The 574,110-nt window shown below is 37.7% G+C and overlaps 5 protein-coding genes across 8 annotated transcripts; 4 read left to right on the top strand and 1 right to left on the bottom strand.

Moving 5' to 3' along the window:
• Positions 1–21,649: 21,649 nt before the first annotated feature.
• Positions 21,650–40,729, bottom strand: C3H9orf85 (chromosome 3 C9orf85 homolog). 3 transcript variants are annotated; one of them, XM_032212884.1, is made up of 4 exons: positions 40,525–40,729; positions 25,793–25,899; positions 23,669–23,782; positions 21,650–21,809 (listed from the first exon to the last, which is right to left on the bottom strand). In XM_032212884.1, exons 1-4 carry the CDS (start codon positions 40,624–40,626, stop codon positions 21,668–21,670), a joined length of 465 nt encoding a protein of 154 aa, XP_032068775.1. In that variant the 5' UTR covers positions 40,627–40,729; the 3' UTR covers positions 21,650–21,667. The 3 variants fall into 3 exon arrangements, with proteins under 3 accessions (XP_032068775.1, XP_032068777.1, XP_032068776.1); XM_032212886.1 differs by lacking the exon at positions 23,669–23,782 and having other exon boundaries at positions 21,722–21,809; XM_032212885.1 differs by lacking the exons at positions 21,650–21,809; positions 23,669–23,782 and adding an exon at positions 24,579–25,422.
• Positions 40,730–40,851: 122 nt separating this feature from the next.
• On the top strand, positions 40,852–56,667 carry ABHD17B (abhydrolase domain containing 17B, depalmitoylase). The gene is made up of 4 exons (XM_032212883.1): positions 40,852–41,260; positions 48,431–48,905; positions 51,526–51,705; positions 53,135–56,667. Exons 2-4 carry the CDS (start codon positions 48,439–48,441, stop codon positions 53,352–53,354), a joined length of 867 nt encoding a protein of 288 aa, XP_032068774.1. The 5' UTR covers positions 40,852–41,260; positions 48,431–48,438; the 3' UTR covers positions 53,355–56,667.
• A 4,558-nt stretch (positions 56,668–61,225) lies between these two features.
• CEMIP2 (cell migration inducing hyaluronidase 2) lies at positions 61,226–116,403 on the top strand. Of its 2 annotated transcripts, XM_032214101.1 has the most exons (25): positions 61,226–61,877; positions 63,148–63,216; positions 70,621–70,960; positions 75,790–75,930; positions 79,830–80,391; positions 86,445–86,614; positions 88,108–88,296; positions 93,804–93,973; positions 97,659–97,868; positions 98,871–99,076; positions 99,755–99,824; positions 101,519–101,647; positions 103,466–103,554; positions 104,739–104,870; positions 105,234–105,269; positions 105,642–105,797; positions 108,117–108,294; positions 108,718–108,933; positions 110,119–110,327; positions 110,828–111,010; positions 111,580–111,799; positions 112,784–112,864; positions 114,806–114,954; positions 115,601–115,704; positions 116,008–116,403. In XM_032214101.1, the coding sequence occupies exons 3-25, from the start codon at positions 70,633–70,635 to the stop codon at positions 116,202–116,204; spliced, it is 4,125 nt and encodes a 1,374-aa protein (XP_032069992.1). In that variant the 5' UTR covers positions 61,226–61,877; positions 63,148–63,216; positions 70,621–70,632; the 3' UTR covers positions 116,205–116,403. The 2 variants fall into 2 exon arrangements, with proteins under 2 accessions (XP_032069992.1, XP_032069991.1); XM_032214100.1 differs by lacking the exons at positions 61,226–61,877; positions 63,148–63,216 and adding an exon at positions 65,111–65,386.
• Positions 116,404–202,066: 85,663 nt separating this feature from the next.
• On the top strand, positions 202,067–437,797 carry LOC116505957 (transient receptor potential cation channel subfamily M member 3-like). Its single transcript, XM_032213466.1, is given in 10 exon segments — positions 202,067–202,243; positions 405,479–405,558; positions 406,904–407,108; positions 412,091–412,109; positions 412,112–412,222; positions 412,225–412,302; positions 414,402–414,496; positions 414,498–414,527; positions 425,525–425,696; positions 437,619–437,797. Coding segments are annotated over 10 exon segments (1,146 nt in total).
• Positions 437,798–440,011: 2,214 nt separating this feature from the next.
• On the top strand, positions 440,012–519,166 carry TRPM3 (transient receptor potential cation channel subfamily M member 3). Its single transcript, XM_032213837.1, has 20 exons — positions 440,012–440,046; positions 445,651–445,774; positions 458,744–458,816; positions 469,593–469,693; positions 470,873–470,953; positions 472,303–472,353; positions 479,466–479,606; positions 482,521–482,810; positions 484,905–485,133; positions 485,498–485,651; positions 491,730–491,860; positions 492,284–492,412; positions 493,856–494,107; positions 497,856–498,030; positions 498,386–498,391; positions 499,374–499,378; positions 511,875–511,978; positions 513,996–514,192; positions 517,243–517,345; positions 518,695–519,166. The coding sequence occupies exons 1-20, from the start codon at positions 440,012–440,014 to the stop codon at positions 519,164–519,166; spliced, it is 2,853 nt and encodes a 950-aa protein (XP_032069728.1).
• The last annotated feature ends 54,944 nt before the right edge of the window (positions 519,167–574,110 follow it).

Here is a 574,110-nt window from a genome sequence, read left to right as displayed (position 1 = left end):
AAAAAATAATAGTTGTAATTTGTTGCAGGCATCATGTGACCAGACCCAATTTTTCAGCATTTATTGTGAATGTTAAGGAAATGCCGTGGCCGTTATGTAAATGTCACAGTTGCTAAATAAATCCATTTTATCCAATGGGAATTTTTTGCTGGGAACTGAAAGTAAATTCCGGAAATCAGCTTTAAAAACCTCATTGAAAATAGCAATCATATTTACTGTATGACACTGCAAACAGTGAGAATCCTTATGGTGAACCAGTTGTCAAGTACCCAAAATATGATCGTATAACTGTGGAGGTGAGAGGTGTAGTCATAATAATTTCAAAATTAAGGAGGTTTTGGGAAAGTCCATTTGTAAGTTCAATCAGACACTAAGCAATCAGTTGTAAGTTGAAGAGTACTACGAGCTGTATGGAGTACTGATCGATATACAGTATATATGTGCATAATCTCATGCACACACATCCAAGAAAAGTGAAATAAGAAAAAAAGTAAAAATATTTGAACAAATTTCAAGAGCCCTCTTTCTTGTCCTTTACTGAAAAATATTACTTTAGCTGATAAAAACAATTATCAAATTGTGTTTACAAATATTATGCATGTTTACGTCAACTTTGCTGATTACATAGGAAAATGCTGGACACCCTAACCTGTCTATATGATAATCTGTGATTATTTCAGGACATTACGCTGATTTCTATCAATCTTATGCATCATCTTTCCTTCTACTTCACTCAGTCTTGTCATAGTCATTTTTAGTCCCTCATTCTTTTTCCAAAATATATTAATTTTTGACTGCTGATAAACATCCTGAGAGATTATTTGGGACCCGATGTGTCTATTGCTTCTTCCTGCATTTTTATTGAAGTCTGTGGTAGTCTTAATAACTATTTACAGTGCATCATTTGGAAAAAGCCTTACATATTTCTCTCATTGGTAACATCCGAGTTTTACAACTTTACCTTACAATATTATTTAAAGTTCCATGTTCCTCCAGTTCTTTAACTTTTGTATTGCCAGTACTACTAATATAGTTGTATGAATTTAGTAGTTTGGCATAGAATTATTCAATATCTTCACTATCTACTATAATACCTTAACTGCATTCACTTGTACATTATTGAGGTACATGGGATATCCAGTAACTCTAATAAATATAATCTGTTATTTACTGGGTTATAGTCAAACATATGGTTAACCACAACCTTCTTTATATCATTGCTACTCCATTTCTTCCTATCGTTTCATGCATTGAAAGCAATATCACATAATCATCTGATTTATTTATTTCAGTCCCCTAGCTTTATTATTGCTAAAGCATCCAACGTAGTAGGCTTTAGGTTCATTTTCATGGTTTCAGTTTATCTTTATTCATGCTTTTTATATTCCATGTTTCAATAGTATGCCTTCTTGTAAGAAAATAACTCTTGGCTTAATGCTAGCACCATCAAACTTCCATGAGTAAGCATACTTCCCTGAAACATTGATCTGGTGTTGTCATCATTTCCACATTTACCCATAACAGTTGACACATTTACCTAGGAACCAGAAGTGTGATTCTAACTTGGCAATTTTATTATTTAATATTCAAATTCATTTATATATTAGTCATGTCTATATAATTTTCCCAGCAACAATGCAAAGTGGTTTGCTGTTTCCCTCTTCTATGTTCAGTTTCAACTTTTTGGGTTTGTGTGCGTGTGATTTTGAGGATGTGTGTAATTTCCCTTGTGACTTCAGAGCCAAACTCAAATTGTAAATTATCACAGCTTCAGCCCTTCTCTCTTGACTTTATGACAGGTGCCATATCAATCAATCCTTTATTAGGGTCATAGACCAGTCCCTATCAAGGAATTCGTGTTCCTACCAGCATTGCTGTTCATTTATGTGAAGAAAAATGCAAACATAACCTTGTTAAAAATATGCAGAAGCCATTAGGGGAGGATACATAAATACACACAAACACACAAACACACACACACACACACACACACACCATCTTAATTCTGGAAAAGGAAAGTACATGAGAATGAACCCTGAAACAACACTGCCTCGATTGTGTTTGTTGCAAGAAAGGACGGAGAGAAACTTTGTCAGGCTTTCAAAATTATCCCAGTTAGTCACCATTTGATATTTTACATGTCGAGTTGTTCTATTTTAATGTTGTCTGTTATTTCCTTTGTTATTGTTTGTTTTTGTGGTAAACTAGCCAACAGTTCACCAGCCCCGTACAATGTATATTAATTGAATAACTGAATTTCTGCAATTATGCCCTACAACAGGGCTGTCAAACTCCCGGCCCATGGCCCAGATGCATGACGTGCTGGCCATGCCCACACCTGGTTTAGTCAAGGGGGAAAAAGTCCGAATACGTCACATGACACCACCAGGATGAAATGAGTTGGACACCCCTGCTGTATAACAATAATGTAGTATTTCTGATGTCTTGTGGCCATTTTTTGTCTTCTATTGTCCATTTATAGTATTGCCTACCTCAAAGGGCTGACAAAGACTCATCAGGGGTGGATGATTTTAGAAACGGTGAACAGCTTGTATATATAAGAAACTAATAAGAGTTTGTCTTGAAGTTGCCTTTTCTTGATTTTAGGTTTGTTGGTCTTGGAAACATTATTTCCTGTTTTTTGACCACAAAATGTTCTGGTTTTCTCTTTCCTCTTTTGTTATGCTATAAATTAAATCTTGCTTTAATAAATGTTTTCTTTTGTGACTTTGCCTTAATGGAACAGGACAGGAGTCATGGCTGTGCTGATCATGTAACACCTACATCCTAACCTTGAATTCTGGACCAGATCCATACTGGTCTAGGGAAGCTAGAAGAAAGACATAAAGTAGACCTAGATATTTTAGGGCCCTCGGACCACATCTGGCCCTTTGGCTGTTCCTGCTCAACCCATGTAAGTTAAATAAGAAATTACAGATCAAATGTAAATTAGTGTACACCAGGGGTCTGCAACCTTAAACACTTAAAGAGCCATTTGGACTTGTTTCCCACAGAAAACACCAGGAGCCACAAAACTTGGGTGGGCGTGGTCAACTTGGCATCACTGACTCCCTCCCAGTCACATGAACCCCCCCCCCCAGTCATGCCTACCCAGGTTTTGTGGCTCCCGGTATTTTCTTTCCTGTGGGAAACAGCCCCTCTCTCTCCTTCCCTCCCTCCCTCCCTCCCTCTTTCTGTCTCTGTCTCTGTCTCTCTCTCTCATGTGTGTGTGTTCCCTCTTGAACCATTTCCAAAAACAGGTGAGGGTTGGGTGTTGTTGTTTTTTGCATATGATATAAATCAAGAGTCATTTCAGGTTCCCAGATAAATGAAGCTCTTTCATCTCCCTGCTGTGGATCACTGTCGACTGAACCCACCACTGGCTGGCTCCACCCCTCACCCTCCCCTCCCAGTCACTTCTCACCTGGCCTGAGAAGGTAAGGGCAATGGTGGGGGATGAAGCACCCCTGTACTTGCCTCATCTTGCAGGCACTTCTTCCAGTCCTTGTTGGTGCTGCACGCACCTTAGTCGCTTGGGGAGATGCACGACTTGCTCTCTGCCCCAAGACACTAGCCCGGCTCAGCTGTGGCCAACACCACTGCTGTTGCTGCCTCCATGGCCTGCCCACTGCTCTCACAGCACTTTGCCCAGTACAGTTAAATTTAGCACCCTTCTCAATGGGGGAGATGGCATCTCCTCCTCCTCCTCCCGGAGCCCATTACGATGCAGAGCATCGGCCACAGCAGGGCTGGACCAGTGTCTCGCGGCAGACCGCAAGTCGTGCACCTCCCTGAGTGACCAAAGTGTGCACAGCACCAACAAGGGCTGGAAGAAACACCTGCAAGATAATAGGGAGTACAAGGATGTTTTGCTCCTGCTCTGGAATATGGAGCACATCTCTATCCCCCACCGTCGCCCTTACCTTTTCAGACCAGGTGAAGAGTGACTGGGAGGGTGAGGAACAGGCTCAGCAAGTGGTGGGATTAGCCAACAGGGAGCCACAGCAGCAAGACGAAAAAGCTGTATGTGGCTCTGGAGCCACAGGTTGCTGACACCTGATCTAGGGTGTTAGCTATTCCCGCCAGCTTAGTCTCATCCCCAAATTTGGTAAGTTCCCCTTCTATTCCCTCATCTAAATCATTTATGAAGATATTTAAGAGTGCTGGGCCTAAGACAGAACTTTGTGGAACCCCCTACTTACTTCCCTCCATGTTCACAAGGAACAATCCAAAGTCAAAGCAGGAACCACAACTACCAGGAAACATGCAGCTAGGAAATGAACACATTGTTGAAGAAGGAGGAGCCAACGTCACTATGAGACGGACATGCAATCTCAATGCTCTAAGATCGCTGCCAAAACTTTTATCGCTGGATGGTCCAATCGGACCTAAACCGTTCTGCAGAGAAGAATACGTCATGCTAATCTCAGGGACACCACAAAGTCCCTGATCGACCCAGGAGAAGTTCTTCTAGCTGGCGATAAAAGCACAGCCCCATGGCTGATGAAGTTGGGACGGCTCATAACGGAAGGAAACAGAAAGAGAAAGTGTTTACAGCTAGTGAGGAATTTTTACCGTTTTAAAAGAGACTGTCTACAAAAAACTTAAAATTAATTTAAATGAGAACAGAAGAAATAAGCGGCAGAATTAAGTTTTGAATGGTTTTGGTCAGTGTGCTATCTTGCTCTTAAATGCTATTTTTATGGATGGAATTTATGCAAGGCTTTTAAAATGAATGGATTAAGTTTTCTTCTATCTTTTTTTATTATTATTTTTGCAACCTATGGACTAAAATTCTCCTTCCTCATTACTATGTGTGTTTTCCTCTTTTTCTTCTCTATTTTACTTCTGTCAGGCCTGTAGTTATGTTCCTTTTAGGATCTTTGGCCTGCCACACTTTCTATTATTTCACTATGCTGTTTCATTAGTGTAGTAGTTGGGAGGGGGGAATAGAAAGGAGTAGAATTGTGGAATGTGTTGTTGTCATTCTTTTCTAGAAGCCCAAGGTCATCTTTTGTCTCCGCACCTCTGCACCTGACAGGAACCAGCTGGGTGGAGATGCCAGCATGGCCGAAGAAGATTGGACCATGTGATGGATTTATGGGTATGGGTATAAGATCATGAACTTTCAACTGGGTGGAATCCCAGGAAGTTTTCAGAATTGGGATTTCCACAGTTTGTTGCCAACATGTCTGTCTTATTAAATTGGAACTTTAAGGATAGCTGTGACTTGGACTCTGATTTAATTCTGCATGATATTTGGAATGCTGACAACTCAATAATTTGATTTTTATTTTTTTAACTTGGAATATAAAAGAAAAGAAAAGAAGGAAACAAAGAGAATTCTAAAAATGGGGGGAAAGTTAGTGCTGCTGCTCGGAGGCTGGAGGCTTGTGTATTGGGAACAAAGCACTTTGACTTTCCTCACTGAACAGTCTGGCTTGGCAATTCAATGTCTCACAGTTTGTTTATAGAGAGTGATAAGAACCAAAGGATGAATTGTTTACACAAGTGTCCTTTTGAACTATATATCTAACCAGAGAAAGTGAAAAGAAGATTTTACTGTGAATATATGTTTAACCTTGTAAAAATCCTTCAAGCCAGAGCAGCAGTATTTGTCAGCTGGAAATTATGGCACAACCTAAAAAGCAGAAAGATGCTTTAAGTTTGCAAAAGATAATGTTTGAAATTCAGAAATTATCAAACATATTTGAGAAGATGGAGAAGAAGTTGGAAAATCTAGAGCATCTAACAGTAAAATATGATGAAGAAGTTGGAGATGTTTATCAAGTGGAAAAAGTGGAGCTTAGAATCCTAAAAACCGAAGAGAAAAATGACCACAAAGAAATCAAATCTGCTGATATCTATGGTGATTGGTTTGTATCTGGAAATGGAAAGAGTGGAATATGGAAAGAGGAATTAAATGGGGGTGAACTCTACCCCAGATGGCAAGATACAGAAGAAGAAGAAAAAAGAATTTATGGATTTAAAGAGAGAAATTTTATTAGCAACATTATTGATAACACCACCGACAATTAAAGATAAGCTGATCAAGGAAACAGAAGAAGGGCATCAAAATTACATGAGAGACTGAATAAGCAATGCGTTGCAAAGAGGAGTCCAGGCAAATTTGATTAAGGAGATGATTAGAGGACGGATACTACAAATGACAGAAGACATGAGATTGTTTTGCTACTGGAAAGATACAGCCTGATAGATGAAAGTGTATAATCTAAAACTAGTTAAATTTAGTGAAATTTAGTGACAATATATATGGTTAAATAAACAACTGATAATGATAATAATGTATACATATGTATTGGTATAACAAGTAGTAATTGGATATGAATATTGAATGGTACCTATGAAAGGAAGATTATAAATTATTTGGTTATATATAAAAGTTAATAAAAAGAACTAAGTTGAATTTAGCTAGGTTTTGATTATCAGGGGGGAAATGCTATGATAATGGGTAGAGTTAAATGAAGGAGGGATAATGATAACAATGTATGTGTATGTATATGTATATGTGTGTGTATACATACATACATGCACACACACACACATACATACATACATACATACAACATAAGGAAATTGGATGTAAATTGTAAACAGTGATTTGGAAAGGAGGATTAGAAGTTTTTGTTACTAAATATTATTGATGTTTAGTCAGAATAGGCCATAAGGATATAGTGTTATTGGAGGATATTAGAAATAACAAATGAAATGCCAGTATGTGGTCAGGTTTTAAATCTTGGTACATTTTATGATGAAGGACGTTTAAACAATTATAGTCAAATAAAAATGTCGGTATGATGATGGTAATATGTATAAAAATATATGATTTAAAATATTTGAATTAATACCAATTTTGTGACAACAGTGGAAAGTTTTTTTCTAACCAACTGATACACAGTATGTAAAGAAGGAGGATTCTTTGTGTTTGTTTGTTTTGAAAATTTTAAATAAAAAAAACCTTTTATTAAAAAAATAAAAGAAATGAACACATTGTTGAAATAGCCAGCTTCTGGTGCAACCCATCAAGAGGAACAAGGCTTCCTGCTCTTGAATATCCAGGCTGATCTTCACTGCTCCTGCCTTTTCTCTGCCCTACGTGTTCTTGGATCAGATGCAGAAGGCAGTTCCTCTTCCTCATCACTGACTGCCTTCAGCTGTATGCTTTTTCATCTAAAGCCTCAGGGTTGTCCTGCTGCAGCTGTGCTTACAAAATCACTCTCAGCTGGCTGCTTGGAGCCAGTGGTCGAATTCCCTCCTGGGTGCCTGGGACTGATTCATCCTGCTCAGAACTGACATCTGAAAAGTGTGTGGGGGGGGGGGGAGTCCTCACAGAAATCACTTTTTTTAATGCTGTTGTAACTTTGAACCATCACTAAACAAAGGGTTGTAAGTCAAGGACTACCTTTACTCTGGACAAGAAGCTGTCCAGAAAAAGTTGTACCATGGGATTCTTTTCATTGGGTAGATTGGCTCTAAACTGTTTCCCTTTAGTTTCTGTTTGTGAGTGGCAAAACCGAATATGTCTATAATCAGTTAAGGATCTCTTTCATCTTAGAATGGCAAAATAAAACATATTGTGAAAAACAACAAGAAGTATGTTTCTTATATCTCACTTATGCCATTCATTTGTATGAAATAGGGCAGTTGTATATAGAAGCATTGTCAGATATTACATATACATATTTGCTTTTGGGGGGGAGAGGGAAGTATTCATGTTAGTGAGGACAAATATAGTGCTTCACTATTTAGGAATTATACCAGTTTTCACAAAATAACACATAACACATTCAAAGGAATTCTGACTGTCTTGAGACTGTCATTAATCTTGAGATTAATGAATTCTTACAGTTAGACAGCCTTAAGCAAATGTTTTCTTGCCTCTTAGTGACATCTAGTGTCCCAAATGAAATTCTGCACAAAATATACACGTTGATTAAGAAAAAGGAAGGTGGAGTGGAGTGGGAGGAGAAAACACAAATTTCATAAGACAAGGGGATGGGAAACCATATAATGTGAAATGTTGAATCAAGACAATAGGTAGACTTAAACCTGCAAACAAATAAACAAAAAACGGTTTTCCGTAGAAACTATTTTTTTTATTTTATTTTTAAATTTATATTCCACCCCTCTCGTTTTGAAGTGACTCTAGAAACTATATAAAGAAATGCATATTTATTAAATGCATCAGTTAATCTTTTCACATGCAAGAAATACATGTCCAGTTTTCCCAATCCTTAATTATTCATCAGCTATGCATAAGGAAAAAAGTAATTATTTTATATCTGCTTGTACCAAATGTTTTTATTTTAATCAGTAACGAATTACTCATTTTCCACTTGAAAGAAACAGTTCAGGGAACAAATGAGATGAGAGCCACAGAGATTGCAAGCCAGTACCATTGAACAATCACAATTAATTAGGGATTTATCAGAGGTTGATTAAACAGCTCCCTGCAACTCCAACTAGCATGATCCAAAGTGCGGGCTCCTGGGCATTCTAGTTCAGAAATATTTGGAGGACGATGTCTGGTTCATCCAATGTAGGTTAATCAAGCTAGCCCTAGATTGGATTAGTTTATGGCAAAAAGTGACTGGGTGGACCCTGATTTTGCATGAAGCCATGGTTTATTTGACTATTACGTAAACGTAACAGTCAATGTAATTTATCTATTTTATTTTACATTTATCAATGTAAAAGATAAATAGACTTTCTTGATATGAGATAAAGATGGATGCAGCAAGCTGCATTTCTTCAATGGATGGTTTCCTTCTGAGTGCATATCACAGGGACACAAGGGAAAAATTAGTATATTCATCCATCTGCAATTTATTTAAAGAGCAGAATAAAGGAAGAAAGTTGATGGAGAGAGGGTGATTGAATGAGACTCCATCTAGCTAATTGTCAAAAACTGCTTCTGTTCCAATTATTTGGCTTCTCGTAATACTGAAACACTATCACACAAGTTTTTCTCTGGTGTAGAAACACACTTGCCTGATACAAAAAGATCATTTTAAACTCACATGGTATAGATAAAGATCTACAATATTTATCTAGTTTCTCGGGAAAACGGATTGTTATTTTGAACATATTTTTATTTCAATTTCATAACATACAATCACATGTATACTATACATAGCCAATATCATATAGTATTAAATAGTAATTACATCAGTTCCTCTTGTCCTCAATGCCCCAAAAAGATTAACACCCATTATTAGCTCTTCTACTCTCCCTACACCTCTTTCTTCTACCTCTCTCTTATTTCCTATCTTCCCTCCCTCTTCCTTTCCTACTCTATTTCCCCTTCCTTTCTCCTTCTTCTCTCTCTACATTCCACTCCTCCTTATCCTCAACCTCCTCATCTTCCCCCCTTACCCTCTCTCCTATCCCTCCCTTCCCACTTTTTTTCTCCCTTCTGCTTCCCACTCTTCCTTTCGTTGGTGTATTTCCGCTTCCATACTACTCTATTTCCTCTTCCTTTCTCTTTCTACTCTCTCCCCTTACCACTCCTCCTTATACACCTCATCTTCCCCCTTCCCCCTCTCTCCTATCCCTCTCTTCCTATCTTCTGCTCTCCTCTACTTCCAACTCTTCTATATCCTGACTTCCCTCCATCATTTTCTACTCTACTTCCCCTTCCTTTCTCCTTCTCTTCTCTCCCTTTACCACACCTCCTTATACACCTCATCTTCCCCCTTCCCCCTCCCTCCTATCCCTCTTTTCCTATCTTTCTTCTCTCCTCTACTTCCCACTCTTCCTCTGATTCACTTAATGTGTTTCGGCATCTGAGCAAAATCCCTTTTGTGTTGATGGTATTTATAATTCCATTTCAATATACTTAAAAAAGAAAAAAATAACAGTATACATGTACAATCATCCAACATCCCTCCTCCAGCTTAGTAAACTCCACTCCCTCCCACCCTCCCCACAAGCCCCTAACCTTCCCCCACCCTGACTTCCCAGAACCGATACAAGGTATAAATCTTTAACAAAAACAGTTTAAGATATACTTAAGAGAAAACGTAGAAAGTTAATAACATATTTGAATTCATATTAGCTCCTCCTTGCTAGGCTAACCATAAATAATTTGTATCGTTTCTGGGAAAACGGATTGTTGTTCACATTTTTCTTCTAAATATTGCCCTAATTGTATCTACACAATTAATGCTCTTCTCTCCCTATCACTCCCATTTTTTTTCATAATTAATACTGAATTGGATGGGGGGAAATACAGTAATATAGTGGGACCTCGGGTCACGAACGCTTCTGACCATGACCAAATTGGGTGCCGACCAAAAAAATCCACTAAATGTTTCACTCTGTTCATGAACACATTCTCAGGTGGCGATCAAACACAGCTGCAATGATTTTCCCTGCTTCCAGGTCTTTTTTTGTGTGCACGAGCATGTGCAGTCAATCTTCCTTCTGGTCACGACCAAATCGGGTGCCAACTGAAGTCCTGTCGTGACTGGAGCTCCCACTGTAGATATTGTTGTAACTTTACAATCTCTCTCTCTCTCTCTCTCTCTCTCTCTCTCTCTCTCTCTCTCTGTGTGTTTGTGTGTTTATGTACTGCTTTATACCAAACTCAATCTCTTTCAGACTATGTGCAATAACCTACTTTCAGCATTTGCTGTGTTATTCTTAACTTTGTCAGAGTAAGCACATACCAAAAGTAGCTGCTAGGGCTTATTATAACACTGTATAACCCATATAAATGCCATGCGAGAGATTGGATTGGCCACTGAATGGAAACTCTTTAAAAACAGGAGTTCAGTACTAAATGTCTACTAGAACTGGCACAGGATTGAATCAAGAAAACGTGCTTAAATCTTCTGATTCAATTACAAATGCTTCAGCAATAAATATTATTTTTTCCTCATATACTAATCAATAGTATATCACTCATAATACAATCACAATCTTTTTCAGAGTGCAAAAGCCAACATGATATAAGAAATGAGACAATGTAAAAATGGAAAGTTGGCATGACACATACCATAACATTATAAAAGAAACAGATTCAGTGGAAATTCACAATATATTCCCCCTTCTCTAAACAGAACTGAGGAAGAATGTAATTATTTAGCAGCACTGTCCAAGTGCGTAAATATACATATTTATACAAATATAAAACACATGTGCAGAAGCAAGAATAGCGCTAAGATTTATATATTTGTTCATGTATTTTCTAAAAAGGTAACTATTGGATAAAATAATATTTTTTCCTCAGACATCAGGAAAAGTGATCAAGTGACCAATAATTGAGGTTCGATGTCTGTTTTAAATAAGGTAAGGGCAGTAAAAAATGTCTCAAAGGTGCTTTCCCCCCCCTCCACAAAAAAAGGTAACTGGACTGTTTTTTCTTTGAGGAAGAATAATCCTTCCATCCCCACCACCACCCTATTAGAACATATCCTTCTTTCTCCATCATCCAATCTCATGTGCCAGTACCTATCCGTCATCAGAACTGGGAAGCAAAATGTTTTCTTCTTACTCAAAGAAAAAATGGTCCAGTTTTTGAAGTAAAAAGCATCTTTGAGATAACTATGGCCTGGATGACAGAGACATTCAGCGTCAATAAATATTTCTTCAGTTCACCAAATTGTTCAAAATATCAGCAAACAATTAAAAACAAGAAATGATGATATCAATCAAAGCCCTTTTAAAGAAGTTTGTACAATATTAATAATTTCCTAAAGCTTAAGAACTGCCAACCTAGCAGTTCAAAAGCATGTAAAAATGAAAGTAAAAAAATAGGGACCACCTTGGTGGGAAGGTAACAGCATTCAGTGTACCTTTGGCATTTAGTCATGCTGGCCACATGACCATGGAGACGTCTTTGGATAGGGCTACCTCTTGGGCTTTGAAACAGAGATAAGCACCGCCCTTAGAGTCGGGAATAATTAGCACATATGTATGAGGGGAATCCTTACCTTTAAAGCTTAAGAAGAACTGATAAGATGTTGTTGTTGTTGTTGTTGTTAGTTGCAAAGTCAAATCTGACCATTTGTGAACCCATGGACAATGATCCTCCAAGTCTTCTTGTCCTCTATCATCCTCTGGAGTCCATTTTAGCTCATGCCTATTGCTTCAGTGACTCCATCCAGCCACATCATTCTCTGTCATCCCCTTCTTCTTTTGCCCTCAATCTTTCCCAGCATTAGGTTCTTCTCCAGTGAGTCCTTCCTTCTCATTAGGTAGCCAAAGTATTTGAGTTTCATTTTCCGGATCTGGCCTTCTAAAGAGCAGTCAGGGTTGACCTCCTCTAGCACTGTCCAGTTTGATCGCCTTGCAGTCCAAGGGACTCTCAGGCGTCTTCTCCAGCACTATAGTTCAAAGGCCTCAATTCTTTGGCGCTCAACCTTTCTTATGGTCCAACTTTCACAGCCATACATTGCAACTGGGAAAACCATAGCCTTGACTATGCACACTTTTGTTGGTAGAGTGAGGTCTCTGCTTTTTAGTATGAGGTCTAGATTTTTAGATATTGGGAGCAGGAATTTCTATAAACTTGCCCTGTCAAAGAGAAACAGTTTGCAATCTCTGTCCCCTTAATTTCACAACAATGAGGAACTATAATAAATTATCATGGGAGCTAAATAGCAGACACATTAGAACTGGGTGAGGCACATGGTCATGGGGGATACCTACAGCTAAACCATGTAGGGCTTTAGGGGTGTCCCAGTTGAAGCTGGGCAAAGACATTCCTAGCCATAGCCTCTACACCTATCCATCCAGCAAGAGCTGTGAGTTCAGAAAGATCAATTCATAAATTTGTTTCTTCAGAAAGTGCTATTCTATCAAGAGACACTACCAAAGCCATGAGGAATAAACAAACAATAATTCTGCCTTGTCATGTTTCAGCCTCAGCCTTTTCTATCTTATCCCAGCCTCTAAATGCTGGGGCAAGATATTGACAGAACCACCTGAGCAGCCCAAACTAAGTCAGGCTCTGGTCACTTCCAGAATAGATTACTGTAATCCACGCTACATGGGGCTGCCCTTGAAGAGCATCTCTAGAAGCTTGTAAGCGAATGCAGAATATGATTGCATGGACAGTTATGTGTGCCTTTAGGATGGTCAGCATTTTACCTCTGTTCCACAAAGCCGCATTGGTTGCCAATTTGCTACTGGGTGGGATTCAAGGTGCTGATTTTAATCTTTAAACCCCTACATGACATGAGAGCAGGTTATTTGAGGGACCTTCTATTCCTAGTTACATCTACCCATCCCATCAGATCTAGCAGAAGAGGTACGGTCTGGGTCTTGTCTATTAAGGAATCCCATCTAGTGGGACCTGGCAGATGTGCCTTGTCTACTTCGCCCCATCCTCTGGAACATCAATCCACCCCAACATGAGGTTAACCTAATCTCTGTTAGCCTTCTGGAAGGCCTTGAAAAATAGTTCTTCCATCAACCTGAGACTCCCATGGCAAGCTGCAGAGGGGTTAAGTGAGTCTGAATGAGGGTTGTCCTCCTGCTGTCTTGGGTTTTTTAAAAAAATGTTTTTATTCTTTTTTTATATTGTGATATGATTTTATTATTTTGCTTGTAAGCAGCCCCAAGTAACTTTTTGTCAGATGGGCAGCTATATAAGTTTGCCAAATAAATAAATAAAAAATGCCTAACATTGGTCTATTGTTAATATGCCAAATCAGCTTTTCCAATGTTCAAGTAGATTTTAAAGATTATGGGAGAGACCAAGTCTTGTGATACTTCACAGACAGGTGGCTCTTTGGACAACCACTTATTTCCCACAATTTGCCAATTGAGCAAAAGGGTGCAACACAATGCCTCCAACATGGATAGGGATAACATGGACTATGTTCAATTGTATTAGAACTAGTTCTTCTCCACCCTCCCCAAACCTGCATCCTAACCAGAAAAACTCCAAATAATCCATTTCCTCTAGATGCTCTGTACCTAAACTGAGATTAATTTCAATAGGCTTTCCCCGAAAGGAAGATTAGAGACTGGATGATAATTATCTGTCGGTTGTATGCAATAGTCTCAGGATTAAAGAGGTGTTTTTCTGGGACCAAAATCAGGTTTAGAGGCTTGAGGCTTGATTAAAAGACCTAAATGTAGGCATGCTTGCCGCCTTCTAGTTGTAAACACATGCACAGGCAGATTCTATTAAATATAGGAGGAGGAGGTTTATGAGCATTCCTAGAGTTGTTTTTGTATAGTGTGGTCTGCGGACGCAGTGTGTATCAATGAATAACCCAGAAGTGAAATCCACAGAAATAAGTGAAACAGAAGAGACAATAAGGCGGCGGCGGCGGGGGGGGGGGGGGGACCCTTCCATTTGAAATTGTCTGTGTAATACTGGTAGTTTGTTAAGCTCAGGCTGTTTGTATATAATAGAGCAGGGTTGTGTAACCTTGGCAACTTTAAGAGTTGTGAATTTCAACTTCCAGAATTCTCCAGCCTTTATTTCTCTTATCCTGTTCGTTAAACTGCAAAAAGAGAATTTCATCATCTCTTGTTGTGTAGATATAAATAACAATTCTCTGTCATCCTATATTTTCTAATCAAGCCACTTTTTATTCCAAATATAACTTTCTGTTGCTGCCCACTTATAACTGATACTCTTTATCAAAGACTATGAATATTTATTTTTAAATGGGACAATCTGATACTGAATTAATATTTTAACTCTGCTGCTTACAATTCAGAGAAAATCCTTTAAGAAAGGCTCCTTTATTCAAATCTCTATCATCTGCCTCTTAAACTGTAATTGTTATCTTAAAAGTGTGTGTGTGTGTGTGTGTGTGAGTGAGTGAGTGTGTGTGAAGAGAGAGAGAGGGAGAGAGAGAGGGAGAGAGAGAGAGAGAGATAGAGATAGATAGATAGAGAGAGAGAGAGAGGTTTTTGCATCTCATTGTTTATGAAATAATTATGTTCCACATATTGTGATTGGCTTTCCCATTGGAGATGTGGAATATGAGGTTAGGTTCCCTAAGATCAATATAAAAAAGTGGTCATGTTCAGTTGTTTCTATGTTGAGTTGTCTAACCATTTGTTGCTTAAATGTATCACAGAACATTTTTATGAAACTGGAAGAGCTGGAAACCATTCAGTTAAGGATGAGCAACCTCTGCAAACAGCCAGAACATGGTCTCCATCTTTATACATGATTATAGATAATCCTCACTTATTGTCTGCTATGTTTAATGACCAAAGTTACAACAGTTGAAAAAAGGAATAGCTTTGCAACCAATTCTCCCATTTATAACCACTGCAGGGTTTCTGTAGTTACATGATCAACATTCAGGCACTTCGCAACTGATGGATATTTACAATCATTACTGCATCCCATAGTCATGTGATCACCATTCGGGCACTTCACAACCAGCTTCTGACAAACAGTCAATGGAGAAATTGGCAATAAAATTGCAAGTTGTAGTCATGTGATGTTTTGCTTAACAACTAAAGTGATTCACTTAACGACAGAGGCAGAAATGTTGTAAGTCTGGGATGGTCAAATGGTTTTCTTGCTTAATGACAAAGTTGGCAGTCCCAATTGTGATTGGCAAGCAAGGACTAGCTGTTTGAAGGAAGGTTAACGGTATCATTGTAAACATAAAAATAGGTTTGTGATGATGCAGTTGGAATGAGCTGGACAATTTCTGCATTTCCCTCTTAATGTCTGTAAAAAAGGCTGCTTGAACATTGTGAACTGGCCTTATGCTGTATGTCATGTGAGGCTTCCCCAGTCAACAATGGTTAGAAACAAGAAACAACTTTTAATGGAAAGTTTGTGCCGGACATAGGTAAGGGATAACAAAAATGTCACATTGCAGGAAGAAGAAAAATCGTTATTCTTCCCCTCCCAATTCCTGTTTTGTCCTGCTTGGTGTGCCATCTGCTTGCTCTGCTTTGCCATCTGAACTATTAAGTTTAGTCACTCGTATTGTAGCAAAAGCTGCCCTTTATTTCTCAGAGATTGCTTGCTCTGTGACATATTTTTCTGACCTTGTCAGGATTTCCTTTCACCTTTAGTGTATTAGACCATGTCTTTAGCCATTTTTCCCAGCAGTATGACTGCTTGCTAGGAGGAAGTTTGTCAAATGTATCTGAGCCTCTAGAGTAAACATCACTGCACAGAACAGTAAAAACTTTAGTTTCTCAACTTCTTGTTAACATTTCTAGTTAGATGTGCTTGTCCTCTGTTAATACCTGACATAAAGATGGTGAAGAGATAAGTTTCCTCCCTTGTTTTCAATGTCTAAAGGGGCCCAAGGGAAAAAAAATAGTTGACCTTTTCTTTTAAGGGCATTTTTCCAATGTCCCATTCTTATTTAGCCAGATTTCCAAACAATAAACTACTAGCATTGTCTTATTTAAAAAAATAATTCTGAAAAAAGTATTTCAACTTGATTGAAATACTATTACTCTTGTTCAACATTGCTTTGCATAGTGAAATATTTTTAGCTGTGACTCAATATTTTTAGCTGTGACTCTGGAATTTTTGCCTAGTTGAACATTGGAATTAACAAATATTGTAATTTCATGGATCTCAAATGGGGCTTTGTAAGAGGCTGGTGCAAAACTCTCCTTAGACCTTTAAGACTGAAACTATTGTCATTAACACTGCTTTTTAGTTATAATGCTGGAGTAGGTGGGTGCTGTTTGAGTCTTGCCACTTCTGAAGGCTAACTGAAAATGATCCAGAAAAAGAATCAGACTTCAGGCCAAGATTTGGCCCAGAAAATGCCTCAGTCAGTGTAATAGATATCCTAAACCACGAGAAGAGGAGTGATTCTCCTGGTGGCATCTGGTACCAGCCGCTAAATTATATCCTGGGTAGGCTGGCAGGCTCCAACTGAGAGCACTTTGTAATGCTCCAAGGATTGTTGATTTCACAACTCATTTTCTTTTTAGGGAAGGAATGTCTGCATCTGTTAGTTTCATAGCATTTATCTCATTCCCATGATAACATCCAGTTCTATTTTTTCTTACATAAAAAAGAACTGGAGCACTGGAAATGCTTTACTCATGCCTGCCATTAGTAAGGAGCTAGGTAGTTTAATCAGCCAAACCTTAGTGAATCCAGGAAAGACAAAGGCTCTGTTGATGAGAGATCCATATTTCTGACTAGTATAGGTTAGGTTTGTTCTCCTTATGATAAAGATGGTTAAAATCTAATTTTGCCTCTGGAGATTCAAATCTATATATATTAAGTAGCTTATCCTGGAGTGTCAGATGTAACAATATCACAAAAATCCCATAGCTTACTCCCCTGTTAAGCTAATGAGGTACATAAGACTGCAACAACATGGTTCAAACATTCAAGTTACGAATTTTAATATAGCCATGATCAAATTAAACACGATTAAGAAACAAAACCTGGTATTATTTTGTATTTTCCTATTACTAATATTTCTATGCTGCTTTATCTTGCAGACTCTGAGTGGCATTCAATCATCACAAAAGCAAGCAATACCTACTACCCACCAGCAAGCCAGATCTTGGCAAAACTCTCAAAGATCTTGTCATAACCCTGCAAAAAAACCAGCAAAAGATAACCAATGTTTGTGAGTTATTTCTGATCCTTGGCTCATTTCCAGGTACAAATCAAGTGGTGTTGCTACTTATCTGTAAAGGCAGGGATAAGAAGCTAAAAGCCAGATATAATCTGTCCCTTCAGTAAGGTTTCTATTTAAAAGTCTCCTAGGAAGCAGAGAGATAACTGGGGTGGGCAGCATGGAAAGCAAAACACTAAACGTGTATCTGCATAGATATTAAAGTGCTATGCCTCTAAAATACTGGTGTAAGAATGAGAAACACAGGGACTTACGTTCCTTCAAATAATCACCTCTGCATTCATATCTAATAGATCTTCAGGAAGCCTTGAGAACTTTGCAAGACAAAAGGCTGTAGGAAAAGTGCCCCTTGAGTGCTCGCACCACTTGATATGGATCCCTTGTTCCTTCTATCCCCAAGACTGATAGCCAATATTTCCTCCCTGGTTTTTCTTCTGTTCCTCCTTATATCCAGGAAAAGCTTCAACTATGATGTGTTGGAATGTGTCCATATGTCTCTTGGTATGCTGATTTCCTATTACTTCATGAGACTATAGCAAGTGCATTAAATGTGATAGCAAGTTGCCTCCTACAGACATAAATTCCCCTGATCTCCTTTGTCTGGGAGAACAAGAATTGCAAAGGGGAAAGATCTTTCAGCCACAGGACAATCTCCCTCAATTACTGGTGTGACTCCAGTTCCAATCATTCAAGGACATTTGAGATTATGGCACAACTTCCATCTGCCTAGCTTCTGGCTCCAAGTTATATCCAATCACTACCAAAATCGATCCCTTTGGCTCTGTAGTGCTGGCTATGGAGTATAGAAGCAGCTGGATGCTGCTGCTTTATGGTTGTATTTTTTTTAAGAATTCCAAGCTACACTGGAAATTATTTCAAGAGTAGAATATAAATACTTAATAGACATAGTACAGCAGTAAAATGCAATTGATTTTGTTGCTGCATTTTTAATAGTACGGTTGTAAATGTCTCAGAATGACTCGGCAAGGAAAAAAAAAGACTTTAGCTCCTACATGAATACAGCAACTGTTGTCTATTCATTAACATGCCCTCACCTTTTTCATTCATGAGGTCCCAATAATTTAAAAAAGTTTCTGATATATGGATAACCCTATTGAACAGCTCTGCATAAGAAATGATGCCTTACTAATTAGGACTTAAGATATTTTTTTTTTAAACTTAAGAAATGTTCACTCTTTCTCACTTTGGAAGGAGACAATCTAATAGAAATAAAAATGCATGAGTCAAATGTTGACCCATTCCATGAAGAGAAGTGTGTTGCTCTGATGGAAAAAGGTGATCATTCATCAATTCTTCTTTCTTCCCACAACTCTCAGGGGAAGAAAATGTTCCTTCAGACATTTGTAGAATTTATTAATTTTTATTTATTCAATTTCTATAGCCACCCAACTCAACCAAGTGACTCTTCAACTGAAAAACAGCGATCACAAAATAATCCTAGACCTGGAAGGTACTTTGGAGATGGTCTAGTCCAATCCTCTGCATTTGGATTGCGGAAATCCAAATACCATCCTGGAAGATGACTGCCCAATCTTTTCTTGAAAACCCCCAGTGATGGGACTTCCATAAGGGTGTAGGCTCTTTCAATCTTAGATAATTCACTGTTAGAAAATCTTTCCATAGTTCAGATTTGGATCATCCTCTATAAAGCTTTCATCCATTATTTCTTGTCTTAACCTTGAATATTGTAAAAAATAAATATGCACCCTCTTCCCTATCATGACCCGACAAATGCGCGCACAAAAGCGTGCTGACAAAACCGCGGAGAGAAAACAGTGATGTCATAAACGCGCCCACAACAATGCGCCGACAAAACCGCGCCCACAAAAGCGCGATTTCAGTTAAGGTAAGGGTTAGGTTTAGAACTCGCGGTTATTACTTGTTTGTTGAAGGCGCGCTTTTGTCAGCGCACTGTTGTCGGCGTGCTTCTGCACTCATTCGTCGGCGCGATTTAGAACTCGGGGTTTTCTCGCCAGGGTTTCGTCGGTGCGCTTTTGTCGAGTGCGCATTTGTCGGTGAACCCTTTCCTATGACTGAATCTCTTCGTGGGAAGACTACTATCATGCCTTTCCCCCTATCGTGGTACTAACATATAAATGTTTGATATCCCAGCATAAAATTCATTTCCAACTTTTGTCAAATTAGGTTTTCAGAGTGGAGATTGGCAGCAATTATTGCGTACCTATAATAATGTTTTGCTTCAGGAAATCACCCTGATCATCAATAAGGCCATGTTCATTTATTAAACTAGAACAAATACATAAATAAGCAATATGAAAATATAAGCTTCCAGTTGTCTGCTGTGGTGATGGGCAACCAAGACACAAAACTCTCATCATACATATTATATTTACATGTTAAGCAGGTAACATCGCTATTTTTAAACTTAGCACAACAAATACAATCCAAACTGCTCTTATAATACTATAATTTCTTTAATTTTCTCCAAAGCAAGGATAGGAATGATACAAAACATATTTCTTGTAAAGCAACTGGTTTCCTTTTCCTATCTGACAATTCATTTCCCAAATGAAAGTAATTACAATTTAGAAAAGATCTGTTACTTGTCTTGATGTTTTTTTTAATCTTTACCAGTATGGCCACTATATCTTAGCCAAAGCAATTATCATGTAAGACTTATATACTGCCCCATAGAACTTTACAACACACTCTGGGCGGTTTACAATATCAGCATATTGTCCCCAACAATGTGTCATTTTATCTACCTGGAAGGCTAAAAGGATGAAAGGCTGAGTCAAGCTTGATTCCCATCAGGATTGAAATCCAGGCTGTAGGCAGAGTTTGCCTATGGTACTGCATTCTAACCACTGCACCACCAGGGCTCCTGGTACTTAGGCACTGTGCAAAGGTTTTTCAGTAAAAGGGCTAGATTCTTTCATGTTCTGGGTATAGGATTCACAGAATGGATCTTACTGGCCTCTGCTTATTATGTGTTTTATTATGCATGTGTGTGTGCGTGTGTGTGTGTTACAAAATGCTCTCACAATGCTTACTTTACACTCTCAGTGGTGTTAAAGTAAGACTGAGGGAGAAACAATTTAATGGTGGAAGAGGCAAAAAGAAAAGCAGCAAAAAAAATAAGAAGAAGGTCAAGCTCCTCCAATGTTCGATTATGATTTCTTATAACAAGAGGAGAAACAATAGCATGAGTGGCCACTGAAGATGGTGAAGCCCTTTTTCCCTTAGCCAAGGAGATATACCAGCTCTGCTTTCCCTCTAATATTTGGGCTCTGGCCCAAATCGTTAGTGATTTTGTGATGCTATTACCTCTTTAAAGACAATAATTTGGCAGAGGAAGTATTACACATGCGGAAATAAAGGTAAGAGATGAAACAACAATTGTTGAAGAAAAAAAATGGTGTGGAGCAGGGGTGGGTTTCTCGCCCCGTTCCAACCGGATCGGTTGGAATGAGGCCGGCGGCGTCCTCGCGCACGCACGCGGCGCGCGCGTGCATGCGGCGCATGCATGCGTACTAGCGTCTGCGCGATGCTCCAGCTGCTCCTGGAGGATCGCGCAGGCGTTCTGCGCATGCGTGGAAAGCGCAAAATTCGAAAAAACCGGGTAAGGAGCGGGCGCGGGTGTGCGGGCGCGCGCGGGCGCAGCGGCTTCGCCGTTCCCGGAAGTTACTTATTTCCGGGTTCAGCGACCAACCGGATCGCAGGGACCGGTGCGAACCGGTCGAAACCCACCCCTGGTGTGGAGTTACTTGCCTTATAAACAAAAGGAATAAGGTAAGTGAAAGAAAGCACAGGAGTCAGGAAAAGAATGAGGAACAATGAATACCTTAAAGTCAGATATAGGATACCATACCTGTTGCTTTTTAACTTATTAAATAAAAAAGTTATCCTAACAACATAACTTTTAAACAAATTTAGTTCTTGAAGAAAATGGAATCATAAGATTTGTGAAAACTGTTTCCAGATGCTATGAACTCCACACACAGCAAAAATGTCCAACAAATCATTTAGGAAGAAATGAAATGATGCCCAAAAGCTTTGTTTTGAAGAAATCATTTAGATCCCTGTAGTTTTCAGTTTAAGTTTTTAATGTGCTATATGAGTAAATCCAGATCTTCATCTTCCAAGCCACTAAAATTTGTTTCATCATCTTTCTCAAATACATCTTTTCTGTTATTCTGTCTTTCATGGTTTTGGGAAGGCCTTTGCTCAGTAGGCTGCAGATTTGTTTGAATTCTACGAAAAAAGAAAGACAATAATATTTGTCAGACTTTATTACTGGTAGGAAAGGAAAAGGAACTTTTATGTATTCCCCCACGTGGCACAAATCTAATGTAAGAATGGGCAGACTGTAACCTGGAGCTTGGTGGGGCAGACAGAGCAAAGTAATGTCTCAGGTTGGCTAAGGAGACATGCCAGTACAAGCATAACATTTTTCTACCTAGAGTGTTCATGTACAAGGCAGCACTTCACCAGTGACACAAGAGATACGATCTGCTTCTATAATGACACTGCCAAAATCTAAAACTGTTTAGTGTTCCACATTGCAAAACCGTCCATAATTTTAGCTGTCAGCTATTGGTAGAAATACACCATATATTTTTGTGAATATGTGTATATCTCACCAAAGGAGAGAAAATATAATTATTAAATACTATTTTAAATGTTTAAACTTCTAAATGATAAATTGCTGATTATTTAACAGTTTAGAGAAACAATACTTAACAATATTTATTTCAAACTAGAAATGCGAATGATTTGAAAAATTACAGAGAGCTACAACAGATCTGGACAAGGAGCACCATGAAACGAAAAATGTCACAGGCCTGGGGGATAAAAAAACCCCTCTTTGTACTCAGGTACTGACTTTTCGATTTGCTCTTCTCTTGAACACACAGTCCAGTTCTTTAAACTTATTCTTAAATTAAGTCATCTAGAGCTGGATAGGGTATTCCACATTTGAACTAATGTTGATTGGAATGGAATTGTTACTTTTAGTAACCCATCAAACTTCCTTTAATTTTCTTCTTTTAGTAGCTGTTGTTTCACAATGTGTTTATGGTCGATTAAGATACCCTGATCCTTTTCTACCATACTATTCTCAAGTAAGATCTCCTAATCTGATACTTATATCTATTTTTTTCCTAACCTGAACATAAAATTTTAATTTACATACCTCTCTTTTTATTAATTTCAGTACAATATCCTAGCCTCTTAGAATTCTTTTGAATATTAATTCTGCCTTCTTTGGTGTCAACTACCATTCTTAGCTTTGAGTTTTATGGAATCTTTTTATATTCATAGCTAGATCATATATGTTGAACATCACAAACTGGAAGTAAAAGTCTCAGGGCATTCTATGTTAAGCCTACTACCGTATGTCCACATACAGCCATTGATTATTATATTTGCTTAAAACAGTAACATCCAAACAATATTTTGCCATCTTGTTTATACTGTAAAGCCATCATGTTTTCAGCTGTAATCATGTGTTCAGATGCAAGACTGGTCCACATATTTTTTAATATAGGTATGTATGTACAGAATGCATGTATAAAATGTATTTTACCAAAATCATAGATTACAAACTTCAAACCAAAACGACATCATACACTCAACTTTCACTGCATTTGCACTGGCCTCTACTTCCACTCCAAGCAGAAGAGAAAGACCCATGTGTAGGAGTACACACCCAGTTTACAAGAGGTTTCTCTCCTCAGCTTGAACAAAAAAGGTATGAAACCCAGATCAAATGACTCTGGCAGCACATAACACAGTACAGAAAGTCCTTGCTTAACTGTAAATTTCCATTACTAAGTGATGTGGTGATGTCATGTGATCAGATTGCTTAGCAACAGTAATCCCAGCAGTCCCTGTTTCCATAGTTAAGTGAGAATCATGAGTGAGGACCTTGCATGATGACTTGCTGCCAGGTCCCACGGATGAAATGTCCTGGCTTCTCTAACCCAATATCCCCGCCTGTGGTGACAAGATCTTAAGCAGGCCATCTCTTAATGACCTCATAGGACAGGGAGAATTATTACGTATCATAATATAATTGTTAAATAATTTTATGGAGTTACAGGAAATCTTACGGAATCACAATGTCTTCCCTCTTTCCACACTTAGCACACAGCTCTAGTTCGCAGGCACATGACTTGCAGATAATATGGTAAGAATCCTTTACAGTCTTTTGCAGACATTTTATGCTATTAAGAGAAAAAGAATTAAAGCTGAATTAAAATATTTCATATGGCTCTTTTGACACAAAGCAACCTGTGAAATCATAAATAGAATTTTTCCAAGTATCATATACTTTAAAAAAAGATATTATTTGTAAAAATGTTTAGAAATTTTGAAACGCAAGTAATGGAAAGATACATTTTCTGGGAAGAAAATGAAGTTTGTAATACCTAATTCCTTAGCAATTCTCAGTTTCATAATGTTCTTGAACAAACTGTTAATTGTTCTTAAAATATGTTGTTTGAGTAGATACTGACTAAAATTTTAAAGTGGCAACAAAACAATGTATCTTTGAGATGGTATGGCAATTTATTTCTATTTATACAGTTGGCAAAAACTGGTAGCTCCTGATCATACTTTACCATATACATGATGTTTAAAGTAGCCAGCACAAACCATACATTCAATCTATGCATAAAAATATCTATCTGCAATTAATCTTCATTAGTTCTAAGTATTTTAAAAACACCAACGACAACAATTTTAAAATACAGAGATGTACAAAATCAATGGCTAGGCCTTCAAAGAACTTATATCTATGCACATGTACAAACATTATTCAATCTTTTTATTAAATAAATTTCATCATACATTGTAAAGTAATCTCTTACAGAGTAAATTGAATTCAAGAACAAAGAATTTTGAAATTACTTCCAAATGTGGATTAGATTATAGATGTGAACTTCACAATACCAGGACATATGTATTTTAGATTCTAGTCTAGTGCATCTGTCATTAAACTTTTTGTCCATTTCTCTGGCCCTATTTACCATTTGATAGAAAATACTTAATTTCTGAAGTATCTATTAAACTAAAACTGTAAACTGACAGATTTAAATATTTAGTAGCAGTTGCCAACCAGTCTCTCTACGGTTTTTTTTTAGCAACAACTATATCAGGCATATTCATAAACTGCCAGAGCTGATCATAGAGCTTTTATTTTTCTGGCCAGCAGATAATCCTATTCATAAGTGATTTTGTGTCTTGACTGAAAAGAATTCAAGGGAAGCGAGGAGTAAGAAGAATTTGAGGCCAATCTGTTTAAAGGCCTTGCCAAGCATGTTGCAGGAGGAACATATGTAGCAAATACAAGTAGTCCCTGTCTTGCAAGATTTCTTTTTTAGCTTGGCCAAGAACCATTAATGCAACTCTAAGTAATTTTCACACTACTTTGTTGGTAGTATTTAAAAAAATATCCCTAATGAAGTGCAGCCGCTTCTTAAAGTTATATTCTTCTTTGTTCTATGTACAGGATTGAATTAAGACACAATGCTTGTTTTGAACACTTCCCTTCCACTGGAAAATAAGAGACTTGAATGATACTGATAAGACATTTTAAACAGAGTTAAGCTCAAAGGTTATTTACAATTCCTTTGCATGAATCACCTAGTGATGCACTTGGCAGAAATGCATGTTACAAAACCTAGATATGTTTTTTAATTAAAAACAAACACCTCTAAAAATCTTAGAACAAACAAGGGGCACAGAAAAACTACCCTTAAAGCTGCAAAAAATTGCTTCCTTTGTTATCATGGAAAGGACTGATCACCTCCCACTGTTTTTGTGGTTAAAATCATAGTCTCCTGAGGTTGCTTCTCAACTGCCCCTAAAAAATGGAAGAATCACTGTTACTTATTGATAAACTGTAGGCTTGAGGAAGTTAAAGAGGCATTTTCATACTTAAACTATTTACCTACTTTAGGTTAAGGAAATCTTGTATGGCTCTGGCTTAATTACAATTTTTAGTAAGGAGGGTTTTATGGTAATCTTTCCCTGGTGCACCTTGTTCAAAAGTACATAACAATGCATATTTCTAGTATAGTTGACTCTTAAAGTATTTTTGCTCCCTTAAAAAGGGGTGGGTGGGCTCTACACAGTCTGATCTACCTTCTCTTAGGCCACAACTGATTAAAAGTTTCTATACCTCCTGGACTGGCCATATGGCTTTTAATATATTACAATAACAATTTACTCACCATTTCTTAGCCTGTGTTAATGGTTTATACTTGTTGAATTTTACCCGCCATTCCAGGACCTCCTTACAGTGTTGACAGAGCCCTTCATGGTGTTTTGCATTGATTTTCTATGAGAAAAAGTTGAAAAATCAAATTTAATGATAGACACTCATCCTTCAAATCAGTAACAATTCAATTTTAGTTTGGTTGTTTTTTTTAAAATACTTAGTAAGTTTTCTACTGCTAGACATAAACAACAAAACATGTATTTCCTACCCCATAATTTTTGTTACAGCATATCAGCAGCCTATCATTCCTGTGGAGCCTTCTTGTTATGCATTAACTCATGCAAAGGACAGGCACGAGGAATCATGTTTAAATTCAGAGTTTGATTTTCTGGATAGTTTTGAGAAAGCTACCTAGTAAGATTTTAGAGCAAGAATTAATTTATTATTTGACTTTATCATCTTTAGGCCAACATGATAAGAAACAAATTCAGTTTCATGAGACCGTTAATAAAATAAAGTTATTCTGAAACTGAGGTTCCCCCCCCCCTTTTATATGGTTTTATCCAAAAGCAAGCCTAGATGTAATAATCTATATATATAAAAGCGAAATACCATTCACGAATCATTACGAAATCTCCAGAACTGTAAAGCCTACAAACTTGAAATTTGGCACGTATGTTCCTCTTGGCTTCTAAGTGCTCACTAAGAAAAGATTTTTTGAAATGACCATCAGAAGAACGCTTTTCCAATTGCCATTTGGGTGTGGGCATGGGCATGGCCAGCATGTGACTCATCCGGCCTGCGGGCTGGGAGTTTAGACATTCTACTCCTCCTCCCCACCTGAAAAACGCTCTGATGCTAAGGAGTTAGACTGAGGGATAGAAGGGGATAAGATAGGAGAGGCATCTGTGGGGCAAGCCTGAGGGAGAGAAGGGGGATAGAAGAGGATCAATGGAGCCAGCCTGAGGGAGAGAAGGGGGTAGGAGAGGAGAGGCTTCTGTGGAGCAAGCCTGAGGGAGAGAAGAGATAGGAAAGGATCAATGAGGCAAGCCTGAGGGAGAGGAGGAGATAGGAGGATCAATGGGGCCAGCCTTAGGAGAGAAGGAGGATTAAAGAAGAGAGGCTTCTGTGAGGCAAGCCTGAGGGAGAGAAGGGGAGAGGAGAGGCCAATCTTAACTACTCATTAATTTTCAAGCCGTAAGTGTCGATTTATCAAGCCCAATCACATAGTTTCATAGCGGAGCACAGCTAGTTACTAAATATATCTGAAGTTAATCTGTAGATTATAGTCAAAGGACTTGGTACTTCTGAATCAGAATTTTTTAAGTCAGATTTCTGAGTTTAAACATACATGCTTATGCCATTTTATAGTCCATTTCTGAAAATACCCTCAGATTGAATTTAAAGGAGGTCATATGGAATGGGAGTTTACTTTTCAAAAAGCTTGAACATTCACATTTGCCTTAAAAACACAATATTAGGTCTATTTTTTTTGTATGGTATATAGAACTGTAATGACCATTAGCTTATTCGGTGCTTTACCTTTTTATAATAAAGCCCAATTCCACTGCAAAAAAAGAGATTTGTACAATTCAGAACTTGGTAGCTATTCTAATTTTAAAATTAAGAGGTTTATACAAAAGTGTAAGCTTTCTTTGCTCAAAATAATCTTCAGTCAAGATTAACAGGTAATTTTTAATTTATAGATGCTGAATTTGTTAGTAACTAACAATGTTATTTATTCAAATAGCAATATGTTTACTACGACACTATTTCAAGAAATCATAAATCATCAAGCTGCCTTTGATGACCTAAACTATTTCAAGTGGAACAAGCCACGCAGAACAACACTCTTCCTATTGTCCTAAAATGAGTTTTTTATAGTACTATCTAATTAAACTTGTGAATCTATATCAAAAATTCTTTTCTTTAGGATTTTTCTTTAATTTCCTCCCTTTCACCATAGTTGTTCAAAAGTTTTTTTTATCTTTAAATTTTCCACTTCTGGCTCCTGAAGACAATGTTGGTATTTCTGGTGATCACGAACTTGCAATAAAAAAGTAATCTTTGAACTTAACCTGCTGATTTAGATATGACGTTAGAGTTCGACTAATAGCATGTTGTCTCCAAAGAAAGCCAGAGCTTTGCCCACCTTGGAGTCCAAGTGTCATCTCTACGATCAATACTACTTCTGAATTATTAAAACTTATAGCAATTAAGAATCTTCTGAGGATTGAAGCTCATCGTATTTTAGATACAGAAATACACATTTTCTTCAATGGAAAATTAAAGTGTGGGGTTGTTTGTGTTTAAAAATTCCTCTTATGATTTTTGTGAGCAATCAAGCATACACAAATCTAATGCTGTATGCAAATGATAAAATCATATTATCCAAGAGAGTACCCCTTTTTCAGACACTAAGAGTCATTAGTACTAATAAATCCAAACCACCTAATCATTGTGTGCGTGACTGTGCATCACACAATAACAAACTACCTAATCTGGTGCCCTTCAGATTCTTGGAACTGTAATTCCCAGCACGCCTAGTCAGTATGGCTGAGGAAGCCACCTCAGAGCACTCCCCCTTTTTTCTTGGCTCTAAATAAGTTACTCTTATTTTTTTCCACGAAGATACCAGATCATCATTTGGATTTATACCAGGGAAGGGCAATGAGTAGTTGTTGAGCCATCAAGAGCATTCAGCTTAATTTAATGCAGTCCTTGGGCTAATTTCAAAAGCTTTCTGTAAGACATCAGCCAACTCTCTTCCATTTAAACATGAAGAAAGCAATGAAAAGAAAGACAGGAGTATAGAAAAATATATTACCTTGTCCCTACCTTCCACATAGTTCCCACAGATTACCTGAAGAGAAATGTGTGTCTTAATGAATATCCCTTCCTACTTTAATTTAAGAAAAAAGTGAAGGCAGTGGCAGAAGTGACAAAAAAAATCCTTACATTAACTATTAAATTATATAAATTGCTGAATACATTGGTAATCCTATTGGTAATTTGTTGGCAGACATTTACTCAAGCCTAAAGTAGGATTTATTCTACTCCACTCCTTGTTTTGAGAGCGAAAGAGAAAAGGCATAGGAGCAATACTTTTCACATCTTGTTGATACAAAAAGCACAGAACAAATGCAAAGGATATTAACTTGGATTCAAGGTATATGCTTACTTTATTACATTTGTTACATTTATATATCTGCCATCTCACATACATAGCTCTGGGAAGCAGACACAATCATTATCATCTTAAGAAAAAAGGGGGAAATTAAACAGCAGAACTGAAGAGGGCATCCTGTTGTTCAGCCTCTCAAGTGTCCGCTCTCCTTAGAGACTGCCCATCCTGCCTTATCGATCTGTCCTTCTTGCAGACAGGTAAGCACTTGTGAACTGAAACAAAAAACCCTACCTCTTTTTTCATAATCTTTAAACTTTTCTCTGCTCTGGGCCCAATAGCTTATTGCTGGGTAACAAACAGCTTTATGTGGCAGAAATAATTGTTTAACAATGTAGTTAGGAATATAACTTCTGTTCCGATGCTTACAGAAAAGAAAACTAAAGTTGAAGTTTATTTAGGAAACAGCGTGATCACAGAAAAACCCAAAGAGCCAGTCTGGTGTAGTGGTGAAGAAACCAGGAGACAGTGAATTCTAGTGCCATCTTAGGCACGAAACCAGTAGGGTCCCTCTGACTGAGCCCTAGAAAGAAAGCAATGGCAAGCCACTCATGAAATTATTCTAAGAAAACTACAGGACCAGTTTGTCCAGGCAGGAGGGAGGAAGGAAGGAAACGAAATCTTAAGTTCCTAAATTCCATCTACATCTAAGGGCCTATGGTGGACTGTCCTCTATTATGAAGAGACAGCGAGAGCAATGAGTTCCTGAACTGCGTAAGTCTGAATTAGAAGAGACTGAACTGAGTGAAGAAGGAAATTATGAAACTCCTCAGAATGAATAGGTATGTTCCATAAGGATATGCAACATGAGTCTTTTAGGCAAGCAAAGCAGATAAAAATGCTTTAACAGTCCCACTGTTAGCTATCTCTATATCTATTGATAATAACACTCAATAGCTTTATACGTGCAAAAAGTCAGTGAATAAACGGGTGAACTGCTAAAAAACCAAAAGTGACATTTGAACATTTGTGGTCTGAATTCCAAATCAACACATTTGTTTCATCTGTGTATCTGTTATTATGAACCAAAAGCTATGGCTGTGCAAAGCGTTCGAAACACATGCTTTGCAAAGTGTAGAAGAATAGCAAAAAAAATCTATTTGATATCATAAAAGCAGCCATGTCCTGTGGAAGGCTTTGAAATTTCTCCTCATTTGTCTATGTATGTATGCATACGTTTCTGCTAGCACTGCCAGGTAAGATGTGCTTATACATAGAAATGTAAACACAGTCAGATGTACTTCAAGCCTTGTATTATTGCAGTAAACTCTCTTCCAGGTGGCTCTGGAAGACTAATTCAAAAATGCAATTGGTACAAAATGCATCAGTCCACCTGCTGATATCGTAGCTACAGGATGATTCAACTATTTTGAGGGTGCTGCCCTGACTTCCTATAAGTTTCTAAGTTCAATTCAAGATGCTGATTTCAATTTATTGAGCTTTATAGAGTAAAGTCCAAAGCTATCTATTGTAGAGATAATTTTTATTATTCTGTGTAGTTGTTACATCCTCATAGGGTACAGACTGACGCTGTGTGTATAGCCAGAATAGTTTTAATTGCAAGACCATGTTTTCTATATATATGCACCAGCTATTACCTTGTGACACATGACAACTTTCCACGATTGTGACCTTTGTTTCACAAACAGGATATGTTCATAAATGGCAACATTCTCAAGAATATTGGTAATGGCTGTTCTTATAACTCTAAGTAGGTTGTAGGGTTAAACTGCATAATATCAGCTTGATTTGCATTCATAAGTTAAGTATCCTGCATTATAAAATGCATAAACCACTTTAGTCACCTTTTGAAAAGTGGTTAAAATGTGCCTTTTTTTTACAAGCCTCTAGAGCAGTATTTCTCAATGTTGGCAACTTTAAGTCCTGGGGACTTCAATTCCCAGAATCTGGCTGGGGAATTCTGGGAGTTGAAGTCCCCAGGACTTAAAGTTGCCAAGGTTGAGAAACACTGCTCTAGAGACTAACAATTAAATTTTGTTTCCAATCTGATTGGTAGTGGGGTATTTTAATTATTACTAGAGAATAACAAGACTCAAGTTTATGGTTTTTAATATTTGATCTGTGTATAATCAAGAGTAAGTGGATTAAAATCTCTATAGCACTTCCAAGGAGGAAGCTATGTAGCATGGAATTCCCCAACATTTTCAGCTTTGCAGTGTGGCGGAGTGGGGCGAGGGAGAAGAGGGGGTTGTTCTGCATGAGCAGCAGGCAAGTGCATGCAGCTCCATTTGTGCGAGCAGCAGACCCGCACATCTGCCATTCACACAAATGGAGTGCACATGTACATACTGCCCGCTTGCTCCTGCAAGTGAGGATACATGTACACGTGCACTCGCTGTCCATTTCTGCAGCCTGGTTGTAATTTCACGGCCCCCTAGTGGATGAATTTCAAACATGACCCGAGGGTTGCCAGACTCAAGGACATCTGTTACAAAACATAGTGTATTTGCCTTATTATTGCATGATTTTGGTCATCTTTCGTAAAAATAATTCCCATTTATCAGAGTGGCATCATGTGAATTTATCAGTCAGTTAAGAATTTCAACTAAGTCCAAACCCAACATCTTATTCAAGACAATTGTGGTAAGAGAAACAGATGACAAAATTAAGAAATGCATAGAATTTTTCTCACATGTATTATAGTATAATTAAGGTAATGAATATGCGTACAGCACTTTTATCCAAAATGTGAACCGCAGACGTAAATGGCAGGGGGCCACTTAAGTGCTTCAAGCCTTTGTCTCTTAGAGTTGACAATACTGAAATAAATTAAACCCTGACAGCTTCCCATATTATTTCAAATGCATCCTAAGTATTCAGAGTTTAATCCTTTTTTTGGGGGGGGGGGGGGCAAGCCAGTAAACTTTGATGGGTGCCCTAGACAATTAAGGATGATTTATAAATCAAAAACAGCACAATTATTCAAAACATTGTGATATGTCATAAGACAGCAACGTGACGCCGCGAGTTTGACACCCGTGATCTACATCATCCTGAACAAAGGTAGCTATACAAATTTATTAAATTATTGAATCAAATCTGTGAACGATTTCACTGATTTCCCCACTAAATGTTTCAGGATGAAGACACCTACCCCTAATTTACTTAAACAAGGAAAACATGTGTGGGTGACTCTATCACCCTTCTTTCTCTAAAAAGTGTTTTGTATTAATTTATGTATTAAAAATAATAGAATATACTATTTTATGTATTTCTGGGAGTACATTAGCATCATTGACAATTTTAATACTTTTGGGAGACCATCAGCATGCTTCAAAAGACATGAAAGAAATCTATGATATTTGGAGTTGGAAAAATCTATAGAATCATCAGGTTTACTGGTTAATTTCAGAAGACTCAGTTAAGGGTTTTTACCCACTTATTAAAGGACAGAATGAGGCATCCAATAAATTAAAACTATAAATGTTTTAAATATTTAGGAAACAATGTTGCTAATAATATTAACAAATTATTTAAAAATAATATTCCTATTTCAGAAAAAAATAAATAAATGAAAAGATGGCACAAAAATATTTAAATATACTGGGTCAAATTGTAGCAAACTGTATTAAAATGATGACACCAGCCCCCTCCCCACCTGAAAAGAACTCTGTTCCAACTGCCAGTTGCCTCATATTCCGTTACCTCAGTTCCACTTCTTCACTCAGGAGAGGCCTGGGCTCCTTATAGTTTTGTAGCGAAGCACGGATATCCAGCTAGTGGACTATAAGATCACAACTGAAAAAGGAAATGTTTCTTGCTAAATAGTCAAGCCTGTAATATCTGAATATATGGAATGCAAAAAGGCATGCCCAATGTATGCAGTTCTAAACGGATTGCATACTTTTTCCAACAGCTATTTAAATGTCAATCATGCAACTTGTCAAACCAGAATCTATAGAAAGGCCAAAGTGCATTATTTAATTGCAACAAAACAAGAAATATGGCAATTATAAAACAAAACCATGACTCATACTGTAGATTTTCATGGCTGCTATTTATAAGCTTTCCAGGCAATGCCATGTGAGACAATAAAAGCTGATGTTGCATTAGCTATGACTCGTTTCCTGTTTGACATTTACTTCCTAATCCAGGTTTGTTTTACCTGTATCTGGAAGCTAGCTTTGCCACTAGTAGTTGACTTACACAACCATTCATTTAGTGACTGTTTGAAGTTACAGCAGTACTGAAAAAAAATGACTTATGAAAACTTTTCACGCTTATGACCATTGCAGTATCCCCATAGTCATATGATCAAAATTCAGGTGCTTGGCAACTAGCACTTATTTATGACAATTGCACTGTCCCAGAGTCCCAGAATCATGGGATCACCATTTGCAACCTTCCCAGCTGGCTTCTCACAAGCAAAGTCAATGGAGGAAGCCAGATTCACTTAATAACCATGACTCACTTAACTGCAATGATTTGATTAACAGTCATAGCAAAGGTTGTAAAATTAGGTGTGACTCACTTAACAACTATCTTAGCAATGGAAATTTTGGACTCAATTATGATCAGGTACTCAATTGGTTTTACACATAAACACTTGATTTTCACACTCAAATGAATCAATACTACATGTATTAATTTCATTCTCCCATTACTGTGTCTATTTTCCTTTTTAAAATGGCCAGATTTTAATGTTCACAGGGATGAAGAATGATAACTATTTCCACTCTAATGGCAGAAGCTACAGGATAAATTTACTGATTTCTCAAATTTTAAAAGTTAAGAAATTTGATGAAAATATACATATATTAATGTCATACTATCAATACAAGCAAAGATAAATAGTGATACATAATGCTCCAATAATATACCATGCACAATAGTACAAGACATTGTAAAGATCAGAGTAAGATAATACAGATTTTTCCATCTGAGGTAAAAAAAAGTCCTGGTGATTTTGTTTTTTGTTTTTTAAATAAACTGGACCAGCCATTATTACTCTTTTTGACCTTGAAACATTTCATATAGTTTACAAATAAAAAGAATAAGAAGATGGATAAGAGAGTTGCTGTAAAAGCTGTATATCCTCCAATTTTAGAGTTATCTGTGGGATTGGACCCTTAATGCTCTTTGAGCTTGGCAACATCAGCACTCATACTGATGTTCCCTAGTTTGTAATGAAATGTCTGCAAGGAAACAACCAAGCTCAGAGAGCACTAAAGACCCCACAGTTAAATCCTGAACTACCAGTTTTCTCTTTAAAGTTTTCTATCACACTCAATACAAAATAAGATCAACTCCCCCCATCTCCCCGCCCTCCCAAAAATTCGAAGCAAGGAGCAAGAGGTATCTTCATGTGGTATCTTCATACCTGACAAAACTTCAGTAAGATTGAGAAAGCAAGAAATATGCAGGATTCAATAAAGTATCTTGAATACCAGCTTTTGAACCTTCATTTACAGAGGATTCATTTAAGATGAATCTGCTTGAAGGATCAAAAAAACTTTTTCTCAAATCTCTAATCACTTAGGCCAGAGGTGTCAAACTCGATTTCATTGAGGGCTGCATCAGGGTTGTGTTTGATTTTTTGGGGGGGAGGGGGGCATGGCCAGCTCGATGTCACTCATGCAGTCTCCATTTTCTGCCACAAGGGCCTCCTGCAGCCTTCTGCCATCATAAACGGAGCCTGGGGAGACTGTGCGCGGTCCTCCCAAGTTTCATTTTCGCTGGCAGAAGAACGGCAGGCTGGTCCTTTGCTGTTTCCAGGGCGGCTCCTCGAGTCAAATTTAAGCACCTGGTGGGTCTGATCTGGCCCACGGGCCTTGAGTTTGACACCCCGGACTTAGGCGGCGCTACTGGTTGCAAGATATGCAGTCAATGGATCTGTTTAAGAGTGCTGATATCTGCTCTCTTCCTTTGCTTTTCTAGCCTCTCCTCAATCACTCACCTATATTCACCCTGACAAAAGGATTAAGGTTGTTCCATTAATTACGACATCTTTATGTTGCCCTTTGAAAAATAACACTTTGTCAATATGTGTGCTTATCCCTGTCTGGGCGTATATGTACATAAGGGAAGAGTACAAATAAAACAGGATATGAAGAAAGATCTCAGGCAGACACATATGCAAAGGAGATGCCATGATTTGACTGATACTCCAAAAGGAAAAAAATCTATATCAGAAATGATGATTCTCTATGAAGCCACAAGCCAAATTCTTATTTTTTTCCAAAAGTCAAAAATAGTGTAAGAAGTTAACATCTGCATCAGACTATTTTCAAAACATCTGACTATCACATGAGCTTCCAACAGTGGTCATACTCTAGTTCCTTAGTAGGACAGAAAGGATAATATTCAAGTCATGCATCTATTTATAAACGTAATTTCTCCAATGGAATTTGAAGAAGCAAGCATTTCTTTCTCCAAGTAATTTCCCATTCATTCCCAAAATATATTCTGGACTGTTACCATGTCTCAAAAGCAGACCTATGGGGATGTAGAATTAAGGGAAATGAGGACCCACTAGGAAACCAAATCAACTAATATGATACTAGGTTTCACCCAAAGTCCAGTTATGATACATGAGACAGGAATTTAAGGCAGTATGCTAGATTATGTATACTATAGTTTAAGTCATTATTTGTATTATTACCAGTTTGGTCTGATCTAGTTTAGTCTGGAAACACTAAGCAGAGATGAAAATTATTTCTACACAATGCATCCATAGTATCAAATTAACATCTTATTCTCCTGCTCTGTTCCCTGTACAGTAGACCTTAAAAGTAAAAGTGATATGAATTTGGACTGAGTTGAAATGGTTTAACCACTAAAATATGCAACATGTGTAGAAACAGACTAATTAAGGATTTAGATAATCACACATCAGTTTGTTTTTCTAACACTATCATTTAGTACACACCAGTTTTGAACAACAGATGGTCAGGACTTTTTAAAATATAGCCATAATTCTTGCTAAGCCATACACTTCTTGAACTATTAGTTACAACTATTTGTCACAGGAAAATAACCCACTGCAAATACATGAGGAAAAAATATGTGAATTGTATTATTAGAAAGATGCAAGAACAGAAAATTTAAAAGTAAGCATTAGAAGCAGGGCATAGTTGTGCCATATCACTGACTCATAGGAGGAAACTGAAATTTAAATAGGCCAACTGTGGAAGATAAAGTATATTTCACAATGATTCTCCTCTTTATCTTTTAAAATATTTGTTCCGTATCAGTGACTGTATTTTCTTTGAGATTTATAGATGGGTTTCACTTCTTTAATTATACAAAGTAAAAACAACAACACAAGCATTTCCTTTAAATGTTTCCAGTGCACAAATCATTTTTTTTAAGGACTGAAAATCCAATGCAATAAAGGTGAATAAGGAATTATTTATACATTAGCGTACAGCTATTTTTGAATTGTGCTTAGCTATATATTTGTTCTGTAATTAAAATACTTACTTTATTTGCCATAGGTTATGACACTCCACCTTTGTTACTTGTTAAACACAAAGCTAAAACTGGCTCTTCCAGTATTAATACTGTTTAGGAGTATGACCAAACTGGGCTATTGTTTCTAGTGCACAAACATTTGTTTCTCTAAAGTGCAGCGATCATGCCATCTGTATGCAGTAGTGGACAATGAATAATAAACAGAAAAATCCCACATTATTATTGGCTACTACATTCTTGCTCAAATAAAGCATTTTTGGAAAAAGGGACAGAATATCTTTTAATGGACTTTAACACACATTCAAGATCAGCAAATTACATAAAAGTGGGCATCAATAACGTAACACCTATATTCCTCTATCATTTTCAGAATGTGATACAGCTTTATAAATTATGCAAAATGAAGATACAATAACACAATTTTTGCTATTACAGTATAAATAGCTGACTTTAGAATAATCTAGGGAAGATGAATGATGAAGATGTCAGATGTAGGGCAGATAAACACATATAGTACTTCTGACATTACATAATTGAAACTGCCTACCATAAAATACAGCAGCTTTAAAAATGATTGGACTGACTCACCAAAGTTTACAGAAACAATATTTACTGCTTTCAAAATCAAAAGCATGTGGTGTATTCTAGTTATTATGGATCAGCAGCATGAATTCATAACTTGTTTTCAGACTTCCTATAGGCATCTAGTCTATAGGAAATGGAAAACAGAATTTGGTAATAGGCTGGTATTTGCCCTGATGGAAAAAGCAGTTAATTTGTAACAAGAAAGCCAAATTTCATCTAATAGCTACAGTTATATTGCACAATATTGTAAGGGAATGTGTAACAGATTCCCGATATAGCAGTTGTATACATCCTAGTTATGCACGCACTCATTCATCTACCTCAGTTAACCATTTTCATTCTAAATACAGAACAGACCAATCCAATTAGGCTTTAAAAAGTCCTCTGCTAAGGACAGCAGGATGGGAAAGCAAGCAAACAAACTTTATTTCTAGTTGGAACAAAAGCAATGGTACATGTTCATATACTGATATAGAACGCACATGCATATATATATGTGCTTTATGGCACCTATATTCTAATTCTCCTGAATCCAGTTTGTTTCCTTTAACAGCGATGTATATATTGTCAGGATGCTTGTTAACAAATACAAAGGCTGGGTTCACAGCCATACTTCTTTGTAACATGTTGAAGGTGACTTCACTATCTAATCTAATCTCACAATACATTTTCAGCCTCTTATCCTACAACAGATAATGGTATTCTAAAACAGAGCCTAACTCCTGGCAGAACTGCCTTGCAACAGAAGCAATTTGCCTTTTTTTCTAGGATACTCTTTCTATGTCCTACTCTAACCAAGAGCCCACTATTTCTTATCATCTCTTATACAAGAACCAGTTCTGATTTCTCTGCCCAAATAAGGTCATCCAAATGCTGCTACCTGCTATTTTCTGGTCATTTTTTATTCTTTCATTTCTACTGAAAACCAGTAAGACTTAAAAAAAAAGATTGACACTCCAGCCTCCTTATTTCTGATTAAAATTCAGTGTGTCTAAGAATTGCATTAATTCACATGACTGTCAATGATAGGGAAGTTATATTTCTCAGGCCTAATACATAAACTAAAAATATTTATCTTTTCCTATTAAACTAAAAACTGCCTAGAATTAGATGTTAGAAAGAAATATACAGTAAGTACAATATTTTTCGGAGTATAAGACGCTCCGGACTATAAGATACACCTACCTTTTGGGGGGAGCAAAACAAGAAAAAAAAATCTATCTCTGCCTACCAGCATCCATCGGTATTTGTCTGGCTCGAGTCCTTGCAACAAACAGCAAACCGTCTGGTAAACCTTAGCATGTTATCGCTGCCTGATTCAGCACAAGCAGCTGATTGGCGGTTGAATCGGCCTCCCGAAATACCGCCAATCAGCTGTTCCAGGTTGCTGGGATCGCCTCCGCACATCGCTGCTGATTGCTGCCTCCGCACATCGTGCTTTTGGCATCACCTTTAAAGCCCTACATGGCCTAGGACCTGGATATCTCCGGGACCGCCTCCTGCAATATACCTCCCAGCGCCCAATAAGATCGCACAGGGCGGGCCTTCTCCGGGTACCGTTGGCTACGCAGTGCCGTCTGGCGGTTCCAAAGGGCCGGGGCAGCCTTCTCTGTTGCTGCCCCGGCCCTTTGGAATGATCTATCCCCTGAGATCCGGACCCTCCCCACTCTCTTGGCCTTCCGTAAGTCTGTTAAGGCCTGGCTGTTCCGGCAGGCCTAGGGCTGTTGATAGTGATTGAACTTCAGCCCTCATTAAAACTGAGTGCGTGTTGTGTTTTGTTTTTAAGTCTTGTCTTGTATTTTTAAATCTTTTTAAAATATTTTTAAACTGATTTTATGTAAGCCGCCCGGAGTCCTTTGGGATTGGCGGGATACAAATCTATTAAAATTACAAATTGCATCCACGTGTTGTGATTTTGGCCTCCACATGCCCCATTTTTGGCATCCATGCGTTGCATTTTCAGCCGGTTCCAGGTGGCGGTGATTGGCAGCGATGTGCTGTGACAATCCCTGCAGCCTCGAACATATCTAAAATGGCGCGTGTGGAGGCCGAAAAGGTAACACGTGGAGACCGAAAATGCCCAAAGGGTGGGAGGTGGGTGGGGCTTCAACAACATTCAGTGTATAAGATGCACCACAATTTTCACCCACTTTTAGGGGGGGGGGAGTTAGTGTCTTATACTCCAAAAAGCATGGCAGTCATTAGTTTTGAGAAATTTAATTTGAAAATATCTATCATTTGCAAATGAACTTAGCTATTGCAAAGTTTAATGGTTTACATTTGTACAGATTCTATAGTCATATTTGTGTTCCCCCCCACACAAATGTTATTCATTACTTAGAAAAGTAACATTTTATGCCTGAAATTTTAGGCCTGTAAAATTAGCAAATAAGCCTCCTGATCAGAGTCAGGGGCTTTCTTGAAAGCATTCTTCTACCATCCCCAAAACATCTCTAGGATTTGAGGAGAACTTTTTTTACATGATATTCTTCCTAATATAAACTTTCTTACTGTTCCAGGCTTCTACAGGTCATTCAATTTTAATTTGATATTTATTGTATTTGTACCATTCTCCCATTATGAGTTTATATTGGATCAGATCCAGATTATATCCACTGAACCTATGTCCTTTCAAATGTACCAGGGGTTAAATTATTAGTGCACTTTTGAGTTTAATACTGCTTAAATCTGACTAATCCAGATTGAATCTGACATTATTTTCACCCCTTTATCATTATAGGAAGTTGCTCTGATTTGTTAAACAAAAACATAGACTTTACAATTGTGATTTTGCAAAGGTGGTTATTTTGTTGATGTGTAGTTATTTAGTATGCTTTGATTCCTTTCTAAAGGGTGGCCAATTAGTGGCTTAAGTAAGTGCATAATTCGATTTTTAAGTGAAACAACTTCCTCCCATTTTCTGCATACTATACATTAGAAAGGGTGACCATTCTACCAACCACACCTAACTTCTATCTTTAAGCTTAATGCAGCATCTTTCTTTAACTCTAGCATATTTCTGTAAGTGGTGGTTAAAGTAAGGAGTATTTAAAGTATATTCAAAAAACGCTGCCTTACCCATTTAGCCTGACCATCTTAATGAAGGTATGTGCGTGCTCTAAAACAGAAAATGACCAGGTGCTATCAAAGATTTCTAGCAGCTGCTCAGGGCACACACATTCTCACTCTTAAATAACTACACGAAAACCTCCTAATTATTTTCAAAAAGTGCTGAATCTCCAAGTTCTTTTGCAGGCCGCGCTCCTAGAGAGGGGAAACCCCCTTACTGTTTCAACTAGTTTGGCAGGGGTGGGCAACTATGATAACTTTATGCCCTGTGGACAACCCGGCGCAGGAATTCTGGGAGTTGAAGTCCACAGGTCATAAAGTTGCCACAAGCTGCCCACCCCTGAGTTTGGGGTTTGCGCATCTAAATTTTTTAAAAAACTAGTCGGGACCAAGAAGATTTGATCGACTCATGAAGAGATCTGCCGCTCTGAGATCGAAAAGAAGGGGGGGACTTCTGAAACCCGGCCTCAAACCTTGCGTTGGGCGCTGGAGTCGTACTTGTCATTCCTGAAGCCTTGAGCGTTCTGGTGCCGTTGAGCTCGCGTCCGGGATACGTTCCCTCTCTGTGAACTCATCTTCCATGCTTCTCCCCTCAGCCGGAAGCAAATCTGCTCCTCACATCCGGCGAAGAGGTTTGTTGAAGCTCCTCAAGTTACCTCCAGCGGCAGAGCGGCTGCTATTGGCTTCAATGAAGAAGATCCCGCCTTCCTGCCAGGAAATCTGACAAGAGAACGCAGCCGAGAGACGTAATTTTATTGGCCGGCTCCCGAGGGCTACCGGTCAGAGAGGCTTTTAAGTCCCGCCCCTCGCCTCGCTTGGCAGGGGTCTATACCTCAGCTTCTCCCTCTCGCCTGTTTTCTGTTTAGTTCCCAGTCAGGCGGTTTGGATTTTTTCTCTCCCACGGAACACGCACCGGAGCTTCTGCCGTGCTCTAGTTTCGGTGGTTGTTTTTCCCCCCGAGGTTGGGCGCCGCTGAGCAGAGGAAGGGAGGACCTCGAGCCGGCGCTTTAGGCCGTCGCCCGGCGTTGGAGCGTCGGCGGTTGCTCGGCTTAACTGAATCCTTCGGCTTTCGAACGGCGCCGTTTCAAGAGCCTGGGTCGGAACGGGCCGAGCGCTGTGTGCGAGCCGAGAGCGAGCGCCGAAGCGCGCCAGCCTCTCTGCTAGGCAGTTGGACGCGGCCGTGTGGTCTCTGCGGACGCGAGTCCGGAGGTGAGCGCCCTCTTTGTCGCCTCCTCGGTTTAAGGAATGGGGAGGGGACCCCGGCCGAAGGTAGTGGCCGCGGTGTCTCTCCAAGCAGTAGTAGCCGAAGTAAGAGGAGGGGGAGGGTTGGTTCTCTGAGGTATAATTAAGGCCGCCTGCGGTCATTCAGCCTTTTGGGAGGATCCGGACGAGGATGCCGGCAGAGCTCTTGGAACCGGAGCCGCTCTGCTGGCCCCCCGAAATGTGTCCCGCGTGGGGTGGGTAGCGCCCTCCGTATGCGCGCGCAATTGTCCTCCATATCTCTCCCCCCCACACACCCAGTATGCTTCACCCCCTCCCCCCTTCTCTCCTCTGCAATACGCCGGCTTTCTCGTGCGGCGCCAGGACTGGGGTCCCTGAATTCGCCTTCGGCTCCCCGCGAAGTTTCGGGGTACCGTGGAAAGAGCTTCGTCTCGTCTCCCGGCGTGAGCAGCGCTACGGCCTATATAACGGGGAGAGGAGGAGAGGGGAGGTTTGCTCGTCTGGCCGTGTTGAGCAGGCCGAGAAATCGAGGCGAGCTCTGGGGTTGTTGAATGGTGTGTGTGCTCTGGAGAGGTGGGGGCGGAGGGAGAAACTCTCTGGGTCTTGGTGGAGAGAATGTCCTGCGCTGTGCTCGTCCTTCTTTTGTATGCGAGGCAGCTTCGGGAGAGAGGATGAAAGGCATACTGTTCTAGGGGATAGAAAAGCGCCAAGTAGTGCTGGCTGTGTTTCTGAACAAAGCTTTTCTTCCCACGAGCCTCGCCCCACTCATGCGACCCTGTTTGGATTTTCGTAAGATCTGAAGACATCTTTCTGAATGAGAATTTCTTTGGAGCATTGTGTTCTTTTAAAGACTTTTGTTGGAGGCTTATATTCTTGGCTAAAACTAATATAAACAAGTGGGTTTCTGAATCTTATTTGACATCCTAAAGATTCCCTAACCCGTAGCCTTTTGAAGGTGTAAAGAGACCAGTTTGGAATGACTAACATACCTTTCAAGATGAGGTTTCTGTTATGAATGGGTAGATTGTGTTTCTCTTTTTAATTTGCATGTTTAAGAGTTTCAACTAAACCCATTTAAAGAGTTATTGTACTGTTTAATTTTTTTTGGGGGGAGGGGTCTCTTCGTTAAATATTTCAAGCAAATCAAGCCTCATCCTTTTAAATATATTGCATAGCATGTTTAAAACTATCCTTGCTCAAATAAAAAAATGTGTACATTACCAACTCCAAACTTGAAACAAATTCATATTTTACCTCTAGTTTATTTTAAATGTATGCCATGACCCTAACATTCCATATTGGTGACGTGTTCATTGCATTCTAAGGAAGAATGGCTAAGAGGAAATATTGCAAAATATTCAGGTTAGCTATGCTAGCTTTATTATTTATTAAAGGACTTTCAAATTACTTTTTTGTAGAAAGATATTTGTGAGAGAAAAAAATGAAAAATACAATATCAAGGTAATATTTCTTTTCCACAAATAAGGTTTCACAGACAAAATTTGGCCCTGACTAAACCTAGTTTCATGACAGTTCCCTGAAGCTTAACTAAGAAAAGCATGTACTATTCAAAGTATTTTCTATAACAGACCTGGACATTTTACAGTCTTGGGCCAGACTTTTGGCTGTCCCTATCTAGCCCATAGGAGGTTAATTGGAAATTAAAAATCAAATGTAATTAAGTGTATGCCATGCTCACAACACAACTGCATAGCTTTTATTTTGAAGGCAACTGCTCCCCCCCCCCCCCCAAATTCATGTATGCGTGTACATGTGTGCCTTTACAGCCCTATTTGGTTCATCCCTCCACAACAGTCCCAGTTTCTTATGTGGCTCCTTGGGAAAATTAATTACCTACCCCTGACTACACAGTGCTATCTGGGTTTGGCTAGCTATGCAATTGCTTTTCTCTAAATTCCCTTTCCCGTCCAATAGGTTCTGACCAAGTAAGTAGGGATCCAGTTGTGTGCCTTCTCTGTTGTTGCTCCTCCTAAATATTTGACACAAAGCTGACTCTATATTAAAAGGCACAAAAAAAGTGACTTTGAGCAGGCCATAAGATGAAATGTTTGTGATCATGCTTTTATGGTGATTTAAACTTTTTAAATGTATTTCCCAATGGTGTCATTTAATTTTTTAAATATCTTTTGTATTCTGGTTGTTTTTATTGAGTTTTTAATGTAAGCTACTTTGAGTCTTTCCAGTTTGGCAGAATAAATGTGTAATAAATGTTCAGTGTGCAGAAGCTTTCATTAAATGTGACATACTCATTATATAGTTTAATTAAAAGTATGTTTCACAAGCTAAATAGAATAGTATATTTCTGAATTTGAATGATACTACCAGGAGAAAAGTGCCAGTTACATTCTTACTGGCATTAGTTCTTCCTTGATTTTCAAAATTAACAAATGGAAAAAGGTACCCTATTTCTTCCTATATTGGGAAAATAGGGGGAAAATACCCATTTATAAAATGCTATGTCTAGTTAGATGTTGTAGAATAAGCTAATGAGTTGATTGCTACCAGACAGACTTATTTTCGAGTGGGAATATGAAAAAGTGTTAAATATGGGCAAACTGGCAAATAAGCCACAAAAGTACAACTTGGCATCCTTCATTATTGCAATGGACATTGCAGTGAAGAATAGTGGAGCTGCTGCAGTTGAAGATAAAGATATATACTGCTGCTCTTTCGGAATATTGTTAAAATGGAATTGTGTGCTTATACTGTGTCCTCATTCTTTGCAAATAAAATAAAAGTCTTTCATGTGTTTTGTTGCAAGACTGGTAAAATACTGGTGTTAAAATTGGGCATACGTTTAGTTCTCATTCAAGGTTACAACAGCACTGAAAAAGTGACTTATGACTGGTTTTCACACTTAGGCCCATTGCCACATTTTCCTGGCCAAAATTTGGGTGGTTGGCAACTGGCATGTATTTATGACCAGAACAGCTAGACACAAGGACAGTTTTTCCTGAATGCCACCACTCTGCTTAACAACTAATTCCCACAACACTGTCAAATAATTTACTAAGACTATATTACTATTATTCTTCTCTTCCTTCTTAGTATCTATCTCTTCCCACTTATGACTATAACCATGTTGCTTGTATCTTTATTAAGTATTGTTTTATTTGTTTACTAATATGATATTAGTAACCTTGACTATCACTAAGTGTTGTATCTTTTTATTCTTGATGAATGTATTTTATTCTCATATACACTGAGAGCATATGCACCAAAGACAAATCCCTTGTGTGTCCAATCACACTTGGTCAATAAAATTTTTTATCTATCTATGACAGTTGCACTGTCCTGGAGTAATGTGGTCACCATTTATAATCTTTCCGGATGGCTTCCAACAAGCCAGATGTGTTAATGGCCATAATGATCACTTAACAACTGCAGTGATTCACATAACTGTGGCAAAAAGGTCATAAAATGGAGCAAACTCACTTAAATGCTTTGCTTGGCAATGGAAAGTTTGGACTTAATTGTGATCATAGGTTGATGACTACCTGTACTTTTTGTTTTGCACCACTTTTATATTGATAGCCTTTGTGATGACTTGATTGTTTCACTCATAGGCTGAAGCCATATCACATGACTAAAGGAAAAGGTTGGGGTTGTCTGGGTGTAATATGTCACAGTAAGGTCAGGGCCTTTGTATACTCATTTCTCATTCTCTCTGATTCATGACATAGGTCTGTTTAGAAGCGGAGGAATAAAATTTAAGCAAATGTTTTGTAATTTCAAAGCAACAACTAGTGTTTCACTATTGTGGCTGGAATATCAGAGAACATTATCTGCTGGTTTGAAGGCTAAAAAATCTAGAATGAGTTCTCATCTTTTTTTTTTGAATGCACCTAAAATCATGAAAGATCCATCTGCTATCATCTTATGCACATTGGAATTAACTCTGTTGAACTAAAAGGAATGTGATTTTTGATAATTCATTGGGTTGCAAGATTGATCTATAATCTTTCCATTTACTATTTGCTCAGGTTCTATCAAACATTCAAATGGAAGTCACTCTTATAAATGGATGGGGCTGTGCGAAAAGATGTATTTAATGAAATAGTCTTTTTTCATTTAATCTATAATGCAGAAATGTCCCTGAATTCTATATTGAAATATTAGCTTCTATTTTAAAGCATGCACATTGCTGAGCAAACTGCATAGTGAAAATGTGCCACAGTATAGCTTGCTTTAATATATCTTCTTAGTCACACTTCTAAAGGAAGTAGTATTAGCATCATGGGTGCTGCTATCAGATTGCTTGTTATGCAAAGGTGTTACACCAGCTCATATTTAATACAGCATATTGCACATTTGTTAAATTTGTAAGTAGCTGAATAAAGGAAAACAGATTTAATATCTTAAGTTATTTAGCAATCTAGTAGAGCAAGAATTGCTAGAATACAACTTACCAAGCAGCAATTCCATTGGCTGTATTGTTCAAAATAGTTATGGAACCTAACATGCATTTAGAAAATACCATTTGTCAGTAAAACATAACTTGAATTATGTTAGTTAAAATTCATTTGTCTAAAACTAAATGAATCCCTTTTCAAAAATGAAAGTTCCTGTTTCTATCTAAATTTCTTCTTTGTCTGTAAATTTGTTTTGGAATATTGTGATATATTTTGTGTGACATTTGCTACTGTGTAGTACCATTGCTAGTTCTGTAATAAAATGTCCTTTGACTTCTGAGAAATAGATTTATTGTGCATCCAATTTACTTTTTCAAAGAAACTAGACACAAGAACTGCAGACACTTCGATTATGTTCAGATTTGTTTAATTCCGAGGTTCTTGTTTTTCAAGAAGGTGGAATAAACGCACAGCATTTGTTTTTAAAGTGCTTAATCAAAAGCTTTATTATTAGGGAAGATCATAGCATTCTTGGTACAATGTGTTCTGGTTAGAATAGTGTGTTCGATGTAGTGATGTATTTTAAGATACCAATCCTATTAATAAATAAGGTTTTAAAACTTTACTACAAGAACAATAAAAATACGACAGAAGTTACAATCCCATAGTTGAAACAGAATCAAACTAAAGCCAATTAAATGCCAAACAAAATCAAGAAGAATTCACTCTGCTCCCCAAAGTTATGTGTGAAGCCAGACATTTTGAAAACAATAAGTAGTCAGTATTCAGATATAAAACAGGCAAAAGTGTTTGAATTCGGCATAGCAACCCTGATGGTTCATGTCTGTGACTGCTCCTTTTGCTGGTGTCTCATGATTGCTGCATGGATTCAAGAAAATTAGATATTAAAAAGTATGGTTCAAGCATGGTAACTATGATTAATACTGTGATTTAAAGTTCTCTCTCTGTGAAAATATTGTCCTTTAGATAGCCTGGTCCCACATCTGGATCTGCAGAAAATTATGCAGGCTATCTCATTTTGAATCAATTGGACCTTCCAGGTACTTTTTAAGGGCATCCCCATGTAGCATGCACTGTAATAGTCAATATTTTTACAGAGAGGGGGAGGCAGGGAATGCTGCGGGGCCGTTCTCCCTAAGGAGGTACATCTGATGGAATCCAGAAGAAGGGCCTTCCCTATGGTGGCTCCCTCCTTTGGGACGTCATCCCTGGGGAGATTAGATTGGCCTCCATTTTGAAATTTTCGCAGGGTCCTGAAGCCCTGGTTTCACCCATGAGCCTGGGAAACCCAGAGTGGGATAGACCCCATCAAGTGACTTATCGGATTGATTGTTGTTGCCAGGGTGTGTGTGGGGTGTATTGTTTTTACTGTATTTATATTGGGTTTTTATTTTTGTAAGACACTCAGTCACTGAGAATGAGTGGGTGGCCATATACATTCCAATAAATAAATAAATAAACAGTCCTCTATTAATGACCATAATTGGGATAAGAAACTTGGTCACTAAATAGCAGGGTTGTAAAGTTGAAAATCATGTGACTACAACAACCGATGACCACAGTTTCCAGTTGTGGTTCTTAAGAAACTTGTGCAGCCTTGAAGCACAACGTGACTGTGAGATGTGACTTCCTGCCAACTTCCCCACCCATTGTTTTTGCTTGTCAGAAGCCAGCAGTGAAAGTTGCAAATAGACCATGGAGTGCTGTGACTGTTGTAATTGTGCATTGGTAGCCAAATACCCAAATTGCAAGCATGTCACCCACCACAGGGACACTGCAATGGCTGCAACTTTGAGAACTAGCCATAAGTCTCTGTGCTCAGTGTTTTTGTAACTCAGACCACTAGCTGAATAAATGGTCATTAACAAATGAATACAGGTATATATCCTTTTTATCTGTCACATTTTGTAAATGGGTATATTAATTTGTAGTGGCATTAGAAGAATTGTTTTGCTAGTAGCAGTTATATGCTTAGTAGACTCCTTTAGTCAAGTGTTATTTTGAAATAAGTCATTTCCTCCTGTTTGAACTTATTAAAGAATTAACAACATAAAGACTTTAAAGGAGTTAAATTAAAAATAAAGTCATTAAGTCTCATTGAGGCAAATGAAAACCATTTATTCTGCTAAGTCAAAAGGCCTCTTCAAATCAGTGTTTCAGCTTGTGGACTATTCTGTGCATAAGGTGCCTTTAACCAGAGTTACTCTATTATTTGCTATCTGACCATTGTTTTATTTTGTAAATATTTTTGTAAGCTTTGCAATATATTGGCAGTTTATGAAAAAAATAAACAAAATTTCAGTTGATTATGAATGTCACATCTGATGCATTAAACATTGCTTTATCATACCATACCATAAATTGGTTGCAATTTACAAGTGGTTTCTAAATAGTGTTGTGGTGTTGATGTATAACTGACCTATTATTTTAAGTTGAAAGCTGAATAACATTCCTAATCGTATTGTTTAATGTTTCACTTCAGAAACAAAAGCTAATGAGTTTATCATTAGTAAAGTTTTTTTTTCTTAGAACACTAATTCCTTAATCAAAAGTTTGATTTGAACGCCCAATGATGGTTGTTTTAGCAATAATTACTTATATAATATTGGTATTATATGTCGAAGTTCAATGTTTTACTGAAAATGTGTATTGAATTTGATCCACTCCTTTTTAACTTTTCAAAAATTTCTGGTATATTAGTATTTGAAATTATTATTATTATTATTTCCTACTAGAAGGTAACAACCTTTCCCTCTTATTTCAGATTGGAGAATGAACAATCTTTCATTTAGTGAACTCTGCTGCCTATTCTGTTGCCCACCATGTCCAGGAAAAATAGCTTCCAAACTGGCATTTTTGCCGCCAGACCCCACCTATACACTCATGTGTGATGAAAGTGGGAGTCGTTGGACTCTACATCTTTCTGATCGAGCAGACTGGCAATACTCTTCTAGAGAAAAAGATGCTATTGAATGTTTCATGACTAGAACCAGTAAAGGTAACAGGATTGCCTGTATGTTTGTGCGTTGTTCCCCTAACGCCAAGTATACTTTACTTTTCTCACATGGGAATGCTGTTGACTTAGGTCAGATGAGCAGCTTTTACATAGGACTTGGTTCACGGATTAATTGCAACATATTTTCATATGATTATTCTGGATATGGAGCAAGTTCTGGAAAACCAACAGAGAAGAATTTGTATGCTGACATCGATGCTGCTTGGGTAGCTCTTAGAACAAGGTAAATAGAGTTATATTATTTTACAAAATTAGTAGAATTTTTGTTTATTCTCATAGTGAATTTGACTGTGTGCATAATAGGCCTAGTAGAAGCCCTCCTGAAAAAGTTTATCTGCACATTGGGAAAAGTCTGCAGAATGGACCAATTGTGGTATGGAGACTGAGGGGAAAGGTAGAGTTAGTGGCTGTGTGCTACAGTGACTATAACTCTGCTCTCATTTTTTCCCTGCCAATGTTATTCAGATTCTTTCAATCCTCAGGGAAGCTTTATTAGAGACTTGTAAGAAATAAGATGTAAGGAAATTGGACTCTACTTGTCCTGGTTTGCCCAGTCCTTTGAGAGATTTTACATTAAAAATCTGTTCATATTGTCTTTTTTTCAATTTTTTCATTAAGTAAAGTAAGGGGCATGTTACTAATCCATGATAAATAATGCTTTTGTTTACATTGTGACAGTGGAGTCCAGATTAATAAAGTATAAAGTGTAGGTTAGTAAAATATTAATACTGATTTATTTTCCATTGACAAGGAGAATCAAGTGAGAGGTGCTACATTGAATCAGTACTTCAGATTAATTCATATCTTCAGAAAATAAAGTATTGGAATCAAGCTGACTTAGTGTGATAAGGATTTTACATTGAATGCTTTCTTATATTAAAACATCATTGCTTTAAGTCCCCATCATTCTAAGCCATCATGTAGTTTATTTAGGTTTAGCACTGTATTACAAAAATCAAAATCCATTTTGATTTGTAAACCTTGTTATATGTGAACTATATCACTAGAGCAACAGTTAATTTAAAATAATGGCTTAGTATTAACCTACCTATTGTGGCTCTTCTGTGGCTTGAACATTAAGAATGAAAGTTTTGTGCAGCCATCTTATATGCATATTTATGGAGGTTTTTTGACATATTTTCTTAAATATGGCTATCTCACAGATAGCTAAGACTAAAGATACATTCCAAATTTTTATTAATTCCTTTACTTTCCTACACCCTTCCCAACAGCACCTGTACCATCCTTTCCTCACTGACAATAGTAGAAGAAGCAGTTGTTGCTGTTTTAACTCAGTGTGTGTATTACTTACCTGAATATTTCTGGTTAAACCACACATGCAGTTTCAACAATATCTTAGTGGATGGTTGCACTGTATTTTCATTCTTGTTGTGGGTGGAGAGGAAGATATTTGTGAATAAGCTGTTGTCATGCTTCTATTTATCAAGAGCAGTTATTGTTTGCTCCAGTTAGTAGTGGGTTACCTTGTATTGTTGTTACTAGGCATGATGGTTTTTTTTAATAAACTAATTTCTTAAACTTTAAAAAATATGTAATCTAATTGAGGCTGATATTTCCAACACATTCCTGTCTTCATCATTCCTAAGTTTTTCAAAAATATTTTTGTATTGTAAGGCAGTCGCTCTTTATGCTTTAATGTTTTAATTACTTGGAAATGCATATAGAAGGAGGGATTTGTTTACTTGTCCTTAAAAACTTGCATATGTTAACTAAATAACCCCTTTGATTTTATTGACTGTGTATAGGATTCTATGTAAGTCTTGAGTCTTAAGTAATTATTGGGACCTCTGGTTTGAAACAAGATAAACCAGATCCTTGCCTAAATAGTTATAAATTAGTAGGTCAGTGTTTGTTGTGATTTTATGGTGAAGTAGGTATAAATAATAATTTAAATAGCTTTAAAGTTTGACCTTGTATGCTTATTTGTTTTTAAAGCAGTAGATGTTAGTAACATCAAATCCATTTTAAATGGCCTTCTAGTCAGGAGACATTGAAGTTGAGAATTGCATGATCTCTAGGACCTTTTATACTTTTGAGTAATTCCTTAATCAGAATACTTCCTGATATTTCTTATTTAGAAATTGTGCAGTTACTAGAATACTTTTTGCACATGTTTAGAAGTGGGATGCTCTAAAATCAGTGTGCCTGAATTGAACTGAAATTTCCAGATGTGTAAACTTCACATCACAGAATTAGTCAGGCAGATGACAACTGATGAGAATTCTGGTAATTGTTCCACACATCTAGAAGTTGCCAACTTTGGAAAACACTGCTCTAAATATTGAAGTACTGCTTGCCTCATTGCTTGTTTGGCTTCCTGACTGGCATTCTAGTTGACATAAAAGGGAAGTTGTCATTCAGCAAAAAGGAGCATCATACATTCCTCTCACCAGAAAGAATGATGTGTGATTCTGTCTCTGTATGTAAAACCAGTTTAGAAGAAGGTAATTGGATTAATAAACTCTTATGTGCTGTGTGTTTCAGAAGGCAATATAGACGTTGGACATGCATCTGAGATGACAAATATCTGTCAAACGTTGAATGCCATTTTTATAAACTCATCTTTAGACATTATTTAAAATATACTAACATATTTTTTTAGTCTTAAAAGTATAATATTGGTATATTTCACTTAAAAGTATTTGCCTGAAAATAATTTTTTGTACTTATGAAACTTTTTTTACCTTTCATGAAAGGGATAAAATAATTATTTTTTTTACATTCTGTAGGATACATAATTGTACTATTTTATGTGCACGTATATTTACCTTATTGATAGCATATTTCATCACTTTGAAATGACATAAAAACTACTTTTTCAGATATGGAATTCGCCCTGAAAATGTGATTATATATGGCCAGAGCATAGGAACTGTGCCATCTGTGGATCTTGCTGCTCGTTATGAAAGTGCTGCTGTAATTCTTCATTCTCCTCTGACCTCAGGAATGCGAGTAGCTTTTCCTGATATAAAGAAGACATACTGCTTTGATGCATTCCCAAAGTAAGTTACTATGTTTTTGTTAAAAATGCAGTTAGAAATTAGTTATCATATACTCTTTTGCTTGAATGTCAAAAGAAAAATAATTAAATGTGAAACTTCTTTTAGGTAACTGGACTTTTTTTCTTTGATGTTGTAATATATCAGACAGTTAAAATATATTAAACAAAATCTGTGGGTTGCAATAACACCTGTCCATCTGCATACAGGTATCCCTTTACAGTCATTTGTTTAGTGATCATTGGAAATTACAATTATATAAGTGATTATGACTGGTCCTCACACTTACAACTATCGCAGCATCCCCCATGTGACATCGTTCTGAGTAATGAACTCAAGGACAGTCGAGACTCTGACAGTTTGCTCAAGTTCAAGAAGCCCTTTATTGAGTACATCGTATTGGCATTTAGAAAGAAGAAGCTAGCTCTAAAGGGTTTCCGTGCTCAGGGATAGTTAAAAGAATAGAAATTCCCCATCCCTCTGTGTCTTTTAGATCACACGGGCCAAACAATTTAGCCACCAGTTCCTGTTCAGTTCCCACAGGTGTCCGTTGACATAACCTTGGTTCACACGCCGGCTGGTAGGTGTTTTGACTAGCAGCTCAGGCACCACATTCCTAAGCCCCCCACCCCCAAGGGCAACCAAGAAATGAAGCCAGAAGTAAGCCTGAGAAAGAATGGCTTTAGCTGAAGTCGTTTTTGCAAGTTGACACCATGGTCATGGGATCAGGTGAAAACTGATAGGTATTTACGATGGTTGCAGCATCCTAGAGTCATGGGATCACCATTTGGGACCTTTGCAGCTGGCTTCTGACAATCAGGCAGTGGGGGAAGTTGTATTTACTTAATGGCCACGATTCACTTAACAATTAGAGTCATTTGCTTAACAATCATGACAAAAAAGGTTGTCAAATTGGGTGTGACTCAATTAACAATTGCCTTGCTTAGCAATGAAAATTCTGATTCCAGTTATGGTTGTATGTTGAGGATCACCTATATTCAAGTTTTTACCTTTTGCAGAAAGAAGTGGGTTTCATGAAAAAGAGGCCAGCAATTTTTTCCAGTGCTTTCTACCATCCTCAAGTCTTCAATAATTTATTTCTGCAAAATGTCTTCTTAGTCTTTGAAACATGGAGGTGGTGTTGGGAGCCTAAGGGGAAGTTAGGGAAAACCCTCACTTTATATTGTTTTTCAGTTAACAGTATAATTCTGCTATATATATATGGCAGAATGCTAATCCTGTATATTTTCCCCAAAAAGTTTAATTTCTACATGAATTTGTGTGATCTGGTTTTGAAAATCTCTATCAAATAAACTCTCTAACGGCACACTGTCAATAAAGCATAGTAAATATTCGTTTTAACCATATATGCATATAAGACATCTGTGGAATTTTCTGCTATGTGTGTTATTTTTCTTCTGTGTTTCTATAGTATTGACAAGATATCTAAAATAACTTCTCCAGTGTTAATAATCCATGGGACTGAAGATGAAGTGATTGACTTTTCACATGGCCTAGCATTATTTGAGCGTTGCCAAAGACCTGTGGAACCATTGTGGCTTGAAGGGGCAGGACATAATGATGTGGAACTTTACGTACAGTATCTTGAAAGATTAAAACAGTTTGTATCACAGGAACTGGTGAATTTGTAAACCACTTTGTTTAGTTACTTGTTGAATTTCATTGCTGAACTCCAGATCTTAATAGTCACAACATAAAACCTGATGGTTTTGTTTTCAAATCAGGTCAGTTGCCTTGATAAATGTACAGGTAAAATGATTTGTAAACTTAATTAATGAAGGTTTTAATGCCAGTATTAACTGGAATTGTAGATGATGGAACAAAACCTGTGTAGTTTATATATTTTGTGCAAGTTTTCTTATATACTTAAGGCAATTTGCAAATCTTTTTAAGATGTACAAAAATCTTAGAAGGAAGTAAAATTTTAATTATGTAAACTCTGATGCTGTAAATGTGTTGCCAAATGCTTTAGCATATCCCAAACAGGTTTATATACAATATTTTTAAAACATCTCAAAATATACTGTGACATGTTCTGTTGCACAGGTATAATTGAAGCAGTTATAAAATACAAATAGCCATTGCATTTGAAGGAATAAAGAATGGAAGACAACCACTTGAATTTTTAGGCCTTATTATAGGGAGCAAATCAAAATAAGTATTTTATTACCTTGTCTTCTTCTCAGTGTTTTCTTCTTCTTTTCCTAACTGATTAAGGGCCAAAAATGCTGTTTTCAAAGCACTGCTCTATTAACAAGGCCAATAGAAACGCAACAAAATACGGAAGCAATATCTCCGTGATATAGGCAAGTAAACTAAGGAACTTTATATACAGCTATTTTAAAATAATCATGTAAAAATCTTCCAAAAATCTGATATTGATTTGATTTTTTTATATAGACAAACATACAAACTTACAGATTTAGTTGACATTTTGATTTGAATGTTTTACAATATAGAATTGTTTCAGTTATTATGAACATTTACTAATGTACTCCTATATAGTAAAACAAACATTGACAACTCATAAAATAAGCTGCCTTTCCCTAGAATACATTTTTGCTTGAATAAAATTAAAATATAGCCTGACTTGTAAGCAAAATTATATTCAAATACACACTGTGCTTCTAATTTTAAAGCCTTATGTAGTTAACCTGTTCTGTTTATTCTTGTGATTGTCTGAGAATATTGTATGATGTATTGTAAATGCTTAGATTCTGACGTGTTTAACTCTTAAGAAAAAATCTACAATTCTGAAGTGTTTGTACAAAACAGAAACTGTTCCTGATTAGTTCTTTCTCTGTGAATACAGTAAGAGAGCACAATTTATGATGTGACTAAAACATCTTGCTAAACTCTCGTGATTCCTAAAATCTAGGAATTTCTTGTTGCCAGAGGTTTTACTACTTATAGCATCCACTTTTTTAGGGGATAAAGGACATTTGACAAGTGTATGCTCTCAATTTGAGCAAGCCATTGTGGCTTCTAATTAAATTGCTTTTTGATTTCATAAATGAAGGACTTAATATATTAAAATATAAGGCAAACTGTGAGTTGTCACAATATCTAGCAAATTGTCAGTTACAGTGTTAGATCTAGGAAATGTAATAATTCAATCCATATCATTTATAAATAATATTTAAATTACTTTTAATATGTTTAATATGCCTAAGCCAACCTTCATGAACTATTTGTATCCCATGGCAATTTGATCACGCAGAGATTGAATCCAAGAAAATTAGCAACCAGTTCTTTGCTTGAGATGCTGTTTTACCAGTATAGTTTAAAGGATATCTTTTATTAATATATTTAAAAATGCATACCTTCTCCAGTTAGAGTGATGTACTAGCGATTGGATTGTTTTAGTTATTAGTCCCATACACTTAATGACCAGTGGGTGCATTCCAAAATCAATAAAATCCAAAATGCTTGGAGCTTGAACATTGTTCCTAAAAATAGTTTTGATTTTAATGAAATACTGAGGAAATTGATTACATTTTGGTAGTTTTAAATTGTTGACTTTCATATTAAATATACTACATCATTTCTCTGAAATCCTTAATAATTCAAATAAAAAGTTGCTCCAGTAAAGTTCAGTTTAATATCAATATTGTTTCATATATCCTTTCTTAGAACAGTGGAATAAATAGCGACAAAAATGACTACCAGCCAAAAATGTGGATTGAGATTGATGAATTACTGTTGTGTGCTGGTGGAAGAAACTTGCCATTTTACAACAGGGTATTTGCAACTGTATGTATCAGTAGCAAGCTCATTTATATTATGATTAGATTGCCCTACATTTCAGATTGTACTTACAAAGAATGTAGAATTTGCCACTCTGTATGATTTGGTTGTTAGGCAATGAGTTTTCCCCTAGTGGCTACAACTACAGCTGCTTTGTCTTTCAATCATCTGCATACATATAGAAGTATATGGGTAAAGTTGTCCATTTATTTACTAGCAGTAAAGAGATAAGTACTGCCTCGGGATATAGCAACTTAATGTAAAAGATGTAAACACTACACTTCCCTCCATTCCATCCATATTAAATAAGCATGATATGTTTTACCTTACCAAAACAAATCAGTGATGACTTTTAAGTAATCTGAATTATGTATTTTTGATGCATACTGGTCTTATAGGGTGGGAGAAACATGATTCCATCTAATAGGACAGAAGCATACTGTTAAGAAATAACATTATTTCAATTTTACTTACTAATAAAATTATACTCCTAAAACATTTTGTACAGTAATTTTTAGAAGAGGAGGAAAAGGGTGGCAAATTGCCTACCCCACCCCACCCCAAGAGATTTGAAGAATTGGGCAGGCATTTAAGGCAATACTGACAGTTCCAGATCAAATTTGTTTTTGGTTCTTCATTTTTACTGACTTAGTCATGGTAATTTCAGCAGAACCCAGAGATAAAACCATTAGTGAAAAAAGTCTTGCCATCTTCATTATGGAATTGGTGGTTTTAAAAAATACTTTACACTAATAAATATATTCACTTTTGTGCTGTGTCAAGCTGGGTAACTGTAATGATCACTGATATGCTGCCCAATTGGATGCTATAGTTTGCAAGTAAATGGATGTAATTGTCTGGTTTAATACTGCACACTACCTCAAACTGACCCTATTACTCTTGGGTAGTTGAGCCTCCACATTAGGAAATGTGGATACAAGGTAATGACAGAAATATACATAATTCCAGAAAATAAAATAAACAATTTAAAGAAGTCTTGTAAGTGGAAATTATTTAGATTAAGTTAAATCTTGAATGTTAATCTTTACTACATTTGCTTGTGTTTGTCCTTTTGTTTAACATTGGATTAATTCAGTGTCAGTCCTGGTCCTAAACTTTACTCTGGAATTATTTCTGTTTTAAAAATCCTGCTAATCATTGTACATTCAGACAGCTCAAATAAAACCTAGCTTTTGATTAGTGTTTCAATTTTTTTATTAATAGTATTGAAATCCTGTTTTCAGCAGTATTGTTTTATAATTCTCACCATCATGTAATTTTGATCATCTTTCAGAAGATAGCTGAAACATAGTATGTCCTAAATTTATGAGATATTGCTTATGGAACTTTTGTTGGTTTTTTTTGCGGGGCGGGAGGGATGCAATTGAAATTGTTGAAATAAAATAATTAAATTTCTCAAATGTATGCTTAAGTTGGCTGGTTGACTATTAGCAGTATAAAAAAACTTTTCATCAGTGAGAGCAGTCTTTCTTTGTGAAATGTAAAATTGAATATAATTCTTGGAACTACTATAGGTAAAGGTTGCTCTTGCACATATGTGCTAGTCATTCCCGACTCTAGGAGTTCATCTCCATTTCAAAGCCGATGAACCAGCGCTGTCCAAAGACATCTCCGTGGTCATGTGGCCAGCATGACTAAACGCCAAAGGCACCCGGAACTCTGTTACCTTCCCACCAATGATGGTTCCTATTTTTTCTACTTGCATTTTTACATGCTTTTGAACTGCTAGGTTGGCAGAAGCTGGGACAAGTAACGGAAGCTCATGCCCCTAGAGCTGAAAACGACTAGGACGCATGTGTGGGGAAAACTTTACCTTGACCTTCAAAGAGCATATCCACTTTGTGTTTGTACAACAGAAACAAAATAGCTTAATTTTTTGCTCAGCAGTACGTTTTCACAAAAGCTAATTTGATGAAACAAGCTGAAATGAGACAGTAGACCACAACACAGCTTTGCTTCAAGGAGAAGTGTCAATTCAAAACTAACAAAATGAAATTATTTGCAAAGCTTGGACATCTGTGGTCAGGTGTAACTAACATACATTAAAATAAGGCTGCATTTCTGAAATAATGAAGACTAAAATTCCTGTATAACATTTCCCTCTTTTAGAGAAAGATAATTTTTCTCGTTCATGGCTTTGCTATCTGAATAAGACAGTAAGGGCTCTGATTTTTATATTTTGGTAGGCTTTATTAGAATATTTTTGTGGTAGTTATTAGAATGAATGTATGCCCTCTACTGACATAAACTTGTATTGCTTAGCTGGTTGATACTTGCCAGTATTTAATCTGTTGCTTTACAAGATAAATTTAAAAAACTCAAAAATCTCAAACTCTGATGTTAATTATGTTTATATAATTAGAATAATTCATTCTAGAATATTCTAAACTACATTATATTTCAGTAGTAGAAATCTCATATTGTCATGGTTTTTAAGAGAAAAGTTTAATTTTTTCAAGGAGCTTTATTTCACAAAACAGCATTTTCAGTTGCCTTAACTCTACTAGGCTCTACTAAAACATTATATCATCTCTTAATTATTAAATTATAACGTAATTTAGAAATGTATTGCTCTTAAGTTCTAGAAAGAGTACTATTCTAAAATTACCATTTCCATAACCAGTAAAGAATAAAAGAATGGAATGTGGGTGTTTGGTTAGTCCCACTAATTATTCAAGATAATGTAGAATTTTTAAACTTACCCCCAGATTCTGCAAATGGCAAAAAGTGCTCATATATCAACTGTTCACAAAAACAAATGTCAGCACTTTCCTCTAAGTATTACTTGTTTCTAAATTATTTTTTCAGTATTTGGACTAGGGTTGTTGAGGTACTTTTGGCTAATAACAATAGCCAATGGAATACCATATTTTCATGTGTATTTTTTTTAAAAAAATAGTATCCTACCTTTCAAGGAGTTATATATTTTTTCTTGGCTTCATTAGTGGGATCTGGCCTTTATATGGTTTTCTAGATCAGCAGTCACCAACTAATGGACCATGGACCACTGGTGGTCCTTGAGAAAATTGTGATGGTCGCAGAAAACCTATTTGTATTTTTTATATTGCACTAAATCAAATTACCTCAAACTACGGCTACTGGGCTGGATACATGCAGTGAATGTTTATGTTGCTGCAGAGAGTCTCCCTCTTCTGGGTCTTTTTGTGTGGGTCGGAGGAGGGAAGAAATTCCGACTTGGGATCTGCTTCAGCCTCCCGGGGCCATTGGTGACAAAGAGCCAGACAGCCTTTTTCCAGTGGGACTGCATCATGGCCTGGAACTGGCTGACCATTTCAGCCTGCTGAGCCTTGCCCTCCCATAGGTTTTCCCTCTACTTGGGAAGCCTATTTTCGTAGTTTTCAGTGAGGTGCTTCTGCTGAGCCTCCTCTGTCAGATTCAATTTGAACTTAGCCAGCTGTTTTGCCAGTTCTTTCTCATGGTGGCTGCTTAGCTCCAACAACGGCTTCCTGTTGGGGCCCTGAGGAGCCCGGGCGGGCATGCAAGGAGTGGCTGGGAGGGGTGGGGTGAGTAGAACCTGGTGAAGTGCCCTTTGATGTGAGTGACATTGAATTGGGCATGCCCACCAATCACATAACCACTTGGCCACGGCCACCCAACCAATCATTAGCCAGACTATATTAGTGGTCCGCGGAATTGAAAATTATGAATTTAGTGGTCCATGAGGTCCAAAAGGTTGGTGACCCATTTTAGATAACAGCTAGCAAGTTCACATATATAAATGTTTTGTGTTGTAATGTAACTCTGTTTCTTCACAGTTTTTGAATGACAAGCATTCTGAATGGGAATGTTAAATAGCACCCTGTATAATAAATACATTGAAGTGGATGATTCTTATTCCAGTCTATGTTGATTGCAGAAGCAGCTATTTCAGAATGAGTATGATGAAATGCCAGACTGGTAACAGATCACTATACTTCCTGTTTTTGTGCTACATTTGCTAATAGGAATGATGCATGAGTTTCCAGTAGTCCATTCAGTTAAGTGACAGTTGTGTCCAACAGAATAAAGGGCACATAATGGTACAATGACTATATAGAAAACAACACTATTACTAAGTCTCATATGAGTGTCACAGGTAAACCGCAACAGGAAATTTTAATTGAAAATGTGTGTTCCTTCAATGCTAAACTATACTAGCAGCCACAAACTATCATTTTTCATTTTTATACTTAGGGCAAGAAACATTACAGAAGAATTAATTAAATACTCCTGTTTTGGGACTAGCCCATGTAATTTGTTTAGTCACAAAGAGTTATGTGTTTTAATTGAAATACTTCACTGAATTTTCCACATAACTATTTTAAGGAAGCCCATATTATATGTACCACAAAAACACAAAATTCTAGTTCCAAACTACATCCTTTGTTGAATGATTAAATGTCATATCTGTAGATACAGATTATTTTGCAATTGGCTTCTGCTTTTCTTTAAAAAATACCATTAACAGCTTTTGTGCTTTCTAAACTTTGTATTTAAAATCCATTTTCTATAATATAGGTAGCTTATATATATTAATTGTATGCAAAGGGTCTTTAAGGACTCTGAATAATAATACACCAGATATTTTAGCTTTAGCTTTACAAAGATTTTTGCAATGGTTGACAGTGGGTATGCATAAAAGTATTTCAGATAATGTATTTTATCTGCCACATTTCCCCTACTTCTGAATAGGATATATTGTGTCTGAGAATCCCTCAATCATAAAAATGTACACAAGATAAAACATATTAAATGTGGTGTTCCTTTGCAGTGAAGCACAGCCCAAACCAAAGTCTTGCAAAATTAACATTTATTGTATAGAAAAAGGAAAAACAAGGAAAAATAGACCTAGGCCCAGCCACTTAGCAAATACACTTACTCATCATAGTATACTGAACTCCATTGAAGGGACATGGCACTATACGATAGGAGGCAATGCAAGGCCAGAAGTAAGGGGGGCATATGTTGGCATTTATGTACAATTGTTCAGGCTCACTTGAGCTTCTTTTTTTTTCATGAAAAGCACTCATTCAAAAAGCAATTTGTGCCTTTTTGTTCCTTTAGTGATTGTTCGCATATGATATGCTGCCTTTCCAATGATTATTCTGCTGTTTCAATTGGAAATTTAAAAATAGTTTCAAATGTTTTTCTAGAATCTATATCCATAGATTCGTGGAATTATAAATACAGTACATAGATTATGTATTTATTTTCAGCTGAAAAGTCAAGAGTGTCTCCATGTCATTAACATCTTTGAGATTCCAGCTACTTAAATGCATTTTATTGCGGTGTCTTACAATATATAGGCAAGCAGCGCAGAAGAATATGACTTATAGCTCTTTATCCAAAGAATACTTCAAGGGGAAAAAAACATGTTTACCATGTTCTATAAACTCCAATACAGAAGTTACTGGATATTATGTCAGTGTGGCACCATGTCTTATAAAGAACTATGATGAAGATAAAAATGTAAATTATTTGATACCAGAGTTTATGGAATAGAATAATTCAGGATATGGGTTTTTCTCATCATACTACTTTAACATTCATTTAGATAAAGCTGCTCCTACAATGGTAAATTTTCTGATACTGAAAGCAACAGCTTTAGATTATTTTAAAGCGTACTGTTGCTTTATTCCATGGGTGTCAAACTTGTGGCGTTACGTTGCTGTCACATGACGTATCATTTTTTTTCATGGAGCTGAGGTGGGCATGGCCTGTGTGTGATACATCCAGTCCACGAGCCACCAGTTTGACACCCCTGCTTTATATCATAGAAGAGAAAGTCCATTATTTCTTTTCTTCCCCCCTTGGGGTGACTACTTGACCACACTAACAGCAATTGCACTGTATAAGATATTTATACAGAAAACTGGATTTTGCATATGGGTCTACCCGTGTGTAAGGGGGCCCTTGGTGTTCTTTGAGCTTGGTTTTCTTGCAGATATTTCATTATCCAAATTAGGTTAACATCACCAGTGCTGAATGTGAATAAGCTCTATGTAACTCAGTGGGACTCTGAATAGAAGTGCATTAAATTATGCTGTTAAGTCACTTAATCTTGAAAAGTAAAATTAGCAAAGGTAGAGAGGCTCGTGATTCTAATGGTTAAAAAATCACAATATTTGGCTCACACCAGGGTGTCATATGAGACAATTCCTGTTTTTCTAAGTCAGAAAAATGAGAGCTTGGCATGACATCCTGAACACAGAATCTGAGAGATAATGCTCTTCCTGTACCAGTGTCAAGCCTGGATATTTATTCTCTGAAAGCAAGGAGGATCATTTACTCCATTGTTGACTACCCTTATAGAGACAAACAAGTAAAAGGCTGCCTCAGCTCCTTGCATTCCCTTTATTTCATATATACATGCTGTCATCAAGGAGGTAAGCATTAAAATACTTTATTCTACAATGTACTTTAAATTTAAGTCTATTTAAATCATTCAGTCTGATTTTCACAATTACTAGAATATATATGATTCTGAGAATTCAGACTAGTTTTTATAAAGTCATTTTGTCTCAGAGGCTGCCAGCTCTTTGTATTCTTGTGACTTTTCCTGAGTATTCTTTTTTCTTCATGCACGTAACCGTATGTGCCTTTAAAAATATTTTCAGAGGAACAATACTGCTTATAGAACATAATTGTACTTAATTACCTGCTGAGTCTAGATTTCCCTCTTAACATATCCCAAGATGCTTTTTCGGGAGGCAATGGGACTTTCTTGTTTTTTCTTTGAAGACATTTTGCTTTTCATCCAAGAAGCTTCTTCAGCTCTCTGTTGCCTCCTGAAAAAGCACATTTGGGACAACCATGACCTGAATGACTGAGAATCTATAGGCACTCTCTAGTTTTTGATAGCTCTAATTTAACAAACCAACCATATATGATTTAAGGGTATATGATAGATTGAATGTGGAAATATATTGAAATATGTTTTAAAAGCTCACAGTTGTCTGAAATGAAGCATTCCTGTCCACTATATAATAGGTTAATGCATTTTCTATTTCACTGTTAAAGAACAACTCTTTGTTTTGTTGTATCTATAAGTGTATTATTATAAAATTTATTATGACCTCAATTCAAACTGAAACTGTCATTTTTTATAGGCTGTTAAGGAAAAATGCCTCTTTTGTACTGCTGCTTAAAGGAGAATAATATATCTGTTTAAATCTAACACAAAATTAGGTTAAATGATTCACATTATTTAGAATTATGAATATCATTTCAAAGGAAAATAGATTTTTGGAAAATATATGCTGATTATTGATGTTTTTCTGCTCGGCATCAATGTGGATCATCAAGAGCAAACAAAATGTTGAGCAAATGACAAAGGATAAATTGGTTTTTTAATCATCCTCGATGATTAACCCTAACCCTAACCCTAACCCAATGCTCATTCCCTGTAATTAACAAGAGAACCCATATTATTTCTTCATTTCAGTTATTGGGATAGTGGAACTTCACCCACTCATGGTCTTTAGGCATTGTTCAGGTAAATTGACTTATGACTGTTTTCAGTAAAAAACAACTCTGATCAAGTCAAGGCTACAACTTCATGTTTCCAAGAAGTCATTTGATTTCTGTCCTCCCTGAAAGTAGGCATGCACAAGTAGTGCTTTGTTACACCAAAGGCTGTGTTTTACATTTTTTCAGGGTCTCTATCGGGATTTTACCTTAGAATGCTTATCAAGGAGTCCTAGGACAGCAACTGATGCTGTTTGGGTAAGTCATTCTACACTGTAAACTAGAAAAGGAAAAGCCAATTCTATCCCTAACACTGGTAAACAATGGTCTGAGGCAGCAGGGGACCGAAGGGTGTCTTGGGCTCATGAACTGAGCTAACATGGGGCCTTCCATTCACATGATGCTATTCTATGACCAGTCCTCAAGAGACTGAAGTATGTAATACTGGAAAAGTGCATAGAGCTGTTACGCAATACGCAATATGTGCATTAAACTAAATAATTCATAAAGGAATAACTCAGAAAATAAACGAAAAATATATTTTATATGGTGGTTGCCACCTTAAAAATATTAGCACTAGACTAGAAGGAACAACATTAGTCTAACACAGGTCTATTCAGTTGAAAAAATATTTTTACTTTTGCAGTTGAAGTCCTTGATTTAAAACTACTTTAAAAACCTGATTATGAACTTGTTAACAACTTGCATTAATTCCTGTGGAGCCATTGCAGGGCTGGGATAGTTAGGAGAGAAAGTGATTTCATGGGTGTCCCTAAACATAAAGTCCTGGATTCTGGCTGTAATGTTGCCAAGATCTGACAATCTGTTCTTTGTTACAGTTTCTCTGTAGAAACTCAGGAAAACCACTTCAGTTTGGTGGCAGTTCCACCATTTGACAACTCGAGGTGATTGAGGGGGTCATGCGCTTCCAGGGACAACAACCGCAAAAAGGCAGGAAAAACGACCAGTAGCGCATGACAAGGTTATCTTTCCGTTTTCCTGAGCCCAGTTGTGGGAGGAAAGGCCCGTGTCTGTGGCCTACTGAACCCTTGTCCTAACCGAAAATTTCATCACAACTAGCAGTCTCCCCCCATCTGTCAGGATGAAGGGACAATAGCAGTCCTGCTAACGGGCTCCTTGTCCTTGTGCAAACTCCAATTGCTTCATGTACAAATCAAGGGAGCAAGTGGCGTTCGAGGAATAAACCCTTCTTTCGGGTAGTGAGGAAATATTTTGCAAAACGGGCTCGCTTTCTCCATGGGGGAAAGAAACAAAAATAATTAGTGGAAGACCGGTACGTCTTTTGTTAACTGGAGTAGATTCAAGATTAGCCAGCACACCCTTTGAGAGATCTGGAAGGCGACAGCCACAATCGTGAGCGCATTGGCTTGCAAATAAGCCAAATTTTAAATTCAACGAAACTGTTTGCTTCTGATTCAATCCGGCAACGGAGTCAGTTTAATTTCAATTTACTCTCAGTTGCTGCATTCCCGCCGGGCCGCTTCCAACCTAAGGAGCCCCGTAACTCGGGGATTGACGACAAAACAGACGGCGGTATTGTAGGCGGACTTCATGCGTCCATTGTGCCTGGCTGTTGCCCAGAAAGGCGTCAGGTGTTGTTTGGCTAAAAGTAAGATTGTCTTCCGATCTTTAATAACGCCATCGCCTCAGCAGCAAGCCGCTGCAAAAGACACCGCGTTGTTCAAAAGCCCGGCAAATCTAGTTTGGCCAGAGGCGAAGCAGCAGCAGAAGAAGAAACAACAATGCGCGTGGGTGGTGGGGCGAAAGCCGGCCGTGCCTTTTGCTTTGGTTTAAGGATTTCCGAATTGGCCGTGCGTCCTTCGCGCTCGTTGCAATGCCATTGAAATACGCCGAGCGCTTCCGAGTTGGAAACTCGTGCGGTCGGAGTGGGGTGGGTGGGTATGTTAAAAGTCGTTCCCGAAGCCCGCCGCGATTCCCCTCGCGCAAATAACCTCCACGCGATGCTCACGGCGGTTCCTTTCCAGGGCCCTGCCGGAGAGGGGCCGCGAAGCCTCCCCGGGCGCCGTTCTCCTCTGTTCCTTCCCCTCCCGCCCCCCAACAGCCGGGGCGGGACCTCTCGGAAGGCTCCACCCCGCCAAACTGAGGGGAAGAAAGGAAGGCTGGTAGAGTCTCGCCGGGGAGACGCGGGCAAATGCTGTTGGGGGAGGTGGGGAGAGGGCGAAGGAGGCGCTTGCAGCCGACTGGGCGGAGCGGCTGCTGCGTCGGGCAGGGCTGTTTCCCCGCCAGAGGGGCGCGAAGGGATTCGGTGCCATTGGGAGAAGAAGCGGCTACGGTGCACGACACACAGTGAGAGAGAGGGCACCATGCCTCAGCCACCTCCGCCCTGAGCTCCTTCCCACCGTCTCTTCCTCCTCCCCCTCTTCCTCCCGCCGTCCTCGAGGCCCCGGTAAGTGCCGTCTTCCTCCTTCCCGCCTGCGGGGCGCAGCAGGCAGGCGCTTTCCCTCCGGGATCTTTTGGAAAGGAGCCGCGCGCCCCGCATTCCTGGCCAGCGCTTCAGGACTCCCTTTCCCCACCCACTCACCCACCCACCCACTGGACTTCCCGCTCTGCCTCCTTCCCCCTCCGGCTCTTTCTGTCTTCCCCGGGATCTTTTCTCTGATGCCTCTTTTTTTGTTGTTGTTCTTCGCTCGCTGCCTGCCTCTCGCCCTTCTCCCTCCTCGGCTGCAGAGGCGCCTGCTTGGTATCCCGCGAGCTTTCTTTCAAATGCAGAGCAGCTGCCACTGCCTCCTTGCAAACCCCGAAGGAAGCCAAAAAAAAAAAAAAAATTTGCTCCAGCCCCAAAGAATGGGGCCACCTTTTCTCCCTTTTCACTGAAGACCAAAATATGCCTGTACAGGTAGTCCTCGACTTAAAACAGTTCATTTAATGACCGTTCACAGTTGCAAGGGCACTGGACAAAAAGTGATTGATGACCGTTTCTCACAGTTACGACCTTTCCCAGCATCACCATGATTGTGTGATCAAAATTCAGATGCTTGACAACTGGTTCCTATTTATGACCAGCGCAGTGCCCCAAGATCATGTGATCCACTTTTGGGACCAACTGACAAGCAGAGTCAATGGGGAAGCCAGGTTCACTTAACAACCGGGTTACCTAACGTATCAACTGCAGTGATTCACTTAACAACTGAGGCAAGAAAGGTCATAAAATAAGGCAAAATTAACTTAAAAGCGGCTTGCTTAACCAAAATCTTGGGCCCAATTATCATAAGTTGAGGACTGTGTACTTCTCTCCCAAGACTGTTTTGTTAAGCTAACCCCTCAACAGTCCTCCCAACTCTCTTTGAATGCCCTACTGCAGCCTTTTCACCCCATTTTCTAGTTGGTGGTTGGTGACTGGCTTCTTAAAAGCAGCTGCTTCTACTGCTTAGCTGAAGGGAAAATATTTTAGAAATCACTTTTAAAAAAAGAAAAAAAGTGAACACAGTTCTCCATCTCCTTTTCTTTTCTTTAGAAATGCTCCACCCCAGTTAGGAACTTTTTGTGGTCTACAGCTTCCACATTCCTTACCAGTGGCTTACCTCAGGCAGCTGTGGCCACTGGTTGGTTAATGGTGTGCCATCAAGCCCATATCAGCTCTTGGCAACACTTAGATTTTCTCCATGATGATGTGTGTCTCTAACCTGACCTTTCAGATCTTCCAGTGGTGCAGCTATCATCACTGAAACTGATCACTTTTTTCCCCTGCTGCCTATCCCAGTATAGGGAAATGCTAGACATGCCTTTTAAACTTAAAGTTTAAAACTTAACCTGAAACTTAAACTTTTGTTGGTTTTTCGTCCAAAGGTCAGTTTTTTTGTACTCCTGGAAGATCAGTTAAGCGCTCCCACCTAATGGGGCTAATTGAATAATGCTGGTTTATAAAACCTTGAAATTCTATGTATATATTTGGTCACTGAACTCAAGAAGGATATTGCAAATTTGAGAGAGTGCTGAAATTGGCAACCAAAATTATTAGAAAATTAAAATACGTAGACTAAAATTGGCAGCTTTTACCGGAGAGGGGAAACAGATACAGTATGGAAAGCGTGGAAAGAATTCTTTGTCTTCTCTCAATGTTAAATCTTAGTGTCATCTACTATGGGATTCAAGATAAATCATAGAAAGTTCTTCTTTTAAATCTGTCACAATTAATTTCACCAGCTTAGATGGTTTTAAAAGGGGTCTACCCAAGTTCATGGAGGATTAATTTTTGGCCTTGATGCTTGTAACTTGTGTTTTTCACACGTAACTCTATCTTGTCTATATCAAGATTGTATAGACCAGGGGTTCCCAATCTTGGCAACTTTAAGACATATGGAGTTCAACTCCCAGAATTCTCCAGCCAGGTATGCTGATTGGGAACATCTGTTATAGACTATTGCCAATGGTAATTCCACTTGCCATTGATTATTGACTGTACAGAGTGGGGTTGATGGAACTTGTAATCCAACATCAGAAGAATTCCAGGCTGATCCTGGATTGGACTCAAGGATCCCTAAGAAAGAAACTCAACATTGACACACACACAAACACAACAAAGGGAACTCAACACTCAACTGGCATTCCAGTTAAAAGCTACAGAGGAGAAAAAATACTATTTGTTGGCACAATATACATACACAAACACACACATACACATGTTCTCTGTATTGTAAGTCCGTCAGTCCATCTATTAAACATGATATCCTGTTCAAGACTGACAAATGGGATGTGGTCCATAGATTGGTCCCCTCAATGACTTATCACAGGGCCAAAATTGCCAGCACTCCTTTAGCTCGGCCACCTACTTTACAGGAAAGAATTGCTATGGAGTACTTGGAAATCACTGACCTGGCAGCATTTAGAAACAAGCTTGAAACAAGCTCTTGCTCAATGTTAGCTGTCCTACACTCTTGGTTTTAGGAAAAGTGGAAGATAACCAAAACAAATGCATTTCATGTGATAGTTCTAATGAGTCAAAAAGCTACGTCTTTTAAAATACATCTTGAATTCTTTAATGGAAAGTATTACATTCCTTACCTGTGCCAAGATGGTGTGTGGGTACTTCTGGCATGTGCATTCTTGCTGAAAGAAAATGGAAAATCTTTGTTTAGTGAGTTCCTAGCCAAAACTTAAGTAAGAATACTCAGTATAATGAAATTAGACAAAAGGAAAACTTATTCTTACAGCCTTGGAGATGTTCGCCTCGTGGGAGTTCAAGCGTTAGATATTAGCCCTATCTAGTTTTAATAGTTAGCATGCTCAGTCAATTATAAAAAATAATACTGGCAGTTACCATGTAGAAATGAGTTTTACAGTGATAGTGTACTATGCTGGCATTAACTCTGACAATATAAAGCTAATTAGTACAAACTCTGGGTGAAGGCATAATTAAGACCATTGCCAGAGGCTAGTTTAAAAAGTATCTTTATTTGCACTCAACATATGGCATAGTAGGTTACAAAGTTTAATTGATTAATTAAAACTTAAAAGGGCTCTTTAATTCTTGAAACAATGCATTTTTAATACAAGCGCTTTAAACATTTACAGCCAGCTGATATTGTCTGAACAAGGATTCTCTTTGGAAAGGAAGAAATTTCTGTTCCTCTTAAAGAATATAGTATTGATTATGGGTAATCCTCAACTTATGAGCACAATTGGAGCCAGAATTTCTGTTGCTAAGCAAGGCAGTTGTTAAGTGAATCACACTCAATTTACAACCTTTTTGCCAAGGTTGTTAAGTGAATCACCGCAGTTCTTATACTAATCATGTAATTAAGAGAATCTGGCTTTCCCTTCCTGTTGCCTACCATATACTGATGCAAGTTAGTAAAATGGAAAGGCCAACACATCTAGAAAGCACAAGCTTGGGCAAGGTTGGTCTAGTACAGGGGTCAGCAACCCTCGGTTCTGGAGCCACATGTGACTCTCATTCCTCTGCTACAGCTCCCTATCGCTCAAAATATGTGTCACAAGAGCCAAAGTGTGATACCTGCCGGCACCAATTTATTGAGCTATTCAGCTCCTGGTAGGCCAACCATCGATAAATCCAAGAAAGTTTCAGAAGAAAACAGAACATTTAATTCAACTACATATGCTAGTTCTGTGGCCACTCAGGAAATAGTCAGGCACGGGAAAGGTTTTGTGGCTCCCGGTGTTTTCTTTTCTGTGGGAAGGTTCCACCACAAAACCGCGGTAGACAAAAGTGCGCTCGACGAAAGCGCGTACGTGACATCATCACAGCGCGACAAAAACATCGTGCTGTGAGCGGTAAATTTAAAATTAAAGCGAAAACCTTACCCTAACCCCCTCCAACCTAACCCTAAACCTAACCCCTAAACCTAACCCTTAACCTAACCCTAAACCTAACTCTTAACCTAACCCTAAACCTAACGCTAACCCTTAACCTAACGCTAAACCTAACCCTAACGCTTAACGTAACCCTAAACCTAACCCTTAACCTAACCCTAACCCTTACCTTTATGTGAATCGGCTTGCTTTAATTTAATTTTAATTTTAATTTAATTTATTTTTAATTTTTTTCATCGCGCTGCTGATAACATCAGGTACGCGCTTTCGTCGAGCGCGCTTTTGTCTACCGCGGTTTTGACGGGTCACGCTGTGGGAAACAGGTCCAAATGGCTCTGAGTGTTTTAAGTTACCGACCCCTGGTCTAGTAGATTTGCAAATGAACCTGAACATTTAAAATCAGATAAAATCAAGGGAGCTATTTACTTCTTTCATTGTGCACCAGAATGTGTTAATTATTTAAGACATTCAAGTTTATCTGCTTTACTTTTAAAACCATCATTAAGGCTGATGATATCAAGAGTGAAAGAATAGTAATACTTTAAGTTACATTGTCATATATGATTAGCATAGCTCAAGACTGTTGATACCAGTAAGATAATTAGAATCTAATTTTTTAATAGCTTGGACATGTGGGAAAGATTTTTTTGCCTTCAAGAAAAATATTCAGTAAATTGGTTGATATAGCAAATCATTTACATATTCTGATATTTATTCATGAGGTGGGTCAAGATACCTTCTTAGATTAGCAGTGCAAGTGAAAGAAAATTTACATATAAAAATTGTGATTTCATTTACTAGACTTCTGACCTTCACTGACTAAAATGACTGCCATACTTATATACACATACACACAATCATAATCCATATTTATTATAATCTTTTCTCATATCCCAAAGCCAATTTTTATAAACATATTTAATTATTCCAATTTTGAGCATAATTGAATATTTGTTGAATTATTTTTGTATGCCTACATCTAAATCTTTTGTATGCCTAACTCTACAATGACCTAAAAGCATATCCCAATAGTGTGTCATATTGTATTACTGAATACAGTGATTGAAGTCCTTTAAATGTTGGTGAAATTTCCAAGCATGTTTCCTCAAACTTATGTGTTTATTTGCTTGACAAATCCCTGTATAAAAATAAATTGTGGTCAAGCTCGACTTAAATTGGGAAATTGGTTTCAGGTTGGGGTTTTTTTTTTTTTTTTGGTATATTATGCAAAAGATGGGCCTCCTTTCATTGTAAGTAATTTTTCTTTTAAAAAATCATTCATTTATCCATTCTTCTGTCTTTGTATTATGTTTGGGGCTGCTGGAATAATCCTTTTTATTATTATTCTAGTGATTGTATAACATGCACACCGTTGGTCCCAGGGGAAGTTCTCCTTCCTTCCTTCAGGCACAGAATGGAAGCAGCTATAAGTCTGGTTATGTCCCAGGAAGAGTCGTCCCACTTCGTCCTCCACCACCTCCAAATAATCAAGCTTCAGCCAAATTTTCCTGTGCAAGACAGGAAGCTCGTGCCACAGTAGCCTCTTCAGGAGATCCACAACGCTGTCACGCAGAAGCAAGCAGAAAGAATAGGCACAAAAATACGTTTATTTGCTTTGCCATGTCCAGCTTTTCATTTTTTATTGCACTTGGAATTATTTTGGGCATAGCATCAAAGTATGCTCCTGATGGTAAGTTTCAGTAAGTCGTGCTCTTTATTGTATATTGCTACTGATTGGTCAGGGGCGGGGGGGGGGGGGGCTCTATGTTGCTGTTATGTAAAAAAACTATGCAGATTTTAAGTGCAATGATTTTTATCTATGGTAATTAAAGCACAAACAATTATCCTAAATTTGGAAAATAGCATTTTTTTAATGATGACAATCTACTTTAATAGATCTCATTTCTCTGATATGAAAAATCACAGAAGATACTGTAGTTGGTATAAGAGTTGGTTAGTATGCATATAGCTCTGAAGTTGGTTTTTGGTCTGTTTTCTGAAAATACATTAGATGCAGTCTCATCAACAGATAAAGCCTCTCCGAAATACAAAACTGCATTTTATACTGTACAGTACATCAATTTGCCACAAAAGCACAAGAAATACAAGCTTCATCTTTTTTTCAAAGCCGCTTAATTAAAGAGTGGAACTCAAGACAGCCTCAGAAGTGCCACCAAAAGTGGTGGCCGAATTATGTCATTATATAATTGGGAAGATAACTTATATTTAATACAATCAATGTTAATTAGATTATAAAGTAAGTTAAATTTAATTTCCATGCTTCTGTAACCTGGACTTGACATGTTTTCTACTTGACTTTTTTCATAAAGACCAAATGCCATTGGATATCTCCAGTGTAGGAGTGACTCTGATACTCAGGTTTTTCTTAAATGTTAATACACACACACATATCCATATCCATATCCATAGGTGTTCTGACCACCCGGCCTGTGAATATAGTAGAACACAGGGTTGGCTGTTTGCCACTGCTCAATTACTGAGATAACGAATCCTTTGGCTGAGGGCCCAGGCAACTCACGTTCAATACAGTAGCTCTGCTGCAACCCAGATAATCCAAACAAAGCAACCCGAGAGTTCAAACGAACAGACACGGCTAGAATATATGGATAGATTTTATTCACTACTAATTTGTATGGTTGCTTCCTGCAAATGTCCCCTCCCAACGCCTCACCTATAATCTCTCTTGGGAGGGGCCAAACAACAACCACCTGTGCTTAAATCATCTGTGAGGCTGCCTACAGAGTTGCTGCTTCCCTTGCATCAGGGACAAACTGCCTTTGATCCTCCCCACTGCTCCATGCCTCAGGCGCCTCCTGGTGGCCAACCAGCCTCTCTGGTCCCTGCTCTGAGTCTGAACCTGCCCAGAGTCTTCCACATCTTCCATGGCAGACTCATATGGTTCCTCACTATCCGAGTCCATCAGCAGCTTAACCAGATCCTGTTGGGCCACAAAACATAGGTATATAAATATGTTTTCACATACAGGTGAAACTCAAAAAATTAGAATATCGTGCAAAAGTTCATTTATTTCAGTAATGCAACTTAAAAGGTGAAACTAATATATGAGATAGACTCATTACATGCAACGCAAGATAGTTCAAGCTGTGATTTATCATAATTGTGATGATTATGGCTTACAGCCCATGAAAGCCCCAAATCCACCATTTCAGAAATTAGAATATTGTGAAAAGGTGCAATATTCTAGCCTCCAAGTGTCCCACTCTAATCAGCGAATTAAGCCATAACACCTGCAAAGAGTTCCTGAGCCTTTAAATGGTCTTTCAGTCTGGTTCAGTAGGAATCACAATCATGGGAAAGACTGCTAACCTGACAGTTGTACAGAAAACCATCATTGACACCCTCCATAAGGAGGGAAAGCCTCAAAAGGTAATTGCAAAAGAAGTTGGATGTTCCCAAAGTGCTGTATCAAAGCACATTAATAGAAAGTTATGTGGAAGAAAAAGGTGAGCAAGCAGCAGGGATGACCACAGCCTCAAGAGGATTGTCAGAAAAAGCCATTCAAAAGTGTTGGGGACTTTCACAAGGAGTGGACTGAGGCTGGAGTCAGTGCATCAAGAGCCACCACACACAGACAGATCCTGGACATCGGCTTCAAATGTCATATTCCTCTTGTCAAGCCGCTCCTGAACAACAAACAACGTCTTACCTGGTTTAAAGAAAAACAGACCTGGTCTGTTGCTCAGTGCTCCAAAGTCCTCTTTTCTGATGAGAGCAACTTTTGCATCTCATTTGGAAACCAAGGACCCAAATATGGAGAAAGAACGGAGAGGCACACACTGCAAGATGCTTGAAGTACAGTGTGAAGTTTCCATAGTCTGTGTTGATTTGGGGAGCCATGTCATCTGCTGGTGTTGGTCCACTGTGCTTCATTAAGTCCAGGGTCAATGCAGCCGTCTACCAGATTTTGGAGCACTTCATGCTTCCTTCCACAAACAAGCTTTATGGGGATGCTGATTTCATTTTCCAGCAGGACTTGGCACCTGCCCATACTGCCAAAAGCACCAAAACCTGGTTCAATGACCATGGGATTTCTGTGCTTGATTGGCCAGCAAACTCGCCTGATCTGAACCCCATAGAGAATCTATGGGGCATTGCCAAGAGAAAGATGAGAGACATAAGACCGAACAATGCAGAAGAGCTGAAGGGCGCTATTGAAGCATCCTGGTCTTCCATAACACCTCAGCAGTGCCACAGGCTGATAGCTTCCATGCCACGCCGCATTGAGGCAGTAATTGCTGAAAAAGGGGCCCAAACCAAGTACTGAGTACATATGCATGCTTATACTTTTCAGAGGTCCGATATTGCTCTATGTACAAACCTTGTTTTATTGATTGCATGTAATATTCTAATTTTATGAGATTGTGGATTTGGGGTTTTCATGAGCTGCAAGCCATAATCATCACAATTATGACAAATCACGGCTTGAACTACCTTGCTTTGCATGTAATGAGTATCTCATATATTAGTTTCATCTTTTAAGTTGCATTACTGAAATAAATGAACTTTTGCACAATATTCTAATTTTTCGAGTTTCACCTGTATACACATATATACATTTGAAAAGTAAAGGCTGTTAATTTCAAACTAATCTTATCTTTCAGGCAGTGTAGGAGCTCTTTGGAAGTGTGGGAGTGCAATGTGCGGTTGTCTATGATTCATTAAAGCAGCCATATCTCTTTGCAGGAGTGCATGGCTGCTATAGGGAGGCCTCCACATTCTGGGTAAACCACAGTGTTTAGTTTGAGGGTTAGTTTAATCTGTAAACTCTGTATTTACTTAGTTGTTTGAAGATTGGTGACCTAACATACCATGTGATTTGCATTTTAAGAGCTTAGTATTACGTGAGAACCAAGCCACTATGGCCTTACTCAGTCAACTTTTTGTTTTTTAAAAACATGATTTTAAAATGTTCATGCTGAGTTTCAACATGCCTGTACAAATGAAATGCCCCTGCATTTTCAGATGCACTCTAAAAGCTCAAATGTATTCTGATCAGCACGACTAAAGCATATCAATATCTTGCAACCTATCCCAAAATGTAACAAGACATATCGACATAACTTTTAACTAAGTTTTCTATGCTGATGGGTTGCCTTGGTTTGGTTGGCTGCTTGAAAAGCCCATTCTGGCTTCTTTTTTTTTTTAGTGTCTTTCAAAAAGTAAAAGGAATAACTGGCTAGTTTGATAAATGCTTAGAATCTATATGATGTCTCTTCAGCCCTCTTTTTAGAAACTTTGGAGTGTACTTAAAAATGAAAAAACAAAACCCTATTTTGATTTGTAAACTTAAAGGGTGCAATGATGTCTGTATTATGCACTTGCGCATAGTGGATGCAATCCTTGTTACAGTTTGCTGCTAAGATTCATTTGAAGCTTTCCTTTTCACATTTTAGCTGCAAAGGAAAGAGTTACAGTACATTGCCGAGTAAGGATGTACCCATGATTAGTAGAGATTCCTTTGTTTGCCTGCTACTAAGCAATGCAAATACTGGAAAGTCTACCAGGAAAGGATGTTTTTTGGGGTTTTCCAGGTGGAGATTCTTTCCTGGCCATAGCAGCACAGCAGCTAACAATTGCTTCTATATTGTTCCATTCTGCCAGGCAAAAATTGCAACACTTGCGGGATCTATGACTAGCCAATTGATGAGAACAATTTGGGGGGGGGGGGACACAGGACATGATAGCTGTCTTTCAATATTTGAGTTGCTGTCATAAAGAAGTGGGAGTGACTTCTTACCTAGGGCACCAGCAAGCAGGAGAAGAAGTAATGGGTGGAAGCTTGTCAAAGAGAAATAGAACCTGAGGGACATTTTCTGACAATGAGAGCAACCAATCTTCAAGTGACTTTAGTAGTGGTTAAATTTGTTTGTCTGGAAACATTTACTAACTGCTGAAGTTGTCAAAAAATGAAATTATTTTTAAAAGCAAATGAGTTATTTTATTTGTTGGTGAAAAAGTATGAGAGGGCCTCTTAATATTTTCCTCCCTAAAATAGAGGGGTCCTAAATTATTAGAATTTGTTCTGGAAAGAAAGTTTGGGGTACATATCTACTTTAGTAAGACTTTCTACTATCAGCACCTTCCCTACTTGTTGACTTTGATCCTTGTCATCCTTAGTCAGGCCTTCACCTACTTTTAATGACAGTAGTCACATCCATCAGGGGCTATGGCAACTGTTGATGACTGAGAATTTAGTCCATCATGTCTGGAGAAGACAGATTTAGAATATAGTTTGATTTCCGTACATAACTTCTGACAAAGGGCACCTTACTTACCAGATAAGGTTTTGTGGAATATTCAAAAATTAATGGATTATAACATTAAAATATCCATTAGATCAATGTGAATTTGTTTTCAATTGTTGGTATTTTATTTTGATTTAAAAATTAACAGAGTAAGTGGTATATTATCACTGCTGTATTAATTTCTTGACTACTGTAGTACTTTAATTGTAATTATTATCCCATTGTATTACAGAGAATTGCCCAGATCAAAATCCCCGCCTTAAAAACTGGAATCCAGGACATGATAAAGAAAAGAGAATTGTAATCCAAAAAGGAGATCTCTTCCGTCTGAATGTGGATGCCACGATGCATTCCATAGTTATACAGGATGGAGGTAGGCAAAGCAATTCATAATGCTAAACCAAATAGCATGAGAGCAAGGTCTTATTTATTTATTTATGCATTAGCTGTAGTTACTTGCTGAATAGACTAGGCATCTTGGGTGGGGGGGGAAATCTGCATTGTGCATTAAAAGTTGACAGAAGCATAGTTCCCAGCCATCTTTCTTTACTCTGTTAGTGACTCCCAACCTTTTAGGCACCAGGGTCGGGTTCCGTGGAGAGAGTTTTTCCGTGGATTGAAGGGGGCATGGTTTCACATGCTGCTAGCATCCGATGGGGCTTCACTTGTTTGCGTGCCCAAGTTCTAGCGTGCCAGATACCGGTCCACAGAACAGGGGTTGGGGACCCCTGCTCTATGCAATCACTTTAAATACAGTTTTCCCCACCTTCATTCATTTTTTTCAAGAAAACTGGCCTTTTGTGATCAGATGGCTAAAGCCATGCTCTTAATTTCTTTTACCAAAAATATATTCTCTTTACCCTAGTTTTATGTCTGAATTTGGCAATCATGTATATAGTTAAGTTAGACTTTGATCTTTGACACCATCCTTGTTTTATGCTAATAGCTGTATGCTGCAGTACTACTATTAACTGAAAGGATATGAATAGGGAGCAGCAAGAAAAATGAATAAATAATCTTCTGCCACAGTTTTATTACAATAAATAATATTCATTGGCACAAAGGTTCCATTTTTCCCATTGTTACCCACAAAGAAACTTGCCTGGCCAGAGAAACTGATAGAGTCTTATGACAGTCCTAGCTATTGTGTCGTATTTTAAAATCTGATATGATTAAAGAGAAAGGGGAAATGTTCATTGAATGAAAGTAGTATGAATTGGCTCATTGCTAAGATGTTTTTCTCTACTTTGGGTAGTTACAACAATTATCATGTTCAGTGTTATTTCATTTGACATCTTTTGAAAAACTGTATCCGTTCAGGCTATTAGTAGAGTTCCAAGAAACTACAGCTGTCATGCTGCCAATTACAAAAACCCACCCACATATATCAGGATTGCTGTGCATCTTGGCAGTTATCCATATTTACTGCAAGTGATATCCCAAGAAGGAAAAACAGTTGAATAACCACCCAAGTTTAGAACAGATACTTCAGATCATTTTATCGGAAGGAAGTTTCCTCCCAATTCATTTCCTGTCCTTTGGAGAAGGAACACACAGCTAGTGTGATAATATATAATGTTGGTTCACCAAGCTGTCGCCTAGATGGTTTGAGGCAAGAATGTCCCATGTTCCAAGCCAGGAGAAACAACTTAGAAAGGTTGCTCAAGAATATTTCTAGAAAGAAGCAAAGGGAGAAAATGCACACGAAATTACAATAGTAAACTCTATAAAGAATCATGTAGAAAATAATGACAAATAAGATAGATTCCCCCCTCCCCCAAATTATTTGCCTGAAAACACAATTTTTTCTTCTTTTTTATACATATAAAACTAGTAGGCACCCATTTTGTAACTTGTTTTGTTTCTTGATATCTTTTCAGCAAGTAAGTTAAAAACAGTACTGCGCTGTGTTAATAAGTTTTCTCTTTCTCACTCTCACTATAACTATAGTAAATAGGACATTAAGTAGCTATTAAAATTGTGTACCCAATTCTTTTTTTATTTAAAACCACCTTGGTGTGTATATATAGTTATTTCGCCTTGCTGTCTTCTACTGTTGTGTCCCTTTTCAGTTTTTATTAATACATGGAATATTTTACTGTATTTCTTGCAGCTCTGTCAGATATACCAAACAAATGAAATACTGCTTAGACATCAGTGTTTTAGGAGACTTACATAATAAGCTAACTTTACAAGAAAGGGACCAGATTTAGCAAGATATCCTTACATTTTAATGCATATTTACATTTTTCAATTCTGTTTAGTCCTTGTCCATCCTTTGTATGACCAAACCCCAAGAATGTACTACTTTCATACTGTGGATTCAATCCACATTCATTCGTTGCCTATTTATTATAACCTATTGCTTCTTGTTCTAACACCCACATTTCTCATTGCTTTCAACTTACTTACCCTGATATATTTAGTCCTCACTTCAGGAGAACAAGGTGGCATAAAATTTCTTTTATATATTCACATATCTTTGCAAACGTTCACACACAACACAGTATTTTTGAATCTGCATTTCAGTCATCATTTGCAGACCTTAACATTTCTTTATCCATTTCCCCATCTTCAAGTGAAATTTTTACAAAGGTATAAAAATTTGTATCCTTATTCTAGATTTTTGCATTTAGCTAGAACTTTCAATTCATCATTCTAACAAACATTTTCATACTTCCCATTGATGAAACTCAGTAGTCTTCTATGCCATTCTATAACATTATTTTCATTTGCTTCTAAGGTGGGGGGGTCTCAAAGCCCATTTGGAAGCAGGCCATGGAAGTGGCAGGTGAACGCATATGTCAGGGGTGCATACGTAGCTCCATTTATGTGAGCAGCGGGCATGCATGCGCAAATGCCATTTGCACAAGTGGAGTGTGCACGTTGACCCATTGCTCATGCAGAACCATTCCTTCTCCCTCCTTACCAGTCCATAAAACCTGAAAGGTTTGGGGAAAGGATGGGGACCACTGTTCTAAGTAGTTTCCCAATCCTTTTTTAAAATATCCATTTCCCATCTATTCTGTAGTGTATATTCTAATGCATTTTCATACAGAACTTGCACTTTGTCTCTGTATTAATTCCCCTTTCACTTGTACTTCTTCCATTCTATTTTTTCTCCAGGGTCCACTCTTGACCTCATTAAATGCAGTTATGTCTCACATTCAAAACCTCTCATTGCTTTCAGTGTCCTTCATAATTCTTTTAACTCTTTCATCATAAACAATAAAACCATAAATGATCATCATAAACAATCAAAACATAAACAATCAAACCAATTTATTATTCATTCATTTTCCATATATATGCATGAAGCAAATAATATTTCAATCACATATATTTCTAAGCAGGTACTTGCCACTATTAGTCTCATTCATTCTTGGGTCTCCAAATATCCAGATCACTTTTTTTCCTATACTTTTTATTTCCTGATATCCAATCACGTCACCTAATGGAATAATTTTTCCCCTTTCACATTTATTCAGAATGTTACACAATTTTCCCCAAAGCTTGTTTTTCCTATTACTATTATTCACTGGAATCTAATAAACAGTGGTCATCTATCTTTCAACTCCCTTTTTTTGTATGGATCCACAACAACCTAGATAATACCATATTTTCTAGCATATGTTTTAGCCTTTGTTTCTTTACATGTATTAATCAACCCTGCTCAGCAAGATGAGATTATTTTTCTTCAGTTAGATTCTGTCCTTTCCATTTCTCTTACCTTCACCATCCGGAACATGTTTATTTTTCCCTTCATTAATTAATTCATTATTTTTACTCTATATTCTTCATGCTTTCCAAGTTGTAGTTTGCCATACATTGACTGCCAACAGAAGATTCCTGAAGAACAACCATGAAGAAGGACATTATTACCCATCTTGCTTGTTCGATAAAGTAGTCTTAGGTTTTTCAGCTTTACCATATCAATGCCTTATTAGCATTTATATCTAATAGTAAGGAAAAGTATCCATTTGTTGTGGGGTATTTTAGAAAGTATGCTGCAAACATGTCAAAAGCCCAGTATAACTCCAAATATACGCATGGTATTTTATGCAAACTGGGAGCTCTAATCTAAAGGTTATCTGTATGGTGTTAATAGGAGTATACCCAATGATTTGCAGTTCTCAATTAAAGATAGATAGACAGACAGACAGACAGACACACATACACACACACACACACACACAGATGGATGGATGCTAGATAAATAGATTGCTGCTATGTATTTAAGAATTGCTTACCTAACAATATTATTTCCTATAGGATTACTTGTCTTTGGGGATGATGAAAGTGGATCTAAAAATATTACCTTGAAAACACGTTTTATCCTAATAAAGGATGGTGGAATGCTTCATATTGGAGCAGAAAAATGTCGCTATAAGTCCAAAGCAACTATAATCTTATACGGCAAATTAAATGAAGGTGATTATGTGCCAACATTTGGTGAAAAATTTGTGGGCGTGGGCCCTGGTGGAACACTGGAATTGCACGGCTCTCAGAAATTATCATGGACATCCCTGTCAAAGACGTTGTATCCTTCAGGGCTGGCCCCTGGATCCTACACATATGAAAAGGAGTTTTTCCGAGCTCTGAACGTTAGAGTGATTGACCAAGACACCTCAGAAATTTTGGAAAAGGGGAAGTTTGATACTCACGAATCTCACAATGACAGCAAAAAACTTCAGGATTTTCTAAAGGCTCAGCATTTCGGTCGCATTGTTGCTATTGCTGTAGCAGACTCGGCTGCTAAAAACCTACTAGAAGAAACAAAAAGAACCATTCAGGATCTTCTGGGAAGTAAGCTCGTCAAAGGATTGAGTTATAGGTAAAAAAAAAAGTGTTTTGGCAAAAAGCCTCTGTGCTCTTGGTTAAAAATTTATTTTAAAGGTGATCCTTATATTATTTGAGATCTGACCTCAGCTTATTTTAATGCATAAATATAAAGGCTAAACACATTTCTTTTTGGGTATGATTTGCAGAGCCGCATCAGGAAGTTCCATAACACTGATCAATGCTTCACAATTGTGATAATCCTTACAAAAGACATCAATCTACTCCTAACTCCAAGTGATAAATTTATTTTTTGATGCGTATGGCTATCTTGGCAACTTGCCATCTTGGCAATTAATGTTTGGTTGTAGTGAACAAAATCAACAAAAATCAAAATTAATCATGTCCCGTCATGTATTAAAATTTATACCCTTTTAAAACAAATTCGGCCAACTTACTTTCCTCCTTAGTGTCTAGAGGGGGAATAAATCATATATTTCCTACCCCCACCCCAGGACACTTGATTATGGCATTAAAAATAAGTAAAGCAATTTCATGTTCCAAATCTAATTTCCCAGTAAATTTATTTTCTCTTCAAATTCACACCACTGTCCCCACTCCCATTGTTTGTTTGCCACGGCCCGATTTCTGGCATTCCACCGACCAGTACCTGTCCACAGACCAGGGGTTGGAAACCTCTGTTCTAAAAGAGGGCAAAGGAAGGGATTATGAGAAGATAAAAGATTGGGAAACAAGTACCATATCATGGTGAAATAACATGTTATATCATGACTATATTTATCTTCTATAGTCCTTAAATTAAAAATCATGAGAAAAACTTGGTTTGACTGTCATGAGTCATAGGTACTGCTTCTGTCTGTCACAATAGAGAAACTACAACAGAAGGAATTTCCTCCCTCCCCACATTCCCATGGGTGAATGGGACAACTTGCCATGGCCAACTAGCCACAGGACAACCCACTACGGGACAGTTTAACATTTCTATTTAATTATTTACAATAAATAAAAATTGTTATATTTTTTGCCATTTACATTTTATTCTGCCCCTCCTTTTTTACATCCTTTCTTTAATGATTCTATTTCATCATTTCTTTGATATTAGTGTAACTCTTTGTCACACAGTGAGTTGTCCTGTGGCGAGATGGCCGTGGCGAATTATCCTCCAGTGAGTAGGCCAGGCAAGTTGGCTGTGGCAAGTTGGCAGCAGTGAGTTGGCCGTGGTGAATAGGCTAGGGCGAGACCCTCCCCATGGTGCCAATTCTGTTCTGGAAGGTTAATGGAATATCATAGCATGTGTAGTTAATGATTCAGCATTGAACTATATGGAAGAATGTCCGATTTAAATATTTTGTACATATTATAATAAACTCTGCTCCTTAATATTCATTAATGCATCAATATTTACAAGCAACAACCCATTCCTCCTCCCTCCTAAATGACAGCCGAGGAGAAGAGAGCAGCTTTAAACTATTTGTAGTAATAAAAAAGGGAGAGCCAGCCAGCCTTTGGCAAAATGCCTAAAACCATAAATTTTCTTTCAAAAGCTGTGGTGTTCTTTAATAAACACTTGGGTAAATTTTCTTAGTATCTAGGAAACCTGGTATTTCGGGAATAGATATTTCTGCTTTATTTTAGTATGGCTCCATCTTTGGATGCGTTTCTTGTAAGCTGTTTGATCCTTGCAGAGGAAATGTTAAGAGTTTTAGCATGTAGAGAGGTAAGGATGTAGTTAGATATAGAGCTCTGTAAAAGCTTGATGTCCAATTACATCAGTTTGAATTGCATGCCTAAATTTTCAAGGCTGCCATTTATCTGCCTAACTAAGGACATGTATCTTTTGCGTAAGACTATAGTCTTAGATTAATAACTGCTTTTTTCCTTCTAATTGAGAATAAAGTTGCTTATTAGTCCAAAAATCTTAAGCATTGGCATAAACTGAGCAAATGCTGATTATTTAAAGTCATCTCTCTTTCCTCTTCTCCTTTGCAAATTATGTAAAATTTTGTTTTGATCAAGTATTATGATAGTTGCAAAGCACACACATTTCTTTTTACAATTTGATTGGTCCTAATATTGTCTTATAGTGGATTTCTTCCAAAGTTTCAGTATGCTGTACAGATAGTCCTTGTCTTACGATCACAATTGAGCCTAAAATTTCTGTTGTTAACCAAGACAATTGTTCTGTGAATTTTGTCCTATTTTACAACCTTTCTTGCCACAGTTAAATGAATCACTGCAGCTGTTAAATTGGTAACATGGTTGTTAAGTGAATTTGGTTTCCCCATCGACTTTCCTTGTCAGAAGGTCACAAACGGTGATCACATAACCCTGGAACAGTCATAAATATGAATCAATTGCCAAGTGTCTGAGTTTTGATCATGTGACCTTGGGGATGCTGCAATAGTCATAAATATGAAAAATGGTCATAAGTCACTTTTTTTGAGTGCCATTGAATTTTGAACGGTAGCTCAATGAACCATTGTAAATCTAGGATTACCTTTAATAAGCTATTGCTTTCAGTAAAATAGAATGGTGGTTAAAATAATCTTTCCCAAATCAGATATATTGACTATAACTCCAAAATTTTTCAACAATGATTATACTAATTAGAGGATTATGAGAATTGAAATGTACGTTTCTAGAGGGCTCCAACACTGAGGAAAACTGAGTTAAAATGAGATGTTAATACATTAAGCAATATTTCAGTAGAAATGATTGAATTGTAATTATAATGATTATACAAGTGACTGGGTAACATTCAAGCAGTTATTATTTCTGATTGATTTGAGGGGGATTATTATGTTTGCTACATTCCTCACTGGAGGAATTACTTCATAGCAACATTATTAGTCTTGACTGCTATGGGATTTGCTGAGCTGTGGAGATGAGGCATCTGTTAAGTAAAATGAGTTTAGTGATTACTTAAGCATCCTTTCCTACTAACTGTTTAAACATAAATTAATAATAATGCCTAACTCTGTAGAGAAACATGTTACGGTTTTGTGCTATGTACAGAAAAATGCTTACATTTCATTGTTAAAAATAGTTGTGAATTGATCATGAGCCTTTTGTATCAGTGGTGGGTTGTAGGTTGTACACTCTGGTATGGGCGTATCAGAGCCTGCTCGGAGCACTGGATACCGTACCAGTACGGTGCTCCAGAAGGCCCCCCCGAGCTCCTTACCGGTCTTTTAAGTCTTTGGCACTTATGCACATGGCATGTACAGTGCCTGCGCTCCGCTCCGCTGAGCAGCTGGGGTGTTGAGGAGGCACTAAGAGACATGCGTGCACGCTGCATGCATCCATGTGATGCTGCCGGGCCCATTCCAGAACCCACCACTGGTTTGTATCTTAATCAGTCAAGCTGTGGACTGCCAACACAAAGAGTGAGGGAGAGAGAGGGAATAAAGCAGAGAAAAGATAGAAGAAGGGGGGGAAATGCAAATTCAAAAGTGTTTTCAGGCAATTAGTATCACCTTAAGAATCTATATCAGGTCATAGCTGAAGCAGGCAAGCAAACAGCCTCTCTTTAGAAGAAATAAATCATGAATCGGGCCCCCAAAAAACATGGTTGTACAAACTGGCAAGTCTGTTATTTTGGTAATATGGAAAGAAATATTCTGCACATTGCCACAGAAACACTAATTTCTGTGTTTTACCAATGCTTTGAAATACTTGATTTGCAGATAGCCCTAAAACAAAGAGAAACAATCTGGGCAGTGTGTTTTAACATAATTTATTTTATTTGGTTTATAGGCTGCTCAATTTGAAAATGACTCATGAAAATTCCCTGAACTAATTAGAATTTGATCATAAAAATAATCATGTTCAGTGTATTAAATTTATTAGACTACCAGTAGCATATTTCTGACCGTGAGAGCAGTTTCATTAATCCTCCTCTAGAAATTGAAACTATAAAGATGTGTTTATTCTATTTTCAAAATTAGACATGTCCTCAAAATTAGATTCAGAAAATTTCAGTTTTCCAAAGCAGATTTGGAAGAGTGGGAGAAGGAAATTTCATTGTGCAATTAAATTGGACTGAATTCCATCCACAGATGGAATTATTTTTCCTTTGAGTGAACTGGATATTTTTTAATCCTTTGACTCAACTGAATATCCTTTACTTTTTTAGTTCCATGTTGTCAAAACAGATTAAGTCACATTGTTCCTCTTTACATCAATTTGCTGACTATCATCATCTTGTCTTTGACCTGGAATTGGGGGTCTTGGAAAATGATGTTTCATTCTTGCTTTAAAGAAGCCTGTAATAGGTACACATTGATAAGCTACAAAGCTAGCATCTCTCCGGGAATTTTTTTAAGTTTAAGAGAAAAAGGCAGTCATTTAAAAGTATGGGAAATTTTAACATCACAATAAAACAGAGTTGTTGTATATTACGATCTTGGCCTTTTCTAAACAACCACAAACTGTCGCGAAGAGTATAGAAACTGAGGTACCAAACTCTAGATCTGATATCAACAAAAACTCTTTTTTTCCTTCTTTTTTAAAAAACAGTTTGATGGAAACAGAAATACATCTTACTGTTGCATTAGAAAGTTGCATCTTCAGCAAAGTAGTAATTGTAATGGACTTAAACATCAACTACATTTCTAAAAGTTATTATCTTCTTAAATTTATTCACCTTAAAATAATATTTTATAATTCATCCTATTTTTAATTAAATCTCTGAAACATTATTTCAATGTTTCCATCCCAAATCTGTACATCTCTTGTATTTCCAAAAGCTGAGTTGCAGCAGAAGGATTCTTTTTTTTGTGGTCTAAGAATAATGAATGAGTGTTTTTTTTTAAAAAAAAGTTAATTGGATAGCGTGCTTAAAAGACTCTTTAAAAAATGTGGCCAGTTCCTTCCCCAACTGTTCTAGATGTTGTAAATGAAATTATTGCTAGAAATGTTAATACCTATTAGCACACAATGAAAGGGTGGGGAGAGAAAGGGGAGGGGAGAAAAAGGGAAACCAGAAAATTGGTTCTGATTTTATAAAATCAAAAGTGTCTTAGTGTAGACCCAGTGTATAAACCAGGAGTGGCTATAAAGACAGAAACTTTCTGTCAAGAATGTATAAATTTTCAGAAGATAGGGAGGAGTAGTTGATCTTGGCTTACTTTCTAGCTTGAACAAGTAATTTATAGGGTATCTACTATGAGGCCTTCATGGCCAATTGAACTAAGATGTTCAACTGTAGCACTGAGACACTGATTCATTTCCTTTCTCTTCGCCTCCCACCCATCCCTGCAAATTAATAAGATTTTTGTGGGTATTTATAACTTCGTCCTTATATAATCTCCCTTTTTGAGGAAGTATCTTCAGTTCAAAGTTGTCTTCCTTTTGGGTAAACAAGCATGCACAATGCTTTAGCTCCATATGTTAAAAAAAAAATCCTTGACACATACTGTCTCCATCAATCCTTACAGTATTACATAAAGCTAAATCTATAAAACCACTGGTGCTTTTTAAAGAACACAATGTGTCCTTTGCACTTTTCATAATTTTGTTTTATTATCAGAGAAGGTTCATATTTACAGTAATGGGCTTTTTAGGTTAGAGTAAGTGAGAAGTGCTAATTTACAAATTGTGAAATAATTTGAAATCTAATATTTCTCTGCAAGTGTTTTTTTAATTGAAGCTTTTATCTCTTGGTTTGCATGTGAGCTTAGGAGTGTAAAGAATTAAGTTCAAGAGACTTCTGCAGTCCTTTCTTCGAAAGGAATTCTTGAATACATCAAAACAAGGTTCTTCAGCCACGTGACAACCGGATACTTGTCATAATGAGAATGTTATAATCTCCATTAGTCCCAGGCAATATGTCAAGTGTCTGCGACTGTTTCGTAGTCATGTGGCAACAATTACAACTGAAGGAGGTTAGGCTGGAGAAAGCTACTTTTCTGACAAATGAAATTGAACAACTAGGAAATATTCCTTAATGCATCAAAGTGAAAAAGTATTTTATTTGTTTTTTTTTAATATACTGATAGTTTTCCATGCATTATTATTATTATTGGGATATTTTTTTAAAGAGACCCTATTAGGGTAAGTTTTTAAAGCTGTTCTCTCTTCTTACAGGCAAGCCTGGGCTTTAGTGAGTGTAATTGGTGAAGGAAATTCATCTTGTAATGAATCTGTGAGAGACTATGAAAATCACAGTACAGGAGGAAAAGCTGTTGCAGAAAAAGAATTTTTCACAGTGGACGGCCAGAAATTTATTGTGAGGGCTTTCAGTGAATGGATTGCTGGTAGGAATATGCTATTTTTATTTTATTTTAGGAAAGAAAATTTAGTTTGATTATTTTGTGCAGCTAGGTTTGCTATATTTAGAATGCATCTTTATTGCTATGTACCTTATGTTGATCATAAGAAGCTGTAGTCTGTTTGGAGGCCAGAAGTAAAAGAAAAAAGAAAAATCTAAAGTTTAAAAATAATCAAAATGTCTGTTTTGTGTCCTTGTTTTAATAAGCACAAGAAATATGGAGCTTTGGGATAGATATGCAAGATAGGTCTGCTGGCAAGAAAACCCAGTATTGCTTTCTTCTTCAGTTTTTTTACAAAATGTCAACCTTTCTAATATTTGTGAAAGGACTGTTATTTGTAGCAATCATAAATTTTTTAAATCGAAAATGTTTACAAAAAAGCCACCAAAATTAATTAAAATGTTTTTCCCATAAGGGCATACATATATCCCCTTCATACTTTTAAATAGGGAAAAATAAATCATGGTTTTGATAGCTATTTAATCAATTAGCTTAAAGCATGATGATTTATCAAATATCCTACATTAGAAATATTCCATATTAAAAATGTGCTTTGTTGAAAACTATCAAGTATGAAAGAAAAAATAGATTCCTATATTCCTGTCTGGCAGATAGGCAAAATTGGGAGGCTCATAGCTTATACCAGAGGTGTCATACTCAAGGCTTAAATCTGGCCTGCGGGGCTGGCCTGGAAATAGCAGAGGGCTGACCCGCGGCGCCTGTGGCAGCCAAAATGAGGTGCAGGGGAGCCTCATACGAACACTTTCTGCCCTGGACAGCCTCCTGCAACACTTTGCCTGGCAAAGTTTTGGCCAGTAAAGTGCTGCAGTAGGCATCTGTCCCGTCTCCCCCTCCCCCACACCGACTGGCCTGCGGAGGAGAACTACAATGCTGATCTGGCCCTCAAAGAAATCCAGTTTGACAGCCAAGTATGTAATCCCCTAATTTGGGGTAAAGTCAGGGCAACTAGGTGGAAGTGAGTGTTTACTGGCCGGATACCCTTCCTGACACCATGTGCAGTTCACAACAGATATTTTTTCTTTGTGCCCTAGGAAAGAAACATCTGCTGTTATCAAGAATTGAAATTTCAACCTTCTGTGTGGGAGGCGAATGTCTTCACCACTGGGTTACAGACAGTACTGGCAGATAGTATTGTAAAATAAAAATAATATGAACTTCAGAGTATTCTGCAGTTGCACCCTTGTTTTTCATCCAAGAAATCATTCTCTATGTGAGACAACCCTAACTTCTTACAAGTGGTGGTTCCTCATTCATAATCCACAAGAATAAACTTAAAAATACTACTGTAATTATTTTTGGTAGATGTTGGTGAAAAAACATCGGGAGCTTAGCTCTGTACTATTGCTGATTTGATTTGCATGTGCATTAAACTATTGTGATGTACTACAATTTGAGCATTTGCAAAGGTGGCAACTTTAAAAGAAAATTGAACCAAGAAATTATTTTTTTGTTCCAAGGTGTTCCAAAGTGGGGTTTTCAGGTTAAAGCTGTGCATGGAGTGATAATGGATTTGTCAGAAGACGTTAGCAGCTGGAAGCCTGGAGATCAGATTGTTGTGGCAAGCACTGATTATTCTATGTATCAAACAGAGGAATTCACACTCCTTCCTTGTCCAGAATGCAATAAATACCAAGTCAAAGTAAAAGGTAAGAATTGAGAAGTAAAAATGAGCGTATCTAGTAAGCTTTGTTGTTTTTCCCACAAGGAGTGGTTTTGCTGTTTCACACTCATGGTGACGTTTTGCTTTGAGAATATTTTTCTAGCTGCTTAATATCCACCACTATCTAAAATCCTCAATAGACTCTAATGTGGCATGCATTGCATTGATTCTGTAGGCACAGTGCTTATGAAAGAAAAGACTGCTTTAAATTTATTTACTCTAAGATGCAAATCAGAGATTAGATGCAAAGTGAATTTGATTTGATCTGAGTTGATTAAACATTTGCATCCATGCTTTTATAATCCAAATGATGATTCTGTTCAACTAAAATTGAAACAATACCAATTCAAAAATGTCTATTATAACTAGTTATCTTTAAATAAACTTACCCTTTTCTATTGTTCCTCCCTCTCATGTATTTTCCTTATTTGTGGTGGTTGTCTTAAGCACCAAAGCCTTTAGCATACCATTGTTTCTTTCTGTAGTGCTTGTTTTATGTCTGCTACAGAGATAAATGACTTCTCATGTTGGACAATAATGTTATTACAAAAATCCAGTCTCATACCAAGCAGTAAACTTTAGTTCAGGTATTTACACTAAGAAATCAGGGTCTTATCCCCCCCTCCACCCTCTCTGCCATTCTCTTATCTTGGATTTCTAACACTTACCACCTATAACTACATCTAAGGCTGGCTAACTAGAATTCGATTCAAATTCTTACTCAGAAAGATGGGTGTGTTTCACATGTTACGTTTCTTCATACCTTCAGAGATGTTAAGAAATATAATGTTCTGATAGACAAAAATCATGCAAAGCAAAACAAACAATTTCTATGAAATTTATGAAATGTCAGAGAGGTTGGAAAATTGTGATCTATTCACTCCCAATGCACATTTTGCATTGTCGCAGCATTATGAGGTCCCATGATTGCCCTTTGTGACTTCCCTCTAGCTTCCCCATTGACTTTGCTTGTTGGAAATGAGCAGTGAAGGTCACAAATGGCAACCACCTGATTGCTGGATGCGGCAACCATGGCAATTGTGAACCAGTTGCCAAGCACCCAAATAGTGACCATGTGACCCTGGGGATAGCACAATGGCCACACCTAAGAAAACCCATTGTAAATCTCTCTTCTTCAGCATCATCGTAACTTTGAATTAAACAAGGGGCCTTCCAACAAGAACTACCTGTGTTTAAAAAGTTAGGAACTGACACATTGCTTCAGGAGTGATTTTGCAGTTGTCTGAATGTGTATTATTAAGGTTGTGGAGCCTGGATGTAAGAAGGTGGTGTCACCCCAACCAGATTATTACTGTGGTGAAGAAGAGATTACTGTTATCTTAATTTAAATGGTGTTGAAGATAACACAGGAATAACCCTAATATTCCAAGAATCGATGACATTGAAATTTCTGTTTCCCTATTGCCTTTAATTTCATATGAATCCTAAGTATTCTCAGGATAATTTTATCTTGCTGTAGTGAGCTGTCCCTTCTGCTTGAAATATGGATCTCATCATCTTACTAGTGAAATTTTATTCTCTGCTTCTCTTAGTCCTCAGACTTCAGCATCTGCAGAAAGCTTGTGCCAACTCTCTCACATGAATGAGGAAAGGCAAGCAAACTATTCCCATATGGAAGCAGTTCCTCGGCTTTCTATTCATTTAATATCCAGTTTCCTTCAGTGTTCCAAAAATCTGTCAAGAGCTTCATCCCTTCCTACTTTGCAGGCATGTACAGTCCGGCTGGATTTTTCTGCAAGAAATCAAGTTGACTTTACCTGTTAAACTTTCAGCAGAGCCACTAAACATTATTTTTTTCTTTTTGTAACTGTTCTTATTTTGCATGTTGGTATTCACTAATTCCGAATTAGATCTTTACATCATCTGGTTTGAAGGATTTGTGTCTGGACAAAAATTATATTCTACATTGAATTGTTACAAAGAAAACCCCCATAATGCAGCGACCATAATGAAAAAGCCATAATAAAGCCATTACTGGTACATTTGTCCATTTGTGGGCACGCCTGTACGCATGACGTGTATGCATGCATGCATGCATTCTATTCTAATACTTAGGGCAATATTTAAGTTTTTACATAAATTTCAACTACATAGAATTTGGAAGAAAGTAAATTTTTATTGCCTCATCAGATTCTCATTTTCAGCTTTATTGTTCATCTTTTAATTGGTTTTTTAATGCAGACATATTGAAACTATTTTTTTCTGAGAATGCTATACAATTTTGATAGTCCTTGACTTACAGCAATTTGTTTAACAACTGTGTAAAGTTATACCAGCACTGAAAAATGTGACTTGCACCAGTCCTCACACTTACCACTGTTGCAGTGGTCCACACAGTCATGTGATCAAAATTCAGGGACTTTTCAGTGTGTATGCACAATGGTTGCAGCGTCCTTGGGTCACATGATTGCCTTCGTGGCCTTCCCAGTGGACTTCCAATAAGCAAGTCAGTGGGAGAAGCTGGATTCACTTAACAACCATGATGATTCACTTAATAACTACGCCAAAAAAAGTTCATAAAACTGGGTGCAATTTCTTAATGACTACATTGCTTAGGGACAGAAAGTTTGGTCCCAGTTATGATTGTAAATTAAGGATGACATGAATGATCAATTGGTCTACAGTTAAGCATGTGAAACAGAGCTAACTGGCATTATTATTATTTTTCAACTCATAGAATGCACCTCCACTGATTTTAGTCCCTTTCACTATTCAGGCCCTCATTCTATGCCTAGACAGTCCAGTAGATTTACATAACATGTAAGAGGGATAGAAATGCTATGATGGAAAACAAAGTGAGGAGACTTTTGGCCAGTCTAGTATACTTGGATCTAACCCACTAGGAGCATCAGTAAAATAGTGAAGTATTGAATGGTTTTTATTCCAAGTTTTAGATGAAGAATTGTGTGAGCCTAATATGTCTCATCAACTCAGAGCAATAATCTATGCATATGTACTTTGCATTACTGCCTTGCATGTATATTTCACATCATTCTCAAGTTGAAAAAAAAATCCATTCCATAACCCTGCTTTGCAGAATTTCTCAGTCAAAGGCAGGGTTGGTACCAGTACAATATCCTTATCTACAGTCATTAGCCTTGTGCCCCTTCATGTATATCTATATGTGCCCCCAGTCTTATGTTGGCTGCTAAGCTTTTGGCAGATTATCTGGCTTCTGGTGTTATATTTCTACAGGCAGTTGCACATCTAAGGAAATTGCTCAATCAGCAAGTCTGAGAAGTATTGAAAGCTAAGAATCTGAGTGGTTAATCAAAAAGTTCTTGGTTATAATCTTGCTTTAGCCTTAAAGTGGCTTTAGAGGTGTCATTTTCCTTATTCTCAGTCATTCTGTCTGCTACCCAGGACAAAATACTGACTTTGCAAGATTATTTATAATGCTTACAATTGCAAAATGCTTAAAGCATTTCAGTGTGCTAGATTATTAACTGCTACTATTAATTACAAATTATTTCTGATAATAATCTATTGCTATAATATATTTAAAAGAGAAAATTCTGAGTAAAACCAAAATAATACTTCTAAGCTAATAGCAAATCTCCTATTGCACTTACCAAAAATTGTATTTTTTTCTATTATATTTGTTTATATATTGTTGTTTATACAGTACTGGGCAAAGATCTTAGACCACCATTACATTTTTGTTGTAGCAATAGTATAATGACCATATATAATTATGTATCACTCTCCTTATTAGATTACAACTAGAAAATACAGGAAATTTGTATGCAGTTTTCAAAAACAGGAAAAAGCAGGAAAAAATTGCTTCCATATGCTAAAGTGCCAAGTATTTAATGTTACTCCCCTTGCACTTGAGCAATAGCAAACACACTGGGTCCTGTAAACCATTGGCCCTGAACCTTTTTGGCACAAGGGACCAGTTTCACGGAGGGCAATTTTTCCTGAGCGGGTGGGGGGGGCACCACTTAGATCCCTTGCACACGCAGTTTACAGGTGGATTCACACTCTTATAAGAATGATGATCTGAAGCCTGATGATCTGAGGTGTAACTGATGTGAGTAATGATAGCACTGGGGAACGGCTGCAAGTACAGATTAAACTTTGCTTGGTCACCTACCACTTACCTCCAGTTGTGTGCAACCCGGTTCTGTGGCCCAGGCATTGGGGACCCTTGCTGTAAACCTAAATGGAAAGGAACGATACAGGAACGTTGCTGTATCCTATGGTTGCTGTATCCTATGGTTTCTTGCCAAAATGACTGTCATGGAGAAAGATCTATTACACCAGGTTTGTGCTTGAGCATTACATACAGCACAGACACATGTATGAGTGCAATTCATTGGAAGCTTGCCAATAAGACCAACTTTCAGTCATATCATTCCAGTTAAAGTGCCAAAGATCATAGAATTTGACAGACAAAAAAATCATTTTGTATCGGCAAGACCACTCAGAAAGGGAAATCAACAAACAAGGTGTGGCATTCAAGACCAAAAAATAATTATGGATGGTCATTAAAACTTTGCTGAAACAATAAAATGGCTGGTGGCCTAAGATCTTTGCACAGTACTGGGGAATTACTTAAAACAATTCTATTATTTTAAAAAATCAATCAGATTCTGTGACAGAATTTCTACTTCCATAGTTTTCTTTCCTTTCTAGCAATTATCATCTATACATAGGATTAGAACTTTTGCATTGCTTTCATTGCCATTAGAGAAACATTTACTAATTCTTGGAAGAACCTTTCAGCTGTATATTCACAAATAGTATGGATAGCAAAGAGGTTCTAATTTTGCATAGCCTTGCCATAGCATGCCACAGTGTTTGCATTCCTGTTGCTCATTGGTGTCATCAAATGGTGAATGGGACTTTGGAAGTTCTTGATGCTTCAAAATAAGGAATCAGTAAAGCTTTTGTTTCATTGTTATTGAAAAATAATCATTTTTCCTAACTGGGAAAAACTTGGAATTTAGGGCATGCCATTAAGAAATGGTGTGATGTTTAGTCAAGAACAATTTTCTTACAAAAATAATCATGTTGAACACAACTATGTAAGCTACAAGATGGAGACCAGAAAAGAAAAGCAGATATACGTGTGAATGTTAACATATATAAATAAGCATATATCAAGTGACCTATAAACATAGATTATGGAAATTATTCTAAGCCTGGTTTAAAAAAATGTCAAAGAACAAGAGTTCATGGAGGCAAAATCCACTTTTTGTTCTATGCTAAATGAAAAAAAAAAGGTTTTAAAAACCTTTTCCTATTCTACTTTTGATGCATTGTATTTTCAGGCAATGCTAAAAACCAAATCCTTGTAAACCAAATCTGATCTATTCAGAGGCAAGTCGCTGGTGGTTTTCTTTCTTTTTTTTTAAATGAAGCTAAAATAAGCATGATAACTGTACCACTTGGCTACTTGTATTTATTGTAATGAAGAGTGTGTCATTTTCATCCTTCTCTTCGTTTGTTTTCTCTGTTTTGAACCAGAAATGCCTCAATTCCTGCATATGGGAGAAATTGTTGATGGAGTGGATATGAGAGCAGAGGTTGGAGTTCTTACCAGAAACATTGTAATCAGAGGAGAGATGGAAGATTCCTGCTATACTGGCAAAGATTGCAGATTCTTCAATTATGATACTTTTGGTGGCCATATCAAGGTATGGAAGGAAAAGTTTAATATCAAGGCTCCAGTGGCTTTTACTCTTGCAAATAGGACACAGTGGAGGAAATTCCATCCTGTTTCATATTATTTAATGACTGCTGCCTGTTAGGTATTAGGCTGAGCAGTTGTGTGAAATATTGAACATGTGCAGCTCCGGGATTTCTAGGACCACTAATGCTGTTTTTTATGGCATGACGAAGTGAAGCTGCCTTTGTTCAGAACCCAAATTTAGCCCCCTAATTCTATTCTGCAACTACTCAAATTACAGTGATTCTTGATTTATTTACGTTAAAATGATGCAGCTTATGATATTGATTATTAAAAATAGGAGCTTTCCACCTCTTCTTCTATATTTCGTTTCATGGTTGAGTTACTTTAAATACTATGTTTGTGTTTAGATTAAATTAATACCAAATTGTAAATTAATTAATTGTTATTAGGCAATACTTAAAGCAAGGTGTATAGCCGCATCATTTAAAAGGAAAAGCTCTATACAATTCTTACAGCAGGTACAAGTTCTCTTGAAAGTCTTTACAAGTACAAGTAAGCCTTGCTTACTGACTGCCTGATGCAGTGACCATTCAAAGCTATAACAGTGATAAAAAAAATAATTTTGCAGCCAGTCTTCGCATTTATGATCGTTGCAGTATGCCATTGTCACATCTTCACCATTTGTGTGTGATGCAAACTGACTTGAAACAAGCAGAGTTAATAATACAAAAAGCAGAAGTAAAATTCTAAGTCTTAGTCATGGGTTGCTTCATCTAATGACCATAGGTGAAATAAGGTCATAAGCTCAGTTGTGCTCATGTGATTTTCTATTTAGTGACCACAACACTTAGCAACCATTGCTGGTCTCAATTGTCGATCAGCAAGAACTATCTGTATATGAGAATCTATCAGCTTAGGACTCTTTGCTATAAAATTTCCTTAAAAGTTCATATTATCAAAGCATAAATATTTGGTTATAAAAATTCATATATGGTACTAAAGCTTCCTACAATTGCATTGTATCAGTCAAAGGCTTTATAGAGTATGTTGGAAAAACCATAATTAAGTTGATATTTGATTTCCTTTCCTGCACACTCAAACACATACCGTATATACTCGAGTATAAGCCGAGTTTTTCAGCCCACTTTTTGGGCTGAAAAAAGCCGCCTCGGCTTATACTCGAGTCTACAACTGGATCCGGTAGTGCTGTTGCCTGTTGGAGGAGGAGGAGGCGAACCAGCCTGCCATCGCCAGCCACCGCCAGCCCCGCCGCTCTTCCCGCTCCCTTCCAAGCCCCACAGTCCAGCGGACGGAGCAGAAACAGCCCCGGGGCTTCGCTGCCGCTCCCCGCATTTTCTGCACGGGGATCCCTTGGAGAGGGGATTCTAGCCTGCCATCGCTGGCCACTGCCAGCCCCGCCGCTCTTCCCGCTCCCTTCCAAGCCCCACAGTCCAGCGGACGGAGCAGAAACAGCCCCGGGGCTTCGCTGCCGCTCCCCGCATTTTTTGCACGGGGATCCCTTGGAGAGGGGATTCTAGCCTGCCATCGCTGGCCACCGCCAGCCCCGCCGAGAAGAAACCTCTGATCCCTGCTGCCTCTTCACCCACACGCGCAGCCTGAGATCAACCCCGGGACTCGAACCCGAGAGCTGCCTCTCCGGTCCAAACCCAACTCCCACCCCGCCTGGCCGCCTTGGTAGCCCGTGGAGACGGAGCGCGTTCGGTTAGCCGCTACCTGGGGGCGCTGTCCCCATGACGTCACCGCGGAGTCCTCGCCTCCTTCCCTGGCGAGGCTTTCTCCCCGCCAGCCAATCAGAGGCCAGTCCCCGGGCAAACGGGGACAAGTTGCTGGCCGGTCGAAGCAGAAGCGGGAGATTGGAGGGGGGGGAGAGAGAGCGAGAGCGAGCGCTGGGCGGGTGGCAGCGCGTTACACAGCGGACTAGACGCGCCGCGGGCTGCCAACCCCCCCCCACACACACGTACACACACTGCCTCTCTGGCAATTGGCTGCCAAGGAAGAGAGCGGGGAGCTTTCACAGATAGGAACGTGATGGGGTTTGTTTTCTTCCCCCACTCCTGAGCCCTTTTTTTTTTTTTTTGCTTGCCTTCTGGGGTCTCCGCCGTGGAGCAGCCGAGGTCAGATGGGGAGGCGGGGGGGGAGAGAGAGAGAGAGAGAGAGAGAGAGAGAGAGAGAGAGAGAGAGAGAGAGAGAGAGAGAGAGATGGGCGGGTGGCAGCTGTCTGTGAAACATCTTCCCCTCCCCACCTCCTGGGCAGCCAATTGCCAGAGAGGCACGGTGGGGGTGGTGGGGGTGGAAGGAAATAAAAAGAGAAGTTGCCCTTTCATTTTGCAATCTCTCTCTACGACCTTGTTTCATTCTCTTCCCTTTTGTTTCGTCCTCATTTCTCAATCTCAGCAACTTTAACACTTTTGGACTTCAACTCCCCAAATTGCCCAACCAGCTAGAATAGATAGATAGATGGTGGATAGGTGATTGATAGATAGAGAGGGATGGATGGATGGATGGATGGATGGATGGATAAATAGATAAATAGATAGATAGATGATAGATAGATAGATAGATGATATATACACATACACGCATACACACATACATACACAGAGAGAGACAGAGACAGAGACAGACATGGATGGATATACTATAAAGAATAATCCAAACTCCTTGGATGTTCTGGGCACCTTTTTCCCACCTGGGCCTATTCACAGATGCCACTTCGGAATCTTTCTCAGGTTCCCTGACTCCTGTTTGGGCACACTCCCTAATCTGGTTCAGTGGTCTCTTCGTGGGATCCCAGGGATCCCCTATACAAGTATTTTAATATTGCAGACTTGCAGTATTATAAGTCATACTGATATTATAGAACACTTTAATTAAGCGGGTCCCTTGAATAAACATAACTTTGAGTTTCAAATAACACTGATTTTTTATTTTTGAAATTTACCGGTATCTGCTGCATTTCCCACCCTAGGCTTATACTCGAGTCAATAACTTTTCCAGCTTTTTGGGGTAAAATTGGGTGCCTCGGCTTATATTCGGGTCGGCTTATACTCGAGTATATACGGTACACACATACACATACACACACACATACACATACACACACACTTCATTTGAATGAAAAAATTGTAAATATTACAGAACTTACGTTGATAATTAATTCTAGTGACTTTATTGCCCGCCTTATAAAATAGCACAGTGTGGGTAATTAAATTCATACTGCTAGGTTCTTCATTTATTATTAAATAAACATTGAAAAAAATCAGAAAGAATCTCAATCATTAATATTTAATAATGTAGGAGAGAAAATTACCATAAAAAAGAAAACCCTGAAACTCTTAGATTAGGAATTTTCTCTTATAAATGTTTTCCTTTTTAGTAATAAGTTACTCTTTGTAATATTTAATTAGCTATGCTAATACAGTTAATCCTAGATTACTTGCATTAACCCAAATGTTAAAAGAATTTAAAATGGAAATTTAAAATTTGACATTTTGTCCTAAACTCCTTCTCAAATTGTAGTATGTTGGGATACATTTTGCATTACGCTGCATATATTTTAGTTCATTGATGATGCATTGTTTGTTTAATATTTTTCTAAGAGGTCCAAAGTATTTTCACTGAAGAAAATGTGGACAGTAAATTGGATTATTTTTTTCATATTCTTCCAGATTTTAAAGAATTTCACATCTGTTCATCTCTCCTATGTGGAGCTGAAGCAGATGGGTCAACAAGTACCTGGCCGTTATCCTGTTCACTTTCACCTTTGTGGTGATGTGGATGAGAAAGGAGGATACACTTATAGGACTTACGTAGAGGGGCTCTCAATTCATCATTGTTTCTCCAGATGTGTGACAATTCATGCCACAAATGGTTTGCTGGTAAGAGCAATGAATAAATGAAAAGTTTGGTCACTAGATGTGCAAATGACCAAAATAAAACCGGTCTTTCAGTATTCCTGATTTTGCTGCCAGCCTTGATTACAGACGTACAGAAAGAAATGCTTTTCTTTTGTAACCTCAATCCATTATGTTTATGACATGGCTTTGCTAACCATGATTTCCCCCAAACCACAGATTATTTAGAAATGTAATTGGAATAACCTATGTAGCATTATGTTTACATTTCAAAAACAAAGCAAGAGAAAATTTATGTATGAGAGGGCTGCCCCGTTCATAATATTCTATCTGACTTTTTCTAGATCAGATTCAAACCTTTAAGCCTTCTGATTCTTCAGATTGCATTGATCCTGCAGATCTTGAATCGCTAGAATCATCACTGTCTATAGACAGATAGTTTCATTTTCTCCATCTCATAAAAGAGAGACTATGGGACAACTCTTTTGTCGAGAAGTATTAAATATGATTGTCTAACACCTAGGGACATTTCATGTGTTAACCTGGCTGTGTCATAGCTGTTGGTGACTAATTAACTTGTGAAATAAAATAAAAAATGTCAGAAATTAACCTAGTAGAAACAGGTTCAACGGTATCCTGAAGATTTGTTTGCCAAGGATTTATTTGGGGACTTCGGGGAAAAAACATAATTGAACTGTAGTCCCCAAGGAGAGTCGTGTTTCCATAGTTATATTAAGAATTACTATGTTTCCCCGAAAATAAGTCAGGGACTTATTTTTTTTTGACCCCTGAAATAAGTACTTGACCTTATTTTCGAGGAGGTCTTATTATTTTGAGGTGCAGGAGGTGGCGAGCGTGGTCACTTCATGGCTGCTTCTGTGTTACAATATTTTTGGGGAGAGCTTATTTCAGTGCATGCGCTCAAAAGCCCAATTGGGCTTATTATCTGAGGAGGTCTTATTTTCAGGGAAACAGGGTACTTATGTATAGAGATATTTGATGAAACATTTTTTTTTATTTCTGCAGATAAAAGACACTGTTGGATACAATACACTAGGCCATTGTTTTTTCATGGAGGATGGCATTGAGCAAAGGAATATATTGTTTCATAATCTAGGACTCGTCACCAAACCAGGCACCCTTCTTCCAACAGACAGAAATAGCACAATGTGCACAGCAATCAGGGATCACGTCTATGGAAACTATGAACCAGTACCAGCCACGGATTGTATGTGAGTAAATTAGATATTTGAATACTCTGATTACAGTCTTGATGGTCTCTACATAAGACATTCTCTTTTTTCTGACATAATTGTAAATAATGTGAATGGTACAATAAGTAAATCTAGATTCAAATCACATGTAATGCATGAGGAGATTTTAGGCTAGTCTGAGAGAGAGAATCTGAGTCAGAATCAAGTAACTAAATATATGTTACAGCTTGCAGTGTGTACCTGAAAAAGAACCTAAATAGGGAGCTTCTTCCAGAATCAGAAGATCTCATTTCATTATCCATTGTTTTAGTGGAAGGTAGATCACCACTGATCTATTTCTGTACTGTTCCAGAAGATTCACTAACCATGTAAGGGTTGGGAAATCTTTCCCAATGTTCTGAACAACACTTTAATGTACTACTAATGCAATGAGGATTGTTCAAGATGGCTCACATCACAGATACGTGATATTTTCCAGAAAAAAATCCATTTCAAGGTATTATTTTATTCTCAGCATTTACAAGCAAGTATTTTTGTAAGGGCAATGTAAAGATCTCACAATCTTTGCCAGAAAATCAAATTGCTGGAGATCTCTGTTTCTGAATACCAATGACTGTTGTTTACCTAACTGTATTTTCCTGTTATTAGACTTGAGTCTTATGTCACTCTTAATTGTGTTTTACCAATTGTTTGCAGGGCTGTATCAACATTTTGGATTGCTCATCCCAACAATAATCTTATCAACAATGTAGCTGCTGGCTCACAGGTGAGAGATCTGACATATTGCAATAACTAACCTTTTTTTCTCTGGGGCACAAATATATTTATAAGGTCATTTGCTTTCTTTGAATTTCATTTTGGTTAACTAGTTCTGTAGCATTCTAGATGTTAAGCAGTATTTCTTAGATGTATAAAAAAGGGTTAAAATCCGGATTTGCATCACATATTTTTATCATATATCATACAAATCATATATTTGTAGAACATTATTTTTTATCAGCATTTCCTGATATACAGAAATATATATCTCTGTGTCTTTCATATTAGTTGAATTGTTCAGCTAACACACTGAAATGTTCTATTTCTAAAGAGAACAATTGGTATAGTTAAAAGTGAAGGTTTCAAATTATACATAATATATGTGGATTAAATGGTCACTAAGCGAACTGTTATAAGTCAAGGACTATCTGTAATATATTGTAGGACAGAGATCGGTGAACTAAATGCTCTTTTTAGGACCTCCCAAAATCTTCTAAGATTGTACCAAATTTTCCATTCATTTGTCAAAATAAAACGTAAAACAAAGGCTTCCAGAGACTTTTGATTTTAAAAATGGAGAGAAGAAAAATATAGTCCTAGGCTGTGTCAATATTAGGCTGTATTAGTAGCCAACTCTGTGTAGCTAATTTATTGAAATATTTCAACTTTTTCTCCTCAGCATGTAAGCAACGCAGCGGTGTTAACCCACCTCCCCTTTCTGGATTATGAAATACCTCTAAAGGAACATATTTTTTTTTGCCTTATGCCAGAGAAGGAAAGCAACTTTGGAACTCAATTTCCTCAGGAAGAGAAAATCAAAAGAGTCTATTGCTAATAGTCTTGTAACAGCTAGCCAACTTTGTCTAATTTTGAAAAGCTAAGCAGAGTCAGATCCAGTTAGTACTTGGATGAAATACTACCAAGAAATTTCAACTCTAGGCTAGCCTGGGAAGTCAAATAAACATCCCAGAAGGAGTCAGTGGCAAGCCACTTCCACAATGTAGCCAAGAAAACTGTGTACACATGTCCACAAAATCACCATGAGCTCAGCTCCATTCAAACAAGGCTTTATCTTAAGAGCCAGAAAATTACCCAATAGATAGAAACCTACGGTTTTCTTTGGCCACTGTAGAATATCAATTGGGGTTTTTTATTTTTAAAAAATATACAGTAATTTTCAACTTTTTAAGGGAAGAACTGTGCTTAGTTAACTCTAGTCCAGTATTTAGATTATCGTGGCAGCTAACCACTACATTTAATGACAATAACCCTTGTGGAGCCAAACTGCGTTTTGGTTTTAAAACCCAGAATGGTCCTTCATCATGTTTTGGTTTTCTTACCCAATGTTAAATGCAAATCCCAAACTGTTGAGTATTCATTCTAATGATGGAGGTAGAAAGGGACCCAGATTGTTGGGGGCGATATGCTGACTCTGTAAACCACTTAGAGAAGGCTGAAAGCCCTATGAAGCGGTATATAAGTCTAACTGCTATTGTTATTGCTATTGCTAATTGAATCAGGGGTGGCCAACTACGACAACTTTACAACTTGCAGACTGCAACTCCCAGAATTCCTGAAACAATATGGATGTAGGGAATGGCAATATTGTGTACATTATCTTGAACTCCTGGAGATAAAAATCTAACAACAACAACAACAAAAAAGAATGGCACATTCCTGAAATTCATTTTTTATTTCTAGGATGCTGGAATATGGTATATATTCCATAAAGTTCCTACAGGAGATTCTCATGGATTGCTCCTTGAAACAAAAGCTGAACTTACCCCCCTAGGAATCTTTTATAACAACAAAGTCCACTCCAACTTTAAGGTAATTGAACCTATTAATGATTTATATGTTAAGTGAATGGATTGTGATCTAAGTTAAACAAAACTGGTTGTGCTCATGCAACACAAATCATATAGTTTAACCAAAGGCATTCTTTAATATGAGAAGTCCTGCTGTTTCACTATAACTTACTTGTAATGAGTATGCTTAGAATTATAATTATGATCCTTAAAAAGTTCTGTGTTTCATTACACTGATTCATTTGTTCATTTTTAAATATTCATTATGTTATTTATAAAATCAACCATATAACACAGAAATGTGAGTATGCATGTTACTAAAATCTTTACAAAGATTTAGTATTTTTATATGCACATCTGATATGGTATTGTGTGCTTACAGGGAGCATTTTGTAGATTTTTTTCCCTTACTGATCCTTCAGGAGAGGTTCCTAAAGAGCTTGAATAAAGTATTAATCTATATTTCATTATTAAAACTGTAGATCACATATATTAACACTAACATATATTAATATATGTAACATATATTACATATATTAATATTAACTGCAACTTCATAGTCTCACTTATTAGCAGTCATACTTCTTTTAAGATTAGTTCATCTGATCATTTGACTGAAAATATTGAGCAGGCACAAAAAACAGAATCATTTGGTTAGTATTTATTGAAACTTGGTTACGAATTTTTTTGGTGGCCGGAAGTACTTATCTGATATATGCTTTGACAATGGAATGTCTTTATCTATAAAATATCTATATAAATGGTCCTGTATAAAATACAGAAAACTGTTTTAAAGCATGTGCAGATGACACAGTTTTATTCATTTTGTTAACATCAACCCAAAGTCAGACATTGGTGAGTTTAAGCAGTGATTAATTTTAAGATAGTATCAGTCATATCTTTGTTCTTTTTATGCCTTTGCCACTTTTTTCTCAGTAATTTGAGAGAGGATTTTTTTTAAAAAATAAAGAAAACAATAAATTGCTCATATCCTTTATAATCCACAACTCATTATGTATACACATTTGTAAGTATGGTTTCCTTCCTTCCTTCCTGAACTATTTGCCACTGGTTTCAATGAACATAATAAAAGTTATGTACCCCTACTTAAAAGTAATCCCCACTGAATGCAGTGAATCTGGTCCCTGAATAAATAATGCAGTGTGTATTCAGTATCAGGATATGAGAGAACAATCCGTAGTTTCCCTAACATTTTCAAATGATCAAAAAAACAGGATGGCCTCCTTGTCCCTACTCCTTCTCTCATGGGAATATTTGTCTGTTTCGCTTACATTCTTTCAGTGAAGCTATTTATAAGCTTTTTTTCTTTGAAAAAAAGTTATATTAATTAGTAGATAATAAACTTGCATGTGATTTTCTTCTCAAGCTCCCCCCAAAAAACGATGTACAATAATTTGAAACTACTTTGTGGGCATTTTCTTTTTGTTTGTATTAAAAATAATAGATTAGTTGCTGTAAAGTTGTATCACTAAGATGCTGGTCAATTCAGATATGTTGAGTCTACATACCTAAGTAAATATGCAAATTATCTGGTTTGGGAGGGAACGGAATGATCTAACTTTCAGATATTATACAAGTCACGTGTTCGGCTCAAAAAGAGGATCCATAATCTGCCTCTTAACTCCTTCACAAAGGGTCTTTATGAAATATTTAATGATCATTGTCACAAGAGTGTTTTAATATATTTTAATATGAAGGAATCTCAAGTACTTGGAAAACCTAATTATCTTTTGTTAGAGGATATCACTTAAGATTTGCAACAATATCTACAGATTTTCAGTTGTGGAAAAGATTAATTTGTTTTTTTTTCTTTATTGAGGCTGGCTTATTCATTGATAAAGGAGTAAAAACCACCAATGCAAGTGCTGCAGATAAAAGAGAATACCTGTCTTTGGACAATAATGCAAGGTAAAATGAAATTTGGGGATAGGGTGCAGAATGGTTAAAGGTTGCATCTAGAAAATCTTGCCCAAAACCTTAATATCATAATGCAAAGCACTTAGCAGTCTTTCAAACAGAATTGTAAAATGTAAGAACTGGAATGGACCATAAGGATTCTGCATCTGGACAGTGTAGAATTCCACTACGTGGAATCTAATTTAGCTAAATATTGACTATTGATCTGCTGATACCCATTATTAGTTAAATAATACAATATTCCAATTTTCATTTTATTCTTGCCTCCTTGATCTCTTTGAATGCTTTCTCCTCATCTCTGAGTGCTGACTGTTATTATGAATAGATCTATTACTCCATTCCAATCAGATTTTTGTCCCATTTTCTCTGTTGAATTGCTAAGCTACTTGATGTCCTGGTGATCTCAATGTTAAAAATTTATCCTCTTCATTGCAACATACCACATTATGCTATAGCACACTATATTAGGGATTGTATTAGAGGTATTTGAATCTGACCACCGAGCTTTGCCTACAAAATTGGTGATTGCTCATAACTTCAGTGCTTTCCTGCCTTCTTACGAAGAAATTGGAGAAATAAAGAATATAAGGAGTGTAAAGTATGTCAATATTACAGTGCACTCTTTTTCTCCATTTCAGTGAGAGATTACTATGAGAAATTAAGCACTCTTTAAGGGAGAGGGTGGAAGTAGGTTGAAATTGGAAGATAACCATGTTAGACTTACCCTATTTCCCTGAAAATAAGACCTCCCTGGATAATAAGCCCAGTTGGGCTTTTGAGCACATGCGCTAAAATAAGCCCTCCCCAAAATATTGCAACAGCAGCAGCCATGAGGTGACTATTCTCACTACCTTCTGCACCTCAAAAATAATAAGACCTCCCTGAAAATAAGGCCAAGTACTTATTTCGGGGGTCAAAAGAAAATAAGACCCTGTCTTATTTTCGGGGAAACACGGTGGCTAGCGTGATAATTTGCAGTTTAACAACTGTGGTGCAACACAGCTCTTCTGTTTCTGGGTCAAACCTAAGCCAATTTTTAAGTCTCTATTTCGTTTCTTCGGACATGTTTAATACTGGAGCTGATCTACTATGTCAGCCAGTAGTTTTAATATTTTGGACATGTAGGCAGATTTGCTTATAGCCAATACAATTCTGTCTTGTCTTTCATTTATAAGGTTTCGGCCTCATCAAGATGCAAATCCTGAGAAGCCTCGAGTTGCTGCTCTTATAGAAAGACTAATAGCCTATAAAAACAATGACCATGGGGCTTGGGTCAGAGGTGGAGACATCATCATTCAGAACTCCGGGTGAGTCCTCCAGAGCAAATGTGAGCATGTTGCTAAAGTAAATAATTTAGAACAGGGCTGGCAGAGCTGACAACACCCATTAAATCTACTCGTGTTATTTTCTTGGAAGGTAGCAGAAACATACTGGATTAGTATGCTTAAAAATACACAAACATATTTTTTTCGGCTGTTATCTTTTTAAGTTTGCTTTGAACCAGCCGCTTGTATTTATGGGAAATGGGTTCAGCTGCCAAGCTCTGATTCAGCATCTTCTCCTTGCCTGGCTCAAGTTCTGAGCCGCAATTTGAAAAATGTATTTATTTTAATGCTAATCAAAAGAAGCTGCTTTCTAAAACAAGGTTTTTTTCTCTCTCTCTATCCTAGATTTGCTGACAATGGAATAGGCTTAACATTTGCAAGGTTAGTATTGTTTGGCTTTATTTTCAGTGGTTGCCATTTATTGGAGACCACTGGACAGTGTACACACATGTAAAATCATTTATTATGTTTTATTTCTCCTCTTAAATAGGTCAGGGTAGCACACCCTCTTTCTATTTTTATTTCCTAGCCGTATTGCCAGATAGTGACTTTCAAAAAAATTAAATTTCACGAGATTTACTAGTCTAGTTCTCTAATCAGGCCATCATATGGATGAGATGAAGCACAAAGACAAAACCATGCAAGAACACACAATAATAGTCATTTCTTCTGTTAAATGTGGCACCAGCCTTGCTAGAATTAAATCTTTTACATCTGCTAAAAGTCACCTGTCTTTGATTTTGGTTTTGATAGTGATGGAAGCTTTCCGAGTGATGAAGGGTCCAGCCAGGAAGTCTCAAACTCTCTGTTTGTTGGTGAAAGCAAGAATTATGGCTATTTAGGAGGCCAGAACAAATATTGGGGGACTGGAGGGGTAAACAATAGAACACGCACATTGCCTAGAAACCGGTAAGTATTTCATAGCCTGGATATGTGCTTCAACTTGTTGTCTGTTTGGTTTTGTGGTGGTAGCAAGGTTAGCTTTTCATAGTCGCCATGACTTTATTACTTAGTTAGAAGCCTAATATCCTGTTTTCCTGAAAATAAGATCCAACCAGAAAATAAACCCTAGCATGGTTTTTCAGGATGCTCGTAATATAAGCACTACCCTGAAAATAAGCCCCAGTTAAGATCATCAGCCAGATGGATGCAATTTGTACCGTATTTTTCCCCAAAGTAAGACCTAACCAGAAAATAAGCCCTAATACATGTTTTGGAGCAAAAAATAATATAAGACCTGGTCTTATTTTCAGGGAAATATGTTACAAATTAACTCTGAATTTATACTGCAGAATCTTTAGAAACATACTACAACTGTTTTGCAAAAGTGAGATTCAAGGCAATTTTATCCATCAGAATGTTGTGGAAAACACTGAGCCCAGTACATCTGACCACTTGTATGTTTTTTTCCCCATTCTTTAGAACAATGCAAAGTGGATGTCGAGTTTCTTTAGGAGATAATGCATCTTTTTTTTTTTTTTTTGAAAAGGGAAGTATCACTTTCTTTAAAAGTGGTGATAATCAGATAGTTCCTGAAGAAAAGTAGCTTGCCCCTGGAAGATGTAAGCTGATGGATGGATACCAGCATAGATTTCTTGACAAGGAGTTAACATGGATAGTTGCCAGCCACTTTCAGTCATTCTTCTGTTACTCCTAAATACAGCAAAACATAGCCAAGAATAGCAGATATAACCATATTATCCTCACTTCTTATCATCTACACTTGTCAAAAAATGATTGCCATGGTTTTAACATGGTTTTAAACACATTTTGTATATCATTCCTATTATTTTAAAATGATACTTTTAAACTTCCCAGAGTATTTACTTAATTAAATTTTTAAAAAAGCTTAGCAATAAATAAATACATATACACATCTTTTAACAGTCTATATATGTACTGCAGAAATCCAGCCCAGTTAGGATTCATGTAGAATTATGATCAGCTAAACTGTTTCTATAGTAATAAAAGTATTTTCCTTGATTATGTGCCATGAAGCATTTTCTATTCCTAGTGACCATATGGATAGATTTTTTTCCCATTACGATAATTTTCTAACCTGTTCTTTTAGGATTTCCACTGCTGCACCCATAACTGAGTCCATCCACCTTGTGCTGATCTTCATCTTCTGTTTCTTTCCACCTTTGCCAGTATTAGAATGCTTTCCAGAGAGCTGGGCCTTCACATAATATGTCCGAAGTAGGAATAATACGAGCTTTTTGAATTGTGCCTCAAATGAGAACTCACAGTTGATTTGTTCATTGATAATATCAGTTTTCTTGGCTTTCACAGCATTCTTGGGAGTCTTGTCCAAACCAAAGGTATCCTTAGTCTTCCTATCCTGCTACTTCAGCTTTTGCTTCTCTAGAGCAGGGCTCTCCAACCTTGGCACCTTTAAGCCTGGAGGACTTCAACTCCCAGAATTCCCCAGCCAGCAAAGCTGGGAGTTGAAGTCCTCCAGGCTTAAAGTTGCCAAGGTTGGAGAGCCCTGCTCTAGAGTGTAACACGGAATTCCATGACTCATACTGCTCGGGGTACAGATGGGTAGGAACATCAGCACATCTGAAGATCTTCTCCAAGGTTTCCATGGATGTTCTGCTGAGTGCTAGTCTGTGGCATATTATTTCTTGACTGCTTTTTCCTTCATGGTTGATCCTAAAAGGTAGAAACTAATATCATTGTAGTTTCTTCATTTGTCTTGAATCTGCTGATTTATCAATATTGCAAGGACTGTACCTATCTATTCTCCAATGTATTGGAAATATGACTCAAAATTAAACAAACATCCATCTGTTCCTTGGTGTATATTACCCATATAATTATTATTCTTAAGGAGCTTCAAGGGACCCCACAGCCTCCACTTGCCCTTAGGGTAATCCGTGGGAGAACAACAAAGATCAAATTCAATAACTGCAACTTTTACACTGAGAGCAGGACTTTGTCTAAAATATAAATACACACACTTATGTCATCCTGTCTGAAATTATTCCTTGGGACTAAAGGAGGTGGAAGGTCCAATAAAATATGGCCCAGAATAAAAACTACATTTGAAAAAAACAGGATGCAATTATTTTCATAAATTTTGTCATAATGCAAACCTTATTTCACTGAGTCTCATTATATTTAATAGCTTTTATTCCCCAATAACACTCCTAACTCTTATTTATTCTGTAAATATTTATATCAGCAAGAAAAGTAATTTTTCTAAACATTTTTCTACTTTTATAGGACTTATCCAATCCGTGGATTTCAAATTTATGATGGACCTATTCGCCTCACCAAATGTACATTCAATAATTTTGTGCCAACTACTGATAGATTCACTAGTGCAATTGGGTTCCTACTGAAAAATACCTGGCAAATTACACCTCAGAACAATATTTCCCTGGTGGCATTCGATGAAAATGTAAGGGTGTTTTTTTTTTATTCAAGTTGCTTTTTCCACATGAAAAAGGAAAGGAGTTTGAAGACAATAATGGTACTTAGTAGCATTAGACTAATGTCTCTGTGAGGAAAATGGATAGTTTATAACTTAAATAATAGCAATAGCACTTAGACTTATATACCGCTTCACAGTGCTTTACAGCCCTTTCTAAGCGGTTTACAGAGTCAGCATATTGCCCCCAACAATCTGGGTGCTCATGTTACCGACCTCGGAAAGATGGAAGGCTGAGTCAACCTTAAGCCTGATGAGATTCGAACAGCCAGTAGTCAGCAGAAGTAGCCTGCAGCATTGCATTCTAACCACTGTGTCACCACAGCTCTTAAATAATTATAATATTATGATAATATAATATAATAAATATTAATGTACTTTTTGTTTTGTAAGGTTTCTTTAAAAGTCTTTTTTGGTAAACCTGGCCCATGGTTTGAAGAAGCTGATCTGGACGGTGACAAGAATTCAATATTCCATGATGTTGACGGATCGGTGACAGGTTACAAGGACACTTACGTTGGTAGAATGGATAACTATCTGATTCGACATCCAGACTGTTCTAACTTTATCAAGTGGAATGGTGTCGTCTGCAGTGGGACTTTTGCTCAGGTTAAGAGAGAGATGTCAATGTTCTCTTGTATGCATGAAACATGAATAGTCCAATTTCTAGAGGAAAAGATTGAATTATTGATTTGTATTTACATTTAAATTCAGCAGTTTGAATATTTTTTAGCTGAGCATGTATGTTCTATTTTTCTATCTTCTCATCTACACCCATACAATGGCTGGGTTTGGATTATAATCTAAACCACAAATTATCCTCTTTTACCCTGTGGAACAGCTAGTTATGGTTCAATGCAAACCCAGAAGATTAAGTTAATTCAGGAAATGAGACATAGGTGAACATGAATAAAAATACAGCTACACAATGATTGTAGAGCCACTGACTAAGATAGATGGATATATAGAACATAAATAAATAAAAATTAAATAAAGAAATGCATCAGTCACTTGCCACCATCTCTATTTCTAATTATTTTTAAAATAATCCAAATTAATGTAAAAGACCAGGATGAAGAAAGCAAATATAGGGTCAGATATATGAAGAAAGAATAATTCCATTATATTGTTTTATCCATATGTTCACAATTTTTCCAATCCTTAGGACACGAGAGAAGGAAGTATAACAAGTTGATGTGTCTGGCCTTGTTCTGTAATAAAATTGCTTTGTTTGAATAATGCACTTTTTAATGTGTCATATTGTGTATAAAGATTAGAGTAGAGCTATGACTTCACAAGGAAGAGATTATGATAAAACTAATCCTGTCCAAATTTGGCTTAGAGGGTTAGAAAACTTAAATATCTGACTCATAGGCTCTCCAGCTTTTCTGACTCTGGTTTTCTTTCTGACTTTAGGGCTATCTAAGCTTAATTGTTCCTCCAGTCATGCAAGATTACTAGTCAAATCAGAAACAATTCAATCCATATGGTTTTTTTTATATCAAAGTATTATTAGGATTCACTAACAAAAAAGAGAGGGTAACTGCTCACAATGAGAATTTCCTAACCCCCAAAACCCATATCCACTGCATAGATTTTATTGTATCATTCTGCTTATTGTTTTCCTTAGATTATATAATTCTTTGCAAAATATAGCTTTCTTCATTCAGAGTTCTTACATAATTGAGACTTACTCGTCTTACATCCAGGTCATTCACACTGCATGTGTTTTTGATATATCAGGTCTTCGTCGTTTCATAGGACTTAGCATTTCCCTTTGTTTTCTTGTTGTAGGTATATATCCAGACTCGGAACCCACAGAATCTAATGACTATGGTACGAGATGAGTATCCTTCCAACCCTATGATACTTCGAGGTATTAATAATCAGAAAGCTGACTTCCAGCAATACCAGCCAGTTGTAATGCTTCAAAAGGGCTACACGATACATTGGAATGGACAATCCCCACAAATAACTTTCTTGTACCTCATTAACTTCAACAAGTACGTTTGCATGTAATGTTCTTTTGTGATAGATTGCTATACTATTGAAACATGTAATAAATAGTATTTATGGAACTTTTAAGTCCTGTGGAACCTGACAGTCCACAGGAGATTGTAGGTAAAACTCTTTCTTGTGGTCAATCACCAGTCCATAAAACATACTTGTGTATTTGCTCGTAATATTTGATACACAGAGCAATTCAATTTACATATTACGCAACTAATTGCAACTGTACTTAAGGAAATAGAATCAGTGGAATCTGAAAGTTAAGGCTTTAAATAAAACTGATAAAAGTTCCCACAGTATTTAATTAGATGGCATGTGCCAGCATAAAACAAACAGCATAACGAAACTTTGTTTATTGGTTTCAAAAGCTTTTTCACCAGATAGGCAAAGTTTGGAATTTTCAACTCTCATAATCTTTGCTGAATAAGAAGGTTAAATGCAACAAATCATAAAATCATAAATGACAATGTTTTACATCAATTCTTTTTTTCAGAAATGATTGGATTCGAATTGGCCTCTGTTACCCACCGGATGCCTCTTTTCAAGTCACCTTTGATGTATTCCAGAGACAGGCATCTGCTTTTTATAATATGGAGGATTATGTTGCCGTGTCTTCAATGGCTGAGCTGCAGAAGAGACGAACAGAGAAAATTTTCTATTTTGATGATAGCACTGGGTAGACATTTTCCATAAAAATTAAAAGTAGAGTTTTGTATAGTGTCTAAAGACTGTTTGGTCTGGCTGTCTTAAGAGTTGATAGAGGTAGCATGGATACAATCCTTGTGATTTGTGGTTATGAACAGATTTATGACTGAAGGGTCATTTTTCTAAATGTTAGCACAAGTTAGGATGTTAAGAATGCCCAGAAAGTATTTTGCATCCAGTCATCAATTTCATTATCTATCTTAAATCATTCTATCCAGGACTGTATCATACCTTCTCCATCAGCTTGAATGTGTCTTTACTCACACAAACATTGTTTCTCTCATCTACACATACATGGCATGTTAGAAAGAAGGAGCTCTTCTTTCTAGCAAAATGGCTGATATATATGGCAGAATGAATGTGGTTCAAAATCTGAATGGGGAGTTGATTATATTTGAACAACAACAAAAAATGAAATTAATAGCATTGATGGGAGATGCATAAAATAAGATGCACAAGTAAACAGTTGTGCCGTTGTAGCATCTTTTGGAATGGCATGTGCTCTGCTTGATATTTTCCTACTTCTGAATTCCTCGGCAGGCTGTTGTTTCTGTACCTGCAAGCCAAATATCACAGAGAAGGGCACAGTTACTGTTCATCTCAGGGATGTGAAAGAGTCAAAATACAGGCCACCTTCCAGTCAAAGTCTTACAGTAACTGTTCAGCAAACGCTTATCCAAAGTACTTCCAGAAACCAACTGCTGTGAAAAGAATGCCCACAAAAAAAACTAACGTCTGTCAGAAATGCGGCTCAGACCAGGTGAGAAATTATGTAAATATTGAATGGTTTATCCCATGGCAATCTATCAGGTTGGCAGGTGAGTTGCAGACAGAATTAAATATATTTCTCAAGGAAAATATGTGTGGGAACCTGTCAAGCACAGTTCGCAGAATTGTTGCTTGTGTTTAGTAGAACTGGCAAAAAATATTATTTTATCAATATGAAATTTATTTGCTGTCCATCTCATGTCAAATGACTCTGGGTGGTTTATAGCATAAAGTATTAAAAACATTAAAAACAACAAAGCAGATAAAAACTATTCCCCCCAAAAAGTCTAAAGTTCTTCCAGTAGAACCTGGATGTTCTTTAGAATAGCAGTGTTTACTATTTAGAAGATCTTTCATTTGGGAAAAACATCATTAAAATATTGATAATAGCCCAACCCACACTAAGAATGCTTCAAAGTACTAGCTGATCCTAGCTTCCTTCAGAGTTTGTATGGGTCAAAAAAAAAAGCTTAACATTAAATCCTTACAAGATGGATGTGTTATTTGTCACATTTCCACTATTTGGAAGTGGAAATGCCTTCCTGAGGTATTCCTAAATCCATATATGGATCCCATGGCCAGGGGAGGGATTCTGAGTAATCGTGAAAAAATATCTTCTTAGAAAATTTATAGTCCATTGATTTATATTATTTTTATAGCAAGCCACCAGTTTAATGGACTAATGGTAAGAGTGGGTATCCAGAATGTAATTTTATCCATACATAAAATGACAAATGGGGTTTTATACATGCAGTATATATAAAATTGAACAGGATTTTACCAATGTGGACATCTACAGGATCCAGTAGACTCCAGGACCACTATTTTAATTCAAATATGTTTTTAACAACTTTCCTTTGATTCAATAAAAATATATTCTTTCTCCTTTTATCTTATATGGATGCTTGTACATGATCTATCAAATAATACTAAAAAAATACTAGTTTTAAATATATATGGTATCCTTAACATTCAGGTGGTATTTACCAGTGATCTTCATCAAATGTACATCTTTGTGAAAATCCAAACTTCAGAACCACAAGAATATTCAATCTCTGTAAGTATTCTTGTACTTTTCCTGGGCGTTATGCTCCTTTCAGTGTGAGAGACTTATCTTTCAAATTCGTAGATATTTGACAATAGATAGTTAGGGCCAGTTGTGGGATTCATTTTTTTTACTACCGGTTATGTGGGCGTGGCAGGGGAAGGATACTGTAAAATCCCCATTACCTCCCAATCAGCTGGGACTCAGGAGACAGAGAATAGATGAGGGCGGGGCCAGTCAGAGGAGGTATTTACCGGTTCTCTGAACGACTCAAATTTCCACTACCGGTTCTCCAGAACTGCTCAGAACCTGCTGAGTACCACCTCTGGTTAGGACAGAGATGAAGAACCTCACCTCTTTTTTGGCAGCATGAATTATCTTTGCCTGCCTTTTAAGAGAAGCTGTGGCCGCAGGCTACTTCCCCTTGTGAAAGGGCAGGCTGCCTATGAATCTGGCCAGCCCAGAGAATCATCTCCTGGCTCCTTCATGAACAGAACAAAGAAGATCTTGCTTAGTGAAATAAGGAAAGGGTTTGCTCTAAGCTAGCTGTCCCCACCCCCACCCCCGCCGGCCTGATATGCAAATAAAACAACAGATGAGAAGCAGACCAAACAGTCTTTCTGAAGCATGGATTGAAGGAGGTTCCCAGGCTTACTTCAGTTTCATGCACAGGAGATAAAATGGATGCAAGCAAGTCTCTTGTCCTATAAGGAGAAGAGCTGGATTTAACACACACACACACACACACACACACACACACACACACACACACACACACACACACACACGGTAGCAAACTGGATCTGTTTTGTTTCAAACTGCTTAATCAGCTTCACATATTTTTGCAAACAGGAGGAAAAAAAATAAGTGAGGGGATTGTCATTTTCGGCATTCCTGTTTCTGAATATATATAAATTTTCAGAATGCCTTTGATAAATTTCTATGGGAGAATGTCTACATTAACGCACAATAGTGATGTTTTAATACTCTTCATCCTTAGAAGAGAAGCAGTTGTTTTAAATGATTTTGTGTGTGTGTGTGGAGGTAGCATTAATTTATCTTCTTCCATTTTTCTACTTCTGAACACAGAACTTCAAAGTAAATCTTTCTGTTAACTAGCATTTATGTCCTAGAGCTTAATGCAAGCATTATCCCGATACTGTGATCAAAATTCAGGATTGAGGGGAAAGAAGTAGACTGAGGGTTTACTAGCGAGAGCTTTATTTAAATCTCAAGGCAATTGAAAGGAGGGCATAAACTGCAGACTGCAGTGATAGATTTACCATTAAAAATTCTAAGTAAAATCATCGATGGAAACAAGTCTCTTTTCCAGGGTTCAACATGTGTCCTCTGGACACACATGTGGTTGCCATAAAACACCGTTTTTAAAAGGAGGCCATTAGACCCTTCTTGCGGGGTCATCAGTAGTAATTGTCCACAGTGAGAAATTCAGCACAAATAGTCCTCAATATGACTCAAATATGACCACATTTGGAACTTCCATTCCTAAACAAAGCGGTTGTTAAGTCAGTCACATTGAATTTTACAATGATCTTTTGTGCAGTTGCTAAGTGAATCTCATACGAAAACTTGGCTTGCTCATTGGCTGCTTGTCGACTGTGAAAGTCGCATGTGATGATTACATGACCCTGGGATGCTGCAACTCTTGTAAAATATATGGTAGTTGCCAAGTACCCAAATTTTGATCTGTAGGGACACTGCAATGGTCATAAGTGTGTGGACTGGTTGTCGGTCACTTTTTTCCAGCACCATGGTAATTTCATACAGTTGCTAAATGAATAGCTGTAAATTGAAGGCTACCTCTATTGCAATTTATAAGACAAAGTACATCGAAAGACAAGAGCATACTGTTAGCGGCAGAAGATTACTGTATTTACAAATGACTCTCAGAGGCATGGAAAAATTAATGATTTAAGAGGTTTTTCCTTTCAGGTCAATGGTGTCAAGTTTCCACTGAAAGAGGTGGGCCTTCTTGCCATAGTCATTGATGCCTGTGTGGGTAAAGTAACAAAAGAAACTTTTTTTCCCAAAGAGAAGATCAAGCTCGTAGAGAATTATATAAAAACTGGAATTCCCCAAAGGTAGGTCAATATGTATATATAACCATCAGCTAACTAGTCGCCTAAGTGGACAGAGAAATGAAAATGTAGTATTTGTTTTTAACCCCCCCTCCCCCCAAATGCTGTCAGAATAGTTATGGTGCTTTTGTAAAAGAACAAAGACCTTCCTTTATTGCTGTGAACTGGTCGTTTCTTTAAAATTCAGAGTGCTGGAAGAACTATCATGCTCTTTTATGAAAACTGCTTAGTCGTGTCTAACTTGTGCTAGAAATAATTCTGCAGTTTGATCAGTTTTGGAAATTGAGCCTATGCACACACATTGTTCTGTAGATTTAGTTGTATACAATAGATGGGAAATCTCAAGACAGCATGAAACATTTCCAAAACCATTTTTGTTTCCCCTTGGCTTCTTAAGACCTCATCACTTATTTTAATTATCTTTCTTTCTACTCACAAAAAAATCCAATTTTTTTTGAAGAAGAGAAAGAAAATAGAAATTCTAGTATTTTTTAGAGAGTGTCCCATATTGTGTGTTAGCACCATGTGTTAAAGAGGTTATTGCTTTCAAAATCACCCATTCATGACACATATTTATTACAGTAGCTGCAGTAAATCATTGTTTGTCTTTCTGCTCTCTAAGTTTGTCTGATCAGCATTTTTCTCTTAGGTCTTTAGTTGTGTTAACCAGCAGAGGGGACATAACAGACCTTAACATTTCTCAAGCCTTAATGACCCTGGGGACAGCAAAACCACCAAATCTTCACAATGCAGGTTTGTTTATTTCTGTACATTTTTTTCACAACATTTGAAATCAAAATTTAAGGAACGTGCAGATTAGAATTCATGTATATTTTATGAGATTTGGGGCATTTTTCAAATATGCAGTGTTACCAGAAAAAGACTCATTTTTTTCTGATATAATTTGTCTGTTGAGAATAATTGTGTCAAATATAGAGTTTACTTTATTGATTATCCCTCGGGGCATATCACAGTGCAGATTTCCAGATAAATATAAGTCAAATATAATTTAGACTTTCTTTTTTTCTCCCTCTCTCTCTCTCTTGTCTGTTTCAGAACACATTCGTTTTCTGGGATTTAGAGGAAACTTTAAGCCATCTTGGGTAAAGCTCTTTAAAGATTCTGCCGAACAGGACTCAGGTGTGATTGAAAAGTACATCCCTTTGCAACTGGAGGAATACGGTTGTGCCAGAGTGAATACAAGCAAACGGAAAGATCTTGAACTCTTAAAGCAGGCCCTAAGAATGCCATAGAAATTAAAGTGCCTAGGAGTACTGAAGACAATGTGAAAAAAAATTATTTATTTGTTGGGATTTTAAAATATATTATTATCCCATTTGCTGTTTTGATCTGGACATATGCCTAAACCAAATGCTTGAATGGCAGCCTGTGCACCTTTTGATTGTACAAAATATTAAAGAATTAAAAAAAAATTTTTGTTAAAAATATCAATCCTTTGGTAGGTATGCGTCTGTTGTTAGTGTATTTTCTTTAAAAATCCTTTCTTTTGAGAGATGGCATTGTAGTTTCAAGAAAAAGAAGTATTGGAGAATTAGGATTGTTTACTTTGGACTGTTTGAAAATCTTAGCCCAAAGACTGGCATATTAATGTGTTATTCGAAAACCAGTTTCATTGCCAATTTTGGAGGTTATTTTCCTTTAAAAAAAAAAAACTTGTCCTTATGGCTATGGACATGAATAGTGAACAATTCAGACAAAAATTGATATATTCTGGCAATAATTCTCTGGATGAAGGAAGTTATATTTTTAAAGTTTCTCCAGTTATGGATGCTGTTGCTAGGGCATTATGTGATCTCATTGAGGTATCATTGGATACAGAGAAAACAGGTTAGGAAACTTAACAAAAATTCAGTGGTGAGAAAAGTAAGGCTTTGGTAAGACCACACTTGGAATATTTCATCCAGTTTGCATCAACACGATAAAAAAAAATGTTAAAATTCTAGAAAGAGTACAGAGAAGAGCAACAAAGAGGTCTGGAGGCTAAAACATACGATAAACAGTTGCAGGAACTGGGTACCATATTTTTCAGAATATAAGACGCACCTTCCCCCCCCAAGGATGAAAATTTGGGTGCATCTACCAAATGTAGCCCGCCTACCGCCACCAGAGGCCAAAAACATGAGGCATGGAGGGAGCGATGGTCTGTGGCAATCCCTGCAGCCTGGAACAGCTAATTTGGGGTATTCCGGCAGTCTGATCCACCCACCAATCAGCTGTGCTGAATCAGGCTGCAATAAGTGCTGAAGCTGACCTGGCTGGTCAGAGTTAGCAGCAGCAATCACATTCAGAAAGCACAGTAATTGATTCAGCAGGATTCATCATAATAATATACAATACATTACCAAAAGCAGGTTTTCCAAGGTAGCAGTAAATACAAGCAGAACAAGCAGTTTCACTTTCAGTTCTCAGCTAAGCCAGGCTCCTTCCTGTCTCCTTGTTGCTCACACAGCAAATACTGTTTCAGAGTCCAAATAGCCCTCGAGTGCCTTATAGTCCGAAAAATACGGTATGTCTTGTCTAATGAGGAGGACTATGGGTGATATGATAGCAGTCTTCCAATATTTGAGGGCTGCCGCAGAGAAGAGGGGTTTGATCTATTCTTAAAAGCATCTGAGGGCAGGGCAAGAAGTAACAGATGAAAACTTAACTAGAACGAAGGAGAAATTTCCTGACAGTGAAAATAATCAGTGAAAAGCTTGTCTCCAGAAGTTCTGAGTGCTCCATTGCTGGAGGTTTTTACAAATAGCTTGAACACCCACTTGTCCGGAATGGTTTAGAGTTGGACTAGAAAACCTCCAAAGTCCCTTTTGGATCGGCCTCCCAGAATACCACCTTTTGGAATACCATCCTTTTGGATGCCAAGAACTACCTGCTTGGCATTTAATTCCAGACTATGTGTAATTGTTTCTTTCTAAGGTGCCTTGGTTTGTTTGTAGGCTTTCCGCATCATCTGCTAAATTCATGTCTAATTCTGATTTGTGTGCTACAGTACTCAAATCAGCCTCTTGTTTATTTGGAGGCATTAGGGCTACTATGTTCTGACTTCTAGAACAACTGCTAGGATAGAAATAGAATAACAGAAGAGTCAAAAGGGATGTTGGAGGTCTGATCGGCAGTTGGATCGGCCTCCTGGAATACTGCCAATCAGCTATACTAGGCAGTGGGGATTGCCTCCGGCGATTGCTGACAATTGCTGCCACTTAATGGCGATGGTGATCAGTGGCGGCAATAGCAGCTGCAGCGATCTCCACCAAGTAGAAGAGCTGATCGGCGATATTCTGGGAGGCCAATCCAACCACCAATCAGCTGCTCTGCAGCGAAGGCTCCAGTGTTGCGTGGCGGCGGCGGCAACAACTCAACTTAGTTTACTGGTAGTGGGCCCAATGGAGCAGAGCTCTGATGAGCCACGTGCTGAAGTTGACCAGGCTGTTTTCTGTTGGACGCTAGCCAGATGGATGCTGGGAGGCAGAGGCAGAATTTTTTTTTCTTGTTTTCCTCCTCTGAAGCTAATGTGCCTCTTATGGTCCAGAGCGCTTTATAGCATGAAAAATATGGTATATAACAATTCAAGTTGATGAGTCTGCTGATTATGGCAATATGTGACAAATAAATTGCTCACTGGTCGAAATAATGAAAATAAAGGGTTGAATGGAGTTTTTACTCTGCCAGCGGGAGCCAATGCCAAACCACATTTAACTCAGAAAATGCCCTCTAGCAAGAGAGCCAGAAACAGTTCTCAGCTTTGAAGAAGACTCACTGTTCCCAATGCTGTATCAGAAATCTGCCACAGGTGCTGCTCATGAAAAGCTTATATAGATTCAATCGAAGATGATTCAGATATGAGCAATTTGCCCAAAGCCGGTCTTACATAAGCATCAAATGCATAACACTGCCATTCTCTTTAGAATGACTGGCCTTCACTTTTGATGAGGAATTGTACAATAAAAAGGAGAGGGACGGTGTGTTATTTTGTCTACATTAGTGATAATAGGGCCATATTCCCTATCTTCAGTTTACTACTTGGATGAGTTGCAAATTCTCAAACAGGATGAAGGGCCAGAACAGACAGAACAATTACTCTCTGGAATCAAACTACCAGTTCATAGTATTGTACTTACCGGTGTGGTTGTTGAAGCTACACTAGATGTTTTTGTTTAATAAATTTAGAGATTCTCCTAACTCACATGGCAACTCTGGGAAGTGTGCAATTCAAAACATAAAAACCATATAAAATTATAATATTTCAGTAAAATGAGGCATTTAAAACAAGGATGGATTAATTAAAGCTAAAAAGGCAGGAGGGAGGCCTTCAAGGAACGAACCAACCTAAAGATTAAAATCATTCTGATCTTGGAAACATGTCAGCCAAAATTAATTTGTTTGGTTTGAAAAAGACCAACTACATTTATCAGTGACTGGAAAACCCTTATGGGCTTTTTACTGAAAATAAAAATTGAAAAATGAACTTGTGATTTATGGGTTTGAGGATTAGAAAGGGTTGCTTATGGAAAGAAGGAAATTATGATGTGACCTTAGAGAAAGGGAGAGTAAAATGTAAATGCATTTATAACCACTGTCAAAAGGATTGGAAGGTACATCTTTATAACCTTTTTCATTTTTCCCTTTCTTACATATTCACTATTCTTAATCTCTGCCTTTCTTTTTAATATTTGCATTTTTTTTATCTTGTTAAAAAAATCTTCAATAAAACTATTTTTTAAAAAAATAGGTCACCATAACTTGGATTAGAAATGCTGCGATCAATGAAACTTAGTAAACTTATTCTATGACCTTCTTTCTAATAGAATTCACCTCTTGTACTGGTAAAAATTCAAGTCTAGTTCCCAAATATTAACATGTCACGATCCTTGTTCTCCTTCCGCCGATTGTGGTAATCAAACTCCAAGTATATTTCTGGATTCCCCTTAGGCCACAGGTATCCAATGTTGTTGGACTTGTGGACTTCAACTCCCAGAATTCTCCAGCCAGGATGGGAGTTGAAGTCCATTTGCGGAGTCCATAAGTCTTAAAAGTTGCCAGAGTTGGATACCTGTGCCTTAAGTATTATTATAAAATACAGATTGGAATCGGTTACAACCCAAAGTTTAGTAAATATGCCCATACAAGAAAGATGTGGCAAGGACAACCATTACTAGTAAATTGGTATTCTAGGCTGGCACTATCCAAGTACAAGACTTTTTTTTTTTTTACCATAACCATCAAAGGTGCTATTCATCAGGTTCTGAACAGTTCTGGAGAACTGGTAGCGGAACTTTTGAGTAGTTCAGAGAACTGGTAAATACCACCTCTCACTGGCCCCACCCCATCTATTCTCTGCCTCCCGAGTCCCAGCCAATCAGGAAGAAATGGGGATTTTGCAGTAACCTTCCTCTGCCATGCCCACCAAGCCATGCCCACAGAACCAGTTGTAAAATTTTTTGAATCTCACCACTGATAACCATATGTGGTTAAATAAACTATAAATAACAATAAATGGCTAACTTCAGAACCTCTATTAATACAAGGCAAAATAAATCATAATATGGCTTAGCAAAATGTATGAATGCATTCATTGAGATTTGAGAATATGGTTTATAATTTAGAATGATGAGTGATCAATAAAGTTGCATGCTTTGCCTTGTCCATTCATCCTGTAAGCCATGTTTATTTAACTGTAGTTGACCAAATAAGTCTTTACTGACTCTATGCTAAGCCATAAAAGTCATAATTTGCATAAACATGATAAAAAAATGGTTGGATTCACAAGTCCTGCAAAATGCAGACTAAATCAACCACAGTGGGGCTTTGCCTTTTTCTGCAATGTTGGAAACATTATTCAAACTTGTGATCAGCTAGTTCAGTTACAGTTCCTGCAAGTCTGAATCTAAAACTTGCAATTTAAAGATCATCCGGAGAACAATTGTGGCTCTTTTCCAAGCCTGTATATAGACAGACAGACTGCAGTGGTGGGATTCAAATTTTTTACTACCACTTCTGTGGGTGTGGTGTGGTGTGGCATGGTGGGTGTGGCTTGGTGGGTGTGGCAGAGGAAGGATACTGTAAAATCTCTATTCCCTCCCTATTCCAGGGGAAGGTTACTGCAAAATCCCATTTCCTCCTGATCAGCTGGGACTCGGGAGGCAGACAATAGATGAGGGCGGGGCCAGCCAGAGATGGTATTTACCAGTTCTCCGAACTACTCAAAATTTCTGCTACCGGTTCTCCAGAACTGGTCAGAACCTACTGAGTACCATACCACAGACACAGGGAAGATAGCATTTTTATGTAATAAGAATGGATATAAATCCAAAGGTCAACAGTGCGAGAATGCAGAAAAGCTACAAAAAGCTGAAAACCTTCTGTCAGAATGCAGACAACAGAACCCAATAATCTAGTTGTCCTGGTAAGATAACAAGGTGCTATTTTTTTCCCTACAGAGTTGTAAGGAAACACTGTCACAGAAGAAGCAAGTAATCAGCTTCTGCAAAGAAGAAAAACCCTTTCCAGCTGATTTTGGGTAACTGAAAGTCATCCAGCCAATGTGGAAAAGATAATTTCTTCCAAGAGGAAATGGTCTGACAGCAGAAACATCAGCCCATTATTAGTTTCCTTCCTCTGTTTTATGTCTTCATTTATATAACCTTATCTTACCCTGGAAGGGACGTGGTGGCTCAGTGGCTAAAACATTGAGCTTGTCGATCAGAAAGATCGGCAGTTCGAATCACTAGCACCACGTAACGGAGTGAGCTCCGGTTTCTTCAGTTCACCAAATTGTTCAAAATATCAGCAAACAATTAAAAACAAAAAATGGTGATATCAATCAAAGCCCTTTTAAAGAAGTTTGTACAATATTAATAATTTCCTAAAGCTTAAGAACTGCCAACCTAGCAGTTCAAAAACATGTAAAAATGTAAGTAGAAAAAATAGGAACCACCATTGATGGGAAGGTAACAGTGCTCCTTGCGCCTTCAACATTTAGTCATGCTGACCACATGACCACGGAGATGTCTTCGGACAGTGCTAGCTCTTTGGCGTTGAAATGGAGATGAGCCCTGCCCCCTAGAGTCGGGAACGACTAACACATATGTGCAAGGGAAATCTTTACCTTTGCCTTAATCCTACCCTGCTTGCTATAAGTTTAATGTCACAGCATCGGAAGATCCATATGCAACAGCACTTACTAGAGTCAGCTGCTAAAAGCAAATCTTAAAAAGTTCCCCTCTTAAAGGACAATCTGTACTGATATCAAAGAGGGTGTTCATTTTATTCTGGTCAGATTGGGAGGAAGAGAAGCATTCCAGAAGCTGGAAAGCATCACAAGTTTTTTTTTCTATTGCAAGACCAACATCTGCTCTTCGTATGTTTTGGACTATAACTTCCACAACCCCTTAGCACTAGCTACACTGGTCGAGGCTCATGGGAATTAAAGTTTCTAACACCCTAGAGGGCATCCATTAGTCTGTAACTGATATAGTGGGTAAACAGTAATCAAGAAGATTTCTGATGATGATTGCCATGACCAGCCACAGGAACAAGGTGTTCTTGCTAATTCGCACCCACCTTTCCTCTGCCATCCTCAAATGTTTCGTCAGAGTTTGTTGCAGAAAAATCAAATCCAGAAAGAACACACAGATAAGTGATTCAGCTGGATTCATTAACTTCTTTATATACATAAGAAGAGATGAATAAATGTACAATACCAACAGGTAGTTTTTCCAATAAACACAAGTCAGAGTCGTTACAGGCAAACACAAGCAGTTAGCTTCGCTCCAGCAGACAAGCCCAGACAGACTGCTAGTTTACTTCTCAGAGCAGCAGACTGCTTAAGTTTCTGTTTCAATTGTCTGCACAGACTCATATCTGTTTAAGCTCCCATTGGCTGACTTAGTTGCTATGCCTATTCATTGGCTGACCTTGTTCCCATGTCTCTCCCAGTCATGAATATTTTAACATGTTTATAATTGTTTCATATGTGCAAGATAGGTTTCCTTGGTCAGTGACTTCTGCTGACTGCATACAATTGCCAATTTCAGCTAATATGGTAACAGAATGGAAGATATTTTGCGTTTCTTCACTCAGCTGAATTGGGGAGCTCTTCCAGCTGGGGATTCCTGATACGTACAGTACTGCCTGGTGCTTGCTACAAAGATGGCTTTATTGAGGTTGATCTGGGCATTTGTCCGATGGAGGCTGATGCCTAAACAGAGTTCCTAGAAGACAAAAGAGTTTCCACAAAGGACCACCCATCATTCTGTCTGATTAACCTGAAGCGTTTTTCAGAAAAGGTCACTTTAATCATTAGAGTTAATGCATGCCTGTAATTTGAAACTGTAATGAAGCAGGGCCTTGAAATAACCTCTAGCTCAACCAAATTAACACTTCCTTGCAGAAGTTCGGGGTAAAGAAATACAAAAGAGCTGTTGCTATGGCTACCAGGGAAAAGTCTGGGTAGAAGACGGTTTACAACAGGCATCACAAATAACTTTAAGGAGGAGATTTTCCATTTCTGTAGTTTCTTACTCTGGAGAATTAATTTCCAGATAAAATTGTTGTTACAAAATCTTTAACAGATGGGAGCTGCCAAAAGGTACTTGTGCATTTTGGGAGACTGATTAAGCATTAGGATCATCCATCCCTGGATAATTGCTAGTAATTTTCTTCTTGTACATTTTGGGGTTGATTTTAGGTAACAGCACTAGCTCCAGAGAGTTGGCTGCCTGAAGCAGGTGAGCAAACATTACTTCTTTTTCCATTCATCTCAGTCAAGCTGAAGAGTATCCAAAACCAGCCAAGTTATTGTGGCACACAGGGGAAATTTTTCCATTTCTCTCCATCCTGGTGATGAAAGAAATGTCCTTCTGGGTTCGGCTCCAAGTGGGGAAAAAGACACTGGAGACATGGAGGCTGCTTGGAAAGATGGTTTATTGGTGGACAGGATCACATGGCTTGAGTCCTGAACAGAAAAGGTGATCACATGCTTCAATGTTGGTGGAGAAGAAGAGAAGGAAGGACTGAGATGCTGAGTCCCTGGTTTTATGCCCTCTCTGGCCTTTGATCTTGAGCTTGTATCTGATTGGTTGTCAAACTCCCATGGGGCCATGCAGGGGCAACTCTCTAGGCTGCGTTTTGTATCTCAGATGGTTGAGTTCTCAGATGCCATGTGGTGAGTTGGGTAAAGGGCCAATATTATCATGCCTTAATCCTATCCCCTGGACCTGAAGGGGAGAACTATTTATTATGTAAAGGGACTGGCTTGGCCTTCTTAATGGCCCATTGACAAAGTGGGTGGGGGCAGGAAGCTACAGGCAGCTGTCTTTTAAAACATGTTTCTTTCTTTTCACATCCAGAGAAATATTCTGCCTTTTCAATATTTCCTAGCATATTTCATTTTTCTGGGAGAGGGCTGGGTGATAACTTTACACACTGGCAAAGGAAACACAGTCTGTATCAATTCTCTGCCCTTTGGTGATATTCCAAATCTGCCTTAGGTAGGATTGTTATGCAACTCAGAGAACAACAGAATTATTTTTGTGTGTGATACCACTGAAGTGGTAGAAGTGGGGTAATTTTCTGATTTCTTCTAGCTAAAGCACTAGATCGGGGTGTTCAGCCTTTGCAACTTTAAGATCTATGGCCTTCAACACCTAACACCCTGTCTGGGGAATTCTGGGAGTAGAAGTCCACAAGTTTTAAATTGTACAATTGGATACCCCTGAACTAGCTTATCCTTTTAGATTTATTATGTATCTTATTCAGGAGGGGTAGGAGGGAGATTCCCAAACCTGTTAGAGCCACGCTGTTTTTCTCGATCTTTAATACATCTTGTTCAATTCCTATTTTCTGGATTGCACTGGCAGTTGGCAAGTCTTTTTCCAACCATTATGCTGCTCAGTGCCAGATACTGATGCTAAAGGAGTTATTCGTTCCTTTAAGCAAGTGGAATATATTTTTTTGGTTTTTTTATTCTCTTTGGAATCTCCATATGGTTTCAAATTGGCAGTAGGTATAATAAAACAATCTGGGAAGATTAAACAGGAAAATCCCCAGCCTTGTGTCCTATTGACGTCACTTGCCTAAGGAGGGCTAAGCAGCTGGCTTGAGTTCTTCCTGCATCTTTCTGTGCCAAAAAAAAAAAAAATTATATGTGCAAAATTCATTTGTGGTATGGAGTCTCTGCATAGGGTTTCTTGTGTCCTTATCAGCAAACCACGGAATTATCTTTTTTCTTGTCTTTCAATTCCCGTCAGGCAACTGTAGAAGGATATTCAAAAGAAAGAATCCAATATTTAAGAGCAGGATGATGCTGATATTTTTTGCGCTGTCTTCTGCTAGGATGATGGAAATGAATGATCTGCTCTAGCAGTTCTGAAAAAGCTTCTCTTCTAAGTGAAACTTAGGGGGGGGAAAACCAAGAAAATCCAGTTGTCTTTCGGAAAAACACCTTTGAGAATAGACTAGAATACTTAATTTGGCCAAGTGTGGTTAGACACACAAGAAATTTGTCTCCAGTACAAACCTTTATCTAGCTGACCATTTCCATTTAATAATACTGTTGGAAGAAATGTCCTTCTGGGTTCAGCTCCAAGTGGGGAGAAAGACACTGGAAACATGGTAACTGTTTGGAAAGATGGTTTTAATGGTGAACAGGACCACATGCCTTGAAGATGTTGGGTGAAGAAAAAAAAAGAGAGGGGATGCTGACAGTGCCTGAGTTTTAAACCCTCTCTGGGCTTTTGAATTTCAGCTTGTATTCTGATTGATTGTCAGATTCCCATGGGGCCATGCAGGGGCAGAGGTAGATCTTTGTTATGTAGAATAGACTGGCTGAAGCCTTAATGACCCATTGACAAAGGTGGTGGTGAGAGGTGAGTTTCTGCCTCACTTTTAGGGGAAATATTCTCCCCTTTTAATATTTCCTAAAATATTTTATTTTTCTAGAAGAGGGGTGGGTGCTAAGTTCCTACAATACATAGTTCAAAAGAATATGGGAATTTAAAAATATTAAACCTGGTCTCCAGGTAAAATTAGTTAATATAGTTACTGCTTCTCAGACCATAATTAGTTGAGGCTCTAGCAAAAACATATTTCAATGAAGCATTATTCTCATTGCATCTTCAATAAGACAATGATTCACTCACTATTACGCAAGGCCAGGCCTCCTAATACGTTATTGTAAACACAGCGAAGATTCCAACAATGGCTACATCTAACTGAAAATAATTGTTCCTGGCTGGATATATATGTTTGGACTCTATTATACTATCCCAGAATTGATATTAGCAATGTTGTGAATGTTTTTGTTTTATTTTTTAATTTAAATAATCAGATTATATTTAGTGATTCTAATTTCTTTTGTTAGGGTTACTGTTGTGGCCCAACAGGATCCGTTTCAGTTGCTGATGGACTCCAATAGCGAGGAACCCTAGGACCCTAGGCAGGGTTCAGACTCAGAGCAGAGAGGCTGGTTGGCCACCAGGAGGCGCCTGAGGCATGGAGCAGTAGGGAAGATCAAAGGGAGTTTGTCCCTGACGCCAGACAAGTAGGGTGGAGAAACATAGGGTGGAGAAATGGAGGCTGCAGTTACGGAGACTGACTCATAAGAGATAATCAAGCCCAGGTGTTGTGGCTCGGCCCCTCCCAAGAGAGTATATAAGAAGAGACTTTGGGAGATGTCCTTTTGCAGGACACAACCGTTTGTAACAATCTGGAGAAACTCTTGTCTGCATTGTCTATTGGAGTCTGGGTTGCTGCCAATTTCTTGCCTGTGAGTCATGTTTGGGCTTTCAGCCAACAGGATTGTAATTGCTGTAAATAAAGAGTGGCAAACTACTAAGCCTGTGTCGGCATTAATCACCGGACAGAGGCGGGTCAGAACAGGTTATCTACTTATGGTGTGTTGGTTTACTTCAAAGAATGTCAGCATATTTTGAAGCTGCATGTTGAAATAATGGATTATTTTATTATTCATCAAAACCAAAACTGGAATGACTACACATCTCAAATCGCTCCTCTGAATGCAATCAAAATCATTCTGGAGAACATCACTAAAGGAACGTCCAGTCCACCTACTTGGCTGATTTGGGCTATGGAACCAGAAGTGTAGCTTTTTCTCTACTTTGTCAACACTTGGTCTTGGGACTTCCCATTATCTGTAGCAGGGGTGGGTTCCGGCAGTTACTACTGCTGGTTTGCTCGTGGTGGGTGTGCTGTGCAGGCATGCTGAGCATTCATGCATAATATAGTAAAAATTGTTCTGCACATGTGCAGAAGCAAAAAAACAAGATGGCAGAGCCTACAGGGCCGCCTGGAGAACCAATTCAGGAACATGGCAGGCCGGGATCTCTGTCAGTTCCAGCAACCCAGATCACCAAACTACTACTGGTTCAGCCAAACCGGTCCGAACCGGTAGGAACCCATCACTGATCTGTAGACCAATAACCCTTGGGAGAGCAAGGGGATGAGACTTTGAATCCATATTCCACCTAGCCCACAGAAGCTATTGGGAAATTGAATCTGCTTCTTGGGGCGCTTTCACTTCTTCCAGTGGTGGGTTGCAAATTTTTTTAGAACCTCTTCTGTAGGTGTGGCCTGCTTTGTGGGAATGGCTTGCTGGCCATGTGACCGGGTGGGCATGGCCAACTTGTAAAATGTGGTGAAACTCACTTAACAACGCTCTTGCTTAGCAACCAAAATGTTGGTTCAGAAACTCTGGCATTTGAAACACGCAAATCTTAAAGCTCTCAAATTACAAGATCCTTGTACCCCTAACCCTTTAGAAAAAGAACCCCAGGGGTGTTCAAACTTGACAACTTTAAGACTTGTGGACTTCAACTCCCAGAATTCCTCCTCTCGCTCTTCATCTTGATGATGTGCGGACGGGCGGGGGGAGGGAGCTGGAACTGGTTCTAAACGGCACTGTAGATTTGTGGAACCTCTTCTATAGAAGAGGTTAGAACTGGCAGGAACCCACCCCTGAGTTCTTCACTCCTTTTACGAAACAGTTTTCTTCCAAGATAGCAAGCAGCCTGCCTACATGAAGAAACAAAAGGACACGAAACCTTTAGGTCAAAGCTGGACCAGGCAAAAGCAATATTAAGCAATGAAGATAGAGAAGGAAAATTTAATATTAAAGAATTAACAGGAGGTTTGCCACAAGGTGGCAGAAATGGCTAATTTGGAATTGAAATAACTATGATAACTCTCACTGGAATAATACTAAGAAGGTCTTAATCAGCAAAACAGAACACGCATACCAAATAATATTCCTTCACTAAGGATTTTTGGCCTCTTTTCAGGCCTTAAGAACAAAAATAAGAAGAGCACTTTGTGGTCAAGAAGTTCAGAATACTTTTGCAGGAAACCTGCTAATTTAATAATTTAATTTAATAATAGTTGCTGTTGCAAAGTGAGGTGTCCAATTAACAGAGCTTACTCTCTGTTAAGAATTCTACAGGATTAAAAACTGTCCTTCTGAAGTTCTTTAATTATTGTGCTCTCTAATAAAATCTAATTATACAGCTGATGCAGGGAGAGGGGGAAAACATCACATCAGTCAGAAGGTACCTGTGTTAGATGCATTTGGTGAAAAGAGCTGCCACTCATGAAAGCTTCTGCCTTTTATAAATTTTGTTAATGAAAAAAGGTGATAACAGACGCCTGTGTTTTTTTTTTCTGGCTGCTTTAGACTAACACTGCTTTAGACTAACACTACATTGTTGCCATGTAAAACATTGGAACCTTCTTTCAATATTGTCTAGGCATAAGTGTAGGAAGTTATCACCCAGCCCTCTCCCAGAAAAATGAAATATCCTAGGAAATATTGAAAAGGCAGAATATTTCTCTGGATGTGAAAAGAAAGAAGCATGTTTTAAAAGACAGCTGCCTGTAGCTTCCTGCCCATCCCCACTTTGTCAATGGGTCATTAAGAAGGCCAAGCTAGTCCCTTTACATAATAAAGACTTCTCCACTTGAGCTTCAGGGGGGTGGGATTAAAGTATGATAATATTGGCACTTTACCCAACTCACCACATGGCATCTGAGAACTCAACTCAAACCTGGATTCAAAACGCAGCCTAGAGAGTTGCCTCTGCATGGCCCCATGGGAGTCTGACAACCAATCAGTGTACAAGGTCAAGATCAAAGGCCAGAGAGGGCATAAAACCAGGGACTCAGCATCTCAGTCCTTCCTTCTCTTTTCTCCACCAACATTGAAGCATGTGATCACCTTTTCTATTCAGGGCTCAAGCCATGTGGTCCTGTCCACCATTAAAACCATCTTTCCAAGCAGCCTCCATGTCTCCAGTGTCTTTTTCCCCACTTGGAGCCGAACCCAGAAGGACATTTCTTTCATCATAAGAAAAAGGGAAAACAAACAGAAAGACACGGTTTTTCATCCAGCTCCCTCAATTTTTGCTTAAGAGCAGAGTCATTGGGCGGCATCTAAATTTAATGAATAACGAAGAACAATACAGATTAGCCTGTACTGTTACTCAATTTGCAAAGCTGCACAATATGGCAGCAATGTCAAGATCCCATCGTTTCTTTCAGTTCTTTATTTATTGACTTTTTTTTTTAAGCAATTAAAGTGTGGTTGATTTTATTCCAGCCATAGGGGGAGGAAAGCTACGGAATTCAGTTTGTGAGCATGGAATTGTCTACCAGGTGCGTCCTCAGCTGTGCTTTGGCAAATGTCTTGATTGCAGTACCAGGACTGTTATGTCTACATTTACGTTAACATGACACCACTATGTAAAGAGCACAAAGGATTGCTGAGTTTTGAGAAATGTTTTCCTTCTTCTTTGTCTGCCTCTTTGACAGGAAGGGAAATGGGAGGTGATGAAAGTTTGGCCTCTATAAGATGGCCTGGGAATAATGCCAAACATCGTATTTCCCCCACAATGTGACTCACAGATCATGTTAAGCCAACCTAGATTCATGACTCATACAAAGTCATTCTTTGATTTGCTTGTTTTGCGGTTTACTGCAATCTGTGTTCAATTGTCATTTATTCAGTAATTGTGGTGAAACACATCATGCCTTGGTATAATGTGCGGAACTGAATGGAATGATCAGATATGTATTAAAATGCACATTCCCAACTCCTCAAATGAATCCGTCAGAATGACAGCCAAAGGGTTAATTGTGCAATCGGTGTCAGTGAAACCAACCGAAGCTTTAAATGCAACAGAAATGGGAGACGATATCGCTGGATACGCAAGAGGAAGCAGTGATGTGATGCCAGTGGGAAGCAGGGGAGCAATGTGGCTTTCAGAACAAATGTATCAGCTGTTACAACATCCAAATAATTCAGGGATTTGCTATGCTCTCAAGTGAATCAAGTAAAAATTCAACTTTTGTATTCATTCACAGGAAGGCAGAAAAAAGAGACGAGTAATGAAATGGGATCAGCATATTTCTTTCCTTTTGACTTTCTAGCTTCAACACTCGGAGTTTGGTGGGAATAATTATTGGAATTTAAAAAAATATTTCATTTGGCTGAAAGTGCTCACATGAAATTATCCAGAAGTAATAATACCCCATGAGTTTGGTGGAGCTTATTTTGAGATAATTTTGCCATCATGGTTCCCCTTATCTGCTTTTTATGTCATGTATTGATGTTCTTTGAGAGGGATTATGTAGGGTATCCCGTTCCATATGGTGCTAATCCTTGGCGGTGTGAAACACCCCAAGATCCCATATCCCTATTTAATCACATTTCAGGTAATTAAAATACAAAAAGTGATATCATTTCTCTAATGCTTTGGTCTGATCATGTACTGTGATATACTTAGTGTAGCCTCACTTTCTTTAAAAAAAAAAGTTCTTAACATGCTATTAAAAGCAGCTATTAAAAACAGAAAAGACAAATTGTAAAACCTCTTATTAATATTAAAATGCAGATTTCTGGGGCTGAAGAAGATGAATGACCAAACTGTCTAAAAAAATTAAAATAGAATATAATAATCTGGACAGGCCACAAGATGGCATTTTTCTGCTACAAATTGTTTTTTTCCTTGTCCGAATCTCTGGGAAGATGCTGGAGAAGCATCAAGTTGCTAGAGATTATAAAATCTAAGTTTCCAAATGCAAGCTCAGCTTACACACTGTTCCTAATTAGTACAGGGAAATAAGAACATTGACCAGTGAGGCTTGGCCATTCAGTACAATATAGAAAGCAAAAATATCATAATATCTCATGCAAATTCCTACTCGAGGCTTTACCTGCAGGTACTGAAAGAACTATCTTCTGCAGCAAAAGTTCATCTGCTTTATTTACCTGGACTTTCTTCAGATTGGAAACTTGAAGCTTAGCTTGGAGGCTGCGAGAAATGATGGCTAATAATGTCCTCCCTCCAGAATGTTTTTCTTTGTTGGAAGAGACCCAAACTTCTTATGTTGTTTGCAGAGAGAAAAGCTGGTAACCTGACACTGTTCACGGCCAAGATCTACATATTCTGGCTGAATCTGCAATCTACAATCTAGTAAGCAAGCCACAATCACAACACAAACATTGTCAGATATGATTATTATGATAGGGAGGAAGGGCAGACACATTTCTGATGGCCTTTATTATTCAAAATCAAATGGATATTTGAGAATCAATCAAAACTCATCTCCTCTGGTCCCCCCAATGTCCTTTATTTGTCGCTATTTGCAACAAGGGAACTGCAAGTTCCCTGCTTACAGTTTACAAATAAGCCGGGTTGCTAAATACAAGGCATCTGTACTGTTTATTTTTGTTAGTATGTCTTGTGGTTAGATGGCTGCTTGCTGACTGGGCAGCTGTGCAAATAAAATCAAATAAACATTCAGCAATTTTCTGTGTGAACCTTTGAGTTTGTATGGACTCCTGGCAATTGTCTGGATTAGTCCCTGCAATTTTGGGGGCAAGATTTGCAGAAGTGATTTACCATTATCTTCTTCCAAGGGCTGAGAGGGAGGGTCTGGCTCAAGGTCACCGCTTGGCTTTGTACCTAAAGCAAATTTGGAGCTTATGGTTTCTTGGTTTCTAACCTGGCGCCTTACTTAACATGACACCAAACTGGTTCTCCCAGCAAATGTATCTTTGACAATATTTTTTTTTAAATGGGACTTAGAGCAAGACCCACGGCCCATAAACAATTAGTAAGATAAACCTTAAATCAGGAGTGTCAAACTTGATTTTATTGAGGGCTGCATCAGGGTTGTGTTTGGTTTTGGGGAACTGGGGTGGGCGTAGCCACCTTGATGTCACTCATGTCAGAGGTGCCAGTAGCGGCCTGAATGCTCTGCCCGTGAAAATGGGCTCCCAATCTCCATTTTCAGCTGGGATGGCCTCCTGCAACCCTCTGCCAGTGAAAACGAAGCTCGGGGGGGGGGGGGGGCTGGCAGAGGGTTGCAGGAGGCTGTCCCAGCTGAAAACAGAGATTGGAAGCCCGTTTTCACTGGCAGGCACTGTAGGCTGTTTTTTTTTTAGTTTTAGTTTTTATTGCAAATTTATATGCCGCCCTTTTCCCTGAGGGGACTCAGGGCGGCTTACAACAGTAAAGGGAAGGGAGTGCAAGACAAGACTTAAAAAAAGAATCGTGATTAAAAGGAAATTGGTCATAAAAACACAACATTCACTCAACATTCGGGCGGGGTGAGAATAATCCTATCCCCAGGCCTGACGGGATAGCCAGTTCTTGAGGGCTGTGCGGAAGGCCTGGACTGTGGTGAGGGTGCGAATCTCCACGGGGAGGTTGTTCCATAATGTCGGAGCTGCAACTGAGAAGGCTCTCCTCCGCGTAGTCGCCAGTCGGCACTGACTGGCGGATGGAATTCGGAGGAGGCCTACTCTGTGCGATCTGATGGGACGCAGGGAGGTAATTGGCAGGAGGCGGTCTCTCAAATAGTCAGATCCACTACCATGGAGCGCTTTATAGGTGGTAAGTAAGACCTTGAAGTGCACCCGACGATCAACAGGTAGCCAGCGCAGCTCACGGAGGATTGGTGTTATATGGGCGAACCGTGGTGCGCCCATGATCACTCGCGCGGCCGCGTTCTGGACTAGCTGAAGTCGCCGGATGCTCTTCAAGGGCAGCCCCATGTAGAGCACATTGCAGTATTCCAGCCTAGAGATCACAAGGGCTCGAGTGACTGTTGTGAGAGCCTCCCGGTTCAGGTAGGGCCGCAACTGGCGCACCAGGCGAACCTGGGCAAATGCCCCCCTGGTCACAGCCGACAAATGGTGGTCAAAACTCAGCTGTGGGTCCAGGAGGACTCCCAAGTTGCGGACCCTATCTGAGGGGGGCAAAATTTGCCCCCCCAGCCTGATTGATGGAACGTTAACCAAATTTTTGGGAGGAAAACACAACAGCCACTCGGTCTTTTCCGGGTTGAGTACCAGTTTGTTAGCTCTCATCCAGTCTTTAACAGCCTCAAGGCCCCGGTTCATCACGTCCACCGCTTCATTGAGTTGGCACGGGGCGGACAGATACAACTGCGTATCGTCCGCATATTGATGGTACTTAATCCCGTGCCTCCGAATGATCTCGCCCAGCGGTTTCATGTATATGTTAAATAGCAGGGGGGACAGAACCGAACCCTGCGGCACCCCATATGTTAGGGGCCTCGGGGACGATCTCTCCCTCCCCACCAACACCGACTGCGACCTGTCCGAGAGGTAGGAGGAGAACCACTGTAAAACAGTGCCGCCCACCCCCACCTCCCGCAGTCGTCGCAGAAGGATACCATGGTCGATGGTATCGAAAGCCGCTGAGAGGTCAAGGAGAACCAGGATGGACGCATAGCCTCCATCTCTGGCTCTCCAGAGATCATCGGTCAATGCGACCAAAGCGGTTTCAGTGCTGTAACCGGGTCTGAAGCCAGACTGGAAGGGGTCAAGGTAGTTAGCTTCCTCCAAGGTACGCTGAAGCTGTAAGGCCACCACCTTCTCAACAACCTTCCCCAGAAAGGGGAGGTTGGAGACTGGACGATAGTTGTTAAGAACTGCTGGATCCAAGGACGGTTTCTTCAGGAGGGGCCTCACCACCGCCGCCTTAAGTGCGGTGGGGAGGTGTCCCTCCCGAAGAGAGGCGGTGACAACCGCCTGGATCCAGCCTCGTGTCACCTCTCTGCTGTTGGCAGTCAGCCAAGAGGGACACGGGTCCAGTATGCAGGTGGAGGAACTCACAGCTCGCATAGCCTTGTCCACATCCCCAGAGGCAACATCCTGAAACTCAACCCAGAGATGGTCTACCAAGTTATTCCCCTGTGTCCCGGCTGGATCTGCGGGGGTGGAGTCCAGTTCCGATCGAAACCGAGCAATTTTGTCCGCCAAGAACTGACTATATTCCTCAGCCTTTCCCTGTATGGGGTTCCCCGTCTCCCTCCTATTTAGGAGGGAGCGGGTTATCCTAAACAGGGCGGCTGGGCGAGACTCGGCGGACGCTACCAAGGAGGCAATGTGTGATCTTTTGGCAGTTCTCAATGCCCAAATATACTCCTTGGTGCAGGCTGTCAACAGTGCTCGGTTCGATACGGACCTATCGGATCTCCACCGGTGCTCTAGGCGTCTCCTCCGGCGCTTTATCTCGCGGAGCTCCTCGGTGAACCAAGGGGGTCTCCGCGAGCCGCTGACCCGGAGGGGCCGTAGTGGCGCAATTCGGTCTAGAGACTCTGATGCCGCCGAGTGCCAGGCCGCAGCAATAGTCTCCGCCGAACTGTGGGCGAGAGCATCTGGAATGACCCCAAGCTCCGTCTGGAACCTAACAGGGTCCATCAGTCGCCTGGGGCGGAACCACCTGGTCGGTTCCTCCTCCCTACGGTGGGGGTTTGGCCTCCGGAAGTCTAGCCTCAGTAGGTAGTGGTCTGACCACGACAGGGGAATGATCTCTTTTCCCCTCAGACCAAGATCATAACTCCACTGCTCCGAGAGGAATACGAGGTCGAGTGTATGTCCTGCCAAGTGGGTAGGGCCTCGAATTACCTGGGTCAGGCCCATGGCTGTCATGGAGGCCATGAACTCCTGCGCTCCATCAGAGTGTTCACCGAGCGAAGGCAAATTGAAGTCCCCCAGAACCATTAGTCTAGGGAACTCAATTGCTAGCTCGGCTATTGACTCGAGGAGCGCAGGGAGGGCCGCTGCAACACAGTTGGGAGGCAGGTACGTTAGCAGCAAACCCGCTTGACCCTTGAGGTCCAACTTCACTAGCAGGGACTCACACCCGACAAGCTCCGGAGCAGGGATCCTACGAGGAGCTAAAGACTCCCGGACTACAATAGCCACACCGCCACCCCTTCCCTGGGCTCTCGGCTGATGAAGCACCTGAAACCCGTCTGGGCACAGCTCTACGAGGGGGACTCCTCCCTCCGTGCCCAGCCATGTTTCAGTAATACATGCCAGGTCTGCCCCCTCGTCTACAATCAAGTCCCGGACGAGGGGAGCCTTATGGATAACAGACCTGGCATTTAGCGACAGCAGCCTGAGACCAGGGTCCTGATTGCTCACGCCATCTGACCTTGGAGTGGGACTCATAGGGCCGGAAGGAGGGACCTCTGCAATATAGCGAACCCTCCTTCCCCTATAATGGCCAGCCCTAAAGTCCCCGCCATATCTGCCTCTCCCTGTTATGACCGCAATGCTCCGACTCTCTCCCGTGGGCATAATTCCCCCAACCACCCCAATGGCCCCCGCTTGCCCCGCCAGGTCCTCCGAATCAGGCATACTCAGACACTCACACAGGCAGTCCCCACAATATAATTAAAACACAAAAAGAATACAGCAATAATAGTACTAAAAAGTGGGTCTTTCATACTAACTCATTCAGTCCCACGCACTCAACATACCCATTTAAAATTGCGCAACACAGAATTTAAAATTATAAGTTCCAGAAGAGCCAGCCTCCCTTCCTCCAGTTCCAGAGAAATCCAAGGCCAAAGTCCAAGAACCGTACTCTATAAATAGTTGCAGATGGGGGGGGGGGCAAAGCACAGGCCCCAGGTATCAGCCAACACCAGCTTTGCAAACTCACACCCTCCAAATCCAGATAGAGCGTGGTATAATAAACAATAACGGTCCATGGGGGATAAAACGGTAGTATGCAGGGGGGTATCTTATCTTCCCCTTCTCCTGAAGTCCTGGAACGGCCAAAGTCTATATGTCCAAAGTTTACAAGTGACTGGAACCAGTTAGAAGGGGGAAAGGGGGGGTGCCAACTTAATGTCCAGTTTTTAAAACGCCAAGTTCCTGTCCCTGAAACTGCCATCCTCTGTCACTTCCTTCCCCAAACCAAATGCACCATAAGTATGTATACCATAAAATATCAGGATGTTAAACAGATGGTCATTGCTCAGTGGTAGCAGGTGGTGGGGAAGAGCAGTTGTTCCGGGCCAATGCTGATGGTCGCAGGCCAGGCAGTAAAACTCGCATTAAGTGAGAACAGATAGGCAGGCAAACGTGGCTCCACAGTAGCAGGGGCAGACAGGAAAAGAAAGAAGTTGTCCAAACCACGGGAGGGATAAAAGGAGAGGCTCCAGGGTGAGAGGGTAGGCACTAAAATACAGGATAGAGGAGGGGCAGGCGTTCAGGCAAGCTATGATGGTAGTGGCTAATTGCCACTTAATTCGTTCGCCCAAGCCACAATAATTTCCTCCTCTTTGCCATGATGGTTATGGTAATAGTGAAGATGATAATAGCCAGTTTCAAATCCCCCAAACTCACCGTTCCTTTTCTGGTTATAGATAAAAATCCAAAGTTCCTCTCCACTAAAATCCAAAGTTCCTCTCCACTAAAATCCAGAGTTCTTCTCCAGCCCCAACACTGTTTAGATCTAAAGAGAACAGTGGGGGGGCAATCGTGAAAGCAAAAAGCTCAGACAGCCATTTTCCATCCAATTCCTGCTGCCACCATTCCGCTGCTCTAAGGCACCTTCCAGGACCAGGGCTCACCAGGGCTCACCCAATAGGGCAGGCGACCTTCAGGGGCACCCAGGGCACCCAGGTAGCCAAGATGTTAAAAATGTTAAAGATGTTAAAGACGCCAACCGTCCGCGTCTCGCCGCCGCCGCCGCCCTCGCTCGGTGGATCAGCTGCTGGGTTGCTCAGCTGTTAAGCGCGGTGGAGCCTTCGGGAGCGATGTTTTTAAAGATTTTTCGTCCGGTCCTGGGGGTTCTGATGTCTTAATCTCACCCAGGCTCTTTCCGGAGGTTTTGCGGTCCGTTTGGAAGGCTAACCAGCGCTTTTTCGCTAGATTCACAGAGAGCGAAAAAGCCCGGCCGCCATTCCAAACCCGCACATGCGCACCAAAATTCCTTCGCTGTTTCCAGGGCAGCCTCACGGGTCAGATATACGCACCCTGTGGACCAGATTTGGCCCCCAGGCCTTGAGTTTGACATCCCTGCCTTAAATTAATTCCAACACTTGGACACAATCTCCTCTCTACCCAGTAAATTTTTCACCTTGGCCTGAGTAAAGGAACAATCACTTTCATGTTGTACTGGACCAAATAGAGTTGTGTGGATTAATCCTTAGGATATGCTAGATAAATTCTGAGATCTGACCTAATTCAGTGCCTGGATTTGCACAATGTGTTTAGCCCTAATTAGCCAAATGCATTCAGTTGTATTTAATTGCTGGTGTTTGCATGGGCAAATGTTCATCAACCTTTGTTTACATTAACAATCCTTATTTATTGAATTTCTATTGAATCTTACCTCTCTTAATGAAATGATTCTGGGCAGCTTCTAGCAACAAAACATTAAAATCCTAACAAATATGCTTAAAAGAATAAAAATAGAAATCCCATTCAAGATATAATGGGATTTCAGCCAGCTCGCACCAGTTCGGGAGAACCGGTTGTTAACTTTCTGAGCAATTTGGTGAACTGTTGGAAGAAATCATTAGGGCAGAGAACCGGTTGTTAAATTATTTGAATCCCACCACTGGTGGTATTACTAGTGATTCTCTCCAAAAGTTTCATATGCATATATTCCATCTCAGTTGTTTTCAGCATCATGTTTTTACAACCATATGTTACTACTGAAAAGACCATTGCTTTAACAACTCTGATCATTGTCATTTAAATATCAGTACCATTCATGAACTTATCTACATTTTGCCATTGTTGTAATTACTCTGATCTTCTTTTCTTAGTCTTCAATATTCCTCTATAGAAGATCATTATGGAGATGCAGTATGTTTCTTGTATTTGCTTGATTGATGTTAGAAATCAATTCAGCTGTTGTACTTTTTGATGCTTAAAGCTTTCATTCCACAGCTTTCTTTGGTTGTTATGCTAGCATGCAGTGAAAGTCCCATGTATATTTTTCTCATGTTGAGAATATATATATAGTTTTTCCATTTTGGTTTGACAGCCGTTCTCCGTTATCTCCACAAATTCTCATTCTTAAATATTGTAGACTGAATCTGTTCCTTACACTGATTTTACATTCTGATTGTATGCCCTTGGTGTTTTCTGAGTTTGGTTGTTTGCTTGCAGATTTTTTATTATCTGACTAAGTGCTAGAAGGGAGTGAGGATTGCTCTATGTTTATATAATAGCTTGCCCTATCAGTGCTAATGGGGATATTATTTTCTCCTTGTTAGTTCCTTGAGTAAGCTGTTGTTTACTGCTTGATTGTTTATCTGGTATTAATTCTGGTTCTAATTTCTGTTTATCCAGGTGTTGATTCCTGGCAATGAGGTGTTTTGGTATTTTTGTTTTATTTTGGCCTTTTATTGTCTCTCTGCTCTGCAATGGTATGAAAATGTGGTTTATGTGCCTGTTGTTGGCTGATTTTTCTGAAGAACAAGCTTCCAGATACCGTATTTTTTGCTCCATAAGATGCACCTGACCATAAGACACACTCCCGCTTTTGGCCTCCACGCCCCCGTTTTCACCCTCAGCGTGCCCCATTTTCAGTCTCTGTGTGCCCCATTTTCAGCCTCTGCACATCCCGTTTTCAGCCTCCATGCACCCCATTTTCGGCTTCTGTGTGCCCCATTTTCAGCCTCTACATGCCCTGATTTTGGCCTCCGAACATCACATTTTCAGCCTCTGTAAGTCCCATTTCAGCCTTTGTCCAATTTTCTTCTTGAGCTGCTATGTCTTTTTGTGATGTTTTGCAGAGCTTTAGTTGATTTCTGTGTCACAGTGATGGCAGTGATATTCTTTTCACAGTGGTTGCATTGGTTAAGCTGTAGTAAATTGAGTAATCAGGTACTTTTTGATAAAGTTTGTTGGAAGATGTTGTATACAGTAGGCCAGAGGTGTCAAACTCAAGGCCCACGGGTTGAATCTGGCCCACAGGTTGCTTAGATCTGGCCTGCGGGGCCACCCTGGAAATAGTGAAGGACTGGTCAGCGGTGCCTCTGCCATGCATGGCCCTCCCAGGCTTGGATTTTGCTGGCAAAGGGCTGTAGGAGAATTCCTCCCAGCCCCGTCCGGGCCACTACAGCTGTCCCGTGACACAAATGATGCCAAGCTGGCCATGCCCACCCTGGCCATACCCACCATTGCCACACCCACCATCTGACACCCTCCCCAGGTCAAATACAACCCTGATGCGGCCCTCAGTGAAATTGAGTTTGATATCACTGCAGGAGGCAGTCTGTTTCCTTTTTCTGGTCTTTTGGGCTGCTGTAGTACATTTGTACTTGTCTCAATAATGTTCTTACACAGATCCTCTTATGGGAGGTTCAGTCATTATTTTGATAATGGAGCACTTGGATAGCGTGGATTGTTTTAGACTTGAGCTACTAATTTGCTTTGAGTTCCTCTGCTGATGAAGATAGCCAGGAAGAGTGGTGTGTTCTTGTTTTTCCCTTCCCTTGTGAATTTTATTATTTTGAAGTTGTTCCATGTGTCTTCTCTAGTTATTATTTTTTATTATGACAAATATGTTCCATCTATCTGTGAAAGCTTCTTCACTAAATTATTGTGTTTCCTATTTGCACTCAGATGTATTCTGATATCATAATGTGACTTGTTACGGACAAGTCTGTAACAAGTCACATGTGACTTATTTTAGTCACATTTTAACTACTACCTGTATATCCCACGCCCACCCTGTCTTTAACTCCTGTGGCAATTTAAAAGATATTTCTACAATGTGTTTGCTCACATGCTGATAATAAAAGTATATGCTTGTATTACACATATGTTTGCTAGATATCCATCAATTCTATTACATAAACCTGTTGTTTATTGCATTCAAGAAAAGCACACACTTAATATTATTTTTGGGGGGTGAATATACCATAATTTGTTGGCATCATGCAACAGACCATACTATAATCCATAGCTAAAAAAATACAGTGACTAGTTTTATAACATATAATCTAAAGTTAAAGCCAAACCATATAATTGGATTATTCTTGTCATTGCTGGTTATACAAACATTAAGAATGGCAATGATGGATTGATGGATTAATTAATGATTGACTGATTAAGGTACCGTTCCAGTATGGTGCTCTGGAGAGCTCACCTGCCCTCCTGCCCTCCTTACCTGTATTTGAGCTGATCTGGGTTTACTTGCACATGCACGGAGCATACAGCGCCTGCGTGACGCTCCGCCGAGCAGCTGGAGCGTCGCGGAGCATCACAGGTGGTAAGTACGTATTTGTGCGTGCATGTGGGGGATGCCCAGCCATGTTGCACTGTACTGGTTTCAACAGGATCTGGAGCCCACCACTGCTTCCAATGGTGCACCCATCATCAATGTAACTGAGTCCATCCAGTTTGCTGCTGGTTGTCCTCTTTTTCCTTCCATCTTTCTCAGTATTAAAACTTTCACTAGAGAGCTAGGTCTTCACATAATTAGGTAATCGAAGTAGGTACCATATTTTTCGGAGTATAAGACGCACCTTCCCCTCCAAAAAAGAGGGTAAAAATCTGGGTGCATCCTATACACTGAATACAGCATTTTTGGCCTACCAAAACCCTGCCCACTTTGCAAAAATGGATATGCAGAGGATTTGGGAAGCTTGCAAAATGCTCCTGGAGGCTGGGGAGGGCAATAATGAGCAAAAAAAGGGCTGTTTTTGCTCATTTTTACCCCCCCCCAAACCCCAGGAACACTCTAGAAGCCTCCTAAAGCCTCTGCATGCCCCCCTTTTTTTGCAAACAAATGAGGCATGCAGACGGTTGGGAGGCCTGCAGAGTGCAAAAACTTTTTTTAAAAAAATTACCTCTTCAAAATCATGGTGCGTCTTATACTCTGGTACATCTTATAGTCCAAAAATATGGTAATTTGGACCTCTAATGAAAATTTTGGCTTGATTTGTTCAATAACCCATAACTTTCATAAAGCCCTTTTAAATTTCTTTTGCTTTCCTGAATAGCCATTAGATCCTGCTTGGCATTGTAAAGGGTTTGTTTCCTTTGAAAAAAGAGTGAAATGAAATTCAAAGTCACTGTTGCTGTTTATTTCACTTTATTTTGACCTCATTGAATAATACAAGCTAGTAACATTGGACTGTTGATTTTTATTTGGGTTTAGTTTTTGATAAGCCAGAATTCATTATTCTTCCATACCTTCTATAAGGGAGCTATTATGGCAGAAAGGTAAGACTTTTAAGATTATGTAACTGTAAGCACTTGATAGTGAAGATGCCAAAGTTCAGGAATGTAATCACTAAAATATACTTTAACAGCTTCTGGGCAAAAAAATAAGGAGGGGGGATCATTCTGTACTCCCTTAGCTGTAGTCTCAAGGGTTTATCTCACTAATGACCTTACCATAAGTGAATATTCACTGCAGATTAAATGCTACCTAACGCAATGAGAAAAGGTTGCCACAGCAACTATATTCCAGATTCCAGTTACACATCTAAGGGCCTGAGACACGGATACACCTGAATAGATCCAAAATAAAATTAGGTGGTCTCTGTCTGAATTAATCATAGCAATATTTCTCAGCTGCCCACAAGAGCAAAACATGATTGCTGGAAGTAAATTTAGAATTTTTAAAACCAAAACACATGATTAGCTGGGTTAAGATTTTAATTTAGCCAAGTTGCAAAAATGACAACCACAAACACTGCAATCATCATCATTTGTTCGACAAATCTAAATAGCAATAGCACTTAGACTTACATACTGCTCTAAGCAGTTTTCAGAGTCAGCATATTGCCTGCCACAATCTGGATCCTCATTTTACCAATCTTTGAAGAAAGGAAGACTGAGTCAACCTTGAGCTGATCAGGATCGAACTTCTGGCAGTCAGCAGAGTTAGCCTGTAATATTGCATTCTAACCACTGCACCACCATGGCTCAGTAGTTGTGGTTCATACAATATAATATTTTATTTGGTTATGAAATGGATCTGACTGCCAGAAACTAAGTGGATTCTTGGCAGCCTACAGAAGGTACATAATAAAAGCAGAATATAACATTAGAATAAATTAATTAAAATAGTAATTATTTTATAATAGTTTTATTATGGAAAATTGCACCACTGTCTACAATTTAGACCCCAAAGCCTTTCAGAAGGTCTGAAAAGTGGATACCTTCCACACTTCAAGGAGCAAGCTGTTCCAGAAGACAGCTGCAATGGAACTTGCTCACCATCCAGCTCCCTAATGCTGTGTCTCCTGGTAAGGAGTGATTTTAGCAGGCACTCTAATATTTGAGTAAGCGTAAATTCCTATATTGTAGGGGAAATAGTTCCCTACAATGCCAAGTTCTGAGCTATATAAAGTTGTAAGGCTTAACAGGTTGTGACCAAAACATTAAAATACCCTTGGAAACCTCCTAGTAAACAGGGCAGGTAATAATGCAGAGGTGTAATATGGCAATGCCACAACTAACCACTGAATACACATGCTGTTGTATTCTGGGCCAGCTGAAGTTTCAAGGTGATATTTGAAGACAGTCCCATGTTTAAATAAACCGTGGCTAAATCAACGTTTTAACTCATGATTTTCTGCTATTAATAATGTCTTGGTTACATTGATATTAAAACAAGTCTTTAAACTCTTAGAATGTAAGGACATTTTATTTTTTTTATCCCACTTTTATTATTATTTTTATAAATAACTCAAGATGGCAAACATACCAATTCTCTTTCTTCCTCCTATTTTCTCCACCACACTAATCCATTTGATAGATCTGAAGAACAATTAAAGTAGAGTAAAATATGGATTAAAAATATAAGAATGAAGACGTGGCATAAAAGGGACAGTTAGAAACCTGCTTAAAGGAAATGTCATCAGCCTCTAACCACAAGATGTTCTAGCCAACGTCACTAAGGTCAAAAGTCCAAACCACAAGGTTCAGATAAAGTTTGTTAATGACACATAGTCCATACCTGTAACAAAAGGAGAAGTAAGACCCTCATCTACTTATAAGGCTCTTCCCCCAAAATAACCAATAAGAAATGAGTTAGGTATTTCCGTGTTGCGCTGCTTTTGAGAATGCATAAGAACACGTCCTTTGACGATGAAGGTTGTTCAGAATTTGCAATGTTAGCCATTTTTGCTAACTTTCTGAACCTGGCTGCCAGATAAACTTTTCCTGTATCCTAAGAAGTCTAAAGCCTGTCATTTTCTGCAACACAATGACTTAATTACAATTATTTTTCATCATTGATCTTACACTTATTCGTTTTATTTGTAGAGATAAACCAAATAATATTGCCTTATTATGGAGCTGCACAATACTTCAATTTTGATTCCATAAAGGTGCTTTGAAGCATAAGGGATATGAACAAAGTGATTTGAAACGCAGGCTGTTTTAAAGTTTTAACTCTTTAAAACAAGCGATTTTTCATCTGAGTTTAAATATATTTGGAATGTCCTTCATCAAACAAAAATTTAAACATAAACAAACAAACAACCCCAAAAACAAATCTCATCCACTCAAAGGGCAGACTTGATGGACCACTAGATCTTTTTCTGATGTCAGTTTTCTATGTTTCTATGTTTTTAGGTCTGTATTTTGGAACAAAGTCTTCATGATTATTACTGAGTGTATTATCAACTAGAGAGGATGAACTAGTAATACTTTATTTAAGAAGACATAGAATAACCGGTACTTCCTGGAGAAAATGAATGGGTACTTTGTATTTCTCAGATTGTAACTTTCAACCAGATTCATGTAGTTTTATGCTGCCATAGTTTACCAGTAAGGAAATAGATTAAGAGTTGTCTGGATTAACTATGTTGTGTAAACATTGTTACAGAAAGTTATCAGTTGCTCTTCAGTTTTGAACCATTAAGTGCTACCATTACCTGGAATATTTTTATTGCAAGGCAGGAAAATAATGTATAAAGAACATGCAAAAGAGTTGTATACAATATACTCTACAATATAGACAGCCCATTTCCCAACTTCTGGTGGGCCCGGTAGCCATTTTTTGCCCTACAGAGGCTTTCCTGGAGCCTGGGGAAGGCTAAAATGGCCTCCCCCACCCCTGTAGGCCCTCTGAAGGATGAAAAGACCCTCCAAGAGCCTCCATGCAAGCCCTGTATTTACCTGGCATCACATGAAGACTCCTTGGAAGGGAAGGCAGCGTGGGCTGGCCAGCCAAAAATGGGAAGGGAAGGGAAGCTGGCCAGCAAGCACATGTGCACTGGAGTCAAGCTAGGGCAACAGCTCGCTAATATTGTTCTGCATGCCACCTGTGGCAGACGTGCCATATGTTCGCCATCATGGATATAGCCCTTGCAGGCATATACAGTTTGAAAGGAATGTGCTAGTGCCAGCTGTCTGCCTAGCACACTCACAGGTGTGAACTAGGAGTGGCAAACAAAATATGAAAAAAGCCTTTAGTGTAAAACTGATTAGAGTCTTATCAATTTCAGGCAGCAACAGTGAATCAGAGAGTTCTATTCAACTACTTAAGGTCACAGAACTGAGTTTGTAAATTTGCAGTGAGCACTTTTTAAGGATTTACTTTGCTGTGGAGGAAGGTAACTCAGGAAGAGATAGGCAATCTTTCAGCTCTGCTGGAGAAAAATGGGTCAATCACAGGACAGCTGATACTAATTGGCTATAATGGTGAACACATGACAGAGAGACTGAAAATTGTAACTGTGGTTGCAAGGCTACTTTTTCATCAATATCATAACTGTGAAAAGTTGTTGTCCGAGGCAGTCACTAAATGAGGACTACCTGTAATGTAGTTCAACAAGGCAGGCCATGATACTTAATTCTTCCAGTGCTTTATGGTTTCCTTTAGTCAAGGGCTTTATGATTTTCTGTTGGTTTAGGAGGGCTTGGAGGTATCAGTAAAGAAGCCTTCATTAAAACAAACTAGCAACACTTGGTGAGATGTTCAAAGGCAGCATACCAGATGCTTTCAAGAGAAAAATATTTGATGCCAAATGCAAAGCTGTCAGTAGAAATAGGGCTCCTGAATGCAAAAGTTTTCAGTTGTAGAAAATTCTGAAAAGGGTTCAGGACTGCACAAAGCAGCTCTTGTTGAAACAGAATAGGTTAGCACTTTGTTGTGACTGCATGGAAATATTTTCTTTGTTCTGTATTGTATTTCTAGCATGCCTACTTACCATTACATTTGCCTCATAAGAAAGCAATCTACTAAGTATTGGAAAAAATGGGTTTTTATTTAGAAAATTATATAGTACAATATGTTGATTGACTCATTATGGGACAGGAACGGCGAGTGGTAAATAATGCTGCAAAATTTAGTATGAATAAATATTCAGTATTGATAATGAATGTACCCATCATTATCAATACTTGGTACATTCAGATTGAGTTGATAATGGAGTAAAGTCCATTTTACTGATGCAGAGGTGTTTATTCTTCAATCCCATTGTAATCATAATCCTCCAATGTCTTTAAGAGACTTAATTCTGCTACTTCACATCTATTAAAGATGGATAATTGCAACAGGAATGTCAGATCAACAATGTTGAAAGTACATGAGCAACTCTGTAATAGATGTTTTTCTGCAAGATGAAACAAAACTTGTCTTTGGTTTACATTGATCCTAGAGCAGAATAATCTGTATTTCAGAAACAAAGCTTGGGGGAATATTGAGCAAAGAGTCTACTGTGCACCACTAATCACGTGCTGCTTGTCCATAGGGTAGGAGACCCAAAGGATGAACTTCAAAAGGCACTGTCGCCAGGTAAAAAGATTGGCAGGATCTCAGTCCAGCTTCCCACATCTCCATCTTGAACACAGGCTGCATCAGTCTTATGTTGCTATGGGAGAAAGCCAAGAAGTAAAGTAATTCCGTCAAGATCAAAGCATTTCAGAATCAGATACAGAAGGAGATTAAAATCTTGGATGTCATCTCATCAAAGATGACAGAGCTTTACGGGGCTAATTTTAATGAACAGTAAACTGTCTTTGCTTCATATTTTCTTTTCGGTTTTAAAAGTGGGATTTTCTGAAATAAAATTCTACAGACCATCTAATTTTGAAGCACTATCTGAGGGAGCCTTTTAGCATATTTTGGTGAGCGCTGAAGCTCAAATGTGGCAAAAGATGCTTGTGTACTTCTAAAGCAGTGTGTGACTAATCAGACTCCAGTGATAGAAAAGACTGTTGTGTGGAATAGATAGAATCTGCATACAGATGGGAGGTTGAACAACTAGCCTTGTGGTGCAACCAGAACAATCTTGAACTAAAAACACTCAAAACTGTAGAAATGGTGGTAGATTTTAGGAGAAACTCTCCTATACTACCTCCTCTTATAATATTAGATAACACAGTATCTACAGTAGAGACCTTCAGGTTTCAAGGTTCTATCATATCTCAAGACTTAAAATGGACACCTAACATCAAAAACGTCATCATTGTTCATTCTGCACCAATTCAGAAAGCTCAAACTGCCCCAAAAGCTGCTGATTCTGTTCTACAGAGGAATTATTGAGTCCGTCATCTGCACCTCTATAACTGTTTGGTTTGGCTCTGCAACCCAACAAGACAGACACAGACTTCAACAGATAATTAGAACTGCAGAAAAAACAATTGCTACCAGCCCGCCTTCCATTGAGGACCTGTACACTGCACGAGTCAAAAAGAGGGCTGTGAAAATATCTACAGATCCCTCACATCCTGGACATAAATTATTTCAACTTCTACCCTCAAAAAGACGCTATAGGGCACTGCACACCAGAACAACTAGATCGTTGCAGCATCTCGCAGTCACGTGGTTGCAATTTGTGACTTTTCCAGCCAACTTCCAACAAGCAAAGTCCATTTGGAGAAGGGGTATTTGCTTAATTTATTTATTTATTTATTAGACTTATATACAGCTTCATAGGGCTTTCAGCCCTCTCTAAGTGGTTTACAAATTTTTTTTTTAGCAAATTGAGTCAGCAACTTGCCCCCACAATCCGGGTCCTCATTTCACCCATCTCGGAAGGATGGAAGGCTGAGTCAACCTTGAGCCGGTGAGATTTGAACCGCTGAACTGCAGATCACAGTCAGCTAAAGTGGCCTGCAGTACTGCAACGTAACCACTGCGCCACCTCGGCTCTTGTTAATGACCATGCAATTCACTTAATGACCAAAAAAGGTTGTAAAACTGTGTCCAGTGACATGATTCACTTTAATGTCTAAAATTCTAGTCCTAATTGTGGCTCTAAGCTAAGGACTACCTGTATACAAATTCATCCACTTGATCTAGATGAACTGCATTTTATGTGTAACTTGTAATCGTTCGCTCCATGCTCCCTGACAAACACAATTAACTTGAAACATTTATTTTCAGGTCTTTACTCATCGCTGCCTCGTACCATGTAACATTTCCTGCCAATCATTTGACTGCCCAGCCATCGGAAGTCCTAATCTGCATACAAAACTGCACTTTGATTCATGTCCCCAATCAATGCACCTCTAATATTATTGGAGGAATTGTTTACACATGTATCCATAATTACATTAAACAACCAAAGGGACAGCGCCAACAACATTTTGCTTTTCTTCCTGCTTGATGCTGAGCTATTTGCTAAACATTCTTTTATTCTCATGCATGCATTATTAGTGTGATATACCACTATTATCACCTACAGAGATCAATCTTCCATTCTGCTTTCATACTAAGCCTTCCATGATTCAGGCATACTAATTTTAACAAAAACATCTACAGATTTACAATAGATTTTCTTTGCCACGTTTAAACATAGCTTAATGATTTCCTGAAGAGCAAAAATCATCTTCTGCTTGGCATATAGCTACATTTTAATTCCCAAGTTTTATCTTACTTTCACCTCTTTCAATTACAGTACATCATCTTAGTTGATTAGAATCCTGCCAGTCAACTTCCCAGGCACACTTAAAGTAATTTCCCTCTAGTTTTTACATTCCTTCTTGCTATTCCGACTGTTGTCCATGAAAAAATATTGACATTCTTTAAATTACTAGGCATACATACACATGCAATTAAATTGTTTTTCAGAGCAGCTATGTGTATGTTTTAATAATAATCCAGTTATACTATCAACACCTGAAAACTTCATGATCCATTTCAGTTTCACTGTTGGATATGTTAACATCACTCCTATACAGATGGCTCTTTCTAGCAACCTCTCACTTCAATTTCATTTAAAAATATGTTGTTCCAATTTGATGAAATTTTTAAAAGATGAAAATAGGTGAACAGAGCTAATCAAAAAGTGTCTAGACAAGTGAATGGATTTATGTTTAATCTATTCACTTGGCTGGACATTGTTTGTTTAGCTCTGTTCACTTGTTTTAAAATTTCCATCCAAATAGCTTTGTATTTTTTCTGCAAATTCCTTGCTATTATTTGTCTCTCTCCCTCTCCCTCTGTCTCTGTCTCTCTCTCTCTTACACACACACACACACACACACACACACACACACACACACACAATTCTTCCCAGTGGTGAAATTCAAAAAGTTCTGTGGGTGTGGCTTGGTGGTCATATGACCAGGTGAACGTGGCTGCACAACTGACTCACCACACAATGTAAAAGCTGTTGGACATCACACAGAATGGCCCCTGCAACAAGCAGCAACCACACAGAGTCACAGAGAGCCCAAAACCCAACTATCACACTTTACACAAAAATAACACAAAAGCTACACAACTGACCCACACATAATGCAAAAGCAGCTGGACTTGACACAAAATGGCCCTGCAATAAGCAGGAACCTCACAGACAATCAGGCACAACTGATTGTCACATAGCTGATGGTAGTAAAAAAAAAGCTTTAATTTTTTTTTTAAAAAAAATTCCAACGATTGTGGCACAGCTGATTGTCTGAACTTTTTAAAAAAAATTGAAGCATTTTTTTACTACCGGTTCGGGCGAATGGTAGCATTTCACCCCTGGTTTGTACCTTTCCTTTCTCCAGTCCTTTAGATTTTTTTTTCTTTTCTGTTGCTTCCTGTTTCTTCCGTGTTCCCAAGATCCAGTCTTGACTACCAAAAATGGAGAGTCCTACATTCAAAACTTATGATAACTTTGTATCATTTACTCGTTCTCTCAACCCTTCATCATAAATAATCTATTCAACCATCTATGTAGATGTATATTCCTTCTTTTTCTATTTAGTTTCTATATAGTTTTGAATTTGGAGCAAATAACACTTTTTCAAAGTAGATACACATGTACATATATGTTTAAACCACATAATATATTGAAAATGAAGAGATTGTCGTTCTCTTTCATTCTTCACCATATGGACCTGTTCTGACCCCCCCCCCTCATCCCACACCAACACACACTCCGAGCCAAAGATACGTTACGGCATTTAATTAACAGACAGACAGGTCCTTGGCAGCAAACCGGTACAGACAAGCTTGGGCAGTAATCCAGCACAAATAAGGCTTGGCAGCAATCCAGCCTGCCAAGCTCATAATAATGTTCTCCGACATTAATTGCTGTGTTGACTTCTGCAAGAGGGGCGTGTGCACAAGCAGCCTTTTTATAGTCTGGAGAGGAGCCTAATGACCACCAGCTGAGTGCAATTACCTCCTGTAACTGCACAACTGTTTCTGACGCCTATTAGCTCTTCGGTGCCGGGCATCCAGGAACAACTCACTACTGGCGTCTAGATCACTTTCCCTTGTCTCCTCCCCACTGGTCCAAGGCTCAGGTGCCTCCTGGTGGCCAACCAGCCTCTCTGCACCCTGCTCAGAGTCGGAACCCTGTCCAGGGTCCTCCACATCTTCCAGAGCGACTCATAGGGCCCCTCACTGTCAGAGTCTGGTGGCAGCTCCAACGGCTCCTGCTGGGCCACAACATGGACCAATGACTTTTTTTTCTAATCCCTCAATTCAGACCTCATGTCATATAGCAGAATAATTTCCCTCTAAATTGTATTTGTTTTAAATATTGAACATATTTTCTCCATATACTGTACATACCTACTTTTTCATTGTTACTACTCCCTAGATGATCACATTCATCTTTTTAGCAACATATGAATTCCTTTTTGCATACATATCTCAAATAAATTTATAGTTCCTGCCATCACTTCTACCCTTTCATTTTTAATTAAACCTACTCGTATTCATCAGTTCTATTCCATCAATACTACTCCAGCTTGTATTCATCAATTCTACTCTGTCAATTCTACTCCAGCTCATATTTGTCAATTCTACTGGTTTTGGTCAATTGGAGCTTTCAGATACTATAATGCTTTTTAATAAAACAGAGGAAGAGTAAATTATCAGCCTTAACGGTTTGCAGTAATATTCTGTATAACATCTTGAACACAGAAAATAATTTGCTCCTAACTTTGGGGGCGATTTCCAAAATTATTCTGCATTTCTCTTGAATTAAAAAAAAATGCTTTGCAAGGAAGTCATACAGAGCAGGTTTTAACTATTTAAAAAATTTATATAGTATTTTTGAGAATTTTCAATGACGTACACACTATATTTACCATTTTTAATGCAGTAAAGTGAACTATTTAAGCCAACATTTTAAGAATGTCTTTTCAACTTTTTAGCTCAGTTTTATTGCATAACTTATTTTTAAGGTGAAGAAAAATGTTTAATGAAAGCCAATTATCAATGAAAACATCAAGTGCAAGTAAAAACATGATTCATCCATCATATTTGATGTTTCTACTATTTCTGTTAAGTTGATTTTCCTCTTTTGTCAGTCTTGGAATCAATTCTGTCAGTTTTGTTTTAAATGTTTAACTGAGTAAAATGTAGTGGATATAAATCATTACTGAGTAAAAATGTATGATGACTAATATGATGAATGTTGTAGATATATTATATGTTAATATCTTCAGGGACTTGTATGCCACCAATTAATCTTGGATTATGAGTAGATCACATTCAATGGCATAATAAAGTGCAAATTAAAATACTCTAATTCTGATTGCACTGGCTTGAACCTAGAAAAAGTCAAATCCAGGGGAAATAGCAACTATAAAAATGAGCAGAATAGATTTAAGGAGGAAAAAGAGTAAAGGTTTTTTTTTTTTAAACATTAAAATAGAAAAGCAATCTGTCCCAAAAATAGTGAGACAGGAAAATGAACTTTGGAAGAGTCTGGGAAGATATAAATCCCTGACAAATTGTGGCTGCAAGATACAGATTTAGATATATACTTTGCAGAAGAAAGGAAATGCGTTATTGATTTATTTATATTTATTTATTTATTTATTAAATTTTTATCCCACCTTTATTATTTTATAATAATAAACACAAGGCAGTGACGATACCTAATACTCTTTTCTCTCCTATATCCCCAGCAACAACAATCCTGTGAGTTGGGTTGGGCTAAAAGAGAGATACTGGCCCAAATCACCTAGCTCAGTGATGACCAACCTTTTTGGCACCGAGTACCCAAACCAGAACATGTGTGCATGTCTGTGTGCGTGTGCACGCCGGAGTGCTGCAAACCCAAAGACCAACTGGCCGGTGCACACGCCGACCAGCTGGTCTTCAGGTTTCTGGCATGTGCATGCGCGAGTGGAGTGGAATGGGATGAGATGAGATGGATTCTATTCTATTTGACCATACCCAAAAGCTATAAAACAAGACAGATAAAGCCATAGGATACCTTCATTATAAATCATCACCCCTACAATCTACCGCAATCTGTCCTAGGTAGTTATATCTTTTTTAGAGTAGCCTTTGATATGAACATTGTAGTTTTTTTAGTAATATACAAATTTGTTCCTTGCAAGAAGACCATTTATCCCAAGCATCCCAATATTTCTTAGTTTTCTAAGTCAGGGTGAAATACAAATGGCCTTTTCTGCAGAATAAAGTTTGTAGTCAAACAGGATATGTGTGATGTCTGAAAGAGGTGTTGCATAACCATATATACACAATCTATCTTCAAATGGTACTATTTATATACTTGGAAGCTTGTTAGTTCCGTAGTGCAAACAGTAAAATTCCATTCTGTTCTTATATAAACGCTTAGTATTTTTCTTATTGAATATGCCAGAAGGAGAAAATTTGTCAAATAGAGACCCTTCAGCCTAAGTCTTAATGGCAGGTTTATTGCAAAATATCCTGCTGAGATATCATGTTTTTGAATTCAGTATCAGATATGGACTATAATAGAAGTTGCATTTAAAACAAATCAACACAAAATCAAAGAGCAACAGCAGCAGTTGGTAGCTGAGTCAGAATCAGAGGTGGGTTCCTACCGGTTTGGTAGTAACTTGGCTGGCCACACCCCCAAACCGGTTCTATCTTGTTTTTCTATCATTTTTTACCTACTGCGCATGCACCCATAGCGCCCATAGCGGGCATCAAGCACGTGCACCTGAAGCACGTCCCTGAAAAGAAGCCAGAACCCACCCCTGGTCAGGATGGTTGGCTTACAAAACTTCATCTGCAACAGCCAGGGTTTAATTTTTATCTGTTTCTCTTTGCATTAAAATGGAATCATAATAAAAACAAGAAAGAAATTGTGTTTGCCTTCATTATACCAATGCAATACAGGCAGGGGAGAAGCCTAGAATCAGAGAAGCCAGGGAGAAGAATTTTGGTAATCACCAACAATAGTAAACTCTCAGCTAGCCATCTTTGACAAGATGAAAAATGTTGTTTCTATTGGTGATTATTACAACACTAGTACTTTTGGGGAGCTGGGCAATTTCCAGGAGCCCACTCCCCGTGTCCTTTTGCAGTTTGAAAAGGTGCTTTTCATCAGATACAAAGTACAAGTTTGATGGTTACCAAGGACCACTTCTGTTTGGAGACACCAGTATTGCTGGAAAAATGTCTGATATAAATGTGAATAAAATGCAAGTGCAAATGTCTTTCTAAAAACTGGAGAATAGAGGAATATTTAGCAATGCTTAATAAAGTAAACCACAATTAGGTGAAGCTCCACACATAGCATGATTTATATATTTGTATTTAGAAGGCTATACACATTATATAACCCATAATCTACTAAAGCAGAGATCTCCAACTTTTCTGGCTTTGCAGACCAGCAGGGGGATAGGAAATTGTTTTGTGCATGAGGCTGGTAAGGATGCATGTGCAGCTCCAATTGCACAAGCAGGATGCATGTACACCTGCCACTCACGCAAATGGAGTGCACATGCACTCGGTTGCCTGCTGCTCATGGAAGTAGGGATGCACACATGCACACATTCACCTGCCGTTTCTGTAGCCTGATTGCAAACACATCATGGCCTACTAGTGGACTGTGGCCCAGAGGTTGCAGATTCCTGCACTAAAGGCTTAATAACCTAACCCCATGCCAGGGAACACAACTGTGATTTTAAAAACTTGCAGACAGGAGAGCTACGTGCATGCTTCCATCATCCAGAGGATAATTACCACAATGGACTAGGTGCGCTTCCGGATCTTGCTAGGTTGCATTGCTTGATAGAACAGACCCAGAACTCTCCTCATTCTGCCTGAACTGTCCAGAGTCATTGGAAGTTGGGCAGTACATAAAATGAATCAATAATAAAATGAATAATAATTAGTTGATAGGAAGAAACCACTAGAGACAAAGGATCCCATAAATAACTAGCCTCATGAATTGCACACAGAAAGATACAGATAGTCCTTGAGATATGAAGAGGTCACGTAACAGTTCGAAATTATGACAAACACCCCACTCTCCCAAAAGTTACATATGAGCCATGGTGGAGCAGTGGTTAGATTGCAGTACTGCAGGGCTAACTCATTGCTCACGCCAGGAATTTGATTCTGAACGGCTCAAGATTGACTCAGCCTTCCATCCTTCTGAGGTAAAATAAGGATCCAGATTGTTGGGGGCAATATGCTGACTCTGTAAACTGCTTAGGGCTGTAAAGAACTATGAAGTGATATATAAGGCTAAGTGTTATTGTTAGTGCTATTGGTACGACATCCATACAAAGGTAAGGTGGCTGCAGCACCCCCATGATCATTCACTGTTATGACCAACCACAAGAGTCATACAGCATCTCTCTCTCCTTCATCTGACCCTGCCAAATCTCCTCAGTACTTGGACTGGCTCCCCTGCCTACTGGAAGCAGCCACCATTTTCAGTGCTTTGTCAATTTCTTGTGAAAAATGGTGGCTTCTGCAGATTGCTTTTATTTTCTTGTGAAGATTGTGGAAGGAAGAGAATGAAGATGAATGAAAAAGAACTATAGTTTAAAAGTAGCTGGTTTGTCCTTTGAGAAAGGGACTAAATATGTCTTCTGTTTTCCCCCCAGTTTGTCTTACTGTGAAATGGGTGTTTGTGTAGGTGAAAAACTTTCACCCAGTAAGCCATCCAGGAGTTTGACCGACTCCAATAAAGTTTTAGTTTGGAGTCTGGATCTTGTTGAGTGGATTTTTACTCTCTCTTTGCCTTAGTTACTGGAAATTATCTTTGGTGAATTTGATTCTGCCACACAAAAGTTCAAAAGGATAATTGACAGTGTGATTGAGAATCTCTATAGCCTAAGAATTAATGAGATTTAGGGTTGGATACAAGAAAAGTAGCAAATCATATTGGACATGAAATAACTTCTAAAATTTGGAACTCCTAAAGGCTGATGACCAGCCACCCCTTTTTGGAAACTTGATTGCAAAGCTAAATGTTACTCCACACTAAAGCAAAACTTGGTAAGATTTTGTATATTTTTTATAATGGCCCAAGGGAATATGCTTGCAGTTATTTCTATTGAGCACTCTAATGTTGAAAGAAATGTCCTTCTGGGTTCGGCTCCAAGTGGGGAAAAAGACACTGGAGACATGGAGGCTGCTTGGAAAGATGGTTTATTGGTAGACAGGACCACATGGCTTGAGTCCTGAGCAGAAAAGGTGATCACATGCTTCAATGTTGGTGGAGAAAAGAGAAGGGCCAATGGAGATGCTGAGTCCCTGGTTTTATCCCCCTCTGGCCTTTGATCTTGAACTTGTATTCTGATTGGTTGTCAGACTCCCATGGGGCCATGCAGGGGCAACTCCCTAGGCTGCATTTTGAATCCAGGTTTGGTTGAGTTCTCAGATGCCATGTGGCGAGTTGGGTAAAGGGCCACTATTATCATGCCTTAATCCCATCCCCCTGGAGCTGAAGGGGAGAATACTATGTAAAGTGGACTAGCTTGGCCTTCTTAATGGCCCATTGACAAAGTGGGGATGGGCAGGAAGCTACAGGGAGCTATTTTGTCTTTTAAAACATGTTTCTTCCTTTTGACATCCAGAGAAATATTCTGCCTTTTTCAATATTTCCTAGGATATTTCATTTTTCTGGGAGAGGGCTGGGTGATAACTTCCTACACTAACAAAAAAGGTGTTTATTTTCTTCCATTTCAAAATGAATCATTATTGGCAGTGAAAAGCTTTTATAAATCCACTCAACAGTTCAAATGCAAATATGCAAAGAGTTTATCCCATTATTGTCCTGTATGAGTCAGAAATTCAGGCTAACCTTGCATTATTCTATTTTTCTATTTAGACAAAGGATAAATACATCTGCCTATGTAGTTACAGGTCTAATTTTTATGTCTGCATTATCTCTTGATTGTGACACCTCCAGTTAGTGTGCATATTGTTTAGCTACCAATATCCTGGAATATTTACTACCCTCTGGTAAGCATTGAGCTCTTTAACTATGCTGTATTAATAGGTTATGTCCGCTGGTTTTCATGCACTGTTCTCCCATCAGTCAAGAAGATAACATGCATTTTTATTTTCTATTCTTTTCTTTTTTCTGTTTCTTTCTTTTCTTTTACTTTCTTTTGCAGCAATAAATTCAAGTAGCCATTTTCTTGGGAAATACTGCAACAAGAAAGAAGAAGTATAAACTAAGGATCTGATTTGGTTTGGGCTGTTAGGGGATTGTTCTCGGATTTGCATTTTTATCGCTTAGGTTTCAGTGATTCCATCTTCATAGGAAAAAGAGAGGGGGGGAGAGAGAGAGAGAAGGGGAGGAGGATAAATAATGCATGATGTTATTGGCTGAGAAATCCTCCAAGAATTTACTTCAAATAGCATACACAATTACATTGTTAGAGTCTCTGAGTCATTCCATTAGGGCCCATCTCAACATGTAATGTTTCCCAATTAAATGTGTTGGTAGGAATTATTCATTTTAAATAATTAAATAGTTTCTAAAGCTCCCTGTAGAGCGTTACCATGGAGGACTTGACCCACCACTGAGAGTAGTCACAGCATGCCAATGTACAATGTAAGGAGACGACTTAATGTCATGGCTGCCTTGAGCTGTTCTGGATTGTTACACATCTTCCATTCCCTGGTTATAAGATTGTGGCCAGTTTTAGAGCTAGCAGTATTGTAGTAGGAAGACTTTGTTAAGGGAATACTTTCTTAAGCAACATGCTTATAGATTGATGGGGCCGGTTAGCAGACATGAATCGACTTATTCAGAAAGACAATCACCTTCTTTTTCTCATGTCTCCTAACTGAAGCTATCTGAAGGGAAAATCATTCCATCTGGAGATGAGATGAAAGTAGTAAAATCCATGGTGGTCTTTTCCCAATGTGAGCCATTCTTGGGGTGTGTTTCAAAATCACCCATTATTCAGTTGCCACTCATTCTGCAAGATGCATCATGCAAGACTAACACACAATTATTACCAATTCAATTTAATAAGTGCATCTTTTCCTTAGAAATCAGTTTTTGTTTCAATTATCTTCATTAGGGTCTCCAATCAGCATCTTAGACACTTGTGGGTTTTTATATACAGTTGTGGATCTCAGATTCAGATATATAAACATTTCATAGATGATTACCAGTGGAAAATTGCAAAAGGGAGACGTCACAGCTGAGAACACCTTGTCTCAAATAACAATTGTCTTCACTTGGAAGAAGTTTGTAAAGACTTACCTTGAGGTCAAGGGAGATTGATGGATCTATATATAGGGTTCATAAACAGCTGCCAACCGGTTGAATTATACTCAAATACAGACTTGTATTTGTAGATCCACTGTAACTGCCCAAACCCTGATAAGATACTTTTTAAATGACCACTCCTCGTTAAAGTCTGATGGCAGTATTATTATTGCTGCCATAGCCTACAATCCATAGGTTGTGGGGAGCAGTATGAATCTTGCAGTAAGATCAAACTACAGATGTTACTTCAAATATAATTTTGTGTATCCTGCCACTTGATTACTAATCAATTATTAATTTCTTATTTAGCAAGGAAGTAATTTGTTCCTTGAATGTTCATATGATAAACAAAAATAAAATCACTCTGACAGCCTAAATTCTCCTAAGATAGAGGAGAAATCCCAGCAGGATATTTGTATATATTAAAGGTGGATGTATATCCCTGCATGTTAGCAAAGCACCTTAAGGAGCTCCAAGGCTGTATAGATTGACCAATCTAATCACAGATTCCCTTATTTTTAGCATTAGTCTTCAACTAGCCTTTGAAGTAGGCTGTAATATATTTATTATGCTGCTAGGGGGTTGTTTTCTTGTTGCTTTTTCTTGACCTGTTTAATCTCTTTTCATCATTTATTACACCACCAACCACCCACTTCCAGCTGGTTATCAATCTGTGTTATTCATGCTCATTTGCTATGGCTACATAAATGGGACATGTATCTGGGGGAAATAAGTTCTAATTTACTTATTTCCTTCACTGCAATCCCATCTCCTCTCTCACGCATTCCTTTAGTAACCCTTCATTTTTTAATGGTGGTATAGACAATATTTGAGAATCAAGTAAAAGAAAACAGAGATCCAGTATGAGATTTTTTTGCTACAGGTTTTTAAGTAGGCCACACAATAGCTTCACAGAAAGTAAATGTTTAATAAGCATACCCTAGTTTAGGGTAGAATTAGAGTAGAATATTTTAACTTAGAATATGATTGCTTTATTAGTTTTATATTTGTACAAATCCTATTTAAAGGACCCCCAAAGTGGAGCAGAAATGCTTCTTTAACACAAAGGGAGATTTTGGGAAGAATAGAATCATAGACAAAACTTTGATTTGGAGTGAGAAAATGTGCAAGGGTCTAATTATTGTTTTTGGAACATGCTGATTTTGCAATCATTATTAAATCATTATTCAATTATTAAATCATTATTCAATTATTAAATCATTATTCAATTATTAAATCATTATTCAATTTAGTTATTCAATCAATAGTACCCACTTTCTTTCTGACATTTTCTTGATTATGAGCTTAAAGAGTTTAAAACATGCTTTAAAAATATTTTAGATTTTCAGAGCAATATATATATTGCATATAGTGTTTTTTTTATTTGTGCTGATAAATAAATAAATAAAGGGAGACTAGTATAGATCTATTTCAAGCTATTTAGCTCTCATCAGCTAGCCATACCCTTACTGGGATTTGAACCTGGGCTATATTACATCCTAGGCAAACTTCTTAGCCATTAGGCCACAGGCTCTTATCTGTTTATCAGCGAAGCCAGGGTGAAAGTATTATATCTTCAGGAATGAGACAGAGGCTCATGTCCGGTAACTCTGTAACCAATTTATTTTAACACAACTTGTAACAGTAACAGGTAACAACCAGGCAGGGTGCTGGTTTAACAATGTAGCAACGGAAGGATGATCTGTGTAGAGAGAGAGGCAGAGAAGCAGCTCCAGCTGGACTGGAGTGTTCGTCTGCTCTGGTGCTGAACAACTGACAGTTTGAACGAGTCTGCCTTTTATAGTTCCTCAGACTCGCCCTGCAACTGACAGGCGCGTCTGATTGGTTAAGACGCGCCTGGCTGCTGCCGAGCTGTCATTCGTAACAGCGAGGACTAACTTTTACTATACAACAGAAAGGTATCTATTAGATTTTTTTACAACCCCTGGTAAGCCCCAATTATGGGAGGAAGCTAACTGCTTCCATCATCTGTCTATCGGCTCGTCACAAGAGTCCATCACGACAGAAACCCAATATTTTTACTGTTGCCTTTGTTATATTTTGTGTTTTTTTATTTGTGCTGATAAATAAATAAAGGGAGACTAGTATAGATCTATTTCAAGCTATTTAGCTCTCATCAGCTAGCCATACCATAAAAAAAATCTTATATATATATATATATATATATATATATATATATATATATATATATATATATATATATATATATATATATATATATATACGGTATATGAGAGGTGTATAAAACTTATGCTGTTTTAGTGGTGGGCCAAACTGTGAAATTCAGTTTTGCTTCAGTGCTTTTTTCTAACCATAAATTTGTTCCACTGTATTTTCACATTGGTATGTGAGTTTGACATTTTCCATCTTCAAAGGAAGGATTTTCCAAGCATCATTTCTAAGGATCCAGATATTGCAAGTGGTTTTTTCAAACATAATGTTCTTTCACTAAGATGTACAAGAGTGGGAAGACTGTTTTGTGGTCATCAGTAGTTATTTAAGGTTTTAATTGATATATTGTGTGAGTTACCATGAATTTATTTCCTAATACTAAAGAAAATATTTTAGAAACCTTAATTAACATAAATTAGTATATAAGGTACTTACAAAAATTATAATTGGTGAAATACATATTGAAAATCCTTATGCATTCTTTGTGTGCATTTTTTTTGAATTGTGAATGTATGCAGATCAATCGAACAAGGTTATGAATGAAAATACAACAAGCTTGACGAACAAACACAACCTTCCTCAAACACAACCTTGAATTTCTCATTTGTTGTTCCTCCCGCAGAATAAAAAAGCTATTTTTCTCTCTCTCTTGCTACTAAGGAGCTTTGAAATTATGGGTCTTACAAAAGGAACCCTCACCTTCTGAACTCTTCAAACCTGCTCCAGAAAGAAGAGGAAAGAAGAGGAAGTGATGATTTGGAGATGGGAGACCAGTACAGGTGAATGCTGGACATAGAACAACAACAACAATGTTATTTTATGAATGGAAATCCATCAACAAGAAAGTATGGACAAGATGATCTCGAAGATACTTTATAGCCCTATAATTATATGACTTTGTTTTTACAGTTAGCTTGGGATGTTGTACAATTACATGAATGAAGATTATATTTCTATCTGGTGGGCATGGCAGGGGAAGATACTGTAAAATCTCCATTCCCTCCCCACTTCAGGTTAGTGCAAAATCCCCATTCCCTCCCAATCAGCTGGGACTCAGGAGGCAGAGAATAGATGGGGGTGGGGCCAGTCACAGGTGGTATTTACCAGTTCTCTGAACTACTCAATATTTCCACTACTGGTTCTCCAGAACTGGTCAGAACCTGCTGAATACTACCTCTGATCTATACGTATATCATTCAATTTAGGTGCTGCCCAGCTCCAAATCAACACTTCCTTCATGATTTAACTGGCTAATTTTGTACACCATAGTTTCTAGTGTAATATCTTATGTGCACCAGCCACTGAATTCCAAAATGCAAGCTTTGGATATTTGGTGGCCATCCCCAAAGTATTCCAAGAACTTTCAGTGCAAATCCAAACCTCTATTTTTGTGGATTCTGGCTGAAAAATGACACTGACACTCTGTTTTTATTACTTCAAAGCCAAATAAATAAAATGATGAAGTACATAAGTAGGATGACCATATGCAAGAAACAGAACTTTTGCAGTTCTGCTATGGTAGCTGGGATAATGGGTAGTCCTCTCACTATCAATTACATTTTGACTTGGCTTCCCGCCCCCCATGTTCCAAACCAGAATGGAACAATTTGCTGCCACCATCTTGCTGCTGTCATCTTGCCCCCATCACCTCACTGCGGCCATCTTGCCCCCGTCATCTTGCCCCAGCGATTGGCGCCCTGCCAGATCAGATGTGCATAAAAGTCACCAAGCTTGGAATGGTATGTGTGTGTATGTGTCTGTAGGCATGCATACGCATGGAACAATGTTTCCCCTTTAGACCACCTTTTGCAGATTGGGGGTGCAGGAAAGCAAGGCTAGGAAGCCTTCACAGAAGAAATGCTGGCTGGTGGGTACTTTTGACTCCCTTAAGCCTGGCCAACTTTGGAAACAGAGTGGAAGACCCAGGCACACAGCGAGTTGTCCCTGCAGCAAGTTGCTGGGGCAAGGTTTCCCACAGTGAGGTAGTGGCGGCAAGTTGTTCTAGACTCTTTCAAACACTGCACTTTTATTTTGTTTTTCACTAGCCCTTGGAAAAAGGCAAAATTCTGCCTTCCATGATGAAACCGGCTAAATTCCATCCAAGAGCTTTCTGGACTATTAATACATCCAGACACAATGCACTGTTATGTCACAAAGCATTTCACGTCTGTTGCAAATTGTTGATGTAGTTGACCAAGCATTTTGAGTGCCAGCTTGGATAATTATCTGCTTGTTTTGAAGAGAAAGAAAAGCACCCAAATAAGGAAATTGATCATTTTACTTAAAGTGACAGATGGTATTCCTCCCCCCCCTTCCCCCCTGCTCCTAATGAATTGATTATCTCCACAGTTGACAAAACACCGGGGTTTTACGGTAGGAGTCAGCTTAGGCATGGGGTGATTAGGTTTCCTTTGCTCGTCTGCAGCTCCATAAGCAGCAATGTCAGAGAGGGGAAGACGCAAAGCCCATCACTTCAACAGTGGCAGAGGCAGCACAGGCGAAATCTTAAAGCGCTCCTTACCTCTGTCTCTGGCTTGTCTCAACTGAGCTCTGTCTTAGCTTGCACTGGTGGGGTACGCCGTCTTCACAGAATGAAACTTTTGGAAGTGGACTCACACTGGTTGAACTGGTGAATCAAGCCCAACTTTCCCCAATGAAGAATAAATCCACCAATTTGGTGAGTCTGACATTTCTCTAAATTTTTCTGCAATTGTACATATTTATTTTTTCAGAGCCGCCAATATGAGATACTTCTTGAATGTTAGAACTGAGCAACTGATATTATGAAAGTCAACTTTTTCCAGAGCTATAGATCTTTCCTTAAAGGAACCCCAAAAGGTGCTGTTTTGGGCAATTAGCTCTTCAGTGTAAACTGTAAATCAGAAATGTAAAGCAAATTCTCATATTCTAAGATAATTTCAAATCAATTTTTTCATAACATTTTGTTAGTAAAACTGACAACCACAATGTAAATCATATTTCAGAAATATAGTCATGATATGATCCATGCAGTTGCTTTCAATAAATTGGTTCAGGACTGCAGATCTTGCACTTAGAGAGAGGGGTCTTTTTATATTATTTCTATTTCAGTGCAATGCAAATGCAATAATTCTTGTATTATCTTTTGAACATGATGCATTACAAAATGTATCTACAAAATAATGAACCTGGTTTAAATTATTCTTCTGAAATAATCAACAGCATGTAATTCAATGATATGAAGTATGTCTTGTTCCAGCAATAGGTCAGTAGATTAAATTGTGATTCAAGTTTTAAAGTCCTTTGTACATGATCAATACATTATTAATTTTTTTGGTGCAACTTGAAATATGAAATGTCAAGTTACTCTGTGCATTAGCATTGCAGCGATGTTGCATAATTTTTAAAATCACCTATTGAAGCTTTTGGGAATTAATTCATTATTTTCTAGTACAAGTCAATTAAAATGGTGATTTATTTATTTATTTTTCCTTACATTTATGTCCAAATAAAAATGAGTTACAATCCAATAAAGCATCAAGTTCTGCTTTCACATATGGGCTGGTAATACAAATGTACATCCATGTGCTGATGTTCTCCTTTTAAGTCAATTAAGTTTTAAATTGGTCAGTGATGGAAGAATTGTGCTCTAACAATTTATTTTTCCAATAATCAGGTAGGAGTACAACAATTTCAAAAATATTAGTTGATATGAGAAATGGAGAAAAAAGGTGGATGAGGTTATATATTGAATTTATCTTGGTTTTTTTTGTTGTTGTTTCGTTACTACTTTGGTCCTATTTGAGAGAAATTTGATTTTTATGTTAAAACAGATAAAATACAGGCAACACAGGAGAGGTAAACTTAATTTTGCAATTATTGATATATTTTCTAATGAAGTTTTATTCTTTTCTCTTTTTTTGTAATCGAGTAACATTACAATCTTTTGCAAATATGATGTCTCAACTAGCTGGCTGGTGCCAAAGTAGCACAACACTGTATATATCACAGTTGTATAATTATCAGTATATTTCTATATTATAGAAACAGAAATCAATAATTCTGTATTATTTATTTACAGTCAGCTTATACTTTTGGAAGATTGAGTTCTGATTTGACACTTCATTAATTGCACTGTAAATATATTTACCCATAAATCCTGTAGGTAATTTAAAATGTTGTGCATAGATTTAATCACATTGACACCTATCAAAATCTGTTTAGACTGGTGTTCTGTCTAAGCAGAAGTAAATATGTGCACAATCAAAGTTTATTCCAGAAAAAAATCATTAGGACTAACTTTATATTCAGTCTAGAAAATAAAGTCTTTTCGCAATCTTTTGTTGTTTATTAACTTTTTATGTGATCAAGTTACAATTTGCAGACATTATTTCCATTTGATATTCTTGTTTCTGTTCTAAAACCAAACTTCATTTTTTAGCCTTTTAAATAATAATGTGTATCTTCCCATTAATTTGGAAACTGCATTTATCCAATTGTTCTGCTTATTAATGCAGGCATTTGCAACTTATTTTATGATTAGATCTTTTTTTTACTATTGCTTTTGATGCCTGAATAATCTCCATGGAATTGCATACTGATTCAAGCAGAGGATTATGTATAAACGAGGGGCAGCCATAAAGAGAATGTACTATTAAATAATAAATCTTGTTTTCATGTGATTTCCACACCAAAAAAAATGATAAAAAGAGATAATTGAAATGGTGATCTCTCCACAGATTCGTCTTCCAAGAAGCTGAATTTAGTAATGGTACATGAGAATTTTTTATTCAAAAACTGGATTTAAGAACTTAAACCATCTTGTAAGAAAACAAGATTTGTATTTAGTTCATCTGCTAGGAAATGAATGCTTCAACTACCTTTTACAAATTATAGGTTGTATATAATTGCCTCCATCAACCAGAGGAATCTCTAATAATGGCAAACCAGATTTTTCTTTTCCACTACGTTGTTGTGCAAAATTGGAGCTGTATGTTTGGAAGATTCAACAGATTAGATTTTGGAAGTGAACAACAGAAGCAGAGAAGAAAATAAGAAAAAATTAATCTTCCACCATTCTGAAGGTGGATACTCATGTGGTGTTGGCTATAGCCGATGTTGGCTGAAGCCTTATACTATTCCTCTGAAAGTCCAGAATTATAATTAAATGCAAAGTATATTTGCCATCTAAAGTGTAATTTGCAATAATACAAATAGATTTTCACAAAGGTAATTTTTATTTGCACTATGCTGAAATTGAGCCGCCAGCATGGAGCATTTCAGATTTCAGCAGTTTTGTATATTATATATAATGTTTTCTGAAATCTAACAAAAATGTTCAGTATGATACAGAATAGACAATGTTTTTCAATAGTTAACAATTTATGCAGGTTAACAACAATTGATTTTAGTTTTATAACAAGAGAACAACAGACTGAGAAAGCGTACATGTCATATCATGATTGTTTTTATTCTTAAGTACGGTATATCAGTAATATAGTAATTCAGCATTAGAGATAAATCAAAATTATCCTTTTATTTTGGAAGTATATTGGGGTTTTGTTTGCTAGTTTCATATGGTTTTCTCTTTCATTATACTAATCTTCAACAAACACATCAATCTTGTGTTAAACTGTTGAAGAATGCCAGCTCAATGAATCATTCAAATTTGAGATGTAAACATGTAAAAGAAAATAAAGTGCCAATCTGTCATTATAGCATAGAGTGGAGTAAAAAACACGGGATATATTCTGGATAGATAAAGAGACTCTTGGGTGTATGAATAGGAATGTGAGATTGCATTAATGTTCTATCCCCTTAAAAAAAAAAAGATCGATCAGTTAAAGAAACGGCGTTTCACTCTCCAGACCAATTATTGAGATCATCTCAAAGATTCCTTATAATTGTCATAAGCTCAGCTGATGGCAATTCAGAATCAAATTTTCTCTGCTAGAATCTTGTTAGCTTCTAAAAAGCACCTTAAAATCTATCTTTCTGAACATGGTTATAACAATTAAATTTGATTTCATAATTTTACTGGCTTTATTTGTTTTATTGGTTAAAAATAATTTTAACCTTGTGATTTTAACTTTGTTTTCCTTTAGCCTACCCAAACACTGCTATTTGGCAATATACCATGTTATACATCATTTAATAATACCGGTTCAATAAAAACTTAGAATAATGTTTGACAAGACTTTCATTCTGTAAACAAAAATATATTCAGCAACTATATTAATAATCTGCCAAACCTAATGGGCACATGCCATTATTTATTGTATTTCAATTGATGGGCTTAATAATGTAAGTTTTGTGTCTGTTTTTTGAAACAGCATCCTTATATAACCTTTGATTTGTGTATGGAGTAGCTTTATAAACTAAAATATCCTTTCTGCATCTGAAAGCATGAGAACTTATTTAAATGCAATTAATATTTTACAGGAGGAATGGAATAAAATGTTTATTTTTACTTTATCAAAACAAAGGATGTTTACAGTTGTAGACAAGCAGATATTTCAGAGTAGAGTAATTTAAGCCATTATTTGCTTTCAATGTCTATGTTTATAGTAACTGTGTGCAAAAGAAGAATTTAGCTGTTGTTGCACTTTTACATCCAAAGATAATTCTTTCTGATGTTCTCCGTTTATATAGTCAAGTTCTCTTATCATTTATGACTAATGAGAACATTTTCTGGTTCAAATTGATAAAGAATTGGTATCTAATAATTGCCGTAACAATATGATTTTCAAATTATAGGTATTTAAGTGCGTACAGATATTTTTTATCTACCTAAGGCTTTTGATGTTCCTATAGTAAGATACTAATATAAGTCATTTTGCAATACATATTTGTATGTTTTTATTCATAGGAAACACATTAGCTATCAGTAATGTTTATGGAATTATAAGGACAAGAACAGATAAAAATTATAGAAGCTATTGTGCAGGAATGAATGCACAATAGCGTTCAATATTTCATATAAAATGTTGATGCTGATGGGATCTCTATTTCCTGTATCACTTCGATTTTCATACTTTATTTGATGATTTAATAGGTTGTGAATAAGAGCAGATCTAATGCAATGAAATATATGTAGTTCAGGGTTAGCCTGTGGAGTTCTTGGTGCTCTCAGAGCTTGGTTGTCTCCTTTAAGAAGATGTTTCAATACTGGACTAGATCCAGTATTGATCTGTGCTAACAAAATGTCTGCAAGCAAACAACCAAACTCAAGAGACCACCAAGGATTCCACAAAAGCAAATCTACAGAGCTGATGTTGTTTTGGTTCATGTCTTATTCTTAGGTGATCTAAATATTTGCACAAATGGCCCAACACTCTGACATACGAAAATGGGTGCCCAATAATTGTCACACTTTCAAGATTCTGTTGCTTGAAAGCATGGTTCTTTATCAAGAACTATCAAAGAGAACAATGGGAAATGCATTGTATAAAATATACATTGACAACAAGAGTAGCCAATGTTAATAATTAATTTAATTCTTAATCCCTTAATTATTTAACAATATGAAAACATTAGGAAAACAATGAAACATTCTGCAGATGTTTGAAAAACAAGAAATCAAACTTGCAGATGTTTGAACTAGAGCAGAATAAGCATGTAGAAGGATTACTCAAGTGGGAGACATTGCAGAAAACGTAAGTTATTTTACTTGCCATGGTGGAAATGCCTTTGGAGACAGGGGGAAGAGATGCTGCCTAGGGAAAAATCAGACAAGAGAGAGAGGAGGGAAAGAGAGGAGTCTACAGTGTCATAACAGCAGGGGTGGGTTTCAACCAGTTCGCGGCGGTCCCTGCGAACCGGTTGGTCGGCGAACCCGGAAGTAAGTAACTTCCAGGAACGGGGAATGGCCCACCCGCCCGCCCGCGCTCCTTACCCGGTTTTGACGAGTTCTGCACTTCCACGCATGCGCAGGACGCATACAGCGCCTGCGCAATCCTCCAGGAGCAGCTGGAGCATCGCACAGACGCTAGTACGCATGCATGCGCCGCGCGCGTGCACAAGGACACCGCTGGTCCCGTTCCAACCGAACCAGTTGGAATGGGGCGAGAAACCCACCCCTGCATAACAGGCAGGGAAAACTTTTAGAAAAGAACCTCCCTAACTTCTCAGGCTATAAAAGAAATAGCAGGAAATGTGTGCCTCCAGGCTTTCAAGATTCTGCTAATGTAATCTTACCACAAAGTAGAATTAGTAGAATTAGGTCATGTTTCCTTTTTGGACCACCTGAAAAGGCTGGTATCATTGTAATCACTATCATCAGCATTATCTGGTCGCTTTCGGTCCCCTACCAATTATATTTTAAAACTAGGTAGCAAACTAGTTTGATAAAGATCAAACACCATAAGGGTAGGAGATTTGAAGAATTATTCACTTCCCCAAACTGTACAAAATAAGAAACAAACCCAGTGTAATTTATAAAGAAAAGAAAAAGTTATCAGCAATGGCATTCAAGTTAACAAATGACTGATTATTGTCTGCAAGACATATACACTGATTAATAAGGGATGTACATTTTGTTATTATTGTTAGTCAGAATGTAATAAACCAGTGACTACTCTAAAAACAACAGTTGATCAAATTTTCACACAGTAGTGGCATTTTCTCCTTCAAAGATATTCTAATTATGCTTAACTCTGATTATTTTTTTTTGAACAATACATTCTACTTATTATTTAGAATGTTGTTGCAATTACCCCATCTCATTGGGACACTACTGAATGGAAGTTGTAGATTCTCCTTTTTACTGAAGTAAATAAAATGAGGCACATAAGTCTCAAAAGTAAATGGAATTTATTGCTAAATAAATATGGATTGCATTATATTTCAGCTTCTGGCTCAGCTGGAATCTATTCCAAAATTTCCACATATAATTATGTCTTTCCAATGCTATGGCTATTGGAAACTATTACCATCTGAATTCCTCTTCCTATTCTTTAATTTTAATATTTGTTGAAATGATCCTGTATTTTGTACGAAACTGTATTAGAAAGTATTAAATTATATTCAGCTCATAATATTCCATTCTCAGCTTTCTTGATCATGGTTTTGCCCTTTGAATGTCAATGCCCATTATAACAATACAATATAACAACTATTTGAAATGTGTCAGGATTGAAATTTCACAATAAAGTATATGTGCACCATATGGCTTTCTTCTTCGCTTTCTGAGATCCAATTATTAAAATCTTTGGTGACAATAATGGACCACAAATTGCTCAAGATGTTTCTTCCAGCTATTGAAAAACCCTATAGAGCAATGCTAATAAAGTACTTAGAATCTAGAAAGGATTGGAGCAGTCAAATGAAAGCTAACCTGAAAATATTGATATGCAAAAAAGTCAGTAGAGCTTTATAATGTAGCATATATAGTATATGCAAAAGAAATTATTTCATCGGTTATTTCATCTAGTATGCCATTGTTTCTTTTTTCATTCTTAAAATTAAGTGTTTTTTAAAAAGTCATCTTTCATTGCTTGAGTTGTTCATTATCTATACTATCTAATGGTATTCCATTGTTCATTCCTCTCATTTCCTTCAGCTAAATTTCTTTAAAAGGAAAAATTAGGCTGTACTTCAACTGATAACAAGAGTTATTTCTGTTTTTTTTTACCCTCTCTTCTTGCTTGGATAATTATAATCTTCCAGTTCCCTGTTGTACCACTCCTGAAACACAGTCAAGTAGCGATAATTAGATATAACAGAGTTCAAACTCATAGGCAGAGATGAAAACTTTCACTGATGAAATCCAGCATAACCCACTTACTAATGAAACTGCTATTATCAGCAGAAAATGGGACTGGGCAATGTCACCTGAAGATCATGTGAAGGGTTAATACCACTTTATAATGCCTTGCTAAGACCACAGTGGAAATACGGCATCCAGCTCTGTGAAAAATGTGAAAAAGATGTTGAGAGTCTAGAAAGGGTGCAGAGAAGAGCAACAAAGATGATTAGGGGACTAAAGGCTAAAACATATGAAGAACAGTTGCTGGAATTGGGAATGTCTAGTTTATTGAAAAGAAGGACTAGGGATGATGTGATTGCAGTGTTCCAATCTCTAAGGAGTTGCCACAAAGAAGAGGGAATCAAGCTATTCTCCAAAGCACCTGAAGGCAGGACAAGAAGCAACTGATGGAAACTAATCAAGGAGAGAAACAACCTAGAAATAAGGAGAAATTTCCTGACAGTTAGAACAATTAATCACTGGAACAATTTGTCTCCAGAAGTTGTGAATGCTCCAACACTGGAAGTTTTTAAGAAGAGATTGGACAATCATTTGTCCAAAATGGTATAAAATTTCCTGTCTGAGCAGGGGTTTGGACTAGAAGACCTCCAAGGTCCCTTCCAACTCTGTTATTCTGTTACTTTAGGTAAACTGTCAATTTTTTTCAGGAGTGTGTTCTGTGATGGAAAGGAGGCATTTATTTATTAAATTTATATACCAAAATAGTTGAGAATGTGCAGGAAAATGCAAGACTGAATACAATAGAGGAGGTCCTAATTTCTCTTGGTATTTCGAGAGTACGATTTGATTTCTAACATGATAATTTAGGATTTCACCTCCAAATGACTAGCAATTGCAGTCATTTTAAAATATTCCCGAGGAGCAGTCCAATTTATTTCAGAGTTTGCATATACAGTACTTTACCTGTTTTTTGTCTACTCTTTTTTCCCTGTTGCTTTATTTCAATGTGTTTCCTTTTTAAATATTAGTTATATTATGATTTTTTATAAGAATAAAAGATAACCTAAAGTAAAATTAAAGAAAAGAAGTTAAAGAAAAGGAAAACAGAAAGGAAAGGGAAAAAGTGAAGTAAGAAGCTAAAAAGATAAGTAGTTAGAAATAAGAAAAGAGAAAGAAGTGATTCCTCATCTTTCTTACAGCAGATAAATACAAACAAGAAATTTTGCTTTCCTCCTTAAGATCACATCATAATTTCCTTCTTTATATATCCAACCTTTTTTTATCAGCAAATCCACTTATTATCAAATTATTTTTTCAATTTTTAACAAAATTCCATACATTTAAGTTGGTTTCCATCTATCATCACCCTTTGATTATATTAATAAAACCATCCTATTTTAAAGGCAAGAGTATTTTTTGTAAATAACTATGAAGATCAGTTCTATACACAGTAAAATTGCTAGTATATACTGTATTCATAAGTCAGGGACAGATTTTGAAAGAGAGCTGTATCTACTGTCTACTGGTAAACAATAAGGGTCAGTGAATAAATTGTTTTTCTTTCTTCTGACACCAGCAACAATTTGCATTGTTTATTTAGTTCAAGGTAAGTGTTCAGGATTCAGTATTTCAGTGCCTTTATGTTGTGAAATACTTATTTCTGATTATCCATATTGATATCTAATTATATCTATCTAATTATAAACTAATGCAAATAAAAAGGCTTCTGTTGATAGTTCTTATATAGTTTTTAATCATATTTTAATATGTGTGGTTTTAACATTTTACTTTTTAAAAATTTATTTTATAACTTGTGTTTTATAACTGAGTGACACCTGGAGTCACTCAGAGTTAGAGAAGATGAGCAGCATAAAAATTAATAAATAAATAGTTAATAATATAAAATCTGCATTTTAGCAGTCTAAGCAATGTTTATCCCATGGTAATGCTTTTCTACTGAATGAAAAAGATAAAACAGACTATTCAGCAAGATTTTTTCTTTAAATATATTTATCTATTTGCAAATCATGGAAACTTTTAAATTTTTTTTTAAAAAATTAATGGCCAAAACAGGGTCTCAGATCCTGCAAGCAGTTAGGAAGAGCGATCCAGACTAAAGAAATTCCTTCAAAGTCCTTGTCAAAGAGAAGTAAACTCAAGCATCACTGTTTCAAAACACTCCGGCTTGTACATATCCATGGGACAATATGATGTTACATATATCCAACACTAAGAGGGAATTAGCGATACATACCAAGTATAGTTTTCTGGAGTGGGGACAATGTAAATGTTCAAAATTGGTTTGAGCAAACTTTGTAGAATATTTTTTTTTAAATATGAAACTATTTTCAAATACTTTAGGAAACTTCAGATACAATGTAATACTATAAAACCATCTAATTTCACAGTTGATTGTAATTGCTATTCTATATAGAATACAGTAATTAATTCAGAATTATGAAATTAGCCATATTTGTATAAATGTAAAGAGTTGGCATAGGAATCAGCAATAGACTAGTATGGCAAACATATCAAGAGATCAAGCTGAAATCATCCAACAAACCTCAAACTGAACCTTATCATGAGACAAAGATAAATTGAAAGGATATGCATGAATGCATATTCTGATAAGTAAATGATTTGTACAACTAGAAGAATGCACACAAATCACATGATCTGATCTGATTTGAGAGAGTTATAAAATTCTAGAAATGATCCAGGTTATTCTGGCTATTCTAGTAGATCTTTTGATGCAACTGAATCTACAAATAAGATGATTTGGGAAAATAGAACTCTACTTATTCCTATTTGGAAGAATGGGGGTGAGGTGAGGACACCATTTATTGCCTACTGAATCTTCTTAGGCCAATTAGTAAGATTAATGGTAGATATGTTTAATGGAAATTTTTGCACCGGTTGGAACAACACAACATCTTAAAGGCAGGATTCTGAGTGGACTATTCTGTATTATAAATTATCTCAACTGATCAAGAAATAGGCCAACCAGCTCATTTTCTCCTATTTGTAGATCTTTAAAAAGCTTCTAGAGAATTTTTATAGAACAATCTTAAAATATCTGCAGTCAACAGATTGTTACATGTAGTCCACAAGAATACCACTTGAGAGAGTAAGATATATCTTAACATCTCATCTCTTAGATTCTGCTCCATCTAGTAAGATAGTTAAATAATGTTGTATTTTGATGCGATCATTTTATATAAAGGCAATGGTAGGCACCTTAAATAAGGAAAAGTTCCACTTTCTCCTCCAGCTGGCCAATAGACCTACTGAAAGTCTACAGAGATGAAAAAGTACTGATGGTTAATGTAGTAAATTATTCACAAAATTAAATTATGCAAAACTTGTAATCTGTATGACAATCTTTTTCACAAATTGGTGCACAATCACATTTCCATCACTATACTTTTTTTTTACTTTTATTAAACATTTATAGGCCGCCCTTTTCCCTGAGGGGACTCAGGGCGGCTTACAATAATAGGGGAGGGAAGTGCAGGACAAAAACACAAAAAGAAAATGTGAGTAAAAATAATTAGCGGTAAAACACAACATTCACTCAACATTCGAGAGGGGCGAGAGTAAAGTCTTATCCCCAGGCCTGACGGGATAGCCAGATCTTGAGGGCTGTGCGGAAGGCCTGGACGGTGGTGAGGGTGCGGATCTCCACGGGGAGATTGTTCCATAGCGTCGGAGCTGCAACTGAGAAGGCTCTCCTCCGCGTAGTCGCCAGTCGGCACTGACTGGCGGATGGAATTCGGAGGAGGCCTACTCTATGCGATCTGATGGGACGAAGGGAGGTAATTGGCAGAAGGCGGTCTCTCAAATAGCCAGATCCACTACCATGGAGCGCTTTATGAATGGTAAGTAGGACCTTGAAGTGCACCCGGAGATCAACAGGTAGCCAGCGCAGCTCACGGAGGATCGGTGTTATGTGGGCGAACCGTGGTGCGCCCACAATCACTCGCGCGGCTGCATTCTGGACTAGCTGAAGTCGCCGGATGCTCTTCAAGGGCAGCCCCATGTAGAGCACATTGCAGTATTCCAGCCTAGAGATCACAAGGGCTCGAGTGACTGTTGTGAGGGCCTCCCGGTTCAGGTAGGGCCGCAACTGGCGCACCAGGCGAACCTGGGCAAATGCCCCCCTGGTCACAGCTGACAAGTGATGGTCAAAACTCGGCTGTGAATCCAGGAGGACTCCCAAGTTGCGGACCCTGTCTGAGGGGTATAAATTTTGACCCCCCCAGCCTGAGTGATGGAACGTTGGCCAAATTGTTGGGAGGAAAACACAACAGCCACTCGGTCTTGTCCGGGTTGAGTACCAGTTTGTTAGCTCTCATCCAGTCTTTAACAGCCTCAAGACCCCGGTTCATCACGTCCACCACTTCATTGAGTTGGCACGGGGCGGACAGATACAACTGTGTATCGTCCGCGTATTGATGGTATTTTATCCCGTGCCTCCAAATGATCTCGCCCAGCGGTTTCATGTATATGTTAAATAGTAGGGGGGATAAGACCGAACCCTGCGGCACCCCATAAGTTAGGGGCCTCGGGGACGATCTCTGCCCCCCCACCAACACCGTCTGCGACCTGTCCGAGAGGTAGGAGGAGAACCACTGCAGAACAGTGCCGCCCACCCCCACCTCCCGCAGTCGTCGCAGAAGGATACCATGGTCGATGGTATCGAAAGCCGCTGAGAGGTCAAGGAGAACCAGGATGGACGCGTGGCCTCCATCTCTGGCTCTCCAGAGATCATCGGTCAATGCGACCAAAGCGGTTTCTGTGCTGTAACCGGGCCTGAAGCCGGACTGGAAGGGGTCAAGATAGTTAGCTTCCTCCAAGGTACGCTGAAGCTGGAAGGCCACCACCTTCTCAACAACCTTCCCCACGAAGGGGAGGTTGGAGACTGGGCGGTAGTTATTAAGAACGGCTGGATCCAAGGACGGTTTCTTCAGGAGGGGTCTCACCACCGCCGCCTTGAGCGCGGTGGGGAAGTGCTCCTCCCGAAGTGAGGCGGTAACAACCGCCTGGATCCAGCCTCGTGTCACCTCACTGCTGTTGGCAACCAGCCAGGAGGGACACGGGTCCAGTATACAGGTGGAGGCACTCACAGCTCGCATAGCCTTGTCCACATCCCCAGAGGCAACATCCTGAAACTCAACCCAGAGATGGTCTGCCAAGTCATTCCCTTGTGTCTCGGCTGGATCTGCGGGAGTGGAGTCCAGGTCCGACCGAAACCGAGCAACTTTGTCCACCAAGAACTGAACATACTCCTCAGCCTTACCCTGTAAGGGGTCCCCCGTCTCCCTCCTATTTAGGAGAGAGCAGGTTATCCTAAACAGGGCGGCTGGGCGGGACTCGGCAGACGCTACCAAGGTGGCAATGTGTGTTCTTTTAGCTGTTCTTAATGCCCAAATGTATTCCTTGGTGCATGCTGTCAAAAGTGCCCGGTTCGATTCGGACCTATCGGATCTCCACAAGTGCTCTAGGCATCTCCTCTGGCGCTTTATCTCCCGGAGCTCCTCGGTGAACCAAGGAGGCCTCCCGGAGCCGCTGACCCGGAGGGGCCGTAGTGGCGCAATCCAGTCCAGAGACTCTGATGCTGCCGAGTGCCAGGCAGCAGCAAGAGTCTCCGCCGAACTGTGGGCGAGAGTATCAGGAATAACCCCAAGCTCCGTCTGGAACCTTACAGGGTCCATAAATCGCCTGGGGCGGAACCACCTGGTCGGTTCCTCCTCCCTACGGTGGGGGTTTGGCCTCCGGAACTCTAGCCTCAGGAGGCAGTGGTCTGACCACGACAGGGGTATGGTCTCATTACCCCTCAGACCAAGATCATAACTCCACTGCTCCGAGAGGAATACGAGGTCGAGTGTGTGACCCGCTGAGTGGGTTGGGCCTCGAATTACCTGGGTCAAGCCCATGGCTGTCATTGAAGCCATGAACTCCTGCGCTCCATCAGAGTGTTCACCGAGCGAAGGCAAATTGAAGTCCCCCAGAACCATAAGCCTAGGGAACTCAATTGCTAGCTCGGCTACTGACTCGAGGAGCGAGGGGAGGGCTGCTGCAACGCAGTTGGGAGGCAGGTACGTTAGCAGCAGACCCACTTGACCCTTGAGGTCCAGCTTCACCAGCAGGGACTCACACCCGACAAGCTCCGGAGCAGGGATCCTACGAGGTGCTAAAGACTCCCGGACTACAATAGCCACACCGCCACCCCTTCCCTGGGCTCTCGGCTGATGAAGCACCTGAAATCCGTCTGGGCACATCTCTACGAGGGGGACTCCTCCCTCCGTGCCCAGCCATGTCTCAGTAATACTATACATCTACTTTGCCCGTAACATTTTATCATGAAACAAAGTTTTAAAATCAGAAACATGGATGAGTCAGTAACAGAGCAAAAGTAGAAAATGAATACATAAAATGTGTAATTATTAAAAAGTATACACGGTGGAACTGTGTAGTACTAAGAATATACATAGAAGCATGGTAATTACCAAGAAGGAGCATTACATAATAAGATTAACAGTGATTTTGCTGTCAAGGTTAACATTATTTACCAAGGAAATGAATGTACCCCCTTTATGCAGAGATGAATTATTAAAATATTATTGGCCGTCCAAAGTGATGCAAAGTGAAAGTTGCATCCTTAAAAATGCTATCCATATTTCTCTGGTAGCTTTGCTGATGAGTGTAAATCAGAAATGTCAAACACGCGGTTTGCATCCCGCAGCCTGGATGCGTCATACACTGGCCTCACCCACCCCCATTTTAGAAAAGGGGGGAAGTTGTGATATGTCAGGTAACAATGTGTTGTCATGAGTTTAATACCCCAGGTATAAATGATGGTTTGAAACCTAAATCTGTTCCAATGATATCAATTTTGCATACCACAGGAGCATGAAGTAGTAGATTCTTGGCTCTTGTCCTACCTTTAGGTTTCAAATCCACTCACCTTACAACAGAGGTAACACTATGGTACTCACAACACCAGGGTTCACCCAAACAGATTTCTTGCTGCGCTTGATTTAGAAACTATTATTTTAGTTAAGAAATTAAACAGTAAGTTGGCAACAAAGCAAAACAGTTTTGGGATGAAATTAGTTACTTAACTGTACAGGTGATAAGTATGAAAAATGGTCATAAGTCACTTTTTTCAGTGCCGGTGTAACTTTGAATAGTCACTAAATGAACTGTTGTAAGTCAAGGACTAATTGTAGAGAAAAGTGCATTATATGTCACTGTGGTCTCATACTTTATAAGTGGTATCAGGAATTTTGATAAGATTATCTTATTGGGAAAACAGTGCTCACAATGGCATTTAAAACTTCATAATAAACTTCTCCATTTTTTAAAAAGCTAACTTCTAAATATAAATGATTTGCACTGTGGAATAGAAGGAGCTTGGTATGTGGCGGGCAACAGGTAAATGCCTTTCCAACTTGGATTGTTTACCTACCTGACTAGATTGTCAATGTATTATTTTACACAAAATTCTCACATGTGCATTAAGATTTCTACCTTAAAATGAAATGAAAGAATATCTAATCTGCATTGATATTTACATATAAATAGATAGATAGATTGGCTAATAATTATTCAAAGATAATAATTTTTCAATAATAAAGTAGATTTTGTGTTTTACTTTATCATGAATTTTCTATATATTCACTAACCTAATGAAATAGTGCAGGAGTTCAAATTAAAATATCTCTGGTAGACTGCCTAGCTTCAGGTTGAACATGCCCAGGAAAGAGATGTCTGTCTGGATGATTGATTGTATAGCTGGTGCTCTTATTATTATTATCTTCTATATTATATTTTTTCTATGTTTCAGTATGAAACCTAGTTCTTGCAACTTAATCCATTGTTCCCTATGCTACTCTGGAATGGTGGAGAGCAGATCTTGATCTTGATTTCCATTATATCTTGGCATACAAATAGCAGGTATTTGAAGAGCACTTCTACATTCTCTGCTTCCCTTGATCAATGTTAGTGGAACTATTGCTTTCTTATGTTTGTAGGAAGTTAAAAGCCACCCCTCTTCTAGAAAAATGAAATATCCTGCGAAGTATTGAAAAGGCAGAATATTATATTTTTCTGGATAAGAAATGGAGAAACATGTTTTTAGGCAGGAAACAGGCTCACTCTTAATAGCCTCCACTTTTGTCATTGGGCCATTAAAAGACCTGAAGCAGTCTATTCTACATAACAAAGATCTCCCATTCAGCTCCAGGGTGATGGGATTAAAGAGAGAGCATAAAACTAGAGATTTTCAGCATCTCTACCTATTTTCTTCTTCACCCAACATCTTGAAGCATGTGATCCCTCTTTTCTGTTCAGGAGCTCAAGCCATGTGATCCTGTCCACCATTAAATCATCTTTCCAAGCAGCCTCCATGTTTCTAGTGTTTTTCCCCCCACTTGAAACTGAACCCAGAAGGACATTTCTTTCAACATGTTGAAGTTAGATTTTACTTTTAACACAGTAATCACATAGTGAACACATCTTTAGATAGCCATTAATACCCACAAATACTTTTTCAGGAAGTGTTCAGTGTTACTAACAAGCAATAGCCCCTTCTTTAATATGTGTGTTTGACTTTGTTTCTTATATGCATAAATTTGCATTCCCCTCTTTTCACTATTTTCAGTCTATTTCTTTAACCTATCAATATTATTTTGATTTCCAGAGTACTAATATACTGCTTGATGTTATGTCTTCTTCAGATTATAAGAATCATTTCCTCTACCTGATTATACCAATCATTAATAAAAATGAGTGTAGAGGCCAAGACTTCGGGCACCTTATCTTGCTCTAGTTTGCTAGGAAACAGTTTATGAGCACTCCTTGAATGTAATTTTTGAGCCTGCTACGTGTCCACTTGACTGTCATGAAATCCAGTTCACATTTATCTAAATTGTTAATCTCATGGAGGCTTTTGTTAAAATCAAGTTATATTTCACATTCAATATTCCCACAGTCTAAAAGGGAAGTAACTCACTAAAACATAAGATAAACTTCATCTTGTTCATGATAACTCCACACTGACTAGGACTATCAGTCCTTCAGATTTAATCCTTATAAAAGCAATACACAATCACTTTCCCCCAATGTTCCAACTATTTGCACTTTCCTATTGATAGTATCAAGTTAACTTGTGTCTCCATCTGACAAAGAAAGCTGGATTTTCTTGAAAGATCAGTCTTCACAGATGTTGTTTCCTAGCAGATGTTTGGTAATACTGATTTTCATAAACTTTTTGAACGATCTGCATCTTAGTTGTCAAAGATACCCCTCACCTGTTCTCTTTGATTTGATAAGGAATAGTAGCCACCAGCACTACTGCTTTTATGTATTTCTCTTTTAACTCAGACAAGCCTACAATTCAAGTTCGTTCACTTTGATTCCCAAGCAGTGGTGGTTGCTTACAATAAACATTGCAACTTCTTTCCTATCGCTTCCATTTCTTTTAAATTGAATCATTCAGTTGCTATGTTCCAATTAAAGGAATCTTCTTGCTAGGTCTCTGTTATATCTGTTACATTTCTATTTATTTTCCTTTACTATGACCTCAAGCTCATTTTGTTTATTTCCCATTTTCTGGCTGCCAATGTACAGAGAATAAAGGGCATGAAATTTATGAACCAATGTTCTTTCTGATTTTTTTATTGAGTGGTTTAATAAGCTCCATTACAGCAACACTTTCTTTCCTTTTGCAGTGCACTAATCTGTTATCCAAGGTGCATCTCCAATCCCCACAGGAGTCAGTTGAAGCTCTCCTGGCCAAATTCATCATACATTTTATCAACACTTCTTATGTACAATATGTCTCATTCTAGACATCCATCATTCAACATATACAATATGTCTCATAAGACATCCATTATCTTAGCCAATGGTCCCAAAACAAAATATACAGATATCACCATTGGTCTAGCTAGTATTCTTTTCTCTGTGGGGTCTTTGCTGCCCTCTGAGCTTGGGTTGTGATCCGCTGGCGGCCTGCAGAGCTTGCAGCAGAGTCAGACAGCGAGGACGTTGGGGAGGAACATGGGCCAATCCTGGAGTCTGAGAAAGGCTCGGGTGAGGGCTCTGCATCAGAGGCAAAGAGGGGGCAGGGGCCATCTGGGAGTTATGTGCTGCCTCCAGAGGCGGACAGCAGCAAGACAGAGGAACAGGCTCGCCCTGTTCCCAGTGCACGCATACACAGAGCTGACAGAAGTCAAGAACAGTTAAAACAGAAGGGATGACTCGGGAGTAAGGTTTGGAGATGATTTGCCCCTCCCCTAGGATATAAAGGAGGGCCAAAGGCACATGAGCCTTTTCAGGAAGCAACTTGGTTCATGTTGGCAGTTTAACTTCTGAAAATACATTTGGACTCTATGCTCCATGAGGCCTTGTCAAGCTAATTGGCAATTAAGTCTTTGGCAGCGTTTTCAAAGAAGATAACGGTGAGTGCTTATCAGCCTTATCCCGAAGGACTTTGGCAGCCAACTACAGGACTCTTTACTACTATTGGACTATTTGGAATGAACATAATTCATTCATTCAGCCTTTGAAATAAAAAGAGGGTTTTTGGACTTAATCATGTGCCTAGGTCAGAACAGCTTGGTTGTTTTCTTGAAGACATTTCTTTACCAAACTCAGTAACACCATCAGTGCATTGATGTTACCTAGTTTGGTAATGAAACATCTGCAAAAATCAACCAAGTTCAGACCCCACGGTTCAACTCTGAGCTATATATATTCTTCTCTATTGGAATCTTTTTTCTCTTTCTGACCCACTTCTATGAAGGATGATGAACCTTATTGAATGTGCCTGTGGAGTCTTGGGCATGGTTCCGCTATCTTTGAAGCACATTGTCTTTTTATTGATATCAGCGAACTGATTTATAAACTTTAGAAGGTGTTATTATGCTTAAAATATAAGTAATCTACCCTTTTATCTATGAGATTCCTGAATTCCATTGAGGAATTTACTCTGTTCTCTGTTCTTAAAGAGTGACAGGGCTAAGTTTATTGCAATAAGATGCTTAGTCAGTTAATCACTTCTGACATAAAGTAGAACTCTCAATATATAAATAGATTCATATCATTGCTCTATATTTAGCCAATCAAAATCTAACTTTACATTTCTTAATATAAAGCCCTCAGAATATAGAATTTTTATATTCTATGCATTCCTTCCCACAGACACACCATTTTCTTCAGTCTAACAACAGTTCTCCATTTATGGCATCAGACATCCAAGGACTAGATTAATGTTGTTTGTCCATTGTATTCGAATAGGACCTTGACATCTGAGATGTCAAGACTTGTGCATGAATTGGATTAAAGTGAGGGAGATGTGCACAGAGTCAGCCTTGCTCTCTCTTTCCAGATTCCATCTTGCTCCAGTAGCAGGACAAGAGTCAAGACAGTTGGAGATGGGCTGGGCGCAGTGGTTGATCCTGAGTGTCTTTTGTGTCTTACTGTGCTCTTAGCGTACCACATCACTTGCAGAGACCGCCTTCATGGCCATTATCCTATTCTAGTAGGTTTCATCCGCTCAATCCAAAATCTGTCTTCACATGCTTGGGATAGACAAGTTCCAATCTCACCGAAGGTCAATGACCCAACAGCTACTCTCAACCTGGTTTGGCCAACCTGTGGAAGCTGATGCCCAGGGTGTGGCATGCTACAGCTACTAGGAGCCACAGGTGAGAGTTGAGTGACAAGTGGGGAGCAAAGGTGAATGAGCTGCCCCAAAAGCTGCCCTAAAATGAGCTGCCCTAAAAAGACACAACATGCCCTTACACCTGAGGTGCTACTACTCTGTGAACACCCCATACACCCCAACCAGATTAATAGTGGGTTGTCAGAAAGAAACTTGGGCTTCAGGAGCTGGTTAAGTGACACCATCACAACACTGGCACTGAAGCCCAGTTCCTCAAGCAAGATTACACATAGTCTTACAGTTCTACTGAATTTGAATTAAAAGTGGAAATTAATTTTAATATCATGAACCAGCAATGATAATATGTGTAGATACTGTTATCCACTGTTACATCTAAAGCATTGCCTTTGCTACATGACATAACACCTAAAACATTGCCTCATGTTTATATCTTATAGTATCAAATGTAAAATTAATTCAAAGAGAAAGTAATCTTTTGTGAATCTTCATTAGCAGAATTGTTTGTTTATGCTACAGCATTATTATGCTACGAAGGAGTCCAGTCCTTTAAAAAGTAAGTGGGAATCTAGTAGACTTCCTGGGGAAAACTAAAGTGATTTAATGGAAGCACAATTTATTACAAATGATGAGTATTCTGTCTTATTAGTCTTCAATAATCCTGTGAAAGACATTAGATAAAGCATAATGTAACAGATCTCATTGCACCTTCCAATTTTTAAAAATCCCTAGTTCTCTGTTAAAACCATAAAAAAAAACACCTGCTAGTTATAATGTTTTAATTAATTGGCAACAGTATTCTTGAAACTTCCTTAGCCATTAAAACTTCTGAATATGACTAAGAATAAGCCTGAAAAAGTGTGCCAATGCAAAATCAAAATCTTTTCAAAGATAGGACTAAAACCAGATAACTTTGCCTTTCTCATCTAAAAAGTTTTATCCTAATTAAATAAGTTGGGTAAAAGCTACGATACTAAAGCCTTAATGTTCAGTGAAACCCAAGTTTTGGATGAGATACAAGTTCAAAGTGGATAATGATGAGTTCAAACATTATTTATGGTCTGAAACTAAACAAAAGAAAAAAGTGTGACATCAAGTGACTTAATTAATTAGTGACAACAATTCCAGAAGTTCTAACTGCTGTTATAACTCCAGGATATGCAGGTCATTAAGAAGGAAGAGATGGGAGTCCCAGGTATGGAGTGCAGGAGCTGCAGGTGTGCTGCAGGGGAGTGGGGGTGCTACAACCACATATTAGGGAGCACAGATATATCAACAAGTTTTGGGGAAGGGCCAGCAGAGGCTATGGGTGTGCTGGCAGAGTCTGGAGCAATTTACTGGGATGACTACCAAGTTTCTCGGCAGGCTTCCCCACTGCTTATGGGAAGCTGATAGGGACGATCACTGCAATGTCATAATTGTGACTCAGGCATCCAGGTGCCTGAATTGTGATCACGTGACCTTGAGGATGCTGCAACAGCCAGAATTTTGAGAACCAGACGTACATTCATTTTTTCGGTGCTGCTACCCTGTTTTCCCCAAAATAAGACCTCCCTGGATAATAAGACCAATCAGGCTTTTGAGCGCATGCGCTAAAATAAGCCTTCCCCCCAAAATATTGCAACATAGCAACAGCCTTGAGGTGACCACACTCACCGCCTCCTGCAACTCAAAAATAATAAGAAAATAAGACCCTGTCTTATTTTGGGGAAAACATGGTATAACTTTGAATGGTCGCCTAATGAATTGATGTAAGCTGAGAAGTACTTATAAAAGGGATGGGAAAAATTCCTCTCTCATTCTGGATATTTAAACTGAATTTCCTCTGCTACAGTTCAACCAAGTTGCATAATGCTGACAAATAAATGAATAATGCTGACAAGGGAAGACTACAGTAATTATAATTAATTAATATTCTTAGAATGGAAGAGAACCTGGCTAGTAAGGTAAGGTGGACCAACAAATTTTCCCAACAGACTTGCTCCAGCCAAAATCAGAGATGACGAAATCTTAATTGGGGCCCAAGAGAAATGCAGCCTAGTTCCAGTTGTACTAACTAGAGTATAGAAATTGTAATAGGGATTTGTAACAAGATTTTTAAATTTTTTGACTGAATGATTTCCTTATATACACAACTTAGTATTGTATTGCATTATACACAGAACTTTAGCTGTAAACAGTTGAATAGCTACTAGGGCATATTTACAGTATTTCCAGACTGGAAGGGAAGCTTTTGGAATTTTTATTTGTAGCAGGTAGAGAATAGAAAATGATCACCGAGCCGAGGTGGCGCAGTGGTTAAATGCAGCACTGCAGGCTACTTCAGCTGACTGCAGTTCTGCAGTTCCGCTGTTCAAATCTCACCAGCTCAGTGTTGACTCAGCCTTCCATTCTTCCGAGGTGGGTAAAATGAGGACCCGGATTGTTGTTGGGGGCAATATGCTGACTCTGAAAACCGCTTAGAGAGGGCTGAAAACCCTATGAAGCGGTATATAAGTCTAACTGCTATTGCTATTGCTATCACCTAGATGTTGAAAGGGTTTAACTTGCTCAATAATTTGCTATTAATTGCCATCTGTTTGTGGTCCTAAAGTGTTTCCTAGAAAATAGTAATACTTTTGTTTAAGAATGGCTTATTTCAAAGTGTTTTCTGGAACACTGAAGTGATAGAACATAGAGATGTCTTTGGAGGCCTACTTGGGATTATAAAGGATATGGCTGAATTGTAGCACAAAGAATAGAGACTGAGCAGAGGCCAAGGGAAGGAGGATGGCATCCAGGCTTACTAAAATGAGGACCCAAATTGTTGGGGGCAATATGCTGACTCTGTAAACAGCCTTGAGACGGCTGTAAAAGCACTATAAAGGGGTGTATAAGTCTAAGTGCTATTTGCTATGTGAATAACTTTAAGAGTAAGCTCTTGTGGTATAAGAGTCAAATGTCATCCTCAAATCTATCAAGGCTACATAAGGTGCACCTTTAGTTTAGTTGTAATATTTCTCAGCTACGGAATGTGGTGTCAACCAGGGGTGGGTTGCTGCTGGCATTGCTGGTTCGGTGCCTCAAAACTTTTGTGAACCAGCACACCAGCTGTGTGCTATGCGCATGTGCAAATTTGCAAATAAAAAGAACTGTCCATGTGCAAAACCTTAAAAAATAAAAAAAAATCCACTGAAAATTATTCTGCGCATGCGCAGAACCAAAAAACAAGATGGCGGCCCCATAGGAGAACCGGTTCAGGGGCATGGCAGGCCTGGGTTGCTGCCGGTTCCAGCAACCCAGGCCGCCAAGTTACTACCGGTTCATCGAACCAGTCCGAACCGGTAGGAACCCACCTCTGGTGTCAACCCCTCCTGAGTAAACCAGACACATGACTAGATGAGCTAAATCTACTTTATTGTAAAATTACATTAACAGAACCTTGCAAGTCTGAAGGTCCAAACTTCCTGCTGCCACTTTAATCCTCTGATGAGTTAGGGTAAGTCCTTCCTAGGTTTCTTTCTATGGTCGTTACATCCTGGATGACTCCTCCCTCCCTTGCCTGATTGCTTCCTAGGTAGCATTTCCCCCCCCCCCTCATTCTCCAAGGTCTTTACACATGTCAAATGATACAATGATCTATGGTTGAGTCTCCAGTCCCAAAGCTTGCTCTAAGGCCAAAGTATTTTCAGAGGACATCAGGTCCAAGGGTTTAAATATAGGAGTCTAGCATATAATGTGCTAATTACAGATGGAGGGCTAACTGGGAAGTAATCTTAGTTACATTTGTCACACTTGTTACATTTATCAATTGGAATATTAATATATTTAAGTCAAACTTTAGGAAGGCACAGAAAGTGATTGATGACTGTGAAAAGAGGAGCAAGCACAGATGTCCACCATGCAGGATTTAATTTTAAGTATTCTGGAAAAATTCAATTTTTACCAGAACCTTTATTATTTTTCAACTGAGAGATTAGTTTTTGGAAGGTGAAACTGTGGCCATTCAGGGAGAGGCTCATTGAATAGCTTGTCAGAAAATTCATTGCCTTCAAATGCAATAAGAAAGCCAGAGGAATGTTCAACTCATGATTCAAGGGGGATCCAACCTGGCACTGAAGCACAAGCCACTGTCACATTAGAATTTGGAAATTAAGGAACAAAGAGCCAAGATTCAAAATACAAGATTCAAAGCAGTCCCACCCATTATTTATTTGAAAATTGTAGGTATAAAGTAAGCAGCACAGATAGTCTTCAGTTTGCGCCCATTTGTTCAGTGATATTTTGAACTTGCGAGAGTGCTGAATGACTGGTGGCTGGTAATTACAACTGGCCCTCGGAGTTCTTGCCACTCCAGCATCCCCATAGTCACATGATTGAGATCTGGGCACTTTATAACCAGCTCACATTTACAATGGGTGCAAAAGCTCACAGTCACATGATCACCATTTATGACCTTCCCTACTGGCTTCCCCAAGCAAATTCAAGGGGGAAATCTAGCAGGGAAGGTTGCAGATTGTTTAGGTAAGACTCCTCCATCTTCACTCCTTCCCTGAACATTGCTGCCTTTGCTTTATGCCACCCATATTACCACATGGTGTCTTGTGAACTGTATAATTTAATTATGCAATCTTTGATTTGCTTAGTTTTCTGTTATCTTACATATATAAATAAATATGCTTATATTTATAATAAATTTGGGCATCAGAGTCAACTTCCTTGTATGTTCACTGACACTTGGTCAATAAAGAATAAAGTTATTCTGTTCTGTTCTGTTCTGTTCTATTCCACTCCACTCCACTCCACTCCACTCCACTCCACTCCACTCCATTCATTCCATTCCATTCCATTCCATTCTATTTGTTTTATGAATACTGTCAAGTCTTTAAGTAGTCTGCCCTGGTTTTATAATTTCTTTTGAACTATTTGGACTATACTATTTATATCTTTATTAAATATTAAGTCCAGTAATTATATCTTCATTTTATTAAATATTGTTATTAATGTCATTGTATACATGATACACAATGACAATAAAGGCTATACTACTATTAAGCTCAGCAATTGTTATACTATTTGTACATTCAATTTAATAAAAATATTTAATATTGAAGTGAGGGGTAATAGATCTAGACTAATTATTTGGAATATAGTCTTTATCTCATATTTCTGATGCTTTTAAAGATGCATCAGAGAAGATAACTTTTTAAGATTTTCTTTTATCCTGCCCTTTATTATTTTTATAATAAATCTTTCAAGGTGGCAGACATACCTAATGCTCTTCCTACTATTCCCACAACAAGAATGCTGTGAGGTGAATTGGGCTGAGAGACAGAGACCTGCCCAAAGTCACCCACTCGACTTTCATGCCTAGGTGGGATTGGAAACAACCCCTCTTTATTTTAAGGGAAGGATCAACAATATGAGTTTATATTTATTAGTCATGTTTCTACTGATCTAGATGTAATAAAACTGGATTTATTTTATATCATTATCTCTACTTATTACATTTTATAATATTATGCCTAGTTTTATTTTTCTGATAATTATAACTGTGTTTCTTGTTGAAACAGTACTTTCTTGTATTTTGCTATTAAACCTTTTTTAAACAATGAATTCAACAAACAAGTCCATACTTTCTATTGAAGCTGATGAAAAACTAGCAAAAAACAAACCCTGCAATTTTGCTGAGATCTGTGTGGACAAAAAGTTTTATTAGTGGAAATCGGAGTATTAGCCAATAGGATCTAAAAAACTTTGGATTCAAGATCATTCCACATTCCAAGCTATCTGAAAACTAGTCCCTTAGCTACATTGGTTTGAGTTTAACATAGAAAAATTCCCTTGCTTTCATTTGGAGAATAAAAATAAATTTACTTAAGGTAAAAGGCACCTTGAGGCTCTTCCTGATATATGATGTCTTGATCAATACAAGTTCCATTTCTTAGGTGACATAGGATATCCTACAGGAATGGACAATCTATTACTTTTTCAATGCCCCCGATGGCCTCTAAGATTACATTATTAAATTCCAAAATTAAATAGTAAAAATGATTTTTAAACTTATTTTTAAAAGAAACTTTAAATCTCTGGTAAAATGGACTTCATGTACTAAAGAAAAAAGAAATCCCAACTTGCCCAAAACTGGAAGAGAATCCCCCTCCCCCCCAAAAAAATGTCTTCATTGTTTGCTTCCTCTGACACTCTAGCTGAAGACGTACGGGGAGAAAACATTTTTAGAACAGTAAAGGAGTCTTAGAAGCGGAGAGGCTTAGAAAACCAGTCATAAAATATTTTCTCATGAAATTAATCTTTAGTTAATGATGTGGTTGATTATTAAGATACTGTTAGGAATTAATGTGGTGCTTGTCAAAACTTCTGTTCATCTTTAAAAACTGTATCCATTCCTTTTTTCCCAATGCAGCAGATATGACTCTTACTATGCTAGACAGTTATTTTACATAAATTAGATTAGGGAGGCTTAGCATGCCACTTTTCTCATTTAAAGGCTTTGGAAATGATGGAATAAATTTGACAGTCTCATGGTGGGCATGTGTATATGTGCATGGGCGCACACACACACAAACAAGCATACGCATACACATACACTGAGTATTTTACATACGGTACATATTCTAAAAATAACAGGCATTCATTATAAGCATTGACAGCAACAAATGTGACTGACATGTAGCTACTCCAGATATGAAAGGACTATTCTCTCTGCCTTAAATCACTATGACATTCCGTAGGGAAATTAATCACAAATTGATTTTTTTAATTAAATAAGTAAGATCTGCAACAAAACTCTGTGGTCTGGTCACTCCAGTCCATTGATGTTGTCTTCTAAACTACTGACCAGTTGCTTGTTCTTTCCAAAAAAGAGTGAGCATTCTAGATTCACTGAGCTTTTTTACCATAGTTCTCATTTGGCTTTTTAGAGGATTTTCCCCGCATAAAAGGTTTTTTTTTAAATTTTCTGAATTGTGCGTTTGTGTGTCTGTGCATGTACAAAGTTCATGTTTTTCCTAATGTATACTAGAACTTTCCTTTGATTTATTACAACTTTGCAGCTTTTCTCCCAATAATCAAATACATCACAAAATTATCTGCATTATAAAGGGATTTTCTCCCAGTAATATAGTAGTGAGCCGAGGTGGCGCAGTGGATAGGGTGCAGTACTGCAGGCCACTTCAGCTGACTGTTATCTGCAGTTCAGCGGTTCAAATCTCACCAGCTCAAGGTTGACTCAGCCTTCCATCCTTCTGAGGTGGGTGAAATGAGGACCCAGACTGGGGGGGTAATTTGCTGACTCAATTTGCTAAAAATCTGTAAACCGCTTAGAGAGGGCTGAAAGCTCTATGAAGTGGTATATAAGTCAAATAAATAAATAAATAAATAAATAAATAAATAATAATAATAAATAAATAAATAAATAAATAAATAAATAAATAAATAAATAAATAAATAAATAAATAATATTACTTGCATTATAAACAACATAATTATCTGAGCATCCAATTCCAGGATCTGCACATCAGCCAATCATTGCACATTTATCAATAATAATTAAAAACTTAATGGAGAACAGGTATACATTTTGAAGAATTAATAGCTGATGAGTCAAATTGCCCAGGGTTTATCTAGCTTTTTCCAGCCTGATATAAGTTTAGACTGGAGTCTTCCTAGCCATGGTAAAACAAACTATAATTTCCAAAATTTTTAGTTCACATTGCCAAGGCCATTCGGGCTTGAAATTGAAAAAGGCTGCTATATCTTTCTTTTTCAAATATCTTTCAATATATTTCTGCTTGAACTGGAATTTTAAATGTTGAAATCCCAAAAAATATATTTAAATTCTAAAACAGTGCCTTTATCACTAAATGGACTCAATGGAGGAAGACAAATTAATTAAACAGAGCAGCTCCTGGTCTGGAACTAGGAAATTTTTATAGAATTAGAGATTTGATTATTTAAAAAAAACTTTTGCTGATGAATATATTTGACATACGACACATATATTTGATTATCAGTTTTAATGTTATTTCAAATAAGACAAGTTCAACCATTACATTCTCAGCATATGAATTATATTCACCACATCTTAGAAATGATATTAATCTAGTTCATTTAAAATTAAGGAAATATCTCCAATATTATATAAAACACTATATAAAATATCATAGGCTTTCCTGAGATTTCACAAATTTGTGACTGCATAACTTGGGTTTTGAACGCAGTTAAACTTTGCTGTGTTTTTTGTGGTCAAGACTTCCTTTTTAACCTTTCAGCAAGTCACCAAAAATGATCCATAAAGACAATTGATAGGCGGATGATAATCTTTACAGCTGTGTCCTTGAGTTTACAGTCATTCATTCATCAACAATTTGAAGTAACAGTAGCACTGAGAAAAAGGGATTTATGACCTGTATTGACACTTAAGGACTGTTGCAGCATTCCCATATCATGTGATCAAAAGTTGGGTACTTGGCCAAATAAAACTTTGATTTTGGGTTTACCAATTACTGATATGTGTTTATAGAAGTTGTGGTTTGATGTTAATGCTTTATATTACTGCAACAAAGGGAACTGGAAGTCAACACTTTTTTTTCTTTTTCCCAGCACTTCCTCACTTCTCCCCCCATGCCTCCTTTCCCCTTTTCTTTTGTATTTTGTATCTTATTTTACAAGCTAATAAAAATTCCTGAGGAAACAAAATTGGCCACTTGGCAACTGACATGTATTTATAATTGATCATTGTATTTAGGGTCATGTGATCACTTTGTAACCTTCCAAGCTGGCTTCTGACAAGTAAAGTCAATTGGAGAAGCCAGATTCACTTAACAAACTGTATGATTCACTTAACAACTGTAGTGATATGCTTAACAAGTGTGGCAGAAAAGGTTGTAAAAAGGGGCACAACCCACCTAACAACTGTTTTCCTTAGCAACAGGAATGTTGGGTTTAATTGTGGTTGTAAGTCAAGAACTAACTGTATCCTGAAATCTATTACCATTGTTGACAAATGTGTCCAATTATGGGTGATTAATATTAATGTATGGTTTATATATTTTTGAAGAAAATTAGCCAAAAGTTTCTGAAAATGAATTCTTAGCTGAATTATTTCCGTTTTCTTCACAGTATATACATTGATGCAATATAGGAAATTGATTCAGTTCCCATTGTTAGTTACCAAGTTTGCTATTGCAAAGCACTTAAAAATTAAAGTACAGCTAGTCAACACTGTACTTAAAAGTCTAGGAAATTTGTTAGACAAAACATTAACAACATAGCAAAGAATTTTGAAGGATCACAAAATAAGGAACATGTTCATTCAAATTGGGCTACTATTTCATAGCTGTACTTTTTCTAATAGCTTATTTTCATCTGTACAAATATTATTCTGCATAATCATGTTGCCCATTGGTAACAAAACTTTGCATTTCTCCTGAAACTTGTCTATGTATTCATGTAACTCTAAATTTATTTCTTCTTTGCTTTTTAAATTTATTTTCTTTTTTAATTCGTAGTTATTCTATTTTTGTCTAGATACAGCTTGTTTGCGTCAGCTAAAAACAGAAAAACTCAACCAGATGGATAGATAGGACCTTAGTCTGTTTCAGATTACTCTGAAGTTACCATGATAGTTTATTCATGCAGCCTATTGGCTTTTTTTCCTTTTCAGGTGTATTATTTTTTCTCCTCACTTTCACAGTGTTTATTACATCTTCCCACAAGTTCTCAGATTCTCTTTTGCATATGTTTAGTGTAGATTCTTGCTATGAGCAGAGGCATATTTAGAAAAGGCCTCCTCAGCTTCTTAATTTCTGAATTATTTCTCAAGGAATCCAGACTAACTCTTTTTCTGCAAACAAAGCCATTCCTACTAAGCCAGATGCTTATAATTTAATACAGCTTGTTCAAATAGCTTTTAACTATTTTAGTGCTTTTGCTTCCTTTATTTGATGTACTTTAATAATTCTGATGTTCTTCGCTACATTTATAAGGCTGCTTTTATCTTTTTGTTATTGCTAACTGTTTTGAGCATCATTTTAGAAGGAATAACAGGATAAAAAAAGAACAAATCTTTTCCATTTTAATAAAAATGAAAAAGGAACTTATGCTGTGTCAATCGTTGCTATGACCATTCGTTACCTAAAAAACTCAAAGCAGGAATAGTTTTTCAGTACAACATGGGCAGAATATGATTCCCCTTTGACCTCGTACCTCAGCATCTTAAAAATATTTGCTGTTTTGTTAAAAAGAAAGCTAGGAGACGGGACTATGCATCATCAGGAGATCCCCACTGGCTGTTTTGCAGATGCCTACAATTGCCTACCCATACTCCAGCACAGTTATCTGGAAGAAGGAGCAATAAGTCATGTTTGGATTTTACCTATCAGAAATGTGTATAGAGACAAATAAATGTTGTTGTGATGAAAGAAGTAATTTCATGCTTTCATTCAGCAGTTGCATTTATTTTACAGACTCTCAGTCATTCTCTTACCTATTGAAAATTACTAATGATTACTAATGTTCAATTAATAGAACTAATGGAATAAAAAAAGGAAGGAAAATTGGGGATTGTTTTCAAAAGCAGGAGATAAATTTATCTTCTATTCTGCCACATATCCAGACAAGGAAGCTATTCCCAAAAGAAACTATACATCTCCACCATGAAATTATTTGATTATGTTTTTCAAATGTACAATACATCTAATTTCCTTCACATAGTTGAACAGAGGTTAGATGTGCCGTTGTAACATAGAAATCATATACAGTATATAAACAAATAAGTAAAAGTAAATTTTAACATGTATGTCTAGCGCAGAGGTGGGTTCCGGCAGCTCACTTGATGTGCGCTGCACGTCCATGTGCAGTGCAATAAAAATTGTTCTGCACATGTGCAGAAACAAAAAACAAGATGGCGGCACTTATGGCGCCTCCCTGAGAACCGATTTGGGGGCATGGCAGGCCTGGGTCGTTGCTGGTTCCAGAAACCCAGGCCGCCAAATACTACTGGTTATTCTTGACACAATGTGTGCAATTTATTGATATATACTTTTGTTGTACACATTATGTGGTCCAGTGGTGGATTTCCATTTTTTTTACTGCCGGTTCGCTCATGCGCATGTGTGCATGCGCAGAAGCGTCTGGGCAGGTGGCCGAGCCTCCCACCGCCGCTACTTCTGGTTTGCCTGATCCGGGCCGAACCAGGAGAAACCCACCTCTGAAGTGGTCCAGAAAAAGAATGCATTGTTACAATAGTAATAATAATAATAGCATGATGTAATTTAATAAATTAAAATATAGGTAAGTACTATTAGGAGCATTAGGATTAGAAAATCACCTTCATTTAGTGTCTTATTGTATTTATCTAAGATTAAGCCTCAGAACCAGGTTGGTTCAGGCACCAGGCTAGAAACTGGGTGAACATGAGTTCTAGTTCTGCCTTAGCCAGGTGACATTGGATCAATTTCTCTTTCTTAACTTTGGGAAGAAGGCACTTCTAAAACCTTGCCAAGACAATTGCAGGGACTTGTCTAGGCAGTTGCCAGGAGTCAACAGTGGCTCAAAGACATGCATATATAAACACATAAACCTACATAATTAGACAAATATACCAACATATGCCTTTATAAGGACTAGAAAGCTATCCTGCCCAATATTATTATAAGCAATTTTTAATATGGTCGTTTTATTTCTTCAAAATTAGAAAATTACAGAAAATGTTTTGGTATTTTTTTATCCTTAACACTTTAAAAATATAAGTATATGTTGTGATCTAATCTCTCTCTCTCTCTACTTACTCGATTAAAAACCACATTTTTAAAAAGGTAAAAACTGTCTTCGCTTATGCTCAGTTACTTTTTTGTGCCACCTACATAGTTTATGTCTGAAAACATTTGACTTTTTGCGACTAGTTTAATAGAACAAAACACTTCCTACTCATGCACAGATTAAAAAAAATATACAGTGTAACATGGATGTGTTAAAAGGCTTGTTGAAAACATCTGTCAGAAAGGTGTTTGTGTGTCACAAAATTCCTTCTTACTCTAAAAGAACCTTGCTTTTCAAGGATGAGGCCCTTTAGGCTCAATAAAATACCCATCCTAGTCCTTGCAATGTTTTAACAATAAATTATAAAATTATTTTCCTTAAGTGAACACTATATAACAAAACTGAACCTTTCAGTATTTAGTATTTCAAAGCACTATACCCAAGATCATAAACACTGATATGTTTCATTAGCAGTGTGTTGATAAGCATCCAGCCTAGCAGTGAGGATGTATCATGTGCACAGCTAGCCTGGAGTCACTGTGCAACTGCAAAAGGGCTCCCCTAAGTTCCTTGGAGCCTTATCTAATTGTTCCCAAGAGTAGGGAGATGGGGGAGATTCTTGTATTATAGTCAGACTGTAATAAAGTAGTTAGCTCAAACTTTGTATCTGTGAGTCTGGTTGTTCTTGCCTGATATTTGAATTGAATTCAGCTGAATAGTCTCACAATGAGAATTTATCTTAAATAGATTGAAGGAGGAAAATATTTCTTTAGCAACTAAGTAAGAGTGCTATCTTTTGCTTTCCTCTTCCAAATTGAAAGTGAGTTAACTATTGACCTAATATTCTTAAGCTATTTCATCCAACATTATTTTTACATATGATTAAAATTAAAAAGGAATGTTCAAACTCTCTGATTTCCATTTAAAAATAAAATAAAATAAAATGAAGATTGATTTTAATCATCTCTTTTGAAATTAATTTAACTCCCAAAGAAAGGAGCTGATTTCCCTAGTCCCATACCTCATCTTACAGGAAAGAGATGTAATAGAAAAATATTGGAATGAAAAACTGTATTATTGTGTGATATTGACTATTAGCCTTGAGGGCAGAGTGACTGCCTCTGAAGACTGTTTGCTGAGAGATTACTGGTGGTCCTTGCTTAATGACTACTCATTCAGTGAAATTCAAACTTACAATGGTGTTGATTAAGACATATTTATGACCAGTTCTAGCACCTACATCAATTGCAGCAGATATAAATGACAACTAAGTGAGGTCCTTGCTTAATGACCCACAGTCATTTGCTTAATGATTGCAACCAGGAGTGCCAGAATTTCCCTTGCTAAGTGTAGTAATGTGATGTACCATTTTATAGCTATGTTGCTTAGCAGTGGAAATTCCAGTCCCAATTACCATTGTTAAGTGATGACTGCCTGTAATAGGCTTCCTTGTACACTTGATTGGCCATTGTCAAAACAGACTGCTGGACTAAATGGGGCAAATTGGATTTAGCAGAGCACTTCTTATGTTCTCACAATACCTAAAATAAGGCTTCTTTGTTTTTATAGTATTGCTTTAAAAAGAAAGCCTCATTGCCAATGCACTATATAGCCTGTAGGGCACATAGAAAATAGAAACTGAACATATTCACATGCCACACATCAAACATAACTAAACTTTGCCAAGGGGTTCAGCTACAGATGAGCAGATAAACCACTTTTAGCAGTAGTTTGCTGTTCCTCTCTTGTCCAACTAGCATCGCAGCATCAAAAGATTGGGAAAGTATTTTTCCTCTAGTTATATTTGTTTAATCCTATATATGCCATCAAAAGATAAAAACAGAAAAGGAAATGGAGTTTTAAATCTAATGGTAAAAATACTTGACTAGGTTTTAACAAAATGTGAATCCATGATTGGGATAATTAAAACAAATTATAGATAAAAATTGAGTCTGGTAGACTTTTTCTTTTTTAATTGTTTAATGCTTAGTCAAAGTTTATACACTATTATAGACTTAATTACGCTCTGGTTTAATGTGATAGGTAGAACTGTATATTGAGTGTATCTATGTGCATTTGCTTGTGATTCTAAAGGAACAGTCACAAAGCATACAAAATCAAAATGGTCCACAAAATCATTAGCATAACATTTCTAAAAAACACTGAAATATAAGTTGAGCTATAGCAATAGCAATAGCAGTTAGACTTATATACCGCTTCATAGGGCTTTCAGCCCTCTCTAAGCGGTTTACAGAGTCAGCATATTGCCCCCACAATCTGGGTCCTCATTTCACCCACCTCGGAAGGATGGAAGGCTGAGTCGACCTTGAGCCGGTGAGATTTGAACCGCCAAACTGCAGATAACAGTCAGCTGAAGTGGCCTTCAGTACTGCACCCTAACCACTGCGCCACCTCGGCTCTAGGAGCTACTAGGTCCTAGTAACTAGGATGTCTATCACCTTTTGTGAGAATGTGTGGCATAGCTAAGTCTGATAAGCAGTTAGGGTTTTTTCCTATTATATCCTTGACAACTGCTTTGCATTAGTACCCTCAGACTTTATATATGAAATCTATTTTTATTTGTGTCTTATGTTTTGAGAAAAATATATTATTATAGATTTTTTCTAAATACTATGTGTTCTCTTCACATGATAAAAATATATGCAATTGGATGAGCAACCCGACTATTAATTTAACAAGCCCATTTTAGTTTGTTGTAATTGATAACTGAACTAAAGCATAGTTTTAATCATGCTTTATTAGGCTTTCATAACAGCCTTACATACAGTGCATAAGTAGATCTAGTGGATGTGTAAAAAACAATTTACTATAATGCAAGTAAATACATATAAAATACAATTACATATAATCAATGGCTAAGATGCTGAGCTTGTCGATCAGAAAGGTCGGCAGTTTAGCGGTTTGAATCCCTAGCACCACATAACAGAGTGAGCTCCCGTTACTTGTCCCAGCTTCTACCAACCTAGCAATTCAAAATCATGTAAAAATGCCAGTAGAAAAAATAGGAACCACCTTTGGTGGGAAGGTAACAGCGTTCTGTGCACCTTTGGTGTTAAGTCATGTCGTGGCCACATGATCACAGACAGCATCTTCAGACAGCGCTGGCTCTTTGGCTTTGAAATGGAGATGAGCACCACCCCTTAGAGTTGGGAATGACTAGCATATATGTGCGAAGAGAACCTTTACCTTTACCTTTAATTGTAGATCTCTGGAAATGTAACATTAATATTTACATTGATATTTCCATTCCAGTATTTGCCATTATCTAAAATACACATGATCATTTTAATGAACATCAATAAAGAGAAATTATTTTTTACTCAATATGAATAAAATTTATCAATATGAATAAAATTTATCAGATATAAAACTATTTTGTAAAAGTATTCTCCCCTATGAAATGCAAAATATTGTGATATCTAGTACCTAATGATCGGTTGGGGATATTAGAAGCAGAAATAGTGGTATATGTGCACTTTTATTCTTAATTGCTTAGACTGAGACCACCACTGGTATATTAGGTATACTACAATTACATTGTTTGTGCATTGCAAGGTATTTTATATAACTAGAAATCTTTTAGGATGTGCTCTTCTTTCACATATTATTCCCACAATTTGGGATCATACTATAATTTCCATTAATTTTCCCAGATGCTACCCAAAGCAACAATGTTATTTAACTGGTCCAGTCTGATTCATGAAAACCATTTCTTAAAATGTCTCATACATTACAGCAGAATCAAAAGCTCACATTTTTTCTCTCTGTCTTACATGTCTTACAGGAATTTAGTTTTGCATACATAGGCTTTCTAGACCGCCCTTACCTAAGGAGAGCTAGAAAAAGTGTGAATTAATATTTTAGCACTTAATGAAGAGATTAACTTCTGCTGAATCTTTTTAAACAGGACCTTATATGTATATTTTCTATTCATGTGGATGGACTCAGATTAATTAAGGAAAGTTTGTTAAGAATCAAAAGCAACTTGATGGTATCTAATCAATCAATTATATTATAATGATTAATAGATAAAACATTCCCAATTTTTATATCTACACCTGCCTATTCACGTCAGTAAGACCTGGGGCTCAAAACTGTATTACATCAACCAGGTTCTAAGCAGAAGCATAGCCAGTGAGTTTAGATTTATATAATTGTTCAGCTTAACTAGTAAAGCCTTTAAAGAGTACAATATGAAAATTTTTTAAAAAGGATGGGGGAAGTTAAATAAAGAAAATAAACTTTCCAAGCACTCATATTTCCACAATCCTCATTTAAGAGTTATATAAAGCTATTTCTCCTTATCTCTTTAATACTCTGATGAGAGCAACTAGGACCAAATTTTCTATCCTCAAGTATTGCCATAAAGCTCAAGGGATTTACACACACACACACACACACACACAGACCCACACACCATACCACACACACCACATCACAGAGAAAGAAGAGATAGGGAAGCAGGGATATTCCAGAACCAATGTATTTCTCAATTCCTGAACAGAATTCGGAATAGTGTAATATGAAGGAAACAAGAAAGATCAGTCCTCTTGCAATATAAGTGGTTCAGATCACCTCAGTAGGAATTCCTTTCTTACTGGCATGGCTGTGACTTGTTAGGTTTTTTTTTTAATCTGATTGAAATAATACACTTTTTTTAAAATAAAAAGTGCTGGTATCGCCTGATATTTCTCATTCTGGAGAATCAACATGATGTATTATTCTTAAAACTAGTTGTTGCCACATAATTTAAATAATACCTCTAGTTGAAGCCCTTCATTTGTACATATCACTATTAAGTTCTATAACCAACTTTATCCAATCTTTATGCCCTTCAGGTACCAACCAGAAACTCAAGTCACAGCAGGGTCATTCTAAAAAATTCAGAGAACTGAAGGCCATACTTCTAGAAAATATCAAGTTTATATAAGGCTGCTATAATCTCTTAACAGGTGCTATCTTTTAGGGATTCAGTGCAACTTTCTGCCATTCGTCTAATATTATTAAACCAGAAAGACTAGGATAAGGTTCACCTCCACCGCTGATCAAATACTGAGAAAATAAAGTATCTGGCCTTTGGACAATGTAACCGAGTGGGATCCTGTGATGGTATGTGGGTATATCTTGGGAGACAGGATCAAGAAAAACTGCCTAGGCTAGGGAATGGTCATTTAAGAGACTGCATAGCCTGCAACTGGCTAGGAGGTGAGTCAAGAGGCTCAGAAGCAACTCTCACTAGTTTTTCGGGTTGTAAGGGAAATGGCTGGATTACAGGTAGTCCTTGATTTATGACCACAATTGAGCCCAAAATTTATGTTGTTAAGTGAGACGTTTGCTAAGTGAATTTTGCCCCACTTTACAACCTTTCTTGCCACTATTGTTAAGTGAACCACTACAGTTGATGAGTTAGTAACATGGTTGTTAAGTGAATCTGGCTTCCCCATTGACTTTGTCAGAAGTTGCAAAAGGTGATCACATGACCTTGGGACACAACAACAGTCATGAGTATGAGTCAGTTGCCAAGCATCTGAATTTTGATCACTGATCATGGAAATGCTACAAAGTTTGTAAGTGTGAAAAATGGTGATAAGTCACTTTTTCAGGGCTGTTGTAACTTTGAACAGTCATTAAATGAACTGTTGTAAGTAGAGAACTACTTGTATTGTACTTTCAGATTTGTAATACAGGCAGTTCTCAACTTATGACCAATTGCTGTGCAACTGTTCAAAGTTACGACCAATCTGAAAAGCTGATTTCTGACCCAAATTCAAAATTCTGACAGTTGGGCCTCCTCCACACCAAATGTCAGGTGCTTGGCAACACAGCCACATTAGCAGAGTTTGTTTATCATGTGACTTTACAGTAGTTTTGCTGATTCATTGGTTTGCAGGCTCCATTAAGGTCATTTGTTGAGGATTACCTGTATTACCTTAATGTAACTTTATAATGAAGCAGAATTAGCTCATCTGGTTGTGTTTTCTATCTGGTCAACCCTAAGGTTGATAGATCCCTCAGACACAAAGAGACAATTAGCTATGAATATTATATCTGTATATTGTAGGGTCGCTATGAATATTTTGCATCTTCATTTTTATGATTGAATTATTCAAATTGGGAGATCAGAATACTTACAACTTACTTTGCTATATGTAATTTCAGATCTCGCATTTTAGAAGAAAATGTTAACACTGTTAACATTACTATTTCTAAATTAAGAATGCACAAAAATTTTGAAATATTATAATTTAAAAGTAGATCTTTTTATATCTTTTTGGGGAGAAAAACATATCACTTTTTTTTGACAGATGGCCAAAGCTTATTCTGGCTCTATGCACATGATTTATGGGAATACATTTACAGGAAGATGGCTATCAAGTTATTAACTGAGATGTAGCTCTATTCCAGAATAATGCTATTTCAGAATGGCAAAGTTTAAAGCCTGTATGTACTTTCAGGAATGATGTTTTTTTCTGAAACAGATCTACTACTATTTCCAGCGTGTAAAGTCCACATGACTAGGGCTTCGGGAACACCCAGTCAGATCATCAGAATCAGAATAGAGTTGGAAGGGACCTTGGAGATCTTCTAGTCCAACCCCCTTGCTCAAGCAGGAGATCCTATACCATTTCAGACAAGTGACTGTCCAGTCTCTTCTTAAAACTTCCAGTGATGAAGCACCCATAACCTCTAAGCTGTTCCATTGGTTAATTGTCCTCAGGATTTTTTTTAAAAAAATGTTTTCATATTTCATATTTCCTTTTTTTTTGACATTTCATTTTTTTTCATGAATCTGATCCCTGTAGCAGTCCATACTAAAATAGCTATGGATGGCAGTGATCAGCAACCAAAGATGAGGGAATGCCTATGCAACAATTTACAATAACCAAAGAGCTAGATAGAAACTAGCCCTTGACCACATCATCAGGTACATCATCAGTGTCATCATGTCAAAGATGTTGTGGCCTTGTGTCATAAGAAAAGGAAGATCAGTACTTTAAAACTAAAACAGCTAAGGATGACTTTAGACTTTCCCTGTGGCCTTCAGGGACTATCACAAAGCTGATGTCATGAAGACATGTCCTTTTAGAACCGTTAGCAAGGCTATGATTAGCCACAGAGAAAACAATCCTATAAGCAGAGAAGACGTGATAGGGACCTGCTGCCACTCATTTCAGGCTTTTCAGGGGCAGAATTATAGTTTGTTTACATGAGATAACAAACTGACTCTGGCACAACTCATGATTAACTTAACCAATTATTTGATGCCAGATGAATGAGACAACCAGGGACAATCCCATTAAAATCAAAACAGTCATCTCATCAGGCATTCCAATTACTTTTGCAAAAAGCAGCTCCTGTTTTTTGTCTAAGGGAGAAAAAGTTCTACAGTGGCCAGATTAATCATTCAGATAGGTTAACGTTTTATATGATTCATCCCTTTTACCTGCACCTAAACTTTGTTGCTGGATGTCTCATATCAGCCATGGCATCCCAATACTGTCTGATATAAAGAGGTGATTGACCAAAGGTTCTGGTATCCAGCACAAAAAAAGGAGGACCTGACAAATGGTTGTCTGTAATGGTTTTGTCTTTTCTTTTCACTCCCTTCACCCTTCCCAATGACTCTGATTCTGGTCATACTAAGACAGATAGATAAGTAGGTATAAGGAAATACTGTCTGGAATACTCAATGAGATGACTCCTGTGTTAATCAGAAACTTAATCCTGGGTTTTTTCATGCATTTGATGCTGGAATAGTGCCAGATTCAATTTGTTGAATCATATGAACATGACCTTAAAGGGACTTTGTTATTTAACACAGAATTTCCCATAATAAAGCATCCTGGCCATCCAGATACCTCTAGTCTTCTTCCACTGACATGGAAGATAGCCTATCCTCCCCTGTGGTCTCCAACAATTCATATTTAAAGATATACTGACTCTGTTAATACAACTTATTAAATTGACATTAACTGAGACACAGTTTACTGAATTAGGCAAGTTAGAGACTAATTTTTCATTCATTTCTCATCTTTTAAAGTCATTTAGAACATTTTTTCTTACTTTGCTGAATGTATTGACAATTTGAAAAACCACTTTCCCTGCTACTTTTTCTACTCTAGGGGAAAGGCGAAAGGCAACCTGTTTATTTTACTGGAGTCTCCCATTATAGCACAACTAGCACAGCTTATGAAAAAGATAATACTATCATCTACCAAAATATTTCGGAAACAACCAACAGACCAAAACCCAATAACCCAAAATAAAAAAAAGTCATCTACAGTGTACAGAGTTAAGGACTGTGGCAACCATTATGTAGGACAGACAGGCAGAAGACTAGCAAAGTGCATCCAAAAGCACCAACTGGAACTAGAAGGTAAAAACTCCATAAAGACTCTGTATGTTATTTAGGCAGAGTATGCATAACAGACTACATTTTGTGTCCTAGTGTGTTGGGGGATTCTAGTCCCAGGGTTAGATAACAGAATAAGAGTTGGAAGGGACCTTGGACCTCTTCTAGTACAACCATCTGCTGAAGCAGGAGAACTAATACCATTTCAAATAAATGATTGTTCAATCTCTTCTTAAAAACTTCCAGTGATGGAGCACCCACAACTTCTGAAGGCAAGTCCTTCCACTGATCAAGTGTTCTGTCAGAAAGTTCTCTTCCTGATTCTGGTTCTCTTCTTGATTAGTTTCCATCCATTGCTTCTTGTTTTGCCTTCAGATACTTTGGATCTTCAGATTTTTTTTTTGTGGCAGCCCCTTAGCTATCCAAACGCTGCTGCTTGATGTGTGCAAAAAACTTGAATTAAGGAGAGGGGAGAATGTTAAACGAACCTTGGCTCCAAAAGGCTGGGGACTGCTTGTAAAGAATGACACCCAATATCTAGACTTTAGAGATGCAGCCCCAGTTTTTAGAGAAACAAGTTTGTGGGGCAGGGAATGCGAATCCCTTGTCCGGTCTCCTCTTGGGGAAAGTGTCAAAAGGGCACGTCGCCTCTAGTCTCTGGCGGTCCCTGATGGGCTGTCTTGTAAGTGTCATGCGCCGCTTCTGGAGCTGTCGAGAGAGCAATTGTCTCCCAGGGAGGGCCGGGGTGGGTGGCTGGGAACAGCGGCAAGGTGTGCTGTTTGTTGCTGTGCTGTTTGTTGCATCTGCCGTTCGGCACACCTGAAGGGAAAAAACCCGGCAAAAAACCAGGCAACCTCCTTGCCCAGGTATCTTGGCAACGGGACTTTTGAAAGCCACCAGTAGGGTGCCTCGACCACCGGCGTCGAGGAAAAGGGCGACACGGGAGCTGCTCTTCCTAAGAGTCCGCCGAGGCTCCGAACCAGAGCGAGGGAAAGCTCCGCAGCCGCAGCCCCCACGGGGGAGCGGGCGTGCCGGCTACACCAAGAGCGCGCGCGCGCCAGCCGGCTGCCTGGCGCGCCGAGAAAGGGCGAGGAGAAAGAAGCGCTCTGAGGTGCCGCCTGACGCCCGCTTGCTCGCCCGCCCTCAGTCAGACGCGGGGCGCTTTTTTCCTGAGGAAAAGCCTCAACTTAATGTCTCGCGGGCTCCGTCGGCCACCGAGATGGGGAAGAAGTGGCGGAGTCCCAGCCAGGCGGAGAAAGGCTGCTCCGACAAGGAAGAACTTGGCAGGCGGAGGAGTCGGAGCGCCAGTCGAGGGAGGTTCGCGGAGTCGTGGAAGAGGTTAAGTTCCAGGCAGGGCTCCACCAAACGCTCTGGGTTGGCTTCGCAACAGCCTCCGGTAAGCCGCCGGCTGCCTCGGTTCTGGTTCTCTTTGGCGCCGTTTTTCGTGCGGCGCGCCTCAACTTCTGCCTTATTAGGATGCCAGTTTCTCTCAGTGGACCTGCTGCCCCGCCAGGTCTCTCGTGGGCCGGCCTCGAGCGGCCATCGAGGTCGGTCACTTTCTCTCTTCTGAGAGGAATTGGCGCCCGATTCCGACGGGGCGTGGAAGGGAGTTGGTGGGGCTGTTGCTCTTCGCCAGATCAAAGCGCGAGGCATGTGTTGGTGTGCCGGAGACTTCATAACCGTAGGCTGCGCGCGCTCTCTCGGGTGAATGGGTCGCCCTCGGCGATGGTTTGTTTTTCCCCTCCTGTGGCGCCGAGGCTGAGAGGAACCTGGCCTGATGTTCGTGTTTCTGTGGAGGAAACCCCTCCTCCCCCAAATATAAGTAGTTTACAGCAAATAAAAGCAGGGTCATTTCTCGAACCCTCGTTTCCATGGGGGTCTTACATCACAAGCGCCAGGTAGCGAATGGTTAACTGTACATAATGCCGTTCTTTTTTTTTTCCTTTCGACATCTAGTGTTGCCTTCTTTGACCCATTTTAAACGATAAAGGGATTGTCTTCATTGTCTGCCATCCATTATGCCACTACAACACATTTCTCTCTGGTGTAAACTTCCCCCTTCTGTTGACTGCAATGCTACATGGGTGATAATGAACGTTGCACGTGCTGGGAACATAACAAATGCTGATGGTCCTTCGGTGCTTATTAAGACAGGAGGAAAGCTTGTATTTAGTGGAGAGATGCCCTTAATGCTACATCTGAGTACAGTATGTAACAGTGAAATCCACCTGTTACTAAGACCTACTTATCTTGCCCAACCTTGCTATATATCATTACTTCATTCATTGACTAGGTCTCCTCCCGGTGTATAGATAGTTGAATACAATGTTAAAATTGCTTCAACTGAACCGATCGGTGATTACCTTCTGGACGCTGTTAATTGTTCTGTATCTTGGTAAATGATGTAATTATTCTGTCTGCAATTTACTGTTGGCTTTCTAATGCATTTGGAGGAAGGGATGATTAGTATTTTCTTCAATTCTGTATTCATTGTTGCAGAATAATAGATAATTTATTAGACCATTTTGAGATAATGAGGCTCATAATCCATGCAACAATTAGTTACAATGGCTCAACTGTGAAGATGAGGACTATATAACTCTTAGGTTGAGCAGAAACATATGAAGTTTCAAGTGGAAGGGTAGCAATGTCAGTTGACTAGTAGCTTTGCATTATTCATTAATTTTATTTAGAAGATTATTTTAAATAGTTAAAGATCTTTCCTTAATAGTTTTTTAGTTTCTCTATAAATTATATGTTTGGAATTGTCTGAAGATGTGTGTTATATTTTGAAAGCACCAGGTAAAACAGCAACAGGTTGAATAGATAGGAATCAGAATATAGAAAGCTGAGGAGGGGGACTTGATATGAAATGGATGCCATGACAACCAAAATCTGGAGACAACTTGGTTCTGATATAAACAGATGGTAAGGTATCATTATTTTGGCTATTGGTAAATAAATCTTTAGTTGTAAACCTACTTGTCAAATAAAGCAGTATAAATAAGTATCATAAAAATCAGTATTTTAATAGTTCTTGAAATAATAATTCTAACATACAGTATACAACCTGTAAATGAAGGGATATTAACTACAAAAACTAATTCCTGTTATGTGTCTGAGTTGGAAAGAAAGCCCTGTACAAATAATTATTAAGATGTCAAAAATATGTGTGGAGAACAAATGTGCATATAATATATTTTCAAGTGACACTATTTCAAGATGCTTTTTTAAAAAGTAGAATTTGGAGTAAGATATGTGTTGACAAGAATTAAGAAATCATTTAGAAAAATGACAGAATTCTTTGATTGATTATGTTGTTGCCTCATTTGTATAATAAGCCATAATTCAGTTCCATATATTCGATATACCCCGTAAAAGCCATAGTTGTCATTTGAAACATTTTTTTACATCTTTTATTCTATCTCAAACTTTTTCCTTTCAAAAATTTGCAAACAATTATGTTTTAATAATTGTTTTGCTTTCAGAAGAACAGTTATATTATTTTAATTCAAAAACTTCTCTCATGTTTTGAAATGTCTCTGATTATGAAAAAAGTTCTAGATCTAAGCTAGAAAAAGTGTGGATGGAGCTGATCTATGTAAGAATATTTTACTATAAAAATTTAAAGCTGGGTATATGGTTCCTTAACCAGATAGTGGTAGTTTAAAGAAAATAAGAATATCTGAACTTTTTAAAATGAGTCTAGCTCTCCTGATAAACAAGACAGTTGAAAGAAAAGTACAGACATGGTTTCAAACTATGTTTCTGAGTAAAGACTAATGTAGCATGGGTTCCTTCACAGAGAATAAGAAGCAATAATTAAAGGATTACTATTTTGCTCTGAGGGAAAACTCCAACATCTCTATCTGGAAAAGAGTTTATAAGGATAAAAGTGGCATAAAAGTTTGCAGTTATTTCATTTCTCCAGAACTGAGCAGGATGTTACAAATCAGGAAGAGGCACAAAGTCCCAAAATTAGGTCAGTTCCTCAGACCAAGAGATTTATAGTTCAAAGAGAGTTACAGATGGAAGTTGTGGACTGAATGCCAAGAGTGTTGGGTGTTACTGGTGTCAAATTACATTGAGTATTCAGGGACAAAGGAAATAATTGCTCTCTCTCTCTCTCAGCTTTGAAAGTACAAAATCATTATTACATCTATTACACTGATGAGCACTCAGGGTTGCCTTGGCCTGTCCGAGGGCAGAAATAAACTCTACAGAAGAATTTCAGTTAGTATGCTATACGTAAGGTGAGTGGTTAGATGGAAAAGCACAACTGGATTATAGAGTTCCTTCTAAAATTATGTAATTCTTGGAAATTTAATGTCTGTGTGATTTGGGAACATAAGGAAATTGGCATGATCCAGCGTTGTTTTGGTGAAGTTATCCTGTTTCGTTTGTGTTGTTTTCAAATCATTTAAAGAATCAGAAGAATGTATCATAAATCTCTATTCTATATAATTTGAAGTTTTGTTCTTCCTAATTCTTGCTTCTGCTTCACTGGTACGTGTAATGGTTATGGTACAGTATGGTATCTATCCATATAATGACTGTTTACCAAGAACTTTCAAGCATTCAAGAATGCCAAGACTGGTTTTAAATATTATCTATTGGGGTTTACATTTTCCTTTTCAATGACTTCAGTTGCTGTTGTTTCATCAGTAGCAGTAAATTAAAAATAACCCCCTTCTCAATCTCTTAATCTGTAAAGTTAAGGCTGAAATCCTAGGTATAATTGCTACAAAAGAAATCCAGAAGAATTTCCTGACATTTCATTTAGAGATGTTGTATAAAATCAGTGATTTAAAAAACAAAAACAAATCACAGTTAGAATTATGATACAGATCTCACTTGGATTCTGGGTAAAGAACTAAAGAGTAATTCTGTTTAACCTTAAGCACTTTCTAAATTCTGTTGGGTGTGTTTTCATATGTATTATGCTTATGGGGCAGGACTTCTCTACTACTTCTTTTCCTAAATCACATTTTAGCACCTCCCAAACTGGGTTTGAGGAAAGGAGTAGTCTTGAAATCACATGTGAAATTGTTTGTAAAAATCGAGCTGTCACTTTGTTTGCATTAAGGCACTTTTAGAACTTGTAAATTTTTCCAGCAATTAAAAAAAAGACTATTTGCAGTGCTTGATTTAAGTGGAAACTTAAGGACATGAACCAATATTTGTGTTTGTGTAAATTAATTATTGTACAGTATCTAATTTAATGATGCTTTTGGGGGGATCACTGGAAAAATTCACCAGGTTCTAAAAAAAACACACTACATGATATGTTTGCTATGATTATTGTTATTGATATATCTGGAGATGGATATTAGATCTCAAGTGATCAGGTAGATCAGTCTAGAGACTCTAGGAAATAAATTACATAGGAAGGCTAAATCTACTATTACGAGATTGGCTACAATAACAAACTTTCAAATCCAATTTTTCTATACCTCCACCTTTTCATACATCAACAAATTATGGAGATTTCTGAACTGCTTTGGAATGTTATCTGGATGTTCTTGACTTAAAAATGCTTTAGCCAGTTTTGCCTCGACCACAACTTCTGCCTATCTCCCTGAAGGCCATCTTCTTTACTTTCTATATAGAAACTTAAGGCTCCATCTCTATCACAGGCATCCCTCTCTGATTATATAGGAAATAGTAAGACACGACAGTGACAAAATAGTAAGACACGATAGTGACAAAAAGGCTTTTGTGAGCAACTGAATATTTGAGACGTTGACTAATAAATGCTATCAACTTCAGGTTGAAAACATTATTTGAAAGTAATGGTTTAGACTAGCTTAGAACAATGACAACCACTCACTGTGTTTTGCATTGCAAAATAATTCATATAATAAAACAAGATTGAATGTTTGATTTTATGAAATTGGTAACAATCTGAAATAAGGTTTCAGATTTATTAAGTACTTGTTTAGTCAACATTCAATAATAGATGCTGGAATTTTTCATATATATTACCATTTTGCAGTGGGGAAATTTACATTCCTGCATATGTATTTCACCGTTTTTTGTATCCTCCCTCCTGAAGAAAAACAAGCATCGTATCATATTATTGACAAGTATATATACAGTGCTGGATTACGTGAATATGAACTGTAACATATTCATTCTTCCTAGATCTTTTCATGGTGTTAATTTACTTAGAAATTGCAAACCTGTTTGCTTATAAATCCTGTTATAATTCAGGTGATCAGTGATTTTAAAAAACAGCCATGTTAAATTGACTGTAAAATAAAAACTAGCAGTGAATGACAGTGAAATAAATGGCTTAGTGCTTCACATCTAATTAGCATTGTCATTTTTCTATGACTGAAATTGGGTTGTGTGATACTTTCTTACACTTGCTTTCTTCCTATTACTTCAAAATTGCTTAATAATTAATATAGATATTTTAATTCTGAACCTTGAGTTACTGAAATGCCCTAAGTAATTATAAAAGATTTAAAATACTTTTTCATAAACAAATTTCATCAACTTCCCTTCTTATCTCAGTCCTCTTTTTCTGTTTTCCTTTCTACAGTTATTCACACCAATAGACTTTTTTATGCATGGGAAATTTTTGGAGGGCATTCATGTTCAGAGAAATGGAATGAACATATTCATTCTGAACAAATTCATCTATTTCTTCAGTTATGTTTGCCTATTTAAAAAACAACAAACCAACAAAAACAAGACTAATGGACTCTTCAGACTTTTCCCCTCAGTATTTCAAATAATGGCTGAACTAAAGGAATAAGAGATAATTATATATAATATACTAAAATTGAATCTTATTGTGAAGATTTGGTTTGATTTGATTTGGAATCTGCCCAACTCCAAAATGACTGGTTGGTCCATTGGGGCTGTTTTTTGCCCTCCATTTGTTGGAAGACTCAGGTGGGACAGAGAGTCTTCCCGCAGTCAGCCCACAACCATAGAGCGTAGTCCCAGAGCGGCCACTGCCGGAAGATTCGTCAGCGGATCTCCGGAGTTTGGAAGCCGGTTATGCTTGGAGCATGGTGGCGGCGGCAGCAGGGTGGCGGCGGCAGCAGGGCGGTGGTTGGCAGCAGGGCAGGGCCACGGCAGTGGCCGTGCCCTGGCCCAGCCCTGCAGGAAGAGCTGGGCATGGTGAGGCTGGGAGCCATGCGAGCGGGAGGCAGAACAAGTGCTTGCGCAACTTCTCTTTCCAGCCGGGCAGAGAGCCATGCGGCTTAGTGCCTTTAGGATATTACTGGGGCGGTGAATGGCGCACTGCCCGGCTAGAAAGGGGGGTTGCCAGGCAGCTGCTTATGAGCATGATCATCTCATGGCAACTTTGTTGCGCTGCTGCAACAGCGCAACACAGCCTTTTGCCCCTGAGGCTGTGCCCGGCTCTTCGGGTGCCCACTCACAAGAGAGAAGCCACCCAGCAACCCCAAACCAATAAGCCCCCTCCCCAATAATAAGGCCCAAGCAAAATTTGGGGGGGTCAAAAGAAAATAAGACCCTGTCTTATTTTCGGAGAAACACGGTATATTACCACTTCACAGTACTTTACAGCCCTTTCTAAGTAGTTTACAAAGTAAGCATATTGCTCCCAACAATCTGGGTCCTCATTTTACCGACCTCGGAAGGATGAAAGGCTGAGTCAACCTTGAGCCCTTGAGATTTGAACTGCCAAACTGCAGTCAGCCAGCAGTCAGTAGAAGTAGCCTGCAGTATTGCATTCTAACCACTGTATCATAATTTTAAAACAGTTAACACCATTTCCTTATAAACATCTTCATTGAAATCTGTTAGGTAGGAATTGAAATATACACTATATATCTTTATCTCCAACCATCCATCTACACATATACATACACACACACACACACACACAGACATATTTCTTAAACTTAAATTTGAATCTTAGCATTTCTTAAATAGGACCCATTCCTATTTTTAAAAATCATAGAGGATCCTGCAAGAGATTTCATTTCAATGGATTATATTTATTGATACGTATCATGTTAAAAATTGCAATTGGCATACTCATTGCTACTACAACTTCTCATGATTATTTGATAGGATTTTAATACTATATTATTTTTCAGTATGAATCGGCAAATAATTTTGATTTTGTGAACACCTTCCCCCCCCCCAAACGGTCTTGGGAACCTCAGAGGTCCTTACCACACTTTGAGAAACTAATTGTATTGTATTGCCTACTGTATTAGGTTATGCTTTTTCCACCAATTATATTTAATTAATTCTCTCAATTTTGTACTTTTTCCATCAGAGAGTTGTGTCAATAATAAAAAAAAACCTTCTTTCTTTCCTTAGAAGAGCTTTTCAGTACTTTATTCCATGTTGACAGAATTTTATCTTGTATCTCCGTGTTACCTTTTTCTGTTGACATATGTCTGATGGTTCACATCATAATTGTGATACAATCAAAATGTGTTGAGGGCCCCATCTGTTTTCTCAGACCTTTTAAATATGATTAGTTATATTCCTTCACTTTCCTGGGCCATTGGTTGCTGTCCTTTCTTAAATTGCCTACACATTTGCTTGTAAAAATAGTGTTAGCAGAGCAGCATCAGTGTAAGAGATGAATGTAATGAGACGTGAAGAGAATTAAAAATAATGGCAATTTAAATGTTTAAATGTAATTTGGTAGGTAAAAAGAGATTAAGGGACTGTTATCAAAATACATTTCTGTTGAGGCTATAGAACGTGGGAATATTAATAGGAAAGATGATGTTTGTCTTGCTTGGTTAATTATGCTAAATATACAAGGGACAAAAGAACAGCAATATCTTAAGTAAAATAATGTTCTTGAGGGAATTATGATAAATGATTTGCTGAACAGATAACTGAATGAATATATGCCTTTTTGACTTTAAAGTGTGTAAATGATATAAATAATTTGCAGATATAAATAATTGGCACTTGAGATTTCCCTGTTTTGTTACACGTCTGTTAAATTGGGCTGTGTGATGCTTTCCAGAGGTAATTAAAATTAAATGAGATTTCATTGAATTACTCCAAATCAGATTGTTGAATAAGGTGTCTTTCCATCTCTTTGAAGGGATTTAAGGGAAATCTGGAGATTTGATCAGAGGTGGGTTGCTGCCGGTTCAGCCTGGTTCGGCCGAACCAGTAGTGAAATTCAGGCCTGGGTCGCAGAACCGGCAGCGACCCAGGCCTGCCACGCCCCCTAACAGATTTCCTTGCTGCCGCTGGCCACTGCCATTTTGTTTTTTTAGTGACTGTGTGTGCGCAGTTCACTGTAAATTGTTCTGCGCATGCGGGAAGAACAATTTACACTGAACAGCGCATGCAAGTGCAGCGCGGGTTGCGAATCGGTAGCAAAACCGGCAGCAACCCGCCCCGGATTTGATGCCTTTGGAGAGTCTTGGACAGGGTTTCAGCTTTCCTTATATGTGTGGGCAAAGTGAAAGATTACATGATGTGATGAAATTAGACAAACAATGAAATATATCTTCTCTGTTGACCCTACCTACATAATAGGTGTTTGTAAAGAAGATAATTTTAATCATTAAACGAGAGAGACAATTAATTGTAGTGGTTAAGGCATCAGGCTAGAAACTGGGACACCATGAATTCTAGACCTGCCTTTGGCAGAAAGCCAGGTGGGTGACCTTGGGCCAGTCACTTTCTCTCAGCCCTAGGAAGGAGGCAATGGCAAATCATTTCTGAAAAACCATGCCAAGAAAACTACAGGGACTTGTCCAGTCAGTCTCCAAAATCAGATATGATTAAATGGAGATGAAAGAAAAAATACTATCTACTTTACTAAACCCTCCCAGTGACCTAGCCGACCCATTTATAAAAAAAGGTGATTGGACTCTGCAACTAGTTACTGATCATCAGGTTCATGAAAAGTACCTTACTGTTAAGTTTCTGAAATTAGATGGTCAAAGAGAACATATGAATGGAGGAACAAATTGATTGAGAATTTGCCCTCCTTTGACCATGTTTTAGTTCTTAAAAAATGAGGCAGAAAGATTCTACAAACCAACAGGTTTCACTTTTTACAGCTTTTATGGATTTTAGAGCAGCTTTCAGTCTGATTTCTTTTTTCACCCAATCGTTGCAGCAAATTACAAAACTCTTCTTAGAAAAAAGGTGCTATCACTGACCTTTAACTGTATGATAAAATTAACATAAAAATTAAATGCAATACCTAAGGAAGCTATGCCAATGACAAATTATATGCTATTAGCCAAGAAGTAAGACAAGGCTGTATTCTTGTGCCATTGTTGTTTAACTAGTATATTAATGCACTTGATGAACAATCCTTTTCCTCAATTACCAAAACAGCTATAAAAACATATTTCAGACCTATTATAATCAGATGATACAAAATCCCAGACTCTGATTGGCTGAAGAAGGGCATTATGAACATTGGCCAATTATTAATTTCTGAAACTCTGGAAATCAGTTGCAAGATGTCGTGAATCTTCTTTATTCATGGAGACCTTCAATCAGTTGTGGATTCTGATTTTTTCATGTTATTAATTTGTGTAGAAAGCCTATAGATAAAGTGGATTCTTCACCATGAAAAAATACATTATACAAAAAAAGGAAAAGTCTAATGTCTTGAAATTTACAGGATTTATTTTTATCTCCTCTAAAGGACAACAATAGCTCTGGTCTCTCTAATTCTTCTTTTTTAGATACTTTATTTAATTCATGCAAATCTGCTTGCCTACAACAGCATTTTTCTCTACCATGGTGTTCGCAACAAATATAAATGACACCTTCCCTCTTCCACAGGAAATTTATTTCAGGGATATGCATTTTGAATAAGTACCACAGATAACTAAGAAAGGATGGATAACAAGAGATACGAATTTGTGTATGAAAGTATTCAGCTAAATTCATTAGAAGCTAAAATTGAAATAGATTTAGAAGAGTTATGCCATGTTTGAGGAGAGGGCATGGCTCTACATTTTAAAAGTTCTTCTCATTGTAACTATGCTGTATTGCTGGCCATTTTAGGGGATTTAATCTATTGGAAGGCACAGTAGAAGAGAAGGCATGGATGAAAATCATTTTCAAAGTTAATAATTTGTAGGCCTCGAATGTATATAGCACTCAAAAACAGTTTGCAAGGTAGTAGATTTGGAAAGTTCTTATTTTGTGTTGTATATTTGAGGAATATGATCTGATATATTGAAAAGTGTAAAGTATCAAGACAGTATGTTACATGGAGTTAAGTTCATGGGAGGAAAGCAGTCTTAAATGCTATATACATTACTTGATACCGTAATATCAAATTATAATGATTTTATTTTCATAGATGCTCAAAAGCCTGGACTCTAAGGGAAAGAGTACTAAATCACACCCTTTTGATTTAATTTAATTCTTAATTTGCAGGCAATAAAACATTATCTAGTAATTTTTTTTCAAAATTAGAGAAAGGCTAAATAATAACTATTACCGTGTACAGGTGATCCTTGAGATATGACTGAATCACCTGTTGTGGCAGATGTTAGGTAAAATGTGACATTAGGTAAAATTAACCACCCTGATCCCTTCTCTCCCTAATGAAATATAAAAATGAACCTGTGGATCATTAAGTAGAACATGGGGTGCCTCCTGGATGGGGGAGGCCATTGGAGGCCATTGGAGGCCTAGTAGAGGTGCAGGCTTGCCTGCTCTGGCTCTCTCAAGACTTCCCCCACTTCTGCTCCATTTCCTGTGCCCAAAAGGCCTTTTCTCACTCCCACCAGGTCCTCCCAGAGCTTAGACATGATTCCCACACCCTTCTCCTTATTTACTTTTGAAGAACTGCAAGGCCTTTTATAGTGCTAAAATTATTTTCTTCTTTGTGTGGCTATATGACACAGTTCTGAAAAGTAGCTGCAATTTTGTTCCACCCACAAATGGAAAAATAGAAATAATGGCAGCTGTATTAAGGTCACTGCTGCATAGTGCAGGACAACTGCTTTGTGCACACTTTGCCTTACCAAGGTCTGCACAATGCTGCAGAAGGTTTCTGACCATTCAGAAGCTTCTACAGCACTATACAAACCTTTCTAAGGCAGCAAAAGCAAGCAGTTTGTCTGACAAATGGGTGGGACAAAAAAGCAGTTAGTTGCATTTGGATCATTGCCATGTGACATGGGACACATGCCTGCCTGCCTTCCACAACATGAGGTCCAGAGAGCTTCAGATGGTACTAGTGAAGCATGATGGACATGTGGGGGGGCGTTGCAGGATTTTGGCGGGGGTGGAATGGGGAAGAGGTGAGGAGACACTGCAGTGACTCTTGGTGGGTCATAAGGGTGTATGACCGCAGGCCCAGTGCAGCCATTATAACTTTGATAAATATGTATGTATAAATAAGGTGACCAGACGTCCTGATTTCAGCGGGACGGTCACGATTTCTAACAATTTGTCCCATGTCCCGGGGCGTTTTAAAAAAGTCCCGATTTTCTGGCTTCATGTTGAAAGCCCAGTGTATTTGCTTAAGAAATCCTAACCGGGGCAAGACAAAAGACACCCTGTCTAATCCCTCTCTCTGTTTCAGTACTTTCATTGAAGATATTAAAACTTTAAAGCAAGAAAATGGACCCCCCCGCACCCCTTTTACCTCATTTTATAAGAAAAAATGACCTAGTACCATAGAGCTCCTGGAAATACATGGCTAGAAAGGTAGCGAGTCGATTTTCTGGAGGGGAGGGGCACGGAGGTTGGAGGTCGGCTCGTGTGGAAAAAATGGTGGCTCCTCATTTTTCTTTGAAAAATATTTCCCTGACTAATTTCACCATTTCAATTTGCTCAGTTCTTTGTATTAACATCTACATCATTCTTGGTTGACTTGGAGTGCAAGCCTGCTGGTAAGTGAGCTGGGTTTTTTTCTTTTCTTTTTTAATGTATTTTAAAATAATATTTTATTTATTGTGCATAGGATTTTTTAAAATTCTGTGTGGATTCTTTTTTTAAATTGTCTTAGACTATTTAAAAAAAGATTCTATCCAAAATAAATTGAAGTGAAACCATGTTTAAAAATTCTATGCACAATACTTTGAAATATATTGTGCATAGAAAGAATAGTTTGAAATGTTTTACTTCCATTTATTCTGTGTGGATTCTTTTTTAAAATTTTCTTAGGCTATTTAAAAAAAGATTCTATCCAAAATACAAAATACCAGCTGCAGTTATTCACTTAAGAACTGTGGCAAGAAAGGTGGTACAATGGGCTTAGTGACCAAAGTTACAATGGCATTGAAAAAAGTGACTGATGACCATTTTTCACACTTAGTGACCATTTTCACACTTAGCGACCGTTGCAGCATCCTCATGGTCACGCGATCAAAATTTTGATGTTTGGCAACAGATTCGTATTTATGATGGTTTCAGTGTCCTGGAGTCATATAATCACCTTTTGACAAAGTCAAATGGGGAAACCAGATTCACTTATGTTACTAACTTATCAGCTGCAGTTATTCACTTAAGAACTGTGGCAAGAAAGGTGGTATAATGGGCTTAGTGACCAAAGTTACAATGGCATTGTAAAAAGTGACTGATGACCATTTTCACACTTAGTGACCATTTTCACACTTAGCGACCGTTGCAGCATCCTCATGGTCACGTGATCAAAATTTTGATGTTTGGCAACAGTTACAATTTGTATTTGTAAATTGTAGTTATGTTGAAATAAAAAAAATATTACAATACTATTTTTGCGTTATATGAAAATTTTTGTTGCTCCGTATAAAATTTTTAAACCAGCCCCCCCCCCCCCCCCGGGTCAAAGGTGTCCCTCTTTACCAATCTGAAAATCTGGTCACCTTATGTATAAAGCTTTTGGTGGGGACTGTTGTAATTTTGAACGTTCATTAAATTGTCTGTTGTATTTCAACAGGGTATATACAAAACTGAAAATGCATTGTAGTTTGATAAACCATCATATGTTGGTTGTATTCCAATTGAATTGCAATCTAAAACATTTTTGTTGTTGCAGATTTTGGCTGAGAAAAGAAAATTGCCAGCAATCTCAAAGTTTTAATTCTAAAATTAGGAAGCACGTAAGGTTAGCAATAAAAAAAATGTATTGGTGAGCTACCATACCCTCTTACAGGTACCATATTATAAGTTGCATATAAGCATTCTTTGAGTTATTTTAGTACAAGAGGAATGCTTTCATGTTGTAGTTTAAACTACTTGCCAACTAAGTCTTAGTAAGATGGAGGACTTTGCAATGAAATGCAATTCAACTAATTGCTTGCCAAATGAGGCTAAGAAAACAGAATGGCTCATGCTTCTCACTTCAAAGCGTTTCTTAATAAAAGGATGCAAAAACACTTTTAAGTAGCATGTTGCACTGATTTTAATGAAATCTTAAAAACCCACAGACTACTTTGATCATACATACTCTTATTCTGTAGGAAATTAGACCTAACCAAAATACTCATTGCAAAATGTTATGCGTGAACTGGAGTTCCTTAAGTTGTTATAGTGCCTTCAGCTTGAAGAATTGTTCATTGTTTGGTATGAATCTGCTACAGGGAATCCTCATTTAGTGACTACAGTTGGAACCGGCAACTCAGTTGCTAAGTGAAATGGTTGAGGAGTGAAACTGCATCTGTGATTATGATCTTACTTCAAGCTTTTCTTTGCTTTACAAACCAGCAAAGGTAGTAAATGCAAGGATTGGTCACATTTCTTTTTCATCACTATTGTAACTGTGAACACTAAACAAATGCTGCCTGCATTCCTGTTATTTTCAAAAAAGCTGCTAGATTTTGGGCAGTTCATTCAGGGATAGATGAGAATTATCTTCTGAAAAAGCTATTCTGTGATATTTCAAGATATAGCTTTTATGAATAGCTTATGCATTGATTTTCAATACTTATGCTTGATGGATATGAAAAGAGGTTTGAGTTTGAGTTTATTTTTATTTATAGGCCGCCCTTTTCCCTGGTGGGACTCAGGGCGGCTTACAATTCATGGGGAGGGGTATGCTTTGTAAAATGTAACTGGGTCCCTACTACTTGTAATATTTTTTAACATATTGTATATTTGATTACTTTTATACAAATAACATATTTATTTATTTAACAAATTTATATGGCCGCTCAACTCATACCCCTTGGTAGCGTACAACATTAAAACCCACAACATAAAACCCATATAACCTTATCTCCTTGCCCCCTGTGGGAGCAGCAAATATACTTATACTGGCTCTGTATTTGCTGTGGACAGAATAACCTCTCCAGGACCTTCTGGAAAAGTGACAAAAAGGAATGATATTCCATAGTGAGGGAACTACAACCCATAAGACCCTTTTTCTGGAAGGAACCCGTAAACCTGCCCTCTCATGGACTGTGTAAATGAGACTAGGAGAAATCAGTCCTTTAAATAACCTGATCCCAAGCCACGTAGGGTTTTAAAGGCAATAACCAGCACATTGAATTGCATCCAGAAACAAATCAGCAACCAATGTAGCTCCCACAAAAGGGGTGACAAATGCATAAATCTTGGTTTGTGCAAAACTTTGCAGGCTTCTGTGTTTTGAACCACTTGAAGCTTCTGGGTACTTTTCAAGATTAGCCCCATGTGGAGAGCATTACAGTAATCAAAATAGGAAATAAGCAGTGTGTAGGTGACTTTGGGAAGGCCACACTTGTCCAAGAATGAATGTAAGTGATCTTTATTTGAAGATCTTCCATAGAATTTCACATATTCTCCAGTGTGGTTGCAGGAGAGTCCAAGAATAGATTAACTTATCCTTTCTGCCAAGAGGCTGAGTCATCATATTGTAGCCACACCTCCGTGCCTCTCTGCTTGGCTCCAGTTTCGACTCAGTCTTGCCCGAGAGAGAAACATATTTCCTTGGGTGTAGGACTTTCTTCATTCTTGGACTCTCCATCAAAAAAACTCCGCTGTGATTTACAAAAGTCTTAAAGTTGGTAGCTGCGAGTGTGCACCGCTCACCACTTGACCAGCTCAGAGCTCCTTAGGTGCGCTGTTTCTGCCAGCTGCCATTAGAGTTGCTGGCCAGGCTTTCTGAGGCCAGAGCCGCCCATCTACCAGTGGCTGCCTCAGGATTCCCCTCACAAGAATCTGATCGGGGAAGTCCCCTTGCTGCTTCCAGAGCAGCCAGTCATATGTTGAGGAGAGAGCTGCTTGTCTATCGGCAGCTACCTCAGGATTCCCCTTCTCAGCCACCTAATCGGGGAATCTCCCTGCCACATCCAGAGCCGATACCCACGTGTTGAAGCCTGGGCCGTCCATTTATTGGTGGCCACCTCCGGATTTCTTGCATAACCACCTGATCAGGGAAATCTCCCTGCTGCATCCAGAGCTGCTGGCCATGTGTTGAGGCATGCTCATCGATTTTTCCCTTGTCTGACCACCTGAATGGGGAAGTCCCCTGAAGCTGCCCGGAGCATTCAGGCTTCTGCAGGGACTTGAAAGGCCATTTTCAAGTCCCTGCATAGGCACATTCAAACACTCAACTGCAGCGATCTCCCTCTAGGTCACCAGCAGATCGAGACCCCAACCTTGTAGGAGGCACGGATCGCACCCAGCACAATCGGCTGCCTGCAGAGATCTTAATTCGATTGCCAGCGAACTTCAACATTCCAGGCCCTGGGATCGCCGGATAATGTTAGTGCACAAAGTCTGGCACGTTAAGCACGCCCACAAATGACCTCGTTAGTATAGCTTTGTACTCCAGGGGTTCCCACCTAAGATGGCAAATCTCGAGTCTGTGGGAGAAGTGAGCCATTCTGTGGCTCCGCCTCAAGGCCCTGCTCAGGAATCTGAAGGTACAATCGAATAGCAGATCATTTGCCCCCTTAAAAAGAAAGAAGTATTCTTTCTTGAAGCGTCCTTCTAGGGCAGCGAGAAGGATGAAAGGAAAAGGCAGAAGGCCTAGACAAGCAGGTCTCCCTGGCCGAAAAGGAGCTGACTAATCAAGGGAAACTCCCATGCCAATCTCTGGCCATCCCATCTACCTCCCGCCCAGTTGGAACCGATAGTCGCTTCCAACTTATCGGGCTGAACCAATTAGTCTCCAGGGAGCGATGAGGCATTCTCCTCCCCCATTATCTATTGCAGAGGGCGGAGACATAACTTATTATTCTGCATGGCTCCAGCAACCCGGCATCAAGATCCAATGAGACCCAGACTAGCTTCACACGTCACAGTCATGGTCACAGGGGCGGGACTGCGCCCAATGGAAAGTCCCATGTTTGGGATACCTGAGAATCTCAGATTCATTATTTCCCAAGCCATTTATCATGGCATAGTGACTGGTCTCCAGCAAAGAAGTCCAGCTGCCTCTGCAGCTTATAAGCCTTACATTTGACCACAGCAGTCTCAGCTTCTCACAGACTTGCCAGGCTTCCAAGTGCATCGGGATGTCTATCACTCACTGAGGAGTGAGGCCTCTCTCCTAGGAGCTGATAGTCAGAGAGTACTTGACCTTTCTGAAGATGAGGATCTAACCCCTGATCCTCTCACCTTTACGGGATTGATTACACTGGCCCTATTCAAATTGCTATTACACAAGGCTAGGGCCACAGCCCAACTTGGTACCAGGACCCCTGTGACAGCAACACCCATGGGACAGCAAGATCCGGGAGACCAGCTCTTCTCCGAGCCTCTGGCAGAACGGGAGGAGATTCCAGTTCCTAAACTATTCATGGACGTAGTACAAAAACAATGGGCTTGCCCAGGCTCTTTTCCCACTCGTTGTGGGAATGATAGGCGATTCTATAACATGGAGGCTGAACTCACCCAGGCTCGTCCGGTGCCAACCTTAGACATCCCAGTGGCAGCCCTTGCTTCCTCTTCCTCAATAGTGTCAGGCGACATAGTGGAGTGCTTGAGGGCGGAGGACAAAAGATCTGAATTGATTCTACAATTCTACTGGTAAAACATACCAGTCAGTGGCATGGGCTATTAAAGACGCATCTTTAGCTTCCTTCTTTAACTATACATCCCTGATCTGGCTTCACCAGTTACAGGAAAGGGTTTCTCCCCAGGATGTTCGCTTGCAGCAAGACATAAATAAGTTGTTGGCTATTACACAGTTCTCAGCGAATGACACACTAAATGCTGTGAAGTATGCCTCCAGAGTCCTATCTTCATCCATTACAGCTCAGAGGATGCTGTGGCTTCGCAGTTGGCAAGCGGATGCTAAATCAAAACGTAGACTAGCTGAATCTCCTTACACAGGAAGCTCCCTGTTTGGGGAGTCCATAGACCCTATCTTAATAGAGAACAAAGACATCCGACACTATAAGCTGGACACCTTTGTATCTGCTGAGGCTTCCTTTGAACAAAGCATCCTTCAAAGAGTGCACACTACATCAGGGACTCCAGACCAGTCAGTTCCCACCCTTAAGACTGTTGCTTGGACTCTCCCGCAGTCATATTGGAGAAAGAACATTGGTCCTACATGAGTTGGTCTTTCTTAGTGGGTTGCGGGAGAGTCCAAACGCATCCTCTAGGTGGTAGGTCTGTAGTCCAGGAGTTCAGCAGGGTTTTTGATCAGGCCATTTATCCACAGCTGCGTCTTTGTCAAAACTGGACCCAGGCAGAGAGGCATGGAGGTGTGGCTACAATTTGATGACTCAGTCTCTGGGCAGAAAGGACAAGTTAACCCATTCTTGGACTCTTCCGCAACCCACTGAGAAAGAACGTCTCAGGTAGGACCAATGTTCCATCTCTTTGATAAGTCTTATTCCCTGGCTTTCTCTTTTTCAAGTTTTCTCAAATTTGCCAACCATAATCTTCTTTTTTCAGTCTATTATAGGCATTTACTGTTATGCCCAAAACAACAAGCATTGTGCTTGGCTGATCATCATCTTAAGGAAGCAGTGAAATTTTATTCTTGGAATCAGTGGTACTATTAGAACCATCTCTTTACCAATAAACTGAAAGTGTGTATCTTCCTTCTCTGTTTCTTCCTTCAGTTTCCAGATTTCATTCCCATATATCATTATTAGAAAGGGCATTGCTTTGTTGTCACTGCAATGCCCTTATCCTTCATGATCTTCTTTCTGTGTGTCATTGTTTTGTGCCTTAGAATTCATGCTTTATTTATTCCCCAATTTATTCATTTTTCAGCCCAAAATACTAATCTATGATTTTTCATTTTTTTCATATTGACTTTAACTTCTGTCTTATACTTAACATTAATCCACTTATCTATTTTTTATGTTCATAATGAACTCTTAAGTTTTCTTTATGATTTACTAACAAAGTAGCATTCTCTACAATGTAGAATCTACATAGATTAATTTGTTGATTTTCATTCTCCGCTTTGGATTCCAATCATTTTAATCACACATTCTATTCTTATGTATATCATATCAGATAATCTGATAATGAGACAACAGGCATCTGTGTGCTTCTAGTTATTACAGTATTTTTTATTCATTATTAAGAATTTCTTATTCATTGTTATAAGCTGACTTATTCAAATCATCAGCCATTAGCTTTCATGCCTGAGGCGAAACTAGAACTCATGGTCTCCTGGTTTCTGGTCTGGTGCCTTAACTATTGGATCAAACTTTTTCCATAGGAAAATAACTCAATGTCCTTGCATGTAAGTTAGCCTTAATTTGTTCTTCATTTACCATGATTTCTATAATCGAAGGAAGACAAATATAAATTGCCTTCCTGCATTTTTTTAGCTTTCTCCATCACATTTTTCAATTTGCCTTTACTGAAATCTGCTTGTCTATTTGGTACTTCTCTTCCTTCTATTCTCCCTCAAAGCAAATCCTTGCTTGCCTGAAGAATTACAGCATCAGTTTAGTATGTGCACATTTTTCCTGAATCACTTTCTTTTTTACAGTGTATATACCTGTTTATACCAAAATTTTGGCCAAACAGTCATGTCCCATGTTTATTGATCTAGAGCTTTTTGTTGTAATTCTTTAGTAAAAATATTTCAGTATTGCGGGGCGCACACACATAGCATTATGGGTGTGGCACGTCGGGGCACAACCCCCCTGTGCTCCCCCCGCTTTTGGTATGGCAGCCAAAAAAGGTTTGCCATCACTGGCCTATGTCTTTCACACTCTGTCTTGTATTTATTCTTGACATGTGTTTGAAAGCCACTTGGATCTTTTTACTTTTTGAAATTCCAAGAAAAATATCAAGTCTTTAATTTCTTTCCATAACTACCCAGGTTACCTTCTCATAAATTGGTTAAGAATATGAAGTATGTTCCTTAAATTGATCTTGTATACTAACTGCATGTTTTTCAAATCATATGTTAAAAGCAAATCTTCTCTCCCTAACTTTGGAGAAATACCCATTTGGTTCAGTTTCAAGCCAAGAGAAAAACATTGGAAACATGGAGGCTAATTGGAAAGATGGTTTAATGATGATGCAAAACCACCAAGCACATGCAGTTCTGGGTAGTTGACCACATGGAGTTGAGAGTGAGGATCTTTTATAACTTCTTTTGGGCTTTGCACTTGAACTTCCTGTTCCTGTGCAAGAACATGTATTCTATTGGCTGTTGTCAAACTCCCATGGATCCATGTGGTGTCATGTTTGTCTGAGGCAAGTTTGGTTATAGTATGCTGGGTGATGCAATGTGTTTAAGAGATTGCGGAATGTAGTGAGCTCTACTGCTAGATAATTCTAATCTTAATAATTAGAATCTCTAATTCTGTCTTAATCCCATCACCCTGGAGCTGAAGGTCATTTGTTTTGTATATAGGCTGTCCCATCTTTAGTGGGCACAAAATATCTGCTGGAGGGAGGGAACTGAGGCTTCGAGATTTTTATTTCTCTTTTAGAGGAAATATTTTATCCTGTCTTTTTAAATATTTCCCAAAATATTTCATTCTTAATCCACATAAAATACATCCCACAGTTTGGAAGTATTCTGGATTATTTTATTATTCTTTATTTCTTGTTTTTTCTATTATGAAATGTTTGTATGTAATGTTGTCTGCATTTCTATTAGCCTATTTTCTGTATTATTGCATTTGCCTTGTGCATTCCTTGCTTTATTTCCTTAAAAAGTCTTCAATAGACTTGACAGAGGCATATCTGCATATTCGAATTCGGCCAGCCCATTGCAGATTCCTCCGCTTCTCCCACGGGGGTTGCCACTTTCAGTACAGGGCTCTCCCATTTGGCCTGGCCTCTGCCCCCACACATTCACGAAGGTCCTGGCAGCATTAGCGGCTCACCTGTGATCCCTCCTGGTGAGATTCCATTGCTACCTCGATGACGTGCTCATCCTGGCTCAATCACGAGCACAGGCAATTTGCGACCTGAACCTAACCATATGAGCTCTACGGTCTCTGGGGTTTTCCATAAACTTTCCCAAGAGCCATCTCTCTCCCTTGACGAGAATTCTACATCTTGGAACCGTGATAGATTCAAGAACGCGACTAGTTCGTCTTTCCCCAGAATGCTTGACAAGCTTCAAGCCTTGGCACGACACACCCGCACAAGTCGGTCATTTTCCATCCTGTCCTTGGCCCGCTTGCTGGGCAAGATGGTGTCATGTATAAGGATTGTTCCATGGGCCCGACTCCACTCTCGGACTCTCCAGTGGGCGCTCGGACTCTCCAGTGGGCGCTCATCCCCTTCCAATGTCAACGCATGAGAAATTCTCCACGCTTGATTCCCCTGTCACTGGGGCTTTGCTGGTCCCTGAAGTGGTGGCTGTCCCTGGCCTTCAACCGCGGATCTGAGTTTTGGGAGCCGGACTACATCTCTGTTACGACAGACGCGAGCCTTTTTGGCTCGAGGGCCATGATGGAATCCAACCTGGCGCAGGGTCGTTGGTTGAGGTCTGACCTGCTCCACAATATAAACTGGCTGGAGCTGAAGGCTGCTCGCCTGGCCCTACTTCATTTTCAAGACTTGATAGCCAACTATCACATGCTCCTCCTGACAGACAATGTTGCTGCAAAAGCCCACATAAATCGTCAGGGAGGGACCCATTCCAAGAGCCTATGACTGGAAGCCCAGAAGCTCGGGCTCTGGGCAGAGAGGAACCTGGCGTCAATAATATCAGAACACATCTTGGGCATAGCCAACCACCAGACCGACTGGCTGATTCGGGCAACGGTCGACCATGGCGAGTGGCAACTGATTCCAGAGCTCTTCCACACAATTTGCCTCTGCTTCGGCAATCCATTGGTGGACTTGTTCGTCAGCCCAACCAATGCCCAGCTGCCCCGGTTCTTCTCCGGCTTCCCAGCATGCAATGCAGAAGGAACAGATGCCCTCAGAAGCCCGTGGCTCCCAGGCCTCCTTTATGCCTTCCCCCTCCCTCTAATCCAGGGGACCCTGAGGAAAATAGCGATAGAGAGGCCACACATCATCTTGGTAGCTCCATACTGGTCGAGGCGGCCTTGGTTCACGGACCTGGTCCAGCTGTCCATATCTCCCCCCTGGAGAATCCCCCTGGAGGAGGTCGCCCTGTGCCAGGGGGTCCTGGTCCACCCGGAGCCCCAGTGGCTCCAACTGACCGCCTGGCACTTGAGCGGCACCTTCTAAGGGATGCCAATCTGTCCGCTAAAGTCATCTCCACCATCAACGTGGTGGATGTTTGCCTCCTGGTGCGGAAGATTCCACCTATCTCCAACCAATGTTTCGGTCATCCAGGTTCTTGAGTTTCTGCAACACGGCCTAGATCAGGGTATCTCCCATAACACATTACAGAGACAGGCGGCTGCCCTCTCCTCAGTCCTGGCAGGGGAGGGCCATTTATCCTTAGCCCAGTCCCCTCTGGTCAAACATTTTCTAAACGGGGCAGCGAACCTGTGCCAGCCCCCAGTGCACAGGTTTCCAATGTGGGATCTCTCCCTAGTACTTAGGACCTTCACGGGACCCCCTTTCGAACCATTAAGGATGGTACCTCAGGTACCTAACTCTAAAGGTGGCCTTCCTCATCGCCGTTACCTCGGCTAGGCGGATATCCGAGTTGGGGCGCCTTGTCGTCCAAAGACAACTTGTGTCAATTCCACCAAGACAGGGTCGTCCTGCGACTTGACCCGACCTTTCTCCCAAAGGTCAACTCCCTGTTCCATAGATCGCAGGAGGTCATTCTCCCTAACTTCTGTCCCTCTCCTTCCCATGGGAGGGAAATTCTTTGGCACAGACTAGATGTCCACCATGCCTTGAGTATTTATTTCAGGCGCACATCCTCTATTAGGTGTTTGGAGGCCCTGTTCCTGTCCTTCCAGCCCGGTACAGTGGGTGCCAGGGTCTCTTCAGCTACCATAAGCAGGTGGTTACTGCAGGCCATCATGACAGTCTACGAAGCCCTAGATCAGGTTCCACCGCAGGGAATTATGGCCCACTCCACTAGGAACGTAGCTACCACGGCCTCGTGGGCCACCAGGGCTCCTCTAGAGGACATCTGTAGGGCGGCCACTTGGGCTCCCCAACTCCCTTTATCCGACACTACTGTTTGGATCGTTTCCTTTCGGCGAACACAGCCTTTGGCCATCAGGTGCTTCAACAAGTAGCGACCCCCCCAAAATCAACATCCCACCCTGGGACTTAGCTTGGGGGGTCTGTGTGTGTGTCTTGGCTTTCCTTACATACTACTTGCAGCTTTTTCCGTTCGATCTCATGAAACTGGGAGCCTAGAGGGAAAGGAGGATACTTAAGAAAAATCCCTCAGTCTCTGGACCAATCAGGCTGTGACTAACCCCAGCTGTAGCTCCTCCCACCTCACTACAGAAAAGAAACGTTCAGGTAAGGACCAACGTTCTTACTTTAAAAAAGAGTTTCACGAAGCTAACAAAAAGAAGTAAACACATTCACAGTCTACAGAGCTATAGCCACTTTCCATCTTCCAAGCCATAGCATGAAGAATTAGGATTTTTTCCCCCTAATGAAATTAAAATAATCCTAGTGGAATAGAATATAGTTACTGAATAAATACTTCATGTTATTTATATCTGTCTCATATTTATCATAGGAAGCTAAACTTGAACAGGACTTGTAATGTTGCTGGCATGGTTATAATTGTTAGCATGGTATGATTTATTCCTTGGGGCATGACATCCCTGCAGGCAGATGATAGCATTTTTTTCTACCTATCTTATGTCAACACCTGTTGAGGTTTAATCAAGCAAACAATTCGTGTTACCTTGGCATTGTATATTATATAGATTCAAGGAGCATGCCTCTTAAGATATGTGGGATCAAAATGATTATTAGATTAGTAAGGAGGTTCTTTTTTTCTCTGGGATGAATATAAAAAAGAGAGGAGTAGAGAAACCAGCCTTATTTAAATTGAGTCTAGGTATCAAAGATAGATTTAGCATAAAATGTAATAAAAGTGTTAATAAAGGAGAATATTTGTAGCTAAGGCTTGATATGAGCTTGCTTGTTTTCTTGCAGACATTTCATTACCCAAACTAGGTAACATCATCAGTGCTAGTAAGGAGAGCAGTTTGTTGTCAGTGTAATAAAGATGTTCTGCAAGAGACCTTCTTGCCATATTATCTTCCTTGGAAGGTACCATTACAATTTTACATAGATTTAACTGGAAAATGTAATGATAAAATAATAATTATCAACATAAATCAAAATTGATGTTGTGGAAATTATTTATAGAAGTAAATAATTTTCCTGAAATTGCTTTGGTGTAGATCCCTTAACAGTTTACCAGAGTCAGAGAAATTATAAGACAACTTTTAATATTAGTGGGTATAATTCACAAGCTTCTCCAGTGTGCTGAGTCAGTTTTGACTCCGTCTACAGCTCAAAAGACGCTTATAACTTAGCTTCCACTTCAAAACTAAAGAGCAAAGATAGACAGGATTTCCCTTCCTTGGATTCTCACTTGGCAACAGAGGAAAGCAATCAGCTTCCTCTGATGTTCGCAGGAAAAGCAAGCTGTCAGACAGGTTTCCTGGTCCAACTGGCATAGCCACCATTATCCAGCTCAGTCCAGCGGAGCCGAGGCCCCTTGAGGCTCACAGATAGGCATTCTAGGCTCAAAGTGTCCCACTCTAAGCAGCTAATTAAGCCATAACACCTGCAAAGGGTTCCTGGGCCTTTAAATGGTCTCTCAGTCTGGTTCAGTAGGAATCACAATCATGGGAAAGACTGCTGACCTGACAGTTCTGCAGAAAACCATCATTGACACCCTCCATAAGGAGGACAAACCTCAAAAGGTAATTGCAAAAGAAGTTGGATGTTCCCAAAGTGCTGTATCAAAGCACATTAATAAAAAGTTATGTGGAAGGGAAAAGTGTGGAAGAAAAAGGTGCACAAGCAGCAGGGATGATCGCAGCCTGGAGAGGATTGTCAGGAAAAGCCATTCAAAAGTGTTGTGGACTTTCACAAGCAGTAGACTGAGGCTGGAGTCAGTGCATCAAGAGCCACCATACACAGACGGATCCTGGACATGGGCTTCAAATGTCGTATTCCTCTTGTCAAGCCATTCCTGAACAACAAACATGGGCTTCAAATGTCGTATTCCTCTTGTCAAGCCGTTCCTGAACAACAAACAACATCAGAAGCGTCTTACCTGGGCTAAAGAAAAACAGACTTGGTCTGTTGCTCAGTGGTTCAAAGTCCTCTTTTCTGATGAGAGTAACTTTTGCATCTCATTTGGAAACCAAGGACCCAGAGTATGGAAGAAGAATGGAGAGGCACACACTGCAAGATGCTTGAAGTCCAGTGTGAAGTTTCCACAGTCTGTATTGATTTGGGGAGCCATATCATCTGCTGGTGTTGGTCCACTGTGCTTCATTAAGTCCAAGGTCAACACAGCCGTCATGCTTCCTTCTGCAGACGAGGTTTATGAGGATGTTGACTTCTTTTTCCAGCAGGACTTGGCACCTGCCCACACTGCAAAAAGCACCAAAACCTGGTTCAATGACTGTGGGATTACTGTGCTTGATTGGCCAGCAAACTCGCCTGACCTGAACCCCATAGAGAATCTATGGGGCATTGCCAAGAGAAAGATGAGAGATATGAGACCGAACAATTCAAAAGAGCTGAAGGCCGCTATTGAAGCATCCTGGTTTTCCATAACACCTCAGCAGTGCCACAGGCTGATAGCTTCCATGCCATTCTGCATTGAGGCAGTAAAATGGGGCCCAAACCAAGTACTGAGTACATATGTATGCTTATACTTTTCAGAGGTCCGATATTGTTCTATGTACAATCCTTGTTTTATTGATTGCATGTAATATTCCAATTTTCTGAGGTGGTGGATTTGGGGTTTTCATGAGCTGTAAGCCATAATCATCACAATTATGACAAATCATGGCTTAAACTATCTTGCTTTACATGTAATGAGTCTATCTCATATATTAGTTTAATCTTTTAAGTTGCATTACTGAAATAAATGAATTTTTGCACGATATTCTAATTTTTCGAGTTTCACCTGTATTGTAGATGGACAGCATCTTTTCAGAATCAGAGTCTCTATTCGTATCCTTTCAACCCTCTACATTGGGTAATAAGGTCACAGCATTGACCCATAGGCCAATGGATACAGGCATGCATCACCAAATCATATGAGCTTCAGGTTCTTCCGTTACCTCAGCAATGTGGTTCTCTCCATTCCCATTTATATGGCATTATAAGCTGGATGCCTTCACTTCCGCTGAAGCCACCTTCGGCAGGCAAGTTCTCCAGAAGATCTATACAGACTTGGGAACTCTGGACCAGACTGCTGCCCACCCTTAGGATGAGCCAGCTTTGGTATGTCCCATTCCTTGGATTCTCCTCAGCACATTGGAGAAGGGGTGTTGGTCTTACTTGACATGCTCCTTCTTGGTGTGCTGAGAGAGAATCCAACCCACCCTGGTGACCATCTGGTCCAGAGTCCAGGAGTGGCCAAGCCAGGCCAGGCCAGGCCAGGAAACACATTCAAGTCAATCATTACACCTTCATCAAAAACTGGGGACACAGACATGAGAGGCATGGCTACAAAAGACAACTCAGTCTAATGAGCAGCATGGCAGAATTAACCCATTCCTTGGATTTTCTCTCAGCACACTGAGAAAGAGCATGTCAGGTAAGACCAATGCCCCTTCTGCTAACTGCACATTTTGTATAATAGAAAACAATGAATCATATAGTTTTAATTTCATATCCCATGAAAGTAATTCCCATAGATTAGTGGCACACTCTGCTTTTTAGGGATGCGGTGGCTGAGTGGCTTTTTAAGGACGGGATGGCTCAGTGGCTTGTTGATCAGAAAGGTTGGCAGTTTGGCGGTTCAAATCCCTAGTGCCGTGTAATGGAGTGAGCTTCCGTTACTTGTCCCAGCTTCTGCCAACCTAGCAGTTCAAAAGTACATAAAAATGCAGGTAGAAAAATAGGGACCACCTTTGGTGGGAAAGTAACAGAGTTTTATGCACCTTCAGTGTCTAGTCATGCCAGCCACATGACCATGGAGATGTATTCGGATAACGCTGGCTTTGAAACGGAGATGAGCATCACCCTCTAGAATTGGCTATGACTAACACATGTGTGCAAGTGGAAACTTTACCTTACTGCTTTTTAATATCAAAGTAGTGATATTGAGTGGAAAGTTAAACTACTGATCTCATTATAATAATTTATAACTCTGTTCTACATTTACTGTTGCTTCTCCAGTTTTATAATTCCTAGTCACTGCTCCTCCCTCTCTTTAGTGTACTTCTATAGTGAAGAATGCCTCGTAGATAATAACATCCTATTACTATTTATAAACTACTGGTAGTTGAAATATTTGAAATTATTCAAGTAAACAATTCAGATAAAAATAGTGGGGGTCTCCTGTACGGTACCCCACAGGTGTTGCATTATTCAAAAAGCTTCCTGATTGCAGCTTTGAGGTTTTTCTACATTCAGAACTAATCTGAGAGCCTAGAACTTTTAAAAACTTTTAATCGGCTTCTAAGAGTTGCAGAGGGCATGCATTGCCATCATTGGAGATTGCAAGTTTGAGATTAAAATCTTTGCCTCCTTTTTTCTACGATGTATTTCTTTAGTAGACCATGTGATTAATTCTACTGGAACTTAATATCCATTAATATGTTCAGTGAAGAGATAGAAAGGCAAAGCCTGATCATTGTATTTACTGTTACAGATTAGAATTTCAGTTGGGCTTTAAAAAAAAAAACCCATCCTTCTTTATGCACATTTTGCCATCAACTCAAAGTAGTTTTAAATTGGAATCTTCCTGAATTTTAGCATCATTATAACAACAAACCAGATAGGTAGGTAGGTAGGTAGAGCTGAAAGAGTGTTCAATGTACGTCACAAACCTTTATATATCTGTTTCATTAACAGATTAATACAGGTAGAAGAATTAAGATATTTGAGAACAATAATGTCAACTGTGTCTGACTTATCAGACAAAGCATCTGGAATTGTGGGTGAAAAGATGATCAGTTTGGGTTTCATCTCTTGGATTCTAGAGATTTTTTTAAAACAAAAGTCTACACCAACTCTTTGCTATGCATTTATTTCAAGCCCAGGACAAATCACTGGGTTATGGAAGTTCTGCCAAACTGTTTGATTTGATCCTATTTGCCTGAAACAAAGAATATTTTGATTGTTCCAGGTTTCAGGCAATGGAAACTGGTGGTGGCAGCTAACTTAGGTATTAATTCTGCCTTTCTCTATCCCCAAACAACAGCATTGTTGCTGGTCCCAATGTAGTATATCCTCCCTCACTATTTTTTCCCATTGTTTGAAGAAGTCTGCCTGCTCACTAAGTCTGCCTTAGTGAAGTACTATCTTCTGCTTCATAGTTAAGAACTGCTTGTTTAGCTAAGTTTTTAATATAACTGGGTAAATTTTATAGCTTAGTCATATTTAAACTGTAGCACTTTTGTTTATCTCTTAACTTTTTTAACTCTTTAAAAATTATTATTTTAACTTAATTTAAAGGTATAGAGTTTATTTTAAACTTGTCCCTTGAAAGTGTGTGAAATTTATCTTTACTCAATTTAATAACATTTATGGTAAAAAAAGATTAAGCAGCAACTTTATTGAATTTTCACTTATGCTATTGTATAATTCTTCTATAGTTCTGTTCTTGTTATTTATAGTTAAAATAACTCTGTTGGAAACTTATTTGCATTCTGGTATAGTTTGAATGTGACTTTGACCAGCAGTTTAACACAATAATTATTGTTAAAGCAATACTTGATCTTGTTAAACATTAAGATAATTTTCTCTGTAAGGAAATAAGACACAATACCATAATGCTGGTCTGTGACCATAATAAAAATTACCTATCTATCTATACCATAATGCCAAATAATGTGCTTTGTTACAGACTTTATTTTATCATTTAAATTTTAAGTCATTTCTGCTTTTGTGCAAAGGCGTACACATCTCTCTTTCCATTTCTTTTCTGTGTTGATTTGTGGCATAATTTGGATAGGGATAAATATAGTTTCATTCATATAGTTATAAAGATAATACAACACTGTTCAGTAGTCATTCATTCTATTTTTTCTGATAAGTTTCTTAAAATGTTGTTTTTGTCTAAAGAAGCATATTTTACTCCAGATGATAAATATTGCTTATTTTCAGGAAATGGAAACACATATTAAATCCTCCAGCTAGAACTTGGGTGTATTTCATTTGAGGCTCAATTATAACTCTGCCAGTAGAAATATTGGCTTAAAAAAATTGGAGTAGTGGGGTAACTAGCCTTACAGACAGACACATATTGAAAAAATGTAAATGACTAAACAATTGTAGTCACACTGTTCAGTTACAATGTCACTGAAAAAAGTAGCTTATGACCAGTCCTCACACTTACAACCATCAAAACATCCCATGGTCATATAATCAAAATTTGGGCACCTGGCAATTGGTATGTATCTAGGGCAATTTTAGTGTCTTGGGGTCATGTGATTACTGATTGCAACCTTCTCAACTAGCTTCTGATAAGCAAAGTCAAGGGAAGAAGCAGATTGGCTTAATGACCATATGAGTTGCTTAACAACTATGGCAAAAAAGGTTGTAAAATCAGGCACAACTCACTCAATAATCACCTTGTTTAGCAATGGAAATTCTGATCCCAAGTGTGGTTATAAGTCGAGGATAACTCGAATAGATGACCTAGCTCATCACAGCTTACTCTCCAGTCTGTATCCATGCTAGGCTTGGATGAAGCCTGGAGACAGCCTGAAGTTCTTTGGAAATGCCCCAACTAGCACTTTTGGAGGGCAGAGTTAATTTCTCTACTTATTACAAACTATTCAGAACAGTCTATGGAGATTCTCAGTCATCCAGGTCATGGTTGTCCCAAATGTGCTTTTTGCAAGAGGCAACTGGACTTTCTGTTTTTTCTTTGAAGACATTTCACTTTTCATCTAAGAAGCTTCTTCAGCTCTGACTGGATGGTGGGAAATTCTTGAGAACAGTCTCACATGGAAATCGCGAATTACTTACAAATGATCAGGATTTGAAATGCTTTAAATTGTAGCCAAATTCTCTTTTTGGAACTGATTGCTTGCCCAGGTATTCCTAGTTTAAGCATGTGATCTTGATGTTTAGTCTATCACCAATGTTTTAATAAAGTTGCACTGTGCATACTAATCTGTTTATTATTTGGAGAGGATGAACTTCTACATTACTAGTCTGAGGATAAGACTTTCTTTTGAGAGAACAAAGGTGATATGAGCTTAGCCATCTTGATTACTGCTTATTACTGGAACAGATGAGTGTTGAGAGACCTAACCAAATATTAACATTTCTTAATGACTGGCCTTATTTTCTTCTAGCTTGTGGGGAAACAAACACTTCTGAAGTAGGTTTATCTTTGGAAATGTAAAATTTCTGAAAATCCATGGAAGCTATATGCAATTATTTGCAATGTATTCTTTCCTGAAGCACATGTTTTTTGCTTAAGTATAAATTCATTATTTTCATTCTATTAGTAAAGACATTTATCATGGCATTGGATTGACAGGCAGATGTTAAAAGATTAACATCTGTAAGATGTAAAATAAGAATATGCTGGCTGAAGAATACCTAAGAACACAGATAATTCTGTACAAAGACTTCCATTTTGGGAATTCAGCCAGGCAGAGAAGGATGAAATTAACATCAGAGGCTAGTCATTAAACTACACGTCTCCCTAAAGATGTAACTGTTCTATACAATGCAGAAAGTGTTACATGCAGTTTTCAACTTATGACCACAAATAAGCCTGAAATTATAGTCTTAAAATGTGCTATCATTAAGTAGGTCACCAAGTGACTTTTCTGATTTTACAACTTTTTTTCTTGTGGGTATTAAGCAAACAAGTGAATCCAGTGTCTGCAATGGGCATTTTTTTTTTGCCAGAAACCAGAAGTAAATGCCAGTTTCTTAGGAAAAAACCCACCATAAATAGTAGTCATATAACTGTGGGATGCTGCAAATGACTGTAGATGTGGGCACCCAAAATGCAATCATGTCTGGGGTGGGTATGTAATTGGCAGCTATTGCAGCTTACAGTCCACCCTGCTTAATGCAGGGTTGGACATGCCTAATGCTACATGTTTTAGGACCAAGGCCTGTTGTAAAAGGGAGAGTCCACCAGGAGATAATATGGAAAGAAAGCCTGCAACCCAGTGGTGCAATTCAGTTCATTCTATCTGGTTCAGGCAGTAGTGGTGGCAGTGAGAAGCTCCGCCCACCCACCCAGACATCATCATGTCCCATTTTTGATGCTATGCGCATTTGCGGAAGCTCTTGCGCATGCACAAAAGCTCCTGCTTGCCCGCTCACATTTGTGAACTGGTAGCGAAGGTAAATTAATTTCACCCCTGCTGCAACCTCACTCAACAGATTACATATACACATTACAAATTCCTCTAATCCACACTAAAATACATTGCTACTACAATTATCTTCTTCTCCTACCTTCATTATATTTCCTAAAGGTTCCTCAGCACGTCAGGAAATTGGATGATATTAAGAGAGCTTGACAGGTAAAGATACTTCTCTAGCCCTTCCTATGCCCGTATTGATATCAGATTACAAACATTCTCTCAACCATTTTCCTTCTTTCTGTAAAACATATCGAACAATTAATTTTATATGCATATATGGACTAGATAGAAGCTAAAGAAAACCATTTTTTTTAAAATTGTGGGAACCAAAAATCTTTCAAATGAATTTCATGTATAACAGCATTACAGTATTAAATTGGTAATTTGATTTTCAGTCTTTCTTAATGATTCCCATATGAAATACATCTCTTTATATAGCAGCTGCACACCTGATTTTTACTGAGTTATCCATTATACCTATAAAATCCTAATCCTGATCATCCATTTGCAGCTCTGGCATCATTATAGATATCAGTGTATAGATATCAGTGTATGTATGTGTATGTTGGTCTTAAAAAAGTGCATAGTTGCAGAAGACCTTTTTCTCTTTAGGATAGAATACTTGAATTACATGTGGTAAACAATTTAGGGCAACACTTTTAAATGCTTTTTCTGTAGCAGTTATTTTTATTAGGTTTTGGTGGATGGGGGGAATTCAAATCAGTCTTGACTCCTGGCAACTGCCTGAACATGAACTACTACAGTTCTCTTGGCAACACATTCCAGAAGTGAATGGCCATTGCTTTCTGCCATGGTAGAGAGTTTTTGACTGGCTCAAAGTCACTTAGGGAGCTTCATACCTAAAGTGGGATTAGACTCATATCATTTTTAATTTGATGCCTAATTGCTACACCACATTGGGTAACTAATTAAAATTCCTAGATACTAATTTTATCAGAAATGAAAAATTTAGTTACTGATCTACTTTTCCAAGTTCATCACTGCCAGCATTTGAAGTGCTAATTCTCATTGTAGGAGACCTGAATATATTACTTATATTATCTTGTGTTTTAATGGTTTTGGCTGTACAAAAAACCAAAAGGCAGTATTCAGATGTTCCACCTAAATGAAAAGGGATGACAGAGAGACTATTATATAAGAGGTTCTCCTTCTTCAAAACAGAAGCACTAAAGAAGAATAATTATATACTGCCTGGTTAATAAGTATCTGAAATTGCTATATAACTACAGATGGAATAGAGTTGCCTACGATCTTTTCTAGAATTAATGACTGTATACTAGAAGGGAGTATTCCTGACTGCTTTGTGGACTATCTCATATAACAAACAAACACAATCATATAATGCCACAAAAACAGAAGTTTATCACAGACCAATTTCAATAATGCAGATTGGGAGAATAAACTCATCATAAATTCTGCTTCAGTACCATAAGGAAAAAAAACGATACATGGAAGTGCTCAATAGGACTTGGCCAATGTTCCCACTAAGCTGCACGGCTGCGTGGCCGCGCACGTGGCAACAAAACACATGCACATGTTTTTGTGAGACACCTTCCACCATAATAGGAGAGGAGAGCCAGCCTGGAGACAGCAATCAGTTCTAGGTCCACAAGGCAGAACTCATATCATTTTTTTTCCTCTTTAAAAGAATTTTTGGATTTCTCCTCACCAAACCTTTAAGACTGAAAGATTTAGAGTTGAAATATAAAGAGATTGTCAATTGCCATACTGTTAGATTGGTAGGCAATTATGGACTATCTTGATTATATCCTCCTTAGAAAGAATATGCTACTGTATGGTTGAGAAAAAGACCAAACTTCATTCCATGGAAACCAAACAAAGTTCATATGGAGGGTTTCTTTCTACGATGGGCTTCTTGGGTCAACAGTGAATATCAGTTATCAAAAATGTAGGTAAAAAGTTAAGCAGGCAATAGGCAATTACAAAAAGGGAAGCCAACTTTCTGAATTCTGTTTCTTTGACTTAGTGACTTATAAATAGTAGACTAATGTTCTGAAAACGTGACCTAAATTTCTATATATTTTAAATAGCTGTAAAGCTATGCTGAAAAAGTTGTTCTCAAGGTATTGTGATAAATTCAATAAAAAGAAGGAAATTCTTGATGAACTTAAGGAGGAATGAGAGTATTGGATAGTAAACGGGCAAACAAAATTACCAATCAAAGAGAATATTTGCACCTCAGGGTTGAAATGAGATGTTCTCTCTTCCCCTTTCCTCTTCCTCTCTTCTCTCTCTGCCTCTCTCATCCTCTGTCTCTTTGTCTCTCTTCTCTTTCTCTCTTTCTTTTCCATTCTTCTGTCACTTTCTCTCTCCTTCTCCCTTCTCTCTCCTCTTTGTCTATTTCTGTCTCATCCTTTCTCTTTGTCTCTCTTTCTCTCTCCTTCTTTCCCACTCTTCTGTCACTTTCTCTCTCCTTCTCTGTCTCTTTCTGTCTCTCTACCCTCTTTTTTTCTTCCTCTCTTCCTCTCTCCTACTTTTTTATCACTTTCTCTCTACCGCCCAACCTGTCAGCATACTTATCTTCGACTGATCATGTTTGCAATAATTTACCTTCTTTTCTAAATAGGCACAGTTCCCTTACCAGATTCCTCGCTCACTCAAACACACACGCGCACACACACACACACACATGCACAGAATCATTTTTCTCCATTCCAATTCAGATCCTATAAATCAATTGCTCTGTGAAACATCTGTGAAAAAAATTCAGGTGCTCAGACTTGAAAATGTGCCGCTCAAACACTATACTTTTCCGCACACACTGAAAAAAATTAGAGGGAACATTGGACTTGGCCCTAGGTTCCTACTTACTATGTAAATGATTTTTGTAAATTGCTATCTTGTAAGTATTAGTTTCTTCATCTGTAAAACTGGAAATAATTATTTGCCTCTCACAGGATAGGAGAGATTGTGTGGAGACAGGGAAAGGAATGGAAGGGAGAGTAATCATAAACACAAGAGACAGAAGGCAACTCCATTAGCAGCTTATTTTATAAATGACAACAGTTCATGGTGCCAGAAACCTGGGTAGAAGCTGATTAAATATTCAGAGAGCTCTGAACTCACTATAAAGGAGAGTGGGAATTCCTTATCTGATTTCTCAGATTCTGTCTTTAACTCAGACTTGTATTAAAAACAGCTTGCCAAAGTCTATGGATTTTTTATTTCTTTGATCTTACCCACCTGTGTGGAGCTTGACCCAGGGAAGGCCTGTTCATGAAAAACATAATTATGTGTCTGCTATTCAAAGAATTAGAGCATAGGAATTGACCATGTGTCATAATTTTTGTTGTTGACTCTTAGACATCTAGATAGATTTCCTCCTGACAAACTGTCCCTAACCTAGTTTTTTTAGGGCTTCTAACACTCTAATTGACTCCATCCACCTTGATGTTAGTCATCTTTTTCTTCTTTTTCTTTCCACCTACCCAGCATCAGAGCTAGATCTCAGATCATTATCCCAGCATAATGTGAGATAAAGTAGGAGCATTTGAGCTAGGTCATTTGTTGCTTGAATGAGAACTGTGGGTGCCGTGTTTGATGATACATTTTTTTGTTTTCTTAAAAGATAGGAATAGCAGCTATATATTCTAGGATGTATTCATAGTGTTAATTTACCATATTCCTTTGGCTGAACATTCTCTTGCTTCATTCTGGCAGAGATTTCTTCACATACATTATTTTAATTTCTCATAGATATTAAAAGAGATGGTTCACTAGGAAGTTAATATAATACAGAAAATGGAGTATAATATGCTATAATATATGTGACTTTAGAGTCACTTCCTATAGAATTTAGTGGAAAGGTATTGCATGAAGAGCTTCAGTTCCAAAGTCAATGCTATTGTGCATGATTATATTACAACTACCATCCCACCCACAAATGAGGATGGGCTTTTCTTTCTTTTTTTTTAAAAAAAATCAATTTTACTTTATTTGAAACATTAAAATAGAAAGTCCCCAAAAAGGAAAAATACCAAAAGAATAAAGCTAGAAAAGACTACACAAAAAGTGCTTAAAAAACCAAAACAGACAGGTACATAAATTTCCAATCGAATACTTATAAATATAGTTCAAAGATAATAACTCTTCCCCCCTCCATCTTGCAAAGCAGGCACACAATTTATGGATTTTTACAACACTATTTATCCAAACCACTTAGCCTGATTTCTATCTACTACAGTATATAGAAACAAAGTTAACAGGTAAAACCAATAGCTAAATTAAACTTCAGAACCCTTTGTTAACAGTCTATTTATTGTATTTCACTAACAGAAATCCACATCAGCTTCTGGTCTACCATAATTACCAGAGTCATTGCCTCAAGTCCATCCAGGATCAAATATCATTGAGTGATTCTTAATGATAAAGCTTTTCCTTAAGATATTAATTGGGATCTTTCCTAACATTTGGATTTTATTCCCCAAAGTCATAAGCCTCTGTTGTGTATATCTCTACAGCATTTGTTGTTCAAACAAGTCTCCTGTAAATTGTAAGATAACATCTCTTAACATTTGTTTTCCAATTGAGTATAATAAATCCATTCCCCAATCTCCCTCAATTTTCTTGAAAAACTTAAGTTCATCACTGGTTAATTCTATCAATTTTGAATCTTTAAAACCCATACCTCTCTTGGAATGCTCTAACCAATTTATATTTTCCAACTCAATCTCATCTTTCAGGTCTGCCAGTAGCAAGTTACATTCCAATCCCTCTGGTTTTAATGCTGCTGTTTGAATCCGGTTATCATCTTCAAGTTGATTTAAAACCATTGTTACTTTATTAAGCTTTTATCCAAATTTTCAAATTAAGCTTGTAAGTTAAAAAATATTATTTTTGCCCAACTTTCCCAATAAATTCTGTTTTGTTATACTACTTCATGTATACTGTTTTGATTTTACTATGTTTTGATACCGTCCAAAATTCTTCAGTAGTTGAACTTTTACAACTGGAACTTTTCCAGCTGGTTATACACAGTTCCTTTCAAAGACAGGAAAAGCATCATAGCAAATTAGCCTCAAAAAACATTGAGAAGAGTTTTCCCAGCATAAGAAAAGGACCTTTTAAAAGTGTATGAAGTATGAAATCTTTGTAGTGAAAATTTGTTAACAAAGGTAAATCAAAACAGATCTCTTTCACTACCCAGAATTTGCTGTGCCTTCCAGGCCGAGGAGGTGAAAGTGATTTACAACAGCTAATAAAATAATTCAAAAGAAAATTAAATAAACACTAAGATTCAGCAAGTGGTTAAATTAAATAAGCATTCAGCCATTGAATTAACATTTCAAAACATTAAAATCCAGGAGTGCTTAAAATAACAGCCAGATGGAAAGAAAAGCTAGAGACCCAATCCTCTGACCACTTCCACTGAGAATTGCTACCTCCTAGGTCTTCTTTTCAGGTAGGTCCATAGTCATCCAAGGATCATCTTGAATCACTCTTAGTAGCTCCTGTTGAAATCTGGGAAGCATGCTGCCAAGGAGCTAGCTTTGTCAGCAAAACAAGCTATCTATCAGCAGGAGAGAAAAAAATTCCTGTGAGTCAGGAGAGAGAGTCCATTTTGTGGACTCTCGTGCTTTTATTTCTCATCAAAATATGTATTTTTTTCTAGTTGAAAGTATTTTTCTTTGTAATTCTTTCTAAAGTCCATATCCACTCCAAGAACAAGACTATCTGTACTTTGATTCAAATAACTGCTTTGAAGCAAACTGGAATGTAACTTCAGCTGTCTGCAGCTCTTTACAATAGCTGTTTCGGTTTCTTGTATCATGTGAGAAAAGGCAAACTGTTTTAAAGAATTGCAGACAAATGCTGTGTTTGCATTGCAAAATGTTCCATTCAAGCACCCCTGCCTTTTGGAATTGAATTTGAAGTACTGAGCCTTATTTTTAAAAAACCATAAGAAGTAAATGATTTGGTACATATAGGTTTTCCTTATTAATAAACAATTCCAAATAAAAGGACTCCTACATCAATTCATACTAGCATTTTAGAAAATTACACCCCTGGGAAAGAGAACAGGGAGAACAGACAGGAACATGGCAAAGAAGGTTAAGGGGGAGGCACTTGTTTGTTGGTTATTAGTTGGTTGCTGTTCATCAGAGAAACATAGAGCTACAAGAATTGCTTTTATGACCTGCAGGATACAGGCCATTTGTTCATTCATTCCAATTTTGAGACCATCCAACTCCTTGACAAGTCTGGGTGGCTTATAAATACAATAAATTAAAAATGCATATAAAGGAGAACACAGAAAAACAGGACAACAAAACTAACCTGATCTAAAGAAGCTCCACAATCACTCTATCCCAAGCCCTGGGAACACAACCATGACTTTCACAATTACTGAAGCATTATAAGACCCACACAAATATCTTTGATGATATCATTCCAGGGGACAGGTATTACGCCTGACAAAACAAGCTTTCTGGATCACATAACATCACTTTGTTTGATATTGGGGACACAGATTACACCTAGCCTGCTTAACTGCATCAGATGGGAGAAAAAATTGCAAATACGTGGTCCCTCAGATAATCAACCTTTATGCTTTATTCAACATATTGAATTGCACCTGAAGCCAACTGGTAGCCTTTGCAGATCATAAAGCAGCAGGGTCACATGAGCAAAACACACTATCCCATTACTGCCTGGGTCTCTGCATTTTGGACCAGCTGTAGTTTCTAGACTGTTCAAGGACAAGTTTCTGTAGATCACATTACAGTAATCCATTTATGACTAGAGCATGGGAGATTAATGAAAAGCCTTTTGGTGTAAGATAGGGCACAACTGGCTCTTCAAGAAGAAACTGAAAGTCCAAGAGTGCTCAAGTCTTAAATGAAAAATATGAGAGTTCATGTTTTCTTCCCTGAAGATGGTAAGAATTATATATGGGTAAAGTGCAGGATAATTCCCTTTTTGGAAGAGAAAATGAATGGACTAGAGGTAGAATTCTTCATCTCCTTTCAGCTCAAAAGGAAGGATACCTGGGAGTCCTTGGACTAGATACATGGATAAACAACTTGACTGAAAGAACAGATAGATGGACATGCATAATTAACACAAAGAATTATTAGCAAGAGTTGCTATTGAGCCCTGGTGGTGCAGTAGTTAAAATACAGTATTGCATGGAAACTCTGTTCACAGTCTGGAGTTTGATCCTATGGGGCTCCAAATTCAATCAGTGTTCCATCTTTCTAAGATCGGTAAAATGAGATTGTTGGGGGCAGTGTGCAGTACAAAAACCTATAATACAAATAATACTTATATTGTAAACCAGCCAGAGAGTGTAAAGCACTATGGGGTGATATATAAGCCTAAGTGCTATTGCTATTCTATTTTCTAGAGCTCCAGAAAATACAATAGGATGCATTTCTGAGGTGAGGGACTCCTGGTAAGTAATGAGCTGCTCCTCATGTGAACTGGGAAGATAGACGATTAGAAGATAATATAATGTAAATTCTCAGCTTTTTCTGTATGTTGTAAAGCATAACAGTATTGGAAACTAAGGAATTTGGAGGGAGAGAACTACCATATTTTTCGGAGCATAAGACGCACCGGAGTATAAGACGCACCGGAATATTAAGACACACCAAGGTTTCGAAGAGGCAAATTTTTTAAAAAAGTTTTTGCACTCTGCAAACCTCCCAAAAATGGGTCTTTTTTTTTTTTTGTTTTACAAAAATGGGCCTGTTTTTTCCAAAAAAGGGGGGGGCATGAATAGCCTTTAGGAGGTTTGTAGAATGTTCAGGGGGGCAAGAACAAGCAAAAAATGGCCCATTTTTTGCTCATTTCTGCCCTCCCCAGCCCCCAGGAGCTCTCTGAAAGCCTCCTACAAGCTATGCATGGCCATTTTGGTGAAGGAGCGGGGTTTCAGGAGGCAAAAAATGCTGTATTCAGTGTATAAGATGCACTCAGATTTTCAGCCTCTTTTTTGAGGAAAAATGGTGCGTCTTATACTCCGAAAAATATGGTATATGTATGTATATGTCTCCTACTATAAATGATTGCAGCTTTTGATTGCTATTGTTAAAGTAAATTGTGTAAAGTATGACAGAGATTCCACTGGTAATAGATCTATTCTGTTACCCCAAAGTCCTATTGCCTGAACTGTGTAATGGGATGGCTTTGAAGGACCCTTGGGGAACTTTCAATTGTAGGTGAAACACTTAGAGAAGTTGTAGCTGCCATAGCAACCTTTGGCCATATTTCATTTATCAAAGTTAAAATGCATTTTGAAATAGATTTTTTTAATGCTGGGAAGATACTTAGATTTATGATTACTCCCTTTGTTACAGTTAGTTGCTCACCAAGTTGGTTCAGGCCTAACCCCAAAGACTATTCTTTATTTGCTTATATCTAAACGTACCAGGCTAAAGCTATAACTTTCTAACATAATAGATATATCCTGGGAATTTTTAAGATTTGACTTCCGTGAACCTTTGTACCCCATTCACTTAGAATTGTGCAGTTTTCCAGGGGCTTCTCCCTGGAATTTGCTGCCTTCTCCCTGGAAGCCAAGGTGCAATTGTCAAGATTTCTCCCCAGACTTCCAGCTGCATATTCCATCACAGATATACCAATATAAGCTATAATCGAAGAACTTAGCAAAAACCTTTAAACCTAGTTGGAATGATAATGATAATAATAATATCCTCCCCTTTCATTGAGATACCTAGGTATTTTATTTGTGGTAATTCCCTTTATCCTCACAATGTAGATCCAGAGGCTTTATAGGCGCCTGGAGAGGGCGAAAACAGCCTCCCCCCTCCTGGAGGCCCTCCAGAGGCTTCAGGGATCTTCAGGAGGCTTCCCTCAAGCCTCCAGAGCAGTCAAAATGACGCTTCAAGCAAACCGGAAGTCCTTTCCCAAACTTCCGGTTTGCCCATAGGGCCAGTTATTTGTGCTCTGAGGCTTCAGGGAAGGGTGAAAAATGGCTTTAAAAAAGGTGAACTCAGCTGGCCAGCACACACATGCACGCTGGTCAGTTGACAGGGCAGCTGACAGCACCTCACGTGTCCTGACAAATGGCTCCATGTGCCACGCGTGCCACAGGTTCGCCATCCCGGCCCTAGGATGTAATCTAATGTTGCCTATTGTGCACTGAAAAAATGCCTTGAATTTGGATCTTCCCAATTCAGGTCCCATACCCTACCTAACCAGTGGTAGGTTCCTAACTGGTTTACTACCAATTTGCTCATGCTCGTGCAGTGCAACACTTCTGTGCATGCACAGAAGCTTCTGCGTATGTGTAGAAGTGTCCGGGCAGAGCCTCCCACCGCCGCCACTACCAGTTGGCTGAACCAGGCCGAACCAGATGCAACCCACCTCTGCCTAATCACTATAATGTCCTAGATCTCTGTTTTATGACTTTTAGCAATTTTCTTGCATAAAAAACAAGGAGGTTTCTCCGAAAATAAGACCTACTCAAAAAATAAACGCTAGCCTGATTTTAAGCATGCACCTAATATAAGCCCTACCTCGCAAAATAAGCCCTTGTATATATCGTCATCAGCCCAAGGTGGGAGGGTGTGGCCAGAACCTGAGGGCATGGGGGGCCAATGCTGTCCGGCAGCAGCCACAGCCTGCACAGCACAGGTGAGTTGATTACCTGTCCAAGCAGCAGGCAGAGGTGGAGGAGGGAAGGCAGGAGATCTGGACCTGGGCATGCAATGCCATGCAGGCTGCAGGAAAGCTGAGAGTTGATGGGATGGAGTAAGCGGGAAGCCGCAGGCAAGCTGAGAGACACAAAGAGGAGTCTCCTGTGGCTGCCTGCCCACTCTATCCCACTGTCTCAGCTTTCCTGTAGCCTCTGTGACTCATTCAGATTGTGTGCCTCTCCCCTCGCGCCTCTGCCTCTGTCATGCAGATTCCACAATACAAAAATGAGCCTCCCATGGCTGGCCACCCATTCAGGTCCACCAACTCTTGGCTTTCCCATAGCCCACACAGCATGTCTGGATTACATATCTTCCCCCGCACCTCTGTCGCCATTTGCTGTTCGGACAGGTAATCAATTCATCTGTGCTGCACAGGCTGTATGGCCCCAGAGTACGCCAACTAAGGGGCCAGCAGGCTGCTGCTGCTGCCAGACAACATTGGCCCCTGCATGATCACCACCTTTTGTGTGGTGGGGTGGGGCACTCAGCTGGCCTGATCACTCTGAAATCATGTTTCCCTGAAAATAAGCCTTAATTTTCCCTGAAAATAAGCCTTAATGTTTATTAAGCCCTATGAAGCGGTATATAAGTCTAACTGCTATTGCTATTGCTATTTTGAAGCCCCCCAAAATAGAAGACTGAGTCTTATTTCCAGGGAAACATAGTACAATAACCTAAAACAAGATTAACAAAGATTGCTCTTTTTTTAACATAATGTATTTTGAGGAAAATATGTTCCTAAAGTGAAATGGCTTATTATTTATATTAATGAAGAGCACTCCTTACAATATTTCATGGTTAAATTAGAATGTAGATTGTTTGCATTAGTGCTATATTAAGTTCTAATAATTAGAATAATTCCCTTAGAATGATGTTATCTGGTAAATAATTGGCATTTTTAAAATGTATGAGTACATTCAACTGCTGAACTTCTCATGTCACATTCCATGATCCATGCTGCCCTCTAACTGTGCTCCAGCCAATGGCTTGTGCACTTCATCATTCTCAGACTCTAGTTAACCAAGCAGTTGATTTTGTTCTATGAGTTGGAAGAGGGCATTTAAAAGCAATATTGTTGGCTACTGAGGCCATCTTCATATTTCACAGCTTTGACAGATAATTGCCATTATTGTAGGCAAACAATGCCAGTTGCATTTAGGAAACTCTGTAATTGTCAAATATTCGGACTGGATCATAGCAAGCAATATTTCAACCTGGCAGAGGTTTAACTCACTGGAGATTGATTGGGTCATGATGATGTAATCTTATGGACCTCATCTATTATCATATCACCACTTCCAGGAAAATCAAATACAACACCTGCCCTATTTTATATATGGAACAAGATACTATTTGTGATCAGTCATATTAGAATATTTGAAATTCTGACAAATAGGGGAGTCCCATCTATACTACCCCAGAGCCTGGAAGGACAATCAGATTTTGAAGGGCTTCTGGAACATCATAATTATCATCAGGAGTAGGGACTCTATTCCAGAGACCAGGGACTACTTACATAAAAGGTACTCTTATTCTCCAAAGTACCAGAGGGCAGAAAAAGAAATAATGGGTGGACATTTGTTAAAGAGAGATCAAACCTAGAAATAAGGATACATTTTCTGCCAATGAGAACAATTAATCAATGAAATGCTTGCCTCCTAGAGTTGTGGATGCTCCATCTCTGAAGGTTTTCAAAAATAGACCAGACAACCATTTTACTAGGATTGTATAAGACTCCTACCTTGAGCAAGGCATTGAACTACAAGACCTCTGAAGTCTCTTCCAGACCTATTTTATGATCCACGTTCTATGCTTCCTGTGGTCCCAAAATATGACATAATTTAATCAAGGGGAACCATAGCACACCCACTATGCCAGATGGTATCAGCTGAACATAAACCAAAAGTCTCTCAAATAAGCAGGCTGTATGCCATGTAGAGCTTTCAAGCAAATAACCAGCACCTTGACGCACACTGGTAACCAATTCAGCTTGCAAAGGAGAGGAGTCACAGGCATGCTGAGGTTAGTCCATTGCAGTGGTGGGTTCCGGATCCCGGTGCAACTGGTACGGTGCAACGGGGCCGGGCATCCACCACATGCACAGCACTCGTGCAGCACGCACATGCATAATTATCGCCCGTGATGCTATGCAACGCTTTAGCAGGCACCGGTACAGTCGTATCCCACCATTGCTACTTATGCTACTGCATTCTAAACCAATTGGAACTTCTGAGTGAACTTCAAAGGCAGCCCCATGTACTATGTTGCAATAGTTGAGCTGTGAGCCTAAATGACTTGAATGGGAATTGTAGGTTCAAGAGGACTGCTAAGTTCTCATGAAAAAAAATATCCAGGGAGCTTAAGTTTAACTTGACTACTTCAGAAAATTGCTAGAGATAGATGCATTAAGAAATTAATGGCCTGCTGTCCTAGATTGGGTAATGCATCTGATCATTGAATCATAGAATCACAGAGTTGGGAAAGTAATCAGTAAACAACTTGATAGATATTATTGCTTATGATGAAAGAGTAGGAAAATCAATAAGAAAATATGAGTGCTAAGAACTCTGAATGAGGGATGCACCATTAACAGTAGTTTCTAGAGTGGATCTTGGAAAATATAAACATGGAAGAAAAAAAGAAATGTGGAATTAAAATAAGTGTAGAAAGAGCAAATATGACTGCTCCAACAAAATGAATTGAGTGGACATAAGGAAAGAGAAAAGGTGCCTGGTATAAAGTGGAAATAATTATGTTATAGATTTGCCGTGTAAGAGTGTGTAATAGGAGTAAGAAATGTGGAAATTGAAAGACATCTTCAGTGTGTCACATAAATGTTTGGATTTGAATTATGAGAAATATGAGTATGAATGCTTGTGCAAAAATAAAGTCAAATAAGCCACTGATGGGAGGAAAACAACAATAAAATGATAATTGCAAAACTGAGTGGGAGATATCACACAGTGTGAATATAGAGAAAAGGTTGCAAATAATGTCATAAAGAACAAGGAACAGCTAAAGTAGAAAATGCAGAGATCTCAGTGGAAATAAGCAATTGTTTTGGAAATGGGTGAATGATGTACAGTAAACACCCAGTGGAGTGAATGGAATTGAAAATAAAAATAATAAAATGATTTGGAATGAAACTGAAGTGAGGAAATGTTGGAAGGGATATTTTAGAGATTTATAATTTTTATTGATTTTACTTATTTTTTATATTCCTAAATCATTCATCACCTCTCAAAAGGGGACTTTTGATATATATGGCAGAGAGGGCTTGCTGCAGACATCTTCTTTATTTACTAACATTTATTCATTTTTCAGCGGTTCAAATCTCACCGGCTCAGGGTTGACTCAGCCTTCCATCCTTCCGAGGTGGGTAAAATGAGGACCCAGATTGTTGGGGGCAATATGCTGACTCTCTGTAAACCACTTAGAGAGGGCTGAAAGCCCTATGAAGCGGTATATAAGTCTACTGCTATTGCTATTGCTATTTATTAAATTTATATGCCACTCATCACTTTGAAAAGTGAATCTGAAAAGTGACTCTGGGCGGCTTACAATTAAAATATTTAATGGCTCTCCTAGGTGCTACTTGGAGTGTCCAAGCACGGGTTAACTTCAGCTTGCTGCCCAAGGACTGAGTTCAAAGTTTGTGAAGCCACGCCTCTTGCTCCCCTCAGAGGCTCAGTTTTAAAAAACACAGTCGCCCTAAAGGACGTTTTTTGGGGGAGTTCCAGTCCTTGAGCAACAAGTTGGACTCTCCTACTTAGTGTAGTGTAGCCTTATTAATTTCTCTTGTGTTTAGTTAGGTTAATTCCTGTAGCTTTGTTGTTTTTGGCTCCCAATCCATATAAGTAAAATCATCATCGGACACGTGAAACAGGCTGCCTGGAGCGTGGCTGGCTTTCACGCTGCCGCGATTACAGCAACACCATGGGAGGCTCGTTCAGTGACTGCTGGCGACTTCTTGGGGACAGGTAGGCAGTCAGGGTCCCACAAAGGAATTTTGGAGGACGATTAGCTAGCCGGACACTCCTGAGTATTCGGATCCTCTGACAGTTTCCCTGGTGCCGCTCCAGGTGCACGGCAGCCATTTTAAAGTAAAAAAAATTGGCGTGCTTTATTCTGAGGCTTTTTTTGCTGCTGCAGCCTGTTTCATCTGCAGATTGCCGCTGGGAGGGGTTTTAACAACTGGCCTCATTCCGGGTCTCCAGACAGGCCTCCACCTCTTCTGGACTCTTATCAGGCGGCCACAGGGATTTTGGCTATTGCCGGGCCATTCCCTGATATTCAAAGTTCCGCGGATCTGCAGGTGATTGGGTTAATTCTAACTGGCCCCATTTTATCATGCCTCTGCCTCGTGCTGAGATGTTAGCAACTCCTAGAAGCCTTCTCATCGCGGCTATACCATCTTCGGCCCAAAGTTACGTTCTTCCTGCCAGCTACAACAGCTAGTCCTATATCTGTAGCTCCCTCTCCACCCAAGGAGGATGGGGCAGGTCTTTCCCTTCCCACTCCCCAGCGAGACAGGTCCCCTTCTCTGGCAGCTCATGATGATTTTGGTTTTTCTCCCAATCCCTCTAGGGCATCTCTGGGGTCCCCCTGCCCCTCCCTGGCTGGGGAATCCCTGAATGACATGGGTTCCATCATGGAGGAGGACTCCCTGCCCCCATCTGAGGCTGGCTCAGGCCTGCCCAAGAGTCAAGATCCTCAGCTGTCCAAGGAAATGCAGGATATAGTCGCACGTGCGATTTCCCAGGGGATTGCGGATGGTATCCAACAGTTAGCCTCAAAATTGTCCATCCACACTGCAAATCCTAGCAGGGGCCGAACTGGAGGGTTAGGAAAGCCTCTCTGGCTCCTACTGGGGTCAGCGAGGTGTCCAAGGGGGAGGAGGTTGAGCAGGATGCCCCGGATCTTTCAGAGGATGAGAATCCCCTCCCCGACATGCCTGCCTTCTCCGGCTTATTCAAGCCCTTCATGTTTAGAGCTATCCTTACCAAGGCCAGGGCTTCTGCCACCCAAGTGGGTCTCCCAGCTCAGGCAGATAAATCCTCCACTGATCAGAGCTCCAAGGATACCATTGGACCCCAGGATCCAGGTGCGGGGCTCTTTAAGGAAACCCCTCCTCCCCAGGATCTGGTTCCAGCTCCATAGCTGTTCCTTGATGTTATACAGCACCAATGGGCCCAGCTGGGTTCTATGGCTAATCCCAGTGGGGTAGATAAGAAATTTTACACCATGGAAAGTAGCCTTGAGGATCTTTTGAAACTTCCTCAGGTGAATGATCCTATTGTATCTCTAACTTCTAATTCAGTCCTTCCAGCTGACCTGTTGGAAGGCTTAAAGGCGGAGGACAAGAGGGTGGAGAAGGCCTCTCATAAAACTCACCTGGCCACTGCATGGTGAGTGCAGTGGGCCATGAGGGCATCCTCTTCTTCCTCTTACTTTAGTAGGGCAGCACTGTTTTGGCTCCGTAAGCTGCTTTCCAGCCTACTCGCAGGGGACACCAGGGCACAGCAGAATGTCAATAAAATCAAAGCAGCTGTCAAATACTCAGCCGACGCCTCGCTTAACACCATGAAATTTTCATTAGAGCCCTCACCTCCAATGTGACCTCATGTCGCCTACTGTGGCTTTGCCACTGGCAGGCGGACATGAAAGCGAAGTGGAATCTTGCTTCTGCTCCTTTCAAAGGGGGGAAACTGTTCGGGGAGGCCCTGGATTCAGTCTTAATCGAATCCAAGGATAAACGTAAAATCTTACCTGCGGTCACCAAAAATCCGGACCGTAAGGGTCAGCCTTTTCGTAGGCAGTCCTTTCAGAACGCAGAACCCTCCATCTCCTCTGCAGGATTTAGTCGACCTTACTCCCAACCTCAGGACCATCACCAAGACAGATCTTCCTATAGGGACAAGAACAGGCAGCAGGGCAACCGTAGATTCTTCCGAGGGGGGTATTCAAACCGTTCCTTTCGGAAGTCAAAGTGATCGTCAACGGCTGCCTCCCTTAGGCAGTCATCTCCAACTTTACACCGCTCAATGGGAGGAGACCACGACAGACACTTGGATTCTGAATACAGTCCGTCACGGGTTGACCCTGGAATTCCTCTCGTCCCTCCACGGACCTTTGTCCATTGTCCCATTCCCAAATCTGCTGACAAGCGCCAACTCATGTGGGTGGAGATAGGTCATTTGCTGGAGATCGTGGCCATAGAGAGGGTCCCCAGGGGCCAGGAGGGCAGGAGATTCTGCTCCATCCTGGTTCCCAAATCCTTCCTGGTTCCCAAATCCTCAGGAGGAGTAAGGGCAATTCTGGACCTCAAGAAACTCAACATCCATCTGGTGTACAAGCGCTTCAAGATGCAGTCCCTTCAGACCATTCTGGGTTGCATCAGGCAGGATGACCTCCTGACTTCCCATCGACCTGAAAGAGGCATACCTGCGTGTCCCAATCCATCCAGCGCACCGCAAGTTCCTGAGGTTCCAGTTTGCCAACCAGCACTTCCAGTACAGGGCCCTTCCCTTCGGCCTCTGATCGGCCCCGAGAACATTCACCAAACTTCTAGCCGCCATCGCAGCACATCTCTGATCTCTCCCAGTAAGGCTAGAATGCTACCTGGACGACATTCTCATCCACTCGTCGTCCAGGGGGCAAGCCCAGAGGGATCTCAATGTCACCATCCGAGTTCTCCAATGCCACGGGTTCTCAGTCAATGTCAACAAGAGGCACCTGATCCCAACCTGCAGAATCCAGCATCTCGGCACGGAGATCGACTCCAGGATCTGCAAGGTCTTCCTCACGCGGGAGAGGGTGGACAACATCAAATCCCTCGTGAGAACCATCTGTGCGGCAAGGTGAGCGTCCATCGTCTCTCTCTCTCTCTCCCAGTTGCTGGGGAAACTAGAAACTAGTGTCATGCATTTTGGTGGTGCCGTGGGCGTGTTTGCATACACGGGAACTCAAGTGGTTCCTCTTGCCAATCCAGAGATGCAAGGCCAGCAACTTCAGGAGAGTGGTGCGTCTTCCTCCAAGGGTGCTGCGCTCTCTCATATGGTGGCAGTTGGAGGCCCTACAACAGGGCTGCTCCTTCAAGGAGCGCCTGATCATAACAACGGATGCCAGCCTATACGGTTGGGGTGCTCATCTCCAGACACTTGTTGTCCAGGGCAGGTGGTCTCAGGCGGAGCTCGCCCACAACATAAATTGGCTGGAGCTCTGGGCTGCCAGGCTTGCCCTGCGTCAATTTCACCATTAGATCAAAGGCCATGATGTTCTAATTCTGACCGACAACATTGCCACAAAGGTGTATATAAATCACCAGGGTGGAACCCGATCTCTGGCCCTGATGGCAGAAGTGGAGGCATTGGGCTGCTGGGTGGAACATTACCTTGCATCACTGCAGGCAGACCACATATCAGGGGAGGACAACATGGTCGCGGACTGGTTGAGCAGAACTATCATCCAGAACTCGGAGTGGCGCCTTCATCCATCGCTGTTCTGTCAACTGTTGCAGAGGTTTGGTCTCCCAAAGGTCGACCTCTTTGCCACTTCAGCCAACACGCACATCCCCCGGTTCTTCACCAGGTTCCATTGCCCAGGAACGAAAGGGATGGACGCCCTTTGGTGTCGCTGGCCTCCCGGACTATTGTACGCCTTTCCACCTCTTCCATTGATTCCACTGGTGATCAGGAAAATTCTGACAGAGGGAGCAGAAGTGTTACTTGTGGCTCCACACTGGCCAAGGAGATCCTGGTTTGCTGACCTTGTCAGCTTGTCAGTGACTCAGCACTGGCGCATACCTCAGGAGCAGATCTCCCTCAGCCAAGGGCCCATTCAGCATCAAGAGCCCCAGTGGCTGCAACTTGCCATTTGGCACTTGAGGGGAACTTCCTGAGGGTCAGCAGATTCTCTGACAAGGTCATCTGCACCATCCAGGCATCCAGGCGCCCCTCCACTGTCAGGATCTACGAGGCAACTTGGTCAGCCTTCTCAACCTGGTGCCAGTCTCTTCACGTCATCACCACTTCTGCAATCATTCCACAAATCCTGGACTTCTTGCAGGAAGGTTTGGACAAAGGCCTCTCACCTAACATGCTCCGACGGCAGACGGTGGCCTTGGCCACCATCCTGTCCACTGACTCACAGCTGTCTCTTAGTAGACATACACCGGTTCATAGCTTCCACAAGGGAGCTGCCAACCTCAGCCCTCCTACAATTCACAGATATCCGACTTGGGACTTGCCTGTCGTCTTACAGTCTCTGACCGCAGCCCGATTTGAACCGCTTCGATCCGTCGGGTTGTGCCACTTGTCACTCAAGACGGCCTTTCTAATAGCCATCACCTCGGCCTGCAGGATTTCCAAGCTGGCCACCCTTTCGGTCAGGGACGACCTTTGCATCGTGCATCCAGACAGGATCATCCTCAGACTGGACCCAGCCTTTGTGCCGAAAGTCAACAGTGTCTTCCACAGAACACAGGAGGTGATCCTTCCGGACTTCTGTCTGCATTCCAAGCATCTAAGGGAGCACGTGTGGCATAAACTTGATGTTTGCCATGCTGTACGCATCTACAAGAAATGAAGTGCTTCCTTTTGCAGGTCGGAAGCATTCTTCGTGTCCTTTCAACCCATCTCCATGGGCAGAAAGGTCACTTCTTCCACCATAGGGCACTGGATAAGGGCATGTATCAAGCTAGCCTACGAGCAACAAGTCAGACCAGTCCCTCCTCACATTACAGCTCACTCAATGAGGAGTGCTGCAGCCTCAGGGTGGGCCACGTATGCGCCCATCGAGGAGATATGCAGGGCCGCTACATGGTCATCTCCATCTCCTTTCGTGAGAAACTACAGGATGTTTTTGTGTCTGCAGAGGCTTCTTTTGGGAGAATAATTTTACAACGGGTCATCGTGACTCCCACGGGCCTGGACGGTTCTTCTTCCCACCCTGGGACTACATAGCTTGGGTTTTTCCTGTGCTTGGACACTCCAAGCAGCACCTAGGAGAATGACAATGATTTGTTAATGTGTACAATTAAACTGGTATATTAGGGCAGTAAAGCATGTCTGAGAATGTGGAATGCTAAATAATGGTTCAGTATTGAGAACATAGAAGGGAACGAAATATATATTTATACTTTATTCCAAAATCTAGGTCCCTGGATATTTGATGGGAAGTTCAACATCGTTCAAAGCATGAATAAAATATATGCACCATTCAACATTTTATTTTTTATTTGCTTAATTCAAGATATAAATTTCTGTTCATCTTCAGCATTGAGGAAGGAATAGAAAAAGAATATGGAGTTATCTACTGCTTCTTTAATATTCTTATGAATTAATACATGAGGAGTGGACACGTTAATATTGCTGATGTTAACTGTCATTCTTCACTGAATAGCAACGGGACATGGAATCTTAGATACTGCTTTTAAAGATAACTAATATTGTATCCATTTAAATAAAATGCATCTATATAAACCAATATAAATGTATAAGTGATAGTACGCTTATGACATATTAATGATTTAGGAATACTGTGAACAGAAACAAAAAGGTATTTCCTAAGGAGATCTTTCTGTTCTGTTTTTCATTGCATATTTTCCATTGCATGTAGCAATGATGAACTAATTTTTTTTCAATAACAATGTAGGTCTCTAACAATTCTCCAAAGACTTTAAAATATGTGGAATGTTTCCAGAGGTCCCAATAGTCATTGTTATAAAGGTCAAATTATTGTTCATTTTAGTCTAGTCCTGGTGAATCCCTACTGTCTTTTCATGTAAAAATATCAGGAGGTTGATAGATGCGTGGTCACAAAAATAATTTTTAAAATGCATTTATTTGTATTTGAGAAATGAGAAGCTGGGTTAAAAGAAAGAATAACATATAAAAATAGCTATAACCCTGGGAAGCCTTAAAGTTGTTAAGAGGGGACAAATAGGTAGAAAAACCTAGGGCTATAGAAGTGCATGCAGAAATGCTAACTTATATCACATAGAAAATGTTCTCTTGAATCCTATGTTACTGAAATATTGAAATGGAACTCCCATTTTTTTCTGAATGCCTGCTTCTCTCTGAAATGAGAATGAAAGTTATACAGTATATGGCTCTCAACATTTTAACAATGATTTATGGTATGCTATGTTTAAAGATAGGCAGTATTATTTTTCCACTGTGTTAAATTCTTTTTTCAGCTCTTAATGCAATTTAGAAGTTGAGTTTTGTATGCATACAAACTTATGTAACGTTTATCCTCTGTAATTTATTTATTGAATTCCTTGAATTTTAATGTTTAAACTGGCAGCCTTTGTAGAGATAAATAATTTCTGTACAATAGTGTTGGCTTAAATGAATAATCCAAAGAAAACAGTGAAATGTGACTAACTCTGATGAAATTTATTTCTAATTTGAGTTGGAGACATACAGATGCTTCATATTTGTATGATAAATAAAAGCTATTATGAACAGTTAATTAATATCAACACTAGACATAATTGGAATTTTGTGAAAGGCCTACAGAAAAGTCTGAGCTATTGAAATGAAGAAACAGAAGGTAGATATCAGTATTGTAAATCTGTATCTATTACCCAAATGAGGCTTGTACAATTGTAAACCCCAGTTGTGGTTGACTGATTTTATACTATTATTGTTAGTCAGTGGCAAGTATATTTCAGAGACTAGCAATATCTATAATACAGACATTCCTTATCTACATCACTTTCTAATTTAAATATTCCATTTAGATATATCAGTTTGTATCTTATGAATCATGTACGCATTACTTATTTTTTCAAAGGACTGCAGTGTATTACTTTTAAATTAAAAATCCTATAAACAGAATGTATTTCTACAGTTTTCTAAATGCAAATAGAGTGAACACAAAAGCAGGATATTCTATAATCTGGAGCAGCATGCCTAATAAACAAGCTTTGACAATGGAGGCATTTACAGAAAGGTCTCTTCTGCAGATACTGATAGCAAAATAAATTTGTAATGGTAGAGATGACTCTTCATATTCTCAGGCCTTGTTTGTTTGGGCCTTTAAAGAATAATACAGTGCCTGAAGTTATGAGCAATTGACAAGTGATGTGGTAACTTGTTTCTGGAACTTTGCATTTTGCTTTATTTGAAACATCTAAACATTTTGAAAGGGTATTCTAGGGAGATCATATTAAAATGAGTAAGACTGAATATAATTGAGGCACAGATAATGTTTGCCAAATACAACTGGGAAGTGATAACAGAGATGATGTAATAGGTATGACTGTGCAAATCCATTCCTCACCATTGAAACAAGATAATGATTTTTGTGCCAAATCTTTGACAGTCAAATTGTCCTCTCAGACTATGACCTTACTGCTTAATGAGGATTGAATTCTGTCTTCCTAAACATTGTTCCCTAAATCCAGTTTCCAACTAACTATCTAAATTCGATTTAATTTTAGCTTCAACAATCCATTCTCCATTTTAGATGACTTTAAAAGATACTGATTGCTTTCTTGCTAGACAGCAAGAAAGACAATTATGGGTTTGTACCAGTTTTACTACCAGTTCGCTCATGTGTGCTCTCTCTCTCGTGTGATGTTTTTGCGCATGCACAGAAGCATCTGGGTGGGTGGGCAGAGCCTCCCGCCACTACTGGTTCAGCCGAACCAGGAGCAACCCACCTCTGAAGAAACAATAGAATTAGATGGGAAATTGGTAAGAAGCAGCATACTGCTATGATAGTATTATAGTACCCAACTTCAGAGTTTCAAAGACTTTTTCTAATTCTTTCATGAACAACAACCTTTCATGAGCAAGAACCTTGTAAGACATTATTGTTAATCTTGTAGGAATAGTATCTTATAACACCACTTTCTATAAGTAGCCTGACAAGAACAGGAATCATTGTAAAATACGGTAATATCTCAAAGCTGAATATCATAAAAAAGCCTAGATTTAGACATTCAGTAACACTGAATGCTGATAAGATGCCCAGAAGGAGAAGCAGGTCTCAATTCTTACCCACCCTTCCAGTTTGTAATGTTGGTCACATATTAAATTTACACAAGCATATCCTGACCCAAAGCCTGATTCAACTATCCTTCTAATCCAGATGCTTCTGGAACTATGAATTGGTAATCTGAAGAATCTCCTCTTCCTGATTATATCAGCTCTTATTAGATCTGCCAGAGAAGACTTGTGGGTGTTGTCTGCTAGGGACTATTACTTGGTTGGTCCTAGGAGGTGGGCCTTCACTGCTATAGTACCCACCTTATGGGACATTTCTAGGAGGTGGGCCTTCACTGCTATAGTACCCACCTTATGGGACATTTCTCTCCCTGAAGTTAGGTTAGCTCCAGCCTGCTCAGAAAAACAGAATATTAGACTGCATTGGTACGCCTTCAATAATATGCTATCCCAATATATACTAAATATTGTATATCCCAAATGCAGTAGGATATAATGTATCTTAAATTGATCAACAGTTCAATGGATTTACTGGCAGTAAAATAATTTCCTATAGATCATAGCTATTCTACATCTCAACATCAAGCTTCCATATCCTTAGTGCATACTTATTGCCTCAGGGCCCTGATTCTTTTAAATCCCAGAAAGTCAACCAATTTTATGGTTCTGTGAGGAATTTCATGGTTTTGGGAGATATTAAGCTATAAGACGACAAGAAAGCAAGCTGAAAAAGAGTCTTTTGCTAAAGGGTGCTACTTTTTCCTTCTTACAGTATACCTGGGCAAGATGATAATTTTCTCTCACATGACAAGAGAATGTTGCTAGTGACAGGTCTTCTCAAGCTGAGAGCTTGTTACTTCATTATTATGGCCTATAATTATTGATTATTGTTATTTATTTAGAAATTGCCTCTAAATCTGCATATAATTTGCAGATAATTCAATGCATATAGCCATGAATAAAATGTAATAAAATTTAATATAATATGAATGCAAACACAAAAACTATAAATAAAAAACAATCAAATGGAATGTGTTTAATAAAATACATTTTAACATCCTGTATAAATAGGGAAGCAACTTGGCAATAAATCAATGGCAAAGTTGGCACAAGCTAGATATCATCTTTTATGTCACCTCTGATTGGAGTTTGACAGCTGTCAATGCTATTTGTTTTATCAAGATTATTATATAAAACATTACTATTATTTTTGGCAAACCATGTACATTGATTTTTTCCATCCAAGATATGCATAGTTTGCCAGTGCTGTGTTTTCCTTGGACATTTCTGAGTATAATTGCTTTTAAAATATTTCTCATAGTTATAATGAATCCTTAATATTCCAATTTCATTTTATTGATGGTATTTACACTTTTCATATCTTTGTCCCTATGCTGTGTATCAAGGTTTATTACAGAATCACTTGACTATTTCCACAAGAATAAAATTATTTCATTTGGGTTAAGATTAAGAAAAAATAACTATATCACTTTTAATAATGATTTAATCCATAGGTGACAAATGTTGCAGAACAACTGCTAACTGCAAGCTTACCCAATCAAAGCTGGAATGAGGTTTTGACAGGATTTTCATTTTGCCTTTGCAAGCCTGATCAACTCTTTAAAAATTCCTTCTAATTTAATTTACATAACTTTACAACAGCTACAAACATTGTTCTTTCCTAACAATTTTCAGGCCTGGTTACTACACTGAAACCGCTTTGGTCGCGCTGATCGATGATCTCTGGCGGGCCAGGGATAGAGGACATTCCTCTATCCTGGTGCTCCTTGACCTCTCAGCGGCCTTCGATACCATCGATCATGGTATCCTTCTGCGACGGCTGGAAGAGGTGGGAGTGGGAAGCACCGTTTTACAGTGGTTCTCCTCTTACCTCTCTGGCAGGTCGCAGTCAGTGTTGGTTGGAGGACAGAGGTCGACCCCTAGGCCCCTTAAATATGGGGTGCCGCAGGGCTCGGTCTTGTCCCCCCTCCTATTTAATATCTACATGAAGCCGCTGGGTGAGATCATTCGCCGGCACGGGATTAAATACCATCAATATGCGGATGATACCCAGCTGTATCTGTCTGCCCCGTGCCAACTCAGTGAAGTGGTGGAAGTGATGTGCCAGTGCCTGGAAGCTGTCAGGGCCTGGATGGGATTGAACAAGCTTGCACTCAACCCCGACAAGACCGAGTGGCTATGGATGTTGCCCCCCAAGGATAGTCCAGATACTCCATCTTTAAGCCTGGGGGGTGAAACTTTACACCTCTCAAAGAGGGCCCGCAACTTGGGTGTCCTCCTGGATCCGCAGCTGACACTAGAACAACATTTGTCAGCTGTGACCAGGGGAGCTTTTGCCCAGGTTCGCCTGGTGCACCAGTTGCGGCCCTACCTGGACTGGGAGGCACTTCAAATGGTCACTCACGCCCTCGTCACCTCAAGGCTAGATTACTGTAACACGCTCTACATGGGGCTGCCCCTGAAAAGTGTTCGGAGACTACAACTGGTCCAGAATGCAGCCGCGCGAGCGATACTGGGTGTACCAAGATACACCCATGTTACACCTATCCTCCGTGAGCTGCACTGGCTACCTATCGGTCTCTGAACGTGCTTCAAGGTGCTAAAGCCCTACATGGCTTAGGACCCGGATATCTACGAGACCGTCTTCTGCCACATACCTCCCAGCGTCCAATAAGATCACACAGGATGGACCTTCTCCATGTGCCATCGACTAGACAATGTCGTCTGGTGGCTCCTCGGGGGAGGGCCTTCTCTGTAGCTGCCCCGGCCCTATGGAACGATCTACCCCCAGAGATGCGGACCCTGCCCACTCTCTCGGCCTTCCGAAAGTCTACTAAAACCTGGCTATTCCGGCATGCCTGGGGCTGTTGACCTCACGAATGAGGTCCAGCCCCACTAAGATCGAGTGCATGATGTGTTTTTTAACCTGCTTTTCCTCTCTATTTTAAATTTTTTGTATTCTTTTTAGACTTGTTTTTATGTAAGCCGCCCGGAGTCCTTCGGGATTGGGCGGCATATAAATTCATTAAATTTACAATTAAATTTACAATCTAATAACTTTTTTACTATCTGTGATAATTACTTCTATCATTTTACTGGATGAGTTACATAGGATTGTTGTACTATTAACGCACTGCATTAGTTTTCTGAAGTTTACAATTGACAGTCTAAGCAATTATATAAAAGCAAATTCCAGCTAACAAGATTAAAAGAAAACTAATTCATTCTTTAAATCCCAGTTATCATGTAGCTTATTTAAAGTGCTTTTTAAAAATGAAGCATAAATTATTAAAGTTTTCATTTTTAAAGGTTCTGCATAGTTTAAACATTATTTGGTGCTATAACATTATTGAGATAGTTTTATTATGAATTTTCAAATCTCTTTGTAACTATATCAAAGAAATGTCCCAAACTAAAGACTGGGCAAATATTTTCCACAAATTGTTAAATTAATTATCTGCTGCTCCTATATTTTCTTCTGGAAAAACTCTTAATAATTTGTGAGACTGAATAGGAAACCACTCTTATCTATCGTCTGTCTATCTGTCTGTCTGATTAATTTATATGGCCACTCACCTTATAAGTGGTATCTCTGGGCAGCATAAATAAGCAAATACAAACAACACACATATAAAACAGTTGTTATAAAAATAGTAAAAGTCATTAAAAATTAAATATTATAGAATTTAAAAATATACAAACCCCAGGCAGAGGGGATTCTTGAATATGGTGTCCTCCAGAGGTGCTGTGACTACCTGTGGTGGAGTGTTTTTTGGATTCCCAAGAGAGAGGTAGTGCATTCCAGAGGAGCAAAAGACAGCACAGTTCAATTTGTGTGAGAGAAAGGAAGTAATGATGGCTCCTGTTTAGTAGTTCCTAGAGTATATGTGGTATGGTGCAAGTAGTCTGCTTTAGTTTCTGTCTGTAAGTGAGAACAATAAAGGAAAGTGCTTGGAAGAATCTCAGCATTTCTTTCTTGTTTTTTTCAGCCTGATACCACCACATGTGGAATTCCCAGAAAACATGATGAGAACTCTGAGAATTAAGAGCACCAATGCCAGTAATAAGTAGCTTTAGCAGTTAAGAAGTAAAAGAGGAAATTTGAAAAATCAATATTGAATGGGCAGCATATTGCAAAGGATTCTAGGACGCATCTGAAGTTGATCAATAGCTGTACATATAGTCCAATTGTTCAGGAATCTATAAATATCTTCAACAGTTGGCATCCAACTCCTGTAGAAGCATGTCTTCTAAATGAAAATCTCTCCCTCCCCTTTTTTTTCTGGGAGGTCTGTTCCACTACTTTACATTCTCATTCTCATTCATAACTCTCATTTATGAAGTTCTTCTGTTGTTCAAGTTTAGCTACCAACTGTGTTGTGAAGTTTGGGGATGAAACAACAATGGTGGGCCTCATTCGGGATGATAATGATAGTGCTTACAGGGAGGAGGTAGGGGGTTTGGTGGACCGGTGTAATAAGAACAGTTTGGCTGTAAATGTTGAAAAGCAAGGGATCCTCATCAAATTCAGGAAAGGCAGGGACAGTCAGACATTTCTGTGTATTAATTGTTCAACTGTGGAGATGCTTAATAGTATTAAGTTTCTGGGAGTGCAGCTAACAAATAAGTTACCTTGATCACTAATAGTAAAACACTGGTGAAATGGGCACAGCATTGACTGCATTTTTTTCTGTCATTTGAGAAGAGCACATATTCCTTCCCCTGTCCTCATGACTTTCTATAGAGAGACAATTGAAAGCATCCTGTCATATTGTATTACTGCTTGGTTCAGAAGTGTTAACTGCTTCAGACAGGAAGGCTGTGCAGAAAGTTGTGAGGATGGTGGAAAAGATATTGAAAGTTCACTTTCTTCTATCCATGTAAATGCTGCTTGACCAGAGTCTATAGAGGCTTTCATTGTTGCCTTCTGGAAGAAGGTTTCATGGTATCCAAAGTAGAACAACTAGATTCTGTAACAGCTTTGTTCCATACAGCATCAACCTTGTAACTCTCAAGACTCTTTTTTTCTGCTACTGTATTTCCCTGAAAATAAGACCGGGTCATATTAATTTTTGCTCCAAAAGATGCATTAAGGTTTATTTTCCGGTTAGATCTTATTTTGGGGAAAATATGCTACTAAATGCATTCATCTGGCTGACGATCTTAACCTGCGCTTATTTTTGCAATAGGGTTTATATTATGAGCATCCTAAAAAAATCATGCTAGGGCTTATTTCCAGTTGGGTCTTATTTTCGGGGAAACACATATTGTATTCAAAATTATCTGTGACTTAAGTTTTCGTTGCTTTTTATATAACTTGACATTTTTGGCCCTGCTGCTGTTATTATATTACTATTGTTATCTTTGGGATGGTAGCTTAGCTTAGCTTAGCTTAGTTTTGCTTAGTTTAGCTTATCTCTTACCTTCTTCTCAGTCCCTATAACCCTTTGAAAAATCCCAGCATTTCTACCATTTTTTCGCAACCTAAGGATGATTATTTCTTTCTCATCATTCTGAATTTTGTTAACATTAGCAATATATTGCATTTATATTTTGTGGTATACTATATTGACTTTTACAATATTGCTCAGATTTATTTATTTTTTTGCTTTCTTTTTTCCTTTAAGATGGGTATGGAAAGTATTACATTTTAGTATGTGTTAGAACAAAATAATATTGTCTAATCCAATTAAATCATTTCTAACAATGCATTTCTAACATTTCCCAATTTAATATGCTGTCCTTTAAGACTGAAATTATTCTCTGCCTTTTAGTAAACAGCATCAAGAGAATGAAATAAAAAGCATCATTCTTTTATTCACCTTTGGCTGACTTAGGCTTTGCATTTGGTTCATCATGCTTCATAGGTTAGGTGAGCAAGTTCATGTTCACCTAACCAAAGGCGGCATCATAATCAGTGAATCCGATCATAATCCTTTCTAGTATGATTCTGGTCTGACTCATAATTGCTGTTAAAAAAGCAAGTGATTTTGGACCCCTTGATTTTTCCTCCAAATAAAAGCAGTGTGCACTCAACTCTAGTCTTACTGTATCTCCCAGCCATTGGATTCAGTGACCCATTACTTTCCTTTCCCCTTACAGGCACACAGGAGCTCTATTATGTTGTACGCCTCCCTGAGTCCTTGGGAGAAGGGCGGCATATAAATCCAATAAACCTAACCTATTATGCAAGCTACAACCATGATCTCAGCTGTTGTGAAAAGTGCCTAGATCCCAAAAGGCTACCATGTACTTGTTTCAATATCACAGCTAGCAGAAGCTTTTTAACAGAAAAAAAGGAAAGGCGCCTTCACACCAGGTGGCTTCCCTCGTAACAACTGTTCATATTTTTTTTGCAATTAAGACAAATCACATATCATGCACTAACAAAATGGAATGGGGCAGCAGAAAGCTAGCAGCTTGTTTTCTTTGGTTGTATACGTATGGAGAGGAATACTGCATTTTCTTTGTTCATCCATGTATGTTGGCATCTCAAAGTGCTGTTTCAGTCCTGTTTTTTAACTCAAGTGTTGGCATTACTGGGGGGGAAATATTGGTCTATGGCATTCACTGTCCTCAATATTTCAAGGCAAAAGTGAACTCAACAGATATTTAGCTTTAGACTAAAGACGTTTTTCCCAAACCTACTGTAAAGTAGGTGTGTGTGTGTGTGTGTTTGTGTGTGTGTGTGTAGAGTATTTGCTGTCCTTCCACAAAACAACATTAATTCAAAGACTTAGGAGAGGATATAATTCAGGGCACTGATAACTACATCTATTTATTAAATGTTGGTGGGTTACCTTCGTTATTTTTACTTTTGAAAATAATTTAAAAAAATATTGCAGTGTTTTTCTACATTTGAATGTTTGAGCCATAATAAAATGTAAAGTTTTCATTTTTCCTAGAATCTAATGGCAATAACTGTTACGGAAACAAATATAGGAACACTCAGAATGCTATATTAGTATCCCCCACCCTCCCCAGAAAATGTAACATTAATTTCATGCTAAATTCAGATTGTAGTTATGCTTAATACTTGTACTATAATATATGTGTGGCAACAGGTTTAACAGGAGCCTGCCGAATCTGTAGGGTATAGTAACTACGCTGCTGCAATTGACTCTCCACCTGTTGCTTGGATGATTATGGCATGTTCACAATCTTTTTTTTTTTTTGCCTATATTATGTAGACACCATTGACAGGAATACAGACACCAATAGAAAGAGTTCAAATTTTTAAAAAATGCATTGATAAACAAAATCAGTGAAATTCTTTTGGACGCCTACATGCCATTATATCAGTCGTTGAAATTATTCTAATCTTTTCGTTAATGATTTTGAATAAATCATTATATGGATGACTTGTAAGTCATTGCTTAATATATAAAAGTTGAAAATTTATACAGGATGAAATTAATCTCTTGGATGATTATGTAAGAATGATGAATACCTTAATATTCCACTGGTTTTAGTTTTCGTTGCTTTAGATTTTTCATTTTTTATGTTAATTAGATTGACTAATTACACATTGCACTAAACCATACATTGTTTTCACTTTTTAGATTTTTATGTTGTGTGAATTCAACTTGTGTAGTTTATAAATTAGAGTTTATTCATATCAACTGGTTATTTTAGTTTACTTTATTGTCATTGCACCTCGTAAAATGCTCACTTCCTGCTCTATGGTTCTGCCGGAAGAATGCCCCGGCTCCCGGAAAATTCGGCAGCAGGTGACTGGCCTGACCGGCCTCTTCTTCACTTCCAGCGGCTTCCAGGTGGGGTTTTGGAAGCCGCAGAATAAACTGGTGATGGGCACAGAGGAATTAGCTGTGAGCTCCTTAAGGACCTGGGGCTTACTGGCTTCGCCCACATTAATGTGGTGAGGACTGGGAGGCACGTGATCAGAGGGAGGACAGACACTCATGCGGCTTGGCACCTTTGAGATACTGCTCGGTCAGTGAGTGGTGCTCTGCCCGGCTAGAGGGGGGGTCCGCTGGGTGGGCACCATGTGGCAAGATGTGCCAGGCGGCTGCTCTCTTGCGAGCAGGCTCCCGAAGAGCCTGGCGCAGGGACAGGAGGATGCGGGCATAGCCTATGGGTTAAACAGCTGATGAGCAGGCTGTGTCGCATTGTCACAGCAGCGCCACATTGCAGACATGAGGTGACCAAGCTCACTGCATCCTGCACCCCCAAAATAATAAGCCCCCACCCCGAAAATAAGCCCAAGTCTTATTTTGGGGATCAAAAGAAAATAAGACCTTGTTGTATTTTCAGGGAAACACGGTAAGAAAGATTTATGAATCTTTTGGTTCTTCACAAATTTACTTGATAGCTACCAGATTAGGAATGACTGCTTAAATTGCTAGCTTTACAACAAAGTCCAAGGCATGCTAATGGTGAATTCTGGGAGTGGTATCCTTAACACATTTGGAACATAGAGAAGTGGACAATCTGATGCCTTTGTTATAGGGAATGTTATAGTTCGTAAATCAAATAGCAACCTGTTTTCCACAATTTTGAGGAATTAACCCAAGACTGAATTTTCATCATTAGATAAGAGTTTAAAACTGTATTCATATTTTAATGAGTACCTTGATAAAAAATGCATCTAGAGACATCTAGTGGTTTAAGCATAACTTGTATTTAATGTAATTTTTTACTTTAAAATAAGACCATTTTTTTCTATTTTAATGAAAAGCATAAAGAACAAAGTTGTAATGTGAATGGTATATCTACAGCCTTGAATCATTCATACAGATTTATTTAGTTATGAAGCAAAACAGTGTGTGGTGTTTGTATTATTTCTGTCTTTTATGGCAGAAACTAGACAACTTTAGCTAAGTAGGATCAAGCATACTTGCTTTTTGGATGGCATCGCCAGAGAATATAATGCTATAGACAAAATTGGGCAAGTGAAAAAGGAACCTGAAAGAAGGCAATGGCAAACCATTTATTATGGTCCAAGATTAAGAATATCTAACACTTTAAACATAATTTACCTGGTCAGAAAAAAAATTATGTGAATTCAATTTATAGCAGATCGATACCGCAGCACCACTTATTCATTTGTAAGATTTTAAGGACACATTCTAACAATGTTGGATCCACAGGATAGGATGTGTGTCTTCTTTAGCTCATGCGCAAAAGATGTAGGATCTAACTGACAAATGAATAAACACATTAAGCAACTCTCTTTCATCCAGTTCAAATAAACCAGTACCTGATAACATAATAGGTAACTTGGGAAAAAACATCATATTAGTCTGGACCTGAGATACATATCCTATGCTGAAGAGTTTTCCTACATGTTCACAACTGACTTAATAAGCACATTCATGTTTAACTTTGTATAGTTGCTTTCATAGAAAGAAACATATTCTGCCTTGTTTGGCCCAAAATATATCAAATTATTGAGTCTTAGAATTTTATTCACATTATTGCTGTGTTTTACTGATTCAATTGGTTTGCAACTAATTTCTGAGATCAGTTAAAGTACTGATATTGCCCTTATATGAGCTGATCAAGTTACATAAATTGGTTGCAAATTACATAATTACAAATTAACAAGAGTTGAAAGCAGAGGTGTGTTCCTCCCAGTTCGCACCTATTCGGTAGAACCGGTTCGTCAAATCTACCAAACCGGTTAGAAGAGGTTCCACCAGTGAACCCGGAAAGCAGGCCACACCTACAGAAGAGGTTCCAAAAACTTTTGCAACCCACCACTGGTCCTTGGATATGATTATTCTACACTATCATGCTCATATTTATAAAACTCAGTGCCTCTGTGAAAGGTAAGGATGACTACTGCATTTGTGGTGCAATCAGAACATTGCGTGTGTTGAAGTTGTTTTAACGTAAACCAAAGATGCCTTTTAAAAAACAAATTTACATCATATTCTTATGCATGCCAATGCTGTGTGTGAGGTAATTTAAGGTGGTTCTGACAAGTGTCGTCGGCATCTTCATATCCGGTCACATGGGCAGCAAGCCACTCCCATCTGGTCACATGGGCAGCAAGCCACTCCCACAAAGGAGGCCACACCCACAGAGTAGGTTCGAACAATTTTTGAAACCCACCACTGGTTGAAAGGAACTTTTGAGGTCTTCTAATCCAACCCCCTGCTCAAGCAGAACACCCTGCCTACACTATTTTGGATAAATGGCTGTCCAATCTCTTTTTAAATACCCAGTGATGGAGCACCCATAGCAATGCACCAAAACTAAGCTGCCTCTCACTATGGTCGGACTAAATGTCTGCACACATTATGAAACAGTTGTTTCAGCAAGGAAGCTGTTAAAATCAAAAGTCTACTGATCAGTAAATGGTAAAAGTGGGTACTCCATTAATGAAAAAATGAGTGTATACAGTTCTGATGCAATACCTCTATGCTTTATTTAGTCTTTACCTATTATTCTTGAATCTGTTTTAGCAAAGCTCTTATAATAGTTTCATGGCATTTTGTTTTTCTATGCCAGTAAAAAATGACAAAGTTCTAATTCTGGTGGAATATATCAGTAATTCCACTGATAAAGTAGTACCAAAATAAGAATTATAGACAAATTGCCTGATTAGAATTTAATGTTGTGGGCTTCCCCCCACCAAACATTCTACATTTTTTCACATTTATTTTAAATTCCAAAAGGAAAAAGGAAAAAACTAAAAATTCTGGAAAGTTTCCATTTAAAATCAAATCAAAAATTACAGTTTTTACTAGGACGACATTCAAAATGAACTGTTCATAATCTCGCCCCATACAACCTCTACAATTTTTTAAAGTAATTGTCACATAGTTCATAATGTTTGGGAAATCCTACCTCAGAACTAAAAGTGTATAAAATGAATAAAATTGAAATAATGTAGTGAAGGGAAAGTTTGTTTTTGAATCAGAATGTTTTCCAGCAAAAACTTGGAAACATTTAATTGTTTTCAGAATTTAACGCAACATTTTAAAAACAAATATATACACAAGCTGTCAAATAAAACAACCAGAATATGGTAAAAAGATTTTGTATCTGATGAAATTCAAAATCATGTTGTGTTAGCATACTATACTTCATGTTAGTCACACAGTCTCTAAATTTGCATTTGAGTAAATTTAAGTAGGTGTTAAACATAAGTTAAAAAGGACAAATTGTCCTACCATACTAAGGTTTCATTACTAGCTATTAGCTGTCTCTTCTAGGTACGCTTAAGGATACGCCTACAGAATTTAGGAAATCACATCAACATTTCTTTCGTATCTTATGTTAGCATACTTTTGTTTAATTATACTCTGTGACAACTTGACATTGCTTAATAATGTATTTAAATTTATTATCATTATGTTTTGATATTGTACCAAAAAATGAATCCTTTTGCATAATGAATTTTTTTTGGTACTGAGTGTGAAACACAGCATTTACAGTTACATCCATCTAAATCTTAAAAACCATCTCCCGAGAAAGGTGCTGGAAACAGTTAAGAACCTATATCAAGGTTTTATTGCTGCCTACATTTTATATAAGATTTTTTTACATATGTCATTTCACCCACAAGGAAGTCTAGAACCAGTTAGACAAACTCACAAACATTTGAGAACATCTGATGATTTTGGCTGGAAAAAAATAGGAAGCTTTACTGAAAAAAAGTTAAGAAGCTATTACAAAAGAGTTCTAATGACTGTTCAGTTTAAAGAGAAATCTTGATTTATGTATGTACATATGTATATCTTTATGTTCACCATCCAGAGTTTTTTCTGGTAGTTAGGTAGCCATGTAAATTTTTTAAGAAAGAATATTTTAGCTATTCTGGGCTTCTTTCACTTTTTCACCCTATGAAGCCTGTCCTCCTTTTTTTAAAAAATTTTTTTTTTATTAAAGACATCAATATGGCTGCTCAACTGACTCATAGTAATTCCAGGTGACTTGCAGGAATACCCCCCACCCCCAAATACGAAGCCCAATACACTCTCACCCTGCTGGCAACAACATTCAAATAAACCACTTGATAGGCTCAATATCAACCTGGAATTCCCAGGCCATTGGCAAAACTGTGTCTTCAGGACATTTCAGAAGAATATCAAGAATATCAAGTTGGAGGCAGATTTATTTCCACAGGGATAAAGTTCTGCAAGAAGAAAACGACAACAAAAAAGGCCCTTCTTCTTGGCCCCACTAGGTGGACCTCTTTGATAGAGGGGGGCATAATCTGGTGGAATGGATAGATGTAATTGGGAAAATACAGTCCTGTAAATAACCTATTACTTTTATTCAAGTAACAGAAGACACATACAGATATTTTAAAATGTGATGAAAGAAATTATTAAGTTTCATCAGCATTTGATTGCATCAGCTAGATGGGACTATTTAAATATTTGTGTTAATTCTAGTTGATGAAATTAATATGTGTTAAGAATCTTTAAAGTTCCCAGTAAGAACTAGCTTTTGTTACCTTCTCTGGAGAAATTGCTATCCAGGGAGATGGTAGAATAGGCTGGAATACCTGGAACTTCTGAATCTGTAGAATTATAGCCCTTCAGCTAGAGCAATTCTCCTTCCACATTCATAGTTTTGCTTGGGAAAAAAGCCAACAGTTTTTAAAATTGTACTAACTTCAGCCACTTGATGGCAGTCCTCTGTTGCTTTCAATGATCTTCTCTTTAATAAAATTATCTAGCTTGGAATTGATGCTTTAGTGCTTTTTACATTTGTTTGTAAAATATGAAGTTCCTTTACTAAAACACAATAAAATGATGTATTTTTATAAATCGTTTAATTCAATCCAGAAATCTTTTAGTATTTTTGTTGTGGAAAAGTATAGCATCCTTTTCAATAGGCAAAACTTTATACAATACAATAGAGTTGGAAGGGACCTTGGAGGGCTTCTAGTCCAACCCCCTGCCTAAGCAGGAAACCCTATACCGTTTCAGACAAATGGCTATCCAACATCTTCTTAAAGACTTCCAGTGTTGGGGTATTCACAACTTCTGGAGGCAAGCTGTTCCTCTGATTAATTGTTCTAACTGTCAGGAAATTTCTCCTCAGTTCTAAGTTGCTTCTCTCCTTGATTAGTTTCTACCCATTGCTTCTTGTTCTACCCTTAGGTGCCTTGGAAAATAGTTTGACTCCCTCTTCTTTGTGGCAACTCCTGAGATATTGGAACACTGCTATCATGTCTCCCCTAGTCCTTCTTTCTATTAAACTAGACATACCCAGTTCCTACAAACATTCTTCATATGTTTTAGTCTCCAGTCCCCTAATCATCTTTGTTGCTCTTCCCTGCACTCTTTCTAGAGTCTCCACATCTTTTCTACATCGTGGTTACCAACACTGAATGCAGTATTCCAAGTGTGGCCTTACCAAGGCATTATAAACGCTGGTATTAATGCTTCACGTGATCTTGATTCTATCCCTCTGTTTATGCAGCCTAGAACTGTGTTGGCTTTTTTGGCAGCTGCTGCACACTGCAGGCTCATATTTAAATGGTTGTTGTTAGGAATATAATCTAACAGTTGGGTTGGCAATATATAAATCATGTAACAATGTTGTACCTGTTTCTTTAAATCATGCTGGAAATGGGATTGGTTGCTGTTTCCTCAATTGGCCATAAGATGGAGCCAGAATCACTGTTAGATGCTGATCTGAGCTGATCTGAGCTGAAGCTGGCTGTTAGAGGTGCCATGATCAGCGGGAGCTATTGTAAGTTTTGCAACTGCTAGCAAACCTTGTGTACCGATCTGATTGTATGATTATGGACTATGTTATTTGGATTATCCATTAACAGAAAAACGTTGAAGACTGACTGTCTTAATTGTGTATGACTTGGACTGTTTGATGGACTCTTGATACCTCTATTTCCACGAAAGTAAAAGCCTATTTAAACTGCAGTGTCTCTGTATGCTGGTTTGTGTGTTCTCCAACAACACTCTCACAATGCTTCTCTGAACGTGCTCGCTCTCCCAATGGGGAGCTTACCTAATAGTTGTCCACTAGGACTCCAAGATCCCTTTCACAGTTACTACTGTTGAGCAAGGTACCACCTATACTGTACCTGTGCATTTCATTTTTGTTGCCTAAATGTAGAACCTTACTCTTTTCACGAATTTCATTTTATTAGATAATGCCCAATGTTCAAGTTTATCAAGATCCTTCTGTATCTTTAGCCCATCTTCTGAAGTGTTGGTTATTCCTGCCAGCTTGGTGTCATCTGCAAATTTGATGAGTTCCCCATTTATTCCCTCATCCAAATCATTGATGAAGATGTTGAAGAGTACTGGGCCAAAAACAGAACCTTGGGGTAATTAGAAAGGAAAGTATATAGGCGATGCTAAATGATATTGAACAATAGAGAAGACTTAATATAAAAGGGAGGTTTAATTCATATAGGAAAATATATGTAGCCAGAATCATTAGTATTGTATTATATACATTATCAGAATCCTTAATGCTTTACAGCATATAAAGGACAGACACCTATCTTGCAACAGTTTATAATTTAAAAATCTACATAGAAACAATTGAGAAAGTGAAGATACCAAAGAAGATCTGATTTTCTAAATTACATATATTTCAGTTTAGTTGATTAGCTTAGTTTAGCTTATGTAGAAACAACCAGCAAAATAGTATGTAAGTCCCCAAAGTGCTGCTTTCCTAAATGCTTGGAGTGTGAACCACAAGGTATTTCATACAACCAGAATAGCCCTAGAGAATGCCTCCTTTTGTGATCAAGTCAGAGTTTCTCTTCCTGGGATCACACAGGACAGGCAAATTTTACTCAGAGAAGATGGTCCTGAAGATACCAGGATTCAAGCCAAATAGAATTTAAAGAAGCACTTATTGTACTCAGAAATCTGTAGATGGGTAACATCCAAAGACACTTGTCTTGCTGAAAAGACTGTCACTGGCCAGCATACAGGGTGCTACATTTTTCACAACTGAACTTTTTAGGTGATTTTCACAGGCAACCCAGAAGAGCTCTTTGCAATAATCAAGGATGGGAATAGATTGAGCTATGAATCCAAGAAAACTACAGAACCATGGGCCAGCTGTTTTATAGGAAATGTGATCAATTCTAAGAGCTAACAATAAGCCAGATATTTTCTGATCATTTATCCACTCCATTTCTTGGGATTTAGTGTGAACTTGTTTTATCCTATCAGGTTCTTACAACCTCCCAGAAGGAATGGAAATTCTCATTACAAGCCAATGAATTTTCCTTCCAGTGTTTCCATGTAGATATTAAAATAGTTGTAAGAATAGAGGAAAAGGAGAGATTGCATCGGACATCCCACACTTGAGAGATCAAGAATTCAGTCACTCAATTTGCATGATCACTGCCTGGAACCACTCACTCAGAAAGGATACAAAAGTACCGTAAAATGGTGCCTCTTCCCAACTTTTAAAGGCAGCCCAGAAAGATACCAGGATTGGTGATATCAAACACACTGAGAAGTCTAAAAGAACAAGGAGAGCTGTACTACTTCCATCCAGAAGTTGATGAGAGTCATTGCACACCCAGGTAAGAAATTCAACTGGAAGGTTTCATGATAATGGGCTTCATTCCAAATAACCAGAATTTTATTTATATAATCTCATTTATTTAGACGTTTATCTCGTCTAATAACTCTGGGCAGCATACAAAGTAATAAACACGAGAGAGATGTACCATGAGCTGGGGTTATGGCAGAAAGTCTAGGTCCTGTCTGATTACATTCCCCAGCCAATGTGACCAGCAACATAAATCTCCAGCTGGACTTGATTCGACAGGTAGATATAACTGGGGAAAGGTAGTCCCTCAAATATCCTGATCCTATGCCACGTAGGGCTTAAATGTTATAACCAATATCTTGAATTAGACTCAAAAACAAGTTGGAAACCAATGCAACTTGCATAGCAGAGATGTAACGTGTCCAGATTGTGGAGAACAGATGACTGCTCACACTGCAGGCAGAATTATAACCTTTTTTCATTGTGTTCTAAACCAGGGAAATTAGAAGCAATGGAAATTGTCTAGTACAGCTGGATTGAGAACTACATGTTCTAGGAGGGCCATACTACCATCTCCTTCAAGAAGAAGAGCAAGGATCTACCATTAATGAAGCATTAATTACCAGTCCCTGCCCACCATAAATTCCTACAGCCCAAATAAGCCAAGTAATTAGCTTTCAGGTTGTACATCTGTTGTGGTTATAGGCTGAACTAGAAAGAAGATATACAGGCAGTGTTCTCTACCATTTAAACCTGATTAATTTGTTCTAAGGTAAAGACAAGAGCACCAACAAAACTAACCCGTATGTGTGAAATCACAGTTTCCTTGTTTATCAATGACTATGTTCCAAAAAAAATCTCTTTCGGTACCCAATATCTACTAACTCTAGTCATATCATTCTTTCTTTTTGAGGTTCATCCCTTCTGAAACACTTTTCCCCCTCACAGTCATGTATACCTAGATTCTGTCTTTGAAGACCAGCTGAGCAGCCGCATGAGTGCGATGAAACTCGGAAGAGCTCTGGGTGCCACCTCTGGTACTCGTGCCATAGGTTCTCCATCAGCAAATGTATGTAGTATTAAGATTGTTCTAAACAAATAGTTAAATATAGAATACAGAATAACATAATTGGAAAGGACCTTGTAGGTCTTCTAGTCCAACCTCCTGCTCAAACAGGAGATCCTATATCATTTCGAACTAAAGACTGTCTAATCTCTCATGTGTCCCTGAAGGAAACACTTTTATTGTCAGGCAAGGCTGCCAAAGAAAATCTCAAAGGATAAACTGAATTACTATGCAAATTTGCTCTTTTATAGGGAAACTATTCTCCCTCCCCACCCCTCTCTCTCCCTCCCTCTCTCCCTCCTTCCATGTGTGTGCACATAGTATATATATTTTTATATAATTCCAAGAAAACAATACCAAGAAAGTGCTTTTGGGTATTTTCTTTTGGAAGGGAATTAGATATCTCTCTAATCTAACAGTTTTTGAAATTCATGAAATCATGAATTATTCACAGGGAAGGAAGCTCACCAGAAGGGAAACAATTCTTGCATTTGGCAAGCTGGGGAGGGAAGTTATCAATGCTAGTTTATAACTTTAACCTCTTCAGGCTTCCCTTTTTTTCTCCTATTCCAGAAAAACAGAAGTGCCACAAACTAGATAAGAAATTCTTCTTCAGTCAAATGTTGAAAATAAAACAGGCTGTCTGGATAGATTAATGATACAGCATTTTAACATAGATAAAATTTAATCCTGTATAAAAATTTATGCACAGCTCAGAATTAAATTAATAGAATAATATATTTTGAATATCCAATTATATTGAGATTATACCATGCAAGTACTCTCACTGTGAATTTGAAGGAATATATTTAATCTATGAACTAGAAGCCTTAGATGGATATTGTAGTATTCCTCAAATATCCTTTAAGATAGTTGTAATCAAATGGGCATTACTTATATGACTATAGATATTAATTAATTAGAGTAGATAAAATAGTATTCAGCACTAGTTATTAAAGCAATGTTCCTGTGATGAGGACTGCATCATAGTATGCAAGGTCACGTTGCACACCACTGTTTTGGGGACAGGATTGTATGGGTGACTTCACTTTGAGTTTAAAATACATTTTGTCCCTTAAAATACCCTTTTTCAGTGGTCTGAAATTGGGGAGAATACTTCTTAATGCCTCACCCACCAAGACATCCGACCTTCAAAAAAGGCAAACTAAAAATTTTAGACACTCTTAACTCTAAGGACATTCTAAAACAGGGGTCCTCAAACTTTTTAAACAGGGGACCAATTCATGGTCCCTCAGATTGTTGGGGGGGCGGAGTGGCTGGGGGGGGCATGGCTAGGTGGCCATGTGGCTGGATGGGCGTAGTCAATTTAACAGTCCATTGAACAATGCACACAAATTAAACTTTAATTTGTTTTGCTCCTGGGAATGTTTTATTTGCTTTTGTTTGCATGTTGCTCTTTTGGTTGCCTTTTCCTTTTACTAGATCATTTTTTCAGTTGTTTAGAAGTCTAGTGTTCAACTTCAGGAAATTCAGTTTTGCAGCAATTCTTCTCAGCCCCAAGGAGCTTGAGAAATCTCTCTGTCTCTCTCTCTCTCTCCCTCTGTCTCTGTCTATTTATATGTCTTTATCTATCTTCTGGAGGCGGGGGAGGTGAAAATGGGCCATTTTTGCCAGGTTTTTTTGCCTCCTGTGGCCTCTGTGCTTTCAGTATTTCACATACCCCCACCTTTGGAAGCATTCTGCAGGGCAAAAACAGCTGGTTTTTTGGCCATGAAGCCAGCTGTTTTGCCTATTTTTTGGCCTCTTCGGGTTTCTGTGTGCCCCATTTTTCACCTCCCCGCCTCCAGAATGTCTCTGCAGGCCAAAATTGTTGGCCTTACCTTTCAGTTCCAGCCCATGGGGCTTGTGAAGGTTAAGTCCTGCGCTCAGCCGAAGGGCAGGTGGGGAGATGTGGGTGGGGCAGCCTTGTGGTCCTGCGTGAGCCAGATTAATGGCTGCAGCGGGCCGCATGTAGCCCATGGGCTGTAGTTTGAAGATCCATGTCCTAGAAGCTGGTCTCCAAAACAAAAACCTGTACAGACTGCTCTATGTTTTCATTTATGCCTTATTATTTCTCTTTGCAATTATTCCAGTTTAATTTTCTGTATTTCTTTTTTCTTTCGTGTCCATTTCCCCCCATTTCTAGGCTGACAAGTAATAGTTTGTCACATTTGGAACTATTAATAGTTTGTCACACATTCTGAACCTCTTAGCTTTCTTGTGTCTTTCACTGAATTCTTTCAATCTTTCATCTCAAAGAATCAGATCAATATTATTTTTATTCATTACTTTTCCATATGCACTTATGCTTAATCTATGTATTCAGGACAAGGGGAAAAATCCTAAGCATATATCCATCATTGTCCAAATAGCTCATCCACTTTTTATATATTGTTGTAATGGTGGTATGTAGGAATGACTTTGGGAGACAGGAGAAAGAGCTACAGACTAAAGAACCAAATTATTGACCTGTTTTCTATATATAATATTAAGAGCTGTGCTCTTTTTATTAATGAATATTATAAAGACACACAAGACAAGGCAATTTTAGTGCCAGAGTAAAGAAGCTAATGTCTGACTTATTGTTGTTTTATCTTATTGCCATTGTTATTATTGACTTTCCAATGCAATTTATATCCCTGGAATTTCTTGTGGACCTCTTAAAATTTAAAATTATTCAGTCCTCACCCTGTTTAGTTCCTATATCATTCAGGTTCCTCTGCACTTGATTGCATATTGTATCATGATATTGATATTTTTGAAGTACAAATCATAGTTTGCCAATTTTGATTTAATTGTCAATTATGGCTTTGCGTACAAAACTGCTTTGCAGAGTGGAAAAAAAGCAGGAAGATACACATAAACAATGTCTTTGGTACTGCATAAGCTTAATGATTTACTGCATATAAATAAATACAAAAAAGTGAATAAAGCTTTGATGTTTTATTTATTTAGATTAAAGCTAGTCTAGACATATCTTATTTAAAGCCAATATTCACTTGATTTAAACTTGTAGTGAAAAGATTGTGAATGTCTTCTTTTGCAGAATTATATTAATTTGGAGGAAGAAATCATTTGCATTTTATGCCTTTTTCTGTTTGTTGTTAAAGTATTATTATCTATCCTCGAATAACAGCCAAGTTTTATAGAAACAGAGGCTTTGCTTGTTGAAACTAAAGTTTTTTTAAGAAGTACAAGAATCATCATAGTAAGCTGATTTTAGGACTGATTTCAGGTGCCTTTTAAATAGTCCCATTGGTGTTGAATGCTTTGAAGTAGGCTTATATTTTTTTTCTTCATTTTAGAAATACCTCCTTAATTTTAATTCCTTTTCCTACACTTGTTCAATACTATGTTAGCAATATGATTAGTATATTAGTATATATATTTTTTGTAAGCCGCCTGGAGTCCTTCGGGATTGGGCGGCATATAAATATATTTAATAAATAAATAAATTTAATAAATAAATATTAATAAAGTAAATACATATGCATAAATAAGAATATCAATCATTATCTTTTTCTCTTAAGATGGCTCTATCATTTTTGCTGCAAAAGTTGTGCATAGAGCCCAAGGATTATCAACCTTGTTCCCTTTTAACACAGGGTTTGCAACATTTTATAATAGATTTCTTTTTTTAAAAAAAGGTACTGCATGAATTCTCATATTTAAGTTATATTTAGTATATTTAGCATTTTTGAAAGCATCATTATTTTATAAAACTGCCCTAGAAAAGACAAGAGAATTTCAGCACTTTGACATTGTGTCAAGCCTCTTTTATGCAATTCTTTTGTTGGAGGCCTTGAGCTGAACTAATTTCCTCTGGGATCATTTTCAGTGAAATAAATACACATAATAATAGTTCTTCATAGCCACTTTCCCATTGTGATATGTGTTTAATCGTATCAACTTTTAACAGACTTTTTATTTTCTTGTTTCTTCTCAAATGCCTAAAGGAGGTGTTAAATACTTCACCCTACTTGTTTTACTCTGCTGGTCTCATAAAACTTTACTTTACAGAAATGTCACAGAAGTATTTCAGAAGTTTGGTTGTAATCTTGTTCACAGGAGATTTATTTGTTACAATAATTCTTAACTTTGCCATTTTGCTGCCTGGAATATTACAATATATCAGGCTTTAGTGTGCCATTCTTCATGTTATAGCAGCAACATATTTTCCTACAGTTTTCAGTTTGGATACTAAGTGCAATTTGTTGAGTACACAAGGATGACTACTGCATTAGTAATGCTTCAGCATGAAGGAAAAAAGGTGGGTTAGGGAGAATCATTTTAAACATTTGTTGCAATAACTGGAAGCAGCAGAAGAGAAGAGAAAGAACGGAAGAAGATGACAAGGATCTGCATAGAGAAATAGAACTATGGCAGAAGACAGCAAAGATAGTATCAATAGTAATAAGTGCCTTCGCTGCAATCCTAAAATATCTGGAGCATCACTTGAACAACCTTGTCATTGACAAAGTTACTTCAGTCAATTGCAAAAGGCAGTCTTGAAACAGCTTTTGTTCCATGACACCTTTAACACCATCAAACATTATTTGCCTAACTCAGATCCATGGGAAAGACTCTGTAAGTGGATAAAAATGCCAAATCCAGTCCAGATGACGTTGTAACCAGTCAATAATAATAATAATAAGCCACTTGATACCCAGAGTGAGTAGGTTGCAAATTGTTAAAAATATTTTAAAACAACAAAACCAAAAAAGAAAAGAAAATGTGGCAGAAATTACAAAACAAGATGGGAATAAAGAAAAAAGAGGCATCAGTCATGTTCACCGTAGGCCTGCTAAAGTGTCCCAATAAATGACATTGTTTAGATAAGATAAGATAACTTTATTCTCTTTTTTTTTTTACTGAGAGCACACCAGCCCACATTAAAAATGAAATTCTGTTGTCTGTTCTCAAGAGAAAGTATATCTACTCAAGCATATACATAACAACATATACATATTTATATACAAACATAAATATATGCCTGCACCATATATATATAAAACTGATTGATATCTGGACGTTCTGTTTCAGATACTATGAAGCTTCCTCCCAGAAGGTAACAAGGGAAACAGGTCATGAAGAGGATGTGTAGTGTCCCAAGCAATCCTGCAAACTCTGCTCAAGCATCGCTTATGTGCTTTATCCTGGATAGAAGGGAGTGAACTACCAATGATCTTTTCAGCCATCCTCACCACTCTCTGCACCACCTTTCTGTCTGAAGCAGTAATGCTTTCAAACCAGACATTAATGCAATATGATAGTATGCTCTCGATTTGTCCCTCTATAGCCGTGATGGCAAACCTATGGCACGTGTGCCACAGAGGCACACATAGCCCTCTCTGTGGGCATGCCAGTTGTCGCCCCAGCCCAGCATCACTATGCATATGCACACACCTCCCACTAGCCAGCTAGTTTTCAGATCTCTGCTGCACATGTGTGGGGGAGTGGGGTGCATGTGGGAGATGTGCATGCGCATGTATGGGAAATATGGCACAGCATATGTGCAAAGGGTGCTCGTATTGCATTTTGGGGCCTCGCGCAGCATCCCCATGCCCACTTTTGGCTTCCAGGTTTGTATAGGAGGCCTTCCAGGCCCAAAATGGGGCATGGAGGGACGCCCCCCTGCACCCAGTGTTGGGTCTGAAAGGCATCCTGCACCAACCTGGAAGCCAAAATGGGACGTGGGGACACTGAATGTGAAGAGCATGCTCAGCGAACTGGTTGTTAAACCGGTAGGGTGCCATTTCTGATTGCAGTGTTTGTAATTATTTGGTTATTTTCATTGTCACTTCAAGATTAATTTGGTTAACCCAGCAAAAATTAACCTAGAAATTCGGATTCCATATAAATGTTGAAATTTAGGTAGGGTTTTGTTTTTTTTAGAATTTCACTGAGAGTTAAAATTGTATTGCTAATCTTTTCACAGCCCTTTAATTAACACCATTTCCTATTCACTGCTGTTCAAATACTAATTTTTGCTGCTTTTACATAAAAAAAGAAACTTGCCTTTTAACCAAACCAAACTGAAAAAAATGACACTGCTTTCACACCAAGCAATCTTTTTATATTTCCAAAATAATTTTATTATTGTGTTCTAAATAAAAACAGTTGTCACATATTCAGCAGATAATACTTGCTTTGAAAAGGTTGCTATAATAAAATAGAAAACAAATGGTTTTCTATATTTAACATTGCAAACATTTGCAGCATATTCAAGTGCGAAAGTAATATATGAAATTGTATATATCTCATGTAAGATGAAAAAATATTTACATCTATACCACCGGAAGAGAATATGTGTTGTTTTCTTGCAGACATTCCATTACCATATTAGGTAACATCATCAGTAATGCTACATAGTTTGATAATGAAATGAAAACAAGAAAATAACCCAAGCTCAGAGAGCACCAAAGACCCCCCCCTTTATATTTATAAACATATAAATTATAAAAATCTGAATTAAAAAAAATTGCCTTAGGAACAATCTGACCTCCAATTGTTACCTTTCTGTCATCCATTAGCATATCAACAGAGGCTAACTTCTCCTGGATGAGATGAAATGAAAAGTTAAACTGAAAATATGATTACTGTTCAACACTGAAGATTCTGTCCAGTAAAACGCACAAATGACATGCACTTTCTTCAATTTATTAAAAAAATGTTTCATATCATATCAAACTATTGTTTTTATCACAGGGAAATCAGGAAATCCAGGCGAATCAAATGAATATAAAGATTTAAAAGCAAGCTTATGCTCTCTATAAGCATCTGAACTACTAACCGTCAAGGGAAATTAGCGGTAGGAATTCAATATGTGTTGACTTAGATGTCTTGTGAGCATGAAGGGACCCAAGACTCATTTGAGCCCTCCCTTGTTAATTTCCTACAACTGCTATACTTGGTTTAATATAGTGTACTTTATGAGATGGAATGATGAATTATTCTTATATTCATGAGTGAAATTATACTGAGATTTATGGTGAATAAATGATGATTTATTCTGAGATTTATGAGTAAACCATATATGATGCAGAGAAGGTTAGGAAAGATTAATCAGTGAAGTTAGAAATGAAATATAATTACTATTAATCTGTATACATTTGAATAATGTTTATTAAAGATGAGAAAATGGATGGAGAATCTGTATGCTGATAATGATAGAAATGTAGTGTTATAGTCTGTTGTGAGATTTAAATGTTTGGTGAAAGAAACTAGAATTGCCATTGATAAGATTGTGCTTTTGTTCACTGTTATATACAAGAGAGAGTTGAATATAGGAGAAACATAAAGTCTAATTGAAAGCAGTGTAAATGGTTACTTAAATATTTAATTGTTTAACTACTTAAATGGGTGAAATGCTTAAGTTCTGTACTTATTTAAATGGATTACTTTTGTTTAATGTGATAAAACAAAAAGAAGTAGGGTCACGAATGAGCGGGTCCTGAGTAAATATGCTCAGACACGAGTGCTCAGAGCTCCACAGAGGCAGGGAAAGAAGGATTCTAACCTCCAGCATGCATGGACACTGGTTGTCAAAATCCAAGCATGAACAGAGCCCACAATCCTTCTCTCCTAACCTTCGTGGAGAGTCCTGCAGAGGCAAAAAGAGAGACATGAAGAGGGACTCCTTTTGCTTAATGACCCATGAGATCACATAATGACTGCTACAGGGAGTACTGGAACCATGGTTGTTGAATGAAGCGGTCATGGCTACCTGGGAGTCTCAATGTCTATTGAATTGAATTGAATTGAACTGAATGTATTTATTTATTTATTTATTTATTTATTTATTTATTTATTTATTTATTTATTTATTTATTTATTTATATGTCCCCTTTCTTATTTTTATAAATAACTCATGGTGGGAGACATCCCTAATACTCTTTTTCCACATCAACTTTGTGAGTTGGGTTGGGCTGAGAGGGTTACTCAGCTAGCTTTAATGCTTAAGGTGGGACTAGAATTCACTGACTTTTTTTGTTTCTAGCCTAGTGCCTTAACCATTATACCTAAGGTGACCAGACATCCCGCATTTAACGGGACAGAGGTGCCGAGGTGGCGCAGTGGTTAAATGCAGCACTGCGGGGTACTGCTAGATCAGCAGTTCAGCGGTTCAAATCTCACCGGCTCAGGGTTGACTCAGCCTTCCATCCTTCCGAGGTGGGTAAAATGAGGACCCGGATTGTTGGGGGCAATATGCTGACTCTCTGTAAACCGCTTAGAGAGGGCTGAAAGCCCTATGAAGCGGTATATAAGTCTACTGCTATTGCTATTGCTATTGACAGGCACGCCTTCTCATAATTTTTCCCGCATCCCGGGCCATTCCCAAAAGATCCTGCTTAATTTTGGCTCCTTCTTCGACTCGCTCCCCCGCCCATCTTACTATTTTATTTTTCTTTATGTACACTGAGAGCATATTTACCGAAGACAAATTCCTTGTGTGTCCAATCACACTTGGCTAATAAACTATTCTATTCTACTCTACTCTACTCTACTCTACTCTACTCTACTCTACTCTACTCATTTCTATTTCAATTCTAACAAGGAGCTTAGCTTCTCTCTCTTGAAAATGTAAGCTAGCATAAGGCATTATAATGCAAGCTAGCCTTAACTTTCAAACAGTTCATTTAGTGACCAAAGTTACAATGGGCAATGAAAAAAGTGACTGATGACCATTTTTCACACTTAGCGACCATTTCCACACTTAGCGACCGTTGCAGTATCCTCATGGTCACGTGATCAAAATTTTGATGTTTGCAACAGATTCGTATTTATGATGGTTTCAGTGTCCTGGGGTCATGTAATCGCCTTTTGTGACCTTTTGACAAAATATAAAATTTTTAATCAAGGCCCCCCCCCCCCGGTCAATGGTGTCCCTCTTTACCAATCTGAAAATCTGGTTACCTTAATTATACCATCGGTTCCCAACCTTTCAGCTTTGCAGACCAGCACCCGTGGGGGAGGAGAGGGAATGGTTTCATGCAAGCAGCAAGCGAGCGTGCTTGTCCACTGCTTGCATAGCCTGGTTCTGAATGGGCTGAGGCCTGCATTAGACCAGTGGCTCTTTGACCACTTCAGTAAGTGCCAAGATTCTAGCCCCAATTATGTTAATTAAGCAAGGATAAGGTTGCTAAGTGAGTTTAGGCATGAATGTTGGCTAGTGTCTTTTGGGCAGTCACTTTCTCTCAGCCCAGCTGATCTCATAAGGTTTGGGATTGTCGGGGGGAAAGGCAGGAATATTAGATATGTTAACTGCTAAGAAAGAGGGAAGGGAGAGAGACAGAATCACAGAGGATTAAAAAATGCTTATCCCTAATTAAACAGCATGATGGGTATGTAGGCATGTATTGAATTCAGCAGGACATACTTAAGTAAATATACAGGGGCTCAGGTATATTATGCTAGATGCTGATGTTATCCATTCTGTTGTGTCCAACTCTGCAATTCTAATGGCCAGGTCTCTCCGCATCTTCCGATCAGGGGTGTCAAACTTGATTTCATTGAGGGCCCCATCAGGCTTGTGTTTGACCTTGGGGGACCGGGGTGGGCATGGCCAGCTCAGCATCACTCGTGTTGGGGGCGCCTGTGGAGGCCCGAGTGCTCTGCCAGTGAAAACAGGCTTTTAAGTTTCATTTTCAGCTGTGATGGCCTCCTGCAATTCTCTGCCAGCATAAACAGAGCTCAGGAGGGCCGCACACAGCTCTTCCAAGCTGCGTTTTCACTGGCAGAGGCATCGGGCTGGTCCTTCGTTGTTTCCAGGGCAGCCCCATGGGTCAGATCTAAGCAGATCTAATCCTTAAATTAGACACCCCTGTAGTAGATACAGAGAAACATTTAATTACTTCTGCAGTGCATTTCATTTTAAGATTTCTTCCTTGTCTTATTTTTGTAACACTAACATTACCTAACTACCTGAAATATTTTATGAGTCAAATTTTTGGAAAGAGGGGGAGGATTTTGTATTTTTATATACAAAAATTATTGTTAGAAGGTTGAGATCAAGCTTCAGTAACAGGACACAATAAAAGCCAAAATAAATCTAAGAGACATAATCATTTTTATTTATTTTAAGTGGTAGAGTTTGTTATAATTTGGCTCTGTATTTTAAAGGTACTATAAATATTTGTCTGATAAGATATATAGCTGAATAAAATAATTCTGAGTAAAACAATTCTGATCAGAATATTAAAAAAAACTACATTAGCTTCCAAATGTCTTGCAGGGAATAAAATAGAAGTGTAATAATTTGTTCATACTTCCTAAATATGATGGCCTTAGGCAGCTCACTGGAGGGAATCAAATAGATTAATTAACTTGCCTTGATAGCAAGAAATTCTCTTTTAAAGAGTATAACAGGACATTTCTCCAAAGAATTTTTACCAGTATAGTATGATAGAGGAAAACTACAACAGAGATAGTTCACAGTTCATTTACTATATGTTGCTGACAAGGTATTGTATTATCATTTCAGCATTTCAGGCAAAATATTTCATGCACTGCTGTTCATATAAATAATATAAATTGTATAAACTAGAATCAAAATGACTTAACAATTCTTAAATATCAGGAATAGGAATGTACTATCTTAGAATGAGTAAAGTTGTCATGAAACATTCTCTTGAAATAAAATTTTAAAGTTCTGGCAATTTTTTTTCAGCCGTGACTGCCTCCTGCAGCCCTCTGCCAATGAAAAAGGGGCTCAGAGGTCTGAGCTCTGTTTTCGCTGGCAGAGGGCTGCAAGTGGCAGTCGTGCATGACCCCTTCCGAGGTCCATTTTCGCTGGCAGAGGGCTGCAGGAGGCCGTCGCAATGAGTGACATCAAGTTGGCCACACACCCTGGCCATCCCCTCCCTGAGGCCAAACCCTGATGCAGCTCTCAGTTAAATCGAGTTTGACACCCCTGATTTAGAGAAAAATCAATTTTCAAAATGTATTCCAATTTATTCTGTATTCTGAAATAGCTTAAGAAAAAATTAAATCTTGATTGGCAAAGTGTTTTCTTGCTGTTATTCCAGTTGTAAGAAAATAGAACTGTGTATTGGCAAGCATAAAAATGATGCTGATAATGTCATTTTGAAACATCTTTTTATCTTTTTTCATCAGATTTTTTTCTTTATTAGGTTAAAAAAATCTTACTTTAAACACCCCCCCCCCAACCTCTGGAGTATATTTAACAATAGCAAGTAATCACACTAATTTGTTTGTTGACTTGATTATATATCCATACAAACATATAATGAATGGATTGAAACAAAAGGTATATTTTGAGCAGCTTTCTTGTTGATTGCCTTTACTGCTTAGAAAAAAGCTACTGACTTTTATGTTCATAGCCTTATATAAGTGGGTAAACAAGCCAGGGAAGACAGAATTTAGATTATGGTTTCCATCCAAACAAGCAAATATTTGTAAACCAATAGATCTTCACTTGAAGCTTGCTAAGTTTGTTCACATTGTCATCAACTTAAAGTAATGTACAAATGAGGACATTAAATCTATTTTGCATAATAAATTGGGATGTTATTCATTCCAGGCTATTCTGTAGTAAATATTGTCAAAAGCCATTGGACTTACAAGTATGTAAGTATGTAATGGGATTAAAGCCTCATTCTCTTTCTCTCTTTTTCTCTCCCCCCCCCAAAAAAATGTGTGTGTGTGTAATAAAGTAATGCAATTTTAGGACAGAATTTGGAAGGTTAACTAATCTAATTTGCTGGTCAGTACAAATTTTGTATTGGAGAGTGTTGTTACAGATAACGATATAAGGACATTTATTTTAATGTTTAAATCAAATCTATTCCTAATATTAAGTCTAGGCCTGTCCACTTCAATAAATGAGAATGATTTTACTCCCAACACTTGCAGGAAAAACATTCAGATATTTGAAGAGTACAATCTATACAAGCATCTCCTCAGAAATTTACAGGTACCCTTCAGGCAATTGGGACCAGAATTTCTTTTCCTATGCAAGGAGGTTTTTAAGGGAGTCATGTTAAATTTTATGATTTATTTTTTTTGCCACAGTTGTTAAGTGAATCATTGCAATTGTTAAGCATATCTGACTTTCTTCCATGGACATAGCTTGTCTACAGCCGGCTGGGAAGGTGCAAATTATGATCTTATGAATCTGGGGTACTGCAGCCATTCTAAATGCATTCTGGTTGCCAAATTTTTGATCATGTGACCATGACGATGTGCAATAGTTGTAAGTGTGAGGAAAGGTTATAAGTAATTTTTTCAATGTGTTGCAACTTTGAACAGTCACTAATGGTTGTAATATGATGCCTACTCTCTTGGTGTTCCAGAAGGTTGTTAATAGGGGCTGCAATGTGTTATGTTTTAATTTGTTTAAATTGTATTTCTTGTTGTAAGCTGCAAAAAGGTCTATTGGAACAGGCAGCCTTGTTAAATGTAATTAATTAATAATTCTACATTTATCATGTTGATGAAAACTTCTCCCCCTGCAGATCATTGGCATACTGCTTCAACGTAATGTTACTCCCCCATCCTTTTCTGTTGGATCTACTCTTTTTAAAGAAAGCCTCTCAAACCAATGAGTCTTTTCCTGCTCAGTCACACTGATATGTGTCACATTATATGTACTGTTTTAACTGCAATTTCAGCATGGAGTGGTAAAACATTTTTTCAAATCAGCTGAAGTATATTACATTTTAGAAGATTTGCATGTTCTACTTTTCTGCTTCCCTGCTCTATCTATTGTAAATGTCTAAACTCCTTCAAGTTCATGTTACTTATATTAATTCCTCTAAAATTTGGTTCCACAGCTGGCTTGTGAAGAACTTAGTTTAAGGATCAAGTGTGATACGTTTTCTGCCAAAGATTCTATGTATTTTACTGGAGATGAATTGGTTTAATTTTAAATAAATAGCCATAGGGTTAAGCTATAACTTATGAATATTATGAATATTAAAGCTCTGTAAAAATATTATAAGGGTTAAAAGTTCTGACCTTGAAGCATCATAGTGATCTCATGAGAAACAGAAAGTTGGACCCTCTAGCCATAAAACTGAAGTGGGAATGGCTGTTTGAAATTAGAGCAAAATATTTCAGGTCTTTAGTTTTTAGACTATAAATGATAATGAACATTTCTACATAATTCTATTCTGTTCCAAATTTTAAAAATGGCAGAAAAATGAGAACATTTCTTAGAGAAATTGTCCTATGGCTATAATGTCATACAAAAAGGTATTTAATGCATATTCTTATTAATTTTAACCTTCGAGAAATAATGTATGTTCTTACTATTGCTCTTTTAAATGTCAGAATAATAAAGCCTACTGAATACATTTCTTCTTTTTCATTTTTTTCATTTTTTCCATTTTCACCTGAAAAAGCAATATGGGAGAATTGCTTCTTTTTTCCAACTTTTTTGAAAAGACACTTTAATATGAGAAATTGTATAGGAATTCAAGATTTGTCCATAGCTTGTCAATGCCTATTAAGTGTGTAAATACTGTCATTGCTAAGCAGCAATAATATCAGGGGTGGGTTCCCGCAGACGCTGCTGCTGGTTCGCTCATGGCTATGCTGTGCAGACGCGTGCTTGATGCATGCTGCACGGTCATGCACAATGCAATAAAAATGCTCTGCACATGTGGAGAAGCAAAAAACAAGATAGTGCTGCCGTAGCGCTGCCCGGTTTGGGGGCGTGGCAGGCCGGGGTCACTGCCGGTTCCAGCGACCCAGGCCGCCAAACTACTACCAGTTCAGCCAAACCGGTCCGAACCAATAGGAACCCACCACTGAATAATATGGCTACTAATTATTGCAAGATGTTAACATTCTTTTCTTTACATACAAGGAAACATGCATAAAAGAGATATGTTTGTAATAAGAACTGATGCAGCTGTCAATTTTTCCTTTTTTTTTTTTTTGTTCATCGTAACTGAATTATCAGGAAATAAAATCCATTAGCAAAGGATGGATGCCCTTCTAGGAATCCAGTTCCTTCATTTTTATTTGTAAAGGCTTTAGTACTTCTAAAGGCGTTTAAGAAATAGCCTGAGTATTATAAGACTTTTTAAAATAAAACAGAGAAAGGACAAAACATTATGAAGTAAAGTTTGGGATGAAAGGATTTAATCTACCCTCAGTTTATCATAGAAAGGTTTTTAACTATGTCTTATTGCTGCTGTTTCACTTGTTCTTTTCTTTTTCATCTTATCTAAATTCTATAAAATATCAATGATAGACATTTATATTGACATTTAAACTTCTGGTGTAGGGAATACCTTTTTATCACTTTATAGTTATTTGTCATATTTCTTTATCAGATTTTCACGTTTTTTAAAAATAGCAGAGTGTATTTTTAGTCATAATAATCTACTGTCTTAAACAGAATCAATCCTGCCATTATCTATGAAACAGGGCAAAATATTATTGGATCAATGCGAGTCAAATCATCTTGGCCCATATACTGAACAGAAGGATTAACTATTTTTCAACAAGTTTTCATTATAGATAATTGACCACCTAGTGAACTTTGGCTGGTCTCAGAAAACAGGATTAGATCAAGATATCTTTTGGGGTGATAAAGTATCAGGAATGACCAGGACTGGAGAATAAAGTGAATAATCAGACTTTATCCTGAAAGATGGCAACAGCAAAACTAGTTCTCTTTTTTGGCCAATAAAATGAAATGATCCATCTAGGAACTGAGTTTGATTAAAGATGAAAGAGATGAAGGCATTAAAACTTTAATGTTAAGTATTAGATTGGAAATTGGCATAATAATAGGTGCTAAAAGAATTAATAAATACATGGTAGTATCAGGTCAGTAAAGCATGCAGAATTATCAAGGAAGATCCAGCTCAGCCATGGAAGCCTATAGTACCCTATAGGCGTCCATGGCTGAGCTGGATCTTCCTTGTTTGGCCAAGTCACTTGTTCTCAGTGCAGCTTTACCTCCCAAGGTTTTTGGGGTGGGGAAATAGGAAGAGGGAGCACCATGTACAGCATCTGGCATTCCTCTAGGAAAGGCAAGATATAAATGTAACAGTTAATCTGCACAATTATTAAAGTTAATCTTTTTCTTCTAGCTTATGTAATACATTGATATATTTTTAAAATTGTGTTTTTCCTATGATGCTTAATTTAATTTAATTTCTTAATTTAATTTAAAATTTTAATTTAGTTTATTAGACCTACTCTAGTCAGGAAACTGTATTATCCTGAAAGGCTAATAATATAATTTTTACTATCAGCTTCACCTTATGATGAATATTATCAAATGTTGTCTACTTTTATAAATCCAAAACTGAGGTGCATACATTATTTGCTTCCATATTTAAAAACATATTGATCTATAGCTTGAACAACAAGTACAGTTTTTTAAAGACTTTAATGTATGATAAATCTCATAAAACAATGGAGGGAATAACAAAAAGATTAAATGTTTTATTATAGACAACTACAAAATAGGTGCTATTACATCTAGGCTAGGAAATACACACACACACAATTTAATTTTTACATAAACTTAATTACATGACATCTCAATAAAGGAATTTTTTACCTGCCAAAACTAGCTGATAAAACTATTGGTTCTCATGTTGACAATATGGTTATTATATCATTGTCTCTGATAGAGATGCAAAGAATTCTTAGAACCTTTACTCATGGTAAAATTCCACTGAGGAATTTCTAGAGTTTTTGTCTTTTCTTGCTCTGCAAGATTTAAAATTTTAATGCCATAATAATCCACATATAAATAATTTAAAACCATTCAAAATGTTAACATATTTGCCAAAACTCATTTTTAAAATAATTTTTATTTAAAACAAGGTTCTCTTATGAGAGAATTTCAATATCTTCTGAAATTACTTCTTTTTAAGTAATAGGTGTATAGGTGGTCTTTGCTTAATGATCAGCAACTGTTCTAAGTTACAGTGGAATTGAACGAATGGTTTTTACAACTGGTCCTCAAAGTTAAATCCATTGCAGTTGCATTTATGATTGCACTGTCTGTAAGCAGTCAATCGTGATGTTTTGTCTAATGCCTGCATTACTTACTGAAGGAAATTCCTGTCCCAATTAGGAACATTAAACAAGGACTACCTATCTTATGGGTTTTGACTACAATGGGGTTGGGTATACCATCTACAAAATAATCTATCAAAGCAGGCAAAATTTTAAAATACCTATTCTAAAACAATGAGAAAATAAAATATATTCTGTATATATTATAATTAGAGAATATAGAATATCTATTAAATTACAATATGTGAAATTGAAATGCATTTTTATTATATTGCAATACAGTTTTAAGAAGAAGTGATGGGCTGAGGTGAAGGGGAACATTCCTATTTAATTGAGGATCTTGGATTAAGTTACAATTACCAGCATAGACTATATTGCATATTACAGTTTGCAAAATGTAATTTAGAAAAATATCTATGGAGTATTTTAGCAGTGCTCTGTATAGGGCTATCAACATGAATCAGAGCAATAATAAGGGCAATGACTATCATTACACTCAAGAAAATAAAGACTACAAATTTGTTTAGAACTTGACTAATCTGTACTATATTTTTGCTCCATGTATGAGGGAAGGCAGATTCTTCCAGTGCTGATTTTCAAAGTGTCAGTGTCAAGTTAACTATCCTGGCCTACTTAAAGATTGTTACTAAGGCAATCACAACTGTTTCACTCCAAAACAAAATAACAATAAAACTATTGTGCTGCTGCCCTATTTGTTAAAGCTTATTCAAGGATTATCTGTAATAAGAAACACAGAAGGACATTTCAATTTACAGAAAAAATCTATCACTTTGTATATTTTCCAATTTTTATTCTTTTTTAAAAAACTGCTTCCTATTTCATGATCACCAAATAATTTCAGCTCATGATGCTTTTATATGCACCTTTATAATATCCATATATTGGAAGATGTCAAAATGTGTACCTCTAATATTTCTGGGGGAAAAAAAACTGTTTAATTTTATGTATGCTATATTGAAGTAATTATCTAGTGTTCCAGAAAACAAATCTGTGTTGTCATGGATACAAACAGGAGGAAGCATACCTTATAATATATTTATAAGTTTAACTATTTTTAGTGTCTCTTTTTTTAAGATAACATTGGCCATGATTTTCTAAGTAAGCCTAGATCGATATCTCTCCCAATCCATATCTTGAACTATATTTTTACTATAGTAAGATAACATTTTAATCCTTTAACTGTAATTCTTGATAGATCACATTTAAACCATAAGGTTTTATGGAAGAACAAATAATGTATATAATAATAACAACAATAATAACAAGAAACATTCTGAGTATGTCTACATTCTGAGAGCAGGTATAGACTAGAAAATCCTAGGGAGCACATTAGGATGGGAAATCTAGAAACCATTTTAAAAGAAGACATTGGCAAGTATCTTCCATATTATTACCAAGGAAACTATACAGTTCTTTTCATGTAGTCACAAAATGTCAAACTCAGATCAAGGGAAACTTTATATTTAATCATTAGCTTAACCATGAAATCTAATCTTTAAACTGTATCTCCCAAATGCCTCATAGTGATAAAGAACCAAATAATGCCTTAAATAACAAATAAGAAGTCTATGGCAAATTTCCTAAGAATCATTTTGTGAAACTGTTCAGTCATATAGGAAAAGACCTGCCACAAAGCAATCCAGTTTACTGACTTTATGGTGTCTTAGTGGCCAAAACACTTCTGAACAGCAAGGAACAATCCAGATAATGTACAGTATATTTTGCATTGGTGTAATTGCTTAGGGTAAAAAGCCTCATTCAGAGGAAGATATGACTGGAAATATTCCCAGTAATAAAACATCCTGACAAAAGAGTCTATATTACTGCCAAGTGCTTTTCTTAAGGGTTTCCTTGCAGAATGTAGGTTTTCATGGCTGCTGCTTATTGATAAAACTACTTCTAAGTAATGAGTAATACATTTGTGAGAATGAATACATGCTGGTGTTTTTCTAGGCGCACTGCTGGTTTCTGAAGAATTTGAAATCAAACTCAGAAATAGATGTCACGTCTTTGTATATTATCTTGTTCTTTTCACATTCTTTAATTTTGCATTCTACATAATGTCCTCTTATGTCCAACATAAATGTCCCCACACCAATTTCTTTGGTGCAGTCCCCATCTGCAGTGATTTTGGAGCCCAGGAAAATAAATCTGTCACTACCTCCATTTCTTCCCAATCTATTTGTCAGAATTGAGAGAGCCGGATGCCCTGATCTTGGTTTTCTTAATGTCAAGTTTCAAGCCAACATTTGCATTCTCCTCCCCCCCGCATCAAGAGGCTCTTTAATTCCTCTTCACTTTCTGCCATTAGAGTGGTAACATCTGCATATCTGAGTGTTACTAATTCTCTCGGCAATCTTAATTCCAACTTTTGATTAATCTACCCCCACCTTTCTCATGATGTGCTCTGCATATAAGTTAAATAGGCAGGTGAGTATACAGCCTTGCCGAACTCCTTTTCCAATTTTGAACCATTAAGTGGTTCCATGTCCAGTGCTCACTATTGCTTCTTGACGTGCATATAGGTTTCTCAAGAGACAAATAAGATGGTCTAGTACTCCCATGTCTTTAAGAACTTGCCACAATTTGTTGTGATCTACACAATCACAGACTTTAGCATAGTCAATGAAGCAGAAATAGATATTTTTCTGGAACTCCCTAGCTTTCTCCATGATCCAACGTATGTTGGCAATTTGGTTCACTAGTTCATCTGCCTCTTTGAAATCCTGCCTGTACTTCAGGTAGTTCTCAATCCACATACTGCTGGAGTCTAGTTTGTAGGATTTTGAGCATAACTTTGCTAGCATGTAAAATGAGTGCAATGGTGTGGTAGTTAGAACAGTCTTTGGCATTGCCCTTCTTTGGAATTGGAATGTAAACAAATGTTTTCCAATCCTGTGGCCACTGTTGAGTTTTCCAAATTTGCTGGCAAATTAAGTGTAGCACTTTTACTGCATTGTCTTTTAACATTTTGAATAGCTTAGCTGGGATACTGTCATCTCCAATAGTTTTGTTGTTGCTCAGACTTCCTAAGGCCCATTTGACTTCACATTCCAGAAAGTCTGGCTCGAGGTCAGTGACCACCCCATCGTGGTTATCAGGGACGTTAAGTTCATTCTTGTATACTTCTGTGTAATTTTGCCACCTCTTCTTAATCTCTTCTGCCTCTGTTAGCAGTGACGTGTGGTGAGGTTTATGGCTGGTGAGGCACTGACACAGTGGTGGGTTCCCAGAATTCCACAGCCAGGCATGCTCTGTTCCGATTTAAAGTGACAGCGTTTGTTTTTCTCCTTTGCAAAATAAGTTTCTTTCTTTCTTTTTCTTTTTCTTCTCCCTTCTCCTCCTTCCTCCCTCTCTCCCTCCCTCTCCCCTCTCTCAAACACATACACACAGAGAAGTTGGATTGGACTATTTCTCCTACCCCCTTCCCTCTCTCACTCAAACAAACTCTCAAACGAGCACACACACACACACACACACACACACACACACACACACAAGTTGGATTGGAGGGAGTCAGGCAGACCACAGGAGGAGGCAGGAAGCCAGTCAAAGAGCCATACTGGAGCACACACACTTTCCCCCAGCCCCAGAAGGATCCAGCCCAGCTTCATTGATTGCAGGTTTGAAAAGACAACGTGGCTCTGCCTGCAATCAAACTACATTTGGGGAGGAAAAAGCCAGCCAGGGTCCTTCCCTCCAGCCTTTGCCCACAGCCCCGCACCAGGAGGATGAAGTTTGAATTCCTTCCCCTCCCTCCGACCCACATGTATCTTTTCCAGCTGTTTCAGAGAGGATTTCAACTCTGCTCTTGCCAGTCATCATGAAAATAAAAAATGTAGAAGGAAAAAGGCAAGAGCTGAGGTCAGACTGAGCTAGTTGCTGCCAGAGTCACCGTGGATGACTCTTAACTCTTTGAAAAAGCCTCTAAAAAAGCGCCCTCTACAGGAGGAGGCAGGAGAACGATGTGCCTCACCTACCTCAGCTCTCGCCTTTTTCCTTTTATATATATTTTTTCTGTTCATGATGACAGTGGTGAGGCTCTGCCTCCCCTGCCTCCCCCCTCTGCCTCCCCTGCCATTTTGGTCCTTTATCATGCCCATCTTTGCATGAAACGTTCCCTTCATATCTCCAATTTTCTTGAACAGATCTCTGGTCCTCCCTATTCTATTGTTTTCTTCTATTTCTTTGCACTGTTCATTTAAGAAGGCATTCTTATCTCTTCTAGCTATTTTCTGGAATTCTGCATTCAATTGGGTGTATCTTTCTCCCTTGCTTTTCACTTCCCTTCTTTCCTTAGCTATCCTCCAACAGCCATTTTGCTTTCTTGCACTTCTTTTTCTTTGGGATGGTTTTAGTTGCTCACTCTTGTACAATGTTCCAACCCTCCATCCATCGTTCTTCAGGCACTCTATCTATCAGATTCTAATTCCTTAAATCTATTTATCACTTCTATTGTACATTCATTAGGGATATGATATAGTTCATATCTGAGTGGCCTAATGATTTTCTCTACTTTCTTCAATTTAAGCCTAAATTTTATGATGAGAAGCTCATGATCTGAGCCAGTCAGCTTCTGATCTTGTTTTTACTGACTGTATAGAGCGTCTTCAACTTTGGCTGCAGAGCACATAGTCAATCTGATTTCTGTGTTGACCATCTGGTGATGTCCATGTGTAGAGGCATCTCTTGGGTTGTTGGAAAAGAGTGATTGCTGTGACCATCGTATTCTCTTGACAAAATTCTACCAGCCTGTGCCCTGCTTCATTTTGTATTCCAAGGCTAAACTTGTCTGTTATTCTGGTTGTCTTTTGGCTTCCTACTTTAGCATTCCAGTATCCCATGATGATAAGGACATCATTTTTGGCTGTTAATTCTATAAGGTGCTTTAGGGCTTCATAAAATCTGTCAACTTCATCCACTTCATCACCCTTAGTTGGGCATAGACCTGGACTATTGTGAGGTTGAATGGTTTGCCTTGGATTTGAACTGAGATCATTCTGTAATTTTGGGGATTGTATCCCAGTATTACTTTTCCTACTCTTTTGTTGACTATGAAGGCTACTCCATTTCTTCTGAGGGATTCTTGTATACCTGATGGTCATCTGAATTAAATCCACCCATTCCTGTCCATTTTAGTTTGCCGATTCATAAGATGTCGATGTTTGTTTATTTATTAGACTTATATACCGCTTCATAGGGCTTTCAGCCCTCTCTAAGCGGTTTACAATTTTTTTAGCAAATTGAGTCAGCAACTTGCCCCCACAGTCCGGGTCCTCATTTCACCCACCTCGGAAGGATGGAAGGCTGAGTCGACCTTGAGCCGATGAGATTTGAACCAATGACTGCAGATCACAGTCAGCTAAAGTGGCCTGCAGTACTACACCCTAACCACTGCGCCACCTCGGCTCATTAGATGTTCAGTCTTGTCATCTCTTATTTAACCATGACCAGCTTGCCTTGATTCATGGATCTTACATTCCATGTTCCTATGGAGTATAGATCTTTACAACATCGGACTTTCCTTTCACCACCATATACATCCACACTGAGCATCCTTTTGGCTTTGGCCCAATCGCTTCATTTTTTCTGGTGCTAATAGTACTAGCTCTATGGTCTTCCCCAGTAGCATATTGGTCACCTTCCCACCTGAGGGGCTCATCTTCCAGCATCATATCTTTTCGCCTTTTGGTATTGTCCTTGAGGTTTTCATGGCAAAGATACTGGAGTGAGTTTCCATTTCCTTCTCCAAGTGGATCACGTTTTGTCGGAGCTCTCTGCTGTGACCTGTCCGTCTTAGGTAGTCCTGTACAGCATAGCTCACAGCTTCATTGAGCTATGCAAGCTCCTTCACCACAACAAGGCAGTAATCCATGAAGAGGTATCTACTAGAAGGAATAAGGGGAATCCAATTTCAGCCCAAAACCACCACATTTCAACAATTTTCATGTACTAGGCATAGCCTTCTGTTGTTCTCCGAAGCAGTTGCATTATATATATATATATATATATATATATATGTATGTATGTATGTATGATGTATGTATGTATTGTATGTATACATACATAATACATACATACATACATACATATTTCAGCTCAGAAGTATGTATATTATTTCAAAAATATCCCTCTTAAAGTTATATTGTTATTCTTTTGCTTACAATTTTGACCCAGTTACCCCACATTGTATAATTGTTGTAACAATACAAAATATATTGAAGTCTGAATATTCTTGTATGTTACTTCTTTTGAGATGTTTGAAGAATATTCTCTGTACAGGTCCTTCTCAACTTACGACCACAATTGAGCTGAGAATTTATGTTGCTAAGTGAAACATTTGTCAAGTGAATTTTGCCCCATTTTATGACTTTTCTTGTCACATTTGTTAAGTGAATCTCTGCAGTTGTTAAATTAGTAACCCAGTTGTTAAGGAATCTTGCTTCCCCATTGACTTTGCTTGTTAGAAGGTCGCAAACGGCAATCACATGACCTTGGGACATTGCAACCGTCATAAATATGAACCAGTTGTCAAATATCTGAATGTAAATCACATGACCATGGGGATGCTGAAACGGTTTTAAGAATGAAAAATGGTCATAAGTCACTTTTTTTCAATGCCGTTGTAACTTCGAACAGTCACTAAATGAACTGTTGTAAGTCTAGCACTACCTGCATAGCCTTTTATGATATCACTTGCATGTAGCATATCATTTTTGAAAACATTACATAAGAATTTAGCAAAAATTATTTGCTTGTTATATAAGTGGCATTTTTTCAGGTTTCCTCCAGGATTTTAAACAGGTTTATTTTACTCTTCTGTTTTTTCTCTTACAACAGTAATCCATAGAATTATAATCCTAATTAATTGAGTTTGAGTAAAAGTTTATTCTTATACTTATTGTGAGGGGGAAAGTTTGTTGCTTAAAGTTAACAGACGCCAATTGTAAATGCTGGATGTAATTTCTAAAGCACCACAATAATTTTCAAGAGTATAGTAAAATTGATTACAGCTGAATCCTTGAGATTTAAGAAGAGTAGTTAACTGAAGTAATTACTCCTGTATTCTGTACTTTGTTTCTTCTTTCTGTCATGTTCATGTTACCAAAAGTCTGTTTCTTTCTCCAATGGATTTGTGATAGTATTTATCAAAATCACCATTACTCTTCACATAGCTTGGCTTATAAACCCTATAAATTGGTACACACACACACATTAAATAACATTTAAAAAATTGATAATATTTAACCAAGCTCATTATCATCCAGATGTGCAAAACAGTTTCCTCAATTCCACAACCATCCACCATGACCAAAATTATAGTAATTATTTTATCAGATAGGGACATTAGATATGTAAAAAAACTACTTGTTTTTTAAAAAATACAGCGAATATTTTTGTTGATTAAGGGAATCTCTAAATGTAGGGTATTGCATATTAATACAGAATTTCATGGGAGTATTGGAGGCTAGGTATAGGAGCTCATTTGCTTGTGAGCTCAAAGTAAGAGCTTACTAGTAAGACCATACAGTACTCTTGCTTTAAGCTTATCCTATTTTCCCATTTGCCTAACGGCACCTGCAGTCAACATTATGACTATGCTGGGAATAAGAAAACTGTAAACTCATTGATGTTGCCTTGTCAGATTATACAGTGCTAAAGTGTTTTCAGAAATGTATAGATTGTTTTTATAAATAAAATAGTATGTTTCGCACATTTTAATTCTCACTGTATTTGTCCTTCTGTATCTTGAACAACTTGAAAATAGGCATTCTGTTTTGAATGTGGGTGTTGCTGGTGTGCTGTTAATTTTCCCCCTTCAGTTTCTTTCTACATGATTTTAAATTGTTGTATTGGGCCCATTTAATGTTAACATAAGCTTTGTTTATGAGCATATTAGTTGTTTGAAAAATCAGCTTATAACTCACATCCCTCTGGGTTGAACTCAGTCACTTTGCAAGCACCAGCTGGTATCTCCTTATAGTTAAAAGCTACATCTCACCTCTCACTGGCCCTAGTCCTCTAGAATTAATTTCTACAAAAAATTATCTGTAATCTATCAACAAGGTTAAAAAGTGTGTAACCACTTTTGTTGGCCTTCGTAAGACTGGTTAAAGTATTAAAATTATATATAAATGTATTATTAGTTTGATATAAAATTTAATGTTTATTTTAAAAGAATGGACTATTCAGTTTCGGGGGATAAATATTAAATTCTATTGTAGTGATTTCATCTACTAATGTTTGATGTTTTATTTTATTAATTAATCCTGGAATCTTCTTAAATGAAAAATGAAACAACTGCTGTTAATGGACACAGAAGACCCCATACTTGGAATGATACCATTATTAATATAGAAAAAATGTTATAAATGGGTAATATTATGCCATACCATTCCAAGTTTTCTTTAGATTCCATGAATTCACTGAAGATCATAAAATAATTAAGGATTTCTGGGTTCATAGAAAGATGAACCTGTGTGGGATAGTCGAAATCATTGTGGGGTCAACAAACCTGTCAAATCCCACACTCTGTTCCTGCTGTGGTTAACCAGATGCCTTTTTGTAGGTAAAAAATACTGCATATATCCAGTTGTGTTCCCAGCATCTATCATTAGAACTACATTAAAAATAATCTAGCCACAATGGTTAGTAGCTATTGATAGTCTTGGCTCCATAGATATCTTTATCTTCCTCTCCGTGAAGTATTTTTTTAAATATGGCCTAAAGCTTTCTATAAATGGAACATTTACATATGTTTAAGTAGAATGACAACTGTGCTTGTTGTTGGCTGTGTATTGTGCCTGCAGCCTCTTAATAATAACCCAATATCTTGAAAAGTTTAATTGCATTTTTCCTTTAAGATAACATTTAATACTGTGTTATGCATATAAGCCTTGCTTCCTAACAATGAAGATTTTCAGAGGTATCAGCACTAAATTAAGACTCGGGTTTTTTTTTTTTAGGAGAAAGTCTCTGAGGAATGATGATAGTTCTGGGATATAATGTTTGCTTACAGATATATACAGTACAGAAGAAAATAAGGTGAGGCATTTATTGCATTGATATTCCAAAGATTACTCTTCCACACAGAGGTTGGTTTCTGCCAGTTCACCCCAGATCAGGCAAACCGAAAGTGGTGGCGGTGGGCCGGTAGTGGCTCCACCACTGGACACTTCTGTATGCATGAGCAAACTGGTAGTAAAATAAATTGAAACCCACCACTGCTTTCACACCAGATTTCTAGATCTATCCACAGCATTTTGCAGGTTACTTCCACTACAGGGTGATGACAAAAAGGACAATTCTTCTTGACCCTGGGAGAAAGTAAGATGAAGTAATTTCCCTACCTTCTCAGCCTCTACCTTCCATCTTGAACTATTAAAACCCAATGACATCTGTCACCTGCCCCTTTGATGTCAGGAGGCATTGTCTCTGACTTTCTATTTTGATAGTTCAATTTACAGACATCTTGGACTCAAGAAATTAGGTCAAGTTTTATGGGAAAAAGGAATCCTTTGGGGTCACCTTAACCAACCTCCTCTAAACTCATAACAGTTGAATGCTCCTTTCAAGCTCATATAGCCATAATCATATTTGACACTTTTAAAGGCTTAACCTCTTTAAAGGCAGTGTAGTGTGTATACGGCATTGAAAAGAAAAGCCACAGTTTTTTTTTAAAGTACAGTCATTCCCCTCTTCATGAAAGAAGGCATAAAAATGCACACACCAAGGAAGCAGGAGGCTACCCTAATCCAATGTACATGGTTACATCGGTTGTAACAGAGTTATAATTCCTTTTTTTTCAGAGATATACATGAAAATGGATACTTCCTTGTGTTTTTAGTTCATCCTTTAAACTGGAGGATCTTATGTCACTCATTGTTCTGTGAGACCTCATATGGTTTACGATACTTAGCAAAGAAAAGAAAAAGAAATGCAAACAAATTTCAGTTTTATTTTTAAGTAAAATTGGCAGCTTGCCGGGGGCATCCCTGTTCATTTGCTAATAATAAAATGTGTGCATTGCAACACGACTATTATAATTTTAAATAAAAAATTCTTAAAATCAGACACAGTTCATCAAAGAGTGATTAGATGATTTTTAACCATTTCAGAGCTAGCTAGCTCTTCTCATTATCGTCATTAAACCCCTCCCTTTTCCTTGAAAGCTTTTTATCTTCACTTATGCTCCACAGGAGAAATTGGAGTCTACTTGTCCGCTGGATTGCTTGATATATTTTGTTGCTAGTTTCCCATGATAAAAAGCAAGCAAAAACAGAATGCTTGTGCTCTAAAGGAAAGGAGCAAGAATGAGCACACAGCTCTACTGCAGGCATTTTTTTTAGAGCATGCTGTCCCTTTCTCTGTAATACGGTGCAGCCCTCCCCTGAGCAGCAGCAAGCAGTCTGATTGCTCTCATTCAACACATTTGGTATGCATGAGCACAACCAATCCAAGCTGGGAAGGTGTTTTCTTACGGAGGATCAGTGGCTAAAGCAAATCAGTGGCTAAAGCACTTTGTCAGATTTTCAGTCAAGTTAAAGGAGACATCTGGCTAATGGAATTGCAGGTGTGGACCCCTAATGGACATGGAATTTCAGCACAGTGGAGGAGCATTTGTTTTTTAGACATTGGTAAGGTTTGTGTTTCATTATTCCAGTGGAATATTTGAGGGTCATGAGTCAAAGTGATGCTCCCCGACCACTAAATTGGACCATTCGGAAGCTCTGCCATGCTGCCTTTCTCCCATCTGTCAGACTACTTAAGGTACTGTGAAAACACTGTGTTTTATGATTGTGATTATGTTGTTAGCTGTTTCTCATGCTGCAATTATAGTACAAATCCACAATTACTTTTTGCAGTAGATGCTGCTTTTTTCAATCAGTGGAGATATTCTGTTGCTCATATGTAGGTAAGAAAAGTGCATTTGTAGACTTGGGTGGAATCCTTAGCCTTGGTATAGTGTCAGATGCATTTAATGCTAAAATAAAATGTTTGAGATAGCAAGGATAATTGTTTGTATGGTACAAGTATAGATTGCAAGAAATACCAATAGCTCTCCGTTTGTCTTCTTAAGTCTCCAGATCCATTTATGGGAACAGTGGAGTGTTGTGCTCATCTTTGGTAATTCCCATTGCAATTTATATAAAAACTAGTTCAGAATCTTCCCATGGAGATATGAGATCAGCTTCTGTACAGAGGAAAACTTCCTAATCAGATTCTTTCCTCCATCTAGAAACAAGCTTCTTTTGATTTTCTTAAGCATCTGTGTCTTGGTTGTTGTTATAAAAGTGGCATAAGCTCCTTTTGATCCAGTAGAAGAAGAACCCGAGCATATCCTCTATTTAACTATACAATAATTTGTAGGGTACCATTGAGACTGTTGTATTCTACTTGAGTAAATCTTAGACCAACCTTAGAAGGGGATATATTGAGAAACAAGTATTTAATATCGGTTTGTAAAAGTGGGTTTTATTAGATCGACTTCGCTACTTTTGCACTTTTGCTTCACAAAAACTTCCACTTTGATTTATGATGTTTCTCTCAGATGCGATCACAGGATTACAGCCACACTATGCATTACCTGTCATTGTATAATGCTTCTAGTATTCAGAACATGTTAAGCTGAAATGCAGCCACTGAGCTTTGATCTATGGCTAGAAAGCTAGAGGGAAATATTTTTCCTTTGTCCCATTTCTCTCTTCAAACCTGTGCTCCACCAGCTGTTCATAGGCAGGGAAGAAGTAGCAGGAAAAAAATTAAGCAGACTCAGCAGCACCTTTCTGGTGCTCTTATCTATATTCCTCCACCCACCCCCAAATCATGCTGCATTGTTATGATCTCTGACTAAAGCTTTGCTATAAAGGACTTCCCCAACATGAAAGAATGTGGAGGGATTTGAGGACATTTTGTGAAACAACCTAAGGCAAATGCATCAAGTGCTTGGTTCTAATAGCAATACAGAATGGTATAAAAGAATGCTAACTGCTTTTAGAGATACCAATTATAAAGATACCTAATTATTTCTTGCTTTTCTCACATACAATGAAATAATTTCAAGTAGAAATTTCTGTAGGAATTATTAATTGGAGAAGAAATTTGCAAAAGGAGGGTTACTCTGGAATGAACTCCCGGAATCGACATGCATCACGCTGTGTACATACGTTTGCTGTGGACTAGTTTGTGGATTAAGCCAGTCCATAATCTTATTTATCTACATTTATCAAATTATAACAAGAGGAAGAAGAAGGATTATAACCTCATCCTGTTCTTAGTAAAATGTAAAATGTTCCTGCTGGTGTGAACTTTGGAAATTTTAATTTGATTTTTTTTTTAAAAAAATCCAAAATTAAGACTGAATTGTTTTTAAGATGGTTACTCTCAGATGGCAGCTTCTATAGAGACCAGATTATTACAGAGGAGTTTCTCTGAAGTAGAAAAATGCCTGAGTTTCTTCTGAAAATTGTTCAGAAATTCTCAATACACCACATTTTTATAGCTGAAGTTTGATTATTATTCTCTTATAGGAGAATCTTGTGGTACTTTAAAAACTCAGCAGTTTCTTTTCTCATAAGCTTTCATAAAATGATCCATGGATAAATGCCGCAATTGCATACCACTTTTCTGAACCACAAGAGATCTTTATTTATTATTATTTTGGTAGCAGCAGTTGAGATGGAGTAGGAAGGAGAGAAATACAAAGCCAAGAGTGCTAATAGAAGGAGTGGGTTCTTGTTTTTAGCTTTTGGTGTGAACATGTAAGCATTTGAAACTTAGAGAATTTGAATAACTATATATAAAATAGAATTATAGAAATAGATAATCTTTACTTAAAATGGGAAAAAAACTAAAACATTATTTCTCTCCTTTCCCCCATGGATGCTATAACTATTTCAAAAGTGAATCAGAGTCAATATGGAAAATCTAAAATACATTTTATTTTATTTTCCACCTGTCTTGCCAGGGGGCTACTCTAGGAAACTTACAAAAAGGAATAAATAAAAAGGAAGATATGAGAAGAGTGTAAAGATAATAAAAGTAAAATAATAGTACAGTAAACTACAGTAAAATGAAAAAGAACACAATGAGAATACATCAATATGACAATCAAAAAGATGGACAGGTGAACAGTAGAGAGCAAGGGAAGGGAGCCAGAGTCTGCCATCAGTTCAGTAGTCACCTCCACCATTGACCCTCCTCCCTTCCATTTGTTCCCAGCCAAGAAGTCTAGCTTCTATAATATAGCTACTTTTTATTTTCACTGTGAAACTTTATTTGTAGACTGCCTTTATTCCCTGAAGTTAATAGATAATATCGTGAATCGTTAATATCTAAATATCCTACAGGAATACATCATGCCACTTCATCAATTGCACAGTATTCAGCAGAGATCTCTAGATTCAATTTTCACATTATATGGATCTATTAGACTTCTCAGTTAGACAAAGCAACATTGAATAAACTCTGACACACAAAAGCCCAATTAGTGAAAAAAGTATTATTTGCAATTGCAGCAGATTCAAGCTAACCAATCTAATAGCACAGAGAAAGAAAGTTATGTGGTGTTTCTAATAGTTTACTGTTATAAGCAACTTAAGTGGTGCCTTTTTGGGCCCACAAGCTGGCAACTGTCTGGACAAGTCCCTGCAGTTTTCTTGACAATGTTTTCACAAGTGGTTCACCAATACCTTCTTTCTAGGGCTGAGGGAGAAGGACTGGCTCAAAGTCATTCAGCTGGCTTCATGCCTCGTAATCTCCTGGTTTCTAGTCCCATGCCTTGACAACTACAGCAGAGTGGTTCTTTAGATTGTGGTGGCATAAAATCACTATAATAAGTAAACAAGGAACATAAGAAAAACATTCCCCCCTTTATTTGTAGCCCAGGTTTTACCAGTATTTTAGCTATGGTTTTCCCCAGCAAGGGAGGGAACTGTCCAGCAGAGCAAGATAAATGCTTTAAAAAGGAAGGTTACCAAGACTGTCGAGGAACTGTCTATCTATCTGAATAAATACAGAATCTAGAGACAAGCTGTTAATCAAAAATAAGTGTAACTAATACAAATGAATTATACCTCCTAATCCTGTACTTCTTCCTTAGATAAAATATTTTTTATCTCCCAGAATTCCAAATGAGTTGTTTTGATATCTTTAGGCCCGGCAATTACCAGGATCTGTCTTCAGAGCCAAAACTATAGGTGTCCTGTGTCCAATTACTTATCCTCTACCTCTGAGAATGGTCCTTATAAATCAGACAGTAATAGAAAACTACTCTAAGGTGTAGTCTGTATACCAAGTTATTCTGAATATTTTGATGCTTTGAATCTTACAATAAACCTATTTGATTCTTCTTTATTGTATGCTAAGATTATTTATGGGTCCTCTTGCTAGGTAACCTGATGAAGCTGATATATAACCCACACATTCAAAAAAGTATGTACGTTCTTATTATGCACACAGATATGCAGCCTCTTTTTTGATGGAACACCTTATAGGAGGAGGAATGGGAAACACTGTTTTATTTTTGTAAGGTGGTTAAAACCTTATTGCTCCATCAAGTCTTTGGTACAGATAGAATACATGGGTTGCTGTTATAATCTTTTTAATACTGGTTTTTGTGTTATCTCCTGTTTAGCTTTTATTTTTGTTGTATTGCAAATATTCTGGACTTATATTATAAATATCCTGGAGCTTTCCTCTTCTTGAACCTAGGGCAGCATATCAAGAGTGGTGTAAATCAGGGTTTTCAAATTAGAACCTTACCCTTCTCCAAAAACTAAATGAAGCTCTGTGAGAGCCTAAGGGAAAAATCTTGAGCAAGAATGTCCATTGCAATTTTTCTAGGATACACAGAAATGTGCAGTTTCTTCCCTGTAAATAAAACAACTAGGCTGCCATTTGCAGATCAGAAATTCTCTAGGTATTTTTTATAGAGGTTTAAGTTTAAAAAATTGAAAACTCCTGATGTAAATAATTAAAATGATACCAATATTGATATGATAAAATTATTAATTTATCACATTTATACTCATTGCTAGATAATTGTTAATAACCTAAATGCCTCAAGGTGCCTCCCGGAGAATAAAGGTGGAAGAAAGTATCTGTTGATTTTCTTTGAAATATCAGCATATATTTCAGCCAGACTATCTCTGGCACCTCTTTGAATGCATGATATGGCACATAGAAGGTTGATTGTGCTGGCTTATGTCTCTCCTATTGAGCTGTGACTACTGGTTCTGGATAGAGATGAGATCTGAGAGTCAGTTTCCTAAATGAAAGGAAAATACTTGACCTCTGCTATGAAAACATCATATTTCTAACAGTCCTTGTCCTTATAAACCATAAGCGACACTGTTTTCTTTTTTTGCTTTTATTCAGCACCAAACATTTTTGTCATAGGAAAGTTTGCAGGCAATGTTGCCTTTGGGGAATGATCCAGCTCCCAATGGGTCTGTTATTTCTGAATATTGCTCAATAATTATTCTTCTCGTTAATAAGAACCTAGACTTAGTGATTGAATTTCATCATGTTCTAGACAAGATTGCATACCACTGAAAGAATGGGTTCATAATTTGAAAGTGCTCCGTGATTCTTGGCTGTCACTAAATGTGCAGATGTAAGCAGTGGTGAAATAGGGTCTTGAGTGTCTAAAGGACAATCTTTCCTGTTACGCCAACACAACAGATTGTATATTTGCCCACCCAAATTTTGAAGTAAATGTCAATGAGTTCTCTCTCCTGAAGGACTTAGCATGAAATCTTCTGCTTTATTTGGCAAGTGAGAAGTAGGAACTGCTTGTGAGGCTGTGCCTGATCCATGAGCCCTGACTTGGCTTCTGTACATTTTGCCATTGTTGAAGGGTTCTTTCTCTTTCTTATTTCATGTGAATGGAATTTATGTTTGTTTGTTTGTTTCCTTGCTTCCTCTTCTTCCTTCTCCTGCTGCTACTATTACTGCTACTGTTGCACACAGAGGAGGAAGAAGAGGTTAAAGATGAGATCAGGAAACCAATAAAATCTTCCTGACCATGGCTTCTGTTATGAGTACATGGATCCCTCTGATTCTTCTTAAAAGAGTGCCCAATTGCTTCTCAAAAGAATGCCTAATATGATTTTATGAAATATTTTATTTTGTTTAAGGCTTCCATCCTAAAGATATTTCAACTCTTATGCTGCCATATATTGTTTGTGGTCTACCAGAAAAGACACTGGTAGCCAGTTTTCAGATTCAAAACCAGCAATGAGTTGAGATACACACATCCCATTCTCTTTGTTACTGCTGCTGAAATGGCTCTTTCAAAAGTCTTTCTGAAATTCTTCCCTATCCCAATTAAATTAAACTCTCCTAAATATTAGGAAAAATAGCCTCTATGTAATGACAAAACATTTCACTTTTACTCATGATTTTGTTGTTTTATCAGTCTTCTGTTTATTTGTTCATAAACTCTGAGCTCTTTCACTGAGACCCACAATTTTAAAGTAGTACTTTTTAAAAATACAACTTCTGGAGAACATCTTTTATTATCTTTTAATCAGGATCTCCCTTAGAAGAAGTAGTCAATCTAAAACTTCACAGTTGCAGTTCTGTAGAAATAAAAAGAATTATGCTCCTTTTAAAAGAACTCTTAACTGGCAAATTGTGGCTTGGTGAGATAGGACTGAAGATAGTGCAACTGTATCATCAACTCACAAACTTACTAGCAGATTTGGAGTTCAGCCCAATCTATCTACACTACAGCCTTGTTATTGTGGATCACAAAATGAAGAGAAATTGTCATTTAAATACCTAGACCTGCAGGATATTTTTTTTAAAAAACTGAAACACACATTAATAAATTAGAAATGTATATACTATTGCCTGTTTACATATTCACATCTAAATTTCCTTAGAATTGGCAAGTTGAAAATAGTATGAGTTGATTTAAATCAATCAGACAATGCTCAAACAGCAATTAAAAAGAGAAATGTGAAGAAAACAAGTTGTGGAATCATCTATGCTCCAATATAGTGTTTCTCATTCTCAGCAACTTTAAGATCTACAGTTGAAGTCCATGCATCTTAAAGTTGCCAGGATTGAGAAACACTACTCTAATAACATAGTTGTGTAATTCTTAGTTTGTTATGTAGCAAATGTTTGTTTTGTTGATCATACTAAGCATGCAGCTAAGAAATAACCAGAGGAAGATGCCTCCTGTTTTCCTATTAACCAATGCTTGCGCAAGTGGAGCTGTGCACACTTCCCCACCACTTGCACGGAACCTTCCCTATCCCCCCTCCCCACTGCTGAGCCACAAAGCTGGAAAAGTTGGGGAACTCAAGTATAAATTTAACTTATAGTAGGGAATATGTATTAGATTTTTATGCTATTCTTTAAAAAAATCAAATTAGTTCTTTATTACCATGTGATTTCATTCTGAGGAATATCTTCTATTAGCTTGACCCCTATTACTTTTTGTATCCTCAGTTGTCAAAACTGCAGAAGGAAATTAAACTACTGTGCTCTTAAAATTAAACTATCATTGGTAATAACACAAATCATTAATTTCATTTTTAAAACAGTATGCTAAGATTTATAATAAATTAAAATGTATATTTAAAAATATAGTGAAATGCTTGGGCTACTCATATTGCTAGATGTACAATACTGTTAATGTTGTCAGCAGCAAATTACTCATAGAAATCATCACATGCTAACTGCAATGTGTGGCCCACTTGAAATCATGCACAAGATGTCCCAGTAATAAATAGTCATATGGATGAAACCAAATTGTCCTTGATATCACAAATGAATTGTATACCAAAATAGTTTAGTGCAACAGCTTGTCATCTGTGAGTAAGCTTGTCATGCATGAGTGTTTTGTGTCTGTTCTCTGGTTAGGGCATCTATTTTTCCCTACTTAAAGAACAGTAAAAGCTTCATTTTATTTGTTTTACAAAGGAAGCCAGACTATAACTTTTCAAAATAAATGCATCTAATTGTTTTAAGGCATGTTAAACTGGTGGTGTAGGGATGATGTTGAAGAAGAGATGATTAATGTAGAAAAAGTGAGACTTTGAATAGAGCTATTATAAAGAATTCGCTTTTGTTTCATATTTAAATTCTTGCACAGAAGTTACATTCTGAATCTAACATCAGGAAAACAAGTTTAAACAATTTTTGGGTTAGAAACCTGTGTTTTTCTATGTTATGATATTATACATCCTATGACTGGGAATAGAGTATGTTGCTTCAAGAGGCATCTGACAACCATAAATCTCCAAATTTACAAAGTCGATGCAGGGGAACTGTGTGATTATTGGATGGTTGCTGACCTGCTTTCCTTAAAGAAGTGTCAGTGGCTGACAATTTGGAATAAAAAACCTTGATTTAAAGAGCTTTGAGGAACGATCCAAACCCAATTCATCCCCACCCCATTCAAATCCACCAAAAATGTGGTAAAATGAGGAAGAATATGGAAAAGAGAGGACATCAGCTGTGTGGAACATGCTTAAATAAGGACTTTCCCACAATGAAATGCTTCACCTTCTGCTTTTCCCTCCCTATTTTATGCATGGAATGTTAGGTGCATCCCAGACAAAACATTTGACAGATCAAACCCAAGGGTATTGAGGTAGAAGAAGTGCAGTAAGGCAGTTTCAGTGCTTCAGTATAGAAAGTAGAATTTGGAAGAGGCAATTCAGGAATAGCCAATTCACCAAGAATTCTCAACAAAACTGCCCTCATGAACTTTTGTGTTGTACATAATTTGCCTATAAGAAAAGCCAATGCCCTTGAATAGGATTTCTTTTCTCTTCTGTTTCTTTTTATTGGAACAGTATTTAAATTACAAACAGCAAATAAAAATGTGCCATTTTCAAATTTAGAATGGAATGTAGTAGGTGCTGTGGGCATTAAATCTGACATCCCTGTATCCTATTATTATATTATCAAAGTTAATTTCTTTTCAGATTAATCAATGCTGTTTGCTCAACATTTTTTTTTACATCTAAACGATTTTCTTAGATTTATCTTGTAGGAACAAGTTGTTAAACATGCTGCTATATTTAAATAAATATGAGATAATACTTGCTGTAAGTAGGCTGTGTTATTTCAGTCTGTGATGATGCCATAAAGTTCTTGATGAGGCTACATACTGAAATATAGAATTTGAATTAAAAATAGTAAAGGTAAAGTTGTCCCTGTGAGTTTTATTCCACTAGTTGTAGCCAACTTTAGGGGGCAGTACTCATCTCCATTTCTGCAAGCTCTTCAGCCAGTTCTGTCCATAGACTATTCCATAATCTTGTGGCCAGCATGATATCATCCCACAGCATAGAACACTGTTTTCCCTCCTCAATTTTTTTATTTTATTTTACATATACGTATATATATGTATGTGTGTGTGTGTCTGCAAAATTGTGTGTGTGTGTGTGTGTGTGTGTGTGTGTGTGTGTGTGTATGTATATATATATATATATATATATATATATATATATATATATATTTCTGAGGTTTTCGTGGGTGTTAGTATGTAGGTCTTTGGTTATTCGGGTTTTCTCCCGCGTAAAATTGGAAGTGTCTTGGCGACGTTTCGACGAAGTCTCATTCGTCATCTTCAGGCTTGTTTGCTTGGCTTGGTGCTTCCATGTTTTAATATATTGCTCTAATGCCACTCACCATATTATTTAATCATTCATAATAATACCAGCATTCAATTTGTAAGCTTCCCTCTTGTTATTACTTTTATTTTATAATGTTGACATTGACACTGAGTCTTTATTGATTAGCCTTTGGGCCATATCAAAGTTCCAGAAACAAATTATTACTAAAATTTGATAAAAGCAATTTAAAATGAAATTTGATAAAATACAACTTAAAATGGAATTGGAATAAAATATGATTTAAGATGGAGTTGGAATAAAATACAGTCTGAAATGAAATTGGAATAGAATACAATAATTTAAGATATAGATAAAATATAAAATTATATTTAGGTATCACTCTGCAATGTACCCCAATCAGTCCCACATACCATGTTTCCCTGAAAATAACACAGCGTCTTATTTTCTTTTGACCCCTAAAATAAGCGCTTGGTCTTATTTTTGGGAAGGCCTTATTATTTTTGAGGTGCAGGAGGCGGTGAGCATGATCACTTCATGGCTGCTGCTGTGTTGTAATATTTTCAGGGAGGGCTTATTTTAGTGTATGTACTCAAATTAGTACAAGTAATTGTACTCAATTACCTCCTTGCGACCTATTAGATCGCACAGATTAGGCCTCCTCCGAGTCCCATCTGCCAGTCAGTGTCGACTGGCAACTACACGGAGGAGAGCCTTTTCAGTAGTAGCTCCGACCCTTTGGAACGATCTCCCCGTGGAGATTCGTACCCTCACCACCGTCCAAACCTTCCGCACAGCCCTCAAGACCTGGCTATCCCGTCAGGCCTGGGGATAAAAGTCATAATCCGTCCCCACCCGAATGATGAATGGTGTGTACTATTTTTTATTTATGTATTGTTTTATGTTTTATTGTCTTGTACTCCCCTCCCTATATATTGTAAGCCGCCCTGAGTCCCCTCAGGGAAAAGGGCGGCCTATAAATAATAATAAAACCAAAACCAAAACCAAAAATTTATTATCTGGGGAGGTCTTATTTTCAAGGAAACAGGGTATGCAGATCTCAACCGAACCATTTTGTTTAAGTACTGTGCTGTGTTAAATGTTACTTTCCAGTTCTGGCCCCACTTGAGTTAAATTGTTTTTAGATGAGGATCCCAATGGGTCATTTGTTTGGTATATAAACCAATATACCTGTCTCACATCCCCTTATACAAGCAACAATCAAATAGGTCTGAGCCAGGTCTTCTACCTCTGCCACTTCGCAAATGCAGAGACACTCATTATAGGGTATAGAATGGAATCTCCCATATTTGGCCATTGTGTCAAGCTGTTTGAATCTTGCTCGCATAAATATCTCCCTAAGATGTAACTTCAGATAGCTGTCTACTTGAAAAGTACGTTTGTATTTACTCAGCCATTTCAAGTTACCCATAGTTTTTATTATGTAAAAAATGTCCACTAATATTCCCCATTTCTCTTATTTCTATCTCTACTCTAACTTTTAATCATGTGACCCTTTTATTTAAAGATGTTTTCTTTCTATCCTACCTAACTTCTAATCATGCCACCATTCTAAAAAAAGAAGGGAAAGAAAGAGAAGGAAAAAAAGAAAATCAGAACAACAACACTTTCCTTTCTATCCATCATCTCTTGCTCACTTCAGTACGTTAGTTGCTATGCTTTTTTTGACTTGCTTCCCATATTCCTCTCTTGGATCTTTATCTCTGCCTGCATCTACTTTTTGGCTGTACAATCTAAGTATTTCTCCCATCTCTACCTTCTTCAACTGCCTAGCCAAAATATTTGCCCAAACCCCTATCTTCCTTTCAAAAATATCTTTCCATATCTCCAATTCTCTTTTCAACTCTCTTAAAAGATTTCCTCGGTTTAATTCATCAATCATTGTTATTTTTATTATTATCTCCTTGTATTCTTCTTTTATTTGATGGTTCGTTGGTTCAATATTTTCCTCCATTTCTTCTATTAGCGCCTTCCTTTTTTGAGTGTCTCGATCTTTACTCATCATCCCTAGTGTAGTATTTTCCATTTTTTCCATAATCTCCTTAAATCCTTTCTCCATAATGTCCTTTATGCTTTGGAAAGTCAACACCATCTCCTTCAAAGTTCCATTTATTTCTTCCTTATGAAGCATCTTATTTTGTTTTTAAAAATCCAATTTTGTCCAGTAGTCCAAGAACCATTTATTCAAACCTAAGATTGTCCATCAAGAAGTACACTAATCACAGTTATTTGTATCCCATAGGTAATCAGTTCTGTTAAAATAGTTGCAGAGGTTATCAAAAGACTCTTTATGTCCCCTTTATATATTCAATCTTCTAACATAATATTCAGGGGCCACTTTAATTAAATAACTTCCTTATTCTCATATTTGAGTCTCCAGTAGTCATGGGGTAGTTAGATATAACCAAGTAAATATTTATTCCCAGGCTTGTATATTTGCCTTTCATCAGCAGGTGGTACTCCCAATTTAAATTTCAGTGTTGCCACTGGTCAGCCTAATTTTAGTCTTTCAATTGTAATTTTAATTGTAGTTCAATTATAGAAGCAGGATAAGTTTTTAAAGTAAATAATTCCAGCATTTTAAAATGCCTTTCCATTACCATGTCTTCCCAATTTAAGAGTACAATTTTCTGTATTTTTAAAGATTTATTGTTTTTCTCTCTTTGAATCTTTTCCTTCCGGTCTGATATTTTTTTCAGAATGCTTAATCGCCGCTTTAACAAGTAATTCTGAGCAAATAGTTCTAAATTATTCCTTGGGGCTAAGTTTTAAGTGAAAATGAGTCATCTCCCCCAGTTCTGGTCATTGTTCACTTACTTCGCTCTTAGTTGTTCCTTGATTGTGCCAGGTTCGTGGCAGTCATCTTTAGGCTGTCTCTTCTCCTTGCCATGGCTGAGAGGAAAAAAGAAGCATGGGACAGACAGGAGACCTGTGACTCTCTGCAACCTCACAGGGCACTCCTCTTCAAAGCCCGCTAGTGGGGAGAACTTGGCACAGGAGCGCAGAGACCCACGCCATGTGTCCGATCCAGTGGTGGGTTTCAAAAAATTTTGGAACCTCTTCTGTAGGTGTGGCCTGCTTTCCGGGTCCACTGGTGGAACCTCTTCTAACCGGTCTGGTAGATTTGACAAATCGGTTCTACCAAATAGGTGCGAACTGGTAGGAACCCACCTCTGGTCCGATCCCACCGCAACGTCAATCGGAAGTCAGCATAGAACACTATTATCTACCCACCAAAGTAATAACTATTTATCTGCTTCCATTTGTACATGCTTTTGAACTGCCAGGTTGGCAGGAGCTGAGGCAAGTGATAAAGGGAGCTAAATAAATGTATATAATTGTAATGCATACTTCAGGTAGCACTAAAAATGGAACCAGGCTTCATTAAGTTGAAGTCAGGCCTAGTTATTTTTCATCAACTACTACTTCGAGTTAAATTTCTTTCTAATCAGCTTAGTAGCTCTTATTCTGATTCATGTTTTTCAATCCAATTGGTATAGATAAATAGGCCCCATTTGGATGCTTATGTGTAACACATTATCTTTAGGGTGCAAAAAATGGAAACAGATTATTAGGAAAAGAATTTTAAATTGAAAGTATCAACTTAGAGGATTTATACAGGAGAATATCTGATTTTTTTTTCCCAGATGATTGTATTAAGTATTTGTTCATCTAACCATTTTGAGGCAGTACAGAGCCTTTATGTAGACTGAATTTTCAACGGTCTTATAGTTGAAACTGTTGTATTATTACAGGAAATTAGATATGTCCTTGGGGTAGAGGAAAAGTCAAGATCCTGGTTTATGTATTATTATATTATTAATTTTACTGAGGTCTTTGTGTCACTTGCACTATTCTGTTTTTCACAAAAAGACAGGGAAGATTTGACCTATTTATTTTATCTTGGCAGCTACAAATTCAGCTGTTACACTTGAAGTAGCCAAATTTTGTGCTGCAGCTTGTAGAGTTAACCAAATGATTCTTCAGGAATCAATTGAGTGGTGAGTTAATTAGTCCCAGAGCTCTATTTGATCTGTTTCTTTATGTTATTTTGGACTGGTCAGTGTCTGCATTAAAAATTATCATTAATCATTGGGTTGGCTTTTATTAGAATGTGATAGTATAGTAATTTATTATTACAGTAGACATCAGCTTACGACCACAATTGAGCCCAAAATTTCCATTATTAAGTTACACATTTGTTAAGTTACACATTTGTTAAGTGAGTTTTGCCCAATTATACAATCTTTCTCACCTCAGTTGTAAAGTGAATCACTGCAGAGGATAGGTTAGTAATCTGGTTGTTAAATGAATCTGGCTTCCCCATTGACTTTGCTTGTCAAAAGATCGCAAAATGTGACAATGACCTTGGGACACAGGAATAGTCATAAGTATGAACCAGTTGCCAAGCATCAGAATTTTTATCACATGATCATGGGGATGTTACAAGTGCCATTGTAACTTTGAACTATCACTAAATGAACTGTTGTAAGTTGAGACTACCTGTATTAAATTTATTAAAGTAAAAAATTATGTGGAGGAAACATTCAAAATGCCATTAAAAAAGAAAGGATGCGTGAATTTTTAATTTTTAATTTCATTTTTTGTTCTAATGGGGTAGAATTTATAGAAAAGTTAGATTGTTCTTAAAGGATGAAGGATGCCTAAGGTCCTAGAAGTTGTATACATTTGAAAGTAAATCCCTTAAATTCTGACATTAAAGTTTTAAAAGTGCACATAAGTGCTGAATTTATTAAAAATGTTTAAAAGGAATATTAAAAAGCATGTAATGAAGTAGTGATACTGAAGATCATCTTGAGTAATATCAGTAATAAATTGTAGCTAGATACTTGATGGGATATAAAAAGGGAAGAAATAGTGGCTAGAAATATTGGTGCCCATTGTCAATAAATGACAGCTGATTTTGGGAATAGAATGTGGAGAAATAAATAATAGATTCATTCTTTCGATCTTTAAAAATAAACAATATCATTAAGCCATTCAAATAATTTGGATGCAAATGCTACTATAGGTAGTCCTTGACTTACAACAGTTCATTTAATGACCATTCAAAGTTACAACGGCACTGAAAAATGTGATTTATGACTGTTTTTCCACAGTTATGATGTTTACAACATCCTTATGATTGTTTTTCATAATTACAACCAGTGCAGCATCCCCATGGTCATGTGGTCAAGATTTGGATGCTTGCAACTGACTCATATTTATGCAGTGTCCTACAGTTATGTGATCACCTTTTGTGACCTTTTTACAAGCAAAGTCAATGGGAAAGCCAGATTCACTTTACAACCGTGTTAGTGTCTTAAAAACTATGGTGACTCACTTAACAACTGTGGCAAGAAAGGCCGTAAAATTCACTTAACAAATGTTCCACTGAGCAATAGAAATTTTAGACTCGATTGCGGTCGTAGGTCGAGAACTACCAGTATTTCTTAGGATAGATGATAAGACATTTGAGCCAATGGTTGTGCATGTAGAAGTCTAATTGCAGGATTCACTGATTTGAAAGCAGAATTGTTACTCTCTGAAACAAATATTTGCTATCACCATAAGGCATTTTAGCTCATTTAATAATACCAAAAAGTTAAAACATATTTCTTTTTCATCTACTGTGCTTAGCTCCCAAACTATATATTGCTGTCTTACATAACTTGAGGCAAATGATGCAATATTTCAATTAAATATTTCAATATATATCTTAGTTTTAAAGTGAAGCTAAGTCTAATTCTTCAGAATTTTATTATAGAAGGAATATGTGGAACCTGGGAAAGAAATATTAATGGAATCAAGTAAATTCTACTTTGGAAATTTATTTTTCCTACAAAATGTTGAGAATTCCAACTTTTATGGATCTCAAATTGGCTGATTTATTTTTAAACCCTTAAGTAGTTGATTAAGGGTTTAATTGGATCCATTTCATAGCATTCATACATTTATTAGCTTTGCAAGTTAACTCTATTTTCTGGATAGGATTGCTAAAATCTAAGTTTGAACTTAATAGGGTAGAAAGAATTTAAAAGATTTTTTTGGCAATGGGCCAAGCAGAACTTGCCAAAACAGAGGTGGGTTGTTCCCAGTTCAGGCCAGATCAGGCGAACTGGTAGTGGTGGCGGCGGAAGGTTCCACGCAGATGCTTCTGCGTATGCACAGAAACGTCACACGCGCACAAACACACACAAGTGAACCGATAGTAAAAATAATGGAAACCGCCCACTGTGTCAAAACAATAATCACTCTACATTTTGTTGTCCTAAACAGAATTTCAGCCCTGCCTTCTTGGCTGCTTAACATGTTTGCTAAGATTCACATTCAAAATATGATTCTGTTATCTGATAATGTCATACTTGTGTCATTCTAAAGACAGGTCTGCATTTAGGGCAATCTCTGTTCTCTTATTTTCTGATGGAGACAATGGTTTGGAATATAGTTACAGTTTATTATCCATTAAGTGCCTCTGACTTAATTCCAAAAGAACTTGAAAGTGTCAGGAGCACAAATTTAGCACTGCCTGCAATAACTTAAATTACTTAAAGCAGTCATTTGGAGGAGGGCATTTCATGGCAATTGTTTTAAAATGCTGCAGACAGATAAAAGCTTCATGTCACCAGGTGTTTCCAAAGTATCTCTGAGGAAACCAATCTTGCTGTTCAAAGGACCATTGCCAGCAGTAAGGTGTTATGAATTTGGGAACCTAAAAAGAAAATCAAATGATTGACAACCAGTAGGAAAATATCCAAAGTGCTATAGAAGACAGGAACAGAAGGTAACCGAAGAGGGAGAATCTGTTTTCTGTTAAGGGAAACAATGTTGAAAAAGAACATCAAGCTTGAAACATATTGAATAATTTTCTAAAAATAAGATCAGTCTTTTGCCGCAACTTTGGGAATTTTCCATCTTGCTTTGAAGTGAAAATAACTAGATATATTGAAAAAATGAAAAACAGTCAACTCCCAACTCCTCTTTTATTTTAAATAGCTTGTCAAACAAGGTTCCTTTTTTTTGCATAGTGCTACCCACTTGCAAAGCTAGTGTTTTATTTGTGATCATTTTCGAAAAACAGACTACCAAATAATTATCATAAATAGCAATAGCAATAGCAGTAGACTTATATACCGCTTCATAGGGCTTTCAGCCCTCTCTAAGCGGTTTACAGAGAGTCAGCATATTGCCCCCAACAATCTGGGTCCTCATTTTACCCACCTCGGAAGGATGGAAGGCTGAGTCAACCCTGAGCCGGTGAGATTTGAACCGCTGAACTGCTGATCTAGCAGTAGCCTGCAGTGCTGCATTTAACCACTGCGCCACCTCGGCTCTTCTAAAATGAAGCAACTAGGTTATTTCTGCAGCTTTTTATTAAGCATTAATTTATAAAAAAATACTTTTTAACATATTATATCATATACCTATAATGTGATATTATGAATTGTGTTTGTATTTTGTTTAATACTAATTTTATTTAAAATGAGCAAACTGATTATCTTTAAAATTTTAACTTCAATAATTGGGAAAATTTTGGATCCCAATGCATATGTTATCTGAACACAGTAAACAAAAACAATTTCTAATAAGCTCATCACATTCATTCTGATGAAAATAATACATTAAGTTGCTGATACCAGTAAATTAATAATGTCTACCTCATGTGTCTTCAGTGCAGATATATCCATTAGGACTCATGTGTGCAGTTTCCATTTCACTGAATAAATTGTGACAGTATAGCTAAAAAAATTAAGAAACACAGAATTGTTATCATGCCATATGTCTTTCCTTTTTTTCCTCATCGCATTATTTCATATAAGCAGTGGCTGATTGAGGGTTTGCTATGCTACGCAAATTGCAGTCAGCTCATAGAAAATATTACGATATGAAGGCATTAAGTAGCAGAAAGGTCAGGGAATAGCACTTTTATGTCTTTCTAATATCTGTTCAGTGAAAACTCCCAACATATTGAAGTGAAAAGAAATTGTGCTTAATACATACTATAGTTGCTTTTCTTTCAGTCTTCCAAGCACTTTTCTCAAACCACACTGGATGTTTGAGGCATAAGAATCCCATTTTGTTGATTTTCACAAAGTGGAAAAGAGACAGAAATTAATATAATATCTAGTTACAAAGCAGCCTTGAAGTTTCTTAATGGTTTCAATTGCTGCCCAAGATAGTTAAACTTAATCACTGGATTTTGTTTTATTCATCCCTTCTTTGGACAGATTTACTTAATTTTGTTTTCCTACTGCTAGTCTCCTCTTAGATACAAAGAAATTACTCTTTCCCACTCCTTTTGGAAAGCCAGAACCTGGGACAAACGTATTGTGTGTTATAGTCCTTGTAGTTCCTTATTTCATAGCCATCCAATTCCTTCATGAATTAGTCTGATTGGAATTCCTTTCTTCCTTATTCTACTTGCTCCTGCTGTATGTTGTCCACAAAACTTTCCTTATTCTTGTGCTTTTCTCTCTTGCCTTCTATTCTTCTTGTTATCAGCATCTTCTGCTGATTGACTCTTAGTTTATGAAAAGCACATACAATCACATAGAAATATCAGGCAAAATAAAATAAAATAAGGCTGACAAATTTTATGTTAGAAGGGAGATGTGTTCATGCAACTTGCTCTAGTTAAATAAAATATCTTGTAGTCGTTTCTGTGACACTTCTTTTATATCTGACAACATTTTGAGACAAATACAATATTTTTGTTTTAAGACAAAATGTAACACAATCTTAATCATGACCTGCCATACAGATAAAGAACCGTAATTAGCTCATGGGCCTTTCGAGGCCATTATAGGAGCTATAACCCTGGAATTCTGCTAAATCTAGTAAACGTCTTATTTCAAAAAGACTGGGATTCTAGAGATTGCTTTCTGTATCAGTGATCTGATGTATTGTCTCAGCTACTTTCCCCAGGAGAGTCTACTTGACTGTTGTCTCATTGACTATCAAGCTGTCAGAACCAGATTTAGTAACAGAGGACAGGCCTGCAAGTTAACAAACATATTTTCTAAAAGTATTTTTCAATTTTCAAAGATCATTTTTGCCCTAAAGCTGTAATGATCATTAGTGAAGAAATAGGGAGAAAATACTTTATGCATAATGGCAGATGGTTAGTTGTTCTGATGATAGGAAAAAAAGACACCAAAAAGATAATATCACTTCCACCACAAATCCTTGCTAGAGACAAACAGTAATCTATATTACTTTGAAATATTATTGCAATTGACAATTCCATTTCCTAGTTGAAACAAGAGTTATAATTATCAGAAAGAACTTGCAATGGAGAATGGAAAGAATATTTAAGTTATCCTCTATACTAAAATAATTAAAGAACAGTACTGATATACAAAAATAGCTGTATTTTGTAAAACAAAGTCAACATGAAACTCAAAACAATCTGCTTTGACTGTCCTAAATAGTGATAAAAATAAAATGTGTCAATTCTTCATAAAATATTTATCTTTCAGCTAAAGTAAAGCTATATGTCAGTTCATAATAAATGAAAGACTTTTATTGTTTTTGAGAAACAGATTTTAATTGAAAGTGCTATACATCTACTTTGTATTTAACAGTGTTTTATGATGATGATGTTAAAAACCTTTACTTCTTCTACCCAGTAGTAAATTTTAAATGCAGTACACATTTACAATACTATTTGAGCATTCATTAAACTGCTTACATAGTGGACAAAAACAATTAGCTTACAACTTGTGCAGGATCTGAATATATTGTAGTGGTAGTTTCTCTAAGTTGAAGAAATTTCCTTCCGAATCAGCAGCAATCACATATATCTACAATTCATCTAATCAAGCAAAATGAAATACCTTAATTTACAGACAGCATTAATGTTTGTCAATTGATGAAGTGCCAAGCTAAATTTTTGCCTTAATTCAAGAAAGTACTTGCAATGGGTTTCTTATAGTCTAGGAACTCTTCTTCTAAATTCACTTTCTTGAGTAAATCTTCGTTTAAAATCATTTTCCTGAGACTCTTGATGGCTACGTTGGAATATACAGGTAGTTCTGTGGCAATAGTACAAAGGGGTTTTTGTTGTTGCCACATTTTGGAATATTAACTTACCATTGAAGTCAATAGCCCTAGAATTTCCTGGTCATCAATCTATTAACTAAGTTTGTCCCCTTACCTAATTCTTCCGCAACATTCTTGAGTTTTCTGAATTTTTGCAGACTCATGTAAATTTCCAGAAGTTATTAATGCTTTTGAATTTTTAGATTTTACTAAGACTGATTCTTTATTTATTATTTGTGCCCACAGATATAATTCATTTATATTCTAATACAATCCAGTTATTTAGTTTCAGATAATATTTGCTATGTGTGTCTTTATTTATCTTACTTGTTTCACAATAGGTATACTGGAATATATTAATATGAACCTGAGGATGGAGTCAAACACATCATATGTTTGAAGTTACTAAGCTCCCACAAGAGACCAAATCCAGCCTCCTGTGAATTTTGTTAACCCTTATCCATTATTTGGTTTGACCATTAGTAGATCAGATTCTTGTGTATAGGTTACATGTAATAAACTTTTAGTTCTTTGATTTAGTTTAGTTCTTAACTTGAATTGTACTGTTCTTATTGCTACATTTTATAATTTAGCTCCTTGTAAATTGTTACGAATGTTGTCAATGTCAAAACCAAAAGAAGAAAAATAAGTTGTTTTTCTTACCATGCCTTGACATTTGTACTGTTAAATCTTCTGAATTCCAGGATATCTTTCATTTGAACATGTTAACTTTTATGCATCTGATCTTGTGACCTTAGCACAAATATGTACAAACTGTGATAAAATCTCTTCTTGATAATTCTTTTATGCCATAAATAACAAAAAAATAATTTCCATGTAGAAGAAAAATCTAGATAAAATGCCACTAATGGAGAAACTGGTTCAAGATAAAAATATAAATACCTACTAAATTAATGTCCCCTACTTTGCTTTAAAATTCATATTGTCTACAGTAATATTTAATATATCAATGCTTCAATTTTTAATCTTTGAGTGGAAAATTGTAATCTACCTTCATAGCTAATTCTTCCATTTATAATGGATGTGACAACTCTCTAGATTTTGGTATAGCATTTCAGTGCCTTCTAAATATCAAATTAAACCTTGGCAGAGAAGTTAGATTAAGAAAGGTCTGCTATATCTAAAACAGCTATCCAGTGCCTGTTTTCAATTAACTACACTGAATTCCTGAAATTAAGCTGAAAAAAGCCATTCAAGCAAGTAATAATCCATTAGCGTAGCTATGCTAACTGAATTGTTTTGTTGGAATATTTTATGTATGATTATTTCCTTCCCTAATTTTCTATCTTTCCCCCCCTTTTCCCAGTCAGCATGCCTCTGGCTTCATAAGGTTAAGTGCAGAAACAGGTGTCTATCTTTAATGTTTCAGAATGGATTCAAGATTGATTAACTTCTATTTTTCTCCATTTTTTGACAGAAAAATACAAAACATGCTTCAGGTCTTATCTATAAGGAAGTGTTTGTCCATCGTTTTAAATTTATAGAATGTCCCTTGCAGCATGATGCTGCTTTAACTTGTATGAGCAAAAGACTTTGATCCTGGCAACGCCTCTGCCTTTAGCTCCCTCTGAGGAGAAAGAATTCTGATATACCTTTTGCAATAGAAATGATTGGCCAATCAGTCACATACCATGCAGAGAATAAACATAGTTATTGGTGCCTAACAGCCATGGGTTAAAGCAGTAAATCACAATGAATACTTGCAGAAGAAGGGTTGTGACCATTGTATTTATCCTGTTAATAGGATGTGGAAACTACCATTCATATTTGCTGCAGTGCCCAGAGATGTTACTAATGGCAAATTGCCAATAAAATGTCACCAGAGAAAAAGTTGTCCATTCAGGACAAATACATATAAAAAAGCCTAGTTGAGTGTTATAGTCCTGACAAGGGTTTGAGAATGGTTGAAAAACATCACATGCCCTTTAATTTTTTTTTCATTTATTTTCCTGTGGAATACTCTCAATGGAATTATAAATTATAAATAAATGGAATTATAAATAAATAAAAGGACCAAAATAACTTTTGGTTCTTTTACACTGTCTGAAGTTGCCTACTAACCTTTGCAATTGTAACATTGAACATTAATTATTTAATGTATTATTTGTATTTAAATTCCTGCCTGCTAACTATTTGAGCTAAAATGTACATTTCCAGTAAATGTACACAATTAAGTAAAATAAAAAATAAAAACATTTACAATAGATAAGTCACTCATTGGTATTACTTTCATTCAGAATGTTCACACTTACCAAAGTGGAACTATACCAAATATGCAATTAAACTCCTTAGCATTATATATTCTAAAAGAGAAGATAAACTTTTGCTTCCACAACTGAATCAATGAAATTAAAAAATAAAAGAACTAATCAGTTTTGAAATCAGAACTAGAGAACTTTTAATCTTTAGCAAATGACTATTTCTATGGCAATAATCAAGAATAAGTGAGATTGGACAATGTCAAAGTTACCAATCTTTAACTGAAAGTTTTATTCAAGTATTGCCACAGAAAATTGTATGATTCTTAAAACATTTAATAACTGTAATGCAGATTTATTTTGTAAAATATATTTTGGTAACAAATGTTCAGTGTATTACTGAAATATTAATAGAAACATCAAATTCTTTGATTTTAAAATGTATATTTTTAATACAAATTTCTATATTCTCTGTGTGTCTGAAACTTATGTTAAAATTCTTAATGATTCATATTTAGTATATGGACTATTTGGCAGTTTTGCCAACAAAACTGCTAATATATTGCTATTCTGCTTACCTAGAAACCAGAAATAGTTCAATTTTAGTAGTTTTAGAAATGACTTTTATTACTGATTTATTTTAACACTTGGCAAATGGCATGTATTTACGGCGACTGCATTGTCCCAGGGTCATGTGATCGCCTTTTGCAACCCTTTGACAAGCAAAGTCAATGGGGAAGACACTTTGCAACCATGTTACTAACTTAGAGTAATAAATGTTACAGAATGGCAGAAGCTTTTTGTGAGCTGCAGCTCCCTTCATCAGATACACTAAGGGCTATACTGAGATAGAGCCAGCTTTTATTGCAAATCTACATCAATTTAGCCCAGTGTTTGTCAAACTTATATATTTAGGCTTTCTATCTGGACGTCAAGATTATATATATAAAACACTTCTTCACCAGGTTTTTTCCCATAGCAATAGTATGAAGTAGATTAAGCCAAGTTATACATTGGTCCCAAATACAATGAATATGATTGACCACTACTTTATACAATCTTAGTAATCAGTTCATTAAAGGTGGATCTGTAAGTTGAAATCTTGTTTTTGTCCTTTTTCTTTAAAAATAGCTGGTTGCCTTTTATTTCTGTTGTGTGTTTTTTAATCTTAGACACAACCTGTTTATTTTAAAAGTTATGCTCCACCAAAATTGTACAAATGTGTAAATATTTTCAAAATTAAGATAAAGGGACTTTCAGGATTGTCATTGTGCCACTGTATTTGTGGCATATATACTTGGACTGTAAATAGAAATGATTAAATTTCATGTGACCTCTCAAACATCTAAATGTTCCACAATTATGCTAATATTGAATATAACCTTAGACTACATTCTAAATACAGCCTGAACTACATTCATTATTACATGACTGTGGAAGATTTAGATTTTTGACTATAGCTTTGATTTTTGCTCTGCATAGTCTGAATAAACGTAAAGAGAACTTAATTGTTTACACATACTGTGTTTCCCCAAAAATACAACATGTCCTGAAACTAAAGCCTTGCCACATTTTTCGGGTGGGCAAAAATATAAGCCCTTCCCCAAAAATAAGCCCCCTGGACAACCCTCCCTCCAGTCAGGCAGAGCACTGCTCACTGACCTAGCGGTATTCCGAAGGTGCCAAGCCACGGGAGCTGGGGGGCGGAAGAAAGGCACTCACATTGCTTAGCACCTTCGGGATACCTCTAGGTTGAGGAGTGGCATTCTTCCTAGGTGGATGGGGGAGTTGCCGGGCAACTGCTCCCTTGTGAACAGGCTCCCGAAGAGCCGGCCACAGCCTCAGGGGTGAAGCAGCCATGAGGTGACCATGCTCACGAGCAGTCACCCAGCAAACCCCCTCTCCAGCGGGGCAGAGCACCATTCACTTACCTAGGGAGTATTCCTAAGGTGCCAAGCCATGTAGCGCTCTGCCCACCACCACCCCAGCTCCCGCGGCTTGGCACATTCGGGATACCCCCTAGGTCAGTGCATGGAGCTCTTCACGGCTGGAGAGGGAGGTTGCACATGTGCCTGCTCCACCCCCAGCTCACCTCCCTCCCAGCCTCACCATGCCCTGGGCCAGCTGTCCTTGCAGCCACTACCGAGCTCCGAGCAAAACTTCTTCTCCAGCTTCCAAACTTCGGAACTTGACTTCCGATTCTTCCAGCAGCGGCCGCTCTAGGAGTGTGCTCTATGGTTATGGACTGGCTGCCAGAAGACTTTAGAGCTCCTTTCTATCTATCTTCCCTTTCCATGTTCCACTCTTTCCATCTCCAACCTCACTCAGTTCACTGTCAGTATCTATAATTATCTTGCCTCTTTGTTCATTTTTCCCTTGGGCTTTTAGGACTCAAACCTCCACTTTTTCCATTTGCTGGATATTTTCAATTTTTCCATCAAATTTTACTGCATTACAGTTTATATTTTCCAATCTCTTCTCAATTCTCTCTGTTGTTTCTAATAATTTTGAATTTCAAACATAATCTGTTGTAATGTTATGGTTCTTTTTGATGATATGCCATACTTCCAACTAGTAAACACTGCCACTCAAGTTTCAAAATAAAAATTTTGTTTTCACTTCTCTCCAGCTGCCAAAGAAGCATCCAAAGAGCACCTGTGTAAACAACCCATGTTCTTCTCCATATCTCTTCTATAAACAAGCTGAAGCCTTTGAGGTGCAAAGTCAAAATGATCAAAGAGAAAAAAGAGAAAGCAAAATTTCCAGGACTCAGCCTCCAACCTCCAAATGGCACTGTAACTTCTTTTCCCTCTGATGTTACAACCCTGTTAATATTCCTTTTATCTCTTCTTTATATTCCAGACTTAAAAGAAACAAAATTCTTAAATGGAGTAAAATAAAGAGAAAAAACCCCTCCAAACCAATATAAAAATAAAGAAAAAGATTTAATCCATAAGTAAAAAAAAAGAAATAGAAGAAGAAAAACCAATACTTTCACTTTAAAAAGTAGGAAATACTTGCAAAATTCCTTCCATAAAGAAGGGATAACACATTGTCCAATATAGCTTAATTTTGCCGCTTATTTTTCTTTTCTTTGCAAGTTTAACTTAGCTCTGATTTTTGGGGGGCAGTCTCTCTTATAGCAATAAAATTTCCTCACCAGATGGACACACTTCTCTTTCCGCTTTCCTCCCATTCCAGAGCTGTCCCAACTTCAGCAGCTTTTGGCTGCGCTTCTGTCACTGGCAAGAAGAGATTCCCTTGAATTAATCAGGACTTTGCGATGTCCTGAGATCAGCAAGATGTACTCTTCCCTGTCACCGTCTCTTCAGGATAGTTTAGGTCCAAAAGGACCATCCAGCAGCAAAAGTATTGGCTATGATCTTGGAGCTCTGAGATTGCATGTCATAACGTTGTGACCCTAGCTCCTCCTTTTGAAACTTGATTTTTAAAAGTCATGTATTAATACTAAGAATTATTTGAATGGTTTTGAAGACGGAAAAATATTGACAACTGGCTTTACATAAGAGGATCTGATAAAAAATGTTTACCAAATAAATTACAGATATGATGATTATTAAGAAAAATGTCAGGTTATACAAGTATTAAAATTATGTTACATTTTTCAATTTCATCATTATAATTCAGTTTTTAGAAAACATTAAACCATGCAGAATCGTATTTTCTAGTCTCAGGTGCCTTTGAGTACAAAGAGAATTCTAATGCTAGGCTTGACAAATTTCATTAAACGAACTTTGGAAGTCTGGAAACAAGTATCCCTCCAGGAATGCATGATTATCTTTTTTTGTAGCATGTTTTAACTGATGTTCTTATTAAATTAAGAGATTCTAGACTATGCAGATGTAATATGAGGAAAAAGGTATATTTTTCAGCCACAATCACTTTCCAATACTTGGTTCCTCATAATATGACCTGACTCTGATCAATCAGGAATTGTAAGTAGAAATTCCATAACATGCGGACTGAAAATATTTTCAATTTATTACATTTCTTTTCTTATTTTTACTTATTTGCTTTATATTAAAGGTTATAGGCTGAGTGCTTAACTGTTATCTCTTTTTAATATTTTATTATAGTTTTTTTAAAAGTATAATATTATTTTGATATATAAGATATTGATATTTTCTTGTAAATATCTAATAGTAACATGGTTATATAACTACATGATCCAGTGAATTGATTCTATGTAATCAAGTCACTTTCAATTCTTAATGACTACACAGATAGATTTTTCTCTCTGATGATCTATCCCCAACCTAGACCTTCAGGTCTTCCAATGATGCACCCATTTCCAGTGTAACTTGAGTTTATCCACCTTTCTGCCAGCTTCTTTTTTCCTCAGCCTTTCCAAGTAATAGTGGTTTCTCCAGAGGATTAAGACTTTGCATAATGTGGGATAATTTGAGCCTTGTCATTTGTGCCTTGAGCGAAATCAACTCTCAGTTGTTTTTTTGGATGACCAGTTGGCTTCTTTTTCTTGGTTGTCCACAATGTTCACAGGAAAGTTCAAAAGTGTCGATATTCTTCCTATTCTGCTTCTCCAAATTCCAACTTTGTTTCTATAGTTACATAATTCACATAAAATATTACATATATTATAATAATTCTTTTACAGAAATATTTATAATATTTTTCTAAAGACGAATTTCATTTAAATTAAAAATGGTACTGGTTGTGTGCCTATTGTTGTTTTGCGTTGTAATGACCTGAGTAATGGGCTGTGGTGATGACATCCTGAGCTCTATTGTAGTGATTTCCTGAGTCCTGTGCTGCAACCTCCTGGGGGGTTGGCTGCGTTGTTACATCCTGAACCTTTCTGTTGTAACCTCCTGTCAGCCTCTGCTTGCTGTTGCTTCGGCTGCCATGAAACGGGGAGGGAGGGCATGGTATTTGGGAGGGGTTACTCATTGTGCTGGAGGAAGGTTCTGGATTCACCGGCTGATCGGCCTACGCATGCGTGGGAGTTTCCCGCCAGGACTAACGGCAACCGACATTCCATCTTCATGATGCCTTTTGAAGTTATCTCGCACCTGACACTTGGGAGAATTATGATTGGACTGTAACTGTGATGCCAAGGGGAGGGTAATGGGCTATTCTATATATCAATCGCTTGTCGTGCCTAAATATTCAGATTTCGCTTCACTATGCCTTTAATCATTATAATTAGTAAAAGTACACTTGATTTCCACTCATGGAGTCTCGTGGTCTTTCTTTCCTAATTATCTAATGGAGAGGTGCTGACACCTCCTGAGTTCTGTGATGTAATGTCCTGAGCAGATGGCTGAGGTGTAACACCCAGGCTTGGTTTGGCTCCGAGTTTGCAGTCTGACCATGTGTTCATGGCGTGTGTCAGTTTGTTTTTGTGGGGGTTGGAGGGGTGCAGCAGTTGATTGCTGCTGCCGTGGTTTGGCTTCTGGATGATGGTTGCATTTTGTCTATGGATGGGTTTGGGTTTGAGTCTGGCGAGGGTGATTGGTGGTTGCATCCTGTGTTGTTCTGGGTCTGGTGTCAGTTTTCCGTGGCTGGGACTCATTTGTTGACTAGGGCTAGTTTCCAGATGGATGGTAGGTGGGAGGTATTGTCATGTTATTCACGTTGTGAGGGTGTTTCTCTATTTCAATGGCTTCCATAATTATTCTCTTGTTGAAGTGTTCAATTTTGGAGATTAATTTGGTTCTTTCAAAATCAATTTCATGTCCTGTAGCTTTAAGGTGCTGGCAGAGGGAGGAAGTTGTTTCTTCTTTTCTGACTGCGTTCTTGTGTTCTGCGATGCGCGCATTTATTCTCCTGTTAGTTTGTCCAATGTATGTGGCTGGGCAGATTTTGCATGGTATTTCATAGACTCCTTGGTTTTCTAGCTGGATCTTGCCTTTGGGGTATCTTAAGATGTTGGCTATTTTTTGGTCAGTGCTGAAGGCTGTCTTGATATTGTGTTTGCTATTGGATATTTGATATTGTATCCCACTTTGCTAGCACAAGCACCAAGCCGAAGGCACCAGCCTAAAGATGGCAAGTGGGACCTTGTCGAAACATCGCCAAGATACTCTCAATCTTACATGGGAAAAGACCCGAATACGCCAAGACCTGCATACTTGTACCTGTGAAAATATACGAAAACACATACACACACATATGTGTGTGTGTGTGTTTTGGTAGATTTTCAAGGGTGTAGGTATGCTGGTTTTCCTTGTTGTATTTGGGTCTTTCCCCCCCATATATATATATATATATATATATATATATATATATGTGTGTGTGTGTGTGTGTGTGTGTGTGTGTGTGTGTGTGTGTGTATATGTGTATGTATGTATGTATGTATGTATGTATGTATGTATGTTGTATTTGTGCTGATAAATAAATAAAGGGAGACTTTATCAGCACAAATACAACACAAATGTAACAAAGGCAACAGTAAAAATATTGGGTTTCTGTCTGGATGGTCTCTTGTGATGAGCCGATAGGCAGAGAATGGAAGCAGTAGACTTCCTCCCATATTTGGGCATACCAGGGGTTGTGACACTAAACACACCACACACACACACACACATCACATTAAATTATTGGTGAATGTGACTAGAGCTATTTGCTCACAAACCTTTACAATCTACCTAGCTCTATTTCTCCACATAATCTAAATTTCTGTTTCCTTCTGAAATCCAGTTATGCATGTTTGTTTTTTGTTCGTTCATTCAATGTATATGGCTTCCCATCTCAAACATGATTCTGGGCAGCCACCAAAGATTTATTAGATTCCTCATTATCTGTTTCATATTTACATATGAACCTTAATTATTTTGCCCACAGTCTTCCACATTTTACCATATTAAAGAATACAGAATTAATGTGTTGTAGTGTTGCAGACGGTCCATCCTCAAGCAAGGAAGGACTTTGTACTTGTCTGCTCTCTAATAAATACAACAATACGAGATAGCAAAAATACTTCAAAAGAATATTTAAATAGGCCATTTATTACATATTCAGTGCACTTCTTCTAGAGGTCTGCATTGATGCTAGATAAATCTACCTTCTTTATGAAAGTAGCTTAAAACAGATTATCTGAGATTTGCAAATTTCTATCCTGACTGTCAGTTGAGGTTTGTCTCATGGAAGTAAAGTTTGGCACTTGGTAAAAGTGTTAATTTCTATGGTATAAATAGCAATGTTTAAAAAAGAAAAATAATGCAAGTATTGTTTGGTCTGCTTTTTTCAGATAACATCTGCCTTGTTTTGCATTTTATTAATATTCACAAAGTCAAGATTCATGAAAAATTATAATTACCTTTGCTGGAAATATTACCTTGGGAGTCTGTCACCTCAAATGTTCCTGAAAGCTTTGTTAAAGGGACTTGTCAAAGGAGAATTAACACAACCGATTACTCTGAAACACTTGGTTGCTTTGGAAAAGAGAACTTTTCTTCATTGCCAACTCATCAATGTTTTATTCTTTCTATACTCTCTGGGTGTCTTAAAAGTAGGCAGAGTACATTTCCTAATTTTCTTTGAAAAAAATTACACCACAGTGCACTAAGATTTTTAATGCTGTATTAGCTCCACAGACAGAGTGCCAACAAGATTTTCAAGCTGCCTTTTTTTTTTTTTTTGGCCTGCAGCAACTTTTCAATATATACCACTATATAAAAAAGAGAATTGGTTTTAGAAATGCATTGCAATGTACTACGAGGCAGCTCTTATCTATAAACTGAAAACAGCCATAGAGGCAGAAAGCATCTATGGCTATTCAGATGATAAAATATAAATCTTTCTGTTTATATTTTCATTCTTTGAAGAATTCCAATTTGTTTTATATTAATATTTACTTGCACTAAAATCTTGATTTATTGCAGCACTTTCAAACAGTGTTCCACACTCCTTTCCTCCAAATAGTTCATTAAAATCAAAGTTTTATTAGAACTTAGGAAGGATTTTGAGAGTGTTTGGTATTATGTTTAATATCCATGAAACACTGTTAAAAGTAGTATGCACCAATATAATTTAAAAACACCACTGAACACTGTGGTCGCATGATAAATGTACCTCTCTCCCTCCCCGGCCTCCCGCTTCCATCTCTCGCCATATCTCTACTCTAGAATTAGAAATGATTCACATTGTGAAATTTGTAACTTATATTGTTGGCATAAATACATATACTTTCTTTTCTTTTTCTTCCTTGTGCTCCTTCTGAAAAATGGGTGTGTGGAATAATTAAAGCAGAGCTTTCCCATATATATTAAAAGTGTTAATATCTATTTTCAAGTTGTTCAAATTTCTTCCAATATCATTTGTTTATGTTTCTATTTCTAGTCCTATTTAATCAGATAGGGCTTCCAAAAATCTACCTCATTCAACATATAAGGAAAATTCTAGGAACCTCAATTGGATTAAATGTGGGTTAGAAATGCAAATTTAAACATTATTTTGGATGACTCTGAGAAATATTAGACAAGTATCTTGGGAGCAATGTTTCATTTAAGAAAAGAGCTTTTCACAATTATATAAGAAGATATAATTCTTAGGACAGAATGGCATCAACTGGCAATATGGCTGTAGTATGTCCCCCACAAATGTGAATTGTTCTACAAACAAACAATTTAGAGAGTTAACACAGGGGGAAGATGGTAAGAGAAGGTCTGTTCACACTCTGTTTCAGACTAATATACCAATTTAATAAATACATTCATAATTTGGCCCCTTTTCAGATCATGAGGGAAAGCACTGCTCCATTGGAAGTCTGAGGATTGTCATGGTGTTCAAATTAAATTTAATCTGTACTGAAAATCTTGTACTTCAGATTCATAGTGCTGACAATTCAACTAAAGCACCTTCAAAAATCTCCCCAACCTTCATCATAAATAAATATAATGCAGGAAAAGTAGGATTAGTCTATTTTTTATTTAAACCCATATTTTTGTGCTTGGTAAAATATATTTTAAATTATATATGTGCTTTAAAGAGAAAGAAGAAAGAAAAAAGTTCAATAAACATCTGCACACAATAAACTAAAACAGAGATTAACAACCATGTTTCACTGAAAAAGATTATGTCATTGGGAATCTTGAAAGTATTTAATTAAAGGAATGAAATCAAAGCCTTGGTGCAGGTAGCCTATTAAAATTTCTTAGAATACTGATAGTCTTCGACTTATGACCATTGTTGAGCCCAAAGTTTCTGTTTTTGAGTGAGACGTTGTTAACTGAGTTTGCCCCATTTTATTACTCTTCTTGTCACAGTTGTTAAGTGAATCACTGCAATTCTTAAGTTAGTAACATGATGAAGTGAATCTGCTTCCCCATTGATTTTGCTTATCAGAAAGTTGCAAAAGGTGCATGGGTCTGGGATCCTGCAACCATCGTACATATGAGTCAGTTGCCAAACATCTGCATTTTGATCAAGGGACCATGGGGATGAGGCAATTGTCATAAGTGTGAAAAATAGTATGCCACTTTTTGAATGCCATTGTAATTTTGAAAGGAACTGTTATAAGTCAAGGTAAAGTTAGTAAGACAAGAGAGAGAGAGAGAGAGAAAGAAAGAAAGAAAGAAAGAAAGAAAGAAAGAAAGAAAGAAAGAAAGAAAGAAAGAAAGAAAGAAAGAGAGAATATAGTCATTCTCGCAAAAGCACTAAGGTGATTCTGTGTTTAAAGAATTAACTTCTGATACCACCATTGCCCAGGAGATGCCCAGTTGGGGGTTCCTTTCATTTCCCATTAATGAGCCCACTGCACTGGTACCTATTTATCTACTCATGTTATATGCTTTCAAACTGCCAGGTTGGCATGAGCTGGAGCAAATGATGGGAGCTCACCTCATCACACAGCGGCACTCGGGTCTTGAACACGGGCTTGCAGATTGTCAACCTAGATCCTAATCATGTGAGCCATTGAGCCAAACCAGAACATGTGCAAATGTATTCTTTTAACCTTAATCCTGAGTTTTGATGAGGTGATAATGGAATAATGTAATTTCTTAATGTATGGCTTAGCAGGATGTGTGTAATTCCAGGCTATTAAACAAATCATACAGTGAAACAAACCATGGCTTGGCACTTTATATGAACCATGGCATTATCTAAGTGCTTGAAATGGAAAGACTAAAAATTTAGGTCTGTTAGGTCACCTAGCTTGTCTAGAAATCTGATTCCCCCCCCCCTTTGGGTAGCATAAATGACTTTACCCTATCCTAATCAGGTTTTTGTGCATTATTTTTTTTGCCCTGATGTTGCTCTTATTTGCTATTAGTTGCTGTTTTATAAGGATAAGAGGGATCCCTTTGGAATTCTTCATAGTCTGTTTTAATTTCATCAGTATGAGCATTATTAGATTATTAGACATACTTGCCTATGTTACTATTTATCCTGACTCCATATAATTCATGAATAAATTATGTAACTATACTCTTAATTAAGATTCTTGGGAGAGCATATTTATTAAGTAAGTAGCATGGAGCTTCATTTATTTAATTCATTGAACCATGCAGCTTTATTTATTTGAAACCTATTAATACAGCACAAGCAAAGATCAGCTACCTTAATGGAAATAAAAGCATTAAAGTAAAAAATACATTAATCATATAAAATTCATTCTAAAATTAAGTTAAATTAAACCTGAGTCAGTTAACATTAGCCTGGGAAAATGAAATAGTCTTTGCTTTGTACAAAAAAACAAGTAAAATTTGTTCTCATCCATTACTAGACAGGGCACTGAGTAATTTCAGACATAGTAAACACTGTTTATAGCTCACTAATAATGAGGAAAACCAACAATGCTAATATTTGCTTATAATTATCTCAACCTTTAGTCCTGTCTAATCTTAATTTATTACTTTTATTGTCCTGCAATGTATTTCATGCAATCCAAACACATTATTTCAAAGGGATAATCTAATTATTCCTAAACTACTCTCTGGGATAGCTAAATATACTTTTCTTTTAATTTTAATCAGTGTACAACCTACTCTACATCCTTTAGTTTTCTCTGAGGAAACTATAATTGTAATTGTAATTTAATAAATTTGTATGCCGCTCAATCCATAGGACTCCGGGCGGCTTACAAATACAAGAATAAAATAGAAGACTAAAATATAGGAAGAAGAGAAAAAACAGATTTAAAAGCAACTCACCATACATTCAAACCTAAATGGGGCTGGACCTCATTTATGGGGTCAACAGCCGCAGGCCTGCCAGAACAGCCAGGTTTTAGTGGCTTTTCGGAAGGCTGAGAGAGTGGGAAGGCTGAGAGTCCGGATCTAGGTGGGCAGGTCATTCCACAGGGCCGGAGGAAGCTATAGAGAAGGCCCTCCCCTGGGAGGTCGCCAGCCGGCATTGCCCAGTCGATGGCACCCGGAGGAGGCCCAGCCTGTGAGATCTTATCAGCCATTGGGAGGTATGTGGCAGGAAGCAGTCTCGCAGATAGCTAGGTCCTAAGCCATGTAGGGCTTAAAGGTAATAACCAGCACCTTGAAGCGCATCCAATAGGAAGCCAGTGCAGCTCGCGGAGGATAGGTGTAACATGGGTGTATCTAGGTACACCCGATATCGCTCTCGCGGCTGCATTCTGGACCAACTGTAGTCTCCGAACACTCTTCAGGGGCAGCCCCATGTAGAGCGCATTGCAGTAATCAAGCCTTGAGGTGACGAGGGCATGAGTGACCAGTCAAAGTGCCTCCCGGTCCAGGTAGGGCCGCAACTGGTGCACCAGGCGAACCTGGGCAAAAGCCCCCCTGGTCACAGCCGACAGGTGGTGTTCTAATGTCAGCTGCAAATCCAGGAGGACACCCAAGTTGCGGACCCTCTCTGAGGGGTGTAAAATTTCACCCCCCAGGCTAAGGGATGGAACATCTGGACTATCCTTGGGGGGCAACATCAATAGCCACTCGGTCTTGTCTGGATTGAGTGCCAGCTTGTTTACTCCCATCCAGACCCTGACAGCCTCCAGGCACTGGCACATCACTTCCCCCGCTTCGCTGAGTTGGCACGGGGCGGACAGATACAACTGGGTATTGTCCGCATATTGGTGGTATTTGATCCCGTGCCAGCGAATGATCTCACCCAGCGGCTTCATGTATATGTTAAATAGGAGGGGGGACAGGACTGAGCCCTGCGGCACCCCATATTTAAGGGGCCTAGGGGTCGACCTCTGTCCTCCAACCAACACCGACTGCGACCTGTCCAAGAGGTAAGAGGAGAACCACTGTGATACGGTGCCTCCCACTCCCACCTCCCCCAGTCTATGGGGGCACAGAGGGGTAATGGGGGTAAAAAGGATCTTGTCAATAGATGTGAAGGGACAAAATGAATACTACCAAGTAAAGGCAATATTTTACTCACTGAAAATAGCATCTTTTTTATCTTAAAGGTTGAATTGTTTGAAAATACGTGGTTGTAAATCAGTTTCTAGGAGTTTTCATGTCTGAAATGAACCTTTAATTTAAAATCAAAATGTAATCCAATGTGTTCCAAATGGGACTGAATTCGAAGGCAAAGAGGATCATATTGAACACATTGTTGACTGTAAAACACACTTCATTAATTATAAACATATTTATAGAGCCCAATCCAACAACACAAATATATTTTATTTTCAAAAAAGTTGAAATCATTGACGTGTGAAATGCTTAACTTCCTCTAGCTATTGAGATTATTTTAGTACTTATTTATTTATATGTCGCTTGAAACGAACAATAGAAAAGCTGGCAGCAACATTAATTTGCAATCATGTTTGTAAGATAAAAAGATGTCATATATTGAATATTGGAAGTATATATTTCACTCTGCAGATCTGAGTTTTCCAGATATATGACTTTAGCAGTCAGATATGAGTAGTTTCAAGGGAAACATAAGGTATCTTTATATCACCACCATTGTTTCCATTCTTCAAATACACCCAAAGTCATTTGAATCCAACATGAAAACATTGACATTTTTTGAAAAACTTAAAACATTAAAACTTAGCATGACATGTTTTTTTTTACTTCAGCATTTAATTTTATTTTAAAGGCAACTATCATAATTGTCTCTCATTTGGACTAAGGTTTAGCTATTAGCAAGCACTTTTACGTTTCTAATATTTAATATTCTTCGGATATAATGAGGGCAAAAAAGGCTAGAAAATTTAATAGCACAGTAAATAAAAGGTTTGAAATATTTTGTGAAAGCCTTTTTAGTAGTATTCAACATACCACTAATGGCAGGAACAAACAGTTTTTTCCTTACTGGAAAAGCTGCAAAAGTGTTTAGAAAAATTATGTGAAAATATGTGCATGTGAAATTTTCATAATCAGCAATGTTTGGGAAATATAAGAAAAAGTTGCACAGAAATTGGGGTGGGATTACAATACACAAAGCTATAATTTGTGAGTCTGCAAAACTGGCTGAAGGATTTACACTGATCTATAAATATCCTTTAAACATCCAGGGATGCAGTGGCTAAGACACTGAGCTTGTCGATCAGAAAGGTGGGCAGTTTGTTGGTTCAAATCCCTAGCACCATGTAACAGAGTGAGTACCATTACTTGTCCCAGCTTCTGCCAACCTAGCAGTTTGAAAGCATGTAAAAATGCAAGTAGAAAAATAGGAACCATCTTTGGTGGGAAGATAACAGCGTTCCATGTGCCTTCGACATTTAGTCATGCCGGCCACATGACCACAGAGATATCTTCAGACAGCGCTGGGTCATCGGCTTTGAAACAGAGATGAGTCTGGAATAACTAACACATATGTGTGAGGGGAACTTTACCTTTTAAACATCCTTAGTCCTACATATCACATCCAATATTTCGTAAAATTCCTTTGCCTTCTCCATTTTATGATATATTATGCAGTTTATATTTACCAGTAATAAGAGTTATTTGGAAGCTTCATTAGTAACCATAGTTAATTTAATTAAAAGTGACCAAGTTAAAAACACTTTATTCCCATTGGTTACTGGACTCTGCGTCCAGACATCACAACCAAAAAGTGTTTGCTGTGAGGAAATAACAAAGAACCATAACCCAGTATGCAAAAACAACAACAACAACAACAACAACAACAACACCCTACTACCTAATAAAACTAATACAAGAATAAACCTCTGGGTTCCATGGATTTTACCTCTTTGATTCTGTATATGTTTACATTACCCCAAATAAAACCATATCTAATTTGGAACAGATGGCAGCTATAGCTAAGGTGGCTCTTGCACAATTTAATTTTGCATGCCAACAGCATCCTTTCCTGGATCAGAAGGCATTGCTCAACTACTGTATGGATTACTGCACTGCACGCTACATAGAGCTGACTTTGAAAACCATCTGGAAACTGCAATTGGTGTACAATACAGTAACACGGATAGTTATGAGTGCACCTCAGTACACTCACGTAACACCTGTGCTTTGTGAACTGCATAGACTTCCAATACAGTATATTTCTGGTACAATTCAGGATGTTGGTTTCTATCTCTAAACATATGGAATAAACCAAGCCTATTTGCTGGCTACTTCTTTACAATTGTTTCCACCCATCCACAAATTCCAATATGAGAGGGTTCCATCAGACTGTTATGGGTTCCATTGATCAAAGCCCATCATCTAGCAGGACCTGGAAAATGGGCCTTTTTATTAGCAGAGCAAAGGACATTGTTTGCCCTAGAAAGGTTAAAGATTTCCTCTATCCAGTTGTGTCTGACTCTAGGGAGTGGTGCTCATCTCTTAGCCAAGGCAGCCAGCATTGTTTGAAGACATTTCCATAGTCATGTGGCCAACATGGCTGTATGCCAAGATGCATGGAACATTGTTACATTCTCACTGAAGCAATACCTATTTATCTCCTTTCATTTGCATGCATTCAAATGGTTAGGTTGGCAGAATCTGGGCAAGAATGGGAGCTCACCCTGTTGCAAAAAGCTCAGATCTCAAACCTGGCTGTCAAGCTTTCCAGCTGCCAAGCTTAGTGTCTTTAACCACTGAGCCATCGCACCCTCTGAAATTTGACCTGACCGCCTTAAAACCTTGCCTGTTTTTCTCCCAGGCACAGAGATAGAGAAGTTACTTTGTGCCCATGAGATGTGTCTTTTTTGTGATTGTGGCTGTAGCTGTCATGGCCAGTTAGGTTAGGGATGCACATATGTTGCACATATGTTAATTTTAAAAAATGTTTTTATATGCTGGTTTTAATGTTTTTGTATGGTGGTAGGTGCTCAGAGTCACTGTGGTGAATTTGGTGGCCAGATAAATCAATTAAAACTAATAAGTTGCTGTTCCGAATACCACACTATTGTCTATAAATAAAAGAAAATGGATAACATGGACTTTAACTGGCCCGGTATAAAACAGCTTTTCTACATAGTTGGGAATACAAAGGAGGAAGAAAATTACTCTTGTTCTTTGTGTTGAAATTTACCACCTGTAGCGATGAAATATGAAGATGTAGTAAAGTGATTGTTTTAATAACTGACTGTATTAGCTACATTTTATGAATTTTCTTTTTACCAGATGCCAATTTTACATAGAGTATGCCTCCTTTTCTGAAACATTAATGTTAAAATGACTCAAAATTTTAATTGTCCTTCTTTTAAATATTTAATATCCAAATACTTCATAAGAATTTTTCATGTTTCATGTTAGTCAATGCTTACACAATTCTTTTAAAAATACATTGCCTGGGAGGGGGGGGGGATGCACAGCATTCTGATACAAACTGACATTTTAAATACTAATAAATCAAGAGGAAGTAGACACTCTTCTTTATTTACTACAGGTCTTCATAGAGTGAGTGCCAAAGCAGCTAGCTGAGCATAAATTGCTCATGTTGCTGACAGGCATCAGTTTAGACCAGGAGTAGTCAACCCTTTTATACCTACCGCCCACTTTTGTATCTCTGTTAGTAGTAAAATTTTCTAACCGCCCACCGGTTCCACAATAATGGTGATTTATAAAGTAGGGAAGTAACTTTACTTTATAAAATTTATAAAGCAGAGTTACAGCAAACCCCTACTGCCCACCATGAAAGCTGGAACGCCCACTAGTGGGTGGTAGGGACCAGGTTGACTACCACTGGTTTAGACAAAGTCCAGAAACAAAGGGTTAAAGTCTTTCTGAAATAGTTGGTTTTGGACTGTTGTATAACAGTTTGTTTTAATAGCCAGTCTGGTGTAGCACTTAAAGTATCAGTCTAGAAATCAAGAGACTGTGAGTTCAAGTTCCACCTTAGGCACAAAGCCTTTGTCCAGTCACAAAGGTTCTTTTTCAAGAGGCAATTGGACTTTCTGGTTTTCTTTAAAGACATTTCTCTTCTCATTCAAGAAGCTTCTTCAGTTCTGACTGGATGATGGGGAATGGAAGGATTTATACTCCTTGCAGACAGCTGGTCATTTGCATTCTTTTACTGACTTGTTAAGGCAACCTGGAGGCTTATTTCTAGCACCAGGGTCACCTGAGTGGTGCAAATGGGTATGAAGCTTTCTTGGAACTGTGGAACTGTGACTGCGTTGTAGACTGGAGATAGATTGTGTTGTATTCCTCACCCTGTGTTGTGAGAGGGCTGTTCAATTTTGACATACATGGCTTGTTTGACCCCCTCTTTCAAACCAGCGGTTCTCTTTGTCTAAAATGTACACTTTTCTGTCTTCAAAAGAGTGTCCTTTGTCTTTTAAATGCAGATGGACTGCTATTTAGGTGACCCTGATAACACAGACAACCCTCCAGGTGGCCTTAATGATTCACTAAAAGAATGCAAATGACTAGCTGTCTGCAAGGAGTATAAATCCTTCCATTCCCCACCATTGAGTCAGAGCTGAAGAAGCTTCTTGGATGAGAAGTGAAACCTCTTCAAGAAAAATAAGAAAGCCTATTTGCCTCTTGAAAAAGCACCGTTGGGACAGCCATGACCTGGATGATGGCAGATCATTTTCTCTCAGCCCTAGGAAGGAGGCAATGACAAACTGCTTCTGAAAAATCCTGCCAAGAAAATTACAGGTTCTTGTTCTATCAATGTCTTAAGAATCGTATACAATTCAGCAGAAAAAAGAGTCCATGGAACACAAATCCCTTCTGTGGCGATTCAAGGTTGACAAATTCTTTTCTACACTCAATAATGAAAGCACATTTTACTTCCTTAAAACAGCTAACAAATCACATTTGCTTCCAGATAGTGAAACAACTGTTATACTCTGATAAGACTATATAAGATCCAATTGTATCAAAAACCAAAAACTATGCAAACAGAGCTTTGTTCATTGAAAATTTGAATATTATTTGTATCATCCATTTCCTTTATAATTTATTATGGATTTTTTTTTTAACAAAAAAAGACTTCTTATGTGCAGCTGGACAAAGTGCAGACACTATTGCTGGTTGCTGTTTACCACTCCAGTCATAATAATCATGTGTGTATGTCTGTGTTTCATGTATATACACAAAACAAAATCCATGTGTGCTTGTGTGTGCATTTCTGTCTTTGTATCTTTGTGCTTTTGTGCCTTTGAATCAGTTGACTGCTGGGGATAGCCTAGATTGCCAGTTTTCTTGGCAAGTTTTCCAAGGGGGCCACCGTCTGCTTCCTAGGAGTGAAAGAGAATGACTGGCCCAAGGTCACCCAGTTAGTTCACTGTCTGTCTAAGATAGGACTAGAACTCAGTCTCCCAGTTTCACATAGAGATTAGTAACAGTTTCTGAAGAAATGGACAAAATCAAAAAATTGTTAAGATGTTAACACAAGAAATGAGAAAAGCTGCAGAAGCATCTTGAAGTCTGCTAAAATACAGACAGCCTGGCAGAGAATGTCTGCTTTAATTGATCCTGCTGATTTCCTGTGTCAGGGAAAGAACTGTAAGTGACCTGTTAGCTACCCTGCTAAGAATATTTTACAATCTAAACATATTTTGCTTTCACTGGTGAAGAATAGGCTAAATTCAGGGCATGGAGACACTAGGAAACCATATCATATGATATGAATTAACCATACTAAGATACTTTAGCAATAGCAATAGCAGTTAAACTTATATACCGCTTCATAGGGCTTTCATCCCTCTCTAAGCGGTTTACAGAGTCAGCATATTGCCCCCAACAATCCAGGTCCTCATTTTACTCACCTCGGAAGGATGGAAGGCTGAGTCAACCTTGAGCTGGTGAGATTTGAATAGCCAAACTGCAGAACTGCAGTCAGCTGAAGTAGCCTGCAGTGCTGCATTTAACCACTGCGCCACCTCGGCTCGTATCTCATACTTCATACTGTCCTCTGTGTAATATTAATGTGTCCCAGTGGGTTATTCATGAAACTACCTTTGCTTACTTTTTATCAAACCACTATGCTGTTATTCTATCATAGACTAGGCTAGATGGAAAAATTTCAAATATTTCTTCAAAATGGTTTCATAATTTCACTGTTAAACCATTACTGTAGCAGGATATTAGATCTGTCCAACGTTATAACACAGCCTGTTCCTCCTAAGAATGCAGGGATTTAGCATTGAAAACAGTTGCATGGCCTGAAGTTCAAGAAACTGTGCCATAGAAGATAAAAAGTGATGCTTGAGAACATAAATCATGACCTAGATAATATCAGCTTCTCTGACTCTTTACAGGCAATGCTGATGTATGAAGTCATAGACAGAGGAGACTGCAACATTTCTTTGTACATCTAAAGAGTTGGATAATCCAGAAAATGTTACCAAAGCTAGCATTAATATTTCATTAACTCCAGATGTCCTAGACTTAATAAATAAGAAAGATCTTACATTTACTCAAATACAGACAACAGAGAAAATAGAGTAATTTTAGTAGTTATTAGACTATTGCTATATTATTATGGAACAAGCACTTAGAAATCAGCAAAAACCTTATTATCAGCCCCTCATCAGAAAATGAGCCAATGCATCTATCCAAACTTCACACTCTTGTACAAAGTAATCAACTTCAAAAAGATGTACATTGATTCAGTCTTGAACTATTGCGCGAAGAGAGTTTTGGTGGGCCTCAAGGAAACACTTCCATTTTAGCACCCAGTCTCAAAGATATTTCATTTGTTTGATATAACATTAATTATAACTGTTGTTCTTACAAGTGGCTTGGCTATCTGAGGACCCTTTATGGTTTTATGGCATTCTCACTAAATGTTTTGTCAGTCCCTCAAAATGGCAGACATATAGAGGACACCCTGCTCTTCTTTTGCCCATCCAGGCTACAATCATCACTTTCCCATCACGTGTGGTATTATGCAATGGCCCCAACAGTCAAGACTGGTAAAATACATTATGTATTGATGAATGTCTGCATGCCATCCATTCCCCCCAATCTGTAGGGAATACTATGAAATATACATAAAAGAAATGAAATGTGCTTATTCACAACATACTCAATGGTTACTGGCGACTTTAAGTTTAGACTGGAGGAGAACAGTAGTTTGTTCTATATTATGTTCTATATATATTATTATATATCTTCTCATCCCCTTAATGGAATGAATGTTAATTCCTCTCCCCAAATAATGACAATTATTCTTACTTGGTAGTACAAGAACAAATAGGGAATTCTGCTACACAAACATCTGATGCATTACATGTATATTTTTGTCATGGTATCATAGTGTACAAATATCTAACAGAATATACTTTTTGGGCCACATCTAGGATTTCTACAATTGATTGTATAGTCAATATTTCACCCAGCTTGCCAACTCATTTATTCGTATTGAACATTCTTACCATCTTGATTGTGACCATTTCCATAAGGAGCTGTGTCTGAATTTTCTAGGAAATGTATTTTGCCTTAAGAAAGTCAGCTTCTCAAAGTCAGGGCTGTAGATTGGATTCTCTTGTGCAAGATGATCTTGGAAAACATATTACCCCTGCACTGAATTCAAAACACTTACAGTATCTTTATTCTACTCTATTAATCTCTGATATGTCAAGCAGAATCATGGAGCATTATAATTGAATAGTGCAAGCACTGCAACCAATCTTAATTATCAGGAGCCCACAGAGAATTCAAGGTGTTATTTATTGTTCAAAGACTGATTTGATATAGAAAGTATAAATATAATCAATGCATATCAAGAGACCATTTATCATCTGTCTCTCTGGAGTAATCTTCCACACATCAGGGAAAAAGTATTCTCAGAAAGATTATGTGATACAAAATGCATTTAATTAGCTATCCAAGTCTTTAACCATTGTTGGAGTGCCCAGTCCATTCCTGGATACTAGGACTTCAGCAACGTCTTTCAACAAATTCTTTTCTATCAATTGTTTAGGAAATACACACGGTATTATTGCAACTTCTCAGAGATTAAGTCTGTTCTGTCCAAGTTTCTCAAAATGTTTTTGAAGTGTATTGATGTGTATCTAGTATGTTCTTTATATGGATGCAGGCCTACTTAGTACATAAATAATATCTTTGAATTTTGGCTACAACTTTTTATTTTCCTTGATGGCTTAGCCACATGTTTATAAGTTGATCCCTTTATCTCAAAATGGAATGGATGACAAAAAATTTCACCTATTCTGTCCTCATGCATTAATAACAAAGGGATATACCTTCACCAAGAAAAACCTCAACCAATAAATATTTGATATGAGCATTGAAGATATCCTACTGATATCTTCTTAGGCAACCAAGTTAACCAAGCAAAACATTCAGAGTTTCTGGGAGTCAGGCAGTGTACCTCTTTAATTAAATGAATGAATAAATCTTAATCTAATCACTATACCAAAATTCAAAAAGATGTTATGCTTGTGTGCTGCAGTCCAGAAAATTGCATATAATATTTCTTATTGTGAGCCACTCAATTGTGCTGTAAAAGTGGACAGCCATATAAATTTATGAATGAATCGATCAATACTTTTGTCACTTTAAATCAAAGCCATTGAAACAGTGGCCCAAATGCTTCTCTATTGTCAATTCTTTCAAGAGTTGCAACTTTTTCACAGTTTCATTAATTCAATATTCAGATAGTGGTTTTTTAAAATATCAATTATCATGATTATGATTATAGCAGCTGATTATAGTGTTGGAAATTCCTAGACAGACTCTCTTGTAAAGATTCCATTGTTTTGTTTAATGTTAACCTTAAATAAGAACCATTTGATTTGCTGTAGGTTAGTTTGTTCATGCAAGCATCTTGTGGCACACAATTTTGGAAAACTAACAACAATGATCAAAAACTCATATAAGTTTACTAATAATGGCTGTCTTCCTATTTATCTATAAATTATGGTCTTTTGCTGAAACCTTAGTGCTAATATAAACCTAACTGATATTTGATTATTTATTCTTAAAGTTCAGACTCAATCATAATCCAAACTAGATATAATGGAAACCTAGTTGACACAGATAATTCAATTAGTAAAGCAATGTCTTCTCCTTAGGAGAAAGGATTATCAACTGTATACCTCAAAAAATTATTACTAAATCACTGTGCTGATCATAAATGAAATGAATTGATTGGACTCATTTGTTTATAAGAATAATGAGTGTTTCTCACTTTCAACCCTGTAACTGTCTTACAAGCTCTTCAGAGTCAAAATCCTTCAGGAACACCTTAAGTTTGACAAAAGTGTGCATTAAATTTATAAGACTATAATAAAATCATTAATCTGAAGGCCATTAAAAGTGTCAAAGTAAAGGTTATTAACTCCCTTTACATTAAATAACCAGACAATATGTTCCAGAACTTCAGAGTTATCATACTGCGAAAAGATAATTAATCTATTCCTATTCCTTTTTCTTATATATCATAGTAAGAAAGTGGATATATCAGATTGCCCTGAGATAGTTATATTTATTATTAGTCAGCAGATGCTGAAGACAGGGAGTTAATTCCACAAATTCCTCTTCTCTTCTTTTCAGCAAGGAAGTAATTCACTATATATTTCTCCGCAGAATCTGTTCATGCATGCTAAATGAGTGACACTAGGAAGAGAGAATGGGAATTGCAATAAATTACACTGGAAAACAAATTACTCAATACAACAATGCTTTAAAATTATGTAAGAATGTGTGTGAATAATTTACACAAATTTACACATAGGTGTATAAATATTATTTTCTCTAAAAATACAATCTATAAACATTCTGCTCCTAGTAATGAAAAAGGCTACTTGAACTCTTGGCTAACTACAGAAGGGCCTTGTTCCATATGCAAATGTACAATATGTTTGTAGATTTCTTTGATTGTGGATTTAACAGTCAACAATCATGCTAATTAGGACAAAAGCTACCAATTACAGAATTACAAGAGCCCTGTCTAGGAAATATTTGGTGTCTCATGTGTGCAATTCTGGCAAGTCCCCTTTCTGTCATTAAGTGACGGGAAAAGAAAAGAGAAAGGGAATTGCCAAGATTGCAGACATGAGACACCAAATATTTCCTAGATAGGGTTCTTGTACTTCTGTAATTAGTGGCTGTAATTAGAGTCTCAAGGAGCGCAGAAATGCCCCAGAAGGGGTAGGAGGCCTGGCCCACTTCCACATGTGAAGCGATCAAAACACACCCCACAAAAGGGTGAACATCAAGGAAATCTCTACAGCATAGTGCAAAGCAACTGCTCCACAGGAAATTCAGAAGGTTCCAGGGATGTATCATAGCACAACGCAGTTATGCTTCCTGCCACCAAAGGGTCAAATGTCCAGGAAGCATTCTGTCACCTTCACGTAACCTTCACGTTTTCTTCATCCCACGGCTTATGAGTGAATCCAGCCTGACCTTTTCTGAAGAACGATGAGAAAAAGAAATGCTAAGCTGCAGGGTCCTAAAACGGCCCTTTTAGCCATGGTCCTGCATAGGGCTGAGTGATGGAGTTGGCTTCACATTGAAAAAAATAGTGGGGGGTGCTGTCCTAGCTTTCCCAAGGCAAAAAAAGCATCATTGATCCTAAAAGAAGGCTTGGCTTCCTCTGGATTAAATCAACAAGCAGATTTCTAGCAGAGACTGAGTTCAGTTTGGCTTTGTGTAACACTTTGTCCCTTATAAGCAGTGAAACAAAGAAAATGGTGAAGATCAGATGGGACAGCGGAGCTGATATGGTGAATTAAGGGGACTGGGATGGAGCTTTGTGTTTTCCTGGAGAAGTTTCCTGGACATTTGGCCCTTTGTGGGGAAAGTGGAACCATCCTGTATGTTAAAGAGCATTTTTTTTTTTGGGGGGGGGGTAGGAGAGGCAGGCAGGCAGACAGCCAGACAGCCAAGTTCCTGAATTTTGATCACATGACTGCAGAGGCACTGCAACAGCTATAACATTAGGTCATGTCCCTTCATTCAGCATTTTCAGAATTTCTAATGGTTGTTGAATGAATGGTTATTAAGTGAAAACTATCTATACAAACAACCATTCAAACTTATGACATACCTTTCTGGGAGTGCTTATGACGTGCTTCCAAACCTCTGACAACCACTACTATCCTCAAAGTCACCTGACCACAATTGTCAGCCTGCTTGGAAACCAACCTGCATTTATGGCCATTTGCAGTATCCCACGGTCCTGTGACTGCATTTTATAACAGTTTTGCCAAGAACTGCCATTTATTTCCAGTTTTCGGCAAAACCAGCCCAAAATCTAAGGGCCACAACAAAAAGGTCATAAAATCAGATGGGCACATGAATGACTAAAAGACTATTGTGACTGTAATGGGCAACTTCATTATCTTCATCTTCTCATAAACAAACCTTTTAAATCAACAAATTCCAAAATCTCTAGTTCATTTTTATCAATTTTCACAAAAAAATTATAAAAGCTTTCCACTCTTTAATAAAAGTTGCTATAGTTTCCTCTTTAATCAAAGAAGTCAATTTAACCATTTCTGCAAACTCAGCAATCTGCACAGAACATTCCTCCATTACTAGTGTTTCTATAGTTTTCCATCTTTATGTATATAGTCTTGCTGCAGACTATTACTGTATATATTAGAAATATATTTTACCATATATAAAATCAATTGTCCATGAGCTTTTTCCAGATGATTATCTATAACCCCTAATTTAAAAAGGTCTAGTTTCATCTGAATATTTATTTTTAAAACTCTCTGCATCACCATATGCATTTTGGTCCAATATATTTTTGCACAAGTCCACCATGCACAATAAAACATCTTGTTATTTTTTTCACATTTCCAGCAGTGATTAGAAATACCTTTATATGTCTTAGACATTCCTCTGGTGTCATATACCAATGGTATATCATTTTTAAAAAGTTTTCTCTAAACCTGTAAGGCAATGTAATGACCCACCCTTTCCACACTAACTAGACAATGAAATCAACTCCACAGGATGACTAAAACTACTTTGAGATTGGCTATAAAAACAGAATCTTGCAAGTCTGGTTGTGATATACTTCTGCTTCCTTCTTATAGTTCAATGAATTAAGAAAGTATTCCAAATGTTATCTGGACATTCTGACTTAAAAAATGTTTACCTCATTTTGCCTAGGCAATAGATTTTGCCTATCTCCATCTATGTTATCATCTTTACTCTCTACAAATTCACCTGGCTCTGAGTGACAAGAATATGACTGGAACTTTAACTAATAGAATACAGGTACTCAAATAGGAAATTTAATTTAGAAGAGGGAACCAAAATCAACCCAATACTTTTTGTCATATGATGCTTGCCCATCACTGAGGTAGTTGCTCTCCAGTCTCATAATGACCTAACACTCAGCACATCTCCCATCGGAGCAATCTGGACATTCCTGCCCTAAAACAAAAAACTCCACTATGTCAATTCAGTTTAAAGGTCACTCCAGAAACGAATACCATTCCCATTATCAAATATCCTTCACTTAGTGATGGGATAGAGAAAAATATACAACAGACATCCATAAAGTAATAGAAAAGATTTCCTCTGTCCCTGGAGCCCAAAAAATGGATAGACAACAACTTGTATTCGCACCCCAGGGAGAAGTATGTCTTCTTTGGTATTCCTCACATTCTGCTTTCCATTTCCTCTCTCTCCTGTATTCACTTCAGGTAAAAATGAGTTTTGCTTCATCTCACACTGAAAATTAGGATCTTACAAACTAAACCTTGGTTATATAAACAGAGGCATCGAATCAAAATCACATGAAGTATTAGTACTGCTTTATAAACCCTTAATAAGGCTACATCTGGAATACTGCATCCAGTTTTGGTCACCACATTACAAAAAAGATGATGAGATTTTGAAAAAAAGTGCAAATAAGAGCAATTAAGATGATTAAAGGCCTGGAGACTAAAACATTCAGAATGGTGCAGGAACTGGGCACGGTCAGTCTAGAGAAAAGAAGGACTAGGATGATATGATAGCAGTATTCCAGTATTTGAACCAACAATTCCTACTCACGGTCACTCATGCCCTAGTCACCTCCAATCTTGACTATTGCAACATGTTATACATGGGGCTGCCCCTGAAAAGCATCCAGAAGGTCCAGTTGGTGTAAAATACAGCTGCCCACTTGGTTTTGTGCAGACCTCGGTGTGCACATGTATCACCTCTTCTGTGGGAACTGCATTAGTTGCCAATTTGCTTCCAGGTGCAATTCAAGGTGCTGGTTGTCACCTTTAAAGCCTTGGGACCAAGTTTATTTGAGAGACCGTCTCTTGGCAGTCACATCTATCCAACCCAAGAGAGCGGGGAGACAAGGAATGTTGTGGGTCCCGTCCCCTAAGGAGATATATCTGGTGGGACCCAGAAGAAGGGCTCCCTCTCTGTGGAACATCATCCCCCTGGAGATTAGACTGGCCCCCACTCTACCACTTTTTCAGAAGGCTCTGAAGACGTGGTTCTGCCAGTAGGCCTGGGAAACCCAGAGCAGGATGGAACCCATTACATGACTAGTATGAATGTGTGTTGTCACTAGGTTATGCATTAGACCCATAGTACTGATACTTGAGATCAGCTGTAGGAGTTTAATATGGTACCAGAAAGCCTAACAATCTTTTTTCACATTGACACTGTAAAAGTTCTTCCTCATTGTAACAAATGTCAATCTTTCATTCCTATAATGAATGGATGTGTTATATCAAAAGTTAATGAGATTAGTTAAATTCACAAAGCAGTTTGTATAGGCAAGACTTTAGAAAGAATATAAATCTATAATTGCAACTAATGTCAAATATTGTAAATTGTGCTAAATTTATATTAACGCATTAAATTTGCTGGATTTTCAGACTTGTAATGCTGCTAATATAAATTTCTGCCAAAGAAAAAAAAAGAGCAAAGACTTTCCCCTCTTCTAAAAAAGATATGATAAGATTTATAGATTCCAATAACTTGATTTGCATACATCATAACCTTATAAAAATCCTGACAAGGATTGCCAAGAGTTCCATCAATAGTTCACAAATGCCCTGATGGAACCATTGGGATTCAAAACAATAGTATAGGGATAGATGCTGGCTGGGGAATTCTGGGAGCTGAAGTCCACAAGTCTTAAAGTTGTCTAAATTTATTAGTAGCAGTAGATTTACAGTAACCCTGATATAGCAATAGTGTTTGTCCCCAGATAACTTTTAGCACTTAGTCATCAAAATGTTACTTTTTTCAGACTGCATACATCAATTATAAAAGCTAATTGAACAGTGGCTGATAGATTGCTAAAGTATCAAATAAAATTATAATCTTTCAGGTGGAGTTAATACAGTGCATAGGAATTTAATCACGTAATTTAAATAGCATGTTTATGTGGTTAGGATGCTGTTCTCTAAAGCCTGGTTGGGCAATGTAATATAATAATATAATTGAAATAATGTAAGATGGCAAATACCATTATATGTTGGCAGTGCTGGTTTGACATGAAAGAAGTTGGACTTCAATATATGAAGATAATATGTTGCCCATGTATGAGATTGAATTAGAAAATACTATATATTTTCTTTTATTTGTTTTTCCAAACAGCATAATCAAATCAATAAAAGTATGTTCTTATCTTGATATGTGTTGCAATAAGATCAATACTTTGAAATGTCAGCTTTTTCATAGCAAATATTTTTGTTTAAGAAGGGCTTTTACAGATGCAAATTCTACATGTATTTATTTTAACACAGGGCTAAAATGTTGGCTCTGGAAGCCGATGTACTTTTCCAGTTTTGTCAACTTGACATCTTGAAAATGAAGAACTGATTGTAATATACTAGGAACAAACAAAAGCGGCATTACCGTTATATATTTTTCCTTTGGGAATAGTTGCTCCTCTTAGTTCCAATATCAAGTATTACCTCTCTTGCCTTGAATAATTTCATTTATATAACGAAATTAGAGGGATAATAGAGAAGTATTATGGTAATGTGTTTCACTGCAAAATACAGTAAATAATAACATAACTCTGTAATTATCATAACTGAGCTGAAAGCAATTAGTATTTTGCACCATATTATTTGTAGTTCAGTTTAATAACCTCTTTTTATATGCTTGTTTATAGATATCTCTGAAAGCATAAAAAAAAGGTACTGTAACAGTGTTTCTAGAAACACAAGTCCATCTACCTTGCATGAAGGAATGTATGGTTGTTTTGTATGTCCATAATTTTCTGTTATTTTTTTCTCACAAGCTGTTGCTTTAATCTAACACCTAATGTGACTATTCATTAAAGTTTTAAATTGCACTTTATTTTAAAATTGAATATTAGGAAACTTAAGTAAGTGACTATTCAGAAGCAACTAATTATGTAAACGCTTTCTCAAACCATTTCTATCACTGTGAACTCATTAGGCAGCCCTAGGCAACTAATTCATGTCTAGGTCAAAGTAGATGCAATGGGACATGTATCCTTTTTATTGACATGCACCTCATGTCATAAGAATGTATTAAGAAGAAAAGCCTCCTTAGCTTGTTTCAGCACTTTGCTTGGAGTATTTTACAGTCCAGCTCTGATACTTGAAATTATATCTGGGAACTAAAATAGTTAAAACTGAAGAGTATAGTAGATAAGGAAGGATGGGTGGATGGATGGATGGATGGATGGATGGATGAATGAATATTTAGCTTTCTTTGCTTCTGCACTTCTTTCTTACATGCAGTTTATGTGAATGTTTCTATCATATGAAAAAATGCATATTTGTCCCCCATAATAATGATTACCTTCAAATACATGATGAAAAGAAGAGTTGTCTTCTTTTATGAACAGAAAATACAAGCTCCTCACAGAATGTCTGCAATATTATCTAATTCTGTTGCTCCCAAAGTATACTGTAATCTTTCCCAGTGCATTATCGGAAGAGAAAGACAAGTCTGTAAATGTCTGGTGTTATTTGCTGGAACAGTCAGTTGGAAGATAATGAAATTGAAATATCAATACAAAATGAAAGAGATTTTAAACAGCTAGTCCCAGAAAATATGGCTAATCAGGCAATACATGTCTGGAAAATGTTCTCTTTAATTTTGATCAAACTGAGAAAACTAAGGTAAATAGCACTCATAACCAGATTAAAGAGTCAGTGCAAGGGTGGAAATAAGTGAGCAGAGAAGTCATTACTTCTGTATTCTGTAAGTAAAGAAGGAAATACAATAATTAGGTAGACATACAAAGGCCCCGTCAAAGTAGTATAGTTGAAGGGGGTCAGGGATATAGAAACTCAAGGTCAAGAGCTGTCAGGCAGCTGAATAAGCTGAAAATAAGGCTGATATTTACTTTGTTCCAACAAAATCAAATCAAATCCATCAATCAATAATCTAATCCAATCAAAATGGCTCAGTGGTTGGTGACAGGGTGAGCTCCTGTTACTTGCCCCAGCTCCTGACCACCTAAGCAGTTCAAAAGCATGCAAATGCGAATAGAAAAATTAGGTTACCACTTCAGTGGGAAGGTAACAGCATTTCATGAGTGTTGGCATATAGTCATGCTGCCACATGACCATAGAAGTGTCTTCAGACAATTCTGGCTCCCTCAGCTAATAAACGGAGGATGAGCACCACCCCCTAGAGTCAGACACAATTGGACAGGGGAAACCTTTATCTTCACCTTATGGACAAGGATGTTGTTGATGATACAAGTCTCACACTACTACTCTACTTTGCCAGAATATCTCCTGGATGGTGTTAGATGACATGGCTTCTATTCTCTCTGAATTCCATCACTTCTCTATGTCTAGTCCAATCTTCAGCTTGATGCAGAAAACTCACTAGACTATTTCCATAGATACCTTCTCAACATTTGTTCCAAGTTATAACAAAGAAGAGTCTATGTACTTGGTTGCTGCATTAAACTGCTCTTTGTTTTAAGCACAAATTCTTAAAACTTTTCCTTAAGTCCACCATGCTGCTATGGAATTCCATTTGGTCACTCTTCCGGGAAATCCAGGCAAATCTCATGTTATTGGAAGAGTGCTACTATATTGCTTTGTATCCTCTCGTAATACTGCACATGCACATTTTTCAACTTTTCTCATAGAGTTTGCTTTTCATACTTCATTATTCTTCAATTCAGGATAAGCAATGCTCTTCTTTAATTTCCCTATATCCTTTCTCAGAGAATGATTGTACCAGAGGTGGTATTCAGCAGGTTCTGACCAGTTCTGGAGAACCAGTAGTGGAAATTTTAAGTAGTTTGGAGAACCGGTAAATACCACCTCTGACTGGCCCCACGTGCATCTATTCTCTGCGTCCCGAGTCCCAGCTGATCAGGAGGAAATGGGGATTTTGCAGTAACTTTCTCCTGGAGTGGGGAGGGAATGGAGATTTACAGTATCCTTCCCCTGTCACGCCCACCATGCCATGCCATGCCCACCAAGCCACGTCCACAGAACCAGTAGTAAAAAAATTGAATCCCACCCCTGTATTATACTAACTAGATAAAATATTTTAAATTAGGCAGAGGTGTGTGTTACATAATGTAACAACTGGTTCACTTAGTACTGGAAATGTGAGCATGTGTGAGGCCTTCTGCACATGCACACGGCCTTCCACTCATGCGCACGGCTCCAAAAACATTGCTATATATGACAAAATAGCACCGGGTCCCAAACCGGCAGCAGCCCACCACTGAAATGAGGTCAAACTAAAGCAGAATAAAAATGCTGCTTTTCACAAAATGGGAATAATGGTTCTTTTACAATATCCTGAAATAATGTTATTTTTTGCATTATATTGCTGATCCATGTTGTAATTGTGATTTATTACAATCCCAAGAGTCTTTTCATATGTAAACTTTCCAATGCGTTTCCATTTTGTCACCTCAATTCCAACACAGAAACATAAATATGCAAGGTGCAAAATTTTGCAAACTTTTTTTCTGAATTTTTTGCTGCAACATTTTTTGTTTCAGCTTAGTTTTTATATTTAATATTGTGTTTGTTTTCTGGAGTGTATTTTACCAGATGAGTAATGTATGATTTGCAAATCTGATTAAGAAATATTCCCAAATTTTTATTTGCAAAGTATCTTTGCCATTTAACCATTGATAATAAAATTATCATGATGTTTTGCCAAGAACTTTGCAAAAGTCAGGATAAATTAGGTCCACAACATTCCTGCAATCAATTAGAGTAATAGTCTGGTGGACTACCTTCAGCTAATAGTCTACAGGCACTCTTCAAAAATTTAAATAGCTGTCATTTGGAAAGTTAATGGGAGCAATTATTTCAATGATTAGATTCAGTGTCTTGAGACCACATGAATACAGTGATGTGACTGTCTTGTGTCCAGTTCATTGTTATTGTTTTTTAAAGTACAGAATTGTGTTAGATTTAGATGAAAAATTTCATTTCCTAAGCTTGGAGGTTTTTTTTCCTATTAAAAATAGCAGAAATGTTTCTCTTAAAAATATTTGTAACATTTGTTCATATAATTGTATAATTAATCACTTTTCAGTCCACATCGTGATCACTAGGATTACATTTGCATTATTAAAACAAGAAAAATATGTAAATTACAAGCCATTTTCACAGTAATACTTGTTCTATTTATAATTATAAACTTATTGGTATTATTGATGCTTACATTATGTAATACCAAAATTAAGAAGTTTAGAAATTTATTCATTGACTGTTCAGGAGCTATTCCAACAAATTTAAAAAGTGATAAAAGAATACCTTTGTTCTGAAGATATAAATTAAAATACCATATTTACTTAATTATAATCACTTGCACAGCTTCGCAAACATTACTTAGTAGCAAATTAAATTTCTACTGATCCTCCCCATTGCCATCTGCCTCATTTTTTCATTGAATCAGCAAACTCGAGCATTAGCTGTTGCAGTCAGATTTTTGAACCTAAGAATTATCTTGTTTCAGTTCTTGAAAAATCCTTCTCAGTTAAATAATTTGATTACTTCTATTGGTACAAAGAAAAATCAATATTAACTGCTTCTCTTGTGACCAAAATTTGTTGTCACTCCTGTAACACTTAATAATTATAATACAATACAATAGCAGAGTTGGAAGGGATCTTGGAGGTCTTGCAGGTCCAACCCCCTGCCTAGTCCAACCCTATACCGTTTCAGACAAATGGCTATCCAACATCTTCTTAAAGACTTCCAGTGTTGGGGCATTCACAACTTCTGAAGGCAAGCTGATCCACTGATTAATTGTTCTAACTGTCAGGAAATTTCTCCTCAGTTCTAAGTTGCTTCTCCCTTGATCAGTTTCCACCCATTGCTTCTTGTTCTACCCTCAGATGCCTTGGAGAATAGCCTGACTCCCTCTTCTTTGTGGCAACCCCTGAGATATTGGAACACTGCTATCATGTCTCTCCTAGTCCTTCTTTTCATTATACTAGACATACTCAGTTCCTGCAACCGTTCTTCATATGTTTTAGTCTCCAGTCCCCTAATCATCTTTGTTGCTCTTTTCTGTACTCTTTCTAGAGTCTCCACATCTTTTCTACATCATGGTGACCAAAACTAAATGCAGTATTCCAAGTGTGGACTTACCAAGGCATTATAAAGTGGCATTAACACTTCACGTGATCTTGATTCTATCCCTCTGTTTATGTAGCCTAGAACTGTGTTGGCTTTTTTGGCAGATGCTGCACACTGCTGGCTCATATTTAAATGGTTGTCCACTAGGACTCCAAGATCCCTATCACAGTTACTACTGTTGTGCAAGGTACTGTACCTGTGCATTTCATTTTTCTTGCCTAAATGTAGAACCTTGCTCTTTTCACCATTGAATTTCATTTTATTAGATAGTGCCCAATGTTCAAGTTTGTCAAGATCCTTCTGTATCTTAAGCCTATCTTCTGGAGTGTGGCTATTCCTGCCAGCTTGGTGTCATCAGCAAATGTGATGAGTTCCCCATTTATTCCCTCATCCAAATCATTGATGAAGATGTTGAAGAGTACTGGGCCTAAAACAGAGCCTTGGTGTACTCCACTGCATACTTCCCCCCATATAGATGCAGTTCCATTGAGGACTACATGTTAAGTGCAGTTGGTCATCCAGTGGTGATGCTGTCTAACCCACATTCTTCTACTTTATCTAGTAGTAGGTTGTGGTCTACATTATCAAATGCCTTATTGAAGTCCAAGTAAACTATATTGACGGCATTCCTCTGGTCCACTAATTTTGTCACTTTGTCAAAAAGGCAATAAGATTAATCTGGCATGATCTGTTTTTTACAAACCCACATTAGCTTTTGGCTATTACTTTGTTTACTTCTAGGTGTTCGCTAATTCGTTCCTTGATTATATTTTCCAGAATCTTTTTTGGTATTGAGGTCAGGCTGATAGGTCTGTAGTTTCCTGGATCTATTTTTTTTTCCTTTTTTGAAGATGGGAACCATATCAGCTCTTTTCCAGTCCTCTGGCAGTTCCCCGGTGCTCCAGGATCTCTGAAAGATATAATTCAGGGGTTCTGAGATCTCGTCTTCCAGTTGCTTCAGACCTTGGGGTGTAATCCATCTTCTCCTGGTGATTTGAACTAGGGTAGACAGATGCTCGCTTAACATTTCTTCCCTATTTCAACTTGTTTTCCTAATCTGATTTTTGTGGTGCTGTTTTTGATAGCTTGTTTTATCCCTTTGTGTAAAGACAGATGCAAAAAAATGAGTTAAATAGTTCTGCTTTCTCCCTGTTGCTTGTCACCTTCTTGCCACTTTCTCCCAGCAATGGACCAATTGTTCTCCCTAGTGGTGGAGGCAGCATCCAGACTGGGTTAACCTTCATCCACTCATCTCAAGGACTGGGTCTGATAATGTTGTTTAACCACGCCCCTGCTAGGTAGACCAGCTTTAGACTCAGTCCCTCGATGAGGGCGGCTGTGTCACCGCGGGAAGCTGATTACACTGTTTGAGCCGCTTTTGCCCAAGCGACAGCCTACCTACCCTGATAGGATTTTGAGGCTCAGACCCCTCCAAATTCACTGTCCCACGAGGGGCTTTGATACTGGGGTCACTTTCTGGCACTCCCTATTACTCACAAACGCCTTAATTGAACCTCCAACTCTTTTCAATCCACATCCAACATTGTTTAAAGACCGGAGAAAGCAATGATGCAGGCCGCCCTCATCGAGGGACTGAGTCTAAAGCTGGTCTACCTAGCAGGGGCATGGTTAAACAACGTTATCAGACCCAGTCCTCGAGATGAGTGGATGAAGGTTAACCCAGTCTGGATGCTGCCTCCACCCTAGGAGAAGACACGTCTCAGGTAAGGACCAACGCCCTTTTCCTTAACCTTTTTTTTGTTTTTGTTTTTAACGTGTTGGAATAAGCTTTTTGTTATTTTTTACTTTTGTGGCAATCCTTTCTCCATTGTGAGCCTTAGTTTTCCTGACTTCATCTTTACAGGCTCAGGCTATTTGCTGATATTCTGCCTTAGTTATGTCCCCCCCCCCCTTTCCACTTTTTATACTTAACTGTTTTGTCTTTCAATTTGTCAGAGAGTTCTTTAAGCAGCCATGCTGGTTTCTTTGGGAGCTGTTATTTTTCTTCTTCATTGGTATTGTGCTAGACTGAGCTTTTGTAATCTCATTTTTCAAAATTTCTCAAGCTTCTTGAGTTGTTTTCCACTTGAGGATTCTCATCCATGGAATTCTTCCTAAGCTCTCTCTAAGATTATTGAAAGTAACTCTCTTAAAGTCCAAGACTCTAGTTTGACTTTGTTCTACTACTTGTGTTTGCATAATGTTGAATTTCAATATTGCATGGTCACTTGCCCCCATGGTTCCTGTGGTTTCAACACCTTCTATTATTTCCTCTCTTTTAGTGAGAATTAAATCCAATATGCTGATACCCTTGTTCCCTTCTCTACTTTTTGGGAAACAAAGTTGTCTGCTAGGTTTGTTAGGAACCTGTTGAATCTTCCACTTGATGCAGAGTTTGTTTTCCAGTTGATGTCAGAGTAGTTAAAATCCCCATTACTATTGTGGTGTGCTTCCTACATACCTTAGTTAGCTTACTACCAAAAAGTTCATCTACATCCTCTGCTTGGTTGGGTGGCCTGTAGTATAGACCTATGGCAATGTCATTCCCCCCCCTCCAACCTTTAATATTGACCCAAATGCATTCAAGATAGTTCTTATTGCTGTGCTCTATTTCTGTAGAGATGTAGTTATTTCTTATATATAGTGCAACTCCACCTCCTCTTTTATTTGGTCTATTTCTTTTAAATAATTTAAATCCTTCTAGCTGTATGTTCCATTTGTGAAGGTGACTTCTCTTTTTGCATACCTTGCTCTTCTTGTGTGACTAATCATTAGTCTCATTTTGTTATAAAATGAATCCAAACATTAATGAAACCTATCTTGAGTAAATATGGCACATTGGTGGAGGACTATATGATCATTTAAGAGCTTCCTTATATGGTCTTACATGAGTTTCTGTTCTAGGAACAAAGCTGGACTTAGGGTGTTTAATTTTTCATGTCCGGAGATTGCTTAGTGTCCCAAATATTAAAAATCTGACACGTTCTATATTTCTTTCAATATTTATAAGAGAAGTAGTGACAGAACTTTGGGGGGCAGAGTCAAAAGAGGAATCAGGTTAGAATCTCTACGTGGACTAATTTCTAAGATCATCCTCACCAATACTGAGAGGCAAGCCACTAGACTACAGGTAGTACTCAACTTACAACATTTAGTGACCATTCAAAGTTACAACAACACTGAAAAATGTGACTTGTGACAGTTTTTCACAGTTACGCCCTTTACAGCATCCCCATGATCATGTGATCAAAATTCAGATGCTTGGCAACTGGTTCATATTGATGACCGTTTCTGGGTCCCAAGATCATGTGATCACCTTTTGCGACCTTCTGATAAGCAAAATCAATGGGGGAGCCAGATTCACTTGACAATTGGGTTACTCATTTATCAACTGCAGTAATTCATTTAACAACTGTGGTAAGAAATGTTGTAAAATGGGGCAAAACTCACTTAGGAAATGTTTCACTTAAAAACAGATATTTGGAGCTCAATTGGTCATAAGTTGAGAACTAACTGTATAAGTGACATCAAACTGCAGTCCTTATAGCAAATGATGATACCTAGTTTGGGTAACGAACTGTCTCTAAAAAAACAAGCAAGCTCAAAGAGCAACAAGGACAATACATGTCAACCCTGAGCTACAAATATTCTCCTTTATTAGTACAAATGGACTAATCCCATATACTCTGAAAAATACGGTATTACCAGCTTATTCAACATGTTATATAGCAATTACTATTGATTACACAAATAATTTAAAATATCTACTCAATTTAAATCTATATGTAAATCAGCTTCCTATACCCATCCCTATATGCCTTTCTTAGGCTTTTAGAGGCTTCTTTCCAGAGGTGTGTTGCTCCCAGTTCGACCTGGATTGGGCGAACTGGTAGCAGCAGTGGGAAGCTCCACTCATTCTCCTGGATGCCTGAACTAATAGCAAAAAAATTGACAACCCACCACTGCTTCTTTCCTTTTTATCTTGTTAACGAGCTATTTCATGATCCAAAAATGAGGGGAAGCAAGGGCATGGACTCCTCCTTTGGACAAGATGAAATAAATTTGGGTTAAAAAAAAAAGCAGCACAGATTAAAACAAGTGTAAACAAATGGTTTGGGAGGGTGGTACAGAGAGGAATAAGAGGTACTAGGTGGTGATATATGGCATGCAAACGTGTGTTATAAACCAGAGAAGACATAACAGTGAGGAGAGGAGAGTGATAATAATCATGGGCCCATTGTGTGTAAATTTATCAAGCATGGCACTTTTTCTCTTCCACGTAATTGTTGCTTTGTGTCATTTATAGTATCACCCAACCATCAGTGTGGCGATAAAACACTATTATAGTTCATCTTTATATGGCCATAGTGTTATAAGTTGCTAATAAAGAATGACCTGTAAGAGGACATCCAGAATAAATTTAACTCTGATTTCCAATATATATATTATTGTTTGAGCATCTGATAGCATTGTTAAATCCAACATTAATTTCAATGCTGAATTGAATGTCAGCTATAGCAGATGCTAATAATAATATTTAATAATTTCTTATAGCATCTTATTTTAATTTCCTTACAAATATTTGCACAACTGCAGATGGTAAAGAGAAAATTATGGGAAACTTTTCAATTGGCAATGATTATTAATCATTCCCTGTAGTTTTTAGAGAGGGACCAGACTATTTTATTTACAAACATATAAGAGCATTCTAACAAATATTTTCACATCCAGTTTTAAACTGGAATTACGCTGTTTTAGGATTTACATTTATAGTGGGATATCATATAACACACAAAAGCAAAACCTTGAACACCTTGTAAATTACACAGACATAAACTGCTGTCTATAATGGCAAATCAAATTACACACAGAATCAAAACTATAAACTTCATATTATTTATATAAGTCTGTGCACTTTTGCAAAATACATTTGCATGTTTCCCAATTCAAACAAAATCTTTTAAATTTGTTATTTGTAACAAATATTCTATCTATTCATTGATAGATGTGGTGACACAGGAAGGAAGAGGAGGGGTTTTTTTGCTGGATATAATGTAGCATGTTATATTCCAGACACTTACTTGGACCTTTGTGTACTTCTACTCCTATTATTTGTATGTTATTAAAAATCAAGTAATTGAACAGGCAAGTAGTATACAAGGAGACCAGTCTTATCCTCTCTTGGCCTTCAACCCCACTACCCAAGTCTAGATGTTTCGCAGAATAATCAGTATCTGCAGTATCACTTTCTGTGCTGGGGGGGGGGGGCAGTTTAGAGAAACATATAGAAGCTCTTCCCCAGAATTGCATGCTTTAGTGGCCTCTGAAGAAGAAAAACACCTTAAGACTGATAGTAGAAGATCCTTCATAAGATAGTAAGCACTGAGTAATCCATAGCTTGTAAACAGAATATTTCAAAGGGGGCAGATAAATTATCCATGATAATGCAGTAAGGTCAAGCCCAATGTGTCCATTAAATGTTATAGTAGAAGAAAGTGGGTAGCAGCAGTGAGAAGGTCAATTTAGTTATAATAATTCTTCTATAGAGTAGTTTACATCCCAAACTGAACGACAGAGGGCCTGGCATACAACTGACTTAAAACTAAAGCAGAGTTTGCAGACCAACAGAAATAGAATTCCCAGTAAAAAATACCAAGAAATTAAATTAAATTCCACAGATCAGTTGAGCAAGTTGAGGAAAGCAGATTACCTCCCTTTTTATGGCCCTGTAATCCTTAATTCAGGCTAGAGTCAGGGTGACTGGATAGTGAGCATTTACTGGCTGGATGCCCTTCCTGATGCCCTGTGGAGTTCACAGCAGATATTGTTTCTCTTTGCACTAAAAGAGAAACATTTTCCTCTACCTAGGTTTGCACTCTCAACCTTCCAAATGGGAGGTGAGTATCTTCACCACAATGTTACCATGCTGCTCAAAGGAAACCAAGTTATCTACAGTCACCCTTTTATTAAGACTACCTGGTTTTGGTTCTAAAAAATCTGGATGGGCATTAAGTAAAGGAAACCAATTCTCTGCTTTCTTCTTTTGGTTGTCTGGGTTTTTCAACTGAGATATAGTAGCCCCGCTTTTGTAATATGGTAAACAACACTGTAAGATTCTTGCATTTAATATTATTTGCAATAAATATTCGTAACAAGTATATTTTTTCAATATTATTTCTATTTCTATTATATTTCAATATAACTGGATAGCTGGTTATATAATCTGCACAAACAGTTTTGTTTGAAGAACATTTTAAATTGTGTTTGCATTATCCTCTGGCAATAACTTCTATTATGTCTAATGAAAAATATATAAACCTGGAAAACAGGATAAACCTGCAAGCAGACCTAAATAGTAAGAGATGTATGAATTCTCAGTTCTTTAACATCTCAGCCAAATTTAGCTTCTTTATCATGTATTCTGCTTCAATAAGTTTGGACTGCCAACTCAAATGGCAATTAGTGTCAATCACATTTATAGCTTACTTTGATGCAACCAATAATTTTCCAGAAAATAGCTAATTAATTTAGTGATTTTTTTTGGTTCACTTATCAGATTGCTTTACTCTTAACAATTATGTTACTGTAAGATGCATGCTTTTCAGATGTATCTTTTAAAAAAGAAACTATATACAATAGAATAGTTAAAAAAAACATTTCATAGATATATTTAGCTTCTATGAATGACCTGTATTCAAAATGAAGATGTTGCTACTACTTTAAAGATATGAAATAAATTAGAATATACATATGCTGTATGGATCAACCCATTCTGTTAAAAAACAACTGACTTTTCAGTCAACTTTATTCAGATACAAAATTCATTAATTTTAACTCTATGTTGAGGGGTGTTTCTGTTCTTTTTTCTTTACTCTAATTTTGAGTTTCCTATTCCCAGCATCATCACTCAGCAGATGTTGTAGCAAGGGTTGCTTGGACAAGTGTGAATGGCTTTTCAGGCAGAGGTTTTAGCCTTCTTTCAGACTGCCTATGTTACAGATTGCCAGCACAGGAATGTTCAGGTCCAGCTAGTTTTGAACATGGCTTACCAGTCTTCTGGAAATGCAGTAGATCTGTGCCAAAAACAGTCCATCTGCCAGGTTGATATGGGTCAGTGAGAGGAGCTTTCTGAGAATGCTACCACCTGCTTTACCTTAGACTGTCTTTCCCCCCACCCTCATCATCCTGGCAGCCAGTTTATTTGTGTATAGATTTTACCTGTCACTTAGATTAGAAGGTAAAACTGACAGAACTCTTGCCAATTTCACTGCAGTTTCCCATTATGCAAAATCCATAAGAGGCAATAGAATTGGCAGCAAATGGTCTCTTTTGGCACTTGAAATATCCCTGAACTATACGAAACTTATTGTAGGGAAAATTGCTCCATATTTCCCATTGTAGTAAAATAGAAGAGAGCACCCTTGTTAACACAAGCCTCAGAAAGCCTGTAATGGACTTAATCTGGGACAAAACCAGCACCATATATATTTCCCACTTTAAATTAACTGGCAGGACTTACTTACATGCAGATGTACCAGTCTTTTGAAAGACTACTAAATGCATATTTAGCAACCATTCTAGTGGTCTTCCTGTAGACCAGTGTAAAAAAGGGATAGCATGTAGAGTCTGAAAGGCATTTTGTGAAGCTAGGATACATCAGTTGTACAGTTTCTCCTACACCCCAGCCAAAATGATCACAGAAGGGGAGCCTACTCATCCAGAGGGAAGAAAGGTATACGGGCAAAGCAGCCTCTACTGGCCAACTAGAACTTAGCATACACAGTTCATGAATGAAGTATCATAGATTGTTTGTACACCAAGTCTTGTGTTGGGAATAAAACAAAAACTAAGACAGATAGGAACAAAATTAAGTTGTCTCCGCAATAGGCTGCTGATGGGGTTAAGGCTCCACCAAGAAGACATATCCTTAGAAAACAATTAATGGAGTATCTTTATGCCAAATAGAGCAAAATTTAAAAGCTAATCCTTAGTAAAATCAAAGCTTTTGTTCTTTTTCTTTTCTTTTATTGTCTATAAAATCAAGTTATCTCAATGAACTGCTAAAGTCCACATCACAATAGTAACGTTATATGCAGACAATCAATTTCACACCTATTTTTGCTTTTACATTCTTAGTTGCTTCATCCCTTCCAATTATAAGCCCTAACTTTCTCGATGAAATGGATCCTCTTTCCACAATGTTGCATTTTATGCATAAACCTATTTTTCCTCATTCTTCTGTCTGCTTTTCATCAGCCCACTTTTTACATTATAGCCTTGCTTTTATACTCTTTTACCTTCACATTCATAGATTGCATATTCATTATTTGCAATTCAACTTTGTGACTGATTGTCAGCATTTAGGTCATAGGTGGTTTAATTAATTTGGCTTAGTGTGTTGTATAAACAGCCAATTCTAATTTATTCAATAAATTAGATCTAATCTTGGTTTACTGTAATGTATAAACTCAGTGTAAGATGCTATAGGTCCTTTCTTGAATTCTTGTTTTGCTCTTCAGTGGATGGATGGGTGGATGGATGGATGGATGGAAGGAAGGAAGGAAGGAAGGAAGGAAGGCGTGACTCCACCCAAAAAGAGGGATATAGAATATATCAAGTATTAGTGAATGATATTTGATTGTGTGAAAACTCAGTACACATCAGAAATTCTTTTATCAAGAGCATGGTCATTAATAGAATTCTAAGCTACAATTGCAATGGCATGTAAATGATGTACTTATCTAATTTGTGTTATTTTTACAGTGAAGATATAATGCAGAAATATAATGAAAGCATCATTATTATACTTCTTGCCAGCACATGAGGCAACGCAAAACCAAAATATATAAACAATATACTTTTTTTTAAAAAAACTTGGTGTTTTAAAAATTAACATTTAGCAGACTATTTTGTTCAGAAATTAGAACAAAGGAAATAAAAATGGTTATATCACATTCATTATTATTCTCTTTAGTATTAAAATTGGTGAAGAAAAGTCAATGTATCATACCTTGCAGCTATAAAAAAAGCAACTAAATAAATTCAGAAGTAGGAATTGAAGTGTATCAGTAGGTGGCAGCACCTGGCCAATCTTCTCTGGGTCCAAAAGCTGGGGTCAGGCATGCTTAGTATTTGGAGAGTAGATCTTCAGGGAGCATCAGAACTGTAAGGTAGTTAAAAAAACAACCCAGAGGAAGTCAGTGATAAACTACTTAATGTTGTTGAAAAATTACATTGCCATATACATGAATAACAAAAGTACTTCAGTCTAAAGAGTAGGTAATGTCAGTAATCATTTTGTTCTTTCTTTCCAGTTAATTACTTTGATTTGCTTGTTCCACTTTGATATTTTTAAGATATGTTTTGTTTATCAGGATAGCTTATTTAATATAACAAAATTAAGAAATAAATCTATTCTTCACACCCTAAAGGAACTTTAGCAACAGATCTTACAACCAATAGCCTTAACCACAGGAATGTAATACAAGTAGTCCTCATTTAGTAAGTCTTTTTTTAGATAGTGTTCAGTTATGATAGGAATGAAAAAGTAATTTTGTGATTTGTCCTCACATTTACAACATTTGCAGGGTTAGGCCACTAGAAACATTTTGCAGGCCAAAAACAGGCCCATGTTTGGCCTCACGAATCCTCCACGTGTCCCATTTTCACCAAAAAGGTGCCATTTTTGGCCTGCAGAGTTTTTCTGGGGGCCGTGGAGGGCAAAAATGCAATGCATGGAGGGTTCAGGAGCCCCAAAATGGCCCCTATTTGGTCTATAAGATGCATTAAATTTTTCAGCCACTTTTGGGAGATATTATAGTATCCTCCCCCTGCCATGCCCACCAAGCCACGCCCACAGAACCAGTAATAAAAAAAATTGAATCCCACCACTGAAGCAGTGCAGTGCTATAGCTGCCACGCAGGTTGAATTGTAGAATAGTCAGATAATAAAATAATTATTTCATGTTACAAGTTATGTTTTGTTTGGTTGATTGATTGTATATAGCAGCTTATCTCATTTGAATGTGACTCTGGGAGGCATACACAATTAAAACAAAAATTATCAAACAGCAGAATTAACTAATTAGCAATTATGCCTAATTAATATCAGAATAAGCAGAACAATCAATTAACAATTGATAATTAATTATTAACAATTGATCAGTAGAACAACTTGCCTCCAGAAGTTGTGAATGCTCCAACACTGGAAGTTTTTAAGAAGATGTTGCATAACCATTTGTCTGAAGCGGTGTAGGGTTTCCTGCCTAAGCAGGGGGCTGGACTAGAAAACCTCCAAGGTCCCTTCCAACTCTGTTATTCTATTCATAATTCAACCATTAAAAGAAATTAAAACAGTTAAAAACTGTAATAACAAATTGAAGAATTCAGCCGCACTTACACCAGTCATGTAACCATTCAGCTACCTTCCAACTTTCTTTGACAGAGGAAGCCGTGGGTCTCATTGTGTGTGTGTATTAAATTCTACTTGCTCAGTTATATGACAGAGAAAATTAAGCTTTCAGAGACGTGGGTCTCTTCCTATCCTTGTTAAGAATCTCTGGGTTTTTTTTAACAATTATTTATTACCCCGGTTAGCTGCAATCTGATTTTTAATTTTAATGTAAGGACATTTGCTTACAAATTCATTACCTTGAAGGATATGATTATTGATGCTTACAGTTGTTTAAATAAGGAAAGTTATGTCTATGGTTTGTATTATAAAAAGTATATTTAAAATTTTAGTCAATCCAAGCATGGTGATATTTCCATCTTCTTCCACCATTGACTGATTTTCAGACCAGTCTGTCAGAATAGAGAGAGTAAATTCAATAGTTTAGGGAATTTTGACAGTCCATACTTTGCTTTAACAACTCCCAGACAGACTCACAAATAATAAGCCTTTGGAAGAATTGGCAAGAAAAGAAGGAAGAGGGAGCAAAAGCTGGGCTGTCAGTAAGGAATGAAGCAGAGTTAATTCATTATGCCTGAATATAATACACTGTGGATATATTATCCAAAACATGATGGAAAAGACTATGGTGTTAAGACAAAAGAGAGCTGTGGAGTTCAGTAACAACAATGAAAAATATTACACATAAAACTAAAGTAGACTTACAGAAAATGTGCAGACTGTTTTTCATTCCAGGTATTTCAGTTTTTCTTTCAGTGCTTTTAGTTGTTTTGTGTTACATAACAAACACATCACAAATTATAGATCCATCCACCTGTCAGCTGACATTATTCACTTGCCAGTAGTTTATGATCAGGGACTCTGTAAGTAGCAACCACAACATTGTAGGGAAAGAGCACATTTTATTGAGTCAGGAGACAGACTTAAGTATTGATAACCATTACAGTTAATAAAAAAAATAAATTCAAGAAAAGATAAATAGATAATGTATTTGCTTTCTTAAAAAAGAGCGTTAACTGCTTCCGCCTTTTAGAAGTGGAAATAGGATATTTCTAATATAGTTCTTCTTTATATAGTTCTTCTCATTATAACTACAAACCATTTACAGAAGACAAAGTCCCTGAAGTTTCAAGCTGAAATTTAGCATCAGTCAGCTGGAAACTTGCCAAGTTTAGTTTAAAAAGACCTACTAGTAATAATAGGTGTATGAAAATGCCAAAGACAGTCTAAACATCTGGCTGACTTAGACTAATCATAATACCTATCCCAGGTCCTTGGGGTGGACTTGTTATATGGATAAACATGCCAAATCCATTCTAAACATCTGGTTGACTGTCTGACTAACCGTGATAATCAAAGTGCCGAGAAATAAAAAGAAGACACAGTTTCTGGTCATTGATATTTATATCAAGAGAGGAATCTTTCAAGAAAATTTAACGATCACCACCATTTTGTTATTGCGCTGATTTTTCTGTCAACAATACTGAATATTTCAGGCCTTGGCTATTAAAATCAGAAAACATCTGCCACTATATCCCATCTCCTTTACTGGAAGATCTGAAACTGTATGGAAAAACATCATCTGAAATAGGATTGCTTGTCAATACTGTCCATATATACAACCAAGATACTGCAATAGAGTTTTGACTGGACAAAGTTTTATTTTTTATTTATTTTTCAAATATATACAGATGCCATTATCACAAAAATGACTCAGGATGGTGCATAATTGCAGCTATCATATTCCAGGTTTTCCAATTGAACACATAAATATATTCCTACACGGCTCACAGCAAGCGTAAAATAGCGATAGCACTTCAACTTATATACTGCTCCATAGTGCTTTACAGCAGTCTCTCTTTTTTATTGAAATTTTTATTTTTACAGAAACACAAACAAACACAACACAAAGAATCCTCTTTCTTTACATACTATAGAAAGTGTGTCAATTGGTTACAAAAAGCTTTTGTGCATCTCTTCCACAGTCATCACCTATAATTCATATCAAATCATATATTTTAAATCATATATATTTATAGATATTACTATCATCATACCTTAATTTTCATTTGACTATAATTGTTTTAACGTCTTTTGGCATAGAATATTCCAAAGTTTAAAACATACCACATCATTTCGTTAGCTATTTCCAATATCATCCAATAACATTAAATCCTTATGACCTATTTTAAATAAAAATCAATGATATTTAGTAACCAAGTTTCTAGTCCTCCTTTCCAAATCCCTGTTTACAATTTATATCCAATTTCCTTTTATTAAGCCAATACATACATCTATAATTTATATATACATACATACATACATACATACATACATACATATATATATTATCATTGTCATTATCAATAATTTATTTGACTATGTCTATTATAATAACATTTTTTACCTAATACTCAAAGTTTAACTAGATTTAATTTAAAGTTTTATTATTAGCTTTTATGTCATAACAAAATTTCTAATCTTCCTTTCATAGTCACCATTTATCATTCATATCCAATTAATTCTTATCAAACCACTACACTCAAACCACTCTGACTTTCAAAGTTTTCTATTAGATTAACCACAAATTCATTTATAATCTCTCACAATGACCTTGTTTTCACTTTCCTCCAGCTGGCAATATGGTTCAAAAGAACACCTGCATAAACACTCCGTGCTCTTCTTATCACTCTCTGCAAACTAGCTGCAAGGTCTTAAAGCGCAAAATCGAAATGATCAAAGAGAGAAGTGAAAGTACAATGTTTCCAAGGCTCAAACCTCCAGCCTCCAAGTGGCAGCGTTGCTTCCTTTCCCCCTAATGTTACAAGCCTCTTTGTACTCCTTTTGTATATTTTTTTATATTCCAGGTTTAAAAAAAGTAAAATTCTTAAATGAGGCAAAATAGAAAAAAGGAAAAAACTCATATAGAAATAAAAAAAGAGTTTCAATCCATAAGTTACAAAAATAAAAAAGTAGTAGAAGAAGAACTAATCCGTTCACTTTAAAAAGTTTGCACAAATTCCATCCATAAAATAGCATTTAAAAAGACACACTGTCCAATGCAATCCAATGTAGCTTAATTTCGCGCTTATTTCTTCTGTTCTCAAATTTAATTTAGCTTTAAGGTTTTTTGGGGCAGTCTCTTTTAAAACAGTAAAATTTCCTCACCAGCTGTACATACTTTTTCTTTCCGTTTTCTTCTGTTCCGGAGTTTACAGCACTCTGAGCACTATACAAAGTCAACATATTGACCCCAACAATCTGGGTCCTGATTTTACTGACCTCGGAAGGATGGAAGGCTGAGTCAACCTTGAATCCCATCAGGATTGAACTCCAGGTTGTGGGCAGAATTAATCTGCAATACTGCATTCTAACCACTGCACTGCCGGGACAGGGTAAAAACATGTATTTTTTTTTTAATACTTCCTGCTTCAACCAGAGAAAGATAGTGCCTTTAACAGTTTCTAAAATACCAGGATTTTTGTTAAAAAACAAAAAAAGCAAAATGAAATTTTGCAACAACACCAACAACAGAAATTGCAATTTAAGTATGTGTATTTATCAGTACAATCCTACAAACATTTCTTCAGAAATAAGTCCCATTGTGTTCATTGAGGCGTATTTGCAAGTCAGTGTGCATAGGATTGCTGCCTGGGTACACTGTTGGCAAGAAAATCAACTAAAAATAGTAAAGTTGCAATATGAATAGAAGTTAGTTAGATATGCTGTGTGGAAAACAGAAAATAAATTCCTGCAGTGTGCCTAATTTGATATGAAAGCTCAGTCTCTAAATAGAGCAGGAGAGCAATCTGCTGTGATTTACTTTACAGAATATTAAAAAATAAAATAAAAACCAAACACAAACAATTACTTTCTCTATAAGAAATAAAAATAAATCTTAGTGGAAATATAAAGCTCTGTAAATCTGGTTCTGTGAAAGATTCTATGGTTAGTCAACAGCAATTTTAAAACATGTCCCCAGCATCGACCAGGACAGGAGGGTAGAACATGGCAGTGATCTCTGTTTCTTTGTCCCACCCACATGATCTGATGTGTTGTAAAAATGGGAGAAGTAGAAAAGAAAATAGTATGTGATCCTTCTATTCCTCATGGTTCATTCTTGTAGTGTTAAATGAGGATGTGGAGCTTATAGAACCATAATTTTCAACGAACCCAGATGTTTTGGACAGGATTGGAAGATGCTGGAAGTCCAATATCTGGAAGGCCATTCATTTCTTTTAGCATTAAATTATAACTTAGCATGATGACCAAATGTAACTGTTGGATATACAACCCCTTTAGAAATAAATCTTAAAAAGCTGTACCATCATCTTGATGTCTTACTTTCTTGGAATCTTAACAACATATTAAAAAGGAGATGATAGGGTATCTTTTTTACATTTGATAGAAGCATAATATATTCCAGGGTCTCCTTTTTCTCGGTGGAATCACATGAGTTGTTTCTTTGCAATCATGCATTGTTTGAAAGAAAAAGAGCAAGAGCTGTCTATCATCTGATAAAGAACTTTTTTTTCATTTCAAGCAGAATGAGATAAATACATTTCCAATTTAATGGTGACTAACTTTTGTTTGCTTGCTTCAGAACTGAGACAGATGCTTATTTCAACACTCCCAGAACTGGGATGGAGTTTGGGGAATATCTCTTTTGCTAAAAAAAACCCTGCAGAAATAAAACTCCCAAACAAAACTCCCATGAAGTGGTTAGTACCATTAAGAATCTCTTCAGTCAAATCAGTTATTTATAAAAGAAACTGGAATGTGAAAAGCATATTTTTAGTTTTAGAAAACACTGGACCTGTATTCAAGGGCTGTTCATCAGTTCAGAGACACTTCAGATGCTTTTTGGGAGCTAAGCCATTTTTGACAGGAAAACAACTGTTTTGTTTGCAAAGCTGAAGCTCAGCTAAAGTTATAATTGGTTTTCCATTTGAAGGCGCTTGTGATTCATTCCATCTCCCAGCATTTGGACTGTCCGCTAGCATTTGTTCACATCTGGAAGCCCGTGCCTCGGATGTTATAAATTGTGATTCCAGTATATTCATTCTGCCTTAATCCTTTAGTAAGAAATGTTGAGATTGGGACAATCTGCTTTGACTGGCTGCCTCCTTAGAGATGTATTCTGCACATGCAAGGTAAAGCGATGTTTCTCTCAATCAAGGTACTTTGAAGTATTTATTCAGTGGCACCCATGTCAAAACAATAGATACCTTTCATAACTTTAATATGCATTGCACAACTTTCATATGCATTGATTTTTTTGCACCAGGATTGTTGGAAACATCCATAGTTCTTTCTCCCTAGAGTTGGAGGCCATGCTTCAGAAAAGTAAATAGAGGAGAATAATAGGATTTGTGGCACAGATGGGACTTTTATATCCTATTACCTTATACCTTCTAAAACAAGTATGAAGAAAACCAGGCATTTTGTCATCTTTTCTACTCTGTCTGGGTAATTAATTTTATCCACTGAGTGAATCTTGATGCTTCCAGTAAGAATATCATGTGTTTTCATCAAGTTCCAAGAATCTTTGGTTGTTCTCGTTATTCAAATATTGGGCCTGGATTGTTTCAAGCAAAATTAATTGCAGTCTCCAATGGAAGGGAGCAGGGTATCCAATTACTTTGATTTTATTAAAGCTAATAATAGAGGAACTGAAATTATAATTTAAAGAATCCTTAAGGCTTTGCCAACCAGATGGAAAACTTGCTGGGGCCAAGAACAGCAGGTGGAAGTTCATTTATGTACTGTCTCCTGATAACCCCTAAGCTAAACTGAAATTCTGATTTTACTGTGTTTGTAATTAATGCATGAATGCATTATACATGAACAATGCAAGAAGTAAACAAGGGAAATATATTCATTGTCTGGACTTATTCAGCATGCTAATCCAGGTTTGTTTTCATCATGGTTTACTGAATAGTGACAGTTAATCTGTTAATCCAATATGTTAAAATAAAATAAAATAAATAAGCCACATTCTTTTTTGGTGAACATTTGTTTCATTTCATTTTGAATATGAGGCTTTGTTTTTGGCACACAGAATAAATATTTATTTATTACATTTATATCTTGCTGCAGTTCTGAAGAACTTGATGTATAGCTATTTTCTTAGATAGACAGTAAAAACTAAATTCACCACATTTGGATTAAAATTGGAACATATAAGCATATAAAACATAAGCAGTCCCAGTTGCTATCAATATATAATTGCAAGTTGATAGCTCTGTTGCCTTGAAGAAGAAATAGCTGACGATTTACAGGCAATAAACATAATTAAGCCAATCAATCAATTTGCTTAATGGGTGGATTTGAATCCATTTTTGTACAGTCCATTTTTGAAATTTATGATATTTTTATCCTATTCCGGAACAAAAATTTAGCTTCTTCAAGTAGAATATAAAAACCATTTCTTACAAAATAATATATTAAAAATCAATTGAAATAGACATAGGAGATAAAATGGGCTTCAAGTGTTCCCAAATCTTAATTACAAACCTATGGAAAATATGTACATTAGGATTGATAATCCCAAGATTACTCTTTTTTTCCCATTTTTCCATACATTTGTATGGAAAATAGTGGAAAGAATTTGCTACCTGGAATAGGTTCTCAGTAGTAGCCCCGACCCTTTGGAACGAGCTCCCCGTGGAGATTCGTACCCTCTCCACCGTCCAGGCCTTCCGCACAGCCCTTAAGAACTGGCTAGCCCGTCAGGCCTAGGGATAAGGATAGCCGCCCCTCCCGAATGATGAATGTATGTTGCTTATTACTTTTATTATATGTGTCTATGTCATTGTTTGTGTTCCCCCTCCCTGATTTTATGTGAGCCGCCCTGAGTCCCCTCAGGGAAAAGGGCGGCCTACAAATGTTAATAAAATCTAGTAAATCTAGTAAATCTAGGTAGCTGGGACCTTTGAGCATATTATCTCTAGGTGGCTAACCCAGTGTTATTTGAGGGATCACTTTTGTCCATAGTTTCCCCCCAGTGGTATAAAGTTGGTGTGCTTTGAGTCCATTGAATTAAACAGTGCCATATAGGAAGCATGCCTTCCCTGCCACAGGACCTGTCCTCTGAGTTAAGGTCTCTTCCCCCACCCCGGAATCCATTTGACTCCAATTCTAATGGCATTCCAAAATGTCTTCAAGACCTGGCTATTCTCCCAAGCCTTGGGATAGGTGGATGGAGCTCTTTGTTGAATGAGTTTTGTACACCTGTATGTGTGTGCATGTGCATGTGCACATGCATGCATAATGGCTAGATTTTTATCTTCTTTTTCATTTTGCATTGTGTTTTATCATGCTTTTATTGTGACTTCCCAGAGACAGCATCCCAGACCTCAGATCTCTGATCTGAGATATATGATATGATATGATATGACATGACATGATATGATACGACATGACCTGTTGATATGAATTGATAGGTCTTGGGCGTCTTTCCATCTGTATGTCAGCAGAATGACTCTGAAATTGAATAGAAGAGAAGCAAATAAGGGGAAGGAGCAGCCCCTGAGTTAGAGCTAGACCATTTCCAGCTAGGGGCTGAGAAGAAAGATGGGCTAGTCTCTCCCCCTCTCTGCCCAACCAACCTCACAGGGTTGTTGTGGGGAAAATAGGTAGAGGAAGTAGTATTAAGTATACTTGTCGCCTTGAATTATTTATCAAAATAATAAAGGCAGGATATAAAAAATCAAATAAATTTGAAGGAAATCCAAAGGCTTTACCTTGGTCCTTTAGGTTCTAGCCTGGAACACTGCTAACTTTGCATTCTCTCTTCCTTCTCAGTCATGTGACCTGGAACAGAGCCATTTTTAAGGAGCTGGAAGAATTTCCAAAGCTATGGTTTGCGCAATTTCCTTACCTTGTTTAGCATCTTTCATCTGGCATTGAAATAATCAGAATAAAATGCCAGGAATGTCTCTCTGGTATGGTATTCCATGGTGGTCATTTGTGTAGAACAGGACCTCTTTCTGGAACTAATAGTTGAACTTCAGTTAGTAGGACTATCTGAAAATAGTTAGACTGTGATAGTAAGACCCAAATATTGTGCTCAGGGAGAAGCAATCTTTTAAGAGTGATTTAGCCTGTTTCAGGCTTCTTAATCTATTGCATTACTGCATTCTATTTTGCATGCAGAATGCCTATTTTGACCCTAGTAGGTACTTTCTAATAATTAATGCTCTAGCAAAGTGCTTCTGAAAAACTACAGGATGTGAGCAAAAGTAGAATTATTAAAGTATTAATATTCATAAAATGGTATATCTAAGTAGATGGGACATTAATCCTGTAGCTAATGGCGATTGCATATTTAAGAGCCATCCTAGCTGTCTGAAAATCATGAAATGAATTATGACTTAATTTTGTTTATGGTAATTTAGAAATATTATAAGAATCATAAGTACTGCTGTATTTTATGGATATGTTGAAACTGATTTTGAATTCTGTTTCTTTTGCATTAATTGTAGCCTTTTGCATTTTTCTATTCCTCCAAGGATAATCATCCATTTTTATGCTGTTCCATAACAGCCAATCCTTCCTACTCAACCTCACTATTTCATATACTTACATTTTCTAGGATATATATATTCGCAGTCAAACTCTAATAGGTCCATTAATAAGTTTACCCCAAAGATTGATATGTGTTTACATCAATTAAGGTTATGCATGCAGCATTAAATTTGCATATGGATAGCCCTCATTTAGTCTGTCTCATTTAATGACTATTTGCAATTATGAAGGTGATGAAAAAGTAACTGCAACAAATTGTTGCATTTACAACTTCTGCAGTTCTGTAAAGCAAAGTAAAGCTGAAGTAAAATTGTAAAATTGTGATGTTTCATTTGGTGACCACTTTCAGTAATGACTAAGTTACCAGCCCCAATGTTGGTCACTAAATGAGGACTATACCTGTAGATACCTCCATGCACGTTCATGGATTTTTATATTTATACCATAAATGTTTAAAAGAATTTTTTTATGTTGTTCTTGTGTGGTAAACTGCTAAGAGTCTATTAAGTATATAACAATATACAAATGTAATAAATAAATGGAGGGGATGGGTTTAGTAATTAATAAAAAATGTAGTAAAAATGAAAGATCAATCAAATTAAGAGATAATCAAAATAATAACTTATAAATAGAAAATATTTACAAGATGGTTGTTGAGTTTAACTTATGTAACAAAAGTTCTACAATCTTAAATACATGTTTCTTATCTAAAACCCTAGACAAAATTTAAAAGATTATATATACTCTTCTACTGTGAAACAGTGGTTGAGGTTTATGTGCTTGAAGATTTAATGTTTTAAAAAAAAAAACAGTACCTTCCAGCATAAGTCTAACATAAAAATCTATTGGAAGGTAAAGTGAGCATTAATTAAGAAAGAGCATTTTATTTGACAGAAATGTTGCAGCAGTTAAAGCAGCAAATAAAATTCTTAACTGCATTTATATATGTCCATTCACTTTGTATTTACCAAACTATATTGGAAAATAAATATATAGTTTTAAAAAATTACAAATTGCTATCAGTATTTGGGAAATTAGAAGAGGCAGATCAGAATTAACCACTATAGAAAGATGGATTTTTGTTGATGACACCAGATTACTTAGAAGGAATAAATTAAGAAGTGGCAATGAAAAGAATCTTTTCAAGATGAAAAGATTAAAATGACAAATGGGATTAAATGTAACTTGATGTAAATACCTGTTTCCACCTGCATGCTGAACAGATTTGGTATTTACCACACCACAGTCTTCTTCTTCGATGGGTAATTCAGTAAAAAACCTATGTTAAAGACTATAAACTGTAAAACCCAAAACTGTTAATAATTTTAAAAATACAAAATAACGACATAGCTATTCTTAGATTACTATGTAGGTTTTTGCTTGCCTAACTTCAGGAAGAATATGTTACATCTAGAAAAGACAACAAAAATATTTGTAGGCTGAAATAATTCCCTTGTGTTGAAAGGTTGCGTACAATATCAAAAACTTTATAAATTAAAATAAAAGAAAAAAAGGACAGTGTGATAGAAACAGATAAGATTACACACCACGTATAAAAAGATTTTCTCTTCCCCTTTTTCAGAGTAACTGAATCTGAGGTCATCCAATAGAATTGAAAGTTGGAAGTTATAGAATAGATAAAATCAAAATACTTCTTCACATAAGTTGAGGTTAAACAATGGAGTTTACAACAATATACTGTACACTAGGGAAAAATGATCTGAATGTCTTTAAGTGAAGACTAGAAAATTCATCAGTGATAAAGTTATTAATGGTTATTAATCATGATGTCTATCATATTTCTCAAATTCTGATCAGCTTAAGGTCCCGTTTTGATTTCATGTTATTTTACATATTAACACAATTTTAGAGAAAATTAAAATTAAAGGTCTAAACATGATATTAAACTATACTCCACAAGTGGGAAATGTGACATTTTATGAAGAAATCTGATTCAGCTGAGCCTAGGGATAGTTAAACGAATTATTCCACATAGATAAGAAGAAAACAACAGTCCAATAGTTTCAAAAAATGTGTTATTTTTTAATCTGAGGAATGTCTTTATATTGTAGAGCAGGGGTGTCAAACTCGCAACAACATATTGTGTCACGTGACAAATAGCAACTTTTCCCCCCTTTCCTAAACCGGGGGTTGGCAGGACCAGTGCATGACGCATCCAACCTCTGGGCCGCAAGTTTGACACCCGTGTTGTAGAGGTAAGAAGATATTTTATTTCTATATTGTCTAGTTTTAGTAACATAGTAAAGGACTACATTGGTTGTATATTAATAAGGATCTATTCCTGTCTATTCTGTAATATTTAATTTTTTTGTCTTTTTTATTTGTATTATAACTGTTAACACTATTTTTATTTGTTTCTTATCATGCTTCTTAAATTCACCAATTAAAAGAAAAACTTTATAATTCTGTTTCGAACAGCATGCCTCTGTAGCATTTATGCTCTGTGCTTGGTTAATTGTTGTGGGAACAAAATAGTGGACTATGACAGCTCTTCATCTGCTGCAGTACACATCTTCTTATGTTCATATGGAAATTAAACGGGGGTAGCAGCCAGCATGCAAACTGGTAACGTAACAAAATGAAGCTCTCCAAATGTAGTTACGATGGGCACTTAAGGGAAAGAAAATTTCACTCTTCTTTTAGAGAATACTATTAAAATATACATGAGATGAGTATACTTAGTGAAATTGGGATATTTCCAAATACATCCCTTTAGGACAGGGAAGAAACATATTGAGTCCCTGAACATAATTGCAGAATACGAAATAAACTATTGCTTGAATTTATTGATGAAGATCAATGCACCAGGAACCATGGTGACTCAGTGGTTAGAATGCAGTATTGCAGGTTAATTCTGCTGACTGCCATAGGTTCGATCCTCACCGGCTCAAGGTTGACTCAGCCTTCCATCCTTCTGAGGTCAGTAAAATGAGGACCTTTATTGTTGGGGGTAATATGCTGACTCTGTAAACCACTTAGAGAGGGTGTAAAGCAGTGTGAAGTGGTATATAAGTTTAAGGGCTATTGTTAATGCTGTTGTTCCCCAGGAGCATATTTTCTTACATTTTTATAATGGTTTCTCCAAACCTGTCAGCTCTACCGCTATCAATTGTGCAAGAGTAGAAGAAATATTCCTAGTCTGGAGAGAAGAGAAAAATGATTCCCTAACATTTAGTAAAAAAAATTAATGACTACTGAAAACTGTGTTTCACAAATAGAGACAGGATGTAATCATAGTACAAATGTCTCAGATATTGAAATACAAATTTAAAGAAAAAAGTTTAATTAATAATCACTCTGAAGAAGGGCAGTGCCAGTTCTAGTATCATTCTGCCATTTTGGTAGTACCAAATCTTTCAATCTTTGTGCATGCAATAATCTTGCTATAGTTACCATGTAAAAAATGAAGTTCTTTCCAACTTGTCAGTCCCAGAAGAAAACCTTCTGTTTCAACTGTATACTCTTTAACATCTTCTGAATCAGGGTATGAATTTGAATACAAATTCTCATTCAGTGGGTATATTTAAATTTCATAAAATGTTGGTGATCTGAACTGATTACCAAAATGTCATCGTTATCATTGGCAACAATCTCCCCCCCCCTCTCTCTCATGTGTGATAAAGAACATGGCACCTATGTTTATTATGATGCCAACACTTTCTTTTGATACTTGATGGTTTCTCTGATACTGAAACATTTAAATCCACAAAATGTCCACTATTATGTAGAAGCTCATTATTATAACAATATACCTTCATGGAATGTAAGACCAACTCTCAGTATGAGATGATATATTACTTAATGTAAAAATGCCAAAATGTGTCTCATGAATAAAGGTAATCTTTGAGGCATGACAAGTCATTTAATGACATTGTATATTTACAACAGACCTTCCCTCCCAAAAGCTACATATGATCCTGTTTCAAAGTTACATCTGCAGCACCTCTACATGATGCATTCACCCTTATGACTGATGGCGGACTTAAACATGCCCACCCACCTGTTTCCCCCCCCCCCCCCGTCTGGCTCTGCCAGGTCCCCAGAGGCACTGGGCCTGCTTTGCCAGCCCACATGGCCCACGCACAATCACTCACTTACCTTCCAAAAATCTCCAGAGCTCAGGAGGTGGAGGAGGGGAAGGAGAACAGGCCGCTCTAAGGCTGGGCCACATGGCCTTTGGATCTCATAAGCAGTGCCTTTTTGTGAATCGCACACCTCTTGGATTGAGCCATCCATTCAGCCTAGCAACAAAGCAGTTTTTGCTTGTCTCCCTCCCACACGGGGGATGGCAAATAGCTTTCTGTCAGTTTGAAATTTGAGCTCGGCTTGCTGGTGGGGAAGGTAAAGGACTGACTTGGTAAGTGAGTCATTGTGGGAGGGGAGGAGACCCAGGAAGCTGTGGAGGACCTCAAGGAGTGGTAGGCGGAGAATGGAGGAACTCAGGGTGTGAGTGGAGGATGCCTGGGAGGTTGAGGCAGATGGACTTGTCCCTGCATTAGGCCCTCTAGAATCACCCCTAAGGTACTCCATGCATACATAATGACCCACACATTCATTTAACGAATGCATTGGGGAGAGTAGGGATGGGGTCATTAATGAGACAGCACATTCAAAGTTTATCCCAATGTCTGACAGTAGAGGGCAGGATCCGTTACTCTCATAACTCGAGTGTTATCTGTATTGAAAATATAGGTTGTTTTGTTTATTTGTAACATTTTTGTCTGCTTGTTACCATTAGAAAAATGGAAGATGCCAAAGGTGTTTCAAAATGGGCTACTTTATTACAAAATTGTTGATGTGCCTCAAGAGAAAAAGAGGCAGAGAACAAATTAGTCTTCATATTCAGTAGTATTATTTGCATTTGTGGGATTTTTTTTCTTACTGTTACAGTTGATAAGTTAGCCTTTAAAAACTCAGCCCAGAGAGATATTTTTCTGAGATATTTTATAAAATATAAATTCTGAACAAGGCTTGTGTTCATAAAGTTTCATTAAAACTTCTAGCTATTTTTCTAGACTGGGTTTATTGACTGCAAGCTCTTTACCCTAAAGGAATATCTGAAGCTAAATTGTAATGTTTTGAAATAATATCTGTGCATACTTATTTTCATGACTGAGGTATCAGAGCCTAGATTTTATTAAATTTGTTGTTATAAATATCTGCATGAAACTTATCTGTTTATGTCAGATTAATATTATATAATATCAATATTATCATCTTCTTTGATTCAAATATATTCTTTAATCCATCTATACAGTATATTCACTTAAAGGTCCCACCATCAAGCCCGTGCATAACTATGTTGTTAATTAGCACATCGTAGGATTCTTTCACTTCTTCCTGACAATTATTTTAGTATGCATTTCTTTATTCCTCAATCAGATGAAAATTGTTGTCACAAATTGTTGTCACAAATTCCTGTACTCCCATCCACAACCAAGCTTTATTAAGATAGGCAAACAATGCTATTCTTACATGTTCAAGAGGAGCAATGGGCAGATTTCTTGGTTTCATGTTGACCTCACTGTCCAGCGGAGATAACAACCATCAGACAGTTTTCATAAAATGTGGTAGGACAGATTTGGGAGATTTCAGGTATTCTACTAAGATTAAGGGTTACTAACTTTTCCAAATGCAGATGATCTTGTTGTTACTTCAACAGAAAATGCAGATCAGGAATATGATCACTGCTATGTATTTGGCTGATCTGGGACAGGCCCAAGGTCCATAGTGGCTATGAACTCTGGAACTACTTCTGACATCACACTAAGGAAAGCAAGTTAATGTCTCCTAAAACCATACCAGCAATTCTACCACTAGCCTGGCCATGGACTCAAGGAGCTGAGGAAATGATGCTGCCACCCAGCAGTGCAACTAATATAGTCCCAATTGAACCCTAGAGTCCAGTTTAACAGAGAGGGTCTGGGTATATTTCTAAGAAGAGAACACACCTCTCTGGTCCTAGCCAAATTTTGGTAATACATGTCAAGTATCTCATCCATAATTAAGTCACAAATGAGGACATCCTTCTTACAGACTACCCTGGCATTCAGCAACAGTATCTGAAAACCCAGGATCTTGAAAGTCCATTGGCCAAGACTTGGCAATAAGGTGAGGTGAGGTGAACATGTCACCAGAGTTGACCTTTAGAGTGGTCTCTGACAGTGTCCCCCTTTGTCTCCTGTCATGTCTCTATTAGCCATCACTACATACCTTTAAAAAAAATTGTGTTCTTAATGTCCTTTGCTTTCTTCAATTCATTTTGAGTTCTTAATACTGAATTAGTGTCCTGGTCAATATCCTGGGACTTATTCCCCACTGTTTCTTCACTGGAATTGATTACAAATGTAATGTGAGCATCACATTTAGGATCCTTTTCCCATTAGCTACTCATGCCATGGACTCCTACTGCATGTTTATTAAACTCCATTTTTTGAAGTCTAAAATGCTGTTTATGATAAACTCTGATTTTCCTTAAAACCATGAATATCAGCATTACATAACCACTTTCCTCTAATGTTCAGATGATTTCTAGTTCCTCAAGTAAGTACTCACACTTAACTTCCCTCAGTCAAGATTATTTTATCTGTTCCTTCAGTCTTCGAAGGAGAAGTGGTTAGCAAGGGAAATAAGGATTATCCTGGAATGACTATACTTGGCAGAATTTGTTTTCCAACAGATGTCAGGGTAATTAAAATGACCCTTTACTACAGCTTCATGCCTCATTAAAAGTTATGTATTTTGGTTTTTGAAAGTGTTGTTCACATCATCTTGGATGGACAGGCTATATAGACACCAGCAACAATATTGTTTTTATTCATTCAGTTACTTATTTTAGTGTATTTGTTGTTCTATATATCACGGGCACCCAACCTCCGGGCCACAGATCATCTCTGGGCTTTGAGCTATTTGGAACTGGGATGTGGAAGTGGTGGGTGAGCATGCATGTGTATTCACACGCGAACAGCAGGTGAGAGTGCACATGCATGCTCCATTTGCTGAAATAACGGGCACACTTGCCCACCACTTGCGCAAATGGAGTTGTGCGCACACCACACATGCTTGCCCACACTCCTATGGAACCATCCCCTTTCTCCCCCACTTGTTGTTATGTATTAAATCATTTCTGCCTTTTTGTAGTAAAAACTGGAGCTATTTTTATTATTATTTGACCATCAGCATATAAACAGTGAAGACAATGATGTGTTAAAATGATTTATGAGCCAATATTCTTTATGTAAAGTACTTACTTAAGAGATTTCATTTTCCCTCCCCTCCATCTATAGTCAGTCTATAGGTCTCCTAATCAAACTTATCAAATCTTTGAAATGCCAAACATCTTAAAATACTCAAATATCCTCAGATAACTCAAAGCATAGTTCCAGAACTATATGCTCCCATTTACTTAGCCAGAACAGGAATCGAAGTATTATTTGTTATCTTTACAGTTTCCTACCATAGAAGGATGGACTGGAATGCCACCTATGCCCTACAATGTATGCTTTCTTCTAATATTTTCAAAATCTGTGACTGTAGTACTATCACTTGTCTTCATGAAGGAATAGCAAAAAAATAATCATTGTCAATAGAAGTGATAAGATTTTGAAGTTGTTCTGTCATAGCCCTAATTCTTGGTCCAACAAACATTATATTTCACAAGGCAATGTGTTGGGTGGAGTATGTAACTACCATATTTTTTATTGTGTGTTATGGACATAGTCCTATATTTTCTATTCTTTATTGATCCACTATCATGGTCACCAAACGTTGCTGTTGTTGTTTTCCCCCCTGAATATTTGAAACATGTTACACGTTTTTTTTAAAACCTATTTCAATGTTCCAGGGTGCAGACTCTGTTATTACCTCATCCATTGACTCTGCTTTTCTATTTTCTTTTTGGCATTTTCCCCTATCAGAGCCTACTTTCTTTGAATTGATAAATTGTTGTTCTTTATCATCAGCTAAAGTATAGCCATTCACTCCATTAATCCTTTCTTTTTCAATGTGGAAGACAAACATACCAGAAGTGCTTCAGATTGCACTTGAAGACCACTGAACATTTGTCATGACTTTGCCTTCTTGGGGATTCTACTAGTAAAAGGGCTTTTATTTGTTGTTGTCCCTTCTAAGGTTTTGGGATTCTTAAATTGGCCAATCATGACAAGATGGGAAAATCAGTTACATGCTATATTGCCTTAAACATTGAATTATCCTGACAAATTCTTGTTGGCCTCTCCTGCTTATTTGCTCCATGGAATTTGGCTGCCTCATATACCTCATAGTAGCTGCTTAGTCAGCAAGAAGCAATCACTCTTCATCCACACAAAGCATTCAACCGGGTTTGGGGCCATGACATTTTCACTCCCACAGCTGAACAAACATGCAGAACACACAGCTTATGTGGTTACTTTCCCCCTTCTATTATCTCTCTCTGTTAACTCACTCAGCAAGCTCTATATAGTGCAATTGTGTGGGGGGGGGGAATAGAACTTCAGATTTAAAAATATATTTCATGACATCTCTTAGTTTATGTCTTTTTGTTTAATATACTAATTATTAAATATATATATATATATTTATTCATTGCACATAAAATGGCAAACTGATTCTACAAAGTAGCAAAGGTCTTCCATGCAGACATACTTTTTATTTTTAATATAATAGAAAAATGCATTTATATATATATATATATATATATAATGCATAATAGGTGGCTAAAAAGCAAGTGAAGAAAAATGCAACAAAATATAATAAAATATAGAGTTAAATATGTTGTTACAACAGTAAACAATTACAATTTATATATAATTATCTAATTACATCAATAATCTAATTACATCAATACAGTATATATTTGTGGATGGGTGTGTATTTATAATATACTTATACAACTAATATACCATTTTTTAAAATCTACTACTGGTATGAATTCAAGGATTACATCTATGAGCAATCTGCTTGCAAGTAGCAAGTATAATCAGATCTTCAAATTAATTGAGTCAATGGGAATATTTGTTTGTTTGTTGTTTGTTTCTCACCTTTATTATTATTTTACAAATAACTCAAGGCTCTGAACATATACAACACACCTTCCTCCTATTTTCAACATCACAACAATCTTGTAAGGGGAATTGGGCTGAGAGTGAGGGACTGGTCCAAGGTCACTCAACTGCCTTTCATGACAAAGGCAGGACTTGAATTCATGGTCTCTTGCTTTCTAGCCCGTATCTAGTTTGACACTGTTTAGTTTTCCAGCTTACCCAAGTTCAAACAGGTGTTATACTTTATCTATAGTTGATGTCTGAGAACAGTGTGTTCAAGTAAACATTTAATCCAGTGTCGACAGGACTATTGAGCATTTGACTTTTTTTTAATTTAACAAAATAATTCATTTAGAATATCCATCTCTCTTATTTATTACTCTGTAATGTGATTGCATAATAATTTTCCTCTTGTGGTTTAGATCCTGGGTATTGAAGCCATTTGTGTTTTTTTCTTTAAGAAGACTTAAATTCCTAGGCTAACAGGGGAAATAGAAAATAAGATAAGAGGCTCTTTTATTGTTGCAATATCAGTTCTGTAGCTTTAATAAGGGTACAAAGAATCCATTTACACTGTCTAGTTGCCAAATTCCATACTAGGTATATAATTCAATAGAATTTTATCCTCTGAAAAAATTAGCTTTTGTCACACAGTCACACTTATATAGTCCACTACTTTCTCCTAAAGAAATGCATATGCATGTTTTGTACAGTTGATTATAATGTATAGCTTTTACAAAGTGCTTAGTTTTGTTTTGATTGAAATAACATACAATACTTTAAATCAAATAAATAGTAAAGAATTTACTGTGGAAATATGTTTGGAATCCAGTATTTCAATATTTGTTTTTTCTAAAAGTCATATTCTGTGTGAGAATGAATAGCTAAATAAGATTCTGGAAGTCTGTAGGATACTTTATATGATATTTGAATCATACAAAATAATGGGATCTTGGAGATTTTCCTTTCTAATTCTGTGTTTTATTTTATAATTCTGACAACTATCCACACTTGCTATTATTACTTAAAATATTTAACTATTAAATAATAAATATTTATCATGATAATCATCTAGTGTTGAGTCACAATCCACTTGTTTACAATTTCCGTCCAAATGCTGCCAAGTGAATTGTTCAATCATTTTGTTTTGAGATTATTTTGTATCAAAACCTACATTTTATAAATATGCAAGTTACTCTTATTTTTTAATGGCAATTAGCAGAAAAGTTTCATCTATTGTTTCATATATCACTGTGGGATGGATATTTAAACATTATATAAATGATAAAAAATAATCCAAATGACTTTTTTGGTTTTATTGCTTTATAAATAATCTTTATTAGTAGACATTGGATGAATTTATACTTTTCCCCATTTATGAAAAAAACTTTCAAATTGTTTTTATTTCTAAAAAAATCACACAAATATAATTATATTTTACTTCATTATATTTTACTGTATCACGTAGAATAGAAAACAGGGTAACATTTTGCTAATGCTACTTTTGTGCTTATTTCAGTTTAGTTGTTTCTGATGGTGCTGATTGGCCAGGTATATACAATGGCTATAATCTCTATTATCAAAAGCATCAGTCATTTTTCGTGCTAATAATGGAAGGAGAATTAAGTTAGCCCAATGATGACTGTTGGAACAACGAAAAGATCTTCTGTAATTTGTCATGAGAAAGCTCATCACTTAGTCTGATTTCATGCCCTTTCCATTGTTGGTAAGTGATGACAGAACATAACTTAAACAAAGGCTTGAATGAATAAGATTTTCAGTACAGAAAAAAAATGACCAATGTAGGATGACTGTCACTTGATTTGGGATCCAGATGGCTTATTTTTAAGAAACTGGACAGCAAATATATTTTCCAATTTTGTTTGGAAATGAGCTTTATTGGAGCTTTATTTTTCTCAAGGGTTTATGCCAGATGTCTAAAAGGGCAAAAGTGAACTATGAAAGAGTGAATCTTACACTGATTTCATTATTTTGATATCATTATGGTTGAAATCAGATACCTGTATTTCTTATGTGAACATAGCATGTATAGTATCAAGCTGGATTTGATATGTTTGTTTTTAGGAAGCACTCAAATTCTTTCCATTCTTCTTTATAGGTGAAATATCTATATTACTAATACTTTAAAACATTTAGAGGAAAGTACTAGGGATGCAGTGGCTCAGTGGCTAAAACGCTGAGCTTGTCGATCAGAAAGGTCAGCAGTTCAGTGGTTTGAATCCCTAGTGCCGTGTAATGGAGTGAGCTCCTGTTACTTGCCCCAGCTTCTGCCAACCTAGCAGTTCAAAAGCATGTAAAAATGCAATTAGAAAAAATAGGAACCACCATTGGTGTGAAGGTAACAGCATTCCGTGCACCTTCGATGTTTAGTCATGCTGGCCACATGACCATGGAGATGTTGCTGGCTCTTCAACTTTAAAACAGAGATGAGCACCATCCCCCAGAGCCGGGAACGACTACCACATATGTGCAAGGGGAACCTTTACCTTTACCTTACTAGTTGTATGAAACTATCAATGATTTAAAAATGCAGTGACTCTATTTATACACAAAATAGCAAAACTATAGGCTCCTGTTACCAAAATAACAAATGCCACATTTAACCATTTTTTATAACTTTTTCACTCTTTTTCACAACTTGCCTAAACTTCCTTTCTTCTCCTCTTCCCTCAATTTCTTCTACCAACTTGTGTGCATTTCTCTGCTTTGTGTTTTTACAATTAGAGGAACAATTCTTCCTCTATCCTCATTCCCTTATTCTTCCTGTAGTCAGCCTTACTGGTTGGAGAAATCATTTAGGTAGATTTGGGAGCAAGTGAAGATAGACAGAACACTTGAATTTAAATATGCTTGTACAACATAATTCTTAATTCTTATTAGAGTGCTATTGTTCTTTCACATCGATGCAGAATGGGTTGGAAGCAGGGGTGGGTTCCTGCCAGTTCTAACCTCTTCTATAGAAGAGGTTCCACAAATCTACCGTGCATTTAGAACCGGTTCCAGCTCCCTCCCCCCGCAAGTCCGCACCATGCTTGTCTCGCCCGTCGCTCACTGATTGGCTGGCTCACCAATCACCCCGCCTGCCTCTAAGAGTCCTATCTAAACCTTAAAGTCTTAATGCTGTCAAGTTTGAACTTCCCTGGGGTTTTTTTTCTAAAGGATTAGGGATGCAAGGGTCTTGTAACTTGACAGCTTTAAGACTTGCACAATTCAATTCCAGAGTTCCTGAGCCAACATGACTGGAGGAGGAATTTTGGGAGTTGAAGTCCACAAGTCTTAAAGTTGTCAAGTTTGAACACCCCTGGGGTTTTTTTTCTAAAGGGTTAGGGATGCAAGGGTCATGACAGCTTTAAGATTTGCGTGCTTCAAATGCCAGAGTTTGCTAAGTTAGAGCGTTGTTAAGTGAGTTTCATCACATTTTACAAGTTGGCCATGCCCACCCAGTCACATGACTGCCAAGCCACTCCCACTCGGTCACATGGCTGGCAAGCAACTCCCACAAAGCAGGCCACACCTACAGAAGAGGTTCTAAATATTTTTGAAGCCCACCACTGGTTGGAAGTCATAGGCTTCCATAGGCAACATTGGATACATATGCCTTGCATAAAATATTTCCCGTTGTAGTAGATTACATCAAAATTATTATTGATTGAGTAAAATGAATAAATCAGAATGATTTGTTACGTGATGTACAGTGGTTTATTTATTTATCACATTTGTCGACTACATTCTCAAAAGACTTTGTAATTCACATGATAAAGTACTCAAACAATATGCAATTAAAGTATACAATTAAAATATTCACACAAGAACATTCAGAAAGTACGTGTTGTAGTCTATGATTTTTTTCCAAGAGAATACCCAAGAGGAAAATTAAAGCCTACATTTCAACGTATTGCTCTGCTATTCTCAATTAATCAACAGTTATATGCGTATGAATTCTTATTGACTCATTAAGGAATTTAAAACTGATTGTATATATTTCTCCCTTGTGTTTACTGAGATATTTTTGTATTTTTCTTCTGAACTAAACTAGCAAGCCCCTCTTTTTTCGAATGATTTCATCTATTATAGAACTAAGACTTTATTAAATTGAAATTGACTCCTAGTTGCTACGGGGTCATTTTCTTTCTGTAAGTGAAGGTTCAAGTTAATGAAAGCAGCTTCATGTCATTTCATTGCAGACTCTACACCTTTGGGACATACCTGTGATGTTGCTATTCATGTAAAAATGGCAGAGTTCCTTTTAGGATACGGCAATGCAATTTTTATCACCAGTCCGATCCACTCTTCCCATTACTGTAATGTCTACATAATATTATTGCCAGGAAGTATAGGAATGGTTTGCCTTTGGTTTCTTCTAGGATTTATTTTTCTTCAGTTCTGGTTAGGTCTACTATTCTGGGTTTCTCTTATATCTTTTCATCTAAGTACTATCTAGTCTGTTTAGTTCCCCAGCTTATACAAGTTCAGCCAGATATTATATTTTATTTATTAGATGATACCTGAGAACAGTGAGTTCAAGTGAACATTTAATCCAGTGTCGACAGAGCTATTGAGCATTGGACTTTTTTTTAAAAGAAAGAAAATAATTCATCTAGAATTTCCATAACTCTTATTTATTGGTCTGTAATGTGATTGCATAACAATTGCTCTCTTGTGGGACGAAAGAAGGGTGTCTTCTTACATTACTGCGGGGAAGAAATGTTTGCCACTGCCCGCACCCTCGCCGCTCCTTCGCCGTCCCATGCCATTCCCTTTGACACCCTCCTCAGCCGCCTGAGGGTCCATTACGAGCCGGCTCCCTCCCGCTACTCGAGGCGACAGCATTTTCGTCGCTGCATCCAGAGGGAGGCCCAGTTGATTGCCCAATACATAGGGGCCCTCCGTACCGCTGCTATGGACTTCGAATTCCATGACCTTGACGATGCCATCCTGGAGCAGTTCATATACGGCGTTGGTGACATCAACCTTCACCGGCGCATCCTTGGTCGGACCGAATTGTCTTTGAAGATTGCCGTGGATGAGACCAGGGCGTACGAGATGGCCGGCCAGGACACCCCGGACTACCGCCGGTTCCTGCCCTCGGTCTTGGCCTCGCTTCCTCCTTCTTCCTATCAGTGCCGTGTGCCCCACGAAGAACCGCGGCACGACCTCGATGCCTCCGTGGACCAGCTGCCTTCCTTATCCTTCAAGGATGCCGGGTCCTGCCTCAGCTGTGGTGGCCGCCACCAGCGCTCCTCCTGCCGGTTCCGCGCCGCTGTTTGCCGCCAATGCGGAAAGAAGGGCCACATTGCCGCCGCATGCCAGTCTCCTGCTTTGGCTCCTTGTGCCTCCAGGGCTCCCACCGGCCGTCGGCCGGCCTCTATGCTGCCTTCTGCTTCCCGCTGCTATGCTGTATCCGAACCAGACGGGTTCGCGCCTGATTGGCCGTTGGACTCTGCCTCCTCCACTTCAGGCAGCCTGGGTAAGCTCCATCTCCGAGTCTTGCTGGACGGCCGCCCCTGCCGGATGGAGCTCGACACTGGCTCCGCGAGGACAATCGTCTTCTGGGACACTTTAAAAAAACTTTTTCCCCGCTTCACGCGGAAATGACTCGCTGCTTCCCCATGCCTCCTTTGGGACTATTGGGGTCCCGATTCCAGTCCTGGGGTCCGTCACCTTGCCAGTCCGATCTGGCCGTTTCCAGGGTTCTTTGCCCCTTATTGTGGTCAGGAACCTCTTGACCTCACTCCTGGGGCTCGACTAGTTCCGGGCCTTCGGGTTGTCCATCGCTAGCATCAATTCCCTCCGGCTGGCTTCCAACGTTGACCTGTTGGTGGCAGAATTCGCTGACGTGTTCAGCGAGACCCTGGGCTGCTATACAGGTACCCCAATTTCCCTGAACCTAGACCCCTTGGTAGCCCCCATCCGCCTCAAGGCCCGCAGAGTGCCGTTGGCGCTGCGGGCTAAAGTGGACGCTGAGCTGGACAAGCTCATTGGCCAGGGCATCCTTCAACCCGTGGACCACGCCCCCTGGGAAACCCCCATTGTGCTTCCCATGAAGTCAGACGGCTCCCTGCGAGTCTGTGCCGACTACAAGGCCACCCTCAATAAGGCCTTGCAAGCCCACCCCTACCCCGTCCCCGTCGTCCAGCATGTGCTGCATTCCCTGGGCCAGGGCAAGATTTTTGCCAAATTGGACCTGGCCCAGGCGTATCAGCAACTGCCTGTGGACGATGCTACCGCCACCGCCCAGACGATTGTCACGCACAGGGGGGGCGTTCCGCTGCACTCACCTTCAGTTTGGCGTTAGCGTCGCCCCCAGCCTATTCCAGGGACTCATGGAGCGCCTGCTCCATGGGATCCCTGGCGTGATGCCATACTTCGATGACATCCTGATTGCCGCTCCGGACCAATCAGGACTCATCTCCACCTTGCAGGCCGTCCTCGCCCGTTTCCGAACCTCTGGACTGCGCCTCAAGCGCTCCAAGTGCTGCCTCGGTGTGCCCGCCGTGGATTTCCTCGGGTTCCAGGTGGACACCCAAGGCATCCACCCCTCCCCTACTAAAATAGAGGCCATTACCAACACGACAACCCCCTCTAACAAGGCGGAGCTCCAAGCCTTTTTGGGGCTCTTGAATTTCTACGCCGCCTTCATCCCCATAAGGCTTCGGTGGTGGAGCCCCTGCACTGCCTCCTAGATTCCTCCGCTCCCTGGGCCTGGACCAGCCGCATGGCACATGCGCTCGAGGCTGTCAAACATCTACTGACAGTTGCTACCCTACTAGCCCAGTACGATGAGCGGTTGCCCCTCCTCCTCGCCTGCGATGCCTCCCCCTTTGGCGTGGGTGCAGTATTGAGCCACTCCTTCCCGGATGGCTCTGAGGCACCCATTGCCTTCTACTCGCATACCTTGTCCAGGGCTGAATGTAATTACAGCCACCTGGACAAGGAGGCGCTGGCAGCCGTAGCTGGCGTAAAGAGATTCCATCACTACCTCTATGGCCGCCCCTTCATGCTCCTTACTGATCACAAGCCCCTCCTGGGCATCCTGGCAGGGGACCGCACCACGCCCCCTATCCTCTCCCCACGCATGACTCACTGGTTTGAGTTCCTTTCGGCATATACTTACTGGCTGCACTACCAGCCTGGCAAGCACATGGGCCACGCGGATGCCCTCAGCCGGTGCCCAGTGCCACTCCCACTCTCCGACCCTGCCCCCTTCGTGGCCTCCGGTGTCTTCCTCATAGACGACCTGGAGCTGCCTCTCTCCACCTCGGATATTGCCACCCCCACAGCCACCGACCCACTCCTCTCCCGGGTGTTAGACGCCGTTCGCCGTGGCTAGACGGCGGACTCTCGGACTCCCGAGTTCCAGCCGTTCCTCCGCCGCCGCACCGAACTGTCTGTCCTCCAGGGATGCCTCATCTGGGGATCTCGAGTCATCATCCCACCCTCCCTACGCCAGCTGGTGCTCCGCCGGCTCCACAAGGGTCACCCGGGCATAGTCCGCATGAAGGCCCTCAGCCGCCGCTACGTCTAGTGGCCCTCTCTGGATGCCGACATCACTGACTGGGTGCAGCGGTGCCCTCCCTGCCAGGCAGTCCGCCCCGCACCTCCCCCCGCCCCGCCCCGGGAATGGGACATCCCCTCCTCTCCCTGGAGCCGACTTCATGCTGACTTCTTTGGCCCCATTGATGGCCGCTCCTTTCTCCTAGTCGTCGATGCCCTGTCCAAATGGGTGGAAGTCGTCCATCTCCGCTCCCTCACCTCCGCAGCGACCATCCATGCCCTGGAGTGCCTGTTCTCAACCCATGGCCTCCCTGACACATTGGTGACCGACAACGCTCCCCAATTTACATCGGCAGAATTCCGCCTCTACCTTGCCAGCTTAGGGATCCGCCATGCCCCAGTAGCTCCATACCACCCAGCCAGCAATGGCATGGCAGAGCGCGCTGTTCGCTCCGCCAAGGAGGGCTGGGCCCGTTTGAGCCACCAGCCATGGACAACCCGCTTGCCCACCTACCTCCAGGCCCAGCACTCCACCCCCTGCGCTGCCACTGGGAAATCGCCAGCCGAGATCCTCATGGGCCGCCGGCTCCGCACCACCCTGGACCGGCTACACCCCCACTTCTCTCCCCTCTCTGCTTCCCTGACTTCCACCCCTAGGGCCTTCCATGTGGGGGAGGAGCTCTACGCCCAAAATTATTCGGGCGAGCCTAAGTGGGTTCCGGCCGTGGTCCAGGAACTAACAGGACCCTGTTCCTACAGGGTCCAACTTGGTGACGGAAAAATTTGGCGGCGCCATGTAGACCAATTGCACCGCCGCGCGTTGGTCCCACTCCCAAGACAACAGGGACAAGCCGCTCCAACGTCTGCACCTGACCATGGCCTCCAGCCACAACCGCAAGAACCTCAGCATGCACCACCCGGCGACTGCCCACCACCACCCATCTCGTCTGCTGCCGTGCCTACCTGTTTCGGTGCAAGGATAGGGGCTGGGCCTCGACCTCCACTCCTCCTTCCGGCCGCAGCTCCTCCTCCACGACCGTCCTCCTCGGAGACCACACCCGAACTGAGGCGGTCCCAGTGCGTGCGCAGTAGACCAAGATACTTGGACGACTACCCATGTGCCATCCGGGGGGAAGGGGTGTTGCGTCCTCCTGACGCAGCCGGCGGCCCAACCATGCCCTGACGCAACCTGATTGGTCCAGGCGCGGTTGGTTGCTGGTGGGAGATTTGCGCCTCCCCCATTGGCTGGCCGCCTGACAGCTATCCATATAAATAGCTGTCAGGCGGCGCTGTCCGGCCCACGTGTTCTGAACTGTCAGTTGTATTGGTCCAGTTAATAAACGTTCTACAATTTTACTTCAGCGCCTCCTCGTACTTAAAACTTCCTATCTTGGATATGGTTAGTACACCGTATCCATAGATTTTTAGTACCATAGATTTGTATAGAGATTGATTATATGCTATCAAATTGGTGTTGACTCTTAGACAACCATACATATGGATCTTCTCCAGGATTTTGTATGTATATAGGCAGTAATATTATCTTTCATAGCAAGCACACAAGTGGTTGACATTTTCATTTAAATATTCATTCCAAGTAATATATTTGTTTATCCAAAAAAATTTACCATCTTCAACTATACCACTACATAAGTGAAAATGGAAAGTTTTTGTTCCTATGGATAATTTTATACTCACACTGAATTTCATTTACCATTTCACTGCCCATTTCCCATTTTAAATTAAGTGCTGCCCTTTTAACCATCCTAAATAATTAGATATTTCCAGCAAATCATCCAACCTAACTCAAGATCATAAATTATTAACATTGTAAAACACACAGCCATGATATGATATACTGTAGTTCTACAGAATTTTTTTTAATTTCCATACGCCTAATGTTTTTTTAGTAAAACAATATTTCCTGCAGTCATTTACAGGTTATAAATCTTGTTAATGTAAATGTCAGCTGTTGAGGTGATGTTGGAAAGCAACTGTGTAATTTTTTCTTCTTTGGGTGCATGGGTTAAGATTAATAGCAGGCATAATAGATGTTTTATAATATGTAGGAAAATCAAACAGCTGTAATAGTGAATGAAAACAGGTTAATTTGAGTAAATTACTAAAATTGCCCAATGCATGACATGTTAACTGCTGAAAGCAAGCTTTAACTGAAACAGTTTGTCTCTAAATGGTTCAGTAAAAATAGTAGTAAATTATTATGCTTGTACAAAGCATCATAAGGTCCATCTCACTCCACAGTTTCCCTCTCCACTACATTCTCCTGAATTGCTTTGCCAAGATTTAAAACTGAATATCCTTTGCACCACTTTCCACTTTCATCCTTTTTGTACAATACAACAAATAAACTCATACAAAGAGGGTATTGAAGAATGACATATAGTTGCACTAGGGAAGACAAGGTTCAAGAAAAAATACAGGAAGTCTGAGCTAAAACAGAATTATTACTGATTTACAAAACAGATTTTATTTTATTGCTGTTCAAGAACAATGCATTAATATATTTTAATGTGGTAATCCAAGAGTTGTTATGGAAAGAAATAATGATGTAATACCTTCGGTTATCTAGCTAATTTTTATGACGTAAAGTTCCTGCCACTTCCTGTTTCTAGTAGCTGATTTTTATGGATTTTCTTCCTTATTTACTGTTTGTAAGCAACCAAGATTTATCCTATATTAGATGGGAGACTATGTACATTTTTTATACAAATGAACAAATTGGTCTAGTTGTTTATGACTGTAGTTATGACCTTGGAACTTTGTTTGTATTCTTATCAGATCTAACAATAACTTAAAATCATAGTTTGTGGCCATATCTTACTCAAATTTTCATAGCTTTAAAAAGGATTGGTATTGCTACTGTTAGATTAAAACAAATTTTATTTTGGCAACCTTTCCATTCCTTTCCTTTATATGTTACATTCTGAATTATTTTTACTTCTCTTGAAACTGTTATCATTTTTATTTATTTATACTGAATTATCAACCAATATAGTTATTTTTCTCTTATGACTGCAGGCACCAAGAGCTGTAAAAACAAAATCCCAGTGGTTTATTCTCAAGGGAAACTACTTTTGCAAAACAGTACTTTTCAGTATTGTACAAGGTGCTTATGTTATGTAACACATAAATACAGAAACCTGGAGGGCTCTTTCAAAACAAATAGGTTATTTGTTACAAGAATGATTTGAGTAGTTTCCATGAAAGGCTTCCCTCTCTAGCTGAATTAACGATTAATTGCATGTGGTTTATTGATCTGTTTCACAGAGTAATGTTTTCATGGGTTACGGCATTGAACTATATGAACAGACAGTACTTGGACAGAACAAAAACTGTTATCAGTATATAATTAATTATTCAATGATTCTTCAAGTTTGCAAGAATTATATACAGTGTATTGCTTAGTGCTAAAAGAATTGTAAAGTAGACGTATGATCACATGGCATTCATCTGATTTTTAAAAAATCAAAGGGAAAAAGGAAAAAGAAAGAAAAAGGAAAAAGTCAGCAAAATAACTAAGCAAACTGCAAGTGAGATGTATACATGTTCCTTCTTCGTGAGAACGCAATCAATGTTTAATGTGCTACTGGTTGTGACACCATGAGTTTATGACAAACTAACCAACTGCAAAAAAAAATTACACAAAATTATTAAGGATAGTTCTAGCTGTACAAATGTCAAAAATGTCTCTTGATTCAATCTCCTCCATCCCTGCTTCTGGCTTTCTGGATATCAGAGTTACCAATTTTTAAACTACCAATCTGGGAGTATGACATATTGCCTCTATCTTTACTTATAAAATAATTCCCCAATTGTAGCTACCTTTCATAAGACAAGAATCTTATCCAAAGACTGAGTAGCATCAAAATATTTAACAGTTAAAGCTTTTTTTAAATTGATAGTGCTAATCTATTTTTTTCCTCCTCAGAAATTAAAACTTTCAAAGACTGAAAAAAATAACTGAAGATAAATAAAAAGAGCAACACGATGCTTTCTCTGTCTCTGGTGTAATTTTTAAAAACAGAGTTATGCAGCACTGATGTGAGAATACATTATGTAATGCCACTCAAGTGCTCATTTTTGCATTGAGTTTGGTTCGCCTTCTGCTTGCTGTATCTCAGGTATTAACAATCAAACAAATTACTTCATAAATGGAAATGGAAACTTGCCATTACAAATGCTTTTCCTGGGTATTTTGGAAGCACCTACAGCTGTTTGATTGTGCAAATCCTTGGAAGCATATGCATGTGTTTACAGAGTAATCATGCAGTCTGGAAAAAGACAGTTATTTCAATAAATCTAATATTTTATCACTGCATAGTGCTGGAATGGCTGCATCTTCTGGTCCAGTGTCAAGAGTAACTCTGTTTGGAACAGTTGCTACTAACACTCTTCAATGAAAGTCATTGAGCCAAGAGTGTCTCATAAAACAGGGGTCTTCAATCCCCAGTCTGTGACCTGCAGCCAGGATGCAGCCCATTGGGAACTGGGCTGCATAAGCAGCAGGCAAGCACCTGCACACAAAGCAGCATTTATGGAAGCGGTGCGTGCACAATGCCATCCCCTTTTTCCTGTCACTGCTGCTGGTCCGCCAAGCTGGAAAGGTGGGGGACCACTGCCATATAATAAATCCCCTGTCCCAAACTAGTTCTTATTGATGTTTGTTGTGTTTTTTTTATTCTTCCTTAAAGTCAAGTCATTTAATTTAATTTAAAATTAAATTAAATTGAGTTTAAGTCATGGCGATTTCAGTATTTTTATGACCATCAATTAAACAGTATTAATGAGATGTGTATTAATGCTAGAATATCCTATGTTAATGAGGCCTCTTTAGGTAGAGGTAAAGGTTCCCCTCGCACATATGTTCTACTTGTTCCCGACTCTAGGGAGGTGGTGCTCATCTCTGTTTCAAAGATGAGGAGCCAGTGCTGTCTGAAGACATCTCCGTGGTCATGTGGCTGGCATGATTAAAGCCAAAGGTGCACGGAATGCTGTTACCTTCCCACCAAATGGGGTTCCTATTTTTCTACTTGCATTTTTACATGCTTTCGAACTGCTAGGTTGGCAGAAACTGGGACAACTAACGGGTGCTCACTCCGTTACACGGCGCTAGGGATTCAAACTGCCAAACTTTCTGATCGACAAGCTCAGCATCATAGCCACTGAGCCACTGTATCCCCTCTTTAGCTAAAGCTAATTCAGCAGATTTATTTTACAGTTGTTGTTTTTTTGAATTTTTTTTATTTCAATTGAACAAAAACACAAAAAAAGAATAATCCTTCATTACATCTTGTATAAAGCATGTTGATTGGTTACAAATAACTTTCGTGCATTTCTTCCACAGTCATTACTTATAGTTCATATTAGATTATACACTTTAAGTCAAAAATCTTTATATATCTTATTATCAATGTACCACAATTCTCATTTGACTACAATTATTTGAACATGCTTTTACCTCAAATCATTCATACTTAAAGACACAACCACATAATGGCATTCATTAGCTATTTCAAAAAATCCTCCAATAACATTACACCTTTATAGCATCTTTTAAGTAAAAGTCAATTAATAAAGTTTCTAAGCCTTTCCGTCCCTTTTTTTTCCAACTCACCGATTAAAATTTATATCCAAGTTACTTTTGCCAATACCATAGCATATATATATTGTTAAACAATGACCATTAACATTTCCTTATTATTATTATAATTGGCTAAAGATCGTTTACTATTTATGTCCCATCTCCTCTCATCAGACCCCCCCCAAAGAAAAAAACCTTACGCCTTTATATCAATATCTAAATAAAAATTTGCTAATAAAATTTTATAGGTCTTTTTTCCAAGTCACAATTTGCAATTTATATCCAAATTTCTTTTGATAGATTACCATACATGTATATATCATTAGGCTATATCCATTATAATTTCCTTATTGTTATTATAGTTAATTAATTGTTAGCGAATAAACATTTGATAACAATCTAAAACAATCCAAGAGTTACAGAATTCCTACTTATTAGTCACCGAAATCAACTGATTTTTTATTATCAACTTTCATTATCACCTATATCTTTCCAGTAACAAAAAATCTTCTCTCTCTTGCCAATTGTGGTGTAAGTCTTCTTTTTATCTCCTTTATAAGGTTTTTATTTTCTCTCCGCACTTTGAACTCACTGTTTAGGATTTATATCCAAGTTACTTTTGCCAATACCATAGCATGTATATATTGTTAAACAATATCCATTAACATTTCCTTGTTGTTATTATAATTGGCTAAAAATCATTTACTATTTATGCCCATCTCCTCTCATCAGAGCCCCTCCCCCCAAAAAAACCTTACACAAGATCTAAATGAAAATTTGTTAATAAAATTTATAGGTCTTTTTCCCAAGTCACAATTTACAATTTATATCAAAATTTCTTTTACTAAATTGCCAATACATGTATATATCATTACGCTGTATCCATTATCATTTCATTATTATTATTTATGGTTAATTAATTGTTAGTGAGTAAACATTTAATAACAATCTAAAAACTATCTAAGAGTTATAAAATTCCTACTTATTAATCACCAAAATCAACTATTTTTTTTATTATCAACTTTCATTGTCAACCTGTATCTTTCCAATAACAAAACAATCTTATCTCTCTTGCCAATTGTGGAGTCAGTCTTCTTTTTATCTCCTTTATAAGGTTTTTATGGGCTTCTCTCCGCACTTTGTTGCTTGAGGGGTCTCTCAGATAATCTCATTGCCCACCAGTTGCTACTAAAATTAACTTGTTTTTGGTTATCAATCTTGCTTCTGAAAAAATTTCTCTTCTTATGTCTATCATCATTAGTTGTTTTTTTTCCTTCAGTGTCCTGGAATCTGGGGTAGAGCTCAAATTCGTCGAATTCCCTTTTCCATATTCCCTTCTTTCCACTTTTACCCACATTTGCTCCATTAATAAATTCATCTATTGTCTTATCTTTATCTCCTTTAATTTTTGGGGCTCCAACCGCATCATCTTTTGCTATGAGGAAGACTAGTCTTTCCAACTTCTTCTCAATTCTCCCATATCCTTCCAATAGATTTTGAATTCCAGCCAAGATATTTTGGAATTTTAAGGTTTCCTCATCTAAGTATTGATCCATGTTTCCAAAACAGAAGAGAGAAAGAAAAAGAAAAATAACTAATAGCGACTGTCACTCTAACCTTCCAGGCCTCTCTTATTTTTTATTTTTTATTTTAAATTGACTTTAACACAAGTTCTTTTATGCTCTTCAAAGGGGAAGGGTTCTATTTCCCCACCCTTTCTTTCTTTCTTTCCCTGCCAGAATAGTTCTCAGAGGCACCTGTGAAAACAGTTCGTGCCCTTGGTTCCTTATCAGTTTCTGTAAACAAGTTGCAAACCCTTCAGCTGCAAGTTAGTGAAGTCAAATAAGAAAAGAAGAGAGATACGTTGTTTCAAAAACCCCAGCTTCTGACCTCTGAGTGCCAGTTAATTTTCACCTTCTATAGGGAACAAAGTTCTTTAGATTTCTTTTAGTGTGGTTTAATAATAAGTAGTGGGAAGAATTGTTAAAATAAAAAAGAAGGTTTTAATCCAGAAGTCAAAAAATAAAGCAACAAAAGCAGAAGGAAAAAAAATCAATCCATTCACTTTAAGAGGAGAGATGAAGAACGTTACAAGCATTTCAATCCACAAAAAATAGTTACAAAGAAAAAAAAACTTTCCACAGCGATCCCATTAGGATTATTTTCGCCACTCACTTCTTTTGTTTAAGGATCTAATTTGGCTTTAAAGAAACATTTCTTTGGGCAGTCTTTAGCAAAATAGAAAAAATACCTCACCAGATAGACTCACTTTCTCTTTTCACTTCCTTCCTTCTGGAGCATCCCGATTTCATCAGCCTAGGGGCCGCCTGTTTACCGCCGGCTTGAAGCACTTCCCTTGGGTCTATCAGGGATTTTGCGATATCCCTGAGACCAGTAAGGCTTTGTCTTTCCTGATCGCCGTCTCTACAGGACGGTTTAGGTCTCAATGGACCCTCCAGCGGCAAAAGTATCAACGACGGTCTCTGAGTATCGAGACTGCACGTTGTAACATTGCGACGTGGCTCCTCCTTCTCAGATTTATTTTACAGTTGTTGGCGATCTAGGGTTCACTGTTTTTGCTGAATACACACAGAAGGAGAAAATGAGACTGGGCGAGAATTAAAGTCATAGACCTGTTCAAAAAAACAGGAAACAATAAAAATCATAGGAAAACCCAATCATTATAAAACTGCAAATAGTAAAACAAAACTTAGCCATATTAAGAAAATCAGATCTCATTGATAGATAGCAGATAATAGCAACTGAAAATAAAATTTATCTGGCTGTTTTTGAAATCTGAATATATGCGATATTAACTGCAATTAGTTATCTTTGTAATAAGAGTAACATAAAATAATATGGGTTAGTGTTTCATGGATTCATTCATCACAAGGCCAATGTTTTGTTCAAATGAAATGTCCAGTGGTTTTCTCTTGAGAACAGCTGTTGGGAGGGATTAAATCTTGCCAGAACTAGGACGCTTCTCAATTTAGAAATTTGTATTTGGCATAAATATTTAGCCAGCTTGAAAAATGTTAAATGACCACCCAAGAACACATTTCTGACAATGACAGGTAGATTTTGGTACACTCTTTAAGGGCTGTCTCTGTAAATTCATATCCCATCATCATGATTGCATTAAGTAAGGAACCATAACAGATTGGGAAACAGAAATGACATGCACGCAAAGGCAACACACATAGACAAGACTACGATATTCAGCATAGAAAAATGCTTCCATGTAATTCCCACCTGCAGATATATAGCTGACAGACACGTTGTTTGCTCCCATATGGTCTGTCAGAACAGATGTAGATCAAGATGGGGCCTGTTGTGATCCAATTTATCATCTTTATATTACTACGCCACTAGTACATTTCTAACTTGGAAAGAAAATCTATATTAGACACTAATCTAGAAAATGCTTCACTTAATACATAAAAGCAGTCTTTTTTTTCCTTTCTTGTCTAACAGAAAAAGTAATTACTCTACTCTTCTCAGCCTTTTTTTTTTTTCGTATGAAGGAACATAAAATTAAAGCAACTAATCCACTTTTCTGAAGGTATTTAACCAAGCTCAGAGACTCCAATTAACCATGGCTTAATATATGGACTAATCTGTATTAATGAAATTCTTCAACAAATCACATTCAAACAATGCTTAAGAAATAATCAACATGTTTTAACAGAGGATCTGGCTGGGGCAAATAGTTGGAATGCTCTAGTTAATCAAATTCCATAGAATTTACTTCTGTGTATCAACTATCAGAACACGTCCAAGGTTTACAAGTAATTTTTCGAAAGCAAATTACTTGCAACCTCTGCAGTTGGAGTACTTATTAAGCACTAACGTAGTTAAATCAGTCATTCAGATCAAGTCAAGGCCTGCAAATTACTAAGTTATTTAAGTGCTTTTATTTAGTCCCTTTATTAACTGTACCTTTCCAATATCTAAAACTTTAGTACTAATCATTCATTTTATTGTAGATTAATGCTTTTAATGATGTCTACCTTTAAAAAACAATCTCAATATTTATTCTGCACTTTGAAAAAGACACAATATAGTAACATGCCTTTGATACAATACTAAGTTGTAAAATGTTATTCCTAGTTTTTAAAGTGGCTGACAAGTCCAAAATCAGATGCATAGGTGAGAAATCAGTTAAGGACTATTCACACATTCCTATTTTTTGCATATGATCTTAAGAACATAGATGGTTTGTGATAGAGCTTGACTACATGGATATATTCTGGATATATTCACTGAACTTGGGAGATTCTTTTTTTATATATTTTTTTATTTTTAATTTTCAAAACAAATACAACACAAAAAATCTTCCTTCTTTACATACTGTAGAAAGTGTATCAGTTGGTTACAAAAGATTTTCGTGCATCTCTTCCACAGTCATCAAGCATAATTTATATTAAGTCAAATGTTTTAATTCAGATATTTATACATGCTACCATCATCATACCTCTATTTTCATTTAACTATAATTGTTTAAATGTCCTTCATCATAAAATATACCAAGATTTAATACATAACCACATACTGGCATTTCATTTACTATTTCTAAAATCCTCCAATAACACTGAATCCTTATGTCCTATTCTAGCTAAACATCCATAATATTTAGTAACAAAATTTTCTAATCCTCCTTTCCAAATCACTGTTTACAATTTACATCCAGTTTCCTTATGTTGTACTCGTACATATATATACGTTGTTATCATTATCCCTCCTTTATTTGACTATATCCTGTATCATAACATTTCCCCCCCTAATAATCAAGACTTAACTGAATCTAACTTAGTTCTTTTTTATTAATCTTTATATATAATCCAAAAGGATTTCTAATCTTCCTTTCCTGGGTAGCATTCAATATTCATATCCAATTATTACTTATCATAACACTACACATTGTATACATTATTATCATTGATTATTTATTTAACTATATCTATTGTCACTAAATTTCACTAAGTTTAACTAGTTTTAAATTATACACTTCCATCTATCAACCTGTATCTTTACAGTAGCAAAACAGTCTCATGTCTTCTGCCATTTGTGGTGTCAGTCCTCTAATCATCTCCTTAATCAAATTTATATGGACTCCTCTTAGCACTATCATTTTCAATAAACAAGCTCAGAGTCCTTGAAATGTAACACCATATCTTACTTTGCACAAGCTTATCAAATGCTCAAACGAAGAAAAGAAAAACAATATTTCCAAGCCTCTAAGTGGCAGTGTTACTTTTTTCATCTACTTTGACTTCCCTCTTTATATTCTAGGAAAGAAAAGATTTTTTAAAAGAAAATATTATAGGGCGTTGAAAAGAGAAAAAGAAAAAAGAGAAAAAGTCTTAAAAAAAAGAAAAACTCAGTCCAGTTTAAAAAATAAGAAGTATTTGTAGAAATTCCAGCAGTAAAAGGATTAAAGAAAAATAACACACTAAGTTTGACTCAGGCTTAATCTCGCCGCTTGACCTCTTCTGTCTTCAATTTTAACTTTATTTTTAATCTTTTGGGGTGTTCTCTCATCTAATAAAAATTATCTCACCAATTCAACACACTTTCTCTCCAGCTTGCCTTCCATTTCTGGAGTTGTCCCAACTTTCAGCAGCTTTTATGGCTGGTTCTCTGTTGCCAGAAAAAAGGGCTTCTCCTAGATCTACCAGGGACTTTACAATGTCCCTGGGATCAGCAGGATGTGCCCTTCTCTATCACTGTCTCTATGGGGCGGTTTAGGTCCAAAAGGACTGTCCAACGACAGAGATATCGACGGCGATCTTGGGGCTTCAAGATCACACGTCATACCGTTAATACGTCATCCCTGCCTCCCCCAAGGCTCTCCTGGGGATCTTTTTTTTTTCTTGTTAAGACAAATAAATTACACACATATATCCATTGTGCTATGGTTGTTGTTGCATATCAATTTAACCATTAGCTATTTGTGTTTATCTGTGATTGCAGTTACAATTATTGCAGTTCTAGTCAATATTTTTTTTACATTTTTCAAAGGCTGAAAGATTATTTAATATTACAGATTCATGTAAGATTATTTATTTATTTAATTTAGGGATTGCCCTTCTCATGCTCAGAGCAATTTAATATGCCATTGTTTAAAAATACTTTGTTTAAATAAATATGTCGGTAAATCTTAACATGATATCGCTAATATATCAATGGTATATCAAGCTGTAAGAAGCATAATCTCTACACAGCTGTAATGCATATAAATGATGAAAGCAGTATATGTTGTTCCTTTGCTTGAGAAGTTTTTTGATTAGGCTTAATAATACTGCAATGATGGAAAACACTAGAGTTTGTCTAGAATGCACACATCGATTTCCCCCTGTTATTTCATACTCAAGTAGAATAGCATCTTGGTCTATCTGTGCTAAACCAATGAGAATAGTTTATCTGAATTAAACAGTGTATACTTTGATCAGGTTAAATTATATTTGAAACAGCACCCACATTATCTGCTTTTTATGAAAGTGCTAGATCCTTGAAGTAGATCCTAGTCAACTATGTGTAGAATAAAGATTGCCTGTGTATAGTGTATCTTATACCACTCTACCTCTCCCAAAAAGGAAGACAATACAGGCTATAGTTTTTAATCAGACTTGTCACTGATGTACATGTGTTTTTTTCTTTAATCATAGAGTATGAAAATGAACAATGGGTCTTCATCCTGACAGCATGTATTTCTATTTTGCATGCTACATTAGGAGCCCCTTAATTTACTGTGCAAGGATCTAGCACTATGAAGTTTCTTAATGGGAGTGTGTTAGCCCATATATCATTGTAGTCAAATAAGGACAACCATAAACTAATCTATCTGATATTAGCTATCTATGTAATCCAGGCTGCTAGCAAAAAGAATTGCCATTTTTCACGCTGTTAATTTCTTGTCTGACAAGGAGGTTGATCATAACTTTCATCTGTACTCCTGTTACCCCTTTATTGTCATGGCATAGAGGAAGATAAAAGTGGGAGCCAAACTTCACAGAACTTAGATAAGGACATTAATAGTTGAGGATAGAATATATCTTTGGTGTCCAGCATTCATAAATTAAATGATTCCTCTAAATCAGAATCTGTTAAGATAGTATAAATTAGTCATAAGTATAAAATACTTAACATTTTTGAATTATTGGTGTGATAGTTTCTGGGCTATTTATAGCCTCAAGAAGAACATTCAGTGTATAAAGCATAATCTAAATTATAGACTCTTGTGAACCTTTCTTTGGGTTTTCCCCAAATTGTTTCTTCTTATTATAGTTCAAAAAGTATGAAATAAACTATGAATGGTGATAATGAGATACTTCATTGTTTTTGCTGTTCATTGTGTTCAAAAAGCTATTGGCAACTATTCTTGCTGGCACTTGGGCTGTGAGAACAGATAAAGGTTTAATTGAAATTCTTGTAGCAATACATCTCATGAAAAATATAAAGAACCTTTACTTTGTCTGGCAAACAATATTCCACTCTCTGCAATGTTATATTGGCAGTTGAAATGGCCCCACAAAAATATGCTTGTATTTCTATACAGTTTGTCTATGCTCCTACAGTTTGAGCTGTATTATTTTCAGGTGCAATTATATTGCTCTGCAGGAAGTAAAGCCAAACTCCTGTTGGAGACAAAATGGAAAGGAAGAACAGAGAAAGGAATGAAAAAATAACTTGTTCCTCTTATTAGGTATAAAAATGCTTCTTCCTTAGTGCACCATGATTCAAATTAACTTCTGACCTAGATCAGTCAGGTAACCGCAATTAAAGGTTAACCACTGCTGAATATAAAAATTATTGTTTTATATTCAAACCTGTCCTTAAATGCTAAGGGTATGGGGCTATAAGTTTTGTGACCGAGTCCATATTTAAGCATTGCAAAGTGTTAAGTTTCACTACCTATCATTTTCATTCACTGCATTAGCCAGTGGTTTGACTCAGTGGTGGGATTCAATTTTTTTTACTACCAGTTCTGTGGATGTGGCTTGGTGGGCGTGACAGGGGAAGGATACTGTAAAATCTCCATTCCCTCCCCACGCCAGGGGAAGTTTACTACAAAATCCCCATTTCCTCCCGATCAGCTGGGACTCCGGAGGCAGAGAATAGATGGGGGTGGGGCCAGTCAGAGGTGGTATTTACCGGTTCTCTGAACTACTCAAAATTTCTGCTACTGGTTCTCCAGAACTGGTCAGAACCTGATGAATACCACCTCTGGTTTGACTCTGTATCAAGCATTTCCTGCAAATTTAGTCTTAGTGGTAAGTAAACACTAATAACTCATTGTCACAGCTAATACAGTCAATGTTTTATAGTATTTTGTGGAATTACAGAAAAGTGTGACATATTAATCTATCATTTCCTGATTCTAATTATTTCATTTCATTTTAATGTATTTATTTTACCATCCATTAGTGAATAATTTTAATATCATCAGTATAAAAGCAAACAAGCTTCGGAAATTAGGAGGTATTTCTTAACAATGAAAATAGAGACGTAAGGTTGATGACACCTTTAGAAATCAAAATTAGTAGATAACATTTTATGAGACCTAAACATTTTGTGACCTCGCCACTGATTGTGAGCTTCCTCAGCAAATAAAGTTTGTGTCAAAATGACATCCTGTAATCTTTTATTTAGGACATCATGACACCCGTGTTATGACTTGTGTCCCCTCAGTGAATGCCAGTGCCACTGACTACTTTGATCACATTCATCAAGCTCCAAGCCAAAACCAAGCAGCCGTTACTTTTTCATCTTTTGCAAAACAGTAAAGGATGGTCTAATTTAATCGAATGAATTATATCAGAGATACTTTACAGTGACTGATTTCTTCAAAAAATATTCAAGTATCTTATTATCCTAGGTTTTATGCTATAAATGAGCTGCAAAACAATTTTTAAGATACTACATATATAATAGAATATATATAAAATCAATAAATGTAACCAACTGCCACATTTAAACCTCTAGTACTTAGTAAGCTTATTTAAGCATTCTGGTCAAATGAGCTATATACTCATCCTTGCTGTCTCTTATACTATAATGCCAATAGGTTCAAATATAAACCCATTGGGTTTTTGAAATGTAGAACATTGTGATTAAGGTATTGGCTGCTATGGAAATTGGGCCTGCAAATTTCTTAATGTTTGGACGCATCCAACATAATAGAGAAAAGGTATATTTCTGTTTTCTCGAAATAGATACACAGGTAATCCTCGGATTATAATCGCCCTGGAACAGGTGCTCTGTGGCTCCTAAAACACTTCCAGCTGTTGTAAAATATCATGTTCCCCCTTTGGTCATGTGACTACATCCAGATGCTTGGCAACCAGATTACATTTACAATCGCTTACTCTGTACCTCAGTCATGTGATCATGATTTGTGTCATTTTTGCCAATTTGCACCACTTCAGAAGAATGGGTTCACTTAATGACCATGGCATATGCTTAACGACCACAGTGATTCATCTAACTGCTGTGAAAAAATGCCAAAAACCCTGATCCAATCATGTGGATGCCTCAACTTATGACCACAATGATTTACAACTGGATTGATGGTACCTATTGTGATCATAAGTCAAGAATTACCTGTATCTTTTCCTAACCAATGCAGGGGAGAGCTAAGTCTGAATCCAAACACTACAGCGCTTGTAGCCCTTAAAACTTTGTGGTGAGGCAAAATAGGCAAATCTGCTCTAAATCAATTGAACAATGAAGAAAAAAGTTTCATAATACAATAATTCTTTTTAAAACAGCATGATTTATTCTAAACTATACTAAGTGTGAAATTATGTTATCAGCAGCATTCCATACAAAAAGAAATACAAAGTACTGAATCCCATTTGAATGAAACCTACCCAGTTTGCAAAGTTTGACATCCCACAACCAGTTGATAATCTTAAAAATGAAGTCACTGTCTGAAGACATCCATTTCCTATTCCTTGAAAACATTGTAAAATCTCAAGTTTGAACTTATTCTAAACATTGTTTTGACATAACAGTATCATCATATATCTTTCCCATATTCATGCTATTTATTTTTCTCTAAGAACTGCTATCATAGATTCTTTTGTTTTAAATAGATATCAATACAAGTCATTTCCAAAAACTTTGGAGAGGTTCCCTGAAAGGAGAAGCAAAATGCTTTTATCTGAGAACGAAGGTGTTCAAAGAGCATTCTTTTCTCTTCTGCCCCCACTTCACCCCCAAGAACTACTTTGGAGAAATACAACTCCCAGACAAATATGAAATTTAGTACAAAAGGCTGCAGTCAGTGGAAAGTATCTTCAAAGTGTGAGGCTGACCTTTAAACACGTACAGTATAATCTTTCTTGTACAAAAATCCCAAAATACTGCATAGAAGGTATTTCTTCATATGTTTTTTTAATTTGTCATTGTCTATCTTTATTATTTCATTACTTACTTTGCTCTTGTGGGGATCCAAGAAAATCAGTTCCTAAATTTTAATTTACCTAAGTGTTTCTGTATATTAAGAGTTTCACATTTTAAAAGTTATTTCTGAAAAATACACTTTTAATGTATTTAAAGACTGCCGAAAGGCAGTTGCAAACTCCATCTCTTGGTAAATACTCTTGTTATTTAACTATAATATATATTTTAGTTCATAAGATTCCCGGCAGTTGCCAAACAAGCACGCTTTAATCTTCATTCTTTGAAGATTAAAAATATCCCATGTACTTTTCAGACCCTTTCCAGTTTAATACACCATTTCTTTTGACTGATTTGTTTTTCTAGTTGAACTTTCAGGATTCAGGACACCATATCACAATTGCACAAGACCTTCTGTGGAAATGAAAAAAGAGAGAAAGAAGAAAATCCATCCAACTAGCTTGTCAGGACTTGTGCCAGTTAAATCCAAAATCTCTGGCTATGTTTTGTTTATTGGTTACGTGGGGTTTTTTGGCACCAGATTAGTTCTTCAAATGAAGGCAGTATTTGGAGGCTGTGAGTGAATCTCTTTTGAGCTCTTAATGAGGCTAATCCCATGACAGGACATTCCAAGTAGCTAATGGGCGCAAGTTCATTGCTTACTTTAACATCTCATGGTCAAAACTGAAATGAAAAACTTGTCTGGTGGGCAGTCATGGGGCATTAGTATTAGTTGAATGACCCGCTGCAGTGAAATTTAGACAGCACAAATAGATCAGAGAGAGCATGAGACAGACTCAGTGTGGAAGGAAAGGTAAACATTATTATTGTTGTTATTGTTGTTAGTCCTAATAACAAAACAATGTTGAAACCATATTTGCTCAAATGGTATAACATTTAACATGATGTGTTTTATTAATCAAAGCTAAAATAATAACGACTAAAAATGTGTGAAGATTATAAAACATCATTTACAGACTTTTGGATGTGCAGTACAGTTTATTTTCATTTTTGGTGATTTAAACTAAATAGCAATGTTTCTTGCGATTTGTCTTCCTTGCGATTTGTCTTTTGTACAGTAATACATCAGTTCAGAAAGCAGAGTACATTTTAAATCTGGGTAATTTTTTAAAAAAAATTGTAAACTGTAAGATATATCTTTCGCACTTTATAATTGAATTTTAAAATGTTTTAATTATTTTTTTCTGATTGTCATTAATGTTTCATAGCAATTGGAGCACATATAATAATGCAATCATGTTTGTGTTAATGTCATAACTATTTTTATTTTGACCTGGTGATCAGTTGAACACTGCCTAGTGCCTACTAAACCATTACATACATGTCTTGCCTACCAGATGATATTTAAAGCAAAAGGCATGATTACATAGATATTGTTTGGTTTAACCAGTTAGCTTTTCTGATAATTTCAAAAATATTTTAATTTGAATTTTTAATATATATTTTTATATTCTAAAAGGGGAATCCAAGTTACCTTTTAAGAACACCTGTACATAACATAATTTTATTCTTTATTTTCAAGCTTCTAATCAACCAAAGGTTAACTAAATAAGTAAGCAAATAAAATTGAATAAAGCAAGAATTTAAAGGGCAGAATTTAAAAAGTTAATTCTTTTTTTTCTACTTGGTTTCTGGTGACTAGGAAAAGTATTTAAATTTAAGAAATTAATGGTTTCATTTGTTTATATTGTAAGGGACGCAACTTGATTGATGAAATCATATTTCATCTTTATTAAAATTAGTGGATTTTAGTTGATAATCACTATAAAACTGTTTGCATTATTTAAGTATTTATTAGCAATAAAATCACACTATTAAAGTTTTGCTTGCTCTCTAAATAAATGTTCTATTTAAGGATGAAGTTTTTCCTTCCAACTTCATCATAGACCATTAAAACTGTAACTTTAAAAAATCCAATTTTCTCACCAGATCAGAATTAAAATGCACTAAAGGTACCAGGCACCTGTGTCCAACCTCAGGCTAAAATATAAGAAGTAATAGAAAATATCCAAAACTCAGTGGGCTTTATCAAAATTAAAAGAAAATAGAAACAAGAAAGGGGCAATTATAAAATCAATATACATAAATAATGCCATGTTCAGTATGCATCCAACCCTTTAAATTTATAAAAATCCACTCTCCTTGGAACTGTCTATATTCTTGAACACTACCTTAATAATTCTAAAATCGTTGATTAGAAGCTGGATTATTAAATTTCCAACAGTCGTATGCTGTAAATCTTACTGTTACTCCCTTGATGTTCTTCTATCACATGAGCAGCCCAACATAGTTATGGCAATAGAAAAATGAGATAACATGTACTGTGGCATCATGAACAAAACCCACACTTTTAATATTCCAGTGATGAATACAATATATAAGTGGCAGGGTTTGCATTGTAATGTCACAAAGTATTTTAATCACATGTCTATCCTGCAGACACCTATGTTCCCAGTATACTGCTCCATCCATCCCCTCTTTTTCCTGTGGATTCCTCCACTGTTCTTCCATATCTGTTCCAAAGTTTAAGCAATTTCGGCTTGCGGAGCCGAAGAGCAAAATCAGACCTCTTTGCCTAAGATATGCCTTTTATTAAAATGGAACATAATATAGAAAATGACAAATTGGAGTAGATAAAGATAATGGTTGTGTAGCCTGTGGAGTTTCCATTCTCACAACCTTTTTCTTTCTGATCAGCTAAACCTGATGCTGACATTTAATTAACCTTTAGTATAAAATGCTTTAAAATTTGTAATAGAAATATGTGCCTACTCTAGATTTATCCTTAGAGGTATGAATATATACAGTAATTGTCATGAATCTGGAGGAAAAAATAATTTCTGAACTTTGAGCTGCTGACAGTGCTAGCTGAGAATATCTCCTCACCAGAGCTCAACCTGCCTGCAACTTTATATGCCTACATTTCTGCGTGTTCTTCTTAATTATTTAACATTCTTTGCTGCATCTGTGTTCCTTGTTTCCCAAATGCTTTCCATATGAATTGTGTGGTATTTTATATTCCCATGCGCCAGTCTAAAACTTATATGTCAGAATATAAAAAATATCAAGGTTCTCTGATGACCTTGAATTGTTTTAAAGGACAAAAATATTCAATATTCCGCTATGCACAACAGATTTTTTTAAAAAGAGAATTATAAAAGAAAAATAATATACCATCAAGGCCTTTCTTATCAGTTGGAGAATGTTGATTTGTCACTTATTTCCATTAATCATATTTTATAGATTGTGTGGTATTAATATTAATAGAGTGTACAGCCCATCATCTGGAAGGAATGCACTAGTGTGCATTAGAGCATAACACCTTCCTTGAGTTGTGCTGCTGCAGGGCATCTGTTAAAATATTTCATGGCTCTTTAAAATTTAATAACAGCTTTTTTCAAAATTCATCTTGTTTCTTTTCAGGCTCAGAAGTCATGGATAGAGAGAGCGTTTTACAAAAGGGAATGCGTCCATATAATACCCAGCACCAAAGACCCCCATAGGTAAGAGTGCTATATTTGGTTACTTAATTTGCATTGAATATGAAAGTAAGCATGCTATAATATATACTGAAAAAGTTGAACTTTGATATATGCTACAAGAAAAAAATCTTCATTTTATCAATAAGCAACAACTACTTTAAATATTCACTATACTTAGAATGTGCAGTACACTGATATAGCACCCTGGATGGAGATATGGTAGCTACTTTATGAAAAATGTTTAAACAGTTTAAAACAAAGACAATAAATTTCTTCTTCCATTTAAACAGCAATGGATCATTTCTAAGATCACATGATCAGATCTTTGTGTCATAGGACTGTTCTTTTCCTCTGTGTTTCCATGTGTGGCCAATGGCATTCCACAGGGCTTTTCAACTTCTGGGGAAGCTTTGGAAGGCATGTCAGGGAGAAAATATTTTTTTCTGTGGTGACTTCCATTTTACTGACAGATGTAAAAAATTGGACACAGCCCAGTACATTTAACTGAGAGATTGGCTCAAAGTCACCCAGCTGGCTTCCATCGCTAAAGCAGGGCTTCCATTTTCTAGCCTGGTGTCTTAACCACTAGACCAGGGATGTCAAACTCAATTTCATTGAGGGCCGCATCAGGGTTATATTTGACCTCGGGAGCCCAGTGTGGGCATGGCCAGATCAATGTTAGTTGTGTTGATGGTGCCTGTGGTGGCTCAAGAGCTCTGCCAGCAAAAACAGGCTCCCGAGCTCCATTTTCAGCTGTGACAGCCTCCTGCAACCTTCTGCCAGCAAAAATGGAGCTCGCATGGGCCGCCCGCGGCCCTCCTGAGCTTGGTTTTCACTGCCAAAGGCACCACGGGCTGGTCCTTCACTTTTTCTAGGGCAGCCCTGTGGGCTGAATCCGGCCTTGAGTTTGACACTCCTGCAATTGGCTCTTGTGGCTGTTTCTTTGCAGTACTTTATCTAAAAAGACAATAATAGTTGCCAAATACAGTCTTTTAATATGGCTTCTGATTTCTGAGAGAACAATAAGTAAAATGTTTTAAACATATGGATGATTATTCTAAATGTATTCACTTGCATCAGAATTAGCTACAGCTGTGCCAGTCGATGTTATAATCTTATTTCCACTGTGAAAATAAAGTAAAGCTTAACAAAGTTTTTTGCTTGGTTTTTGTTTGTGTATAGACTATTATACTACTGAGACCTCTTTTCACAAGTGCTGAGTTTTGTACATCATTACAATTGGCCTAGTTGTCTATATCTCATTCTCCTGGCAAAATGATTACTTATTTCATGCAAGACTTCTAGTAACTTTAGTCTTCTGCTTTATTATAACAAAATATTAAGTAGTTTTTGCTTAATGCCATAGGTGTTGCTGTGGGCGCCTAATAGGTCAACATGTGGGACTTACTCCAAGTATCTCCATTATTCAGAATGAGAAAAATGAAAGCCGGCTCGCTCGAAATGACATCCAGTCAGAGAAGTGGTCAGTCGGCAAGCACACACAACTCAGCCCCACGGATGCCTTTGGAACCATTGAGTTTCAAGGAGGTGGCCACTCAAATAAAGCCATGGTAATTTTTAAAAATTCTAATGTCCAAATGAATTTATTACTCTATCTGTTATACAGGGGTTTATTTTCTAGCAAAGAATATATATCTCTAGGCTGTTGTATAAGAACTATTATAATTATTTCTTATACTTTATGGAAAAATCTATATATTACAGAAATCCATTGGTAACTTAGATAGACCCTTGCTCTCAAGGAGTTTATAATCGAAGACAACTGTATTCAAACTGCAGTATGTTCCCTGGAATCCAGGGGTTCCATGAGAATCATCCGGGGGTTATATATGACAGATTATTCTAAGGATTGTTACGGTTTCCTTTTTAAAAAATCTTCATTCCATTGTTTCATTTACAAGAGAAATGTCTATGAGGAAACATATCTATTAATGAGCTACACACTGATTTTTCACATTGACCAATGTTCTTCTCAGTGTATCTCAAGTTTGAAAATCACTGGTCTAAGAAAACCAATGAGGAAAGTCATAAAACAGAATTGAAAGAAACAAACAATGGGTAAGAAATATGTGGACAAGATAGAACACCCACTTGTTTTGAGGTAAAAAATGTGACCTTTCTTCTTGGTATCGCCATAGACAGCTGTATAGACATATAGACATGTCTGAAATAGTGGGAAGCTACTGATACTCACTGCTGACTTTATGAACAAAGATGGATCAGTGGTCAGATATTCGTTTTCAAATGTAAAAATGGGAATTTAGTGACAGTGTAGAATAAGAGTGAATTGAGAATGGTTATAACTAGGAATGAAGATTTATCAGAATGTGTTTGGCATTTTCAGCAACATTTCTGGATTTCTGATCTTTACTTTCTGCACTTCAGATATTTTCTATAATTATAAAGTCAAGCACAAATTCAATTGCTCCATTTTACTGTGAATGCACTTCTCTCCTTATTAAAATCTGAAGCATTTTACATTATATATAACATTTTGAAATGAACTTGATCCATGGAAATTAATGTGATCTTGTAGTCAGTGAAAAATAAAATTTTCTTGGCAACGTATTCTTATTATATTTTGTCAATTTTTCTAAAAGGAGAAGAGATATCTGCAGTAGAAAACCATGTAATAAAAATTGTATTTCTTAAAACTGTACTTATGTAATACAGTAAAGAATGACAAACTCCATATTGCAGTGCAGTATTCTGCATTTATTAAAAGAAGAAAGGATTTGTCCTTGTCTAATTTCCAATGAAAATATAAAGTACTATTTCAGAGCAATGCAAATTTAAAATAGGATATGTGTGAGAAACTTTCAGGTTATCTGTGAAACTTTCACATTACCCTTTCCAAAAGTATTTTGCTGTGAAAAGTTGTAGTTTCATTTATTTTAACAGCTGTATTAGTTTGCTTATTCTACAACATACATATATAAAGAGAGAGAAAAGAGAGAAAGATTTATGAATGCAATTATTACTGTGTAGCAGTGTAGAATAAGTATGGTATAATGGAGCTGCCTTTGTACATAACACAAAAACTTTAACTTGTCCAGCAGCAAGTTAAAGCGACGAACTTGTCCAGTGGTGTTCAGCAGCGAACATAGTAATGGGGAACCCTAGGTTTGCCCATATAACATCTCTGTTGCACAAACTGCACTGGATTCCAGTTTCTTTGCAGGTACAATTCAAGATGATGATCATCACGTTAAATCTCTTTATGGCGCAGGCGTAGGTTATCTGTAGAACCATCTTTCTCTAACGACATAAGTCAGAGGAGTGGGTATGCTCCTAGTCCCTCTAAATACTGCCATCTGATGGGAGCTAGGAAGCATGCCTTTTCTGTGGCAGCCCTTGCCTATGGAACACTGTGCTGCCTGAAGTTTGGCAGGCATCCACTATAAAGTTTTGAAGACCTGCCTTTTCCTCCAAGTATTGGGAGAAAACTAGATAATCCCATAATAGAACTGATTTGGCACCACATGTTGTTGTTTTTAATGTTTTAATCAGTAGAGTTTTATAGCCTTAATATAATTTAATGTATATTTTATATTCAATTTTATCTGTCTTATCTGTCATATATTTTTATGTCTTTATATATCATATATCTTTTATATGATTAGGAGTTGTTCAAAGTTGATTGAAAGATGGACAGCTATATAAACGTTTTAAATAATCAAAGATGCATTGAACTTGCAATTCCATCTTAATAAGATTTAGCAAGCATGCAGCTATGGGCATCTGCAGCAAACTGAGATTATGTAAGAATGATGACATGTACAATGTCATTAGAGTGCCAAACCCAGACTTAGATATGTGCATCTCAGCAATTACGTATATTGTAGGTTTGGTGCCTTAATATACGTTTTGTCATTTGCCTTCTATTGCGTCTCTCCTGTGCCCCCAGAAGCACCCATGCTTTTGGTGACACACTGTGTTCGTTGTTCCTAAGGCTTATGGGTACTACAAAACTTTGTGAGTTTCTGGTGTGGATATTGCCAGGCCAGTTTTTAAGCTACGCTACTGATTATATAATTGTAAATGGAGGGCAAATAGTGTTCTGGCATATATTCAATTGTAATTGTAGAAACAATGTAACCTAAATGCCAGTCCCCCTGATGTCAAAATTCAACATTATTTTGTGTTAAATGAGGGATAATTATGGTGTTTAGATTAATACGAATTTATTGTTAAGTTTGCTGACCTTAGATTCCTTCCTTCCCCCTTCTCATACTTTTTCCTTCAGCTCCACCTCTAATATTAATTTAATATAACTTTACTGTAAAAATCTAAAAGGTTCCTAAATCAATGTTTGAATTTGGCTTGATTCAATAAATAGGAATTAAAAGATTAATATAAACTTGGCATATCATTAAATGGAACTTCTTAAAGAGATAATAACAATTGGGTTTAGAGGCATTTGTAAATCATTTGAGGGAAGCAGCCTCTGAGTATTCACACATACCCGCATGCACATACACACACATACATATATCAGAAGATTATAGAGAGTCTTGAAACAGTCACACGAATATTTAGAGAGGATCCAGTAGTTTGTGTAGCCTATTGAAGACACAAATTCAGGATGCTATTTTGCCTGCACATGAAATCCTTTGTCAAATAAATTACACAGATTTACTGCCTTTGTACTTATATGAATAGACCTTGGCTTACATAATCCATTTTTTCTATCTTTGGGATGATTACTGCCATGGAGATAGAAACAATTTCTCTGGATAAAGGTAGCAGGAATTTCTTTAAAGCAACTCATAATTTACTCTATGTATCTCTCAATCTTGGAAAATCAGTATTTTATTGTATTACTGCTGTTTGTCAATTATCGATTCAAAATGGTAATCAGTATGCTGAGTAGGTTTTAAGATTCTCATGAAGGAAGGCGAATATACATGTGCCACAATAATGTTGCGGGATCCAATCTACGTCGGTCACCAGAGGTTTTGTCTTCTGAGCTTTCGGACTCATGCTGGAACCCATCTTCAGGGAACTTTTCTCTAGCAGATTGTGCGCTGTTCTGTGTGTGGTATTTTTAGTGCCTGGTATATGTGGGTTTTAGATGTTGATTGGGGTATGTTGATGACTGGCTTTTAGGTCATTAGCTGTCATTTGCTTGTATTGCCCAGCCCTCACCTTCTAAGTACTTGATAGGCTGGTGGTAAATTGACTGACGAGGGGCCTGTTTCCCAGGCTTCAATCACTTCCCTGGCTGTTTTTGTGCCTGCTTATCCAACAATCGTAGTACCTGCAAAATTATATCCTTGTCCATTGCAGTGTGAGACTGCCAAAGAGTTTGGATCTCCTCGTCTGACCACTTTCTTGTGTTCTTGTGATCTGGTGGTTAGCTTCCTCCCCATCTATCCTACATAGTCACAGGGGCAATCTCCCACCTCCAAGCAATTTTAAAATTCTCTTGATCTTATGCTATGTAATGTAATTTTAACTCAAGCAATATTTAATAGAATATTGCTTGAATAAAAAAAAACCTGTCTCATTTAATTGCAATGCATTTCTTCCCATTACTGGCAAACTATTTTGCTGATAGGCTTTTCATACTAAGACAATGTTACATGTCACATTTAACAATGAAATAGATAAACTGAAGATGTTGCATTAGTGCCCACGTTCCATTGCTAGCTCCTCCAATGAGTGACTTTCAGTTTGCTGCAGTGGTTAAGGTGCTTGTTCAAAAAACAGGAGATTGAGTTTAGTTACACCTTAGTCATGAAACCCAGTTGGGTGACCTTGGGTTAGTCACTCTCTCTCAGCCCAACCAATCACATAGTATTGTGTTGTGAGGAAAATAGGAGAAGGAAGGAATATTATTACGTTGCTCACCTGAGTTATTTAGATCAATAATAAAGATGGGATAATAAATAAATAGATATATTCTGTGCCAGCATTTGCAAACCACCAGTATTACTACAAATTAAATAGTTAATTTAGAGTTAAATTAATTAATCAGTAGTAAGGACATAGGATGGGAAACTATTTTATCATAATCTGATCCAAAGGCCCAGAACCCCAAGTACTCTTTACAACCATTTTTGATTAAAAATGATTATGAACCTTGAAATGCATGATGAACTTTGTATCATCATGATAATAATCATCATGATCATGAAATGCATGATCAATCATGTATGATGAAGTGCATAATGAACCTTGAAATGAAATGAAATCTTCTGGTTCAGTGTTAGCTATCTTATATACAGATGTTTAGTAACTCTATAACCATAGAGAACATAACAATTTTATGGAATTGTCTTACTTTATTACAAAAACCCCATTGATAGAATTTCCATTTAGCTAAATGTTGCCATTATTAGATTTTGTTCCCATCCCGGTGTGTGTGTGTGTGTGTGTGTCTTTTTAATATTTGGTCAATTCAAGATGATGAACATACTTAATATTCTTGCCTCTTATTTTTCATGTTACCAGAGATGGAATCAATATGTTTATTACAAACTTAACTCTTTTTTTTTTACATTTTCCATCAATGCCCCTTGCTCTCTAGTATGTGCGGGTGTCTTTTGACACAAACCTGATCTTCTTCTACACTTGATGACCAAGGAATGGCAGCTTGAACTACCGAAACTCCTCATCTCAGTACATGGAGGTCTCCAGAATTTTGAACTGCAACCAAAACTCAACAAGTATTTGGGAAAGGCCTCATTAAAGCTGCTATGACAACTGGAGCATGGATATTTACAGGCGGAGTAAATACAGGTAATAAAAACTGTCAAGGGAAAAATCACTGGAGCAAATATCTTAGAAGGCTTGTCAAAGAAATATATCACTGCACATTCCTTTCCCTTCCTTTTTTCATAAACATCACATTAAATACACATTTTCATTTAGCAGGCACATCTTTTATAAAAATGTAGATAACCAAAATACGATTCTAAGGAAGAACTTTTTAAAAAATCTCTTAATGACATGGTCACAACCCTCACACCACCCCTGCTGTTGTTCTCATTGGAAGGAAAGGTCCATTAACAATATTGTCAAGATACTGTCCAGGTGGAGAGGAAGGTTAAATGCCTGCTGCTTCCTTGCCTGCCAATTGTATCAGCTATTTTCAGTTAAAACAGCAGCAAAGACAATAACCATGGACAAAGAGCAAAAAGCCATGGCACTGATGATAGTTTAATGCAACTCCAGAGGGTTGAAATAATTTATTAAAAAGTGTATTCCTAAATTGAAATTAACATCAGAGTATTAAACAGACTGCAAGATATAGAACTGGCAGACAGGCAGGTAAACATTGGGACCATGCTACCTCCACCTCTTATATTATATTTTTGACAATTTAATACAACAATAATGGATTGGATAAGTAGAATTCGGGGATCAGAGAAATTAAGTCTCTGTTTTCTGTGTGGAAATTATGAACTTGAGATCTTCGTACAATAGCAATGTACAATAGAAATTGAGGGATCTTCATAAGGTATTGATGATCATTGCTTATTTCTCCTCTCTGATACATACATGAACACTTTATATTCCAAACCAATGTAGAAACCTCCAGTATCCTCTCAGCTACCTCCAACCTCACACTCAGTCAAAATAGTACAATCTAAATTAGCTTGTTTAATGAAAAACCATTCTACTATATAAACCAAAAGACCAAACACCTAATTCTTGCTTTTGCCAAGTCTCTGATCCAACTGATGCTGAACTACAGTTTTCAGCATTCCTCGACATTGCCGTACTGGCTGGGGTGGCTGAGAGTTGCAGTCCAAAACATCAGGATCACCACAACTTCTGTATCCCTATTCAAGACTAGAAAAAAAGTGGCAAGAATGCATGTAATTAATTAGCTATGACCATGATGGCAAACCTATGGCACGTGTGCCACAAGTGGTGCACACTGGCCAATTAACTTCGGCCTTCTTTGAGGCTGTTTTTCAGCCTCCAGAGGCTTCCTTGAAGTGACTTCCGGTTTGCCATAGGTCCGTTCTTCACCCTCCGGAGCCTTCAGAAGTCTCCGGAGGGTGAAAAACGGAGCTACGGATAAACCTGAAGTCACAATCCCAAACTTCTGTTTTTCACCCTCCGGAGCCTTCAGGAGGCTTCTTGAAGGCTCCGGAGGGCAAAAACCGGCCCTACGAGCAAACTGGAAGTGACATCTGATTTGTCCGTAAGTCTGTTTTTCACCCTCTGAAGCCTTCAGGGAAGCCTCCTGAAGACTCCGGAGGTCAAAAATCAGCCCTATGGACAAACCGGAAGTCACCATTCCACGAACATCCAGGTTCCCTGTAGGTCTGTTTTTTGTCCTCGGAGGCTTCAGGGAAGCTCCTGAGGCCTCTGGAGGGCGTCCAGGGAGGGTGGGGGAGGCTGTTTTCACCCTCCCCGGGCTCCTAGAAAGCCTCTGGAGCCTGGGGAGGGCGAAAAAACACCAAAAGGCGGGTTCTGGCCGTGCGCATAGCATTATGGGTGTGGCCCGCCCGCACACGACTCCCCTGCATTTCTCCCCTCCACTTTTGGCACAGGAGCCAAAAAAGATTCATAATCACTGAGCTATGATCATGAATTCTTTTATCACTTATCTTCAAGGTTAAGTACAAGCTCTGGTTAAATCAAAATGTGACTTAAGGCAATGTTATAGGCAAACTTCTACTTTTTCTAGTTATGCCCAAAGCTTTCATGAAATCCTGAACTATACAATGGCTGGCTTTCTACTTTTTATTTTAAATCTTAACCCAATTCCCCGATCTCTTGTTGACTCATAATGTTTTCATTTTTGTATCACAAAATGTAGCGTACAGACATTTTTATAGCAAATATTAATGTCATCCTGTCATATGTTGGCATTTCTTTTTCAGGAGTTATTCGGCATGTTGGTGATGCACTGAAAGACCATGCTTCAAAATCTAGAGGAAAGATCTGCACTATTGGAATAGCTCCCTGGGGAATTGTATGAAAATCAGGAGGACTTGATTGGCAAGGATGTGAGTCTCTTGTTCATCTATAAAATATGCTTTTGTTAATATTTTAGATATTGAAATTTTCACAAACTTCCTGACCCAGGAATCTACCATAACACCAAGATTAAAACAGAATGATTTGTATGAGCATATATAGCTCTTTTAGATGTTTGATAATTTAAATCCATCATTTAATCATTTAGAGGAGGCATTCTTGTTTAAGGGGGAACAATTTAGTTCCACCTATTTTTTTTAGTAATTAAGGACAATTCATATTATTTGGACATCTGTTTTACATATACAGCATTGCAAATGTTGGCTCATCCTCCTTATCCACAAATGTAAATTGTTTTTGCAGACTGCCTGAGTTTGCCATCCATTTTGCAGTTGGCAAAACTCCCCAAATTGGGTGAAAATAAGGCTTTACCTATGCTTTACATTTTTAGGAATTTGTAGAGCCTTAAGGTATCTATTTCATTCCTTAAAATGTCCCCTAAAACAGGTCTGGTTTCATCCAGTTTTAGCTTAAGGCACATATTTGACCTGTGAACCAAGCCAATAAGACTTTGTTATTCTTTTTGCTCTTTGTGCCACTCACATATCTGTTAATAACACTGGTAGTTTCACTGTTCTTCCTGTCAAAACATTAGAGAGTTTTGGGGCACATCTCTTACTTGTCTCTCATATTATTATAATTAATGCCTATGGCAGCATTTTCTGGAGAAAAAAATGACTTTGTTTTTGTCATGGTCTCTCTCTTAGCTTATAGTTTTTGCCTTTGTGATGAAAATCTCTATTTTTATTCCTTTCAACTGTCATAATATTTGTAATTAATGCTTTATTGCATTAAAATAACAACAACAACAACAACAACAACAACACTAATGCCAGTTTAAACCTATGGGCTACTGTGCAATGAACTATAATAATGATTCATTATTATGACAGTCAAACATATACAAAGAAATAAAACACTTCGTCTTAAACATTGAATTAAACCTTAAGCACAAGGACTAGGATTGGGCAATCTATATGCATATATAAGTGTATGTGTGGTGTGTGTGTGTGTGTGTGTGTGGTGTGTGTGTGTCCAGCATAACTCTGGAACGACTCGAGCAATTTCAACCAAACTTGGTACACAGATGACTTATTCTCTGGAGACAAATACTGTGGAAGTAAGACACCCCTAACACACCTTGGGGGGGGTTTTCTTATAAGATGCAGCCTGTTGTGCCTTTAAATGGCTTCTACTGTACTGCCATAAAATAGCTTTTACTGTACAGCGCAGTAGAGGATATCATGGTAACAGCTTCACAGTACTCCACAATGGTAACAGCTTCACAGTACTCCACAAGGGGCTCCCTCTAGTAAGGGGGAAAATCCAACATTAGAAATTACGTTTGGTCTGGACATTTTCCTCCTATAAATAAATAAATACCGGGCAATGGCAGGTTATAGGCTAGTCTTTAATAAAAACAAGCTCAAAGGTAGGGATTGGAGAAATGTATTTTATTAATCTAGAGTTTTTACTCAAGTATGACAGACTCTTTTCACTAAATGTATCTATAATCTGCATACTAAGCTCCACAGTTCTTGATATATGGCAAGGTAGTCTTTTGTGGCAAAGCAAAATGCACGTGTATACTTGTGCATGTGCATAATATCTATCCATTAAATTTGATATGGTTTTAATTTATTTACATCAATTCATACATTGAAAACTAAACAGGATTCAGTACAAACCTATTGCCAAAAAGCACATGCATGCAAATATATCTTTGGGTTTTTAAAAATCATCCCTGTATGTTTTTGACGTATCTGTGAAGCTTTGCAAATATTTCTGAAGAATAAATCACAATAGCCCCAGTGGAATCACCAATAGGGAAGATATTAGGAGATGTAAGAGGCGACACCTGGAGAATGACATTTGTGCATTCATGACCTACAATAAACTGTTTACGAAATTCAAATCAGCAATGCTATTTGTTTAATTTGTTATTCCAGTAACTGAAGGCACAATATATTTTTCCCTCACCCCTTAATCTCAAAACAGCCCATTGAGATAGCTTAAACTGAAATATGATGACTAGTTTTAAACAAACCAGCATGTATCCGAGCTTTTACTGGCCAAAATTCAGAACTTGAATATAGTGGTTATTTGCAAGATAAAATTCTTTTTATTGTATGTTTCATTTTGAGGTTGTTGATTTATGTTGTATGTGGGAGTTGTGTAGGGGTTAAGAGAAGATCCCTATATTTGCTTCAGATATGTGACATATTGCCTTTTAGTTCCTAGAAAGCCTCAAGAGCTTTTGTTGGTATGAAAAAGAATTCTCAAATAAAAAATTATTCTTCCATTTTCAAAAAACTGATCTAATCTCTCATCATAGGAGCATGTTGGATAAGTCTGATATAGTAAGCAGAGAGCGAAATTTAAAAAACCCTAACAATCTGTGCCAAAGAAAACCATAATTGGTGGCAGAAGTAGACAAATGTCCAATGTTGTGCCTGGAAAAATAGATGATGTAAAACTATTCTTCCAGAAAACTTTGCATTAATTTTAAAAAAAAAACCTCTTAGCGGATCATAGATCGTTTTTTGCTCCTTAAGGTACTTTTTTCAGAAGAGAATAGTATTTGGTCCTACTTCCCTATTTCAGTACCGTTTCTTGGAATTCTCACTTCATTTCTGTATCAAAGTGATGCTTCAAACCCTCTGTAGTCATGAATTGAGGACAATCATTTTGTTATTATGATCTTTTAGACAAAAATGAAGATATACTTCAAGTGCAACATTTTGAGTTAAAGTTATTTCATAGTGGCATTATAGCTCTCTGCCAAACAGTTTTTCCCTCTACCCTGTTTCCCCAAAGGTAAGAGCTCCCTGCATAATAAGCTCAGTTGGGCTTTTGAGTGCATGTGCTAAAATAAGCCCTCCCCCAAAATAACCTCCCCAAAATATTGCAAAACAGCAGCAGCCATGACGTGACCACATTCACCACCTCCTGCACCTCAAAATAATAAAACCTCCCCGAAAATAAGGCCCAAGTGCTTATGTTGGGGGTCAAAAGAAAATAAGACTGTGTCTTATTTTTGGGAAAACATGGTATAATGCCAAGCATAGTTCTTATTTACTGAAAACTTAGATCTCATGAACTTCCAGGCTTCAGGGAAACCACAACACTGAATGCATATATTGGCAAATATATGGCCAAATTCCTTTTTTTTCTGTAGAAATATTGGCTGCAGGTCCTCAATAATGAGAAAAGGAAAGGCTACATAGCATTTCAGATTTGAAGGTAAAATTTGTTTCTTCATGTGTGTGTGTGGGAGGAATACAGCATCTGCCTCCAACTCCTTAACCAAACACATACATATCCATAGGAAAAGATGTGGCTGCTTCATGTTAACTTAATGAGTCGTTTCCCTGAAGCAGTGGCGCCTTTCTTTCAGGCTTACATAGAAACCTGGGGAAAAAAGGCTACTTTAATGAATAGCAGAAGAGTGTTGCACTCACAAGGTCCAGAGCACTTCCTTCAAATCATTTTTGAATGGCGCCCAGTCAAGACACAGGCATTCTCTCTGTGATTAAAGATGAAATGTATTAATCTGAAGGAGAAAATGAAGTCGTTTCCTTTGCTTTCATATTCATACTAACACACCTGCTGCAGCATTCATAGATTTCTTGATAGTTGGAACTACTGCCTGCAAGTAGACGATAAAGGAAATCTGATGCTTTTCCTGGAGGTTATCCAGCTTCATTTCTCCTGGGTACCCTAACAGCTGTGTTCTCCATTCTCTTGTAATGGAGTTGATATCGTCTGTTTTTTATTTTTTTTAATGGAGAAGGATACTAGCAAATCTATCTTTTCATCCTCTCTGCCAGAAATTGTTTTATTGCCTTTGATTTGCAGCTTTAGAATTCAGTAGCACTGCACTTTGAACTAATCATATTTCTCTCATCTCCCAGCTCACAAGTTGCACAGGCATGAATTACCAAGTGTTTTGCTAGAGCAGAAAATTATTCAGGAATCCTACATTTAAAATATATTAGCCCGGTGCTAAATTGTGAGAGCCAGTTTGATGGAGAAGATAAGAGCTAGAAAGTGCAAGATTGTGAAGTGTAAGATTCCCTTAGGCATAAAAGGCAGCTGAGTGACTTTGGATGCTGTTCCCATCCAACTCACCTCTTAGGGTTATTGTTGTGGGGAAAAGGAGGTGGGAGCGTTGTATACACCATCTGAATCGGTGGTGGGTTCCTACTGGTTTGGACCAGTTCGGCCAAATCAGTAGTGGTTTGGTGGCCTGGATTGCTGGAACCGGCAGCGACTCAGGCCTGACAGGCCCCCAAACCAGTTCTCCCGGTCCGCCATAGGTGGCACTATCTTGTTTTTTGCTTCTGTGCATGCGCAGAAGCATTTTTATTGCACTGTGCATGTGTGCAAAGCACGCATCAAGTGTGCGCACACACACACAATCGAACCAGCAGTAGTGACTGCCAGAATCCACCCCTGACCTGGACTTATATGAAATAAAGGCAAAATATAAATCTATAGTGAAACCCAAACCTGAATTCCATTCTTGGCACTTTATAATAAAAAATGAGTAACGTAAAAAACATTAGGTACTACATACATATGTTTATCATCATGTGAAAACGTTCTTTTCAAAGCAAAGCATTCAACAAAGACCTCTCCGAAATTCTAATACATATGATAAGAAAATTTGAGTTAATTATGGTATGTTAGATGGATGCAGACCAGTGGTGGGTTTCAAAAATTTTTGGAACCTCTTCTGTAGGTGTGGCCTGCTTTCCGGGTCCACTGGTGGAACCTCTTCTAACCGGTTCGGTAGACTTGACGGACCGGTTCTACCGAATAGGTGAGAACTGGTAGGAACCCACCTCTGATGCAGACAGAGATTGAACAACAGTGCCCAATAAGTGTATGTTTGTGATTCTGGGGAGAGCTCTGGATTGGTATATTGCAAGATTCCATTTAGATCCTGTGCTGTTCAACATATTCTATAAATCAGAATATAGCAAGCACTTAGAGGTCATTATCCTAATCTGAGGGCATGTTGACAAGCTGGAATAATGGGCAGAAACCTATTTTGAAAAATGAAACAGCTAATTAGAACATGTAAAGGTGGTAGGAACAACTTTACTGCTCAACAGTTCACCCATGAAGTGAGATCAAGGTTAAGAGAAGTCATTGTTACTATTTGGCACTGGTCAGATTGCATCTGGAATATGATGTCCATTTCTAGCATCGCATTTGTATAAATACATTGATAAAATTTTGAGAGAAAAGCAACCAAGTTGGGAAAGGGAAGGGAAAGCTTATGAGGAAACCTTGGAAGTATTGGGCATGTTTTATTTTAGAAGAGAAGTTTGCAAGGATACACAATAGATATGTGTTTAAGGACTGTCATGTGGAAGATGGGATAGAATTTCCTGGAGCTGTTTCTGAAACTCTTCAAGACGTAACGGTTTACAAAGAAATTGATTTTGGCTGGATGTGACAGAAAAAACAATCTTAATGGTAATTACTATTCAACAATGAAACTAACTGCTGCAATTGGCTGCAAATTCTCCTTTGCCCCTTTAATAAGCTGCATGGTAGTCTGCAGGATATGCTATACAAATGGATTCCTGCACTACAGAGAGAGTTGAACTAGATGACCTCCAAGGTCTATCCCAATCTGTACGTTCTGTGTTACTATAATTTTAGATTAATTCATCCTATATAGAAGAAAACATCTTTATCTATTTTTTGAACTTGGACATAGCAGCAGATTATATGAGTATCTGAGGACTCTGAAGACAGAAGCAAAATGAAATCTTTACTAAAGCCTTATATGTACCAGACAGGATTTGAATTGTTTAGTAATGTACTTATCAAGCCACAGGATGTAATATTCTGTCTTTGCCCTTGTTCCTTTTTTGTCAGCAAAGCCTACATTGTTATTAGTAGCAGAATAAGTGGTAGTAGTAATGAATTAATAACTGAAAATATTATTATTATACAATTGTATCACAGCAGCCAGTTGTTTCGCCGGATTTGGCATTGGTTACTAGTCGGGCCCCACCCAGGGGCCTAGGACGTCGTAACGTATTTTCGCAATATGCGTGCAGATCCAAGCAGTGCGGCTTTTTGCATTTGACTGATGGTGATTTTGTCAATTTTAACTGTTTTAAATGTAATTCCAGTGCTTTTGGAATAGCACCCAGTGTGCCAATTACCACTGGAATTACCACTGCTGGTTTGTGCCATAGTCGTTGAATTTCGATTTTTAAGTCCTGGTATCTTGCGATTTTTTCATGTTCCTTCTCGGCGACCCTGCTATCACCTGGTATTGCGATGTCTATGATTGTGACCCTATTTTTCTCAACCAGTGTGATGTCTGGTGTATTATGCGCCAGGATTTTGTCGGTTTGTATACGGAAATCCCACAAGATCTTGACCATCTGATTTTCTGTGACTCTTTCAGGCTGATGTTCCCACCAGTTTGTTGCTGTTTTAATATTATAACTTTTGCACAAATTCCAATGGATCATTTGTGCTACTGAATTGTGCCGCAATTTATAATCAGTCTGCGTGATTTTTTTACAGCAGCTGAGTATGTGATCAACAGTTTCGTCAGCTTCTTTGCAAAGTCTGCATTTGGCATCATCAGAGGATTTTTCGATTTTGGCCTTAATGGCATTTGTGCGGATAGCTTGTTCTTGCGCAGCCAGGATTAGTGACTCTGTTTCTTTCTTTAATGTACCTGTTTTTAACCATAACCAAGTTTGTTCCCTGTCCACTTTATCTTTTATTTTTTCCAGAAATTGACCATGCAGTGCTTTGTTCTGCCAACTCTCCATTCTTGATTTTATCACATCTTTTCTGTATTCTTGTTTTGTCTGTTGGGCCTTCAGTAGATTTTTGTTCTTTACTTCGATTAATAGATGTTCTTGACTTTCTTTTAAATAATCAGCCAGTGCATTTTTCTTCTTCAACTGTTTGCTTCACTTGTAATAATCCTCTGCCACCTGATTTTCGTGGCAGGTATAGTCTATCAGTATCACCACGTGGATGTAAACTGTAGTGCATTGTCATTAGTTTCCTGGTTTTTCGGTCCAAAAGGTCCAAATCAGCTTGTGTCCAGTTAACTATGCCAGCTGTGTATCTTATAACTGGTATTGCCCAGGTATTTATGGCCTTGATTGTATTTCCACCATTCAATTTAGATTTCAAAATTTTCCTAACTCTGTTGGTGTACTCTCGTCTGACAATAGTTTTTACTTCTCCATGCTTGATGTTATCCAACTGCAGAATGCCTAAGTATTTGTAGGCTTCATTTTCTTTGCATTTAATTAGTTGGCCATTGGGCATTTCAATTCCCTCAGATGCAGTGATTTTGCCCCTTTTTATGGATACAGTGGCGCATTTTTCCATGCCAAACTGCATTGAAATATCGGTGCTGAATACTCGGACTGTATTTGTCAATGATTGGATTTCTATTTCTGACTTTCCATAGAGTTTCAAATCATCCATATATAGTAAATGCGAAATTTTTTCAGCTTTTTGGCTGTTGGTAGCCTAATTTCATTTTTTTTAAGATTACTGATAGTGGGATCATTGCGATGATGAAGAGAAGAGGTGAAAGTGAATCACCCTGGAAAATTCCTCGCTTGATATTAACCATTCCGTAGCTCTCATTCCCTACTGCCAACTCAGTTCTCCATTGTTTCATTGCCTTTTCAGTAAAGGATGTAATATTTTTGCTAATGCCAGTTGTTTCTAAGCATTTTATGATCCAACTATGTGGCAGTGAGTCAAATGCCTTTTTGTAATCAATCCAGACCATATTCAAGTTCGTTTTTCTGTTCTTACAATTTTCTAATATCATTTTATCAATTAGAAGCTGATCTTTTGTGCCCCTGCTCCTTCTTTGTTGCCTTTTTGCTCTACTGGCAAGATGTTGTTTGTTTCCAAATAATCCATCATGTTATCTGCAATAATGCCTGTGAGTAATTTGAAGGTTGTTGGCAAGCATGTTATTGGTCTATAGTTTTCAGGTGTTGTTCCTTTAGTTGGATCTTTCTGAATCAAGTATGTTTTTCCAGTTGTCAACCATTCATCAATTTGGCCCTTTTGTAAAATTTCATTCAGTGCCTGGCCAATATTGCATGTAAACTGGTCAGATATTGAGCCAGAAACCATGTAATTGGTCCTTTCCAGGTGATGTCCAATTCTTTACCTTTTTAACTCGATTTTTGACCATCTCAGTTGTTATTTCTAATACTTGCATTTGTTTGTTGCCAATGCTTTTCTCAAAGTCATGTATCCACTTTGCTTCCTTGTTGTAGTCCTTTGCATTTTCCCACAATTCTTTCCAGAATTCAACTGTGGCCTGTTTTTCTGGTTTTTCACTTTGGTGTCACCATTTACATTAAGACTTTGATAAAAACGCCGTTGGTCTGATCGAAATTGCTGATTTTGTTTATATTGGATGATTCGTGCCTCATATCTTTCAATTTTTCTAGCTGTTGCTGTTATCTGCTGTTTTACAATCTCTACAGCTTCATTGATGTTTCTTGTATCCAATCTATATCTCCTGATTAGCCGATCTATGATTTTGTTGTTTTTAAGCCGTTGCTCATGCATGTTCTTTAAGTTACTAGCATCTGCCCTTAATTTTTTTATTTTTGTTCTAGACGGATTTTCCACTTTGGCTTTGATGCTTTTTCTGTTGTATGACTAGGTACTTTAATTTTAATGCCTAGTTCATTAGTGACTATTACAGCTGCGCTGTACATTAACTGGTTTGTTTCCAAGATGGATCCTGGTTCAATTGTTGAAAACACTGCATTAACCATTTTCATGATAGGGGCCAAAATTTTCTTTGGCACAGTTTTAGTGATGGTAAACGTTGCCTTTCCTCATTAAGCAGAAAATGCTCCATGATCTTATCCTTCAATTCTTTTTGTTTTTGAGTTAGTTCATCAGTTGGTTCAGTGATAACTGGTTCTAGTGGTGGTGATATTATTTCCTCCCCAAGAGCTTCTTCTGGGAGACTGTAGGTATGTATTATTATTATTATTATTATTATTATTATTATTATTATTATATCACCATCATCATCATAATCAAGAATCTGATTTACTACAAAAAAGCTTTAAAAATATTTAATGCTTATTTAGCCACTGGCTTTTATATCAGATTAAGCAACAAAAAGAAAATAAGAATTCAATCCAAAACAATGCCATACAGTAACTATGATTTTCCTGGATTTTAGCTAGGGGTACATTGCTGTTGTGGTTGTTTGGTTACAATGATGCATAACTACAGATTGATAGGACTGTAGGTATGTTATTTATAATCTTATCCTTCTTTATGGAGAATATATTCTCCATTGTAGTGGAAGAGGTCCTGTGATAATAGGGAAAACTATGACATCATGTTTTAAATGAATAATTTTGGAAGACTTTTATATGCACTTAGATAAGTTACAAGCTAATGCAATCAGATCACACATCTGTTTAGTTCAATATTCCATGTTTGTTTGTTTGGAAACTTTAGATAGCCCCCCCCCCCTCACATATGTAATTCTGGGCAGTGAACAAAGAACACTACCTCAAATAATAAAAAACATAACAAAAAACATTAAAGCAATAAAACCGTTAAAACCATAAAATCTAATTGGTAGAAAAGAGCAGTCAGTTTCCCTAACAGATTCCATATCTACATTAATGGCTCCCGCGGCCAAAGGATAAAACTGTTTTCATGTTTTTTTCAGAACTTGGACAGTTTACAACAGGATGTGAGAGAAGTAGAATTGTGCATTCATGTTCTCTTAACAACTGAAGGTCATTGATATAGAAGGCAATATGAAATATAAGTATATACACTATCTAAGAAATAAACTTGATTATTTTATTTTTTTATTTTTTAGCAATAATCTTTTTTATTCAGAAAGTTAAAATACAAACTCCAAAAAAAGGAAAAGAAATTTTACAAAAACAAAACAAAATTAGACAAACACATTAAAAATCGGCATTAAAAAGACAAAACAAAAACATATATACATATATTGTCTCCCTTAGTTAAATACGGTTTAATATATTGAAATGATAGCTTCATCCTCTTGCGAATCAGGCCCAGAATTTATAAACTTCTACGTCTCTTTACAACCAATTTGGTTTGTTATAACTTTATCTACCATATTTATATAAAAGAAGTAGTTAACAGAAAAACCAACAGCAAAGTTAATTATTTTAATCCCTATATTTTTGAAAAGGAATAAGTAACTTGATGACTTACATCTATGGGGCCTTATTGGATTGCAATTCCCACAGCCACGACTGTTGGAACTGATGAAAATTAGTCCAAAACATCCGATCACAACTAATTAGATTTATTTATGTGGATGTTTGGTTTCCATGTTATTAATTATTATAATTTTAGAATTGTAAGACTCACACTCTCTTGGTTGAGTTGGGTGGCTATAAATAAGTACTTCAAATAGCATCTGCAAGCCACACAACATATAACATGAGGTAATTGCATAAATGGTATTCTTATATAATGACATAATGATGACTGGTAAACATACTTACACAATGTCATCATGTGAGCCATATTTCCCCCGGCCAATCTGCCCATTTTATAGCCTTTTAAACTGAAAAACAAATAATATTACTGGAATTCTATTTCTCCGTTTCCATCATTATAACATGAATAAATCCAACTTGTGAATACTTATAGGGAATCAAATTTCACAGTGGTTGGTTGGGTTTGTTTTTAAATAAGATTTAAAAAGAGTTGCGCCACTTTTCTACCATTATATCTAGACAATAATTTATTATTGATTTTCTGAGTTTGAAAACCTCCTACAGTACTTGAATTTTAGAAATGCTTGGAAATTGATTTCAGTAGCTTGGTCTTGGCTTGTTATCTCAATACTAGACTTTATCAGGATTTTCATGCTACTACAATAATCTAGGTTTATATTCTCTTTTTTTCACATATGCAGGTAGTCCGACCGTATCAAACAATGTCCAATCCAATGAGTAAGCTGACAGTACTCAACAGTATGCATTCTCATTTTATTCTGGCTGATAATGGAACCACGGGAAAATATGGTGCAGAGGTTAAACTTCGCAGGCAGTTGGAAAAGCACATCTCCCTTCAGAAGATAAATACAAGTGAGCAGTTCACTTTCTACTTCTTCTTACATGGTATCAAAATTGAACAGCAGTGGTACAAACACTGTTGTTTGAAAGAATGTTTAATGTATCTCTTCTAGTAATGATGGATCAGCTTTATGTACACATATACTGTACCATCCGTATATTTATTATCATAATTAACCAGAATTGAACATGGTATAAAAGAGTTGAATATTATTGAGCAATAAAATACAAATACTAGAATGCTAAAAGTTTTGATACCTAGAGAAAACTGACTGAATTATGAAAAATGCTCTGTAAAGGACATACTATAATCCCTAAATTACCAAGTTATTAAAATAAAATAAAAAATGGAACACCTAAAAATTAAAATTATTATTATAATCCATGATAAAAAGTAAAGATATAAAAGAGATGCAGGTAGTCCTCAACTCACAAACATTAATTTAATGACTATTTGAAGTTAGAACAACACTGAAAAAGTACTGTAACTTATAACCATTTTCACACTTATGACACCGCATGGTAACATGAACAAAATTCAGACTCTTGACCACTGGCTCATATTTATGATGGTTGCAATGTCCCAGGTTCATGTGATCACCTTTTGCGAACTTCTGACAAGCAAAGTCAATGGGGAAGCCAGATTCATTTAACAACTAGGTTACTAACTTAACAATTATAATGATTTACTTAACAGCTGTGGCAAGAAAAGTTGTAAAATGGAGGAAAACAACTTTCTTGCTTAACGACAAAAATGTGGGGCCCAATTGTGGCCATAAATCAAGGGCTACCTGTATTCCATAGTAAAACAAAATAATATAGTATTGGTTAAAATTTAAAATGAAGTGCCTGCAATTCTGGATCAGAAACCATGAGAAGGGAGAAAGAAGGGAATGAGGGAAAGTAAACTATATTAACTGTAACTAGATATAAATTATGGTCAAACACTCCAGTTTACTTCCGATCCCATGGGAAGTTTCTCATTTACCATATAACAGATGTAGTGTGAATTGATAGTATTATGCACCTATAATGAAAAGTGTGTGTGTGTGTTCATTCCATATCTGGCTTTGGTAAAGAATTTCATTAGGATGACTTCACAAATGTCACATATGCACACTTAAGAAAGCAAATTCAGAAATGAAGGTTCAAATCATAATCCACGAACCAGAGAAAGAACTTATTGACTAAGTAAATACCAGAAAGGAACAGAAAAAATGCTAAAAGGATGTCAAATCTAGAATTATCTCACAATGAAAATCAGGGAAGGCAGGGAAAAATAAATCTGATAAACAAGGTGATTTTTTCAGTCTTTCTTGGTTTATCTGTTTTCTAACTTCAGCTATTTTTGCTACACAAAGGTTATTTCCAAAATGTTAACATGTTGAAGTCTAATGACTTTGCAGCAAGAACATTCTTGATTTTGTTTAGACAAGGATGGGAAACATATGACCCTCTAGAAATGCTGCCCCGGGGAAACTTCTGGCGTTCCTAAACAGCCAGAAGGATAGTGAGTTAAACATCAGCAATGGCTAGTTCCCCACCTATGATAACCCTCTTTGCAAGAAAGATCACAAGCTGTCATCTATGTTGTTACTGCATAATTATTTAAAATACCTTGGAAAAATTAATTAAATGATATTATACTTGGTTAAGGCACAGCCCCTTTCATTTATCCCAGATCTCACTGAGTAAATTAAAAACAAACCTATTGGATCAATCTAAAATGTTTTGTTCCCATCAATTAAATGGAAAAAAATGACAAGGTCTGTATAAACAGAAGATCTTAAGCAATTACAGGCTGCTTTTCTAGCTAGAATGACAGCTTGCTCCATGATGTCACTTAACAAGTTCCATCCTTCACATTGATGCCATGATGTCACATTGCAAATACAGAAAGGTTGGAGTTAATATGACACTAATTGCAGCTGCCTTTTGTTGCATGTCTGTTTAGGATTGATGGAAATGGAACCATTTATTTCTTCTGCTAAAGCACGAGACTGTTGATGCTTCATTCTAGTCTTTTGGCTGTGAAAAGGGTTCACTGACTTTGCATTCTTGTTCTTATTCTTTGTATCAAGTGTATTTTCCATTTCACCTTGATTTTCTTAATTTTATAGCCTAATACACATTATCAATTAATCTGCAGTAAGAACTACAGTACACACAATCTATTTTCCATTACATGCTTTTTAAAGGTAAAAACTGAGTGTTGTCACCGTTTTTAATATATTTTACCAACCTTTCCCAACCTATTATTTATTTAAATTTTTATATAAGGGAGAATTTGTGTATTTTTTCCTCTCTATTATTTTTCTTTATGCTCAGCATTTGATTGTGTATATTTAACTGCAAAACATATTTGTTAGAAACAGTGCAGGACCTCCAAAGCAGATAAGTTAAAGTATAAAAGTATAAGTTCCTTATTTACTTGGTATTTTATTACAACTGTACAATATAGTAGAAGCTAATGAAAAATCTACACTATGGTAGGGGATATTATAACTTATAATTATAGTATGCCCTACTATAGTGTAGATTTTTCAGTAAATATAACTGGATCTATTAAAATGTTATTGTATACTCACATATGTTGTTGCACTTTACAGAATACCATGAAGTCCCAACATCTACCACATAAATGAATGTAATTAATAAATAATATTATTTATTAACCTCATTATTTACTAACTTTAATATCATTTGCATGTTAATAATAACTTTATTATGTAATAAATATTTAAATATTTATTAGATAAAATTTTATTCAGTATTATCTGAGAAGAAAGGTAATTAATTCTCTCAAACATGCAAGTATAATTGCAGAAAATAGGCCACATAAAATATGTACAAATTTTACATTAGTCTGTTGTCACGCTACATTTCCTTTATAAGAAACATTAACAGTTTATTTAAATCCTCATTATGTAAAAGCCTCTCTTTCTGCCTATTTCTTTATACTGATCAGGGAGATGTTGTTTAAATAAGCTGCTGTGTTCATGTAGAACAATTTGGCAATTCAGTGTCAATATCCAATAATTTCTAAGAAAATTATTTACAGAAAGCTCTCTAATAGCAAGGTTATATAACTCTACCAATATTGATGTAGTATCATTATTGATTAATATGTGTAATAGCTGATATTCCACCCTCTAGCAACTGTTTTCATTGCACAATTGCTCTTATAAATGAGCCATTCATTATGTAATTATTTATAATAGACTCAATTGTTATATATTATTTCTATTTTCATTTCTTTTCTGCCAAAATATCCAAAATTAACCAAAACAAAAAATTGAGGGGATGTGTATGTGAATCTTGAGTTCACAGGAATATTCAAACTGTGTGTATTAACAGTAATAATCATAAATAAGAAGCCAACCACCAGTTAAATCATGCAGTTTTATTTTACGACCACTGTTCTTTGTTCTCAGGAGAAAGTAGTTAATATGTTTCTCCTTGGACAGCTGCTAGAACACAGTTAGCCTACTGGGAAAATAGAGAAATAATGATACTTTTAAATGTGTGGCCTTCATATGTTTATATTATAAAGGAAAAAAAGAGAACAGGGTAACCTTGAGAAGACATTTGTAACAATTGAACTGCTCTAGCAAAATCAATCAATCAATCAAATCACACCATTTGTATTTGAATAATGTAATGTTAAACCTATAATTATTTTAATGTGGTTTTGTACAATTGCATTTTGAAAGAGTTAGTTTGATATTCTGGCCAAGAAAAATCTGTTCTTAATATCACTAGGGGTGCTTATCTAGTTTAGAAGGTATTGAGAACAAGCAATCCAACAATCTTCCTAGGGATCCTATGTCTCAAAAACCTACAAAATGAATATTTTCATAGAAAAGGTTGCAATTGTTTTTCCCTTAAATTACCTTTAAAGGTCCTGGTAATTATAATAAATATGCATTGTACCATTTCATGATTGACAAATTATCTTAGAACTATGGAAATATGTTGGTTTAATAAAGGCTAGGTTGTTTTCATATTCCCAAATCCACTCTACTACACAGAATTTGGTACTGGGCACAATGTTAAAAGTTTTGAAAATGCCAGTTTTCATCTTAAAATGATAGTGCTTAAAGCTGCTGAAAGTATGCTTGCAAGGATGAGGGCAAAGCCTGGTAAAACAATAAGGAACAGAAGAGAACTGAAAAGGACTTTAGCATCTTATATATCTGCTAATTTTTCAAAATTAGCAGTAACAAAAGTTATCTTGAGAAATAATGTACAATAGCATCTATACCAGAGGTGGGTTTATACCAGTTTGCACCAGTTCGGGTGAACCAGTAGTGGTAATTTGGCTGGGTCGCAGAACAAGCAGCGACCCAGGCTGGCCACACCCCTGAACCGATTCCCCGGTCTCCACTGCCGTTGCCATGTTTTTTATTAGCTTTTCGTGGTCTTTGCGCATGCACAGAACAACTTACAGTAAACTGCATGCGTGTACAACGCTCATCTGGCGGGCGTGAAGCGAACCAATACCTTTATAAAGTTAAAGAATTATACACTGTTCAGGTGGCTCCAATCCAAATCTTTTAAACAAACTGAGCTCCAAATATAGTATATTTTTTTCTATAAAATTCCATTTTCCCTTGCAGTTATTATTTGTATGCCCAGCATTATTGTACTTTATGTCTTAAAATAATAAACTGCCTTTTTATGACTTGTAATAAGCAACAGAGTGAGATAGCACTTCAGATTCAAAAGCAAAAATGTCTTCAAAGGGTTTAGGGCAGTGGTTCTCAACCTGTGGGTCGGGGCCCTTTTGGGGATTGAATGACCCTAAGACCATTGGAAAACACATATTTTGAAAAAATACGGAAAACATAAAATAATTTTATGGTTGGGGGTCACCACCACATGAGAAACTGTATTAAAGGGTTGTGGCATTAGGAAGGTTGAGACCCACTGATTTAGTGGGAACTGGCACTGAACTTCTCTGCAGCACCTTAAACCAGGTGTGTCTTAATTGGAATCACACAATGGCCACAAAGGGCTGCCATGTTATCCTGCAAAAAAAAAAAACTGCTTTAAGAAATTGAAGACAGGGGCTACATAAGCACCCCCTACTGTACATAGATAGGGCCATTTTTAAAAAATTGAATCCAAATCCTGGCTCTAATTAGGAATATTTATAAATGCATATTTCCAGTGGAAAATGTTTTGCATTCTTCTAAATAGGTCCGTATTTCAAAAAGCCTGAAGGTTTGCTTGGTTTTTGGAATCTGCACTGAGTCACAGGCATAGCCCCCCCCCCAAAAAAAGTATACATTTTACTGAATCATATAAAAATATTGTAAAAATATATTTTCATGAGGCGCATTTATTTTTTTATATAAGAACAAAATATTTTGCATTATTCACCTAAACTAGGTAATCCTCAGATTGATTGACTTGTACAAATCTTAAATGTTTATGTTAACGTATGTGTAACATATTTCAGTCCATTATAAGTAAATTTATAAAACTAAATTTATTCTTCCTCAACAAGAATAGAAAATGAACTGAGAAGTATAGGGAAAATTGAAACAAGTGGCAAATTCTAACACTGTAAAGTGTCTGCAGTACCTATTCATGTGACCTGTGGACTTCCCTTTGTCATCCTATGCCTGAGGATATATGAAGGGGGCTGGGAAGGCAAAGGGACGTTCAATTGTCATCACTGGCATCTTCTTTGATCATTGCACTATCATCAAATGCATTGGAATGCTCATTTGCTTATGTCCCAATCTTTTTTTTTCATACTCCGTTCAATATTTAATGCATTTCTATGCCCTTGGTGCTTCCTTGGAATTTGACAAAATTAAACTACAATGTGGATGACTGTTCTGAATCTGAATCCAAAGAACAAAAGTACTAACAGGCAGGCAGGTTAAATAGAGTGATTTGTAAACATCAAGGTTGTATTGTGAGTTTTTCTTTTGGAATCGGCTGAAAGTAATGTCATTCACATGGTGGGATGGAGCCATGCAAGACTCCTGGGACCTTCTCTTCTACTGAATGCAGGAATGCATTTCTATTGCTCCTTCCTCCAAAGTTCATATGTCCCACAAAACCTTCTATGATTCAAAAGTAGGGAAAATGTCATGACACTTTTGGTTAAATACAGGTGAAACTTAAAAATTAGAATATCGAGCAAAAGTTCATGTATTTCAGTAATGCAACTTAAAAAGTGAAACTAATATATGAGATAGACTCATTACATGCAAAGCAAGATAGTTCAAGCCGCGATTTGTCATAATTATAATGATTATGGCTTACAGCTCATGAAAACCCCAAATCCACAATCTCAGAAAATTAAAATATTGTGAAAAAGTGCAATATTCTAGGCTCAAAGTGTCCCACTCTAATCAACTAATTAAGCCATAACACCTGCAAAGGGTTCCTGACCCTTTAAATGGTCTCTCAGTCTGGTTCAGTAGGAATCGCAATCATGGGAAAGACTGATGACCTGACAATTGTGCAGAAAACCATCATTGACACCCTCCATAAGGAAGGAAAGCCTCAAAAGGCAATTGCAAAAGAAGTTGGCTATTCCCAAAGTGCTGTATCAAAGCACATTAATGGAAAGTTATGTGGAAGGGGAAAGTGTGGAAGAAAAAGGTGCACAAGCAGCAGGGATGACCGCAGCCTGGACAGGATTGTCAGGAAAAGCCATTCAAAAGTGTTGGGGACTTTCACAAGGAATGGACTGCGGCTGAAGTCAGTGCATCAAGAGCCACCACACACAGATGGATCCTGGACATGGACTTCAAATGTTGTATTCCTGTTGTCAAGCCGCTCCTGAACAACAAACAACATCAGAAGTGTCTTACCTGGGCTAAAGAAAAACAGACCTGGTCTGTTGCTCAGTGGTCCAAAGTCCTCTTTTCTGATGAGAGCAACTTTTGCATCTCATTTGGAAACCAAGGACCCAGAGTATGGAGGAAGAATGGAGAGGCACACACTGCAAGATGCTTGAGGTCCAGTGTGAAGTTTCCACAGTCTGTGTTAATTTGGGAAGCCATGTCATCCGCTGGTCCACTGTGCTTCATTAAGTCCAGGGTCAACGCAGCCGTCTACCAGGAGATTTTGGAGCACTTCCTGCTTCCTTCCACAGACTAACTTTATAGGGATGCTGACTTCATTTTCCAGGAGGAAAATGCACCAAAAGCACCAAAACCTGGTTCAATGACTGTGGGATTACTGTGCTTGATTGGCCAGCAAACTCGCCTGACCAAAACCCCATAGAGAATCTATGGGGCATTGCCAAGAGAAAGATGACAGACATGAGACTGAACAATGCAGAAGAGCTGAAGGCCGCTATTGAAGCATCTTGGTCTTCCAACACCTCAGCAGTGCCACAGGCTGATAGCTTCCATGCCACGCCGCATTGAGGCAGTAATTGCTGCAAAAGGGGCCCAAACCAAGTATTGAGTACATATGCATGCTTAAACTTTTCAGAGCTCCGATATTGTTCTATGTACAATCCTTGTTTTATTGATTGCATGTAATATTCTAATTTTATGAGATTGTGGATTTGGAGTTTTCATGAGCTGTAAGCCATAATCATCGCAATTATGACAAATCACGGCTTTGCATGTCATGAGTCTATCTCATATATTAGTGTCACATTTTAAAATTGCATTACTGAAATAAATGAACTTTTGCACGATATTCTAATTTTTCGAGTTTCACCTGTGAAACTGAAAAAGATAATAGAAACTCTGGATCCAACCTAACATATTTTAAGTATTTATTGTATGTGTGACAATGACTTGAAACAGTAATCCCTCATAAAACACAATGCATCAACTTTTTTTCTTTCTTTTTGGCTTTCTTCTTTTCCTCCTTTCTTTCTATTTTCCTTTCTTCTTGTCATTTGCTTGCCCATCAGGCTATTTTGCAGTTTTAGTTTGGAGCCAGTACATATTCTAAGTGTATTTTTAGAAGTTAAACAAGGAAATTTTGGAACCATCCATGTTTTCCATATTCATGATGAAGTGTCAGTTTGCTGTTACAACATTTGTTCAAAAGAAAGACAATTCTAAATTTAAAATGGTAAAAAAGATTATAAAGAGAAAAACTTATACTTTTTTCTTTTTATAATACAAGTCCACATAAAAATCATATGGAATATCTAGTTTCCTGTCAATCCAAGATTAAGCCTAGTATCTATATACATATTGGCCAGAAGCCATTCTAAAAAAAAAAGGAAAGACCAGGAAAACCTCTCCAGCAAACTGAATTATCTACTGATTAAAATAAACTGCCCATAAAGTAAGGCAATTTTCTTCCCATCTGCACAGAAACAATTTTGTCTTTCACTTATTATAGACAAAGGCAGAGTCACATCTTCTTCCACTCCTATGCAAAAACAACAAAGAAGGAGAAACAGACAACAAAGGACAGAAAGAAAAAGAAATAGAGATGACATGATTTTGATGAGACTAGACAGGAAATGAAAGAGCTTACAGATGGCTTAACAGGTTTTTATGTTGGGATCAGCACAAATCTATGAACTCAGTCACTCTACTAAGTCCTACTGAGTTCAACATCTCTTCCTGCCAAGTAAGCATGCTTAGGTTTCTAATCCTGCTCAGTCACTATGCCATAGTATACTTCTATTCAAGTGGAAGGCAGACAAGAGCATTGATGCCGCTTGTTACCTTACTGGGTATCTGGTCTGTAATAGGGCAGGAAGGGAAAGAAGTTGCAATGGACTTCATAAGAGGAGGACTTCATCTGCACACTCATGTATGTTTTAGAGATCTCACTCTCAGTGAAATTCTATTCACTGCATATACGATTACTTTTCAAAGTAATACCTTTCAAAAGTAAGTATTTGTTGGGAAAACTTCATCTTCCTTTTGTGTAGACCCTTATCTTCCTATTGGGTAACAACAGTGTTATATTTTGACACTGTTCTGGGTTAGATAAATAGGCTTACAAGCAGGGGTGAAATTCAACAGGTTCTAGAGAACCAGTAGCGCAAATTTTGAGTAGTTTGGAGAACCGGCAAATATCACCTCTGCCTGGCACCAGAGTGGGGTGGGAATGGAGATTTTGAAGAATCCTTCCCCTGCCACACCCACCAAGCCATGCCCACAGAACCGGTAGTAAAACAAATTTGAATTTCACCACTGCTTATAGGTATATGCCACTGAGAACAATAAAATGTGATGATACATTAATCTTTTATATTTAAGATTCAATATTGCCAAATTGCAACTAGCTCCAAATCTTTTGAGTGCAGTTCAAAGTCCAATAAGCAAACAACCAGTCATTAAAAATCTAGCATTAAAAAAATGATTTGAGCCTTTTCAGCCCAATCCACACAGCATTCTTGAACTGCAGCTTCTCTGAAGCTATTCTGAATTCATTATTGTGAGTCCCTAATACAATGCACATGAAAGCAATCTCTTCAGAGATTAACAGGCAGGCCAATAAATGGAACCAAACATCAGAAGAGCATTTTTATGGTATTGGAAAATTGTAACAATCAGAATATTTTGTTGGAGAAAATTATTCACTAAAAAGGGTCATCCCCCCCCCCCACACACACACTGGACATTACATGTAATACATGCTACAAGCATGTATAAATAAAAAGGAACATTAAATGTTATTATATAACGTTTGCTTCATAGTGACAATTTCTTCCTTTATATTTTTCAATAGCCACAAAAATAACACTCAGCTAATCTTAGTCTCTCTGGCTTCATATAAAATTTTCACAGCATAAAATTTGGTCTGATTTCTGGAAATTAAAGTAAAAGTAGTTTACTATATTTAAACTTGTTTGCTGCTTGACTTCCAATGATTCTGAAATGTATGCTTAATCCAACTGGAGAAGATTGTAGAAAGTAAATCTTTAACCATGGAAATAAAATATTTCATGTATATATGTATACGTTTTACTTATTGTGTATTTATGAATTACAATTTTAAATCCTATAGAGAAAATCCTAAATGGAAATTATCTCCAGTTAGCTGACGTTTTAATCATGGCCTTACAAATGACTTATATATGAGATAGAGGGTTTGCCATCTTTTATTTTGAATTGGCCAGTTATTATATTTCTGACTGATAGGTTTCTGCTTTTACTTTTCTTTTTCATCTCTGATTAAGGTGAATAAGCCCACATTCAAAATTAATGAAAGATCTATGAGAGATAGTCAACCAGGACATGTCAGGGGGAAAGCAAACTGCTTTTCTTACATTTTCATTTAGGTACAAATAAATAAATACATGCAGGGCAAGCTCAGGCCTATTAGGCAATAGCCCAGGACACCCAAAGTACCAATATAGCCCCTCCTTCCAAGTCATTCTAAAAATGCAAATTTTCACATTAGCTGGAGGTAGTGCTATTAGTCATTGTCATTCAAAATGCCAGCTATCCTTGAGCTGGTGCTGGATACAGATAGATAAATCCTAGTTGTTAACTGTGTGGAAAAGAATCATACTTTGAGATTATCGGAAATATTGCCTAAACCTCCTGTCCAAACTACCCAAGATACTTCATCAGTAAAGTTACATATAAGCCAACAAGGAAAAGCAGATTAGAAACTCCGAGAAAATTGTATGTAAAAGAATTTTGATATATGAAATGTGAGCTTTTTTGAGCTTTTAAAAATTAAAAGATCATTGCTCAATAGAACATTTAAATCTGATTTATACCATTAAATTTACTTGAAGTGTTACACTATTCATTGCTGATTCTTGAAAGGCCTTACCACATGAGATGGACAAAGAATGAAAAGCAGGATCTGAGACCTTCTGAAATGTAACATTCATGGCTATTTCTGTGAACTAGAATAATCAATTTAGGTCAGGAGTGTCAAACTCGATTTCATTGTGGCCATATCAGGGTTGTGTTTAACCTTGGGGGGGGATAGAGTGGCCAGGGTAGGCATGGCCAGCTCAATGTCACTCATGTCTGGGGCACCTTTGGTGGCTTGAATACTCTGCAAGAGAAAACGGACTCCTAAGCTCCATTTTCAACTGTGATGGCCTCCTGCAACCCTCTGCTAGTGAAAACAGAGCTCGGGAGGGCCATGTGCAGCCCTCCCGAGCTCCGTTTTCACTGGCAGAGGCACCGAGGGCCATTGTTTTCAGGGTGGCTTCATGGGCCAAATCTTAGCATCCCGTGGGCCAGATCTGGCCCCCAGGCCTTGAGTTTGGCACCCCTGATTTAGGTGCTCCTTGTGGTGTTAAATTGAAGTTTATATGTTATGGTGTTTCTCTATTTTTCTCCTCATTTCATGGTGACTACATTTCAAAAGCAATATTATGTCAGTTTATGGGAATGCTCCCACATTAATAATCTGGATAAATTCTAATGTATTACATTATTGCATCAACTAACTGGGATCATTGTTATAGGTTATAATTGTGAGAAAGTAGCCTTAATTAAGACCTGCTATATAATTCCTGCATTAAATTCCCTTCTAAAGAAAATGTGTAAAATATGCAACTTTATTATTTATTCAGAGTTATTGATTCTATCCACAATAAATAGGAATTTTTTGCATTTGTGGCTTACATTCCTATAAGACTCATATGTACTTTTTGAAATGCAACAGAACTTTCATGTTTTATGATGATATTGAACAGATACCCTATGTCAGATATGACTTACTTGTAATTTAGAAAGCTATGGCCAAGAATTAAAATGTGAGTTGGAAGGGGCTAAGTTTTTCTTTCTCCCTCCTCATTTCATGGTGAACTTCATTTAAAAAGCAAAATCTTGCCAATTTATTATTTTATATCTCCACTTTTATGCTATCTACTTTAAGACAATGATACAAATACATAGTTTGTTAATGTTGTTTAAGCAAAATAGTATTGGTGATAGTTTCAGTTTCTATTGGTGTATTTTATTTGATTTGCATGCTTTTTTGTTTGTTTTGCTTTTGTTTATTTCATAACAGGAATTGGTCAAGGAGTACCAGTAGTGGCCCTCATTGTAGAAGGTGGACCCAATGTAATTTCCATTGTCCTGGAATATCTGCGTGATACACCCCCAGTTCCAGTTGTAGTATGTGATGGGAGTGGCCGAGCATCTGACATCCTTGCATTTGGTCATAAATACTCAGAAGAAGGAGGGTAAGTCTATTCGCAGAATGCTGTATTCATATAAATCTTTCTTTGTAAATTCAGTCACTGTAATATTGAAATATTTCAAAAATAACAGAAGCAGAAGCATTTTTGTTATGTACTGCCTGTGTGAAAAATCCATACTAGGTTCAATTTAACACTATTCACTTTTAATATCTTAAATGTCTTTTTGCTGAAAGATACAAACATTCAGACTTGGTGTATTAATAAAAATGGAGCAGATGAGGCAAAATCTTTGAAGAGATTATTGCAGTGTTGAAAAATGAAGCTAAATAAAGCAGTGCTTGGGAAACGTCTTTAGCCATAATCTTCATCCTTATTCTCTTGGTACATGTTAATGCCCCATGTGCTCAATCACAAGTTTTTCACAATATAAACCATATTGTCAAAATTATTGTGCTAATATGCATGAAATATTTGTCCATTAACATTGCAGATCACTGAGACCGATGCTCTTTATTTTCTGCAAATCTGTTTGTTTTTGTTTCCTTTCATTGCTCTGTATCCTCCCTGACCTTCTAGCCCTGGAGAACTTGAAACTTGGAGGAAGAACAAAGTTGCAAAATATAAAGGAGAGAAAAGGATGTGCAGAAGATTAATTAAAATCATAATCCATTGTACTGACTAATCTTATCAGTAAAATATATTTAAACAGGAGCTTAGATCTGGCATTTCCCCCCAAAAAACAAAACAAAACAAAACTTGAAGTTATCTGGTGACAGCCTACTAAATAATTTATAATTGGACACAGACCAGATTCCCCAGTGCATCTGGTCATTGCAGTTTAGCAGGAATCATAGCTGAAGGACCGCAGTGCAATTTAGTGTGGAAAGACTTATCTTGTCTGACACTGGGGATCAATTCAAAAGAGATTTCTAAGTCAGACAGAAAGATGCCATCTCTACCATCTGTTTCTACTGGATCTCCCATAGCAAAGAAAAAAGGTATTATGTGAGAATGTTTTGTTCTCAGGTCTGTCTGACTTAAAATCAGTCTGCCAAATGAAAGAATGGATTTTTGCAGGTATCAGTCCTGCAAACTGCATCCCCTAAAGAGTTTGGGAAAGGTCTCATTGAATATATTCTGCTGGATCAAAATTATTTATTTAATATTCCAGTACCTAAAGTAGGCATATTTGCTATTCTCCATTTTAATTTACATCTGCTTCTAATATCTGCTAAATTTTCATAGTTCAGGCCCAGGTATATCTCAAAAGAACCCATGGAATGCTTTTAAATATTCCTTTCCTTCCTCTTAAAATGCATTTTGGTATCACAAGGAATTCATTTGATAATTTAAGAATTTTCCCAGCACGGTCTTTTTAAAAAGTATACTTAGATATTGACAGCCAGGGAGACCTAAATTCTATTCCTATCTTAGACACAGAAGCTGAGCATTTGGTGACTTCAGTGCAGTCTTGTTTCTTCTCAGCCAAAAAGAAAGCAGTGGCCAGCCACTGCCTAATATTTTGTTTAAAAAATTACCTGAGTTTGTCCATGTAGTTGCTAGCAGTCAAGATTGACTCAAATACACACATATACCTGCATACAAAATTGCTTTGAGATCCTTCTGGCATATCTAGTGGCAAATGGAAGTGACTTTGGAAGAAACAAGTAATGCACACCACATCCCCTCAGTGGCCCAAGAAAACCATACACATTTCTCATCCCATCTCATATGCTCCTAATAAATTACTTTTCAATGGGTCCAATGTCGTGCTGCAAAAAGTCAAGCTTCATTAGTGTTTGACTGATGCATGCTTATTTTTTTATTTGCTTTTCTGTCTTTATGAAATATTTATAGCCTATTTTTCTGCTTCAATATCCTGGGACAACTGACAAATCTATTTGCTTGATATGCTTTATACTGTTATAGATGTCATCTTCAGTCCTAAATATTCTTACTTGAAACAAGTAAATGTGATCTGTAATCCTAAATATGCATATTGATTAAAATATAATGCCATAATTCACAGTTCTTGGGTAGCAGGCAAATATCCTTATTAAAATGTTGTAAGTGTGCAAAACATCCACCAGTAATTCCCTGAACAAAAATACACATGTGCAGTCATTCAAATATTTCTTAAAATACAAAAGAATTAATAGTTTCATATTTTTCAGTTCCTGAGATAATTTATGTGGAAGCTTTATGTGATTACTAATGTTTCAAGGAAATGTCATTGGAAACATGTTGACTCAAAATAGAAATGGAGGCTCAAAATCTGAAAGAACCCAGTTTAAGGTATGCCAATAGCTAGTGAAAGCATAAGTTACCCACAGACAAACAGATATCACACAAACATGTTTGTGTGAATTCCTAATTCAGAAATATTGAAAATTGAACCAAAGCATCATAACCCTAAGATATATCTTAATACATTTGTAAATTCCCAATGCTGGATCTATAGATGTAGATGCTAAATGGCAGAATATCTTCTCCACGTATTTGAAAATAATGTATGTAATTGCATTAAAAATAACTAACGTTTGTCATTTTACAGTAGCCATTTTAAATGTTGTCTTCTTAGGTCCTTATCAGTTGTTTACTAAAAAAAATAGCTGCATTCTGAAGGACACCACTGTCCAACGCTAATGGATCTTGATAGTTTGCTGAAAAAATTGATTCTGTGTCCCGAAATGACTCCAATACCCCCTACAGCTGTGTATTGCAAAGAAAGATGGGAAAATCTGGTTGAGCGCTTTCTTCAGGACCTGTTTGCCATTATTCACTTTTTTCATTAAACGGTCTTTACTAAGGCTATGTGGAATCAAAATGCTTCTGTAAAAACAACTAAAAGTAACTTGAAAATAACTCTTTAAAACTATGTGGCTTGTATAAATCAGTATGACATTTTCCAGGCAAGTGAAAAATATGCATTAAATATTTAATTTGCATTTTAAAATAAAAGTTACTGTAGAATGGATAGATAGTGTGATAATCTCCCAATTTCTTAGAATGCAAATAGAAGGATTTTAATTTTAATTGAATACCAGCACTGACGGATGAAGTTCCTAATCCTTTCTGCCCATGCTATTTTTATTATCAAAATCTACTCGTAACGCAGCTGCTTTCCCATCTGCAGTGGACAAACATATGGATCCCTTTTCTCTGCAAGTGAGAAATCAGATGGAGAGGTAGAAATTTTGGTGACAAAAATAGAAATCAAATTGATCAACAAGGTTTCCGTTAAGTAGAATAATATTTCTTCTAGTTGTTCAAATAACTGTTGGCAGCTAAATGTTATATCTTAATTTCTTAAATCAACAGAAGATGTGTGAAGAGTTTAAATTTGCTTATATGAAGGCACTTGTCCACAGATAGATAGACTACAAAGAACTCTCTGTATGTTACTGTTTGTACACACATTCAGAGGAGGGGGAAGGGGGGCATAGCATAGCATGTGGTTAGTTTAGTGGTTGGAACACTGGCATATAATGTGGGAAACTGGGTGTTAATTCTGCTGGTACCTACCTTACCAGTAAGGATCTTTGGGCAAAGATCCTCTAACACTTTACCTGCATACCTCGAATATGAGCGTGACACAAACTAAAAGAGTCACGTTAGCTCAGATGTCACCTAGATTAAAAAGATGTATGCCAGATTTGGGGAAACCAGGATAAACTGACAATAGTAGGCTACTGAAAGAAATACACAGGGACGAGTCAAGAGTGTGAATTGTGACCTGATGGTAGAAAGAGAGGAATGTAGTTAAGACTGATGGAGTAGAACTGGCTCAGAAATTCTGGGAGTTGAAGTCCCAGGTTGTAAAGTTGCCATAGTTGTCCATCCCTGATCCAGAACAATATGTATCGGCTGTCAAACTGATTGAAGACTGTGCCACTGACTTATTACACAGAAATGGGAAAGTATCAAAGGAACCCAACATAGCTACGTTTTATTTTTAAAAAGAATTTATTTAAAAAGAAATTTTAAATGAAAGGATTAATGCAAAATAATATAGCAGTAGACTTATATACCGCTTCATAGGGCTTTCAGCCCTCTCTAGCAGTTTACAGAGAGTCAGCATATTGCCCCCAACAATCCGGGTCCTCATTTTACCCACCTCGGAAAGGATGGAAGGCTGAGTCAACCCTGAGCCGGTGAGATTTGAACCGCTGAACTGCTGATCTAGCAGTAGCCTGCAGTGCTGCATTTAACCACTGCGCCACCTCGGCTCTTTAACTTTAAAGAGGAATCCAATGGGGTTAAGTACTTTTCAGCAGAAAGCTTAACTAGCATATATCAAGTCCAGGATAAGTAATATTATCCTGAAATGCAAGGCACAGTATAATAATCTTAAATTACAAGAAGGCCAGTTTTGTTTAACATTACAAAAACTGTCTAAAATCGTTCAACCATAACAGTATAGTTGAATTGATCATTATTGTACATTACTGAATTTGAAAACATTACTGAATGTTTTCAAATACAGACTGAATGGCAGAAGTATTTAATTTGGATTACTGCCTTGGTTGATGGCTTAAATGACTCCATGAATCTTAAGAGCAAGAGGTCATGAGAATAATTAATCAACACTATCAAAGAACAAAAAAGGTTGACACCATTCATTGGAAAGATAGTCCAAATAAGAAAAAAAGAGCCTGTTTTTATAAACAAAAAAAAGTTGTCTTAAAAATATTATTTGTAATTAAGACTAAAAATGTTTAAAATAATTTAATATGTCATGGACAATAAACTCTGAAGTTTCCTTGATATGTTATAAGAGGATTAAAAGAATTCTAAATTAGAATAAGGGATTGCAAAGAAATTTAATAAATTCTTTCATCTGTTTTCATTCCTGCAGATGTATGGCAAAATGCAGAATATATCTTCATTAAGGGAATTTAAGGAACTGAGATGACAAGAGTCAAATTCTAGATCTTGAGAAATTGAAAATCAACAGATCAATACATAATAATAAAAGACATAATAAATAAAAGATAATAATCCAAGACTTTTTAAAATTCAAATGAACAGTTGTTGTTAGGCTTGATAAATATGAAAGAGGTCCCTAATTATGCAAGTGAATAATTAGGAAAAAAATAAAAGTTAATACTTCTATTATCATACTCTGTTAAAAACTATGTCATGTGATTACAGTACTTTTTATTTCTATAATTTTTGACAGTAGATTTCAAGTAGCATATTATAAGATGGATACAATGCAAGACAGACAATCAAGATTATTAAAATATGTTTATCATGTTTTGGGTAGAGATAAGGAAGAGATACAAATAGATACTTCATTGAAAACCTTTCAGTTATGTTTTTATACTTTTTCTGTACTATTTGCTAGGAAGCATAAATGATGCTTCTATATACATTTCACAATAAACTTTTCAAAAGTGGAGATAATGTTTCAAATTCTCAGTTTCTCAGATAAACTTAATCAAATATTTTTTCATAGCATTACATATGTTTCATTACAATTTTGAATATAATAAACATATTATGATATTGCTTAACATCCTCTAAATTTTATAGCTCCTGAAAAATACAGTGTTTCTTATTTTGAAAAAATACTGGGGGTAACTTTGAATTTAAAAAGTGACTGCATTTAGTTAATGTGATTAAGAAATGTCTAAAATTGATGAACTATGCCAATATATGAATAACTAATATCTGCAACCAAATTGGAATTATCCAGCAAATCTTTATTGGTGAATTCATTAAGATAGGTCCTCTTTGAAATGTTTGCATTTCTTTTTCCAGGCTGTTTGCATGACACCTAGTTGTCAAGTAAGACAGGCTACAAAGAGGGTAAAATGTATAGTAATCAGCAAAAGAATTGAAAAATAAAGCAACATACCAGAGCAAGACTAAGGCTTAAATTGCCTGAATCGAGCAGGTTCACCTTGGCTCAATGCCTGCTGGAAGAGCCATTTTAAGGCCTTCCTAAAGAGTCAGAACTATAAAGAGTTTGGGGAAAATGCTCTTCCACATGGCGCAGTCAGCCTAGGATGTCATGACCTTCTTGATAGACATGGCTCTGTCTCAAATAGCAATGCATAGGTTGTCTCAATGCTATTTTGTCATGGTCTCATAGTATCATCCTCTCTGAAAGACAAGGAATAGAGGTGGGAGCAGTCAAATATCCTGATATTGGGTGCCATAAGAGAAAGGCTTCCTTCCCTGCTCCAACCAGATGGTAGTCCTTAATAGACAGGAACACTCCTGCTTTACCTAATGTGACAGTGTCATAGGATTTATTTATTTATTTCCCACCAATAACCAGATTGGCCTAGATTCAACAAACGCAAAGCATTAAAAAATTGGACAATTTATTGGGTTTTTGTATCTCCCCTTAGTGGCTGGGCATGGGAAAGCCTTTTATTTTAAAACAGAAAAACTTACAAATTAAAGAAAAAGAGACTGTAAATGATAAATGTGCTCAATTATTGTAGAGCTGAATTTTAATAATAAAATTATTCTCGGTTGTAACCATTGTCTATAAGCGGCTTTAGTTTCCACTTTCCTGTTACTTTTCTGTCCAAGACTTTACTTTGTCTTCATCTTTTCTGCTTGTTATTCCTGGCTGGGCTTCTTGGTTCTTTGCTCTTCTTCTAAATCTTTTCTCCTTCTGAGGGAAACAACTTGAAGATTTACCTCACACCAGTCAGAGGATTCAGGATAGTGTACAAAAGGATAATAGACTAAAAACAATCAAAATCAATTTGCTTCACTAAAATCAACATTAAATTAATTTAAAAACAGAAAGTCATCCATTATTTATAGCTGTATATAGAAAGAATGATTTTAAGTATCTTCATAGATGGCAGAAGCACAGGGGTCTAGCACATCTCAGGGGATTACTTTTCCTCTCCAATGAAGTGCTTCTCCCTTACATCTTCTTCTCCAAGTAAATGCTCAGCACCTATTTAAATGGACCTAATCACGTGAGATAAAGGGAGTCCCTGGATTTACTGATTACTTATTTATAGTTGCTTGGTACTCTTTTAATTACAGTCGTGCTGGCTTAGGAATTCTGGGAGTTGAAGTCCATAACTTGTAAACTTGCCATAGTTGCTCACCCCTGTGATATACGAAGTTCTGTGTGCTTATTAAGCAAATTATCTGCCCTTTTTCTCCATCTCTCACTGTCAGAGTTCCAAAATAAGCTGAGCGTGTACTGGAAGTTTCAGTTGAGCCTGGAGGTGGTTCTGATATTAGATACCCTCCTCCAAGGTCAGAGCTGTCTTTCTGACCACGGAGAGAGAAATCTGAAAAATCCTTTTGCTTCTGAGATAACCTGCCAGACCCAGTTGTACTGCAGTTAATTCCAGGGGGTTTCGTTTTGTTTAGTTTTTTTCAACTCGTGATCTAGAAATTGAAACCAAGTCTGCACAGAAACAGCAGGTCATTTTTCAAGCATTTTTATCTGCTTTTCCTGCCTTTTGTTTTACAGAATGACTGTAATCATATGAAACACAACAGAGTACATTCTTACCTCCCAGGCAGAACGGCATACTTGCCATTCTTCAAGTGTGAAATGGGAGAAAAGTCAAAATGGGTCTAAATATACAATTTATTTTTCACTATAAAACAAGAAACGGAAAGTGCCTTTTTAGCCTTTATGCTTATGAAACCATGCAGGCAATGTTTTTATGAAATCTCAGAGGTCAGATTTCTAGTACTCAGCTCTTGTCCCACCACCACCAATCATTAGTAGAAACAAAGCAAGTTATGCAAAGGAACAAGCACTGCCGAATAAATGTTAGACAAGTGAATTAAATTCAATGCTTTTGATGTTTGATGTAAATAACTTGGAGTTATTTAATTCATAATTTTAAACTCAGAGTTTTGCTTATTGGTGAATGTTTAGATGCTGTCTTTTTTAAATTTCAGGCTTATCAATGAATCTCTGAGAGACCAATTACTTGTTACTATCCAGAAAACCTTCACCTATACCCGGACACAGGCTCAGCATCTCTTCATAATCCTTATGGAATGCATGAAAAAGAAGGAACTGGTAATGCAAATGTATTTAGTAGCATAATGTTCATATTGGTCTGTTATGTGAAACTTGGCTTTCCGGGGTCATTTCGAACATAATTTCAGGTCTCAATTGCACGACACATGGCTAAGTCAAACTTACATTGTCTCAAAATTGTACTTTAAAATCAGAATTTGAAAAGCGGGCTTGCATATCTTGGTCCTGTGCAATCCTTGTTCACCTTACCCATGATTAATGTTAATACTGAATAACACTAAATTAAGTAGTGTTGAATTATGACTGAAGGAAGCCAAAGAATTTATACTTGAACATTTAACTGAGGGGGACTGAAAGAAGCAAGAGATCTGTGCATTCCTTGATCTCAGCCAAGTCTCTTGAGAGGCCTCTAAAAAGCACAATCGACTGGCTGTTGGCTGTGGCTAGTCACTTTTGTCTTACAACAAACAGTATTATTTGTTTGATTAAATCCGCTTGTGAATATGAAAACTTAATTAAGGTTGATAATGATATTAAGCACCTGTTTGAATTTGAAAACCCTAAAGGTAAAATGCTCACCATCACTCTCTGTCATTCATGTATAAGTAATTACATAACTCTGGATTTGCATTTCAGTTGGTCCTCTATTTTTACCTTACATTTACATTTTGTATTACAGCTCTTTTGCAATGCAGATGGCTTCTGTTGATTAAGGAGCACCATTCTGTTAAATTGTTTATGCTTATATAAATTTAGGTGGCAGATGCTTAAAAATTCATGTTCAGAAACTAAGAGGGCTATTGAATCCCAGGGGTAATGTCACTATATTAAGGAAGTACAAAAGGAAAATCATTTTATTAGACTCCAAATAACGGGAAACAAAAACATTGCACCTGTATTTGGTATGTATGAGATACATGTACTCTTTTTGCTAAGAAAAAAGTTCCAATTTTGATTTCCAAAGTATTGTTACAAAGTCCCATTTTAAAAGAAACTGTTAATAAATTCCAACTGTTTTTTCATCTATATGTCACAACTAGTGGGAATATATAAATAAAATGTTAAGTTAAAGACAAATTTTGCCCATCACAATGTTAATTGTGAATCTGAATTCATCTCAAAAAATTCAAAACTCACGACCAAGCAAGATATGATATATATTATATATATAGATATTATATAATATATATTATATATATATATATATTATAAATATATATAATATATAAAGTCACAACCCCTGGTATGCCCAAATATGGGAGGAAGATCACACTTCCACTCTCTGTCTTCGGCTCGTCACAAGAGACCATCCAGACAGAAACCCAATTTTTTTACTGTTGCCTTTTTGTTACATTTGTTATATTTATGCTGATAAATAAATAAAGGGAGACTAGTATAGATCATTTCAAGCTATTTAGCTCTCATCAGCTAGCCATACCCATGTTGGGAATCAAACCTGTGCCCTATTGCCTCTTAGGCAGATGTGTTAACCATTGAGCTACAGAGCTCGACTCCTTATCAGCCAGCCAGGGTGAGAAGTATATATTTAAAGTCACAACCCCTGGTATGCCCAAATATGGGAGGAAGGCACACCCACTCTCTGTCTTCGGCTCGTCACAAGAGACCATCCAGACAGAAACCCAATATTTTTTACTGTTGCCTTTTTGTTACATTTGTTATATTTATGCTGATAAATAAATAAAGGGAGACTAGTATAGATCTATTTCAAGCTATTTAGCTCTCATCAGCTAGCCATACCCATGTTGGGAATCGAACCTGTGCTCTATGCCTCTTAGGCAGATGTGTTAACCATTGAGCTACAGAGCTCGACTCCTTAGCAGCCAGCCAGGGTGAGAAGTATATATTAAAGTCACAACCCTGGTATGCCCAAATAGGGAGGAAGGTCACACTTCCACTCTCTGTCTTCGCTCGTCACAAGAGACCATCCAGACAGAACCCAATATTTTTTACTGTTGCCTTTTTGTTACATTTGTTATATTTATGCTGATAAATAAATAAAGGGAGACTAGTATAGATCTATTTCAAGCTATTTAGCTCCATTCCCAACATGGGTATGGCTAGCTGATGAGAGCTAAATAGCTTGAAATAGATCTATACTAGTCTCCCTTTATTTATTTATCAGCATAAATATAACAAATGTAACAAAAAGGCAACAGTAAAAAATATTGGGTTTCTGTCTGGATGGTCTCTTGTGACGAGCCGAAGACAGAGAGTGGAAGTGTGACCTTCCTCCCATATTTGGGCATACCAGGGGTTGTGACTTTAAATATATACTTCTCACCCTGGCTGGCTGATAAGGAGTCGAGCTCTGTAGCTCAATGGTTAACACATCTGCCTAAGAGGCAATAGGGCACAGGTTCGATTCCCAACATGGGTATGGCTAGCTGATGAGAGCTAAATAGCTTGAAATAGATCTATACTAGTCTCCCTTTATTTATTTATCAGCATAAATATAACAAATGTAACAAAAAGGCAACAGTAAAAAATATTGGGTTTCTGTCTGGATGGTCTCTTGTGACGAGCCGAAGACAGAGAGTGGAAGTGTGATCTTCCTCCCATATTTGGGCATACCAGGGGTTGTGACTTTATATATATATATATATATATATATATATAATATATTATATATATATATATATATATATATATATATATATCATATCTTGCTTGGTCGTGAGTTTTGAATTTTTTGAGATGAATATATATATATATATATATATCCCATCTATTATTTTTTATAAATAAACTCAAGGCGGTAAATATACCTAATATTTTTCCTTCTCGTATTTTCCTCACAACAACCCTGTAAGGTAAGTTGGGCTAAAGGAGAGTGATTGACCCAAAGTCACCCAGTTTTCCTGCGTAAAGTGGTCTAGAACTCCCAGGCTCCTGGTTTCTAGTCTGGTGCCTTAACCAGGAGATAAACTGGCTCTAATCCAAATTGGATGTAGCAGGGATGGAAAATTTCAATAGAAAAATCGGCAGATAGAACAGTTTAATCCTTTCCATAATCATTCATCCCTATCTTATGGTTAAGCAGCATAATATTAAACCATTATGTTTATCATTGTAATGGGGTATTGTGCTTATTAATAATAATATACTTCATTACTACCACCATTAAATTCACTCTTTGTCTGTCATGATCTGAATCATTTCAAGGTGGTTATAATGATATATTCAGCTGTTTATAGCTTAGGTTCAATCTTACTTCCTTATACTCAGATCTTACATTTTTAGCTCATCTATGGGGCATAACAAAATCAAAAAGATAATATAACAAGACTGTGCCCTGGGAAACTCACTAGGACTTGCCCAGTCACAATCCAACTCTGAGCGAATCTGAGTGATTTTGTCTGCCAGAGAGACTGAATATTCCTCACCATGACCTGCAGGTGATCCTATGGCTCAGCCCCCTTCTTTCAATTGGGAGTGGGGCACCGTAAACAGGGCTGTTGAGTGGTTATTGGTAGACACAGTAGGAGCGGAGAAATAACAAGTTTTCACTGTCCTTATGGGCTCTTACTCCTGTTCAGTCAGATTCGTCTTCGTCTTTCTCCAGCAGAATTCCAGGAGTTTCTTCTGGCATTTCATATCCCAGTATTCACTGGAAAACCAAGAGGGAATGCCAGGATCAGTGCAAAGAAAAAGGCTGTATAACAGAATCCAGTCCATAGTTTCAGTCACATGCCTATTCCAGCCTGCAGCCAAGTCCTTGACTTCCAAGTTCCCCTGGAACACAATAGGGTTTATCAGTCTCCTGGGGTGGGCCAAATTAACAAGCTCTTTATACATATCATAAAGTCATTTCATTCTGTAATTTTATGAATCAAACAATTATCAGTTTCAAACTTGGCACTCTGTCATTCAAAATACAAAAAGTTCAGCAAAGGAATAAGGTCTTATTTTACACTTAACCAAAGTGTGCTTGGTTACTCTCTGAACTTGCTGATATATTTTAAAAAGCTATTTATCAGCAATCGGCCTCTATTTCTTTTCATAGCTTCATTTTCTTCTGAAGTAGAATATTGAGAATCTTCCTTTGACTCATGTTTTTCTTTATCACGCTGTGCTCTTTGTTCCTGTCCTTCACAATGACTCTATCAAGAAAGCTTATCTTGTTTAGATGTTTCCATTGGATCAATAGATCAGATCTTATCATATGACAAGTACATTTTTGAAGATGGTGAATAACTAATTCTTTGACAAGTGAAATGTCATGCATAAATTAAATGGCAGTCCTTGATATAGGAAAGTGAATGTGTGCTTCAGGGTGAAGGATATTTTGCTTTAGTGTTATGAAACTATTTTGCTTATTTCTTTTCTTGAGTTGAAAATATGATAAAGCTTTAATCTTCCAGATATTTTAAATATCAATGTTAAAATATTTTCACCAGGACAGTTTATTATTATCTATTTATTATTGTTGAATTTTGTAATCCAGGCACAAGGTGACCAAAGCACAAGGGGACTACGTGCCACCTGGTCCAAGATAGGATACAGCTGCTCTTGAATGAATTTGTGCAAAAGTTTTCCTAATTATAAGTGCCACCTGTTCTTTGAACAGGAGCTGTTGGTCCAGGAAAACCATCAGATTATTCACCAATCCCAAGACATCCAGCGATCCAAATGACCACAGATAACCAATCTTCTTTCCATCCAGATTATTCCAGCTTTTTTTTCAGTTTTTTTTATTTTTTGTTCTATATATACATTCACATAATTATTATTCTTTTTTCTTTTTACATTCATAATTCTAACACATTATCATTCCATTTATAGCATTGTAATATTCCATTCGGGTTGTTTTGTTTACCATCCCTCGCCTATTTTGACACCACTTTCTTCTCCTTCCCTCCCTCCCTTCCTTCCTTCCTCTTTTCCCTTCCTTCTTCCCTTACCTCTCCCCTCCTCCCCTCTTCTCTTCCCTTCCTACCCCCTCTCCTTCTCTCCTTCTCCCTTCCATCTCCCTTCCTCACTATCTTCCTTCCAGCTTTGAGACACTGAGATAAGATAATGACAGCATTCCTTAACATAGGGTCAAGACTGGGCATTATCAGTATACTGAATGGGTGGCCTTAACCAGTGGCTTCATGTGTATGTAAAATATGCACTCAAACATTTCCAATCCAGTAAGAGCCCCACTACCCACTGAGACAAAACCTCGGTTGAAAACATATTTCTAAGGACTATTTGAACAAAAGCAGAGTAGAAAGAGAAATCCTATGATAAGGTATTGAACCCTGTAACACCCAGATGTGAGGGACTTTGGCCTTGATATCTCCCCTCCTGCACTGAGGGACAACCACCACAAGCATCATGCTTTCTGCTCTGAAGCCAGTCCTGAAGGATACAATGATCAGTGAAGTTGGAAGTCACTGAAAGAGAAAGGAGAATCAGGACTGTTGCTCCGCTCCTGTCCCAGTTTTGCCCATAGTTATCAACAAGTGCAGCCGATATTTCATCATTATTATACCCAAGTGTGAAGCCTAAGTGAAAGGGAAATTTACTCTGGTCTGTTTCATCCAAGGCCCTCACCAATAAAAACCAATTAGCACAACATTTATCTAACTATACATGAAGAAAGATAAAATATTGTTTTTTTCTATTGTAATGGATTATTATTAGTTGAAAAAGAAGAAGTTGGTTACAAATGCATCCTTACAGCCTGTTGTGGCCTGCCAGCAACCAGCAGAGCTGGCAGCAGAGTCGGACAGTAAGGAGGTTGGGAGAAACATGGGCCAGTCCTGGGGGTTGAGGCAAGCTCAGACGAGGGCTCTGTGTTGGATGCAGAGAGGAAGTTAGGCAGCAGTGAAGCAGAAGAGCAATTGGAGCCTATTCCCGTGTGCACATGCGCAGAACTGCCAGAAGACAAGAACAACTAAGAAAGCAGGGTCGACTTAGGAGTAAAGCCACACCTTGGAGGTGATTGGCCCCTCACATAGGAAACAAAAGAAGAATGAACGGGGAGTGGGTTTTTGCAGGAAGCAAGTCATTCATTTGGTCATTTCAAGAGTAGAAAGTTCTGTTTGTGACTATAAGAGACTCTGTGCCAAGTTGCCTTGTCCTGTGTTTGGAAACTAGTTATCTGGCAGTGCTCCAAACAAGATAAGATGCATGTGGATAAACATTCCTCTGAAAGACTGTTTGCTAAACATTGCTGACTGTGAATGAAATGAATTCACAGTTGTTAAATGAAAGAGATTTTGCCAGGACCAAGACTTTGCTTCTTGCTTTTTAAGGAAGCCTGGGTCAGAACTCCTTCCTCAAGTTGAGGAGAAAAGGAATGAACCAGAGATGCACATGAATATTAAAGCACATAGGTGGTCTTCAACTTAAAAAATTTCATTTAGTCACCATTCGAAGTTACAGTGAAAAAAGTGACATGACATTTTTTCACACTTATAACTGCTACTACGTTCCTATGGTCACATGATCAACATTCAGACCCTGGCAACTAGCTGATATTTATGATGGTTGCAATGTCCCAGGGTCATGTGATCACCTTTTGCAACCTTCTGACAAGCAGACAATGGAGAAGCACGCCGATTCACTTAACAACTTTATTACTAACTTAACAAATTCAGTGATTCACTTAACAATTGGCAAGAAAAATGGAATAAAATGGAGAGAAAAAATTACTTAATTGTTTTCCTTAGCAACAGAAATTTTTGGTTCAATTGCGGTTGTAAGTCACAGACTGCCTGTATATCCTCCAGGCAATTGTGGATTGAGTGAATATCATAAAATTGCTTCACACTTTTTAAACTTGAGTGTTAGTCACTTTGGATAATCTTGTATGTGTGTGTGGTGTTCCTTTGAGTCAGTTTTGACTCCTGGCCACTGCATGGAAAACTCCCTGCAGTTTTCTTGGTAACATTTTTTGGAAGCGCTGCTTCCTAGGGATGAAAGAGTGTGACTGGCCCAAGGTTACCTAACTGACTTTTGTGCCTAAGGAGAAACTAAAATTCACACTTTCCCAGTTTTTAGATTGGTTAACCACTGCACAAAATTGGCTCTTTGAAATTCTGGAGAAAGACATTCTCTTAGTGCCAAGGACTGAATCCAAGACCTATACACAAAGCTGGCCAAACTATTTATTTGAAAGGACACACAACTCCAACAACTCCTTCCTGTGCTCCTGTTTCAGATATATGTATAAGTAGTCCTTGTTTAGCTACTACATTTGGTACCAGTAACTTGGCCTTTAAGTGAAGCAGTGACTAAGTGAAACCACAACTGTGCTTATGATCTTACCTGAGTTTTCTTTTCCTTTACAGACCTGCAAAGGTCTTAAACTTGAGGAATAATCAGAAAATTACTTTATCATTATTATGTAACTGCAAACAGTGGCTAAATGATGCATTCATTAAACAAAGACTATGTATAGCACACATTTGGAAGCATAGAAATATATCCTGGAAAGAGGAATCTTTTCAACTTTGTATCTCTTTTCACCGACACTTATAAAGACAGCCCAGGAAATCAGTGTAGAATTTCAACTTCATTATGTGTTCACTTCTATTACAACAAAATTCTATATTAATCCACTGCTATTTTCCTCTTCCCTTGTACAATTAAAAAAAAAGTAATTTTCTTATTATACTTGACTCTGTCTGTAGACAAATTAAAGGTTAGCTTAAATTGGCTGTTTTCCTAGTATAATCAATGGTGCAAATAATCTCCACCTTATCAAATTTTGAGAAAGCTGAACACATATCAAAAAAAGATAAATGAAAACCTAATTCAGAAGAGTTTATTTAAAATAGGCATCCTTTCATATAAAGTGGAATTTACATATATGTAATTGATTTCCTTATTGTGCCAGAGCTGTTTTCTCCTGTCATATTCATAAAAATATGTTTAATATATTGGCCGCTCCTGAATTCAAAATTTCACTTACAGTTAATAATAGAGTGCTGTATAAATCATAATTTTATAAAAAGGGAGGGATTTCTGTGCAGTGTTAGGGAAAACATTTTTCATTCAAAAGTTCCAGCAACTATAAAGGAGATGAGCAAAATATCTATGTAAGGTAATTGTGTATTGAAAAAGATAGCAGAAAACTATGTAAGTTTATTTATTTAGTTAGTTAGATTTACAAGGACTCCAAATGCTATAGCGATTATGGACAATGGGCAACAAAATAACTATTAAAAGGCAAGAAAAAAAACAAAGAAAAATAGTCTTCTTAGTACCGGTAGTTCTCATTTAACTATCATTCATTTGGTGATCATTCAAAGTTATGCCACTTTCCCCACTATTTATTAGTAGCAGTTGGTTACAGTCAGCAGTTGTTGGGTGCAGTATAGCTGATTAATCACTTTAGCATGATATTTCTTAGTGCTTATGAAAGTGGGGAAACACTCTGTAACTTCTACATGCCTGTTAATGGGGTTTTATTACACTTAATTTCTAAAATGTAGAAGACTGTATGTAGGTGTGAGGACTCATTTAATTCTCTCTTCCAAGGGACAATTGTATCAAAATATTCAGGCAGGCATACTCAACGCAATCATTATTGCTGCCTACACACCAGAATAGAATTACCATTCTAGTCTGAGAAACTTAATGTATTAATAACTTAGGCTGCAAACAGAAGAGGCTGTCCTAGTAACATCTCTTATCGTTAAGCAAAGTAGTTTTGCATTTATAATTTACATCTGCAGCAGTTAAATAAACATGAACAATTGTACTACTAGGCCAAATATTTGTTTTGATTGCCTTCAAAGTGAAAAAATGAAACTGCAGCAAAATGCAGACTGCTGGATGCATTATCATTCTTCGTGCTTCCCAAGAAGACATTAAAATGTAACTCAGCTTTTTCCTTTTATGCCCAGTAAGACAGACATTATAACAAATTATTCTACTAAGCCATCCATGAATCATGGACCCAAGCAGCATTCATATTGCAGTAACACCTGTGTTAAAATGTTAGCAGTCTTGGGATTTCATCTAAGGTAGAACACTGAAGAAGAGTAAAGACTTGGAACATTTTAATTGGTATGTAATTGCTTTTTTTCAGGCATTATAGTAGTCTTCAACTTACAGCCATTTGTTTAGTGACTGTTGCACTTTAAAAAGTAACTTCTGAACATTTTTCACACTTACAATAGTTGCTGTATCCCCATGATCTTGTGATCAAAATTAAGACACTTGGCAACTGGCATGCATTTATGACAGTTACAATGTCCCAGGGTCATGTGATCACCTTTTGTGATCTTCTGACAAGCAAAGTCAATGGGGAAGCCAGATTAACTTATCATATTACTAACTTAACAACTGCAGCTATTACTTAACAACTATGGCAGGAAAGGTCATAAAATGGGGAAAATTTCACTTAACAACTGTGCTAACAACAAGTGTTAGCAACAGAAAGTTTGAGTTCATTTTCGTTGTGTCAACTCTAGTAATAAATACAGCACATTAGTATTAGTATAGGTTTATATTTGTAGGTTTATATTCTGATATGTTTATCTTTGTGTTTTTCTGTCTTTATGCTATCTGTACAATTTTAATAAAGTGTATATATAAAAATAAAAATGTGGAATAATACTGGCCCCAAGACAGCTTCCTGCCACACCCCTCTCATTAAGCTCTCCAACTCAATATAGAAACATTAATACCAAATCTCTGACAATCATTAGCGAGGCGGTTGGTGTCACCTGTCTGCAGTGCCATTTGAACCACACTTAACAGCTTTCAAAATGTTTCTATTGTCTACTAAAGTGGTTACCTTGTCAAAGATGAAGATAAGCTTTGTCTTACATGTTCTATTTTTGAGAAATTTTTAAATCTATTGTTGACTCTTAGCAATCAGAGTACAGGTAGTCCTTGACTTATGGCCACAATTGAGCCAAAAATTTATGTTGCTAAGTGAGAAATTTGTTAAGTGAGTTTTGCCCCATCTTATGACTTTTCTTGTCACATTTGTTAACTGAACCACTGCAGTTGTTAAATTAGTAACATGGTGTTTAAGTGAATTGGGTTTCCCCGTTGACTTTGCATGTCAGAAGGGTGCAAAGGGGATCACATGACCCTGGGACACTGTAACTGTCATAAATGTTGTCAAGCATCCAAACATATATCACGTGACTATGGGGTGCTGCAATGGTCATAAGTGAGAAATGATCATTGATAGTCACTTTTTCAGTGCCATCATAACGTCAAACGGCCACTGTTGTAAGTTGAGAAATACCTGTACTGTCTTCAAAATACTTAAAAAGGGACTACTTTTATTATCTGTTTGAACTCTTTCCATGCATATTAGGGTTATCAGTAGATGATTACCAGTATCCCATTTTTTAAGACAGAGGGGGAGGGAGGGGGAGAGAGAGAGAGATCTAGTTCTCCAAAATTCCTTATTTGTAGTTGACAGAATTGGAGTTGATACCTAAAAGGCCCAAGCTATATTGAACAGGTCATCCACAGTGGGTATATCTTTTTGGCAAAAGAGCCAGACTTCAGTTCCACACCTACTATCTGTTTGCTGGAGCCATGGAAGGAAGTCAAAGCTTCTGGATCTGTCCTCAGTGCCCAACATTCTCAGGGAGACACTATGGTCAAACTAGTAGGCCTATGCTTCTCTTTTTCAGTTTCCCTCATGGATCATCCATGACACAACTAAACCAGCTCTAAATTATGCCCAAAGCTCAAATGAAATATGCTTTGTTTCAGAGCATTTACATAATGCTAAACGTAAAGTAAGCCATGCGAGTTTCTTGTTTTAAAATAATAGATATAAATTTTAAAATGCTTTAAGTAGTAAGCATGGAATCCTAATATAAGAAGAGAATACATTTATTTCTACTGGGAGTACACATTCCATCCTAAAACATGGCTGCAGATTTCAGAGCTATTTCATAATTGCTGCATTAAATATGCAAAGACGAATAATAGTAACTATATTTTATCAATTTAACTTAAATATCCAAGTTAATTCGTATCCATTCCAGTCCCACCCAATTCTTAATCCGTACTGTTCACTTTATAGAATGCAGCCCCCAGGTATCTCATTCAAAAACCAAAAGCATCTGTCAGCCCAAAAAGATTCTACCCTGCTGATATGCATAATGCACTTATTTCTATCCACAGTTGCAGGCATCTACAAGCCTCATTAGAGTGTATCATTATTGGCAAGTGAATGTTGATGTTCTTGTTCCCTCCTCCTCTTTTTGCTACCTATTGATTAATTTGAGGCTGTGTCATACTTCTGGTGTAAGGGTTCACTGCATATTTGTTGATTGAAACACAATTGTTGCTTAAATGAAATCCTATTGTCATTGGCCTTAGCACAAATACAGGCATTAGTAAAAATAAATGTGAGTTTTGAAGAGCATTTGTTTGTGTATTCAGCTCATCCTTTTGTGACTGTTGAATGCTACTTTTCTGTTGTTTGCATACAGGAAAATATACTCGCCTGGTTGCTATGGGAACCCTATTGATCTTATGTTAACAAGCTTAATACTAGATCAGTGTCACTATCCACAACAAAAGTTGATAGTGATGTATAATATCTATATCCCATGTTTCTGCTTTATTAGATTATTATTGTGATTTACTTTATGGTTAGGGAACATTGTATAGGACAGTGATGACGAACCTTTTTTGGCTTGCATGCCAAAAGCAGGGGGAGCGCAGGGGGATTGTGCACAGGTGTACTACACCCATAATGCTATTTGCACGAATACAGTGCACATGCGCGCATGACCAGCACTTTCTCCATTTCCCCCCTCACCCTTTTGGCATGCTTTTTTCACCCTCTCCAGACTCCAGAGCCTTTAAAGGAGCCTGGGAAGGGAAAAACAGCCTCCCCTGCGCCCCCCCCCCCGAGGCCCTCCGGAGGCTTCAGGACCTTCCCTGAAGCCTCCGGAGCACAAAAAACAGCCCTAAGGGAAAACCGGAAGTTTGGGAACAGCTCCGGAGGGCTAAAACCAGCCCTACGAACAAACCAGACGTGACTTCGGTTTGCTCATAGGGTCGTTTTTTGCCCTCCAGAGCCTTCAGGGAAGCCTCCTGAAGGCTCCTGAACGCTCTGGAGGGCTAAAACCGGCCCTATGAGCACACCGGAAGTACGTTCCTGAACTTCCTGTTTGCCTGAAGGGTAGGTTTTTCGCACTCCAGAGAGCAAAAAAGACCAATGCCTCGTGTGCCCTGACAAATGGCTCTGCGTGCCACCTGTGGCATGTGTGCCATAGGTTCGCCATCACAGGTATAGTATTTAACTTGTGCTACCTGGGTAGAAGAAACTATACCTGCAATTTTTCCCTATGCATCCTAAGTCAGATTTTAGAAGATGCTTATACTGAATAAATCTGTACTACAACGTATCCATACTTTGAAATGGATGAATAGTGGAGACATAGTACTACAATACTTTTAACCAACATAAATCCTAATGGTATTTTTGCTACAAGTTTGAACACTGCTCCATTAATGGCTTTCTGCAATTTCGGTATTTTAATTACCCTCAATAGTTGACAAAGAAAAGGAATTATTATGAATTGTGGAAAATAATTTCCATATTCCATATAGAATTCATACAGCAATAGCAGTTAGACTTATATACCACTTCATAGTGCTTTACATCCCTCTCTAACTGATTATACAGAGTCAGCATATTGCCCCAAACAATCTGGGTCCTCATTTTACCCACCTAGGAAGAATGGAAGGCTGAGTCAACCTTGAGCCTGGTGAGATTCGATCTACCAAACTGCTGGCAGCCAGTGATCAGCAAAAGTAGCCTGCAGTACTGCACTCTAACCACCGTGCCACCACGGTTCCTATAGCAAATCTGAACAGGAAGATGAATCTGGATCTATTAAATCTTTAATATTTGCTATTTATTATGAATCGATCTTCCTGTATTGGTATAAACCAATTTTGTTTGCTCCCAATATCTCTGAATTCAGACTCTGCAAATTTTACATATTGTTTTAATAGCTATCTGTATTTTAGTAGCACATGTGAATTTTTTTTTCATTTCAGATTACAGTATTTCGTATGGGGTCAGAAGGACACCAGGATATTGATCTGGCCATCTTGACAGCTTTGTTAAAAGGTAATGTAATTGTTTGCCTCAACAAGCCTATACTAAATCTACACAGCAAACTCTTACAAATAATGGTGTGAGCCACCAACAATAGAATTTAGAATAGACTAAAACTGGTTTAAATACAAAGCACCTATTTTGCAGGAGCTTCATTGATTGCCAATACTCTTCTGGGACTCATTCAAGATGATTCAAAAGATTAACGATCATAAAGATCTATGTGGCCTGGGGTACCCTTAGGCCTTTTGCTGAAAATATAATGTCCTTTCAGTAGAGGGGACTGGGACCTACAGGACAATCTTTTAAACAGCAGCCCACTCACTTTGGGATACATAATCTCCCAAGATCAGAAAGGAACCATTTTTTGTTATTCAGAAAACTAGTTCAAACTTATTGAACTTTTCAAATGGAGAGACCCAGAGTTGGGTTGCTCCCGGTTCAAACCAGTTCGGCTGAACCGGTAGTGGAATTCAGGCCTGAATCGTAGAACCGGCAGCAACCCAGGCCTGCCACGCTGCCGAACTGGTTCCCTTGCTGCCGCTGGGCTGTCACCATTTTGGTTTTTAGTGACTACACATGCACAGTTCACTGTAAATTGTTCTGCGCATGCACGAAGAACAATTTCCAGTGAACAGTGCACATACGCACAGCACACATCTGGCGCAAGCATGGGTTTGCAACTCCAGCAACCCACGCCTGGAGTGACCTCAGTACTGCATAGTAGTTTATATCAATGCAATTGTGTTTGAATTTTGTAAAGCTTTTACACCTAATTTTTATTGTTTTCAGCTGCCTGGAGTCTAATAAATAAATAGTATTATAAAATATGTAGGAATCCAAATTTTGCTTTAAAACATCATAGTCTTATAAATATCCCTTTCTTACATCTATACCTTTTTTCAAAGAGAATGTTAAGGGGACTAGGTTAAAGGCTAGATAGCTTTGTTTGAAATCCATTGAATGTTTGATAATCAAACGTGATTTTATAGGAAATTTGTACCAAATTCTAAATGAATATAATCCATGGGAAATATTCTTCTAGAAGGCATGAATGGATGTATTGGAACAAGGTGAAAGCATAGAAAAGTGCCCACCATGAGTGAGAATTATTATGTTTTGATATATGTCTGAAAAACATTCTTATAATTTAGTAGTGCCATAAAATATGACAGAGGTGTGAATATAAATCTAAAATTATGGTTTACTTGATGGCTTATGATATATTGAAAATTAGAAGAAAATAGAATGTGGAAGCTGCATGAAAGAGAATAAAATGTTATGGAATGCCACAGAAGTATGTACAGTTATTCTAATGGGATGTTTGATGCAATGGTGAAGTAAATATGAAAAAGTAAAAGAAAAAAGAAAAAGTAAACTGTTTTACAAAATGAGTGCTATTGGTAACATTAATATTGCCCCTATCTTCTGAAGTTGCATCTATGCATTTAGATATTCTTAATTAAATTTATGTTATATTTTAAAAAGATATGATTAGAGATTTTTTGTTAACATCTGGGGGGGGTTCTGGAAAGGATGCAGAACACAGCTGTTTCACAAGAGTTGCTGCTATTTTAGTTGCTGCTTATTTTCCCATAGTCCTTTCATAAGTATGAGTCCAAATTTTTGTACTGTTTGGAATGTTGGAAGAAGCACAGTGGATCAATGGTGGCTTGCCAATTTTTTTACTACCTCTTCGGATGTGCTCCTGTGCACGCTTGCACAGGGGTGATGCTTCTATGCATGCGCAGAAGTGTCCGGGCGGGTGGGCGGAGCCTCCTGCCACCGCTACTACTGGTTTGCCCGAACTGGGCCAAACTGGGAACAACCCACCTCTGCAGTGGATGATGTACAACATGTTCATTTCCATAAGTGCTACCTCATCCATGTTGTATTCATTGAAGCATATTTCTATGATTACCTGACTCTGATGTTTTTGGTTCCTTCTAGCTTGTTAATGTATCATGACTCATGCTCACAAAGCATTTGTCCTGCAGCTCTGGATGAACATTGCTACTATTCTCTAGCCTGATGCAAAGGGCAATGCATGTCAACCATGAAATGGTTATAATTCAATTTCATTTGATTTGAAACAAAAATGCTGGAGTAAGCTTAGTAGCATGTTGTATTGAGAGATGTGCAGTTTGTGAATGCCATTTCTGTGCCAGGTGTTTGAAGCAGCAAAAAGGACATTTACACAGACACACACACACACACCTGAAAAAGGCCAACTAAAAAACAGATTTGTCGATAGATTGGGCATAAGGTATTCTTGAAGATTTGTTTGTATTTATTTATTTATTTATTATTTTTATTTATTTATTTATTTATTTAAATAGCTTATTTTATCCATAGAATTTGGATTTCCAGGGGATACTGTGAAATATACCCACATGCATACACTTTGTCTGTATATACAAAGACAAAAGCTTCCACGTGATCCAGCATTTTTAACATATTAATGAAGCAGTGTTTTGCTGTAATGATACAAGTTTCTCCTGTCATAGTGCAAGCTCCACCACAATATACCGTATATACTCGAGTATAGGCCGACCCGAATATAAGCCGAGGCACCTAATTTTACCACAAAAAACTGGAAAAGTTATTGACTCGAGTATAAGCCTAGGGTGGGAAATGCAGCAGCTACCGGTAAATTTCAAAAATAAAAATAGATACCAATAATGTTTTTGAATATTTATTTCAAAGAAAAACAGTAAACTAGCGGTGTATTCAATGAAATACTTCACTCACCTCATGATGCTGATGTCCCGCTGTGATGATGATGTCCCGTGCAGCCGGGGAGCGATGTCCCGCCTCCTATGACACACGGCACAGTGATTCCTATCATTGGATCACTGTACCAGAGGAGGTGGGACATCGCTATGTGGCTGCTTGCCATAACAAGGAGGAGGTGGGACATCGTTGCAGAGCGGCAGGAGGGGGAGGAAGGGGAATCGTAAGACAGCCCTGCATTACATTAGAACGTGAGGAGGGGGGATGGTGCGGTGCGCGCTGCGCGGCAAACTGACACAGAGGGAGGGGAAACTCACAGGGGCACTGGGCCATTCACGAGTGTCACCCAGCGGCATGGCCCCGGCCCTTTTTCTCCTCCATTTCGGGCAAATTTTTCACTGACTCGAGTATAAGCCGAGGCGGCTTTTTTCAGCCCAAAAAGTGGGCTGAAAAACTAGGCTTATACTAGAGTATATACAGTAACTACAATTAATCGTTGAGATTGTCACAAAGGTGTTTTTCAGGAGGCAACTGGACTTTCTTGTTTTTTCTTTGAAGATATTTTACTTCTCATCAAAGAAGCTTCTTCAGCTCTGACTGGATGGTTGGGAATGGAAGGATTTATATTCCTTGCAGACAGCTGGTCATTTGCATCCTTTTAGAGGGTCGTTGAAGCATTTGGAGATTTATCTGTGTCCTCAGGGTCACCTGAGTAGTGCAAATGGTTCCTGTAGTCTGCAATTTGTTTTCTGGAAATCTGTTCATATTCCCACACCATTTGAAGGGTATTCATCCCAAATTGCATAGCTAAAAGTCTGTAAAAGTCTGGGTATTCATCCCAAATTGCATAGCTAAAAGTCTGTAGAAATTCTCAGTCACCCACATCATGATTGTCCCAAACTGGGCTTTCTTGTTTTTTTTCTTTGAAGACATTTTGCTTTTCATCCAAGAAGCTTCTTCAGCTCTGACTGGATGGTGGCATTAGCACCACTCAGGTGACCCTGAGGTCACAGATAGACCTCCAAGTGCTTCAATGACCCTCTAAAAAGATGCAGATGACCAGCTGTTTGCAAGGAATATAAATCCTTCCATTCCTCACCATCCAGTCAGAGCTGAAGAAGCTTTTTGGATGAGAAGTGAAACGTCTTCAAAGAAAATACAAAAAAGTCCAATTGCCTCCTGAAAAGCACCTTTGGGATAACCATGACCTGGATGACTGAGAATCTCTACAGACATTTTGAGATTGTGTAACATCAACAAAATGCTGCTTCTATCATTTGGTTTCCCTTCATCCTTGCTAAGGTTGCTTCTGTGCACAGAAATAGATATTCTTGTTATGTATCGAATAGATTCTAGAAAAAAGTTAGTAGGCATTTGTTATTATTGAGAAAGTGTAAAGTGCAGGATGAGGTTTTCAAATTTTTAACTGAACCCAAATAAATTTGACCCCAATGAATCTAGATAACAAGAGTGTCCAGAATGTTTTTCCTCCGTACTTTTGCAAAACAAGAACATTTTATTATTATGTTGTCATCCATCTAGCTGGAATGTCAGGACATAAAGGAGAGATCAATTTAACTATACCTGTACAATCTGGACATTTAATGGAAACATGCAGCAACAGAGATATTGCTGTGCTCCGATATAACATTGGCATGATGCAAATCCACTGGAGAGTCACAAGACAGCTTTCTAACTCAGACAGACAAGAAGGGAGTATCCTAGCAACAACACAAAAACCACGTGATGAATCTCAGAACCATTTCTCTGCCTTGATCAGGTTTTACTCCCTTGAAATGGGGGTGTAAAATAGAGAATTCACCTCCTGCCCAACAATGTTTGCAGTGGATTGATTAATATCAAGAGACAAAATAATGTAGAAATGATATGTATAAAATCATGCTGCATCAACTGTAACCCAGAAATCTTAAATCAGAGAAGTATGTTCAAATTATATAAAGAAAAGTCTCTGTTCCCTTCATTTTTTAATAAAAAGGTTCCAAGACATTTTTCCCCAGAATTTAGAGACCCAGGCAAAGAAGGGAAAGAGGAAAAGAGAGGCTGATACTACTGTTTGATCCAGAGCTGTAGAAAATTGCTTCCTGGAATATAAAATGCACTTATTTTGTTCACACATTAAGTTAACCATTTGGGTTTTTTGTTTTAACTTGGCATGATATACTAACCTAGCTGTTACATTTATTAACTATGTTTTTTTTCTTTTCCAAAACAGCATTGTTTTTTTTTTTTTACTGTTGAAATACATTTTATTTATTTCATTTTCATTTTCATTTTATACAATCACTTATATACTGTGCGTAACAAAAAAACAAAGAGAAAAAAAAGAAAAAAAAACCCCAACATAACACTTCAATCCCCCATACACCCTCTCTTCTCCCCTCCAACTTTCATTTCACCCCTCCAGCATTCCCCTCTTCACTTCCCTTCCCCCTCAGACATCTCCCCCCCTCCATCTCACCCTCCTTACATTCCCTCTCACTCCCTCTTTACTTCTCCCTCCTCTTTCCCTCTTCTCCTCGCTTTGGTGTATCCATCAGTTTGTTTTTGTTTTTTTTTTAAAAAAAAATAAAAGAGAAAAAGAAAAAAAAAAAGGGAAAACGAGCCGCAGTATACAAGTGAATTCTTATTGTTCTAAGAATTGAAACTGTAATTCCGCCCTCCCCCCTCCCCCCTATAATCCCCCCTCCCTAACCCCCTTACGGCTTCGCAGGTCCCATACCGGCATAATTCTTTAACAAGCATTTGAGTATAATAAGGCCAGCTAACTTTAGCATTAAAAAATAAAAAAAAATAAAAAAAAAGAAAAGCCAAAAAAAAAAAAAGAGAATAATAAAAAATACACACACACCTAAAAAGAAAGGAGAAACAGAGAAGGGTCAATAAACCCACTACGTTAACACAGCTTCCCATTATCTGTAAATCTTAAACAATGTAGCTCATTCCAAATTTCGATTATTTTACTACTTGCAGGGTTTCAAACTGTATTAGAGCCAGGTAAGTTGATCAATTAGGATTCCCCAACTAAAAGTCTCATTGCTTTGTCTATCTATTCAGACCTTTAATTTCTCTCTTTTTTATCCGAATATCCAAACCTTTCTATAAAACCATTAAACTCAAGTACTTCTTTCATTTTTCATTTCCAACACCTCCCTTTCTATCCTTACCCACCTCCACATGTAAATTTTTTACCTTCCACCCTGCCTTTATCCATGTCCATATATATATTTATCCGCGTCCATTGCTCCCTAACCCCCTTACGGCTTCGCAGGTCCCATACCCGGCATAATTCTTTAACAAGCATTTGAGTATAATAAGGCCAGCTAACTTTAGCATTAAAAAAATAAAAAAAAAAAAAAAAGAAAAGCCAAAAAAAAAAAGAGAATAATAAAAAATACACACACACCTAAAAAGAAAGGAGAAACAGAGAAGGGTCAATAAACCCACTACGTTAACACAGCTTCCCATTATCTGTAAATCTTAAACAATGTAGCTCATTCCAAATTTCGATTATTTTACTACTTGCAGGGTTTCAAACTGTATTAGAGCCAGGTAAGTTGATCAATTAGGATTCCCCAACTAAAAGTCTCATTGCTTTGTCTATCTATTCAGACCTTTAATTTCTCTTTTTTTATCCGAATATCCAAACCTTTCTATAAAACCATTAAACTCAAGTACTTCTTTCATTTTTCATTTCCAACACCTCCCTTTCTATCCTTACCCACCTCCACATGTAAATTTTTACCTTCCACCCTGCCTTTATCCATGTCCATATATATTATATCCGCGTCCATTGCTCCCCCATATTTACTCCACTTTCCTGAAGACTCTCCGACCAATCTTTCTTGACCTTATATTGAAATAGCAACTCAAACAAATATCAGCTTGCATTCTAGCCCCAAGTAGTCTAATTAAGCTTTCGCTACCTTCCCTCTCCCACGCGCCTCCCAACTCCGTTCGTCCCAGACCACAACTCAAAAAGATCGCAATCTCCGCTCTCCTCGCCTAGGAAAATAATTCATGCGCAATTTGAGTTAGAATTCAGACAAATCTTATATACAATATGTGTCCACAATCAGCAACGCTTCTTTCAGTCTCCATGTCTCATCATCAATATACCACTTTTCCATTTTATCCCAGACGGAAATCATAAAGCTTTAAGAACATCGCTTAGTCTTTATTCTTTAGTCTTCTGCCCTTCCGGAAGAGGAAAGCAACACCCTCCGCCTTGTAGCCACGTGTCTCGCTGTTTGTCTTCTCCTTCTCCTTGTCTCTCTCCAGGTCCGGATGAATCAGGAAGTCCCGCCTTCAGGGTCTCGTAGTAAAATTCTCGGGCTTCACAGACAGAATTAATGCAGTGTTTTTGGTTGCCAAATGTAACTGTAATACCAGCTGGGACTTCCCATTTGTATGGAATCTGAGAATTTCTGAGTTCTTCGGTTAAGAAAGCGTACTCTTTCCTTGTTCTATTTGAAATGGTATCTCTTTAAAAACAATCAAGTCCTGTCCGTCAATTCTCAACCTCTTGCTGTAAAGCCTCTGTATTATCTCATTTCTGGATTCCCTTGTGGTAAAGTATATTATTATGTCCCTCGGAAGCTGTCGCTGTTTTGCTACCCAGGAATTCTGGCGGTAAATTCTTTGAATCTGCCAATCAAAGTTAAATCCCGGACTTCCCACCAAGCGGCTGAAAGCCTCAAAGAAGATCTGTTTCAAATTCTCCTGTTGGTTTTCACGCAGTCCTCTAACTCTTATTGCAAAGGCAGTCTTATTATAATCTATCATGACAAGTTGTTTTTGAGCATTTTCCATTTCCTGTTGTAACGTTTGAATTTTGGATATCAAATTAAGGTTAGTTTCTTCCAAAAGTTCCAATTTGTCCTCCGCTTCAGCATATAATCTGTCATGACTGTCATTACTCCGATCATATCCTTCTTTGCCTGAGCAATTTTAGCATCAAATTGATCATATAAATCCGATATCAGTTGATTAATTTCCTGTCTGAAGTCATTAAGCGTTTTGAGAAGAAATTCTTGTGTTAACAAATCTCCCGTGGAGGGTGTGGGAGGCAAGGGTAGCGGCTTCATAGCAGTTTTTAGAGATATGTTATTAAGGAAGCGCTTCTGTTTAGATTTGGGAGCCATTCCAAAGTAGAAATAAAAGACAAGCAATCAAGCGAGCCAAAAATCAAAGTCTCTGCTCCCCTCAGTTAATCTTTTAGCAATTAGTACAGAGAAGCCTTCAGGAGGGTAGGGCTGGCTAAGTACGTCACATCAAACACAAAAACTACGAGATCGCCATCTTGTGACGCAGCTAAAAAAGGAAGGGAGCCTTTTGCGAAATTGAAGCTGGTATTTTAGATAGTAATAAAAAAATTCCTCAGGAATGGTCCCCGCCCGGATTGACTTTTAAATAGCTTAGCTTTGTCCTGGGGGGGGGGCAATCTGCCTAGGCTGCAAAAAAGGCAGCGCGGAAAACTGGCCGGAGTAAAGGCTCAGCTAATGTTGAACCTCTTCTCCATTCACAGCAAGAAAAAAAAAGCTATGAATTACAAAGGATCCTAACGACTGACCTTCTCCCTGCCCCTTTCTGCCAGAAAGGGGAGATATCTATAGATCTTATAAGATATACGAACCAGAGTCCTGGCAGGAGCTTCGTTGAGCTCCCGACGGCGGCAGGCTCCACCCCCCGAAGCCTCCAAAACAGCATTGTTTTAACAACAGTGCTTTGGTACTACGTATGAAACCAGTAATTGTTTAATTCAGCTGATTTTTTCACTATAGCTTCCTTTTATTAAAGATGATCAGATTTCATAAACTTTCACAGAGAGCATGAAACACATACAATATTATCCTCAGCAGGCTCACAGGCAAATACCCTCTGATTCAGAGTTGGGTATTTCAGATAAAACATAAGCATATATGATTGCTAAAGTATACAAAATGAGATTTGCAAGATTAAAATCTGTATAGAATTGCCACAGATTTTATTATACAATATTTTATTATACAATACTATTTTATCATTTTCAAATCATTTAGCTGCCCTGGACAATTCAGGCTACCACTTTAGGATGTTTTCTTCCTTGTTACAAGATCTGTTCTAATTTTAAAAAATATGTTTCCTTATATCTAAATATTCATTCATTCACAGCAATCTAATCCAAACCTTTTATAAAGGCCATATAAGAGCTACAGTTGCATTGGAAATCTCATTACAGCTCAGTGATTGATTGTATCTGCATCAATACTCATGTCGCTTTTCATTTTACTTTACTTTTGAATTTTTCACTGACCTGAAATAATAGTATACATTTCTTACATGCTGCTTCTTCCTGAATTGCAGAATACACTTTGTTTTGTTTCTTTATGCTGATACTGTTCAGTTACTCTGTTGCATATATGTGTTAAGTTCAAAATACATATAACACAGTTTATTAAATTAAAATAAATAAAGCTCTAAAAGAGTATTTTTTTCTGAAAAGATTTGCAAGGCAAATTCTGTAAGACAGGGCTTTTGCTTTGTTAATAAAATCCCAGCAAATTATCTTCCTAAAAAAAAACCAATCACATCTATAGTCCTTGTTTAGCAACCTTTTGCAATAATGATAGCGATGAAAAAGAAAACCAATCCTTCCCTTAGTGGCCTTCATAGGTCTGTTAAAACAAAAGAAAACTGAAGAAAAATCCTAAGCACATTTGCAATTTTACTCAGCAACCACTTCTCTTAACAACCAAGTTGCCCATCTCAGTTATAAAACATTTTTAAAATAATACCCAGGAAATGTTCCAGTTTCCACTGATTGCATCTATTCTGGCTTTTAATTTTTAAAACAGAAGAAATTGTATCCTTTAGTTATTTCTGGTTAGTTTTCTGCACAGGTAGCCTTCAACTTACAACAGTTCGTTTAGTGATTGTTTGAAGTTACAACAACCCTGAAAAAAGTGACTCATGACCAGTTTTTACACCTATGATCATTGCAGCCCCATGGTCAAGTGATCAAAATTCAGATGCTTACCACTGACTCACATTTATGACGGTTGCAATGTCCCGGAGTCATGTGATCCCCTTTAGCGACCTTCTGATAAGCAAAGTCAATGGGAAAGCCAGGTTCACTTAACAGTCGTGTTACTAACTTAACAACTGCAGTGATTTACAACTGTGGCAAGAAAGGTCGCAAAATGGGGCAAAACTCATTTAACAACTGTCTCACTTAGCAACATAAATTTTGGGCTCATTTGTGGTTGTAAGTTGAGGACTACCTGTATTGTGTTTTTAAAAGGAATGGAATTGCTAGGAAAGAGATTGGCAACATAGGAACAACAGTTCCCAGGCTTGGGAGGACTGCCACATCAGCATAGTCAGCTGCCTCCAGTGACCTTGAAAAGGACAGCAAAAATGGCCACTGACGTGATCATCGGAAAGGCAGAAAATAACCTGCAATTTAAAATGTTATATAAGCTTTGTTTTCTGTATACACAGTAGACAATTTTTTCAATTGTATGAAATAACTAAACAAATTAAGCTATGTCTGTGAGCTTCCTTCTGAGCAAACTCCTGAGATTAGTATCTGAGAGGAATATACAAAGGAGACCTCTAGGAGATTCTTTAACATTAGATTAATCTAACAAGCGGAATTAATACAAGCTTCTATACCACCTCTCCTCAGATGTAAGGCAGTTCTGCTTCTGTTACCCCCTTTTTGAGAAAGGGGTTCCAGATTTTTTTTTCATAAATCTGCATATAATCCCTAGCTTATCAAAGTTAGAAAAATGGAATCTGTTAGTTACTATTTCCTTGTTGCAATGAGACCTTTAATTTATAATCTTAATTTTCTAAAATATTCATGCATCCTGGCTTATTTAAATATCTTGAACTAGTTTGCTAATTTCCGCAAGAAAATCATATAATTATCATTGTAATAACTCTCATTTGGACCATATGTCTACTTTCTTTCCTTTTATTTCTCATGAGGGTCTGTTTTGCTACTGACTGTGTTGAATTAATAAATATTCTTATTCTTCTCAATTTCTACAGGAGCGAATGCCTCTGCTCCAGATCAACTGAGTTTGGCATTAGCTTGGAACAGGGTAGACATTGCTCGCAGCCAGATTTTTATTTATGGGCAACAATGGCCGGTACGGTATCTATATGGTTATCAAATACTTTTCCAGTTGAGCATGGTTATTTTCATGGGGGAGAAGTGGGAGGGAGAGAGGGATTCTGGAACAAAATGTAATCATAATACATACATGTCATGTAATCATAATAAAGATGTCTGTAATTTTCTTGTAGAAATGTGTCTCAAGTGGAGGTTAAAGCAGCTGACCAATTGTCTTATTTTGTAGGAAAAAATCAAAGGACAAATATATTTACTGTGGCTTAAGCTTTCAGACACCAGTCTGCCTCTTGAGATGCCTGAAATGTCATATTATGCACTTTTGTTCTCTCTCGATATATATTTTGAGAGACACTGTTCCAGTTCAGCAATTCCAGATAACGAAATCTCAAATAACGAGGTTGAAAAAATATTTTTGCCCACCTGTAATTTGGCGCATGTGTAAATATGTCGCAGATATACAAATACAACAAGTAAGGGAGCAGATACAATTCAGATGTAGAATCTTCAGTTATTCAGAAAATTCAACAATTTCCATCTCAGCTACTGTGTCAGAGGGAAAAAGCTAAAAATTTGAGAGAGATGAATAGCATTTCTGACTGTTATGGAAGGGAATATAATGACTTCAGATAGGGAAATTAATCGAAAGTTGTTGAAAAGGTTGGGATAGATGAACCTGGAGGAGATTTAGTGACAGGAAGGGCAATTGTCTTCAGTAAGAAGGCTAGCTGTATATGTGATCATTTCCACATAAGCTAGAATTCAGAATTGTCCAATGAAAGCCTTGTTATGTGTGAAGGCTCTCTGCCACACACAATCATGTTGTAATGTGGAGACCATAATTTCACTTATGTCACCAGCGTAACTAGAAAAAGGCAAGTGCTCTTTACAGCTTCATCCATTTTGACTGAACATGCTATAGTAAATCCTTAACAGAGCCACAGATAAACAAGTATGGTTGATAATATAATGAATTCCCAAATGAAAATTTTTCAACTCTTGAGAACGTTTGATAAAGTCCATGGTATATCCAGCATACTTGAATTTTCCAAAATCATTCTGCAAAGTTTGACCAAGAGAATATGTCCTCTCACCATTGTTAAAACTGAAGAACAGAAAATGGAGGATACTGAACAATTCCTCCAGTGGAGAAGTGCAAGCTTTAAGAGTCACTCAATATTGTGTACTTCCTTTTTAGGTGGGGTCCCTTGAACAGGCAATGTTGGATGCCCTGGTATTAGACAGAGTGGATTTTGTGAAGTTACTCATAGAAAATGGAGTAAGCATGCATCGTTTTCTCACCCTCTCCAGAAGAGCTGTATAATACGGTAGGGGCCCTATTTGTTTATTTAATTCCCTTCAAGCCCAAGAATGAAGCCCAGAAATTCATCCAATTTCTTCATTCCCGAAATAATGCTTGCCTTCCTAAAGTGTTCCTGTAACAAAATCTCATAATGTTTTGCCTGCTTATCTTTTATTAAACCCTAATGCAACTGTATACTATGCTTTAAAAATGCATCTGTACCCTTTTATAGTTTGGATTCTGTTAAAAATAATTTGCTCCCAAGATGAATTGCTTTTTTAAAAAAAATACCATTTTCAAAACACCACTGAATGCACTAGGCTAAAGCAGACCATTTCAAATGTTCTATTTGGTTCCTATTATTTCTCAGGGAACACCAGCAGCCTTGTCAAAATAATAAAACTTTCACTTACTAGCAGGCTGTAACTCATGTATTTCACTTAAAAGATGAGCAAAAATTCAATAGACAGCCATTTTCCTCATCTAGCCAGAAAAAGTAATGCTGCTTATTGAATTTTTGCTTGATTTTCCTTTACTAATAATGGGGAGTAATAATGGTAATCTTAAGTCTATCTCAGGCTGCGTGGTTGGTATGATATTAAGGACATGTGGTAATTATTCTAACTCTGCAGAGGTCAGTATACTTTGCCTCCTGCTCTGTTTTCTCAATCACTCCCCAACATTAACTCATTTTAAAAAAGCAGGTATTGCATGATTTGGTAACCTCTATATAAGGCATCCATAATACATCATACTAAGTTTCATGAGATAGTTAAAAGCCATTAGCCATTGTCCATGACTCAAAGTTTTCATCTAGTAGTAAATGTTTGAAGAACTACAGCTTAGTACCTTTTGATCCACATTAACAAGTTGGATTAAGTCTACTTCTATCTCTACCCATTCGGAGCATCTTTCAAAAAATTAGCATACTGCAACTAAATCATTCATATGGAAGGAGAACTCTTGAATCAAAAGAAGAGAGTATTTTTAGTTAGATAACATTATGAATGCAAGAAGGGAGTGGAGTTTGCTCTCTGTATATAAACAGAAAGCAAATCCCACTCCCTAATAGCACTGATAATGTTACCTAGTTGGGTAATGATACATTTGCAAGAAAATAACAAAACTCAACCATAAGCTACAATATTCTCTCTTTTTTTTAATTCAAGTGTTTGGTAAGGCATTAAGAAACTGCACATTCAGTACTTGTCACATTCAGTACTTTGGGTGTTATGAGCTTTTTAGTTGGACTCTCTGTCCTTTAATCCAAATAGCTTCTTCAGATACATCAGAACTATTAAGCTGTTTGTTGTGATCTTTTTCAGAGACATGGGCCATCCAACACTTTGTATCACCTTGTCAGAGATGTCAAAAAGGTAAGAGTCCGAAGGTGGACAGTAATATGAAGGTAATATTGTAGCTGCTTCTTGTCATTAGAGACAGCCTCTGTTTTGCATGGGCTACCAACAAGAGCTTTCTTCCACCTTCTGCCATTGCAGTTGTGCAGTCTGTGTTCGTAATGATTCTCAGCCTTGTGTACAATACAGCTAACTAGTGGCTGCTAGTGGTTACTTTAGATGCTTTAGGTATACTGCTTCTGCTAGTGGACTGTAGGTGTTTTTCATGTGATGTGGATTTATGCAATAGATTTTTTTTTAATAGCCATCAGTGTTATGAATGCTGATTTCCATATTGTGGCCCAGTGTTGGACATTGCAATATATATTACTGCTGTGCTGGATCTTGAATCATTGCATTATTTTCAGCTTCGTTAAGTGCTATTTTTTTATATAGCCCCTTATCTTTTTGAAGTAGCAAGTTTAAAAAGAAAACAGTTCAGATATAACTCAGTTTATGTGACTTGAAGCTACTTAAAGGAACTGGTGGAAAGAGATTGTGCTTTTTATAGCAATATGTCTTGGATCCTATTCAATCATATTCCATCTCTTGCATGATTACCAGGAGAGTGAAGAAGAGAGTGAAAGAAACTTGTTGACCCTACAGGCTTTGGTTACAATTCTTACAGCTTCTTCATGCCTTTATATTGGGCACTGATTTTCTTCATGGAGATACAATGATATAAATTAAGCCCCAACTTTAAAGCCTCACGTCTATCTGTTCATAAGAATAATTGTGGAGAGAACCAGAGTATAACATTAGCTAAATAAATCCTCATCTCCCAAATTTTCTTTCTTGGCAAAACTATAAATTGATTATTTATAAATGGGGAGGAGGGTGGAAATAGGTACTAAAACAGGTGAACTTAATATCTATTGCCTAGTGGATGCCTTTGTATTGATCACAATCTTATAATCCTCTGGGGCTTGAAACCCATGCATAAAATACAAAGATCATCAGCTGTAAATTTACATATTTGTAGATTTCAGTTTTAAGGCAATTTCGCCTTAAAACATAAATGTCCAGAGAATGAGGAAAAAAAATATTTAAAATAGTTTGCCCTTTACACTCTTGTAAAACAAAACACAGAGACATAGTATCCAACAAAATGTTTAAAGAATTTTAAATCATAAGTAACTCAGAAGTTTGAGGGAAAAATTGAAATCTTTCAAAACTTTCAATATACTTGGAAGCAGGGGAAAAACTTTTTGAGAACTTATTTTACATTTGTTACTTCATTTATGAAATACTAATCTTGCAGAACCAGGCCAAAATGTGTAACATTTTTTTCAATTACAGAGCTAAATGTCTATTGGGACAATTACAAAACTTTTTACAACAAAAATGTTATGAATATGCAGCACAGTACTGCCTAATTCAAAATCAGGGATTAAGTTAATTTAACTTGTTTGCTTCCCTGTTCTCTTTTTCTTGTTGATGACGATGACAATGATGATGTATGTTTGTGTGTGTGTAAGGGCAACAGATTTCAAATTGAGGCCAACAGAATTTTACACACACACACACACACACACACACACACAAATATACATACATACATACATACATACATACATACATACATTGTTGGTCTCAATTTGAAATCTGTTACATTAGACAGCAATTGTTCCTCACTTCATAAAATGAAGAAGTAACATGTTATGATATTAGATTATTCCTGTAGACCTATAGCTGAGTGTGATAATATTTCTTTCTCTTCAGTTTCTGAATCTAGCAACAAATCTGACATCAATTTAAATGAAATGACATTCTAGAAAATAACCTCTTAATGCAACATATCATTATGTTGTCAGCACAATGTTTCACTGCCCATGACAGAGACAGATGAATGTCTAAAGCAACTTATCTCAATCTGATGAATTTTTATTTCTAGTACCTTAACAACAGTTTATTGTAACCCTTTAAGATCAAATAAATATTTGTTAAAATCAAGCACTTTGTAAGTATTACCCAGAGAACTAAATTATATTCATTTTATTCTTCTGAAGGGCAGTTTAATATCAAGACTGAAAAATAATTTTAGTATGTACATTCCTGGCACCTTTATGACACTTGAAAATTAAACAGCTAAATGGGGAGGAGGAGCTGACTTCGCAACAACACAACATGTGATCTTGGAGCTCTAAGATCGCAGTCAATACTTTTGCCACTGGATGGTCCTTTTAGACCTAAACCGTTCTGAAGAGATGGTGATAGGGAAGAGTCCTGCTGATCTCAGGGACACCACAAAGTCCCTGATTGATCCAGGAGAATCTCTTTTTGCCGGCAACAGAAGTGCAGCCATTGAAGCTGCTGAAGTTGGGACAGCTCCGGAACAGGAGGAAAACGGAAAGAAAAAATGTGTTCATCTGGTGAGGAAATCTTATTATTATAAAAGAAGCTACCCCCCAAAAAATAAAGCTAAATAAATTTGAAAACAGAAGTGAACAGGCGGCGAAATTAAGCTACATTAGACAGTGTGTTATCCTTTTTTATTTTCTTTCACGGATGGAACTTTTGCAAATGTCTCCTATTTTTTAAATTGAACGGATTAGTTTTTCTTTTACTACTTTTTATATTCTTTTTTTAATACCTATGGATTAAAATCTTTTTCCTTATTTTTATAATGCTGGATTGGATGTTGTTGTTGGTTTTTTTTGCTCCATTTAAGAATTTTGTTTTTTTTAAGCCTGGAATATAAAGAAGATATAAAAGGAATACAAAGAGGGCTGTAATAACACAGAGAAAGGAAGTAACACTGCCACTTGGAGGCTGGAGGCTTGGAAAGCTTGGAAATATTGTCTATTCTTTTTTCTCTTTGATCATTTGATTTTGCATTTCAAGGTTCCTCAGCTTGTTTACAGAGAGTGATAGTGAGAAGAGCATGGGTTGTTTATACAGGTGTTTTTCAGGAACTTCATTGGCAGCTGGAATGGAGTGAAAACAAAGCCTTGTCTTGAAAGATTATAAATGAACTTGCTTTAAATTGAATAAAAAGTTTTGAATGCCAGAGTGACAGTGTTTTCAAGTTGGAAGAATAACGCAACATGAAAAAGAAACCTCAACATTGCAAAAGATTATGTTTGAAATTCAAAAATTATTAGAAGTAGCAGAGAGAATTGAGAAGAGATTGGAGAACATAGATCCTAGAACAGCAAATTTTGATGGAAAAATTGAGGATGTTCATCAAATGAAGAAAGTGGAGATCAGAGTTCTAAAAACCGAAGGGAAAAATAAACAAAAAGATAAGAAAATTGTTGATACTGATAGTGAACTGAGCACGGTTGGAAATGGAAAGAGTGAAATATGAAAAGAGGAGATAGATGGACTGGAGCTCTACCCCAGATCTCAAAGTATAGAAGAAGAAAAAGAGAAGAATTGATGGAACTAAGGAGAGAAATTTTGTCAGAAGCACTAGTGATAACCAAAGATAAACTGATTGAAGAAGCAGATAGAGGGTTTTGAGCTTATACAAGATATACAATAAGCAATAAGTTGCGAAGAGAAGTCCATACAAAACTTACTAAGGAAATAACCAGAATACTAATGCCACAAATGGCAGGAGACATAAGACTGCACTATTACTGGAAAGACACAGGTTGATGTAATGAAAGCGTATAATAAAAAATTAAGTCAAATTTAGTTAAATTTAGAGCATTATATAAAAATGAAATGATAATGGATACAGTTAAATAATTGATTGATAATGATAATATATATATATATAATATAATATAATATATATTGATATAAATTGCAAATGGTGACTACAAAAGGAGGTTTAGAAACTGTTACTAAATATAACCAATTTCTAATTATAATATGTTATAAAGATGTAATGTAATTAAGTCAAATTTAGTTAAATTTAGAGCATTATGTATAAAATGAAGTGATAATGGATACAGTTAAATAATTGATTGATAAGGATAATAATGCATAGATATATATGGTTTAATAAGAGGAAATTTGATATAAATTGCAAATGGTGACTATGAAAGGAGGTTTAGAAACTCTGTTATTAAATATAACAAATTTTTATATAGAACATGTTATAAAGATGTAATGTTACTGGATGATATTGGGAAGAGCTAATGGAATGCCATTATGTGGTTTTGCTTTAAATTTGGAATATTTTATATAAAAGGCGTAAAACAATTATAGTCAAATGAAGGTTGAGGTATGATGATAGTAATATATATAAATATTCTTGATTTAAAATATATGATTTGATATGAATTGTAGGTGATGACTGTGGAAGGGGATGCACAGAAGTTTTTGTAACCAATCGACACACTTTCTACAATTTGTAATGGAAGATGGTTTTGTGGGGGGAGTTGCATGTTGTGTCATTTTGTGTTTATTCAAAAATTTAAAAAAATCTTTTAAAAAAAGAAATTAAACAGCTAAATATAAATGTGCTCTCAGAATGTGAGCACATTTAAAGTTGCATATGAAAAATTCCAAAGAAAGCTCTTGTGTATGTAGCAGTTATATTTAAGCAACAAAATCCAGTTTTTTCAACTATAATAGTGCAGTGTGAGCAGAACCTAATATTGGAGATAGTGATTGCCCCAATTATGTTAAGGAAAATTGTTTCTTTCTAATTGTAAAGGATGCAAAGAGAACACCATTCAAGTAACCATAAAAATAATTTTGTTTGCATGCAAGGAAAGGGAAGTTAGCAAAAATGGCAAAATTTTGCACTTTTCCTTATATTAAAAGACTTTAAAAGTGATAACAATGAAAGATCATGGATAACTCTTGAATTCCAGTTTTAAACAAATGCTGCTAATGAGTTATGGAAAAGAATGGACAATATGGCCCTTTCACCTCTTTTATTTGGTTAATAAAGGCCATTTCTCCTATATTTGAATATCAAGGTCATTAGTCAGAAAAGTTTGACCTATAATGACTACATTTTTTGCCAAATTTGATGTTTAATAATTACTCAAATAACAAAAGGAAAATGACACACTTTGGGAACTTTGATGGCTAAAGAGTGCCCTCTAATGTTCATATAATAAACATTTCTACCCTTTTTTTTGCCTCTCTCTTACTAGGTATACATTTAGTAAGATACCTTTCTGAGTAATTCATGACCAGTAAGCTGTATCTATGCATTATGATGATACTCAAAATTAAGCATCTGTAGAAAAGGTGTCACTTTCTGTATTTCTAACAATTTATTCTTTAGTCCTAAGCATGTCAATTTAAAAGGAGAGAGCCATTTGATTATAAATTGCTTTTCAAACAAGCAGTACAGTTCTTAAATAATGAAATGTTATTACAATCAACATAATCAGGCTATACTTTGAAAGCTTTTAGAAGAAGGAATTATTCTTGGCTTTGTCTAGAAGAAACAAAACTACGACTTACAATCTGAGTCATAAAAAGTATCATAGAAATATTTCACTTTTATTGGGTATTCAGACATTATTCGAATAGATTTGGATGCCTTCTAATCTAGAAAAAAATCAGAATAAAGATTCTCAGTTTTAGCAGACTGAGTAGAATAAAATTTAGTAAAAATATCAATAGATTGTATAATTATTTAAAATATTTGGAATCAAAAACTTTGTTTTATGTTCATATTTTTAGTTGGCAATAGACGAGATTGTATAAATTTGATCTGCTCAAAAGTCTTTAGAACCACTAAAATTAATAGCTCATAATATAAATCCTAGACAGGTAATATAGGCATGATTACAGTAATAATCTCAAAATGGCATTTTGTGTTTATTTACTAGGCATATAAAGTGCGGGCTACATCAACTATATTATCATTCTTAAAGCAATATATTTATTTAGATAGGACAAATAAGCAAGTGCAAGATTTTGTAAATACAGCAATAGGCCTATGCTTTCTATACATGGGGGTGGGTGGGTTGTAAACTGTTTTTGCATTGCAGTAATAACATAGAAACATGTCCTTTTTGATATTAGGAGAATTGAAAGTCAGTGGAGCAAGATCTGAGAAATGGCTTATGAGGTAAATTCATTATTTGGCCCACTCAGTGCTAAGTAATGAGGTAACAGATGAATTTTGGCACTAAATGATAGATGGTGTATGAAAATAAGTAAATATAACTAAAATCAACTTTTATTTAAATGAGAACACATTGGAATCTCCAAAAAAAATTGAGGACAAATTCACTGTCATATAGATTTGTCTCTAAAAAGTGAAAATACATTCTTCTGCACACACTTTTCCTAAATATCAGATATTATTTCACTATCATTACAGACAAATTATTTCCTTTTTGGAAGATGCAGGACCACATAGCAAAAAAATCAGTAACCAAAACTTCAAGTGAAAGAATTTTCATTTGTGCAGGCGGGTAGCTATAAGAATTTTTCACTTTTTAATTGTCAGCCATATGTATGAAGGTACAGTTTTGGTGTTTTAGGAAATAAAAGTGATAGTATTAATTAAAGAATCACAAGAAGGAGACGTCTGCTAAATATTTAATATTCAGTGTTTAATATTTATTTAATATCAATTAATTAATATTAATAACTATTTAATATTCAGCAAAAGAGCAAAACTTGTGATTAAAGCATTCAGCATCTGTTTATGATAAAGTTGCCTTCCTGTTCCAGGACAAAGTTTGGAAAAGACATTCTTAGAAGTGTGATAGAAAATGCCCAACCACAAGACATTTGCCAGAGCATAAATATTCCTCAGAATATCAGACTGTTGTATGGGTTATTTGGGACACCACCAGGTTCCAGCAAATACATAGAGTTTCTGTAAAATGCTTTGCCTTCATGCTTTCCTTGTTCTGCAGTAGTGTATCCTGTTTTTCTTCTCAGAATAGCCTAAATGCTGTTCTGAAACTTATTATCTTCTGTTGCAACTATCTTTTAACACATTTTCTTACTTAACTTATGTCTTTTTTCCAAGCGCGAATATCCAGGTTTCGGTTGGATCTATTTTAAGGTGAATTAATTAATAAGCATAATAATGTTTTCTTATGTTTCATTTAAAACTCTCATAATTATAGAAAAAAATGTGCAATAGACTTAATAATCAGTTGTATCTTCCCCCCCTCCCTTGTTTTGTGTCTTTTTTTTCTATTGGAAAAAAATAGGGAAACCTACCACCAGACTATAGGATAAGTCTAATTGATATTGGCCTGGTGATTGAGTACCTGATGGGAGGAGCTTATCGCTGTAATTATACTCGAAAACGCTTCAGAACACTCTATCACAACTTATTTGGCCCCAAGAGAGTAAGGATTGTTATTAAGTTTTTTTAACCTATTTCATAAAAAGTAAATTTAAGAAGTTGGTTTGACAGGTGATCAGGTCAAAGGTGACTTAGTTACATAACATTACTAGGCCTTTGGATACATTTGAACTTTGAAAAACTGTTACAGGCACTTCTGTATAATGATTCTGGGCTGAGCCAGTTACTTCAGTACAAGAAAATGGTGTGTTCTGAACTCATTCTGTAAACAAATTCCTTCCTTTGAATAAACTTACTCAAAGGTCATTCCTTTCCTAAATTCTAAACCTTTAGATTCTAAAGTCATCATCCACTTCCCTGCTCTCACACACCTAAATTATTTACTTCTGTTACATACGCTGTTTCATTCTAAACCCATAGTACATACCAAAAACAGTCTGTGACAAAAATATATTTATTTCCTGTCCTCTCTTTATTTGTGTGTTGATTGATATATCTCCTTTCACTCAGGAACACAAGTATACATGTGTTTTTCTCCATAACAACAACCCTGTGAAGTAGGCTGATCTGAGATTCAAATTCAGTTCTTCCGTGCTCCACCTCTCATGTCAAGAAATCCCTCAGCTTGTTCCTTGTCCCTGCTTCCTCTATTCTTTTCATAAATTAGCCTCAGAGGAGTGCAAAAATAACCTTGAGACAATATGCACCAATCACTGTGAAAACATCACTTTAGGCATAGGAGGAATAAATTCCCAGGAATGGGAGGAGGAAGTGAGAAATAAACTCAAAGATGATCTGCCTTGAGTTTTTTGGGTGTAATTGGGAGGGAAAATTTAGTAGGCTTTAAGTTTCTCCTTTATCTCCTATAAAGCAGAGTTACAGTAGTTCCTATGCTGTCTGTTTCCTGCCCTGGACTCCCTCAAAGGATTGATATAGCTCTTAGGCTAATTAGTCCCAGATTTCTGCCAGCTTTCCCACTCATCCTCAAGTCTGTTTCGTCCTGGATAAAACAATGGGATATTATCATTCTTTCCTTTCATTTTCCAGTGCATTTCTCACAGTAAATAATTATGAACTACTGAATTCTGGCCCTAGCCCAACATATATCTATTTCATAAACATCTAAGAAAATAAAATGGCAATTGAAAGAAATCATTCTCCGCTCTAAAATGTCCAATCACCTCTTTTTAAAATTAAAGTAATTGAAACACATAACATTATGACACTTTACAAATGCGGAGATATTAATCAATAAATCATCCCACCCCACTACAGCAGGGCTGTCAAATTCACGGCCCACGGGCCAGATGCGTCACACACTGACCACGCCCATGCCCTGTTTAGCAAAGGGGGAGAAAGTCGTGATCCGTCATGTGATGCCGCCGTGACAATGCGAGTTTGACACCCCTGTCCTACTGCAACTGGGCTTGTACCTGAATGCCTCTTTTCAGTTACAGGTGCATCCAACAAACTTTAATTATAGCTGCAAAATGCTGAAGAGATGCAAGGGGCTAAGCATTAGATGCAAGATATTGCTCAGCCTGAGACAAAGTGGAAAAGGATGTTACTGACATTTTATCCAATTCCTAACATATAGAAAACTTAGAATATCCTTTCAGGATTTTCTGGGGAGTTGAGGGAACAACATCTGATTTTTTTCTCCAAAAGTTTAAAATGCTTAAATAATCTGGGTGCCGGGGAGGGGGGACTTAAGAATCCACATTATTAAAGGAAAGTTTACTTTTCTTTAAAGAACTTTGGAATTTTTGTGCAATAATACAGATCTTTCAGAAACAATAGGATATGAAAACAGTTAAATAGTAGAAAGTGATTGCACTAACATCAAGAAGGTTGCAAAGTATGTATGCTGAATCCAAAAATGATGAATGAACAGGATAGGTTTTATTAGTCCCTGTGCTTTTTTGAAAAGTTATATATAGAATTATTCTTTTCTTTTTTATCCACAGCCCAAGGCCTTAAAACTTCTGGAATGGAGGTAGGTGGCAGGTCACTCATTTTAATGAACATTTTAGAAACTTTTACAGCAAACAAAATATATTCAGGACTGTGAATTCATGTGAACACATGACTTACATGATTTTAAAAATCCAGTAACAACTACCATGCATCAAGAACATTGCAATTTAAGATTTCAAATGGAGCTTCTTTTCCCACCATAGAGGAGGGAAGCAGAACAAGAAGAAAAGGAAGGAAGAAATGATGGAAAAGAAATCAAACATCCCACTGAACATACCTAGAGGATCAGGCATACCTAAAATGTATCTTTAGATCCTGGCAGGAAAATAATACATGTTTTCAAGATAGTTCATGAAGAAAGTCCATTTAATCTCTCACACTGTCCACATACTCATATGTATAACTATGGAAAAGAGGCAGGGAAGTTTATTTAAAGACTTTTAATAAAATTTCACAGTTTTAATGAATAATGCATTAAAATATCTGTATTTGGAAACAACCATAAACGTTAGAAGTATTAGGTAAGAGTCAGTATAGAAAATTATAATATTATTACAAGCTTTCTTGTGGGGGGAAACACCTCTTCAAAAATGATCAGAAAACTAATTGTGAAATAAATATTATTAATATTTCTATATTTAGATGAAAATGCATGAGGATGTTGAAAGTGATTTTCCCAGGAGAATTAATCAGCACAGGGCATACCAGACAAGTATTTTGGAATGCTTAATTGGTGATTGTTAAGTACTGTATATCTCTAAATTATTGCTGTTAAATAAATTAAGGGTAATTTATACAGTTTGAAAGCTATTGCAAGGAGGGAAAGAGAAAGACAGACAGAGAGAGATATCTTTCTGAATAATTAGATCCAGGTAAGCTCCTGTACAACTATAGAAAAGAAAGAAGTTCAATGTCTTTTTAAGAATGGTGTTATAGTCCTAAGTTACCTTTAGACTAACATATCTTTCTATGCTCATCAGGATGATGTTCCACTACGGAGGGGAAGAAAGACCACTAAGAAACGAGAAGAGGAAGTGGATATAGACCTAGATGACCCTGAGATTAACCATTTCCCTTTCCCCTTCCATGAACTGATGGTATGGGCTGTGCTGATGAAGCGCCAAAAGATGGCTCTTTTCTTCTGGCAACATGGAGAGGAAGCCATGGCTAAGGCTCTGGTAGCCTGTAAACTTTGCAAAGCAATGGCCCATGAAGCATCTGAAAATGATATGGTGGATGACATATCTCAGGAACTTAATCACAACTCCAGGTTGAGCTATTCATGAATGTTACATTGATGTCCTTTGTTTTGTATGGCACAGAATCTAGATAGAACAATACCACTTCTTTTTATTACTGAGCTGATTAAACTAGAAGTCTCATAATGCTTTCCAAATCCTAGGAGAAAAACCAGGCAGTGTAAACTGTGTTGGCATGAGGGCTCCCTCTTGGAATGTTTGCAAATACTCTCACAGATGACTGAGAGGTTTGCAAGAGAAATAAACATTTCACTCTAAGCCAAGGGCTCAATGGGCTGGCCTTGTAGAACAGAACAATGCTTCTAAACCAAACCATTTCAAACAGCCATTGAGAGTATTGGCTTATAAGACTTCACTGTTAGAATTGAGGGTTAGCCATGCAAAAGGGAAAACAGCTATAACAAAGATAGTTGTTAGGAACCATGGGAAATCAATCTTCCAGATCCATAAAAATCGAGGGTTTTATTGGTCAAAACAGTACTTTACAGTCTGCTCAGAAATGATGCAGCCGCTGGAACTCCAATCTAAAGCCCAAGTAGCTTTATCTGGCAGTTTCTATTACATGTCAGTCCTTTAAAGAGCTACCCTATAAAAAGTATACTGCAATAGCAGGGGTGTCAAATTCACAGTGTAACAGTGGCGTTACATGATGTATTGGGATTTTTCCCCTTCGTTAAACCGGGCGTAGCTAGGGTGTGATGCATTCCAGGCCACAGGCCAGGAGTTTGACAAATGTGTGCAATAGTTTAACCTTCAGATAAGTGCCTGCTGGTAACATTTATGAACTGATTAACTATGGCATGTTAAATGCCTTTATGAGTATTCTTAATACAGAAATGTACAAATCTGAGTAATAAAATTCTTCTTGCTGAAGAAGCTTCTTGGATGAGCTGAAGAAGCTTCTTGGATGAGAAGCCAAATGCATTCAAAGAAAAACCAGAAAGTCCACTTTCCTCTTGAAAAAGCATCTTTTGGAAACTCAGTCTGTTTAGCCAAATCCAGACCCTCATTATGTCCACAATTACCAGAGCATCAGACAGAAATTGAATAGAAAAAGAGGGTGCTAAAGTTTAATTCATAGAACTACATAGAATAACAGAGTTGGAAGGGACCTTGGAAGTCATCTAGTACCACCCCCTGTTCAAATAGAAAAGTCTATACCATTTTAGACAAATAGTTCCCCAGTCGCTTCTTAAAAGCCTCCAGTGATGGGGCACTCACAACTTCTAAATGCAAGCCATTCACTGGTTGATTGTTCTCACCATTAGGAAATTTCTCCTTAGTTCTAGGTTGCTTGTCTCCTTGATTAGTTTCTATCCATTGGTTCTTGTCTTGCCTTCTGGTGCTTTGGAAAATAGTTACTAACCCCTTATTTTTATGGCAGCACCTCAAATACTGCAACACTACCATCATATCTCCCTTAGTCCTTTTTTCACTAGACTTAGATATACTCAGTTCCTGCAACTATTCTTCATATATTCCAGTCTTTCCTTTAATCATAAGACTATAGTGCAGGAGTGTCAAACTCAAGGCCTATGGGCTGGATGCAGACTGCGGGGTGCTTAGATCTTGCCTGCAGGGCCATCCTAGAAATAGCAGAGGACCAGCCCACGGTTCCTCTGCCGGCCAAAATGGGCCATGGGGGGGATACATGAAGGCCCCCACGACACATTTTCAGCCAGCAGAGTGCTGCAGGAGGCTGTAGAGACCAAAAATGGGCTGTAGGAAGAAATCCAGTTTGATACCCCTGCTATAGTCAGTCAAGACTTCCTGTAGTCATAAAGTTTGGTTAAATTATACTATACTTTTATTATTGAAAATCTGATTCTCTCACAGAGTTCTATACAAATGAGATCAGAGCAACCAGATTAGCAATAAGGAAAGAATAGCAGACAAGTGGAAGCTAAGGTTTCCTAGCAAAATTGAAATGAAGTGATTTAATATGGGGTCTGATCTGAAGCACAATATCTGCAAGTGCTCTCAGGATCTTAGCCAAACATGCCAGGCTGTGATGCATTCCCTGCATAAGTAGCTGTTAACAATTGTTTAGATGCCACAAACAGTAACAGATTCACAAGCTTTAAAAAAAATGCATTTTCTTGCAGAGATTTTGGCCAGCTGGCAGTGGAGCTGCTGGACCAATCCTACAAGCAGGATGAACAGCTGGCTATGAAACTGCTGACATATGAGTTGAAGAACTGGAGCAATGCCACTTGCCTGCAACTTGCAGTGGCAGCCAAGCATCGAGATTTCATTGCACACACCTGTAGCCAAATGCTACTCACAGATATGTGGATGGGGAGGCTTCGGATGCGCAAAAACTCAAGTCTAAAGGTCAGGATTATTTTAAGAGTGAAACTTATGGAAAAGTTTATATGTTAAATCAGCATATAAATATAATATAAAGAATTGACTGTTTCTAAAATAGAGAACAGCCATATCTCTTTGCATTTCAGAAAGGTGGATGGCCAACTCATTTTAAATCTTTAAGGACCAAAACTTTATAGAGTATTAAATCAATTAGTGATTTCATTCTTACCATTGCCTACAAAATAGTTGCACAATGTTAAAACTAATATGCCCAAATGTCTCATTCCTAGATGCATAAAGTGCATGTGTAATAATAAACAAAAAGAGAAACTGGCAATAACCATAATTGTGATGATTGTGATGATTGTTATCATTATTATTGATTTAGGTAATTCTAGGAATTCTACTTCCTCCTTCAATTCTCAGCTTGGAGTTCAAAAACAAAGATGATATGCCTTACATGTCTCAGGCTCAAGAGATCCAATTGCAAGAAAAAGAGCCGGAAGAGCCAGAAAAAACAGTAAAAGAAAAAGAAGAGGAAGATATGGAACTCACAGTAAGGAGAAAACACTGCTGGAAGTGATCTGCATAATTATTATTTCTTTGATCGTTGTCATCTGTGTCAAGGCACACAGTGTAATTCAATATACATTCCTTTAAGCATCCATTTTTAAACAAACTATGCCCAAGTATTCACAATAACCAGGGATAATTCCTAATTTGAATGTACAATATATTTATTAGGAGAAAACATATTGAGATGAATAACCATCCTCCCCAAATTGCACTAGTAATTTTGTATTTTATACATAGAGTTTTTATCATACAGTTATTTATAATACTTTTTTGAAGAACATATCTTAAGTTACCTTGTATACAACTATAGGAGATTCCCAATTATCCAATTTTTATTTTAAAAAATGTTAAGAGAATTAACAAACTAAGAAAGATGGTTGTTAGTTGATATTAAGTTCAAATTCCAATAATATTTTAATGAATAAAACTCATTCTATACAATGCCTATTAAACCTGCTGGAATACAACAACAGCATCAACAGCAATCTCTCTGCAAGTTGTTTAAACAAAATAAAACAAAAACTAACCAAAAACATTTCCACTGAAAGCTATAATGCTTAGCATACAGTTCCTTATTATTTATGGTCATTATATTTTGTATCTATTTTCCATTTATCATTAGGAAAATATACTCCAGAAATGTGCCTAAAACAATATGCTCAATATTTAACACTGTCCATCCCCTAGACCCCTCCACCCCCTCTTAAAAAATGTAGGGATATTGAACACTTTACCAACATGCTTGTGTATGATGCAAGGAAGTTTTCTAAAATACTGTGTGGGGGTAGATGCCAATATACTAAGGCAAAACACTTCATTTTAGGGTGATTCCAGTTGTAAAATTATTAATAAAATATATTTGAAAGCTTGAAATTAGGCAAAGAAAAGATAATGGCTTCACAAATAGGTGAAAGGCTAATTTTTGTAGAAAAGCTTTAAGCTATTTGGGGTTTTGATTAAAACATTGTAAAATAGGACGTTTGGAAATCATTTCACATTTGAACTACAGAAAGTAGTTTGCTTTTAAAAATCTATTTCTCTAAAGATTAATGTAAAAAAATGTAGGTTGGCCTTTTCTGATACCACGGATACCAATCTTTGGCCTAAGTTTTCATTCATTTTATTTTTGTTATTTTATTTGCTTTTCTTGAAATCATTATAAACATGCATTAGATAGCACGTTTATTATGACAAACACTGACAGTTCTAGCAATTTGTTGTACATAAAACAGAGAATCGAAGCCCCAAATATAATTAAGGTGACCAGACGTCCCGCTTTTGGTGGGACAGTCCTGATTTTTAATAATTTGTCCCATGTCCCACAGCGTGTTCAAAAAGTCCCCGATTTTCCAAAGAAAGAAAATCAATTTTAAAAAGGACGTTGTTAAAAAAAAAGTTTTTATTTCTCTGAAGTGTTGTTCCCGATGTGGCCTTTAGAGGGCAGTGTTTCCCTCTCTTCGCTTGGCTTGCTCGCAGGGCCCGACGAGGGGCTAGGCTCCCTCCCCTCCTGTGCGTGCGCGCACCAACAGGCGCCGTTTTTCTGCAGGGAGAGTGACAGTTTTCTGGCGGCGGCAGCGCAGTAAGGAGGGCCAAGCGGCTCAGCCGTCAGAAGGTTGTGGGTTTTTTCTGCCTGCTTCTCTTGGGCACCGCTCTTCCTGCCGCCATTTCTCCCTCTTTCTCCTTTTTGTCCTTTCTCCTCCTTCCCCCCCCCAAAAAAAGAACGAGAGGTGGAGGGAATAGTGGGATCCTTGCTGCTTTCTGAGCTTGGTGCAGCAAGGATTCCACTATCTCCCCCACCTCCTCTTTCTCCTTTTTGTCCTTTCTCCTCCTTCCCCCCAAAAGAGAACGAGAGGGAGAAAGAGGAAGTGGGGGAGATAGTGGGATCCTTGCTGCTTTCTGAGCTTGGTGCAGTAAGGATCCCACTATCCTACTATTTTATTTTTCTTTATGTACACTGAGAGCATATTCACCAAAGACAAATTCCTTGTGTGTCCAATCACACTTGGCTAATAAACTATTCTACTCTACTCTACTCTACTCTACTCTACTCTATTCATTTCTATTTCAATTCTAACAAGGAGTTTAGCTTGTCTCTCTTGAAAATGTAAGCTAGCATAAGGCATTATAATGCAAGCTAGCCTTAGCTTTCAAACAGTTCATTTAGTGACCAAAGTTACAATGGCATTGAAAATAGTGACTGATGACCATTTTTCACACTTAGCGACCATTGCAGCATCCTCATGGTCACGTGATCAAATTTTGATGTTTGGCAACATTCGTATTTATGATGGTTTCAGTGTCCTGGGGTCATGTAATTGCCTTTTGTGACCTTTTGACAAAATATAAAATTTTTAATCAAGCCCCCCCCCCCCCCCGGTCAATGGTGTCCCTCTTTACCAATCTGAAAATCTGATCACCTTAAATATAATCCAAATAATAAGTTCACTGCTGGCATAAGATTTTATAAGCATTTATTTGTATTGTTACATCTACTGACTTTCTTTCAGTCCCCTATTCAGTTTAGAGAATCTATTAAAAACTGGATTGCTTGTTAAAAATGAGGCTATTTTCTTCAGGCCACCAGCAAGAACTATCCCCAGGATCTTATACGCAGGCAGGCAGATGGCTCTGCCTACAAGAACCACAATTCAGGGAAGGAGACGACCATAGGCACAAGATCAACCTACAGGACCCCTATTCAGGCAAGATCCCGGACCCTGGAAAAAGAGGAAAAGGTCATAAGCCAGCATAAGATTGACAGGTTGCTTTCCTATGATATGAACCTATTCTGCTTTAATAGTAGTTAATTCTTGCTGGCTTCTGATCAATAGATGATGTGCTGATTCAAATCCAAAAAGCACAGATTGTTTAATGGGTCTACATCATAGTGAATAGCAATTGGTCTCTTGTCATGCGCCAGACCTATGATTTCCTCCAGTACCGTGTTTTGTTTGAGCAAAATTCCGGCATGCAAAATACCAAAACAGATGTAGCATGGTTTTCCTTTCCCTCCTCTTATTGTGACTTCAATCCTTTACCTGTATTTCCCCATGTCTAATATTAAATTAGTGAACCTATAGTATAATGTATATGGAAGGATCATGAGTGTAATCAGACTTTCTTCAATCAACTGCAGAGTGGTTGTTTTGAAGAGTCTGATATGGTGGTTTTCTTTTTCAGAGTCTTTAAAATGTGTCATTGTGTTAAATGAACAAAAAGTTCACATGGTTGGGTTAAATGTTGACAGGAAAAAAGGAGAGATTGAAAGACTGCCCGGGTGAGCGGTCATGAATATTAAACAAGTATGCCTGGAAAAGAAGCAGGATACAATAGTTTGAAAAATAGGAATGAGGCAGCAATGTGTAGTAAGACATGGAGAATATCAAATATTGTATTATATCCAACCAACTCTGAGTGGAGTAATTCAAGGCCCAGGGGCCAGATCCTGCCCACGGGGTGCTTAGATCGGGTCCATGGGGCCGCTCTGAAAACAGCAAAGGACCGTCCGTGGTGCATCTGCCAGCAAAAAGAGAGCTCAGGAGGGCCACCCACAACCCTCCTGAGCTCCGTTTTCACTGACACAGGGTTGCAGGATGCTGTCACAGCTGAAAACAAAGCTCAGGAGCCCGTTTTCGCTGGCAGAGGATTCAGGCCACCACAGGCGCCCCCGACCTGAGTGATGTTGAGCTAGCCATGCCAACCCTGGCCACGCCCATCCTGACTCTCCAAAGTCAAACACAACCCTGATGTGGCCCTCAATGAAATCGAGTTTGACACTCCTGGATTAGAACCACTATACCACACATTTGAAGAAAAGCATGTGGTAACTAGACAAGATGGATCATTCCCTTTTTAAAGAAAAACCATAATGTTTTCCTCATTGAAACTGAAGGGTAAAGGGAAATTTTAAAAAACCTAGTAGCTATAACATGATAACATCAAAATGACTTAAGGCTATTCTTACATTACTCATGTTGTTATGTTTTTATTTTTATAACTTCATTTTTAATATTTTTTTACTTTGCTTTTTTATTTAAAAAATATCAGAAATCAGAAATCCAAACTTTATGCTGACAAAAGCTACAATGACCCTTTTTATAAATATAATTATACATTATAATACTTTTTCATGCTTATCTTAGCATAATATATATCATTTAATGATATTTGCACTTTTTGGACAATCAGGTTTTAAACTATTGATTGATATCCATATTTCTTTCATGTAATTGACAAAAGGATCATTTTATTGCAGACAATTTTTCATTGAAGATTTTCTTTATTCGTTGTATGTAAAATAATCGAACAAAATCTTGAAATTTAAGTATGTCTGGAAGATTCACAAGAATATCCTTTTAAATTTCAGATAAGGTGACTTCACATAGCTTGCAGTCTTGGATTTATAACAGTAATAATTAGCTATTCATTGTTAATATTTTAATTATTTGACATAAATAATACTTAATCAACTTATGTATTACTATGCTATGTTATAAATTCATGCAAAGAAAAACAAACCAATAATACAATTTAAATACAAATTCCATAATTAGATACTAAAATTAATTTACAACACCTTTAAAGATACATTCTGCCAACATTCCTGAAAACAGAGTTGGTTCCAATCTTAATGTCACCCCTTTTCTATGTGCATCTATACAAACTGTCATGGCCTTTAAAAAGTCTCTTCCATCTTTATAGGAGAAATTAACTTGGGGGGGGGGGTTGAGTGAATTAGCAAAATGTTTTCCAATAAATAAATACTTAAAGATTAAGATTAGAAAACTATCATCTTTCCTTTTAGCAAATATATTTAGTTTCAAGCCAATCTATGAGCATTTTCTCCTTCCAACAGATCAAACATTATCTTCCTAGATTGCCTCAATCCAGCTTGATAAATCTACCATTGACTATAATTTATTATTAATCATAAGTATTTGTTATAATTATATTTTTTTAATTTTACATCCTAAGTCACTAAATCAATGAAGGATACCAATAATACTATTTTGTGATCTCTTGAAAGAAAGCCAATTTCTTTTGTTTCATCACATTATTCTCTTTGTTTGTTAAAGAAAATACTTCTGAATTTCCTGTGAAACGTTAATGAATGGCACTCCATTTTATCAAAAAATTAGGACAAAATTCAATATCATCTAATTAGTTAAAGCTATCATACCCGGTGTATAAAAATAAGGATCACCACTAAATGATAGGAATTTGAGTTAGACTAAGCTTCTTAAAAAAATTCTTCTAGTCTTTCTTCCATCCCTTTTAACATGCCCTAAATCTGTTTCAGGCTATTCTCCCATGCATGGCTATTGTATCTGGATTGCAAAAGTACAGATAGGCGGTAGGTAGCAATAAAGAGATTTTGAAAACTCTTAGTTCTTTGCTGTCACTAAAAGGTTCTCCAAATTCTGGGAGATCAGATATGGTTGCCTTACTCCACATTTTTGGGGGATATATGAAAAGGGGAGATAGGATTGGTTTGATTGGCACATACAGTGGTGGGATTCAAATCATTTAACAATCAGTTCTCTGCCCTAATGATTTCTTCCAACACCAGTTCACCAAATTGCTCAGGACGTTAACAACCGGTTCTCCTGAAGTGGTGCAAACTGGCTGAATCCCACCACTTCGCTTACTGTTCCTATAGCTAACAACATTGGATCCAAATGTGAAGTAGGAAATAAGTATCTTTCACAATAACTCAGATCCTATTATGTTGCTATTCCAACATTACAATTGTCAGCCCTATGGTCCTTCCACTCACTGTTGTATGTTTCATTTTACCTGATTCAAACACACTAATCAAGAGAATGACAAATCACACAAATAGAAGCAAATCTTTTTGTGTATTCCAAGAGATTTGTGAATTGCGGTTAGATTTTGTTTGTTGATGTGGTTCTGGTTTACCGTTTGAAAATGCAGTCAGTATTTCAATATATTATAATGCTGAATATCAAATTATATTTATTTCTATTCGGCTTCCTCTCATGCATTTATCCAATGTTTTCTTATTTTATAGGCAATGTTGGGACGTACCAATGGAGAGTCATCAGTAAGAAAAAAGGAAGAGGAGGAAGTTCAGAATAGACATAGATTGATCCCCCTTGGACGTAAAATCTATGAGTTCTACAATGCACCAATTGTTAAATTTTGGTTCTATACTGTAAGGAACAATTATAATTTTATTTTAGTAACACTAATTTATAAAGACTTCATTCTTCTGTATATACTTTTACTAAGTTTATAAAAATCCACTGAATTGGGTTTAAATTGTTAAAGTTAAACGTTTGTATTAACAATCTTTCAGCATTAACTGATTTGCTTCTTAGAATCATTTAAAGAGACTAGGCAATGATGTATTTGCTTCACTTGCAGTCAAGGAATTGTATACTCTTAAAATAAATTCATAAAATCTAAGTATAGGATTCAATATATGGAAAGTCTTGTATTCCTAAAGAATTCTTTAACTAAAATTAGTCTTCTTGTAGGAGAATTTTTTTATTTCTAGAAATAATGTGATTTCAGTAACATATCAGCTAAACATTTAGCTCATATATGCAGGTAAACTGGGTTTTTCTCTTTGCAGATGTTTTACGTTGGGTACCTGATGCTGTTTAATTATATAGTTTTGGTGAAAATGGAACGTTGGCCTTCCATGCAAGAGTGGATAGTTATCTCATACATATTTACAATGGGAATAGAAAAGATGAGAGAGGTAATACTATTCTAAAGACAGTTGTTCCTTGTGCTTTTTCCCAAACATAAATCTTACTGTAAAAAAAAATAGGATACGGTCATCATCAGAAAATGTGGGTTTTTTCTGACTTTGGCTGGTTTTCTGTATGTGCTGTGAAGAACCGAGATACTTAAAATAATGGAAATTACACCAGGAAGGGAAAACAGAAAAAAAATGGCACATTGTTTCTGTTTGCATGAAGTTCCAATGGAATAAAAGACCCTTGGAATTGACACTTAGAGTCCAATCCAGTGTCCACAGTACTTTCTCTTTCCTTTTAAGCAAACTATAACTTTTAAGAATTTATGATATCTTTGGGCACCTATAGTTATTGTGACAGAATTGTATATACAAATTAATTTTATTTAACTGACAGCTGATTGCTAATTTAGTTTCTATTTTTGTAAAACCACCGTAAATCATAAGATTTAATGCAGCCGTGGGATTCAGTTTACCTTCCCTACCAGTTTACAAATGTGAGCGCACCTCCTTCTGCATATGCACAGTGCTCACACATTATGTCTAGAGGGGTGGGCGTAGACTCCTACAGCTGCTGTTACCAGTTCGCCGGAACCGGAGAGAACCGGCTGAATACCACCTCTGATTTGATAGTATATCAATAAGTAAAATTTAACAGTGAACTTTAATGTGTTTATGTGTAAGCAATATTTTCCCCCTGCATATAATTTGTATTTTTCCCAATAGGGAAAAGTATATTTATTCCAGAAAATGCCTCAGAGTGGCATTTATTACATCCAACACTTTCAGAAAACACCAGATTGGGAAAAGCCATAACAAAAGCAATGTTAGGGCACGCCTAGCTTGAGGAACTTACCAATGTTTGTATCTTTCAGTCACACTTTTTAATTATGACACTCACCTTGTACTTCAAAAAAGAAAGTCACTATTACTTCAGGAACCCTATCTGATAGAGATAGCTTGCAGGGACGTAAATAGACAAAGCATTCTTGTCTTCATGCAATGGTGATTGTATGCTATGTTTGTTTTCATAAAGCATTCAGAAATCTTGATTCTAGCTGAAAATTGTCTGGCTTATAAGGAGACACAATGCAAAAAGATCCTGAAATATTTTGTTTCTACTGTAATGATACTGTACATGGTATCCAGGATACATACAGAGAGAGAGAGAATATATGTATATGTCAGAGTCTGCACTGATGGTACAAATAGACCTCAAGTACAGATCAAGTAAGTGGAATCACAAGAGGTGCAAGAAAGAGAGTATTACAAAACCAAGGAGGCTATTTCACATTGCCTTACTTAGCTGGCTCTTAATGTCCATATTCCATAAGGCTTGCGGTAGCCCTATGAATAGATTGTGAAATTATAATCCAGGACATAGTTGTCAAATCATTCATCATATTATTTTTGACTCAAAAGATATTCCTTTTCCATTTCTAGATATTAATGTCAGAACCTGGGAAACTACTCCAGAAGGTAAAGGTGTGGCTTCAAGAATACTGGAATGTTACCGATCTTATTGCCATCCTCTTATTCTCGGTGGGAATGGTGCTTCGCCTGCAGGATCAGCCGTTCAGGAGTGATGGTCGCGTCATATATTGTGTCAACATTATTTACTGGTATATCCGATTGTTAGACATCTTCGGGGTGAACAAATATTTGGGGCCATATGTAATGATGATTGGGAAAATGGTAAGAAAAAGTTACCCATCCTTCATTTTTGTTCTGCATGTTATAAGCGAAAACAGTAGAAGGTGTACTATTTTTGTACAATCTTTAGCCTAAATCTTTTAAGTACTTTTCTGTGCAATGCAGCTTCCTTTGTTATAGTATAGTATTCAGTTTGAGAAAAGATATATTTTGATTGCAAGGCTTGTGAATTTTTTTCTTGTCCTTGTCAAAGTTATTTGGATCATTGATTCAAACAGAATTCTATGGAAGTTCTAGGAATTTGGACCGCAAGTCTAAAATTGTAAGCAGCATTATACTCGTTACTTTTATAGAAAACACATACAGATACATTCAAATGTCACTCAGACTATGAATATCTGGGAATGGGATAGAAATAGCCCTAATCTATTTTGCATCTAGGCTAGGATAGTGTGATTCATCATAGTCTGTACTGAGGTTACAAGGGAAGTTTGGGAAAGATTGCTAAGCTATGTGATACAGATTTCACATTTCACTAAGATGATATGGAACTCACAGATGGAAGTGGGATAAAAATTAATTAAGATCATTCAATCTTGCTATTTAGCCCTTGCTATTTAAAAGATGGCGTATTTTAAATGGCAGCAAATATCTTAACACCCTTATTCATTATTTTGGAATCTCTTTATCACAGAGCCTTTATTGCATATCTAGTATTGAATTATGCAGGAATAATACATTTCAGTAGGTTTGATAAGAATAAGGGATTGAGATGTGAGAAAAAGCAATAAATATAAAACTGGGCTACTTAATTTAATATAAATCTGGATTATTTAAAGTGGTAGATTAGAAGCCAGACTAAGAGATGTAATTATTATTAATAATAATAATAATAATAATAATAATAATAATAAAACTTGAGAATGAAGAAATGATAAAGGCAGTAAAACCAGAAGAAGGCTACAAGTACTTGGGGATTTAGAGGCCTCTGACTTAATGCATAATAAAGTCAAGGAATTAACTTCAGCCAAGTACATTCGACGAATTTGCAAGATATTAAAGTCCAAATTGAATGGAGGAAACATCATAAAAGCCATAAATACCTGGGCTATATCTGTGATTCGATACTCTGCAGGAATAATTGACTGGACCCAGATGAAGTTGGACAATTTGGACAGTAAAACAAGGAAGCTTATGACAATGAATCATGCTTTGCCCCCTAAAAGTGATGTTGACCGATTATATCTACCAAGAGCAGAGGGTGGTCGAGGACTCCTACAAGTAAAACAGACTGTGGAAGAAGAAAAACACAGTTTGAATGATTACATCCAGAAAAGTGAAGAACCAATGTTTAAGGAAGTAAATAAAGGAGGCCTTTTAAAGACAACTAAGTCAAAAGCTGAATATAAGAAAGAAGTAATTGAGAACGAGCTGAAAATTAGAAAAACAAAGCTATGCATAGCCAATACTTGAAAAGTATTGAAGGCAAAGCTGACCAAAAGCTAACTTGGAACTGGTTAAGATCAGGAGTACTGAAAAAAGAAACAGAGAGCTTTATTTTGGCAGCTCAAGAACAAGCCTTAGCCACAAACTACATGAAAGCAAAAATTCAACATGTTACCACCAACAGCAAATGTCACCTCTGTAATGAGAAAGACGAGACAGTCAACCACTTGATCAGTGGGTGCAGCAAAATTTCACAAACTGACTACCTACAACGCCATGACCGCGTTGCTAAGATCATTCACTGGAAATTGTGCCAAAAGTTTGGATTTGAGTACAGCAAAAACCACTGGGACCATCAGGTTGAGAAGGTTTTAGAGAATGAGAAAGTCAAGAACTTGTGGGAGTTCAGAATCCAGACTGACAGGCACTTGGCCCACAACAACCTGACATAACAATAGTTGAAAAGAAAAAGTATGGTTCATTGACATTGCAATACCTGGAGATGCATGAATTGAAGATAAACAGCAAGAAAAAATCACAAAGTACCGGGACTTGCAAATTGAAGTTGAGCGACTGTGGAAAAAGAAATTGTGTGTTGTCCCGATTATAATTGGAGCCCTTGGAGCAATACCCAAAGGGCTACCTGGCTATTTGGAAATTTTAAATTTATCAGACTTGAACATTCTGATTCTACAAAAAACCACCCTACTTGGAACAGCTTATATCCTTCGACGTTACCTTAACAGTTCCTAGGTCCTTGGTTAAGACTCGAGCTGTTGAGTTACCAACCAGCCCCAAAGGCTTTGAATCTCACCAAAGATTAACCACATAACAACAACAACAACAACAACAAAGCAATACTTGGAAACAACAGATTAGAAGAGAAAAAATAGGGAGGGGGTCACAAAATGCATAGGCCTGAAAATGGAAGTAGAATGACTGTTAGAAAAAAAAAGATAAGACTAATAGTAAAAGGCACCTTGAGTGCAATTTCAAAACATCTGAAGCACCATTTGAACACAATTAGCAGGTAGATTTATTTCAACATCTACCAAAGCAGCTTACTTAACTGACTCATTTAATAGTGCTAATTGTAGCCTAGGCCATAGGCCAAAATACAAATGTTTGCACAGTCTTACACCAAGTGCACAGAAAAAAACATTGTTTTTGCATGCATATCAAAAAAGAGCAATCCATATGCATCTATGTTATTGTCATGCATACCTAATTTATGATTTTCTTTGCAAAGAAAACATTAAAGCATTCTTGAGATGGAGTGAGATGAGTTCCTCAGCAATATTTCAAAGTTATATCACATCATATTCTCAATGTGGAAACGTGGAATTTTACTGGGAGTGACAGAAATATAAAGTTTGCAGGCTAGAGTAAACCTGTTCCAGTAATGAGACTTCAAAGTAAAATTGAGGGCTGATTCACACATTCAGGTGAAGCAATTAATTCCTCACAAAACAGATAATGATTCATAATAAAATGTATGATCAGCTTCCACTCAAACATATTATGGGGTGCAGAGGTCGGTTGCTGCCAGTTCAGCCTGGATCAGGCAAATCGGTAGTAGTGGGGAACGGAAGGCTCTGCCCACCCACACACTGCACATGCACAGAAGTGTCTCGCATGTGGGAGCGCACCCAAACCTGTAGTAAGAAAATTGGCAACCCACCACTGAGGGGGTGAGGTGATGCAATAAAAAAGTTCTAAAAGCATTACTTGATTTGGCACTTGTTGAAAGTTAGGAGCACTTCAGTAATAATAGGAGTGATGTCTGTCTAATCCAAGAACAAAGAAACAAGTAGTTGCCATGCTTTGCTATAAGTTGGGCTAATTGTCTCTGTACTGAAACTGAAAGTCACGCAATGTTTACCGCTACATGTGTGTATGTGCATACATAGATGGTAGATAGGTAGATAGGTCAGATTTTATTGACTTACTTGGAAACAAGCAAAAGCAGAAAACAATCAGTAATAGTCCCAAACAATTAATTTGTATTTATTTTGCAACCTGTATTACTGCTTTTGAACTACATATGGAAAGAAAATTTCCATACCATTTTAAAATGAAATATCTCTGCATGAAAACCTGGGATTTATATGGTACATGATCAAAAGATCTTCAACATAACAGAACATAATATTGTAATAGCCAAAGATCCAGCACAAGTCCTTGAAGAAGATTACCAAGACTAGACAAGCAGCTTAAATAGCATGTTAATATGCAGATGCTTAAATCATTTGATGATTTATGCTTTATATACAAGTTGATCAACTCTCCAGAATAAAGTGGCCTTCTTTCTCTCTGTCTCTGTAATTTTTTTCTTTTCTTTCAGATGATAGATATGATGTATTTTGTCATTATTATGTTGGTGGTTCTGATGAGTTTTGGTGTTGCAAGGCAAGCAATTCTCTTCCCCAATGAAGAGCCATCATGGAAACTGGCAAAAAATATTTTTTACATGCCCTATTGGATGATCTATGGGGAAGTGTTTGCAGACCAGATAGACCGTAAGCACGTTTATGATTCTCATACACCAAAGTCAGGTATCAACTTTGATCAGGTGATGTCTTACATGATTATTGTTAACGCTCTCAATAAATGGCTCAAGATAGAGGACTCAAACATTAAAGGAAAGTATGATATATTTAAACTGTTAATCTCAGAAGGTGAAATCAACATTTCTATGCCACCCAGGCTGCTTTTTTCTCACCTTTAATACATATAAATCATATTCAAAGAACACATCTACGTTGGTTTTCTACCATTTAATTAATTCTCTTTCCCTGAGAATCACTGGTATGCCAAGAGATCCCAAGCACTTCACAATGAAGTCCATAGTTGAGGAGTCTTAACCAGATTAAGTTTGTAGTGCAGATTATATCAGTTGCCATCCATTAGTTTAAATGTGGAATGTAGGAACCATGTTTGCTGATAGACCATTCAATTATAGAAGCTTCTGCACCAGTTCTAGATTTTTACTCAGCATTGAAGTTACAGTGGCATTACACTAATTTGTGCCATATTTTTGACCTGTTTTTACCATCATGTTTTGGTATATTAGTAAAATAATAGTTAATTTAAAATCTATTGTAAGTGTTGTCTATGTCTTGAATAAGAACTGCATACCACTTTGTACTTTATTTAGAATTGATGGGGTATCATGTTAAGGGACTAGGCTGCAACCTGTGAATTACCCGAATAAAAATTCATCAAATTCTCAGTTTCCCTAATTGTAACATAGGTCTGCAAAAAAAAAAATTTCGAGAGCTGTTTTGGTTATTTCACATAATCTTTATGTTTTTTGGTGTGCTGAATCCGAAAATGACCTCCATTTTGTCATAGGATATCACATTTACTGACAATTTAGGTAACTATGTTAAATAAGGCAATACCTCAAAATAAATGGAAATAGACTTATAAAATTAAAGTTTTATTACAATATTTTCATGAAAATCCTTTTTTGAACTGAAATGAGCTCACCTACACACACTAAACTCAATTCTTCTTCCTTGTGAGGCTCCTCTTGGTGAGTAGCATCTGGAATGCCTCTCTGAAGCATCCAGCAGTAGTCTGCCGTCATTGTAATGCCCCATTTTCCCTGGTATCTCCAGGGAAATCTCTCTTTAATGTCTTGGTGGAATCGTTCACCTTGTTCCTCACTCACAGCTCCCAAATTTTCAGGAAAGTAGTCAAGGTGGGACTGGAGGAAATGCACTTTCAAACTCATCAGGCAACCTAAAGCTTGAAATGCTTTCAGCATTTTTCCGATGATCTTTTGTAGTGAGGATCTTTGTTTTTACCTAAAAATTCTGTACAACTTCTTTAAATGCAATCCAACCTTCTTTTTGAGGTTCCGTCATGGTATTGACAAACTCTTGATCAACTATAAGCCTTCTAGTGTCTGGTCCGGCAAACACACCTTCCTTCAATTTTGCCTCCGACAGGCATGGAAACTTGGTGACCAAGTATTTGAAGCATTCTCCATCTCTTGAAGTGATTTTACGAATTGCTTCATCAATCCCAATTTTATGTGGAGAGGTGGTAGAAGAACTTTATGGGAAGGTACCAAAGTTTCTCGGAGAACATTTTTTTTCACTGATTGTTAGCACCCTCGGCTACCAACTCTTCTTCATCCAGTGATTTTGTCGGTCTCGACTGTTCCATAGACACAGAAAACAAGGGTATTTGGTATATCCAGCAGCATGCACAAGACCTTCAAATCCCCACACACTTGCCAACCATAATCTTCATATTTAACTTTACGAAGAACCAATTCCAAGTTCTCGTAGGTTTCCTTCAAGTGTACAGAATGACCTACAGGTATGGAAGCGTAAAAACCATTGTGGAGTAAAACTGCTTTGAGACTTCTTTTTGAAGAATCTATAAAAAGACGCCATTGCTCTGAATCATATTGGATTTTAAATTGACCCATCAGACCTTCAACATCGATGCAATAAACCAACTTGTCTTCCTGGGCGAAGTAAGGAACGAACTCCTTTTCACGATGTCTGCACCATGAAGATGACACTCCTGGCAACAATAAATTCCTGCTTTTCAGCCTTGATCCGAGTAACTCAGCGGCATCTTTGGGAAGATTCAAGTCTCTTACCAAATCATTAATCTCCTCCTGAGAAAACAATTTTGGTCTTGTATCATCTTCAAAGTCAAAACTTGATTTGTCATCTGGTTCAGGTATGACTTCACCTTCATCAGAGCTAGGTATCTCTTCCAAGGTAGCAGGGGGCTTGGATACTGGTATATCTGTGCCATGGGGGATGGGACGAATTGCTGAATGAAGATTGGGGTATGAAATGGAATGCTTCCATTTGGAATTAAACCCTTTCACATCGCATGAACAAAAGTAACAGTCATCACTATGGTTCTTTTGCTCTCGCCATACCATAGGAATTCCATAACGGAAAGATTTTTTCTTAACCTTGAACCAGTTTTGGAGGTCCTCAACATACCGTTTGCACACTTTATGAGGCTCCCAAACTTTATCTTGATCTCCAATTTTTAGTCCAAAGTATGCAAAGTACTTTAGAAGCACAGACTTAAACTTGCTTAGCTTAAGTATATATTGCTGACCATCAGATTTTCAGTGCTATATTTTTTTTACATAACTCAGACAAACCCTTTAAGGTTTTTTTGGCATTTTATATCTTAAATGTACTTATGTGAATTAATTAATAGTAATTTGGACTTTAAATTTGGTTAAAAACCCATAATATAAAAAAATACCAATTTTTTTTTAAAAAATGATAAATTTAAAGACAATTTTGCATGTTGTGGCAAATCATGACATCTAGGAGTTTTTTCAATATTTTATTGGTTTTCAGCACACCAAAATACATGGAAATTAGATGAAAATAATCAAACAGCTTTTTAGTCGCAGACCTGTGATTTAGGGATATTAAGCTGATTTATATTACAAGGCTATTCCAAGAATTTCACCTACATACTATCTGGGAGGAACCTGAGAGCGTTACACAGATATGTATGAAACTTCATTTTTTGTGTTCCAAACCCAGAATCCATTTCCGCATATATTGTTGTAAAAATTCATTTGCCTGGCCCTTTGCAAACCTCATTGTTCCTTTTTAATGCATTTCCTGATGGCTGTCTGTGTAATGTGCCAGACCAGATCATGCTCATATGAAATTTTGGAGCTGTAGGAAAGAGTAAGACAATTTTGTACAGACAGGCATGTAAGAAGAATATAGTTAGCTCACTTCTCTTCTGCCTGAGAGGACAAGGATGGTATTTAAAGATCCACATTCACTCTGAGCATAGTTAGAAACTTTTTCAGCTGTTCCCATAGATCTATTGTGATGTCAGATGCTTCTTTCAGGAATGAGTGTGCATCTACTCATGCAAAATTCAGTTACATAAAATATAGAAAGAGAGAAGCAGATTGTTTCCCCCAATTATTCAGATTTGAGCAAGGTTTGTATTTTTTTAATGCTGCATTTTTATTTAACCTCTTCATTTTATATGCCCACTAGAAGGAAGCATTTGCTGAAATATCTTTATATATACTCTTTTCTTTCTACTATTGATAAAAGAAACCCATATCATTCTCCAAAGGGAAAGAAAGAAAGAGCAATTATATCTTTCCTCTTGCAAATTACCCTTCCTCTTTGTTCTGAGCCATAATGCAAATGAACAAAAGTCCTTCATGACTTTAACTTTCTGCTTGGCTACATGTTTCCTTTTTTGTTCTGTATTTGGGGTTTAGGAAAGCCAAGAAGTAGGGGAGAGGTAGAATACCAGACTGTGGAATTTCTTTTCAAAAATGTCTGTTCCTCTACAAGTGGCCATTTATTGCTGTTGTACTAAAAAAAAAATCTACTGGCATAGTGCAACATGTTCCACAGCAACTTGGCTGAGGAAAACATGCTTTTTCTTGCCGTGTGCTGATTCTAGTTTAGAACCCTGGAAATGGAGAATGGAAATGACAAAAGCAGAGCATGCTGTAGTTCCCTTTGAACAGAGGAGCATATGTTTAGATGATATAGAAAACTATATACTACATCTGTTTTAAATATACACCAATGACTGAGCTTCTAATGAAGCTGCAGATGTGATTATTTCAGCCTGAAGTGCTTCATAGTGTACTATCAAAAGTCAGATTGTGAAAAACCATGTATCACCCTCCTCTGGAGGACTTGATGATAGTTAATTGAGAATTAATGAATCTCTATCTTGTTTTAACCTCAGCATCCAAACAGAGAAGGCAGAATTTGTCAGCTCTTGCGTAATGCAAACAGCCTATTCAAAATCCCTATGATTTTGGCTAATTGTTTGGCAAAATAGCCAGAGGATAATGTTTGTTTCTAAGTTAAATTTCTATACAGAATGCAAATCCAAAATGCATAAAGAACTAACATAATCTGACTGCATTTAAAAGATAAAGTTATGTAAAAGTCGGAAAATGTCCCAAGATACGAAAAAATTGAGATCTGGGGAGAAAAAAAATGAATAGATGCTAACTGTTAATCTAGGACTTGTAAGTCCATCTTTCTGCTTCTGTATATTTTATGTTCAACCTATTTATTATTGAAGTGTCATGGAACAACATGTATCTTTGCACACAGAAAGAGAGGATATTAAACCACATACTGTTATTTATCCATTCAGGGTACTATTTTCTCAGTTTTGGGGGAAAATATGCAACTGTTAGTCTCCACAGTAGCCTAAGCTAAATCAGCCACAACTTACTATGCAAATTATTATCTTCTGAATTATCAATCCATCTATCTTAGAGTTCAGTACCATTTATTTAAAAGTGTATGCTATATATATATACATACATAGATTCAGGCTTTTTTTCTTTTCCTTTGCATTGGTATTTCTTGTTCTAGTTATAAATTCTGGGTTCCTTTTAAAAACCCACATATCTCTCACTATTTGTTTGATCTTAATTTCATAAAATATTTCACTGAATTTGAGAAATATACCAAGTATTCTGTAAGACTCTAAGATAGGTTTGGCTTTTGGTTTCATTCTTTTGTACTGGTATGTGAAGCATGAAATCTGGCTGTCCAGGTTTACAGTCAATGTCTCATCAACTGGAAGCCTCTCCATTCAATGAATGTATTCTATATTCCTCATCACTTTTTTTAAAACAAAGCATTTAATGATTTCTGGGCCAATGCATGTTTTTTGTAATTGGGTTCTGGTGATGGGGTATCAATAAATAAATGTTTAAATTATTTTGGAATCGGAAAAAAACAATACGTGTGGTAGCTGGATTGTACTGTTAAGTTTTGAGTTTCACTTACAGACATGGTAATTCCTTAAAGTTCGAAGAATTTTACTATTGAGACTCATGGAATCTGGTTTTTAGACTTCTCACTGATGACTTGGAAGAGAGCACAGCTTAGTGATCCCTTCATGTCTATAATTAAAAGGTTTTTAAGTAACAAAGCAAAGTGGCAGTGCGGAAGAGAATCTTGAATGGTATTTTGAAAAATTGTTACCCTTTAGGGAATAATAGGCAATTTAGATACCCTCTCATCTTGCCCAGACCATTTAAGATATGCATAGGATGGGAAAACTACCTGAAATCATGATGGGCTGCTATCCTGTATTGTTCAGATTGCTTGCTGTTCCATCCAACAATGATTGATTGAGTGTGATTTTGAGTCAGGTTTGATTTATAACAACTTTAGTTTTCTTGGCAATATTTTCAGAAGTGGTTTGCCATTGCCTTATTTTTAGGGCTGACAAAGAATGACTCTGCCAAAGTCACCCAGCAGGCTACATGCTAAAAACAGGACTAAAATTCCAGCTTTCCATTTATTAGCCCAAACTGTCTCTTATTCAGAGACACATAAACTAAAATTCATTTATATTTGCTAAGAATCTACTCTACTAAATTCAGCAATTCATTGGAAAGGCAACGGGTCTTCAATATATGTTCATCTTATCACAATGGGTTTTTAATGGTTATCTGATGTTTATCTCTATCCTGGTAGATAAACAAATCTTTATTAGTTAAATATTTATTACAGCTGTGATTTTTTTAATTTGATCACAACATGAGAAACATTTTTGGCCTAAATTATTTCTTATGTCTGGCAAGACTATTAGTACCATATGCAAGTGGTATGAAAACAACAGCAAATTAATTTATTCCCACCCACCATGGTGGAAAACCTTACTGGTGTGGAGCCATATTTATGAATATGTTTAGCAATATCAATAGCACTTAGACTTACAGTATATGTCGCTTCACAGTGCTTTACATCCCTCTCTAAGCCTTTTACAGAGTCAGCATATTGCCCCCAACAATCTGAGTCCTCATTTTCCCCCCTCAGAAGGATGGGAGGCTGAATTAACCTTGATTCGAACTGCCAAATTGCAGGCAGCCGACAGTCAGCAGAAGTAGCCTACAGTAATGCACTCTAACCACTGCACCACCAAGGCTCATTTTTTAGAGAAATATACTACAATATATTTAATATACAGATTCATAAACTGTTTTCCCCTCCTGAATGCATTAAAATAAACAGGAGAACAACTGGAATACACAGGAACTTTTTCCATTCCTATCTTTATGCATGAGTTTAATCTCTTCTTCTTTACCATCTACTAAACCTCTCATCTGAGTAGAAGAGAAGACTTTCTCACCACTTAACAAACACTTCAGACATTGTTTCTTAGATAAAACACCTTTGCTCACCACTTGGCTTTCTTATTAGGACAGCAATAACAACTTTTTTAAAAAATCTATTATTTAATTTAAGACATTGGTGTCCCATACGGCACTGTTGCAGGATTCTGGAAATAGTGTTATTTAATTTCTCAATTAAAACATACATAGTTTATCTAGAATACATTTATGCTGCTGAATGGCAGATCACATACTCTGGACCAGCAACAGTCCCTCTCCACAGATCTGCACATAGGTTACATTAAAAAATGTTTAAGATGTCCTTTGTCTTCTTCTTCTTAGAATTGGAGAAACAATATTTTATGTAAATGTGCATTTGAGGGCACTTAGGCTTAATTCCCACACAAATGTAGGTTGGAAGATTTGACTTTCCTGAACTGACTAGACCAGGGGGTCCCAACCATGGGGCCTGCTACGGTGCTGCCGAAGCAGCGGGCAAGCACACAAAGATTCATTTGCACATGCATAAGATTTCAGTTGTGTGTGCAAAATCATTCCCTCCCCATTGGCAAAATTGCTGAAGCTGCTGCTGATGCGGGTCCACAAACCAAAAAGTTTGTGGACCCCTGGCCTAGACATGAGGGATTGTCTTTATGAGGAATCAAGAAACTACACAAACAATCTGGAAGGGAAAATAAGTGCAATGCAGAATGATAAAGAACAGAGCTTAACACTATATGAAGTACCTAATCCAGGACAAAGGATAACTTTTTGAAATGTCCAGATGGAATCTACTTACATTTTGTTTTTATGATGTTTTCTCTACACAGAAAGCACAAAGCGATAATATTCATGACTTTAAGAAAATTGAATATATCTCGAGGATAGCCATTGAAGCGAAGCCACAGAAGATAAATTATGTATGATTTACTCACACATTTGAAGAAGTAGAATGACAAAAAATTACCCAAATGAGAATTTGATCTAGTGAAAATGAACGTCTAAGATGAATAAATGACACCAAGCAGCCTGCTAGCTTAAGTAACACTATTCCCCACTGAACATCAGAGTTCAATGGGTGAATCCTTAAATCAGAAGAAAAGTATTGCTTCAGTCAGCATTGGACAGAGTTTTACTAACCCCAAGGGTGGGCTGATGCTACTTCCAATTTTGAACATTATTGTCCATAAGGTTATTTTATTTCTCCAGCTAACTGCTCATATCAAGATTGTCTGTCCTTTCTTCTTTTCTAAGCCAATTCATGTTCAAATGTTTAACATAGTCTAAACGAACAAGGAATTCCTGGCAAAGGATACTTTGGAAATGTGAAAACTGCTACTCTCTTTCAAGAAAGGAGGAGGATTCTAAGAATACTTTCCTTAAATGGCTCTGGGGAAGATTCAGTGAGCCTTCTAGTCTTTGGGCAAGTTGCTTCCCAAACGATTTAAGCTTCAAGGAAAGCAGCTATTTTAACTGTGTTTAGGAAATGGCTGCCCTTAGTGACTTTTATCTTGGCATTTGTTCAGTTATTAGCACTAGCAATAGTAACAGTTGTAGCTTTATCATTTGCTTATAATATGTCATAGTAAATCAATATAGTGATGGGTTTATAAAAACATCTCTCATCCAGAATCCTCCCTTACAAACTTGGAGAGAAGCACATTTAGATCATTTCTTTGCCTTGGTAGAATAGAGAGAAAGGGACATTTCCTACCTTTAATGTTCCATTCCTAAAAGAGAAGAGAGAATATTTTATTCATCTCAGCCTTTTCTTATAGTACTTCAGATTCTCTCATTATTTCTGAATTTGGTAGCTTTATTTCCAATTCCCTGAGTTGTTCTCCTTTAGCTACTTTGGTTATAACAAGGTCAGAGTGGTATTCAACCACTTCGCACCAGTTTGTCCAAACCAGTGGCAGAAATTTTTGCCCAGTTTGGAAATCCGGTAGTGATGGTTGGCTCGCCATGCCCCCAAACTGGTCCCCCTGTCACTAGTTGCTCACTCCGCCCATCTGGTCACCACTTGCTTGTGCTGCCTCTTTGCATACCGGCTCTTGCAAGGCAATGGACTTGCAAAGCAATGGGAATGCGCATGTGCGAAGAAAATGGCGGTAACAGCAGCCACTTTTTTCACCAACCAGATGACTTTTCAGATGCCTGCTGCCAGCCGCTGGCCTCTTTGAAAGCCAATATGCAAAGAGGCAGTGGCTGAGAGGCTTCTTTGCCAGCCAGCCACTTCCCAGCAGTGGCAGTAGATGGAGGCCACTGAAAACTCCAGTCAGCTTGCCTTCCAGACTGGATCAGCCACCATGGGAGGTAAGCAACCAAAGAGGCAGTGGTGGGGGAGGAAGTGGGGAAATGGGGGTGACTAGCAAAGGGAGGGTGGGGGTAAATAGGGAATAATCCTAAAAAATTCCTATCTTTTCCTGTGGCATGGCTAGGTGGGGGGGAGGGCAATGTGACTGAGTGGGCGTGAGTGATGTCATGTTGGCCACACCCACTGGTCACATGCCCCCCCACCTAGCCATGCTCACGAACCGGTAGTGAAAATTTTTGAATCCCACCACTGAGCAAGGTTATCTGTATTGTCTTAGACGGGCACATTTCTTCTAGCCAAGAAAGTTAGAAATTTCCAATACAGGAATTAATTGTGCAAGCTAACCATGCCTCCATTCTAAAAGATATCCGTATTCATTGATCTTCCTAGTTTTCCAAAATAAACCCATTTCCTGTCAATCCTCACTAACTATTATAGGTTATTTTAGAGATACAAAATAGAATTAAGTACATCATAGATTTTCTCATGATCTCAAAGACTGGATTACTCCAAGGATCAATGAGGCTGAAGGTTACAGTGTTAGATTAAGCCCCCCCCCCAAAAAAAAATACCCTTGGATTTAGTTCCCTATAATTTAGCAGTTCAATTTTTAAAGACTGTGTTAGTCACTTTATAGACTCAATGAACCATGTTAGGAATAAAAAATAGGAAAATGGGGAAAGAAGAATTACACAAAAATAGATGAATATCAAAATAAATATGCAAAGCTCGTATAAAAGTGTATTTTGTCAATGGATGGTGCAAGAACCAAAGTCTGTTTAATGTGAAGGCTCAATTATTAGAATGAAAAGTACAGACGAATAACAAAACATGATTTATTTCAAATCAAGATTATTATTTAATTCCTGCCTTCTGGAACATCTTACCCTCTAAAGAGAGATTGGCTGCCACATTCCTGATGTTTTGTAAAAGCCTCAAGACTTGGCTCTACCATATGGCTTGTGTGGAGCCAATGAGGGAGGCTTCATACTGGAGGTGGCTGATTAATTAAATTCAATCCCACTTCCACCTCCCCTTGTGCCCAGCTCCCCTCTTTGCTATCTTGTATCCATGATTTTATCTCCTATGTTTTTTACAGCATATGATTTTAATGTTTTTCTATGTTGTACAATCTCCTAGAGTTGTTGGATACAAGATGGCAACAAGTACATTTTATAAATAAATAAATAAATAATAAATTGACAGAGCATTCTGAATTGCTTTCGTCTAATAGAGATATCTCTTGAAAAGGTCTAACTATTCTCAAATGTGTTATGTTTTGAAAGATGATAATAATGACTTGCTGAACAAAAGAAAAACATAAACATACATTGCAGGTTTTGTAATTTATAAATATAAAATAAAATCTTCCTAATAATTAAATTTATTATCTGTTATTCACCAGATCGTGTAAATAGTTCATAGTTTATTTAATTTATAATTATTAATGTATAATGAAACTAACCTTTGAAACTCAAAAGGAAAGCTAAATAGGGTGTTAATTTAATCTCATGCAAATCAATATTGGTGAATTAAATCCTTGTTAGAACTACATAGTGGAAATAATTGCACAGTGTATATTTCCATTCCTTTTTCAGGACGGAATTAATTTACTAATATCAGATGTAATTTTTAGAGAGATGTTTTATAAATAATTTATCCATAATTAGGCACTGGTTGCATGTTGTAATTTGTCATGCATTTGCTCATAAAGATGATTCAATATCCATTCAGTTTTAAGGTATTCATTTCACACATTAATAAAATATCATTATTTTATGAGTGCTGAGATTCAAACAAATTGCTCATTCAAATATATGTGTGCCCATACACTATCCAATGTAGCCCCTTTTGAAAGTCTGCTCCTAGAGAAAATAATCCATCCATATAATGGTATAATTTAATCTATGATTCAAATCAAACAACTAGCTTGATAATATACCAACCTATAATATATAGGTTGGCACAGCGAATTCACCTGATTCTTTGCTGATGCCCATTGGGTCACTTATTACCCATTGAAACAATTTAATTACATGACATAAAAAGACGAACGATGTGGGCGGGAAAGAGAAATTATCTGACAGAAATAAGTAAATAATATTTTATTGACTTTTCAAAACCAATTATCAGGAACAAGCATAGCTGATTTTTTAATATTCTGATGAAAACAGCAATTTGAACTTTGCTTCTTTTTCCCCCTTACACCTATAAGAAAAATTCATTTTTTTAAAACTCTTATATTAAGGATTGTACAAAGTTAATACAAAGCGATATAGACAAAAAAAACAGAAAAGGAGAAAGAAAAGAAATGCAAATGCAAAAAGTTAAAGAAAATAAAAGAAATAAAATGGAAATAGAAAAAGATATATTAAGAAATGATTCACTCCTCTCAGTAACAAATAAAAGCAACTTTAATGTTTGCTCACCTCTTATAAAATTATAAAAATAATCCAATTCTTACTATAAACCTTCTTTTCATTCACAATTTAATATCATTGTCTTTTCTTTCCAAGTACTGGCAAAAAGTCCATAAGAGTTTACCCCTGATCAAACAAACAACTTTTTATTCCTGGTTGATTGATTGGTTTTGCTCTAGCCATCTCAATCTTTATATCATCATACAGTTGCTATTGTGGGGTTGAATCTGCATTTAACTTTCTTCCTCCCATCTCAAAATTTTTAGAAATCCATTTTTGTAAACCCATTAAAAATCTTTGTCCTTGGATTTTTCATCTCTTTACATAATTTGTATTTCCATTTTAATTCTGTTTCATAATCCACAATTCCTCTATTTTCCAACATTTCCATAACAGCTGGAATTTGTTTCACTCTTCACCTGTTAGTCTGTAAATTCTTCCATTTTACTCTTTCATTTTACCTCTTTTTATATTTCCTCTTTAGAACCTTTTTCAAGAAATGCATTAGCTGTAATTATTACTATTAGTTTAACTTTATCTCCCAATTCTTCAAAGAACCTTTGAAATGTATCTAGTGTCATACCTGTATCTGTCAATGTATGAGCTTCACTACTTTTCTTTCAATCATTCAAATAATAAAATATGGATTCTTAAAATAAAGAATAAAAAAGAGCCTTATTTCTTTCTTTTTTCCCAACTTGGAACTTTAATCTCAAATTTCTATAGAATCTCAACAATAATTTATAACCTGATAAACTAAACAATTTAGATTCCATCAAAATATCCTTTATTATTCATGTTATTTCACAAATCTTAGCAAAAGTTCCAATATTCCAATTCTTCTGGTTCCTTATTTTAAACTTTCTTGAATTACATTATTTATCTTTTTGTCCTTATTTTATATTTTAAGTTCTTTTAGTGGATGAAGTTTTACTCATTAGGTAGTGTGGGTCATTGCTGCTATCTGTTCAGTTCAATTCAGCTCAACATTGAGCTACAAATATTCTCTTTGCTCATCACAAGATAGTTTTTTAAAAAACATTTTGCTTAGAAGTTCTCCTTAACTTTGAAAACATATTTAGATCGTTGAACCACCCCATGTTCAAAGTAAGGTAGAGAGATCTAGTGTCCTTAAAGGCTCCACCAGGATTGAGAGTTTGATGGTTTTCCTTACTTCCTACTGCTCAGTCTGTGTGTTGACTGCTCTTCCAGGGTCTACTCAAAAGAATAGCCATCTGGAGCATAAGGGGCAAAACTCTGAGCCTCTCCTTACCTGGATATATTCTGTTAGATAAGTTCATCACTGATTCTTTGGTCTTGCAATGCATCATTTCCACTTCTCCAGAGATGTCTTAATTCACCAATGCCCTCACTCAGAAATTTCACCAATGGAACTGTCTTCTCCTTTTCTTCTATTTGCACCAGGCAGATTTGCCCATCTAGGATCAAAAGCAATTTGAGCTTCAGTATCTTTATTAATTGGGGGGGGGGGTATTTTGTGAGCCAATATTTTTCTCATGCATTCTGTGATATGAAATGAACCTGCACCTGCTAAACATTCTTTCACTTCTTGAACAGACTAATTTACTGGATGTTTTCTTGTTGTACAAATTTCTCCTTATTCACTGCTATATTGGGAATATGTGAGAAAATAACCAGGGGTAGGAGAGGAAAAGCATTCCTTGCAACAGTGACCACTTCCTAAAGTAGCAAACTGATCTACAGTATTGGTGAGGGAATGTAGTGCTGTTTGGGTGACAAAAATAGCCAGTCATCCGAAATAAAACTTCAGCTAATTAATAAGAGGCAAGCTTTCTAAACTATATCAGCACTAGAAAACTATGCATTTTGTCCTCTGTTCTTTTCAAACAGCTGATGACACAAATAAAGTAAAATGTCTGCTCTGTTGCCTATAAATCTTACCTGCCTGTCCACATTTAATTCTAGAATACTATTAAATATTCTAAAGTGGACTAAAATGAGGCAGAAACACAAATCCTATTGTGATTCTACATATATTAGTCCTATATACTATATTCATCAATGTTCCTTTTTTAAATGTACTCTTGTTTGATTCTACTGATATATCCTAGTTACCAAAAAGCAAATGAAGTATAAATCACATTTCACACAGATGTTTTTATCAGTTCTTAGCACATTTAAGAGAATTAAATTTCAAAGCACATAGTAAGTACCTGGAAATTGGCAGAAATGCCAAACTTTTAAATTTTTGTCACAAGACTGGTTTTAAAGCGTCTACCAACAGAAATTATTTGCAATAGCAAACAATGTAAGTATTCAGTGACAGAGTTTAGAGTACATTGATCATGGGTATCTTTTGCAGAGGGTAGATGTCCAGACATTTCTAAGATTTTGAATACAGTATGTTCTGCAATCATTTCTTCTTACAATTTATTTTCTTTCACCTCCTCTCACCTGTTTTTCCTCAGCTCCTTGCGGTCAAACGAAACTAGAGAAGATGGTAAAATAATTCAGCTTCCTCCCTGCAAACCAGGAGCATGGATCGTTCCTGCCATAATGGCTTGCTATCTTTTGGTTGCAAACATCCTTCTGGTGAACTTACTGATTGCAGTTTTTAAGTGAGTTGATAAAATATTATATATTTCTCCTCCATCCACAGCAGCAATGCCAAACTTTAGTATTTGGCACAAGACCTGACTTAAAGCATTTACCAACATAAATTATTTGCAATAGTAAAAGATGTAAGTATTCCATGACAGAGCTTTAGAGTACATAATCATGGATATCTTTTGCAGAGGGTATATGTCCAGAGGAATTTGAAATACAGATGTACTACAGGTACTACAATGGCCAAATCCTGGAAAACCAATCAAACAATTCATTCAGCACCAGAAGTGGGTTCCAGCTTCTACTGCTGGTTCGCTCATGGACGTGCATGCGCAGTAGGTTAAAAAAACCCAAGATGCTGAACCAGTCCGAACCGGTGGGAACCCACCTCTGTTTAGCACCCTTGTAACTTTGAAAACTAGCCACTGAACAAGTTGTCATTAACTGCAGACTCTCCCAAATGTGCTTTTTTCAAGAACTAACTGGACTTTCTGGCTTTTCTTTGAAGACATTTCACTTCTTGTCTAAGAAGCTTCTTGGATGCTTCTGGAAGAAATTTCCAGAAAGTCCAGTTGCCTCTTCAAAAAGCACCTTTGAAACGACCATGACCTGGATGAATGAGGATCACCATAGACATTAACCACGGACTACTATTCCTGTGATTGCATGACTATTTCTATAGGCACTATGTATGCCTTGACAAGATGTAGCTGTTTTAAAGAGTTGCAGACAGAGGCTACATTTATGCATTCTGAAGAAACTTTGTCCAGTTCTACAGCACAAAAACCCAGTTATACAAATAAACATATAGTATAAAAGTTGTGATTGTGTTATAGGTAAATTCACTGTGTTTCATATTCAATCAGCTTTAAATTCATAAACTGATTAAAAATCGATGGAACTATATTTTACTTCTGAATAAGAAAGCTGTATTTTAGGGTAAAATTTAATCTTCCCAGCTAGAGATGATGAGGAAAACAATGAAGATTCCAATTTATATTATTTTAAATATATACCTCAAGATAGCTTTAAGTTGACAAAGTCCAAAAAGTGCTCCAAAGAGGCAATAACCCTTGTTCCTCAGTCCATTTTCTTTTCAGTTATTTGGATGCATCAAGCAGTGGAGAGCAGATTGAATTTTTAAAAAAGAACCTCTATTGAACACTTCTTCCAATATACATGCCTCAATCAACTAATATCAGGAGGTGTTTCCTGTTCTATTTCCTATCCTAGACTATTTTCTACCTGAAGGAGTTGGCATATTGAAGATATCCTTTAAAGATAAAACTTTCAGGGCTGATACAAAGTTCGCAATTTTGAGGTAGAGGTGCAAGGCGAGTATTAGCAGCCAAATAGTTTGGTAATTACAGAATAAGCAGGGCTCTCCAGTAGTGTTTCAATGCAGTAAGCCTGCAAAGGACACCTGGTTTATTGACAAAGACATGAGTTAAAATACTGAGTTGTACTCTCCAGTTATCTATCTCAGTAAGGAGGGACAGTCTTTCTACTGGATGCCATCCAAACAAGATAGTCACCTCACAATTTTTCCCCAAGTCCAGATTTAACTCAGCATTTCAGTGCCTTTATTTTAACTTGAGGTCCTCTGGCTGTATAGTGAAGTGGGAAAGAATGGAGGTTGTGGTGGTGTTGCATCCATGCTGCTGAAATAACCTAAGATGATGCCAGTGCTAATCAAAGGAAAATCTTGGAAACTTGGTTCTTATAGCAGTTACATTTAAATGCCTAAGTGAATAGATATTTCTTTTAGAAGTAGACTACCTCCTAATATTTTTATGCAGAAATCAAAAATGTTGTATATGAGTAAAATAAACAGTATAGCAATGTAAACATAACAGATACAGTTATGAATAGTCCATCGAAAAGAGTGCTGGAATTGACCACAGATGCTAATTGTACATACACTCTAAAATTTACTGTTTTTCAATGTACAGAACAGATCCCAAAGTTGCATATGCAAATTTCAGCTGTTTGATCAAAAGCCTGTTCCTTTTTCTATTCCTATTTCAGCAACACGTTTTTCGAAGTTAAGTCTATATCAAACCAGGTATGGAAGTTTCAGAGATATCAGCTTATTATGACCTTCCATGAAAGACCAGTCTTACCCCCTCCACTAATCATCTTCAGTCACATGACCATATTTCAGCACATATGCTGTAGATGGCGGAAACACGACAGCGATCCAGATGAAGCAGACTATGGGCTCAGTAAGTGTCATAGGATTGTGCAGAATTACTTGGACAAAGCCATTATGCTTCATGAGGGCATTGGCATCACTTAGATACAGGACCACCTAGAAGCAAACACTTTCGGATAAGGCAGGGGTGTCAAACTCAAGGCCTTGGGGCTGGATCCAGCCCAGGGGGGCCACCTTGGAAACATTGAAGGACTGGCCCATGGTACCTCTGCCAGTGAAAATGGAGCTCAGAAGGGCCACCTGCACCTCTCCCGAGCTCCATTTTCGCTGGCAGAGGATTGCAGGAAGCTGTGGTAGGTGAAAACAGAGCTCGGGAGCCCATTTTCGCTGGCAGAGTGCTCAGGCCACCACAGGTGCCCCTGACACGAGTGATGTTGAGCTGGCCATGCCCACCCTGGCCAAGCCCACCCCAGCTCCCAAACACAACCCTGATGCAGCACTCAATGAAATCGAGTTTGACACCCCTGAACTAAGGAATACACAACCAAGAGGTATGCGTTGTTTTGTAGTACAGCAGCTTGTGGGATACTGTACATTTGGAACTATTCCTTAGTCATAGCCTGCAAAGTGAGTTTTGGAAATCTAAAGCTGAAAGCAAATCTGTTGGAAGCTGCATCCATCATCATAGAATTACCTTTGAAGGTAAGCAACATTCTGCAAAGGACAGAAAAAGAGTAAGGCATAGTAAGCAGAAGAAATTAAAAGCAAGAGATAAAAGAAAGAAAGATACTTAATTAAGTCTCATTTCCATCATCATTCACTACACTTTTCCATATCTTTATATCCTTGCAAAGTATGGCTGCAGCATCCATTAATAAATTATTACATTGTCTTTTGTTATTTAAAATTCTTACCCTTTGTCCATTTGAGAAATCATCAATTCCATCCAGTCTCCTCAGTTTTCTTCTTCTCAGTACTTTTCTTTTATATCATCATTTTGCAATTTATTCATTCTCTCTATGTGACCAAATTGTTTGGATTCTTGACTAACAATAGAACTTCACCTGCATTGAAAGTATGCAAACACTCATGACCCCAACCAATACATTTCTAATGTAACTACCACCTTTTCCCTATGTATTTATCCATAAATACATTAAACAATGTAATGAGCATCATGTGTACTTGTTTTGTATTGGATTAGGCCTATTTGGTTTATCATAAGCTTTGTATATGAACAAATATACAATAAACTTCTCACATTTCCAGTTTTCTTAATGTTCTGTACACCTCTTGACCAATATAAAACCACGCTATGCTAAATCAATTTTGTTCATTGTCTCCTTATATTCTCTCAATCAGGTTCTGTCACTTTTTCAAGTGTCCTTAACAAATTAATTCTCAAATCATTTTTGCATTCACTTTTGCTACATTTTCCCATGTATTTCCTATGAGAATAAAAACATATCAAGTATGAGGCATAGGAGCTTTTTTCGCACATTCACATTTACACTGCATATCTACTTAATAAGCAAATTACATCCATATATTTAGCATTTCTGCTGTTATATGTGTGCAGTGCTATCATTTTTCACACCATTTGTGTTTTTTCATCAGTTATTTCTTAAAACAGTTGTTTCAGTTTTAATTAATATTGCTGTACAAATCTCTCAAATAGCATTCCCTCACTCCAGTTTTACCTCAAAAGATTTCATCACTTTTGATTATTTAATTTCATAGTTTGATAGACAAACCATGTATCCAGACCTAACTCACCTATTATCAGCTTTGTGGTTTTTCACCATATCCTATGTATATAAAGCATGTGCATCGATGGCAAAGTCAGAGTAAAACAGGTTGCAATTCCCAGTCCAAATATAATTTCCAAAAAAATTCAAGACACAGAATCAATAATATTTCCTTGGCATGAGCATCTAACTGGTCTCTAGATATTACAAAAGAGGTGATTTTCTTTAGGCTCATGCTCAGACTTTGAAATTTCTTATTTTCCTAATTTGGCCTGCCTTCAGGTTTTGTTTTGTTTTTGTTTTCTGTCCTTTGTCATTATGCACAATCATTTCTATTTTCGCACATGTTTTCTAATTTGATGAAAATACTCTTTTAAAAAATTCTCAGACATTGTATCTTTATCTTATCTGTTTATTTCTTTCTTTATTATGTTTTACTTCATTGTATATTACTGTTTCAACATTAATGCCAACACTAGTACAGTGGCTAAGGAATTGGGCTAGATATAGGTAAATCAGGTTAGGTCCATGCTCAGCTGTGGAAGTTTCGTGGGTATAGAGGGAATAGGGAATGGCCTTAACAGACAAAAGAAAGAGCTGATATCAAGACTCCAGTCAGATAAGTGGGCCTCGAGCCTAGGCCAATAAACTAACTTGAGAAAAATGTCTCAGAGAAACTACTCACTAGTTTACACAAGGGGGAGCACATTGCAAGATTTTGTTAGTGTTACATAAAGGTAGTTCTGACTTACATGACATTGATTTCTTACTCTGGACTACCCTGTAGGGTTGATTCTGGGTGACTTTGGGCCAGTCATTGTCTATCAGCCCATCTTATCTCACAGAATAGTTGGACGTGAAGATGAATTCAAACATATAGAACTAATTCTTATAATGGAAAAAACATCATACAAATTGGGCTCTGCAAAGATGAAGAGCAATGAATACCAGTAACTCCATTGCAGTTACTTTGCTTGTCTACTAGCAATCAGAAGCCCTGCCAGTACCTACAGAGACGTACTGCTCCCAATGTCCTTAGTGCTAGGACAATTTAGACATTTTCCTATCTCTATCAATGCCGTGTCCGAGATTGTAGAGGGTCAAAGAAGAAGAAATAATGGAGTCAAATACCACAGCTGGGGTATCTAGATAAGTCTGACATAAATTGAAAAATGCCTGGCAGGTGGGAGTTAGGGTACAAATTTGGGAGAGCAGAAGTAGAGCTACAAATCTGAGACACATCAAAATGGTCTACATATGAAGTTACATATAGTGAGGATTTCAGTTGTAAAAAAATTAAAATAGGCAGTGCTCTATACTTACAACTAATTAGTTATTGACTGTTGTTTATTGCCTTGTATGTCTCCTATAGAACTTTTTATAACAGATGAACTGAAGAAGGTTCATGATTTTGAAGAACAGTGCATAGAAGAATATTTCAGAGAGAAGGATAGATTAATTCTTCAGAGAGAAAGGTGCGCATTTGTTGTGTTTGAACAATGTTGTGAAAAGTAGTGAATCATAGAATTTTCATTTTGTTGTTTTAAAAAAAAAAAAGTGGGTTTAAAAGTTTCACAATATTTATTGGCTGCAAAACTAATAGTAATCAAAAGATGGTAAAACTATTTTGGAATGTCATAAAAGTGGTGTTTATACAGAAAACCCTTCCACAAAATTAAGCATATTTCCAAGTAAAAATCCTTGGTTAGATTACTTGGTTAAGTCTGGCTAAAATAGAGATCTTAATCATCAGTAGAACATAAAGTCTAAAACATACCTAGAATACAAAAATATAGGTTTAGTTGCTATGTGTCAAGTCTTTCTTTATCCTATTATCAAATTGGGGAAGGTGAGAACAAAGCATGAAATACATGGAGGAAAGGGCTGTTTCTGACTCCAGTGCAAGTGACACCCAAATCTCCTCCCCATATGCATGGCAGAATCCTGGCGGGGGCAGGGTAGGGGAGAGATCTCATCTGATTGGGCCTTTGATCTTATCCAGGTCAGGTATTTCCTATGCATATCCCACTTTTTTTTCTCTTTCTTCTTCTTGGTGAATTGGAAATCACCCTGAATCTCAGACTCATTTTTTGGGTAGAACATTGGGTTGTGTGAAGTCTGCTTTTATAAATAATATAACTGAGGGTTGAGGATATCATGACACCCTAAATTTATTTCTTCAGGGATCACTTGTTGCCATATATTCATTTGACAAGAATTAGGCACTTTCCAACTTCCTGGCAGTTTTCAAAATCTGTATAGCTGTGCAATTTTAGTGGTTTGATAAATCAGTTACTACTTTCTATAGGTTTGTAATTACTAAGGAGTTCGCCACATAAAACCCATAGAATGGAAATATTTCTATACCACAAATCAATATTTTTGTCTTTGTGCATGTGAGCCTGCATAACATACAGTAGATCTGTAAATCTCATGTTTACACATTTTAAATCTATAAAATTTATATAGAACAGCTCTAAAAGCCTGTATTTTAAGATGTGTAGATTATTTTTTAAAAAAGGACATCAATGAATCTCACAACTTTAATCAGGAGCAAAATGCAAATTCTTGTTTAAATATGTGTTGATAAAATCATTGAGGGGACAAGCAGTAAATGGATTTATCGTTCCAGTTACCCAGTAACCTATTTTAATTGTTTATTTTTTAAAAGAGGATTTTTTTAGTGTGCATATCAGTATTAATAGCATATTTACATTATTATCAGTTTTCCTGATTAAGTAAACTGGTTTAGAAATAACTAAGCTAACCTGCTTGCCCTACTGAATGTTATCAAAACATTTTTTTCCCTCTCTTCTTCCTGCAGAGTAGAGAATATGGCAATGCGATTAGAGGAAGTGAACGAACGAGAGCATTGCATGAAGGCCTCGCTTCAGACTGTAGATATACGGCTTGCTCAGCTGGAAGATATGATTGGGCGAATGGCCACAGCACTGGACAAAATCTCTGGCGTGGACAGAGGAGAGACCAGTAAGATACGGTCTCGAACATCTTCTGACTGTACTGATGCAGCTTACATTGTGAGGCAAAGTAGCTTCAACAGCCAGGAAGGAAACACGTACAAACTTCAAGAGAGTATTGATCCCACGGGAGAAGAATCAATATCCCCCACCTCTCCAACGTTAACACCTCGACTGCGAAGTCACTCCTTCTATGCGATGAATATGAAGGAGAAGGGTGGGCTTGAGAAATTTGAAAGTATTTTGAAAGAAAGGTCTCTGAGCCTTCATCGTGCCACTAGCTCTCACTCAGTCTCAAAGAACCAAAAGTTTCATTAGTGCCTGTAAGCACTTTGTCTATTGCTCCAGATTCTCGGAGGCCTTCCTCTTGCATTGATATATGTGTCTGCCATGGACGAGCTGCAGTCGGGAATAGAGCCCCTGGACAGTTCAATGAACATCCTTGGGACCGGAGACCCCACTCTTCAAGCTCAGATAACTTCCAGTGTTCTCTCGAGTAGTGCTTATGTCAGTGGTACCTCTGGTGATAGAATCTCAGGCAGAAGTATTGAGTATGAAGAGCCTTCTTCACTGGAAACAAGGGTGCTTTCTTCAGATTATTCCCAAATCACAGACAGCCAAAACCCCTGGGAATTGGATCCCCCTCTATATCATACCTTAGAGCGTTCTAAAAGTAGTCGATACCTGGCTACAAGCCCCTTTATTTTAGAAGAGGCACCTATAGTAAAATCTCAAAGTTTTATGTTCTCTCCTTCCCGGAGTTATTTCAGCAGTCTCGGAGTACCGGTCAAAACAGCAGAGTACACTAGCATTACCGACTGCATTGATACAAGGTGTGTCAGTGCTCCTCAAACCATTGCAGAAAGGTCAAGCTTTCCTGGGACCCATGGAGATAAGATGGATGACTTGGGATGCTGCCATCCAGAGAGAGAAGCCGAACTAAGTCACCCAAGTTCTGACAATGAGGACACTGAAGCCAAAGACAAAAAAGCAGTTTCCTTGTCACCTCAAGATAGCAATACATCTAGGACCTTGTCTAACAATATTCTGCTTCCTAAAATAGAGCGGGCCAATAGTTATTCTGCAGATGAATCCAACTTACTCTACGTGCACACACGGAAAAGCTACTCCATCAGTGACAAACTTGATAGGCAACGCAATGCGGCCAGCCTTCGAAATACATTTCAGAGGAGCAAGTCATCCAAGCCAGAAAGTACAGGAGACACCTTGTCAATGAGAAGACTCTCTAGAACAGATGCATTCCGGAGCTTTGAGAGCAAATATTGCTAGAGATGACATCTGCTCTTTGGTCCTTCTCTTGAGCAGAATGAAGTAACCTCAGATTATGATGCGTCAGCAAAAAGCTGGCTTCTACCACCAGTCGAATTAGCCCTCTTTAATCTCAGTGCCAGCCACCGAGATTCTGCCTCTTGACCCAGATGGCATTTGCACTTAATAAGGGGTGGGATGGGTGGGAGGGAAGATTTTAAAGACATTATTTTTTTAAAAAAGCTTTATGACATCGTGCATAAATGGGTAAATAGTTTAAGAAATCTGCCTTTCCAAATAGAAATAGTTTTTTTTTTAAAGAAAAAATAACATGCATCTAAAGTGGATGTTTTAATTATGATTCTGTTGTTTACATCAGTACATTTGTGATAATTTAGGAAGCAGTATCTTTGAATTGCATTATAGAAGACAAACCTATCAATTCCCACTTTTCACTCTCATGGTTCACACTTTTTTTGTACTGACAACTTGTAGTGCCACAAATGTTATTTTTCAAGAAGGGAAGTAAAAAGATGCCTTTTATATAGCAGCATGAAGGAAAGGGGGAAATTTATGTAATACATTATCATGTGGTTCCTGTATTAAACAGGCTTTTTCGCACAGCTGACCAAGCTCAGGAAGATTGTAATTAAGTGGAATAGTAAATACTTATTTTTGTAATTACATCTATTAGTTTAGAAAGAAGTCCATGGAGCCTCCTTAAAATGTTACACGAGAGGATGAAAACAGTCCAGAGGCAACATTGTATTCTTACTGTTCTGTACAACATTTCTATCTTCCCCCCCCCCCCCAAGTGTTTGGATTTCATTGGACATATTTGCATTTCATTGCTCTTCTAATTGTTCTACCATTTATTTCTGGAGGTATTGAATGATGATATTATCTGAAAATATTAAAGGATTGAGAGGTTAGTTAGCGTAAGTGAAATTAAGACTTCGGATTGTTTCAAAAGCCATTCTTTTAAGTATGCTTCCATTGTCTAGAAGGGCAAAGGGAAGAGATTTTATACCATGTAAGAGTGGAATGCGGAAGTTTCATTGTCCTCAGGTCTACTCCTCAATAAGTTTGCAATAACCCTCTTGGGTGCAAGAATTAAGCATGGCTCCTAGAGGATAATAGGCAGATGGCATAGTTATGGAGTTTCAATTTATGTATCACACTCACATCAGTGATATTTTAGAAAACATTTTAAGAATTAATTTGAGTTGGCTGTCTAAATTCCTTTTTTCAATTTTAAGCATTCAGAATAAATCTATGTGTGAAAGCAGTCTTCCAAAACAGGATAGAGCAAGGATACTCTCCTTTGTTTTGAGTCACGGCTCCTGTTAATCCCAAAAAGTTTGGCAGGGATCAAGGAATGTGGATGTTCTCCAGAACTTTGGAAGGTACCACAATAAACACAGAACTCTGAGAGTTTCCAAAGTCCTAATTTATCTGACAGCAGCTGGGGGCAAAATACAGCCACAGATCTTATTGAAAGCAGCTGTGCATTGATTTTAGTTATAAAATGTAATGCACATTGCCCCACTCAAGTGACTTTCATGCTATTCTCCATCTTCATTATCTCAGCTATTATTCTAAGGCCCAACTTTAATTAAATTGTTGTAAATAATTGCACAATGCACATTTTTATTAGAGCTTGTGTGGTGTGTTAGATAAAACTTTTCTACAACAAAGAAATATGGTGTGCAAGTAGATGTTTTAGTCATTAGCCATTCTTTTTCAAACATGTTTCCTAGCTCATATGGGATTTCAGATCCATGCACAAAATGGTGTCTAAGAAGGGTTTCTTTTTACTTTTACTACTAATGCCTTTTTCATACTACCACAATCATTCCAGATTTTGCAAGATATGAAATAATCTTGTATAATTTTGAATAGGGTCTCTAAAAGTAATTCATTCAAACAATATTTCAATGACCTCAGATGAAATAGGCCTATTTTAAATAAGTCAAAATGTATTATCATTCTTGCTTATTTCTGCTTTGGACATAAGCCCAGACTAGATCAACGTTATTCTCTTAAACTACTGAATTATTCAATTTCATTTGCGCTGACTGTGTGAAAGAACTCCTAAGTGGATTTATAAAAACAATTCAAATCATCCTTTGAATTTTACTGTTTGCCTTCAATGACAATGTCTTGACCTACGGTAATGATAATGTATGGGTCCTAGCTTGATAACAAATTGACAAGCAGAACTCCTAGTATCCCTAGTGTGACAAAAGCCAAATTCTGGCAGGAGTGCCAGCATTTATACTTTTTTAACGCAAAAAAAATAGCCGTTTCTACCAAAGCACAATCTACATGCTTCCTGGGAATGGAACCTATTTTGAAATACTTGCAGACTTGTAAACAAATGCAAAGGCATATATTGTGGCTTTTGTTAAGAAAAGTGTATTTGAATGTGCATTTTTCATAAATTACCATGGGTGTTTTGCTGTTAAAAATCACAGAAAAAGAAACATTGTTTAGTACTATGGTTTTTTTTACTATTTAAATATTCCTTAATGTCTATGGAGATTCTTGGTCATCCAGGTCCTGGTTATCCCAAAGGTGCTTTTCCCAAAAGGCAGTTGCCGCTTGGAAAAAAGCATCTTTGGGATAAAATATTCCTTGCCCACAGGAACAGAAGGCAGGAATCCACAGAATCATTGGAATTACAGAGAATAATTCTTAGGAAGTATACCTATTTTAAAATCATATCTCATTGAACTTACAGTTTATACATATGATAAAAAATGTACTCTTTGTATAATTTATAAAGCATACTTTAGCATTCCATTTTAATCACCAGGACTGATCGTGGATATTATGTCATTTACCCTCTTATCTTCTGCATTGAAAAAGTATATACAGGATCAGTTAATAGTTCAGAATATATTTTCTGTTAAGATATTCATAAATTGAGATGCTGTATGGAACTTAGAATACAGCATTAGTAAACTAGAGGTTGCGCTCTACAGGAAAAATTATTATGGAATTATTTCCATAAGCTATCAAACAGCAATAATTGAACACTAAAATGCTCATTTCTGCATAGTTGATGCTGCTAACTCAAGAATAAGTAAGCAAATGAAGCATTTTCCTGCTAAAATAAGCAACTTTTCTAGAGTGTGGAAACAGATGTACCCTTATTTTCATTTTTTTTAAAAGATTGTATTTATAACAAGATAAATGAACACTGAAACTAGTGATGTGAATGTTCCCATTTTCTCTAAAACCATGATGGCTCTTTTGATACTCACTTGAATACTTCCTGTGTTTCAGAATGTGCTCTGGATATCTGTTTTTAGAATCCTGTATGGTATGCTGTATTAGCCTCTAAAGTAAAAACATCAAACCATGCAAACTTTTAATTCATAATCTGAAATGTTATCTAAAATTACTAATTGCACAGCAATGGAAAAGGAAAGACAAAATTTCAAGATGAATTCAATTCAACATAGTGTAGTTACTTTTATACCATCATAATAATATCTGGATAAATGCTAATCAAGAATTCAGAATAACAAGAGGGCTACATTTACAAACTGAACAAGAGACACCAGAATATTCCAATGTTATTTTTTACATAATGGGATATTAGATTAACTTTTGGATCTAGCACTATATCAGGGAGGGCAACCTTTAGTGAGTCAAAGGCCACTTTTAACATGGGACAGGTGGGCTTTGAAAGCCACAACATATACAGGGCCAGATCTGGGTTTAGGGAGTGGCATTTTGGGATTTCCCTTCATTACTTTTTAAAATGTTTTCTATTGTGTTGTCCTTAATTTAGGCCTCGCACAACAGTTTATGTATGTTTCCTACCTGAAACTCTGCTGTCAGTTTGTAGCAATCATGTACAAAAAAAAACAACTACTACATGAGGCCCTGAAGTCAAAGTCTTTCCACCCCTGCAGTATAAAGTCATATATACAGCAATACAGTACTATGTTCGATAATAGGAAAGAAAGTTCACTGAACAATATAGGTCTGCTACCTAGCTTTCCAAGTATTAGCAGTTATTGGCCAAGGAATCAGAGTCTGTCGTCGTTGCTGTTAGGCTTCCGTTTATTTATTTATCGGCCGAGCTCCACTATCAATTCTGGCATAGCTTTTCTAGCCTGAATCTTCCAGATGCGTTGGGACTTTCTGACTGGGATTCCTGAGGGTTAGAATCCCAAAACATCTGAAGGGTGCTAGGTTAGAGAAGGCTAACCTTTGAGCTGGCATATATCCCTAATGAGCCACCAATAGCTGTGATACGTGCATTATGAGAATGTGAAAGAATAAACCTAGGGAGTTATGCAAAAGGCAAAAAGAACAACCTCTTTCAAGTAATATTTAAAACTCTGTTGAGTTAGCTGTTTGTTTACATATGCTGTGCAATTGAGGAAGCAGTGTACAGTATTTTTAAAATACTTTCTTCTAGTGATCCATTCTGTTATTTCCGGTTCAAGTGACGCTGTTCTATAGTTGGATATATCACCTGTCCTAGGTAGTGAATTATAGCACATAATTCTTTCACAATAATAACGTGATAATGATTGAAATAATTTCTTCTTCCTTAAATTACAGTCTTATTTTGTGCCTATGAAAATGCATGCATTGTTCCATTAATTCCTTTGGACTATTATGGGGTTCAACATTTCAATATTGCCTGCCTGTAACAATGAATCGAGTTAAAATGAAATAACAATTTTGGACTTTTACATTCTCTCCCAATATGTTCATTTTTATGAAACTGATTTTAATAGCACTTTAGTATTATATAAAATGACTTATAGAACAGTAGGGTCTTAAACCTACAGCATTTATGATTGAAATAATTATATATTTTGGAAACAAGGTACTTCATTGTTTGTTTTAGCATATGCCTGTTATCAAGTAGCAACAAGCAGCAAATTTATTGAAATTGTAACAATTGCCAGTAATAAAATAAAACCCATAAATCCATAACTGAAAATCATTGATATGAATCTTTCATATAACTTTTAAGTTTTGAGGAAGATAAATGTTTGCATATAAAGTAGGTTCTCAGGGTTTAGGTGGCTTTGGACACAAAAGCTGCAGGACAAGAGGCAAATGAATATTTTAGATTATGATAGATGTAGAAATGAAATATGTGCCACTTTGTAAAGCAGTGCTTACGTTGCCAAATGAGAATTGTATTGCACAGAGCTTTACTGACCAGTCCTAAAATATATGCATCACATAAAAACCAACTTAGAATAAGATTGCAAAAAAGGAATTGGCTGCCAATGAAATGTTTAAAATGATGCCAAGGAGGAGGGTCCTCAAATCAGCTGTTTTTGGGAGACCTCACTAAATGTTAGGAGATGGAATATTTTCCAGAAGAAGTTGGACTGAAGATAAATTCTAGAACTTCTCTTTAAATAGTAGTTTAGCAGTGCGACGGAAGGAAAAATGGATAAAACTTTTATTAGAAACTAACCCAGTGGTGGGATTCAGCCAGTTCAGGCTCACCAGTTGATAAATTGCTGTCTGGCCCAACCCTTCCTGCCTTGCCTCTTCCAGGACCCCGTTTTGGCTCCCAGGTAAGTGCAGGAAGGCTCAAAATGGGGCACGGGGCTGTGGCACAGCCCCCACAGCCCATTTTTGCTCCCATGAGGCTGCAGGAAGGCCCAAATGGGGTGCAGGGGGTGCACTTTTGCTCCCAGGGGGGTGCAGGAGCAATCCACATCCTACATTTCAGGTGAGGCATGCACAAGACAATATGTTGTGTAGTGAGTACTAACTTATCCCGTCACAGACCTCTGCCTTAGGAATTAGTATACCAAATGATTTGTTTCTAAATGTGTTTGGGTCCTAGCTTTATCTTACTAGCATTCTGAAAATCAATCTCTGTCCAATGTGAGAGTTACTTTTCATGATATTATGAAAACAAAAATGCAGACTGCTGTGCTTTCACAAAAAAAGGGCACGCTTCCAACCCTCTGCATAGAAAAAGACCGTTGCTTCCATAAATTGCCCACATACAGGTACTTCAACCTGTAGGGAAACTTGCAGGATCTTGTGGGACTCTTAGCCTTCTTTCTAGCAAGTGCTAATAATCAGACTTTCCTTGTTGTTATTTCCTTAATTGCTTCCAGTCCAAACTGTAAAGAGGGAAGGCTGCTCGGAGGAGCTGCCCAACATTTCTTTAAGCTGTGAACCTGAAGCAGGTCATTGTCTTTAATGCCTTGATCTACAGTTCCATGGACAGTTCTATAGATGTGCATCAGTAGAGCTACAAATTCCTTCTGGATTTGAACTTCCTTTGTGTTGCCTTGGCTAACAACAAGGCAGTTTGAGGTTTCAATCCATCCTGCACCTACATGGGTGAAAATTCCACTCAGGATTTCTCAGAGAATAAGCATAGACTCCGTTGCAAATTAGCACAGGTAACCAATGGGATAATGCATTATAGTATTTCTCAACCACAACAACTTTAAGATGTTGGTTTTGGGCTCCCAGAATTCCCCAGAGTGTTGAATGGAGAATTCTGGGAGTTCAGCTCCACCCATCTTTAATCTACTATAGGATTGAGAAACACTTATCTGCTATATTTGACTATCTTGGACCTGAATATCCCAGAGCTATTAATTTTCTGTTAAATTATTAATTAAATCAATCTATTAAGTTCATATTCTTACCTTTGGGGTATCACGTTGGAAAAAATTCTTATTCTTTTACCAGTGCATCTCCCACATATTTCTACCGGTAGTCCTCGACTTACGACCACAATGAGCTGAACGTTTCTGTTGCTGAGACATTTGTTAAGTGAGTTTTGCCCCATTTTGCAACCTTTCCTGCTACAGTTGTTAAGTGATCACTGCAGTTGTTAAGTTAGTAATACGGTTGTTAAATGAATCTGGCTTCCCCATTTGACTTTCCTTGACGGAAGGTTACAAAAGGGAATCACATGACCCCGGGACATTGTAACCATCATAAATACGACTGCAATTTGATCGTGTGACCCTGACTATGCTGCAATGGTCACTAGTGTGAAAAGCAGTCATAAGTCATTTTTTTCACTGCCGCTCTAACTTCAAATGGTCACTAAATGAACTGTTGTAAATCGAGGACTACCTGTACTCAAAAACGAAGAGCTTTTGGAGCTGAGTGATACTCACTGCCAAGTAAGCATGCCTAGATTACAATCTACATATTGGTACAAGGCAGTGGTGGGTTTCAAAAATTTTTAGAACCTCTTCTGTAGGTGTGGCCTGCTTTGTGGGAGTGGCTTGTTGGCCATGTGACTGGGTGGGAGTGGCTTGACAGCCATGTGACTGAGTGGAAGTGGCTTGGCAGTAATGTGACTGGGTAGGCGTGGCCAACTTGCAAAATGTGGTGAAACATACTTAACAACGCTCTTGCTTAGCAACCAAAATGTTTGCTCAGAAACTCTGGCATTTAAGTCTGCAAGTCTTAAAGCTGTCAAGTTACCCCTAACCCTTTAGAAAAAAACCTGCCAGGGGTGTTCAAACATGACAGCTTTAAGACTTGTGGACTTCAACTTCCAGAATTCCTCCTCTCGCTCTTCATCTTGAGGATGGGCAGGGGGAGGGAGCTGGAACCGGTTCTAAGTGGCACTGTAGATTTATGGACCCTCTTCTATAGAAGAGGTTAGAACTGGCAGGAGCCCACCCCTGGTACAAGGGATAGAAACTACTTGAAAAGGAATACATTTTATTTTATTTTAAATATAAACAATAATAGTAAAAGAGTGGGATATGTGTGTGAGAGAGAGAATGATTATGAGGTAATAAAGGGATATGTCTTTGACATCTACAACTATCTTGAATGAAGCAAGTTTTTCTGCTAATTGAAAGGGTTTTTCAATTTACCCTAAAAGTTAAAGAAGATGTATTAGCAAGATTTTTTTTTATTTTCAGCTCTATTACACTCATTTAAAGAAAAACAACTAAAATGTAATTTCAAATCATTTCCTAGGGAAAAAATGTTTAACAGGAAAATATATCTAAAGAAATTGTCCTTTTAAAGTTCTACTGGATTCACAATGCACTTTTAGGCTGTATATTAGATTATAATAAAAAGAAGAACTTGACAGTTGCTGCAGTAGAACTTTTGAAATTTCTGTAACAAATGTTTTGCAATAAAAATGGATGTAGTCGAAAATATTTCTTCAGTTTCTTGGTACTTCTGTTTATGGTCATTCCATCTTTGTTAATCCAATACTCAGCTAATTGCTGTGTCTAACCTATTCCACAAATATACATGCTCTACATTTACACTGTGCTGTTACTGGCATCTTTTCAGCTTTCCCAAAAACGATTGCTTCAATTTTATTCACAGAGCAGTTTTGAGCTTTGATATAAAAGTTAATGCTTGCCCTAATAGGATGCTTAAAAAATTGAAATTGTTAAGTGAGAGTGTGATATCAGACTTTGCTTGCATTTAATCCTGGGAAATTACTACCTATAATATGAATAATATGACTATGAAGGCTGTGCTTTTCTCACTGCATATAATTCAACTTCACAGTGTGTGTTCAATTGCAGACAAAGAAAATTATCCTATGGACAACAGTCAGCTCACAAATCTATCCAAATAAACAAATAAAGAATATCTTGCCATCTTTTCTTAGAAAAAGGACATCGAAGACTGAATGGTTCAAAAACCACAGAAAAGGCTGCCAGATCTAACTGTAAAAAACTAGGTTACCAACAGATGGCAGCAAAGAAATACAGAGATTATCAACTCCAACAAAGAAGCAATCACTATAAAAATTCTCATGCTAGAGAGAGTTTTTTTAAAGGGCCAATCATATGAGTCAGTTAAATAAATACAAGCAAGGGGCAGATTGACATCTTTACACATTGCTTTGCTCTATTTAGTGGAAGCTAGAAATGTAATTTAAGAACAGGAAGGCTAAACCAAATCTGCCATATATACCAATGCCACAAATGACTTACTCAGTTGAGATATATAAATGGCAATTTAATGGGGGGAAAGCAATAGTGTCAACGATCATCCCTTCTGCACAATATTGAAATGCATTTAGTTAAAAGTTCTGAGTTACTGTGAAAGTGATATACGTTTAGAAAGTGCTCAATCTAAAAAGTTGGTTTAAAAAAAATAGAAGGCACATTGGCCTGTTTCCAAAGTTCAAACCAAAATACAACACAACAATAAGAAGAGAAGCAACACACCAAGCATGTTTGGAGGCCTAGGCTGAATGGCCAAATTATCCAGCTTATACGATACCAGAGAGAAATTGCAGCACTACGATGCTATACATTTGAGACAGTAGTCAGATTCTCATCAACAACACACAGTGTTATTGTTAAGTGTATTCGTTCATTGTCAGAAGAAATAGCAATATAGTGAAAAGAATGTTTGTTCAATTGTCTGAGTCTAAATAACAATCAATCCCAATGTAATGTATTCAGTGCGATAGTTTATTCTCTTTTCTTATTTACAGAACAAAAGCACTGGACTCCAGAATTATGATTTGTGAAAAAAGACCAAGAATAAATTTTCTTGGTTTTCATGTAAAAAAAAAATCTGTTATACTTATCGAAAACAGTAGCCTTTTCTGCCCACAGTCAATATAAGTAATGTTATTGATTGAGGATTGATGTTATCATTTCCAAATGAAAATAGTCATATCGGCAAATCTGGGCAACCCAGAGTTACCTTCTTCAGATGAAGGTGCTGGTCTCAAATCAAAGTAACATGGCTCTGCTTGAATGTATTTCAGAACAGTACATTCCAGGGGTGAGCTGCTATGGGTTCATCCTGGTTTGGGAGAACTATAGTTAACCTTATGGCCGGTTCAGACAACCTCCAAATCCCACCCCTGGCTGGCCCCTCCAATCTCTCCCCTCCCAGGAGTCTCCATGCAGCCCATTTTGGATGTAAGGTAAGTGCAGGGTCTGCGTGGAGTCTAGCGGAGGGGGGGGGAAACGGGCCTCCCAGAAGTTACGGAAGGCCAGAAACAGGCTCATTTTCATCCTCCGAAGCTCGGGGGAGGCAGTTTTTGCCTTCCCAGTGGCTCAAGAAAAGCCGCCAGAACCTGGGGAAGGCAAAAACAGCTGCTGCCCTTCCTGCTGTAGTGCAGGAGGCCAACTAGGCCACGCCCACCATGGCCACGCCCAGCCAGCAACCAAGCAGAGAACCCATTGCTGAAATTTTTGAAACCCACCCCTGGTGCACTCCAAACCACCAATCTTAATAAATTCTTCAATATATGACATTTTGGGACATCGGAAGCTCTCCAACGTCTCTCTAATCTTAATAAAACACTACATGTATCAGGATTCAGCTAGGCATCATCCAGGGCCACCACAGAAAACTGATTCCAAGGATTGCTTGAAAACTTTGTGTAAGTTAGGAAAACACAAAAGTTAGAAGCGCTGTAAAAGTAATTTGCAATGGTTCTAACACAACAATTGATTATTTATATGCTACCCATCTTTCTGTCCAAGGTGACTTTGGGCAACATAAACTTGTTTGCCACCCAACTCCCAATGCCATTTAAGAATTCGGGCACAGGTTAGGTAACTCTTGGTCAACCTTCCAAATAGGTTAGGTCACAATTTACCATGAGCCAGCAGATATGAACGGTGGGTATCATGGGAGGAATCATCCAAACGGGACATCAAGCTTCTTATCCTGCCTCAATATAGTTTAATGTTGGAAAATGCTGCTTATTAGAAATCATCCTAGTCAGGATGTGCAGCATTGTTGTTGTTTTTAAGGTCAAAGGTACCACTTTCAATGTTCCTACTGGGGAGCATGCTCATAAATGGATTAATTAATTAATCATGTGCTGAGATTTTAAAAAACTGTGTTTGATTTCCTTTACATTTAATTTAAATTAAAAGCAGGATATGATTTCAACCCAATCATGTCTTTCAAAAGTTTCCCCCATGTTTTTTTTAAAAAGACCACTTAGAAGACCCTGAGACTGAATCCAGAAGGAATGCAGAAAAATCTTAGAGTTCAGGGCCCCCTCTTGGCGTTATAGATTGCCTCCTTAGATCTGTCTGCAAGCAGAAATACAGTTTACTTTGCTTGGATTCCTCTTCTTCAATCTTTTTTCTGTCCCTGTGTGTTATTGAACTCTGACCACAGGGTGTCAGTATTTCCTCTGTGAAACTCAGCAGCAGTTGACCTGACTTTCTTCCAAATAGAAGGTTATCTGACACATGCACGCATATACACCCACACCCACTTTTACTTAAAACGAGCTTGGGTAATTCTTTCCCAACACTCAAGTGGGAGAGCATCTTTTAATTTCCCTGAACGTATCCTACACAGACGGAGATATCAATGAACAGTCTTTCACATTTATATGACTGTTTCTCCATGCAGATGCTTTAAAAATAGAATCAACAATACCTTTCAATAAAAAGTAAATATTGGAAGAAATAGGCTGAGTGTTCGATTGCAGTATTTTTGCATTCTCATTCATTTTTCCATATTCCTTTCAGCCAAAGAGGTTGCTGCTTTCCAGGAGCTTGTTTTCAACTACCCTAGCAGGTCTCTAATAAAGTTAAAGGTAAAGGTTCCCCTCGCACATATGTGCTAGTTGTTCCCGACTCTACAGGGTAGTGCTCATCTCGGTTTCAAAGCCGAAGAGCCAGTGCTATCTGAAGATGTCTCTGGTCATGCGACCGGTATGACTAAATGCCAAAGGTGCACAGGACGCTGTTACCTTCCCACCAAAGGTGGTTCCTATTTTTTCTACTTGCATTTTTACATCAGAGATGGTATTCTGCCGGTAGCGGTAGCGGTGGGAGGCTCCTCCCACCTGCCCAGATGTCATCACGGACACTCTGTGTATGCAGAGAAGTACCTTGTGCAAACTTCCAGTTCCGAACCGGTAGCGAAGATAAGAGAAGACCATTACTGTTTTACATGCTTTTGAACTGCTAGGTTGGCAGAAGCTGGGACAAGTAATGGGAACTCACTCTGTTACACAGCACTAGGGATTTGAACTGCCGAACTGCCAACCTTTCAATCAACAAGTCTTAGCCACTGAGCCACCACGTCCCCTTTAGGTCTCTAATACTAAATACTAAATTATTTCCTTTATCAATTCCTTGAACTAAAGATGTCTCTGCCATCTAGACTGCCACAACTTTTCACTTACAGTTTATCAAGTAGGCCTCAGCCCAAGTTGCTGCTGCTGATCTCTAGAGATCCAGTCCTTTGGTCCAGGCAGGCTGGAACCAATCTGCAGCCCTTGGAGTATCAACATGGACTCACCAGAACAGCCCATTTGAAAAAAGCTAACTTGTTCATGTTTCTGAGACATCCAATTCCTCAGGGGAAAAGTATTACTATTACTACTACTAATAATAATAATAATAATAATTCCTTGATGGTAATGATATGCTGCTGATTTTTTCCTATTTTTCCACAGCAAAGAAAGTTTCTGAACAAACTACCCCATTCAGGTAAGAGCTAGCCATGGGACTGCTTGGCTACAATCAAATGTTCATTCTTCATTCCTTGGGTTTCATTCATCCAAATAAATTAGAAGCATCCAAGTCATAACTCAGTCTGTGCCTCTACACAACAAAAGCAATCTGTCACCTCTGGGTCTAAGACTGCCTGTTGCCCATCCACCCACCCCCAATTCTGCTTTGGGACCTTGTGACCCAGTGTAGATGAAACCCAGTTATGTAATTTCCCATAGTGTTGAAGAAGGTGACACCATATAACCAAAAAATAGCTTAATTGTTCTGACCTAGGCTTCCCCCAAAAGCACGATCCCTTTTATTAAAGGAATGTGAATTCCTCTCATTTACATTCAGGAAGGCCTGGCAAACATTCTTTCAAAGGAATATTTATGACTACAGACCTTATCTATCTTGGAAAGCTGCCATATAAATATTTTCCAAATGAGGTGCTGTGCAAGAAAAGACTGGGCACAAGTCTCTGAGAGTCACAGACAGATCTTCACACTCCTGAAACGAATCTAATGGCCAAACGAACAAATTGTTCCCTGCAAAAGCCCACTCCCCTTTCACTCCTTTTATTTCTTGTGGGAGGGGCCAATCACCTTCCACCTGTGACTTTACTCCAACGTCTTCCCTGATTTCTGAGTTGTTTTTTCTTCTGGCAGCTCTGCGCATGCGCATACTGGGAACAGGCTCTAGCTCCATAGGCAACTGATCACTGCCAGACGGCCTTGGCCCCATCTCTGCCTCTGACACAGAGCCCTTGTCCAAGCCTTCCCCAGCCTCCAAGACGGGCCCATGCTCCTCCCCAACCTCCTCACTGTTCGACGCTGCTGCCAGCTTCACTGGCCGCTGGCGGGCCACAACATTAATTTTTTTTAAGACTGAAGAATGAAGGAAAATGTCAAACTCTTAGGGGAGGGGCCAAACGTCCGATTCCTACCCATTATGTAACAAAACATTGTTTCACTACTATGACTTCAAACCCAACAATATAGCTCCTGGCCATTAGAAGCCAAGCAAAAAGCAAAACACCACAACTTGGCACTAATGCACAAGCAAATAAAGTTCCCTTGTAAATGGCTGTCTACAAAGCAATGATACAGAACAGAGGTGGGAAAGTTCAAGTAGGAACTGATCCAAGTAGGACCACAGCCACCTGCAATTTATACATCCAATAGGTAGACCAACTGGCTCCTCTAAGGATGTAGCCTTCTAATGTTCCAGTTATGAATAACAATAGTAAACCCTCCATTTTTGACACTGGCACAAAGGAAACATATTTTAGAATATCCTCCCTTCACCACTCCCATCCAAAGTGGGAAGGAAGGCCTGAAATTACCTTTAACGGTTACAAATGTCATCATGATTTAATCACAGCCCAATGCATGGTGGAAGGGCTGCAAGTTTATCAGAGATGGTATTCACTACCAGTTCGGTAGCGGGAATGCATGCAGAAGGTCCTTGATGGCGTCAGGCTGGGTGGGCAGAGCCTCGCGCCGCCGCCACTACCGGTTTGTCCAAGCCGGCAACATACCACCTCTGAACTTTATGGGTAAGGGCATGCTTTGCATACAAATGCTCCCCAATTCAATCCCACCAGTAGGTAAGATTCTAGTCCATCCCTTGCATGAAACCCTTGTTTGATTCAGCCATTGCACTTGCCACAATTTGCTTGCACAATAATTTTCTAGGAAAAGGTCTTGGTAGCCTAGTTCACACACAAAAACGTAAACTGTGATTTACAAGACAATAGCACAGTTTATACTTTACAAAGCCGAAACCAAAAAAAGTCCTTTATGACAATACAAAGTATAAATTGAGCTGGGCTACAAAATGGACCAATGATCTACTTTAGTGAGGGTGTGGGGAGCTGCTTCTACTGGTATATTCCTGGGATTTCAACTACCAGCTCTCCCGTCACTGAAATTGGGGAGTGAGGGGTGGAGAAACCCACATCCATGAAAATGGTAGGCCTCCCCCCCCCAAAACAGACTCTAAAACCTCAAGGCCAAATCATTGAATGCCCTTGATACAATTTCCACCTGATTGTTGGCCTGAAAATGAGAAAAAAAGCATGCTCGGCTGCTGATGGGCTTAGTGATGTTTATAAATAAAAAATAGCCACTTCAGTTTCCCAAAATCCACCAGCAGAGATCAGGAAAGCGCGCACACACACACACACACAGAAATTGCCAGTTGAAATTTCAAAAAAAAAGTAGCCACTGAATTAGTAGGGATTCAGACAGCAATCATGGAAGCGTTGACGTAGTAGGGCTTATCTGTGCCCCATTTACTATTTTCCCAGCGAAAAAGCTGTTTTACAGCCATTAGTAAATCCCTCCTAGATACAAACATTAGCTGCCTTCATGGATGACCCACCTGCCTTCAGCGTTCTTGGACTGCTGCCCCGCCAGCCACAGAGACAAGCAGCAGTTCCTAACTCAGGGACAGAAATTGAATTGTAACCCACAAAGATGTACTAGATGTTGGGTAAAAAGATGGGGGGGGGGAGAGATGTTTGATATTGTATAAATATAGTCCAGGGGGAAAAAATCTGGAAACATAATTAATCTAGGCTGTGAAATGTTTGGATGAAATGAAAAAGTACAAATCAGCTTAGAATAAACATGGAGTTGGAATAAACGCAGGCTTGTTTACCAGTCATGGCATGTGACTGATTGCTAAGCAAGGCTCAAGAAACAGAGGTCAAATATGCATGAATTGTATTTCTAGATCATAGAGATATCTGCATTCCTTCTGTGAACAAACCACCTGTTCCTGTGCCCAAATGTGTAAAACCTATAACAAATGAATGATAGAAACTCATTGTGCTTAGTTATCAGGGGGAAAAGGAAGAAGGGAGAGAGGAAGGGAGGGAGGAGGAGGAGAACTGGCCTACAAGAAAGACCAAATTAAGAACTGAATAGAGGCATGGGAATACAAATCATTACATGGCCAATATATTAAAAAAAATAGCAGAGAAAACAGATAATAACAAGATCTGACAATGGCTAAGCGCAGAAAAGTTGAAGAAAGAGATGGAGGGGCTGATTCTGGCTGCACAAGACCAAACCTTAAGAATAAATGCATACAAAGCCAGAATTGAGAAGACAGCAAACGCCACCTATGTAAAGTAGCTGAAGAAACAGTGTACCATCAGGTTAGCTGCTGCAAGAATATCACACATTGACTGCAAGCAATGGCATGACAAAGTAGCAACAATGGTATGTTAGAAGATCTCCAAGAAATATAATTTGCCTGCAGCGCAAGAACTGGTGGGACCATAAAATACAGAAAATAATAGAAAACAAAAAGTCATATTGCTCTGGGATTTTAGAATTCAAACAGACAGGCCCATGCCACATAACACTCCAGACTTAACAACTATCAATAAGACTGACAAAAATCTGGATAGTGGGTGTGGCAGTACCTGGAGATAGAAGAATAGAAAAGAAAGAACTGGAGAAGATCACAAAATACAAAAGCCTGCACACAGAAATAGGAAGACTGTGGCAGAAGCAAGCAAAGGTAGTACCAATAGTAATAGGTGCCTTGGGTACAATCCCAAAACAACAGAAGCAGCATTTGAATCCTGTTGGCATTGACAAATTCACTCTCAGTCAATTGCAAAAGGCAACTTTAATTGGAACAGCTTCCATCCTGCAATAATATCTGTAACATCATCAAACATACACATCTGAACTTATTGAACTTATTGTCATGGCTTCATCTATTCCTGTATTCTATTAGAATCTATGTAAAAAAAATTGCCAGATATTCAAACAGGCTTTAGAAAAAGCCAAGGAATACAAGACATTATTCATGGTAGACATTGGATAATTGAGAAAGCCAAAGAATACCTTTAAAAAAAGTCAAGACAGCACTTCATTGATTAGAGAAAGGCCTTTGATTATGTCAATCAAGGAAAGCTGATTTTATCAGATGCAGAGTGGCTAGACTGATGTCGGATTTAATCTGGGGTAGGGTGGGAGGAAGGGGGGAAGAAAAAGGAAGAAAGATAATTTGATTATCCAAATGCAGGTTACCTGTGACACTGATTACAAGTACTTTATCTTATCAATTAACAATTGTAATGTGTTGAAAACCCAGTGTGTTTGTTGAGACCTTCTGAGATTACCTGAAATCTTTTGATATGTGATTTTGTTTCTTGCTGTTGGTGCTCTTGATCCCCCATCACTTTGAGGTCTGCTAAAGAATGTCTTGGAAGGTTCATCTGACCTTGCTTTGAGTCCTAAGGTCAAACTAGTGTCAACTAGCTCTGTTGTGCAAAATTTGTCTAATACGCCCTATGTAGAATCCAAAAGGTTATTCCTGGCAGATGATGGTCTCTATTATATGAAGGAAGGGCATGTGAGGAAACTTCTAATTTTCCTGTGATCTTTGGTAGTGCTGATGGTATAGATGTAGAGACCCAGTAGACATTAGCCATAATTGACACAATTGTCCTGTTGTTGCTTGTGAGAATCTGCTACAGGTTGAGTGTCTCTATGCATGCAGCCTACCAGCCAGTTGCTAAAAAAAAGTAAAGTATCCTTTTCCAGTATAAACTGTGGCTTATTAATAATACAGTTGTGTGGCTTCAGCTGTGTGTTGTAATTACTCATAAACATCATTAATGTGTTACTGTTTACTGGAGACTTGAGGTCTATAGGTCATCCTCAACTTATAGTCTACAATTTAGCCCATGCTGGCTCAGGAATTCTGGGAGTTGAAGTCCACAGATCAAGTTGCCACGGTTGCCCATCCCTGGTCAAGATGGCAGCCAGAAGCATACATAAACAAAGACCAGGCCTTCAATCACATTGTTGTGGTTTGTTGCCACAACCACCAACATGCCACTGTGGCTATCCCTGTCTTGGGAATAACCAGCTGAGAGACCCTGCTCAGGATAAAGCCATAGTAAAGAACAGGAGGGAAAGGGTTAACCTGACAACCAAAAAAAGTTTAATTTTTTTTGCTTTACAAATTTGCTACTCTGTTAACTTTTTCATCGCCTTAATGAGAATATGAGCTATTAACAATTATAGGAATATTGGCTTACTATCACCACAGCAACCATCAAAAGTATAAGTACATGTTTGATAGAACTTACCTTGTAATGAAGGACAAGATCCCCCCCCATGGCTTAAATTGATGGGAAAGTGACAAGAGTGTCCTCAATGGTAAAGTGGGACTGCAATATTTCCAAGTCCATTGATAGCATCAATTATTTTCTCTTGCTAGATGACATCAGTGGGAAATTACATTATGGATAGAAAAAACCATTAGGGAACCAAACAAATAAAAAACAGCTAAATTCTTCAATATAAAGCATCTCTAGATGTTTCATAATCCAGTCACCCCTTAAAAGTGCATACAGCCTCTTGGCAGGCTATTAAGCCAATTTTTGACTGTACGGATGCTAAAAATCTGCTCGGCTTCCTTTCAAAATATGGTTCAGAACACTTTTAATCCAAATAATAAACTTGATCAGAAAGCATGTAATCCCCAAAGTTATTTTGGAATTTTGTATCCTGTGCATTTGCATTAGCTGAGCTAGTGACTTTGATGGGTAAAAAAAAAAAATGTTATATTGACCAAGGATGCAGATAAAAATAAATGTCAAGTGAACATTCTGCCCATGGATTTCTCAATACCTTGAAAAGAACTAGAGAAGAATTTTCCTGTAGAAGTATTTTATTTCACTGAAATCACACCAATATATGTATACACATACACCCCTATGTGATCAAAGGAAACCATTTCAATGTATCAATGAACGATCAAAATACACACGCACACACACGTATACATAGATATATACATATACATCAGGGGTGGGTTCCTGCCAGTTCTAACCTCGTCTATAGAAGAGGTTCCACAAATCTACAATGTCGTTTAGAACCGGTTCCAGCTCCCTCCCACCTCCCATCCCCCACATCAAGATGAAGAGTGAGAGGAGGAATTCTGGGAGTTGAAGTCCACAAGTCTTAAAGCTGTCAAGTTTGAACACCCATGGGGTTTTTTCTAAAGGGGTTAGGGGTGCAAGGGTCTTGTAATTTGACAGCTTTAAGACTTGCACACTTCAATGCCAGAGTTCCTGAACCAACATGACTGGAGGAGGAATTCTGTGAGTTGATGTCCACAAGTCTTAAAGCTGTCAAGTTTGAACACCCTTTAGGGGGGATCTAAAAAGTTAGGGGTTCAAGGGTCTTGTAACTTGACAGCTTTAAGACTTGCGTGCTTCAAATGCCAGAGTTTCTGAGCCAACATTTTTGTTGCTAAGCAAGAGCGTTGTTAAGAGAGTTTCACCACATTTTACAAGTTGACCATGCCCACCCAGTCACATTACTGCCAAGCCACTCCCACCCAATCACATGGCCAGCAAGCCACTCCCACCCAATCACATGGCTGGCAAGCCACTTCCACAAAGCAGGCCACACCTACAGAAGAGGTTCTAAAAAATTTTGAAACCCACCACTGATATACATACACAAATGGATAACAATGAATTACAAATGAAACCCAGGAAAACAGCTGCCAGATATGGCCTGCAAAATTGTGGATGGCCACTAGATAGCAGTCAAAAGGTACAAAAACTTCCTTTTGCAACCATCTGGTGATCACCTGTAATTTTGCAGCCCAAATTAATATCTGCAACTATGAAGGAGCTGACCTGAAGTAAATTAAATTGATGTAGTAAATAGAATTTTTCCCCAGCCTCCACCCCCAAAAATATAAAAGAAGCATATACAAGTACCCTAAGATAATGCTGCATTTCTGCAAAAAATATAAGGCTAAGCCCATTATAAGGAAGCAGGCATTCTTAGGACTTCTAGTAAGTTATCTTGAATTGCCCGGCATTTGCCCCATAGGTATACAATGGCCACCAACAATTGTGTAGACCAGTGGTTCCCAAACTTGGCAACTTTAAGACTTGTGGACTTCAACTCCCAGAATTCTCCAGCTGGCTTGAAGTCCACAAGTCTTAAAGTTGCCAAGTTTGGGAACCACTGGCGTAGACCTTTCAAAAGTTCATTCAGTTCAGTCCTTGATGTAAGGGAATGGTCTGTGCAATTCACAAGACTTACTTAGAAGGGCATCCTATTCATTTCAATGACGATACTCCCGGTAAATAGGTATAGGATTGCTGCTTGTACAACTAATTTAGTCTCGTGCCAACTCACTGGATTTTATGTCCATCACAACTTCTGTCAAATTATTTGTTTCCTGAATCATTCATGCATAAAATTAAATTTCATTTTAATTTATATATTCTCAATTCCTGGCCCTGTCTTCCAGGAGCAGATATGGTTGCTATAGTATTAGACTTCAGCAGAGAAACTAGGGATCGAAGTCTTGCTTGCCAGGTGGGGTCAAACTGGCCATTGAGTGTCAGCCTGACAACCCCCCCCCCCGCTCCCCAGAGAACAACTGAGAGATTAATATACAGCCTCAAACTCTTGGAGCAACTGAAAATATGAATGCAATACATAATAATAAGTACACAATTTCTATCCTGTCCTTTGTCAGGTTTGCTTAAAGTTTCTCCAACGCTACGTTCAAGGAACGTAGAAGGAAAATTCATTTTAATGTAATCGTGAGTAACTTATCAAATGCTTGTGATATTCATATGGGCCCATTGTAAGTAAATAGTATAGACAATGTGGAGAATTTTTCACATCTGCAATTCATAAATATGTACAGGTGAGCTGTAGATCTAAATTATGTGGACAGACATTCTATGTTGGCAATGCAACGATCTCAGACAACGTGGCATCTGAAGAACTTTCAAAACTTCAAATGGCTGAAACATCCTGAGCTTTTCCAGTCTCTCTTGATTTAAGGTGACAAGGTTGTAATTTCATAAGATTTCAGACAGGAAGAAAAGCATCTCACAAAAAGTTCGGGTGAAATAATTGAATCTTACTAGATCTGATGATCTCACAAGGTTTGGATCATTTATGCACAGCACTTGTTCTGGAAAAAACAAAATACGTGACACTTTGCATCCGAAACCAGAAAATTTATTGACAGCAAAGAAGAAGATAGTGTAGGAGGTTCTTAAACCTTTATCTTCCTGAGATTGCTTACTTGCCATGCAACTACTTTAAGGAGATACTGCCAGGTACAACGTACTTACCTATTCTTACTCTGAAGGATCTTTTTGGCTTTGTGTTTGAAATAGGCCTCTGAAGACATGCCTATCAAAAAGATTCTTAAACTCTGATGAACAGATTTCCAGGAAAATATTGTGTAACTAGAAAAATAAATATTCTATTGTCTAGCAGATTATGGATTTGTGTGCAATCATGTGGGGATGGAACAATACTGAGTAAGGCAGTAGTAGGTTAGGCCATACATACACATTGTCTCTCTTTCATACATGCAAAAAAAAAGTTACTGTTTAGTCTTATTGTTGCAAAGTGGATTTTATTGTTTAACAGTTTGCAACAATGCTTTGCTAGAGGATTTCCAAAAGCAATTGAGTATAACAAGGATAACTCAAGACATTGGTTGGAGTCTTAAATCTTCCACATAGCTAAGTATCACTTATTCTACTTTTTTTTCCTTCATACATTTTTTCCTGGTTAAAATTAACAAAAAAAAACCTGTGGGTGTGGTGGAAAATATGATATCAAAATGAAAATTCATAATGATCTCTGAACTAACCTTTCGCTTGATTAAATCTATGCTTTTCTCCAATATGTTTCGTTGTCAATCTGGCCTTTTAAGTTTCTCAGTTCATTGCTGTTGTAATTGCATCTGTACCTCTTGTTGGTAGTTTCATTCTCTTTCATTCCACTTTTCTCACCATTGTAGATTGCTTAAGGAATCTGGGTAATTATCTATATTATTTGAAAGTTTTTAGTTGTAGAGACATCATAGCAACTTTTTCAAGGCCTTCATTGCTACACTACTGCTAATTTATGGTGCATTTCTTGACTGCTGGCCCTTTACTGTTGTTATCTGAACCCAAAAATATCCACCACGTCAGTGTCTTCAGTGTCAGTTCTACGATTATTACTGTACCTATATTCATTGGATTGATATTTATTTTCATCATAGTCCTGTTTTTTACTATGCTCTTTGTCTTTCCTTATTAGCATGTGCAGATTGTCTGCATTCTCAGCCATCAAGCAGGGTATCAACATAGCACAGATGATAGCTGTTTATTTGTCTACTTTAAAATCAGAGTCATCTTTTTCCAATCCAGAGTTCCTTAATACATATTCAACATAACTAAGAGGAGACTTTATAGTCTTGCAAACATTAGTGTCTAAACCAGTCTCATATTGTATCGTCTCACAGTTCCCAAATTTAGGAGAGCTTTATCTTTAGCTCAGTTTAATGTTTTTCTCACAGCTAGGCTGGTAAGAAAACCTCATATTAAATCCAATAAATCCCTTGACATGGGTGCCATAGAAAGCACAGTTCATGTGGAAGGAGGAGCTGATGTCACAAAGACACAACTTGCGATCTTGGAGCTCCAAGATCGCAGTCGATACTTTTACCGCTGGATGGTCCTTTTGGACCTAAACTCTCCCGAAGAGACGTCCTGCTGATCTCAGGGACACCGCAAAGTCCCTGACTGATCCAGGACTGATCTCTTTTTGCCAGCAACAGAAGTGCATCCATTGAATCTGCTGAAGTTGGGACAGCTCTGGAACAGGAGAAAAATGGAAAGAGAAAGTGTGTCCATCTGGTGAGGAAATCTTATTATTATAAAAGAGTCTATCCCCCCAAAAATTAAAGCTAAATTAAATTTGAAAACAGAAGAGAACAAGTGGTGAAATTAAGCTACATTAGACAGTGTGTTATCCTTTTTTTAAATTTTCTTTTACGGATGGAACTTTTGCAAACATTTCCTATTCTTTTAATTGAATGGATTAGTTTTCTTCTACTACTTTTTATATTCTTTTTTTATACCTATGGATTAAAATCTTTTTCCTTATTTTTATAATGCTGGATGGATGGGTTTTTTGCTCCATTTAAGAATTGTTTTCTTTAAGCCTAGAATATAAAGAAAATATAAAAGGAATACAAAGAGGGCTGTAATAACAGAGGGAAAGGAAGTAACACTGCCACTTGGAGGCTGGAGGCTTGGGAGGCTTGGAAATATTTCTTTTCTTTTTTCTCTCAACGCTCTATGGTTGTGAGTCAGCTGCCGGCAGAGGATACAATCATAGAGCATATGCCCAGAGCAGCCACTGCTGGAAGACTCGGTTTGGAAGCCCACCGATAAAGCCATGTGGCAGTCTTGGCAGCGGAGATGCTCTTCCTCTGCAGAGAGAGCTGGGCCAGAGCATCGTGAGGTTGGGAGACGCACGAGCGGGAGCAGAACAACCACTCATGCAACCCCCCTCTCCAGCTATTCAGAGCACCTTTCACTGTCATTTTGAAGGTGCCAAGCCGCAGGAGCCGGATGGCAGCGAACAGGCGCTCACACAGCTTGGTGATACCCCTAGGCCAGTGAATGGCACTGTGCCTGGCTGAAAAGGGGGTTTGCCGGGTGGCTGCTCGTAACCATGGTTGCTTCATGGCTGTTGTGACAGCACAACACAGCCATTTGCCCCTGAGGCTGTGCCCGGCTCTTTGGAAGCCGCTCGGAAGAGCACCGCCGACACCCGACCCCAAAACAATAAACTCTCCCATCATAATAGACCCAAGCCATATTTTGTGGGTAAAAAGAAATAAAACACTGTCTTATTTTCAGGAAAACACGGTATTGGTGTTAAAACATATACTGCAACATGCTCTACATGGGGCTGCCCTTGAAGAGCATCCGGCGACTTCAGCTAGTCCAGAATGCGGCCGCGCGAGTGATTGTGGGTGCACCTCGGTTCGCCCACATAACACCTATCCTCCGCGAGCTGCGCTGGCTACCTGTTGATCTCCGGGTGCGCTTCAAGGTGCTACTTACCACCCATAAAGCCCTTCATGGTAGTGGATCTGGGTACTTGAGAGACCGCCTTCTGCCAATTACCTCCTCGCGACCTATAAGATCTCACAGATTAGGCCTCCTCCGAGTTCCATCTGCCGGTCAGTGTCAACTGGCAACTACGCGGAGGAGAGCCTTTTCAGTAGTAGCTCCGACCCTTTGGAACGATCTCCCCATGGAGATTCGTACCCTCACCACCCTTCAGACCTTCCGCACAGCCCTCAAGATCTGGCTATCCGTCAGGCCTGGGGTTAAAGATTATAATCCGTCCCCACCCGAATGATGAATGAATGTTGCTTTATTTTTTAATTATGTATGTTCTATACGTCATTGTATGTATCCCCTCCCACATAAGTTGTAAGCCGCCCTGAGTCCCCTCAGGGAAAAGGGCGGCCTATAAATAAACTTATACCTTATACCTTATACCTTATATATATATATGATTTAAAATATAGGATTTGATATGAATTGTAGGTGATGACTGTGGAAGTGATGCATGGATGTTTTTGTAACCAATCAACACACTTTCTACAATTTGTAATGGACATAGTTTTGTGGTTTTTGTGTGTGTGTTTTGTCTGTTTGTGTTTATTCAAAAAATTCTTTATATAAACAAAGAAAGCACATCTCATGTCTTGCCAATTCTCATAGAACATAAAATGACAAAATTGGAAGGCACCTTGGAGGTCTTTTTATCCAAGCCCCTGCTCCACCAGGAGACCTTATGCCACTCCAAGTAAATGATTGTCCAATCAATGAATAAAAGACCCAGCGACAAGTCCTGGCAATCCCTCGATGGTTAAAGCTATCTATCCCAGAATTTCTCATCACTGGCCATGCTGCCTGGAGACTAAACCATAGTATGGGTGGTGGCAGTTGCTCAGAAAATCTCCAGCTGGCTAGATGTACAGCCAATCTACCAAGCCGCGTTTACAGATCAACAACTCACACTATGTGTGTAAATCCAGTTAAACAAATCCCCTTGTACAAATACTCCTCCAGGGACATTCACCTCCAGTTGATTATCCCTCTTTGATTTAAATTTCTGGGGCATTCTTAAAGCCTTTATAGGCACCAATTGTTAAGTAATCACAATAAATTTATTTCTCTAAAAGTAGCAAAATGTTGCTACATTATGAGTAAGTTCGCCCACAAATGGTTGCTAATAGTTCCCATCACAAGACCCATCGTAAGATCCTCACTTGACACGATCCACACTTGACACATCCCAAGACTCATCCCAAAACCCATACCTGATGTGACCCTAACCCAGTGGTGCAATTCAGCTGGTTCTATTAAGTTCGGGCAAATCGGTAGCGGTGGCGGCAGGACGCTGTGCCCTCCCGCCTGGACATCATCACGTCCCGTTTCGATGCTCTGTGCATGCGCAGAAGGTCCTGCAAGCTCACAGAGAGAGCCGAGGTGGCGCAGTGGTTAGAGTGCAGTACTGCAGGCTACTTTAACTGACTGCTAGTTCGGCAGTTCAGCGGTTCAAATCTCACCGGCTCAGGGTTGACTCAGCCTTCCATCCTTCCGAGGTGGGTAAAATGAGGACCCGGATTGTTGGGGACAATATGCTGACTCTGTAAACCGCTAAGAGAGGCTGAAAGCCCTATGAAGCGGTATATAAGTCTAACTGCTATTGCTATTGCTACATTTGCAAACCAGTAATGAAGGTAAGTTGATTTCACCCCTGCCCCACCTGATATAACCTCCCCATGATAAGATCTACTGACCATACAAAGCCCTTACAAGCAGAACACCAACACTGACAAATCCTGAACACCACTGAAGATGTTACCTAGCTTGTTAACGAAATATTTGGAAACCAACCCACACTCAGAGAATGAACCCTCATCCTCATCCTACACCCGAGCTACAGATATTTACCACTGTTGCATCCTGTTTGTTTTATTGATTCAATTTTTATTGGTCAGTGCACAAACTAAAATTCTTTCCATCTCTGTACTGTATAGATTTTGCAAGAGGACAATAAGATGCTCTGGCATTTGTGTTTTCCAAAGGACATTCTACATCTTGAGAAACCTGGCAGAGTCAAAGGCCTTTTTATAAGCAATGAAATACATTTTTTGGTATTCTTTGTCTTGTCTAAGTTATCAGCATGCCTCAGAAAAATCCTTGCTGAAAATTTCATAATCCTTGGCCTTTTATAAAAGCAGTTTGAACATCTGGCATTCCCCTTTCCCTGTAGGGAAATATAATAATCTGTATTGGATTATTCTGAGCATTATTTTACTAACATGTGAAATTAAGGATATTGTATAATACTTTGCACAGTCTGTTTAAGTCTCCTTTGTTTGGTGTTGTTATGTAGATGGATCCCTTCCAAACTGTTGGTCACTGTGTTAATTCCCAGATTTGCTGGCATTGTTTGTTTAGAAGCTTTAACAATTCCTATTCTGATGCTGCCCATGTTTATGTAGGTGCCCAGTTCCTGTAATCTCAAATTTGATGAAGTTCTGACCTGTCTGTTAGTATTAGAGCAGGGGTGGGCAACTGCGGCCACTTTATGACTTGTGGACTTCAACTCCCAGAATTCCTGAGCCAGTCAGCCAGGGCTATGGTTTTCCCAGTTGTAATGTATGTCTGTGAAATTTGGAGTATAAGAAAGGCTGAGCGTCAAAGAATGGAGGCCTTTGAACTAAGGTGGTGGAGAAGACTCCTGTGAGTCCCTTGGACTGCAAGGTGATCAGACCTGTCCGTCCTAGAGGAGGTCAACCCTGACTGCTCTTTGAAAGGCCAGATCATGAAGATGAAACTCAAATACTTTGGCCACCTAATGAGAAGGAAGGACTCACTGGAGAAGAGCCTAATGCTGGGAATGATTGAGGGCAAAAGTAGAAGACAACAGAGAATGAGGTGGCTGGATGGAGTCACAGAAGCAGTCAGCATGAGCTTAAATGGGGAGAACAGGAAGGCCTGGAAGAACATTGTCCATGGGATCGCAATGGGTCGGACACGACTTTGCAACTAACAACAACAATAAGAAATGACATTCTTCCTATACAATGTTTCATTATATTCCTTTTATCTTGATTTGATTTTTTAAATCTGTTACTATGTGGCTAGTATCCTTTGGCATATTAATTTGAGTATGGAATCTCTTTGCAGATCTTTTGGAAGACTTTCCTTCTTTTTTTATCTTTTTCTCCCCTCTTAAGGAGAACAGATGTAGTACAGATGTTGTAATATGGGTCCTTTTGTCTTCTCTCAGATACCTGAAATTCTTCGTGAAATTCTTCAATTTTTGTCTTCCTTGGCTTTGGTCTCTTCTATTGCATCCAACTTGGTTTCTTGGTCTTGGTCAGTTTGTTTTCACATGCATTTTAATATCTTCTTTGACTTAATTTCACAATTTCTCTAATTCCCTATGAATGAGAGTCAGGATTTTATTTATTTCAAACTTTTATGTAGCTGCCCATTCTATAACAAACACTGGGAGCCTCCCCATCAAAAATTAAAATAAAAGCCACATTAAAATATTATTAAAAGCAAACACATTAAAAAAAACTGGTGCCTAATTAAGCTCCTAATATGAAGTCACTTCATTTTATCCCACACTTTGGGGGTTTGGGGAGTGAGGTCTTCATTGCTTTGCAGAAGACTAAGAAGAAAGAAAGAAGAAAGAATCCTGTTGAACTTCAGGATACACAGATAGTTCTTGACCACAATTGAGTCCAAAATTTCTGTTGCTAAGCAAGATAGTTGTTAAGTGAGTGTTGACCCATTTTATGACTTTTCTTGCCACAGTTGTTAAGTGAATCGCCACAGTTGTTACGTTAGTGACACAATTATTAAATGAATCTGGCTACCCATTGAAGAAATATCCATCTGGGTTCAGTTCCAAGTGGGGAAAAAGACACTGGATTAATGGAAGTTGCTTGGAAAGAAGGTTTATTGATGGTGGACAGGACCATATGGTTTGAGGTCCTGGGGAAAAAGGGGATCACATGCCTTGAAGATCTTGAAGAAAGAAAAGGGCAGAGATGCTGAGGGTCCCTGGGTTTTATGCCCTCTCTTGGGCCCCACGTTAAGAGTTTCCTGTTCCTGAATAAGAAATTTATCCCACTAGCTGTCAGACTCCCAGGTGGGGGGTCTTAGCTAACTTTGTAGGCTGTCTGTGTCCCAGCCTTAGGTGATGCAATCCCCCCAGGTGCCATGTGGTGAGATTGGTAGAGGGCTAATCCTATCATGTCCCGAGGGCCACGTGTTAATCCCATCACCCTGGATCTAAAGGGGGGTAGATCTTTGTTATGTAGAATACACTGGCTCAGGCCTTAATGGCCCATCGACAAAGATGGGTGCGCTGACTTTCAGCCTCCCTTTTAGGAACAATATTCTGCCCTTTTTTAATATGTGCTAAAATGTTTTATTTTCCTAGGAGAGGGGTGGGTGCTAATTTCCTACACCATTGACTTTGATTGTCAGAAAGTTGCAAAAGGGGACCACATGATTCCAGGACACTGCAACCGTCATAAATATGAGTCAGTTGCCAAGCATCCAAGTTTTGATCACATGACCAAGGGGATGCTGCAATGATCGTACATGTGAAAAATGATCATAAGTCACAGTGTCGCTGTAACTTCATTTGTCACTAAACAAGTGTCAAGGACTACCTCTATTCAGGACTTCATAGCAATTTCTTTCCATTTCTTTTTTTTTAATTCAATTTCTTGAAAATTATTAGGATGTGTGTTCAAACTCCTACTGTGGAAAATGTTCTGGTTTTTTTCACGTTTGGCTTGGCTTGGAATTTAGCAATGAGCAGTTCATGACATATCCGATGATCAACCCTTGGCGATGTCTTTGCCCTTATAACTGAACCATCCCACTTCCTTGTATCGACAGTATATTCGACTTAAATTTTTGTATGCTTCATCTGCTAATGTCCATATACACTATATGTGTACAGGTAGTCCTCGACTTACAACAGTTCATTTAGTGACCATTCAAAGTTACAATGGCACTAAAAATAAGTGACTTACGATCATTTTTCACACTTGCGAGTAACTCCCATGGTGCAGTAATCCCCATGGTCATGTGATTAAAATTCAAATGCCTGGCAACTGACTCATATTTATGACCGTTTCAGTGTCCAGGGGTCATGTGATCCCCTTTTGCGACCTTCTGATAAACAAAGTCAATGGGGGGGGAGACAGATTCACTTAATAACTTAACAACTACCATGGCAAGAAAATTCATAAAATGGGGCAAAATTCACTGAACAACTGTCTCACTTAGCAACAGAAATTTTGGGCTCCATTGGGGTCGTAAGTCAAGGACTACCTGTTTGTTTTGGTTGTTTGAATAATGTGTTAGTAGTGAAGAAATAATTGTATTGGCAGAAACTGATAATTGATTTTTCTGTTTCATTACCCTTTCCTAGGCTGTGTAATCCAGCTACATTTTCCTCCTTACTATATTCAGCTTTGGCTCAGCAGGCTCCGACCACAGGCCACCTCTCTTGCTTCACATTCTGTTGGTTTCAAATTAAACTTGACCATTAAATTTGTCAATCTTCCTCTTGTTCAGTATCAGTGATTGGGACATAAACTCGAATAAGTGTTATTTTAAAGGGTTGTCTGCAGAAATTAATTTACAGTGTTCCATTATTGACTGCACTGTAGCTAAGAACTCTCTTTATTAGTCTTTTCGGACAACGAAAGCGCTGTCTCCTTTCTTTGTTTTTTTGTATTCTGACTAGTAAACCATGTGATCTTCTAACAAAGTGCCCAATCCCAGTCCTTTTCAGTTTGTCATATGATGACAACGTGTAGCAGATTTCTCATTGTAATCTCTCACGGTGCGGCTTTCCTATATTCATGTTTCTTACATTCCATGATTCCACTATACATTTTGTCTTTACAGCTTTGGATTCTCTTTTCCTGCATGGTAACATCTGAAAATTAGATGTCCTGAAGGCTTTAAACTGGCTGCATCACAAACACCATTAGTACTCTGAAAGATCCTCAATTCTTTCTCAGTAGCATGTTGAGTACCATCTGACCTGAGGGTCCATCATCTGGCACTACATTAAAAACACTTTATCTTCTCTATTTATGGATGTTTCCAGGTCCTATGAAAGGCCTTTGTTGTTACTAAAGTGATCGTCCGCCACCAGCATCTTCCTACGTTGCTACTGCCCAATATAGATACCTGCTTGCTTTAACTCGGTAGCTGAGATGACCTTCATATGCTGGGTCAACCTATTTGGAGTATATGCTCTTGGTGTTCATTCCTGATACACTTCATTCATTCATCCCAGCAGCTCCACTAATAAGGGAATATTTATGACTGGGATGATGCCCTCCCACTTTTTCCTCTTAAAAATCCATGAATGACATAGAACCCGGCTGTCAAACTCACATTCATTCTGGGCCACATCAGAGTTGTGTTTGATCTCGTGGGGGCATCTGGGTGTGGCTGGGGTGACCATGGCTGAGGTAGGTGTTGCAAGGGATTGTTTTGCTAGTACTCTGCCAGCACAAATGGAGCTTGCGCATGCCCCTCCTGAGCTCTGTGTTCACTGGTAGAGGCACTGTGGGCGGGTCCTCCTCTGTTTCCAAGGTGGCCCCACGAGCCAGATCTAAGCACCCCATGGGTGGGATCCGGTCTGCTGGCCTCGAGTTTGACACCCCTGACAGAATAATTTCTTAGTGAAAGATTTGTCTGATCATCTCTTTATATAACCATAGTTCCATGCCACGTGTTCTACCTATGTCATTGTTTTAAAAAATGTAATATTGAGAGGACTAGATGTATTCCCTAACATGTGACCTGGCTGAAGTGGTCAGACCTGTTATTCTCAAAGATAGGATATTCTCAAAATGCAGCGGTGTTAATTTAGGGGGATTATCTTTGTTGATATCTAGATAATACATTTTATTTAGAGCTTGTATTCTATGATATTACTTCCTATTATGCACGACTGGTTGCTCTCTGAGAAATAAACACATATAAAGGTCAGTGAGAAATGAAATGGGGAAAAAATGCTGACAGATACTGTATTTTTTGGAGTATAAGATACACCTTTTTCCCTTAAAAAAGCGGGTGAAAATCTGGGTTGTCTTATACACTGAATACAGCATTTTTGACCTCCCGAAACCCCGCCCCCTTTGCAAAAATGGCCGTGTAAACCCAGAGTTCTCCTGGGGGCTCAGGAGGTAAAAATGAGCAAAAAACAGGCCATTTTTGGGAGGTCTGAAGAGTGCAAAAACTTTTTTTTAATTTGCCTCTTCGAAATCTTGGTGCGTCTTATACTCCAAAAATACTTGAAAAGCTAAATGTAGCGGGGAGGGGAATGCAACAACAACAAAGTGATACTGATAATGCAAATATTCTTGGTAAGCTAATGATGATCCCCAGGCATGGCAAATGCTTCTCCAGCAGCTTATATGTCTCTTAAGAAGATCTTACCTAGACATTCTAGAATTCTAGGTCAGCCTTCGTAGTGCTAGCTGGGGGCAATGTCCACATCCAGAGCCATACATTTTTGTGCCCCATGGGGGTGGTTGTGTGTGTGAATCATGCCCTAATGCTCAATATTCTACGAGTACAAAGACCCATTTGTTGAATTCATGTGTCAATAGTTGCCAATATATGACACAATACAGAACAGAAATTCCAATTCTGTTATCAACAAATAACAGAAAGAACTGACATATGGCAAAAGAAAAGACATGACAAAAACTGTGGGTGTGACAAAAAAGTAAGCATTCTAGAAATCGCAAGACGTTGATGGAGAATCAGCATCGGTTTTCGTAAGTACAGATAGTCCTCAACGTACGACCACAATTGAGCCCAAAATATATGTTGCTACGTGAGACATTTGTTAAGTGAGTTTTGCCCCATTTTACAACTTTTCTTACCTCGTTTGTTAAGTGAATCATTGCAGTTGTTAAATTAGGTTGCTAAGGGAATCTGATTTCCCCATTTGCTTTGCTTATCGGAAAGTCACAAAAGGGGATTACATAACCCCAGGACACTGTAACCGTCATAAATGTGAGTCAGCTGCCAAGTGTCTGACTATGGGGATGCTGGAATGGTCATGTGAAAAATGGTCATAATTCACTATTTTCAGTGCTATTGTAACTTCAAACGGTTACTAAATGAACTGCTGTAAGTTGAGGACTTCCTGTATAAAACATGCTTTGCTATTCCTTTCAAACTGATGTAGCCCCTCTTAGCTTGCTAGACAGGGAATTCTGGGAATTGAAGTGCCACAATTGAAGTGCCAGCAAGCGGAGGGAATTCAGCATCCAACCATGCTAAAATTGAGAAATGCTGACCTAAACAGATCCAAAGATGAATGGTTAGATAGAGCTTTACCGAGATCAGGATTTTGCATGCAAGTACCTATTACTTCAGTGTAATGATAAAAGAAAATCAGTAATAAGATTATGTGGTATCTACACATTACTAAGAAGTACAGTCAGAAATATTAGACCCAGGACTGGGAAGCCAAGTTCTCTTACATTAGCGCTCTGGTTAAATCACGTTCATCGACATTTTCACATACTTGAAGGTCACCAAGTTGGGAAAAGTGACTCTACACTAATGCACAAATTTGGTAACCATGGAAATAAATGGCTGAAAGGCTTGATATCCAAGTGTGTGGCAGAACTGAGTCTTTGAGAATCACAGCCTATGTGTTTTAATTCAAATGATGAATGAATGCTAAAGGGAAATACTAAAGATATAATCTCCATATGCCTTTATATAACCACAAATAATTCATGCAGTGAGTATGGCACCTTAAATTTTATGCAGTTGCTGAACCTTGAAATAGCAAAAAGGTGCTCCTCTGGACAGGTATAAGAACAGAGTAAATAGAATCCATAGAATAACATTACCTAGGCTTCTTTAGGGGGGGGGAACAAAACAAGGGATAATGGTATCCAGTGGTGAGTTTGTACTGGTCTTACTACCGGTTTGCTCATGCGCATGTGTGCTGTCACTTGCACATGACGATTCTGGGCATGCGCAGAAGCATCCGAGCAGGTGGGCGGAGCCTCCCGCTTCCGCCACTACCGGTTCAGCCGAACCGGGAGCAACCCACCTCTGCTGGTATCCAAGGAGAAGGTATCCAATTCAAATCAGGAATATTTTTCATTCTTTCTTCCCAGTCAAATTTCATCATTCAGGTGGTATAGAACCAATATCTTTTCCGTGAGCAAAAATCATGTGAAGATAGTCCTTGACTTACAACAGTTCATTTGGTGACCTTTATGACATTACAATGGGACTGGAAAAAAGTGACTGGTGGTCATTTCTCACACTTATGACTGTTGTAGCATCCCCATAGTCACATGATCAAAATTCAGATGGTTGGCAACTGATTCATATTTATGATGGTTTTGCAGTGTCCTGGAGTCATTGTGGCCACCTTTGGAGATATTCTGATGAGCAAAGTCAATGGGGAAGCCAGATTCACTTAACAACCGTGCTACTAATTTAAGAACCGCGGTGATTTGTTTAACAACAATGGCAAGAAAGGTCATAAAATCGGGCAAAGTTCACTTAACAAATATCTCAGCAACAGAAATTTTCGTCTCACTTGTGGTTGTAAGCCGAGGATTACCTGTAGTAAAACCATTTTAATGAAGGGGAGGAACACGAGAGGGAAAGAATTTTGATGCCTGGCCATGGGCCTGATTTCAGTCTGGCCTCTCTAGCATTCAACTGTTTTTTGAGATGGGAGCTCCATCACCATCACCACCAAGGCTGGTCCTGCCTTCAGCCAAATCCCAGCCCCACAAAGGATTCTTTATAATATTTTTGGAATTCTTTGGGCTGTTTTTGCAGCTCAAGATGCCTCTGAGAGGTTAGAGTCTCCTCTCTTCCCATGCATGATTCACGCATGGGAGTTTACCTTGCAATCCCAGTTTTGATGTAAACATTATGGGAAGGGAATACAGCAGAGGAAAAGACGTGGCAATTTGATCATGGGAAAGGAAGGAAGGAAGAGCTACTTCTGAGCAGCAAGTCGGTTGTATTCTCCTTAACGCGTTAGATTTCAAATGTGTGTTCTTGTAATGTCAATGGGGAAGGGATGGAATATTAAAAAGTTCAATTGAAACCGATCCCTTATTTTTAACCAAAAGAATATATCCATCTTTCTCTTTCCCCTTGTGATTTCTGAGAGACCAAGTGGGCTGGGAAGTTCAATCTCAGTTCACTGAAGAGAACATTCTGTTCCCTGAACAACAGGCAAAGCTGCTGTAAAACAAGATCAACAACGTGAGCTCAGTGGCGGCAGCCTCAACAGCTCCACAATAGAGAAACTCTCAATCTGGATGATTCAAAAGGTTGGTCCATCGACATCAGAGGAAAAGAAAGGGGAAAAAGAGGAAAATACTCACATGGGTGTGCGTAGATCAAGGTTGGTGAATGAGCGGACTTTCTGCCCTGCGAGCTCATTTGTTATCCTCCACTTAAAGGGTTTTCCCCTCCAGTTGTCTTTAATCTAATTATAGTAAAGAAAACCCAGGGCAACAACATCCCTCCAATCACAACACGGGTGAGTTCTGCAAAGGTGCTTTGTTACATTTGTCTGTCACTAATTCCTGGTTGTTTGTTTTTTCAAAAAAAATCTCATAGCTATGATTTTTCCCACTGACTTGCACCAGACAGCGATTTAACCCCGTGTTTTACTACTAGCTACTGTTTTGGATTAGAAATGGCAAGATCCTGCCATCTTCCATAACGGAGATGAGCTTGTGCACTTAAACCTACGAGCTTCAACATTTTAACGTGCATCCCAGGGCATGACTAGTGATGAACACCTCAGGCATAGTTGCCTTTCTCAAAGGTGATCAGCCGCGTTAACCTCCTTTATGTACATCTTAAAAATTAAATCCGGTGGTCTTGGATGAGTTCACTCCAAGGGTTGCACAACTGTATATCTTACAGCCTTGCTCCAGATACTGCACAACTCTACTTAATCCTTCAGCATGAAAAGGGCATTAGGGTAAAGCCTTCTGGGGATTGTCTATTGGAGATTCTCAGTCATCCAGGTCATGGTTGTCCCAAAGGTGCTTTTTCAGGAAGCAACTGGACTTTCTGGTTTTTCTTTGAAGAAATTTCACTTCTCATCCAAGAAGCTTCTTCAGCTCTGACTGGATGATTTTATACTCCTTGCAAACGTACTCCTTGCAGCTGGAACATAGTTCCACTTCATGAATGCCTGGCACAACATAGGAGAACAAACACATCAGGACCAAATTCAGCGTCCATCTGCATTTAAAAGACAAAGGCCACTCTTTTGAAGACAGCAAAGTCCATATTTTGGACAGAGAGGATCACTGGTTTGAAAGAGAGGTCAAAGATGCCATCTAGGTCAAAATTGAACAGCCCTCTCTCAATGGGGGGTGGGGGGCAGGAAATACAACATCATCTATCTCCAGTCTACAACACAGTCCTTTCAACAATTCCAAGAAGGCTCCACATCCATTTGCCCCACTCAGGTGACCCTGATGACAGAGATAAACCTCCAGGTGGCCTTAACAACTCGCTAAAAGAATGCAATGACCGGCTGCCTGCAAGAAGTATGTTATCTTCAGGGGTAATGAATGATGTTAAAATGGTGGGCGTATCCAAGTGATTAAAATCTACGTGATAAACAAAAAGGAAAGGAGCTGTGATGCCCCAGGGCAAGGCATGGAGGCAACACAGTCAGCTGATAGTTCAAACTCCCCTTTATTGCTCCAACTTTCCCCCAAACGCTGTTTTGTTTGTGGCAAGTCCCAGAGCAAAGTGCTCACACACACACCTCCAGCAGCCTTTGGTTGTGAGTAGTCCAGCAAAAGGCTGTTAGCACAATGGCTTCAAGGCAAGAAGTCCAGCATGGTAAGGGAACAAGGCAATGTGTTCAACGAAGCAAAGGAATAAGGCAAGAAGTCCAGAGAACTCCAGACATCAGCAATGGCACACAAAACTCCCCGAATTCAGCACTTGTTCACGACCTCCCGAATCATCAGGTTGGCCTGTGCTGTTCCCACCTCCTCTCCATTCTCCATGCTCGGGGATCAGGAGCAGCCCCGCTCATCACCTCAACACCATTGCTCCTCATCTCCACTTCCTGCTCTCTTCCCCCTCTCTTGGTGATTCTGCCCCAATTCTTCCCTGCTGACAAGCATCCCAATCCCGAGAGACCCGGGGCTGCTTTGTTCTGCTCTCCCTGCATTCCTCTGAAGCCAACAAGGCTGCCTCCTTGCCCTCCATCAGCCCCAGCTCTGGCTCTTCCTCCTCCACAGACTCAGGCTCTGACAGGGCCATGACAGGAGCTTTCTTTGTCCTTCTTTCTCTGGAGTCAATTCCAGTTGATGGTGAATGGAGATGAAGGGGCGGAAGTCCCACCCTCAGTGTCACAGGTTTCAATGCTCTCTCCAATTTAACTTCTATATGAATCCACTGTGTGAGCTCATCCATCGTCATGGGGTGAGGTATTATCAATATGCAGATGAAACCTAATTATACATCTCTAGCTTCCGGCAAATTAAGCAATGCTGTTGATGTTCTATCCCAGTGTCTAGAGGCCATAATGATCTGGATAGGAAACAGCAGGCTTCACTTGAATCCTGGTAAGAAGGCCTGGGCTTAGAGCCTCCCAGTTCGGGGACTATATCATCTCCAGTACTAAATGGGGTTATGCTGCAATAGACAGACCCAATTTGCAACTTGGAGGCCCTCTTGGACTTGCCACTCTGCTCAAAAAGCAGCTAGCAGTTGTGGATAAGAGACCCTTCGCATATCCTTGTGCTGTGATCCAGTTGCACCCATTCCTGAATCGGGAGACACTACTCAGGCATGATCATCTGTTGGATAAGCTACCGTAATGTTCTCTACATGAAACTGCCCTTGAAAAGTATGCGGAAACTTCAGCTAGTGCAAAATGCAATGACACTGGCAGTTATGTACTGTATCTTTCGGAGTATAAGACACACCAAGAAGAGACAAATTTTTTTAAAAAGTTTTTGCACCCTCCCAAAAACAGCCCGTTTTGTCAAAAAAAGGGCATGCACAGCCTTTAGGAGGCTTGTAGCGTGCTCCTGGGTGGGCAAAAACAAGCAAAAAATGGCCCATTTTTCGCTCATTTTTGCCCCCCCAGCTCCCAGGAGTACTCTGGAAGCCTCCTAAAGGCTAAACACGGCCATTTTTTCAAAGGGGGTGGGGTTTTGGGAGGCCAAAAATACTGTAATCTGTGTATGTGACGCACCAAGATTTTCACTCTTTTTTTACAATTTTTATTTATTTATTTTTCTTAACACATATTGTATTTCCCCCCTCCCCTCCCCCCAAATCCCCACCTCCCTTCCCTCCCCCCGACTTCCCAAAGACCATACGTGGTATAATTTTTGAACAATCACAGTCTGAAATATCTCTACATTGAACTCAGCTTCTTACTGTTACCCAAATTTAAAACAATTTAAATTATTACTGATACTAAGCATAAGCTATCTGGAGTTTTTTAGTCCCATATTTACTTTTTATGTAATCAATCCACTTTTTCCAGTCTCTTTTGTATCTCGTTTGAATGTTCTTTGAGATATGCTGAGATTTGGCCATTTCGGCTAAGTTCATAACTTTCAAAGTCCATTCTTGAATTATAGGTAAATCTTTCTTCTTCCAATACTGCGCCACCAAGAGTCTTGCTGCCGTTATTAAATACAGGATCAAATTAGTCTCTGCTACTGTAAAATCAATGCATATACCCAGTAAAAACAACGGGGGGTAAATTTTATCCTTCTTTTGAAGATGTTTTGCAGGATCCACCATATTTTTATCCAAAATGCCTTAACATTACGACATGTCCACCATATATGAAAATATGTAGCATCACAAGAACCACATCTCCAACATTTAGGTTGAACATTTGGATACATAGAGGCAAGCTTTTTAGGATCTAGGTGCCATCTATAAAACATCTTATAAAAATTTTCTCTCAAGTTTTGTGCTTGTGTAAATTTCACATTTCTTACCCAGATTCTTTCCCATGTTTCAAGCATTATTGGTTCCTCGACATTCTGAGCCCATTTTATCATACAATCCTTAATCAGTTCCGTTTCAGAATCCATCTGTACTAATACATTATATCCTCTTTATATGCATTGAGCTTTGATCTTATTTGTTTAAACAAATTATCCTCAACTTTTACAAAGCCAATTTTTTGATCTGTTTTCCACCTAGCTTGTAGTTGACCATACTGAAACCACGTTTGAACTACCTTCTCTTCTTTAAGTACCTCTAAAGATTTTAGTTCCATCACCCCTCTTTCTGAGATAAGAAGTTGTCTATAGGTGGTTCTATCGAGTTTTTGTTCTACATTCATATTTTCAATTGCATGTCTAGGAATTGCCCACATGGGCACTTTATCATTTAGTTTATGTTGATATTTTTCCAAACCCGCAATAAAGCATTTCTTAAGATGTGATTTTTAAATTTCTTATCCGTTTTTTTGTTAAATAACAGGTAAGCATGCCAACCATATAACAAATCATATCCCTCGATATTCAAAATTCTGTCATTAGTTAGATGAATCCAATCACTAATTGCAGATAATGCCACTGCGTCATAGTATAATTTTAAGTTAGGTAATTTCAATCCTCCTCTTTCACGTGCATCTTGCATTATTTTCATCTTTACCCTCGGCTTCTTTCCTGCCCACACAAATTTGTTGATACCCTTCTGCCATTCTAGAAGATTCGCATCTCTTTTAAGTATTGGTAACATTTGAAAAAGAAATAAAAATTTTGGTAAAATGTTCATTTTACTGCCGCTATTCTACCCAGCAAGGACAAATGCAGTTTTTCCCACCTTTTCAACTCCAACTGTGTACTATGCCAAAGTGGTTCATAATTATACTTGTATAATTTCCCATTTGAGATTAAAATTAACTCCAAGATATTTAACTTTTTTAACTACCTCACATCTTAGCGTCGCCCCCAGTTCTTCCTTCTGTTTGATAGTCATATTTATAGCTATTATTTTGGTTTTTCCTAGATTTATTTTAAATCCCGAGACTTGACCATATTGATTGATCGTATTCAATAATACCCTACTAGTTTCCTGCGGTTGCTCCAATATTATAACCAGATCATCCGCAAATGCACGAACTCTATATTCTTGCTGTCTAATTTTGATCCCTTTTAGACCGCCCAGGCCCCGTATCTTATTCAACAGTATTTCCAAAGTTATAATAAACAATAATGGGGACAGAGGACAGCCCTGTCTTGTACCTTTTTCAATTTGAAAGGAGTCTGTCAGACTTCCATTGACAATGATCTGGGCTGTTTGCTGCTGATATATTGCACCAATTGACCGTAAAAAGCCATCTCCTATCTGCATTTTTTGCAATGTCTTCAGCAGGAATTGCCAATTAACTCGATCAAAGGCTTTCTCCGCATCCAAAAATATGAATGCGGGGGATTTGATTGTTCTTTCCCAGGTATTCTAAAGCGTTAATAATTAATCTAACGTTATCCTTCATCTGTCTGCCCTGTATAAAACCAGTTTGATCGGTATGTATCAGTTGCTGAGTTACCCCCATTAGCCTATTTGCTAATATTTTAGTAAAAATTTTATAATCTACATTGAGTAATGAAATAGGTCTGTAATTTTTTGGTTGGGTAAGGTCTTGATCTTCTTTGGGTATCAACGATATGAACGCAGTCTTCCACGAGGGAGGCACTTTCCCTCCCGATTGAATTTTATTGAATAGTTCTCTGAGGGGTTCTACCATTTCTAACTGTAGATATTTATAATAAACAGCTGTTAAACCATCTGTACCTGGTGCTTTCCCTAACTTTAATTGTTTAATTGCCTGCAAAATTTCCCCAGAGGTTATAGGTTGGTTCAGCTTATGCCTATGTTCTTCTCTGACTAGGGGGATTTTTCTTTATCTAGGTATTTGTCTATATCTCCGTCCTTAATTTTATCCCCTTTATACAACTCTGTAAAAAATTCCCGAAATACCTTTTGAATCTCTTCCTGTTGAAACACTTCCTTCCCTCTGTAACACAATTTGGATACATTTCGAGCTTTCCTTTTTTTTCTAATCTGATAAGCCAACCTACCGGGTTTATTTGCATTGCAGAAAGTATTAGTTTAGCATATAATAAACTAGTAGCTACCTGGTCAGAGATCAGCATATCAAACTGAGATTTTAATATAGCAATTGTTTCCCTAATCTTTGTGTCTCCTGGATTCAATGTTAATTCTGACTCTTTCCCTTTAATTTCCTCTTCCAATTCTTTTCGTTTTTGCCCTTGTTCTATGTATTTTATTTATATTCATTAATACTCCTCTCATATACGCTTTGCTTGCATCCCATACATATTCCAAAGATGTACCCTTGTTCATATTGAAGACAAAATATTCCGATAGCAATTTTTTACAATCATTAACATACTTTTCATATCTAAATAAATTTTCATTCAACCTCCAGGACCTTCTTGCCTGGGCTACCCTTCCCAATTCCATCCAGACTGGATTATGGTCTGAAAGAACTCTCGCCATAATCTTTGTCTTCTTCACCCTACAAAGTAAATCATTTGTAATTAGTATAAAATCAATCCTTGAAAGAGATTGATGTCTATTGGAAAAAAAGGTAAAGTCATATTCTTCTGCATGCCTCTCGCGCCAAGCGTCTCGCAATTCAAAGTCGTCCAGCATGTCAAAAAAGGGTTTGGGTAACTTAGCTCGAAATTTGGTGTTCGGTCGAGCTGTCTTCTTATCTCTTTTGGTGTCGATCACGCCATTCCAGTCACCCATTAATATACAAGACTCAAAATCCCACTGTACTAATTTAGCATGGAGGTTTCTATAAAATCCATCTTGTTGTTGATTTGGAGCATAAATTCCCAATAGTAACGTCTTTTTCCCTTCTAAGATTAAATCTAATGCAATATATCTTCCAAAGGGATCTGCTTCAATTAGCTCAGCTTTAATGTCTTTTCTTAAATATACTACTATGCCATTTTTCTTTTCCATGGCTGAGGTCGCAAAATGTTGGCCCAGTTTGGGGTTAAACAAATATTTTGATCGGTTGATTTGATATGAGTTTCTTGCAAGCAAATTATGTCATTCTTAAACTGCTTAAGATAATGAAATATTTTCTTTCTTTTCTGTGGAGAGTTCAGTCCGTTAACATTCCATGTCAAAATCTTAGTTGTCATTTTTGGTTGCCTGAAGCTTTTTTAGAGCCTCCCGCAAGGCCTGTCTCACCTTTGGTTTGGCTCCTCCCACAGCTTCTGAGCTTGTTGCAGTAGCACCTTGGTCAGTGGCCAATGATTGTTGAGATTGTTGCATAGTAGCTTGTTTATCCGTTTGTCTGGTGGTCTTACGGTTGGATCTTTTTTCCTTGACTCCTTGCCCTTCCGGAAGAGGGAGATGATACATTTTATCTAATGGTTGTGTGGTTTGCTGTTTATCTTGTTCGTCTCGTGGTTTTTCACCATATCCCGAAGGTTCAGGGTATCCCATCTTCAGAATCTTATGATAGAAATCACGAGCTTTCCATACAGAGCTGAGACGATATCTTTGTTTGTCCATTGTAACTATAATACCGAATGGGGCATCCCATCTGTACTGTATCTGACGCCTTCTGAGCTCTTCCACCAGAAAAGCATAATCTCTTCTGGCTCTTAGCATCTGAGGCGGTATTTCTTTCAAAACAATCAGGTCCTGTCCACCAATTTGAAGCTTAGTATTGTAGGACTCTTGTAGTATCATATTTCTAGATTCTCTTGTAACAAAGTATTACCACGTCTCGGGGAAGTTGCCTTTGTTTTGCCGCCCATGAATTAACACGAAAAATCCTGTCAATCTGCCAATCAGAATTGGATCCCGGTTTTCCCACCAGACGGTCAAAAGCTTCAGAAAACATTTGCTTTAGGTTCTCCTGCTTTTCTTCACGCAGCCCCCTCACTCTTAATGCAAGCTCCATCTGCTTATACTGTATCATAATAATTTTTTTTCAGCATTATCAATTTTTTGTTCCACCACTTCAGTTTTGGATATCAGGTTAGTTTTAGCTTCATTGAGAGTTTCTAAATTATCTTCCATTCCAGAAATATATTCTGTTATCACATTTACAATTCCCATCATATTATCATTCATTTTAGTGACCCTGGTATCGAATTTGTCATATAGAACTTCCATCTCATTCCTTATTTCATCTTTGAAATCTTTAATCATTTCTAGATTCTGTTCTCTGAATTCTTTAAACATTTCTAAGTTCTGTTCTCTGGATTTTTGAACATTTCCAGAAAAAATTCTTTTGTTAGTACATCTCCACTAGGGGGCATAGATGGTGGGGGCTGCAACTTTGTGCCAGGTATGGGAGACGTTTTCGGAGGTAATTTAACAGAGGTTGATTTGGATGCCATTATATTTTGGTTTTAATTATTTATTCTAAATTACTAATCCACTGTGCTATGTGGAGAAAAAGAAATTCCTCCCCCCCTTTTTTTTCCTTTTTTTCTTTTTTACAAGGGGTTTTACGGAGGATTTCAAAAGAGAAAGTCCGTTTGGAATGTTTGGAATGTCTCTGAATCAACAAAGAGTCTTGAAAGCTTTAAGGGAGTAGCTCTAATTAAATTATAAGAGATTATTTTAGTTCTGTAGCAGGAAGCCGGAGATAACAAATGCAGAAGCTGTAAACGCCATTTTGAAGACAATTAAACAAAAGAGGTTTTTATAACATTGAAGCTGGTATTTCAGATAGAGAAAGGTTTTAAAGTTCACAAGTTGGTCTTTGCTCGTATTGATTTTTAATAGTCTCTTTTCTAAAGATTGTCCTGAGGGGGAGGGGATCCTGTCTTGTGCTGTGGATAACAGCTGCGAAGTTCAGGTCGGAGTTGAATGACTCAGCTATGGGTTGATCTCCCCCTCCGTCCACAGCTCACAAAGAAACAAACTGTGAACTTCAAAGAAGATTCTTACCAGCTGAGATTCCTCACTGCTTTTTTCTTGTCTGAAAAAAGAGTTATCTTCTTGATATTGAGTAGATAACGGTCCTGAATTCTGGGGGCAGCTCTGTTAAGCTGCCGACCGGCGACAGGCCACTCCCCGGAAGTCCGATTTTCACTCTCTTTTTTAAGGGAAAAAGGTGTGTCTTATACTCTGAAAAATACGGTATATCCCTAGAACAGTATTTACATCTCTGCTCCATGAGCTGCCTATTTGCTTTTAGATCCAATTCAAGATATTGCTTTTGACTCTTAAAGCCCTTCATAGCATGGGGGATGGGTTATTTGAAGGACTTCCCGATTACTTCTGCCCAACCATCTTGTGTTGCAGAAGTGGCATGTTCTGGGTCCTATCTGCTAAAGAATGATGTTTAGTGGAACCCAGAAGATGGGCCTTTCCTGCCATGGGCCTTGCCCTGTGGAACATCATCCCCTCAAGCAAGATGATCCTTGATAATGCCCGATTCGTGTTGTCCTTTTAGAAGTCCCTTAAATCCTGATAATGTCAACGAAGTTGAGGGTCCCATAGAAATAAGGATCTAACAAAATGGCTATATCGTATGAAACATCTCATGTTGCCCTTCAGGTTTTTTATATAATAATATTAATGTTTTTATTGTAAAGTGTTTTTGAAATTATTGTTTTTAATATTTTATTGTATGCCATCCAGTCACATTTTTATAAGATATGTGGCATACAAGATATAGAAATATTATAGATAATGATAGATAGATGATGATAGATAGATAGATAGATAGATAGATAGATAGATAGATAGATAGATAGATAGATTTGATATGATATGATATGATATGATATGATATGATATGATATGATATGATATGATATGATATGATATGATATGATATGATATGGATAGATGATTGCTAGATAGATGAGGGAGCATAATCCTCAAGTTACAAATGTAATGGAGCCTGCCAATTACATTCCTAACCCAAGGATTTGTTTAATTGGTTCACATTAAATGAACAGGATCCCTCCCTGCTTTACCCAATGAATTTGCTAATCGAATATGCAGGTCATTAAATGCACATGAGATATCTCAGAGTGGGGAAGACCTTGCAGGGCCTAATTCTGAAACAGACCACCCAAGGACTTCTCCGACCCTCTGAGATACCTCATGCTTGCTTACAATCCCTTGGGATCTCCATAGTTGCTTCCCCTCATCCTGCTCCACTGGGTCTCCACAGGCACCAGATTCCATTTGTTCTCCCCACCCCATTTCTCATCACTTTCTTACTTTTCAAAGATCTCCAGAAGAGGCTGACCCATGTGGCAGAAAACCCAAAGCCTTTTATTCAGATGCTGGCAAAGCTGTAAGAACATGAGATCTAAGGAAAACAGCATTGCCAGCATCCGAATAAAAGGCTTTGGCTTTTCTGCCTCATGGGTCAGCCCCTTCTGGAGCTCTGGAGATCTTTAAAAAGTAAGAAAGGGATGAGAAATGGAGGGGGGAGGAGTATGTGGAATCTGGGAAGCTAGCAAAGTAGGCCCTGTCTGTGGAGACCTGGCGGAACAGGATGAGGGGTGGTAAATAGGCAAGGGGCAAGTTGCAGTGCCTCTGCATTCAGTCGTAAGGGCGAAAAACCACTGTGGTGGAGCAACATACATAACTTCAGGACTGGGTCATAAATACATTTTTGGGGAGTCATAATTTTGAACAATCACTAATTGAACTGTTGTAACTTGAGGAATACCTGTAGAAAAAAGAAAAGAGAGGGAGGGAGGGAGGGAGGGAGAAGATAGATGGATAGGATAGGCTATAAAATAGAAATAGATGAGAGAGAGGAGGGGAGGGAAGGAGGGAGGGAGGAAGAGAGAGAAAGTGAGTGAGAGTCACCTACCCTCCTCTTTCTGGGAAAAGAGGTTTGAGATCTTCAGTTTCCCATCCTATGGCCTCAGATCTGCTACAGAATAGGCTAACTAGGAAGAAGAACAGAAAAATAGCTGTCTGCCTGGAATAACGGTTGATAGTGTGGGAACAGTCATGCATATGAATTCCCCTAATGTAGAAAAAGGAAATATGTTGGACTACAGTTCAAATCAGACAATGTCTCTACTATTGTTGCTCACTATATGGAGCAACTGGAATGACCCCTCTCTTAAATTCCAATGGTCATGGTAGTTTCTTTCCATAATTATATTTGGGTGTCCATAGAGAACATGCCCACCTAAAACCAGAACTCTACTGTACATTGTGTGTGTGAGAGAGAGAGGCTGATTCTTTCTATAACTCAAATAAGGGGCACACTGAAGCTCTCCACATGAGTGAGTGGTTTGCCAATGGATATGGCAAGCAATAGCCAGCCAGAGGGACTAATTAAATGCTTGACTTTTCTTCCTTCACTGTCACCAATGGCCTGGAGAAATGCTGATTTTTTACAGGTTTATTTATGAACCAGTGAAAATATGGACCTGCCTGTCTGCAAATTTCCCCTTTTAGACCAAGTGACAGAATGGATAGTAAAACTAGTGCCACTTCTATAGGAGATGAGCCGCACTTCACTCTAACATACATATAAATCTGCAGTGGTTTTTCCCCCCTTCCAGTCCATTTTATTGGGGTGGTAGATGCCTGGAAATGGGGAGGGAGAATCATAAATGGTAACTCTATCTCCTCCAAGACCCACTCATGGAAAGAAAGTGTCCAGCACTTACTATCCCACAGTAGATGAATGGGGAATTAAAAAGCAAGGGAATCCTCAGTTAGTATACAGTTAGTAACCACTTTCCAGACAGAACAGCTGTCCAACATTGTTGACAAAGCTGAAGAACGGAACGAAATCTGGACATCAATTTATTAAACAGGATTCATTTCTGCCCAATTTAATCTGGCTGGACAAGCACCTAAAAGCTACTATCTGGGAAATCCCAGGTCAGACACGCAACCCAGCAGGGAAGACTGAAAGGTTTAGCAAATTCTCTTCTGCTTATTCCCGTCTCTTTTTCCTTTTCAGACTATATGACAGGCACAGAACACCTGTCTTCCCTACATGATGTGACAGGAGATTTTCTTGAATTTCAGTAGCTCCTCAGGGATTTCTCAGCAATATTTAATCCCATCCCACTTATGTCTCCCTGCCTCACTTTTAGCTGACCTGGGCTCTTTCCTTAACTTTTACGGGAATTCTTTCTACTGACATTATGGCTCTTCCTAGTAACTCATCTCCTCCACCATTACTTTCTTGTTCAGACATACCACGCTACTCCAAGAGACTTTGGGTTTCTGCCACGCATGCGTGGGGGGGAGGAGAAAATGCGGGGGATGCACACACCATGCATGGGGGCAAAACACATGTGTTTTGGGGTGCTCACATTGCATGTTGGGGCCTCGCGCCCCCCCCAATGCCCCATTTTGGCTTCCAGGTTGGTTCAGGAGGCCTTCCAGGACCACAATGGGGCATGGACAAGTGCCCCCACATTTTGGATCTGGAAGGTCTCCTAAACCAACCTGGAAGCCAAAACGGGATGTAGGGGTGCTCTGCGAGGCCCCCCTGCACCCCACTTTGGGCCTGGAAAGCCTCCTGCACTCACCTGGAAGCCAAAAATGGGCAGAGTCGTGGCATATGCATGGGAGAGTACAGAGGGTCACACACATATGCATGGAGGTCGTGCGTGCATGCGCAGGGCACATGTGGTGGGTCATGTGCACATGGCGGGGGTGGTGGGACATGCAGGGGGGTCATGCATGCATTGCATTATGGGTGGGGGGGCGTGCGGGTTATCACACGCCCACTATCACACTTTCGGCATGCAACAAAAAAAGGTTAGCCATCACTCGCCTGGATAATCCTTTTCCTCCAGCTCTAAAGTTGGTGGAAGCTGCTCTTCAACCATCAACAGTAGGGAACTCCTGGAATCTCTTCTGAAACTCCAGAAGAGAAGAACTTCTCTTGGCAGGAATGGGCTCCTCCATGTATGTAGCTGCACCTTTGGCTTTTCTTCTATCTGACAGGTTAAGGGTGGAAATTAGCCATGAAAGCCCAAATTTTTCATTCCAAAATAAAATCGATTTTAAGGATCTGTGTCAAAAACAAAGGGTCACGGGCTTTCATTACTTTAGCCATGTGTGGACACTTGTTGTGTGAGCTTCTAACCAACAAGCCCAAGCAAAGGACTTCCCCGAAGATGCTTTCTTAGAATTGGAGTGTCATAGCTCCTATTAGTACCGTGAAGATGCCACGTTGTTCTGTTTTGCCTCTCCACAAAGGCCTCCATGTTTTCAATATCCAGTAGTTCCAGCGCTGTGCCCAGGGGTGGGTGGGTGGGTGGGTTTGACAACTGGAGCTATTCTCAAGTCTTGGACGCCTTTTTGAACCGCCTAGTGAAAGATATTCGTGTTGTTGCTTTGCTTCGGCAATAATAGCTGTGTTCCTCCGCAGCACGAAACCTCATCCTGGTAAAGGCAAATCAGCTTGTAATGCCTTAAATGAGTATTTTTGCCAACATTTGTCAGCTACTGCTGTTCCTGCTCTGTCACTTAGAAGAAAGACATTTTGTAATTTAAAGAGAGGGATAAAACACACCTAAGTAAAAAACCAACAACACTTAAACCTTCCCCACCTCTCCTTCCTCAACAAGAACTAGAGTTATTGAAAAAGGAAGCAAACATACAGTACCAAAAATAGAGCAACGTTGCTGGAGAGGGGAAGAAAAATAAAGACAAGCCATTTCCCTCAAAATTGGACTGTTAAGTATGAGATAAAATGGATACATGTTGCTGTGAAAGCTATTGAGACTAGAGAGAAAGAGGCTGAATGGTAGGAAAAAAGGACGCTTCCAATTACTGGAGATGAGTGTGTGTGTGTGTGTGTGTGTGAGAGAGAGAGAGAGAGAATTTATATATAGCTTACACACACACACACAAACACACACACACACACGGGGGTGCGTTCCCACCATTACTACTATTTTGGTACCTGCATTTGAAGTTAAAACGATCTGTGAATGCGCACAACATTAAAAAGGAATAAACATTACATTTTTTCAATGACGATTGTTCTGCGCATGTGCAAAACAGAAAATCAAGAGGGCGCTGCCAATGATAGACCCAGTACGGTCACGTGTCCGCCAGAGTTACTACCTATTTGGCCAAACCATACCGAATAGGTAGGAACCCATCTACCTATCTCTCTCTCTCCCCCCCCCCCATATACACACACACACCAAGTGAGGCACTACCTTAACATGATTGTGGGGCTTTGAGGAAGATGATTGCTATGCCAGAGGTTCAATCCATAGGTGGTATTCAGCCACCTATTTTGAGTAATTCAGAGAACTGGCAAATACCACTTCTGGCTGGCTCCGCCCCCATCTATTTGCTGCCTCCCAAGTCCCAGCTGATCGGCTGGGTCTTCTTGCCCTGCACAAGAGAACAGAGCTGGAAAGCAGGATAATGGGGGCCGGGAGGGAATGAGGATTTTACAGTATCCTTGCCCTGGAGTGGTGGAAAGGGAGATTTTGCAGTATCCTTCCCCTGCCACACCCACCAAGCCACGCCCACCAAGCCAACCCACAGAATCAGTAGCAAAAATGTTTGAATCCCACCACTGGTTCAATCATACTGGAAAACTTCATTGGAGGAATCAGACAAATAATAAATTACTGTGAGACGTAAATTACATAAATCCATACCAGCTTGGTCATCTCCCAGTCAACAAAGACCACACTAGGTGTTGGAGTTCCTGGACGTCTGGAGAAAAATGGGCTACAGGACTCAGGACAGTTGCCAGGGCCAGGACTGCAAAACTACTGGAAGAAAAGGTATTTATCATTCACAAATACAGAGTGATGGAAAACGAAGAATGATCTGAAAGCAGACCATCAGAATGTGTTACATTAAATGTAAAGCTAAATGTCTTTATATTGTACATAATTTAAAATACATTTTATAACGATATCAACTTAAGTGACTTTAGGATCTGTGGACTTTAACTTTCAAATTTTTCCCGTCAGATGGGGAATTACAATTTTACAAATGCACCTCTTTTCATAGTCAAATCTGCCCTTTTAAACTCTGCGCCAGACCAATGAAATTCTTTTTAAAAGGCCTGCAATTTATAAAATGAAGCTATTTACCCCTGGAGACCCTCAGCATAGTAATGGTCTCCGACTCCAGCTTTCAGCATGGGTTCAAGTACTCACATTTTTACGTAATGAAGAATTTGTGATTTCCATCATCAGAAAAAAGTTGCTTTATGAACAATAAACCAACTGTTGAAATAACAGCGCCTGATATAATTTAAAGGCAGAAACATATAGTAATTTATTGGTCCTATCCTTGGCTCATCCATACACAAGCATGGCTGGCTGGAAGTGCACAAACCTTAACATTGTCAAGGTTGAAAACTAGACAATGACCTTTGTGGCTGTGTTCCTTTGACTGCAGCAGAACCTGAATGCCAAAGCTACCTGACCTCCAAATCCCTCATCAAGCCACAAGGGTTAGTGCTTTTGAAACTGATTCTTAAATTTCCATTTAAGAAAGCAGTAATCCTGCGTATTGTACAAAAGTTTTGTTAAAACGCTCTGTAGTTGGCGTTGTCACAGAGGAACACATTGCATTATTTCTTCTGGAGGTAAAGGGGTTCATGTAGCCATACCTTTTCCTGTTTGATTATTTTGATGGGGTGGGGGGGCAGTACCATTTGCCTATTCCACAGGTTACATCTGGTCACCGCTGGAACCAATTTCATTGCATTTATTTTGTACAATGACAATAAAGACTATACTAAATGGCTCCTTACCACTGGTGTTGCTGCTCCTTTGCAGTTTTTGTCAAGAATAAAACTTGCTCATTGCCAATTGTTCCCTCCTGTTTCACTCTGTCTTCTCTACACTGCCTAGCCAGAAACCGATTCCTGTTCATAAGTGGGAAATTTTCTTTCAAAAGAGCATTCACTATTTCTTCACTCAAGGTTAACTATATGGCACTCTCTACCATACATCAAAAACATTTTGAAAGGGGTAGAATGCAGTTTCAGAGATCTGCAAGTGGGCATCATACACTGCCCAGAGGTTACCATATGAAGACAAATCATGCATAGCAAAGATCAATTAGAGATAGGAGATATTTCTAATGTAATCTACTGGATTCCTTGCAAAGATTGCCCTTTCAACTATGTAGGACAGACAGGGAGGAAGCTAACAACCAGATTATAAGAATACAAGCAAGCTATCAGGAGAGGAGAGCCAAACTCACTGGTAGCCTCACATTGCAAAGAACAAGGACATACATTCAATGTTGCAGCTATCAAGATTGTTGGCTGAACATGGACAAAATAGCCAGGGAAATGATTGAAGCCTGGAAAATGACCCTTTTTTCCATCAACAAACTGCTGATTTACGACCATCTTATCAAGTACTTAGGAGCCAAGGGCTTGGCAGCACAAGAAAACAACAGCCAACATTGGCCATTAACACCCTAGTAACACATACAACCAGGCACCACAGAAGCAATGCACATAGAACAGCTCAAAGCATACATTCTGTTAGAGAGGAGCTCCTGATAATGGGCTCCAGTTTGAATCTGAAGACTAACCTCTGGTCTTGGTGACCGACCTAGATTGAATCCCGCATTCACACTTTGTTCTAAAAGAGCCCAGTGGGTAGATCACAGGTCCAGAGCTCCTCCGTACCTCCAACCTTTTGGAGGAAACTTGCCAGATGGCTAAACAAGATATTCAAAGTAATCTTGACCATCAGGAGAACCAGGTGGTTATTTATTCCATTGGCAGACAATGCTCCGTGGGAGGGAAATGAGCAAAAAATCCATCAATTGCTTTCCTCAACTTTTCCCCATATTCAAACCATAAGAACGTGTGTCCCACAGAGGTAGGAGAGGGCTCAGCTATGAGAGCAATGAAGTTTTATCCTTTTCTGGCTCAAGACTGCTGGAATGATCTCTAAGGCAGCAATCTAGCTCTCCTCTCTATACTATGGCCAGTAGAAACTATAGACAAAAACAGGACTTGCTTAAATCATTGGAATGGAATTTCATATAAAGTTGTTAACATAAAGATTTCACAGACTAAAATTATAGTCTAAGAAATGGATAATAACCAGCTGGTGAATTACACAATTGCAACCATCCTTATCCTTTTCCAGAATGTAACAGTTTCCAAATTCCATATAGTCCAAACACCAATGGGATCCCTGGTGCTATCCAAGCTTGATTGTTTTCTTGCAGACATTTCATTACCCAACTAGGGTATTGTGTGCCAAATGGCAATACTGGCATTTTTTCATACTAATCTCTTCACACACACACACAGACACATGCACACACACACACTACCATTCCCAAGAAAAATGCGTAAAACGTGCCAGTGAGAGGAGTTAAGGTAATCCTCACAGCCAATGCCTCACAATCTCTTAATCCAAATTTTCAGAAATAAGAAGTAACTTCTGAGTCACTTATGATGAACCAAGAGGTAGAGTTAAACTCCATTTTTAATGTGAGAGTTTTATGTACATTGTTTGGCCTCACCATGACCAATCCTCTTGCATTTTCGTGTTTTGACATATTTTGGTGCTAGTATGCTAAATTCAACAAAATATAACATCTTAACCCCACTCTCTCATTCCCTTGGTTTCTTTATGGAAAATGGAGGTTCAACAACTGATTTATCAAGTGTCATGCTCCCATCACAGCCTGAATCTGCGGAGAAGGACGAGCTGGAGCCAACGAAGATCGAGAGAGCAGTTTCATTGGCTTTGGAGGAATGTGGAGGGGGGAGTAGGATTAGGCAGGCCAGGGCCCATCAGAATTGGGATGGCTTGTTAGCAGGGAGGAATGGGAGGGTGGCAGGATGACCGAGAGTGGCCAAGCAATGGAAAATGAGGAGTGACAGATTTCAGGAAATTAGCAAGGACCATCCCCTCCTGATCCCTGAGCACAGAGTGGAGAGAATGTGAACAACACAGGCCAACCCGATGACTTGGGAGGAGAGCACCCCACCCATCTTCACAAGGAACACCTGGGAACTGAGATTTAAGGAGATGCTGTGGGGAGGGGCATTTGTCGGGAACAAACTCTGAATTTGTCAAGTTTCATGTGCCTGTAGAGACATTTGGAGTTTGCAGGACTGCTTGCTTCTTCCTTACTTCATGGACTCAGTGCCTTCTTCCTTACATTGTTTGTTCTTTGTTTTGTGGACTCAGTGCCTTTGCTTTGCTGGACGGGGTGCAACCAGAGACTGCCACATGTGTGTGTAAGTGCTTTGCTCTAGACTTGCCAAGAACATGGGAGTATTTGGGAGGAAATTTGGAGCATTAAGAAGAGGAGCTTGAACTCCCAGCCGGCTATGTGACCTTTGTGCCTTGTCCCAGGTCATCACATCAAGGAACCATTTCCATTACAGGTTGCCCTCAACTTACGACCACAATTGAGCCCAAATTTTCCTTTGCTAAGCAAGATAATTGCTGAGTGAAGTTTGCCCCATTTTATGACTTTCTTGTCAGAGTTGTGAGTGAATCACTGCAGTTAATAACATAGTTGTTAAGTGAATCTGGCTTCCTCATTGACTTTGCTTGCCAGAAGGTCACACAAAGTGAACACATGACCTTGGGACACACAGTAACAGTCATAAATACTTGCCAGTTGCCAAGTGTCTGAATTTTGATCACAAGGATGCTGCAACAGTCGTAAGTGTGAAAACAGTCATAAGTCACTTTTTCAGTGCCATTGTAACTTTGGTCACTAAAAGAACTGTTGTAAGTCAAGGACTACCTGTATGTTCATTTTCCTGTGGGCAACACATAGAGGGGGGAATTGTCAAGGCGGCTTGCTATTTTCCTTCTTTCCTTCCTTCCTTGTCACCCCAATCCAATCCTATCGATTACAAAATTAAAAGACAAAGAAAATAGTATAACAAAATGTCTTGGTGTTTAGATAAAACATAATCCATAAAGGGCAGGAAGGGGAAGTTTTCTTCTTAAATAATTTCTACTCCCAGGATTCTCTTCAAAAGCCATGTCTGAAAAGCTTTCCTGAAACTCAAAAGAGTTGTAACAAGCAAACACATAACATGAACCACCCAACCTCAAGCATTAAATCCCACTTGTTTGATACGAGATACTTAATCAATAGTAGTTATAACTGCTTAGCCTAACTGGGCTATTTCCCACAATGAATATACAAAGACAATATTCATTCCAAGACCATCCTGGATTGTCTAATTCCCCCCCCCACATATACACTTAAACAGGCCAATATTTAGGTACCCTGTCTTTATATAGATTTCTTTTGTGAGTGTGAAGCAAAAGGAATTTGTCAGGAGCTTGACAAGGTTTCAGAATTAACAGGCACAGCCTAGACTGCAAGCGTCCAAAGGCTGGCAAGTTATGTTGTAGGGGAAAATCAATCTGTATTTCCTGTGCTTTCCACCCGCTTAATTCAAGCAATGCCAGAACAATTTATTCTGGTTACAAAAGGCAACATATTCTAAATACTGTTATGCCGTTATTTAAAACCTAGGCATTAGTATTACTCCATTGGAAATTGAAAGCTTTGAGGTTAGTCACAAAAGTGAAAACATATAGGGTTGAGGAAGAAAGAGGGGTGGGTGGGAATGAAGTTTCAAGACAGTCGGAAGGAAATAAGTAGGAAATAATTAAAGATGCAACTACATGCAGTGAAAAACTTGAATATGCTCAAATGTGTAAGTGCTTGAAGCTGGTTTGGCAGCAAATGCAGAAGAGGAGGAGGTGGTGGTAGAGGAAGAGGAGGAGGAATAGATTTTATGTGTCTGTGTCTGTGTATGGTATATACAGGTGAAACTCAAAAAAAGAATATCATGCAAAAATTCATTTATTTCAGTAATGCAAATTAAAAGGTAAAACTAATATGAGATAGACTCATTAAATGCAAAGCAAGATAGTTCAAGCCATGATTTGTCATAATTGTGATGATTACGGCATACAGCTCATGAAAACCCCAAATCCACAATCTCAGAAAATTAGAATATTGTGAAAAGGTGCAATATTCTAGGCTCAAAGTGTCCCACTTTAATCAGCTAATTAAGCCATAACACCTGCAAAGGGTTCCTGAGCCTTTAAATGGTCTCTCAGTCTGGTTCAGTAGGAATCACAATCATGGGAAAGACTGCTGACCTGATAGCTGTGCAGAAAACCATCATTGACACCCACATAAGGAGGGAAAGCCTCAAAAGATAATTGCAAAAGAAGTTGATGTTTCCAAAGTGCTGTATCAAAGCACATTAATAGAAAGTTATGTGGAAGAAAAAGGTGCACAAGCAGCAGGGATGACCACAGCCAGTGAGAGGATTGTCAGGAAAAGGCCATTCAAAAGTGTTGGGGACTTTCACAAGGAATGGGCTGAGGCTGGAGTCTGTGCATCAAGAGCCACACAGACAGCTCCTGGACATGGGCTTTAAATGTCGTATTCCTCTTGTCAAGCTGCTCCTGAACAACAAACAACGTCAGAAGCATCTTACCTGGGCTAAAGAAAAACAGACCTAGTCTGTTGCTCAGTGGTCCAAAGTCCTCTTTTCTGATGAGAGCAACTTTTGCATCTCATTTGGAAACCAAGGACCCAGAGTATGGAGGAAGAATGGAGAGGCACACATTGCAAGA

Source organism: Thamnophis elegans, chromosome 3, assembly GCF_009769535.1.
Source record: "Thamnophis elegans isolate rThaEle1 chromosome 3, rThaEle1.pri, whole genome shotgun sequence".
NCBI lineage: Eukaryota > Metazoa > Chordata > Lepidosauria > Squamata > Colubridae > Thamnophis > Thamnophis elegans.
This window is presented reverse-complemented; position numbering and strand designations above follow the sequence as displayed.

Coding starts and splice junctions, on each gene's coding strand:
- C3H9orf85 (XM_032212884.1), bottom strand. CDS start 40,626: ATGAGTTCACAGAGAGGGAACGTATCCCGGACGCGAGCTCAACGGCAC. Junction 23,783..25,792: donor TTAACACAGGCTAAGAAATG/GTGAGTAAATTG, acceptor TTCTCTTAATAG/CATAAAATGTCTGCAAAAGA. Junction 21,810..23,668: donor AGGGAAGACATTGTGATTCC/GTAAGATTTCCT, acceptor CTTTTTTCGTAG/AATTCAAACAAATCTGCAGC.
- ABHD17B (XM_032212883.1), top strand. CDS start 48,439: ATGAACAATCTTTCATTTAGTGAACTCTGCTGCCTATTCTGTTGCCCA. Junction 48,906..51,525: donor TGGGTAGCTCTTAGAACAAG/GTAAATAGAGTT, acceptor CTACTTTTTCAG/ATATGGAATTCGCCCTGAAA. Junction 51,706..53,134: donor TGCTTTGATGCATTCCCAAA/GTAAGTTACTAT, acceptor GTGTTTCTATAG/TATTGACAAGATATCTAAAA.
- CEMIP2 (XM_032214101.1), top strand. CDS start 70,633: ATGCACACCGTTGGTCCCAGGGGAAGTTCTCCTTCCTTCCTTCAGGCA. Junction 104,871..105,233: donor ATCATCATTCAGAACTCCGG/GTGAGTCCTCCA, acceptor TCTCTATCCTAG/ATTTGCTGACAATGGAATAG. Junction 105,270..105,641: donor ATAGGCTTAACATTTGCAAG/GTTAGTATTGTT, acceptor TGGTTTTGATAG/TGATGGAAGCTTTCCGAGTG.
- TRPM3 (XM_032213837.1), top strand. CDS start 440,012: ATGGAGGCTCAAAATCTGAAAGAACCCAGTTTAAG. Junction 470,954..472,302: donor AGTTACTCATAGAAAATGGA/GTAAGCATGCAT, acceptor GATCTTTTTCAG/AGACATGGGCCATCCAACAC. Junction 491,861..492,283: donor TTAAATTTTGGTTCTATACT/GTAAGGAACAAT, acceptor TTCTCTTTGCAG/ATGTTTTACGTTGGGTACCT.